This window comes from Lontra canadensis, unplaced genomic scaffold (assembly GCF_010015895.1).
Source record: "Lontra canadensis isolate GAN:19392208 unplaced genomic scaffold, GSC_riverotter_1.0 scaffold92, whole genome shotgun sequence".
In the NCBI taxonomy this organism is placed as follows: Eukaryota; Metazoa; Chordata; class Mammalia; order Carnivora; family Mustelidae; genus Lontra; species Lontra canadensis.
The window spans coordinates 1,731,775-2,289,415 of record NW_022631086.1 but is presented as its reverse complement, the minus strand read 5'-3'; the positions used below and the strand labels follow the sequence as shown (position 1 = coordinate 2,289,415).

General features: G+C 38.9%; 4 protein-coding genes, 1 non-coding gene and 1 pseudogene across 13 annotated transcripts in view; 3 read left to right on the top strand and 3 right to left on the bottom strand.

The window, feature by feature from the left end:
- MYCT1 (MYC target 1) overlaps window positions 1-14,434 on the bottom strand; it is a 25,487-nt gene extending 11,053 nt beyond the window's left edge. The window contains 2 exon segments of the mRNA XM_032836349.1: window positions 14,235-14,334; window positions 14,336-14,434. Of these exon segments, the coding sequence (XP_032692240.1) occupies window positions 14,235-14,334; window positions 14,336-14,434 (199 nt within the window).
- Window positions 14,435-70,270: 55,836 nt separating this feature from the next.
- On the top strand, window positions 70,271-79,654 carry LOC116854489 (translation initiation factor IF-2-like). The gene is made up of 3 exons (XM_032836390.1): window positions 70,271-70,300; window positions 70,705-71,292; window positions 79,609-79,654. The coding sequence occupies exons 1-3, from the start codon at window positions 70,271-70,273 to the stop codon at window positions 79,624-79,626; spliced, it is 636 nt and encodes a 211-aa protein (XP_032692281.1). The 3' UTR covers window positions 79,627-79,654.
- Window positions 79,655-79,776: 122 nt separating this feature from the next.
- Window positions 79,777-530,822, top strand: SYNE1 (spectrin repeat containing nuclear envelope protein 1). 3 transcript variants are annotated; one of them, XM_032836376.1, is made up of 146 exons: window positions 79,777-79,892; window positions 158,119-158,180; window positions 175,734-175,829; window positions 179,516-179,599; window positions 187,282-187,302; window positions 187,775-187,867; window positions 194,371-194,549; window positions 198,652-198,848; window positions 202,355-202,464; window positions 205,645-205,695; window positions 208,238-208,345; window positions 211,464-211,601; window positions 212,762-212,926; window positions 222,198-222,310; window positions 222,864-223,032; window positions 228,644-228,740; window positions 229,502-229,704; window positions 231,388-231,552; window positions 232,017-232,169; window positions 233,193-233,336; window positions 235,304-235,477; window positions 237,731-237,889; window positions 238,190-238,354; window positions 239,990-240,124; window positions 242,798-242,956; window positions 243,160-243,368; window positions 243,987-244,095; window positions 245,671-245,835; window positions 248,903-249,070; window positions 250,861-251,031; window positions 252,008-252,148; window positions 256,153-256,313; window positions 258,289-258,439; window positions 261,522-261,749; window positions 262,134-262,232; window positions 264,089-264,276; window positions 264,668-264,791; window positions 266,231-266,397; window positions 268,573-268,726; window positions 271,046-271,674; window positions 274,075-274,254; window positions 275,934-276,084; window positions 276,339-276,497; window positions 278,123-278,305; window positions 281,032-281,133; window positions 283,459-283,662; window positions 284,679-284,886; window positions 285,699-285,811; window positions 287,411-287,616; window positions 289,169-289,324; window positions 292,470-292,761; window positions 293,793-293,965; window positions 296,446-296,755; window positions 297,491-297,655; window positions 301,774-302,130; window positions 306,051-306,187; window positions 306,396-306,573; window positions 307,027-307,209; window positions 311,147-311,290; window positions 311,621-311,776; window positions 313,288-313,452; window positions 314,926-315,098; window positions 316,483-316,636; window positions 319,303-319,446; window positions 320,241-320,405; window positions 323,627-323,944; window positions 325,352-325,507; window positions 325,647-325,817; window positions 326,428-326,754; window positions 328,393-328,545; window positions 328,848-329,015; window positions 330,949-331,125; window positions 333,295-333,441; window positions 335,476-335,601; window positions 336,976-337,152; window positions 338,125-338,390; window positions 339,956-342,116; window positions 346,900-347,237; window positions 347,433-347,577; window positions 348,563-348,781; window positions 350,221-350,480; window positions 351,806-351,971; window positions 352,720-352,875; window positions 354,963-355,115; window positions 355,721-355,903; window positions 356,840-356,977; window positions 361,264-361,449; window positions 361,663-361,785; window positions 362,026-362,208; window positions 363,349-363,492; window positions 367,776-367,970; window positions 369,071-369,211; window positions 375,883-376,050; window positions 376,263-376,424; window positions 384,154-384,348; window positions 386,449-386,622; window positions 389,372-389,563; window positions 398,398-398,532; window positions 399,505-399,614; window positions 405,921-406,077; window positions 408,935-409,066; window positions 409,264-409,419; window positions 409,988-410,197; window positions 415,949-416,050; window positions 420,825-420,944; window positions 423,950-424,150; window positions 426,566-426,739; window positions 427,650-427,781; window positions 428,455-428,651; window positions 429,394-429,526; window positions 429,857-430,039; window positions 431,239-431,388; window positions 432,180-432,356; window positions 432,780-432,935; window positions 436,800-436,955; window positions 438,164-438,334; window positions 440,027-440,160; window positions 440,549-440,753; window positions 442,655-442,837; window positions 443,397-443,543; window positions 445,442-445,596; window positions 446,081-446,228; window positions 447,949-448,043; window positions 451,232-451,466; window positions 453,210-453,404; window positions 456,932-457,057; window positions 461,057-461,212; window positions 469,240-469,398; window positions 472,475-472,641; window positions 483,770-483,932; window positions 494,832-495,019; window positions 496,694-496,844; window positions 499,692-499,874; window positions 500,126-500,263; window positions 503,110-503,301; window positions 504,209-504,542; window positions 506,715-506,783; window positions 508,328-508,470; window positions 511,287-511,413; window positions 513,313-513,524; window positions 515,904-516,104; window positions 517,587-517,715; window positions 519,303-519,515; window positions 520,586-520,678; window positions 522,046-522,104; window positions 529,862-530,822. In XM_032836376.1, exons 1-146 carry the CDS (start codon window positions 79,826-79,828, stop codon window positions 530,100-530,102), a joined length of 26,490 nt encoding a protein of 8,829 aa, XP_032692267.1. In that variant the 5' UTR covers window positions 79,777-79,825; the 3' UTR covers window positions 530,103-530,822. The 3 variants fall into 3 exon arrangements, with proteins under 3 accessions (XP_032692267.1, XP_032692266.1, XP_032692268.1); XM_032836375.1 differs by having other exon boundaries at window positions 384,142-384,348; XM_032836377.1 differs by lacking the exons at window positions 79,777-79,892; window positions 158,119-158,180; window positions 175,734-175,829; ... (124 more) ...; window positions 469,240-469,398; window positions 472,475-472,641 and adding an exon at window positions 479,476-479,665.
- LOC116854532 lies at window positions 126,608-126,705 on the top strand (annotated as a pseudogene).
- On the bottom strand, window positions 250,387-250,493 carry LOC116854535. The gene has a single exon (XR_004380183.1). It is a non-coding gene; the product is annotated as a U6 spliceosomal RNA (small nuclear RNA).
- Window positions 530,823-546,383: 15,561 nt separating the features above from the next.
- ESR1 (estrogen receptor 1) overlaps window positions 546,384-557,641 on the bottom strand; it is a 395,092-nt gene continuing 383,834 nt past the window's right edge. For 6 of the 7 annotated variants that reach the window (XM_032836367.1, XM_032836368.1, XM_032836369.1 and 3 more), the window contains 2 exons: window positions 551,493-551,676; window positions 547,034-547,274 (listed from right to left, as the gene is read on the bottom strand). In XM_032836367.1, coding sequence (XP_032692258.1) covers window positions 547,034-547,274; window positions 551,493-551,676 — 425 coding nt within the window. Of the gene's footprint in view, window positions 547,275-551,492; window positions 551,677-557,641 lie in introns of all 7 variants that reach the window. The other variant, XM_032836373.1, reaches the window with a different exon arrangement.

Here is a 557,641-nt window from a genome sequence, read left to right as displayed (position 1 = left end):
CTGAGCAGAGAGCCCGATGCGGGACTCGATCCCAGGACCCTGAGATCATCACCCCAGCCGAAGGCAGCGGCTTAACCCACTGAGCCACCCAGGCGCCCCTCTGAATCCCAATTTTAATGATATTGAAATAGTGTCTAAGGTTCATGTGGTAGAACTAAGTTAGTTTATTTTAATAACTGAATACTGACAACTAGCACTGATCAGGGGACTACTGCTTTTACTTATGTATGACGTAAAATGAGAAGACTCGTTTGCAAAGTATATGCCCTGCTTTTATGTATAAAGTAATGTAAACATAGAGTCTGATTGAGACTTCTAAATATCTCAGGATATAAGCAGACATAATATATGATATTAAAGAGATACATTCACTTTATTTCAACTAAATGGAGATAAAACTAGAATCTTGAAAGAGAAAATAGATTCAGTTATCCAGTAAAGAAGCATTTAAGGGTTCCAGGAGTTTCTATGCAAGGTCTCAGTGTTTGTACCCTTTGAGATTCTCTCTGTCTCTCCTAACAAATAAAATGTTCCTAACGGTTTCTCTTTACTGAAAAATAGCATAAGGTTCTGTTTCAAGAAAAAAAAAATTAGAAACTTTTAAAAGGTAGATTCAAAGTAAAATAATGTCTTCTCTATTAAATTGAGAAAATTAGCAAAGACAACCAAAAAACATGGAGTAAGAAATAGATTTATGTGCCAGGTGACTGTTTGATTTCCAAAATACATTATTCTGACATAAGAAAATAAGAGTAACATTTAAACTCCAGTATACCAGCGGTTAAAGAATATGTTCAACTATCAAAACGTTCTTAAGTGAAAAATTTCAGTTTTGTGAGTAAAAGGCTTATTTTGGTGACACACTAGAACTAGAACAGTATTTCTAAGAGAGCAGTTTGACAAGAAATCTATTTTAAATGATGATTCTTTATGGCTTCATAATATTTATATATAGTATTATAATATTTATGATATTATAATACTAAATATAATATTTAACATGCTAGAGCTATCATCTGTGCCATCATATAGAGTATCACTAAATATATTTAATAAAATATTAAATATAGTATTTGACATGGTAGAGCTATATTATCTATAACATTCAAGATACTATAGTATTAAATATAAGAAAGCAATCTAAATTTGGGGAAATGGTAGGCAGGATATGTAATAATGACTCAAAATACCATATTACTATTTTAAGTAGACTATCTAGAGTTATATAGATATCTGAAAAAGATTAAATAATAAATTTTAAATATACATGACAATCATGAGAACACTACATATACATTAATAATAAATGAGTTACATTTTCAATGAATATAAAATAAGATAAGATGGAGCTTACAGAACTTATAAAAATAACATTAAAAAAAACATACTCCTTTTGATATGGATACTCCTTTTGCTTAATTTTCATTGTTCAGTTGAGTGCATGTACTTCCTAAACCATAAAGTCAGTCAGATCTCTGTTTAGAAATTATCGTACTAATTCTCATGCCATTGTTCTATGTGCAGAATTTTTTAATAGTTACAAATGTTCATAATGACGTGAGTCTCTAAGACTTGCTGAACTACTGGTAAAAAGCTTATCTTGTTAAGCTCCTTTAAATATCAGAACTGCAAAAACAAGTGTAGAAATACAGAAAAGCAATCAGAAAGAAATGCCAAGTCATGTGTTTTTTAAATTTTTTATTAACTTTAATTAACATACAGTGTTATATTAGTTTCAGGTGTACAGTGTAATGATTGAACAATTCTATACATTTCTCGGTCCTCATCAAGGTAAGTGTCTTCTTAATACCCTTTATCTATTCGAACCATAATTTTAGTATAGCCTGTTTCAGAACGGTCTTTCATAGGGATTTTTTTAAATTTAACTGGAGTTAATAATTTTTCTGAATCGAATTAGAATCCAGAAAATATATAATGAAAACAGAATCTATTGGCCCTACAGCTTTAACTTTTCATATATATAATTCCATTCTGGCAGATTTTGGTAATAAATTTTGGAAGCCTTTTTTTCTTTTTTTTTTTTTTAAGATTTTATTTATTTATCTGACAGAGATCACAAGTAGGCAGAAAGGCAGGCAGAGAGAGAGAAAGGGAAGCAGGCTCCCTGCTGAGCAGAGAGCCCAATGTGGGGCTTGATCCCAGGACCCTGAGATCATTATCTGAGCCCCAGGACCCTGAGATCATTATCTGAGCCGAAGGCAGAAGCTTTAACCCACTGAGCCACCCAGGCGCCCCTGGAAGCCCTTTTTTCTAAAGGTACTATTAAAAAAATGTACCTGAAAAATACAATGGCTCAGATATTTTTCTTAAAGCACATTTTGCCTTCTTATTTATCAATAATCTTAGGGGAGAAAAAGTGAGCCATAATTTTACTTCATATAACTACAATATAATGCAATTTATGAGACCAAAACAATTATGCTTAAAAATTCAGGTCTAAAAATTCAGGTCTTCCTTTGAAGGCAAAAGGAACAAATTTTAACATCAGTAAGGTAAGTCATATAAATTAGGTATCCTTATCCTGATTTGTAACGTGTGTCTATACAAATAACAAAGGGCTGGTACCTAAATCCTCAATGAATAATAACTCTTTCTACTAATAGTTGTATAATGTACTCAAGTCATTTGACACTTCCTGACCTAATAATAATGGCCACTATAGCATCTTTCAATTCCAAGATTCTAATATTGAATCTGGCTTTCAGGACGTCAAATCAATGCTTCAGAGGCTGTTCATAGTATTAAAATTTAGTAGAGGTCACCATCTAGTGGTCTTTTATTGAACTGTTCCAGTATCTGAAAAGTGATTTTATCAGTGTCAAGAGAATGGAACACTGATCAATTCATAAAACCTTTTGCAATTGTAAGAATTAGAAGCTCTGTTAATACTAAAGCAAGCTCTCCTGTTCTTGATACTGTAGAGTAATAGGAGGATGGTTCATGCAATAATAAGAATTTTACAAAAATATTTTTAAAGAGAATAACAATTTGACAATAATATTTTAGAGAATAACATAATAGAAAACTCAATTAATTATAATAAAGTAAACAAAGACTAAGTATTTTCTATGTGTAGCTTATCTGCCAGTAAATCCCATTTGGTTTTTTCCTACAATATATGCAATATTCAACTCCTCTTATCTACTCTGTTATCTCCCTAGTTCAAGTGACCACCACCTCTGAACTGAAATATTCAGACCGTCTATCTGGTCTTCCTGCTTTTATCATCGCCTTCAGCCCCCAGCAACACTCTATTCTTAATACAGTAGCCAGACTGAACCTTTGAAAATTTAAGTCAAATCACATCAGTTTTTTCTCCACTTCTCCCAGGGCAAAAGCAAACTTCTAAAAATGTTCTTTAAGTTCGATTTGGACCTTTTCTCAATTATCTGTGCTCATTTTTTACTCTTCCTCTGTCTTCGCCCCATCTACACCATTCCTTAAATACACTGGATGTGTTCCTGACCTAAGGCTTTGACCAGTAGTAATCTATTCCTGAAATTCCCTGGCTATCTCCATGGCTAACTTCAAGTTTTCATTCAGAAGTTGCTTTCTTATTTAGGCCTACCCTGCTCCCCCTATTTAAAATTTCATCTTGTCCTGCCTCTGATGCCTAATGTGCACTCTTGGTTTTCCTTTTCCTTCAAGATTAATAGAAACTAGACTCATATACTCTTTTTTAGAAGTAAATAAGATAGGTAAGTGTCATGGGCTATAAAAGGGTCATTACAAATGAAAGATAACATAACTTACATCGAGAATGGTTAGAAAAAGCTTGATGAAAGAAATGAGATTTGAGTTGTTTTTTTGTGCATGACTGTGGGTCAAATAAACAAAAGAAGATTTGTAAGTGGTTTGACTAAGGGCATAGAGTATAATAAGCCATATTCGGAATATAATTAGTCAACACTGTTATTAGAGTAAAAAGTAAATTCAAAAGGAAGACTGTAGCATACCTTTTTTTTACTTATGATTAATCTATAGGAAAACACTGAGAATAGTTCAAAGATAAATATTAAAAATATATATTTTTTAAATCTGTTTGAAGCCCTCAAAGACCTGCCAAAACTGCTAACTCAAAAGAACAAATTCCAGGAGGAAAAAAAAACTCATGTGACAATAATCTATAAAGAGAGGCGAAAAAATCTGAGTAGAATTCTATGCAATTTAAGTAGATTTGGAAAACAAAAATTGGAGTTAAGAACTGCCAAGGAAGATGGACTCTGGGAACATTCCAGACACTGAAGGGCCCCTGCAAAGCTACTCCCTAAGAGTGATAGCAAATAGGAGAAAGAGCAGACCTCACCAAGGTAGAAATGCAAGTACATATCAGATCAGATTAGAATAAAATGAAATGACCCCAACTAACTCCAGAAGAAAAATTAATTCCTTCTAGAAAAAGATAGTCTTATTCAGGGCCTTAAGTTGTTTCTACAATGCCCAAAATAATACTGAGCATAAATAACAAATTATAAGCATTCCAAGAGACCAGATCAAATAAGCAAAAACTAAGAGAACAAGTATACTATAGAAAAATAACTATAAATTATCAAGATATTACAGTTATCAGACACAAATATTAAGATAACTATGAGTTAATATGTTAAAGAAAATATATAACAAGTTGAAAATTTTCAACAAATAATGGGAACCTATAAAAATAACCAAATAAAAATATCTGATGAAAGTCAGAAGATATTTTAACTGAATTATATTAAAAATATGAAATATCAAAACATGTGAAATACACCAAAAGCTGTGTGTAGAGGAAAATGTGTAGCTTTAGAGGCATACACTTAAAAAGAAGAAAGGCTGAAAAATCAATGATATAAGCTTCTATACCAAGAAGCTAACAAAAACAGCTAAATCAAACACAAGTAAAATGGAATACAGTAAATAATTAAAATAAAGCAGAATGTAATGACATAGAACAAAGAAAAAAAGAAAGAGACAAAGAGGCAGAATTATCAAAACCAAATGTGGTTTCCATGAAAAAGAAAATCTAATAAAAAATTGATTAACTACTGGTAGGAATGATCAAGATAGGAAGCAGGGAGAAGGAGGGAGGGAGAGTGAATTACCAATATCAGAAATTAAGAAGATGGTATTAGAACAGATTATGTAGACAGTGAAAACACATGAAGAGAGGATTCCAAGTTGGCTTTTATGGACTGATTTTCCAGGTACAAGGACTAAGCACTGGAAACAACAATGCTTTCCTCCCCCTCAAAAAAATCCTACCTAAAGGCAATGAATAAATGACCAAATGTAAGTAGCTTATAGAGAGAAGTTGACGCTTGGAAGACAAGAATACCAAGCAGTAGGCGAATTTCCCAGTTTTCAAAACTTCTAACTAAGGACAGTTTCCAATCTTAATTATGTCAGCAGGTAAAATACCAATTGAAAACCTCCAGTATTTCCAGTTTGGAGAAACAGAAGACAGAGATTGTGGCGACCAGAGCTGCTTAAATATGAGAGAGAAAAATCTTAGAAAAGAGAATGCCAAGAAGAGGATCTCAAAAGTTTATTGATAAACGTTTCCCATATTTACAGCTGACTCCAGAACCACATCACATGTTTCAAATAGCACAGCTAGAGAACATAAAAAAAATTAACTGTCTTAAACTGATACCTGAGTGGCCCACTAAGAGACAGGCTTTATAAGTTTTTGTAGTTTGAGTTCTCAACAAAGTTATTTGCCTGTGAGAACAAACTGGGGGGACAAAAAATCTCTTCAAGGTAATACAGCAGAATCCAAAGGCCCATTCAAAATGTCCATGATACAGTATAAAAGTACTTAACATATGGGGAAACAAGGAAATGTGACTGATTCTTGGGAGAGAAAGTAGTCAACAAAGACATAGCCTAAAATGACCAGATATTGGAGTTAACAGATAAAAATTTTAAACTTGTATATTTAGGATCAATGATATGAAGGAAAGCATTCATAATGAATGAAAAGTGGGAAATATTAGCAGAAAATACAAACTCTATAAAAGAACCAATTGGAGATATTTGGGTGGCTCGGTTCGTTAGGTATCTGCCTTTGGCTTGGGTCATGATCCCAGGGTTCTGGTATGGAGCTCCACATCAGGCTCCCTCTTCAATGGGGAGCCTATTTTTTCCTATCTGCCTGCTGCTCTCCCTGCTTGCACTCTCTCTCTCTCTCCCTCTTTCTCTGAAACAAATAATACAATCTTAAAAAAAGACAAGAACCAAATGGAACTAAGAATATCAAAACTAAAAAAATTCACTCAATGAATCTAACATTGAATTTAAGATGACAGTGAGAAGAGGATCACCTGGATGGCTCAGTCAATCAAACGTCCAACTCTTGATTTCAGTTTGGGTCATGTTCTCGGGGTCATGATATAGAGCCCCAAGTTGGGCTCTGTGCTCAGCAGGGAATCTGCTTGAGATTCTCTCTGTCCCTCTCCTTCTGCCCCTCCCTCAATCATGTGTGCATGTGTGAGTATGCCCACTCTTTCTCTCTCTCAAAATAAAGAAATAAAATCTTTTTAAAAAGATAACAGTGAAATGAGTCAGTAAACTTAAAGATAAAATAATAGAAATTATACAATTTGAAAAATAGAGAAAAAATAATTGGTGGGGGGAACAGAGTCTCAAAGAATTATGAAATAATATAAAAATATTTAATATATGTGTAATTATAGTACCAAAAGCAAAGAGAGAATGAAGATAAAAACTATTCAAAGAAATAAGGCTGAATTTTTTCAAAATTAGTGAAAGAAACTAATTTATAGATTCAAGAGTCTTAGAAATACCAAGCAAGAAAAAAATATATATATATTTATATATAGAACCATACATAGTCACGTCATAATCAAATAGCTGAAGATCAAAGATAAACTGAAAGCACCCAAATTAAAAACAACAATGTAATAATGAAATATTACATTCATAAAAACTAATTATTGGACTAACTACTAATCTCTAGTAAGATACAATCATAATTCAAAAGAATTAAAAACTAATCAACCCAGAATTGTATATTATGGAAATTATCCTTTAAGAATACTGGTGAAATAAAGAATCTTTCAGGTGTAGGAGAAAAATTCATCCTTAGCAGCTCTACATTAAAAGCTTTGTTCAAGGAAATCTTTAGCTTGAAGGGAAATAATACTAATAAAATAGTATCAGTGTAAATAGAAAAGACTATTTTATTTTCTTTAAAATACACACACACACACACACACACACACACACACACAGTAGATAAGTGATATCTAGGTAGATAGATTGGACTTGAAAAATTTTAAATCTGCTCAGCAAAAGACATGTAAACAAATAAATAAGCAAGCCACAGACAGGTAGAAAACATTTATAAATATATATCTGACAATTGACTCGTAACCAGAATATGTGAAGGACTTTCACAGTCAGTAATAAAAAGACAAAAAAAACAAAACAAAACAAAACAAAACAACAAAGAAAAGGTAAAGAAAGTAAAAATGGGTCAAAGAAATGAACAGACACTTCTTCAAAATAGATATTCAAAGATGAATAAGCACAAGAGAAGATGTTAAATGTCAAGAATCAACATTTTTTTTTTTTCTGTGAAGACCCACATAGCAAATATTTTAGGCTTTTCAGGTCATACATTATTGAAATCACTCAACTCTGTTGTAGCACAAAACAGCATAAACACATAAACAGATGTCCCAATAAAACTTTATTTATAAAATCAGACAATACATCATATTTGCCTGTAAGTCATACCTTGCCACCCCCTGCTCATCATCATTAGCCATCAGGGAAATGCAAACTGAAACCACAGTAAGGTAAACCACAGTAAGGTAAAACTGACCAGAAAAGCTATAACCTAAAGGGTAAAGAATAAAGAAGAGCTATTGGAAAAGATATGAAAAACTGGAGTCTTCATTCATTGTTGTAAAAAGTAAATTGCATAACCACTTTAGAAAAAAGGCTTGACAATTTCTTGTAAAATCAAACATACAGCAATGCAATGACCAGCATTTGCACTTCTAGGAAGTTATCAAGAATAATGAAAACATATATCAACAAGCAACTTTTACAGGAATATCTCTGTTACACCTTTATTCTTAGTAGCCAAAAGGGTAAATACTGTCTGATTTCATTTATATGAAGTTCTAGAAGAACACACAAAACTAATCTGTTGTAAAAAAAAAATCAAAATAATGGTTTCCTCTGGGGATGGTGTAGACAGGACTTGACCAGGATGTGAAATTAGGGAATTTTGGGGGTTGGTGATAATATTTATTATGATTGGGGTTTGAGTTACTCAGGTGTGTACATGTTTGTCAAAATTCAGCAAATGTTCATTTATGATCTGTGCACTTCATTATTATTTATTTTACACATTTCATTGTAGGTAAATTTGACCTTAAAGAGAAAAAAAAATAAAAGTATTGAATTCTGATTAATGATATACATGCTTATGTAATTAAGAGGAAATATATGGACATCTCCAATCTGCTTTGAAATATAAACTAATAGATTGGTGAATTAAAAAAGCATTGTAAAAATGCCAGTGATGGAACCTAAGTGGTAGACTTATGGGTATTCTCTGCAAAAATCCCTTATGTGTTTCTATATATTTTAACATTTTCATAAGGAAATATTGGAAAAACATATGAGAGAATATCCTAAACAACTTTAAGGCAATATATTTGGAAATGTAAGTGGGAAAATTTTTAGAAAATACAAATTCCATACCAAATAGAAGAATCAATAGAAAATCTGAGTAATCCACTATTGTTAAAGACAGTGGCTCCATCATTTAAAATTTTCCTATTAAAAATGCTATGGATAATTACAATGGTGACTTTTCTAAAGCATTTAAACAAAAAACAATGCCAATCTTGCACAACCTATTCCAGATAATAGAAATATAGGAAACACTTCTAACTTGTCTTTTGAGACCTGCATAGCATTAATACCAAAATGTAACAAAGCTACCAAAAGAAAAGACTATTACAGACAAATTTCTCTTATGAATGTAGATGCAGGAACTCCAAAGTCAGTGTCCTGTTACAGGTTTCTAGGCTCATCCTTACTGAATCATTAGCTCTGAGCATGAAGCTCAGTGAGAGATGCATTTTCAATTTTTTCTATATAACTCAGATGCACCAGTTTTATAGAGAAGCATTTATAAACACTTGTTTTTCAAGCTTTCTAGGTAACTGAGTTAAGGGAAATAATTGGTAGGCTGTTAATATGCAATGATGCATACATGTCCAAGAGTTTTAAAAACACAAATTAAAGGTATACATATGAAATATAATAGTATAGTAATATGCAATGATGCATACACGTCCAAGAGTTTTAAAAACACAAATTAAAGGCATGCCTTTGAAATATAATAGTAAATAATAGTATTTAGGAGGAGGGAATATAGAGGACACCATTGGGGTGTGTATGTCCAGTTCGTAAGCTCACTCTGTCCCCAGTTTCTCTGGAAACATCCTGCTCCCATCTGCTGGGGGTAGACTTTTAAAAGCCAGATTTTTATAGGCTAAGGAATAGAATTTTCAGCTACTAACCAAGGTTTTCTCCCCTTGACACTTGATTCCCCAAGAAATCAATTCACAACCTTTCATCTCTTTGATTACCTTGGAGAGGATCAGTACTGTTAGCAAGCATACATAGAAAAAGAGAAAAACTAATGCTTAGAATTTCTAACTGGAATATTAAATATATAGAATAGAGGAATGTTGTTTTCCTGTAATTCACTAGATATTTTGAGAGAGATTAAGAGTGTTTTGTTTGTTGGTTGGAGTTTGAAAATGTTGAGTCTAAAGGACTCAAAAATATATCTTTTTACCACAAAGTACAGTATTGGGAAAAATGAACCACAGTGTATGAGTCATGTCCTTGTCAGTACAGGCTGCCATACAAAATACCATAGTCTACATAGCTCAAGCAATAGACACTTGTTTCTCATTGTCCTGGGGACTTGAAAGTCCAAGATCAAGGTGCCAGCATGGTCTGGGGGCTGGTGAGAGCTTCCTAGCTTGCAGGTGACCCTCTTCTCACTGTGTCCTCACTTACCTTTTCCTCAGTGCACACTCGCAGAGACTGAGAGAGAGAACAATCTCTCTTCCTTTTTTTCCTCAGGCCACTAAACATATCAGGCAGCCCCCATGCTCATGACCTAATTTAAATCTAATTACCTCCCCATCTCCAAATACCATCTGTTGCACTGTCAAGGCTTCAACGTATGGATTTGAAGGGGAATGACACAAACATTCAGTGCATAACAAGTCAATTATCAGAAGCAGTGCAAAAAACTTCTGGAGAGACAAGGAGAAGGGCTTTAAAGTATGTGACTAGTAAGGGTTTTGGAGAAGCCATCATCACTCTGTCTCTGCCCGTGATGGGTTATAGATTGATTTAGAGAATCCCAGAGAAGCTGGTATCCATTCTTAGCTTTCTGGGGTCCAGATGGGGAAGGTGACAGGCTCCTCTGAGAAACCCTGGGTATCTGATGTGCAAAGTAGAAGTGGGGATGGTAGACATTGGTACATATGAGTCTAGGGCACCTGATAAACAGCCCAACCTCAAGAGGCTTTTACAACTTGAGGATTATGGGAGAGCATCCAATATTGTTCTGAACCATTGAGACAGATGGACAATTACCTGAATGAAAGGCAGTAGACCAGAGGGGACATAAAGAAAGGAAAAACCATTCCATTAACAAATGTTGCATGGACCTCATGAGCCAGATTTTTATGGTAAGAGCCCTCAGCAGTGGAGACAAGGAGGGGAAGGGGGATGTCCTAAAAACAGATGAGAAGTATGCATCAGCAGATGTCAGCAAAGACCAGAACTTGATCAAGAATCAGAGGCCCTCTTCTTCCAATTCCCTCCTTAGTATATAACCCCCATCCCCACCCTATGCCCTTTCCAACCTTAGAGAAAAGTCCTAAGGAAAAGGAAAACAGGGAGATCTGAAGTCACAAAATTTAAAATTATTTTGTTAAATCAGGTTAAACTTTTACACTGACATTCAAAACTTTACACAAATCTGCCTCAAGTCATCACCACCAGGAAGATGGTGTGTTTTTGCTTCTGCATATTGGCTGATAATATTTCTTCTGAAATCCCTGAAATTGTCCAACTATGCCTTACTTGTATCACTAACACCTAACCCACTGACTAATATATAGTGGGGGGTCAGTCAGTGCTTCTGAGTAAACTGATGAGCTGGATCCATAGATAAGTGAATGAGTTAGTAAGTTAATGTAGGGAACATGAATGACTAAAATGCCCTTCTAAGGATTCTCTCTCTCTTTCAACCTTATCTGACTTATAGGAACAGGTAAAGCCTCATTTTTTCTTCTAAGAAAGATTTTCGGACCATCTCAGCCATTTTTTTAAAACACTCATAACAATTGTTGCCATTTTTGCATATATTGTCTTGTGTTACTCCATAATAAAGTAGGCATATATTTGTATACCTATGGAGATAGAATCTCTAGGAGTGTGATATTCTTGAAGACAGACATAGTTTTGGTAAGAATTAAGTGAGGTGAATGAAGGCAAGCCCTGAACCAATAATTCCCCCAATTTTTCACAGTGCAAGCCAAGAGAAAAAAAAAAAAAAAGCATGGTGAGGCAGGAAATTCAACCAAAACTATGTTTTCTTTAGGACTCTAAGTATCAAAAAGATAACCAAGGTTAAGGCTACATGTGTATCCTTATTATCTTGTTTCATGAAGGCGAGATGCAGCAAACTTTTATAGGTTTTGGTTCCTGCTGCTTCGGTGGCGAATGTTTATAGAGAAGGGAAATGCATTACAGAAAGCAAAAGTGGGAAACACGGTGGTCTTCAGCTGGGTTATCAGTCTCAAACCAATTTTTTTGCGCCCTCTTGCACTGATTACTCTAATGCTTGCACACCATTAAGTAAGTTTTAGTGGGTGATTACCATGAAAATGCAAGCTATTATTATTGGTAATAACCTGGTATCATTATCTTATTTTTCAGCATTTATTAAAGTAAACCAAAAAAATAATCTTATCTGGAAAACTTTTTATACATCTTAAGTGTGTTAAGTTTGAGAAATTTATATGATTCAATGTACAAGTCTTACTTTTCTCAACTATTCTATCTTTTTTCTCTAAATTTGAAATGTCAGTCAGACAATTGACTTGGGGTACAATAGATAGCACATTGTACTCTATAAGGTTTTCAAAATAATGTATTTGTGGAGTCAGTGATCACAACAGATATCCATTTAGATACAAAAAATAAAAATATAAAAAGCATTTATAGCTTAGGAAATTTTTACATGTGGTATATTTACATTCAGATTTTTACATTTTACGCTTAATATTTTTTACCCCAGAAGAAATAATTAAATCTTTCATATTTTTCCCTAAATCATCCCCAATATATCTGCTCAACATATTTGTATTGGTTTTGTTAATGCTTATCAATGTAACACTCCCCTTCCTGGTTTTCAGTATTTCCATTTTCCATTGTATTCACATACTAAGACAAAGAAACAGTAGCAACTGTCTTTGGAACAATGAGTTTTAATTCCTTCTCCAGCACAAATTTTTATATTTAAAAAGAATCCGTTTTCTAGGATTGGCAAATAGACTTCAATTAAGCATTCTCTTATTAATTCAGGTTCATTTTGTAATTATTACCCGTGTTTCAGTCAGTGGCTAATAATTCCTTTTACTCAAGTAAACTTGAAATTTAACTTCAAATGGTCTGGAAAAAAAACATATCTGGCTTTAACAGGTTAATTTCTACAGTAAGAACTACTTTACTTCTGACTAATTTATACAGTAAAATTTGTAATGATGAATATAGTGTAAACAGACTCTAGCTATGTTCAGTGTGTGTCTGATACATTCACTTTCTCTATAAATGAAGATGTATATGTATATCATATATATAAGGAAGATATACATACATATATATATATATGTATGTATATATATAAAACAAATATATAAGGAAGACTTCCATAATTCTAAGGCATATTGTGTGTTGGTGTCTCCCTGGAATTATTTATCACCAAAGCTATTCTTTACAATATGCAAACATAACTTACTTTCTTCCTATTTTTTTTTAATAATTAGATTAGGATATTCACTAATATCCCTCCTTTCCAGGCCTGAAGCAAACACAAAGGGTTGATGGTTTAAAAAAAAAAAAATGAATTCATTCCCTTCATGCACATTTGTATGATGGCGGACAACTAGGTGGGGTTGTTAGGGACAGTCAACACTGCTGTTCACTTTCACTGATAGTTTCCAAAGCATCCTCACAAATCACAAAAGAAAGTATGAAATAGTTCCTTGAGGGAACTAAAAACTTGTTCTGGACTAATAACTAGGACTATCGATCTCTTCAGAGACTCCATTGTCTCCTTTAAAAAAAATTTTTTCCTAATTTAACTGAAACTTCTCCCTTTATTTTTAAAATTTCCCTGAATCCAAGAATAGCTACCAATTTTACATCTTAGCCCTTCTTCCCTAGCCCTTCCCTTCTTTAGCCTTGAAAAACTAGTTATTTCAACCTCAGCTTTACCTTGCTGTTGTTGCTTAACTAACTAGTAGCTGTGTCTGAACTCAGCCAAAAAAATACTTTTATATTGCTTCTTTTCCCCCGTGATAGTTTTCCTTTTAATATTAAATGTGGGATGTTGTTTCCAGTGAACTTTTTGGACTAAACTTTTTTCTTCGTCTAATTTTATAAGATTCCTTATTTTATCTGTGTCATCACACTCCTAAAGTATAGATTTTGCTATTTTGATTCACTTTGGAAATTAAAAAGTATAACATTGACAGTGTAAGTAAAGTAACCTCTATTCTTGATTTCATTAATATAATACATATAATTTATAACCTTAAGACAAATAAAACTTAATTTTCCAACAAAACCCACATTATCATATTCTAAACAATTACTTCCATCTTTTATTTTTCTCATTTTTATTCTCAGTATTTCCTAATTATATTTTTAACACCAGCCAAAATCTGTACTTGTTGCCCAGATTCTTCTTGAGTGTCTTCATAACCCACTTTAAAGATATTTTACATGAATATACTTATTATAATAAACCTATGAAAACTTAAATAATCAGTTTATGGTAAACAAAATGTCTCAGATTTTCAATGTTTTAATAAATTATGCAGTATATTTTCTGCATCCTAATTTTAAATTAAAAACAGTTAAAGAAAATATCTTACCCCAAAAGTTTTCTGGCCATGGACTCCCTAAACTTGTTGTGTTATTAGCCATAATATCCACAAGAAATAGAAGAGACAGAAGAAAAAAAGAAAGAAAGAAAAGCCAGTATGTCCAAAAGAAGCACTTTGATTCTATGTCTTTGTGGTTCAGCAAGAGAAAAATAATTTTCACACAACCCCTCATATACTTGTGTTTGCATGAAAGGAAACAAGTGTATCATGTTTCCTGCTTTTATACTCAAATTAGCAACTGTTTTTCTTATCTTGGAATTCCACATGGTTCCTGAGACACTAAACAATTTCCTTCTCGTCATTTCCTCAGCTAAATTGCTAAGTTTCTTCCTCTGGGCCACCTCCAAACTGCTTTTGGGGTAAGAGGCTCCTTTTCTTGTTCCTTTTCTAACTCCTACTGACATACATAGGAAGATTCCAAACTCTTAGCTGCAGCACTCTGGGCTAAATTTATGTAGGATAGAGAAAGAGACCACTTCCAACACTTGACAAGTAGATTTGTACAGTAAGTTGAGAAGGGTGGGGTGGGATGTTCTGGAAATCCATATTCTATTCAAGTACAATTAATTAATTTTACCTAATACCCATTTTTATAAAACTCGATTATTTATTAAAATTCTTAACATGCCTCTTTTTTTCCATTTGGCATGTTAATTTTGAAAAGTTATTCATGTCGTTTCTTAAATATCTATCTAAAATGCAATTTATGTTTAATTTTTTTATGTTCAATTTTTAATAAAAATTAAATATGACAAAATACTCTTTCGTTGGTATGTAAGTGTAAAAAGGGTGATTTCCACACTGAAAGAGCCTGTTTAAAACCAAGCAAAGGAAACATGAATACCAACATTGATTGCAACAGAATGTTCAGTGCTGTAGGGAGAAGTACAAAGATCACAGTAATGGTTTTCATGGAGGTGTCTGAGAAAAGTGATGACTTTTGTCCTCCATGGAAAATTACGAAAATAATTTTACCAAGGGGAGAGAAAAAAAGGTAGGACAGTCAATACGAATGAACATTGAATCAGTAAGTCAATATGAATGAATCATTGAAATTCACACAGGGAATATTGTGGGCGTGACTGTAGGAAAGAATGACATGAGACTTTTCAGAAGACGCAGATAAGTTAAAATTTCATGAGTCTTTCTTAGTTTTAGCTTTCTTAGTTTACACCAGATCCTCTGAGCACTGGGAATCCTTTGGAAGTACACGTAGCAATGGCAGGCTGTGCTTAACTGCGCTAACCTACGTTCAGATCTGATTGACTTTTCAACATTTGTTGAAAAATTTATAAAAATAGAAAATTAAAAGACCATCTTATTTCAAAAAATATGATCTCATGAAATTATATTGAAATACTTCTAAAATCTTACAAAAACAGAGCGGGATCCTTCAATTATTAGTTCTATTTTTCAGGACACATTTTATGTTAATATAGGCTGTCAGACTCAATAAATTCTAATTTTAAAAAGGCATGCACTTTTACAAAGAGTCCTATAGAGCACATTTGTCCTAAAACAACAAGCCCTGTGAGTGGAACAGAGGAGTCTGGGTTTGTCGAAACTGCCTTGTGTGCAAGAAGCAGAGCTCACTCCATTTCAGGGCCAGGAGACAGGCTGAGACTTCCTTTCATTGTTTTGTGCTTAATCACCTAGATTTTCTTCTAGAAGTTTTCACTTTTGCAGATGGTCAGAAGCCGGTCAAAACCCTGAAGAAAATTTGATCTCTAGCAATTTAAGACCTAGGCATATTTTTCTTCTCTGTTAACAGCTTGTTGGGAGCATGAGTTTTTATCTGTGTGTCTAACATGCTTGGTAAGGACTTGTACCTTGGCAGAGGTCCATATAAATGAGTGTTTACGTCTACAGGATTTTGGAGTCCCATGACTTGTAATGCCAAAACAGGAAGTTGATTTTTATCTCTACAAAAATGTTAGGTCTGCTTTTCTACTGTTCATTATTTAACAAGTTGAGTCTTTAGTTCTGGATTCTCCAGTAGTCATAAAATACATTGGAGGTTTGCTCCTGGGCCAGATAATCACAGGACTTCTATCCCCCATTCAGGTGTCTGTTCAGGTCACCTCTTCATAGGCTTTCATTAGTCACCTTGCTTTAAACGTCCCTATTCCAATGACTGTCCCCTGAGCCTGCATTATCATTTCCTTCAGAACACTTATCTCTCCCTGATATTATACTATACCTTCTTTAGCTTTTCTTTTCTTTTTGTCACCAGAAGTTGAATCCCATAGGATATTGATTTGCTCCTATCTGTTTCTCCTGTGGCTAATAGAGTGTTCTTAATAACATTTATGAACATTATTAATAAATGATAAAATAACAACAGGCTCTTAATAACAGGCTCTTAATAAATATTTATTAAATAAAGCAAAGAAATAATTCCAAGGGATCTGGAGATGAAAGTATTCTGGACATTCCAAGTCTGGTTAATAAAAAATGTCACCTACACTTAAAAGCAAAAGTTTAAAAACCTCTATTAATAGGCATTTCAATAGTTTAAAAACTCGATAGATAACTTGAGACAGTCAAATGACACAAAAGAACATTGTCACACTTAAGGGAAGATGCATATTTGACTATTAACCTCCTTTTTTAGCTTGCTCTTTTAAAATTGTCATGGGTTTTGTCTTCCCCATGTGAAATTAATCAAACAATTTAGTTAAACTGAGAGGATTCTCAGACCAGGTAAGAACTACCCACAAAAAAAAAAAAAAAAAAAAAAAAATTAAATCTATTTTTTTAAAAAATCAAGTTTTTAAAAAGTCACATGGAGGATAACTTTAAGTGTAAACATACTATCTTAACATATTTATGCCCCTTTTTTTCTTCTTGTTTACATGGCACGAAAGTTGGTCTTCTTTTTCCTTTCTCCTTAAACGCATTCTTGGGGCGCCTGGGTGGCTCAGTGGGTTAAGCCTCTGCCTTTGGCTCAGGTCATGATCTCAGGGTCCTGGGATTGAGCCCCGCATCAGGCTCTCTGCTCACCAGGGAGCCTGCTTCCTCCTTTCTCTCTGCCTGCCTCTCTGCCTACTTGTGATCTCTGTCAAATAAATAAATAAAATCTTAAAAAAAAACCACAGCGCATTCCCTTTGGGAGAGGGATGACAATACAGCAAAAGACAAAAGTAGAGGTCAGGTTATGTGTCTGAAAATCTCACTGCTGGTGTTAGGGTTTTACAAATTACAGTGTAAATAAAGATAATTTTCTGGGACTGGGATAGGTGGGTATTTTTTCCTACATAAATATGTCTTCCTGAATGTCTGAGTGAAGTTACAGTAAGTGATGGTTGGAGAGAGGGAGGAGCTGATCCAGATGAACAGTGAAAAGCGTAGCTGGAGCCACAGGGTGGGACCCAGAGTTGATGTCCAGCCTGAGGAAGCTGTCAGCCCCTGCTGGTCAATGTAATGCAAATCAGAGAAGAAAAAAGAATTGTCCTGTAAAAAGATGCCCTTACCTTGCCTTGACTCAGGGAAATGGGAGGAGAAAATAAGGCTCCTCTGAAAATTCCTAATGAAAATCCTGTGCTTACAGGTGTTAAGGCCTGAATTCATAGTATGCTAAGACATCACATTGGAAATTTAAGTTGTTTAGCTGTATTAGCAGTAACCTGCATGCCTTGAGAAGCACATTTTCTAAAGAAACACAGTTTAAACCAAAGTCTCAAAGGATGACCAGAGATAAAGTTGTAAGAAGCAAGGCTTATCATTTTAAAAAATATACATCAGTAAGTCCATCTGGAAGACAGAACCCCGTTTCCTCCAAGATATCCATACCCCAATCTCTGGTATGTCATATCACATGGCAAAAGGACTTTGCCCATGTAAGTAAGGGAGATTATCTTGGATCAATTTAGTGGGCCCAGTGTAATCACATAAGATCTTAAAAAAAGAACTTTCTCTGCTTGGAGTCAGAGAGATGTAGTAGAAGAGACACAAGAAGGACACAGCTAAGAAGTCAGAGAGACCCCAGCTGAAGCAGAATTAACATGCTTTTGCTGGCTCTGAGATATGGGGTCCATGTTCAAGGAGCAGTGGGAAGCTTCCAGGAGCCAAGGACAGCCCTCAGCTGGTTAATAGCCAGCAATGAAATGGGGATTCAGTCCTACAATTGCAAAGAACTGAATTTAGTCAAAACTTGAACAAACTTGAAGCAGATTCTCCCTTACAGCCTCAAGCATTAAGGGATCCAGTTCTGCTAATGTCTTGATTCCAGTTTTAGGAGACCTGGAACAGAGAAATCAGCTAAACTGCACTGTGGCCAGACGGCTGGCCCACAGAAATAGATTATTTCCAAAGGAACTGAATTCCTCTAAGCGATGACTTGTAATGGTAACAATGGGAACCAGGAGAAAATGGAATAGTATCTTCAAAGTGCTGAGAAAAAAAAAAATCGCCTAGGTAACTGAGTATTCAGTGAATTCTACTTTTTAAAGATAAAAGTGAAATACACTTTTGGGAAAACAAAAATTGAATGAGTTTGTTATGCTAAGTTAATTACTAAAGAATTTCGTTAAGAAAGAAGGAAAATTATTCTAGAGAGAAAATGCAGTGTAAAAGAAACCCCAATAAAGCCCTGATAAATATGCAAATAAATCCAAATGTTTATATTATGAAAATGGTAACAATAAATTCTAAGTTGTTAGAATAAAAAAAAAATCAAAACACAGCCAAAAGCCTATAGGAGAATATGGATTATAAGTGAAAGGCACAAAAGACCTAAGGCATTCAGGGGTCTTCATTCTTTGGTGAGACAATAAAGATGCTGATGATTAATTACAATCTGAAGAAAAGAATGGAACTTGCTTAACCTGAAATATATTATGCATTAAAAACACTCAACAAGGGGCACCTGGGTGGCTCAGTGGGTTAAAGTCTCTGCCTTCAGCTCAGATCATATCCCAGGGTCCTGGGATTGAGCCCCATATCGGGCTCTCTGCTTGGCAGGGAGCCTGCTTCCTCCTCTCTCTCTCTGCCTGCCTCTCTGCCTACTTGTGATTTCTGTCTGTCAAATAAATAAATAAAATCTTTAAAAAAAAATACTCAACAAATGTCATAATCACCAAAGAAATACTAAAATATTCCCTTGAAAGTTATTTTCAAATATTTCCTTTAGAAACAAGACAAATATGACCACTATCACTATTTCTATTCAACATCAGAACAAACTATCTTGCTAGTACAATAAGAAAAATAAATAAATATATAATATAAAAGGATAGGAAAGATAGAAATAAAATGATAATTTGTTGTGTATTACATGATTATCTCCATTACCACAAAACCAAAAGTATAAAAGAAAGAAATCATTAATAGTAACAAATAAACAAACAAGAAAAATACAATAAAAATTTGTAAGATTTATATGGAAAATGATTATATGTTATTGAAGGACATGAAAGGAAACTTTTATTTTTTTTAAAGATTTTATTTATTTATTTAACACAAAGAGAGAGAGAAAGAGATCACAAGTAGGCACAGAGGCAGGCAGAGAGAAAGGGGAAAGCAGGTTCCCTGCTGAGCAGGGAGCCCGATGCGGGGCTCTACCACAGGACCCTGAGACCATGACCTGAGCCAAAGGCAGAGGCTTGACCCACTGAGCCACCCAGGCACCCTGAAAGGAAACTTTTAAAATGTAATGGAGTAATATGTTCACAGATGGGAACACTTGGTACAAAAAAGATATCAATACTCAACATACAAATTTCCTTTAATTCCAAAAAAAAAAAAAAAAATTCCTACAAACTTTCTTCAAGAAATTTGGCAAGCTGATTCTAAAATATATATGGAGGATTAAAGGGCCAAAAATAGCTAAGACACTTAAGAAAGAAAACTATAGGGACTTAAAATATCATGACTTATTATACTGCTATAGTATTCAGTACAGTGTAGTTTTAATTCAGGGGTAGATAAGCAGATCAGTGATGCAGAACAAAGAATCCAGAAATGGATCCAGAATAAACGGAACCTTGATATACAACAGAGTAACAGGCTAATCTACGTAGAAAGATGATCTTTTCAGAAAACCATGCTGTTGTACAGCTGATTATCCAAATGGGACAAAAATGGGTCCCTAATTTGTACCATACAAAAATAAGAGTTCCAGATAGATACTTTTAGAAAGCAAAGTAGGGAAGGACCTGATAAACAAACACACCAAAAACATAGACCTAAAAGAAAAGATTGATTAAGGTAAATATATATAAAGAACTGATATCTCTCAAGAAACTTCAGGAAGAAAGTTAAAATACAAGCTGCAAACTGGTATAGAAATTTAACTGGCTTGGGGCACCTGGGTGGCTCAGTGGGTTAAAGCCTCTGCCTTCAGCTCAGGTCATGATCTCAGAGTCCTGAGATTGAGCTCCGCATCGGGCTCTCTGCTCAGCGGAGAGCCTGCTTCCCTCTCTCTCTCTCTCTGCCTGCCTCTCTGCCTACTTGTGATCTCTGTCAAATAAATAAATAAAATCTTAAAAAAAAAAAAAAAAGAAATTTAATTGGTTTTGTATATTTATTTTACCTGCAGCAAACTTTTGTAAGGCCCTTCTTATTTTTAATAATTAGCCAATAGATTCTTTGGAATTTGCATGTAGACAATTATTCCATCTGCAAATAACTATAGGTTATTTTTAGATTTCCAAAGACATTGTAGTATACGATGAAATGTCATAGGTCAGGCACAAAATGCAGTAACTCTTCCTTTACCTTGGAAGTCATAGGTCACTATGTGCGAAAATTAGTGAAATTCCTGCTATGTACAGCTACTACGGAATTACACATTAAAATCCTCAAGGGGACCTGGACTCTGCTTTATTTGATAGACTCTGGGACTAAGACTAGGTCAAGTGTGGAAACCAGAGGAGGGATAATAATTTTTCAGTGGTAGATATCATCCAAGAGGTTTTAATGTTAAACCCTAGAAACAATAAGAGTGTTTGGTAATTTTACAAATAAAACACCAAAATCCTAAAAATCAGCAGTTTTCTTATAGATCATAAATAACAAATAAAAAATGTAATAGAACATAGTCATCTTAATGAAAAAACAATATAAAAGAACACACTAGGATATACTAACAAGAATTCTACAATATCTTATGGAACTGCTAAAATTGAAGTTATTGATTAAAGAAAGAACAAATATTAGAAAGAAACATCACACTCCTAGAATAGGAAGACTATATGATATTAAAGATATCAGTTTCTCTTGATATATTCTATGCAATGTCAAAGATCAATGTATAATATCTATTTTAAAAGATCTTTAACAAGATTTATTTTATTGGAGTTGATCAGCTGGTTGTAAAATTTTCAAGGAAGAACAAGTGTGCAAAAATGTATAAAGGAGTATATATTTAGACACATAAGCTTCTCCCTGAGGATTCATTTCATAGAAATATATCCATATTTCACTGCAGCATAGGTCATGATCACAAAATACAGTATTTTCGTGGAAAAACTGTTTGAATTAGCATAAAAGTTGGGAACAGCCTAAATATCTTTAATAAGATCAATTAAAAATGTTCATGCATTGACTTATTAGATTTGGATAAATGTATGTGAAATGAAATAAAACAATGTCTAAGAGAGATAGCTGGATGAAAAAAATCAAATTACAAAAAAGGGTGGTAATATTTCAGTTTGGTTAACAAAAGAGGGCTAGATATAAATATGTGTAGTATATATTTAATTTACCTGATAACGCATAGGAGAAAGAATCAAATGTTGGCAGTGATTAAGTTTATGGAGGGAAAGGGATATAGAGAAGAATGTTGAAGGACTTTTACTTTGCTCTATACCTAAGATTTTTATAAATAGATTTTAATGTGTGGGTTTTATAATTATCTTCAAAGGGAAAATGTAATGCACTAGTTAGAATTGCTTGCTGTCTCTCTAGTAAATATTCTCTATTTCCTCAGAAAATGAATTTTTAACTCTCACATAGTGACCTAGCTAAATCCTAAAAGCCCCAGTATCCTACTAACTGTTGTCCACAGGCAATCAAGTCCTGACCAATTAGATGTGAACAGAAGCAGAAGTGCCACTTCCTGACCCTGCCTTAGACTTAGGTCGAAGTGTTCTCTCTCCCCATTTCCCTTTCTTCTCAATGGCAAGCTGACAATGTGGAAGTTGCTAGAGCAGCCACCTAGGATCAGGAAATAAAGGCTACAGTCAAGAGTGGTAGAACCTAAAAAGAATGAAATCTCGCCATTTGCAACATGCATGCACCTTGAGGGCATTATGCTAAGTGAGTAAGTCAGACAGAGGAAGACATGATCTCACTTATATGTGGAAATAAATAAATGAAACCAAGATTATAAGTACAAAGAACAGATTGGTCATTGAACGGGGAGTAGGTGAAATGAGTGGAGGTTAAAATGTATAAACTTCCAGTTCTAAAATAAGTCATGAGGATGTAATTGTTGAGTATAGTTAGTAATACTGTATTGCTTATTTGAAGGTTGCTAAGAGAGAAGATTTTAAAAGTTATTATCATACACACAAAATTTTGTTACTATATATGGTGATGGATGTTAGCTAGACTTATTGTGGTGATCATCTTGAAATGCGTACAAATATTGAATCATTATGTTGTATACTTGATACTTGAAGTTATGTGTCAGGTATATCTCAATTTAAAAGAAAAAAGGAAGAATGGTAGGACCCCAAAAAAGGGCTTGAGTCCCTGATGATTGTAGCTACCATAAAGCTTGGATTGCCTACCAGCATTTTCACATAAGCAACACATTAATTCTATTTATGCCTTCACATTCAGAACCAACCCAAAGGGGCCTGAATGATTCAGTCAGTACTCCTGAGAACTTGGTGAAGTTTCACTGATTTTATGTCACCCATGAGAATAATTCACTGAGGTTGATCTAACTTTTGTTTATAGTAAATGTCCTAAGGCCTCAGCATTTTAATAAGAAAATTAATTTAGCATGGCATGACTGTTATTGTTGCAATAATCCAGGATCCTAACATGATCACTGTTCAGCATGTGTCCCCCAGCCCCCAACCCCCACGCATCAAGTCATTCATTCAAAAGCTCATTCTAAAATCTTTTAGGGTTTTTTTGCAAATATTTATAGTACATTTTAGGAACCAGTTTTGTTCCTTTTAAATATAAAAACCTTTCCAATTCTCTATGGTTCTCTAAACTTACATTTGATAAATTGATACTCAAACTCCCACTACACCAGAATCCAAATTGCCCAGACCAGGAGATTTATTCTTTTAGAACTACATATTAATATATTAATATACAGTCTCTTTCATGACCCGTCCCTTCAGCTCTTTCTTTTCTTTTTTAAATTTTTTAAATTTTTAAAAAAGATTTTATTTATTTATTTGACAGAAAGGGAGAGACAGTGAGAAAGGGAACACAAGCAGGGGGAGTAGGAGAAGGAGAAGCAGTCTTCCTGCGGAGCAGGGAGCCCCATGTGGGGCTGGATCCCAGGACCCTGGGATCATGACCTGAGCTGAAGGCAGACGCTTAATGACTGAGGCCCCCAGGCGTCCCAGCTCTTTCTTTTCAATCTTTGGTTCCTCCGTTCAGCCTAAAGATCTTTATCCCTGACCAGAAAGAAAGAATTGGAAGAAAAGTCAAGAGTTCTATTTCTTCACCATGTCATTGACCATTATTTCATTTTGATCGTCTGGTTCTAATCATAATTTAAAAGCCCTTCTATGTCGTTAATGGTAATAAATTTGCAAATTTCATTTTGTGTTTTTTATATTACTACAAATGTATATTCTATTCCCATATATTCTTTTTGTTTTGCACATTTCCCTTAAAATATACATCTCTGATCCACCTATAATACAAATGATTTTTCCTACCACTTTTCCACATATTTCCTTTTTCATGACTTTGCTTTAGTTCCATAAACCCATTTCTCATCTATTTCTGAGTTCTACTGCAATTTTTGTCAAGTGTTAAATTCTGTAATTGATTATTCCCTAAATGCCTCCTGATAGGGAGGTTTTTTTCCTATCACGATGCATGGTGTTTACCTCCTTCATTTTTTAAAATCTTATACTATCTCTTTGGGTGTATTATAGTTACTTAATAACTGTTATATTTTCACAGAGTATTCAATGATCAATATAATGTATGACTTATTAACTATTTTAATATTAGATATTAGTTAACCTAATAAAATCCAGTTTCTATTTTAAAATAACACTCGTATTTTGCTATTATGAATTATCATAAATGTAACAAAATATTTCATGCATATTTAATAATGCACGATATATGATGATTCTTAGGTATATTAATTTTATCCTTATTGATCATTTGAAGGCTTTTGAGTGAGATATTAGGACAAACTTTGAAAATGTCTTGAACTTATAAACAAAAAATTTGTTAAAAATCATTTTATTTCACAATTTACTATATATATACTCCATACTTCCATAAATGGAATCCATCAGCTATGAATTGTTTCTCTAGGTAATCACACACCTTCAGGGAGTGAGAACTAATAAAATAGTGGGTTGGTCTGATCATTCTAGGGATGTTGTATTTTATTGCTTGGTGGGAAGGGTAAGGCTTAGGGGCAAAGGACTGTGTTGGCCATAGTCATCCATTCATGATACTCTTTCACCATTGGTCTATGCTTCCTAACTTCATGTTGTGTTGCCCAGCCAATGTTTATTTGGATGGATCACAGTAAAACATATATTGTTTAAATATAAACATTTTTAATAAGAAGCATTGCGGTCTAGACCTCATTCTGTTTCTTATATTTTCATATGTAACACTTTTTTTTAAGTCCTATCCATCTTGCTGTGTGGACATCTGGTCTGTTGTAAGTAGTCTGCATTTTCATCCTCTGTGGGGAGCACCGTTTTATACTCATTCATAAGAAACACATTTTAAAAATCTCCATAGACACCGACTAGGTCATGTTTACAGTCATTTGTTCTTTCATTACTTAATATTTTGAATTGAATTGTATTAAGTCCAAGTTCTTAGGATGCAAATGTGTTTTTTTTTTCTTGTCTTAACTGGGGAGCAGTCATAGCTGTTTGTTTGCTCACATATTTGTTCATTTTTTTAATTGTGAGTTTAAATTTGTCAGAAGATAATATATGGGAATTTTAAGAGGTGAGATTAAGCCTGGTTTCTTCTAGAATGTATTTGGGATTTTTGTTTTTGGGGGTGTTTTGTTTGTTTGTTGCTGGTCACTGGAGATACGTCTAACATAGGACTACATAAATTATCGCTGTATGCGTTTCCCTTCAGGTACTGTAAATTTCAAACCCATACATACAGGAAGGTAGTCAGTGATTACAAATTCTCAGAAGAAACAATTCTCTCTCTTGAAATGTGGGAGCTTTGGTAAGGCAGACATTTTTCCTTCTTAATTCTCTTTGCCCATAGGCAGATTTCTTTTTTAACTAATGCTTTCATTAAAATGCAATCCTTTTTTAGAGTGGCAGTTTTATGCAAAGGTTTCAAGCTTATCTCCTCCTGTTTAATGGGCCCTAGGCTTAGTTTTCTTTTCTCTCCGTAGATCCTAAATTGGGAATTCCTGTTCAACCCTAACTTTATAGTTTTGTCCTCCTTTCCCACTCACAATTCCATGGCGTTTATTATGTTTGTGATTGCTACTTGTTTTTGTTTTTGCCTCTAGACATGTCTCTTACTTTCCAGTGAGCTCAGAAATTCATTTAAAAGTATTGATCTTTTTTTATCTGAAGAGAAATGTCTATTGATTTGGAGAAGTAAGGGAGTGAAAACAGTATGTGTGAGGAGAGAGGAAATAATTTCAGAAGAAAGAAAACCAGAAGGATATACTGTTCTAAAAGCTAAGGAGAAAGTGTGTTTTCAAAAGAAACGGAAACTCAATATAGTAAGAATGTCATTTCTCTCTAAAGTGAGCTATTAAGTTTCATAAAATTCTTATCAAAATCCCACAAGGTTTTTGATAAACATAGACAAGCTTATTTTACAAATTTAGAAAGTCAGACTATAGAAGAGCTCAAACAATCTTGGAAAAGAATAGAGTGGAAGGAAAGACTCTACTCATTTTTAAGGTTTACTGTATAGCTATAGGAATCAAGCTAATGTGGTATCAGTGAGGGACAGACGCATAGATCAATAGAACAGAAGTGAAAACCCAGAAATAGAAGCACAGAAAGAAGCCCAACTAATTTTTCACAAAGATGCAAAAGCAATTCAGTAGAGGAAATACAGCTTTTTGAACAAAAGATACAGGAGCAATTCAAGACTACAAACAAAATGAAACAAAAGAAGAAAGGAACTCAAATGAAATCCACACTTTATATGAAAGGAAACTGAAACTTAATTACAGACTTTAATGTAAAATTATAAAAATGTAAACTTGATTGCTATAAAATGTAAAATTTTTGAAAAAAAAATAGGAATAAACCTTGGGAATCTAGATGAGATGAGGAATTCTTAGATTAGACAACAAAAGCACAATACATAAAAGGAAAAGTTTGGAGGTGCTTTGGTGGCTCAGTCAGTTAAATGTCTTCCTTTGGCTCAGGTCATGATCTCAGGGTCCTGGGATCGAGTCCCTGACAATCAGGAAGCCTGCTTCTCCCTCTGCCACTGCCCCTTCTCACACACTGTCTCTCTTTCTCTCTCTCTCAAATAAATAAATGGGTGAGCCTAGTGGTGAGTATTAAGGAGGGCATGTATTGCATGGAGCACTGGGTGTGGTGTATAAACGGTGAATCTGGGAACACTGAAAAAAAAATAACATATTAAAAAAATGAAAAATAGCGACAGCACCAAGTGAATGTGAAAAAAAAAACTGGATTGCTGATATATGGCTTGAAGAGATGTTTAATGGTACAGCTCTCTGGAACACAATTTGGCAATTTCTTACAAACTAAACACGTACTACTATATAACCCCACACTTGTGTTTATTTATAATCCCAGGTTATAAAAACATATGTCCACACAAAAAAACCTATATTAGAGTGTTTATAGCAGCTTTATCTATAATAGCCCCAAATGGAAACAACTCAAATGTTCTTCAACAGATAAATGATCAAACTGCGGTATCTCTATACTGTGGAATAGTATCCAGGAAAAAAAAAAGAAGAAGAAGAAGAAGAACAAATCATTGTTATATGCAACAACTTAGATGAATCTCAACGGAATTATAGTGAGTGAAAAAGCCAATCCTAAAAGGTTGCATATGGTATGATTCCATTTGTAAAACCATTTTGAGATGACAAAATTCTAAATAGAACAGATTAGTGGTTGTCATGGGGTTAGGGATCGGGTTGGGAGTGGGTGGAAGTAGGTGTGTCTCTCTAAGTATGATAGGAGGTCTTTTTGTGGTGATGAAATTGTTCTATTTCTTGACTGGTAGTAGATGAATGAATCTACATTTGTGATAAAATTGCAAAGAAATGGGGCGCCTGGGTGGCTCAGTGGGTTGAGCCTCTGCCTTCAGCTCGGGTCGTGGTTCCGGGGTCCTGGGATCGAGCCCCACATCGGTCTCTCTGCTCATCAGGGAGCCTGCTTCCTCCTCATTCTCTGCCTGCTCTCTGCCTACGTGTGATCTCTGTCTGTCAAATAAATAAATAAAGATCTTTAAAAAAAAAATTGCAAAGAAATAAGCACACATACACACACACCCAAATTCATTAAAAGTGGAGCAATCAAAATAAAACTAATAGGTATACCAGTGTCATTATCCTGGGTGTAATGTTGTGCTATACTTTGGCAAGATGTTATAAAGGGAGATACCGGATAAAGCATACAAGAGATTCCTCTAATGGAATGAGTAGGAAAAAAAGACATAGGAGATGGTCTCTAGGAACAGAGTCTCTCTGCCTTGACAAACTTCAGAGAATGTCTAGTTTGAGTGAAAGCCTAGTTTGAACATGAAAATGCCTAGTTTGAGTGAAAGCACAAGAGATGTGGGAATGAAAATACGGAAATTAATGGTAAATGTGTACATCATGCTGTTCACTGCCCATTTCCCCCACAAGTCCCCAACCCAAGAATATCTGACAACTAGATAACCAGGCATTCACCACACTACCTCCCACTCCCCATCTTCCATCACCACTCCTCACTCCTCCCTCCTGCAAATGGTGGTTTCTTTTTTGCAGAGGTGCATGAACTTTCTGGGGAAATGTAGGGCACTCTCGGGTCCTCGTTCCAAAACAAAGCTCCTGGACTCCTGCCTTTACAGGATTTCACAGAGCAAGATCCATCACCTCAACTACTTCTAGTCAAGCAAAAGCCTTATCTGAAAACTGGGAGCTCTAATATCTGGCATGTAGGGGTGTAAACATAACTTTACAATATGTGATAGGACATGCAAGGTTTGGTTAATAAATATCCAACAATAGTAATAGTGAGAAATCTGTTGAATTAATTAAACAAAGAGGCCTTTGGACTGCAGTGACTTTAATGTCATGGTAATTCAAGCAAGCATACCAAAGTCTAAGCTCGAAATCGTAAGGTTAAGAAATTGAAACCCAAGGACAACCAGTCACAGAAAGGTAGCAAACCTTTTCCAAACAAGGCAAATACTTAAAATATTTGGTATAACCCATCGAATAATTTCTTTGCTTTGCTTCCAACCTTTTCCATAGAAAGAAGCTTTCCCTAGCTCCTGTAGGTGGGGCAGAGCTCTCTAACCATTTCCTGTTTGGTGCTGCCCCCATTGAAATTGGTTTTTGCTCAAATAAACTCCTAAGGTTTTCAATAGGAATGTGTGTGTGTTGGGTGGGGGCGAGTTTGCTTTTGCAAATCTAAGGAGAAAAGAACAAAGGGGGTTTAGGGTTAAGGGTTGTGGGTGGGCAGGGCAGTGTCATGGCATAGTGATGAAGGCACTGCATACTGGACACTTCTCTTCTCAGCAAAGCACCCTGTGCTCTGCCTGCCCCTCTGCCTCGGTGCAGGTTTTCACTTGGCCTCATGGCACACCATAGTCTCACTTTCAGTGGGACTCACAGTCAGAACATCACTTGCTCAAGTTCTTTTGGTTCTCTCCCAAGACAGCAAGGCAATTGTTAAAATTTGAACCAGGAAGCTCATTCCTGCTCTCAAATAATTGGGGCATTGAAAATGACTCTAGGAGAGTCAGGAGGAAAGCATTCTCTTTGCTTTTCCCCTTCCAAAATCTCCTCCTTTCAGACTTTTCTTGTCAACATTCAGGCACTAAAAATGTTTCTTTGTGACCTTGGGCAAGTCATCTAGCCACAATGATTATTTTTCCTCACCTGTATCATGAAGTTCAACAACTTAACCTAGAGCCAGTATACCCAAACTCTGTTTGCCTTCAAAACTTATTTTACATGATGATCAGGTGACCAATGCCAAAAAGGTCCTACACAATGACATGCCTCTGGGAAACACGAGAGCTTCATTTTTATCTTTCAAATCATTTCTAATTTGATAGATTAGAAACTGTATTTCCTCTTAAATATCACAATTTGGTTATTAACTACAAGTTTGCGTTCTTTGTTTAATATGTTTTCCAGTAACCTGTTAACTGTTTATTAATTTCCTGTTTGTATTCCTATCCCACTCACTGAGTGAGTTCCTTCCTGTGTTAGGACCTGGCATGTGCCTTGCTCATCATTTCTTGTAGGTATTTACCTTGTTGGCTGTTTGCCAATTGGTTTCCTTCTTCCATTCCTTCTACTCTGTCCTGTCTTTCTCTCTCTGAACTTAAACTTCTTCATGTGCTGGGGTGATAATAATATTCATCCCACCTCACTGAGAAGTGATTTAATGGAAGGACTCCCATAAAGCATTTAGACCCTGAGGTCAATATATAGTAACCATAATTACTCCCCACCTCTAGAAAGCCCTCTTACTAATGTCTTATGAAATGACTTGGATTAGGAAATCTCTAAGAGCTGTTCTACCTATTGTTTTAATCTAATTTTATGGTGATTATTTCCTAATTATAATGAGTTCTTACATTATAATGAGTTCTTATTTTTTTTAATGTCAGGTTATTAATCTGAGGCAATAATGAAATCAACTTAAAATGAAACAGTGGTAGTGGGCTTCAAAAAGGATGCAAGTAGTTTTATTAAGGACCCAAACACAAATTTTAGTAGAAATTATATTTATATAAAATAACTTCAAAATTAAATGACTAATAGAAACAGAAAAGAGAAACAGCAAAACAAAGGTAGAAAATATTATTCAGTGAATATTAAATCTTGAACATAATGCTATTTCTTACACTGTGACAGTGGCATGCTTTTATAATTTTAAATAATTTAAAATAAATTTTACCTTGAAGAAATGTACTTAAACAATAAAAGGAGAAAGATAGTTTGTATTTTTCTATAGGTGGAAAAAAAATCTCTATCACATCTATCTGTGTCGAGGACATTCATGACTCATGGAAGCTTATGGCTAAGCAGCTCAAATAAACTGTCCAGAGAGAAAAAATGCTTAGTTTTCTACCAAATGTACTTGTTGGTCACAAATAAAATGCCGTCTAAGATTTTAAATGCTGTTATTATACTAGGGGAAATAATAATACTCTAAGTAATTTTTTTGTCCAACTTTTTCTTCCATTAACCTCTTACCCTGTCTCTTAAAGGTCGTTAGAATTTTGAAAACAAAAAGCAAGCTAATGCTGGAGTGGTTGTTTTTAAGTATTATTAAAGACTCATTTCCTCTTACTTGGTTCACACCCTAAGAGAAGAATTCCATGGGAGGAGACAGTAGAGAAATGTCCTTGAAAATCTACGTATAATCAGTAGAATTGTAGTCCCTTGGGAGTGATTTTTTTTTTTTAATCATCACAGTTTACTTTAGTGAATAACAAAAGTCCATACACCCAAAACTCAATGTCCAAATGTTTCATCTTGTAACTAAGATTGTGTTATAAACTCTAAAGTACAAACTTTTGCTTGAAACAATTCTTTTGTTATTACTGTAACCTGAATTTGCTCTTATCAAAATAATTTTATATTTATCATCATTAGTCAATAGATGTATTTCTCAAAATATAATTATAATATCTTTTTAATAAAACATTTGTGTTCATTATTTAAAGGAACCTTTAAGGGGTGCCTTGGTGGCTCAGTGGGTTAAGCCTTTGCCTTTGGCTCAAGTCATGATCCCAGGGTCCTGGGATTGAGCCCTGCACTGGGCTTTCTGCTCAGCGGGGAGCCTGCTTCCCCACCCGCCCCCCTCTCTCTGCCTACTTGTGATCTCTGTCTGTCAAATAAATTTAAAAATATTTTAAAAATAAAAAAAATAAAGGAACCTCTAAGGTACTATTTTTGGTAAAGTAGTGATTCACTTTCTACTATAAAAAATCAAGTAAGCCATATTTTAAAAACAAGATAGACATTATTATATGGGTTCATATTATATCTTTACAAAATTTTAAGACTTTAGTTACTTTAAACAGATTTTATTATATGTTTTAGCTTGTTAAACATACTTTATGAAGAACATCTTTTTATCATTATTTTTTAAAGATTTTATTTATTTATTTGAAAGAGAGAGTGAGAGAGCACAAGAGCAAGGTGAAGGGCAGGGGGAGAAGCAGTCTTCCCGCGGAGCAGGGAGCCTGATGTGGGACTTGATCCCAGGACCCTAAGATCACAACTTGAGCCAAAGGCAGACGCCCAACTGACTGAGCCACCCAGGTGTCCCGAGAACATATTTTTATTATTTTTTAATTTGTTTTATTTTTTAAAATTTTTACATTTATGTTTTTTTTACTTTAGTTTTTTACTGTAATTCCAGTATAACTAACATACAGTGAATGATATACTATTTTCAGGGATACAATATAACGATTCATCACTTGCCTACATCACCTAGTCCTCATCACCACAAGTGCAGTCCCTAATCTCCATCACCTATTTCACCCATTCCCTCACCCTCCTCTCTTCTGGTAACCACCAGTTTGTTCTCTACAGTTAGAGTCTGGTTTTTGGTGAGTTTCTCTCTTTTTTTTCCTTTGCTTGTTTGTTGTTTCTTAAACTCCACATATGAGTGAAATCATATGGTATTTGTCTTTCTCTGACATTTTGCTTAGGATAATACTCCCTAGCTCCACCCACAACATCTTTGCAAATGGTTTGGCTATTGTTGATAATGCTGCTATAAACACTGAGATGCATGGACCCCTTCCAAACTATATTTCTGTATCCTTTGGGTAAATACCTAGTAGTACATATGCTGGGTCATAGGGTAGTTGCATTTTTAAATTTTTGAGGAACATCCATAGTCTTTTCCAGAATGGTTGCCCCACTCTGCATTCTTACCAATAGTGCATCATGGTTCCCCTTTCTCTATCCTCCCCAACATCTGTTGTTTGCCGTGTTGTTAATTTTAGCCATTCTGACTGGTGTGAGGTGTATACATTGTGGTTTTAATTTGTATCTCCCTAAGTGAAGTCGAGCATCTTTTCATGTGTCTGGTAGCCATCTGTATGTAGTCTTTGAAAAAATGTCTATTCATATCCTTTGCCCATTTCTTAACTGGATTATTTGTTTTTGGGGCATTGAGTTTGACAAGTTCTTTATAGATTTTGGATACTAACCATTTATCAGACACATCAGTTGCAAATATCTTCTCCCATTCTGTAGGCTGCCCTTCATTTTTGTTGATTGTTTCCTTCACTGTGCAGAAGCTTTTATCTTGATGAAGTCCCAATAGCTCATTTTTTATTTTGTTTCTCTTGCCTCTCATGATGTCTATTGTGAGAAGTTGCTACAGCCAAGGTCATGGAGGTTATTGCCTGTTTTCTCTTCTAGGATTTTGATTGTTTCCCATCTCACATTTAAGTCTTTCATCCATTTTGAACTTATTTTTGTGTATGGTGTAAGAAAGTGGGCCAGTTCCACTCCTTTGCATGTCACTGTCCAGTTTTCCCAACACCATTTGTTGGAGAAACTGTCTTTTTTCCACTGGATGTTCTTTCCTGCTTTGTTGCAGATTAGTTGACCACAGAGTTGAGGGGCCATTTCTGGGTTCTCTTGAAGAACACCTCTTTAAAAATGTATATGAATAACAGCTTATCCTGAATTCATTTTGAGAGGTTATTTTTTATGTTTTGGTACATAAATTGTATATGACATAGAGATGATACCCCATAGTGTAGAAGATATAACCTCAGCCTTTTTGCACCATGAACACTAAATGCATGAGTACAAAGTATGAGGACAAAGTGCAAGAAATGAAGCCATGCAGCACAGAAAAGAAGCTGTGAATTAGCAGTGTTAAGGGAAAACATTTACATTACACATTAAAGATAATTAAGTCCTAATTAAGGACAAAACTGTTAAGTTTTTAACATTCATTGAAAAGAAGCTAAGCAAGAGTGAAGATATAATGAGATGCCATAATTATTTTCTTAGAATGCAATATTTAAGAGTAATTTTCATGAATACCCATTACCAAAATTATAGTCAAGGACTCAAATTATTTCTTTTGCCCTTCTCACAGTGATTTCCAAGGGGCCAAATAATACAGAGAATTTAAAAGTGGGGGAAGGGGTGCTGTAGTGCTGGTACAATAGTGAACAATTGCAAGAAAGCTTGTATATTCTATAGCTTCTCTATCCAATATTGTAGCCTGCTTGGGCTACTTAAAATTAAATTTAAATTAATTAAGATTAAATTAAATTAGAAGTTCGTTTTATCAGTCACACCAGACACATTTTATGTGCTCAGTAGCTACTTGTGACTAGTGGCTACCATATTGGGGCCATAGATACAATTTCCATCACCATAGAAAGCTTTATTAGACAGTACTGTCCTATAATTGCCAGATTTGGAAAAGCATCCATGAAAATATGGGTTATTTTCACATGCCTTTGGAGTTATTCAAATTTTATAGATTAGTGATGAGATAGTAGAGACCTGCTTCTACAGTATTAAAAGGCTGTATAGTCTTAAGAGAAGACACAAAATTTGGCCTCAGATAATTCTGGATTCAAATCTTACCTCTGTTAAGTGACGTTGGACCTAGTACTTTTAGTTTCTGAGTAGTTCTCCCTTTATTTGCAAAATAGGGTAACATGATGCTTGCCTTGTAAGTTTATAAGTATTAGAAATTATGTGAGGAAGTGCTTCTTATAGCGGAAGACACATAGTTATGGTAGTTATTGTTTTTATTAACAAATGGAAAATGAGCAATGTTATTGATCATACACAAAAATCATACTTTAGAACAAAGAGAGTCTATTTGCTAGGAAAAATATCTTATAAGGCCTCAGTTTCTTTCAGAAGATTTACACCAAAAATGTTTGTGACTGTGGTAATCACAGGAGAGGGAGGAACTAGCCAAGCCAGGACAAGACAATATACAACCTCAAAAACAAACAAATAAACAAACAAAAAACAGTGAATAAACTGGTATGAAAAGGTGAAGTGGGAGATGATTAAAAAAAAAAAAAAAAGTAGGTATAATCCAAGGGTAGAAAGGGGACAAGCTAATCTCAAATGAAGTTTCTCCTAGAAACATACCAGAAAAAAAGTATGACGCATAATCACATAATCAAAGAGGGAAGGAAAAATCATTTCTCACTACAAGACTATTCGGATCCAGTTTTCTTTTTTTTCCTATTATTTATTTATTTTTTTCTCAGCATACCACATACCCTCCCCAATGTCCATGACCCAGCTACTCATGCCTCTTACCCTCCTCCCCTCCAGCAACCCTCAGTTTGTTTCCTGAGCTTAAGAATCTCTTATGGGGGCACCTGGGTGGCTCAGTCATTAAGTGTCTGCCTTCGGCTCAGGTCATGATCCTGGGGTCATGGGACCAAGCCCCACATCGGGCTCCCTGCTCAGTGAGAAGTCTGCTTCTGCCTCTCCACAACCCCCCCCCCCTGCCCCCGATTGTGTTGCCTGTCTCCCTGTCTTTCTCTTTCTGTCAAATAAATAAATAAAATCTTAAAAAAAAAAAAAGAGCCTCTTGTAGTTTGTCTTCCTTTCTGGTTTCATCTTGCTTCATTTTTCTCTCCCTTCCCCTATGATCCTCTGTCTTATTTCCCAAATTCCTCATATCAGTGAGATCATAGGATAATTATCTTTCTCTGATCGACTTATTTCACTCAGCATAATGCCCTCTAATTCTATCCACATCGTTGTAAATGGCAAGATTTCATTTCTTTTGATGGCTGCATATTATTCCATTGTATATATATACCACATCTTCTTTATCCATTCATCTGTTGATGGACATCTAGTTTCTTTCCATAGTTTGGCTATTGTAGACATTGCTGCTATAAATATTCGGGTGCACGTGCCCCTTGAGATCACTACATTTGTATCTTTAGGATAAATATCCAGTAGTGCAATTGCTGGGTCATACGGCAGCTCTATTTTCAACTTTTTGAGGAACCTCCACGCTGTTTTCCAGAGTGGCTGCACCAGCTTGCATTCCCACCAACAGGTAGGAGGAAGAGCAAGTTTTCTCTAAAACTATTTTTCCGGTGCTATAGAAGCAAATATATCTAAAAGATCCAAGAGAAAAAAGATGGCAAGACTGTTAAAGACATCTACCCGTGGCGTGCATTATAACTTTAAGCAAGTCACTCTAAATTGATGTGCCACTGTTTGTGATACACAAAATGCATGGGTTGAACCAGATGATGTTTAATCCCTCCAGATTCAGAAGTAAAACTTACAATAAGTCATTTGTATCTGAAATTAAAATTTGCATTTTCTGAGATCATTCATCAGAAAGAGGCATCCCAGGAAAGGCATTTGGCCCAGTTTCTAGGGGAACATACATAAAAGATAACACAAGACACATGTCACTATGGCCAAATCTTCCATAATTGAGAATAAAAGAGTCAAAGAGATAAAATTTCAGAGCTAGGGAGGGATCTCAGGTGTTGTCTGTATATTCCATGAAGAAAGCATCAGATGCCTGAAATTAACCTGGACACTGGAAAAGACAGGATGTTTGGAAGAAGAAGAAACTTACTCCTTTAGCAGGAGACTGGGGCTCTTTAACACCCAAAAGTAGCAGAAATGTGTGGGATGAAATAAGAAACAAGGTGAAGAACTTAGAAAACTGCTGGGAGAGCCCAAAGACCTCAGACTCAGGAATCAATTTCCATTTAATTCTGAAAAATAAAGTCATGACTATATAAAGACAGTAATAAAACCTATTATTTCTCTCTCCCTCTCTGTCTCTCTCTGTCTCTCTCTGTCTCTCTCTCTCTCTCTATATATATATATATACATTCAATATCTATATACTTATGTGCCATAAATAGTGCTAGGTACTAGGGAGGAAGGGATGAAAAACAATCACAATCCCAGCCCTTTGAAACTTAAAAACCATCCATGTCTGAAATCAAGTCACAATTTATATTGTTAGTTTCATAAACACAGACATTTGTACTGATAAAAACATTAGTTTGGAAAACTTGGCCGTGTTAAGGGTCTGTTATTAAACCTCATCCCCCTTCCCCACCCCATGAGGCACTGAGGGGACACTGATGAAACTGACCAGAAGATGGCAATATGCAACTCCTTACTTCCTGCTGTCCAGGTTGCTGCAGCCAAAAAGTGACACTGTATGTAGCCTGCAGCACAATACCTCCATTAATTGCTCATATTTAAATGTCAATAAATACCATCTAAATATATATATGCTTTCCATTGTTGTCCTTTGCAATAGGCATGCTGTGTATATTTTGATCACCGGGCAGTATAGGAATTGCCAGATTTATAGGTTTTATTGATGATCACGTAGTTTAAAAGTGCAATGTTATAAAAATCTCAGATCTCCAGACCCATAGGAAGACATCCTTGGAATCTACTTAATTCTTCATCCTTTTCCTATTTTCAACAATGTGCATAGCAAATTTTAGGAACATGAAGTAGAATTCTCCTAAATCAGTTGCTTTTATTAATTAGAATTGTTAGCCTTAAAATAGATGTGTTTATTTATTGTATTATAAAAATTCTCAATTATATTTTATTTTTCCTGGAAAAAAAATTCAGGTTTTAACCATTATTAGTTATGCGAACTATTTCTCTAGTTGAAATTCAAGATAAAAATATTTCAAAATTGTTTGCTCTACTTTATTTTTTTTAATAGATACAGCTAAACATTCAACTGCTCACTTTCAAATCAGCTGGGTTTACTTGACATAGATTTAACAGCAGTAATTTAAAATTATGAGTTGGTCAGTCACCTTCATAAAAATGTGGGAGAAACTTGTTATCTATTTAAGCAGAATAAGTACTACTTACTACTCGAATATTCTAAAAGCAATTGAAAAATAAAGATTTATGGGTTTTTTAAAAGATTTTTTAAAAGATTTTATTTTTTTATTTGAGAGAGAGCACAGGAGCAGGGGAAATGGGCAGAGGGAGAGAGAGAAACGGGTTCCCCACTGATCAGGGAGCCTGATGTGGGACTCAATCCCAGGATTCTGGGATCATGACCTGAGCCAAAGGCAGTGCTTAACTGATTGAGCCACCCAGGCACCCCATGATTTATGTTTAATTCCAGTTGGTGCTGTGGTTGCTTAGAGTTAAAACTCCAGTAAAAAGAAAGACATAATAAAAAACTGTGGATGTTTGCTCTTTGTAGAAGTGAAAAACACATTATAGCTCCCAGGAGTAATAGGTCAAAAACCGTGTTTGTCAAAGATCAATGCGTTAATAATGTTCAGGTTTAAGAACTGAGAAAGGACCAGATAGTTAAGCAGAGCCTGTTGTATTTTTTCTAAACTTATCACTAAAAAACATCAAAAGATGAAAAAAAGATAAAATTGTGGGACTGAAATTTAAGCAATTTCCAAAATCTAGGAGGAATTTCACTAACTGTAAAGGTGATGGAACTGGATAAGAAACAGAATCAGTGGTAAGCCTTGTTCTGCCACACTAAGTAAGAATAGAAAAAAACTTGTTCTCCCTCCTCTGCTAGCTCTCTCTCTCCCTTTGTGGAGAATCCAGAAATCCAGCCATGCATTGATAATGGGAGTAGTAATAATAATGGAAAGAGAATTTTACAGGTTTGAAAAAAAACTGGTAGATCTAAAGTGTATATTTTTAGAATTGTAGCCCAGATGTCCTGATTTTTAATAATGCTGTATATATCGTTGATTCCTTAAGACTAGTATTCCATATCTTGAAGGTCTGCCAACACCACTTCTAATCAGCAAAAATCCCTAACTTCCTTTTTTTTTAAGATTTATTTATTTGCAGGGGGAGAGGCAGAGGGAGAAAAGAGGCAGACTTTCTGCTAAGCAAGGAGCCAGTGGCAGGGCTCAGTCTCAGGACCCTGAGATCACGACCTGAGCCATCCTGAGATCATAACCTGAGCAGAAGGCAGATGCTTAACCAAATGAGCCACCCAGGTCCCCCTCCCTGACTCTTCCATGGTTTTCCCCACCACAAATATTTCTAGGAATTCTTTAAAACATTTTCAGTTATAATCTGAATTCATAAATCTTGGTGACTTTGATAAGCAGTCTCTATCAGCCTTTAAATAAGAGCTAATAATTCAAGAAATATAAATAAATTAAATACATAAATATAAGCACTAAGAAAAAAATACAGTTAAATAATGTTGATTTTAGTAGGAAAAGTAGGGCAAGGAAGAAAGAGGAAGTATAGGATATATTAATTGCTCATATTTAAATGTCAATAAATACCATCTAAATATATAGGAGATGTGGAGACACTGAATTGAGTTAGAAATAGATATTGGTATGAAGGCAACCACTAAAATAAAAATACAAACTGTCAAATTAGCAATTAATCACACATACATAAAAAAATAAAAGAAAACCAAGCTGTATAATGACATGTATTAAAACACACACACACACACACACACACACACACAGAAAACAAGGAGCATAAGAAACTATGATGACAGAACTAACACTAAACATATCTATCATACTGAGAAACACAAATGAGCTAAACTCACCCATTAAGAAAAAAACACTTTCTGATTGTACCTCAAAGCTAACTGAAATCTCTGCTATGTATAAGAAATACATCTACAGTACCGATGGCTCTGAACGTTTGAAATATTTTTTAAAATAGGATCTAAAAGTACCAAGCAAATAGCAAAAACCACAAAAGTAATAGGTCTCAGTCTCAATATCAGATAAAAGCAAAAGAAGTCTAAAGCAAAAAAAGAGAAAGGATTTGAAAAGCATTAAACCATTTAAAAATTATAGAGAATAAAATGCACAATGACACTTCAAGAACTTGATACTTATCAACTCTTGTAACATAAAAATTCATTTACCAAAATGTAAATGAAAGGACATCCACTCTAATTTGCTTCAAATGTCAAGGCTAATGATACTCCCCACATACCAAAAAGGTATGAAAGCTTTATTACTTAAATAATGAGGTTTTCTAGATAGAGCAAAGATTCCAGGCATGTCTTTAAAAGGCTGTAGAGAACAGACAAGAGACAGGCTTGGGGGTTTCATTGTGGCTAGAGGATGGAGTGGAACCAAGCTGTGGGTTCCCTGTAGGTGGGAGCTTGTGTGGTTTAAACTTCCCGCCAGAACCAAAGGAGGGAGCACTGACTTTCTTATCCACTTGTCCAGATTCAAGCAGAAGGAGGAGAAATGACAAATATCAAAATGTACAGAGTCAAGCTCTTTATTGCAGTATTAAAGAACTGAACAGCCAAATGGAGCATCAGGGAATTATAAAAACAGTGATTTCAGGAAGCAGCTACCACCTCTACAGCTGGACACTGGAAAGGAAGAGGTTGTAATTATTAAATTTAGATGCTTCCAAGAAGAGCTCCAAGGAGCTGAAACTCAGACTCTGAGTTGGGGCCTCTGCTTGACTGGCGCTGGTATTTCTCGGCTTGGAGATGCATCATGGGGATAAGACCAAGACCTCTAAAAAAGTAAAGAGGAATTTCTAGCTTTCAGCACCCTTGAATTTCTCTATTCTGATGGCATAATCCAAAGACGTATGGGGCTTTCTATTGGAACAGCAAAAGGAAGTTGCAGTGGTTTCCACTTGAGTCCTTCTTCCATTTATCATCTGACCATGGCCCTCATGCTGAAAGGTGAAGGAAAGTATTATTTTGAATTCTTAGATATTAACAATTTAGAGTTAGTGTCTGATAATCCTTGACAGGCCAGAATATTTCCTTCTTCCCCAATACACAGTCACTCTAGCAAATGACTTGGGAAGAATCTACACTATAATCTTCTGTCACTTGTTCAGAATCCTTCCTTAGAAGGGTCCGATTTTCCCTTCTCAAAGGACTCTGAGTATGGTCATGGGCTAAGAACCAGATTTGAAAATATTTTTCTGTTATTCAGATCCAAAACATTTAAGTAGACTGTCAGTCAATGTCAATCTCAAGGACACTATGATCAATAATCTACACCAAAGATCCCTTCAGGACAAAATACGATGGAACTTTGAACCGGTTATCTATTAAGGTAAATGTGTCCATCCTATCTTTGGTGACTAGGAGCTGCCACAGCCTCTGCTACTCCATTGCCCACAGTGAAATGGATGAGCCAGCCTCTTGCCATCATATTCAGGTGGCAGAGAAGAGCTATCAGGCTTCTCAAGGCTGCTCCTGCTCCCCTCACCAATGTATTTCTCAATGCCTTAGTGAAGGTCCTCTTATATTATATCAGCGGCATTCGAGCAGCTCAACCTTCCTAATGTAAGCCACCATTGAATCTAAATTTTAGTCAACCAACCAACTAAATCATTAGAGAAAAGTGGGTTACAGAGTTCATATATTGAGCACTTCAAGGAACGTTTAAGAACTTTCCAAATGCCTTCTTTAAAACACCACTAGGAGTTCAACTAGATCATTACCTGCCACAAAATATTTTGAAGATCTTATTTTTCCCCTTGTTCTGGTAATATGTTGAAGTCAAAGAGGAAATACTACACTTTGCTCACACATGATTACCTTCTTAACAATGAGTAACAACAACAAAACGTAGGCACTATCAGAGAAACAATGTTCCTATGTTGCCTAAGATGTCCTAGATCACAAATCTGAGAAGGGAATGGTATATGTGAAACTCAAATAGCTTATTAACTGGCAAGCCTATTGCAGTCCATGATAGATTATGTGGAAAAAACATCGTAAAGTATATTAGTTTCTCGGGGCTACTGTAACAAATTACCATGAACTGGGTGGCTTAAAACATGAAGAATTCCTTCATTTTCTCAAAGTTTTGGGGTCCAAAAGACCAAAATCAAGGTATCAGCAGTGTTACTTTCTTTCTTTTTTTAAATTTAAATTCAATTAGTCAACACACAGTACATCATTATGAGAGAAACCATATGACATTTTTGACATTGTCTTTCTCTGATTGACTTATTTCACTTAGTGTAATACCCTTCAGTTACAACCATGTCAATGTAAATGGTAGGTATTCATACTTTCTGATGGCTGAGTAATATTCCATTGTTTTTATGAATCACATCTTTATCCATTTATCTGTTGAAGGACAGTTTGGCTATTGTGGACATTGTTGCTATGAACACTGGGGTGCATGTGCACCTTCTTTTCACTATGTCTGTATCTTTGGGGTAAACACCCAGTAGTGCAATTGCTAGGTCATAGGATAGCTCTATTTTTAAGTTCTTGAGGAACGTCCATACTGTTCAGAGTGTCTGCACTAGCTTTTATTCCCACCAATAGTGTAAGAGGGTTCCCCTTTCTCCATATCCTCGCCAACATTTGTTGTTCTCTGTCTTGTTAATTTTAGCCATTCTAAGCAGTGTTAGTTTCTTCTGAGATCTCTGAGGAAGAATCCATTCCATGTTTTTCTCTCAGTTTCTTATAGCTGCCAGCAATCTGGCATTTTTGGCCTGCAGACAAATTCCTCCAATCTCTGCCTCCATCTTCAATTACCTTCTTTTCAGTGTCTCTGTGTGTCTTTTCCTCTTCTTTTTTTTTTTTTTTAAGATATTATTTATTTATTTGAGAGGGAGAGGGAGAGATGGAGATAGCAACAGAGATAGTGAGAGATGAGCAGGGAGGAGAGCAAGAAGCAGGCTCCCTGCTGAACTGGGAGCCAGACACAGGACTCAATCCCAGGCAAGGTTCGATCCCAGGACCCTGAGATCATGACCTGAGATGAAGGCAGACATTTAACTGAGCCACCCAATCACCCCTTTTTTCCCCTTCTTATAAGAATTCTTGTCATTGGATTTAGGGCCCACATGGATCCAGGATGATCTCATCTCCAGATCCTGATCTGTTATATCTGCAAAAACCTTTTTTTTTTTTCTCCAAATAAGGTCACATTCATAGGTGGAAGTAACATATTTTGGAGGAGGTTGAGGGTCACCATTCAACCATTACATAAGGAAAGCAGAGTTCTGTATTAGGTCAAGTAAGTAACTCAGTAAGTTAAAATAAGCAGAAGTAGAACTAGTAATAGCCTCTTCTTAAATGAAATCATGCTAGTGTCACTACTGTTATGGAGATGTAGACTCTGCAGCCCATGCCTTCTGCTAATTACAATGAAAACTTTGGGTAAAACGCCTGTGCACCGCCCCCAAGCCAAAGCAACCTTCTAAGGACCATGAAAAATACTGAACAGAGAAATAAGAAACAGAGAGGAACAAGTAGAAAACAACAAAATAGCAGACTTAAATCCACCCATATAATTACATTAATTTAATCAATGTAAAAATTATAAATGAAATATATCACATTCTGTTTTGGGACTATCTTTGAAATCCAGTATGTATTTTACACTGAAAGCTCCTGTCAATTCAGACAAGGCTCAGGAACTCCAGTGCTACAGGTAGCTAGCAGCTACTGTATGGGACAGCAAAGCTCTGAACCTATACACCAGTTAAAACTGAGATCTACAAAGTGGATTAAAAAAAGACCTCATTGGTCTTTCAAAAGCTAAAAATATACCTACAATATGACCAAAAAAATCCCACTCCTAGGTGTTTACCAAGAGAAAAGGAAACATAAATCCACCCAGACTCACACAAGAATAATCATAGCAGCTTTATTTGTAATTGCTCACACTGGAAGCAACCCAAATGTCTATCAACTGGCGAAAGGATAAACAAGTTTTGATGTATTCATATAATAACATGCTGCTCAGCAATAAAGAAGAACAAACTATTGGTATGAACAATGTGAATGAATCTCGAAATTTCTGCTCTGTGAGAAAGAAGCCAGGCAATAAAGGGTATGTATCATATGATTAAAATCCTATCAAATTCTAGAAAATGCAAACGAACTCTTAATGACTAAAAGTAGAGCAGTGATAGCTTGGGGAGGGAAGAGTGGATTACAAAGGTGCACTCAAAGAATCTTTTGGAAGTAATGGAGATATTTTTTATTGTGACTGTTGTGAAGGTTTTACATATGAATTAGGCAAAAATGATCAAAGGAACCCTATGATTATGTGACATTTATCACATTTCAATTATACCCCAATGAAAGTTATAAAAAATTAATCAATAGGAAATAAAACTGGAAATAAACAACACACCAGATAACGAAATACCCTACCATCTGACAATTTTATTACACTTTCAAACAATGATTGTGGGGCACCTGGGTGGCCTGGTTGGTTAAGTTTAAGCCTCTGCCTTCAGCTCAGGTCATGATTTCAGGGTCCTGGGATCAAGCCTGTTGCTTCCTGCTCAGCGAGGAGTCTGCTTCTTCTTCTCTTCCTCCCCCTTTCTCATGCTTTCTCTCTCCCTCTCAAATAAATAAATAACTTTAAAAACAAAACAAAACAAACAAAAACAATGATTGTATCAGAGAAAAAAATCTGCATGGCAAATGAAGAAAGCTAAAGAATAATAATTGTTACAGAAACAATGACTACCACTGGATACTTCTTACTCAGAACATTGGAAACTAAGAGGAAAGAAAAGTATTTATTTGGTTTTTCCTAAACAAACTATTTCTGGGTAAGTCTAGCTGAGGAAGCAAAGGTATTTTTTACAGAATATTCCCACCTACTAAATGAAAAAGAAATGATAAAGTTTTTTTTTTTTTAATCACCATTTCACAAAACCCAAAGAAATAATTAAGCAAAGGTCATCACAGAGTAGAACCATCCAAACATAGGTTAAAAGGGAACATTACAATAGAGTTATTGAGCTGTTATCACCCCAACCCACCAAGCAATTTTAGCATCACAGAAAGAACTACCAAACATGTGCCTCCTGATATGTGGTTAATGTCAATCTCCCTACAGCACTAAGAATTCTTTTTTTTTCTTTATTTTTTTTTTAATTTTTTAAATTTATTTTCAGAGTAACAGTATTCATTGTTTTTGCACCACACCCAGTGCTCCATGCAATCTGTGCCCTCTCCAATACCCACCACCTGGTTCCCCCAACCTCCCACTCCCCCGCCCCTTCAAAACCCTCAGATTGTTTTTTCAGAGTCCATAGTCTCTCATGGTTCACCTCCCCTTCCAATTTCCCTCAACTCCCTTCTCCTCTCATTCTCCCCTTGTCCTCCATGCTATTTGTTATGCTCCACAAATAAGTGAAACCATATGATAATTGACTCTCTCTACTTGACTTATTTCACTCAGCATAATCTCTTCCAGTCCCATCCATGTTGCTAGAAAAGTCGGGTATTCATCCTTTCTGATGGAGGCACAATACTCCGTAGTGTATATGGACCACATCTTCCTTATCCATTCGTCCGTTGAAGGGCATCTTGGTTCTTTCCACAGTTTGGCGACCGTGGCCATTGCTGCTATAAACATTGGGGTAGAGATGGCCCTTCTTTTCACTACATCTGTATCTTTGGGGTAAATACCCAGTAGTGCAATTGCAGGATCATAGGCAAGCTTTATTTTTAATTTCTTTAATTTCTATTTTAATCTTCACACTGTTCTTCAAAGTGGCTGCACTAACTTGCATTCCCACCAACAGTGTAAAAGGGTTCCCCTTTCTCCACATCCCCTCCAACACATGTTGTTTCCTGTCTTGCTAATTTTGGTCATTCTAAGTGGTGTAAGGTGGTATCTCAATGTGGTTTTAATTTGAATCTCCCTGATGGCTAGTGATGATGAACATTTTTTCATGTGTCTGATAGCCATTTGTATGTCTTCATTGGAGAAGTGTTTGTTATATCTTCTGCCCATTTTTTGATATGATTATCTGTTTTGTGTGTGTTGAGTTTGAGGAGTTCTTTATAGATCCTGTATATCAACCTTTTGTCTGTACTGTCATTTGCAAATATCTTCTCCCATTCCATGGGTTGCCTCTTTGTTTTATTGACTGTTTCCTTTGCTGTGCAGAAGCTTTTGATTTTGAAGAAGTCCCAAAAGTTCATTTTCACTTTTGTTTCCTTTGCCTTTGGAGACATATCTTGAAAGAAGTTGCTGTGGCTGATATCGAAGAGGTTACTGCCTATGTTCTCCTCTAGGATTCTGATGGATTCCTGTCTCACGTTGAAGTCTTTTATCCATTTTGAGTTTATTTTTGTGTACGGTGTAAGAGAATGGTCCAGCTTCATTCTTCCACATATAGCTGTCCAGTTTTCCCAGCACCATTTATTGAAGAGACTGTCTTTTTTCCACTGTATATTTTTTCCTGTTTTGTCGAAGATTATTCGACCATAGAGTTGAGGGCCCATATCTGGGCTCTCTACTCTGTTCCACTGGTCTGTGTGCCTGTTTTTATGCCAGTAACATGCTGTCTTGGTGATCACAGCTTTGTAGTAAAGCTTGAAATCAGGTAATGCGATGCTGCCAGTTTTATTTTTGTTTTTCAATATTTCCTTAGCTATTCGGGGTCTCTTCTGATTCCATACAAATTTTAGGATTATTTCCTCCAGCTCTTTGAAAAATACTGGTGGAATTTTGATCGGAATGGCATTAAAAGTATAGATTGCTCTAGGCAGTATAGACATCTTAACAATGTTTATTCTTCTGATCCAAGAGCATGGAATGGTCTTCCATCTTTTTGTGTCTTCTTCAATTTCTTTCATGAGTGTTCTGTAGTTCCTCGAGTACAGATCCTTTACCTCTTTGTTTAGGTTTATTCCCAGGTATCTTATGGTTCTTGGTGCTATAGTATATGGAATCGATTCTCTAATTTCCCTTTCTGTATTTTCATTGTTAGTGTATAAGAAAGCCACTGATTTCTGTACATTGACTTTGTATCCTGCCACGTTGCTGAATTGTTGTATGAGTTCTAGTAGTTTGGAGGTGGAGTCTTTTGGGTTTTCCATGTAAAGAATCATGTCATCTGTGAAGAGAGAGAGTTTGACTTCTTCATTGCCAATCTGGATACCTTTTATTTCTCTTTATTGTCTGACTGCTGTTGCTAGGACTTCTAATACTATGTTGAACAAGAGTGGTGGGACTGGGCATCCTTGTTGTGTTCCTGATCTCAACAGGAAGGCTGCAAGCTTTTTCCCATTGAGGATGATATTTGCTGTGGGTTTTTTATAGATAGATTTGATGAAGTTCAGGAATGTTCCCTCTATCCCTATACTTAGAAGCGTTTTAATCAGGAATGGATGCTGTATCTTGTCAAATGCTTTTTCTGCATCGATTGAGAGGACCATGTGGTTCTTCTCTCTTTTCTTATTAATTTGTTCTATCACATTGATTGATTTGCAAATGTTGAACCATCCTTGTAGCCCAGGAATGAATCCCACCTGGTCATGGTGGATAATCTTTTTAATGTGCTGTTGGATCCTGTTTGCTAGGATCTTGTTGAGAATCTTAGCATCCATATTCATCAGTGATATTGGTCTGAAATTCTCCTTTTTGGTAGGGTCTTTGCCTGGTTCAGGGATCAGGGTAATGCTGGCTTCATAGAAAGAGTCTGGAAATTATCCTTCTGCTTCAATTTTTTGAAACAGCTTCAGGAGAATAGGTGTTATTTCTTCTTTGAAAGTTTGGTAGAATTCCCCAGGGAATCCATCAGGTCCTGGGCTCTTGTTTTTTTGGGAGGTTTTTGATCACTGCTTCAATGTTGTTACTAGATATCGGTCTATTCAGGTTGTCAACTTCTTCCTGGTTCAATTTTGGGAGTTTATAGTTTTCCAGGAATGCATCTATTTCATCTAAGTTGCTTAGTTTATTGGCATATAACTGTTGATAATAACTTCTGATGATTGTTTCTACTTCCTTGGTGTTACTTGTGATCTCTCCCTTTTCATTCATAATTTTATTAATTTGGGCTTTCTCTCTTTTCTTTTGGATTAGTGTGGCCAATGGTTTATTGATCTTATTGATTCTTTCAAAAAACCAGCTTCTAGTTTCATTGATACGTTCTACTGTATCTCTGGTTTCTACCTCATTGATCTCAGCTCTAATCTTGATTATTTCCCTTCTTATGTGTGGAGTTGGTTTGATTTGTTGTTGATTCTCCTGTTCTTTAAGGTGTAGAGACAGCTGGTGTGTTCTGGATTTTTCAATATTTTTGAGGGAGGCTTGGATAGCTATGTATTTCCCCCTTAGGACTGCCTTTGGCGTATCACATAGGTTTTGGACTGAAGTGTCTTCATTCTCATTGGTTTCCATGAATTGTTTCAGTTCTTCTTTGAACTCCTGGTTGATCCAAGCATTCTTAAGCAAGGTGGTCTTTAGCTTCCAGATGTTTGAGTTCCTTCCGAACTTTTCCTTGTGATTGAGCTCGTTTCAAAGCATTGTGATCTGAGAATGTGCAGGGAATAATCTCAGTCTTTTGGTATTGGTTGAGTCCTGATTTGTGACCCAGTATGTGGTCTATTCTTGAGAAGGTTCCATGTGCACTTGAGAAGAATGAGTATTCTGTTGTTTTAGGGTGGAATGTTCTGTATATATCTATGAGGTCCATCTGGTCCAATGTGTCATTCAATGCTCTTGTTTCTTTATTGATTTTCTGCGTTGATGATCTGTCTATTTCTGAGAGAGGCATGTTAAGATCTCCTACTATTAATGTATTCATATCAATATGACTCTTTATCTTGATTAACAGTTTTCTTATGTAATTGGCTGCTTCCCATATTGGGGGCATAGATATTTACAATTGTTAGATCATCTTGGTGGATAGTCCCTTTAAGAATGATGTAGTGTCCTTCTGTATCTCTGACTACAGTCTTTAGTTTAAAATCTAATTTGTCTGATGTGAGGATCACTACCCTAGCCTTCTTTTGAGGCCCATTGGCATGAAAGATGCTTCTCCATCCCTTCACTTTCAGTCTGGGTGTATCTTTAGGTTCAAAATGGGTCTCTTGTAGACAACATATGGATGGGTCCTGTCATTTTATCCAATCTGCAACCCTGTGCCATTTTATGGGCGCATTTAGGCCATTCACATTGAGAGTGATTATTGATAGATACGTTTTTATTGACATCGTGTTATATTTGAAGTCTTTCTTTCTGTAGATTGTCTCTATATTTCTGTTCAATGTTATTCTTGGGATTTTTCCTCTTTTATAGAACCCCCCTTAATATTTCCTGCAGTGTCAGCTTGGTGGTTGCATAGTCTTTTAAGCCTTGCCGGTCTTGGAAACTCTTTATCTCCCATCCATTTTGAATGTCAGTCTTGCTGGATAAAGTATTCTTGGCTGCATGTTATTCTCATTTAGTGCCCTGAATATATCTTGCCAGCCCTTTCTGGCTTGCCAGGTTTCTGTGGACAGGTCTGACGTTATTCTGATGGGCTTTCCTCTGTAAGTAAGGAGCCTCTTTGTCCTAGCAGCTTTCAAGAGATTATATCTACAATTATGATTCCTCAATTTGACTATCAGGTGCCTTGATGTTTTTCTGGAATCTATAATCTTGGGTGGAGACCGTTCAACCTCTAGTACATGAACGCTGGTTCCATTCGCGAGATTGGGAAAATTTTCATGAAGAACTTGTTCCACTATATCTTCTAGACTTCTTTCTTTCTCCTCCCCTTCAGAGATTCCAATAATTCTGACATTGGAACGTTTCATGGCATCATTTATTTCCCTGACTCTGTTTTCGTGGCTTCTAAGCTGTTTGTTCCAGGCTTCCTCCTGATCCTTTCTCTCTATCTGTTTGTCCTCCAGATCACTAATTCTATCTTCTGTCTCAGTTACCCTCGCTTTGAGAGAATAAAGAGCATTGAGAGCATTGTGAACCTCATCCCTGGTAGCTTTCAGCTCTGCCCTAACATTGTGAACATCAACTCTGGTCGCTTTCAGTTTCCTGCTACAGGAAAGACTCCAACAGATTTCTGGAAGACTGAAGGATATGTGTTGATGGATGAAACCAGCAAGGAAAACCACACCAAGAACACCCCATGTAGTTTCTGTAGAGCAAACGAGGTACTCCATGGGAATTCCTGACTCCCAGTCAGAAAGGGAAGCAGAGTAGGAAAGAGGAGTAGTGCTGACAAGAAGAGATTAATTAAGGATCTATATGAAAATGAAGGCTTCAGGTGACACTCCTTTGCCTTCTTCTCACCCCACTGAGCTCACATAGGTAGACTAACAAGCGCGACTCTCTGTCCCAGTTTGCCTAGGACTGAAGGGAGGTGAGGAGGGAAGAGAAGAAAAACAAATTTTATGACTCTTCCTAAAGAATTTTAATTAAACTTCTGGAGGAAGCTATGGTTTCTGGTGTAAATGTTAGTGCCCAAGAGCAAAATTCTCCTCGATCTGGTGATTGAGGAACCTGCCACTGGACAATCACTCAAAACAATGTGTGTTGAGTGACACACAGCCCACCCTTCTTTGCACACAGCTCTCAGTAAAAATTACTATTCAGGAAAAAATATGTGTTGAGTGACACACAGCCCACCCTTCTTTGCACACAGCTCTCAGTAAAAATTACTATTCAGGAAAAAGAGTAGCAAGAATAAAGGAGATTTATAACCAAAACCCACAGCAGCTCTCCAGTCCTTTTTCTTCAATGTAAAGAGATACTTGAGAATTTCCAGCTGTAAGAATTGGCAGCATAAAGTAGAAATCCATCATAAGGACATAAACAAGCAAAAACTGGGCTCAGAGGTAACCAAGGTAATTCAGAAGGCCAGGTCAATATTCTGAGAGGGATTTAAGAAGTTACTAGAATATTACAAAAAGCGTACTATAAGAAAGAAAACTTAAAACTTAAAATTATGATTGCTGAAATGAAAATTAAAGACCAAAAATAGTGTCAGGTAGTCTTGTAGAATGTCTATTAAAGATATTAAAAAGAGAGAGAGAGAGAGAGAGAGAGAGAGAAAGGTAAGAGACACAGAGAACCAAGCAGAGGGTCCAACATTCAATAAATATTCTCCCAGAAAAGGAATAGAGATAAGGTAGATATGAGAGTTTTAAGTAAAAGGTAGATAAGAATGTCTCAGTAATAAGAAAGACACAGTTAATTTAAAAAAAAAACAAACCTAACCATAACTAGATATGTCATCTTTTTGAACTTTCAAAAGTTTGAAGAAAAATAAAAAGATTTTAAATGTTATTTGAAAGAGGAAATAACTCCCACAAAGAAAAGAGGCTCAAACTAAGACTGGAGCCTTATCAGATTTTTCTTTTATGATACCAAAAATTTTAAAACAAGTGATTTCAAAATTTCATGGAAAAATTACACACAGAAGGAAAATTTTAGGTGTATTTGGCAGAAGCATAATGCAGTTGCCAAAGCGGGGATTCAGAGCTACTTAACTAATTCTCAAGTCTAAACCATTTTGTGAACTCCAAGTTTTTAAACTGAGAGAAAAAGTGGGTTTCTTTGAATAAGGGCCTTATAAGTGAAAACTAGAATCTGAGGCTATTTACCCAGATTACTAGAGAAAGAGGACGAGCCAGTCCTTCTAAAAGAGATTTGATTCTGTCCTGAGTCTGGGGACCCTAAGACACCTGTCCATTATCACAGCAGGGACTTATGGAGTCAGTGACAGTCTTGTCCATGTCTGTCTTCTGGGGCATGATGGATATACGGCAATTTGCTCTATTTCTGTATATGTTCAAAAGTTGTCCTAATAACATATTTAAATATTATCCCAGTTCCAAAATGTCCATTCTGGGCAAAAAGGCAGATTGGAAACCCCTGGAGTTGAATTGCTCCCCCTACCCCCCATCCTCCTCCAAGATTGTGAACAATAAGCAATGCCACATACCTGGAGAACTATCGAGGTCAGCGCCACAATCAAAGACTTAAGGGGAGCAAAGCTAGAGATCCTACCATAACCTCTTCTAACAAATCTGATTTTGCTGAGCAAAAGCAAAATGGGTTACGCAGAGTATCAGTAGGTTATGGCTACTTTAACTGAGTAGCAAAACCAATCACTGCTGCATTTCCAGATGTGGTATCTGCTAGAGCAAATAAAAACAACCCTTGGTATGAAGCTACTGGCTTGGCAATTCTTCTCGTTCTCAACAGTAAAGATAATTAGAAGCAATTTGTATTTATACAGCAAAGGTCAAGTATACCTCAAATGAGTTTTATCTGTTATTCTGCTATCACAATATATAGCTCAGGGGAAACTTGATTGTTTAGATATATAGAATACCACACTGATCCATTACATTGATGATGTTATTCTAATTGGACCTGGTGAATGGGAAGTAGCAAGCACCTTAAATTCCTTAGTAATACCTTTTTATTACCCTGAGATGGGAGATGAATGTTACTATAAGGTCCAGAGCCTCTCTTACTGGTTAAGATTCTGTGGGTCCAGTGATATGAGGCATATCTTCCAGGGTGAGACAAGTCATTCCTTGGTAAGAAGGCTGTACATTACACAGCCCACCATGAAGCAAGGAGTATAATATGGGTTAAGCCTTGGATTTTGGAGGTAGTATACATCACATTTGGTCAAGCCACTCCAGCCCATTTACTGTAAACTATAAAGTTGCTTGTTTGAGTAGGACTCAGAGGAAAAGAGAGTCTGCAGAAAGTCCAGGCCATGACAGATGCCCTGACCTGTGGGCTTCATGATAATAGAAGTATCCAGGGTTGACAGAGATGCTATATAGAGCCTCTGAAAAGTCCCAGTGAGGGACAGTGCAGACCCTTAGGATTTGGGAGTAAGATCATGCCTTCTTCTACCAACCACATTTCTTTTTTTTTTTTTTTTTTAAGATTTTATGTATTTATTTGACAGAAAGAGATCACAAGTAGGCAAAGAGGCAGGTAGAGAGGAAGGGAAGCATGCTCTCTGCTAAGCAGAGAGCCCAATGCGGGGCTCGATCCCAGGACCCTGGGATCATGACCTGAGCCGAAGGCAGAGGCTTAACCCACTGAGCCCCCTAACCACCATTCTTGATGGGAAAAGAGGGGTTTTATTGTTGTTGTTGTTGTTCTTGTTCTTGTTTTAGCTCTGATAGAAACTGAACATCATTCCATAGGGCCAGATATATACAGGATTGAATAGTGTCCCCCCAAATCTATGTCCATCCTGAAACCTCAGAATATAACTTTATTTGGAAATAGAGTCATTGCTGATGTAATGTGTTAAGATGAGGTTATACCGGAGCATGGTGGACCCTTAACCCAATATGACTGGTGTCCTTGTAAAAGGAAAAGAGACACAAGGACTGATGGATGGGGAGAATGTGACAACAGAGATAGAAATTAGATCATGCGTTTACAAGCCAAGGATTGTCGGCAACACCAGACGCTAAGAAAAAGGCATAGAATACACTCTTCTTTAGAGTTTTCAGAGAGAGCATGGTCCTACCAGCACCTCGATTTAGAACTGCTAACCTCCGGGCTCTGAGACAATAAATATCTGTTGTAACTAGGCCACCTAGTGTGTGGTGGTTTTTTTGTTTTGTTTTGTTTTGTTTTTACCACAGCTCTAAAAAACCAATACTACAGGCAACCGCACAATCTGTTACATACCTTGAACTGGGTATTATACGATCACCAAACCATAAACCTGAGTGTGAACAGCAACACGTCAATGGAACTGTTACCCGTAAGACACATCTGGCTCCAGCAGGTCTGGAGGACACCATAGAATGCGTGTGTCTCAGACTCTCATTCTATCGGCTCTCTGCGGTCCTTTCCTCGTCCCATACCTGCGACTTCATGGGAAATTTTCTAACTCATTAGAGGAAAAACGTGGGCCTGGTGCAAAGATCAATTCCTGCTATGCCCGCACACTTGGAAGGAACAGCTACTGTACTAAAGCCCACTCAGCAGTGAAGGAAAACCTTCCACTCTGCAGACTTTGGAGTGGTATATATGATTATTTGCTTCGTGTCAAAGGTCTGGGCTGCCGATCTAAGGTGATTTATGGACAAATAAACAGGTGGGTCAGCGGGAGCGAGACTGGCACAGAACAAAATTGGAAAATTGATTACAAGAAAATCTGGAGGAGCGCGACATAGATGGATTCTTTGAAAAGCAAGAGAGTGCAAATGTATTTGTTTTCCACCAAATGCCTACCAGAGGTCATAGCTGGTAGAGAAGGTTCTCAGTAGCCAAGTAGATAGGATTAGTTTTCCTGTGGAGCTAGTGAACCTCTTTCCCTTGCCATATGTTTGCTTAGTGATCTCTGTACAAAGTGATCAGGTGGCAGGAACAGAGGCTATGCAGGAATGTAACAGTGTGGGCTCCCCCCACTGAGGCTGGCCTTGTTGACCACAGCGCTGAGTACCCAAACTGGAAACAGCAGCAGCCATCTCTGAGGTCTCTGATAGTTCTGCCGTAGCATCTCTGATTAGGGGACACAATTTTTAGCAAAGGAAATTGATAATCACTTCATACCCATGAAATCTGTTAGTCTTAAATGTGCTTCATAGCTGTCCCGACCAAACAGTGAGATGTAATGCTGAAGTCCCAGTACCCCATGAACTGGGAGACAACATCCTGAGATTGAAGGGTTGTCCTACAGAATGCGGTCTAAGCCTTAAGCCAGACAGAGACCAACAGATACTACTTTGTCCCCCAAGCACAACCATGATGCACAGGTCTGGGAATCAGGGTTCATGATAGCAGCAGTTCTCCTTACTATCACGTCTAATTGCCACTGAATGAATTTCTGCTGAAAGTCCTTACAGCCTTGGTCTCTGCAGGTTCAAAGGTCCATAGAAGAGGAATGTGTCTACCATGTTGTGATACAATGAACTGGAAACTGATACTGGCCATTGTGGGCTCCTCGTGCTTCTGTAAAAAAGGGGCAAAAAAGACGGTTTCTCTAACTGAGTGTTGTGACTGTCCCAATTCCAGAGGGCATCTGCATTGTTATTATTCAATGGGATGTGAAGAGTTATAATTGGAACCTAGGAGAGGATATACTGGAATTCTTTAATATGTCCCCATTCAGTAGTCCTAAATTGAGTACTACAGCAGGACAAGACAAGACCAAGTCCTCAGGTTCTTCAGGAATGAGGGTTTGGGTCACCTACCGAGAAAAATCCACTCAGCTGAGATGCTAGCAGAGGGAAAGAACTTAGGGCTTATGGCTATAGCAGATGTGCATCCTAAGATTTCTTCCCCCACTTGTGTCCTCCAGGTACTTTTTATGAAGAACACAAGCCTAGCTAACATTTTAGGTCTCAGAAGAGTCTTACTGAATGGACATCACCCCACATGCTCACAGTAGCTTGTGGGATACCTGATTCATTTGTCCATATTGAAAGGAGATTTAGACTACTGGGCAGGGAAATCTGCACGTTGAGGTTGTAAAATTCTCATTAAAAAACAAGCTAACATAATAACAAGGAAACTGCTAATTTCTGAGAAACCAAGGAATTGTATGGGGAATGATGGGCAATCACAGCGTAATCTATGTATGTTCCATTCACCTGGTCACAATAATGTAAATACTGGGTATTGTCCAAACTAGAATTGGGATTATACTCCATTAGGAACATGGAGGACAGGAGGTATATGTGAGTGTAAGAGAGGTGGAGAGAAGAACGAGAATAGAATTCAATGCTCATCGTCCATGGTGCCAAGTCTATAGACAATGCCCAAGATGCTGAAATCAGGAAACGTACTATTTAAAGATACGAAGGTAAATGCAAATTAAACATAGCTATATGTATTCCAGCTTGATACCTTTGGGGAGGAAGAATAACAAGAAATAATATTTCTGGAGATTTGAGTTTTCATTTTGCTTTAAAAAAACAAAGGACATCAAGAAGGAAATAAAGGTATCTTCAGATTGCAAGGTGATTTGGGTGGTTACCTGCATGTTCGATGAATTGGACATCCTGGATAAATCACACACAGTTGGAGCAACAGAGTGCATTTCATAGTAATCCTTTGGCTTACTCTTTACCGATTCCTGACACTTGCAAATTTTCAAGTTAGCTTAACAGTATTCATTTCCAAGATAACATTTTTAATTTGCTAAGTGTTAGTAGGTTGGCTTATATTTTGGTATAATAATATAAGAGAAGTTAAAATTAATGGTAAGATTTATTATCAATATTAATTTCTAACTGTAAATCCTTTTCAAATAAAGATCCAAGTGGTTAGATTATCTCAGACTTGAAGTTAAGACTTACTTATTAATTTTTATCTTTAGTTTCTGACAAACAGTAGGTAAGCAAATAAGTATTTTTGTATGTCTAGGGGGATCAGGATTTTCAGAATATAATGAGTAAGTATTTTTACTGATGTCCAGCAGTTTTAAATTTTTTGTTGTTTTATTTCTTTGGGGATCTGGATCTTATCTTTAACTATTAGCATGACTTTTTTTCCCCTAAAACTACCTATAGATTGTCCCATTTCATCAACTTTGAGTAGCAAAATCAATAGAACATGTCATCTGCACTTTTTAAAAAAAGATCTTTATTTATTTACTTGAGAGAGAGAGAGAGAGAGCCCGTGACTTGGGGGAAGGACAAAGGGAGAAGGAGAGAGAGAGAGAATCTCTAGCAGACTCTGTGCTGAGCACTGAGCCCTATGTGGGGCTCAATCTCATGACCTTGAGATCATGACCTGAGCTGAAATTAAGAGTCAGACACTTAATTGACTGAGCCATCCAAGTGCCCCAATCTATTTATATTTTAGCATCATTTTAGGAAACTGTGTTCCAAAAGCTGCAGTTTTTAAAGTAGAATTTTTTTATTTCTGTTTCCCTCCTTCAAAATAAATGGTCTTTACAATAATTTCTTTACATGCAAGCTGTGATCAAGTAGTAACTCGGACACAATGATTCTCAAGGGCAATAATTGAGACCCTATGTGAAAAGACACCAAAAATGAGAGAGGAGCAAGCTAACCAAGGAAAACAGACAAACAAACAGGTAAAAGCAATCAAAGCAAACCATTGCAATGCCTGAAAATACAGGAAGAGGGACAGAAAAGGGCACAGTGGGAGTGACATGAGAGATTTGTTTCCTGGAATTGTCTTACAGAAGATTAACTTAGTGAAGAATGTCAGACTTTCTGCTGCAGTGGCAAATTGGAGGAGACGGGAAACAGAGAAAGAAATAGGAGTGGAGCCGGTGTCTGGACAAAATGAATGAAGGACAAAGTGAAAGAAATAAATACACATAGAAAAAGGTCCTATTTTTGTTTAAAGACAATATTGTTCTCCTTGTCACTGGGGCTGGATGCTTGTGATTTATTGATTCCTCTCTCTCAGCCTCTGCATTCAATCAATTGCTTCGTCATTGTGGCTTTTACTTATAAAATGTCTTTCTTAATCCACTTCTTTTCCTTGCCCCTAAGATCATCTTAATGCAGATCTCAATTTCTTCGTACCTAGACCCTTACAATGATATTCTTGCTTTTGATTTCATACCCCTCTGCTATGGACAGACTCGTGTTTCCTCAAAATTCCTATGACGAAGCCCTGTGACCATATTTTGGAAATAAGACGTTTGAAGAGCAAATGAAGGTTAAATGAGATCATAAGGGGGGGTGGGTCCCTAATCCAATAGGATTGGTGTCCTTATAAGAAGAGGAGGAGGAGCACCTGGGAGGACCTCTGTCTCCGTTCGTTCGGTTGAAGGTCTGCCTTTGGCTCAGGTCATGATCTCAAGGTCTGGGAATGGAGTCCTGCATGCAGGACCCCTTGCTCAGCGGGGTGTCTGCTTCTCCTCCTCTCTCTGCCCCTCCTTCCCCATTCATGCGCTCTCTCTCCAAATAATAAAATCTTAAAAAAAAAAAAAAAGAAGAGGGGGAGGAGATGCCCAGCAGAGATGAGCATGCATGTGAGGGTGCCCTGAGAAAGTAGCAGTTTGCGGGGTGAGGAAAGAGGTGTCGGTAGAAATCAATCTTGATCTTAGACTCCCAGACTCTAGAATTATGAGAAAATACATGTCTGTCATGTAAGGCACCCAGTCTGTGTTGTTTTGTTATGGCAGTTTTAGCAGACTAATATGTCCTCACAGTGAAGGTGGAAAAAAACTTTTTAAAATGCTACACTTACTGTTACTCTCCTCCTTGCAAATTGTTAATGACTCCCCATAGGGATGTCTCACCCTGGTCTTTAAGGGTATCCTTTTCGGATTTGTCTTTATACATTCCCATGTATCCAAAAAAAAAAAAAAAAAAAAAAAAGGACTCTTCATCATTTCTACACATCCCAAATAATGTCCTGTTTCCGTGACTTTCCTACTCTGTGCTTCTCTCTAGGAATGCACACCCTTTCTCTGACCTCAGTAACCATCAGGAGTAGCAGGAGCCTCATCTGAAGAAGTCCCAGGGAGCCACCTCCAATATATTGACCCGAATGAATACATCATCAGAATGTCACTGGGAGAGCCACATAAGCTACAGAGGCTGTGGAAGACCCAGAAAGAAAAAAATACTCTCTAATCTCTATTATTGACCTTCAGGTCCTGTTAGCATTTGAGTCTGTGAGAGAGATAAGCCTCTATGTGCATTGTTTCAGGGTCTTAGCTGGATTCCAGCCATGTAAACAGCTCTACCCATCACTTGGGTTTCATGCAGCTTCCATCTTTGAGATCAGCTCTAACTTAAGAGAGGTTTTCTGTCTCCCCAGCTTCAGTTTGGATATTTTAGTGATGTGTCAGTGCCTTGATTCTCTGTAACTAGATCCCTCTCTGAACCAGTAAGTTGCTGCCTTCTTCCACAATTATCAAATTACTGCCCCATGCCAAACCCCACCAGAGTCCATATTGTCGTGATACATGCTTCTAGGTATCCCTGATGCCACTCTGCCTAGATCCGTGCTGATCATCTATTAGAGATCTGCCAGTCTTTCTCTGTCTTCTTGCATCACCTTGGTTGACTCTGGATCTTATCCTGAGTTTAGGAACATTATTCTATCCAACTGGATTGGTCCATAATTTCACTTGTTATTTGTCCTGTGAGAATGACCCAGTTCCACTTTTAGACCTTTTGGAACTCGAATGCTGTTTTCATGGAATCCTTGAGAAACACTCAGCCAATCTTCATGTCCTAATGATTTTTCTCTCTCGTATGTGTCCTATTCAGTCTGTCAATAAATCCTATAATCTTTCACTTCCAAATATATTCAGAATCTAATTACTCACTTCCAATTATATTCAGAATCCAAACCACTCACAGTCATTTCCCACTGGTGTTATTGCAATGACCTCCTGCTTTTCTTATTTCTGTCTTTGATAATCAAGGCTACTATCAACGTATTATTTAGAGTTTTCTTAAAATTCAAGTTATGTTGTATCATTCTTGTGCTCAGGACTCTCCAGTGGATTCCCATATCACCCAGATTAAGAGCAAAGTCGCTGCAGTGACCTGCTAAGACTAAAGGATCTGTCTTCCCCTACTAACTGCTGTTTTTCTGACCTCATCTCTTATGGTTATCCCCATCACTCACTGAGCTCTTGCTGCTCTAGCTTCCAGCTTCCTTCCTAGTTCTCAGATGAAACAGGAAGTTTTCAACCTCAGGGCCTTTGCATTTGCTCTTTGCTTTCCCCACAATACTTTCTCCAGATATGCTTACTGCTTCCTTATTTACTTCCTTCAGTACTTTTTGCAAAAGTACGGTCTCAGTGCTATCTTCTCTGGCCACAGGATCTAATATTTCAGCCATTTACTGCACATATCTTTTGTCTTTTCTCCATTTTATTTTTTTTCTCCTTAGCAGCTCTCACTATCCACTGTAGTATATATTTGTAGGTGTATTATTTATTGTCTGCTTTCCTTTCTAGAAGATAAACTTCATGAATGCAAGAATGTTTTCTCTTTTGCTCATTGTTCTAATCAACACAAAGAATATTGTGTGGAGTAGGTATGCAGTAAACACCATTCGGTGAATAAATGAATGAATGTCTGCCTGGATCTTGAGTCCTGCTTTTTCTGATTTAGCCTGTCATTCCATGCTTGTGTCCTTGTCCTGATGTATGAAGGCTGGAGAAGACTCTGAGGACCTGGATGTTCAGTACAAGGTCTTGGTGATCTGAACTACTCTAAGCTCGCTCTAGATGAAATGGAAACAGAGTTCACTGGCTCTATAACCACAACAGCAGTCACACTGCTAGTCATTCTAGGACACATTGCAGCTCTGTGGTTGAAGAGGCAAAATCCATTTTTTATATCCACTTCAGGATCTGTTGGCTTCCATATTTATCTTAGAACATAGAGAAATCCCAAATCTGTGCTCAAAAACATTCAGCAGGGAAAATACTTGGGAGTTTAACATATCCTACTATCAAAAAATTCTTCTAGGGGCACTTGGGTGGCTCAGTCTGTTAAGCATCTGCCTTCCGCTCAGGTCATGATCCCAGGCTCCTGGGATAAGGCTCTGAGTCAGGCTCCCTGCTCGTTGGGGAGCCTGCTTCTCCCTCTCCTCCCTAATGGTTCTCTTTCTCACTATCTCTCTCAAATAAGTAAATAAGTAAATAAATAAAACCTTTAAAAAAAGAAATTCTTCTAGTTAATCTAAATATCTTGTGCTAATAGTAAATTTATTTTCTCTTATTCTATGCTCAGGAAAATAGGAATAGGGAATAAGAGGTCTCTGTTGTCCACATGACAATTTCTTATGTGAAAAATATTTTTGTCTAGGAAGCATTCCTAGAAGTCAAGCAATTTGTCCCACCAATTAGCTAATACCCTGCCTGTAGCTGTTAATATAGGTGATGACAACAAAGATAGTTAATTAAAATAAAGAGTTGGTTCTTGCTTCTAGTCTTGGGGTAAGAAAATACTCATATATATATAATGTGATATTGTAAGTATTTTTAAGAAGTTTTGTCTGCTTTTTGAAATACAAGGGGCTGCCCTAAGTATCTTAAGGATCCTTAGTAAGATTCATGAGTAAAATAATTCTGGTCTGTAGGAAACGTTGACTGACTGTCTTCTCAGCATTTATTAGCCCTCTCCCATCTTCCTCACAGCACCCAAATTTTGATTCTGATACTGCGTCATTTGTACATGCCATTTGTCTTCACAGTTCTCTTCTCCGCCCTCTGCCCTGGAATGCTGAACAGTATGGACCGTATCAACAGAGCTCTGGCATCTTCAGGTTTCTGGTTTGGTTTGAACAATGAGGAGCCACAATAAAAACAGGAAAAAAACAAGAACATATGATTATTGCCTCCACTAGCTCCCTCCCAACCTCCTCTGAAATTACTTGTGTTCCTAATGGGTCACTGCTCCTTTTAACATGCTATCCCCCACAGGAACTCCTCTTCCAGGTTTTAGTAATCTCTTCCTCCCCTTTCCCTTTGGGTCTGGGATTAGAATGCAGGTTGGTGCAGCCACTTTGGAAAACAGTGTGGAGATTCCTTAAGAAATTAAATATATGACCCTGCAGTTGACCTACTATGACCCTGCAATTGCACTACTGAATATTTACCCCCAAAATACAGATGTAGTGAAAAGAAGGGCCATCTGTACCCCAATGTTCATAGCAGCAATGGCCACAGTCGCCAAACTGTGGAAAGAACCAAGATGCCTTCAAGGGACGAATGGATAAGGAAGATGTGGTCCATATACACTATGGAGTATTATGCCTCCATTGGAAAGGATGAATACCCAACTTTTGTATCAACATGGACGGGACTGGAAGAGATTATGCTGAGTGAAATAAGTCAAGCAGAAAGAGTCAGTTATCATATGGTTTCACTTATTTGTGGAGCATAAGGAATAACATTGGGAGATGGAGAGGAGAAGTGAGTTGGGGGAAATTGGAGGGGGAGATGAACAATGAGAGACTGTGGACTCTGAGAAACAAACTGAGGGTTTTGGAGGGGAGGAGGGTGGGAGCTTTGGTGAGCCTGGTGGTGAGTATTAAGGAGGGCATGTATTGCATGGAGCACTTGGTGTGGTGCATAAACAATGAATTCTGGAACACTGAAAAGAAATTTTAAAAAATAAAAATTTTTAAAAAATTAAGAATATGACCTCACCAAAAAAAAAAAAAGAAAGAAAGAAAGAAAGAAAAAAGAAAGAAATGGCTCTGCTATTGCTTTCTCCAAGTTCCCATGCTATGCCTTATAATCCTACTATACCCCATTCACAACTTTGCAATTTGGCCCTTTAAATAAAACAAAAACAAAGGTAAATACATCTCACCTCAAAATATCTTAATTTAGTGTGTATGATTTCTGATTCTTTTGGGACTCTGACAAATACAGACATCTATAACTTGTTCATGTAGACTTATTTGCTTTGGGAAAATATTGTGTCAAATGTAATGCCAAGGATGGGTCCTGATTAGCTAAGGTCAATGAGAACATTTTATTGCACTTGGCATGGTTGGAAGAAGGGTATTAGGCACATAACCTAAGCTGATTCAATTGGAATAAATATTATAAATTTTGCCTGGAACTTTTAGACACAAGTACTTTCTTTCCCAATGGATAAACCAAGAAGTATGTATCTGCTAGCTATCCTACAACCATAGGACAATCAACCTTAGAATAAAGCCAACATGTGGACTGCATAACGGTGAGTAGAAGATGAGAACCTTAACTGAAGGTTAAAGTTAACCTTAACTGAAGGTTAATGAAGATCCTTAACTGAAACTTTCGATACATCCTGAAACCTGTCCTTTCATACTTTCATTTGCTAATAAATCTTCTGTATTATTTTTGCCAATTTCAGCTGGCTTTTCTGCAGCTTGCATAATAATGAGTCTGAACAAACGCATGTTCACACAGAAACTTGATTCTGATGATTTACCACAAATTTTCCAGCTGGAAATAGGTACAGGTAGCAAAATAAACCAGCAGGAAGTAAGGATCTCTTTTCCTTTCTCAAGGGCTCCTTGAAATATTTCCAAGTGTCTAATAAAACTCTGTGCACCAGTGAGCTCATCTAGCTGCTCTGGAACACTCTTTGTAGGAATCCAATTAAGACATTCTTCAATCCACATGATCTTTTCCCATTGCAAACTCATCCACAACCTGATGTCATTACTGGCACAGTTATCTTGTCAACAAAAGCTCAGTTCGAAACAGTATTTAGCAAAATCGTTATATACAAGTAAGGTGGAATGGTAGTGGCCAATGAAATTAATTTTTAAAGTAACCAGAAAATGTTAATGTCCTTTGAAAAAGAGAAATAAGGACAAAGAAAGTGTAGATGATATTAATATATGATGAAGAACAAAGAAAAGTCTCCAATATGCCTAGACTGTGACACAAACCCAAGGGAACTATGAAAAGAGCACAAAATCTCAGAAGTGAATTTATTAGGAGATTTCAGAGATCAGAAACTATTTCAGGCCAAAAAAAAAAAAAAATTGTTTTCTACCACTTTACATCATGAAATGTGGGATTATCCTGTGCTGGTGACCCACTGAGAATCCAGATATCCGGGACACTTGGGTAACCAATTTCCACTGGCTTTGATTACAACGTAACGGGTGTCATTGATGGTATGTAGCAATCCACAAGGTATAGTAAGACTGGTATATTATTCATTTATCTATTCAACAAATATTTATTTTGTACCTTTATGTGTCTGTTTTTATTTATTTTTTAAATATTTTAAAAATTTATTTATTATCTTAGAGGGAAAAAGAGAGAGAGCAGGGGGAGGCGCAGAGGAAGAGGGAGAAGCTGACTCTCTACTGAGTAGGGAACCCAATGCAGGGCTTGATCCCAGGACCCTGAGATCATGACCTGAGCCGAGGGAAGATGCTTACCGCTGGGCCACCTAATCACTCCCGTGTGTTTGTTTTAAATGTTGAGAATATAAGAGTTAAGAAACACAAAACTATCTGCCCTCATGGAGCCTTACATTCTGAGAGTAGACAGACAATAAACTAGAGAAGTAAGGAAAATATATACAATGTTGGTGCCAAATGCTCAAGAGAAAAAAATGGAGAAGGATAGAAAGTTTAAGGTAGAGTGGAGGTTATTTTAAAATTTTACATAGGGCATCCAAGAAAGATTTGGAAGAAGGTGACATTTAATAAAAGACCTGAAAGTGTTTAGGGAATAAACCCTCTGAATAATTTTCTGAGTTGTATTTCTTGGCAGAAGGGGTATTGCATGGCGAGGCCCTGCGGCAGGTGCTTGCGTGCTAGGTAACCTTCAGGAACAGCAAGAAGTAAATGTGGCCGACAGTACAGTGACTGAGGAAAGAGCTGTAGTTGAGACTAGGCATCCAATGGGGAGGTAGGGGCAAATCATGTAGGCCCCTGAAGATCATAAAAGGACTGGAGTCTTCATGCTAAATAAGATGGCATACTTTTGAAAGATTTTGAGCAAAGGGGGACAGCTGATTTGTGCTGTTGTAAAATTTATCAGGTCATTATGTTAAGAATAGCGTGAAGTCAAGAGATGATGATCCACGGTGACTGTGGTAGAGCTAATGAGTAATGGATTTTAGATATGTTTTTAGTAATCAAGAGGAAAGTTTTAAGACTATTACATAGAACGCCCATATAACTTTGAGCCAGATACATCAATTGTTTGCCCCATTTACTTCCTCTAAATCTCCTCTTTCACCACACTTTATTCTGCATCACTTGAGAATATGTTGGGTATACCATGTATTACTACTAGTAAGTATTTCAGAGTTTGTTTCCTAAGAACATGTATGTTCTATAGATTTTAAATTTTAATATTTTTAAAGATGGAATCGACATGATTTGCTGATTGACCAAAGGTGAGAAACGAAAAAAAGAACTGTTAAGTGTGACACTAAAGCTTTAGCTTTAGAGAAGGATGGCATTATCACTGACTGCTGTGAGGAAGGAAAAAACAGGAGCAGGTCTGGAAGAGAAGGTTACAAATTTAGTTTTGGACATATTTCACTTGGGATACTTTTTAAACTTCCCAGTGGAAATCCCAAGTAGAGGATTGGATATTCAAGTCTGGAATTCAGGACTGAGATCTGGGCTAGTGACTTACATTTAGGAATTCATAGCATATGCATGATATTTAAAAAATATAAGAAATATGAGTTTCTTATGAAATTGCATAAACACCTTTAGGATTTAGTGTATCTGGAAGACAGAAAAGATCCAAAGATGGAGCTCTTGATCCTTGAGAGTCTAGACATGGGGGAGATGAGAAGGAAGTAGCAAAGGAGACCAAGAAGAAGTAGCCAGAAGAAGCAATACAATGAGGACGGTGTGTGGTAGGTTCAGAAGGCAAGTGAGGAAAAACATTTTAAGGAGGAGAGAGGAAATAAGTCAAATGGTTCTGAAAGGTGAAGATAGGGACAGAGACAAGAGCATTTAATTTAGCAAATGAGTCAGTGGTAATAGAAAAGTGGGTGCTGTGAGTTCAAGAGCAAGGGGCATGAGAGAAATGCCAACAGTGATTATAGACAACTCTGTCAGAGCTGGCTTAAAAAATAAGGGGTGATATTTGGAATTCAGGTCAAGATCAAGGTTTGTTTTCTTTTTAATATGAGATGAATAACAGCATGTTTACATGCTTGTGAGAATAAGCTAATAAGAGAGAAAAAATTAAAGGTTCTGAGAAGAAAGACAGTATCATTGGCAGGAAGGATGGATTGAATATATAAGGGAGGAGTTTGCCTTAGCTGGGAGCTTGAGGAGTTCATTAGCGGCAATAAAAGACAAGTTTGCATATTATATATAGCACTGATGCAGATAGTGCAGATGGTGGTGGGAGATTCTCAAAACCCTCTTTTGATTACTTAAAATGTTCAAGGAAAATAGGAAGAAAAATTAGCAGTTGAAAATTTAGAGGCAGGAAAGATGTTAGAAATTTGAAGAAAAAAGAAAAAGTATGAAATTTGCTTAGGGAAGTGAAAGGGTGTATTAAAGTATTCCAGGGCATTGGATGGAGGGATTGTGAATGGGAAGCACAGTTAGGGTGATGGGGTTTTTCTCCAGTCATGTTCAGCAGCGTGAGCACAGGCACAACGTAGGTAGAGTTGAATTTAACAAGGTATGCGGTTTACCCAAGTGAGTAGGACAAAGTGAGAGGAAAAGTAGTTGAAGATAAATGCAAGGATATGAAGATAATGATTAAACATGGACTTTAAACCAGTTTAAGGGGGATAAACATAAAAGGGATGAGGGGAATGAAAAACAATGGTAGGACCAATAGTCCCCGAGCTGCCATAGATGGTTAATGTAGGTTATGCACTATTTTCACCATAGATACCCCTTTCAAGTGGACTCCATTCATACCTGAAATTTCTGATTTGTATATTTATCATAATAATTTTCTGGAAGATGACACTCAAATGTCTTGTTTTATCCAAACGTGGTATTATATCAGTTTCCAAAAGATTGAAGTGAAGATTGAAGACGAATTCTAAGGCATCATAGGGGCTAGCAGTGGCCCTAACAACGGATACGAGGTCCTGCTCAGTTGAAGGATTATTGGAATTGGAGCACTAGACGGCGTGGGCTGGAACCAAAAACGGAAGTGGTCAGAGAGTGGGGTGTTAATAGCTGAGATTATCATTATGGAATAGTTGTCAATATTGGTAATGACAAGGTCAAGACTATAATCATGGGAGTGGATGGCTAAAGGAGGGAGCGACAACAGCAATCTAAGAAGAACAGCTTCTGAAGGAACCATGGGGAGAAGGTGACAGTATCACACTGGAGAGTTAATGACTTATCTTAAAATGTACCAACATATTAAATGTTTTTTATTTAATAGTCTTAAAATCCTAACTTTTAGAATTCCTGAAAATATTAAATATGAGTTGAAATAGATGTAAAAATTCAATGTCTTAAGCTGCAATTTCTCTGAGTTTGATTTAAGTAAATATCTGCAAGATCCTGTTCACCCTAATTCTGTGCTCGTATTGAATCCTGTTTTGTTGGCAAATAACTTTCGTTCACAATCCATTCTATGTTCAGGGACTGGAAGTTTGGGAATTATATTTCTCAGGCTCTCTTTCCTCGGGGTTTTGGGTTAAATTTGCATTGGGCCAATGCTCTCACAAGAGATCTAAAAGCAAAGGGACACAGAACAATTCTCCCTCAGACCTCAACCGCATTATTTCTACAGTGGCAGATGGAATGCCAAGCTCCACCACCAGGGGAAGCCTCTGAACAGGGGCACTGTGGTACTGCTGACCATTTGTTGCAGCATCTTGACCTCTAGGTGTCAGCAGTTAGTCACTGAGTTCTGAAATCAGCCCTCCAATGGGGTTACCTGAAAGTTAAAGGCAGCCACACTAATGGTCACTTCCCTAGCTTTACCAACAACTTTTAAGCCCCTAAATCCCTGTATCAAATCTTGATATTGTTTTGATTTTTCATTAATGAATTCTGATTGGCACAATATTTCATGCTAAGACTATTCCAGAAAGATGGGAATTTCGTATTGGTTGGTTGATCTGATCGAGTTTGTATACAGGGATGATCTCATTCCAATGTAAAATAGAATTCTAAGGAGACAGGGCATGCAGTGGCTAGCATTTGCTTAAAGTAATACCTATGGATGCCTAAAATTAAGGGACTACTGAAGTCAAGAATTCAGGAACCCACATTGTGTATTGCTGTGGAATAGGAAAGAGAACTAGACAACTAAGTGGCATGTCAGCTCCTTCAGACTATAATAGAGACCATACGAAAGAACATGATAAGCCCAAGAACTTTACAATCTTGGATCAAGACATGGCCAAAGACCCAGAAATCTTCTAAGACCCTTATGCTTGCTGTATTGTTGATATATTGTTGATATAACCAAAAATCAGACCCAAGGTCTGTTGCTACAGCCTACAACTTTATAATGCAAGATGAATTCAAAGCCTTGCTAGGTATCTTATGTGAAAGTGAGGCTTGTTACAGTAAAAAGTGGGCCCTGTGAATTGGGAAAAAGGACTTTTGGAGGATTTGGGTGAGCTTAGTACTTTGAACCCCAAATCTTTCTGAGGCTTCCTTGCTGGCAGAAGTGAGCCTTTCCTCCCTGGTTTGTCCTTTATCTCTTGTTAGCAGACTCCACCAGCAGAAATTACCTAGTAAGGGGCTGCCAATCTCCTAAAATACAACCAGAAAGAACTGACTACATCAAGACCTTGATTTGTTAAAAGTCTCTTGAACTTTAAGAAATAAGAGAGGGTTTTTTTGTTGTTTTGTTTTGGTTTTGTATAGAATTTCCCTGCTCTGTGAATAGAAGCGTGTTTTGAAGAAGCTTAAGACTAAAGGAGGGAGGTGGAAATGAAAATCCAGTTTTGAGTTGCACATGTGCTCTAACCATAAGGATACACCTCTAGTAAGACCCTAAGGCTGATGCTTTTGATAAAGAACATATTTTAATTATGGCAAGTTTTTTCTTAGTATTAATACGATTACATAAAAGAGAAAAGATAGAAAAAAATGATTATTTGCTGATTTTGAATGGGCACTAGAACTCTAAATTTACAAATCCTTAAGAGTACAGTGACGCAGGCATTGGGGTAAAGCTAAACTGAAACGAGTGTGGGAGTTTTTGCTGTTTGTTAGCTCTCCTGTTAATGGAGAAAGCTGCCATGCTGGATGAGAATGGGTCTCTATGTAAACTGAAAGAGTACGAAGAAAGGACAGATGAGAAGGACTGACCTTCGGCTTGGTGGAGGAGGAAAGTGGAAATTGCTACCCCAACAGTCTCTCAGCCCGTGATGGTCCTGTGGATATATTTTTCTGCTCTTAGGAACTGGTATCCTAACCCAATCAGCCTGTTGCAAAGTGGAGAGACTGTTTTCCCTTTATTTGCCAACTTCAGGATAGTTACTGTAACTATAATAGTGATGCATTATAATTACATTGCATTTCGTGGCCACATGCCAGGCACTGAAGTATGAAGTGTTTTCCAGGTGTCAGCCCATTTAGTCCTCACAATGGCCCTGTGAATGAGATATACGGTTATAACCCCCATTATAGGTTTATAAAATCTGAACTTGTGAGAGGTTAACTTTCTAGCTAAAAATCACATGAGTAGCTAATGATGGAGATTGATCCAGGCCCAGGGCCTTCTTGTACCAAATCCGAGACTGACCATTATACTATTCTGACTTCCTTCGGCCACACATGGCCTTATGTCCCATAGATGTTATCCATTGACCTCCCCTCAAATCCATCCACCATTTCCACGACCATCTCTCTAGTTATGAACACTATAATCCTCCTAAAGGATTACTGTAGTCGCTTCCTAAATGATCCACCTGTATCCATTTTGGTCCCATCTCGGATCTGTTTTCATATTATAGCCAAAGGGAACATTTCAAAACATGAATCTGATCATGTTGCACCACCTACTAAAAATGCTTTCATGGCTTCATGTGAAGACTTATCGATTCAGGCTGGTCTTTCAGGCCTGCCTAGTCTGTCCCTCATCCCTCTTGAGCCTCACGGGGCCCAATGTCCCCGAAGCTGCCTCCCTTCCCTTGCTGTCTCTTCTGCAGACGGACCTCCTTCCTTCCTCCAAAGCACCATGTACTTTTCTTCCGCAGAGCCTTTGCTTATGTCCTTCCCTCTGTCTCGAGTGCTCGTCCACACTGCACCTTACATCTCCTGCCCTTCCTAGCAGTCTTTCTGGTCATTAAACTAGATTAATTTTATTAATTAATTCACCAAAGGCCCTCATAACATGTGTCTCTTCTTGGAGGTTGGGGTTTTATAATATTGGTGTGGTTCTCTGAGGAATGGCTATTCCCAATCATACGGTAAGCTCTGTGAAGGCAGGAACTGGGGCAGGTTTTGCCTGCCCCTGTAGACACAGTACGTCTGGCATAGGGTGGGTGTTCAAACAACAGTTGTTGAATAATAGAGGCTACAACAAACCTCCCCTGAGATGGGAGATATGAGAAAGACAAGCCTTTTCCCAAAGTCTGTAACATGCTTAGGCCTTGTGCAGGGGATGGAGACGAGCTGAGAGTGGACGGTCAGCTCTTCAGACAACCAGGACTAGCCTGACAGCCCAGCCTCCAGGCTCCTCCTGAGCCTAGGAGGACTGTGGCTAGGTCTCATAAGGGAGTTTCACTTGGTGGGAACAATGTTTCAGTCCTAGAATGTATAAGTATGGCCACTAAGAAAGCAACTGCTTGACACACAGAGCATTGAGTTTGTAAAATACCTTATTCTGTCTTCAAAAGCCTTCGGGGTGAATTGGCTTTATAAAGATGGAGACTGAGAGGGGGAATGGAGTCTGATCCTTTCCTCTTGAGTGGCAGGCCTGGAAGTCTGGAACCTAGTCTCCTGACCACACAGGAAGAGGGTGCTATCTGGAATGACTGGGATCTTCTCAGTTTTCTCCACAAGAAGCTCTGGGTATCCATTAAGTGTCACCCTGAGGCAGATGGAGGGTATACATGGAGAGTGAGTCCCCCAAACAGTGCCCTCTCCAGGCTCAACTTCCTGGTGTAACAAATTCAGCCATTAGAGATTCATTCTTTGGTCTACAAAGAATGAAAATACAAGGAAAAAGAGCACATCAGATTGGTTTACCAGATTCCTTTCAGATATTGTTGTTTTGATGAGATCTGGAAGAAAAAGGAGTTTGAAGAAAATGCACAGCTAAATCATGGAGTGTTGGCAGCAAGTGAGGGAAAGGCAGGAAGCAAAGACGGCCCCTCCATTTAGCAAATTTAGAGAATAGAAAACTGTTTCATCAGATTAAAAATTTGATTCTTGCATCACAGCTTTCATTATTTTGGTTGCCATAATCCTGTTCGACTTGCGCTGCTTTGTTGGGGAAGGGAGACTGTGTTTGACTTTGCTTGGAGACCATAAAACCACAACAAAATAGATTCTGCTGAACGCTACTAGGCAACACCAGGATCTCCTCTCCACAAGGCGAAGGACTTGTGATAAAAGACAAACGGCTCCCAATGTGTTGCATGCGTACAGGGCGTCTTAAGAAACCGAAGGTGGTTCTGAAGCATCATCTTCATGAATAACCACGAATAAATAGAACTAAGATGTCAAGTGACTTCTCAGGAAATCTGAGCTTTATAAACAACAACAAAGCCTATAGTCTGACCACTTTCCCCAAAATTGTTTGCAACTGATCTGACAGCCAAAAGGTCAGCTGTTAGGATCTTTTTGGAAGTTGATTTGAAAGGAGTGTGCTCAATGTCCTCGCTGAACTGCATCACTTCCTTCCTGGGACCATCAGGGAACCTCCCCAGCCTTTCAAGATAGGTTCTGCTTAGAAAGGTCAACCGGGCAGTGGGAACCCCGGGCAAAAGTTGGCGGCTAGTGCAGCGCATCTCTTCCCCGGCGTTCTCGGCCGTTCCTTCTCCTCCTCTCCCCACGGAGGTGGACCCCGTAGAAAGGTTCCGCCAGAGGGTGGGTCAGGGCTCAGGTTTGCAGCTGTGGAGAAGCGCCGGAGGCCGTGCATCTCCAGGAGGTAGGGAAAGCCTCCGAGAGAGCCTCCAGGCCCCCGCCCCCGGCTCTTCTAGGGACCCGCTCATCCTGGAACCCGGCGCGGGGCTCCCGGCGCGGGGCCGGGGAGGGGTGTGGCGGCGCAGGGGGTAGGACCCGCAGGCTGCCGGTGGGGGGGGCGGGGGGGCTGAACCCGCCTGGCCGACCTCCGCAAGGAGCTTCAGTGCAGGGGGCGGGGGAGAGTGGAGGGAGGAGGCCTAAAACCTCAGGGTGCATACGAGGGGAGGACTCGATTGCAGAGGGAGGGCAGAGCCGCCGAGCAGCTGGGCGCAGGAGTGAGCGAGCGTGCGAGCGGCCCGGGGGAGCGCGGCTGCGGCTCTGCCGCGGGCAGGGAGCCGGCCGGCGCGTCGTACTCCGTAACCAGGGCGGCCCGGCTCCCCGCAGCCCTGCAAGCCGAGCCAGAGCTCCCGGAGCCCGCCGCCGGCCGTGCGCTCGCTTCGCTGCCGGGAACCTGGACGAGCCCGGGAGAGTGAAGGTAAAAGGAAAGAAGGAAGAGAGAGAGAGAGAGAGAGAGAGAGAGATGGAAGGAAGGAAGGAGGGAGAGAGCGAGAGCGAGAATATGAGAGTGGGTGCAAGCCGAACAAATTGCAAATTGTAAGCAAGTTTGTACTTGCATGTTGGGGTTGTGCGTGCTTAATGGGAGGGAGAGGGCGGTGATGGTGGTGGTGGTGGTGTGTGTACGTGTCTGATACTCAGGGATGAGGAGATAAGGAGGTGGAGAGCGTCCTCCCCGCATCTCGTACGTAGATATCCCTATTAATATCCCCCTCTCGGATTGTCATTTCCGCTTGTGGCACTTCTTTTGGGCTCCCGTGATGCAGAAGCAAAAGGCAGCCACCCTCTTGTGATGGTCGGTACTGTTGCTACTATCAGATGGGAGATGCACGGCGTTGGACAAATTCTAGGAGCCTCCCTTCCTCCACTCTCGACTATTTTAGGAAGGGCTGGGGGGAGGGGAAGCGGGTACCAAGGCCCAGGGCTTGACGACGGTGCGGAGGCCGGGGCTTCAGACTGCTGGGGTGTCGCCGTGCAATTGCTTCCAGGCGCAGCCTTCGCTAGAGGGCAAGATAACTTTGATCTCCTCTCTGGAAAGACAGGTTTCAGACGGAGATTTTGCAGGGCTGCCTGAGGAGTTCTGTGAAATGGTGGTTCACAGGGCGGCAGGTGCATGGCAAAGGGCAGAAAAACAGTGAGAAATAAAGCAGTTCTCAGCCGCTAAGCAAAGAAAGCCCTTCTGGAAACCGGGTTGGGTGTGCTGCCCCGGGGTGACAGACCTTGGAGGCTGCAAGTTCAGGCCCAGCCTGCGGAGAAACATCAGCCTGAAACCAGGATTAGCATCCTGGAATGTTCATCTCTGAGCTTTTCAGTTTGGGGTGGAAAACCTGTATGTATCCGACAGTCTTCCGTGAACGTTCCAAGAAAGTTCTAAGCGAATTATTTCTCTCTTCTTGAGTGTCTATATTTTTGTCTCCATCTGAGCAAGCTTTTACTGAAGGAAGCACTTGTTTACAAAAGCCAGACTTGTGCAAGAGACAGTGTAGTAATTTTCACTTAAACAACAATTATTAATATGACCCACATCTGTACAAAATGCTGATCTAATTCTTAGTCATGAAGATTGTTCTTTCAGATGCTTGATGAAAAAGAAATAGTATGGGTAAAAAGTTCCTGATATTGCCTGAACAGGGTGATAAATACACATAGCTATTTCTGTTTCTTGTGTATTTGAGCCTGTTCCTTACTTTGTGGCAAATTTAGAACAAAATGTACCAGATCAATGCTAAGTTAATATGTTTCAGTTGAAGATAAAGGCTCGGCTTCAGACTGACTCAGATAGTCACATTGTTAGCTTTTGAGAATATTCGTTCTTATCATTAGAGACTCATTTTTATCTCTCTTAACTAATGATTTTTTCAGAAACTGGCTTGTTCCTGTTCTCACTGTCCCCATATAAAAATTCTTGTCACTTGATTCCTTCCTCTTGCAGGGGAGCAAGGGGTGAGAAAAGGCAGTTTATCGTTCAGACTCTTTCAAGAATGGCTTGTAGTTCAATGTGCAGGACAGGCTCTCTGAGAAGTCTGCAGCACACACAGCTTCTTGGAAATGAAGGGAGGTGTAACTGAACAGGATGTAGGAAGCCCTCGGCTAGGCAAGGTTGGTAACGTTTTCTCAGTTCTAGATGCTGCAGCCACACCCGTGACCTGACTGTGACTGTCACGTGGGGCCCGAGGGTCCCCTGGGAGGGAATCTGCATTTCTCCTCCTCTTAGATGTGTTGTAGGTGCCCTTCCTTGTGATCTAATCCAGCCAGAGCTAGTGTTTGGCAGGCGGATATATATACTCTAGCGAAGTAGGGGAGGAAGGTAGCTGATACCTTGGGGTCTGATTTATCCTCCAAGCTTACCAAAAAGTGTTCAACCATGACACATCGTATCCATCACATTGATCAGCTCTGTACTTTGTCTTTTGCTTACTTGTTTACATTTTTGTTCTCCCAGAAAAAGGGCTGATTCTTACTTGTTACCCTGTACAGCTCATAATAATGAATAATTCACAGTACTGCTCACTGATAACCCGTACACATACGTTAGTTGTGTATTTATATAACTCCAGATGTCCATCTCCTTCCCTACTGCTTAGCCATCTTAGTGTTTATTAATTAGTACCATTGCTAAAGGATGAATGCAGGAAAACAATAATTAAATTTAAAATTAGACACTTCATGTGACTCACTCCAGCAAAGAACTTAGATGTAAGGGGGTGGAGGTGTATTTGTTGGCTTTTTAATTTTTGTTTAATAACGATTTTTAATAGGTTCTTATCCTTATACATATTTAGACATCTCTTTTAGTAATATTTATATTTTGTGCTGCTCTGAATCGGTTTGTGTTTTCAGGTAGAAATGAACCACATCATCTCTGGTGGTCACAGGATTCGCAATTTTCTTCTCTAGTTTCCCAATACCTAAAATTGTAGTTGCATTACTTTACCATGTGTTCTTGGGGCCTCACAGTGTTCTTCCCAGTGTTTTCTTCACGCATTTCTTTTTAGGAGCACAAACAAGAAACTGTTTTGCAGCCTGTTGTCCATTTTGCTTAGAGACTGGAGACTGGAGTTGAGTTTTGATGATTTGCTGATTTGAGATCAGCAAATTTGATGATTTGAGATTTGATGATTTGCTCCTGTGCTTTCCACAGGTGCTGCTAGAAGAGTGTATGGTTCAGATAGGAGAACCCACCCAGAGCAGACAGCATCCATTCCCCCCTGCTTTCTGCATGATCAGTGCAGCAGCAGTGGTCATCAATCGGGCATTCAGTTTGCTCACACAGTTCCATGGACAGAACTCACCCTACTTTGTTGTAGTATTATTGATAACATCTCCCCCTCTGATAGGTAAGCTGGAAGAAGGGCTTATCTGTCTTGTTCATTGCTATTTCCTCAGTACCATTGTCCTTTATGAATAGTTTCTCCATACATTTTTGATGTTTGAAATAAGCATTGGGCTCTTAATTCTCTGCTAGCTGTGGTGGATGTACTTAGCTGCAGTGGGATCCTAGTTCCTTCTCCTAGAAGGATTTGGAGATCGTGCTGGGGACTGTTCATTGGTCACAATCTATCAATGTCTATCTGATCTTCCCTTTATGTCCCAGTAGAGGAACCGTCCCCACCTCACCACTACCCACAATCTCCTGCACCTATGAAACACCTTTTAAATTTCCCTGAGAACAGTGAGCTTGTTGGTGGTGCTGGGCCTTCCTCTGATGTTCTGGCTCTGTAGGTCCTGCCCACAACCAGAACACTCTAGGTAATCTGTCACTTCCAGGAGTGAATTTCAAGCTCTTGTGACCTTGTACCAGTCATTATTTCAGCTGTCACCTATGCTGCCATTGGCTTTGCAACTGACAAGCACACTGGAGAGCGCCTCTCCATCTTGGACCCACTTCACATATTGCATATTGGAGAAACTAAGGCCAGGAGAAGGAAAATGGAAACCATATATTTGCTGGAACTCTGTTACATGCCGAGTGATCTGCTAAGAATATTACATACTGATTTTTTTAAATCTAACTATACAGGGTGCCTGGGTGGCTCGGTTGGTTAAGCAGCTGCCTTTGGCTCAGGTCACGATCCCAGCATCTTGGGATCGAGTCCTATATCAATGAGCTCCCTGCTTAGCAGGGAGTCTGCTTCTCCCTCTGCCCCTCTCCACCCCCCTCACCCCACTTGTTCTGGAGTATGTACACTCTCTCTCTCATTCTTAAAAATAAATAAATAAAATCTTTAAAAAATTAAAAAATATATAACTTATGCAGGATAAAATCAAACTGAATTGGCAATAAAATAGCTCCACTTTACAGATTAAGAAACAAGTGTTCAGGAAAGTTAACTTTTCTTAAGGTCATATGGACAAAATTTAGACTCTGTTCCAGATCTTTCTTAGTCCATAGTATGTGCATGTCCCATAGGTACCACACCACCTGTGATAGGCCATTGTTGAGGACCTCCACACACAGAACCAGCTCAAACTCACCCAGCCGATTGGAACAAAGCTAAACCCAGAACTCATATCTTCTAATCCCCAGTCTCCTTTTATATTTGTTTTATTAATTTGAAATTTCTTATATCATATGTCCCTGTAAGTGAAAGTATCAGTAAAAAACAAGATATCGTAATTTCACAACGGAGGAAATGTGTGTATACATGAATGATGAAAGCAAAATATTTTATCTATGTCTGAAGAAGGAAGGATATTGCATTAACTTCTTTTGCAGTGAGGAGGAAGAAGTTTTCTGAGGGTTCTCTCATCGAGGGAAAGTATTATGAAGTTGACTCTAAGACAAACGTATAGATCGAGGGCCTAGCACATTCTCAGGGATGTACTTGATATCGACGGGTGGGATGTTAAAACAAAGTGAGTTATAGACTCTATGCCTGCAGAATGCTCACTGTCTACTTAGAGTTGAGGCTAACCACAGTGATGAGTAAAAGACAAATCATATTTATAATTGTATAGATTGTTAGTGCTGAGTCTATACTGGAGTATTTAGGGACAGCTTCAAGCTGAGTGTGGGTCCTGGGTCAGGTGTTTAGGGATCCTTTGGGTCTGCTCAGCTGACAGTACCCCACACAGGGGTGGGGGAAAGTTGTTTAGCAAGGATAGGAATGTATAAGGTGAAGAGTGTTGGAAGTAAAACCCGCATAACCCTCCAGGCTGCTAAGCTCAGTTGATGGCACCATGGCCCACAGACCCTCAAGTCAGAATCCCAAGAGTCATCTAAGACACTTGGAGAACCCTACCAACTGCTTCCTAGCTGCCTTCCCTGATCAGTCACCAAGTCCTGCACATTTTGCCTCCTAAAGATTTTTAAGATTTTATCTTCTACTCACTCACTGTCTTGTTTCAGTCTGTCATCATCTCCTATCTTAACTCCTCAGATACTTTCCTAACTGAACTTTCTGAATCTTTCAGTCTTGTCTTCTTCAAACACACCTTTAAAAACTGTATCTAGAATAATCTAAATTATACTTGGGTACTTTCAGCTTAAAATCCCTCAGTGGTTTGCTGTTGCCTTCCAGAGAATCAGGACCAAGCTTCTGAGCATAGCACACAGGGCCCTCAACCATCGGTGCTACCTTCTTCTCCAGCCTCAGCTCCAGAATGTCACCTGGTAGAGTCCTTCATGATCTCACTATTGGTACTCCTACATAGAATCATGCCGTTCCTTGTGTCCATGACTTGGCTTGAGCTCTTCACTCTGACTGGCCTGTGCTTTCATATTTTTCTCCTGACTAGCTCCAACTTGTTTACCAGGACCCTCCCAAGACATTTTCCAGAATCTTCTTATTGGTTTAATGTCCATCCTTTGCATTTTTCACCTCTATATTTGCACTTGCTCATGACATTGTTCTATTGTTTTGTTCTATGTTGTATCTTCCACTATGTTCGAAGCTCCTCAAAAAATAGAATCCATGTCATATTCATCTTGGGACCACCAGCATTGAGCTCTGACATTCAGAATACATTTGTTATACTGTAGAAGTAAGACTGGATACGTAACCGGCACTTGGACATAAGCAAAGAAATTCTGAGTTCAAAAGATAGGTATATATATGATATATATATATATATATATATCATATATATATATATATATAATATGTTTCAAATACTTGATATATGTATCTCATATATATGTACGAAAGAGGGGGAGAAAGAGAGTTAAAAATTAATCTATTGTGTAGTATGATTGTGAACTAGAAGAAGGAAGAAACATGGTGATCTGTAATGCAGTGACTTAGAGAAATCCTTTTTAATTCCATAATTCTTGGTTGGTGGTAGGAGCCACATCTTTCATGAACTCCAGTGCTGGGCAGGGGCTGGCTTGGGATAGCTGAGTTAAAATGAATTTCTTCCCTCATCACTACTTAGTATATATATGTAGTTAGCTAGCTAGCTAGAGTTCAGAAAGTTATATTCTTGCATTTGGAGAACTTAACTTTCTATTAGTTTAAAGGAGCCGTTTGTAAGATTTTAGGCACTTCCCACTATTTACTAGTCTCCAAATTATGGTGGATTTTGCATGTGGGCAAGTGGAATATTTTCCTCCAGGAGATGAAGGCTGCTAATGGGCACATAATTCCAGTAGGGCTAAAGGCCTTGATACATGATAGGCTATCCATAAGTAATTATTTATCCTCTGAGAATCCCTTAGAAAGCTACCCCCTGTGAGGCACCTCTCTAGCCCAGAAGCTCACAGGTCCTGGGTCCTCCTTCTACCAAATATCTTTTCAAGGAACCTAGAGAAGTCGGTCTGGGTCTTCTCGCCCATTAGGGCTGTTCACTACACCACTTCACCCTAACTTGCTCCGAGACCAGTACATCCTTTCTTGCTCCACTATACCTCTCTGATGGTTTTGAACACAAGGAAGCCGCCATATGCAATGTTTTGCATCCTTTTGGATATAGTATTCTAAAACAGGTAGTATCAGCTTTGCCTTCATGCATTCGAACCAGATGCCAATGTATACCAGTTTTAATCGTGCCATTTTAAAATCAATTATAGTTCGTAATTACATTTTGTTACGTAACCAATCTCTCATAAATAATATTGCTTGTATGACCATATGGTCAGGTTACAATATCGTTTTTGATAACACTCCTAGACTCCTTTTGGTCTCTTTTTTTCCTTCTGGCAGGTGGACCATCCCACGTGTATGTGTTTTCTTTACAGATCTGCCTTTACTATCCTCCCCTGCCTCTGCCCCATCTTTTTTCTTTACCTTCATCCTCATAAGGCAGAGATGCAGTGTGAGTTGTAATAAAGTGTCATCTCACATGGGCCACCTTAGTGTGGCCTCTTGGTTAAGCTTCTTTACCTGGTCCCTATTCACCCTCCTCTCCTTTCTTCATTATTTATCCTCTCCATAGCAAAACCTTCTCTTCAACTAACACTAGGGTTAGGAAATCCTTATTAAGAGTAAATGTCTCTTAAACCATAAGAGACTCTTAATCTCACAAAACAAACTGAGGGTTGCCAGGGGGAGGGGAGGTATGGAGAGGGTGGTTGGATTATGGACATTGGGGAGGGTATGTGCTATGGTGAGTGCTGTGTAAGCCTGATGATTCACAGACCTGTACCCCTGGAGCAAATAATACATTATATATATATGTTAATTTAAAAAAAATTAAAAAAGAAAAAAAGTAAATGTCTCTCAGTATGAAGTTTTCATCAACTACTCTCCTGTTTCTATTTCTCCTTGCTCAATCCAGAATGATGACTTAAACTTGACCAAAATAGGAAATTCAGGAAGTGGGTAGAAGGGATATGGCTTCTCTGTCCAGGCCACCCCCACCCCCCAAAACCTTAGCCTTCAACCTACTTTAGAGTCTTTCTGTATAGGAAGAAAAGTAGCTAAATCAAATCCATTTTGACTACTAAAAACAGAATATTTGAAACTGATGTTGTTAGAATGATATACTTTTACATTTTTACTGTTTTAATTCATCAAATTGTTATTAGAAGTTAAGATTTTCTTGTTATTTTTATTTTTATTTTTAAATTTTAATTCTAGGGTAGTTAACATACAGTGTTACATTGGTTTCAGGAGTGCAATATAATGATTCAGCAATTCTGTGCCTTACTCCGTACTCATCTAGAAGCTAAGATTTAATCTCATTCCTGGAAAGTATACAAATGAAACAGCAAAATAAATGTACAAAGCAGGCTGAAATACCATCGATGAGAGAACTTGGGAATATTGAGAAATAGGACTCCCTGTTTTGACTTCATAATACATTCACTTTCATAGATCGATGGAGAAATTATAGTTTAAAAAGAAAACATGGAAGGGGCGCCTGTGTGGCTCAGTCAGTTAAGCATCTGCCTTTGGCTCAGGTCAGGTCAGGTCATGATCTGAGAGTCCTGGGATCCAGCCCAAGGTCATGCTCCCAGCTCAGCAGAGAGTCTGCTTCTCCCTCTTCCTCTGCCATTCCCCCCACTCCTGCCCTCTGTCTCTCCTCAAATACATAAATAAATAAAATCTTAAAAAAAAAAAAAAAAAAGAAAACATGTAATAAGGGAACATTTCTTTCTCAGCAACCATCTTTTTATATATGTCTCGTGTATTTTGTCAGATCTAAAGACTCCTAGCATTTGCCAAGTACTTTATACATGTTTCACTTGGTAATGAATCATCTATTAAAACTGAAGAGAAATAGTTTTCTTTTTAACATTAGGGGGATCTATGTAGATTTTAAATAAAATATCGTACCTTTTCTGTTTGTTTTCCAGGTACCTGAGTTCACTTAACAGAACAGTCTTAAAAGAAGGAAAAGAAAAAGGGGTCCAGTCTTTGGAATCGCTGACCCCTCACTCGCTGCTAAGTGCGTGGGATTCCCGTGCGACCCTATAGATCCAGGGAGGCCCGGCATGTTTCCCTGAGTGGTGTACTGCGCCTGCGCCCTGGGGGAAGAGTCTCTGGTCAGGGTTTTATGCTGCAGGAAGCACCATGGCGGCTTCTAGGACGGCCTCACGGTCTCCTCGGGACATTGCCAACGTGATGCAAAGACTGCAAGGTAAGGGGCAGAGCTGTCGAGACTGGTTTTGTATTTTTAAGTACACCTTAAAGTTCAAATACCAGCTTCACTCAGGGTCTTTTCAATTTGCTTGCACTTTATTTCCATTTTAGGAGACTGCAAGGAATCACAAGGTGATGTCTCTTTTCCTAGTGTTTTCAGACTAGTCCCTGCTCTTTTCAGGTGCTGTCTTTTTCATGTTGCAAAAAGACAAAAATCGAGCTCTCTGTTTAGCTTGGTGTCTGCATTAGTGTGACCTTGACGGTTAGTCAGTGCCCTGTTGGGAATTCAGTGATGGTCAAACTGCCCTTCAGTCACCAAGGACGATTCCACACTGTGACCATGCACAAGGTTATGATGATGGTGACAAAGATTGTACACTCTGGTCAAATAAGTCAACCAGTAGTTTACTTATCCCAGCTAGAAAGCCCTACGAGATCTAGAAAGTCTTTAAGGAAAATCAGGCAATGAGGCCCAAAGGGTTTATGACATGACAAGACTAACAGTGAGGGGCAGCGTGTGGATGGGAACCACATTCCCCACCACTGTTTTTTCTCTAACAGCAAATGATGTTCTAGAAGAGAATTAGCCCTGAAATGTTCTGGCAGCTTATGGATTAATTCTGTAATGAATAAATTATGCAATTAATAACATCATTATGAATTAAACACACATTTAAACATGTATATTCCTTAAACCATGGAAATAATCATCTGTCAGATTATGAAAATATCGCTTCCTTGTCACCACCCTAATGCTGTCTCTCCCCAGCTTCAGAAGTATATTTTTAGAGACAAAAATAGCCAGATTTAACAGAGTTCTTTTCTAGTCTTTGTTAAGAGAGCTTAAAAGTAATGCTACACTTGGCTTGTTGTTTTTCTAGTCTTTCCAGCAAGTGATCATTGTGGTTTGGCACCACAGCCATCATATTAATCTCTAACAGTCCCACTTTCTCGGCTTTACAATGTATTTGATGTGCATAGCGGTCATTTCCAGTGAAGAGCTCTTGACTTTCAAATACAGATGAGACTGTGGATAGTCACAGCTCAGGGCATGCTCTCAGCTATAGAAAGCCAGGGAGTTTCTTCATGATTGACCAGGGACCACTTATTTCACTGAAACTTCTGTAATCACAAGGATCCTGCTCATTTTGGTTGATTGTCTTGGGCTGATTTTTGATGCTTTAGTTCCAGTGGTGCTTGTTCCACATTTATTGTTGGAAGACCTCATTGTCATGCCAGAAAGAGCCTGGTGGTACGAAAGATCAGATCCTTGCTGAATATGTGGGCACAGACCTCCTCAGTAAGCTAAAAAAAAAAAAAAAAAAACCCTCTGATTGGGACTACACAATGCCAAGGGTCTCCACCTGAAGTTGTACATCTTTATTTGGGGAGATCGAGTGAATTCAGAACGTAGAGTTCCATTTTTCTGTCGGTGTCTGTCTTTGCTGCTTCCTGGGCACAAACTCCTGAACCATTTTGTGCCTCAGTGACCTCATTTATGAAATGATAAGAAGGAGCCTAGCAAGTCCCTTACAAAACTGTGGGGGAGATAATTAGGTAATAAAGCAGATTTTCCTTTGAGTCTATTAAATGTGAAAATTCTCTGGGTGACATATATATATAACACACACATACACACACAATTAAACAAAATTGTAGAGACTAAATTTGAAAAAAATTCAGAATCAGATTACGATTCTATGAATAGCTTACTCTTTATTCTTATTTTGATTTGAATGAAATTTTTTTTACTAAGGTAGTGGTTGGCATAAGAGGAGCGGGAAGAGGACTGATGCCTTAGTGTTTTATTATTTTCTGTAATGTATAGATAAGTGGTTTTTCTTGAAAGGTATGTGGAGTGGGGGAAAACACTGGAGCCCCACTCCCCTCCCAAATCTGGACTGTGACAGTGGATGTCCTATGTAACATCTGGGCATTTTGGGACCCCATTTTTAAAATGTGCTCTGTTCTCACTCTGGATTGTTTCAATATCAGTGAGATGATGATAAAAGGTCCTTTAAAAATCATAAATAGTGTCATCTGGTGAGGTGTTCAAATGGTCATGGAAGAAAAGCGGATTAGGAGGCATAAGCTTGATAATTTGTTGCAATTTTTTCTAGCCATGCAGACTTGAGAACAAATGTTAATGGTTTTATATATTACATTCCAACTAAAACTAGTAATTTTATTATATAATAAAGTGACTATACTCACTGTATTACTTTCCCCTTTCTAGTAAAAGAAAGAATTATAACATGTCAAAGGCTATCTGACTAACTAGAACAATAAACTTTAATCATTCAATAGAAGACAAAATTAATGAGCACTAGATATTTATCATTAGTTTTTAGCATCAGTTATTTTATATGTATACATATATGTTACATATATGTTTTATATATATATATATATATATATATAATTATTATTATTATTAATGGCAACAGAGTATAAGGTCTGCAGTGCCCTAAGATGCAATGGGTCTAGGCTACAGCGGTGGAAACACATCGTAGAAGTGAAAGAGATCTGGTGGCTCTATCTGTCGGCATATAGATCTGCTGGGTTGCTTGTGCTGATTCAACTGGCTAGGTCTGTGTCTCCCATGCATCTCACTCCTCATTGTGTATCCTACTGATGCTTGGGAGTCCAAACAAGAATCAACCTCCCTGGACAGAAGAGACCTGTTTTCTGTCGAAAGTATTTAGTGATTCTTCTTGCCTGCTAGAACCTCCAAACCAGTGACCGTGGTGCTAATAAATGGAGGGCTGGCATTATCGCCCAGATAATTGTGACAAATGAGGGAATATGTTTGAGGAAAAATCTGTTACCTTAAATAGAATCAGAGTTGCTGTTTGCAAAGTTCAAATCCATAAGAACATTCTTCTAGAATCCCCTTTTCTTTGCTTAGAGTGATAATCCAAGCAACTAATGTCCCCCCCTGCCTTGGGTTTTCTTGTCATATCAGATCTGTGTATAATTAATAAAAATCATGTAGCTTTGAATAGCGGCAACTTGGATTTGCTCTCTTGCTTATTTGGTTCACAACCATAATTGTTGACTGTTTTTCTGCTTTTAATTTTTATTTCTACTGCTAGGGAATTGAAGCACACACAGATTGCTCCGTGATTTAGCTGCTACTGTAGCAGTTCAATATTTCACCTTTGCCAATATTTGTGCTTGTTTGAGCATAATGTTTTAGGCTGGGATTCTGAATTATGGATGAGCAGGCCTACTGCAATGCAGAGTTTCATTTGCTAAGAATAATGAATGTTTCTGTAACTTTCATCAATTTAAATATAACCTTAAAAGCAAATACAAGGCAATAAAATAATAGAGGAGTATTACAATTTTAAATGCTCTTTAAAGGCTACGGGGACCCATTTCATGGTGGCTTATGGAGTGCCTTTAGTTTTTAGTCATATCAGAAAAAAAATGAATGTCTGAACTCCTAAAATTATAAATCTCTTTAGGATACTGACAATAACTTTGTAAATTTCATCATGTTGCTGCATAACATCTGCTTATAAAAGATTTGTTGAGTAGCTTTTGTCAAATAAATACATTTTCTTCATTTGAAGATAATCTGTCAAAGTTTAAGGATTTTTAAATTAACATATTTAAATGTTTATAAGATAGAGCAGTATCCATGCAGTCTTATAGAGTGAAAAGATTCAAAATGGGCATACAACTGTGTCATATAGAGATTACTTGGATAAAAAAGGAGGATTATTGACTATAAGTCGAGTTTTTATTTTTAAATCTGTGAATCAATTCAAAGAAAAAGAAATGAGAAAAGGGATGAATATGTACTATTGGAGATATATCCAAGAAGTTTGCTAACTGCTCAGTAAAAGATAATCATGGCCTCCCTCTAAAATTGCTTTTGTGACCAACTTTAAATTCTTTTGGTTAAATATAATATTTCCTATAAATCCATTATACTGTAAAAGAAAACCTCAGACTAACAGAAAGATTAACTGAAAAGTAGAATCAGTAATAATAAATAGTGATATTTTTTGGTATTTTAAATTTTTTAAATTTTAATTCAGTTTAGTTAACATATAGTGTAGTATTGGTTTTAGGAGTAGAATTTAATGACTCATCTAAAGCGCATCTCCCATTTAGTGTATCCCCCACCTGCCTCCCCTCTAGCAATCCTCAGTTTGTTCTTAATATTTAGGATCTTTTATGGTTTGCCTCCTTCTCTGTTTTTATCTGATTTTAATATTTTTCCTTCCCTTCCACTATGTTCCTCTGTTTTGTTTCTTAACTTCCACATATGAGTGAAATCATATGGTATTTGTCTTTCTCTGGCTGACTTAATTCACTTAGCATAATGCTCTCTGTTCCATCCAAATTGTCGCAAATGGAAAGATCTCATTCTTTTTTTGATGGCTGAGTAATATTCCACTATAGCTGTCTGTCTATCTGTCTATACTACATTTTCTTTACACATTCATCAGTCAATGGACATTTGATCTCTTTCCATAATTTGGCTGTGTTTGATAGTGCTGCTGTAAACACTGGGATGCATATGTCCCTTTGAATCAGCATTTTTGTATGCTTTGGGTAATTATCTAGTAATGAATTTGCTGGGTCATAGGGTAGTTCAATTTTTAACTTTTTGAGGAAACTGTATACTGTTTTCCAGAGTGGTTGCACCAGTTTATGTTCCCAACAACAGAGCGTGATGGTTTCCTTACCCCTGCATCCTTGCCAACATCTGTTGTTTCCTGAGTTGTTAATTTTTGCCATTTTGATAGGTGTGAGGTGGTATCTCATTGTGGTTTTGATTTGTATTTCCTGAATGCTGAGCGATGCTGAGCATATTTTCATATGTCTGTTGGCCATTTTTATGTCTTCTTTGGAGAAATACCTGTTCACGTCTTCTGCCCATTTCTTAATTGGATTGTTTATTTTCAGGGTGTTGATTTTGACTAGTTCTTTATAGATTCTGAATATTAGCCCTTATTCAATATGTCATTTGCAAATATCTTCTTCCATTCCATAGGTTCCCTTTTAGTTCTGTTGATTGTTTCCTTCACTGTGCAGAAGCTTTTTATCTTGATGATAAAATAGTTCATTTTGCTTTTATTTCCCCTGCCTCTAGAGACATGTCTGGTAATCAGTCCCTGTGGCCGAGGTCAAAGAGGTTGCTCCCTGTGTTCTGCTGTAGTATTTTAATGGTTTCCTGTCTTACATTTAGGTCTTTCATCCATTTTGAATTTATTTTTGTGTATGATGTAATACAGTGAGCCAGTTTTATTCTTCTGCATGTCACTGTCCAGTTTTTCTAACACCATTTGTTGGAGAAACTGTCTTTTTTCCACTGGATGTTCTTTCCTGCTTTGTTGCAAATTAGTTGGTAATACAGTTGAGAGTCCATTTCTGAGTTCTCTATTCTGTTCCATTGACCAATGTGTCTGTTTTTGTGCCAGTACCATACTATCTTGATGATTACAGCTTTGTAATACAGCTTGAAGTCTGGGACTGTGATGCCTCCCAGTTTGATTTTCTTTTTCAACATTACCTTGGCTATTCAAGGTCTTTTCTGGCTCCATACAAATTTTATGATTGTTCCAGTTCTGTGAAAAATGCTGGTGTTATTTTGACCAAGATTGCATTGATTGTGCAGATTGCTTTGGCCAGTTAGACATTTTAATAATATTTGCTCTTCAAATCTATGAGCATGGAATATTTTTCCATTTCCTTGTATCTTCTTCAGTTTCTTTCATAAGTGTTCTATTGTTTTCAGCATACAGAACTTTTACCTCTTTGTTAGGTTTATTCCTAGGTATCTTATGGTTTTTGGTGCAATTATAAATGAGATTGATTCCTTGATATCTCTTTCTGCTGCTTCATGATTAATGTATAGAAATGCAAAAAATTTATTTATATTTATTTTGTATCTTGCAACTTTTTTGAATTCATGTATGAGTTCTAGCAACTTTCTGGTGGAGTCTTTGGGTTTTCTACATAGAGTGTCATTAATCTTCAAATAATGAAAGTTTGATTTCTTCCTTGCTGATTTGCATGCCTTTATTTCTTTTCATTGTCTGATTTCTGAGGCTAGGACTTCCAGTACTATATTGAACAACAGTGGTGAGAGTGGACATCCCTGATATGTTCCCGACCTTAGGAGAAAACTGTGTTTTTCCCCTGTTAAGAATGATATTTACTATCATTTTAGGGATTTTCATATATAGTTTTTATGATATTGAGATATGTTTCCTCTATCCCTGATTTCTTTAGGGTGTTTACCAAGAGTGGATGCTGTATTTTTTCAAATGCTTTTTCTGCATCTACTGAGAGGATCATGTGGTTCTTTTCCTTTCTTTTATTAATGTGTTGTATCATGTTGATTTTCAGATAGTGAAACACCCCCTGCAGCCCAGAAATGAATCCCACTTGATCGCCGTGAATAATCCTTTTAATGCACTGTTGATTTGATTAACTAGTTAGTATCTTGTTGAGAATTTTTGCCTCCATGTTCATCAGGGATTTTAGCCCATAATTCTCCTTTTTAGTGGGGTCTTTGTCTGGTTTTGTAATCAAGGTAATGATGTGCACATAGAATAAGTTTAGAAGTGTTCTTTCCACTTCTATTTTTTTTTGGAAGAGCTTCAGAAGAATACTTATTAATTCTTCTTTATATGTTTGGTAGAATTCCTCTGGGAAACCATCCAGTGCTGGACTCTTGTTTGTTGGGAGACCTTGATTACTGATTCAGTTTCTTTACTGGTTATGGGTCTAATCAAATTTTCTATTTCTTTGTGTTTCAGTTTTGGTGGTTTATATGCTCCTATATATGCATTTCTTCCAGATTACCCAATTTGTTGGCATGTAATTGCTCATAAAATTCTAATTGTTTGTATTTCTGCTGTGTTGATTACAATCTCTCCTCTTTCATTTGTGGTTTTATCTACTTGGGTCCTTTCTTTTTGATAAGTCAGCTAGGAGTATATCAGTTTTTTTAATTCTTTCAAAGAACCAACTTTTAGTTTTGTTGATTTGTTCTACTGGGTTTTTTAAATCTCTGTCATTTATTTCTGCTCTAATCTTAATTATTTCTCTTCTTCTGATAGCTTTAGGCTTATTTGTTGTTCTTTTTCTAGTTTCTTTAGGTGTAACGTTAAGTCATGTATTTGAGACTTCTTCTTGAGGAAGGCCTGTATTGTTATATACTTCTCTTAGGACCACCTTTACTGTGTCCCAAAGGTTTTGGACTATGGTGTGTTCATTTTCATTTGCTTTCATGTATTTTTTAAATTTTATCTTTAATTTTCTAGTTAACCCATTCATTTTTTATTGAATGTTCCTTTTTTTAAAAAGATTTTATGTATTTATTTTACAGAGAGAGAGTGAGAGAGCACAAGCAGGGAGAGCATCAGAGGAAGAAGGAGAAGCAGACTCCCCACTGAGTAGGGACCCCAATGTGGGGATCGATCCCAGAACTCTGGGATCATGACCCGAGCTGAAGGCAGATACATAACTGGCTGAGCCACCCAGGTGCTCCTTTAGTAGGATATTCTTAAATCTCCATGTATTTGTGGTCTTTCCAAATTTTTTCTTGTGATTGACTTCACGTTTCATAGTGCTGTGGTCTGAAAATATGCATGATACAGACTCAGTCTTTTTGTATTTGTTGTTCTGGTTTGTGACCCAGTGTGTGATGTATTCTGGACAGTGTTCCATGTGCACTTAAAAATAATGTATATTCTGCTGTTTTAGGATGTCCATCTGGTCCAGTGTGCCATTCAAAGCCATTATTTCTTTGTCAATCTTCTGCTTAGATGATCTGTACATTGCTGTGAGCGGGGTTGTTAATGTCCCCCCTCCATTATCATAATATTATCGAGTTTCTTTATGTTTGTTTTAATTGATTTATATATTTGGCTGCTCCAAGTTGGAGACATAAAAACTTACAATTGTTAAGATCTATTGGATAGACTCCTTTATTATCATATAGTGCTTATCTTCATCTCTTATTACAGTCTTTGGTTTAAAATCTAGTTTGTCTGATATAAGTATTGCTGCTCTAGCTTTCTTTTGGTGTCCATTAGCATGATAGATAGTTCTCCACTCACTGAATTTCAATAAGGAGTTGTCTTTGGGTCTAAAATGAGTCTTTAATAAGCAACATAGTGATGGGTCTTTTTTTTTTTTTAACCCATTCTGATAACCCTATGTCTTTTGATTGGAGTATTTAATCCATTTACATTCAGAGTAATAGTTGACAGATAGGAATTTAGTGCCATTATATTACCTGTAAAGTTGCTGTTCCTATAGGTTGTCTTTGTTCCCTTCTAGTCTTTGTTGCTTTTGGTCTCTCCTACTCAAAAGGTATCTTTTAATAAATCTTGCAGATCTGGTTTAGTGTTCATGAACTCCTTTAGTTTTTGCTTGTCTTGGAACCTCTATCTCTCTCCTTCTATTCTGAATGACATCTTTGTTGAATATAGTATTTTTGGCTGCATATTTTTCCAATTCAACAAGCTGAATATATCATGCCACTCTCTTCTGGCCTGCCAAGTTTCTGTGGATGGTCTTCTGTCAACCTATGTGTCTAGCCTTGTAGTTAAGGACTCTGTGTCCCTAGGTGTTTTGAGAATTTTCTCTTTATCTTTGTATTTTGTGAATTTTACTATGCTGTGTCTTGGTGTTGATCTGTTTTTGGTGATTTGGAGGGGAATTCTCTGTGTCTTTTGGACTCGAATGACTGTTTCTTTCCCCATATTAGGGAAGTTTTCAGCTATAATTTGTTCAAATAAACTTTCTGACTTTTTTTCCTGCTCTTCTTCTTCTGGGACTCCTATGATACAGATATTATTGTGTTTTGTGGAATCACTGAGTCCCCTCAGTCTATATTTGTGATCTGAGTTTTCTTTCCCTCTTCTTTTCAGCTTTATTATTTTCGATAATTTTATCTTCTGTTTTACCTGTTTGTTCCTCTGCTTCTTCCATCCTTGTTGTGATTACATCCAGTCAGTTTTGCATCTCAGTCATAGCATTTTTAAATTTTGGCCTGACTAGTTTTTAGGTCTTTTATCTCTATAGCTAGGGTTTCTCTGGTGTCTTCTATTCTTCTTTCAAGCCTAGCTAGTATTCTTATGAATGTTGTTCTAAATTCCTGTTCATATATATTGCTTATATCTGTTTTATGCAAATCCCTAGCTGTGATTTCTTCTAGATCTTTCTTTTGTGGAGAATTCCTCCACCTTGTCATTATGTCTAGGTTTCTGTCTTTTGTGTGTTATGGAAGCTTGTTATGTTTCCTGCTCCTGAGAATAATGCTATATTAAGGAGTCATACACTATCTAGGGCCTGGTGCTTCAGAAAGTGTTTCTGGTGGGTGCTGTGTGCTCACTGTTAATGTATTTTCACTGCTCTTTCCCAGAGGCAGTCCTCTGCAGAGTTCCTCCTTACCTACAATGGGGAATGTTTGGGACCTTTAACTAGGTGTGCTTTGATTTGTTTGTTAAGGTAAGCCTGGAGGGAGAAAAACCCAATCCAATAGAGAAAAGGAAAAGGAACAGAAAAGCAAACAAACAGATAGACAAAACAGATAAACAAAAAACTATAAGCCTGATTCCAAAGAAAAAAGAAATAAAATTAAATTTAAAAAATAATTACAAAACAACAACAACAAAAAGTCTGGTCCTATTTCCACCAGAACCAAAGCTACTGGTTTGGAATACTCTGTGATCAGTAGACTTGGTACCTGTGGTGGGGCCTGTGATGGTCTTCTGAGGGAGAGGCCTGATGTGCTGGCTCCCAGTCAGACCTGCCCTAGTAAAGATTCCCCTGCAGTGTGGAAGGAGGTGGAGTTTGGTGTAAAGGACCCCAGCCTCCACTGGAGGCACTGTGTTTCTCTCCGAAGTCTGACTATGCTGGTGGGCTTGGTGGGGAAGGGGTGGAAGATGGTGTCACCCGGCATTCTCTTCCCAGTGGAGGGAAACTCACAGCCCCTGATGTTCAGGAGGCCCTCACAGAAAACAAAACATTCTCCCCTGCTGTGTCTCAGGCTTTCATTAGATCCATGCCCTCAACCTGTCTGTGCCCAGGCCATCTGGGGCCCAACTGGGGCCTGGTGTTACAGTTCTCCTGTGTTTTATCTCTGGCCAACTGATGGGTTCAAAACTCCGAATCTTAAATAACCCAGGAAGGCATGGACTTTATTCCTTCCTTGAGAGAAGAGCCTCACAGCACTGCGCCTGGCACCATTCTATCTCAGAAAAACAGCTGCATGACTGCGCAGGTACCTGCGGTCTACAGTGAAACATAGCAAAAAACTGTAACCACGTTATCTGCCCTGTGCATGCACCTCTGTCCCCTTCTATTCTAGGGCTACACACTGGTGCCCAGTGGGCCTCTTGTCCTTAGGCAATATACACTCTTCCAAGTGTGCTCCAGGATGGGGAGCATTCTCTCTCAGTACAACCCAGGGTAGCCCACACTGTGGCATCTTGCTTGAATCCTACATGCTGATCTCTCTCCTGCTCCCTTTCTCTCTCCCTGACTTCTTTCCGTGAAAAGGGCTCCCTCTCCTCTGTGGCACCACAGCTTTTCTTGCCCCCAGTTTACATTTCTGAACCTCACATCTGTTATGTTCTTTTCCTCCAATTGTGCAGATTGCTTCCTTAATCCTCAGATCGATTTCTTCATTGTTCAGAATGATCTGATGTTGATCTAGTTGTGTTTGAAGGGTGAGGCAATGTCAGGGCCCCCAGCTACTCTGGCATCTTAACTCCTCCCCTTTAATTTAACATGAAATAAGCATCGGGAAAGGAAAGGCTCACCCTTTATGATGATTCTGGGATTTTTTTTAGAGTGCTTTGAGAGATTAAGTTCTAAATTTTATTGCTCTGACTTAATGACTCTCCTTATTAAACCTCAAAATATTGTCAAAAATCCATCTATTGTATTTAGATTGAAATTCTCTTTTTGCTTTAATCTTTCTTCCTGTAATGAATGTTGTATGCTAGTCCCTCAGGTTTAAATATTAAGCAAAACTCAGCACAAGACAATGATCATTTACTTATATTTTGGAATATCATGGTTAAATAAATATTTAATGAATAAATGGATAATTCACAATCCCTAAATTAATGAGTTGAAAATGAAATTAGTCAGGACACATGTAAAAGCAAAGGGGAAAAAAAAAACCAAACTGAGTCCTACTTTACTTGCCCTCTTTAAAAGAAATTTTTTATCTGAGTTTTATTTTTAATTAAACTTGATTTCTGACCATAAAATCAGTGTAAGGACACATATAAAACCTGAACAGTTTCCCATGTTGACCTCTCAGATGTATGTGTTTTTTTGCTTTGCTTTTTTCCTCATTTAATTTTATTAACATTTAAAAAACATTTTTACCTTGTGGCTCCTCGTAGCTCATCAGTTAAGTATCTGACTCGATTTTGGCTCAAGTCATGATCTCAGGATCATGAGATCAAGCTCGGTGTTGAGCTCCGTGCTCAGTGGGGAGTCTACTTCAGATTGTATGTTTCCATCTTCTTCTGCCCCTCCCCCTGCTCACACACACTCTCTCTCTAAAAGATAAATAAAATAAGTCTTAAAAAAAACAAAAAAACTTTTTTTATCTTATGTCTTCCATTTTTCGCTTATGTCAGTTCTAGGTTCCCATACCCTCTACTCATTTATCTGTTGTATTCCCTTTTTTCCCCTAGTTTTTGTTTAAATTCTAGTTAGTTGACGTTTATGGTAAAATTGGTTTCAGGTATAGAATTTAGTGATTCATCGCTTACATATAACAACCAGCTCTTATGGGGTGCCTGAGTGGCTCAATCAGTTAAGTGTCTGACTCTTGATTTTGGCTTAGGTCATGATCTCAGGGTTCTGGGATTGAGCCCTGCCTGGGGCTCCATGCCAAGCGGGGAGTTGGCTTGAGGATTTTCTCTCTCCCTCTCTCTTTGCCCTTCCCTTGGCTGAAATGTTCTCTCTCTCGCTAATAAATTAATTAATTAAAAGCAAAACAACCAGTGCTTATTATGTGTTGCTTTTTAATTTGAATGCTTTAAAAATATTTTTTCCTTCCTAATGGTATAGTACATGTTCATATTACTTTTAAATGCATTGAAGTATTCACATTTGAATAATACCCTGTCCTTCAAGCCTTTCTATTTGTAGAGCCATTTTATCTATCGCACATCATGGAGAAAGTGCCGGAGGCTTTCGGGATTTTCAAAGGCCTGCACAAGTATTAGCTCTCAGATAGAAAAAGAAAACTGCTAAATCAAAATTAACAGAGGCTTACAAATTCTAAATTTATGTCAACTAGTCAAATATAAATCAAGTTAATTCAAAAATTATGTATTATATGTGTAAATATATTTAAATATGCGGTTTGGGTGTACTTCATTGCTCTTGATATAGTGTGTGGCAGACGCCTAAATATGAGTATCTGAGGCCTACAGGTAGAACATAAAGCATTCCTACACATTGCTTTCAAATTAATTCTTCTTAAAATACCACTTAATTTTATTACTTCTGTGATGAAAATCTTCCTTCACTTCTTGACCTCCCTATTAATGTCCCAATTTCTTGACTTGGCTTCCTTATTCAAACTTCATCTTAACTGCCCAACATTTGTCTCCTCTAGCTCCCCTACTTATCCCTAGATTGATGCCAAATTCCGTGACGTGAAATGCTCTCAAGATGTCCTGACTCTTCTCTGTCCTTCTGGGGCACTTCCAGAAATGAGCTCTGTTGATTGCTCCTAAAACTTGACTTACCTGCAAGGGTTGACTTAAATTCGGCCTCCTCCAGGAAGGCTCTATTGCTGATATAATCAGAATTTCTGTCTAAATCCCTTTTGCACTTTGTAGCACTATTACTGAAATTATCTAGTATTGCTTCGCATTATGTTACATGTATGTGGCTAACCCACCCACTCAGAATATAATCACCTTGAAGGCAGAAATTGGGTCAAATTCAGATCAGTGCCCTACACATTGACTATGCAGTGCATTTCAATGTGGATACTCCATAAGTACTTGTTGAGTGAATACAGTATAAATACATAATATCATATTGTTTTTCCGTGGTGGAAGCAGGGCGACCAGGAGGGGGATAATTTGGGTAAGTCACAAGAGAGATTAGAGTGGCGTGGACTAGATGTTAAACAGTGGATGGGGAGAGAAGCAGGAAAAATCTAGATATATTTTGAAAGTAAATCTGAAATAATGTGCTCCTGGATTGGAGGTGGTGTATGAGAGAGAGGAAAAAATTTGGCCCCCTCATTTTTCATTTTGAAATGAGATGACAAATGACTGTTGGGAATAGGGTTGAGGAAAACTGAAAGCTTTTTTGGGGTGTGTTACATTTTAGAAGACTGTCAGATAGCCCAGAAAGTAGCTGGGTATATATGACTGTAGAGATCAAGGGAGAGGACACAGCTGGAGAAAACATTTGGAGATCCTAAGCACACAGGCAGAATTTAAAGCTGTGCACTTGATTGACACCACCCAGAGAACAAGGATGTAGGAAAAAAAGGTTTGGAACACAAAGCATCAACCATTAGTGGTAAGGGAAGGAGGAGAGTTCCACATAAGAGACCAAGAAGCTGCAGCCTATGTGGTAAGAAAAAGAGGAGAGAAGGAAGATCTGGAAGCCAAGAGAAGAGTTCAAGGAGGGAGTGATCAAGTGTGTGTTAATGCTGTTAACATTCTTGATATGTTCCTGCTTCCAAATGTTTATGGTCTAAAAAAAGATTATGTGCTTATATATATAAATATCAGGGCTGAGTGAGCCAAGTACATATGCATATAGTTTCAAATTCATTTCTGAAGGAGTAAAATAATAGTCCTGTGCATTTCCCAGAAAGACTTGCAAAATTCTTAGAAGCTAATTGGGTAGGAGCAATTCCTTAAGAATTTATTAAATATAAGTCTGTACTTCATGTAGAGCCCAATCAGAAATGCATCCTAAGAATAAAATGTCTCTCCCTATGACCCTAATAAGTCCTCCATTCGTATGGAGCAGGGGCCCTGCTGTGAACTGACAGATGGTCCTCATGAGAACAGTGCTTCCACTGATGCCATTTTATGTGTGACTGTTGCATCCCAACGCCTTCTTTCCTTGTGTACTTCCTCCCCTCACAAATTTCCACTTGCACCCCGTGACATATTTTTCTAGGTTCTTTCCACATAATAAAATTAATAACATTCTTCTCGTGTTTTGGAGAAAATCTCTTGGAGTCAGTGTCATGTATTTTCATTGTTTTTGTCATTGTTTAATTAGTTTCTCCAGGGCATACTTTCTTGAAAAGAAACGAGAAAGCATGGCATTATAAGTGTTTGGATTTTCTGAAACATACTGAGGACTCAGATTTTCTCTCCATCAAGAGTAGAATGCTACCCTTCCCCAAAGTACTGTACCTGAATTTGGGAAAATTGCATTTGTATTGAGGGAAACTTGCAGTACTGGTAGTTCTTTAACCCCACTTTTGTTGGATCCCACTGGGGCCTTGGGGTAACCTCTGGCAAGGATGAAGACCACACCGGTGCCCATGAACTTTAGTTCCATTAGTGTATATTTAGGGCGATAGTTACCCATAAAGGGAGAAAAATACTAGACTCTAAATTTCATGTGATGGGGCACCTGGGTGCCTCAGTTGGTTAAGCAGCTCCTCTAGCTCAGGTCCTGATCGAGCCTAGGATCGAGCCCCATATCGGGCTCCCTGCTCAACGGGGAGTCTGCTTCTCCCTCTTCCTCTGCCCCTTCCCATGCTCACTCTCACCATCTCAACTAACTAAATAAAATCTTAAAAAAATTTTTCATGTGATAAATCCCTCCTGTATCTTAAGAGCCTTACAAAAAAACAGTTCATGTTCTGAGTAATTATTTTTTCTTTTATTTTCTTTCTAATTGAGGCTGATGAGACTATTGATGCATTCTTTACATGGTATTCACCCTAAATACAGAGTTCCTGTTCAATGCATGACACTCTCTCATTTAATTAAGCAATTATTATTCACAGGTAGTCAGGAAACATGCACTTATTTGAACAAGTAAGAAGACACCATATAAGAATAGATGCAACTTTGTCATAATGCTGAGAATAAGCAGATCATAACTTTTTGTTTGTTTCTATTTAAATAAATGAATGGAAATATCTGGGAGAAGGAAAATTTGGTGACTGCCTCAAATAGGGTCTAGTCCAAATGATTTATGTAAGATTTTGAATTCCTTAGATATAGTGAAGTTTGCTTCAGTATTTTTAAAATGGTTTCTATGGTAACTTATGTCCTTTTTTTTTTTTTTCATTGTTCAGAATGACCTTTTGCATCAAACACAAACAATTCCTTCCTTTACTGATATTAATCTTTCATGTTTAGTAAACACTGGTCTCCACCCATGTTTAAAAAAATTATTTACCTTGAATTTCACAATTGTTCTCCGTTCTTTTGCTTACTTTCTCCTCATGTGTCACCAACATTATTCACATGGCACTTTGAATCCCTTTTATCTGTTTATTCTTTATTGTACTACTGAGTTATTTACTAATTTGGGAAGACGCTTCAGATTTCCAGGACCGATCTTGTGTCTTTGTTTTTGTTACTGTTATTATTATTTTATGAGCCACAGTGTTCATTTTGCCAAGAATTAAAATAGTTACGTACTCACGGCCATTGTTTTCAGCTCCTTCACTTTTCTCAGAGCTCTCATAGGTTATCTCATTTTACCCCGCCGAGGTTGATAGGAGCATTCATTGCCTCAATAGTAAACAGCAAATGTAGACTTCTTACCCAGAAACTGTGTATTAAATTAGACTGTACCCTTGATATTGTAACAAGAGAGATCTTTCAAAATGTAACTCCGATTGTGTTCTTTTCCCTGTTTTTTTTTTTTTTTTTAAGATTTTATTTATTTGACAGAGGGAGATCACAAGTAGGCAGAGAGGCAGGCAGAGAGAGAGGGAAGCAGGCTCCCCAGGGAGCAGAGAGCCCAATGCGGGGCTTGATCCCAGGACCCCGGGATCATGATCTGAGCTGAAGGCAGAGGATTAACCCACTGAGCCACCCAGGCGGCCCCTTTTCCCTGTTTAAAAGCCTACAGTGATTCATCAAAACTTTCAAGATAAATTCATCACTCAAAAAGGATCTCTATCATCTGGCTCCTTTTAGTCTTCTGTCTTCGGGATCATCCTCCACTGATTAAATCGTGGTCTCAGACACTCTGAACACTTCTAGTTCTGCTCAAGCTGACTCTGATTTCACTTCCATGTCTTTTCATGTCCTCCACGACAGCCCCTCTTTTCCTTTTTTACTTACATGGGCTTTTACTCGGGCTTAAGACCCAGCTCAAACATTGCCTCCACTGTGAAGCCTACCCCAGCACCACCAGTCAAATTAAAAGGATTTCTTCTTTGTGCTCTGAACATGCTTTTATAAAAGTATTGATTACATCAGCTGATGGTTTTGTTTTTTTTTTCTTTCTGTGTCCCATTTGATTATTAGAATCTTGAGGTAGAGGCTCTTGTCTTACTCGACTTTGGATACCCAGTACTGAACATGAAACCTTAACATTTAGTAGGTACTCCGTTCATTCAAGTGTACATTCGTGCATTTAACAAATGTGTTTTGGGTGTCTACTGTGTCCAAGTCCTCTGCCTACTGATGTGAGCATGTACAAAGTTCTTATCCTCATGGAGCTGTAGTCTTACTGGAGTGATGTGATAGTTAATGAAAAATGTATACACTGGGTGATAGATATGATGATAGTAAGTACATGTTTGATGAATAAATTAAATTTCCCCAAAAACATGGAGTTGGAATTAATTGACCAGGGTGGCAGACTGTCGTGTGGCCCAAATTATTTTCTTTTTTTCTTAAAGATTTTATTTATTTATTTGACAGACAGAGATCACAAGTAGGCAGAGAGGCAGGTGGCGGTGGGGGGGGGGCGGGGAGCGGATCCCTGCTGAGCAGAGAGCCTGATGTGGGGCTCCATCCCAGGACCCTGAGATCATGACCTGAGCTGAAGGCAGAGGCTTTAACCCACTGAGCCACCCAGATGCCCCATATTTTCATGTAATCTTTGACTCTGCCTTTGCTGAAAACACTTAGTTGCTTTTTTGTTTTGTTTTGTTTTATATAGGGGAGTGTGGTTTAGATTGGAAAGGGACTTAGAGTGCATCATTTGATGTTCTTTATTTTGTAGATGAAGTAACAGAGTTCTAGAGCAGTAAAGTGACAAGCAAAAGTTATAAGTAGGTTTTTGAGGAATTCCAGTCTCTAACAGAATTGAGGGCTGACTCGATATTCATACATTACTGCATATTCCTTCAAGGTTATTCTTTTGCACAGTTGCTGGTGGTCACTGGATCATTGTGGGTAGGAGGCAAAAATGGCTACGTGATTTTTTAAATTTTGGCCCAGCTTAAAATCTTAACATAAAACTGTGTGGCCCCTTGTTCAACAGTTGTTAAGAATAATTAATAAGCAGCAGATCATTAAGCCATGTGTAGGGCCCATCTTAGTGCAGAGCCCTGTGCGATAGTCAAGTCACACACCAGTGAGGCTGGCATGAATAGATGAGACTTCGGAAACCTTGAGGCCCTAAGGATTTTAGAGCCATCATGAAAGGGAAATTGAGGTGGAAAAGGATGCAGAGAGGACGCAAATATCAGACAGCCCTCAGCTATCTCGAATTTGTATCAGGGATCAGTCATGTGTAAAAGGCAGGAGAAAAGAAGAGGACTGTCTCTCATCCTCAACTCAACACAAAGCTAGTCCTCAGGCACTACTGCTACTACTAGTCAGCTGCTCCCTGGGTTAACACATTGGGGGCCAGGGAACCTTTCTATCACTTACAACCTTACCTTTCTGGGTTCAAAATAACTTCTCACAAAAACAAATCCATGGCCTCTTAGTGAATTGAATTTGCTCATACATTGCACCAAAGAAAAGACCACTTTGAATATTAATTATTTTCATAGCCAGTTTTCTACCAAAAACACTTAGGTCATACTAAATAATCATCATGAGAAACTAGCAGTTATTTTTCTTATTTCTAGAAATATTCAAGCTAATTATATCCCTTTAATTTCTCTATCCTTATAATTAATAACACTATAGTCAAATTCATGAGAAATGTGATATATGGTATACAAAAAGATTTGGGGGAAATTTTTTGTCTTGACTTCGTCTTATTCAGTGAAGTTGTGGAAAATCCTTAAAGAGGGCATTACTGTTGTGTTTACAAGTCAAAAGGTGTTAAAACACTTGGCCGTGAAAGCATTGCCAAGTTCCTGGGTGTCCTACAGGAAGAGTCAGATATTTTGAGGTCATTTTGCATTCTAGTGTTACAATACTTCTTTATGTAATTTTGGTACCTACACCAATGCATAATTAATGACTTAAGTAAATTAATACAAGGCATCTTTAAATTTGACTAGAAACGTGTATACAGCTAGCACCCTTTAACAGTTTCTGTTTGGTTTTATACTTGTTTTCTGTGAAATATATGTGTCTCACCTTTGAGATAAAATGGCTCCTTTTCAAAATAATAACTCTCACAAGCACAACATTAATCAGATAAACAAAAAAAGAAAGCTATTTCCGACGTATTTTTTTTTTAAGATTTTATTTATTTACTTGACAGAAAGAGAGATCACGAGTGGGCAGAGAGGCAGAGAGAAAGGGGGAAGCAGGCTCCCTGCTGAGCAGACAGGCCGATGGAGGGGTTGGTCCCAGGACCCTGAGACCATGACCCGAGCTGAAGACAGAGGCTTAACCCACTGAGCCACCCAGGCACCCCCCACCGCCCCCGCAGATGTATTTTAAAGCTCTGCATAGTCTCTCCTTTTGATACTTTGTACTTTCAAAAAGAATAGTTTTATAACAATATTGAGTCTTAAAGATACTTGTATGGGGATGCCTGGGTGGTTCAGTTGGTTAAGCATCTGCTTTTGGCTCAGTCATGATCCCGGGGTCCAGGAATGGAGCCCTGCCTCAGCTCCCCACTAAGTGGAGAGTCTGCTTCTCCCTCTCCTCCCTGCTCATGCTCTTTCTCACTGTCTCTGTCACTCTCTCTCTCAAATAAATAAAATCTTTAAAAAAATATATACTTGTATGAGTTCAATATAATGATAGCAATGGTTGCATAAAACTTTATTAAATACCTATAAATATTTGGAAGATGGCAGTTATAGTAAAAATCCAACTTTGGCTATTTAACTATTGCCCATAAAAATATCTGCATTTTTTTAGATTTCCTAATTGATAATTAATGGTCAAAATCTAAGTGTTCCAGAAGACTTACAGAATTTCATAATTTTTGAGGAAAAAATCCCAGATGATCAACTTGTTTAATTCTAATTTTAAGGATAAATAATTGAGATTCCTAAAAATTAAATGACCTATGCAAAGCTGTGCATTTAGTTGAGGCAAAATAGGACCAGAATCTAGACTCTCTCCAGAGTTATGAAATTTTATGGAATTTTTCCCCTTGTGATAAAATTATATGGGTTTATTATTAAATATTGCCTTTTTGGCTCTGTTTTAAGTTGAAAAGCAAGATTTGTACTTAGTGTGTGCTTAGTTTATATAAAGTTATGTACTTTGTGTTTACCTCTAATTAGAGCACTTATTTCAAAGAGTTGGAGCTGTTGAGGGCATCGCCAATATCTTTTCAACTGCAAAATATGGTGAATGTTCACTAAATATTTGTTGAATGGTGTTAGTCAATTCAGAGAGAAGGAGATTTGTGGGGAGGAAAAGAGGGATCTTTAGTTCATCACTTTGTTTTTCAACTGCTTCAATGGGCTGTTGCAAAGATTTCTCTCTAGGTACAACTTACTTGCTGTGGTCACTTCAACTAATCAATATCAACTGTTAGGCTGTAGATTAAAATACAATGCTGTTCTCAAGGATACTTTTTCTTCTAAAAAGCTGTTATGTGATTGATTCCTTTATTTGCATTTATGTCATCTTTTGTTGTGAAATGTGTTAATGGGTGACAATCTGGCAGATATTCCATTCCTACAGCAAATATAAATTGAACGCCTCCTGTGTTCTAGATACTGAGCTAAACATAAGGGATCTAACTCTGACAATGGTATTCTTGTCCTTCGGGACCTCCAACACGAGTGATTAAGTTGTAGCCATGATTGAATTTTGCAGTGAGTCACCCTGGACAGGGCCAGAGGACCCGATGGAGGTTGGTTGAGGTGCCTCCCGCGCTAGTTCCAGACAGTCCCAGGAGCCTCCCTGGCTACCGCTGTGCTTGGGCTCCAGCTTGGGCACCGGCCCTTCCTCATGTTAATTCTCATGCCAGGTTTTCAGAACTAGGCCACATTCTGACAGAACTGCCAATGAGCTCCCCTTCTTGTCACACTCCAGATGGGCCATTAGGTCTTAGACAACAAACTGTGGCTCCTTCTCTCCAAGCACTGCCAAGCCACAGACTGTGAAGATGGAGGGTTAAGGATGTTCACTTTCTTCCCCACAGTGCATCCGTAATCTTAACCTAATCTTCATTATACCAAGGCAAGTGGGCTTTTGTTCCATGTCCAAGACACTTAGTAATAATAATTGTCATTATTACTTTCCTGAACTTCATATTTTAACTGGTTTGGGGAAGGTACGGACTGGTTGAATAGCACATGCTACCCATGGCTTTATTTACAACAGGGCACTACTGTGTGAACACACATAGCTCCAACAATAATTTAAAAAAAAAAACAAAACACCTTTTTGAATTAGTAAAAGCCCTAAGCCTTAATCCCAACCATAAAAATATCTTCAAACATCTGCTTTTAGAAAAGTAAAATTGTTCCTGTGTTCAAACTATTTGGAGAGCCTTTCTTCCCAGAAAGCTCTGTGCAGTGTCAACCTAGAGCTGGTTTTAATTCGCTCAGTTACTGATGCCTCAAAAAGTGGGGTTTTAAAAGAGAAAAGTTGAATCAGACTTAAGTGTAGACCACTGAAATGAAGTGCTGTAATGCATTTGTTCTTGGCAAACTTGCTTTATATGTTTGATAAAGAAAACTATTTCCTGTTGTCCAAAATAGCTTCTAATGTGGGTCAGATTATTGATGCAGAACATTAGACACTCCCTTTACATTTCAAGGACAATCAGTGCTTTGAAGTGCCAAGTGGCCTTTGTTTCTGCTTTAAGGAAGGAAACATGAGTCCAGTTCTTCATTGCTAGTAAGCTATTTAATAATTTAACATAGAAAATGTGATGCCTAGGAAATAGATTTTATCATTACTTTTTAGCCACATAGGCTAAAAGAAATGAATCCAAATGGAAAACTAGTAAGATGTCTGTATTTAAGCGAAAATATTCTTCATGAACTGTAGTGATTATTTTTCAGCATTCCGTGACATTAACCAAAGAATGTATTAGATAGGTTTCTGAATTTTTTTCCAAAGTTTAAATAGCTTCATTGTCCCAAATTATACAAATATATGTTTATTCAAATTCAACCAACATAGAAAAGTATAAAGAATAAAGTGGTAGTCTTTCCAATACCACTACATAGATGGAGAGACAGAGAGAGAAGAGATAATACATAGACAGATAGATGATAGGAAGGAAGGAAGGAAGGGAGGGAGGGAAGGAGGGAGGGAGGAAAGAATAAACATTTTGGTGGACATCCCCCCAAGTGTTTTTCAGTGTACACACATACAAATGGAAGAAAGTGTTTTCACTATGAATGCTGTTCTATTCTGCTTTTTTTTTAATGGAGTGATATAAATGTGCACATCTTCACACATTAATAAATACAAATCTACATTGACATCAAATGGTTAAATACCATTCTATTTTAGGTAAGCCTGCTGTTGGTTTAACTAATCTACTGTATCTAGTTTTTCACTATTTTAGATAAGATTGAAAACCCCTTAAAACAGGATACTTTCTGCATTGAATTTTACTTTAAGAAACATTGACTGAATATGAGATAGTTTATGACCTTTAAGAATCAGGTTTATAATAATTTTCAATGAACAAGTTTCCCCAAAAAATGAGATTGTGAGAGTCTAATAATCATTATCAGGGACTTAAAAGTTTGAACATAAGCTAGGATAAATTTCCCATTACTTATGGAGTATTTTTTTTAAGATTTTATTTATTTATTTGATAGAGGTCACAAGTAGGCAGAGAGGCAGGCGGGGCGGCGGGGGTGCGAGCAGACTTCCTGCTGAGCAGAGAGCCTGATGCGGGGGGCTAGATCCCAGGACCCTGAGATCATGACCTGAGCCGAAGGCAGAAGCTTTAACCCACTGAGCCACCCAAGTGCCCCCCTTTTTTAACCTAGGTGCCCCCCCTTTTTTTAACTTATGGAGTATTTTTTCAATGAAGTCCCCAAACATTTTCTTCAGGTATAGTCAAACTACCTAACCCAGACCAAGTAGTGCTGCCATCTGCATCCCCTTTAAATAGGAACTTCTGAGAGGACATTTCTGTCAGGAGCTGATGCTTCCTTTCCTTCTATCAGACTGATTCACACGTAGCTAAGGGCAGAGCCTTCAGCAGTGTGTCATTTAAAAGGGCACAAACGCTTTTGCAAAAGAACACGACCTGTGTTGTGATAAAACTGCAGTTCGTCCTCATATGCCGAATGGCACGTTGAAATCAAGGATGTTGGCCAAAAAAGTCTCCAACTCCAATGCAATCCATAGGCCATTGAGGTATTGGAGTTTTATTTTCTGTTTCCCTGAATCACCCAGACAACTGTCTGAGCTCTCCGTTTTAGGCTGTGAGTGGGAGTGAGAAGTTGGGAGAAGTCATGAAAATAGGCGCCGAGATGCTAACGTCTCGCCTCATCTTCCTGGCAATGATTGCTTCACCTGCAGGGTAGTTGCTCTGGTCTGAAACCCACGGCTCGTCTTCCCTGCGGGCCCTGCTGCAGCACCACTGCATTCAGACCTGTGTCATATTTACTTGGATTTTGTTCCTGGGCTGCTGGTTAATAGCTGCAAAGGAGCGCCCCTCTCTCCAAGTGAGCTCCTACAGTAAGACTCTGTCCTCCCTCCCTCCCTCCCTTCCAAATATTACCTACTTCACACAGGACAGGTATTCACAAAAGAATAAAACAGCTCTAGGTCTACTTTCAGATCACGAGGGATCTTTATTTATATCCTACTTGTTCCAGAAAGGATGGAAAAGAACAAACATGCATATGACCAGATGTGATTTGTTTTTAAATGAGAAAGTGAACAACTTGGGCCCATGGAAAGTACTAATTAACAGTGCCTCCATTCTTCGCTTAGTGCAGATATGTCCACATTTTTTCTCAAGCTGAGGGTTGAGGGAGTTGGGCTGGTGGAGGAATGGAAAGTGGAGGCGAACCACTGAGTATCTTATTTCAAGCTGCTGGCTGCCAACTTTGGCGTTGACTAAAATGAGTAGGAGTCAAAGGATAAGACAATCCGGGACAAACGAAAAGTGGCCACTGAGCCCTGGAGATGAATTTCCAAGGTATGAGTAGCTTGTTGCACACAGCTGGTGACTGATTATAAAGGGGCCAGTATGGAATCAGTAACAACACACGCACACTCCGTTTTGAGATGTCCTCGCATTGCTTACTGCTTAGATCTCACTATATAGAACCATTTCTCTTAGCACTGTTTAAATTCCATTCCTACTGGAACTACTGCTAAGTTTAGTGACCCTCAGGTTAGTGTCCAAGGTGCCCCTCTGCGCACTGTAATTCATCTTCACTCTGGAGCTATTCAGCCGGACTGTATCTCTGGGTTCTTTGTGCTTTGGTAAAGGAAAGCATTTGCATCCTTACCCTGCTGTGGTTTTCCTACCTAGCTTAGACTGCTGTCTTTCATTTCCTTTGGTTGCCCCTTCCAGAGATCTCAATGGCATTGGTTATGGAAATTCCATCTCAACCTATTCTCTTTTCTTTGGCTTGTCTAACCTGTGTTGACTAGCTCGTGGTTAAGGATGAATACCCAGTTTGGTGAACCTCCGTTTCTTCAGTTAAGTTAAGCCTGTGCCTGGCTAGGTCTGCTGCTGTTCATGGTCTTGAACGGGCACCATTATCCATAAATCCTGTCTTGCCATAATCAGCAAAGGCTTGTCTTCTTTCTATTTTTAGGCATTTAACTCTCTGTTGAACTTCTACCAACGTTCCTGTTTTTGGTATAAGTGAGAGCCCCCTCGCTTGGTATAAATTATTAGAATATACCCTATATATTAAATGAACAGTCAGGTGAACAAAGCTTCCTCACCTTGGACAATCTCATACCAACAATATCATTCTAATTCACAAGTTCTCTTTGGTGTTTTAGATTTGGTAGGTGATCTTACCTTCCCAAATTATTTGGGTTTATGCTTGCAACTGTAAGACAACATAACTACATGGGAAGATTCATAGTAAGGTTTCTATTAGGAGGGAAGCTGTTCATACTCTCCCTGGGCATTGCGTTCCTTACTGAATTATCATTTTTGCTTTACCATGGCTATATTTAAGTAAGAGCTTTTAGTTCATGGTGCATAAATTCCTACTCAGAATTTCTGAGAACTCTACAGATTACATTTTTTTTTCTTATGAAATAAAGAGCCATTTAGAGGAAAACATTCCTCCAGTGATTCCAACCCCTTCCCCTCTCAATTTCTCAAAACATCAAGGAAAATTTAGACTGCCAGAGGGCAAAGCCAAGAAGAAAGAGGAATAGAGCTAAAAGATTGTCATTAGTTGAAAGAAAAATACAGTGGCAAACTTTCAGTAGACTCATTTGCTTCCTTTTTTTTTTGAATCATTTGCCAGCCAGCAAACACATCTCCTACAGGGGAGAAAGGTTACTATAGCTTCTACTTGGTCATGTCTGATCCTAAAATTCTGCATTCAATTTTCCATGTAAGATAAAGGAGACACTAAAAAAAGATTTTTAGTTGTTTTTATTTTTGTTTTTTTTTAATTAGGAAACTTTTTTTTTTTTTTAACACAATGATCCCCACTTACTAGCCATTGAAATAAAAGTTACTGCTTAGATGGTACGTTTTGTACTCTTGAGTCTTAAAGCTCTGCAAAGGTGAGGTTTGTTTGGACTCTCCGTTCCTCCTCACATAGGTGGTAGCAGCTCTTCCTTGTTGCCTCTCGCCATCTGTTGTCTTGTTTTGTCACCTCTTCTAAGGTTTTTGCCACAACACATCTCTCCTGTTACTGTTGAACGGTTCGTCTTTGTTACTATATGTGACATTTTGGGGCTTATCAACTGCTACTACATTTAATATCTTGGTCAGTGCTGTCTAATACTACTGGCCTTTGCTGCTACTCAAGGAGAGACATTTCAAATCAATTACTGCATCTTCTCAAGCCCGCAGTATTTTGGGATTCAACCCAACTAATACTTCCCATTATCCTATTGGTTCTTATGTCTGTACTTACTTTATCTTCTGCTTTTTACCTACCAGTTATCATTCCCTGTGTTTAATGCTGATCTGTTGACCTGTAGTAGCTTATCAGAGTGCAAAATACACACTTGAATGCTTGCCATTGCTGTTTTGGGATAAGCAGACAATGGAAGACAGGGTAGTGTAAATAAAATAATAACCCTAAACACACTTGACTCAAATGAATCTGACCCATGGATTTTAATTCTTGTCAGAGACAGGCAGTAGCAATTTAGTTATGTAAATTATCAGTATTGTGTTAAAGAATTTGGAGATTTTTACCAAAGCAAGTGACCAAGTCTTATGAAACATTTGCAGTTTATTCATCCTATCTGCAATTTGAAAGAAAAACACTGATCTATCTGGTTGTGGTACATAATGTCCAAAGCACTAATTCCAAGATGCATGTCTATGTGATGTTTAAAAATAAACTTGCCTCCAGGTGCTTAAAGGGAAAACATCACATTGTTTCCAAACTTAAATGTCTGTTGGTTTATTAAAACATCTAGAATCCCCAAGCATCCATTTCACATTCAATTTCATAAAAATCCTCCACATCTTATTCCTTTAGGAACCAAAGGTATTTTTAGTTCTTTGATCTGAAAGTGTCACCTGTGCAGAACTGCTCTAGAGAGGGAAGTGAGGGGAGTTCTGGAAAGCATGTGGGTGTGTGATAACCTAATGCCATCAGATAAGTAGATCCAAATAAGACTGCGAAAACAAAACAAAACAAAAAACACCATCACTACTACCAAACCCCACCCACCGCAAAATCCATTCTTCTTCTGTATTCCAAGCACTTACTAGAGTAAACCACAGTGATGTTTTCCTTGGCAGGCTTATAGAGCATTTATTAGCCCATGGGTTCTCCAGCCTAAAATTTATGGCAATTTGAGAGACTCACAAGGGTGTGGACTTAGTGCTTTAAATAAATTCAGAGTGATAATTTTTGTCTCCTATGAATTTTCATTATTGAAATTATTAAACAAACAGTAAGCTTTCCTAGACTGCTTTGCTTATATATCTTATGTGAAGCTTGCAAATCAAATCCCTATGTTTGCTCTTTTTATTTTTTGAATGTTGTGGAAGACTTGGAACACTCAGAAGAGACCTCTGATCTCTTACAAAAGAGTATGACATCACTTGAAATTACTAATTATTCTGCTTCTCTCTGTGACACAGATGAAACAGTAAAACATCTGGCTTAGTAGAGAACAGCTACATGAACAAAAACACTATTAATAATGTTGTAAAAGCTCTTGTTGGTCAGTGTATTATTTGTCAGATATAGACCAGTTATTAAATATATATGTACCTATTACTGATGCTAGGTCTACCTGATTCTCTTATGCATGAAACAGCAGATTTACCCAGACTCTTACAAGCTGTTATTAGCTATCAACAGTGATGAGTAATTTACCACTTTGTCCCTTCCTCTTTTGTTCTATGAAGGATGAGCTTTCTTTTACCCTTATAAATTAAGAGTATACCATGTCCACATGATGCTATTTTGAAAATCTTCAATCTGAAACCATGTTTATTTTGGGAGATATTGCTAAGACACCATTGAGCTTGTGGAAAATTAATCAAAGTGATTAAATTATTTAAAGAAGAATAATCTTAATATTTTGATTCAGTTCCTGAATCTGAGCTCCCAACCTGAGCTTTTTCCTCCTCTCAGCCCCAGGAGATATCTTCTCTTTCTTACTTTGCTATATACTTTGTATAATAAAAGGACAGTGCATTTGTTACTACTTCATCAACTCAGTGATTCTACTGAGTTAGAGGGAGCTCATGGATCAAGTCTTAAGTCTCAGAAAAAAGAGAAGAAGAAATATGCACATAAAAGAATCATCTCCATATAAAGAGTAAATGATACCCAATACCATAGTTGCCATAGGAACTATGAAAGAAAAGGAAGGTTTTCTAATGGAGAAAACCTTTCCATTTAACTGTAAAGTATATTATGTATTCAAGCATGTATTTTACTTTTTTCCCTTTGAGTATATTCATAATAATTACAACAAAAGAAAGAATTCCTCACATGTGGCTACTTTCTCATTAGACATGTCCTGTACAATAGGATAATAGTGGACATTGTGCCTGGAGCTTATATGCACTCATTCCGAGCAGAACAGCTATCTGAGCTACTGAGTTTAATGCAACTGAGGTATTTATCTTGTGCTCATTAAACCATATAAATTTCATAAGGGAGAAAATTTGAGGCAAAGAGGAAGATACTTCAGTGTGCTTGAGTTAGTGTAAGATGAGTGTCTGTTTGATGTTTAAAGATAAATTTGCCTACATATGCTTAATGGAAAAACATCATGTTGCTCAAAACTCTAATGTCTGTTCTTTATTAAAATATCTGAAGCTCTCCAGAGCAGTGAATGAAAATAAAATCCACCATTTCATATTTAATTTAAGAAAAAAATCATCATGTTGCTAAGATTTAATGAAAATGCTAAGAGTGGTTTTATTGAACTTTATCTACCAATATGATATCTACATTTTCCGTAGACATATGGAAGCCCTCATGTTCCTGGCACAGAGGTCAGGCAGTTTTTGCCTGCGCCTTTGTCTGCACTTCTATAGAGAACTAGTTCTTTGTGCAATAAATCAGTGCTGCATTGAGTTAGAAAGCATATAATGCCAGATTTACTTAAGGCTGTCAAAATCAACAGGAAGGAAAAATAATAGGAAGGGAGATCTCTTTTCAGTTAATTTTTAAAAGCTTTGTCTTATGAGTTCCATAGTTAAGAAGATCTAAGTGAAACAGTCCTATAAAAATCATGCTTCTGTACCCTTTCCTTTCCCTCTTCTTGTATCTGACACTTACCATAAGCATAACCTAACTGTTAACATTTCAGGCACCATATGTAGTGAAGGCTTAAATTAATAAGAATAATAAGGGAGAATCAAGTTAAAAGTATAAATCATAACATTTTTAAATAAGAAAATAATCAAAAAATATCTCTGCACAAAGTTGGCCTTTAGGTATATATCGACAATTCTTTGTTTTTATTTTTTATTGAGATATAATTGACATACATTATATCAGTTTCAGGTAACAATATAAAATCTGGTGTTTGTATATATTATGAAATGATCACCATGATAACCTTAGTTAATATCTGTTGTCATACAGAATTACAGAACTTTTTTCTTGTGATGAGAACTTTTAAGATATATATGCAAGTTTCATGTACACAATACAGTGTTATTAACTGTAGTCACCGTGCTGTATATTATATTCCCTGGACTTATTTATTTTATAACTGGCAGTGTACCTTTTGACTCCCTTTATCTATTTTGCTCACATCCCAACCCCTGCCTCTGTTCACTGCAACTATCAGTGTGTTTTTTTTTGGGGGGGGGGGTATTTTTTAGATTTAACATGTAAGTGAAATCCTGTGGTATTTGTCTTTCTTTGTCTGACTTATTTCATTTAGCACAATATCCTTAAGTTCCATCTATGCTGTTGCAAAGGGCAAGATTTCTTTCTTTTTTATGGCTGAATAATATTCCATGATACATATACCACATTTTCATTATCCATTTATCCATTGATGGATACTTAGGTTATTCTTTTTTTTTTTTTAAGATTTTATTTATTTATTTGACAGAGATCACAAGTAGGCAGAGAGGCAAGCAGAGAGAGAGGGGGAAGCAGGCTCCCTGCTGAGCAGAGAGCCCGATGCAGGGGCTTGATCCCAGGACTCTGGGATCATGACCTGAGCCGAAGGCAGAGGCCTTAACCCACTGAGCCACCCAGGTGCCCCTACTTAGGTTATTCTTACCCGTTATTCTTACCTTGTCCTGGCTATTGCAAATAATCGATAATTACTTCTTCTCTATGGAAGGTCCAGCCAAGGCACACAGATCAGAGGGGCTTTTTAAATTTTTTCTTAAAGCTCTCCTTTTGCTCCATGTATACTTGGAAGAGAAGCACAAGAAATACTGAAGGAGCCTGTTGAATCAACCTCAGCTCTTTACTTCTTTTGGCCATGATTAGACCAGCCAGCTCTGCCCTTCATCTCATACATATGGCAAAGTCCCCAGTTAATTACTTGGTATATAAAATATTTGAAACATAAAAGCATAGAGTTTCAGAACTAGATGGGACTGTAGAGATCATCGCCCCAACAGTGGCATCTTACAGGTGAGGCAGTTAGAGCCTTGAAGTTTCATGAGTTGTCAAAGCCTGAACTTTGGGTTAGCTGCTGATACCACATCCCCTTTATAAAGTTTCCAAAGTTCCCACTAGGGGCAGACGCAGAGCCAAGTACATTTTTCTGTAACAGCTCTGTTAACAGATTTCTGTTCTAGTGATTCCAAATTCAGGAAAGAATATATAGTTTCTGGCAAGGCAGTTTGGAATAGCTCATAGCAGCATTTTTAAGTATTATGATAAAAAGAGACCCATGATTGCTCATTTATTCATTCACTAACCATTTAATAAACTTCTGCAGTACTACTTGAGTTAAGGTTGTCGACAAAGGCTTGTGTCGGAGTTTGCATTTAATCAGAGAGCTGAACAAGAAGGATGGTCCTTGAAATGCTGTAGGACATTCCAACCTGTGTGAAAAACAAACATAAAGCTTTGTGGAACAAATTTTGCCAATATATCTGGGGGATGAGGCATGGGATTAACTGTTGTGCTTTAGAAATGTTCATGTTGAGATGTTAAGTATCCAGTGGCGATGTTGAAAAGCTGTTTCATCAAACAGGCTGAAGTTCAGGGAAGAATTCAACACTGGGGATAGATGTTCGTGGTTCAGGAGCCTAAAGATGACATTTCTCGGGATGAGATCTCCTGAAGAAAAACGGTCAGCAGAGAAAGAAGTGATCCTTGCTTACTTGGTCCTCACCAGTATTTGCAGTTTAGCAGAAGGACAAGAGGCAACAATGGAAACCAGAAAGGAGGATAAGGAAAACAAAACAAAACAAAACAAAACAGGAGGAGAGATGGCTTGGATTCCATGTCAGTAGAGTTTCAAGAATGAGGGCATAACTAGCAACATTAGTGTGCTGAGAGGTCCTGTGATACGATACCTGTGAATTAAGTTTGAGATTTGGTAAGGTGTAGGTGTGGCCCTGACAAGAATGTTTCATGGCTCCTAGTGGGGATGAAAGTCTGACTGCTGTAGGGCTTAAGAGAGACTGGGAAGTAAGGAAATGTGAGTTGGTGTATTAGAAATTCCTTGGGATGTTTTTTATTACAAGAGAGTAGGGAAATTGATGGTAGCTGGAAGGAGACATGGGATCATGTCATGGGAGATATTTACTTAATGAACTAATTTTTGTTATTTTTAGAATATATTTAATGCACAATTCAATAATTTAAAATAATTACTCTGTTTGCTATAACTGAGTCCCATGTATCCCGAAACACACACACACACAAAAAGTTTCGTGAAGATTGCATAGATTATATCAAGTTCAGAATAAATCCTAAAGGCAAGACAGTCTGACCTCTTCTTAGACCAACACGTCTGTCAGTGAGGCAGTGCTTCTATCTTTGGAGAGACTAAACAGTCAAAACCAAGTTCTTCATGTCTACCCAACAGAAATATCTTCTTGCAACTGCATTTAGGTGTCCTCATTTTATCTCATTAGGCCGCACAGACATTGTTGGGCTCCTACTGCTCATGAGGTGACCCTGGTCTCCTTGGTATTTCTTTTTTCCAGGCTGATGCTTCCATTCTCCCATCCGCTCCTTGTATGATATGGTTTCACATCCCTTTACCAGCAATTCCTTTCTAGTGGCCCATGTCCCACATAAGACAGTATCTCCTTTGTGACTTCAGCTCCTAAAAATGACTCCCTTATTTAGCCGCTTATGCCTCTCCAGCATTCAAGTGAATAGGAATTGAGCAGAATGGGGAAAAAATGAGTATTTCCCTGATCTAAAATGTTCATAAAAAGAAGTTAATGAGAAGGTGGGTGGGTGCTTGTCAGTGATGAGTTTGGTACAAAAGAGCAGTCATTGTCTTCCCCTGACGCAACGGATTAAAGGACACCTTCATGAAATCCCACTTTACGTATATGCTGAGAGTACATTTAGATGCTCTGCTAAGTGATCTTATATAACTTTCACATCATTTTAAGCAGATGTGTCTATCCTTATTTAGTAAATGAGAAAATATAGGTCCCCAGAACTCTAAATAAATAGTCCAAAGTCACATTGTTCGCAAATGGCCCCTTTGACATTAAACCCAAAACCTGTCTGACCTCAGAGGGTTTTTTTAGGCATGACCTGGGTACTTGTCAGTGTACTCAGATCACAGGCTGGGAGCACCTTGGGTGTTTTCCTTGCTTTGTGGTTCTTTAAGATGTGTCATTTCTTAACACATTGCATTATATTATACTTTTCATTGTAGCATGATTTTTATTGTACTATACTCTTCAGATGTTTTATTTTGTAAAATATTTCGTTATATTATATTCTTCTATTGAGTATCTTCTCTGGTCTGGTACTATTCAAAGCTCTTTAGGAGAAACTAAGAGGGAAAAACTCAATCCCCACCCCTAAGAACTTGATATTTCTGTAGAAAAGATAAACACAAAAATAATTACCAAAAGTGAAATATGATGGGTGATCTTGGAGAGAGGCACTAATAAATTCTCTGACCTCTAGATCCACCATATGATGACTGGGAGGACATGATCAAGTGGACAATCTTGATATTCTCCACAAAAAAGTTAAATGTCAGATGAATTTTAAAGGATCAGTGACTAAGGCTGTCCACAGGCGGGTATATTATACATGTAGGAAACAGCATAAACAGTGGGTTGAGGTAGGAAACCCTAAGATACATCAGAGGAAAGCTTGTTATTTAATTCAGCTGGAGGAAAGGATGCATATGGGACAGATCAATGGGAGAAAAGTGAGGAAAGTCAGGAGCATATTGACAGAAGTATGACTATTATTTTGTAGCTGGCAACAGAGAGACATACTTTTTTTTTTAAAGAAAAGTAATAATTTTGCTATATATAGGAGGCTCATTTTTTGGTGTGAGGGTGGTTTTATTTTGGTAGTTAAGAGAAATTACATTTGTAATTTTTTTAAAAAGATCTATTTATTTAAGGAAGAGAGAGAGCATGAGCGGGGGTGGGGGAAGGGGGAGGAGGGGCAGAGGGAGAGGGAGAGAGAATCCCAAGCAAACTCCGTGCAGAGCATGGAGCCTGACTAGGGCTTGATCTCACCAACCTGAGATCATGACCTTAGCTGAAACCAAGAGTTGGTGGCTTAACCAAGTGTGTCACCCAGGCATCCCTTGTAATTATTTTAAGAATAATTGTTTTTGCCTTTTCGACACTATGTAACATATAACAACCTATTTGGAATATGACCTATTTGTATTTGATGGATTTGCCCCATCACTTACTTTTAACAGTTTTTTTGTAAGTTGAGACATTGTTATATCTTCAGGGGATTATTCCATAAGGTGAACACAATTTAAAAAATTCTTGGTAATAACAAATAAGTGAGATTTTAGAGGAAGTTAGTTCTAATTCCCCTATTGAGTGACGTATGTTTTTATATATTGAGACTATAGAATGAAACCAACAAATAAATGAATTGGTGAAATATGAAAGACTGTATATAAGAAAAAATAATTGATTTAACAAAGATTTGCTAAATCCTTTATTTCATTTTGAGTGAATATTCCAAGTGAATAATTATAATTCATATTTAGTTTAAAAAGCTCACAGTAGGTTGTCATACTGGTCCTTTGCTCTCCCCCCCCTCCGATGTCCCTCATGATTCTTGCTTGACTCAAAGCTGTCAAATAGTAATATTGATATAAATTGATGGATAAAATGCTGACTATAGACTTAGATAAAAAGCCCCCATTCGGTTCTATTTCTGTACCTTTCATATTATAATTTATGCCATGTACCTCTATCTGTTTAGATCCATTTATTACCCAGACTCATTTTTGTGATTGATTTTCTGGTAAGAGGATGAAATTTTTTTCAAGTTAATGGGTTTTTTATTTAAAGCCCATAAAAAATAAAAAATTAAAGTAAAACTAGATTTATGTTAAATTTCCTAGTAGGAAATGGCTTTATGAGATTACTAGTAGCCTTTACTATGTAACCAAAACTATTAAAAGAATATTTCTTCATTACATATTTCAATAAGCCCATGCTTACAAATGTCTAATAAATGCTCATGATTTTTTTTTAAAAGGAAAAATTGAAATATAAGCATTTAAAACTACTCTGGGCGTTTCGGGCACCTGGATGATTTGGTTAAGCAACTGACTTTTGGTTCCTGCTCAGGTCATGATTTCAGGGTCTGGGATTGAGCCCCGCCTGGAGCCCTGTGCTGAGCTCTCCGCTTGGCTCAGAGTCTGCTCCTACATTTCCCTGTGCTCCTCCCTACTCTTTCTCTCTCTCTCTCTCTCTCTCTCTCTCTCTCTCTCGGGTAGATAAATGAATAAAACCTAAAAAAAAAAAAGGAAACTCTGGGCTTTTCCCAGTTTTGCTTTCACAATCTACTAGCTGAGCGTCTCTCTTCCTCTGTAGCTGTAGAGGGGTAAGCTGGCTGTCTCAGGCAAGTGCTGTTAGCTATAGGTGCCCTTCCAAGGACCAGGCTGCGTGAGTCCTTCCAGGACAGTTGTTCGCCCAGACCTATGTGGATGCAGAATAGCGGCGGGGGGGCGGGGGGAGTTACCTAGGAAGCTTTTATAAAATGTGTGTGCACATCTCCTCTTGTCCTCCCTTGAACTGCAAGGAAGACAAGGCATGTGTGTTTCAAAAGAGCTTCTTCCTTTTTTTTTTTTTTAAGATTTTATTTATTTATTTGACAGACAGAGATCACAAGTAGGCAGAGAGACGGGAAACAGGCTCCCTGCTGAGCAGAGAGCCCAATGCGGGGCTGGATCCCAGGATGCTGGGATCATGACCTGAGCAGAAAGCAGAGGCTTTAACCCACTGAGCCACCCGTACCCCCAAAAGAGCTTCTTTGATAGGTCTGATATAACTCATTTCTCCCTCCTCCCCAGTCACTAGTATCCATAATGCAGGGGCAGCTTAGCCTTCCGAGAGGATTGTTTTTTCTTCTCCCAGTTCAACCTTGACCTTGTTTGTCTTAGAACCAAGTCAAAAACTGGTCAGAGCTCTCCAATTTGTATCTATTCAGGGAATGAAACCATAAAACAAATGCAGCAAAAGAACATGAATAGTTCTTGCCTTTCTATATGATACTATAATCACTGATCATTTCAATCTTAGGATATTTTATACACTGAATGGTGAACTGTACGTAAATGACCTATTTAATATAGGACAGTGTGGGACTCTCCTAGGCATAGATTATATAATAAACTTATTTGTCCTTACTGCCTAGCACAAAGCCTCAAATTGGAATTTTTTAAAAAAGTTTCTGTGGTTCTTTTGTTGGCATTGATCTTATTTTAGTCCCTACTGTCTGCCTTTGTGCTCAGTCTAATTTGGGGAATCTATATCTGATGAGGTAGATGGGTGGTCTGTGTTGAAAAGTCTTGAGAGCCAACTGCACTGTTGAAGTCTATAGGTTCTTTCAGAAAAGGATAAATATGAAGACTTTTAAAAATATTGTGGCATCTATGTCTAAGACAGGTGGCCAATAAAATTCTGGTATCATTATTCTTAAACAAAACAACGTATACAAGCCTAAGATAGGAGCTTACCTCTTTTATTCAGAGTGTCTGTCCACCTGATCGTATGTTGATGTACTATCTTCATAATCATAATTTATGCTAGCTGAATTCCATGTCATAAAATGAATTCCCTCCAGACAAGTCTGACCTAAAACACATGACTAATGACAGCCTTACTATCTTAGCATCTTACATGTTGAGTGACAGAGGTGTTCTAATTTCCCACAATGGTATTGCCACAAGAGATTCTGTATGAGAGAGGATGTGGGAAAGAAAAAGAGAAGAAGGTACAAAAGAAGAGGAACTTGCTAAACAGATTAAGTTCCCGTTATACTCCTTTCTGCCTGAGCAACTCACCCCATCAAAGTAGCACACCTTTTTCATTATTCTGCTACTTATTATTTTGTGCAATTGAACTGGATTTTCTCCAGTCCTGGTCTTTTTAAAAGTTTATTCTTTTCAGTGATATTTATCACAGTGAAAATTTAGGGCAACCTAAGTATCTACAAGTAAGGAGATTGGTTAGGCAACCGACCACAGCCATACAGTGGGACAATAGACACAGCCGTTAGAGTGATGGTGTAGGAGTTATGGTAAAAGATTGGGAGAAAGGTTATTTTTATTTCATATGTCTCCCTGAGATTTATCAAAAACAACAACAACAACAACAAAACCCACAGGAAAAATGGTGAGAAAAAAAATAGACTCTAGTAAACATGAAAACAGTCATAGTCTAACTTCGCTCAACATCTCTGACAAATAATACCGACATTTGGATCAGCTCAAGTGGAGGGCATTGAGAATGGGTGCACACTTCTCCAAAGCTCAGGCAGAGCTGGGGACCCTCTGTTTTCACTTCCCTTGGGTGCCCCCAGGGTGCGGGGGTGGGGTCCGTGGCCTGTGCCGGTGCAGGGCATCCTGGGAGCTTCCCGTGGCCACCGTAGGCTGCTGGTGCTGCAGGCTCCTCTGTGGCCTCGGTGGCTCGTCCAAGTCCTACACAGGCCCTGGTGTTGCTTGGGAGCTCGTGTTTCCCATAAAAACATGCGAGGGAACCAAAGCTCATGCGTTTGTGTAAAACGGTGCCCCCTTGGAAACCGCCAGGGTCCCCCTGGCTGGCTGGACGGCCACTGTGCTCCCATGCCCGCGTGCAAGCCGCCACACTGACACCGCGCCCTGCCGTGTTGGGACCACGAGGCACCGGCTCTGAAAGGGGGAGGGGTGTGCCTCCCTTATCGACGGCACCCCGCTGCTTGGACAGCCACTGGAAGCGGTGACCCGAGGGGCGGCTGGGAATTGGAAAGGATGCCACTGGTCGGCCTCGGGCGCCTGAGGGACAACCTGGAGGCTCCAGAGTCACCACGGATGGCGGGCCAAGGCGCTGGCGCCAAAGCAGAGAAAGCTCAGCACCATGGTCCACCCCAGCGTTGGGAGGGCCCCTCCCGGACACAGCCGACAGCTCAGGGACAGCGCGGCCTCAGAGGACCCCCAGTGGCCCACCCAGGAGGCCACGACCCTTGGGGCAAGTGGGGCCAGTCTGCAGCCGCACCTTCCATACACCGCCAGCTGGCGTGGACGAGGGACAGGCCGAGAGGAGCAGTCCCCTTGGTATGAATGTCCATCCCTGGTCTGTTTTAGCTTAGATCCCCCTGGAGAGACTGAGGTCACCACATTAAGGGCACAGGTCTCTCTAAAAGTAAGCATCACGGTCCGAAACTGCCCTTTTCAAAGATTCCATGACTGAGGCTGTAACGAGTCATTGCAAACAGGTTTATACAGATGTGGTTTCCTCACTGAAGCACATTAGATCATCAGGACTGAAGAAAGAAACAGAGAGGTGTGTTTAGTCTCTCTGATCTTGAATGGATAGAATGTAGCATTTATTATAATAATAATACACCACCAAATGGGGTTTCTTTCATTAATGTGGGAATGATTCAATGTCATGAATATTCTTAATATAGTAACTCAATGGAGAAAAACCATATAGTCACCCAAATGCAAATTAAGTTCTATGAACTTTACATTTAATTCTATTAAAATATCTTCTTAGCCAACATCAGGCTTAAGAAGTTTTAGAAACATCTCTACTAAAGTTAATAGTTACACACCAGCCAATGTAATCAGACAAGGATAAAAAAATATAAAGATTTGAAGTGGTATGACAAAGATTATTAGTTACATTAATATGAATGCATGACTGGAAAACACAAAAGAATCACTTGAAAAATTGTTAAAAACAGTAAGAGAATTTAGGAAAGTGGCAGATTTCAAACGTGGAAGAATTATATAAAGAAAAATTTGAACACCCTTTTGAGGAATATACAAGAGGATTTGATTAAGTTGGAAGATATATGCTTTCTTAGGAAAATTCACTGTAAAGATGTCCTATCTCCTTAAACTAATATTGCACTCTCGATCAAGATATTAGCAAGATTTTTTAAAATTTGGATTAACCAAAATGATTATGTTGATTTAGAAAAATATGCATCATGTAATACACAGAAAAAGAAATCTGCAGAAGAATTATGAGAGAACATTGATTCCAGCAGACACTGGAATATATTTAACAACCACAGTGATTTAGACAGATCCATCCTTACAGTAGAATATGCAGTCCAAAATAGGCCCATAGATGTGGGAGAGAGATATTCACTAAATCATTTGGAGACAATTGGATGACCATGGGAACCCGGAGGGAACCCACGGACTTATTGCTGCATGTCCTTACATCTCACACATGCATAATTACACATTCTCTCTCTCTCTTTTACCCTTCTTCCTCTCTGTCCCTCTCCCTCCTCCCCCCTCCTCTCTCTCACCTAAGTTCAGCTGGACCAAGAATTAAGTGTTTGTTTGAAGTTGACTTTTTGTAGGCTAATACCACTTGATTATTAGTGATTTTACATAGCTTAATGCAAATTTTAAAACACAAAACCACAGAATTAAAAGAAATTACAGAGATTATTTTTTCTCTTTTATAATCTGGTAGTGGAGAAATCCTTTCTTAGCATGTCAAAAACCCAGAATTAAAAAGGAATTGATTTATACATTTCAGTATGTAAAAATATCTGATTTATACATTTCAGTATGTAAAAATATCTGCACAACAAAATGTATAACTAAACAAAAAGCAAATGAAAAATTAGAGAAAAATATCTGTCACACATGTTACATTACATATGTAATGGACAAAGATCTTCGTAAATCAGTAAGAAAAAGAAAATCGAACAGTAGAAAATGGGCAAAGGACATAAGAAAACATCTGCAGTTAGGCCACATTCCTCCAAGTGAAGATACATATAAATGTTCAGTCAACTATTTTGTTTGTAGATTTTATCCTATGATCTATTTGTACTTGTATGCAAAACTAGATTACAAAGTTATTGATTGCAGCATTTTGGTAAAAAAAAATATATATATATATATACACACACATACACACATGCACATATATATATACACATATATATTTATATTTTAAACCTAGAAACATCCTAAGTTTCACAAATAGTAAAATGCATCCATATAGTGAAATATTATGGATCTATTTTAAAAAGTGAAGATTTATATACAGTGTAATGTGAAGATGTGGAAGGATATGTAAATACTTCACCCTAAGAAGCAGTGTCTGTATATGTAAGAGTATGTGATCATATGTAATATTAACTCATTATATTAAACACTATATAGTAAAAATGTAAGGATAACCAAGAAGCTATTAAAATTTATTGACATCAAGAAAAATTAAGTAGAAAAAGTTAGATATAATATGACCTTGTCTGTGGTTTCATTTTTCTTCTTTCTCGCTTGCTTGCTTGCTATATTTATTAAAACTGTGTCAGGCACTATTGAAAGTGGTTTACATGGATCATCTAATTTATACTTCACAATAACCTTATAACTTCTATTATTATGCCCCCAGTTTAGCCAATGAGTATACTGACATGTAGAGTTTCATATTTTGCCAAAGATCACAGAGCTAGTGAATGCAAGAGCCAGGATTAGAAGCCAGGCAGTCTGTCCTCGGAGCTTATGTTCATAATCTTTAGGCAATAATGCTTTCCTGTACATAAATGCATAAATATCCATCACAGAGTAACATAGAAAAAGAGTCTGGAAGATATAGCTCTATAGTCACTGGGTAGGATAGTGTAAGCAATTGTTTTTCCTTATGATTTTTCTCTATATATTGTTCTATAACACAGGTGCATTTTTTATGTGACATTTTTAATAGGGTGTTTTTATTTAAATCATACTTCTGTATATAAATTATATATTCTGTGGCCAGGGTACAGTTTTACTGTGCTACTACAGTTTTGTTTTGTAAATCAGGCAGGATATTCTAATATGTCCTGTAAAAAAAGCTCTAACACACCCAGGCCTGCCTTGTCCTCTAGTGGTGAAATCTAGCATGTTACCCAGCAGCTAGTTGTGGTATTTTAAATTTATACTTTCCACTGAGAAAGCAATCAGATCAGCGCTTCCTTATGTTGGCATTCCCACGTACCTTTTATCAATTTCTGCTTTGGAGAAAAGTTGCACAAAAGGCAACTATCTCTCTATTAAGAGTGTCTGGGAACGTTTTTGTTGTTTCAGGCTGATTTTTATCCTTACTGAGTGTTTAAACAGTCTATGCTAGGGCGCCTGGGTGGCTCAGTTGTTAAGCGTCTGCCTTTGGCTCAGGTCATGATCCCAGAGTCCTGGGATCGAGCCCCACATTGGGCTCCCTGCTCTGCGAGAAGCCTGCTTCTCCCTCTCCCACTCCTCCTGCTTATGTGCTCTCTCAGCTGTCTCTCTCTCTCTCTCTCTGTCAAATAAATAAAATCTTAAAAAAAAAAAAAAAAAGAAAGACTTTATAAACAGTCTATGCTAAGTGCAGTTTTCTCAATCTAGGTTTCTGCCTATAATCCATTTTTTTCTTTGCGTACTATTCCTGATTTGTCTAAAAATACTGCTTTTAATTTTGAGACTCAGTGGAATAGTAGCATCTTGTCTTTGTTTCGTGTTCATACTGCGCTTTTCAAGGCTTGACGGCTGACCTATCTTGGTTCATCATTGTCAAAAATACGTTTATTGTGATTTGCTGTGATGATGTGTAGAATGTTATCTGAGGAAGCTGTATTTCGTCATTTTGAAGTTACATTTCCATGTTTCTGGACTGTTTTACAGATGAACCCCTGACTGTTTCTTGGGTACTGCTTACAGCCAAGCTGCTCCTTGGTTTTGCTCACACAGATCCTATGCAGAAGTCTTTCAAAATTTCTAAGCTTACAGGAAGTATTGTAGGAATTCTTTGGCACGTAAAGTTCTTTTTTTGTTCCAATGTGACTATTATGTAGTTATTTTTAAATGAATTTTTGACCTTTAAGTTGGTACAGAGAGAGATGCTGAGTTTTTGCTTGTCATGGAATAAGTAAAGCTACTTTTTATCTACCTCAAGTAACTTTCTTTTTCAAAATCTTATGCTTATGCCATAAAAGTTACTTGAAGGTGTGAGTACATGGTTACAGTCTAAAAGTCTTGTCCTGGCTACATACACATCGATAATGCTAACTCAGTGTTTGAGACAAAATCATTTTGCAACATAGGGCTAAAACAAAGTGTTTATTTACTTGGTTGACTGATTGTGGGAATGGTCTAGTTAGCCAGAGCCGTATATCCATACTAACATAATGTGTTTAATGTGTTTACTTTTTAAAAGCTTTCATGAATTCTTATATAGTTCTATTACATTTTTGTTTATACCCCAGGAGGAACGAGAGGGAATCATAAATAGTATGCCACTGGTTGACAAAAATACACAAATACAGTAGTCTCCTCTTTTCCATAATTTTGCTTTTTCCAGTTACCCATAGTCAGCCACAGTCTAGAGCAGATGACCTACCTCCTGACATGGTCAGAGGCTCAATAACAGCCTACAGCTTGATAACAGTGTTTCTGTTGTTCACTTCATTTCATCCCATCATGAAGGCCATTTTATCATCTCACACCATCAGATGAGTGACTATAGCACAACAAGGTATTTTGAGTGAGAGATAGAGACCACAATTACATAATTTTTATTACAGTATATTGTTATAATTCTTCTATTTTGTTATTAATTATTAATCCCTTACTGAGCCTAATTTATAAATTAAACTTTATTGTACATATGTGTGTATAAGAAAAAACACAAGGTTTGGTTATATGTAGTTTCGGTCATCCACTAGAGGTCTTGGAACATATCTCCCTTGGATAAGGAGGGGAACTACTATGGGTATTCTACTCCAGTCCCAAGAAAGGTTTTATTTTTTTTAAATTAATTTTTTAAAATATTTTATTTATTTATTTGACAGAGAGAGCAAGAGAGTACAAGCAGGGAAAGGGAGAAGCAGGCTCCCCGCTGAGCAGTGAATTCAGTGTGAGACTCAATCCCAGGCCCCTGGGATCATGACCTGAGCAGAAGGCAGTCGCTTAACCCACTGAGCTACCCAGGTGCCCCCAAGGAAAATAAGTTTTAGATACAAAGTAACTAAATAGAGAAAAATAGGCAGCATACTTAGAGGGACACTTTATATCAATTTTAGTGAGTGAGAGAAGCTTAATAGGAAAATAAAATAAGTAACATGGATCAAATATACTAATATATCATTACTGTTTTGTTTTGGAATTTCCGTATTTCCTCAGAATTTGCAAGCCATGCTTCCATACTTTTCCTCCTGCCTTCTCTGTCTCCTCAGTATTATGGGGGTGGGATTAAGAATATATAGGCTCTGTGGCCATCCTGCTGGATTATGACTCTCTCCTTTGCTACTTAGTTGCACAACTTTGGAGGAGTTGCTTATCCTCTCTCTACCTTTGTTTGGACATACATAACACGGGGGCTATGAAAAAGATAGACTTCCTGATTTGTTGTGAGGATTAAATGTTTATTCACGTCCAGTGCCCAGAACCCGTAAGCAGTGTGTTCAGTAACTGATGCCAGTTTCATTATATTGATGTGAGTAAATTCAGCTGTATCCATTGAACAGGCAGTGATTGGAAGAAAGAGAAAAGACATTTATCCAGATGGTACAGTGTTCTGCATCTTCCTCTGATCCTGGAGCAAATTAGACAAGAATTGAGGTGGGAGTCTAGAGCCTGTTCTTCTCTCAGTTGGTCTTAACACCTACCTGTCTCTCAGCGCATGCGCCTCCCCTGCCTAAGTATGATTCTAGGCTTAAAGTTAAAATTTTCGGGGTGGGGGGTTGGGTGAGCCTGGTGGCTGGTATTAAGGAGGTCACCGACTGCATGGAGCACTGGGTGTGGTGCATACACAATGAATCTTAGAACACCGAAAAAACAAAATTAAATTAAAAAAAAAGAAAAAAAAAAAGGTTTTCCTATGACGTGGCTAACACAAGCTAAGTATGTCATTCTATGAGATTGCCTTCATGTGACGGCTTTTGACCTATAAATTTCATGTGGTTCAACCTATTATGTTATCGAGTGCTCAGGTGGTAAATTCTTGGGGTTCATTTGCCTTGTTTCAGAATTTAATTACTGAAAAAGATAAGATAGTATGTGTATTTTTTCCTCACTCCCATCCCGCCCCCAACCAGGGAGTATGTTTTCTGTTTTTCTCCTTCATTGTTTGGAATGTCTGTTTTTGAGGCAATTTTGAGTAGTAGAAATGTGTTTTTGACAACTCACTACCTCCAATCCATACCTGTTTCTTTCTGCTCTGCCTCAGGGCTCATGCATCACCCCCATCTGCTCTCTCAGGAAAACACCTAATAAATTCAGTCATGCAGAGGAACAAATGGCAAATAAGGCAAAGTGTTCTCCAAGAGGCGTGCAGATTTCTGTAACCATCATTCTCTTTAAGGAGGGCATGAACCACAAATTATGGACCGAAAGGCTTTACTTAGTCATTGGGAATTTTCATGGGGCTGGAGGCAGGCAGCAGGGGTTTGATGTAGGAGAGTTCCTGAAACCTGTAAAAACACATACAGCCCATTTCCCAGCTTTTGGAGGTACGAGCTTCCTTGTTTCTCCTTTTTTTTTTTTTTTTTTTTTTTTGATAAAGACTTTAAGACCACACATTGAGATTGTGTAATAGATAACATTTATAGATTTCTTATTATCTTCTGTAAACCTCACAATATCCTTTGGTAAATGGTAGACATTATCATGATCCCCATTTTAGAAATGAGGACATGGAGACTTATAGCAGTGAGGTAACCCGCTCAAGGCCAGTAAGCTAGTGACAGAGATGTCACGCAAAGTGTAAAACTATGGGCTGGAGGTGTGAGAAAGAGAATGTTGATGGTGTTAGCACTGTAAGCCCCTTCCTTCTGAGATTCCTTGATTTGAGGATGGGACCTTTGAGGCCAGTGTGTTCCAGAAGGCCCAGCTTGTAGCTGTCTTTAATGGCGGTCATTATTTAGAATCTGAATAAAGATAATTAATAACATATTTTCATATTATTTCATATTATTCATATATTTATATATCATATTATTCATATATTATTCATATATTACTATTCCCTTTAGTAAAAAATAACTTTTAGTTTGGCTAATACATTACCAGAGAGTAGCTCTGATAAGCTTTTTCTGACCTGTAATATTTGTAGTAATTCAGAAGCTCTCTAATAAAAGCATTTATTTAGTTATAAGAGCACTCCACGATTTTATCCATATTTATAAACAAACAAATGCTTCATAAAATAATTTGATAAAAAACAATTTAAAGTACTGACTGAGTGCAAGAAACTCGTGTAACACAATTGTGCTTAAAGGAAAGTATACACTCTGTGTGTGAGGCTATAAATAAATACTGATCCATTTATTTTGCCAAAAATAGAAGTATATTTTCTAGAAATTAATAAATAAAACCCGGTTTCTTATTAGAGTGAGTGCAACCCTAAATTATATTTTGTGTTATATCATTTGTGAATTGAGATAGCCATTTACATTTCAAAAGTCCTTTGAAACTAGACATTAGTAGAATAAATTATCACAAGGTGATACAACATGATTTGTTTCTGAATTTCCTGCTGAGATTACTTCATGTTTGTAGCTGTCCAGGACTGCCACCATAAATTATACATTTGCTCTTTCTTTTTAAAGTTAACTCTGTGTGTATATGTGTCTCACACACACACACACATCCTTAAGCACTTTTAGGGCATGAAAGGGGAATAGAATTGACATTATTACTACAAGGAAGGATGTACTACTTGGTGCTGCTCTACATAGTAGGAGAACTACTTCAGAAGTGTTTAAAACAAGGTGCTACTAATTTTGAGAGGAGGAAAGGAGAACTTCCAGGTATGATGGTATCTTGGGAGAACTTGCTTTTGTACTTGGTGCTAAGGAGGAGGAGGATTTTTACCAGAAGCAATAGGAAAGCTGGAGGTGTCCAAGGTGGCAGGGCCAGCCTGCATAAAGATGGGGCAGAGGCAGCTGGAGAGAGGAGCCCAGGCTGAGTTTATGAAGTGTGCAGAGGCTGCCGTTTGGTAGAAGCAAGCTGCAGTGCAATAGAACTCTCTATGTGGGTTATTGGTGACAGGACTAGAAAGTAGGTTGAGGCCAGGCTGGAAAAAGTTTTGAGTCCTGGGATCTGGAAAAAGAACCCTGCTAGGCAGTGGTAACCCATTTTAAGGTGGCAAGGGAATGATGTTATCAGAGTTATGCTCTGAAAAATTAATCTAGTGTTTGTGAGTCGTATGAACCAGGTGGCAGAGACTGGAGTCAGGGGAGGCTAGACAGATGCAGAACAATCAGCCGGAGCATTTATAAAAATACCAAGCCCAGGGCCTACCAGTAGTGATTCTGCAGTCAAATGCTCTACCACTGAGCTATACCCCCCATGCCCCAGGAGTGATTCTGATTCAGTGAGTCTGGAGCGGCCCAGAGGTCTGCAGTATCAACAAGGACCCCAGTGATTCTCTGGCTGGTGGAGTGCTGTATAGTCTTTAAGGACCACCGAGGAAGAGTTAAGAGTATTTAAATCGAAACTGGAGTGGGAGAGGCCTGGGGGTGACAGGCCTGACAACAATCAGTGGTGACTTGACGTTGAGACTTGATGCAGGAGAGAGGCCCACCTGTGCTGAAGGGAACTGTTTACATGGATGGCCATTTCCCTACCCAGAAGTCCCTGCTCAACAAGGACACAGTGGGCGCTTGGTGAATATTTGTGGAATGACACCACACTTTGCAGGCTCAGAAGCACCTGTACAAGATCGGGGCTCTTTCTCAGGAAACAGGTTGGTTGCTCAGTTTCAGGTTCTGGTTGCCTTTGTGGCTGAGAGAGCAGTCTGGAGCTCTCCCCTGTCCCTGTCCCTGCAGGCGTCACCTCACACCTAAGCGCAGGAAAATACTAGCCCACATCAGCCGTACATGGTTGAGCGTACTCTGGTTGGCCCAGAATTCAATTAGTTGCCGGTGCCATGTGGAGAGCAATTCTTTGCACACATCAGTTTATCCATCAGCGGTTCCTGAGGCCTCCTAGGAAAACTCTTGAAAAACTTTCATTGGCCATGGCCAGCTCTGCAAGGGTAGACTTTAGTAGAGTTTACCAAGTGGAGAAAAAACTGGTCAGTGGAGAAAGTAAGAAATTGTTTAAAAAGCCAGGAGAAAAGCAGTGCTGTAAGATGTTGGTGAATGTTCCCCGTAAGTGTCAAATAGGCCTTGTGTGTGTCCTCAAGTCTAAGTGCACATGTGTTCTGGTTAGCCACGTCTCTGTAACAAACTTGGTAGCCAAAAGCAATCTCTTAGATTATGCTCACACATTTAATGGATCAGGAATTTGGACCGGTGACAGGAGAGACTGCTTATCTCTGCTCCGTCATGTGTGGGTCCTCAGCTCAAAGACTGGCTTGCTGGGGGCAGGAATCATCTCCAAGCTCTCTTACCACATGTGGCAGTGGATGCAGGCTCCTGGCTGAGGCTTTTAGCTGGAGAACCTACATGTGGCTTCTGTGCGGCCTGGTTGTCCTCCAGACATAGTGGCTGGGTTCCCAGGGCAAGTGACCCGAGAAAGCAAGGCAGAAGTCTTTTTGCCTGTAAGACCTAGCCTCAGAAGTCACCTAGCATCACTCTGATATGTTCTGCTTATCACAGCAGTGCGCAAAGCCCACCAAGTTTCAAGAGGACAGAAAACAGTCTCCCCTCATGGAAAAGGTAGCAAGGTTCTAAAAGAGCATGTAGGACCAGAAATGGTGTGACTGTCTTTTTCAGAAAATGCAATCCTCCACAATATTATTTTAAAAAGTAAACCTCTCAATGTTACAAAATTTAAACCAGTGGAGTCTATTTAGTGAAATGCAGCTGGTAAAGTATTATTATAATTATAAATTTACTTTGCTTGGTTATAGGCATTTGAAGTCAAATCTCTTCTGAAACAAATTAGAATATTAAATTAGTATCTGTTACCAAAGACTTAATAGATTTTTAGGTGGATAACCTGGAAATAAAATGTGACTCTTATTGCTAAAAAATGTTAATGAAATAAACAGAGAAGTGACAGTGATGTAAAAAATTATTTAGAGGAATTCATGGAAGAGATATATGCATAGTACTTAGAGGTCAAAATTCTTAATTACCAAAGTTAACAGGAAAGCAAGGCTATCACTGTCACTGGGTTAACTAGCCTGAGAGCCTCCAAAGTTGGGAAACTTAGAATCAAAGAATATTAGAATTAAAGAATATGAAATTTTAAGACTATACTTTCAGGATCATTTCTATAGTTTGTTACTAGAGAAGTTTCTCTGAATGTGTAGAGTACCTAAAGAATATGAAATTTTGTATCTCGTGAGTTTAACTCAAGAAAAATAGTTTGCTATTGTTTTGGGGCTGATAATAGAAAAAAAAAACATTTCTTCTATCTAGATTTTAATGATTTAATAGAATCAATAAAAAAATTTAATGTTTTAATAGAAAAAATAGAAAAATAATAATACAGACATACACGCACACACCTATACACCCACACCCATGCAAATACTGTGTCACATTATAATATATGTAGGGCAGGGAAATGCAGGAAGTAAAGAAGATGTGGGGCTTGTTCCAAGAACCGTGTGTTTCTGATGTTTAGTTTCTGGGTGAGGCATATTAGATGCAGTAAGTCTTCTCATAAGTAGGTACGTTACAGTGTAATAAATAAGTAAATTATTTTATTGCCATATTGCTTGAAAAGCTAAAACAAAACAAAACAAAACCCAGTCAAGGCTACAATAATGAGATGTGAGACCAGTAACTGTAGCTCTTTACCCCAAATCTGATATGAAAAATTATCGTAATGATTAGAAACATGTCAAAGATTTTATTTATTTGACAGACAGAGATCATAAGTAGGTGGAAAAGCAGACAGAGAGAGAGGAGGAAGCAGGCTCTCCGCTGAGCAGAGAGCCCAGTGTGGGGCTCCATCCCAGGACCCTGGGATCATGACCTGAGCCGAAGGCAGAGGCTTTAACCCACTGAGCCACCCAGGCACCCCTAGAAACATTTCAGTGCTAGAAAATGTTTTTGATTTAAAATACCACAAATAGGTCAGTTTTAGATTCAGTTTTTTTCTAGGCTCTTAGTGAATTTTCTTTACCAGCTGCAGGATACACAGCCTCTTGCAAAGTATGTCCGTATTTCTGTCTATTAATATGGGCTTTGGCTTAGCTGGGTAACTTCTAAAGACCCTACATTAATTGTAGCTCCTAATAAAATTGTTTCTATTACTGAACCATTTATAACAGGTTTTATTCTTGCTAAAGAAAAAAAAAAAACACACTTCATTAGCCCCAGTGATTGTAAGTAGCTTGATTTAATTTAAAGAAAAGACAAGAAGAATATCCCTTTTTAATGTAAGAACAATTATTATTGTCTAACATTTGAAAGCTGGCATGTTATGTATTCCTCCATTTCTTTTTTAAAAGCCCTTCTTGCATAAAATGATCAGTGTATTAACACATTTTTTCTTTGGCTCCCAATCTGTTTTCCACAGATCTTTTGTTAATGTTCAATCACTAAGTTAAATTGTATCTCCATTTCCTCTGCTTGCTTTGAGGGTTGTTTACTCTTCTTTAATCTAATAGGATTAGATTTGGGAAACACAGAGAAAAAGCTGGATTTTTCCACTGATTTTTGATAGCCAGATTTGGAATAATGTAAAATGGTTTCTGTACTTCCTCTAGCGAATTTTAATAGGAAGGTCAAGAATCTGGCTATTTATTCTTATACCTGCTGTGACCCAAAGTCTCCTGCCAAGGTTTTGAAATCCTTTTGGTCTATGTGTCATTGTCTCACCTGGAAATAACTGTGTCTTTTGGGGTGAGTCACCATTTCGTAGTAATGCTTCTTTAGCTACCTCTGACAAATTTAAAATAATAATACTTAATATCTAGTATTGTGTACTTTAGAAGTTTCTTTGATGGAAAAAGGACTAGGTTTAGAGAAGTGAACACACCAAGTTGCAAATGATTAGTCATTCATCAAGAACCTGGAGTATAATGTACTCTCAAACACTTATGTATTGAAACAAAAATAACACTGTATAGGAGAGTGTTGTGAAGTTGGCATAGCAGGACTCAAAAATGAAGACTAGGGGGCACCTGGGTGGCTCAGTGGGTTAAGCCTCTGCCTTCAGCTCAGGTCGTGATCTCAGGGTCCTGGGATCCAGTCCCACATCGGGCTCTCTGCTCCGCAGGGAGTGTGTTTCCTCCTCTCTCTCTCTCTCTGCTTGCCTCTCTGTCCACTTGTGATCTCTCTCTGTCAAATAAATAAAATCTTAAAAAAAAAAAAAATCAAGACGAAACATGGGCTAGTATTTCTTCCCTATTTGCCTCCTAATCAGTTATCCCCAGTCTGTGCTGGTGAGCTGTGGCACAGTAATATTTTGCTTGCTCTGGACCACTTGAGAATCTGCTTATGCAGAACACCCTTTATTTTCGATATATCCTATAGCTACCGAATGTGAATAATACATCCCAGTAACTGCCCGGGGCACACAGCTAATGCAGATTAGATTTAACATTAGTAAGCAAAGATGGCTTGCACATGTGAAAAAGGAAAAGAAAAGAAACCTCAGCAGGAACAATGTAATAGCTGGCTGCATGGCTACAAGAAAGGCATGCACAGGCACGTCTGCAGATTAGTCAAGCTCCACTTTGTTTCAGTGGGCAGATTATGCAACAGTTGTTTCCCAGAACACTGCTGATAATGCTGAGGAATTACAAGAGAAACTTTGTTTAAACTGAGCATTGTTAAAGAGATTATATGCACATCAGGTTGCTAGAATGGAAGATAAGAAAGTTTACCATAGGTTAAGTGCCTGTCATGTTCCGGGCATGTGCTCTGGGTTTTATACATACATTGCCCATTTAGCTTCCCAGCAGACCTGTGAGATAGTTGTTAGTTTCTCCACTTTAGATTAGAGGAAATTGATGCTCAGATAGGTTAAGGCACTCGCTCAGTTTGGGAACTAGCTAGTAAGTGGTGGCGAACTTAGGTTATTCTGACTCCAAAGATCACGTTTATTCTCATGATACCACGCTCTAAAAACAGAAAGACATCTTAGATGATTACCGAATTATATATTGAAGTGTGGTATCACTGCTCCCTTGAATGTTACGGTAATTAACATAACTACATTATCATGCAGCTATTTCAAGGATCTGGAGCACTGGTTTTTAAGCCTTAGTTTGGACAAGAAGTATATGAGGAGTGTGTCCAAAGAAGACCTCTAAGACTTGTCTGAGATCCTCATTCAGAAGATCTGGTGCAAAACCCAGGGATCTCTAGCAAGCCCCACATTCTGATGCCAGTGTCCATGAACAGCATTTGACAATAAAAATCTAAGGAGATGTAATTCAGCCCAAAGCATCAAGAAAAGCTTCTTTTAAAATTGTTCTGCTCAAAATAGTATTTCATTAGGAAAAACTTTAGCAAGTGGGTCTTCTTGAAATAGTGCTTCAGGAAGTTTATTATATTCCCAAATTGAAGACTGCAATCTCGTACCATGGGGCCAGAAATAACCTCATCATCTGGATATACTACCAGGTGTTTTTCAGAGATATAATTTATGCCTCAAATATAGGAACTCTTACATTTAAGGTTTTGTATGTTCACTTACATTTATTTTTCTTAGAAGGGCATGATTCCAAGGGTTATTCTCTTGAAGCACTTACATGGTGGCTTAAAAGAACCTAAAACCATAGAGAAACAAAACAAAACAAAACAGAATGAACAGAAACCAGCTCAAAGCGAACTGAACTTCAACACCCTCCCCTCTAAGGACTTGAACAGGTGGAACCCAGAGTAATGCCTGGAATGCTGTCTTCTCAAGGAAACTGAAAGCATGTGTATTCCTGACAAAACCAGCAGTTGGGGGGGCGCCTGGGTGGCTCAGTGGGTCAAAACCTCTGCCTTAGGCTCAGGTCATGATCTCGGGGTCCTGGGATGGAACTCCGCATTGGGCTCTCTGCTCAGCAGGAAGCCTGCTTCCTCCCCCATCTCTCTCTGCCTACTTGTGATCTGTCAAAAAACAAAAACAAAAACAAAAACAAAAACAACAGCAGTTGGCTTACACACTGGGGCAAGTCACTTTGATTGCCTCAAATATCGTGAATAATTGTTTAGGAACACAGTTAGACATCATACCTTCAGGTGATGTCCCGCTTGTACCACCTAAGAAACAACTTTGTGGCTGTTAAACAGCTTAAATGTGGACTCCTCACCTTTCAAATTCATCCCCTTCTCTGCCCTCAAAGCTTCATTTAGTGCAGTTAATGAGAGGAGATTGGGACCAATGACCAGACCGTTCAAGCTAAATCAACTAACCAAGACGGGAAGAGAGCCCGGACAGCAGTGAGCATGAGGGGAGGTAAAGGGCATCTGACTCTTTTGTCCAATTCAAGCAATTAGCAGTCAGAAGAGGAAGGACAGTTATAAAAACAAAGAGGAGATACCCATGCAGTATTGAGTGTGGGGGGGGGGGGGCTTTGCTAATACAAAGGTGTAGCGCATATGGTAGACAGCTCCCCAAGAGTCCTCTGCAAGTATACACGTATATATATCTCCACACAGTAGGTTTTGTCTCTCTTCGTTCTTACCCCTGTTCTGAGGTTCAAGTTGTCATTACAGAACATTATCAGTGCCCATTTTCACAGGTTGGAATGAGGAGATTCTTGCTTGCCCAGGTCCTGTCATTTGTTTTCGAGAAGCTGTCCCTAGTGTAGAGATGACTCAGAACTTGGATGAATGTCACTAATTTTTTTTTTGTTTTCCTTTTTGGTGAAGTTAAAATATATTCTACGGTTCCAGCAGGTGATACAGAGCTTGGGTGATAGTCTGCCCTGTTTGAAAATGAACCCATTCTGTTTCTTTGTCATGGAAGTTTGCCTTCTCAGATAAATGTTATTCTAGGACAGGTTGATGCTCTTATCACAATTACGTTGATAATCAGTTTTTTTAAAAAAAATGATTGACCTGATTTTTGAACATATATATGAGAGTACCCAAGTAGTGGACTTTTATATGGGAAATCTTGAGCAAATTCATAAGGAAGGTATAATTTGTGAGAGTCCTAAGGTTATGTGCTTAGCATTTCCTGAGGATGAGTTTTCTAAAAGTTTCTTGAACATTTGTTCCTATATTCAGAATTGGAGAATAACAATTTGGGGCCATTGAAGGGAGGGGACAGTCGTGAGAAACGGAATTCAATCTACTTTTTCAGCCTTTCTCTCCAGCTCTTCTCTATGGAGACCTAAACCACCTCTCAGTGCCTCACCTTTAGGAAACTATTCCTTTCTCTTTCTTCACGTCTTAAAATTTTCATTGCCCGAGGCTATGAAGTCCTTTAATTAGAGCAGTTGACAGTGAGGTGTGAATGAGGAAAAGACCTGCACTTCCCAGCAGGTGTTGACATTCCTGAAATGTTTATGGGACCAAAAGCAACTCCCTGCTTCAGAATTCACTCCTGGCTGAGATATTTTTTTTTATTCTGGGGTACTTTCCCCGCCTACCCTAGTAAGCCAAATGGCCAGGAAAACACATCAACACACATGAAAACACCAATGAACAAAATTCATGGGATCCATTTTATATTAGAGTTTTTTGGCATTACATGACTTAATTTTCTTTACTTCTGTTCCCTCCCCTTCGAGGTGACTCCTTATCCCCCAGCAGCAAGTGAGTCACCCTTAGAGAAAGACTTTTTCTGTAGCTAATCTTTCCAATTACAGAAAAAAGAGCTTTTGGGTGTCTGACAGCAATAAGCATTGTTTCTGGCTTTCTGTGGCTAACTGATTTTATGACACTGGGCACATCACAGATTTGAACTACAGGTTTTTCTAACCTGTACAAAGTACTCTAATTCTAGAGTTCTGCTATCCTGCGAGTTCCCTTATTCTGTTTGTTTTGAAGCCCTTCCAATCTGAATAATTTCTCCATAAGGCATGTGAAATGTGCAGTTTTACAAAAGCAAGACATCTACAGCTCAAGTGAATTGTTCTAACAGCTAACTTGATTTTGTGTATTTTGAATGTGTGTAATTCATGGACACCACCTTTAACAGGGAGTCGAGAAGAACTGAACATTAACAGAATTGGCAAAATATGAAAATACTTTGTAGAAACCTCAGTTTACGCAGATTGTAGTAAAAATTACCTTGCTTTGACTATAAAGTGCTAAGTATTATGTAATGACAAAAGAAATATCACCCGGACATTAAAGAATGTCATTAAAGATGTAGACATTTTATTTTTAAAAATATCGATTTCTGCTCACTTTCTAAAATGCTTAAGGCAAAAGGCCAGTCCAAGATTGTGGCTTTGAAGCTGCCAACCCCATCCCTGCCTTATTAAGGAAGTGACAGGAAAGAAAATTGCCATTGCACCTAGAAACACGATAATCTCTTCTCAAGGGCATCGTGAAAATTTGTGATGATGCACAAACTAGCATTACATTTTTTAAAAACCCATTAAAAATAACAATTTAGTTGCTCATAACAAGTGAGCAAGAAGCAATTTAAAAGTTGAGCCCCATGTTACTCTAAATATTTGAGAAAATAAAATTGTTTCTGATATTCTGATATAGAAACTGATATTGTTTCTACCAAAGAAAATGCCCCTTCTGTCATAGTAATTGGTCCAATAAAAATATATCTATAATTAGACAGTTTTGTTTCCATGACCAGTTTCTCTTCTTCCTTTCTTGTGGGCACTTTACAGTCACAGATTTGCAAACAAGTTAAATTGCACCATTTTTCATAAAAAGGTAGCATGCGTGCTCCCACCCCCACTCCCCGTTTTGGTTAGGGTAAAAAAGTGTGTGTGTGTGTGTGTATACATATATATTTTTAATTTTTATATATATATATTTATATGTATGTTAAATATATATTCTCCCCTTCATCCTGCAGCTGTTACGAAATGCGTCCAAAGGACGGTACTTATGTAGTTCTAACTTCAGTGTGTACACACACACATATATGCTCCATTTTTAAAGGAATCTTTTGGATCTTTTTTGTTTCTAAACATTGTTTTTCTTTCTTCTCTTGATTTTCTTTTTTCTGAATACTCAGATTCAACAGAAGTGCCAGTTCTCACTTAGAACTCATTGCCAAGGCTGTTGTTTAAAAGAGCAAGTCTAGTCATGGGTACTTTTGTTTCCTATTCTTAAGCATTCTCAAGACAAAAACAAAAACAAAACAAACCTCAAAACAGCATTGCCATTACATTGGGTTAAGAGGAATTTCAGAAGTTAACACATTGTAAGATAAAGTTTACTGGTTAAATTTATTGAAACTAGGTCGCTGAGATAAATTGTTGTTTGAAAAATATCTGTGTATTCTTCCCTCTGTCAAAAAGACCAGATTAACAATCAGATTGAAGAGGCAGTTTCATTTCTGACTCCAGTCCCTTCCCTTCTAGTTTTTTAACCAAAGGGATGAATCACCCCATGTCTATCCCTTCTTGAGACTGGGCAGAGGGGTGTCACTCAAATCCCTCCAGGCCGGGGAGTGTCTTGGCAGATGCTCACCTACTGACAGTCTCCATACTGCTGTGGATAGGAGTTTGGTTTTTCCCTTGTTGGTGATGTAGGCAACAAAGAAAAGATTTCTTGCCATGGTCCTAGGGTGTGAACCTTCCTAGATAGCACTTTATGAATTTGTAGGAGGAAAGGAATCCAATCATGTCAATTACCTCTACTCGTGGGAGGTGGGAACAGATGGAGGACCACCCATCCTGTATTTGTTAAGGGTAAAGGATAGGAGGAACCCTGCATCATTCCTTGTACTGTGAAGAGACTAAAGATTCAAGATAGTCTCAGTGAGTCATGTCCCTAATGATGACAAGGCTGGGACTCACCAAATGGTTAAAGCTGACTGCTTTGTTCTTCAATAACCTCTGTTCTTCGTGAGCCTCAGTGAATTCCCCATCTACCTGACCCCAAAGGCACAGGGAGCTCCCTCGTTACTCTGTTCACATGAGAGAAGCTGAAAATTATACAGAGATGGAAGGGCACATATTTGGAATGTGATAGAGCAAATGTTTTATGGGCAGATATTCAAAAGATTTTAGAAAACATGACAAAAGATACTGTAATGTTTTAGATGATCAAATATCTACATGATATAGGATAAGTGTTAGTACTTTTTAAGTTTTGTATTATCTTAATCTTGAGCAAGAATGTTGATTGTGTTTTTCATTTATTTTGCTGTGACTTCATGATGATTTAGTTATTATTAACAGCTAAATAATTGAAGAATTCAGTGGAGTTGTCAGACAGGATCTAGACAACACTGAAATAATTACTAGACTTGTACTTTTTGTTTTGAAATTATGTCAGTATTAAACTGTAAATCAGAGAAGTAACTATTAATAGACTGGAACCACTGAGATCACATCTCCTTGACAGGCTAAGATCATACTTGGATCACTTATGAATTAATAAAGGGTCATTTATTATATCAAAATATGGGCTCAAGCCATGTTTCTACAGCCACTTTATTAGCATAGAAAATCAATCAAACACATTTTTACCATCAAAGAGAGAAGTTTTAAATTCCCAAATTGTTTGAGACAACGTAAGAATTCACACTTCAGGGTTATCTCTCTGAATTACTTTTATGTGACTCTTGTTAGAGTACTTGGAATTATTTCGGATGCAACCTATATATATTCCTTTGTCTTTCTCTCTCCTGTTCATCTCATCATTCATGAGCTGTTTACTTATCTAGGATCCTATTTCAGATATGCAACTTGATTTATCATTTTAATAGTGTAATTATTGACTACTTAAAAACAACTTTTAATGTAGTCTTTTCCCTTTTTAAATAGAAAATTATTTGTTTTTTTATTTGTATTTAACAACAGGACTAAACTATATACTATGTACTATTTTGTATGCTTTCCAGATATTAGCTCAAGCTGTCTTCCTAACACCCTTGTGCGGGGTATGTGATTATTATCACCATTTTACAGATGAGGCAACTGAAAGACAGAGTCTGAATAATTTGCCCAAGAATTGAAGCTGGAACTTAAACCAGGCATTTTGGACGCATGCTGTTTTACCACTGTGCTACAGCGTTTTATACAGTTTATGATCCGCACAGTGATCCCCATACTTGATTGTGCCTGAGAATCACCTGTCTTGTTAAAACAGATTACTGATCTGATTCTGTAGGTGTGGGTTAGGCCTGGGGAATTGACATTTCTGGTACGTTCCTGGTGATGCTGATCCAGACGTTCTGAGAACCATTGGTCTCCCATAATATTGAGGTTATGGGAAATACATAGCTAACCTACCCATGTTGTTTAATCTTCATTATAATAATTGAAAATAAGAGCTTTTTGTGGCTCAGAATTTTTTTTTTTTTTAATAAACATATAATGTATTTTTATCCCCAGGGGTACAGGTCTGTGAATCGCCAGGTTTACACATTTCACAGCACTCACCATAGCACATACCCTCCCCAATGTCCATATGTCCACCACCCTCTCCCGTCTCCCCTCCCAACAGCAACCCTCAGTCTGTTTTCTGAGATTGAGTCTTTTATGGTTTGTCTCCCTCCTGATCCCATCTTCTTTCATTTTTTCTTTTCCTACTCCCCAATCTCTCTTTTTTTTTTTTTTTTTAATTACCCCTGGATTGGGGCCCCTGGATAGCTCAGCTCTGGTCATGATCTCAGGAGACTGAGTCCTATGCCAGGTTCTATGCTAGACATGGGGCCTGCTTAAGATTCTCTCTTTCCCTTTCTGCCTTTTCCCACCCTCTCTCTTTCAAAAGAAAAAAACAATACCCCTAGATCTTATTGCTTTAATATCCATTTTTATTGAAATAATTTCAAAACTTATCTCACATATTTTAAAAGCCCATTTTGTGAGTTGTTTGTTCATACCTTTGTTTAACAATGCAATATATCTTGAAGTTTTTATCATTGATTTTATTTAAAATTTTAACTCTATTATATTTTTGGCAAATATTTTACGCATATACTCTTTGTCTTTATGTTTAAAATTTGCTGGGTGTGCACTTTTTATTATTTATTTATTTATTTATTTAAATTTTTAAAAATTTTTTATTTTTTCAGCGTACTAGTATTCATTATTTTTGCACCACACCCAGTGCTCCATGCAATCCGTGCCCTCTATAATACCCACCACCTTTTTATTTTTATGCAATGAAATCTATGTATCTTCTGTTACTTTTAGGCCATGATTGTGCTTCTTCATTCAGTAAACATAGGTATTTACCTCATTTTCAAGTACTTGTTACAGTTACTTTAATTCCTTAAACTGTTTGGAATTTATTTCTGTGTGAAGTGAGTCTCTAAACTGATTTTTCTATCGTAATTTGCCTTCTAGTTTTGCCTAAGCCATTCACTAGATAATCTTTTTCATAAAAAAAATTATTTATTTGAGAGAGAGAGAGAGAGAGCGTGTGATCCCAACTGAGCATAAGTAGGGGACTGGGCAGTGGGAGAGGGAGAGAGGGGCAAAGAAGCAGACTCCCTGCTGAACATGGAGCCCCACACGGGTCTCAGTCCCGGGACCCTGACATCATGATCTGAGTCCAGACCAAGAGTCAGAGGTTTAAACTACTGAGCCACCCAGGTGCCCTTCTTTCTCATTTTTATTTTCATAGACTGGGGTCTCTTTCTGAACTATGTTTTCCATTCCATTCTTGGCTTGTTCCTTACCTGTTATCACACTGCTCAACTCACTTAGCCTTTCCTTGTATTTGAATGTTTGGTAGAGTAGGGTACAAATATTTGCTGTATTTGAATATTTTGTTATCTTTGAATCTGCTCCACTCATTGTTATGTTTCTTTTATAGAACTAAGATTATCTTCATAAAGAATCAGACCTCTCTCATTTTTTTTTAAAGAAAACATTTAAGAAACTTTTTTGGACAACTTAACAAAGGTCACTATTTTCTTGGATTTTTCAGAAAAATCTATAAATTCAAAGTTACTCTTAACAATAATTCTTTGGCACTGGGACAGCTGGAGAATTTCAGACTAAAGGCATCATGATAAAAGAAAAGTTTCCGAGAATGGTATAAGGACTCATTGTCTCCAAAAAATGGAGACAAATAATTTAATAGAGGCATCAGAATAATTATATATATATATTAGATTATATAAATATACATAAATATATATATGTATATTTCAATATAATCTTGCAGTACCATCCACTGATAAAGACTTTCTAAAGAAAATTTAAAGAAATTAAAAATTAAAGAAAAATATGAGTTAAGGAGCTTAGGAAAACAAAAGAATATACAATTTTATATTATTGTGAGAAAGGAAAATGTTTCATTGTTGAGTGTTACCATGATTTGGTTTATGTTTAAAATAATATGTCAGCAACCAAAGGCTACTTTACAGGCCACAAGAAAACTGAGTTTGTGGGTTGTTTCTCCAGCCTTGAAATGACACCCTGAAATGGTGAGAGTCCCTCTTATCACTGCACTTGTTTGTGAAATTAATATTGGAGTCAGGCCAAGCTCTCCATGGAGTGATCCTGTAAGGACACCTTGCTGAAAGTGAACCTGCGGTTTCTCTTCCTGCCTGGTGTCCATCTGGCAGCCACACTCTCGATAATTCCACTGAGCCTTGTCCTAGAGTCCCATGAACTTGAGATGTACTGACAAAGTGCTATTTTAACCGTGCTTTTAGTATAACTTGAACAGTGGTGGATTGGACTAAAATTGTCTCTAATGAGACATTTTACTGCTTTTGCTTCTTCCTGCGCTTCTTTTGCACATCCTTCCTATCACACTTCTTTGTTGTCGCTATTTTTTAAGCCAGATTTTTTTTTCTTTATGTTGGTATTATTGTCTCTTCCTGAAAAGAAACAAGATTGCCCTGGACAAAACTGCAAAGGGAAGGTCATGCTGTCTCCATGCTCTAGCTTGAGAAGAGAGAACATAGTATTGGTAAACCAGCCAACATCTTCTTGCCCAAGTCAGTGCTTCCTTGTTGGCCTTTCTCTCTGATCTGAACACGATGAGGTGCTTCACTCTGGGCTTCCCCATGCACCACGGGCTCAAATTTTGGGAGCAATAAAATAAAAATGAGGCTATTATATTTGCCTTTTCGCCTGACACACACATAGTGCTGTGTTCTTGTAGGGAGAAAAAAAAATACAGAGATATGAAGGTACTAAGTTCACAAAGAGGCTAGGTTTAGGATCTGTATCTTCTTTTTTTTTTAACCCTTGTCCACTTTCTCCTCCCCCCAAATCATCAGTATACCCATTTTGTATCTTGCACATAATTTGTGTGCAGTAAATCTTGCTTAAAGCCAGTTAAGAAATTTGGTCTTCCTGGAGGACTACAAACCCTCTTTAACTTGTCATCTCCACATTTCCTTGCCCTTAGTGATTAATAGCTGCTTAGCAAGTAGAAATAAGACTGAAATGAGAAATTTGAGAAAATAAGACATCCTGTTTGTAAATCCATGGTAAATCATTTCTGTCTTCTTTTCCTCTGTGTTTCTTAAAAATAATGCCCTTTTTTAGAGGAGCCTTTTAAATTTTCCCTTTTTTCAGCAATAGAATTATCTGAATAAGTGGAAAATTTGAAGTGGTAAGTTTAGCAAACTTTGATTCTTTTGGTCTTGAGTGAATACGAGTGAAAATTTCAAGAATAATAAGGGTGAAAATTCAGTGTTGAATATATTGGGATTGGGTGAGAAGGGATAGCCTCCCCACCCAGTAAATGATAAAACAAAAGTGCCAGTAAACACAAAGAATACTGTTAAGTCCACACTTTCCGTTGACTTTTCATTATAGCACTTGCCATACTGGAGGACAAACCCTTATAGGAGGAGTGGTAAGCCCTGATCTCAAGGCTGGAGGATTACTTTATTCCTAGTAGTTAAATAACTTACTCACTAGCCCTAAACATATCAAGATAAATCAGACTTCATGGCTCAGATTTGTTCAGTAAACCTATGTTGGAATGTCTTGCCCTTCACACGAAGCTCTGATTCTTAGTATTTGGAAGCAAGTAAAGATAAAAGACATAAAAAAAAAATCAAGTTTTTCCTGTCTTATAGAAATTTCTTAATTTTCCTGCTTGTGTTAAATATATTCTAGTAATAAAATCAAAGCAAGCAATGGTCAGTTCTTTTTGCTTAACACAAACTTTTATTATCATATTTAAATTAATGAACGAAAACAAATGTAACAAAAACCAACCTTTATTGATGATAAATACTATGTGGAAAGCTTTGGACCAAACATTTATGTAAGTTACCAAATTTAACCTTTACAGCAATTTTGTGGGGATTGTGTTATTTGCATCTGCCTTGTGTAAATGAGTCAACTGAGGCATAAAATGGCTGAGTCACCCCTTTAAGGTCTCACAGTAAATGCTAACGCTGGGGATCCCAAATTAGGTCTGTTGCCTTCCCAGAGCTAAACATTTACTTCTGAGGAAATTAATCATTCCATTTCTGCCTCTACTAAGTGGTAGTTTTGTGGTTGTTTTCTGTAAGTCATGGTAATAGCTAACATTTTTCATAAACATACTTTATAATCAAATTTGGTATCACAGTAAACATCCCTTACTCTAAATGGGACAGAAAAATGAAAACAGTTCCATTACTAATTTCATTATAGTGTCATTTTAACAGGCATGAATATGGCTAAAACTGATTTCTATTTTACCCTGAAATCCCAGGTCAAGAAATTATTGTATTCTAGCCTGGAGAGACACACAAATCTCAACCCACAAAAAAAGTAAGCATTTCTACTTGGGGATCTAGTCTTAAGTTGTTTCAGGAAGCGGTAACAGGGAGCTTTTAAAATAGTCTTTGTGGATTCTTGTGCCTATTTTTTTTCTTTTGTATAGCTTTTTCTTTAATATTTTATGTATTTAAATAATGTAAAAACTCTTTAATATTGTTTATATACACATACAAACTATGTGTGTGTGTCAGTGCGATTCCCTTGGTAACTTGCTATAATTATAATGTATATCTCTAGTGTAGTAATTATAATTTTTAACTTGATGTGTCACAATATTAGATATTTGGATAGAATTCCAGCAAGTTCAAAGAACAAACTAGAAATAAGTAAGATTAAGAGAATAAGTAAGAAAATAAGAAAATTAAGAAATAAGATGATCTTTTATATAAAAATAAACAATGAGAAATTAAATGTTAATGTAATATTTCCCATAAAGGATTCATTTCATTCTTTCTCCAGAATTCTAAAAACTTTACATATACATCTAAGGTTATAATTTGGGACTTTTAATAATTTGAGTGATTTCTTTTCAAGCAAAAAAAAAAAACCTTATAAACTTTTAAGACTTTGACATAATAAGCCTGAATTCCTAAGTATAGGCAGAAAAAGGTGTTATTTTTTTCCCCTGAAATGCATCTGAAGCACTTTTTATAAATCGATAGAAAACCCGTCTTTGTAGAAATGCTGGCATTGGAGAGTGGTGCATTTGGTCAGTAAGCAGGGGGTAAGGCTAAAGAATGAGAGAATAATATGCTATTATAGAGGCGTTGCTATAGGGATACTTTAGGGAGAACGCTGCTAGCTGAGTTGGAAGTTCCCTTGGTGAAAGCTGTGTTTGATGTTGATACTGATTGAATTAGGACAAGTTCCAAAAGTAACTATAATAGGTGGGATATGATAAAAACAAACTTCAAGACTCCTGGTGCGATAAAAGGTACTTTTGTTATTGTTGTCTGTGTGTGTGTGTATCTGTGTGCATGTGTATGTGTGCATTTTTTCTTTTAATATAATTGTGTGTGTTACTTTTTCTTTTAATATAATTCCAGTCTGAATCCCTGGCACAGAAACATTAAGAGTGTATAAAACAGATTTTAAAGCAGCTCTAAGTTGAAAATTTTATCTTCTTATTTTATCTGAGTTGAACACTAATAGGAGTGAAATGAATAGTTCTGGTCTATGTTTGTGATTCTGGAAAACCTAAAACCAGTATTTACAGTATAAGCCTGAACAGTAAAAGTTTACCAGGAGTGCTAAGATAAGAGCCAACTTTCAGTGTAAGAATTTACATGATTGATACTTATATGTTCTAAAGAAGAGGTCTCTGAAATCTAAGACTTATCAATGCATCAGTGTCTACCATTTATAACAGAACTTAGTATCTCCTCAAGCTCATAAACAAAAATACTCTTGAAACCCAAATCTCCAGTCAAGAATTTGTCACAGTCTGTTAACGGCTTAATTTTCTTTTTATTTCCAGTACTATTGTTTTAAAATTCTAATTTTTAAAGTACATTTACTTATTTCATATCTTCATCTTGTAATGAAATTATTTCATCTTATTTTCAGACCTTTATAAAATGTAAGGATGAAAAGAAAAATAAAATAAAATAGAATAAAATTAAATAAAATGTGAGGATGACTTACCTCTATGCTTACATAGAAGATGGTACCCAAATACATTCCAGTTTGCCTGTGGGGTCATGACAATTTTTTTTTAGTGATGAGATCTCCAAACATAATTGGCTGAGAAATTTTTCTTACTAAGAAGCAATCATAGATACAATAGCAAGTCTTATGCTAATGTTTGGCTGCATGGAATATCCTGATGACAAGAAGTTTGTTCTTAACCTAGACTCCGGTGATTCCCAAAGTTTTATATAAAGGGTACCATGTATTCTTATAGCTCATTGGTATTTGGAATCTGGTGTTTGGTTATATATGAAAACACCAAAATCTTACGTTTATTCATATACATTTATCAAACTGTGTTTCCTTGATTTAAATCTTTACATAATTACAGGTAATGTTTAAGTAATTCTGATTTTTCTGAGTTTCCATGAAATATTTTAGTTGAAATAATGTACTTACCTACATTTACACCAATTTAAAATACTGGGAGGTGGGGGTAGAGAAAGGAAACAAAAATCCTCTTCTACTCTTCTCAAGGATATAACAGAAAAACCATATAACAACCATATAATATAATATTTTGTAATTAATATAATTATAACATATATTAATGTAACATATTACATATTATATTATACATTATTATATATGATATAACCTATATAGTTTATGTATTATATATTCTTTCTCTAAGGATATGATTAAAATAGTTATATTAATATTTAGAATAGCTTCTTTTTAAATTGGGAGAGTCTTTATTCTGCTTATTACCACTTCCTAAGATTTCTCATCATATTGTCCCCTTACCTGCTTCCAACCTGGGTGTATATGGAAGTCAAGTCTTCCTTTTTTCTCGATGTCTTAAAGTCAGTTACCTTCAGGTAATCCGAGAAGTAACTGGTCTAAGAAAATTGAGTAAAACTGAGAAATGTTAAGTTTCACTCCAAAACATGCTAGTTAAAACATTTTCTTAGAACATTGGTTAAAGAGAACACATTTTGGGCCCAGGTCCTGCCTACAGGTCAGTGTTGGACACTCCATTGCTTATTTGCATAGGCTCCTGGCTGAGCTGGGAGGAGCTAGAAGAGCAGCATCACCTACAGGGGAAAGAATCTGAGAGGATGGATGGTAATATGGAGGCCAGACAGAGGGCAGGACTAGCCAGTGGTTGCTGGAGATGTCTGGTTGGAGAAGTAGAAGGGTACCTCAGATAGGAAGGCCCAGAAGGCCAAAAGGCAGGACCAAGCTTGGTTGGCTAGATTGAGAAAGTATATGAATTAGTGAGAAAGCATTCAAACTGGTAGGACTAAATCATCTGGATGATTTGGAGAACCTGTCTAATGAGTTTCTCATCAGAGGTGTGACCCTGCCCCTTTCTTTGCAATATCCTCTTTGTGGTGGATGTAGCTCAAGCTGTGGGGTGCAGTGCAAGTCCCGTCCTTCAGTCCTGGGGCTTTCATTCCCCCAGCCACCCAGATTGTTGCCTGCTGGAGGCTCACCACTAAACATTCCCAGGATATGTCCTCAGCTCAAGGGATCTGCCTCATCCTAGTTATACCCCTCCCCAGATCAGCCCATATCCAGTGAGGGGTCCGTGCCTAGGTATAAAGCCCTGGCTCCTTGCCTCAATTTAGGACATCTCTGAAGAGATCCCAGCTTCAGAGACATAACTGCATCTCAGTTCAACATCTCTGTCTGCCCAATGCTGCTTCCCTCACACCCTTAAAAATATTGTTTCTGAGAGCACATGCCCGAACAGCCTCCTGCTAACAAAATTTCTTCACTTGATCTTAGCCAAAAGGCTGAGAAATAATGTTAACAAAATTTCCTCTAGAGTTGGTTTCCCTGTTGGCCTGACCTGTGACACCTGATAATACCAAGGCAGATACAAATATAAAGATGAAGAATAAAGAGCTGGGAAAGGTTGGAGAACTGAAGATAACAGGTCATGGTATCACTGGGGAGAAGCAGCCCTTATAGCTTGTAGCTCAGGAAGATGGTACATGACCTAGCTTGGAGGCGCTCTGTTGTCTAGATTCTACTGAATTAGTTGCTAATATGGTGCAGGGGGACAAGGATTCAGACTAAATTGTTTGGCTTAGACACTCATTTGCTGAGACAATTTATTTATGAAACTTGGTTGTTTTATCTTGAGTTGGGTAGAGTATCACTGTTGAGTATCTCTAGGGTTTGGTAACAATCAGGTGGTATAAATAAAACTATTCTAGAAACCCCAATGGGCAATTGGAGGTGCAAGTAGAGAGAAGTGATTGAAGCCACAGGCTTTGGAAAGACATAGAGCCGTGCTATGCCACTGAGTATCTTTGTCACTGGAAGCAAGTTGATGAACCTTGTTAGCCCATTTTTTGCAGGTAAAATCCAGGGGAGGGGATATTTTCTCTCAGGGTTGTTGCCAAGTTTAAATTAGATAATATATATAATAAACATACATACCATTATGCCTACCACGTGATACTTTCTAAATAGATGATAGCTGTTGTTACTATTATTTTAAAAGCTTAAGATACTATATTACTCATAAGTGCATGCACATACATTACACATAAGCTTGGCCACGTGAGAAAGTTCCTTTGTGACACTCACCAGCTGTTTTCTCATGTGGCAGCTTCTGCAGTTGGCACAGTGGTCAGAGCTTCTATGACCCAGCAGATTGTCGTTTATGACCAAGGTCACTGCTGTCACTCCACTCCTGAAGCAACCAAAAACTGAATACCGTCTGGGGCTCTGTTTGTGACTGCACACGGAATGCAGGTTTTCCAAGTGGCTAACTGAACATTATGAGCCAGGGTTGACTATGTTTGAGACTGGAATTTCTGGCATCTCCTCCCCAAACTTTGTGATCTGATTTTTTTTTCACTTTTACTGTTTTCAGCTTTTATTATTTTTTTTAAGTTTTTATTTATTTATTTGACAGAGAGAGGGATCACAAGTAGGCAGAGAGGCAGGGAAAGGTGGGGGAAGCAGGCCCCCACTGAACAGAAAGCCCAATGCGGGGCTCGATCTCGGGACCCTGAGATCATGACCTGAGCCAAAGGCAGAGGCTTAACCCACTGAGCAACCCAGGCACCCCTCAGCTTTTATTATTTTGCCTTCTTTTCAAATTCAGGAATTTCACTGTTAGAACTGTAGCTATCTTTCCTTCTGAAGAAGACATACAGTATAAAACAGAAGTGAAATTGTGTCAAATTATTGTATTTTGTATTCAGATATTGATAAAAGTAATGAAGAGGGAGAAAAAGAAATTTAGATCACAGCTCGAGACTAAGAAATAATATTAGCAGTAATTTAAAATACAAAATCTCCAAAGGTGGGATTGTAATTCTAAACCTGCTTAAGACAAAGGGTAGTAATTTGGTGAGAAAAACAAAACACCACAACTGAACTCTGAAGGTCATAGCTAGAAAAAGTCATATTTATTTGAAAGAACTATATGTTTGTTGGGTTTTTTTGTTTTTGTTTTTATTTATTTGTCAGAGAGAAAGAGAGAATAGGCAAGAGGAGCAGCAGGCAAAGGGAGAAGCAGGCTTCCTGTTCATAGACAGGAGCCCTATGCAGACTGTGATCCCAGGACCGGGACTCAGTTCCAGGACCATGGGATCATGACCTGAGCCAAAGACAGATGGTTAGCCGACTGAGCCACCCAGGCACCCCTGAAAGAGCTATTTTTTTTTAATTGCATCTAAATATCAAACATAAAATATGTGAACACTGTGATCAACTACTCTCTGCTCTCCCTCCCTACCCAAAATAAAACACTGTATTTTGATTGATTGAAATTCTAGTGTTGAAGTACAATTTAATGTTTAAATAAAATGGTTGTATGAAGATGGTATTTTACGACATTTTCTAATACTTACTTTCCTTCTGGTGCACTCATATTGCTAAGCACTCAGAACAGGAAAAGATTTCCACATTGTGGTCCTTTTCTTGCAAAATCGGGAGATGTGCCACTTTTTACAATTACGGAGCTATGTGTGGCTAAGTTCATCCAGCACCAGCTTGAAACTTTTCTAAAGGTTTCTGTGCTAATTTGAAGTAATCCTTTGAGGAGATCAGCTCTTCTCACTTTTTTATATATCAAGTGACTTTATTAAAAAAAAAATTAGTTGCAAAAGCAGCATTTTCCACATAGCTCCTATGCAAGCAAACAGTAGGGGTTCGCTTTCACTTTTTCTACTGTTCAAGTTGCTTTTAATTTCATAGCTGTGGTCTCTTTTTCTTTATTCCACTCACATATTCCAAGTTATTGTCCTTTGTGCTGCATGCACAGAACCTGGGCTGTGGTGCTTCTTAATGAGTCCTGTTCTCCCTTCTGGTGTGTAAGAAACCACACCAGCCTCTCAGAGTGCGTCCACAGCCAGCCACAGTAGGGTGTCCTCTCACAGTAGGGACACAATGGTATTCATTAAATAAGTGATTCAAATAGCAAGTGAATTTGGTGGTAATTAGGTTAGACTAAGACTCAGATTCTTAGTGAGATGTTACTAAATTTTGCAAGAGTAACTTTAATGAAACAGGGCTTTTTAAATCTGGTCATTGGTTTCACTTAAAGAAATGCAATTCCAGTTCTAAAAATCTTAAAAGCAATATGTCTTTACTGACATATGCTTACAAAAAATTGAAGCAATGATCAGAGCACTCAACAGAGGCAAAACTCCCTAAAAATTCTCTTTACTCCATCTTTTTCCTCAAGCCAACTCCTCTGATAGCTGTTGATCTTCTCCTCTCCTCTTCCCCTCTGTCCTCCCCAGTTAATCTATGCTTAAACATATGGAGAATAACTTTGGGTGTCCTTGTTCCTTAACACACTTTTCTCCTTGACTCATCTGATCAGAACATCAAAGGTCCAGGAAATGGACCCAACCAAGCAAGCCAAGAAACCTATTGCAGAAGACAGGGTAATGGGGAAGGAAAAGAAGGATTACTTGTGCATCTATCATAAAAGTAAATGCATTTGTTGTAGTTAGCTATTGCTGTGTAACAAACCACTCCAAACTTAAAATAATCATAATTCATCATTTTTCATAATCTGTGGGTTAGTTCACTAGTTCACAGTTAAATATGGATGGTTTCCTAAGGACATATATATAAGACAATGTGCCAGGCAGTGACTTAGTCTCTAGGGATAGAATGATGGAGAAAGTGCTTTCTTGCCATGAGGCATTTGTGATTATGTATGTATGGGGGTGTGGGAGAGAAGAGGTAAGAGATGCGTCAACCCTGAATCCTTAGGTCTCAGTTTTCAGGCTTCATCTGGGATGAGTTTATTTGCAGGCTTGGCTGAACTAGGTCCTAAATAACCTCACCCATGTATCTGGCAGTTGGCTCTGGCTATATGATAAAGCATCTCAGCTCTTCTCCACATGGACTCTTGTCCTCCCATATAGACTGCTTTCCTTACGTGATAGTTTTAAGACAGAAATCCAAAACAGCCAAAATAGAAAGTACAAAACTTCTTAAGGCCTAGAATCAGATGCCATAAAGTCATTTCTGCTGTGTTGTTGATCAAAGCAAGGATAATACAAGATCAGATTCAAGGAGGGGGGAATCAGTTCTACCCTTTGATGAGAGAAAGAACAAAGTCACATTGCAAAAGAGGATGGGACCAGAGAATTTTGTGGCCATAATTTAAAATCTGTCCTCTGGTCACTATTATTTCTATTCTTTCTACATCCAAATACATTTACCTCCTCTCAAGACATTGGAAATCTTATCCAATGATGTCAACAAGCTCCAAATCCAGTGTCATGTGATCTGCATTTGGTCCACATACAAATGACCCTCCTCAGGTATAATTCTTCCCAATATGCAGGCCTATAAACTAAAAAGAGAAGTGGGTGCATCCTCTTCATCCAATATGCAATGATGAGATGGGCCAGCACCATTGCACTAGATGCCTCTGTTCAAAAGATGGAAAAGAGATAATAGACACGGTCTGAAATAGTTCTGAAATCCAGCTAGGCACATGTGGCTAGTCCCTTTAATCTGGGGGCCAGAGGTATTCCTGTCTTTTTGATAAGAAGAAGCTTGTGTTATGGCTGATAGTTTTCTCAGCCATCTTCCTAATCATATAAAGTTGTGGTTCCAAAGTCTTGTCTTCATTTTGAACTGTCCTCTCCCCTTAGTGCAAAGTGGTAGTGTTTTACTTAAAAGATTTGTTGATGTGGGGTGCCTGGGTCACTCAGTTGGTTGAACATTTGACTCTTTATTTCGGTTCACGTCATGATCTCAGCGTTGTGAGATGGAGCCTGCATTGTGCCCTGTGCTTAGCATGGAGCCTGCGTGTCCCTCCCCCTCCCTCCTCTTACACTTGCTTTCTCTCTGTCTCTCAAATATGTGAAGTCTAACAGATTTGTTGACTTTCTAAAAACTTGCTTGAAGCTCATTCCATGCCACTCAAATCCAAAATTCATTTTTTTTAAAAAAAAGATTTGTTTATGTATTTATTTGAGAGAGGGCGTGTGTGTGCAATCAGGAGAGGGCTAGGCAGAGGAGAGGGGGAGAATGTCCAGCAGACTCCCCACTGAGTGCAGAGCCCAACACTGGGCTCAGTCTCATGACCCTGATATCATGACCTGAGCTGAAATCAAGAGTCTAGCGCTTAACTGACCGAGCCACCCAAGAGCCCCTCAAATCCAAAATTTAAAAAAATTTTTGGATCACAGGTGAGGGTGCTGTGGGCAGTGCCCTGTGATTCTTGGAAGCTGGCTTATCTAGTTGAGAAGGTCAAGTCCATGCTACCTTTAATCTTTCTGAGTTCTTAAAAATGGGTCTCACATTAAAACCTGATTGATAAGAATGTGAATTGATTTAACCTCTGAGAAAGGTAATTTAGTAAAGTTGGTCAAAATTTAAAATGTACATATTTTTTAACTCAACAATTAATGTTCTAGTGATTTATCCTGAAAAAAAAAAAATGGGTCTTAACAGTCGCACTCTTGATTTATTGTTACGCTGAAGCTACTTTTTACTTTGCATATATTTTTCCAGGAAAGACTGGGGATGGCAATTTTGTAATCCAACACAAATGAGAAAATGCCTTCTCTGGTTCATCTTTCTGTCTTCGAGTACCTCATAAGAAGGCAGTTGATGCTTTCAGCCTTCTGCAGGAAAGGCAGTTGGTGCTCTCAGCCTCCTCTCTAGCCAAATGCACAAGGTCAAGTTACTGCAGATGACAGGATATATAATACATAAAATATTTGTGGCTCTCCTGATCTCCCAGAGCAGTGTGCCACCATCCTTTCGGTCTCTACCAACAGTCTGTGTCCTTCCAGCCTCCTTCCTACCTCTTTCCAAAGCAATACCACATGTTGTAGATTTTTGCTAAAGCACCACTATATTCCCAATAGCAGTTTCTGTTTCCCTTAGTTTTTGCTAAACCACCACTAAAACTTAGTGGCTTAAAGCAGTAACACATTATGATTTCTCATGTTCTGTGGGTGGGCTGGGTGTTTCCTCTGTTGGCTGTGCCTGAGCTCATTTACAGGATCAGCAGGACTATTAGGTCCACTGACTTGGAGGTCTGACAGTTGGTGCTGGCTGTCACCTGCCTCAGTTCTCTTCAATGTGTCTTTTTCCCTCTAGGATGCTGGCTCAGCTTCCTTGTGTGAGGTCTCAGGGAAGAGTTCTGAGAGAGCAAAAATGGAGCCTCAAGGCTTTTCAAGGACCAGCCTCAGAAGTCATATAAAATCATGTCAGCCACATTATTGGTCAAAGCAAGTCTTAAGGCCAATGTAGATTCAAGGGGTGGGGAAATCCATTCTAGGTGTTGATAGGAGGCTTAACAAAATCAGATTGCAAAGGGTGTCATGACCAGGATAAGAGGAATTTCTGTACATTATTTCAAAACCAGCCACAGCCAGGTTTTGAAAATTTTTTTTATTTACATTTTTAACTTACAGATTTAAACATTGGATAATTATAAACTCTGTTTCATTATGTTGAAATAGTCAATATACCATAGACCCTACTTATGTATGACAAAGTTAGTGATGATTTTAGTAACCATAGATCTACAATTGGAACCATATAATTCTGAACCCAAAACCAATAATTTGATGGAGGCCATCTCATTGTGGCTGTTATTCAGTTAATAATGATTACATTGTCACCCTATGTTTTTGTTGTTTTTTCCTTCGTAGCCATGTTATTTGGTTGTGTCAAAAAGTTCAATTTATGTTGTACATTAAAATTTCTTTCCAACTTTTTACTGAGGTGAATTCATCTGCTTTGGAAATAATGAGGAAAGTTTATTAAATATAACTAGGAAATTATGATTTTAAACCTTTGTTTTAAATTAGCATTTATATTTCAGGTAACTAAAATCTGTAAGACTTTTATTTAAACCATCATTGTCATTAAAGCACCTAAAGAATAAAATGATAATCTGCACACACAAAACATGTTAATCATAACCTATTGCAAGCTACCAATGTATCAATATATGATACACAAATATTTTTATAAAAGAGAGCAATTTCAGACTTAACAATTATATTTACTTATTTAAACAATCTTTCTTGTTAGTATTTTTATATTAATGTGACATTGATTAAGGATGGGTATACCCAGGAATTCAGTATTTTGATCTTTATGATTGTTCATGACTCTGACAAAAACATACAACTTTATGTGCATACCCATTTGTGAAGTGCTCTAGCTCTCAGAAATAAGTTCTTATAGAAGATTTGTTAAATATATTGAAATATGTCAACTTCAATTATTGTTAATATTTTTAAAAACACCATCTTTTATGGGGCACCTGGGTGACTCCATTTGTTAAGCTTCTGCCTTCAGCTCAGGTCATGATCCTGGGGCTGGGGCCCTACATTGGCCTCCTTGCTCTCCTTCTGCCCCTCCCCTTCTGCCTCTCCTTGTCCTTCTGCCCCTCCCCCAACACTTGTGCTCAAGCTCTCTCTCTCTCTCTCTCTCTCTCTCAAATAAATAAATGAAATCTTTGAAACAAACAAACAAAAAACCCACCATCTGTGAGAAGGGCATTGGCATGTATTTTAACTTTTTAAAATTTAGTAATGCTATTTAAAAGCTAATGAACATAGGGCTCACTTTCACAGTTTTATGTATTACATATGGTCAAATGAAAATACAGTTAACATGTTTGTAGGCAGCAAAATTTTCATGATTGATTGCAAAGGCTCAAAATAATCTGGGCTGCTTTTTACTGGTCTCTTTGCTTGCAGGTATATATGTAAGTCACTTGGGCAAAATCAGCAAGTCACGGTTACTATGACTCATCAGGAGGAAAACTGTTGACTCTAGTCAGGTGTGACAGCTTGTTAATGGTCAAATTTAATCACTGTTGCTAAACTGGGCTTCATTTTTGCATGTGTCATGATCTTATCCTGAAATAGCAAAATACTTTAAAAATATATACCAGGACAAAGAAATAGACAAATTGAATGTCAGAGCCAGCTCCCTTCATCTTTCACTCATTTCTAGAGAGGGATAGTGCCTAGGAATTTGGGGGTTATTTCTTAAGACAGCATTACCCAGGGCCGTGCTTGTACAATAGCCTTCCTATATAGACCTCTCTTAAGATTTAATGACTTCCAGCTCCTGAGGTCTGTTGGACCAACTGTCTTTGAGATGGAACCAGATGGAGACAAGGGTGAAGGACTTAATTTCCATGACTAGTTTTGTTGTTTCTTGTTGTTTTTGTTATTGTTGTTGTTTGCTTTCTTGTTTCTTGTTTTTTACTCACACAGTCTGGCCTTTAGAAAGAAATCAAGATCCACGTTTAGAGGGGAGGAGAGTTTGAGCTGCTTAGGCCTGGTAATAACTGGATCAAAACCTGGCCTTAAGTTGGAGTCTGTTACAGGTTCTTACCTGTGGAGCACCCTCCTCCTAATCCAGCTTCTGAATTCTCAGCTCTCCTCTGTGCTGATGCTACCGTCTTACCCAGAAGTTTCATGATGCATCTGCAATGCATCTGGAGCCTGCTGCTTTTCTTTCCTTCTTTGATGAGTGACATAATTATGCAGTTACCTGTGATAAAAATCTAGAAGGCACGCTTAGCTCCTGTCTGTCTACTTCTAATAGTTACTGTGCAGCCATCTCATGCACCTCGTCCCTCTTGGCACATTTCGAGAACGGAATACATCACCTTTAACATGTGTTCTGCTAGTGAATTCCCAAATATCCTACCTGCTCGCAGCTTCCTCTCCCTTCAGTTAAGCCTCTACACTGCCACTGTAGTATGTATTTCTGTGTCTCAGGTGTCATATGATCATTTTCAAAACTGTTGATGGCTTCCCATTGTCCATAGATAAAGACCAAACTCTGGCATGCTATTCAAAGACTTTAATAACCCGATTGTTACCAGTTTTCCAAGCTTACTTACTTGTTTACTCTTCTTAAACCCACTCCACTTTATAATCCAGCTGTAATAGATTTTTACTGTCACTTAATGTATAATGCCATGCTTTTAAAAGACTGCCTCTTTCTCCTAAAAGTTTCTCTACCTGAAAATTTCCACTTATCTGCTGATGTTTGATGTAATGGCATCTCTTTTTTTAGCTTCTCTGAATCTTCCAGCCTGTTCCATCGTCCTATAAAAATTACTTGCTTGTGTATTTATATTCCCTCAATATTTTATATGTTCCTCTGTTACAGTAGCTGACACATTGCTTTGAGACATTGTTTACATACTTGTCCCTTCCGTGTAGTACCAGTTCCTTAGAACAGCACTTGGTTTTCTAGTCTTTAGCACTTCCTTAGCAAATGCATCCATTCATTTCTTCATTAAGCATCTCCTAAGCAATAATGACTAAGGCGGTGATGGTAAGTCAGACGCTGTCCATGCCGTCTCATCTAAAACTTAGATTCTAGTGGGGGAAATGAACAGGCATCCAAAAGATGATGGTTTCTTCACTAGATATGATCTTGATTGAGATGAGATATTTGGGAAATAAAACCAACAACAATTCCCTATGAATTTGTTGTGCAGGATGAGGATAAGTAAAGATCCAAGAACGACTTCCAACTGACTGGCTTAAGAAGTAGGTAGATTTTAGTTTGCATTAATAAAAATTACAGATTAAAATTTATAAACAGGATTAACTTCTTATTCTCTGTGATTCCTAGAACTGGGGATCTAAATTTACGTGTATGATGTAGACAGACCTCTGTGTTTAAAACTAACATATATGTTCGTCTTAATGAATTATTCTTCTTATAATTTTAGTGGAACTATTTAGCATGCATACATATGAACACTTGATAAGAGCATATCATGTTGTTCTGAAAAGTGGAAGATAGAAAAATCACCATAAGATTAACAGTTAGATACACTTACTAATGCTTCGTCAAATATAACTCTGTATTCACAAGAACTGTAAACCTATATTATGGAGGTTAGGTTAGTTCTTCATCAACAGCTTTATAAGGCAGTGCTATTTATTGTTCATAATGTTTTAATGCAATGTGGTAGACATTCATTTCATGTTTTATATTACTTCCATGACTTAAACATTTTATGCCATTGAAATCAGATTTAATTATCAAATTCCTGGCTAAATTATTTAGACTTTTGTATCAAAAAATAAATATTTGCTGACACGATGTTTTAGGAATTTTTCTTTATTGGGAGAATATAGTAAGTAAAATAAGAAAGTATTTACTTAAAATTCCGTTGGCTGTGTCTAATTATATAAAAAGTAGATTGCTAGGATTTATAAACTCTGCTTTTGTAGAGTGAAAGGAAACATGTAGAAAATTTGACACTTAGATATATACAACGAACACTACAAAAAAAAAATCCATAATTTGAACTTTCTAAAAAAAATGCCTTTAACAAAGTTTAAATATAAACTCAAAGATTTGCCATCAGATAAAACTTTTATAATAGCAGTATTGTTTCTTTAAAGGTGGGAGTAGTAAAAATATCACAACCTGATATCAGGAAGTAATATCAATATAGATTATTACCTAAATTTATGACTTCTACACTAGTGTAGTACACTAGTATTAGTGTAGAAGTCATAATTTTAATTTTAATAATTTTTATAATTTTATAAAAATTTTATATAATTTTTATTTTAATTTATATAATAATTATATATATTATATAATAATTATATAATAATTTTAATTTATATAATAAAAATTTATAAAAATTTTATATAAAATTTTATAAATTTATAAAAATTTTTAATATTTAACATTAATATAATAATATTAATATTAATATTAAAATAAATTTTAATAATAATTTTAAAACATAATTTTAAAACATTGATATCTTATAACATTAATAAAATTGTGCATGATCTCAAATTGAGTTTAAGATTTTATATATATTCTAGCTGTACCTATAGTCTATTTTAAGCTTAAAATTGGACTTTATATTTTATAGAAGTTCCAAATTCTCTCAAATCTAGCTTGACTAGCGAAGATTATTCTGCTGCTAAATGACTTTATTTATAGAACCTAAGGATTTTAAGGTCAAACTCCAATTGATTTAACTATGAGTTTATCAATTTAACATGATTAATATTTGATATGACTAATATGGTAATTTCTGTGCATCCTTGGGCAGTAGTATAATGGTGTAAGAACCTGACTTGTGGAGGTAAACCCTTGGCTCTGCCACTAGGTGGCTTTGGTAAAAATGCTTAACTTATATGTACGTGACTTGGTTTTCTTATTTGTAAAATGGCATAATAGTTTGGGGCACCTGGGTGGCTCAGTGGGTTAAAGCCTCTGCCTTCGGCTCAGGTCATGATCCCAGGGTCCTGGAATCGAGCCCCACATCGGGCTCTCTGCTCAGCAGGGAGCCTGCTTCCCTGCCTCTCTGCCTACTTGTGATCTGTCTGTCAAATAAATAAATAAAATCTTTAAAAAAAATGGCATAATAATTCTTGCTTGAAGATTTGTTACAAGAATTATATGAGTTTATAAGTATATATTACATATGATAGGTAATAATTGGTTTAATTAAAATATAATAGGATCTATATGGAGACATAGAGATAGACATATCCATGCCTGGGTATACCTGAAACTAATATAACACTGTATGTTAATTATACTAGAACTAGAATTAAATAAATAAATAAATAAATAAATAAATAAATAAAATAAGATAAAGAATGGTTCAGAAGAACAAACAGAACCCTGAATGCGCTTGTGCCTTAGGCAGGTAAGTGTCTGCCTTCTGCTCAGGTCATGATCCCAGGATCCTGGGATTGAGTCCCACACTGGGCTCCCTGCTCAGTGGGGGGTCTGCTTCTCCCTCTACCCCTCCCTCCTGCCTGTGATCTCTCCCTCTCTCCAATAAGTAAATAAATCTTAAAAAAAAAGGAAAGAATAAAGAGTACATTGACTTTGCCAGGAATATTTCTGTAGGGAAGGAAGACATTAATAATTTTGATGAGGGATGATTGCATACACATAGATTCATCCAGAGTATTTGCTTGCTGAGTCATTTCAAACTGACCAGTCAATAATTACTTTGATTTGCTGGGGAAATAACACTACTAGAAATAATTAAATGCATTTGGAACCAGAAATTAAATGTGCATTATCACTTCCCCATACTGCAATACTGCAAATAAAAAGACTTGAAAACATTATGAGTCATATTATGTGAGACCACAGAATTTCTATATTATAGGTGACGGTAAGCTGCTTTGTGCTTAATTGTTTCACTTAGCATTTGCCAAAATGATCACATTTTTTTAAAAAGATTTTATTTATTTACTTGACAGAGAGAGATCACAAGTAGACAGAGAGGCAGGCAGAGAGAGAGAGAGAGAGAAGCAGGCTCCCTGCTGAGCAGAGAGCCCGATGCGGGACTCTATCCCAGGACCCTGAGATCATGACCTGAGCCGAAGGCAGCGGCTTAACCCACTGAGCCACCCAGGCGCCCGATCACATTTTTGATATAATAAATTTTTTCTTCATTTTTCTCCTTTATATCCTTCCTTGGTCATAAAAACATACAAAATGGAGTGATATTTTTAAAATTTGTAACCAAAGCATATCATTTTAGTATTTTAAAACTTACTGTCCGTAATTTCTAATAAACTACATATTTTCCTCTATATTTAGTTGTCATCTAATCCTCAATGTAACAGGGCATTCATATCATGAAAGGTCTAAAAATAAATATTCTTGTTACCGTCAGTCATATCAGATAACTCAAAGGAAGATATGTAATCCAAAAAAAATTAATAGAGCAAATTAAATTATTAGAATTTAGCTTTCAACAAAGTTTGACACAACATTGTCAGGCGTCTATCCCATTCCATTACCTATTTTCTTTTTCTGAGAACACAGGGTATATTTCCAGCTTCTTTTGTAGTTCAATTTGGTATTTTATCTGGGTTTTCCAAAAAGATATACATAGTAATCTATCTGCTTTCAAACTCAGCCCTTCACACATCCCATATAATTCTTAAATTCTTTGAAATAAAAAGAAAAAGAACAAAAATAAATATCTGTGCCTAGTACATTGCCTTTTAGTATACTGGTTTGTTTTTGTATGTACTTGAAAGTTTAAAAGCATATGCTTAAAGTACATTAGAAGTAATGGCATTCTGTAAATTCTATGGGTATATCCAAAATTTCTCTAAGTTAAAATGTTTTGTTATTAAGTTTCCTAATTCCTTCATTGAACAGTATTTTTTTGGTCATATTTGTAGGCGTTGGGAAAAAGGTACTGTCCTCATAGGGCTCATATTGTCACAGGCAGTCAGATGTTCTCTGCTGAAGCCCAGGAGAGGTCAGCTCTGGGGATGTAGATCTGAGCACCATCCCTGAAAGGGTGAGGAATTGAAATGATGTCTTCGTTCAGCTGTGGTCCTCACAGCATCTGGTCTTGTGTTTTACAGACAGTTGATACTTGGTATATGCTGGTAGAATTAACAGAACTCATCCTTTCTTCAAAGATGTTAAACTGGCCCCTTGCTCTCTGGACTTCCTTTCTTTAATGCCTCTGATTAAAGCCTTTCTGGACCCTATCTCCTCCCTCCCCCCATATTAGTTTTCTTTTGTTTCATAAGAAATTACAACAAACTTAACAAGTTAAAATAATTTTCAGGGGTGCCTGGGTGGCTCAGTTGGTTAAGCAGCAAACTCTTGCTTTCAGCTCAGCTCATGATCTCAGGGTTGTAAGATTGAGCCCTGAGTTGGGCACCACATTGGGTGTGGAGCCTGCTTAAAGATTCTCTCTCCCTATCTGCACCACCCTACCACGTTATCTCCCCATCTCTAAAAAAAAAAAAAGAAACCAACCAAAACACAAAACAAAATAAAAAATAAACCCAAACCCCCAAAAAACAAAAAAACAGTTTTCATTTGTTATCCTCACACTTTTGTGGGTCAGGAGACAATGCTTAACTTAGATGGATTCTCTGCTCAGGGTCACACAAGTCTGCAATTAAGTAGACAAGCCCATAATATCAGCTGCATTACATTTTTATCCAGAAGCTGAAACAGGGAAGAATGCACTTTCGAACTTTGGGTTGTTCACAGATTTCGTTTCCTTGTGGTTGTATGACTAAGGGCCCCAGCTTCTTTCTGGCTTTTGGCTGGAGACCACCCTTCTCTTAAAAGCATCTCCTCTTCCTTGCCATGTGACCCACTCCATGGGTAGTTTACAACATGGCTATTTGTTTCTTCAAAGCCAGAAGGAGAATCTCTCACTCCGGTCAGCTAAGATGGAATCTAACGTAAAGTTAACACCGTTATAGGTAGGACATCCCATCCTCTTTGCCAGTCTGTTGATCAGAAACAAGTCACAGGTACTACCGGTAGTCTGCTTATACCAAGGTGTGGACTTCAAGACGTGGTGGCATCTTTAGAGGTCTTGTAATCTGGGTGAAGTCCCTGTAATGCCTCACATACAAAGCTCTATCTTATTACATTACTGTATAATCCTCTACTATACATATGCCCTTGCTTGTCTGTCTCTACTTCTAGATTTTTTCATGGCAAAGACATAGCCCTATTGTTTTCTATCTATCTCTGCACCTAATGTAAAACTTGGCACTTAGTTGGTCTCCGTGAACTTTTTCCAAACAGCTTTATTGAGGTATAATTGTATATGCGCTTTTAATAAGTGAGTGAAGGTTAACATACGGCTAATATATTGAAAATTTTGAAACATTTTCTGATAATGTTTGAAGTAGTCGTCAAATTGGAGTTTGTATTGGCACTTCCTTTAAGACAACAATTGGCAAAATGGTTTCAAAGATAAAATAATATGATTACTTCTAGACTGTGTAACCCAATGTTTTTTAGGATACAACTTTATGATATACTGTGTCATCTAACTACATTCTTTTTTTTTTTCCTTCTAGATGAGCAAGAGATAGTACAAAAACGTACTTTCACAAAATGGATCAATTCTCATCTGGCCAAGGTAAAGGAAACTACCTAGACTTCTATATTTTCTTCTTTGGAGCCAATAAATCATTAAATGCCAAGTGTAATAAAGGAACACTGTTGGCACTCTTGTCACTAATACTAATCAATGATATTGGAAGTTCTATCAGTTTAACCGTTGCCTGTCTGTGACATTTGCTAACACTGTCTCTGAGAGGAAATGAATGGGTAGCTAGAGTCAAGAGCAGTGACTTCATGTCAATTCTGTGAATTCTGATCAAAATAGTTTGTTCAGTCATTTCTTCTGTACTAATGTGTATGTCAAGTGGAAAGGAGAAATCGTGGTCAATTTTTTTTTTTTTTAATGCACTTGTTTCTATTTGGGACAGAAAGAAGCAAGGAGTGATCTGTCTTGAGCAAAGAATTCAGTCTGAGTAGATCATGACAGCATCTGGGCTCCCCTCTTACATGCTTTGATAGCAAAGTGACCATGGTGGCAGGACACTAAAGAGATTAATCATTCCAAGATTATCCACACTGACATTAGGTTGTATCAGGTGACTGTGTATTTGTACATTGTAATGACTTTGAATATAAATGCTTCAATAAAACAAATCCCAGTATGGCAATATTACAATCAAATTAGTCTCATAAATATGCAGATGAAAAAATATGTGAACCCAAAACCATTGCACTTGTAAAAATAAACATAGACAACAGGACAGTTGTCTGAATTCAGTTAACGGATCCTTTTGCTGGGAGTGGTGCCTACAGTGTGCCAGACATAACCCTATGAGCAGTTTCTCATCAGGGACTTCCCCAAAGCCTCTTTTATAGTTCAGAAGCAAACAAAGCATGGCGATTTATTACAGTCCCATTGTACGAATTAACTGCTCACTGTGTGTCTAAGCTAGGCTTTGGAGACGGGAAAATGTTGGTAAGACACTTTCCCAGGCTTGAGAAGCTCACAGTCCAGTAAAGACAGCAGACTAAAAGATGCGTCTAGATACAGGATAAACTGGGATTATCTCCTCTATAATCTCTTTCCAAAAGCCCCTTGATGAGAAGAGAATTCTCTCATACAGTAGTTGTCCCCAGAATCTGCCTTGTGACAAGGCAGTAAATGCCCCTAGGGGCTCATTTTCTCTGGTCTTGGCTGGTGCCAGCCGGTCATTACTTGACTACAGATTTGTCATTAATTGGGAAAGATTTTTTTTTTCCAAAATGAAAATAGAGTTACTGTTTTTTCATATTGTTAAAAAGATTACATGTTAATTATAAGTAATATTAATGACAAGCCTCTTACACAGTGTAAAGAAAGTAGAAATCACCTTTAAATCTCATGATACTGATACAACCATCACTAACATATTGATCACCATTTTTCTACACACAGACACACGCAATTTCACAAAAACGGTTTTGTAGGATATTGTTGTATATGCCTCTGTTTTACTTACTATATATTTCCATGTTAATTCAGAGGTATGTAATAATTTTATTGGCTGAATTGTATTTTATTATAGATATAATTACTTATAAATTATGAATCATAAATTAGCCAGTTTCCTCTTGATGGTCATTTATGGGTTTCCAATTAGTTAATATTATATAAAATACTACTTTGAAAATCCTTAGGCATATTTCTACTTAGGATAAATTTCCAGAAGTAGGTCAATAGTCAACAGATTTGCACGTTTATAATTTTAATATATACCAAAAGTTTCTGTGAATGCCCATTTCCTTACACTATTAACACTCTGAGGTTAACTATACTTTCTAATCTGATTGGAAAAAATAACTTATAATTAATTTTTTCAGGTTTTTAAAATCAGGAGTTGAATATCTTTGTGAAGTCTTTAAAGTAGAATTATTGGGATATGCTCATCTGTGTACTGAATACTTAAAAAGATGGGAAAATTTGACTGTAAGCCATGGCAGACAGTATATGAAAGGCCTTTGTGAAGGGATTATATGACAAGAACTTACTTTCAAAAATATTTTTGTCATCATTTTAGCTTTGCTCCAAGTTACTTTACATACTTATGTAATAACTGATTATTAGACTAGACTTTACAAGTGTGAATCCTTTCCTGTTCTCTTTTCTGGGCCTGCTTTGTAAACTCACCCTGTGATTTCCCATCTAAAATCTAAGTCCTACCATTAATGTGTGGTGCTAGGCCCTCCCACTCAAGAAGTCTTTTCTGACGACCTGGAAAGCAGTGAGCCTGCCCCCTAGCGGATGCTCTCAGGATGGTAGTGGTTGCCCCTGCACCCCTTCTCCAGTGCCATCCCTCTGTCTGCTCTGGTTTTCCTGGTCGTGAAGGAGAATCCAAAATGTAGCACTTCTCCAGAACCTGTAGCATAGGTGGAGAAGTTTAGCATCACTTAAATTGTTTTGCACTGTGTATCTCTGCTTCCCAACAACCATGTAAAGTCTTCAAGGCCCATGCTGATTCTTAGAATTTCTTCATAGATCTTAGAGCTCTAAGCACAGTGCTAAGTACCACGGGGAGGTGCATTTTAATACAACAAGAGCAGCAAAGAGTCTTTATCTTTTCTTACTTTGTTAGAATAGTAAAGATATCACATGGGGAAAAATGATTAGTTTCTGGTACTGTGCCGAGTGTTTTATACAGGTTATTCTGGCATTTTTATTTTTTAAAGTATTTTATTTTACTTTTTTGACAGACAGAGATTGCAAGTAGGCAGAGAGCCAGACAGAGAGAGGGGGAAGCAGGCTTCCCACCAAGCAGGGAGCCCAATGCAGGCCTTGATCCCAGGACTCTGGGATCATGACCTGAGCCAAAGACAGAGGCTTTAACCCACTGAGCCACCCAGGTGCCCCTATTTTGGCATTTTTAAAAAAGATTCTATTTATCTGAGAGAGAGAGAAGAGAGAGCGCAGGAGCAGGGGGAGGGGCAGAGGGAGAAGCAGGCTCCCCGCTAAGCAAGGAGACCTGTATTGGACTCGATCCCAGGACCCTGGGATCACGACCCTAGCCAAAGGCAGTCGCACAACCAACTGTGCCACCCAGGTGCCCTACACAGGCTATTCTGTAGCACACATCTTCATATATCTGGTAAGGGGCACTGCTGAGATTTTAATCCAGAAATGAATCTGAAGTCCATCTGTTTTCCCTAGTGTCAAGGGTACTATTTTGAAAAAACCCAGAAACTTATTACCTCCATAGCCACTCCATCATAACCTTAATGTCATAGAGATTTGTTTTGTTTTGTTTTGTTTTGTTTTCCTCCTCCGTATTTTGATTTCTTTCTTTCTTGGGTCATCTTAAAACCTAAAAACTGAAGCAGAACAAGGATACCTATAGTTGTTCTCCTGAACTTACTTACACGGACGTTGTAGTATCTTGGAAACATAGCTAAAACCCTCAAATTTCTTTGAGAATACGTTCCTTTTCTGACTCACTTATATCTGGAAAACATTTTAAAAATCCAATCTGACCTCATGGCCCACCTTGGCAGAGTTTTAGGATAGCTGTGGAGTCAGTGTTTGTCTGCATTTCTCTCAGCAGCTAATCACAATTCCCCTCTTCCTCTCTCTTTCCCATCCTTTGCCCACCTTCACCCCTACCTGAGTTTTCATTTCTAGCCCTCTCTCTCTCATTGTTCCTCCCATCTCTTTCCTATCCCTGTGCCATCTCTATTTCTCCCCGCCTGTCTCCTATCCATTATTACTACATGCCGTCTGTCTCTATCTTAATTTCCCCATCCCCGTCCTTATCTACCTCTTTCTGTCTGTATGCCACCCCTACAAAAACACATGCAACCTGCACATCCTGGGCTTCACAGTCTCACTGAGCTCACATTTACAGGCACACCCAAACTGAAATGGAAACATACACTTCCTGCACCATGGCAAAGTGCACCCTTACTTCTGAGATAAGAATGATAATATTTCACTTGCAATAGAAAAAAAAGGCCAACCTCATATTTTTTATCTGGCCTCTGGATCGGGACACTGTGTCACTTTTCCAGCTCTCTCCATTGGAAGGCCTGTTTCCAAAGCCATTCTGTGTTGCTTGAGTGTGCTTGGTCCCATCACTCTAGCACCTTATGGACATGGACAGTAGGCATGCATGTGCACAGACGTGCACGCAGGTGTGCGCATTATACATCCGTAGTCAGCTAAGCTTCACAGAAGTTTATTTTATCCCAGGGTTTTACTAAGTCCCTTATGAAAGGAGCTTCTATAGTTTTTGGTCTTCAGGTCCCAATTACTTATCAGCAACATCCAGGCTTTCAGTGACAGAGAAGTCCTAAGTACTCAGGATGAAAACATTTCTCACTAGAAGAAGTAACCCACGAATAAGCAATTTGACCTGTCTCAACATTTTCTCTTTATCCCCCAAGGCTTTTGAAACCAACTTTCCCTCTTTCTTCTTGCTGATTAAATAACCAAAGCAATGGTTTATCTTGTAACTAAGAGATAGTCTTCCCCCAGGAAGGAGACATAATTGCTGTCAGCTTTGAAAGGATGAAGTACCCTATAATTTGTTGGATCAGACTGAATCTGGTTTGATGGGTTGTTTGTATGTTAGGTTGTTTACTTTGTCCAACAAATACTCAACAAATTTGGACCCTGTGTTAGTCAACTTAGGCTGTTTTAACACAATACTGTTGATTAGGGACTTAGAGAATAAACATTTATTCCTCATAGTTGTGAAAGCCCAAGAAGTCCTAAAATCAAGGTGATCAAGGTGCTGACAGATTCGATTCCTGGCGAGAACCCTCTTCCTGGCTGGGTCCTCCCATGGCAGAAAGGGAGAGAGAGAGAACTCTGTCTCTCTTCCTCTTCTCCAAGGACACTAGTCCCATCATGGGGCATCACCTCTTGACCTCATATACATCTAATTACTTTCCAAAGTCCCCACTTCAAAATACTATCACAATGGTCAGTTAAGGCTGCAACATGGATTTGGGGGACATATAAACATTCAGTCTGTAACTGGCCCCAAGTTCATTCTGAGGTCTGGCTTGAAGAACATGAGAATTTCTTCCAAACTTATAATATAAGGATGAAAACTCAATCCTGACCTGAGGATTTCATTTTATTGTTGGTAATCCCTGTAGTACATAGCTCTGTGCTCTGGAATCGTTCAGATAATCTCAGAACTAAACCATTTAAGGAGTTAAAATGCATTTTATTCCTTGGTTGTCTTCTTTTTCCCCTATAATTTTCTGTTGACATCTACCAATAAAGGTAAGGGAATGACCCATGTCAAAAATATTTTTATGCTAGTAGCCAAGGTATTAGTCTTAATTCACTTATTTCTTATGCTATACAATGTGTCAAGTTATTTTATCTCTAAGAACAAGAAAAGAGAAAAGTGCTGATAAGTTGGCAGAGAAAAAAAAAAGAGTTTCAACTTTTTTCTAGAATGTAAGTTGTAAATATTTGACAGGATCTCAGTTGTCTGAGAGCTTTTGCAGAGTAGTCATGGGAATGTTTGGGATTTAAACTGGAAGGGTAAACCATTTCACCCTAAGTTCCATGATAATATCTTGCTACTACAATGTTGTCTTTAAAATTTTTAAGAAAATTTAAAGAATAAAACTTTTATTTTAAAGGACAATTTAAAAGACTCATTATTTAGATAGAAAATATGTATCTATTTTCTACAAATTTTCTTTGGAAATTGAGTATATCTAGAAATAGCTTTAATGCTAGGTTGTATCAGGTTTTAAGAGTGAATTGAGAAGTAAAGAAATCGATTGTTCTCTCCTAAGATCATTTAATCTTGGCTGCATTAGGAGATGTTTAAAAGATATTTAACGGAGATGGATTTAGGGGAGTGTTTTTAATGGGAAAATTTTAATTTTGTTCTTGGCTGCTCTGCTCAGTTGCAAATTAACAAACTATTTACTTCTAATTAAATAAAATAACAAGCTCTTTTACTGATGGCGTTCCATTCTATTATAATAATTCTTTATAAATATTATGACAGCTGTGTGAAGAGATTGGGTGCAAATAAGAGAGCAATCTGTTTAAAAAAAAAAACACTTTCTTTAAAACAAAAATGTTACTGAAGCAGGGAAAAAAACCAAGAATCTTCTGTGTGTATGTGTTTTATGCCATTTTTAGTACACAGATGTAGATTTTCTGAACTTGTGGATGTAATTAGCCGTTCATTTGTTAAAAATGTTTGCTTTGTTTCAAATTGAAGCCTTTATGGTTCTGCAATTATGTAAAACATTACACATCACAAATTGTCAATGTAATGGAAAGTAAGTAACAAAAATTAATGAGTTACATTTATTTTATACACCTGATAATTCCTTTCGGGGATGGGGTTTCTTCAGACACGGACTCTATCATTTTCTTTTCAGGAAGATACCTGAATCTTTCTTTTCTGTTTGCCCTATTAGTGAAAGAAGGTATTTGTTTTTTTTTAATTAGCCTGATGTTGATTTCAAGTAATGTTTTTTCAAAGTTAGATCCTGATTCAGTTCTAGCTTCTCATCACTCATTGCTAAAAATATTTTTAAAATTGCATTCATCTTTTACCATGTGACAGTTACTCTGCCTTCTCAACTCTTTTATTTAATTTAATCTTTACTACAAGAATCAAATAAAAGTATTATTTTCACCATTTCACAGATGATGACCCTGAAGCTTAGTGTTAATTAATAAATTCGACATCACATAACAAGTAGATGAAAAACCAGATTTCAACCCCAAGCCTCTTAAGTTTGGGCATTAACCCTTGTGTTGCATACTTTCATGCTGCATTTGTTTCTTTAGCTATTTAGGCAGCAAATACCTTTTAAGGATCTAGTATGCGTTAGAGGTTGTGGACACAGTGGTGAACAGACCCGTTGTCCATGCCATCCTGGAACTGATATCTCACAGGAGAAACAAACAATTACAACAAGGTGTGTGGTAGATGCCGTGAGAGGGAAGTACAGGGTGTCAGGAAGCCCAGGGAGAGCACAGCCCACCACGGGGAAATCCGAAGGAAAGCATCAGAATAGGCTTTCAGAGAAGAAACATTTTAGCTAAGGCTTGAGCAATGCCTGCCTGTGGGATTTGATACCTGAAGGAACCAATGTTTTTACAGGTTGAGAGATGAGAAAAAACATGGTGCATTAAAGGAAATGGGGGAAGTTCAGAATACCTGACTATATGATTCCAGGAGTGGGTTGACAACATTGGTCAAGGTCCCGTCATTAGGAGGATTTCGACTGTGTTATGGGCAGTGGGAGACATTAAAGAATCTTAGGCAAGAGAATTAAAATTATCACCCTGGCCCTAAACATCTCTGTCTTTCTCTGTCATAAATTAGAATAGGAACAAGTAACATTAATGGTAAAGTAGGAGAGAAGTAGACACACTGAAAGATACATAGGAGTGGACTCAGTCATTAACCAGAATCTTGGAGAAGAGCCAAGGATGGTATCTAGATTTCTGACATAAGCAAATGATTGAGATCATTCGTAGACATGGAGAATACAGCAGGCTTGGGGAAACCTCGTAGTTCAGTTTTAGACAGAAATTACTCAGAGATAAACCCATTTAATCTGGCAGTGAGAAAATCATTGACCACCGCAAGGAGTAGCCACATTGTAACAGAAATCAGAATCTAGAAAACTGATGAGTAGATGAGAGGTAAGGATGTTAGGGCATTGAATGTACCTCACATGTTCGTGAGATAGAGTATTAGCTAAAACATAACGCAGGATGTGGTATGAGCTGTTTTAAAAAAGGGCAATTTTAAGTGTGTGTCTACTGAAAGGAATGATCCAGTACTAGTAGAGGGGAAGAGATTTCAAAAGAAGGGGAGAAAAGTTGTTTCATGAACACAGGCTCTTAAGGAGGCAAGGTGGGAGAGAAAATCAAGAGCATGGGTGGAACATGTAGATTTGTACCAAAGGAGAGACGTCCCCTTCTAGAGACCAAAGGAAATAAGAAGGATGAGTGTGGATGTGCCTGAATTTGGGATGCAGTGAGAGAAGGCGAGATGAAATGGACTTGAATGTGAGGGAATTCCTACCTAATGGCTGTTATTTTTTAGATCTGACAGAATAGCCTTCATTTCTGAGTAAATTTAGGTTGGGGGCGCCTGGGTGGCTCAGTGGGTTAAGCCTCTGCCTTTGGCTCAGGTCGTGATCTCAGGGTCCTGGGATCGAGCCCCGCATCGGGCTCTCTGCTCAGCGGGGAGCCTGCTTCCCCCCCCCACCCCCGCCTCTCTGCCTGCGTCTCTGCCTACTTGTGATCTCTGTCTGTCAAATAAATAAATAAAATCTTTAAAATAAAAGAATTTAGGTTGGGATAGATATTTTAAACATTGAGAGTTATAAAGATGTTAGTTCTTTCACATTTTAAAATTTATCTATCTTAGCAAATTCCTGAATTTCATGCATTCGTAAGCAATGGTAATTGCCACTGTGGTCCCCAAAGGAAACAACTTCAAGATGTGTTTTTCAAAAAACTTTCACAAGAAGTTAGATTTTTTTTTAAAGATTTTATTTATTTATTTGAGAGAGAGAGCGCCCATGTGAGCACACCAGTAGGGGGAGGAGCAGAGGGAGAGGAAAAAGCAGACTCCCCACCAGACCTAGACTTCCTAGGACCCTGGGATCAGGACCTGAAACAAAGGCAGCTGCTTAACGGACTGAAACACCCAGGTGTCCCAGAAGTTAGATTTTTATTAGAAAAAGATGATGTAAGTATTCTTGACATTACCATTGGCTTCAAAATTTTGTAATTTCACATTTTCTCTCATTTCATCAAATGAGATAGAGTGTTATATTCGTATGTAAATCCCCTGATTCAATCTTTATGTTATTTACTGTGAAATAAATCTGTGGTTTGACATTAGGTCCTTAGGGAAAAACAAATAGGTCTCAAATAGTCATTGTTTAGTGTTTCTATAAATGGAGCTGCTTTTTAATAAGAAAAAAACAGTTCTTTCTCCATCTGCCAAACTTAGATCTATGGGGCTATTAAGGATTGGCACTAAATATACTAAATACGGTCTTTTGGATGACCCCAGGCATGATATGAACATCTCCTCACTTTTTAGAAGAATTTTTGAAAAGCATTATAAAATGTTATTTAGATTCTGTTCATTTGCCAAAGCTACCATAACAATGTACACATATTGGGCAGCTTAACATGGGAAATTTATTATCTCAGTGTTCTCAAGTCTAGACAGCCATGCTCCCTCTGTTACCCTGGGTAGAATCCATCCTTGCCTCTTTCTAGATTCTGCTGGTGGCCTGACATACCTTCTTGGAAAACACTGCTCTTAGCAATTTTCATGCATCATAAAATTATTTTCAGTACATAGCATAAAAGAATCACTCTCCCCAAGTTATTTTATCCCATACAAAGTTGGGGTTATCCATTCCTCTTTTCCTTTGCTCATACACCATATCTTCCCCATCAACAAACATCAGTGACTTTATCCTTCAGAATTCATTGAGAATCCAACCACTGCTTACCACCTCCGCTGCTTACTACCTTGGTTTAAGCCACTGAGTCTGTTGCTTGGATGACTCAAACAGCCTTCCAACTTAAATCGCTCCTTGTGGCCTAGCCCCTCGTCAGTCTGTTCTCAACGAAACAGCTTATTTGCCCCCTTTACTCTCCATGTCCCTCATTAGGATATAAGCATCATAATGCAGGGATTATTTCATCTGGTTTGTTCACTGCTACATTCTTAGTACCTAGATAAACAAGTAGATTCTTTTATGCTATGTACTGAAAATAATCTTATTACTCCTGAAAATTGTTAAGAGCAGAGTTTTCCAAGCAGATTTAAAGTTGGGCTGAAACAGTAGTCATTGCTTTTGGTATTTGGAATTAGATGTATTTGGAATTAAACTAAGTAATTAAGGAAGTGGAAATGATTATGCTGTCATAGGAAATAAAAAAGAATGGGAACTGTCTTCTCACCTTTGACAAGTAGAGATGGAAAATAATCATAGTAGTGTTTTTATGAAGGCAGTGAAAGAGAAACAGATTACACATAAAATTGTAATTACTTTACCTTGTTTCTGGAGATATTGTAACATCTAATTAGATTTTCTGAATATGATGGCAAAAGTTTAAGATATTGAGTTAATTTTATGTGGCTACCACCAGTGGTTATAATCATGATTTTACTGCTCTGGTCGAGGGTACATTGGCGTTTTTGAACAATTTAGTGTGGTGGGCTCTCAGCCAGTCTTTAGGGAGGTAACTCACTCCACATCTGCTGGTCAACCCCTCTTCCCTTCCCACTCTCCTCTCTGTTCCTGTTGTTCAGCTTGTTGCTCCCACCCAGCAGATAACCATCAGGGAATGAGCACACTATAGACTGGTCCTGCGGTGGGATTTTTCTCTGTACACTTGCTGTCCTTCAGCCTGCGAAATAGTTCCTACCTGAAACTTAGGGAAACCAGAGGTAGTTTGTCTGGCTCTAGAAGTAATGGCTCATTGTGTATACAAAGGTTTCTAGAGTGCATGGAGCATACTGTAAGAACCTGCCTTTGCCTTGGGTCCCCTCTACAGCCTGTGCAGAAGGCCATTTTGAGAACATTTTAGGCTGTGATTATGTGTAATTTTCAGCAACCCTGACGGTGCTCAACAGTGTATGTGTGTGTGTGTGTGTGTGTGTGTGTTTGTGTGTGTCTCAGTTGGAGTAAAGAGTCATCTGTGCCCTGTGCTTTTACTTTAGGCCTTTTCTAGTTCATTTTTATTGGTATCAATAGGTATCCAGCAATCACAAATTTTAAACACTAGGGTATTTAAAGTAAAATGCCATAGATTTTTTGTGTGTCATAAAATGTTTTGAGAGCTCTTTCCCCACGTGGGAAAGCATTCAGTAAAAGACTGTCCCAACGTTTCTGAGATTCAAAGTCATGATCATAAATGAAGACCTGGGTTGGTCCTGGCATGAAACAGGAGATTTTACCCTTTTATTTGCTCAAGACCAAATTCTTCACACTGTAAATCTCTTCGATAGCTGTGTGATACTTGAGGCTAAGGGACTCTAAGATTCTAGCAGATGTGTAGGTATATCTGTTGATAAAGTAATAATATGCTAGTAATGTTTTGAGGTAGATTTGTATCCTTCTACATTTCTGAATGCAGTCTCATACCCAGTGCTTCTTTCACCTTAACTGATGTGCATTAGATTGTCCTCTTACTGCAAAGTTAAAAATGGTAAAAATATTTTTAGTCTATTGGCATAAAAATGTGTTATTTTTGGATATAGGCATATAGTGGCCCATGTGAAATGGCTCTATTTATTTATGCATGAATGTATGCATGTAGGTATGTTTAATTGTTTATCAGCAACATTCAGCTGTGTCTACCTTTGTCGTTTACCAGTGTCAGTTGGTCAAAAGGTTATAAAACATCTTTTTGCATCAAATACAATTAGGTCCCCTGAAAAGGCACACTTTCATCAATAAAGTATGAATTTATTTTTGGTCACTCATGTGGGTCTTATCAAGGGGTAACAGTGGAAGGGCACTGAACTGTAAACTGTTACCCTCAAGGCGGTGTTTACAAAGTAATAATAAAATGGACCCACATGTCCGTTGTGCTTTATTTTGTTGCAAGTAAATAAAATGATCTTAAATTATTTAACTAAGAAGTGAAATCTATTGAAAAGATACACTCTGACTGGGCAGGAAAAGGTTAGCTCAGCAGGCTTGGGTTGCTCAAACTCTGTACATTGCAAACAAAGACCTATCTTTATGAACTATCCTTAACTGGCTCCTGGGAGATCACCTCTGAGCCCTTGGGAAATTCTGCCTGACAGGAGTGTTTTGTATGCCTGGACCTTGGGCCATGCTGTTCTACTTTGATGAGATCAGTTTAATAATGTGTTTCATGGTGAAAACCTACCTGTTGGGAAGTGCGGGAGTTTGAGTAGCTGAGGCCAGTTATATAAGTAAGCACTGTATGCCTAAGTGACAGAGTCCAAATAAAAACCCAGGCAATGGGGCTAGAGCGTGCTTTTCTGGTCTGTGACACTTCACATATCATCGCACACCATTCTGGGAAAAATTAGGCATGCCCTATGTACTTTCCTGGAAGGTCATTCATCCGTGGAAACTCATACATGATTTCTCTGGGACCCTACTTTATGAGCTTTGTCCCTTTGTTGATTGTAACGTGTCCATTCACGGTAATTAATTGTAATCATAAGTATATTAGCTTTTCCGAGTCCTGTGGGTCCTTCTAGTAGAGTCATTGAGCTTAAGATGGTCCCGAGGAGCCTTGATGTACTGAGTGACCCAATCTTGAGAAAGACTGAGGCAAGTGGTTCTTGGGGCCTCAACAGCAGGACCTGGTGATAATCGTATTTAGGTCATTGCCATGTGACAGCTTGCTTCCAGCCAACTTCTGGATCCAAGCAGAGAATGTGGTGGTGCAGCTCAAGTCACTCATGTAACAAAAGATGGGGCTTTAGCACAAACGTGACCACGAGGGGACACGGTGTGAATTAGGCCAACTATTTTCTATGCCAGTATGTATTTATATACATAATACTTCCATTATTACTATTTAGTCTTTTTTTATATCCATTCACATTTGAAAGTGGCCTTTTGTTAATAAATTTTTTTTCTAGTAGAATGACAGGCACTTCAGCTGATTAGGTATTAATTTTCATATTAGTATTAGACAAAAATCACATTTACAGGTTTACGTATTATTCTGGAAACATTATGTTAATACCTGTATATTTTATACTAAGCTTCCTGTCTAACAGGTGGCGCAAAGTGTAATAAACCTGGACTCAAATGTAATCACTTACGAGGAGTGTGATCTAAGCCAAAATTTTTTATTTCATGCCAAATAGTTATGTCCGATATATTTTTTTGGTCAAAATTAGTCTCTTATTCCTTTTCCTCTAAGTAACATCATTGTTTCTAGGGGCATAAAATCAACATGTGGCAGAGCAAACATGGCCATCCTTTCATGAACAAAAGTATGAAAATAGATGGTAGATATGGCTTAAATATGTGCTGATGCTAGTAGACTAGTAAAATGACTCAAGATATTCACACGCGCACACACACACACACACACAATGTGAGAGAGTGGGTTGTCTTCCCCAAATAGAGGAAATGGATGGTCAGGAGAAATTATGTCAAAGATACCTGTACTTTTATATTCCATAAAGATCAGGGATGGCTTTGAATCTCATCATGTGTCATTAAAGGAGCTGTATTGCAGAAATAAAGGAGGTGGAGAAGAAATAGAGAAAAAAGCTCCATGATGTCTGTTTCAGTCATGAGTTAGCTCCCAAGGGTATAGCCAGGCACAGAGCCTTGCTCAACTTCCCTGTGTTTCCAGGGACTTTTAGACCCAGGCAGTCCTCTTAGAGCCAGAATTTTAGGTTTAAACCTAGTTTTAGGAGAGCTGAGAGAAGGGAGTAGCTGCAGAAGTGATGTGCCTCTTTCTCCATTCTCTTTCCCATCTCTGTCTGCCTCTCCTGACCCAATTGGCAATTCTGTTCTTTGAATAGCCTCAGATTCAGCATGAATATATTTTGGTTCCACTACAGAACATCCAAGTGTGACTGTCAAGTCTGAGGAGAATATAATTTTTAAAAATATTGCACCAAAGAAAGATAAATGATAAAAAAGATAAATGATTAAAGATAAATGATAAAAAATGATCATTGTAGTTTTGAAACGTGCCTGATAAGATTTCTGCCTAGTGCTTAAAACTGAAAATTGGTAGACAATAGGAGCAAAAAGCACATTATTTTTGTTACTCCATTAAGTCAGGCTCCAATTAGTTACTTTCATTCCAACCCTTTCTTTTGGCTGCCAGTACCATGACCTGAACCCTGCCAAAGTATTCAGATTGGTGCTGTAAATATTTATATATGTGACAAGAAAGACTTTTTACCTAAAGGTTCCTTATTAAAACATTGTTCCAAAAATAACTGTGATATAGTCAAAATAGTAAAGGTCTCCTCTATTTGATCATTTGCTGTATGTAAACAATTCTTTATGCAAAATGGAACACCAAAACTTGTCCAATAATCCCTAGAATGTTTTTATTCTGATGTAATTTTTGATAAGTGTTTTGTTAATTTTGCACAATATTTACATTATATGCAATTGGATAGAGCTTATAAAAATATGAAGATCATTCTCTATTGTTCATTTTTGCCCGCTCTTTACAGTAAGCCTGGCCAGAAGTTTATTATTCCCCCTCTTTTACTAATTAAGTAAAAAATCGATTACATCAAGCTTGGTCCTATAATTTGGTGTGTTGAAAATATGTTACCTGTGCATTACAAATTAAATTGATACAAACATTTTTATTTTAAGGAGAAATATTTTCTCCCAATTTCTATTTAGACTGGTAATAGCCATCAGTCTACATGTCTTTACTTTGTGCAGGAAGACACTGGTGGAAAAATTTCCAGAAGCAACTCATATTTCCTATAAAAAGAGAAATTCTGCATCATGATCTTATTTCTGTGTATCTCTAAGATTCCCAAAGATATTTGCAAATAAGCATCACATATCTCTGTTGAGTGTGATTCACTCACCATTTACATGATTATCGCCAACTAGTGCCAAGCACTGTGCCTGGTATTAGGTATATAATGATATATCTAGCTTCTTTATCTTCCAGAAGCTGCCCCATGATCTGAATTCCTGGAGACACAGATTTGTAAATAACCAATTGTAATGCAACATGATCATTCTACTCTGAACAATATATTTAGGGCAAAAGAGGTGATTTAATTCTAGTTGGAAAACTGAAAAAGATTACCTATGATGAGCTGAGTCATGAAAATTGAGCAGGAATTTACGAAGCAGAGAAAGAGGGAAGTGAGGGGATTTTAGGTATCTGTTCTTGAAATAAAAACCATCTTCCCTTCTTTATCATGCAGACTGGAAACTTTGGTCATTCCTTCAGCAAATACTTGATGAGTTCTTACTGAGAATAAGATACTCAAAAACAAGATATTCTGTGTTGAGTTGCAGTCTGATTGCCTGGAAACGAGAGCTTTTTCTTTACGCATTATATATGTACCACATTTTAAGAGCCATTAATATGCACATAGGGGCTACAAAGATATTTTTTTTAAATTGCATTTATTAATTTATTCCGTGAGTCATTCCACCAACATTATATATTGAGTGCCTGTCATTTACCTGGACAGAAGGATTCAAGAGTTATGTGTATCCAGATAACATTCTGTGGAGCACAGAGGACTCAGGATTGATCTTGGTGATGGCCACAGTCAGAAAGAAAGGAGAGGGAAAAGGAAAAGAGGCCGGTGAACAAGGCAGACTCATCAAAGAGGTTTGGGGAAGAATAGATAAAGGAGAGGTTGGTCCCAGCAGTCAACACAGAGAGGCTGATGAGCTGAGTTGCTCAGTGGTCACTACTGACCCGTTGGTTGTGTCCATAAGCCTGTGCAGAAGCAACTGGTGGCGGGGGAAGGAAGACTGTGGGACAGCCGTCAATTTGACAGGAGAAACGTGAGTGGCAGAAGGGGTTCACAAGAAAATGGTCTTCAAAGTGGCAGAGACGAGTTTGTGTTTAAAGGCAGAATGGGAGCTGCCTGGGGGTGGCTCAGTCCATTGAGCATCCAACTCTTGGTTTTGGTTCAGGTCATGATCTCAGGGTTGTGAGAGCAAGTCCCAGGCTCAGTGTGGAGTCAGCTTGGGACTCTCTCTCTCCTTCTGCCCCTCTCCGTACTCCCTACTCTCTGTCTCTCTCTCTCATGCACAATCTCAAATAAATAAGTAAATCTTAAAAACAAAAGTAAACAAAGGCAGAATGAATGAATGGATGTGACTTGTTTTTTTGTTTCAAATTTCTTGGAATTTTTATCATTTCAAGAAAATTCCCTGCTCTGTTTCATTTTCTTTATATATTTTCAGGTTAACACAGTATAAGAAAAACTTCATTTGCATTTGTTCACTGAATATATCACATATTTATTAACTTTTCTCTCATTGTTATGCTGCATTTATGTTACTAGGATACAAATGGACATTTTGCACGATAAACAGGCCACATTTTTAATGATTACATATAACCAATACAATAATTTTGATTCTTATCGCACTGAATAGTTTTCATTGTAGCTCAGTAATAATTTTATTTACATGCTTAGAATATAAAATCATTATTACATTTTTGCTATATTAATAATAAGCAGTGTGAATAGTGGAATATAAAAGAGAATGCCTAAAAAATGAAAACTCTGTTATTTTTGAACATGTATTTCACAGCATGAGAACAAAATGTATTCAGCTGTTCATTTTATAAAGAGAGAAAATGCATTTAAAATTAGAATCATGCCATTCAGAGACCATAATTCATGTGGTTATAGGAGAAGTATAAATCCTCCCTATCAGTGGGTGGAGAAAAAAAGTCTCATTTCAATAAAACATTTGGTGATTAAATATCTCTACATAGAACTTTTCCTGTCTTTTTTCTTTTTTAGAAAGAAAGACAATTGGATAAAGTCAGAAATATAGCATTAGGCTTTTAACATGATTCAGTGAGAACCAGAAAACTGTAGAGCCTGAGCCCAGGTAATGAATGGAAAAACTCTCATTCTGTGAGAAATCTGGAGACATCAGTCCTCCACTGACCATGAACAATAGCATTGTTACTTCTTTCCTTCCTCCCTCCCTCCCTCTCTCTTTCTTTCTTTCTTTTAAGAGAAAGCGAGCACAAGCAGGGAGAGCAGCCAGCAGAGGGAGAAGTAGAACCCATGTGGGACTCAATCCCAGAACCCTGGGATCATGACCTGAGCCAAAGGCAGACACTTAACCCTCTGAGCCACCCAGGTGCCCCTCTTCCCTTTCTTCTGAGCCAAGAGAGACCTTAATTCAAGGTTTGACAAAGCCTAGTACATAGGTATTTTAGTGATCTCTATTAAAAAAAAAAAAAAATACCCTCCCTGAATGGAGAATGGGCTTTGACTTATTTTTCCTGTAGTGGTGATGGATTTGTACTGATCAGTCTGTAATCTTGCACTTGTGATCCTCTGGGTTCAATTCACATTCTGAGAGCAGCTGAGCTGGATTGTCAGGCTGTGAAACAGGACATGGCCAGCTAACACACAGGAGATTCAAACTGCAGCCCTAGTTGTGCTAGCAATGCTTCCACAGCTGGCCACTGAGCTAAGGAGGTTGCTGTGGTGAGAACCGGCTCCGGTAAGCCGTGGTAACGTACTTGCCCACAGCGAGGTTGGGAGGTTGATAGTTTATCTGGGGTACCTCCTCTTCTGTGTTTAGGCCCTGCATTAGTGTCTCTCTCATCTTTTATGTTGATAGTGACTTCTTTTCCTTCTCTTACCCCATGACATCTCTTTGACCCTTGCAAAAATTCCTTTATAGAGAGAAGTTGGTATGTATACGAAAGCCCAAGCATTAAGTATCCTGAGGTTTTTGAGTAAGTTTCTCTCCAAAGGATTGTTTTTCTGCTATAATTGGTAATTGCCAATCATATCCAAAATAATTTATGTATTTAGAAATTGTTCCTACAGATTTCACAAAAATGAGTGGCAAAAGTATGACAGAGAGAGAGAAGCATTGTTTGCATTTATTCTTTTTTTTGTTTGTTTTTTTAATCTTACAGCGGAAACCCCCACTGGCGGTAGATGATCTTTTTGAAGACATGAAAGATGGTGTTAAGCTGCTTGCTCTTCTGGAGGTTCTCTCTGGGCAGAAACTGGTAAGGACTTTTCCTGTGACCATACTTGTCAAATTGTTGCCCTTTGGAATTTGGGGGTGTGGAGTTGGGAGTGGAAAGGGTGCTGTCCCTGTAAGACAAAGTTCTCTTCTTGTAGTTGGTAATACCCTGGAAACACTAGCCTATCAGCCACTTCTGGGAGCCGAGAATACATTCCCTTTCGCATTCCGACACACCTTTAGTGGATCTGAAATGTTCTATATCATAGTGGCTACCTGAGAATGCAGAGTAAAAGAATTTTATCACTAATCTGTCATGTTCGTCTTTTGTCTCTGTGTGGCATCCAGGACGATGATTTGCAGATTAACACTACCTCAGCTCATAGTGTTTGCTTTCCATTTGGGAAGGATTGTTGGTGCATAATTGTGCAGTATTTATGTAGCTGTTTGTTGAAAATTAAGTTGGAAATCAGCATAACATTCTCCGTACACTTGTGGACATCCTCCATCATCAATCATGTGTCACAGGAACAGCTTGTTTTTAGGTGTGGTGGAACCAGCAGAGTGAAAAAAGCACATTGACAGTGAACTACAGAATGTCTTTTTCTACATTACTTAATAATAAAGTACAGACAGCCCCCAACTTACAGTGGTTCAATGTCATGACTTTTTGACTTCATGGCGGTGCGAAAGCAGGACACATTCAGTAAAAATCATACTTGTAATTTTGAATTTGGATCTTTTCTTGGGCTAGTGACAAACAGGATGGTCCTCTCTTGGGATGCTGAGCAGTGGTGGGGGCCACAGCTCCCAGTGAACCATGTGATCATGAGGATAAAGAGCTAATACACTTGCAACCGTTCTGTACCCACACAGACATTCCTGTTTTTCACTTTCAGTACAGTATTGGATAAATTACATGAAATATTGAACACTCTATTATAAGGTATGTTATATGAGATGATTTTGCCAAAATGCAGGTGAATGTAAGTGGTCTGAGCATGTTTCAGGTGAGCTAGGTGAAGCTGTGATGTCCGGTAGGTTAGAGGTACTAAATGCATTTTTGGTTTGCAGTATGTCCAACGTAAAATAAGCTTATTGGGATATAACCCCGATGTAAGTAGAGGAAGATCTGTATTTCATTTTTCTGGCTTATCTTTTATTATTTCAGAGTAGTAGAGAGGTAAGTAGTTTGCAAAGATGAACTACTTATAAATGCTGTCTGTCATAATTACAAAAAGGTACCTAGGAAATAATCTTCAAAATATTGTCTAACATGTTAGACACAGAGTCCAAAATTGGGAGTACTCATCTTTTCTTTATCTACTGCTTCTTGGCAACAGCTACACCATCATTATTACTTGGGTAATTGAGTTTTTTAAGTGTTTTTGCCTAAACATCAATTTCCAGTTAATTTTGTGCAGAGTCCTCAGAATAGCTTTTGTAAAAGAGTTTGTTGGAAAATTACAAACTGATGATAACTTTGTGTAAATCATTTATCTAATAGGATGCATATTGTGGTGGATGCTTTGAGCTCCCTTTGTGACATCTCAGCTTGCCTCCCTCTTCAGTGAGTGAGATTTCAGATGGTGGAGGACATTGCCCACACACTGTAGCAGCACCTTGCCTCAGGTCCTGTTAACAGGTCTCCAGGATTCCATTCTCTTGGCTTTTATCAAAGGCACAAGTTGCTTAAGGCAGCCCTGAACTATGGAAGGGTTAGTGATCCCTAAGGACCCTCAACCAATGGAGATGGGAGTCCATGAATAAATGCTCAGCCTGCAATTTGTAGGAGGGACAATTCTGTGACACATTTTACACATATTTTATAGAGTGCTTGGATCCCCAGCAGGACTGAGGCCCAGTTGCTCGCAGTGGGAACCCTCAAAAGCACTTTCCTTCTTCCCTGTCTCACTCTCCATACATCTCCTCACTCTCACTACCTAGAGTCACCTCCCCAACAAACTACATGCACCCAAGACCTTGTCTCAGACTCTGCTTTGGGGGAATCAAACCAAACCCATATGAAAAGCTAATTTGCAATATACAAGTATATGCATGAGCTAAATAAACTGGATTAGCATCCAGATGTGGGAGTCATTGAACTGAAATATGTACAGCCTTGGTTTCCAGATATAATTGGTCATCTTTATATATCTTCCTGAATTAAGCTATTTACTAGAAGGTTAAAGGAACCTTTGTTATAATTCAGTTGGGTATTAAAGAGGTATAACCTTCCGTATCAGTATAATTTTGCCAGTGTACTTGACCAACAAAGTACAGAAATCTTGATGGGCATTTAATTGCCAATCTAGATGATTCTAGAAAAAGTAAATATTTTTACATAAGAGTCTTACTTCTGTTTAAGTGCCATATGCATTCAGACATAGAATTATAAGACCTTGAAGCTAGAAGAAATTTCAGAAAGAATCTCAGCATTCTTACTTAGTGGATAAGAAAACTGAGACATGCAATGGCAATTTCCAATTTAACCTTTCTTATTTATTTATGGGAGCCCTTCAAGATTCTGAATTATATGAAATGAGATTACTCTGAAATTATAAATAAACCTTGGAAATGTTTTTTTAAATTTTGTGCATGTCATTATGGTCCAGGACCACATTAACATGAGAAGTATCATTTGAAGGAATGAGTATCCTAGACATCTTTTTAGAGCTTTCAAAGGGAGAATGTGAAAAAAAAAAAAAAAGAAAGAAAAAAAAAAGGGAAAACGTGGGTAAGACCATTTCTCTCAGGAGCGTTAATACTATTCAGGAATTCTATAATATCTCATAAATAGAACTCTATTAAGAACACTATGCTTAACATCAGGGTTCACGTAGCCTGGGACTCTGACTCTGACCGCTATCATCTGGGAAATGTAGCCAAATGTGTTAGTGTCCTTGAACTGTCAGCATCTCTTGAGATAAATAAAATATATAAAATCTCTATGATTTTATTTAAAGCCATAGGGTATTTTTAATTTTTTAATTACTGTTCTTAGATTTCTCTACATTCTTTGATTATTATTTGTGGAACATTTACTCTTTAAATGAATCAGGGATTATATATCTTTAAATGCCCATAAATATAGGAACACTAAATTTAATTTGCACTTAGAATTTTTTTTAAAGAATGTGATGAATTGTCATTGAAAAATTAGAATAAGAGTAGCAATATGAAATATGAAAGAGTTAAGGACTTCAGAGAAACTTACTTCTTACCCATTTGGTTAACCCTCTCCTTAAAAAACTCCTTAACACTTTGCATTCAGCAGAAGCCTAACAATCCACTTGAGAGTACACAATAAAAGAAACAAAACTCCAGTTCAAAAAGATATATGCAACCCCATGCTCATTGCAGCTTGATTTACAATAACCACATGCACACATGCACCAAGAGCACTTTTCATATAAGTGTTTACTCACATATAGGAGGGACAGTCTCAGTTGGCAACATGGGAATTTTGCAAATTTCTGCTCTTGGCATACAGAAACCTGACGGGCAGGTAGATCAACAGATGAGCTGGGAATGAGTCTTTGTTGAGTAAATTAGTGTACCTTCCAGCTGCTGTGGCGATAATGCTCCTTTGTGTTTCTACTAAACTTTATAGAAATTGATGTTGTTCTTGAATATTCTTCAAGTCTATTTTTAATCCATTTAAATTCATCTTATAATATATTTTTAGTGTGTGCATTTTTTTAAATTCCTATTCCTTCCGGTTTATAGCCTTGTGAACAAGGACGCCGTATGAAGCGAATCCATGCTGTGGCCAATATTGGCACGGCACTCAAGTTCCTTGAAGGAAGGAAGGTAAGAGACAAAACAAAACACCTTTTTAAACAAGAAGGTATGGGCATACTGATGTTTTTCAAGTTCGCTGTGCAGTAAAAACACTGCATGTAAATTATACAGTGGGACATTCCATATTATTGTAAAATAATTCTAGATTTACAGAAAAGTGGCAAAAAGTGGCAGAGATTTCCTGTCTATACTTTGGGCAGCTTCCTGTAATGTGAGGAACTTACATACCTAGTACGTGTTTGTGTGTGTGTGTGTGTGTACACACACATATATACATATATATAATTGTGCTATACACGTAGCACAATTATTAAAGAAGGAATTTAAAATTGGTGTGATACCATTCATTAAAGCATAGACATTAGTCTAATTTCATCCGTTTTTCCACTGTCTTACTTCTCTCCAGGATCCAATCCAGTAACACACCTTGCATTTAATTGTTGTGGCTCCTTGGTCTCTTCCACTCTATGACTTTGTCTTTCCTTGTCCTCCATGACCTTGATAAAAGCTGATGGTCAGTTGTTTTTGCAGAATGTCTCTCAATTTGGTTTTGTTTGATGTTTCCTCAAGATGAGATTGAGATTATTTATACATTTGTGGCAAGAATTCCAAGGAAGTGATATTGTATTCTTCTCAGTGCATCATGTTAGCAGATCTAAGATTGCTAAGTCTTGTTGCTGGTGATGTTAACCTCAATCACTTGGCAAGGTTTTCTGCTGTGTTTTTTTTATGATAAAGTTACTATTTTTTCCTCTATAGTTGAGAACTAACTTAGGGGAGATAACTGATATTAAGTTGATATTCTGCTTCTCGGCAAACTTTGCTTACCGATTTTAGCATTGATTGCCTTCAGTGTTTATTTCTGTGGTGTTTGCCTAATGGTGATTTTGTGTTTCCCTCAGTCCTTTCATATGTATTAATTGAAATTGTTCTGTGAGTAAAGGTTGTCCTTCCCCCCCACCGCCATTTGTTTATTTATTCAGCTATTTATTTTGGCATGGACTTATTCTATAATTATAATCCAATTATTATTATTATCCATTAATAATAATAATACTCAAATTGTTCTAGCTTTGGCCATTGAGAGTTCTTTCAAGCTGGCTCCTATACTCTTTTAATATGGCCCCATTCTTTTTTTTTTTTTTAAGATTTTTTTTTTTTTTTTTTTAAAAAGACACATTTATTCAGCGTCATGATCAGACTATTACATTTAGCAATCAACAGCATGGGTGCAAAAAAAAATCTACATTAAAACCCTTTGTTGGAATGCTTTACACTTTCCACAGAACAGAAACTAAAATAACCTGTTATACAATTAGTCACAAATACAGTCCTCGAGGTTTTTTTGCCCATACACATGAGTATTGTCTAAAACATGTCTTCTTTGTAGCAGCTAGGCCCTGCCACCACTGTGCTTGGCTGAGTTCACAAATCTGTTGTAACCTGTAGCTTCCCTGTCACTTCTCTGGCTCTCCTCTCCTGCTAAGCTTTGTTTCTTGGCAGTAATTAAAACCTTCTGCCACTGCCGTAGCTGCTGCTGCTGCTGGAACCACCATAGCCACCTTGGTTTCGTGGTTTGGCGAAGTACTGGCCTCCACCACCATAAGGGCCAGAGCTTCTGCCTCCAAAATTGCCTCCTTTCATGGGTCCAAAATTTGAGGATTGATTGTTGTAATTGCCAAAATCATTATAGCTTCCGCCACCTCCAAAGTTGCTTCCATCATTACCAAATCCGTTATAGCCATCCCCACTGCCACCATATCCACCACCACCTCGACTGCCACCAAAGCCACCTCGACCACTGAAGTTTCCTCCGCGACCAAAGTTGTCATTCCCACCAAAACCACCTCCACGACCACCACCAAAGTTTCCAGAACCACTTCGACCTCTTTGGCTGGATGAAGCACTAGCCATCTCTTGCTTAGAGAGCGCTTTCCTTACTTCACAGTTGTGGCCATTCACAGTATGGTATTTTTGAATGACAATCTTGTCTACAGAATCATGGTCATCAAATGTTACAAAAGCAAAACCCCTCTTTTTGCCACTGCCTCGGTCAGTCATGATCTCAATCACTTCGATTTTCCCATACTGTTCGAAATAATCTCTTAGATGATGTTCTTCAGTGTCTTCTTTAATGCCACCAACAAAAATCTTTTTCACAGTTAAGTGGGCACCAGGTCTTTGAGAATCTTCTCTTGAGACAGCCCTCTTTGGTTCCACAACTCTTCCATCCACCTTGTGTGGCCTTGCATTCATGGCTGCATCCACCTCCTCCACAGTGGCATATGTGACAAACCCAAAGCCTCTGGAGCGCTTGGTGTTTGGGTCTCTCATTACCACACAGTCCGTAAGTGTTCCCCATTGCTCAAAATGGCTCCTCAGACTCTCATCGGTTGTTTCAAAGCTCAGACCTCCGATGAAGAGCTTCCGCAGCTGTTCAGGCTCTTTAGGAGACTCTGACTTAGACATGACGGCGGTGGGAGGGGAGACTTTAACGATGCTTACTCGGCGGCGTCCACGGGCAGAAAGCTTTTTTTAAGATTTTATTTATTTATTTGACAGACAGAGATCACAAGTAGGCAGAGAGGCAGGCATAGAGAGAGGAGGAAGCAGGCTCCCTGCTGAGCAGAGAGCCCCATGCAGGGCTCAATCCCAGGACTCTGGGATCACGACCCGAGCTGAAGACAGAGGCCTTAACCCACTGAGCCACCCAGGTGCCCTGGCCCCATCCTTTTTCAGGCATTTCCTCATTTTCTGGAACTACAGCTTTTCCACATTTAGATTTTCCCTACTCCAGTTCTGGAATCAACCACTTCCCTAAGCAAGCTTTGTTCTTTTTATTAGTGAGCGACATTTGGGTGCTAGGTGTGCTCATTGCTACTGAAGTTTCATTGCTTCCAGGTCCTCTCAACAGACAGATCTAGAAAATATGAATGTTTATTAATCCAGGTATATGCATATATGTTTTCTCTGTCTCCCCCTGCCTCCCTTCTGTGTGTGTGTGTGTGTGTGTGTGTGTCTAAACCATGAGTTTAAATTGATGCTTCTGATTACAGTCCAATACCGCAAGGTTTGTTAATGGTCTTCCATGCTTATTTGTTTCGGTTTTCTCTGACAATGAGAACCTGGGTCTCATCTCTAATGCATTCACCCATTTTTTAATCTGAGTATAGACATAAAATTATTTAAGATTTGCTCGCCACACCCCTGTGAGAAACAGATTTACTCACGGGAGAATAGTGTGTATGTGTAGGTCTTTTGGTCTTAAGTATTACAGCATTCAGTCAAAAAGACTATTCCTAATTTACTTGTTACTTTTGTTCTTTTTCACTCCTTTCAGTGTGATTATGTTAGTCTTTTGTAATAGAGTTAGGTAACCAAGGTATATTCAGTTTTGAGTAATGCCTTCCCTCACACACACACATTCTAGTTGGTATTGATTATTATTCTTATTTTTATTTTGGGGAGACATTATTATGATTCCAAGAGTAAATGTTATGCTTAGAGAAGGCACCCCCTCGTTATCCTTACTATTCCATCCTCATCTTTCTTCCTTCCATTCCCTATCTCATCTTAGGGAACCAATCTCTAGCTTCTAATTTATTCTGCCAACATTTTTTTTGCATAAATTAGCAGATGTATTTCCATACACCCTCCTTTTTTTTTTTTTTTTTTACATGAAGGATAACATCCTATAATATATTCCTGCACTTTGCTTTTCTCATTTAATAGTACATCCTGGAAATCTTTCAGATCGGTTCATGGAGATCCTCCTCATTCATTTTCACAGCTGCATTCATTATCTGGATGTGCCAGAGTTCATTCAACCACTCTCTTATGAGTGGGCATTTAGGTTGTTTCTAGTATTTTTCAAACACAATGATGCAATTAATGGCTGTCCAACCATACTTTCACACTATTAGAAGGGTATTTTCTGGGTGAATTCCTAAAAGTGTGATTGCAGGGTCAAAAGTATATATGTGATTTGTTAGGTGTTGCCATGTTTCCTTGCAAACCAGTTACACCAATTCACTTATATTTAGCCTTTGCCCAACTTGTGGGAATTCAGGTGTCTGTGGCTGTACCAAAATCACCTTTACAAATGGATCTCTAGATACCCCTAGGAAGTAGAATGATTCAACTATTTCCTTCAAAATCTATATATACTAAATTCATTTATTTACTACCCAAATGGTTATGTGAATACTTTCCATACAACAGGAACTCTAGAAAATACAAAAATACTTGATTCTGTTCATTAAATAATTTATATGTCGATCAGTTGGTAGTACAATGAAACTATGTAAAGTCCAGTCAGTTGTGCAGAATCTGTGCCAAAGGGAGATTCTGAACATTATGATGGTGTAGAAGAATGATATTAGCTTCTTATAGAATATTGGACATTGTTTCCAGATCACTAATATCATTATTAAGGGAGTGTTCCTCTTCTTCCAGATTCCTCTGTGAGTTTTTCATAGAAGCTGAAAAAGCCATGTCGAACAAGATATTTATAGTCTTCCAAGTCACTGGGTCTCCAATTTTTACCTATATAACTATAGTGTCCTACTTTGTTCTGAGCTACCCTTCATTGGCTAGAATATAAAAATAAAATTCCTCTTGCTAATGTCTTGGGGAAAATTTAAGGACTTAACCTATAAAGGCATTGTTTGCAAAAAAGACCAAAGAATCTTCTTTTCACAGAGGACTTGTTTTACACAAGATCATTTTCACAGAACAGCCCTAAGTAATAAAATTTGACTGTGGGGGAATGAGTTTTTTTAAGGCTCTTTAGTGCCCACCTTACCATTTATTTTATTTTATTTTTATCAACTAAGAACTTTTATCTCCAACAAATTTTTGGGAATTTATTTTTGACCTTTGGACTTAATTTGCCCTCATTTGGATTTTTTTCCTTTAGGTAATAGAAAATCAATTTAGTCCTTGAATTCTGGCTTGATTTAAGGAATAATGAGGGCACTTTTTAAATTTTACCAGAGAAAACCCTACCATTGTGTTTGTTTTCCACTTGTTTACAGGCAACTGAAAAAAGCATACATTAGTACCTGGTAGGAACCATGTAAATGTGAATCTAATGAGTAGATCCATACCATTTCTACCAGTTCCTTTCCCCAGGGAGTTATCACGTGGGTCATTCCAAACAGTAACACAATGAGCCAACCACTGACCACCTTTCCTAAAACTTCACTTAGTCTAGACAAGCAACATAAATTCAGGTTCCTGTAAAGTCAGATAGGTAATCTTAAAGATGAAGTGAGTTAGAGGCTAATTATGGAAACAGGAGAATTGAGCAAGTTTTGTGCCCTGTCTGGAATGGAAGCGAACATTGAGTTCCAGCTATAGTTACCTCAGTGAAATGCAAGCACAGGGATCCCAGATTTTCCAATTAAACAAGAGAAGTCAGCAATCTGGATTTTTATTAAAATCTAATTATTTATTTAAGTAATTTATTAAATAATGCAGGTAGTTAGCTGCCTGTATCACTGGCTAGAATGACTTACTCTACACTTCATTGTAGAAAGTAACTAGTATAAAGTGGCAATGCATCCATTCGTTAAGCTTTCCAATTTCTAATTTCCAGCTAGGAATCTGAAGTTTTAATTTAAAAATTTTTTTAAATTTATTCCCAAATAATTGGAATATTTTTTGGAAGTATCTGTGGGCCTAGTATTAGTCTGTTATGGCTACCATAGCATTACCACAGACTGGACGGCTTCAATAACAGACATTTATTTTTTCACAGTTCTGGAGGCTGGAGGTTTAAGATCAAGGTACCAGCAGAGTTGGTTTCTTTGTCTCTTCCTGCTTGTAGATAGGCACTTACTCACTGTGTCCTCTTACAGCCTTTCCTCCGTGTGGGTGTGGAGAGAGAGAGAAAGAGCTCTGGTATCTCTTCTTCTCATAAGGACACAGTTCTATTGGATTAGGGCCCACTCTTAGTACCTCATTTGACTTTAATTACCTCCTTAAAGGTCCTGTCTCTAAATATGGTCACACTAGGGGTTAGGGCCTCAACATGTGAATTTGGGGGAAATACACATCTGTCCATATGGGCCTCTAGCTTGCAAAATCAAATTTCCCCAGATTCCCTGGGCCATACACAGTTGTCTGGTACAGGATTCTCGAATATTGACATGCATCAGAATCAACAAAACCTGGAGCTTTTGTTAAAGCAGATTCTTGAGCTGTACCCCCAAGGTCAGCCGGTCAAAGGTGAGGTTGATCAATGTGATCCCATTCTCTTTCTGGTTCCTGGGAATTCTTCATTCTCTTTGAATGTCTCTATTGCCCATCACACACTCCTAAGCTATTAAGAATTTAATAGAATAAGTTCCATAAGCCCAATAAGAATAAATTCCATAATCCCATTATGGAACACAGAGTTTTTAAGAGAAAAAATAATTATGAAAAGCATTTTTTCTTCAGAAGTTGAGCAAAATAGCTTCAGGTTTTAGCAAAAGTTCAATATGTTAACTTCATAGTGCATTTGGAGCTGGATTGAGGTAGAAAATTCAACTTATCATTTTTAAAAAGAAAGATGTATAAGGAAAGATAAATAATCTGCCATTTATGAAATGCATTAATCTTCTGGTTATTAGCATGTATTATATATCTGTGCCCTGTGGATACTAAAATGGATGTGGAGAAAATTCTGGAGAAGCTGCAAACCAGAGTAATCAAAATGATTTTGGACATTGCAATAGGTTCTGTCATAAAAGGTTAAAAAAAATGTGATGTTCTTTGTTTTCCACAAACATGCATTATTTGTCTCATGTTGTGCTAGGTTTTTTTTTTAAGATTTTATTTATTTATTTGACAGAGAGAGAGATCACAAGCAGGCAGAGAGGCAGGCAGAGAGAGAGGGAGAAGCAGGCCCCCCGCCGAGCAGAGAGCCCGATGCGGGGCTTGATCCCAGGACCCTGAGATCATGACCTGAACCGAAGGCAGAGGCTTTAACCCACTGAGCCACCCAGGCACCCCAAGTTGTGCTAGGTTTAAAAGAAATAGGCACATAAGCTTGTAATCTATGAATTTCTCAATTTTTTTCCCTGTCTCTAAACCTGATGAATGAATTTCATTCATAAGTATATTTCAAATTATTTACAGTGATTTTTGTGCTAATTTTTAATCTACTCATAAATTTAAACTAATTATTCCAGAGTAAAGTATTTGTGGGATGATTTTGCACCTGATTTAACCATTTACAAACTTCTGAACTTTATTATTAATAACACAAGGTATTAAATCTTGTCTGAGAACTATTGAGCTAGAAATCTAAGGAGTACTTTTTTTTTTTCTAATTTGTTTAGGGATTATTGAAAGGATGATGAGTAGTTGTTAATCATATTCTTTTGAGAATGGCTAAGATAGACGTCCATTTTGCTGTAACTTAGGAAATAACAGTTTTAATAGTTAGGAAGGCATTAAAATAAATAATTAGAGACAACTGTAGACAGGTTAACATCTATCCTGAATGCTCAAAAGTCAGAAACTAAACCCTAATGGTCTCTTCTACTTTATTATTTCTTGCTTTCTTTTGTCTTTACAAGGTATTCCCCAAATCTTGTTCTAAATTTACTACCTACATTTTTATTCCCTTTGAACAAATAACTCTGATTTTGAAAAAATATTTATGTATGTATATCATCTTCTCCCTTTGTTTTTCATGTCAGTCCATGTACAGAGGATCACCGGTTAGTACAAATTTTAGAATTTTTAACTCCTGACTTTTATAGGTAAAAGAGAACATAAGTTTCATGCTATTTGGTAACAAACTTCAAAGTAAGTGCATTTTCTTAAACTACTCATCACAGTTTCTTTTAAGTTCCAGTCAACTTCTAAGTGTAAAAAAATAACCTTTTTTTTCCCTGTGTGGTGTTTTGTTGGTAATTCCCTGCATGATGTCATATTTTTTCAACTTTAAACATTTTTTTGAAATTCATTGTATGGATGTTTTTATTGTGTGCACCTAATGAATGCTCCTGAAATTTCCACTGAAACCATGTACTTGTTTGTTTTGATGGCTCATCCAACTTACTCTTGTGTATCACTATAGAGGCATGACCAAATTGTCCAACTGATGTCTAATAAAGTGCTAATAATTGCATAATTAGGTGGTCTATAATCTTCTAGTACATTACTAGTACAGTTTTTCTTTTTAAACAGATTAAATTAGTCAACATTAACTCCACTGATATAGCTGACGGCCGACCATCAATAGTTCTCGGATTGATGTGGACCATTATTCTATATTTCCAGGTATTGTACTATATAGCTCCCTTTTCAGTTGATATAATGTCATGGATTTAGGTAGTGGAAATTTTAGTAGTACTCTCATTTGCCCTACCTTTAGGGTTGATTCTCAAGTGAGCAGAAACTTGACTTTCCCATGTACATTGTTTTTTGTTAGCAGAAAAATTTCCTCTTCTTCCCTGCAAAGATGTTATATCGGGAACTCTGACAGAGAATTGTGACATCGATACTCAATCTGAAAGTGAGCAGGGCACAATGGAGATGAAATATTGGTGTAGACAGCGTTGAGGAAATTTTTGTTGTTGTTGTCTAGAAGGGACTAGTTTTATGTTCCTATTAGAATTAAGGGGAGCCTGAGAAAATTCTCTCCACTTTCTTTTCCTTGCTTTTCCCAACCAACTTATCTTATCAACTCCTTTTTTAGAATTTTTAAAAAATTTTCATCTTTACAGTCATATCCAACCCTTCATCGTGTTTACCCTTATTTTAGTGTGTGTATATATATATAAGTTTTTCTTTCTTTAAAATTTTGGGAAGTAGTTTCTTCTAAGAGACCAAAATACACCCAGAATCAAGTGGGTGGATCTGTGCTATTCACCAGTCTAATATACTTTTTTTATTTTTTTTGAACTTCTTTTTACCCCCTTTCTTCTCCCCACAATTTGGGGTCTCTTCTGATTTGGTTAATGAACATTTTCTGGGGTCTTTGCCATCCTTTCAGTATTTTATTCTCTTGTTCATATATTCTTATTTGGATAAAATGACAAGGGGGAAAAACTCACCACAAAAAAGAGAACAAGAGGCAGTACCAAAGGCTAGGGACCTAATCAATATGGATATTGGTAACATATCAGATCTAGAGTTCAGAATGATGATTCTCAAGGTGCTAGCTGGGCTCAAGAAAGGCATGGAAGATATTAGAGAAACACTGGAGAAATAAAAGCCCCTTCTGGAGGAATAAAAGAACTAAAATCTAACTAAGCTGAAATCAAAAAAGCTATTAATGAGGTGTAATAAATAATGGGGGCTCTTACTGCTAGGATAAATGTGACAGAAGAGAGAATTAGTGATATAGAAGACCAAATGACAGAGAATAAAGAAACTGAGCAAAAGAGAGACAAACAACTACTGGGCAACAAGGGGAGAATTCGAGAGATAAGTGATACCATAAAATGAAACAATATTAGAATAATTGGGATTCTAGAAGAAGAAGAAAGAGGGGAGTGGAAGGTATATTGGAGCAAATTACTGTAGAGAATTTCCCTAGTATGGGAAAGGGAACAAATATCAAAATCAAGGAGGTGCAGAGAATCCCCCTCAAAATCAATAAGAATAGGTTCACACCCCATCATCTAGTAGTAAAACTTACAAGTCTTAGGGACAAAGAGAAAATCCTGAGAGCAGCCCAGGAAAAGAAGTCTGTAACATACAGTGGTAAAAATATTAGACTGACGGCAGATTTATCCACAGAGACCTGGCTGGCCAGAAAGAACTGGCATGATATATTCAGAGCACTAAACGAGAAAAACATGCAGCCAAGAATACTATATCCAGCTAGGCTATCATTGAAAATAGAAGGTGAGATATAAAGCTTCCAGGACAAACAGAAACAAAAAAAAATTTAAAAACACCAAACCAACCCTACAGAAAATACTGAAAGACCGAAAGGAACAGAGACAATATACAGTAACAGTCACCTTACAGGCAATACAATGGCACTAAATTCATATCTCTCAATAGTTACCCTGAATGTAAATGAGCTAAATGCCACAATCAAAAGACATAGGGTATCAGAATGGATAAAAAACAAAACCCATCAATATGCTGTCTACAAGAAACTCATTTTAGACCCAAAGCCACCTCCGGATTTAAAGTGAGGGGGTGGAAAACAATTTACCATGTTAATGGACATCAAAAGAAAGCTGGGGTGGCAATCCTTATATCAGATCAATTAGATTTTAAGCCAAAGACTATAATAAGAGATGAGGAAGGACACTATATCATACTCAAAGTGTCGGTCCAACAAGAAGATCGTACAATTTTAAATATCTATGTCCCTAACATGGGAGAAGCAAACTATAAACCAATTAATAACAAAATCAAATAAACACATCGACCATATACAATAATAGTAGGGGACTTTAACACTCCTTCACTGAAATGGACAGATCATCCAATAAAAGATCAACAAGGAAATCAAGGCCTTAAATGACACACTGGACCAGATGGGCATCACAGATATTCAGAACATTCCACCCAAAGCAACAGAATACACATTCTTCTTTAGTGCACATGGAACATTCTCCAGAATAGATCACATCCTGGGTCACAAATCAGGTCTCAACCTGTACCAAAATATTGGGATCGTCCCCTGCATATTTTCAGACCACAATGCTTGGAAGCTAGAACTCACTCACAAGAGGAAAGTTGGAAAGAACCCAAATACCTGGAGGCCAAAGAGCATCCTATGAAAGAATGAATGGGTCAACCTGGAAATTAAAGAAAAATTGAAAAAATTCATGGAAACAAACGATAATGGGAACACAATGGTTCAAAATCTGTGGGACACAGCAAAGGCAGTCCTGAGAGGAAAATATATAGTGATACAAGCCTTTCTCAAGAAACAAGAAATGTCTCAAAATACAACCTAACCCTACACCTAAACAAGCTGGAGAAAGAACAGCATAAAGAGCCTAAGTCCAGCAGGAGAAGAGAAATAATAAAGATGAGAGCAGAAATCAATGAAGTTGAAACAAAAAAACAGTAGAACAGATCAACGAAACTAGGAGCTGGTTCTTTGAAAGAATTAATAAGATCGATAAACCCCTGGCCAGACTTATCAAAAAGAAAAGAGAAAGGACCCAAATAAATAAAATCATGAATGAAAGAGGAGAGATCACAACCAACACCAAAGAAATACAAACAATTATAAGAACATATTATAAGTAACTATACGCCAGCAAATTTGACAATCTGAAAGAAATGGATGCATTCCTAGAGCTGTATAAACAACCAAAACTGAACCAGGAAAAAATAGAAAACCTGAACAGACCCATAACCAGTAAGGAGATTGAAGCAGTCATCAAAAATCTCCCAACAAACAAGAGCCCAGGGCCAGACGGCTTCCCAGGGGCATTCTACCAAACATTTAAAGAAGAATCAATACCTATTCTCCTGAAACTGTTTCAAAAAATAGAAATGGAAGGAAAACTTCCAAACTCATTTTATGAGGCCAGCTTTACCTTCATCCCCAAACCAGACAAAGACCCCATCAATAAAGAGAATTATAGACCAATATCCTTGATGAACAGAGATGTGAAAATTCTCACCAAAATATGAGCCAATAGGACCCAACAGTACATTAAAAAGATTATTCACCACAACCAAGTGGGATTTATTCCTGGGCTGCAAGCTTGGCTTAACGTCCACAAATCAATCAATGTGATACAATACATTAATAAAAGAAAGAACAAGAACCATATGATACTCTCAACAGTTGCTGAAAAAGCATTTGACAACATACAGCATCCTTTCTTGATCAAAACTCTTCAAAGTGTAGGGATGGAGGGTACATACCTCAATATCATCAAAACCATCTATGAAAAACCCACAGAGAATATAATTCTCAATGGAGAAAAACTGAGACCTTTTCCACTAAGGTCAGGAGCACGGCAGGGATGTCCATTATCACCACTGCTATTCAACACATTACTATAAGTCCTAGCCTCAGCAATCAGACAGCAAAAAGAAATTAAAGGCATCCAAATTGGTAAAGAAAAAGTCAAACTATCACTCTTCACAGATGATATGATGCTATATGTGGAAAACCCAAAAGACTCCACTCCAAATCTGCTAGAACTTGTACCAGAATTCAGTAAGGTATCAGGATATAAAATCAATGCACAGAAATCAGTTGCATTTCTGTACACCAACAGCAAGACATAAGACAGAGAAATTAAGGAGTCAGTCCCATTTACAATTGTACCCAAAGCCATAAGATACCTAGGAATAAACCTAACCAAAGAGGTAAAGAATCTGTACTCAGAAAATTATAAAGTACTCATGAAAGAAATTGAGGAAGACACAAAGAAATGGAAAAATGTTTCATGCTCATGGATTGGAAGAACAAATATTGTGAAAATATCTATGCTCCTAAAGTAATCTACACATTTAATGCAATCCCTATCAAAATACCATCAATTTTTTTCAAAGAAATGGAACAAATAATCCTAAAATTTATATGGAACCAGAAAAGACCTTGAATAGCCAGAGGAATGTTGAAAAAGAAAGCCAAAGTTGGTGGCATCACAATTCCGGACTTCAAGCTGTATTACAAAGCTGTCATCATCAAGACAGCATGGTACTGGCACAAAAACAGACATATAGATCAATGGAACAGAACAGAGAGCCCAGAAATAGACCCTCAACTCTACAGTCAACTAATCTTCCACAAAGCAGGAAAAAATGTCCGAAGGAAAAAAAGACAGTCTCTTCAACAAATGATGTTGGGAAAATTGGACAGCCACATGCAGAAAAATGAAACTGGACCATTTCCATATACCACACATGAAAATAGACTCAAAATGGATGAAGGACCTCAATGTGAGATAGGAATCCATCAAAATCCTTGAGGAGAACACAGGCAGCAACCTCTTCAACCTCAGCCGCAGCAACTTCTTCCTAGAAACATCACCAAAGGCAAGGGAAGCAAGGGCAAAAATGAACTATTGGGACTTCATCAAGATCAAAAGCTTTTGCATAGCAAAGGAAGCAGTCAACAAAACCAAAAGACAACTGACTGAATGGGAGTAGATATTTGCAAACAACCTATCAGATAAAGGGCTAGTATCCAAAATCTATAACGAGTTTAGCAAACTCAACACCCAAGGAACAAATAATCCAATTAAGAAATGGGCAGAGGACATGAACAGACATTTCTGCAAAGAAGACATCCAGATGGCCAACAGACACATGAAGAAGTGCTCCACATCACTCGGCATCAGGGAAATACAAATCAAAACCACAATGAGATACCACCACACACCAGTCAGAATGGCTAAAATTAACAAGTCAGGAAAGGACAGATGCTGGCGAGGATGCGGAGAAAGGGGAACCCTCCTACACTGTTGGTGGGAATGCAAGCTGGTGCAGCCACTCTGGAAAACAACATGGAGGTTTCTCAAAAAGTTGAAAATAGAGCTACCCTATGACCCAGCAATTGCACTACTGGGTATTTACCCTAAAGATATAAATGTAGTGATCTGAAGAGGTACGTGCACCTGAGTGTTTATAGCAGCAATGTCCACAATAGCCAAACTATGGAAAGAACCTAGATGTCCATCAACAGATGAATGGATAAAGAAGAGGTGGGATGGATATACAATGGAATACTATGCAGCCGTCAAAAGAAATGAAATCTTGCCATTTGCAACAGTGTGCATGGAACTAGAGGGTATTATGCTGAGTGAAATAAGTCAGCTAGAGAAAGGTAATTATCATATGATTTCCCAGATATGAAGAATTTTAGAGGCAACGTGGGGCATTTTGGGGGTAGGTTAGGAAAAAATGAGACAAGATGGGATTGGGAGGGAGACAAACCATAAGAGACTCTTAATCTCACAAAATAAACTGAGGGTTGCTGGGGGAGGGCGATAGGGAGAGGGTGGTTGGTTTTTGGACATTGTGGAGGGTTTGTGCTATGGTGAGTGCTGTGAAGTGTGTAAACCTGGTGATTCACAGACCTGTACCCCTGGGGCTAATAATACATTATATGTTTATAAAAAATAAAAAATTTTAAAAAAAGAATTAAGGGGAGAAATGAACTTGCCATTCTGTCAAGAATAATTATTCTAGCCATTCAGTTGTTTATTTATTTATTTTTTTGAGATTTTACATATTTATTTGAGAGAGAAGAGAAATAGGAGTAAAGGGCAGAGAGAGAGGGAGAAGCAGACTCCCCACTGTGCAGGAAGCCTGACACCTGGTTTGATCCTAGGACCCCAAGGCAGACGGTTAGGTTTTTGTTGTTGTTGTTGTTTTTAAGACTTTATTTTTTAGAGCAGTTTAGTTCACAGCAAAACTAAACAAAAAGTCCAAAGATTTCCCATATACCCTACGTCAGCTCCTCCCATGCCCCACTCCTCCACTGGAGTGATACATTTGTTACAATTACTGAACCTCTATTGAGACATCATTATCATTCAGAGTCAGTAGTTTACAATAATGTTCCCTTTTAGTGTTGTATGCTCTGTGAGTTTGGATAACCATTAGGTTTTACTTTATTCATTCATTCATGTGTTTAACAAGTGTTTATTGCTGTGTACAAGGTAGTTTTAGATGCAGTGGGAAGTTGGAAGAAAGAGTACAATGTCAATCACGTCCTTAAGAACTTACCTTGTCAATGGTGTTAAGGGTGTGAATCTAAATTACTTTTAGTTGGAACAGTAACATCCAAGGAAAGAAGAATAAGATAATTCTTATGTTTTTGCCACATGTTAACTCATGAACAGATTGAGGAGTTGACCAGCAACCTGCCGCAGCTGCAGTCTTTGTCAGGAAGCACATCCTCTGTGGACAGCATGGTTAGTGCTGAGACCGCCAGCCCCCCAAGTAAACGGAAAGTGGCCACCAAGATCCAAGGAAATGCCAAGAAGGCTCTCTTAAAGTGGGTTCAGTACACAGTAGCCAAGTAAGTACCAAGAATTTGTTTAAATTTGAAACCCTTGAATAATTTGAGTTACCAATTTATTACTGAGTGCACCTGCCAATGTTGCAAAATTTGAACAGACATTTGAATGAATGGTGTTGCTTTGGGCTGTTCTGTTCTTTCCTTGAATTAAAATATAAACAGAGATCATCACTAATACTCTTAGAAAATGCTGTAATCGACCTACTTCCTTCATTATTCATTGATTGGGCCCAATTAAGTTTTTTTAAACACACACTTGGATTGGTAATCTGTGGAGTAATTCTGTTTAGGTCATTGTTTGGACTTCCTGCTTTTATTAAATAATCTTTACACAAAAAATTAGAGGTTTAAATGTGATTATCTCTTCATAATACTATTGAGTTCTATTTAATAATAATGTGAACTAAGGTGCACATTTTGAAGTAATTCTATTTGCTTTTGTTTCCCAAAACGTTCTAGGAATTTTATTTTAAAATTCTTTTTCCTTGGGTCTCCTCTTTTATTGGGAATATAGATTCCTTTGTCAACTTCAGTTTTACATACTGTGGATTTGATTTTGGGCATATTAAATTTATGTGTGTGTACATTCATGTGACAATCTAGATAGAAAATTACTACTCTCAGTGAATATATTTTCATAGCAATTTCAAAGCATTTTCAGTTGAGCATACCATCGTTTTGTGGTTAGATGTGGTCAGTGATAAGATCTCTTCACAAAGAAGTTGTGCTTTTGTGTGACTTCCGGGATGACATGTCAAGTTAACTTACTTTCTGTTTTGTTTTTGCATGCCTAAATCTAATCTGAATCTTATTCCCTACTTCTGGAAAATAGTTTTAAACACGTACTTATCATTATAAAATATTGAAGTACTAAATGTAGGGAGTTCTATTTTTAAAGTGTTTGAAGAGCAAAAATAAAGAGAGAAAAACTAAACATAGAGAAGTTGTAATTAGTGTTACTATTTTACATCATTTTGTTTAACTTTTAAAGTGTGTTGGTGGTTTTCTAATTTGGATATATTTTTATGATTCAACTTGTATTCAGAAATATTCCTGAAAGCAAAGCTTTGTGGCTTTTTAGAATCTGTAGTAGAAATGAAATGTTAAAAGCCTGACCACACTGCTGGTACACTGTTTGCATTCCATCCACAGTGGCAATTACTAATCTCTTCTGCAGCTTAATTGGGCGAAATGTGCTAGGTAGGAAGAGACAGGTGACCACATGCTGCAACATTTGTCATGATGTTATTCAATACAATTTTGTAATAATATCAATGAATACTCTCTTTCCCATTGTGCCACAAAGCATTAAATTAACCAAAAATAAATTGGTTTCCACTTAATATAATAGTAGCTTAAAGTAAACTCAAATTTAATGCTGTTGGAGTTTTTTGCATTGGTTTTGTTTTACATATGGTGTGTTAGCTTTCAAAGATATGCAGGGCTCTAACGGTACTTAAAAGTCATTCCTGCAACTTGTATATTTGTAACCTCAGTGGAAGTTGTATTTTGCTTATCTGTATAAATGTCCAGATTTATGGATCTAGAGCTTTTCCATCATCAGCTTATGAGTGAGCTCCATTTATTTTATAGCTGCATCAAGTGAGGAGATTTGGGGAGGTGACTCTCTAAAATAAAAATTCTGTGACGAGCACGTGATTCCATTATACCTGCCAAATTGTTGATAATTTTTCTAAAACCCGTTTTTTTAAAAAAATACTATCCCACTGTGTATTCTTCAAGCAACTTTTTACCTGATATGGATAATAGTCTTCAGAATCTGTACTCATTTCAGTTTATGACATGTTTTTTAAATTATAATCTGTGAGAATCTGTGGTCTGAATATTCATCAGCCTCACAATCCTGACCATGACAAGAAAGGACAAAAACATCCAGTAAACACCAAACATATTGTCAGAATGTATTCACTGTTTTCATGTAAAATTTCAGATTTCATGAGAAATAAATAAGACCTGTCTCAGTAATGCGACATAATAAAGGCTTCTCTGTTTTTTTAACCAATTTTCTGTCCTATCACTATTACTCTCAGACATGAAAGCAGTAAATTGTAGCATATCTTATATTTGCATATTTTATTTTGAGATGTCTAGGAAGAACAACTGTATTTTAAGACAAAAATTAATAAGATAACAAGACAAATGAAAACATGTATATCCAGGTCCGTTCAAAATAACTTGAAGTAAATACGTATTAGAGATCACATCTGCCTGTAAACTGGGTATACTTCATCACTTCTTTAAGTGATGTGTCCAAGTTTCTTTAAGTTAATGTATTGTTTTTTTAAGTGACATATCCAAGTTTTCCTAGATTTTGTATCTCAGATTCTCAAATGAGGGGTTTGGACTAAAACTAAAACTTTTAAGGAATATCACCTATTGCTTTGATATAATATGAAAGATAATAGGTGTGTATGTGTGTGTCTGTGTATGTTCAACAAATATAGAAAAAGATGTAATGAAACTTGAAAAATTATTCCAACATAGTAATATTTTGGGAAATATTTTAGATATTTATTGTTGAAATTATCTGAAACAATAAACAAGTTGGGGGAAATCAGAAAAATATCTAATACGTGATGAATATTTGCTAGCTAATTGTTTAGCTATTTTCACCCGCCTTATTGCATTAAAAGATAATTTGAGGTATCTGTGAATATGAAAACATTTTCAAATGAGGAAATGTGAGCAAAAGGAAAATGTAAGTGGAAAAATAAGATGAAGCCGGGGTAAATGTACAAAGCGAAGAGTTGACAGGAGCACACTGAACTCTCTCATCCGTGTGGGTTTTGCCTGTGTGTCAGACACGGGCTGAAAATTTTACATGCATACTACCAGAGACAGAAACTCGCGAAGAACTAAGAGCAGATACAGGATTACTTTGTAATTACTGGCATTTTACAAAATTGTTTTGAAAATATGTATTTATGAAGGCAGTGATGAGATCCAGTGATGCTATTTTCAGCACAAGCTGTTTAATCCAAGCTGAATGTATGTTGTTAGAAGAGGATTTAAATTGACTCTTAAGTTTGCAGAGATAAAATTTAAGGGCACTTACCAATTTTGTATATTAGTCAATGTATCAGTCAAATATACCTTACAGTCCCTGGGAATCTTGAGAATATAGTAAAAAAGAGAGTTTGGTGATATTAAGTCTGCTTCATTTACAAAGAATGATAATGGGACTCTTTATTTTAAGGGAACTACCAAGATATTCATCCATTGAATGTCACCTAATTCATCACCGTCAAAGGCTCTATACTTAACCAAGGGATGCTGTTCAAAGACATTTTTGCAATCTCCTTTTTGGAGCTGCCTTTATATATAGTTGATAAGTTACATGGAAAAAAATAATTGTGAGCTTGTAACACTTTTATTTTCAACAACAAAGTATTACTACCAATTTGAATGAATTCTTAATTATCATAACTGGCTTTGAATTAATCACATCCACCACAAAAGAGCAGAGATTTGCCACCAAGGCATTGCTCTCAAGGCAATTCCAAAAACAGAGTTTAAAAAGCAATTTGATCAGTGGGGTAAATGGAAACCTGTCTGAACTTATGTGACGTGTGGGTTCCTGTGTGACTGGTTTAGAGATATGATCACATGCATTTGCATTTGTTCATTCTAAAGCATTTGATAAAATTCATCCATATAATCTTAGTAGTTAATACCTGTGCGCGTAGAACACATTTTTTATCATTGTCATTAGAAATGTGCTAGACACTTATTCAGAAATATACAGCGATGAATTACCATCAGTTTTGATGTTTTTAGAATTTCCTTTTTTATTTTTCCAGATATGTTTTCTCTATATTAGTTTCCTTTAAAAATGTGCTTTACATTGAATATCTCAATGACTGAAAAGTCTGATATAGAAAACTCAAGTATGGAACCAAAACTTCTCCCGCTTGTCTTGTTACCCTCCAAAACTTTTGTTTTGCCTCATTTTTTTTCAAGCAGCTACCTACTCTGACTAACTTCGGTCATTCCTGAGGATTAGATTTTGCATTAGTCCTTGGGGACAGTACATATGATCTCTTCAGAATGTGACATTATTGTAATTTTTTATCACACTAAGGCAGACGGGAATCGAAGTAAAAGACTTTGGGCGCAGCTGGAGGAGTGGGGTTGCCTTTCATTCCATCATCCACGCCATTCGACCGGAATTAGTGGACTTGGAGAGAGTGAAAGGGAGACCTAACCGGGAAAACCTGGCAGAGGCTTTCACTATTGCTGAAACGGAGCTAGGAATCCCGAGACTGCTGGATCCTGAAGGTAAGAAGAGTCATTGCGGTTCTTGCACACACACTTCAAATCAGTAATTTTCTATGTCTTAAAGTCAGAAATCACAGATGATTTCCAAGACCTTATCAGACCTTATCCAGAAAACTGTAGGAAAGCAGGAAGAAATAGTACCTTCCTGCACTGATTTTCTTTTGGGAAAAATATTTACTACTGGATATGGGAGCAAAATATAGTTCTGTTGCCCCAAACAGCATTTTGACATTGGTTGGTGTCAGCCAGGTCAATTGTAGTAACTCCATAGAGTAAGGGCAGAACGAAAGCTTTAGAAGTGTGCATGTTAGCGCGAGGAGGGCTGTTCAGGATGACAGAATCACTCTGCTTACATAACAAAGAATCTGGAAGAAGCAAGAGGTTATTAATAATCTAAGATCATATCTTTAAAATGTCAGTCGTTAGGAACTTAGAAATGTTGATCACCATCCAGTGTTCCCGTGTCAGTTGGGAAAACCATACAAATGGTCAACTTCTCTTTTTCATTAGAATTGTCTGGCACCTTTTTGGTAAGATTGTGAATTTTAAGACGGGTGCCTGGGTGGCTCAGTGGGTTAAAGCCTCTGCCTTCGGCTCAGGTCATGATCCCAGGGTCCTGGGATCGAGCCCCGCATCGGGCTCTCTGCTCAGCGGAGAGCCTGCTTCCTCCTCTCTCTGCCTGCTTCTTTGCCTACTTGTGATCTCTGTCTGTCAAATAAATAAAATCTTAAAAAAAAAATCTTTAAGATGTTATGGAAATAGATTAAGCTTTTCTAAGCCTACAAAAGACAATTTTGATGCCTTTAATAAACTTTAGTAAGCGGAATAAATTGTTTATTATATTGAAATAAAAGGATTAAAAGTGAATTTTCCAGAGGCATCTGGGTGGCTCAGTTAGTTAAACATCCAACACTTGATTTTCGCTGAGATCTGATCTCGGTCCTGGGATTGAACCCTGCTTCTCACTCTGCTCTCAGCAAGGAGTCTGCTTCATTCCCTCTCCCTCTCTGTCCCTCTACCCCTTCACTGCCTGCTCTCGATCTCTCTATCTCTCTCAAATAAATAAATCATTTTTAAAAAGTGACTTATCCAAATGTCACAAACCACTTCTTATTTGGGTTGACGGTTATGGATATTTCTGTTAATGGATGTGCAGGAGTAAATACAGAGGTGCCTGGGTGGCTCAGTTAGTTAAGCGTCTAACTCTTGATTTCAGCTTAGGTCATGATCTCAGGGCCATGAGATCAAGCCCCAGATCAGGCTCCATGCTGTGTGTGGAACCTGGTTAAGATTTTCTCTCTCTCTCTCTTTCCCTCTACCCCTCCCCTCCAATTAAAAAAAAAAAAAGCAAAGTAAATACAATGAAAGCAAGTTCTTTTCAAAGATGAGATTTCACAATGAGTATGTCTGACTCTAAAAGAGCATCTAAGTGGAGACAGTTATACCTCCAGGAGTAGGTTATAAATACCTACAAACCCCTGGTTGACTTCCCCTGAGATGAGAGCAGCACCGAGATCCCTTGCCACTTCAGGATCCTGCTGGGGACTCCTCAGATTCACTAGGATAGCCAGGGTCTTTCCAGCTTATTTCTGTGGACACACACAGACACATACACACATCAATAGTGTTTAGCTCAAGGAGAAAGCCATGTGCACAACCCAGCCCTCAGTTTTTTTGAGTAGGATGACAGGAGGGTATAAATGATTCTTTCATATCCACTAGACTAATGAAGCTTAATGTTCCCTTTGATGATAGAACTGAGGTTGCCCAGATACAAGGCTAGCCCAGATATAAGGTGATCTTTTGTTTTCCTCATACGAAGTCCCCCCTCAAAAAGTTATTGATCTTAAACTTTTTTAATTTAAAAAATTAAACATAAAAAATTAATTGATTTTATTTTTTTTAATTTTTAAAGATTTTTATTTATTTATTTGTCAGAGAGAGAGAGAGCGAGTGAGCACAAGCACACAAGCAGGCAGAGGCAGAGAAACAGGCTTCCGCTGAGCAGAGGGCCTGACGTGGGACTCGATCCCAGGACCCTGAGATCATGACCTGAGCTGAAGGCAGTGGCTTAACCAACTGAGCCACCCAGGCAGGCATCCCAAATTAATTAATTTTAAAAAAAGAAATTTTAAAAAGGTTATTTAGCTAACCAGGATGTATAAACTTTGAGGAATACAGATTAAATAGATCAATATCTATTACAACAATTAGTTTATGATTTAGTGACACATATGTTTAAATGCTGAATGACTGTATTAAATCATGTGTTAAGTGTTTTTTTCCACATTCATATCTCACGAAAGTTTTACTTGTTCTTCACATGCGTCTTCCACATCGTGATCTTGTCATTTCTACAACCTCCTCTGAGACATCCACTGCTTTCAGAATGCATGACCACGATTTCCTTTGAAGTCTTTTGAGCTGTAGCACTTTTTCAATCCTGCCTTGATAGTCCATAGAAATGATGTCTCAAATCAGAAGGCACGTTTCAAAATATTAGAGTAGTTTATATTTTGGTTTCCATGGCTTTTGTTTGTTTTGTTAGATATTTGTAAACTCCAAATGTAGTCACCTTTTCATTGACGTTAAAAGGGATAATTAAAAGGTGATTTAAAACATTCAGCATGTTGAATCATGTTGCAGTCTTAGCCCCTCTCATTCTATAATGATGAGTAAACATCTAATTAAAAATATCTTTTCAGGCTCTGTGTTTTCCCTCAGAGTACTTCACTGTTCAAACTGTAGTAATTTAGAGAATCATGCACAAGAGAGAGGTTATCCAAAGAACTGAGCATAAGGCATCTCCCTCTTTTCTAAAATAAAACTTGTGGAGGCAAGAGGGAGCTTATCTATATTTGTCCAGATACAGTATACAGGCTTTATGGGCATGGCATTTGGTGCCACACCTATAACATTCTTTTTACTACCTGCTCACCCCAGTTCTGAAATTTACATAGTATTTGTATTTTATTAATGACACAGAATATCTGAATTACCATATCGTGTCTCAGATTTCTGGTGAATTATCATTGAAATTATTTATTTATTTATTTATTAAAGATTTTATTTATTTATTTGACAGACAGAGATCACAAGTAGGCAGAGAGGTAGGCAGAGAGGCAGGCAGAGGGAGGGGAGGAAGCAGGTTTCCCGCTGAGCAGAGAGCCAGATGTGGGGTTCGATCCCAGGACTCTGACATCATGATCTGAGCCGAAGGCAGAGGCTTTAACCCACGGAGCCACCCAGGCACCCCCATTGAAATTATTTAAATGAAACATGTATTACTTTCCCAAAGGCTAGTAATTAAAATGTGTCATCTTTCTGCATCATAACATTCCTATCATGTATCATCCAAACTAAATTGGTTTGCCCTCCCTTACCATCTCAAAATATTAATTTTATTTTTCTTTTGCATTGGTATACTAGCTTGATTCCAAAGTGTGTGTTATTAAAATGTAAAGAAGGCTAATTAACCTATTCATATTTGGTTTTGGTTGTTCCAGATGTTGATGTGGATAAACCAGATGAGAAGTCTATTATGACATATGTAGCCCAGTTTCTGAAACATTACCCTGACATCCACAATACTGGCACTGATGGGCAAGAGAATGATGTAAGTATTTTTTTCTTCAAGCGCTGATAGCACACTCAGTGATAGTGACATAGATGTTTAAGCATGGTGCTTTCTAAAAATTAAATTTGAATGCATTAATTAATTAACTTATTTATTTAATTTTATTTTATTTTGGAATGTATTTCAAAAAGTAAGGATGAGGTATCACCAACTGGGGAGGAATTATAGGGGAATATTTTTCTGATGTATATGTTGGATATGTGAGAGAAAGCATTATTAATGGTAAATGCTGGACATATAACACTGATGAATTAAAAGTGAGAAAGGTAGACATGTTGGGAGATTCATTTAGTAATCTGAGGATTAAAGTAATTTTATATTCATCATGTCATTTGTGCCCGTGGAACTTGAGACCCCATATCCTGTTCAATCTGAGAAAATCTGATTTTGACTTTCAGATTTATTATATAAGTCACTACTCAAAACAGACATACAGAAGTAAGGCAGACGTGTAAAAATCCTAATTATCCACTGTGATTAGATTTTTTTCAACCTCTCAATATTTTAAATAACATATTTTTATACTAATCCAATGACTTATGTTCATTGTCATAAAAAAGAAAAAGTGAAAAAAAGGAAAAAGAAAATGATCTTACTTAGATTTCTTCTAGAGAGACCCTATCCTAGAAAAAAATTAATATGTTGGTGTAAGTTTCCAACATTTTTCTCTATGTATATAGAGATGTATAATATTTTAACAGAAATGGAATTATAGTACACATACAATTTCATCATTTTTTCTGTTAACATAAAAAACTCTTCCTATGCCATTCTCTCCAGGACATCGTATAGTATACAATAATTTATTCAGTCTTACTTGTTGAAAATTTCTGAATTTTTGCCTTTATAAAAAATGCTTCTATGAACAATTTTATAATAAAACATTGTTTTACTATTCTGTCTTAAAAGTGGAATCTCTAGGCTAAAGTGCATATAGATTTTTAATGCTTTTTGAATTTTTTTTCAAATTTTCCTGTAGAAAGTTTGTCCCATTTTACAGTCCAGCCAGCACATCAGAATGCCTATTTTCACAGATTTTAATAATGGATATTACCATTCTTCTACTTTTTAAGTATTATTATTATTTTTTCATTATAAGGAGGTGGATTTACTACTGAATTTAAAATTAATTACAAGACAAAATGACATCAGGGAAAGAAAGAAATGGAATTTTCAAGCTATGTTAAAAAAAATATCTGTCTGACTTCACTGCTCAGGTCTCTAACTAGAGTTTTTAAAGCAGTTTGAGATTATAATGAAGAGAAACACACCCACCCACACACACACAAAACCCTGAAAAACTTAACTTGGCTTCCAAACAAGACTTAGAAACAGGTCTACAAAAGGAAAAAGCCAAGGGTTCATAACCCCAGATTTTCAAATAGGCAAAGGTTTTGCAGTAATAGAAATCTGTGACTTCATAGAAATTAAGCAAAACTGGTGTTTCCTAGTTTGCTTGGATGATGTTAATTTGGCATTTGATAGAACCATGTTTATTTTTTTTTTAAACTATCATTCAGGAAACCTGTTTTGTTCCTTGACAAGAATCAGGTGCAAACGTTGACCACCCAAGTAACTTCTCCGTAGTTAGCAAAGCAAATGTTTCTGAGAAGCATCACAGGAGGCAAAAGCAGACTTTCTATACAAATCCTAGCATAGATTGATGCAGGTGCTTTGGTGTCATTCGGGGCTTTCTGGGTTTTGAGAATATAATCCAGTGTGGGTACTGCTGTGTGAATAAGAAACTCTATTAGAAAGCATATTAGACTTACTCCACACAGCCTAGACAAAGTCAGCTTTCCATGTGATTTTCATATCTAAGTCCTTTTGTTTCCCAGTTGGGTTTATTTCTGATCAAGCTTCTGCGTTTGTACTCTTTTAATTTCTCTGACATTAATCGTCTCCTCAGATGAGTAAACTCTGTGACTAGCAGTGTCTGAGAAACAAAAGGAGGTGCTTTTGTTAATGTTCATGAGCAAGAATCAAATGCCAAAACTCCTCAGGATTTGAAAGACACACATTCCTGGCATAAGCTTGTTAATATGCTTTACTAAAGAGGCTTTATTATGAAGAGATTAATTTCGATTATCTAGAAAATAAATTCTGATTATTCCTTTAAAACGTTCCCTCTATCCCTTCCTGAAAAAAGAGTACATATAATTTCTTCAGGGTTATTTCAAAAATTAATTTTAAGAAAACATAAGCTTTGCCCCTTTTTGTGTGGCATTTATAACATAGGGCATATGCATCTAAAAATGAATATTTTCAATAAGAAAAAAGGAATTTTATGTATTTTATATACTTTTCATTTGCTTAATGCAGCTAAATGGCCATCTAATTTTATCTAGTGAAACTTTTTAAGATTTTATAGACTACACCCCTTAGGGCTATTGATGCCATCATTTCAAAATACTTAATATTTGTCTAATCAAGTCTCAGGGAATAGTTCTTTTAATTCACTTTTAAAAAAGCTAGGCAACAACGTGTCTCCTAGGCTTCCATTTTTGGTGAGTTTGATTGCTGTGTCCTCATTATGAGTATTTAAATTAGATATTTTATAGATAAATTTTTTAAATCTGATTTTCCTATTGGAAATAGACATTGCTATGCCTTTCTTACTCCAACTGATAAAACTGATCAACTTTTTCCCTAAAGGTGTTCTAGCACTCAATCATAAATAAATAAAATATGCACATTAGTTCATCTCTCTGAGCTATTCAACTTTAAGTTATTTATTCACTCATTCCTTCTCCTGCAACAAATACTGCTGACTGCTCTCAGCACTGCACCATCTTGATTGGTATAGGGGTAAGAGATGCATATTAGGAGTATATTTAAGAGAAAAGAACCTCCCTCTACATAGTTCACCATTTAAAATGGTTACTATTTCAATCTATAAGTATTTGTGAAATGTAAATATTGCCAAAAATTAAAACAAAACACCAAATGCTAGAGTATTACATTGCCTTATTGGATTTGCACATTTTGATGCTTTGAAAAGTTCCAAAAAGCTCTTAAAGTTACCATACCCGTAAAATTACCATCTATTTAGTTATGGACAGTTGTCTCTCCATTGTTTTTTTTTTTTTCTTGTTTCCTGTATAACTTTTGTCCCTGATTTATATTATTTTTCTATATATTATCTTTTCATATTGTTAGGAAATACTTCCAGGTTTTCCATCTTTTGCAAATTCTATCCAAATTTTTAAGGTAAGATTTAAATAATCTTGAATCAGTGACCTCTTTCAAGCATCCTATGTTCCATAGCTTATTTGCCATTCCTTTGCATGTATTTTTCTTTATCTACACATTTCTTTTAATGTATTAATTCTGTCATTTCCTTTTCCTTTCTAATGGAATAAATAACATACGTGTTATTGAATGTTAGTTATAGTCTCAGTCACTCCCGTGGGCTAACCTTTAATTATAAGATAGCATCAATTAATTTCTTTTTAATAACACAATAGCATGAATAAAAGGAAAAATTTATAATAACTATGGTTTCTTTGTATGTGACAGTAGAAATAAAAAATAAAGCTAAAGATTTATTTTTATATATTAAAATATTAAGCAGGAAATAGTTATTTGGAAAAAGGTAAGTATTCATCTAGCTTGTATTCTGAGTTGTATCACGTCTCCTGCTCAATATTTGGTAATATAGTTTATTTAGCAAAGTTCATGACGTGTGGTAAGTGCTCAATATACTTGTGAAATTAATGATATCTTTCCCAATTCCATGTTATCCTGTACTTTTTCCATCTTTCTTTATGTTCCATCTAGGCCTGAGGTTAATGATCTCTCAACAGAGTAGGCTTTATGCCAACATTGGAATAACAGTTAAAAGTAATTTTATATCAAATATTAAATTAATTTTTATTTCATGCTCCGTGAATCATGAGTTGATGTACATATAAACCTACTACAGAACATGTAAAGATGCCTGTGTGTATGTTTGCATGAAAAAGAGAGAAAGAGAAAAAAGTCATGAGAATATTGGCCATTTAGCTGCCTGGAGTTTAGGTGGTCTTCTGTAGCAAATAGACCCCCAGGTCTTTGAATGCATATGAAAGTTAACAGTTGAAGAAAAACCACAGACTAAATGCTCTCTGGGTATCTAAATATTGTTTGTACAGTATCTCCTCTTAAAAGGAGAATGTTGAGTGTATAAATAGCTATATGCTTCTTACCTTATTGCAATTTGCCTGACACTGCCCCACCAGTGGAAAAGTCATTTACTAGATGAACTCTATTGAAGTTATTTTAAGAACATAATTCTTTCTCTCAGATGACTTTTGTGAAATAATTTCACTTGGTGAGAAACAGGTCCCTGGAGGCTCATAGTGAGGTCCCATGCTCACGCTGATGGTGTTCCCCCCACTTAGTGGTCACATTAGCTTCCGATACCTTGGAGGTAAACCAAGAGCATTTAGTTCCTCTGAGCGCCTAAGAATGTGTCATTTGTGCTTTTATGGGCATGATGGTCAACCAGTGAACCTTTATCACATTTATCTGCTCATGAAGAGGAGCCATCTTAGAAAAAGCTAAAGCTTTGGAGTTTTGGGTTCCTGTTCCATTTCTTTCTCTACTTATCTATATTACCAATCATTTATTCTACCATTGTATATTGAGTGAGACTGGGCAGACAAAACTGAGAGAAGGCGTGCATCATGACCGCCCTGTGGGCGAGTCTCTGTGCTTGGTGTGCTGCCCAGGTTATCATGAATTTTCTCCCAAACTGGGGAAGCAGTGTGTGATGTCTACTCAGATGACAGCACAACAGTAGAGAGGATTTAAAAAAAAAAAAAAAAAAAGATGTGTCCAAAGTCAGAGTTGATATTTGTCAGAACCAGAATTTGGACCAGCTTTGCCCACCTCCATGGCCAGCACTCTATCTCCTCTGCCACTTAACCTGTCATCAGTCACCTCGTCTGTGTCACAGGGCTGTGATTGAGTGAGATGCTGTAGTTGGAAGCTATTTGTAAGTGCCAAGAACCATGTTAAATGTGTTTTTGATTACTTTGACATTCTTACCAGATAAGAAACCTTGTGAAAAATTAAGGTATTTTCGCTAAATCAGTGCTAGAATGGCTTGTTATTATTTGTGGAAATAATGATATAAATCTCTGAGGAGGTTTTTTTTTTTTTTTTCATGTTTGAGATGTGTGTGGTAGCCTGGATGCATTCATTCAGGAAATATTTTGGCAGATATTCTTTAGGTGCTGTGTTACCAGGGTCTAGTAGTACCATATTGAACAAAATAAATATTTTCTGTCATCGTAGAGCTTAAAATACTGAATAGTATTTTAAAATAATACTAGTCCACAGTGTTACTCTGACTTTAATTCCTTGGGTTCAGTCAAAATTTTTCTCATCTGGAATAGTCCTCTGGGGTACAAATGACCTTGGGTTGAGAAGCACCCCTTGGCCTATGTTTTCATAGGCCATTGCTCTTTCTGAGTATTTTTGTATTTAGGACATTTCCTCTTGAGCACATTTTCTTAATTGGATACTGTTTCTTGAAAAAAAATATGGAGGTAGATCATTTCAGTATTTAGCAAGATAATTAAGCTATTTTTCTAGAATTAACTTTTGCCTCTTACTCTCCAAAAGAGGTGAGGGAGAGGAGAGAGAATATTTTTCAGAGACAGTTGGAAGTTATTAAATACTCAGTGCATTCTACAGTCAGCCAGGTATTAAGTAATTAAATCAGTACATGGTTACTAATGAAATTGTGATGTCTGCTGGTTTCTAGAGAGAAGACAGGCTAATTTTGAAGGAAACAAAAGTTTGGATAGAACAGTTTGAAAGAGATTTGACAAGGGCACAGATGACGGAATCAAATTTGCAAGATAAATATCAGGTAATGTATGAAAAAGATTTCAATTTCTTAAATTCCTTTTTATGAGTAATATTAATATATGTCATTTAATCCATGTCCAATCTTTTAAATGATATTAATGAGAAAAACCTTTAAAGAAATATTATGTGTTATCTTAAGTTTGCATGTAATTTAATAATTGTGTTTCTGTGTAAATAGGTAGTTTTAAAAAAGTTTAAGACATTCTATTATAATATGATTGCCATCGTAGAGATAATTAGCACCTCTGTCACACCGCTTAAGTATTTCTTTTTTGTGGTTGGGATAATTAAATTCTAGTCTTTTATCAAGTTTGATGAATATAATACAATATTGTTATCTACATTCACTCTAGGACTTACTTACTACTCGTTGCAAGTTTGAACACTTAAATAACTTCTTTCCTATCTCCCCACCACCCTTGGTAATCACCATTTTCTTTGTTTTTATGAGTTTGGTTTTTTTCACATGTAAATGATACCACAAATTATTGTCTTTCTTTGTCTGCTTTATCTCACTTAGCATAATGTCCTCAAGGTCCACCTGTGTTGTTACAAATAGCAGGATGTCCTTCTTTCTCATGACATTTATAGATGGATCGATTGGTCTATAACATCCCCTATCATTCATCCATTAAAGGGCACTCAGGTTCCTTCCATGGCTTGGCTATTGTGATTAATGCTGCAGTAAGCAAGGGAGTGCAGGTGTCTCTTCAGTATCTTCTTTTCATTTCCTCTGGGTATATCCCGAGAGGTAGAATTCGTAGTTTGTTTTTTTTTTAAAAGATTTTATTTATTTATTTGTCAGAGACAGAGGGAGAGAGAGTGAGCAAGCACAGGCAGACAGAGAGGCAGGCAGAGGCAGAGGGAGAAGCAGGCTCCCCGCCGAGCAAGGAGCCCGATGTGGGACTGGATCCCAGGACGCTGGGATCATGACCCGAGCCGAAGGCAGCCGCTTAACCAACTGAGCCACCCAGGCGTCCCAGAATTCGTAGTTTTAAATTGTGTGTGTCCATCCTGTACTTAGAGCTCTGAGGGTTCATGACTTTTCTGGAACTCGGAGTCTTATAGATGACCCCAAACGTAAACGTCTAGTCATTGCTTTTCTACAGCTCATGATCTTGTAGATGTCATATAACAAAAAATTCCACCAAAAAATGACTTAAGTGCAAACAGAAAACTACTATAGAATAAGCCATGTTTAATAAGGTCTCGCAACATGACTGTTTGGGCTGGGCCTATCATGGGATCCGTTTCTGTTGCCACCTGCCTGGTTCAACACTGTTGCTCTCAAATTGAGGCCAGGGTTGTTGCTGCTGTAGTTCCCCCAGTTTCCTTACACCGCCATTACTTGGATTTTGGCTTTCAATTTTCACTTCTCAGACACAAAATCTTAGGTTTTCCCATGAAATTGTGATTTATTGCATGCAGCATTGGCGTTTTCCTTCTAGTTACAATAGCATTGCATTTCAGCGGCCAAACTGTAATATATTCTAGTCTACATTATATTTTAATCGGTCTTGCTACATAAAAGCGGGTGGTGATATGAGACTCAGCATGGCAGATGAGAAAGGATTTAGCTGTTGGCATTAATGTGTGGATTTTATGTAATAATATCTATAAAGTGGCCCGAATTTAGATGGATGATGCCACCAATATTATATTTGTTGAACACGACAAAGCAATGTGTACGTGCGTACATAATTGCTTTGACACTCAGTGTAATCTTTTTTTCTCAAATATAATATTTTCTGGATGAACTTCATGAAAAAATGATTAAACCAGTAAATGGAGAATAGAAATACAAGAACAAATGTGACTATATTTATTAGACCTTTGGTGAGTTTTAGTTTGGGCATAAATTATAAAAAAAAATCAAGTCCAAATTATGAAGTTACCTGTTATACAGATGTTTGTATAAAGGGAAAACAGAGGATTAGAAAAGTATGAAAGAGAAACACTCCTTTCAGGCCAAAGATGATCAGCTGTCTTTTAAAAAAGATTTCGGGACCATCTGAAATCTGAACACAGGAAACATTTTCGTCATTGGTGCGTTTCTTACATAATCAGCATTTTCTGTTCTCACTTATCAGTCAATAGTTCATTATCCTGTTTTTTCATGCATAGAATTCTGTGGAACAAAACTGAAGATCGATTTTATGTTTTTGGTATTTTTAAATTATATTAAGTTAGAGGCAGTGGAAGAAAAGTTGTGGTAAAATATTTACTCACCGTCTCCCCCCAGTGTTCTTCTTGTGAACTTACATGTTTGTTTATTCAGAAATTCTTTCAAATGTGTTACCGGCTAGATTCTGTAGGGACATTCTCATGTTCTTTAACATAATTGCATGTTTTAGTGACATTTTCAATTCATATTTGGACTTGGAGATTTGTTTTAGGATGTGTTAATTTAATAGGAAATGTAGAACTTTAAAGTCAGTAGTTGTTAAGGTTAGTATCAGACATATGGTTAAGTCTACATATTACAGATTTATGTTTAACATGATGATAAAGGGAATGATACAATAATTAATTAATGCCATAAAGTTAAATCAAAATATTATTCTATAATTGAGGTCCCTTAAGTAAACCTCTTTACCCCGGCTTACTTAAATACAAATTTAGTTATCTTTAAACCAGCATAATTTGGATATATATAATTTCTAACCTAAATTATTTGGTACTTAGAAGTAAAGCAACTATTTTGATTCTTATCATAGGTTTATATTCCTATTTACTATTATTTCTTGATGTGCATGGACTGGCACATAGATCATTTACCTAGAAATGAGAAATCTTACATTTTAGTCCTGTCTCTGCCACTCGTTCTTCCCAAGTTACCTCTGGGCTTCCTGTGGTAATAAAAATAGAGTACGTCAGTGTTGTAGGGTTATGGAGAGAGCCCGAGGAATGATGTGTAGAGAGGAATTAGCATGGGACCAAGCTCATCATTGGGCTTAGGGAACAGTAACTGCTATCAGTATCATGACTGTCATCATTATGTCAACATCATATATTGAGTGTTTTCCCACTATAAAGGACTGTTATTTAGGAAATGTGGTTTCCTTTGCATTTGCTGTTTTTGACTCATTTCCATGTTGTTGCTCTTTTTCCTCTTTTAGTCATTTAAGCACTTCAGAGTTCAATATGAATTAAAAAGGAAACAGATTGAACATTTAATACAACCTGTACATAGAGACGGTAAACTGTCACTTGACCAAGCGTTGGTAAAACAATCCTGGGACAGAGTGTCCTCCAGGGTAAGTTCTCTTGAGATTAATTTCATGAAGGCTGACGTAACAGTCAAGTACATTTTCCATCATGTTTTTCTACAGAGCAATATTTCATCTGGTCCTACAGCCTCTATCCAAGACAGGAAAGGCTTACCTATGGGAGTTTTCCTCTAAGTTAGTAGAAGTACTCGGCTTAACAACTCTTCTGCTTTGCCTGCCTTGTACATAGTTTCCCCGTTGAGTAGATGATGGATGGAAATCCTGAAAGACTCAATTCTGGGACATTTAGAAGAGATGAGTCTCCCGAGAATGGAGCCTCGACAATTTCTCTAAAGTCTATAACCAGGTTTCACCAACAGTCGGTCATCCGCCTATATGCACAGTCATTTTTACAGCCTTTAATTTAAGCAAATCTTCTTATCCAGTCCTTCATGAACCTGAAGAAGAACTGCTCAATAACGTTCATGTTAATATTCTGCAAACTTAAAGGCCAAGATTTCAAAACCTCTGAAACTCCTATCACTAATCAGAATATTTGCCTTGGACTTCCCTGTTATCTTTTTATTTTATAATCTAATCCTTTTCCCACAAACTCTACCAGAGACTAGGTTAGTTCGAACTAAGCACCTCAACCTCTCCCACCTGACATTCCAATAAGTCAGAAAACACTGCTTGAGAATTGTATAAAGTGGTAGAAATTAAGAAATAGTTAGAAATTATACTATCATAGAAGCAATCCTGAATATTCTACTTCCTCCAGAGATGACTTTCTGGACCTGTCCTCATGTGGCAGATTTTAAAGGACACACATCAGCTAGCATATAATAGCTATATCCTTGAGCATTTCAGCAAACCCAGTCCCTTCCCTTTCAGTGAAAACCAAATTGAAACTCAGCAAGGGTTTCATGCTCTTCCTCTAAGAAGAAAATTGTTTAAGCTCTCAATAATGTCCTTCCATGTCTCAGATGTATTTTAAGTTTCCTCAAAACTTTCTCGTAACTATAATTTTCTCCTCATTCTCAAAGTATCAAATTCAGAACACAGATATCGTCTTCCTTGATTTTTATGAAGTTAACCTGAAATTATTAACTCAAACCGTTATGTGGGCCTTGGGAATTATTTGGGCGAGTTTTAGGAATTGTCTTCTGTATTAAAGGTAATTATGTGTTTCTCCTTTTGTATTTCAGCTCTTTGATTGGCATATACAGCTTGATAAATCTCTCCCTGCACCTCTGGGCACCATAGGTGCTTGGTTATACAGAGCAGAGGTGGCCTTGAGAGAGGAAATTACCATTCAGCAGGTCCATGAGGAAACGGCCAACACAATACAACGGAAACGTGAGCAACACAAGGTAAAAATTCTGGTGGGGAAATCTTCTGGCACAGCAGTCCTAGTGTGATCTGGGGATGTGGCTCTTTAGACCTTCCATGGACACGGGCCTCTCAAGCATCGCTCATACTGCTTCAGAGATGCGGAACTTGCCTCACCCATGCTTGTGGCTGACAGTCCCCGTACATTCATTTTCTGAGGTATTTTCCAGTAGCTCCGTGGTATTTTTTCAACTGTGGTTATCTTTGTTATTGCTATTGCTGTATGTTATTTTTCAAAAGATAAGCCCACAGGCCATACACATTTATAACATAATGTGGTTGGCCTTCGGCTGAAAACCTCATGCCTGTCTCCATTCTCAAAGAAAGGCAAACCAAGTTGACAAGTTCTTAAGTCCTGTGCTGTAGTGGGGCAGGGGGTTGAAGGACAGTGGTGATTTAAGGAAGTGGTGGGATGAGGCCTTGATGACTTTTTAGTTATTTATAAATGTTTCAGCTTACTGCCAAGTCAGTTGTGCTTAGTGTAAATTCTAGCATCCTTCCTCTTTGTGTTCTGTCATAGTACAGACCTAACTTAAAAATGCTATTTTTCATCAACATCAAATTAAACTCAATCCTGCATTTTGTGCAATTGAATTTGTGAACCACATTTACTGTGTCATGGTGGGAATTACTATATATGTGGAAAACAGCCAAGCAGAGATGACCACACAGGGGCAATTTATAGCTCGTTTATATTTTCTGCCAAAATATTAACATTTTTAACACTGCTTCAAGGGAATAGACTGTTATATATTCTAGACCAAACTATAAAGCAAATTCATGACAGGTTTTGTCCCATGCCCCTCTCGGACCTTATTTTTGGAACCAGAAATGTAGAGATACATTGGTGTCCTGCAGTTTCAACTCCTGGCCCTCTCAACTCGGTTCACTCAATCCGGACTCAGCCACCAAACAAGAGGGACACAGGAAGATTTTGTTCCTGCACAACTGGGGCCCTTCCTGTGTGGATTCTTGGCCTCTCTTCAGTTATAATCAGTACCTCCAGACACTTTAAGTTTTGCTGATTATCTCTTAGCCTTTCCCTTTCCTGCCACCATCAACACGCACAAAACACACAGAAAACTCCTTAGAATCGGGTAAGAACACCATTTGGGATCTGTTCCATGGGTAGAGATACACACACGTAAAATCCAGGCCTGCTAGTCTGTACTGTCTATGGAGAAGGAAGATAAGAGATCAAGTCCCAAGAGTTTTTCTGGGACTGAACCAGGATTGAGGCTTCTTAGAATCAGAAAAGCCTAGGCTGTGTCCATATTGAGGTTCCCAGGATATTAAAAATAGAGGGAAATTCTGAAACAGTGTTACACAAATGATACCACTTTAACAAATTACAATTCATCCTAAATACCATGTAATGCATCATGTATCAACTGAAATGATGTTTAACCAATATGAATATTTCACACAAAAGAAGTCACCTTAGGATTTAAAATCAAATGTAGAGTATGCTTTGATTATGGGTTAAATGTGTTAATTTAGGAAATACACACCAAGGGTCTACTGTGTGCTGGTTTTATGCTCCAGAGGAACTGCAGGGGGTGTGGGGGGGTGCCTCCAATCTAGAAGTTTGAGACACAGCATGTATTTGTTGTTTGCATAACATACGTAAGTCTGACTTGAATGCTCCACCTTCGAGAAAATGCCCAACGATATTAGCTGTGCTATTTACTAGGTGATAAGAGTCAGCAGAAATGTTAATTCGCCACGCACTCTGGGCTGCACAATCCCTGCTCAGGAGTGAGTTTTAAGTTGGATGCATACATGATGCCAGTGTATCTCTCAGTGATTCTATGACTCCAGGCTCCTCACGACCCTTCTGGCTCCCTTGAGAGAGAAACCCTGTGCCAACCACCAAGTGTGCAGCGAGAACCATCCTTTTGCCAAAGTGCAGTAAACAGCCATAAAAACAAGAAAAGAAATGGAGTAGAGAAAAGGGGAGTGGGAGGAATTTGAGGAGATGCTTATCTGAGAATAAAAATCAGAGCTGGGGAATGCAGCAAAGAGACAACAGGAAGCAAGCAGAGGCAGGTAAGGACGAAGACTAGGTACCAGGCAGAACTCCAGAATGATCTTCTTACTGAGGGAGGGACTTGTACTAGGTCTGAACACAGGTCCTTAAAGTCGTAGAGTCATAAAACAATGTCATTGTCAGTTAGAACATCAATTCTCTCTTTCTTAAAATATATTTATTAGGTGGCTAGAGTAAGATCAGCTTTGTTGATGTGGGAAATTTGAATCATTGTTGAAATAACTAAAATTCTAGGCCCCTTCAATAGTAGAAAAATCAGCCCATCAATTTGGTATTACTACTTTTTGCTGGTATATTGAGCTCATTTGTAAATGCAATATATATATCAAAAAGCACAATATAGGACGCATCAATACATAAGCAAGAAGGTTTTAGAATATTATCTTCCTATCGCAGTCTATAAGCAATAACAGCTTTGCCATGAAAACTTAGATATGCTATCAGGATCTAGAATTTTTGTTTTTCTGCATTACTAACATCTTTTAAATATATATATATTTATATCACATATATATATATGTATATATATATATATATATCACAGGACAGTTGTTCATTGCTGAATACATAATAACTGTTGGAAAACTGGATTCAGATAATTTTTTAAATGTTTTTTTGCAAAGAGGTCATTTTATAAATGGTTTTACCAAAGTTATTTTTTTAATAACTTGCATGTATATAGAGTCATATTATTCTGAAAAGCAAGATACACCTTTGCTAGCTTTTCTGTTTTCCAGATGCCCTTAGGCTTAGTTATCTAGGAAGGTAAGAAATAGAGTTATAGCTAACTGTGATTGAGCATTTAGCCACATTTCTGTCTTAAGTACTTAATTTTGCTAAGCACTTGACATGTAAGATATGAGACAGGTAGTATTATCCTTATTTTGCAAATGATTAATTGTTAGGCTAAGGGAGGTTAAGTGCCTTACCCAAAGCCACATAGCTGATAATCGAGATTGTTTTATTTATTTATTTTAAAGCTTTTGTTAATTTGTTTATTTGTCAGAGAGAGAGAGAGGGAGCAAAAGCAGAGGGAATGGCAGGCAGAAGAGAAGTAGGCTCCCTGCTGAGCAGGGAAGCTGGTGTGTGACTTGGTTCCTGTACCTGGACAGGACTCTGGGATCATGACCTGAGCCAAAGGCAGATACTTAACCGACTGAGCCACCTCGACATCCCTAATCCAGATTCTTTTAAACACTAAACTTAAACCGTGTCCACAAAGCTATCGCATAATACATGTAGAGCAATTAAAATTCCTAATTTTTAGTAATAATATTGCTTTGGACAAGGCTTTCAGTCATAAGGAATCATAAAAATAGCCATCAAACTCTACCACCTACTACCCATCCCTACTGTAGTCATCAGCCCTACCTAGATCACTTCTCCTCCTGTTTTGAAGATTTTATTTCTTGCATGACGATGCATGCCATAATTCTTAATAACTTCAGTAACCCACAGATGATCCTACCAATAACCCGGCCTTTTAGTTTCTTGGTCTCTTGTCTTCCAGGGATCCCATCCTACACCCTATTCTAGCCCTTCAAGATATAGGCATAGTCCGTAGCTTGTCATCACCAGTAACTGAAACCACTCTCCCGACACACAAGCTCATTTTCAAGCACCTATCTCCCTGTCTAACCAACTTTGCCCCAACTCTAAATTGCATGGACTCTATGCCCTATAATCCATGATTTTTACTGCCTCTCCCCCTCTTCCTGTCATCCTTTCCCTTGGTCTTCTACTTAAATTCAGTGCTGAATCAGTAAAGGTCATCACTTATACACACACTAGTTGTCTTGGCCAAGTTTCCTTTGTCCTGTGGGCCTGGTTAAAAAACAACCCTGGTTATAGCCCACTCACTGCCTAGTGCCCCCCCACACCATATGTAGCTGCGTGTGGCTGCAGAGAAACACACCCCCAGGCACGATGACTAACCCAGCTGGGTCCCTAATGCTGCCTGGCACTCCAGAGGCATTTCCCGACTCCATCGCCTCTTTATTTTGGGGACAACTGTTCCATCTTTCCTCTTCAAATCTCCCACACCTCCTCCCATATCCTTACTCTCCGCTGGTGACACTGCTTCCTATTTCTCTGAGAAAATAGAAGCAATCAAAAAAGAATTTCCGCAGGCTCCCACGACCACATCAACCCACCTACGTGCATCTGTGCCCAAATACTCAGTCTTCACTTCTGTTACTAGGGATGAACCATCTGGGCTCCAAACTGAGACCAGCCCCTCCACATGTGTATGAGCTCCCATCCTCCCTGCTTTCCTCCAGTAAACAATTCCTCCAGTTCTTGCCTTTTTTAAAATTTTTTCCCTCTCTCTGATGGATTTTTTTTCCCCACCCACGTAAAGTATATGCTGTTAATCCTCTTATCTTAAAGACTCCTTTAAAAAGAATCAACAAAATTTAAAAAATAGAACCTGTCTTTTTTAACCCTCCCTTCCCCTCTGGTTACTGTACATTCTCCCTCCTCCTTTTTCAATGAGGCTCTTTGAAAGAATTCCCTGTGCTCATTTAGGTTTCAGAATTCTCTTCTCCAGTTCTTTGGAGAACCCATTCCAGTCGAGCTTTCTCTTGCCATGCTGTTCAGGCCAGGTTCATGAAAGTCATCCTTCTTCCTCACTCAGTGCTCAATTCTCAGTTCTCATCCTACCTCGCCTATCAAAAGCATTTCACATAGTTATTTCCTTATCCTTGAACCACTTTCTTTTTATTTTCCCAGATTTTATTTATTTATTTGACAGATCAGAAGCAGGCAGAGAGGCAGACAGAGAGGGAGGGGGAAGCAGGCTCCCTGCTGAGCAGAGAGCTCCTTGTGGGACTCGATCCCAGGACCCTGGGATCAATACCTGAGCTGAAGGCAGAGGCTTAACCCACTGAGCCACCCAGGCGCCCCAACTTGAACCACTTTCTTCATTTGGTTTCCTCATTTTCTTTCTACACTTCTGGCTATGCTTCTAATGTTTCGTGGTCTTTCCACAATATTTACTGCATATTCTCTATCTGCACAGTTATGTTCTCGGCATTTGTGATGCACCCGAAGAAAAACAGAAAAATTCCTACACTCATGTAATTTCCCTTCTAATGGGAGGAGGTGGATAAGAAATACTAAATGTAACTAAGTAATAAATAAATCATGTATTAGGTTAGAAAGTCAAAGGACAAAGAGTATTAAGGGTATTGTAGTTTTAACTAAGGTTGTCCCTGAAACCTTGCTGAAAAGATGTTATCAAACAGACAAGCACATTCCCATCTGAACCCCTTTGCCCTTGCCATTTTTCTGGAATGTTCTCTGTCCTCAGCCTGAAACATTCTCTCATTGATTAATCTCAGTACATTCTTCCTCATTTCCTTTGGGCCTTTACTGAAAAGTCAACTCTTAGCATTTTTTCATCCACCCCTTTGAAACTACCACTCCTTTTCCCTCTTCCCTGCTTGATTATTCTCTTTGGCATTTATCTGCATTCTCAACCACTATTTTAATTATGTATCTCATTTACTGCTTGATTTCCTATACTCTAGTATCAACTCCATAAGGGCAAGAATTATTGTTTGTTTCTTTTCCTGTTGTATTCTCAGCCCCTAAAAATGATGAGAAATATTCAGAATTTTAAGTGGGTCAGTAATACATATTCATACTTACTGGGAAATTGATGAGAAATATTCAGAATTTTAAGTGGGTCAGTAATACAGATTCATACTTACTGGGAAATTGTCCATTTGACTAAGTTTTCAAAATCATTGGCATAAAATTGTTCAAAATATTCTTTGGTAATCTTTTCCATGTAGTTAAGCCCCTATTTTCTCCTCAATATTGTTTCTTTGCACTTCCTTACTTTCCTTAATTGTGCTTTTGGCACTGTTGATTTTCCCTGTCATAACTGTCTTTTCCCATCTACTTTCTTACAGAAGAATGATGGTATCACTCTGTCTGTTATGTGAGAATAGAGACTGGGTTAGTAATAGAGGGTAGAAGCCAGGGAGCCAGTCTCAATAATCCATGTAGGGTGGCTTGAGCCAGATTGTAGTTGTAGAGATGGTGAGAAATGGTCAGATTCTGAATATTGTTAAGGCAGAGCAATTTTTGGCATTAGATACTGATTATGAAAAAAAGGAGAGTCATATGAGACACTATTTTTTTCAACTGAGCATTTGGAAGAATGGGGTCTCCATCAGTTGAGATGGAGAGACAGTAAAGCAGGTTTGGGGAAGATCAGGAGTTCAGCCTGGGGCATAATATATATGTGGCATATATGTATATTATATTATATTATATTATATTATAATTAATATATAAACAGGATGTGTGGCATAGATAAGAGATAAGAGACAGGAGCTCAGGACACAGATGTAGGATGGAGATAAATATTCAGACTCATTGGTGTATAGAAGGATGTCAGAAGCTCTGAGACTAAAGAAATTAAGGCAGTATACACAAGAGAAAAAAACCTGTCAAGAACTGAGCCCTGAAGGGAATCTAAAATCAAGAGATCAAAGAGTAGAAGATGAACCAGCAGAAGAGTATGAGAAAGAGTGCTCAATGAGGTGGGAGGGAATCCAGCTCCTGTGCCCTTTTAGAAGCTATGGGAAGCGGTGCTTCATGGGTGGGGCATTACCCTCATGGGTAACATGGCCACAGCAGTGCTTTTAAAATACAAGTCGGTTCATTTCAGCCCTCTCAAAACTTCCCACTGGCTCCCACCTGTTCAAAATAAGCATTCCCAAAGTCTTACAAAAGCCCACGAGGCCCACAGATCTGCAACCATCTCCCCTTGCTTTCCCTCCTCTCTCCACCATCTGCTACCGCAATTGTTCCTTTGCTTCATCTCAGTCGCTGAGAGAGGGGCTTTGGTAGCTCCCACAGCCACGTGGTGTTGTCAGTCTCCCTATAGTTCTATCAGTTTTTACTCTATGTATTTTGAGGCTTGCTAGACATGTTCAAGTTCAGAATTAAGATAGGCACTAGTAAATTAAAAGGCTCCTCCTTAAATGATTAATTACATATAATGATTTTATTCTCAAATCTATTTTGCCCGATATTGTTACACTCCTACCAGTTACCTTTTGTTAGTATTTAAGGGTTCTGGCTCATTAGAACTCTGAGTTTCATTGTTTTCGCCTTCTCCAAGTTCCAAGACTCAAACTCCTACAGCAGTGGGTATAGATATTTGCCACAAACAGTCAGCTTTTTCCATTTATTTTTGCTCACAGGTCTATGATCCAGTTTTGGGGTCATATTTTAATGGGAGTTGGAGACCTAAAAGATTTTCCTTACTTCCTGTGAGCCCACCAATGAGTGAAAGTCACATGCTGTGCTCAGCAACTAGCTGGTTTTTAGTGCGATGGCCAGTGGCATCACACCAGCTATAGTTCCTTTATCATATTTTTGAAAACATTTTTGTTTGTTCTGATATCTTGTCAAGATTCTTTTTTTTTTTTAAGATTTTATTTATTTATTTGACAGGCAGAGATCACAAGTAGGTAGAGAGGCAGGAAGCAGGCTCCCTGCCAAGCAGAGAGCCCGATGCGGGGCTCGATCCCAGGACCCCAGGATCATGACCTGAGCCGAAGGCAGAGGCTTTAACCCACTGAACCACGCAGGCACCCCTCTTGTCAAGATTCTTTCCATTAGCTAGATACTGACTATAGTAAGGAAAGCTGTTTAGAAAACAACTGGGCATAGGAGTGTTCCAATAGAGTCCCAGAACCCTGCTCATATATTAACATGTAGTCATATATAATACATCAGAGCTATGTGGGGGTAATGGTTCTAAATTTGCTCTGCACTCACTTGTAGGAGTCTCAGCCAAGATCATAAGCCACAGAAGTGTGTCTAGATGTTATAAAGGAGGCAAGGAGTGACTAAAATACTCCCAGTCATTAGCTGTTTTAGGTTGGTCTTCTGTCCCCTGTGATCAGCTCCTGCACACAGTGGTCTCCCTCTGGGCATGAGTGAATATCTGTACAGTTACCCATGCAGATCAATAGGTGATCATAGCAAATATACCAGGATAGAAATACCATGGCCCTAGATTTTTCTACAGTGTAAAAAGCAATGCCCTCAAGTTAAAAGGCGCAAACACATATGTCTTTACTTGAGCAAGCACATATAACCTTAACATTTTTAAATTATTATTTTCAGTTAGTCAACCTATAGTATAACCTTAACATTTTAATTTATATATGGGAGCCTTCATTTTTTCCCCCTTCCATCAGTGTTTCTCTTAAGGCTTCAGGATGTTTTTTTGCTTCTCTTTTCTCCAATTAATGCACTAAATCTCATTGTGAGCTAAACACTGTTAATCTTAATGGATCATTCCGGTGGTCTAATGCATCTTACTTTTCAGTGAGTGACAAGCTATTGGGTATTTATTCTCATATTGAGAAACAAACTAAACTGTAGAGAATATGGCATGAACCACGTTTCATCTTTGCTTCTGGGTGAGAAGTTGGCTAGGAACGTGACATACCTGTAAGTCTTTATACAACTAAGTCTACCGACAGTGAAAAACTCAGAAAACAAATCTAGATAAGTTATTAAAATTTGTGTGGTTCTATATAGCATACAAAAAATATTTGAAAGATCACATTTGATCTTTCCACTCTGATATCTATGGGACATTCCCTGTGCTTGTTTGAAATCTTCTAAACCATAAGAGTATTTGCATAATATTGTGATATTATTGACTTAAATGGTGAACAAGTAGCACTGTATAGTAGTCCACATGCATTCAAAATAAAATAACAGGAGAGTAATATATACATGTGTGAATGTATGTGTATTACCATTAAAGGGTTAAGCCAGTTGCCTTTAGTTTACAGCTTCTAAAAACCAGTATATTCAAAATCAAGGAAGGAGGAAAATCCTGACAAATCTTTGTTTATAGCAGTAACTACATTTTCCTTTGGACCATGTGCCTTTAAAATGTCTGAATGCATTGCCGTGCAAGTGTCATGTGTGTTTAAAAGATGCCATAATTATTAGATACAGCTCTAGCACAGGCCTTCTAGACCAGCACCAGGGCTCCTGGACCAGGTAAAAACCTACAAGGGGCACCAAGCCGCATATGGATGTAGCTGCACGATCGGATTGTTGAGTACATTCACTCATCGGCACAGGCTGAAAATTATGCTTCTTAGCCTCCTGTGAACATGTTTTCTCATTTTTTTTTATTTTTTTAAATTGTATCTTAGGATCTGCTTCAAAACACAGATGCTCACAAAAGAGCATTCCATGATATCTACAGGACCAGGTCTGTTAACGGGATCCCAGTGCCACCTGATCAGTTAGAGGACATGGCCGAGAGGTAAGAGGACAGCCGATTATAAATGAAGTGTCTTTTTTTAAATGCTTGGTGGGTATTTTTTCCATTTCTTTTCTTTTCAATGAATTGATTTTTTTCTTTACAGAGATGCTTTCATTCGGTACATAAAAATCGAGTGCCCATAACATATGCTAAGAATGCCAATGTTCTAATGTATTATTGTTTGAAAAGAGTAGACCTGAATATGCCCACAGCCTGGAAATCACAGAAATGGTTTCTTCAGAGACTGTATTTTTATTCAGTACTGTGAGGAACATTATGTAATATTACAAAAACAGCTTATAAAAGAAACAGATGAGAGTTGCCTTGGCAGGGGAAAGAACTAAATTAAATACTTCACTCGATCATGATTTGCCTTTAAATCCAGAGCTAGAAAAGGAGTCAGATCTCCTGATACTGATTGATCAGCCAGAGTTTAGAAGACCTTGTACCTGCTATTATATTTAGCTCTGACGTGTAACGTGTAACAGGTTAAGTAAGCACCGTTCTGTTACTATTAGTTACATTCTGTAAATTCTCGGTGTTTTATTTCTAGGTTTCATTTTGTTTCCTCCACATCAGAGCTGCACTTAATGAAAATGGAATTTCTAGAATTAAAGTACCGTCTGCTTTCACTGCTGGTTCTTGCAGAGTCAAAGCTGAAATCTTGGATCATCAAGTATGGGAGGAGAGAGTCAGTGGAGCTGCTTCTGCAAAACTACATTGTAAGTCTCCCCGGTGCTTTGAAAAAGAAATCAGAGGATACATGGGTTTAGCATTTCGTACCTACCAGTTTATTTGACACTATTATTTTTATCTTGAGTTTAAAGGTACAAGGGTGTTAAATGGGCTTGATATAAGTTAGCTCTTTGCAATAATCTGAAATATTCACCTATGTCCTTTGGAAAAATAGAAAGATTTTGCTGTATTAACCATACTAAACCCTTGTAACTGGCTTTATTGCTTAAAAAAAAAGAAAAAGTTTTTACATTGCATACCCATGACTTTGATAGTGAGCTCACCATTGAAACTGAGTTAAAAATATTTATGTCATGTCTCTAAAAAACAATCATCCTCTGTTATTCATATGGGAACTATAATATGTATGTCTCCGAGTTTCATTGCTTCTCGTGTGCATGCAGGAAAAGTAAAATTCTTGTCTCTGAGTCTCTGTACCAATTTAATTTTTATGGATCATCATATATTTTGGGTTATCAGTATGAATAATTCCATATCTACATAGAATAGTAGCCCTCCGTTAATGAAGATATTAGGTTGTTCTCTAACTAGCAGTTTCTATTTACATGTAATTAGAGAATTATTTATTAAAGGTAGTTTATTTCTGTTAAACAACCCTCCCACAAATTTATTAGCAATACAAACTTGCTTTCAAAGTTATTGTGTGTAAGTCATCTCAGTCCTGTACTACTCCATTTGTGTTTAATCACATATTCTAAATGAGAAATTAGTAAATTTAAAATCTAAGCCCATTTCTAATATGACTAGTCAGAGCAGCTCTGTAACTGGTATGACTGAATGTTTGTTGAAACCATATCACTATTGAAGCATTCTAGAATCAGAATATATTTTGTTACATTTTAATTAGATTTTTAAAGTGAAGAATGAACAAGATGCATTTGGGAAAAGATACATTTACAGTAGAATCTTTCTTTAGGGTTACTACAATTGTCTTGGAAATATGTGTCAAAAAATGTGAAATCTGTTTTGATGTGTTCCCTTATTCTGAATTATTTTGGAAAATAATGAAAAATCTTATTTTTTAAGTTTGAGCAATTACTTTAGTCTTTTAAGCATTAACACAGATAAGCATTTGTATTTTGGGGGTTAGTCTTGTCAATGGTACACAATGAGCTCAGCAGGTAATTATGCAGGATCCATCTTTGTTCTCCCTATTTAAGGACAATCAGATTGAATGCCTGATGGGAGTGTTCCACCAGGTTAATGTTCTAATAAAAGGTTGTTAGTAATTCTCTTTGAACTTCTCAAATAAAAGATATGTAAGTAGAGTTATATATTAATGATTAAAAGAAATAATGTTAATTAAAAAAAAAACCTAGTTCTGCTTTCTTCATAAATTAAAGAGAAGTTCACTAAGCTGCTGGTTTTAAATGGCTTCATAACTTTTAACTACTGGTAAACTTGCCAATTTCACAACAAAGGTAGCACATTTGAATGAACATTTCTTGATATTTTTATTCCATGGTGAAAAACACCTATTTATTGCTAACCCTTCTTTTCTATGAAGGGCCTTACAGTATTTTTTGCTTAATAGTTTTAGTAAATGTGAGATATTGAGTGACCCCCCCATGAACTCATTGTTTTCCATGTGTCATCTTGTATCCTAGTGACAACCCTAGGGGATGGGCATTTCCATGTAGTTTCACTGAGAAAAATAGAGCCTTTCAGTGCTCAACCCACATGTTCCAGGTGGCACAGTTGATAAGAAGTAGACTCTTGGTAAGAAGTTGGTTAAGAAGAAGACTCAAATCCTGACTCTTCAGGATTTGAAGTCACATCATTCCAAACCAAAAGTTTTGGCACTGAACCTGACTAACAAAATGGGCTGGGAAAGTTTTGTTGTTGTTGTTGTTGTTGTTTAACTTAAAAGACCAAATAATTAAAACGATCTCCTGTAGCTTGGTGAATTAAGGAATGCAGCTCACATAAATATTAGCTACATTTAATGTTAGTTCATATTTAACAATATTTTACACTTACATACTATAGTCTGATAGTGACAGTGACAGAAATAATAATTTCTTTTTTTAAGTTTTATTTATTTATTTATTTGACAGAGAGAAAGATCACAAGTAGGCAGAGAGGCAGGCAGGGGTGGGGTGAAGCAGGCTCCCCGCTGAGCAGAGAACCAAATGCGAGGCTCGATCCCAGGACCCTGGGATCATGACCTGAGCCGAAGGCAGAGGCTTAACCCACTGAGCCACCCAGGCTCCCCAGAAATAATAATTTCTGTTTAGGCATGATATTGGGGCAGAGTGGGGTGAAGTAGGGGAGATATTACAGTCTGGCCACTAGTCACATGGAAATGTGTTGAATGAATCAACTACTTACAACCCATGTGACTTCATAAATAACTTAATTTCTAGGAGACTTAGTCTTTCCCAAATTTTTAGTAATAATGGTGATGATGATGACGATGATGATGATGATAGACTTATAGGGACTTTTGTAGGGAAGAAAGATGGACACATGTTACTTTCCTTTTATCTCACACCCCCTATAGCTTCTCTCATCCCTTTGGAATTGGTGAGAAAATAATTTTCTTTAGGATGGACTATTTCAAAAGTGAAGACTTCCAAATAAAATAATAAAGTCAGGTTCTTAAATCTAATCCTTTCCTTAGTTTCTAAAAAAATTTATTGTAATGAGCCATATGCTGTTCTATATCATCTATTAACCAAAGTAATATGCAGGATGTAAAAGTTCCATAATTATCTTTTCCTTAGTTTGAATTCTCAATTCAATCTTATTCATATGCAAAAAACCCACCATGTTTTAAAGGGTTAGAGAATCAGAAAATGTGCTTCCTACTTACCTCTGTACTAGGTGCTCAAGTGTGCAGCTGCCGTGTGCTTAAGAAACTCTTGGAAAATACTCCACAAATGCTTGCTAATTAAACCTGGACCACATGCTATTCATAAGAGATTACAAACTGTAATATAAATCGGAGATCATAGGTTTGGTTTTTGCTGTCATACTTGTTCTTGACATGACCATGCTTGTTAACACATGCTCCAGTTTTACTATGGAAGAAATAGGATAATTCATTCTTTTCCATAGAAGGAGAGCTCTTGGAATTGTGGCCTGTGTGAATGCAACATAAGTAATGTGAACTCTTATTTTATTATTTGTGATTATTTTATTAATGTTAAGTAGGCAAGTCTGATAAAACCTCTTCTCAAAGATGATCTTTTAAATCTTAAATTACCTGGCTTAGCTCTGTTCAAGTGAAATCAATGAATGAAATTTATGTATCTCTATATTTATCTTGTGAGAGAAGTTTGGTTATCTTCCACTAATACTTTGGATTTAGCGGGATAAAGAGATATCTTCTTTTTCTTGAAGTACCATCAGCTTTAACGTGGCTTATTTGTTGAACTGGATAGCCAAATGTAAGCCTATTTTTATTTTATTTTTTTAATAATTATATAGTTCTTTGTTTTTAAGATTTTATTTATTTGAGAAAGAGAGAGAGAAATGGCAGGAGCAGGGGGGAGGGGCAAAAGGAGAGGGAGAAGCAGACTCCCTGCTGAGCAGGGAGCCCTAAGCAGGCTCTGTCCCAGGACTCTGTGATCATGATCTGAGCTGAAGGCAGACACTCAACCGACTGAGCCACCCAAGTGCCCTGTAAGCCTTATTTTTAAAGGAATAAATTAATCCTATCATTATTTTAAATAGACACTTGCATTTTCTTTTGCACCCTTCTGAGAGACTGTCTAGTTAGCTCATGGTAAAAAGGAGATTTACCAGTCCTCCTGCTAAAATGATATTAATATGCAAAATAATTCATGCTATGAAATGGGTTTACTCTGTGTTCAGAAAGAAAAAAGTGTCAAAATAAATGAAACAGTTAAAAGGTAAAATAACAAATAAGGTATATTCCTTCAAAAATTAATTGCCTTGTCTTTCTAATAGAAAGGCTCGAAGACACTTTAATGAGTCCCTACAACATTTATAATATTCTTTAAAAATATCCTGTTTTTCCCATTGGAAATGAAACTGGAAATCAACTTTTCTCTTATTCATTTGTAATTAATTTGTAAACAATTCAAGCAAAAGCATATTTAGTGAAGTTTTTCTGTCCAATACAGCCACTATTTCCCATTCCTCGCACACTTAGAACAATTGTTTTCTCATTAGCTTCTTGAAATTTCTTCCAAAAATAAACAGAGAATATTTTTTAAACATTGCCAAATATATTTATCTCTTCAATTGTCTGCAATGTCTTGTACATTAGGTGTAACTTTCCTTTTTTGATCAAATTATGATATGTTCATTTGTTTTAGTTATTCCAAAATTAAATTGCCGTAAATTACTCTTTCCCTAGTTGGGGAACAGGAAGGTTAAGGGAGTTGAACATGAGGCTGAATAATCACTTAACCAATTAATTGCTTTACTTACCAAAGTAATACAGCCTGTATTAAATATTAATAATTAATATTAATAATTAAATAAAATATTGCAATAAGTGTTCCTCACGGAACCCTTCATTCCAGGTAACTCGCAGCTTTTCCTGGTCACTATATTCCTGAAAAGTAACTTATATATAGGTAAAGTGCTGTATAAACATAAGATGCTATGAAATATATTATGCATGGAATGTTTTTAAGTGTTATCTTGAAATATAAAAATTTATCAGTAAAATTGAGGGAAGTCTATGACATTATGAAGTTTTATATCTGCACTCAAATATTTTACATCTCCGTATTAAAAGTATTCATGAACATATCACACTGGACTTCAGCTGGTTTTTAAAAGCAAATTAGCTTTTTATAATGGAGCATTTTATAATAGAGACACTTATCAAGTATTTTACTGGGTTCAAATCATAGGAACTAGTTGTACTATTAAAATGTTGATAACTATATTTGCATTTATTTTTTTTTTACTACAACAGGACTAATCTTCGAAACAGGGGTTATTTCATATTTCCTAGAGTTAACAATAAAATTTACCTAAGGATTTCTTGTGTGTTCTAAATTGTATAGTGCCCATTTGCTGATGGTGGCTCTGTCACATATGTAAATTATATACAGCTATAGACATGGCTTATCTGTAATTTTTACACTTGTGGATGGGCTATGTGATTATTTAAAATTTTTCGGCTTGTAAACATTTTTTGTACTTTTTATTTTAAAGGAAGTGTGCACTGTGCCATTTATTTATAATCAAAGTTCCTCAGAGCCATCATTCACCAGAATCAATGTTCAAGGAGCAACAAAATCCCACAGCTCAAACACAGTTGGACAAGAAAATGTTCTTCCAAATTTAGTGCTTTCTAAATGTGAGCCCCAGGTTGTCTGAGAGCGTCAGTCTTCTCTAAAAACAAACCCTTGTGTGGAGAAATAGAATACTTTCTCAATAGTGCTGAGTTAGAATTAAAAGTGTGGAATCAATTTATAGTCTCAGAATAACCAGGTTATTTTATAGCAGTTGAATTCATTTGCTGGTTTTTTTTACAAGCGTGAGGTTGGCAAATTTGGGCAAAATACCCTTATTCCTCTCTTGAAGAAATGGACTTTGGTATTTCTTCTGGTGCCTAGGGTTTGCCATCTTCTAACCACTCCCCCTTTCTAGTCTTTTATAGAAAATACCCAGTTCTTTGAACAGTATCAAGTGACATACCAGATCTTGAAAGAGACAGCAGAGATGTACATCCAAGCTGATGGGTCAGGTAAGACACATGATAGAACTGTCTGTATTGTTGACTGCAGTGTAATTGAGAACCTACAGGATTCTGTGATCAGATCTTTTTTTTTGTTCCCTGCTGAATCTTTCTGTGACCGTGCCGTGGGCCCGGAGAGCGCATGTTGGCTTCAGTCCCCTTGACTTTGTGCAACGCCTGCTGACCCATGTGATCGTACCGTGTGTGTGCGCGCATTTCTCTGTGTGTAATCTTCTGAGAAGAGGCAGAAAAAAAAAAAAAGAAAGAAAAAACAAAGCATTCATTTTCTAAATTGCTATTTTCTAAACTATTTTCAAGTCTGAGGATTAGATAAAAAAGAGGTAACTTGAATATTATCAAGGGAATGAAAAGTTAGTGTGAAGACACACGTTGTAAAATATGTTCGCTTCGTTTTGTAAATATGTCTGTCATGTTTGTCAAAAATGAATGACCGCTTTTGTGACCAATACTATATATGTGACCATGTATTTGAGTGCATATAAAATGTGAAAAAATACATGTCGTTCATTGCATTCCCATTTATCACAAATTTTAAATGTATTATCACTTTTAACCTTTATAAATGCCTGTGAGTATGGTATAACATATTCCCAGCATTAGCTGAAAGAAATTGTAACATTTCATCTTTTAACTTTATAATCTAAAGAAGAGTTATAATTGCACACTAGTGTATAGCCCATAGGGGAAAAAAAAAACTTGGTGGATTTGAAATATAAAGTAAGGGTTATAATTTGTTGTATCTGTCTTAGTGGAAGAAGCCGAGAATGTGATGAAATTCATGAACGAAACCACGGCCCAGTGGCGGAACCTTTCAGTAGAAGTCAGGAGCGTGCGGAGCATGCTGGAGGAAGTAATTGCTAACTGGGATCGATATGGCAACACGGTGGCCAGTCTTCAGGCCTGGCTAGAGGATGCAGAGAAAATGCTAAATCAGTCAGAGCATGCCAAAAAGGTAAGATTGCTTCTTACCAAAGGAAAGGAATACACCCAAACTTAACAATGAGACAGCAGAGTTCTCTAGGGAGTGTTACATATTCGCAAATGTGACTCAAGATTCTTGACTTTGCCTGCTCTCAGGTTGATAAATTATTTTAGGCCAAGAAATACTCTGCTTTATAGAAGTTACGTTAAAACAGTTCCCTCTCTGATCAGTTCGGTGTTTTGCTTTTGCATTCAGAAAAGCGGGAACCTATGGAGGGACAGCCAAACCCCCAGGAAGCCCAGGGGGCAACAGAGGTCGATATACTTACCATTAGGTCTGTACGTGAAGGGCACTGACCTCTGTGGATTTCCTCATTTTAGAGAGGACAACATAATATTGATTCTGTGTAATGACACACACCAGCTGGACGTCTGGGTCATCAGATTTTTTTTTTCCTCTTTGGATATTCTTTTTTTGGATTTTATCAGCCCTCAGACAAGGGTTCAGAGTGGCCAGAGTGGGCAGGAGTGATATTTTTTGTTCCATTACAGGTGTATGTGTGGGTTTCAGAGGTACCGTTTTACTTTAATGTCACTTACATTAAAATCTTGTATAAAATGGATTGATTTCTGTATATGTACTTCTTAATGGGAACTGATATTTTCTCATGAAAAATTAATTTTTATGTGAAAGATATTAAAATACCAGGCTTCCATTAAAAAGTATAGTAAATACATTAGAATTAGTGCTTGCTATCCAAGATTGGTTCTTCTATTATTGTGTTATGCAAGTAGATGCATAGTTTTTAAATGTTTAGCACTCTTTATTTCACATAGATTAAATATTCTTGTGTAGTTGAGGTTGATAAGAACTGTATGCCCATACAGATTTTGGCTTTTCTGATTAGACTGGCAGTGCCCTAGTAGATGTCATATGTGTTAATTTCATCCAAGGGACTATAACCACCAGAAACAGAAGTGTTCTATTTATGTGGGAAGTCCTCCCACATATGGCTTATAAAATAGATTTTGAATTATCTTTGGTATCCTTGGTTTTTACTGTGGTGTGTGTGTATATGTATGCACAAGCACATATATATTAACTTGAAATCAGCAGACAACTACTTCATTGCCAAGTGAGTAACCTTAAACAAATAAGAAACGATATTACTGTATTAAGTCTTCTTTGGCCCAGATTTTTAATTTTTAAAAAATTTCCTTCAATGATTTATATCCATGATTGTTAATTATCTTCATGTACTATATTCAGATTTTAAAACCAAAAATAATAGGTCAAAGTTTGTTTTTAAATTTTAAACAAAACTATACATTACTGTAAAATACCATACCTTTTATATGACCCTGGCTCTGGTATTTACCAGCCCGAAGACTATGTACAAGTCCTTTACACTTACAGAAATTCAGTTTTTTCATCTGTAAAATAGGAACAACAGAAAATGTCTATCATGTTTTGTTTTGTCTTCAGCAAAAGTTATGGCAAAAAATAAAATTTTTTCTTGTAATAAGACACAGCATTTTTAGTTCCTGTTTTTGAACCTCTTTATTGAAAATTGCATTTGGAAAAAGAGCTAACATTTACCTTAAAATTTGTGCAAATTTAGAACAAAGATACCTCTCATAGTTTGGTTACTTCCATATCCTTTATTAACTTTTGGTCTGTGGTTTACAATAGTGCGCATTGTTTATTTTATAGGATTTTTTCCGAAATTTGCCTCACTGGATACAGCAGCATGCTGCCATGAATGATGCGGGCAATTTCCTAATTGAAACATGCGATGAGATGGTTTCCCGTGATCTTAAACAGCAGTTACTATTGCTGAATGGGAGATGGAGGGAGTTGTTCATGGAAGTCAAGCAAGTACGTCTTTCAGTCTCTATATGCTCAGAACATGCACGTGTTATAAATGTGGAGGTGAACAATCTGTTTAGAGACTGTTTTATTGTTGTAGCATGGGCTTATTTAGCCAGATTATGGATGTGTTTAGAGCATTTATGTTTATTTTGGGCCCTTTATTCTTTCCCATTTATAATAGAGGAACATTACAGAAATGTATGGTTTATTGAAGGATTCTCTTGACAATATGGAGCCTACAGATATGGAACGACTCATGTTTGAAATCATAATTCTTTGCTTCTATGCTAGTTCCTTTTTTCTTTTCACAGCAATTGGACTTACTTCAAGTGTATCTAAAATAAGAGTCAGAAATTAGCATCTTTCTTAACGTATAACAATTCCAGAGAGTATGTGGCTGTGAAGGTTACAGGCTCCCAGAGGTTTGACTTAATGATTTTTCATGTTGTGCTCCTCCCTTTTCTTAACAGTATGCTCGGGCTGATGAAATGGACAGAATGAAGAAGGAGTACACAGACTGTGTGACCGCCCTGTCCGATTTTGCAACTGAAGCCCTTAAGAAAATGTCTGAACCCTTAGAAGTCTCTTTTCTTAATGTCAAGTTATTAATTCAAGACTTGGAGGTGAGGGGGGTGGTTTCTGGACAACAAAGTGAAAACCTGTTCTGTTGTGAGAAGGAAGATCACCGAAGTTAACCCAGACCATTGCCACGTTGTCCTATGTCTCTTGGGCACCATTTTGACATGTGTGCATAACCTGATTGGCACTTCGAAATTGAAAAAAGTGCACTTAAATAAAATCTATTTGGATTTTTTTTAAGGGTATGTTTTGACATAGATTAACTTCAAAATAGTTTTTTAATTCAGAGATTTTTTTTTCTACAACTGAATTACAAAGGACTAGGTGAAAACAGGAAACATCTACAAATTATACCTCCACATAAATGCCTCTTCTACAAAGTATCACCTAAATGAATTGTGCTCTTTACATATTTTGAATACCTTGCTGCTCTCAAAAATGAAGTAGTAAAAGAATATTTAATGACATGGAAAGCTTTTCTAATACACTATTAAGTGAGAAAAGCAAAAAATAGTATGTTTTTTTTGTAAACATAAAAAAATGGGTATAAGAATGCACAGGGGAAAACATTAATGATGTGTAGTGATGGGGTGTTGGGCCTGGTTATGACTGTGTGAGAAGACTACGTAATTAACATTTTTTAATTATATCTGATTTATAAATTTTCTTTGATGACAATGTGTTACTTTTTTTTAAGAAAAAGTAAGTTGTATAATTGTTAAGGTCAGAGGAGTTGTCCCAAATTAACATGCATTTAGTTGACATAATGTTTATATACTACATTAGCACACATATTTTGAAAGTGTACAGATTACTTCAGCTTGTCCGTATGTTAATTTAAGGATTTACAGTGACTTCTGAAGGAAAGGTTTTATCTATTCATGTGATATTACCGATATATCATAAATTAGCAGTAAAGGAAAGCAATAAGTGGAATCTCCAAAAATTTATTAGAAGTATAGGATTTTATACAGTACATATTGATTTTTGTCCAACCTTCTGTGGAATCCCGAAATGAAAAGGAAATGTACCATGTATTACTCTCACTGTTTCAATGATTCATGCAGGACATTGAGCAGAGGGTACCTGTAATGGAGGCTCAGTACAAGATGATCACCAAGACTGCACACCTCATTACCAAAGAGAGCTCCCAAGAAGAAGCTAATGAAATGTTTGCAACCATGTCTAGGCTCAAGGAACAGCTAACCAAGGTGGGAACATACTTAAACGCATGACACACCGTGCGGGACCAACGCTGCCTTCAGTGTGTTTTACGCCTCCTCAGTCACACCCATGGGCAAATCCTTTACCTGTTAAGAGATCATGCTTCTGTTTTTTCCTGGGATTCTTGATTTAGTAACTCTGTCATTTAGTAACTTTGTCAGGAGTTTTAAAACTGAAACTATGGAGCTGATGTCATGTATTACCGCTGTTAATTTAGAAATACTAGGAGCTCCATTTAGAAAGATAGGTCTGTTCTGAAGGAATAAGGGGCCCAGTTAAATGTGATAAAACAAAGGCGGGGGGGGGAGAAAAAGAAGGGGAAGGAGGAGGAAGAAATCAGATATTTAAATAAGAAAGAATTTCCAAATGCCCTTTTATTGAGTTTTATCTGATATCCCCTGGCTCTAAGACTATTTATGCTATTTTCTGCTGGCATGGCCATGAAGCAGTGAAAAATTCTGCCCTTTTCAGCTCATGGAGCTAACTTGAAACTTAAGATCTATACATTTGTACCACTTGTGTACAGGGAACCCCGTGGATACCAAGCACTAGCCATAAGACTTTTCTCTTCTGTCGAGGGTCTTTCATTAAGAACTTTGGAAGTTCCATTGGGATTTTTTAATCTATCTGAAGTTGAAGATTTTATGAGGATGGTGTTGTTTGTGATGGGGCAATTAATTTCTGACAGAAGAAAGGAGTGACTATATAAATGAAGAGGAAAATCTTGTAATGAAGAATTGAGAAACCGAGAAAAAGAAAGCAGAGAAACCTGTTATTTAGGAGGGAGAAAAAGCAGAAAGAGAATAACCTACATGAAGTCAGTAGTGAAAAATTAATGAGGAATAAATGAGACGGGTGAAAATACGAAGAATATGGTCTTGAAAAAATGAGAAGACTTCATTTGCCAAACTGGTATTAATTAGAATGTTAATTTCTCATTCTTTTTATTTTAACATTCAAGTTAAGATTATTTATAGAGATTGGGTACAATTCAAGGTCAATATTATTGATTCGATCACCTTCAAGCTTTTAGAGCCATATCTTAGGCGTGTACATCTTAGCCTAGGCCACGTTAATGATTTAGAGCAACCTCAGAGAAAGAAAATTCCACCTGTAAACCATCTAAGTTGTTCAGCTCAGGGTCCTGGGATCGAGCCCCGCATGGGGCTCTCTGCTCGGCGGGGAGCCTGCTTCCTCCTCTCTCTCTGCCTGCCTCTCTGCCTGCTTGTGATCTCTCTCTGTCAAATAAATAAATCAAATCTTAAAAAAAAAAAAAAAAGAATGCAAGTGCACGAAGCAATAAGAATTTTTTCAAAGACAAATAACAAGAGGGCTGAGTCAGTTCAGACCAGAGAGATATCCCCTGGCATGTGGACCTCGTAAATAAGTTGGTACACGACTTGTTCACTTGCGATGAGTTAGATGATGGGCAGAGAGTAGGGAAGCACGGAGCTGGGGGAGGTGGAAAAGCAGAAGGTCTGCCTGGGAAGAATGAGTCAGCAAAGTTACAGGTTTGTCTAGAGTTAAGGATTCAAGTAGTAGAGCCCCGGAAAATGAAGTTGGAAGGTCAGTCTAGGGAATGTAATTCACGGTCTCCTGTCAAATTCTGAGGCCAAAGTGAAGAGGAGCTGCAGAGTTTAAGAGATGGAATTCGATGCCATCTGCCTCACCAACAGCGTCGTTTAGATGGGAAAATGCCATCCAGATGGACCGTTTAGAGGAATCTTCATAGGGAAACTCTAGCATTTATTTGTCTTAGTGATACAGTGGTATTGTTTTTTATATGAAAATGTAACAATACATAGGAAATATCATTCAATAAGTGTCTTTGGAGATCTGTAAGCACCAGATGACAATGTCACTGAAGACAATGTTCCTCAGAACTGGGAACAGTGCCCTGAGTTTGTGGTCATTAGTGGCCTTTAATAGAATTTTTGTCTTTGTATTTTTAAAGGTCAAAGAAAGTCACTCTCCACTCCTTTATGAGTCTCGACAGCTGTCGATCCCATTGGAAGAATTAGAAAAGCAGATGACATTCTTTTATGACTCACTTGGGAAAATCAATGAAATCTTAACAGTTCTTGAGCATGAGGCACAATCCAGTGCTCTTTTTAAACAGAAACAACAGGTAAGGAGAAATCCCCTTGAGGAGGCAAAGTTATTTTACAGCGTGTGTAGCAAGACTGAGATGGTGCTTATAGTGGTAGAAATTCAGTCAGGACAGGAAACATTTTTCTAGAATAGCATCCCTGAGTGGCTGATGGCTCAGTCAGTTAAGTTAATCATGCCTTTGGCTCAGGTCATGATTCCAAGGTCCTATGACTGAGTCCCGCATCACTGGGCTCCCTGCTCAGCGGGAAGTCTGCTTCTCACTCTCCCTCTGCCCCCCCTACCCCTGCTTATGTACTCTCTCTCTCTCTCTCAAATAAATAAATAAAATCTTTTTAAAAAAATAGAATAGCACTGGCATCTCAAAACAAAAATATACATCTGTCCAAAGATGAAACCCCTTTCCACTAACAATAGAACAGAAGTTTTATCTATTAAATTTATATAGAGTTCACTTTTTATAAGTAAATTTTAATTTAGATATTTAGATATATGTAAAAGCAAATAGTTGCATTCCATTTCTATCCAGTGTCTGTAATCTGTGTCTTATGAGATCTTTTCTTTGCATCTAAGATTAAGTCTGATTATACAGCCACAAAATTCTGGAAATGTGTGTCGAGTGATAATCCTTTTTCTTTATGTCTCATTTTTAGTAAGCAGATCTCTATGCAGAACAGCTTTGCACTCTTGCAGTTAATTGACTTATTTGGTTGGCTTATTATAAATGACCCTACCCATCAGAGGAGTGTGAAATTTAATGGGCAAACGGTCTACCACGCGTTCACTGAAACAGATTCCTGGAGGAAGGGCAGCATCACTTAGCAGAAAGGGAAGAGAGTATCTGAAATGAGTCAGACAAGTATTCAGATCTTAGATCTGACACAACAAATTACAAAGCCTTGATTAGCTTTTATTTCCTCTCCTTAGTGGAGAGCTTACTATGGAGATTACATTATATATTCCACAATGTAACTGACACATAGTGGCACGTAGTATGCACTCTATAACTGGTAACAATTATTATTATTTTTTTTATTATTACCTTATTATTGTTCATAGTAAAGCCATAATGCTTATACCACCAAACCCTACTCTACTGGGTTCTCGTCATATTAAATAAAGATTGTCTTTCACTCTGAGTCACAGTGCCATTTCTTGTGTTCTCAAATTGCTGTCAATTGCCATCAAAGAGGTAAGTGCAGTGAATTGGATAAGACTGAGGAATCACAAACCTATCTACCCCTGAAACAAATAATACATTATATGTTAATAAAAAAATTGCCATCAATGAATCCTTCCACAATTAAAATAACATTTGATATTTTAGTAATGATAGTACTGATAATATTTAATAATATCATTCTAACATATATTACTCTTTTGTGTCCTAAATCTTCAAAAGGAAAAATATTTCCTGACTTCCTTTTGCCAAAACAAATAAAACCTTGGTCTTAGTACTTGCCTCTGGTTACCAAAACTGGTATCCAAATGAGCAGTTTGAAATACTTTTCCAAAGCTGTTGAGGATGTCGAAATGCAGATAGTGTGGCTTCAAGTTAGAAAATGACTATTGGCCTTGGGTTAGGCTGGATGATCTCCATGCTGCCAGTTGCAGAAATCACTATGTTGCCAGGTTACTAAGCGGAGGTGGAAGGGCATGGGTCACCATGGTTTCTCATCCTGTGAACATAGGACAACTGCCCGTCCTCCCACACCCACCTGCCTTTTGTGGTTAGGATATGAGGTCCACCGTTTTGTTAATGAGGTTGACAACTGATGAACCTTAGGAATTCAAATGTTGTACATTTGGGGATACACAAATAATACATAATTTGCGGCAGCTCTGTCAGTGAAGTATGTGCACTGGCATTAAATTTATTTAGATTAAAACCTAATACGTTGATTGATTTTGTGATTGTTCTCTCATTAAATCTTAGGCCTGTGAGTTGGACACATTGCATGCAAATAACAATTTTGATGGCCTTCTGGTTTCTTAATGTTAGTAAAACAGGCATGAAATTAAAAAAAAAAACTCAAAAAAACTCAATGTGACATTTAAATGCCTTATATAAAAAGCACTGACTTTAGTGATTGCTTAAAATTCAGCTCTTCTCAATGAAATGAAACCCTTCCCTGTACTTTTGGTTTTACTTACAGCTGACTAAAAGCCTAAAAGCTATATAATGTTGTTCTTATTGTGTTGTAATGGTTATTCTCTTTCCTCCTCTTCCTCACCCTTTTGTACTGTTGTTGTGGGCTTCGTTTCCATGTAGGAGCTGTCAGCTTGTCAAGAAAGCTGTAAGAAAACCATGACACACATTGAGAAAGGCAGTCAAAATGTTCAAAAATTCGTGACCTTGAGCAATGTGCTAAAGCAGTTTGATCAGACAAAGCTGCACAGACAGATCGCAGATGCCCATGGTGCTTTCCAGGTAAGATTGCCCCCTGCTACGGAGACCTGAGCCAGGGAAAATACAAAGAGGATATGTCGTCCTCATGTTTCATGCTTTCCCTCTTGCTAAATGCCTCTCCTCCTGAAGTTTGGAAGCAATCATTTACTTCTTCTTTTGCTAATACTCATTAATGTCAAAAGAAGTTCATTACTCTCGTAATAATGAAATGTATTCCTTCCAAGTGTTGTTTTTTTTTTTAAAGAAACAGTACTCTTTAACAAAATGATGCTTTCAGTAATGAGAAAGCAGCATCACATTGGCATTATTTTTTAAATCAAGAATATGGTGAAGAAAATTGGAGACTGGAAGAAACATGTGGAAACCAATAGTCGCTTGATGAAGAAATTTGAGGAGTCTCGAGCAGAGCTGGAGAAGGTGCTACGGATGGCACAGGAGGGTCTGGAGGAAAAGGGAAACCCGGAGGACCTCCTGAAGAGACATACCGTGAGTTTGTCCCTCATGGGGCACTTGACCTGAAGACACGGACAAGTGGTCTTGAGTGAGAAATAAAAAAAAAAACAAAAAACAAAAAAAAAACCCACTCTGTTCTAGTATTAAGTTTTTGAGGCAAGGGTAAAGAAGAGTTGAGTTAGGAAGACAGAGACATTTTAGGTTATTAGACCCAAAAACATGGCCGCAGCAAAAAACAAGGCAAAACAAAACAAAAACAAACAAACCAACAAAAACCTTAGGAGCAATTGATGAGCCACATTATAATTGGCCATTCCAAAGCCCCTGAAGTGGTAGAGAGTTACTGGATGTATAATGAGGCTCTCCTGAATTATTTAGCTGAGAAATTCTGAGAAATAACCAACATATTCTTTTTAAGAGATCATTTTAGATGGATGGCTAAGTCTTTGTGCTCATTTCATGAATCCGCCGTATCAAAGTGTGAGTACCACGTCCCTTGAAGCTTGGTAGCTGATCCACAACTTGTCCTGTTGTGAAGTCATCTTCCTGTTAATCATGCTCGTTTCAAACATATATGGGTTTTGAAAATGTTAGCAATCTCTTAAATGCTCTGTAGAGATTAGGGGCCCTCTGAGAACATGTATTTTGAGCTACGTTTCCTGAAATTCCAGTGGGTACTGGTATAAACCACGCTGTCATATGATGACCACAATATATTTGTGCCATAGCTGACTGAAGTTCGGGTTGATGTCTCTGGCCACTCAGCATCTCCTTCAGTTGATACCTGGTCATGCACATAGGTACACATGTGCTGTATGGGTCTGTTTGATCTGCCATTAAAATATACACAGATTAGGTGGCTTAAGCAACAGGCATTTATTTTCTCATAGTTCTGGAGATTGTAGATCTGAGATCAGAGTACTCGCATGGTTGGGTTTGGCGAGGACTCTCTTCCTGGCTTGTGGTTGGTCACCTTCTTACTGTGCTCTCATGAGGCAGAGATACATAGGGAACAAGACCTTTGATGTCTCTTGTTATAAGGGCACTGATTCCATCATAAGGGTCCCACCCTCATGACCTCCTCTAACCTAATTACCCCAATGGTTTCATCTCCAAATATCATCACATTGGGGGGTTATGGCTTCAATATATAAATTTGGGCAGATAGTTGGGGGGCACAGTTCTGTCCATAGCATGTGGGGTCATGTTGTACTTGTCTGAATGTAGAAATGGCTCATAATGAATCAGAAGGGCCTGAAACACATTAAATTAGGGTATGAGGAATGGTGAGGCTAAACGCTGGCTTCTATTCTGCTCTTCTGACTTTACCAAAGAGGAAATGAAAACTCTAGTCCTATGGAATCAAGGTTTTAGACCCCTTAGCCTTCCAGAATAGTCTACCAAATTTGAAAACTGCAAAGATTTTTTTTTTCTAAAAAAATGAAAAGCACTAGTTGAATTTCTGATGTGGTGGCTTCTGACTCATAACTATAGATAATTATAGTTCATTCCTGAAAAAAAAAAAAAGAGTAGTTGCCAGGAAGGTTTGAAGAGGGCAGCAGCTGGCTGAGGGGCTTGCGTAGAGGCACGACTGCTTAACTGTGTGGTGTCTGATGCTGCCTTTTATTCTGCCCAACACTCTTACCCACTTCCTCCTCTCCATGCCAGGAGTTTTTCAGTCAGCTGGATCAGAGAGTGCTCAATGCTTTCCTGAAAGCTTGCGACGAGCTCACCGACATTCTCCCTGAGCAGGAGCAGCAGGGTCTGCAGGAAGCCGTTAGAAAGCTCCATAAACAGTGGAAGGTGAGTCAGGACATAATGGGACACACGCATAAGTAGGTTTCATGTGTGATGGGAGAGAGCCTGAGAGTGTTAAGTTTCAATTGTAAGAGAAATGTGGAAATTCATGGAAAACCACCACAGCTACTTCTCCCATTTAAAAAAAACTGAACTTGAATAAAACAATGAAAAAATGTGATAGGATTTTGTTTTTCTTATTTGTTAATAGTATTGATTTTCTGATATTACTCAGTAGTGCTCTCTTTTCCTGAGTATTTTTGGGGACAAGAATGGCAAGGGCATTTTACTTACTCGGTAACATTTGGTAAACTCTTATCATCTAAGTAACTAAGGTATACTAACATTTTATATACTAAGTATATACTATACTAAGGTATACTAATATTTTGTTGTTTTTAAGGATTTTACCATCTGGTTTAGATTATTATGATCTAAAAAATATAAATGTGAACATTTATTGTTTAAGGGCTCAGTGACAAACACAAAAGCACAATCAATTTCTCCAAAGAGCTTAGAGTTAATTATCTCCAGTAGGAGTTAATTATCTCCAGTAGGAGATAATTAGTTGCAGATAATGAAAGTATAATATATAATAAGTCCCCCAAAATATAGGTAATACTTATGAAAGCTTTGGAAGAGAGAAGTGGCCCCACTTGGAGAGTAGAAAGGAATGAATCACGTAACTAGTTGTGAGCTAGGATTTTATTTATTTTTTTTTTTTTTATTATGGCCAGTTAGCCATAATAAGTATAGTATAGTACATAATTAGTCCTTGTTGCAGTGTTCAGTGATTCATTAGTTAAGTATAACACCCAGTGCTCATCATAGCACGTGCCCTCCTCAGTACCCATCACCCTGTTACCCCCTCCCCCACCCTCCTTCCCTTTGAAACCCCCAGATTGTTTCTTGGGTTCTATAGTTTCTCATGGTTCATCTCCCTCTCTGATTTCTCCCCCCTTTGGATTTCCCTCCCTTCCTCTGTGGTCCTCTGTGCTATTGCTTATGTTCCATATATGAGTAAAACCATATGTTAATTGTCTTTCTCTGTTTAACTTACTTCACTTAACATAATCCCCTCCAGTTCCATCCATGTTGATGCGAACAATGGGTATTCATTGTTTCTGATGGCTGAATAATATTCTCTTGTGTATATGGACCATATCTTCTTTATCCATTCATCCGTTGAAGGGCATCTCAGTTCCTTCCACACTTTGGCTATTGTGGACATTGCTGCTGTAAACATTGGGGTGCATGTGCTCCTTCTTTTCATTATATCTCTGTATCTTTGGGGGTAAATACAGACATAGTGAGCTAGGATTTTAAAAGAAGCAGCAGAGATCTGGGGATGGGTGGGAGGAGGAAATAACCAGCCCCTGGAAGAGAGACAGCAGGAGAGCACGTGAGTGGAGGATGTAGGGATTCACTTGACTTGTCTAACTTGAGAGCCCCACATTGGATTTGTCACAAGGAAGCCGACTCTAGAAGCTGCATGCCAGAGGAGAGCTGCAGTGTAATGGAGACCCACCCAAGGCTGTCTTCTTCTAGCTAGGCTGGAAGAAGCCTACCCTAGCAGCAGATTAATGAGTGCTATCATAAGGGAATAGCAAGTGACGAACTTCATGTGCATTACGTGAAGTGCTCACAGGGTCTGGAAGATAGGCAGCTAAAATATTCTCCATCAGTTCTTGATTTTTTTTTTTTCATCTCAGTAACATAGGCTAAAAAATCAACTCCAAGCACAGAAAAAACACAGTTAAGGACATATTTTGTTTACTTGTTAAATTTGAAAATTAAAAAAAAGATTCTTAAAGAAACCCAAGGTTTTTGAGATGTCTTTAAAGCCTAACATATCATAAATGTATTATGGAATGGAGATTCTAATGGAAAGCTGTATTTATTTAACATATACATGTTACATTACATATACACACTAACATTAAGCTCTCTAGGACATAATCTGTTCTACTCTTTCCAGAGCCCCCAATCATTTTCTCATCAGTTATCTTAGTATTTTATAAAAGTAACCTTTTAAATGCCATAGGATACAAGCTGGATAAAATTAATTAATTGTAGGACTGAAGATAATGATGTAGTTTATGCTTATATCAAAAAAGAACATAAAACATTTCATGTTTGATGAGGCTGGCTTGTTTTGTCAAGGAATGCTCTAAGGAAGAAGGATAAGGCAGGTGGTCAAAAGTGCGGCCTGTTGATCCTGGCTTCTTTACTAGTAAAGTTTTCTCTTTGCCCTTTGTGTAGTGAGTATACATATGTTCTTCCTAACTCACAAGGTTGTTGACAAAATTAAAAAGGACATATGCCAGGGAGAGGGTATGTGGAATCAGTGCATGGTTTACATTTAGATTCAAATCTAGCTTTTCCACTTACCCCTGAGCCTCAATGGTCTAACGTGTAAAATAGAAATAGTAATACTGTGTGGGGCTATAGTAAAAATTAAATAGAATAATTACTGTGAAAAATCCGACTGTGCAGGTTAAAAGAATTCATTGCGGTCCCAGTCTTTGGAAAAGTACAAATCACAGCAGCCAGGTGCAGTCGATAGTGATTAAATCACATTGGCCCCAAAGGGAATATTTTTGGATTTATGTCACTCCAATTGAAAATGTGTATGATTGGAATGGCATCATATTTTTTTAATCTTCCTATGGAATGTAGGATCTTCAAGGAGAAGCCCCATATCATTTGCTACATCTGAAGATTGGTGTGGAGAAGAATAGGTTCTTAGCTTCTGTAGAAGAATGCAGAACTGAGCTGGATCGGGAGACCAAGCTGGTACCCCAGGAAGGCAGTGAAAAGATCATTAAAGAACACAGGGTACGTCCGACACACCCCAAGTGCAGGCATGCGAAGTCACATTGTTACTTAAAAGATTTATACCTGATACTTTGGTTTGGGTCTGAAAACACTAAATAGCTTAATTACTGTATACTAGTAGACTAAAGGGGAATCATTTATGAAAATATGGAAGTATTTTATGGATTCTCACCGGCAGTATATCAACGGTTTTTGCTCATTAGATTTTCTTCAGTGACAAAGGTCCTCATCATCTTTGTGAGAAAAGGCTACAGCTTATTGAAGAACTGTGTCTGAAACTCCCAGTCCGAGACCCGGTAAGGAACACACCTGAAACCTGTCATGCCACTCTCAGAGAGCTCAGAGCTGCCATCGATGCCACCTACATGAAGCTCGTGGAAGACCTAGACAAGTGGAAGGACTACACTAGCAGGTAGTTGGGGAACCGAGATGGACATGGTCTGTCCTAATACTTGTGAATTCAGAGATCATCGCACAACAAGAAGTGACATGTGTTTCCTCCAAAGCAATAAAGAAAATCAGATTGTGTGACCTTGCCCGCGCTCTTATATAAAAATGCTTCATTTAATAAAAAAAGAATGGGTTTCAGTCAGAAACAGGGTCAAACCCTTTATTTCTAAGGGACCCAGATGTTATCCCTCTGAAGCACATTAGGCAGTTCCTTTCTCCCTGATATCCTCATATCCCCAGAGGGCGACTCTGCCTCTGGGTTCTCTCGGTCTGGAGGACATAGATGAGGCCAGACCCCAGGTGGTGCCTTCCAAACTCCCAGGTGCTCAGGCCCCGGGAACACACCTTTTTCCTTAGCTGAACTCCATCTGCTTTGCTTTCTCTTTCCTCCAAGTAACAGCTCAGGGGAGCCACTCCTGCCCTGAGCTTCATGCTAAAGGGGCAGTTTCCAGAAAATGTGTTCATTGACTTTCTAATCAGTTGATTGTTAAATTTCCATGAATAAATTCCAAATAGAAAATGTATTTTATCCACTGAGATATTGTCTCCCTTTAATAAGAGAATATTTTTGATGTTTCAGAATTTCTGAGTTCTCATCTTGGATATCTGCAAAGGAGACACAGTTGAAAGCGTTTAAGAGTAAACCCTTAGATACTGCCAACCACGGAGAGGTTAAACGTGCTGTAGAGGTTAGTTCTGGACCATATTTTTCATAATAAAAAAATGAATGGTAGACAGTCTGACTAACTGATGTATTCTTTTCTATCTGTAAAAAAATTAAATTGCTGAAAAAACAATCCTAAGAATAAGTCTCCTCATGTTACTGTGGAGAAGAATAGGGGACTTCCCCAATGAATCATTGTTAGCTTTGAGATTTAGTCCTGCTTAGTCGTACCTCTCATACGTCTTTAGCTAATGGAAAATCCCGAGAAGAAAATTGCATGCATGGGCGTATAACACAGCAGAGATTTAAGAATTGTTATGGAAAACAAGAACACTGGAGGTTTTTATACATTTTCAGCCACAGATCACAGAATTGGGCAAAATTTCTAAGTTTCATTTCTATGTCACAGTCAGTCTGGATTGATCAGCTCTTTGAGCCTGGGCACAGCCTCATAAACCGAGCCAGGTGACAGAACCCCAAGCCTGAACCCAGTTCACGTTCTGTGAATGACGTACAGCAACCTTCTCATTTTTAGCGTGGCTCTGCTCTGTTTTGTAGGCACATGCCATTGTGAAAATCCTTATCTTTCAGCATTTTGAACTCTTGTAAGTCACATAGCTGCTGTTAATGAGGATATATTACCTTTCTATTCCTATCCTCTGAGTTTCATGTTTTTCTCTTAAATTTATAATACCATTAAATACTAGAGATGCTCAATAATATCATGTTATACCTATAGAAGGATACTATTATTGGCTGTTGGTTGCTGTTATATTAAAAAAAAAAATGCACAGCTTCAAATGAAGAGACCACTTGGTTCTGGAAGCGGTCATTTTCTGTGGGTGTGAATTTACCCTGTGTGGTCCTCTGTAGCAACTTGCATGGTTTCCTCATGCTTCCCAGAGCTGTGTAGGAGGAAGAGGTTGTCCCAGTCAGCATTCCCATGGTTCCCAGACCTCACAAGGGCTGAGGCCCCAGAATCTCTCCAGCATTGTCCTGGTCAGTATGCCCTCCTTTCCCAGATCAGAGTTGTGCTCCTTTTTGCACATCTTACTAAGTGGGTTATTGACTTCCAAGCTAACAAAAGCGAGGCATAAAATACAAGTTCATAAAGTTAAGATCAATTTTTAGGGCATCCATAATAGTATTCAACAACTAAACTCTTCGAATAAAAAGAAATCTGCTCACTAAAAAAGGGATTATTTCAACCTTTTTTTTTTTTCTAAAAATACAATGTTCCTCCCAACTAACAGAAAATAATATGTGTTATAGTTCCCAATTTTGGTATCTCATTTTCTTCTACAGTACTTTTAGAGGCATCCTTATTTGTACTCAGGGGAATATCTGTAAATATCTAACCATCTAATTATGAACTAACCATCTAGTTAACTTTTTGATACAGAGTACTGATTTTACATATTAGGTATTGGCATCGGGTAAATATTTTTTTTCTAGCACTTGTGAACTTTTGTTAAAGATGTGAACAAAAAGCAAAATAAGCAGGCATTACTGGTGAGTGATGGGCTCTCCTGCCTCCACTGTATCAACTTTCTCAGTCTGAGTCCATTCTGGATTCACAATGTATTTCTCTTCATTCCAGGAGATCAGGAATGGTGTTACCACAAAGGGCGAGACTCTCAACTGGCTGAAATCCAGGCTTAAAATTTTAATTGAAGTTTCTTCTGAGAATGAAGCCCAAAAGCAAGGAGACGAGCTGGCAAAATTATCTGGTTCTTTCAAGGCTCTCACAGCTTTGTTGTCAGAGGTAGATCATTTGCTCACACTTTAACTGGATAGTTTTGGGTGAGGAATCTGGAGGGTTCTTTGCTTTGGGTTGGGATTACACTGTAATTATATGAAGGAAGTATAGTTCAAACACAATAGTTAAAATACTTATTCATATGAAGATTGGTGGGGAAGATATTTGAACTATGGTGTGTGCCATTATCGGATATGTTAGTTCAGAGTAACAACCTGTATTTAAAGTATGAAGCTTACCAGATCTACACTTTTTACTCTTACTAAAAGCATTGTTTCATGGTCAGTTGAAGGTATATTATGGAGGTTGAGAACCTAGGCTTGGGAGTCAAATGAACCCAGAGTTACAGTTTAACTCTGATAATAATAAAGTAAATAACTCTGATATAAAAATAAAATACAGTTTAACTCTGGTAATAATAAAATATTCAACGTTCACAGACCAGTAAAATCTATTTTATGCAAGACTTACCCATTTTAAACTTCTTGATATATATTTCAGTGTTTATATTCCTTTATGAATTAAAATAGACAAACCTATTTACTTCATTTCTAGTAGGCCCCTTCTACCCTTGGAGAGAAAATTTTTACCAGCCAGGTTGTCATGCATGTCTAATGAGTCTGTGCATGGGAAGATAACTAAGAATGGAAAGTTGAAGAGATAGCTACCATTATTTCTTGAAGTCATTTATGAACTTGCATGGAAAAATGGTCATCTAGGTGACTTAAAGTTCCCTGATTCTGAAGATTTGGAATTCTCTGGAGAATTCCCTAATCTAACAATTTGGTCAATTAACCTTTTATATTTTGAATGCATGTAGATCTGCTTACGACCCTAGCAGTGAATTTACATAAGCCAAAAATACTCTAAACTGCATGTGATTTTAGTTTTATTTGTGAATTTTGATATTATATATCATTTTTTCTTACTAGTTCTTGACAAAATGAAAATAGTGATAGGATCAATCAAATTTTGGGATGTGAGTTATCTCAGTCCTTCCATATCCATCTTTCACAGCACTAGTCCAGGAAGCATAGCCACTACCATACTTTAAGTAAAATTCTGACATTATTCTTCTCTACTCTTTCTTTGATCAAGAGGGTAAGGAGAAAAGTAAGGATTGCAGCTTTAAAAAGTAAATATGCGGGGCATCTGGGTGGCTCAGTGGGTTAAAGCTGCCTTTGGCTCAGGTCATGATCCCAGGATCGAGCCCCGCATGAGGCTCTCTGCTCAGTGGGGAGCCTGCTTCCTCCTCTCTCTGCCTGCCTCTCTGCCTATTTGTGATCTCTCTCTCTCTCTGTCAAATAAATAAATAAAATCTTAAAAAAAAAAAAAAGTAAATATGCATGCAGGTAAGCTTTGATCCAAGACTTAACAAATAGTTTTAGTCACACTGATAGATGAGTTTATATTTTGTTCCACCCCCCACACATAAAACACTTTGTCAGCCTTTAAAATTAGAAATTACTAGTCTCCCTAACACTTTACCAAGGCTCTTCATTTGCTGTATCTTCCAAGTACTCTCATGACACTGCCCATGGGACTTGTAGCAATAATCTGCCCCTAACAAATACAGAAATTAATTCTTAGCATACCTATCTACCTTTTTTTTTTGTTTTATAGTTTTTTAAGTTTTTATTTGAATTTGAGTTAGTCAACATACAATGTAATGTGAGTTTCAGGAGTACAATATAGTGACTCAGTAACATCGCAGGATACAAAATCGAGGTAGAGAAATCTGTTACATTTATATACAACAATAAGGAAGCAACAGAAAGAAAAATCAAGGAATCTATACATTTACAGTTGCACCAGTAACATAAGATATCCAAGAATATTATTTGTGTATATCTCTTTATAAGGAACATAAGATTTTTGTTCTCAATAAATCTACTCTATTCTTTTTCTTTTTTCTTTTTTAGAGAGAGAGCGCACAATCACAGGGGAGAGGCAGAGGGAGAGGGAGGGTCTCAAGCAGACTTAACGCTGAGCTTAGAACCTCACCACTGTGAGCTCAGAACCTGAGCCCTAGCTACCTTAAAGGTCAAAGTTTATATTCATACCCTTGTATGCTACTCAATCATTAGTAAAACCAAAGAAAGAGGAAAGGAAACATTCATTTTGTTCATGTAGGGAATTTATATTAAAGGATGAATTTGACATCTTCATTCCATACTTTGATTATAATCCATTTAATATTTAAATTAGTGTTGAACACAAAGTGTTTGCCGTTGTCCATTCTAAGAAAAGGCCATGGTTAGACGGGCAGTATGTAAGGAGGAGTCGCTTCTTTCAACGAAAGCTGTGATTTACTGAGATGTGGAGTCTGTGGTTTTCATCGTGTCTTCTTGCTGTTAGTTTGGAGCATAGCACGCTCACGTCACCAGGGACAAACTCAGAGGAGAAGAGGATCAAAGAAAAAGATGGGATAAGAGTAGGAGAAATGAAAAGGCTTCCGTGGAAGGCAAACGACAAGCAGTGTGAAAATGACAATCTTAATGAAAAGGGAGAGCGATAGACTTTGAATACAAAAGAGGCTAGTGACCCTGAAATAGTGGAAGCAGAAATGAGACAGAAAATTCAGGGAAAAAAATGTACTAAAGAACCACAGAATTAGTCATTGTATTGTGTTTTATGCCAAAATATTGGAAGTGCATTTTCAACAAATACTCCTCATTCTTTTCATATTTTTCCCCTCCACAGTTTTTCTCCTTACTTAAACAGAAGGGACTCAGCTTTATTATACTTTATTTTTTAAATTTATGATGAGATTTTAGTTGTGGGACTGTCATTAAAGGGATCCAGGAAATAAGGTGTACAGCATACCCACTTCCATCACCCTGCTTTGACTGTCAGGTTGACTGGGCACAGAGCGCTGTATCCCTTGAGGCTTGCAATCCCCATAAATGGCTATGCAGTTAATAATAACTAAATAAACCTCAAAAATATAAAAAAATAAGAGAGATCCGTGTATATATTTCAGAGTTACTGAGATGGACTTTACACATATTCTTTAGAATATTTAAGATTCCAAGAGCATCATATGAGTTGTAATTTTTTCATGAAAATCCAGGTTGAAAAGATGTTAAACAACTTTGGGGACTGTGTCCAGTACAAAGAAATAGTGCAAAGTTCCCTTGAAGACTTAATTTCTGGCTCTAAAGAAGTCCAGGAGCAGGCAGAGAAGATCCTGGACACGGAAAACCTGTTTGAAGCACAGCAGTTACTTCTCCATCACCAGGTAGGAGGCCCGTTCCCCGGGGCACTCGTGCAAAGCTCGTTAGCCACTGGCAAAGCCAGAGTGGTGACGAGAACTGTATGTCCAAGAGTAAGGACAAAGGGAAAGGGGGTGCAGGGTGGAGTCCATGCGAATGGTTAAAAAAAATCTTGGCACCTCTGTTCTCTGTTAAATATTAGGTATTTCAGAAGAGCCTGCAAGGTAAATTCTCAGCCTGAGTGATTTGAGGACATCAGAAAGTTCAAGGAATAATTTAGCTATGAAAACCTTCATAAAACTTGCTCAGTTGTCCTTTTCATAACAGAGAAGGAAAGCGTAGAGATAAAATGACCCATATTTGAGATCACTCTTCTTTGCCATTATGTTAACAGCCTGCCCTTCAGTTTACAACTTTGAATACGTCTCATTTGGGAGAAGGATAACTTATATGAAGTACGAGACCTTTCAGGATAATACGCTTTTATAAAGGATTAGAACTGAGAGTAAAGAAATTCTGGTACATGTATTGATAATAAACAATTTTAACAAACTTACTTGCCAAACTCAATGTAAGTAGAAGTATGACTCAAGTATTTTCATGGCAAAACCCTAGCTAACGTAATGTATAGCAAAATGCTAGATAATTTTATATATAATAATATATTAAATGGAAGTGGCATTAAAAGTGTGTATAAAACAGCAACCTCTAGGCATTACAGATTTATTTAATAATTATAAAAAGACTGAGTACAAAAAAATAATGCTTGGCATTACATTGTTCTCAGTCATTTTAAAAGTTGTGTTAGGGTTCAGTTTAAGTCAGAGAAATATGTAATTATAGATATTTACATTAATGTTTTAAAACTCTTACATTTCTTGGAACAGTGCTTGGTTTTATGTGTGCTTACTTCATGTAAATTCGTTATGTATACACCTGAGATCTGTCTACCATTGTTTGTACATTATACCTCAATAAAAAGTTTATTTTAAAAGATAACTTTCCCCATGTGTCTCAGCAGGTTTATCAGTCTGACTATACCCAGGAATTAAATTCTCTTAGTATCAGCATTTTTACAGCATAAACTATTTAAAAAAAAATTAGAGTTAGGAATTCATGTTTTTAGGCAGAAATAGTTCTTTAAGGAGAATCATGTCAAATGAACGCTTTTGTTGGATTCCTTCTGGAATATTCCATAAAATGCCAAGTGCCTAAATTTGCACACAGTTAAAACACCAATATCAAATTATGTTGTTTACTGTTAAAAACATAAAATATTCTTAAATAATGCCCATTTTGACTAACATAGAGTCCCCATTGCCATTTTTTTTTTTTTTTTTTTTTAAATATGGAACGCTTCACGAATTTGCGTGTCATCCTTGCGCAGGGGCCATGCTAATCTTCTCTGTATCGTTCCAATTTTAGTATATGTGCTGCCGAAGCGAGCACCCCCATTGCCATTTTAACTGTTCACATTTAACTTCTTTTTAAAAGATTTTATTTATATATTTATTTATTTATTTGAGAGAGAGAGAGGGAGCATAAGCAGAGGTGGGGGGAAAGGGAGAGTGAGAGGGACAAGCAGACTCCACTCAGCCCGGAGCCTGAAGGGTGGCTTGATCCCAAGACCCTGAGATCATGACCTGAGCTGAAGGTGGACATTTAACCGACTGAGCCACCCAGGCGCCCCTGTTCACAGGAGCTGTTAAAAGACAGTTGGGGCCCACGCTGCAGCGAGGTTGTACCTCTATTAGACTGTAGGTGTTTCTATCCTGCTTAGTCGCTCACAGAGTAACTTTATCCACCTGCTCTCCAGCAAAAGACAAAGAGGATTTCTGCAAAGAAGAGAGACGTGCAGCAGCAGATAGCGCAGGCTCCGCAGGGAGAAGGCGGGCTGCCCGGCCAGGCCCGGGAGGAGCTGCGGAGGCTGGAGAGCACCCTGGACAACATGGAGCACAGCAGGGAGAAGCAGGAGCGCCGCATCCAGGTGGGAGACCGGACGTTAGGGCCCTGTTAGCCTCCAGGTCACGGCTGGCGTCTCCTCATGGGAGCGAGCGTTGGTTCCCGCCTCTGATGCTCCAGCACTGTGCTAAGTATTGACACGAGTTATCTCTTTTAATCATCTCGTCAAGCTTAGCAGATAGGCACTATAATTAGCACATTTTGCCAGAGTGGAAGCTTAAACAGAAACAGTTTGAGGACTTTACCCAAAGTCGCAGAGCAGTGATCAGTAATAAAGCCAGAATATTAATGCACACTTGTCTGAGTCCGGGAATTAACACTGGACCGTTTCACTCTTCTGGGTGGTCCAAACAGTCACATGTTCATTTATTTTTTTTAAAGATTTTATTTATTTATTTGACAGACAGAGATCACAAGTAGGCAGAGATGCAGGCAGAGAGAGAGGGGGAAGCAGGCTCCCTGCTGAGCAGAGAACCCGATATGGGGCTCCATCCCAGGACGCTGGGATCATGACCTGAGCTGAAGGCAGAGGCTTTAACCCACTGAGCCACCCAGGAGCCCCCACATGTTTATGTTTTATTGTGATCTTGACAGTCTTAAAAAGTTTTCAGTTCTTGCCACCTATCCTATCACTCCCCACTCTCCTCCTTTCTCTTTCTCCCTTTTATTTTTTCTTTTTTTGAAAGAGACTGGGAGGCTCTTTTTTCCTTTATCCCTTATCCACATTTTAAGTAATATCCTTAGACTCATAGGACTTTGTAGTGGATTGAAAACGCTGAGAATGCTAGTCTACACATCCTCTTTTTTGTAGGTGAATTGAAACATAGAGTGAAATTCTTACAGGAGACATTAGCACCATCTTTGTTCAGCATAACATGTGAAATTGGGACAGAGTTAACTGGAGGTTGACAGCCCAACAAATGAATGGAAATGTGAACAATATTTTGTGATACATGTTGATAATTCATAACATGATATGTTCATTTTTTTTTCAAATTTAGGTCACATTAAGAAAATGGGAGCGATTTGAAACAAACAAAGAGACAGTGGTCAGATACCTTTTTCAAACAGGTTCCAGCCATGAACGCTTTTTGAGTTTTAGCAGTTTGGAAAGTTTATCTTCAGAACTGGAACAGACAAAGGTATATCAGTCTGACCGTACAATCCCTTGGTGCTCATTACTCAGAAGCAAAACTGTTTTCTTTTTTTCTTCTTCTTTTTTTTTTTTTTGGTTTTGAACCTGTTTTCATCCCTTATTACAATCAATTATTATAATTATTTATGTAATCAGTACTTCTTGTTTATTGATCATCCACTCTTCAACACGCTGGTGAATGAAATAAATAAGGAATTAAATAAAAAAGATTTAAATATCAAGAACTAAGAAAATTTTTTATTAAAGTGGGAAATGGTTAGTTCGCTCATAGATGAATACTTTAAAAAAAATCTTTCTGAAGGCAGTAATATTTTTAACTGAACCTTGAAGGGCAGGTAAGACATAGAAAAGCAGAATGTGGGACAAAACATGAGCATTTCTATAATGGGAAATGGCATGAAGTATGAGACTGTATGGAGATTCTGTTTTAAAGCAGAAAAATGGAAGTACAGCTGTAAAGGAAAGTTGGGCCATATTACAAAGATACTTAAGGTCTAGGCCACATGGAACCCTTAAAGGTTTTTAAGAAAAAGAGTCACATGATCAGAGCTATACTTTACAGAGAAGCATTTTTTTTTAAAACATTGATTGATTTAAGAGAGATAGCACGCGTGCAGGTATGTGCAAGAGTGGGGAGGGGCAGAGGAAGAGAGAGAATCCTCTAGTTGACTCAGCCCTGAGCATAGAGCCTGATGCAGGGCTTCATTCCAGGACCCTGAGTTCATGACCTGAGTCAAAATCAAGAAACACCACTCAACCGACAGACCCACCCATGTGCTCCTAGGGAGAGAGATTTTTAAGCAGTGTAGAAAATTGAAAGGATGAAGGGCTTGCGTCACGGGATCCAATTAGAAATTTATTGCATGTCGGTATTAATATGGACATGAATTAGGGCAATAGGGATGTCAGTGGGAACAGACGCAAGAGATAGAGAGTAAAAGAAAGGAAGATATCCCAGGTTCTGAGTCCAACAGACACCCTGGGAGTGAGACAGGAACTTGAAGGAATGGCTGTTAGTTGAGGAAGATGACAGACTCAGTTTGGGACTAATTGAGGTTGAGGCTCCGGTGGGACATCCAACAGATAGTACTTAGTAGGCGTGTTTCACGAGCCCAACCCTATGAGCCCAAACAGCTTAGAGAGTCAGAGCAGACCAATGCATTGTCTGAAGCATTTAGAGAGTTGTACAGGTTCTTCTGGTTCCCTTTGTACATATTTTGGGTTTATCGAATGACTGAGTTAATATAGAAATGTGTTAGCCAATGAATAAGAAAGAAGACTCCTATCCATGAGGTAGGAACCTTCAGCAAGTATACCCCGTGCTGCTCTTTTCTTACCAGTAAAAGGCTTAAAAGGTTTCCGTCTCTCATACTGCCAATTTCGTATTCTCTCTCCTATTATTAACTCACTGGGGAGTTTGAAGTCTTATAAAGCCATAGAATTTTTCAATTCTGTATGATTTTCATCAGCCATTTAAATAAACATCATTTTAATTTTAATTTTAATTACTTTATGTATAAAACTATATCAGATGTCTTTTATAAATACAAACAAATCTATTGAGTTAATTACTATGTGGGTGTTCCCCCAGGTTACATCCAGAGTTTTTGATACCTTGTGGTTCTGATCCCTTTGAATAGGTTTATCAGCTGTAGATGAAGCAAATGTAATGTTTTTAGTCTTACTATGAAAATTTTCTTTAGCTAATTATCTTGCATACTTTGCGATTGGTTTAATAATGAGAGCTAACATTTACTGAACATATATACCTATATATATAGATACATATATAGGTATAGACATATGCTGGTCTATTCATATGATATTTATCATCTTTAATCTCTAAAACAATCCTAAGAAATAGGTGTCACGATGAATCCTATTGTGTAAGAAGGAAATATAAGGTACAAAGGTTTTTTTAATGATTTTATCCGAGATCTCAGGATGACTCACTGGTGAGGTTGGGATTCAAACCTACGAGAGCTGAGCCCAGAGCGCACACATTCAGCCATTAGGTTTTTCATTGAAAAACTGAGCTACTTTACTGTTTCTGTATACTGTCGCACAAGCACATGCCATCTAGAATAATTGTTCTCTACTTTTTTGCTCCCTCCACATTGTTAATACAGCCTTCATTCCATTTGTAGCCCTCGTGCGGTTGTGCTCAAGAACTTGAGTGCATTCTGTCACTGTGGGGTAAGACGTCCATAGCAATATCATGTTTATTCTTTACAGCAAGCCTTGACTGATGAGGAAATGAAAATTCAGAGGTCACACTCAAGGTCACACAGCTAGTGCAGGACAGCACCTCGTTCAACTCTAGACCTACCTGATGCCAGAGTCCGTCCTTTCCTGCCGCATTCTACTGCCACTCATGGGTCTTCTTATTGGGACTTAGAGATAAAGCCTTATAATGTTATTCTGTTTGGTTCAATTTCGTTTTTATCAATATCACTCTGTCCTTTGAATTCCTCTGCTTTGTGCTTTCCCCATACCTAGCTCTGACAGAAAGCTCTTAGAGTGAAGGTATATAAGCGTTTTCAGATTTAACACCACTTTCTCCATGATTTTCTTGGGCTCTGGGAAACAGTAGTGGGGGGGAAATACTATTTTATGCTTCTGATTCTGTTCATAGGGTCTGGAGAGATTATGCTGTGAATCAGGCTTCACAAATGAGTCCACCATGACTCTAAGCCCATCACACCAGCAGAGGACATTTATAACCACAGAATTTAATGTGACATTGGCAAATACCGATTCTTGGGATATTATAAATCTATCATGAAAAGGAAGCTGTACTTACCCATTTTTATTCTATCAAATTGTTGGGTCCTTTTCTGAAGTAATGTTGATATTTCTATGTGGACTTTAAGCCTTTCAAACATGAAGATACAATAGTATTATGTAGTAACTATCTTACATGGAATTATGTAATAATTCTGGGAGATACTCTGTGGGAAGAGGTGGCTGTCAGAAGTCTCACCTTTGAAAATACTTACTTTGGATTTCTTCATTACCTATTTTGGAAAGAGGAGTTTCTGATCAAAATTTAAACCTCCCATGAATGTCTCTTACGTGAGAAGAAATGAGACACTAAGGTACTTTTTTTCACAAAAGATTATCTCTGCAATTAGCTTTTTTAATTCAGTTTTCAATACATTTACCTGACAAAATTCAGGTAACAGCTAAAATTTACCAGTGCCTCACCCATATTAAATTCATTTTTGAATTGAAGTAGTTCACTATTAATGAAAATCAATGTGTAAATTTTATAAACCCTTTTGTCCTCAATTTTATGAGAGACATAAAAAAAAAGCGATAATAGGCACCTGCTAGAGTGCCAGGCACTTAAAAATGAAATTGCTGATGAGCTGCTAATAGCAACCTTATAAGAAACCATTACTACCTGCATTTTATATGAAAGTCTAAAAAATAATTCACCAAAGTCAAAGAACTAGTAATTAGCAAATCTAGGGCTCCGGTCCAGGTTCAACTGGTTAAGAACTTACCTTCTTTTCATCATATAGTATAGGTATACAGTGAATAAGATTTAACAGCATTAAGATCAGATGATCTCTCTTTTCAGGGAACTAGTTAACTATGTTTATTTATAGGTAAATATCAGTGATACACTGTATTGACTAAAATATCCTTCAATTAAATAAAAAATGTTTATATAATTGGCCTAGAAATCTCTTATCTATGTGACTGAAAAAAAAATCAATCACCATTAATCATTGCCTGAATGGGGCCTGTAATAAACTAACATATTTGTAGAGAAGTTAGTTAGTTATAATGCCTCTGAGAATTCAAAGCAGTAAACCCAAACTAGGGAACCATGGGAAAAGATTTTTGTGAGAATTGTTGGATAACTATGAAGGTAGATAGGATAGAAGATAGAATAGGTAGATAGGATAGAAGGTTGATAGGATAGAAGATAAGATAGAAGGATAACTATGTCTTCCTAACAATGATAATCTCTTTTTCTAGGAGTTTTCTAAACGAACAGAAGGTATTGCAGTCCAGGCTGAAAATCTTGTGAAGGAAGCTTCTGAGATACCCCTTGGGCCCAAGAATAAGCAGCTGCTTCAGCAGCAGGCTAAGTCAATCAAAGAGCAAGTCAAAAAATTAGAAGACACACTTGAAGAAGAGTATGTGCTTGACAAGTCCTAAACTTTCTTCTCTGAGATAAAGTTTCATACAGTCTTTCCTGTATATTGTATTCAAAGCATTCCTTTAAAATCTCAAAGTGTCTGTGTATTTCAGCATGTTTTGAGGAAGCACTCACAGTTCAAAAGAAAGTATCACCAAGACAGAAACCATCGTCTATATAACAGAGCAGAAAAATAGAAAAGATGTGGTTTTTGCATTGTAAACTGACTTTGTTCATGAGAAAGCCATATCGGTTAAATTCTGTGGCCTTCATACAATCTGAGAAAGAATCAATATTTAAAATATTTTTTTTTACTGTACTGTTCTGCTGTCACCAGTTAGAGGGAAGAAGAGATATTTTGGTTGTATAGATGCTGGGCCTAAATATGTGTGACATAGACCAAGTGTCTCCATCTCCAAGAAGCTCACAGAGCTTGTTTATAGTGCCTCCATATTTGAATTGTCACTGATTGATATACTGTTTCCAAAAATTAACTTCAAAAATTTATTTTACTCTTTAACATCTAATATTTGTTTATTGAAAATGAAAGAAAAAATAGTTTAGCCTGTGGTATACTATTATGTGCAAAATGAACACACAAAAGAATTGTAGGGGATAAATATATGAAGATATGGCCAGTGTTCCTCAACATAATATGGCCACACATTTTTATTAAAGTAGATTTACTGGCAAATCACCAATACCTATTATTATTAAGATACAGAACGTGATTTCTAAGGTGGATTTTTTAAACTGTAAAATTTGTTTTTAATACTAGTAACACTTTAAAATTAACATTGTACCTTTGCCTAAACCTTAAAATTTGTTAAATAATTTAAAGGAAATTATGACTCAAAACTTTGTGAACTTTATATTAAATATTATCCATAAGTTCTGGAAATAATGAAACTCAGAGTTTATTAGAAAAGAAGCTGCTTTTATTAGAAATATCCATTTGAATCCATTTCATTTGAAAACTTGCAATATAATTTAGCTTGTATTACCTGTACCGATAGGAGCATTAGGCACATCCAGGGTATACAATTGAGACTGCAATATTATTTAATTTAATATTCAGTGATGCCATTGCATTCTTCTTGATGTCTTCAAGTGCCTTTTGGTAAACAGGGAAATTGTTTCATTTTTTTTTTTAACCCAAGGATGTATCAGTTCAATGATATACTATTAGTTTCTTAGTCTTTTTCTAACTGAAAGCCATAATCACCTGGTTATATACACATAGCTAAAACAAACTGGACATCTATAGCTGATATTTTGTTCACTAGATTTGTAACAAATAAAGCCCAGGTTTTCTAAAAGCAGTTAGGGTGCTCATGTACAAGACTGTATATCGAGTCTTTTGGAATCAAGACTGGACCACCATGGGAGAACAGCTGAAATTGTTACAGATCGTAAGTTGCAGGCTTAGCTCTAATGATAGAAAGAGTTCCTATAAGGCAGCGTGGGATTCAGAGTATAAGCTCTGTCTTGACTCATAAAGGTACATTCTATAAAGATCTTTGAGTCCAGAGCATCCCTGCAGTATCTCTGCTCTGAGAGCAAAAGGACCTTGTCCATGAAAGCCGGACTGCTAAAAGTCTCCGTGCGCTGGAATCTGTGTAGGCAGCCTTATTCAAAGTCCTGCGACTACTGGCCACAAGCAGAGTTTACCTAGATTATACCTGGATTCAAAGCCCTTTGGACCCAGCTATATTTTTTTCAAAGCACAGTTCCATTCATAACATAGTGTAGATACTACCTCGTTAAATGCTCATTCTCAGAGGAGATAGAGAGGAAGACTTGAGGACTCAATACTCAGATCGAATGTGCATTTTTTTCCTGCTCCAGTAGTTTCAACTTTGACATCGTCACAAATGCCTTTGCTCTCTTTTCATCTGGTGATTTAAAGGAAAATGTGTTGTTGTTTTCTATTAAAGTGCTGCATTTTATTTACTTAATTTGGTTAATTTTAGTATTAAAACCATGGAAATGGTGAAAAACAAGTGGGATCATTTTGGCAATAATTTTGAGACCCTGTCCGTCTGGATAACTGAGAAAGAAAAAGAACTCAATGCCTTGGAAACTTCGTCTTCTGCCATGGACATGCAAATCCACCAGATCAAGGTGACCGGCTCACACGTTACATTTTTAATCCATGTCTAGCTTTTAAGAACTCCTTTCTTACATTTCATCCAGTGCTAGTTGGCCCCACGGTAAATCTTTCACTGCTATGTGACTCTATTAAAATTCAATTCACACAAAATGTTGAGCTGAGAGGTCTTGATTGATACTGGGCAACACTTTATAGCTGGAATTATGTATTAATATTTTCTGACTTATGCATTCAAAGTCAGTATTGTGTGCAATATCATTAAAATGTTTTTATGGTTACATTATTCTTTTCCTTGATTCTGAATTAACCCCATTGGAGTGTTCTGTTGATTCATCTATACCACCCGAAATGGATTCATCACCTACAGCTTTACTTTGTAAGTGTCATGCAAATGTCTGGTTCCAGTATTAGTGGCATTTACCCTCACAAACCACAGGGGGGAGCAATTCCTTTCTTTAGGGGAAGACCTCAGACTCCACTGCTCAAACGCACAGACTGCATTTGGGCACAGACTGAGATGCTCTGATACTTACTGCTATCCCAGCTCCAACATGACCACATGCGTAGACTGTCATTGTTCATTTCATTCAAATAGTTTAAGAAAAAATGGACTGAAAGAAATGAATTCTTTCTTTTATAGTTTTTATGCAACACACTTTAAAAATGCAGCCACTTTACTATCTAATCTTTTTTTTTTTTTTTTTTTTGAATGGGAAAACCCTCTTCCATTTCATGCAGTTAAAAACAGTAAAATAAATACCAGGTAGTTCACATTATTGCTCAGAACAAGTCATTACCATATTCACAGTGGAAGGGTGCTATGTCACTTAGCTACGATTACATTGCTGGGCAGATTATCCTGGTTTATCGTGCATCTTTTGCAATCAAGGTTACATGGAATCTGGTATATATGGAGTCTGCTTATGTCTTGTGTGGTGTACTAGGGAAAATAGATGTCAACCCACTAAGGAATATTCATGAAGTATGTTTAATCTCCAAAACTGTTTTTAAAAGTTGTCATTTGATCATTTCACTACATCCTAAGTAAACAAAGAATAGCACCTTTAAATGACTTTATCAAAAATTTTCTTCCAAAAAATTTTGGCATACACTTTTTAATGTGTTTATTCTTGCTACAATTCATCTTATTAAACCTTAATTCAATTCCAGGACTTCTGAAATATATCAGTGATTAACTGTCATCGCCTCTTTACTCTTTAGGAAACAAAATGATTACACATTTTATTTTTAAATATATAAACATTCAGTTATAGATTTCCATGCCAGTAGACTAGAAAGACATTTTAATATTCCAACATACTATTTTGAAAACATCTAAAATGTATTAAATGAATATGAGTAGTAGGAAAAAAGTATTTGCTAGAAATAAGCAAAGATGGTGTGGAATACACTGGTGCTGTGAAATTTAGGCAAATAATTCATATTCCGTTTCCACTCAGAAGACCACACTATAGGAAACATTAAGAAATAAGGTAACAATTGTCATGGTGTTTCACTTTAAAACAACCTTTGGATTAAAATGAATGAAGCATTTGCCTTGTCATGAAGACATTTTTCTATAAGCCCACTTTTAATTCTTCATTGCATGCTATTCCAAATTGACCAGTTTTCTTATTCTTAATTGATAATTTACAAATGATAAGAACATACACTGAGTACCTCTTCCATCTTCCCATTTTGGATTAGAATCCAACAATATGATTACATAGTTTACATCTATGAATTTGTTGGTAACATGTATTAATTACTCTAAAAACTAAGAAATTTTGTCTTATTTTAGATTGCTTCACTGAGCTAGTGCAAACACCTAGAACAATTGTGGCACACAGGAGACACCAAATATATATTTGTTGAATTGATGAGTAGTTTTTCTAAAAAAAAAAAAAAAATCTTGAAAAAAAAGAAAGGTTGTATTCATGTTCAAATAACAAATATCTATTAGCTATACCACTGTAGTCCTGCCTATGAAAAATAAAAATAAAGTAACGAGCACCTGGCACTAATCTAAATTATTCCTGATCGTCTCATCTAGACAGAATTTATTTTTGACTATGTTGTCTCATGTAGACATAAGTCACATTTTTTTTTTTTTCTGTAGGGTAACTGAGACTTGTCTGAATTTTTGGCTTTATTGGATTGGAAGATTTGGCTCTTTTTCTCAGAGAAATCATTTTCATTCTCTTATGCATAAATAAGCCTCTGTGTTTATGACAGACATGCCTCCTTGCGCCCACACACATCCTTGGTGTCTTTCAGTACTTCTCGTGTGTTGGCTGATACATACAGTGTCCTCCTGCTCCAAACGGAAACGATACTATGTAGCTTTTTCACTGTGCACCCACAGCTAATGAGGAAGCAGTGGTTCAGAGCAGCTTCCGCAGGATTAGCATCGCCTGGATTTTTTCTAGAAATGCAAAATCCTGGCCTCACCTTAGACCTGCTGAGCCTGACTCCCTGAGGATGGGGGCCAGGTGATCCTAACGTATTCCAAATTTGGAAACGACTGGCATAAAGACAATACATTTGAAAAGACTGGTTTTGCAAGAGTGGAATCAGACAAGCTTTTAGTTTGGTAAAGATGAGATACTCAGCTACATTTGAGGAAAATTAAACGAATGTCAACATTAGCATTTCTATGAGTTACTGGAACACACTGCTTCCCAGATCAGCTGGTACAAGGCATGACTCGGAGGATAAGCACGGCATTCTCTTTACCTTTAGAGCTACTTCTTGTTTGATAAAACATGAAATACAAAAATGAAAAATATGAAACACAGGGACATCTCCCTGTTTACTTCTCTGCGACAGGGGTAGGACTTTCTCTGATTCTTTATGCACAGAACACGACCACCATCACCTCATATTTTCCGACGTTGTCTGCCTATCTCTCCTCCCCAAATGAGGTCAGGAAACTTACTGTGTTTGTTCCTAGCTGGTCTCTAATGGTCCAAATGTGTTGAAATGTCCGCTAAGAAGCCCTCTCCTGATCTTCTCTCTGTGTAGAGAATCTATTATTTCAGAAAGACAAGCTTACTCAGCCTATATTGTCATTTTTCTTGTTTTGACTATTAGGTCACAATTCAGGAAATAGAAAGCAAGATCAGCAGCATTACAGAGCTAGAAGAAGCAGCTCAGTCTTTTGCTCAGTTTGTCACCACTGGAGAGTCTGCTCGAATCAAAGCGAAGCTGACACAAATAAGAAGGTACTGGGAGGAGCTCCGGGAGCGTGCACAGTGTTTGGAAGGAGCAATCCTGGGACTTTTATCTCAGCAGCAAAAGTTTGAAGAGAATCTTAGAAAGGTAAGAATGGGTCCGTGAGTGTGAAAGATATTATTTCCTATTGCATTTATAATGAAATGCAGAAATAGTGAACTAAGGGAAGACACAATTTGCTAATCATTTACCCAGTTGTCAATGATGACTAAGCTTTTAATTATTCATGTGATACCTTTTTTGAGGGAATATAAAAATGTCATTATCCATTGTGTTCGGATAGGCATTAAGGCTTATCGATTCCTTTCAAATAATAGGACACATTGATTTTAGATTTTTAAAAAATATGTGTATTTTAATAATTTTATTGAAAGTTATCAAAAGAGAGAAGCATGCTGCTTCCTTGGTAACTTTTTCTGCCTCGATGTACATTTTCCCCACCATTATCTTTATATTTTGCTGATGTTTTAGATCCAGAAGTCTGTGTCTGAATTTGCAGATAAACTTGCTGATCCACTAAAAATATGTTCTTCAGCCACAGAAACATACAAAGTCCTCCAAGAACATATGGTAAGAGCAATTTGATAATTCCTGCTTGAAAACATAGTAAATGTTTTTATGATGGTTAAAATTGAAAGGATTTTTATGTTACTTGAGGAATGACATATATCAAACATGTTCGCCTAACACAAGAAGTGTAAGTTTACAAATAAGTTTTTATTAAAAATGCATATTAAAGGAATATTCGTTTACAGCATTTCTTTCTCATACTTAAGATATGATTTTTTTCTGATTTTAGCTGTAGTAAATTCTGTTACTTGTTGCGAGCATTATAAAAAATTAAATGTGCATAAAAACATACATGCGCAATGACGGATTTTAGATTTTTAACCCACAATAGTCAGATGTGCAAAGAATATGTCCTCACTAGCCTTTTACCAATGGCTACCTTCTTTGGTCTGCTGCCTGAACTAGTGACTATTGATGGGTGTTCACAGAGCAACAGATGCCTTTGGTGTAATTTAGGGAAAGAAGCAAAGAGGGAGAATCAGGAGCCGAGAAAAACCCACAAGAAATGTGTTAATGTAAAAAAACATATCTGTTACCCCTATCTATGTGTATGTATGCCAAGGGAAGGGGCTGCAGTGATAGAAAGCAAAGGGTTGACAAAAGCACATCTAGAAAGGGGAGTGGAATTTATAGGTTTGAATACTTACAACAAGAATGGGGGGGTGCTGGGTGGCTTAGTCGGTTAAGCTTCTGCCTTTGACTCAGGTCGTGATCTCAGGGTCCTGGGATAGAGCCCTGCATTGGGCTCCCTGGTCAGTGGGCAGTAGGGAGTCTACTTCTCCCTCTCCATCTGCTCCCCCGGCTTGTGCTCTTTCTCTTCCTCTCTCTCCCTCTGTCTTAAATAAATAAATAAAATCTTCTAAAAAACTGTGTTTTTGTGCTACTTAGGTAATTTTTTTTTAATACCCAAAACATGAGGAAAGGTGGGAAAACTGAATTTCATGGAATTATTTTAATAGTTTACGAAGTTAATAATTGAGTACCAGAGAGGATACTATTCTATTTTTTCTAGGGTTTAGATTTTGTAAAGCAAGTTATTTTTCTCTGCCTTGATTGTCTGATCTCTAAAATGAGAATAATGAAAGAACATAACTGTTAAGATTCTTATGAAGATTAAATGAGTTACTATATGAAATGGACGTAACATAGAACCTGCCACCTCCTGAGACAGGATGATAGGATTATCACTGATTCCTGATAGCAGCTATGCCAGCCATAACTGGTATATATATGTGTGTGTGTGTATATATATATATATATATATGTGTGTGTGTGTGTGTGTGTGTGTATGAGATATATATTTATTTATTTATTTATTTGTAAGATTTTATTTATTTATTCAACAGAGAGAGATCACAAGTAGGAAGAGAGGCAGGCAGAGAGAGAGAAAGAGGAGAAAGCAGGCTCCCTGCCGAGCAGAGAGCCCGATGCAGGACTCGATCTCAGGACCCTGAGATTACAACCTGAGCCAAAGGCAGAGGCTTTAACCCACTGAGCCTCCCAGGCACCCCCCATATATTTCTTATAGAGGTTATGGCATGTTACATATAGCTCTTGTAAATTAAACAGAGGTTTTTTAAAAAGTCATATTTGGCATAGAAAGAATAATAATTTTCACAAATTATCTGAATCATGAAGGGGAAGTTGAAATTATTCAGATATACAGCAACAAATTCTTATTTGGGGAAGATCCTTTCCAATTCGTTTTTGATTTTTGCATTCATGAAGTAACTCTCCTCACTTTGACTATGTCTTGCAGAAGATCATGGACTGAGGGAAAATTTTGAGTGATGATGGGTCTCAAAAAAACCGTCGGCCTTGTTTCTTGATGTTGTGCTTTCTTGGCCTCCTGTTAGGATCTCTGCCAAGCCCTGGAGGCACTGAGTAGTGTGGTGGCCACTACCTCAGCCAGCGCCCAGAAGGTGGCTAACAGAGGTTCCTCCGTCCAGGAGGCAGCGGTCCTTCAGCAGAGGTATGAGGAGACGCAGACTCGGGCCAAGGAGAGGCAGACAGCGCTGGAGACCCTGCTGGCCCACTGGCAGAGGTGAGCAGCCTTCCTTCCCGAGTTGGCAGTATGGATTTCAACTGGCACTCTTAAGTAGGAAATTCTGGACCAGCTTTTGGGAAATAATCATCCCAGATGTAAAACACATCAACGTGCGTGTCTAATAGGAGAAGATCTTGGTCTGTGTCAGAAGGTGACGATCCCTAAAATGGAGAGGATATATGCATACCTTTCCTATGACATAGATATAAACACCGGTAACAAATACATATGAATGTGAAGGGAATGTTCTTTTTACCTTCATATCTAGGAATAAGAACCAACACTGTATTATTTGCAATGGTTAGTGTTGGACCTTCAAATCTGGAAAGGTTTCATTTTCTGGCATAATAATTTTGATAAATTTGTCTCTCATCTCTGCTTTCTTTAGGCTGGAAAAAGAATTATCAACCTTTTTAACCTGGTTAGAGCGGTGTGAAGAAATAGCCAGTTCCCCAGAAATGGACATTTCTGCAGACAGAGTCAAGGTGGAGAGTGAACTTCAGTCAATACAGGCAAGTTCAAGTTCAAATTTCTTCCTTCTTTGACTTTGAGGGTTTCCCACATTCTTGCTTCTCAACGACTTTCTAGTTCATTGCACACTGACGTTCTGCAGTATTCTCCCCAAAAGTTGCTCCTCAGAAACCCCCAGTGACTGTTTCCTGCCCTGAGGATAAAAAGCCATCCTTAGTCCACACTGAGGAAAAAAAGTTCTTATCTTTTTTTTTAATATTATTTATTTATTTGACAGAAAGAGGAGACACAGCCAGAGAGGGAACACAAGCAGGGGGAGTGGGAGAGGGAGAAGCAGGCTCCCCACAGACCAGGGAGCCCAATGTGGGACTCGATCCCAGGACCTCGGATCATGACCCGAGCCAAAGGCAGATGCTTAACAACTGAGCCACCAGCCACTTTCCAAAAAAAGTTCTTACCTTTTTATAAATACACTGTGAAGTGTTCTAAGAGGGGAAGTCACAGCTCCTTTTCTGAAAAATGGCACAAAGCTATCTGGCCATGTAAAACTAGTCCTACACATCTCTACACAGAGAGTAGTTGCTCTACAGGTTAGGGGACCTGGAGGAGGCTGAAGCCTCTGCGACATCTACATCTGGGCCCAGTGTCTACCAAGCTGCCTCCCACTGTGTTCTGAACCTTCCTTGTCCATCCCCATATTCTGGCTTTGTGTGTTTTGTCCTGCTTGGCTTAAGTCCCTGTCTTGGAGCTCTTCCTGCCATCCATAGGCTGTGTGACCCTTCTTCAGAAACCTTCAGCAGCTTTGCTTGTATCACCCATGGGGCCTCTTTAAGAAGGGGGAGAAAGCACCCCGACAAGCATCTACTGTGCGCCATGCTACACTATCATCCCATTTGATACCATGTTATGCTGTTAGCTCTCTATATGTGTTTATCTTTTATATCTTATTAGATAGGGACTGAAAATTTTATGTAGCACTCACAGCACCTTACAGTTCGTTGCCTGATTAAAAATAAGTCATTCTGTTGCCCTAAAGCAAAATGAAGAGCCCTTAAGTTCTCCAGTTTGGCCTAATATAGTCTCTAAATAAAGAAGGAGACCACATTTCTGGTACCCAGGATTGCATCTCTATTATTGCTAGATATGCACTGTTTCTCTTTAGCAATAGCTTTTCTTTGATTCTCTTTACCTACACAGTTTGTTCATCTTGAAAGAAATTCTACAGCTTCTAAAGTTGTGTACCTTAATAGAACTCAGATTCTGGAACACTAATTCAGGTTTCAGTAGTATTTTAAATGTTTCATTAGAGGTTAAGCAGATCCATTCTAAATCAAGTAATAAAAACTCTCTTTAAGCCTGGTCCCAATGACCTCTGTGTTGCAAGAATGGAAAGTCTTTGGAGAGCAACCACCTGTGTCACATGGTTCTTCCTAGTCAGTCATGCTGGGATGAGATCTAGAATGTATTCTGTTTTTCTTAGGCACTGCAAAATGAAGTTGTATCCCGGGCCTCGATCTATAGCAGCATTTTGCAACTGAAGGAATCACTATTCTCAGTGGCCTCCAAAGATGATGTGAAAACAATGAAAGTACATTTGGAAGAGTTGGATGAGAGATGGAGAGATTTGCCACAGATAATTAACAAAAGGTTGGGATTTTTAAAAAGAATGTTTTTATATCATTCATTTTTAAAATGATAAGCATATAAATTAAGAAAGCAGGGATTTTTTTGCTTTTACTTAATTGAGCTATTCAAAAAGTATGGAAGGGAAAGAAATTACTTTGTTATTTGTGGTGGGTATCAAGGAGGACATGTATTGCATGGAGCCACTCGGTGTTGTGTATAAACAATGAATCTTGGAACACTGCATCAAACACTAATGATGTATTTTATGGTGACTAACATAACACAATATAAATAAATAAATAAATAAATAAGCTCCAGCAAAGGAAACAAGCAGCAGAACTAAAAGACAACCTACTGAATGGCAGAAAATATTTGCAAATGACACATCCAATGAAGGGTCAGTATTCAATTTAAAAAAGGTGTTAGTATTCAAAATATATAAAGAACTTCTACAAACCCATCATCCAAAAAACAAATAATCCAATTTAAAAATGGGCAGATGACATGAATAGACATTTCTCCAAAGAACATGGCTAACAGACACTTGAAAAGATGCTCAACCTCACTCATCATCAGGGAAATGCAAATCAAAACCACAATGAGATGTTGTCTCACACCTGTCAGAACAGCTAAAACAACACGGGGGAAAAAAACAGGTGTTGGCGAGGATGCAGAGAAAGGGGAAACCTCTTACACTGTTGGTGGGAATGCAAACTGGTACAGCCCATGTGGATAACAGTATGCAGGTTACTCAAGAAATTAAGAATAGAATTATCATATGATCTAATAATTCCACTACTGGGTATTTACCCAAAGAATGAGAAAGCATTAATTTGAAAAGATATATTGCCCCTATGTTCATTGCAGCATTATTTACAATAGCCAAGCTATGAGAGCAGCCCAAATGTCCATCAACACATGAACGGATAAAGAAGAGGTGGGGTGTACACACACACACACACACACACACACACACACACCGTGGAATATTACTCAGCCATAAAAAAAGAATGAACTCTTGCCATTGGGAGCAACACGATTGAATCTAGAGGGTATCATGCTTAGCAAAATAAGTCAGAGAAAGACAAATACCATATGATTTCACTCATATGTGGAATTTAAGAAGAGAAACAAACAAGCAAAGAAAAAAGAGACAAACTAAAAAACAGACTCTTAACCAAAGAGGGGTGAGTAGGGGGAGGGGTGGAATAGATGAAAAGGATTAAGATGTGCTTACTGTGCTGAGCGTTGGATAAGGTACGGAGTTGTTGAATTGCTGTATTGTACACCTGAAACTAACATAACACTGTATGTTAACCATACTGGAATTAAATTTTTTTAAAAACCCTTAAGTGCTCAAAATCAGCATTTCTGATGAACCTCAGTCCCAAATTTTTGTCTCACAATTAGGGAAAATGATCAAACTAATTGAAAAATATTGAAGAGGGTAGGGTTGCTCATGTTTGTATTATTTTTGCCCAAGCTGTTTGTATACTGGAGAAAAATGGTAATTAAAATTTTGCCTTCCATGGTATTCTCCACTGAGGCAGCGGCGGTATGGAACAGGGCTATGTCAGATGAGGTTAGAGGAGTGGATTATGTGGGGTCCCTCACCGGCCACAATAAGAACTTTTGGACTTTGCCTTCCTATGTGCAACAAGTTGCCTCTGTGTTAAGCTTGGCAGACAATGTTCTGATTACATTAAAGCCATTCCTAGCTGTTACCTAGAGAGTGAACTGTGGAGACACAATGGTTTCCACTAGTCTATCTAGTGGTCTTTCGTAGTCCACTAGAGAGTGGACTGTGGAGACAATGGCAGGAAGGAGGCCACTGAGGAGGCCAGGAAGAGATAAGCGATTTAGACCCAGGTAGGCTTGTGGAAATGGGGAGGAGAGCACAGACTCTACTGTGTATGTGTTACAGGGGTGGTATATACAGATTAGATGTGATGGTAAAGAACCAGGGGCATGAAAGATGGCTCAGAGGACCACCTTGGGGACAGTGGTAATGCTAAGTGAGATGCGGGAAATTGAGAATAAAGGGTTTGAGAAGTCGAAGACATCAAAAATTTCGGTGTGCCCACGTATGACAACATCTTTTTGCCTTCAGTTAAGGTTATTCCAACAACGAACACATCATGAACTTTTTCTGTTAACTTGTGGGACATTTTCACTTTAACAACTTTCTCTCCATAGGATTACTTTTCTTCAGTCCGTGGTTGCTGAGCACCAGCAATTTGATGAACTGCTGCTTTCCTTTTCTGTCTGGATTAAGCTGTTTCTCAGTGAATTACAAAGTACTTCAGAGATAAGCATAACGGACCATCAAGCAGCATTTACTCGGCACAAGGTAAAGGGCATACTTTAAGATCAAAAGAAGAATTTATTCATAAAACAGCTCTGGAATTATAAAGAAAAGCATTTTTTTTTTAAATCCAGCCATTCTGCACTAGTTTTACCTTGCATTCGTATGCAGATGTTTTAATAATGGGACATATGGGTCCTAGCAGTGTGTTACAGAGATAAATTAAGCCGATAAAACCATTTCACATGAACTAGACAACCACGTTAAGACACTATTTTTTCAAAATGGAGTAAGTGATTTCTAGGATAAAGTGAAGAGACTGTTTGTTTTTAAGCTTCTTGGTTTGTTTTGTTCCAATGCTGAAAACTATCAGGGAATTCCAACGCTTTAATGATGCAATTTTACTAAATTACTGTTTAGCTCAGAAGTTATTTAAAATTCATGATTTATTTTCCTTGTTTGTAGATCATGCATAATATCTATCCTGGCATTAAAAAATAACATTTAAATCAAGTGTTGGGATAGTTGGAGATAAGCTACATAATAAACTTAAGACAATATTTAATGATAAAACATTTAATATTTATAGAGTGCTCACTCTGCCCTGGGCTTGCTGATTGGTTTTACCAAAAGGAATAGTACTTTCTTGTATCTTTATGATCTCAAGTAGTTTGTGTCTTGTCATGAGACACACTTTCATTAAATGGCAGTGTAAGCATGATGAGCTGGGGGGGGGCTATGGGGGTGTCATCACAGTGTCAGTCTCGTTCACTTTGGGTCCTTTCTGTACGACTGAAAGGTTCTTCCCGGCTTGCTTTCCTCTTAGCTTATTAGTACTCGCTGAATGTCTATAAAACAAGCTCATAAATCAGGTCAACCAGAGTTTTCTTAGGGTAAATCGGTCAAGCATTTGTTAACTCAGTGTGTTGGTTTCAAAAGGATGACCCCCCTGCCCTTTACAAACTTATTCTTGGGTTGTAACTGTACAGAAGCTTTTAAAAAGATTTGTGTCTCAAAAGGGAAGAGAATGAATTATAAATTTTCTGAAGTAAATGCTCAAAGCTGCTTTCTAAAGTTTAATGGTCAAACTAAGGGGCATTTAAGGCCCTTGTGTTCAAGATTAAGTGGGGTGATAATTTCTCTTTAATGGGAAGCATGCTGAGATTGTTAGCAATGCTCTAAGAGATTTCGAACATGATTTATTGTGAGCAAGTCAAATTGCCCACACAACAGTCTCGATGAGTTCATTTTTGTTTCTTTACAGGAGGCAGCTAAAACCTGTTTTCATCTGCCTCACCCACTGCCTCTGAAGAGAGGCTGATGCCCATCTATTCCTAGGCTCCTTCCCTACAAGCTGTTAAAATTAACATTATTGCATATATATTTAAAATTTCCAAACTTCAGTATCTTTTATATAGATAGATAGTAATATAATATATAGTATTGTTATAATATAGGTATATATATTTGTAGATATACAGTATCGTTAAAAAACAAAAATTTACTGAGTAAATTTGAAGATTTAATTGGCTTTATGAAGTGATTTGTGAATCAGGCAGTATCTTATCTAGCAAATAGAAAGGAGCTCAGGGGGGTGTAAAAAATGGAAAGTTTTCATTAAAGGAGAGTGGGGCACGGAGTTATTAGTAAAAGAAAAGAAAGGATCATTTTAGGCAAGACCACTTTCCCTTGGGGGTAAGAACAGGGGTCTTATCTTGGGTGGTGTGGGGGAGGAGAGGGCCTCTGTGACAGATTACCTTATCAATACTGACCAGAAAATTCCTGACTGACAAGCTAACGCTGTATTTCTGGAGGATTCTGAAACTGCAATTAGGTTAGGTATGAAGGACCAGTTTGGTGACATGACCTACCATAAGTGACTCCATTTGGGGCCTGTGATTGGCCTTTTGATGAGATATATAGATAGATGGATAGAGATAGAGATAATATTTTGTTGATATATATATAATATTGTTATATATAATATAGTATTTAGGTATGACATATTATTTATACTAGAATAACAAACTTGAACTATGTATACATATGTATTTTAAATCTTCCAAATTATACATATATATGTATGTATGTATATAAGATTTCCTTCTACAATTTCTATTCATGAAGACATTCTCTTCCATGCAATGAATTAGTTCCAAATCATAGTTGTGTTTTATGTGAAATATATAGACGAGAAAACAGGAAACTCTAAGACCGTTTCTTAAAAAAGATTCACCACCGATGACCTTTAAAGCCTACAGCATCCATTGCACTGAAAATGGATCTCGACATGACAGATTGTGAATGTGTGTGTCCTTAGCCACGGTGTATCCGAGGACTCAGGGACCCGCTCTTCCCTTCCAGGACCACACGGCAGAAGTGGAGAGCAAGAAGGGAGAACTGCACAGTCTACGGGATCGCCTAGTCAAGCTGGGTGCCCTGGGTCGGGCCGAGAACCTCCCCCTCCTCCGGGGCAAGGCAGAGGACTGCTTCCAGCTGTTCGAGGAGGCCAGCCAGGTCGTAGAAAGGCGACAGCTTGCCCTGTCCCAGCTGGCAGAATTCCTGCAGAGCCACGCCTCGCTGTCGGGGGTTCTCCACCGGCTGAGACACACGGTGGAAGCAACCGACAGTATGAATAGGAAGCAGACTGATTTATTAGAAAAGGACTTAAATCATGCGATTCAAGACGCTAAAGCGCTGGAATCCGCGGCCATCAGCCTTGACAGCGTTCTGGCCAAAGCTCAGTACCATCTTAAAAGCGGAAATGCTGAGCAAAGGACTTCCTGCCGGACGACAGCTGATCACCTCTGTTCTGAATTAGAGCGAATCCAGAACCTTCTGGGAATGAAGCAGAGCGAGGCAGATGCCCTGGCAGTACTGAAGAAAGCATTCCAAGACCAGAAAGAGGAGTTGCTGAGAAGCATTGAGGACATTGAAGAAAGGACAGACAAAGAGAGACTGAAGGAGCTTACCCGCCAGGCTCTTCAGCAGAGGTAAAAAGAAATGACTGGAACCCACTGTTCCGTCGACTTTTTATTTGTTCTAGAGTTACCAGCAATGCTTTGATGGTGTCATATTTAGCAACTTCTTCTAATATTTTGAGGATAAAATTAATGACTAACTGGACACTTAAGAAGTACGAATATGGGGCGCCTGGGTGGCTCCGTGGGTTAAAGCCTCTGACTTCAGCTCAGGTCATGATCCCAGGGTCCTGGGATCGAGCCCCACATCGGGCTCTCTGCTCAGCAGGGAGCCTGCTTCCCCGCCCTCTCTCTCTGCCTGCCTCTCTGCCTACTTGCGATCTCTGTCTGTCAAATAAATAAATAAAATCTTAAAAAAAAAAAAAAGAAGTACTCATATTTTTTTGGTTTCCTGAAGGATTTTCCCAAGGGCTTTATCTATATAAGCCATGCTAAGATCTTATCTATAACAGACAATAGAGATCATATTATCTATGTTTAAGCAGTATTTCGCTGTTAGGAGAAGGGCCTCATCGTCTGTAGTACGAATGAAGGCAGAGGCGAGAGGGGGTGATCCGAGCAGCTTTGTAGTCCTGGTGGTGAAAATAGGAGGGAATTCCTTCCTGGTGGCTGCCAGACCCTCAGAAAGACGGAGCAGGCTCCTCAGATGAGAGTGAATGATAGGATATTGGCAGAAAGAAAATGGCAGAAAATGGTTCTTTTGCAGACAGGAAATGGAAATGGTATCCCTGGAGCTTGATAAGGTGATAAAGCTGCGATTTGAGATTCCCATTCCTTCACTTGAAGTGAAATCAGTCAGCTGGCCGGAGTCGTTTCCAGCAGCTGCCTTCAGCTGTTTGCTCAGAGGTGTGGAAAAGGCAGACGAGTGGGTTTCAGCAAAGTTGGGGTTTTGTCAGTGCGTTTTATAGAGAAGCTAAGAGGTGAGGGGTATTTTCCTGCAGTACATTTGGAAGTGATTTTTTTTCCTCTAATACTATAGCCTTCTTCCCAATCTTGTTTTTCCTCCTTAATAGAACTTTCTCCCCATTTGTGTTCTCAGGGATGTTTGTCTTCCATTTTTTCAGGCGGCAAAGAAGCAGCTGAAATGCTGTCATACCAAAGTGTCCACAATTGAGAAGGATTTTATTGACATGCAAGACCATTGCCATTTGCCTCCTTTTAATTGGAATTAAGCACTTAGCAAAGGCTTACAGTCAGATCATAATGGCTCTTGAGGTTTTGTGCCGTGTGAGCACTAGGCCAACCAGCTTAACAGTAAACTACCAAAAAGGAGTAAGATTTGAGGAGGGAAAGTAGCCTCCAGAGTAAAGACAAAAGGAGGAGCCAAACATGGCAAAGGAGCAAACAGCTTTGCTGGCCCGCATCAACCAAGCAGGCAGGAGATCCTGAAATTGCTGGAGAAGAAGGTCCAGGTTGGGCTCAAGAGCCACATCTACACACCTAACACTGAACTCACCAAAGCCACACAGAGGTGATGGAAAATGTTGCATTCAGTTGATGGATTTATTAAAGCGCCCCATACGTATGCATCACTGTGTGCCTTTGGGCAAATCACTTGTTTTCTTATAAGGTGCAGATCATGCTAATGTATGCTCCTAACCACTTTGTTTTGGAATTCAATGGAATTATGCATGGATATTCACTTTATAAACTCTACACCACTATATACCCAAAAGCAAGAATGCATGAGTCCACAGCCACCTCTATGGGACCACTTTTTATGAGTACTCAAATATTAGTATATTAGGGACAAAAAAAATAGTTATTTTTATTTTATTTTAATTTTAAAGATTTTATTTATTTATTTATTTATTTATTTATTTATCAAAGAGAGAAAGAGCGAGAGAGTGCACAAGCAGGCAGAGTGGCAGGCAGAGGCAGAAAGAGAAACAGGCTCCCTTCGGAGGAAGGAGCCCAGTGCAGGACTTGATCCCAGGACCCTGGGATAATGACCTGAGTTGAAGGCAGCTGCTTAACCGACTGAGCCACCCAGTCATCCCAATTATTTTTATTTTAAATGAAACAGCGGTACCCTTAAATATTATTATTTTACATGAATTGGACTTTGGGACACAGAAGGACTTTTTACTAAAGATCTTTTAATAAATACTCACCTGCTTTGCCTACAAGCTCAGCCCTAGTCTTAAAAGTCTTATAACCTGAAATTAAAATAGAAAAAGAGTACAAACTTAATGGAAAGTTGAAGATGAATGGTTAGAATGACTTTAAATTTTCCCAAGGTATAGTCTGTAGTTCTGAAAAGTTAATTTTTAAAGTGTCTTTCACAGTTGCTATACATTAATTCAATTGTTGTGTTGAAAGTTTTTCTAGGTACCTATAAGCATGCTTTATGGAGAAGAAATATTAGTCCTTACTTTTGGTAAATTAATAATAAAATGTTTTAATTTACAGATTGAGAGTCTTTAATCAGTTAGAAGATGAATTGAATTCTCATGAGCATGAACTATGTTGGCTGAAAGACAAAGCTAAACAAATTGCCCAGAAAGATGTAGCCTTTGCATCTGAAGTCGATAGGGAGGTAAACCGCTTAGAGGTTACCTGGGATGATACCAAAAAACTAATTCATGAAAAGTAAGTAAAAAAAAAAAAAGTCTTTTTTTTTTTTTTTTAACTTTCTATCTTGTGGCACTGGGCTGTTATCTGTTGATTTGCTTTGGTGTGATCAAGATTTGAAAACCTTTTGCCACTTCTGTATTCTGTGTCTCTTTAGTACCATTAGTTAGTCATGCAGAATTTTGTTGTGGAAGTTGTTGAGATGGCAGTGACAGGAGAAATTCACCGGGTGAAAGCAGAAGCTGTCAACAGTTATAAGGTGCTACCAATGAGGCTTAAAACTTTTGAGTTTCTTTTTTTTTGTTTTGTTGTACTTATTTGTAATTAAGGTATGATTTGCATATAGTAAAATTCATCCTGTTTAGTGTATGCCCTTAAACTGTATGAGTTTAATGCACATCTAGTTAATGAGTACACACACATAGTTAATGAGTAACTATTACAACTATCAAATCTCATATAGTCATTTCACCTCCTGAAAAAAATCATCTCATTGTAGTCAGCCCCTCCCCCGCTCCTAGCCCCTGGCAACCTTTGATCAGTTTTCTGTCTCTGTAGTATTGTCTTTCCAGAATCACATATAAATGGATTTTTTCCAGTTTGGATATTATAAATAAAGCATCAATAAATGTTCAGTTTTTTGTGTATACATAAGTTTTTACTGCATTTGGGTAAACAACTTCTTTTAGTCAACACACTAGACATTGTTATGAGTGTTAATAAAGCCCATTTTTTATAGTCAAATTGTATTCCAATTAATAGGCATACCGCAGTTTATTCATTCACCGGTTGATAGATATTCGAGTTCTTTCCAGTTTGGATGACTATAAAAAGAAGCACCTATAAACATTCATGTTCCATTTTTCATGTGTACATAGTTTTTATGACACACTGTAGATTATTAATGTAAGCTTCTAAAAATTTAACCATGTTGTAAAATTTTACCCCATGTTATTGAACATTCTCCTAAATTGTGATTTGTTAGAGATTGTACAGTATTCAGTTATAAGAAGGTATTAGAGTTTATTCAATTATTAGCCTATTTTTTTAACATTTAGGCTATTTCTATTTTTTTCCTCCTATTATAAATATTGGTGTAAAGAGTATAACTTTACATAAATCTTGTGCACATCTTTTTCTTTGGAAAAATTCTTATGCGTGGAATTGTTTGTGCCCACGGGCATTTTATGCTTATAAACAGAAACCATCTTCTTTGACAGTTTTCAGGGGATTCATATTCAATGAAAATTTGTGTTGTTGAAATGGGAAAAAAAATCCTCGTATGTATTTTACTTATTGAGCAGTGGTTTTTTGTTTGTTGGTTTGGTTTGTTTGTTTGTTTTGCTTCCCCTTAATATACACCATTATGATGTAGTTAAATAGTGAAAAAATTGAAAAGCAAAAATTTGTTGGCATCTACATAAGTTTTAGTTGTGAAGAACATATATTTTTTCTTGTCACTGAGGTCACAGATTTTGTTTTAATGGCTGTGTGCATTCTTTTCTCTTGGAGAGCAATTTGGACGTTAGAGTTGACTTGACTGTACTCTTCATCTCAGTAGGTAGAAATATGGCTTCCTCTTGATTCCAGCATCCATCTAAGAATAAATTTACGTAGTTACATATCAGGTCCAGTCATAGGGAACACTTACCTTTCATACATGATAATAAATGATACCTTTTCTTTAATTGCTATAGCCAGGGTCAGTGCTGTGGACTTATTGACTTAATGAGGGAATATCAGAACTTGAAGTCGGCTGTATCTAAAGTCCTAGAAAATGCCAGCAATGTGATTGCAACCAGAAATACTATAAAAGATCAGGAGGATCTTAGATGGGCTTTATCCAAGGTAATAATTCAAAATGTATTTATTTTAGTAGACTACTTAGTAGATCTGATTTTCACATATAATGTTTTTTGTTTTTTTTTTTAGGAATACTGATATCCTAGGATTCTAGCAATCCAAAAAAATGTATAGTTCATTAATATCACTGGTTTCTGCATAAGGTCAACCATGAATTAAATTTCTTAGAGGCAAATGGTTTTGAATGACTGACTTATCACTGATTATTTTATTAATTAAGGAAACATTTATGTCCACAGCATGAAACCGTCAAGAATGAAATGTGTAATAAACAGAAAGAATTGGATAATTTTACCAGTAAAGGAAAACAATTGTTATCCGAGCTGAAAAAAATTCACAGTAGTGATTTCATCTTGGTGAAAACAGACATGGAGAGCACTGTGGACAGATGGCTGGATGTAAGATAATCCACCTGAATTGTATGAACAGTTTAAATATTCACATTTGTCAGTCACTATTTTTGGGTAAAGGATTATTTAAGGATGTGAATTCCATTTTTAGCTTTTTGAAATGTTTTTTTTTTTTAAGGATTTTATTTATTTGAGAGAGAGAACCAGCACAAGCAGGGGGAGAGTGAGTGGGGAGCCTGACTGCAGGGGCTTGATCCCAGGACTCTGGGATCATGACCTGAGCCGAAGGCAGACGCTTAACTGAAGGCAGACGCTTAACCGACTGAGCCACCAAGGTGCCCCTCATTTTTAACTTTTAATGCTAATGTGCAAAATTATATTTTGAAGAAAAAATATATTCACATAAAGTTTAGCATTAATAAAAAAAAAAGTTGTTTGCTTTATTTTCTTAAAATTTTGTGGCAGATTTTCACGGGCACCTGGATGGCTCAGTCAGTTAAGCATCAGACTCTTGATTTCTGCTCAGGTCATGATCTCAGGGTCCTGTGATCAACGCTGGGTTGGGCTCTGTGCTAGGCATGGTAGAGCCTGGTTAAGACTCTCTCTTTCCCACGCCTTCATCCCCCACCTCTTAAAACAAAACAAAGCAAAACAAAACAAAAACTTAGTGACAGATTTTCTAGAATTTCACTTGGTAGCTTCAATTACAACAAATTTATAACTCTAAATATTTTTTCCCAAAACTCTAGAATTATGGATAAAAATTAAAGAATAACTTATAAGTATCCTACAGAATATGAAACTATAATGTGTAATAATTTGGGGCTATAAGACTATAATTTTGCATTGAAAAACATGAGACTTGTAGTTTACATCCTTGGGATTTAGTTCTTGCTCTGTCATTTTCTAGCTATGGGATAGAAGAACAAGTCACTCGATCTCTCTGGAGCTCCACGTCTCAAGCCATACATATTTTATGTAGTACCCAGCTCAAAAATCCAGTGATTCTGTTGCCCTCCTGTTAACCTGCGCTGTATTACTGGAGGTTAAGTTACATAAGCTGAATTACTAAAGTTAGACATTGATAATTATGTACTGTAATCAAATAATTTGGGGACTGCAGAAAACCTTACCTGCTTCCACTTTTAAAAGAACATTCTTATTACAGGAAGACTATTAAATACTAATGCTTTACTTTAAACCTACAAAGTTGGTTGTTATCCTATGTATTTATTTATTCTATAAATATAGTCAGGTCTAATTAATGTCCATTTTTATGTTTCAGTCTTACAAATAAAAGTGCTTACCGTGTTACTTTTAAAAATAAACCCAACACTCCCCTTGGTGGGTGCCTATCCTATTCAACTCAACCTAAGAGTATGTTATAATTGACTCCAATAGACCTGCTCTTAATTTCCCAATTTACAAATGAAAATCAAATGTCTCAGAAATTTGGTCAATTCTCCCAAGGACAGAAACAATTTAGTAACGGTTAGCATTTGCTTGAGTCAAATGCACTAATTCCCTTACAATCATTTTTGTAAAACTTTGTTTTTCAGTGAGAATATAGTTTTTTGATTAAGGCAGCATCAACATTGTTAGTACTTTGGTGGGGAAAGAAGCACCTTAAAGCCTCAGATGAATAATGGTGTGGCTTCTGTTTTCCATCCCAGATGTCCGAGAAAATTGAGGAGAACATGGATAGGCTGAGGGTAAGCCTGACCATTTGGGCTGACGTACTTTCAAGTAAAGAGGAAATCGATGGATGGTCCAATAGTTCCATTCCACAGTTGGCCGAAAGCATCAGCCACCTGAATAACAGCGTCAGAGCAGAAGAAGTCCTTAAGGAATTTGAGGTAAACTGACTCTGTACTTAAAATATTAGTAGAAAAGTGAAAGCCCATAAAATCTCTATTCTTCCCACTTTCCATTCAGCTAAGACTATTACGCCTTCCTACTGTAAAACCAAGTTGAAGGTGTTTGTCATTTAGTAATATTTAGAGGAGTTTGGGTTTTGTTTTTCATTCAAACAAGAAGTTTACTGAGTACTTACCATGTGCCGAACACTTAACCCTAGGTGCTAGGTTCTTCCACTTCCTCTTCGGAAATGGGAGAAAACTGGAGACCAGAGTGTGACAGGTTTCCCCAGAAACTGGCCTTTTAAAGCTCTAGTCATCAGTTTATTTTAAACTTTTTATTTCCATTTCTTGCATTCATTTATTTATTCACTCATCAGATTCTTAATAAGCACCTAAAGTATGTCAGGCACTGTGGTAGACCCGGAGAATAAACGGTAAAACAGATAAAGTCCCTGTACTTGTGGCATTTACTTTATTTAGATTTACACTATGCATGCAAAATGTGCAGTTGTAGTTAGGCTGGGATGAAAAATGAAGTGGATAAGAGGAAACGGTAACAAGAGATAACTTTTTTCATAAAGCATATAATCGCTACTCTCCACGAGGGCACAGATTAGTCACCATTGCATGCCTGGGTGTTCAGGACTGTGCCCAGCACTCAAATGGAACAAGACAGATACGTGACTGCAAGACACGTATCAGGACAGTCTGAAAAAATGTAGGGGAATCAACTCTATGCCTACATTATCTACCTTTGATCCAAAAAACTTTCTAGAGATTTTTAAATCAAACGCCTATTTCTAAGGGCAAACAGAAGTCGAGGAAATTAGCCAGACTGAAAACGCAATCAGGAGAGGATACTGCGGTCTCTTAAGTTCTCTTTGATGTTAAATTAACATTACAGCTCAAAACAGCGGTACCTGCCAGAATAGGGCTCCTACCCGCTCTCAAAAATCAATTATTCAATTTTAAAGACATCTGCAAGCCAGTGTTAAACACAGCCATTATTGAAAATTAACTTACAATTAAATGATATTAAAAATCAAGCTAATGTGGTCCATATACACTATGGAGTATTATGCCTCCATCAGAAAGGATGAATACCCAACTTTTGTAGCAACATGGACGGGACTGGAAAAGATTATGCTGAGTGAAATAAGTCAAGCAGAGAGAGTCAATTATCATATGGTTTCACTTATTTGTGGAGCATAACAAATAGCATGGAGGACAAGGGGAGTTAGAGAGGAGAAGGGAGTTGGGGGAAATTGGAAGGGGAGGTGAACCATGAGAGACTATGGACTCTGAAAAACGATCTGAGGGGTTTGAAGCGGCAGGGGGTGGGAGGTTGGGGGAACCAGGTGGTGGGTATTAGAGAGGGCATGGATTGCATGGAGCACTGGGTATGGTGCAAAAACAAGGAATACTATTATGCTGAAAATAAAAATAAATAAATAAATTTTAAAAAATCAAGCTAATAGATACTTAAAACTTACCACTTTCAATTTCTACTCTACATACAGCTATTATCTAGGCTCTTGAGTTGTAGGTATCCACTTGATCTGCATGGTGGGAATGCAAAGGCCCTGGGGCACAGCAGTGCTTCCCACCCTGTGGGCGGTGACATCATGTGTAGCTCAGAATGCTGGTCAAAGCTGCAAGGCAGGGTCTTTGTTTTTTTTTTTTTTTTTTTGGTGAGCTGATTGTTTAATCGGCACACAATATCCACCTACTGCTGATCTTTGGGATCCAGAAAGCCAGTGGGCATCAACCCCACATTCACGTCCAGGTTTAGTCACTCACAGAGGTGGGTTTCTTTATGGTACCGACCACCTATGTGGTGCAGCAACCAATAACATGAGCAGACCGGATTCGGCTCAGGGCCTGACGGTGCATTGCTGCTGCAACTCAAAAATAAAGCGTGTACATGTGCAGGTGTAAACCTTCAGTTGTTCAGCCCACTCCTGGGGGAAGCCAGGGGCCCCAGCAGTTAGTTCATCACGTCTCACCGGGTAAGTAAATCACTTTCTGAAATGAGGCTCAGGACGTTTGTTAGTGTCCACCAAGAACCAAAATGCTGTATTTAAGTTGAAAGGGATACTTTAGCAAGTGGTGCTTTGTGGCCGAAATAAATAAATAATGAAGTTTACAAGCATCTAATTTGTTCAGTAATGATTCTTTGTTCTACTTTTGTTTTGTGTTAGTGTTGGTGAAATCAATCAATAGCCAAAAAAAAAAAAATTAAAAAAGGTTTTTATTTACAGTAAAAATATTTTAAATTTTTATTTGAAACATTTTTGACGTATTACGTATAGTCTACAGTAATGAGGCATTCCTAATGTGTATTTGCTTTGAAATGCTTCCTCATAAGTGTAATGCTGCCATGGTAGCCAGTGATATTAATGCTAATGTATAAATGACGATTACTGAAAATCCCCACTGACTCAAGACTTTTTTAGTTAGTGTTTAATTTTTTCCAGGAGCTTCCCCCCTCCAACAAAGGAGGGTGGGAAGAAAGTTCCACACACTCCCTCATGTTCGAAGTGAAAGTTAATGATGACATTTTTCCACATGCATAAATAATGAGTCCTCAGAAAATCAGAGATTTTTTTTTTTTAAAGCTCTGGCTTGAAGTTGGGTTAACTCTTGGAATTATTAAGTGCCAAATGTAATATGTCAGTGTTTGCACAAGTTGTGCTTTTTCTCTTTGTCTTTTATTTTGGCAGTCTGAAGTTAAAAACAAAGCCTTGAGACTGGAAGAACTTCACTGCAAAGTTAATGATCTTAAAGAATTAACTAAAAATCCAGAAACTCCACCAGATCTTCAGGTAAGTACTCAGTCAGGTTTGTAATAAGTACTGTATACTAGACTCTATCTCAAATATAATCTCTAATATAATTGATACATAATAACAATAAATAAATGTTATATATTATATATAATACCTATGCATATATTCTCATTATTATTATCATCATAATTTTAAGCAAACATGTGGATCTTACCATATAGGGGGTTAAAACATTAACATCTTTAGAACTCCTTGTGCTAGTATTAATAGCATATTTCTAAGACAAGTATAATAAGATTAGTTCCCGTTTTCCTTAATAAATTTTGGAAGTAGTATCATCCAGCTTGCCTCACGGACCGTTTTCTGTCTGTACCAGAACAGAAACCACACTTATGAATACTGATATTTTTCTAATTCATTTAGTCGGTGATTGGGTTTGGCAAGATCACTATTGCAAACCTCATTCGAGGACTCGCGGATGGCACAGACCCACGGGGGGCCTGGGGCAGGCAGGCTGGACCCACTCTGACCAGCAAGCCTGGACTACGGTGGGGGAGCTCTGGGAGTGGCCAGTGTGGGGGGGCTCTTTGGGCAGCCAGCACCTCAAGCTCCAGGCTAAGTGTCCGCTGCCTTACTTTAACCCATGCATTTCTTGCTGCCCTCATGGATTTTCTCTACCTTTTCCTTCTTCCTGTTGGGCCTTTGTCCTTTACTCACTATTTCTTGCTAACCCCTGTATCTTGCATGTTTATACATTCTCTCTGACCTGAGACTGTGCATCTGTCACTTAGTATCGTCGGTGGACGATACACACATACCAGAATGTTAGAATTTCACCTGAAGCAAGAAGAAGCAAAGGGTGCTAATCATACAGGAAACGAAAAAGGAGTGCTTGTGCCTGCCGCCAGTGTCATGGATATAAATGCGCAACGGCGGCCTCTCGCAGAGTAAAGATGGCGGCAGGGTTTGGGGAGAGAGCTACTGTTGTACTGTGCTCTCTCACAACCCCCTGCCCCCCACACGTACTCAATGAAGAGGTGTTGGGGCACCTGTTCCTTACCTCAAAATCAGGAGAAGAGTTTCAGTGGTACCATCTAGAGAGAATGATGTGCCCCTGCAGCTGGTTGACCCCAGAGTCTCCTCTCTGACTCCCCTGAGAGACTTTATGGGTGAAAGATAGGCTGACTCACTGTTGTTGCTTTTGCCAAAAGAATTGATTGTTTTGGGTGGCGTGCATCTTAGAATCATCTGATGTGAATGCCAGAGTGAGCCTGTGGCCCAGAAGGGAATTATCAGAGGAAAGACAAGGAGAAGGCTTTGGTGTGTGGGTACCTCAGGTCCTCTAGGAAAGCTTTCTGGGGGGGAACAGGCCTCAGCAGCGAGAAGCAGAGCTGCCTACAGGCTGTGGAAGGAGAAACAGGAGAGCACTGCTCGCATGCTGGCAATGCCAGTGGGAGATCCCCCGCGGTGAGGGGAGTCTCAGAAAACCCTGCAGTCTAAGGCCTGTGACAGGAGAGAATGCGAAATGTCACCCGGCCTAGGAGCACAGATGCCAGCTCATAATAGTCATCACAAATTTCAGAGCCCCTCACCCACCTCCTACTGGTCCAGGCCTTTACGGGTCAGAAGCTATAGGACGTGTGGGAATAGAAATAAAGAAAGACAAAGAGGCACTTGTCTCTTTTCTTCATACGGGCTTCCTTTTTGTAGCAGATCTGAGCTGGGGATAAGAAAAAAGCCTTAATTTTAAGTTCAGAGTTTTGATTATTAAATGGGCCTAGATGTTTTAATTGTGGAATTGAAACCATTTTGCAATTTATCATGATTTTATAAGTCCTTTTGTTATCTGCAGGGCCAGAGAAGTCAGGAGCCTGCCCAAAACAAATCATGTGGGAGGAGAGAAGCAGCCTCACTAAACACACTAAAGTGGGAGGCAGAAATAAAATTGCTTTAGGATAAAATCCTGCGGTGGTGTTTGTTCAAAGTAGTGGTTACATCAGGGGATAAAATGTGTGCGTGTTTCCCAGGAAGAAGTAAGAGCAGGGTTTTGGTAACCACCGTGGTAACTGTGGAGGTTGAACTCTGCTTTTGAGAAAACTGATCTTACGTATTCCTTGGCTCCCCAGTCCGAGCTGCTGCTCTAGCATCCAGTGTCAACTGTCATCCTTACTGTTTCCATGTTCCCATCACTTACAATGTTTGGCCACTTGTACCCACTGATTTCCTTTCTTAGAAGAGTTGAATTAGCATCCCAGGTTAGGCTTATGTGCTTTTTACTATTAAACTGCACACGAACAGAGTTCCCATAGAATGAGTGTTCTGGTCTTCACAGATTTTAATGAAATCTTGCTTTATGTTTAGTTTATAGAAGCAGACCTAAGGCAGAAACTGGAGCATGCCAAAGAAATCACTGAAGAAGCCAAAGGAACCTTGAAAGATTTCACTGCTCAGAGTACCCAGGTGGAGAAATTTATTAATGACATGACGAGCTGGCTAGCAAAAGTAGAGGAGTCACTGATGAACTGTGCCCAGACTAAGACATGGGAAGGGCTAAGAAAAGTAAAGGTGGGTAATCACCTATCATTAAGCCTGCACACTTCCAATGGTAATATTATTTTTCCTGTTTTGTGGTGACTGGAATAAAAATAAAACCTTTGCTCTCAGTTATGCCTATATTAGCACCAGGCCAACTAATTCACTATGTTGGACACAGCAAGTAAGTTGTGGTTGGAGAAATGAATGCAGGTAGTAGGAAGTTGAAGATGAATAATCTAAAAATAGAAAGCACGCATTACTGTGGGACCTGCTCATAAGCTGCGTTGTTAATATCTTTTTCAGTAAATGGGTAAAGCCTATAGAAGACCTGTTTGAATTTCCATGACTTTTCAAACTTGAATACCAAATAGTTTTTCATTTCTTAATTTTTATTGGTTGGTATGACTGCTTTTATCTAGGGAAGAATATAAAAAAAAAAAAAGAGAGAGAGAGAGATAGCATTCAACTTCCATGTCATCTGTCCATAGAGATAATGTTCCTGACCAACTGTCTGTCAAGCTTGTGAATTGAGTGTTCAGCATGTGTGATCTGTTCTCTTTAGCATTTTTTCTTACTGTACTTAAGAATAAGGACATATATTTTAGAAGTACTGGTACTTTTGGTGTGGCCTGTGACCCTGAAACAAAGCCCTACTGGCCTATCAAAAAATGTGAACTTGGGTTGTGACTCCGCTGATAGTTTCTAGTCAACTGACTAAATCCAAAGTCATGGGTTGGCATCTCTGAGAACCTCTTCCATTTGCTCGGACTCCTAGACTGTAACCCACAATCTAGTACCTTTCAACAGCCATTTGCAGTTGGTCCCAAGGAGAGCTGGGCAAAATTTTGCAAGTCAACAGATCTATCATGAACACTTTAAAAAAAAGAAAGAAAGAAAAAAAAGAAAAGAAAAGAAAAAAGAAAATCCCACAACAATGTGTACATTACTAAGTAGATTTCAAGAGCATCAGTTTCGAAAAAGTGCCATAGTGGAGTAGAGGGGATATTTCCCTTGAATATCCTTCATGGCATTCTTTCATTGTGTAGGAGATACAAAAGGAACTTCAAAGTCAGCAAAGCAACATCAGCTCTACCCAAGAAAATCTCAACAGTTTGTGCCGCAAATACCATTCTGTTGAGTTGGAGAGCCTGGGCAGTGCTCTGACGGGACTCATAAAGAACCACGAAGCTGTGAGCCAGTTGTGCTCTAAGACACAGGCCAGCCTGCAGGATTCTCTGGAGAAGCACTTCAGTGGTGAGCTCTGACGGGGCTTAGCATGAATCGTTTGTTTAATAGAAAGAATCCAAACCAAATGCTGCTTAGAAACTGCCAGCACTAGTTGGAGAAAACTTTCCAGAAGAAGATCCTTTAAATTCATTTGTGTGTCGAGATTTGAGCAGTGTAAGTGTTGTGCTCAGGCTCTCACCATAAGCTGAGTTCTTCCTCTTTCTCTCCAAGAAAGTAGGAATCCACCATTTTGAGGATTCCAAATTTCATCTGGATTTTCTACATGTAGCTCAGTTGTGTGGAAAATTACTTCCACTGCTGTGATGAAGTAACACAGTGAACTTGGAAATTAGGAGAGGCCATGAAACAGCAGTAGCCGTATAGTTTAGGAAATTGCCAGTCATATGTCCCCGACTGGGCTCTGTGCCTCTGCCATAATGACAAGTTGAATGATGCTCTAAGTCTGCGTGGCCGGAAGAGGAGATGGCTCCTTCCTTTGCCATAAAAAATGGCCAGAGCCTTTCTCCCTTCACTGTCTTCCATATTCATTCAATTATCTTTCTTTACCAAGAGGAAGACAGTGGGAAATCTGGTATTTCAGGAATACAAATTTCTTTTCAGTCTTTCCCCTGAGGTAATTTCTCAGTCCTGCCATGAACAGTCATGTTGTAGTCTATTCTATATTATTATTATTTTATTTTTGAAATATTTTGTATGGCAAGATGCAGTGAGCTGAAGGGCAGAATTAATTCATTGAGCCTAGAGGCTCATTCAATGTTTTGGATGTATTTCTCATTTTTGTTACCTTTTTTTTTTTTCATGTTTGTTACTTTCGAAAGAGTCTATGCAGGAATTCCAAGAGTGGTTTTCTGGAATAAAGGTAGCAGCAAAGGAATCATCTGATCGAACTGGTGATAGCAAAGTTCTAGAGGCAAAGCTCCATGATCTTCAGGTACGAAAGCTGGCAGTGCGCCGTCGTCTTCTCTGAGCTGCACTCCCAGGCCTTGCGGTCAGACCTAAATCATCTCTTTCCACAGATCTTATTTTATTCGAACTTTTCTTCTTCCCTAACAGAACGAGATTTCTTGAGTCAATAGGAGTTTAGCAATATGAAAAGTAAGTTAAGAGAGTAAGTCAGAGCTACAGAATTTCTAGATTCTGTTCTTTTCTTATTTAATGAATTGAACATGTTTTGGAATTCATTCAAAACTAAACCTAGTTTTAATTTTTCTGGCAGTAAAAACATAAATAATTCCATCTATTTCATATCACTGTTGTGGAGGAGGGTTGTTTTGTTTTTAAGACTTTATTTATTTGAGAGAGTGAGAGAGAATGAGAGAGAGCATGAGCAGTGGAAAAAGCAGGCTTTCCCTTGAGCAGAGAGAGTCAGATGCAGGGTCAGTCCCAGGGCCCTGGGGTCATGACCTGAGCCCAAGTCAGACGGTGAACAGACTTAGTCACCTGGTGCCTCATATTGTGGAAGAGTTTTAAAAAGAAGACGTGACTTGTGCTTTTTAATAACCTATAATCCAAATCTGGAGCTAGGGCACACTGAAAGCTATAGATAATACAGGTTTTACAGACTATGAAAAATATATGAATTCAGGAAGGAAAAAGCCATTGCGAAGTAGAGTTCAGAAGTGATGGACTCAACTTGAGTTTGGGACAACTTTTCTAAGTAGCTCATCTGAACAAAACACTGAGTTAAGTATTATTTAAAAACATTTTTTAGGGGCACCTGGGTGGCTCAGTTGGTTAAGCATCTGCCTTTGGCTCAGGTTATGATCCCGGGGTCCTGGGATCGAGCCCTGCATCAGGCTCCTGGCTCAGCAGGAAGTCTGCTTCTCCCTCTGCCTGACAAATACATAAATAAAATATTTTAAAATAAAATAAAATAAAATAAAATAAATATATTTTTTTAATGAATGAGGAATATGAGGATCTTTGCAGCCTAATCAGTGAGGACAGTTATGTAGGTAACTCATGAAAAGCCAGAGTAGCAAGATCATTATAATAAAGGAAGTTGGTTTTCCAGGAGGCATGGTGAATGGAAATGTGCAGTTGTCCCCTTTAAGCTTGTGTCCACGCATGTGATCTTTCAAGGAAGAGGTGCACACCAAGAAAAGAAGGGACCTGAGGGGAGGACTTTGTGTGCAAGGTGGACCAGAAGTGGGGGAGGGGTGCAGGCAGCTCTGCAGTGAGAGGGCATCACGTGAACCTGTGAAGAAGTAGAACCAGGGCTGGGCTGGGTCAGTGAGAGTGGGGAGAGGCTGAGAGCAAGGCCTGGATGAGGACAACCTCCTTTGCAGGCTGGCCTTGTCACAGCTTATTCTTCAGTGGTTCCAGTCCTGGCTGGCACCGTCCTCGGTCATGAGCCTTGAGTCTACCTAGTTGTACGTTCTCACTCTGACCTAAAGACTTTCTGTCTTCAGGCTCTGAGCTGTCTTCTCTTGCTTTTCTATCTCAACTCAGAATTGTAGTCAGTGCTCACACGCCCCAGGGTCCTTGAATAACAGCAAATATTTTCTATTACCTTTATTTCTTGAAACAGAACATTCTGGACTCGATCAGTGATGGACAGAGCAAGCTTGATGCTGTGACTCAAGAAGGACAAACTTTGTACGCACATGTGTCTAAACAAATTGTCAGCAGCATTCAGGAGCAAATTACAAAGGCTAATGAGGAATTTCAGGCATTTCTGAAGCAATGTCTGAGGGACAAGCAGGCTCTTCAAGACTGTGCTTTAGAACTTGGGAGGTAGGTTGTTTTGATAACGTCATCACACAGGGAATGTTTTCAAAGACTGAGAAAAGAGCCACTGTAAATAAACAAATAATATTTGAAAGTACAGGTTCATACTAGGATAATAATTAATTGCTTGAACTTTGATGGGACTGTGGCTTTATTTTCTATATAGAAAAAGTAAGGAATTATATTCACTAGTTATTATAAATGGCCTACATGCATGTGTTTTTGTCCATTTGATTAACTCAAAGTCTGAGAGGTTTGACACACAGGTTTTAGATTATCCAAGTCCTTTCTTTGCTTCCACTTTTTTTTTTTTGAAGATTTTATTTATTAGAGAGAGACTGCGAGAGAGGGAACACCAGCAAGAGGACTGAGAAAGGGAGAAGCAGGCTCCCTGCTGAGCAAGGAGCCTGATTCAGAGTTTGATCCCAGGACCCTGGGACCATGACCTAAGCCGAAGGCAGACGCTTAACAACCGAGCCACCCAGGCACCCCTTTGCTTCCACTTCTGTTGGATTTGAGTAATGACAGAAAACACTGGCCTAATTTCTATGAATGAAGATTCCAATCAGGAAGCTATGTCAACAGGGATGAATATAAAATTAGAAGGAAAAAAAAAGTAGGGGGGATAAAGATGTCAGTATAATCAAAATACCTTTCTGGTCACAGAGTAATTTATTCCTGTCCAGGTTTCTTAGAAAACTTATGTTGTTTTCAAAACTTCTAGTCCCTGTGCTCTTATGCCTATTCAAATCTCCATAAGATACAAAGACATAGAGATGACTTTCCCTTCCTTTCCTATGCTTTCACTGCTGTCCTTAACCCATTGGTCCCAATTCAGAGTCCCTGTTGTAAGACACAAAGTCAAGTGCACATTGACATGGGAATCCAGTCTTGCTGATAACTACCAGCTGATTACCAGGAAATCAATTCAGGATAGGATCTCAAGAGAAAGAGTGAAATAAGCCAAGCAGAGAGATTCAGTTATCATATGGTTTCGCTTATTTGTGGAGCATAAGGAATAACACAGAGGACATGGGGGGATGGAGAGGAGAAGGGAGTTGGGGGGAAATTGGAGGAGGAGATGAACCATGAGAGACTGTGGACTCTGAGAAACAAACTGAGGATTTTGGAGGGGTAGGAGGTGAGAGGTTGGGTGAGCCTGGTGGTGGGTATTATGGAGGGCACGTATTGCATGGAGCGCTGGGTATAGACAATGAATTCTGGAACACTGATAAGAAATTTAAAAAATAAATAAAAATAAAAATACATACATACATACATACATACCCACCCAGGTGGGAATCAATAAAGTTTTTGTTTGTGTTAAAAAAAAAAAAGTGTACACAGCTTAAAAAATAAAAAGGAGAGAAAGTTCCATGATTTTTCATTTTGTTACTGAAATAAGTGGTAATATGGATGGGCTTATTGTTGAGTTTTCTTCCATACTTGGGAAATTCATGAGATTTTAATGGCCATAGACACCGTGACCTCAGATACTAGATGTTACTTATCATAATGAGTGCAGAAGAATTTCTACAAAGTATTTTCTTTTCTGTAGCTTTGAGGATCAGCATAGAAAACTGAACTTATGGATCCATGAGATGGATGAAAGGCTAAGTACAGAAAACTTAGGAGAGAGTAAACAGCACATTCCTGAGAAGAAGAATGAAGTCCATAAAGTTGAAATGTTTCTAGGAGAGCTACTGGCTGCAAGGTATGGTGCTGAAATGGAGCAGGTTCTTTCCCTACTAACAAGTGTTTTTTGTCTGGTTGGTTGGTTATTGGGTTTGGTTGTTAATTGGTTGGTTGGTTGGTTAATTAGTGGTGGTTGTATATGTTTCTGTCCCTAAATGTCTAGAATACAGATGATTGTGCAGTGTTCTCTACAGCAGAGTAGTATTCTAGAGAGAACATAGGGATGGCAGTGTGGATCTATCTGCATCCGCCTCCCTTTGCTCAACAAATTGGACAGGCCACCCATTTCCTGAACTTCTTGATATTAGCCTGTAAGCATTATGCTGCTAAGGAATGCCATACTTTTTTCTCTGAGGTTGTTAGGATGGAAGGTCCTTATAAAGACACTCTACACTTACAGAAATAAGGCTGTGGAACCCATTTCCATATATATTCTTCACACACTTCAACATCTACTTCCATTTTTTTCTTAAATGTATTTGTCAGAGTGAGAGATAACGAGAGAGGAAAGCAGTGGGAATGGCAGGCAGAAGGAGAAGCAGGCTCCCTGCATGTCCAGCCTGGTGCTGGACTCGATCCCAGGATCCCAGGATCATGACCTGAGCTGAAGGCAGGCACTTAACTGACAGAGCCACCCAGGTGCCCCTCTAGTTCCATTTTCTTTCTTTTTTTTTTTTTTTAAAGATTTTTTATTTATTTATTTGACAGACAGTGATCACAAGTAGGTAGAGAGAGAGGAAGGGAAGCAGGCTCCCCGCTGAGTGGAGAGCCCGACGTGGGGCTCGATCCCAGGACCCTGAGATCATGACCTGAGCCGAAGGCAGAGGCTTTAACCCACTGAGCCACCCAGGTGCCCCTCTAGTTCCATTTTCAATGCCCACCCTCATCCTCACAGTGTCCTTAGTAAAGCAAAAAGTATGGTCCTTATTAAGTCTGACTGTCCTGGAGGTTCCTCTTCTCCTCCGCAGTATTTGTCTCTTCATTGTTTCCCGACTAAGCCAACATTTGTGGCTCCTGGCCCACTCGGGGTCATCTGGACTGTGCTTTTGACTCCACTAGCTTCAGGAACTTGATCCCTAAATTCATAATCCGACTGGCATTATCAGTTGCTTTGTTGGTACCCAGGGTACAGCTAGACCCAAAACTTCTGATCTGTCCTCTTCAAGAGCAGATTCACTTGTCTGTGAAGCAGCAGAGGCCAGCACCCAGCCTTGACCAGACACATCAGGAGCACCGATCAGTTCCAGTCTAATTCTGATCATATTCATTCCTTGTTTCTGCTGAATCACCTTCTGGGACAAACATGCCTAGTATGCCTTACCTTAAAAAACAGACATTCAAACAAATACACAAACATGACCCGTAATGACAGCTCTTATTGGTGTTTGAGTTTAATGAGTGTTACAAAATTTTGCTGGAATGCTCTGGTCCCATCTCTGTGAGCCCTTCCCATGGGGTAAACTCTTTGTTGACTCTATACATGCCAGCCCCGGACAGTGAGTTCCTCAAGGCCAGAGACCTTTAGGTCTTCATCACTGTTATAGTTGCAATGTCTGATATCGTGCCAGTAAAAGAATATATTTGCTGAATTAATAGCATGGCAGTATAATTTTAATGATATAGCTTTATGAAAATTACACTGCATTTTATTGCTTTTTAAATCTTAACTCAGGTCTGGATACAATGTAGCATGACCAGACTGCTTCTCTCTTCCAAACTTCTAAAATGACTTTACATAGTCTTCTGGAATATTCTTCTGTGATATTCCAGGATCGAAGGGTAAGAGTCCTTCAGTGTGCTTGCTGCCAGGCTCTTTGTAACTGGTTACTTCTCCAGAGAATCTTAACGTACTCTGATGCTTCCCAGCTTCTCCAGCTGAGTTACCTCTCACTTGCTGGCTGCTTAATCCTACCAGCCCTCTGGACTTTCCATCATAATATTTCAAGTACTCAACTATCTTGGAGGATACCTTTTTTTTTAAAGTACCCCAGATTTGAGAATTATTGAACTTTTATCATCCATTAAGCAGTCCTTCTTGTAATAACAAGTGATACACATTGTCCTGAATTATTTAACTGACATCATTGCTTAAGCCAAGTTTTTGTCTTACCAGATTATAAGAAATGCAATTTAGAGTGGGTGCAATATTATATGAACAATATACCTCCCAGAGGGCCACAGGATGCTATATCATTGGTAGCTGATCCAAAAAAAGAAGAAGAAGAAGAAGACAGACCTTGCAGGAGATAAAGTTTGTGTTCTTTTTCTCCTACTCACAAGAGTTCATGTTCACACATCTGTACTCTTTCTTCTGGTATCCTGGGAAGTTCCGACACACAAGCTGAACTCTGTCAAACAAGATGAAGCCAGTCCAGCCACCTAGGACTGCACTTTCCCTGCAGCTAATTAACATAACTCCAAACTGAGATGAGCCAAGTATGCAAGAGGCAACAAGGAAACCCATCAGCAGTCATATAATAGCCTTTTGATACGAACTGGTTTTTTGCATTTTATCTTCCTGTGTTGGGTCCTGGGGATACGAGATGAATGTGATAACCCTGGTTTCTAGAAGTTGAAAGCCTGTGGATTGAGACAGACAGGGTATTTGAGGAGATAGAACAAGACAGGGGCAGAGGGCACACAGGGGAGGAACCCTATACTCTCCTTCTCTTGGGGTATCGGGGAGGTAATGCCTGCCTAGACTTTGAAGGGCCAACTGGGAAGGCAGCAGGGGAGAATCATTGGGTTTTCCCAAAGGAGGAATCCCCACATAGACCCCAAAAAGCAGAGGGTTTGGGGACATTTCAGGATTAGAGCATTCAGCCGGAACAGAGATGTTAGAGATGAGGCTGGAGAAACAGTCTTGGGCCATTTTCTGCAGTGAATTCCTCATAACACAGGGGCCAGGATCTAAGCACAGCATAGATGGAGTAAAATTCCCTGATGTATACGGACTACATTCACAGACCTATAGAGAAGGCAGAGCCAGCCCTGTGAGAGTCCCCGGCATCTTCATTTCAAAGGCATGTCAGCTATGAGCTCTTGTCTGGCGACTTCTCCAGGATCAACAATCACTCCTCACTCTGCTGCGTTCTAGAATGTCAGAATTCAATTTCTTTCTTTCCTTCTTTCTTTTTTTTTTTTTTTTTAACTCCTTTCTTTAGAGAATCTCTGGATAAGCTTTCCCAGAGAGGGCAGCTTCTCAGTGAAGAAGGCCACGGCGCTGGGAAGGAAGGACGCCTCTGCTCCCAGCTCCTCACAAACTACCAAAACTTACTCAGAATGACCAAGGAGAGACTGCGGAGCTGCCAGATGGCCCTGCAGGAGCACGAGGCGTTGGAGGAAGCCCTACAGAGCATGTGGTCCTGGGTGAAGGGCATTCAGGACAGACTGGCCGCGGCAGAGAGCACCGTTGGGAGCAAAGACACCCTGGAAAAGCGGCTGCTACAGATACAGGTAAGCTGGACCCTGGCCACATGCTGACAACTTGTGAAGATCTGTTTGCTGAATTCACATATGTTCAAGTTGGGTCCCCGTTGCCCTGTGAGCCTCTAAGTGAAGATTTGAGGTATGAAGTGAAAAGATGATGTTGGCAAAAGGGATAATGGAGGGAGCCTGTTTCCCTTTGTAAAGGAACATTTTTGTTTCAATAGCTTTAAGATAATTTTTAATGTCACTTAGTAAGTATTCAGCAAACGTGGAACCAAGCACTGTGCAAGTTGTTGGAAACATCAAGGTGAAAATTACTGCTGGCTTTCTAGGTGTTCCCAGTCCAGAGGGAGAGGCTAACCTGTAAACTGGAACTTGCAGTACCCCATGTAGTCAGGGGTCGTGACTGAAGCAGACAAGGGTATCCTCCGAACATAGGGAGGCCACCAGCCCAGACTGCAGTCAGTGAAGGCAACCTTGGAAGACAGAAATTAGCCAGACAGTGATGGTAAAGCTTTAGACAAGTGTGTCTTCATTTTCAAAACAATTTATTTTTACTTTGAATCCAACATTCAGTAAGTGTACAGTTTCAAGGTTAGTGGCCCCAAGTTTCCCAAGAATTTAAATGGGAGTTAATCCTCGACTCCCAGACTCTTGATATCTAATATTTAAATAAAGTATCATATTGCAGTAGGGTGCAGAATTTGTTGTTGTATTTTCATTTTGTTGTTGTTGCTGAGTTTCCATTTTAAAGGTAGGGGCACCTGGCTGACTCAGTGGGTTAAAGCACCTGCCATCGGTTCAGGTCACGACCTCAGGGTCCTGGGATCAAACCCCATGCGGGGTTCCCTGCTCAGCAGGGAGTCTGCTTCTTTCTCTCCCTTGCTCACCTTTTCTCTAAAATAAATAAATAAAATCTTTATAAATAAATACATAAATAAATAAAAATAAAATGAGTACGGTATTCCCTACCTTGATTCTCATGGGAAACAACAGTTCCTAAAAACACGAGAAGGTTCTAGTGTTCCTACTGACCTGTAGTCACTGTTCCTTCATAGGATATTCTCCTGATGAAAGGTGAAGGAGAAGTGAAGTTGAATATGGCCATTGGCAAAGGGGAACAGGCCTTGAGAAGTAGCAACAAACAAGGTCAGAAGGTGATTCAGACCCAGCTACAGACTCTGAAAGATGTGTGGGCTGATATCATGAGCTCCTCCGTCCACGCTCAGAGGTAACAGAGCCTATTTTCAGTGTTTATTCACCTAAATAAAACCCAGTGGCTTAGTAAAATGATGAAGCAGTGCAATATCCTGCGTAGAGTTACCAAGCATCTTATTTTAGCCATCTGTATGCCCGCTTGTCTTTGCCTAGATTGTGTTTTCCGTGATGGCAAAGACAGTTTTGTTTGCTTGCTTGTTGTGTGCCTGTGTGTGGGTGGGTGTGTAATATTTTCATCTCCCATAAATTTCTCATGGCATCTTGTACACAACATGGGTTCAATAAGATACCTCCTTTCAGTTCATCAAAGCAAGTGTTTAAGAACTTTTCCCTTTTTAGGGGAACATGCAAGAAATTAATTTGTTAGCCACTATTGAGCTCAAGTATGAATCTTTTTCTCAGCTAGAAGTCATGTCACCCACAATGGGGCTGTGGAAATGTGCACAGGGTCTTTGATTGTCGTAGTGATGGGTGCATCCCTGCCATTTTGAGACGGCGGCCAGGAGAGCTTATGTCTCACAGTGCACGGGGGCGTTCTCACACAGCCAGCAATCAGCCCGCCCAGGGTTCCCTAGTGCCCCTGTGGAGAAGCCCTGCACCAGCTGCTCCTGAGCAGTCAGAGAAGAGACTGAGTGTTACACCAGGTGGTGTTGTTGCTGTTACATTTATGAGTGGGAGACTCCTACCTTCCTCTCTTTTCCAAGTATCCACAAATAATCTGGCCGGCTGGTTGGACAAATGACCTGCAGTCAGAATTATACCAAAGTACCTTCCAGAAGCCATATCCTGAAAGTTATATATTAGGTTACTGAAGAAGTGTGTGCTTAATTAAAATAAAGAAACAGCATAATAAAGAAGTGGAGAAAAGATGAAAGTTCATCACAAAACTAAACAAAGCAACACTGCAATTACCCATTCCGAAGGAAGCAGTGAAATGTAACTAAAATTTCAGAAGCTTTGTTTTGTTTTGTTTCCTTTAAATATGGAACATAACTGGTGACTCCCAATGCCAGCAGGACTTTTAATCTCAGTAATAACTCATGGTGGTCTGCAAAGAAAGAAAACTCCGATGCAGTGGTTCTAGTGGCGTGGACCACTGGAGCACAAACGAACTCTCCCAGTGCTTGGCAATGGGCCAGCTCCAGAAAAGTGAGTAACAGTGTAGGTGAATGGTTTTCAGATGTTGGAATAAAAGAAGCAGATTCAAATCCTTGATTCTTCCTCTTCAGCAAGAAATTAAATTTGACAACCACATATTGAGCAATAGCAGTGCTGCAATTAATTGAGCTAAAATGACGAATCAAAACAAAGTAGTGTTTGCTCCCTAAGCGCTCCGAGGCTAGGGTAGCGTGCATCCGAAAACACTGACTCAGACTGCTAGTTACTAAGATACCCAGCACTGTGGGGTGGTGCAGGGCCTGGGGTTGCTTCTGGAGAGGTGAGATTGATTTGTACCTTCTGGAAAATTCTTTGAGGAAAGAATAGCACTTTAAAGCACTTATGTTGAGGTTCCTATTGATGCAAAAGGAACAGTTTGAGAAGATGCTGGAGGTGTATTTATCACAGATTTAACTCCTAGATCATAGGATTCTATGCAGGGGATGCTCGGAATGGTCACGGAGTATGAGTTTAGAATAGTTTGTAAAGATAAATAATGGAAGTTTTTTTAAAAATGCCAGTCTGAAGAGCCTTTTACTTGACAATCTAGAGAGCTGTTTACTTGACTATTACTTATATGATTATGTTCCTTATATTATAAATAAATGAAGCCTTTGTTCCTTCACATGTTCAACTCCAAAGCACTAAACATTGTGATATCCTTAACTGAAAATCAATCTAAGTATTATTTATTTAGAACGATACCTTAGGGGCACCTGGGTGGCTCGGTCATTAAGCAGCTGCCTTCAGCTCAGATCATGATCCTAGGGTCCTGGGATCGAGCCCTGTGTTGGGCTCCCTGCTCATTGGGGAGCCTGCTTCTCCCTCTCCCACCCCCCACCCCAGCCGCTTGTGTTCCCTCTCTCGCTGTCTCTGTTTGTCATAAATAAAATCTTAAAAAAAAAAAAAAAAGAATACCTTAAATGCTGAATTCTAGTTAATAGTTATCAACTGATTTGAATAAGGTAAACTGGGTCCAAGAAAATTAAGAATTGATAGATATTAAATAAAATTTAATCGGTGCCCCAGGGCTGATATTTTTAACAACAAAACACATAACTCTGTTTATTTAAATCAATTGGCGTTTGAAAGACAAACCTCTAGAAGCCTATATGACCACAACATCTTACTTCAAATTCAACATAGATTTGTTTTCATTGAAAAAACTGTTTTCATGGGCTGGAGAAGTAGTGTTTCTCCCTGCACTTAAAAGCAGTGTTTTCATCACAGAAGAGCATTCAGTCAGACAGCTGACGTGGATGCAGTGCCCTCCTCCTTGGTTTCAGTCGAGATGTCAAGATAACTTGTTTTTGTGACGTGTGACGTTAATTCTAGCACTTTGGAGGCTGTGATTGGCAAGTGGAATGACTACCTAGAGTGGAAACACCAGCTGGAGCAGTGGCTGGAATCGGTGGATCAGAAAGTAGAGCAGCCCTTGCAGCTGCAGCCCGGCCTGAAGGAGAAGTTTTCCCTCCTGGACCACTTCCAGTCCGTCGTGTCTGAGGCGGAGGAGCACACTGGAGCCCTGCAGAGTCTCGCCTCGAAATCCAGGGAGCTCTACCAGAAGACAGAGGATGAGTCTTTCAAGGAAGCGGCTCAAGAGGAGCTGAAAACACAGTTTAATGATATAATCACTGTTTCCAAGGTTAGTGTTGTATATGGAAGAAAAATCTTCAAGGTTCAGGTAAGGAATATACAAAAGCTTCAGGGCGTCCGGGTGGCTCACGACGTAAGCGTCTGACTCTTGATTTTGGGCTCAGGTCATGATCTCAGGATTGTGAGATGGAGCCCCATGTTGGGTTCTGCACTGGGCATGGAGACTACTTAAGATTCTCTCTCTCCCTCTGCCCTTCCTCTCTGTGTCTAATTAAAAAAAAAAAAATATACACACACACACACACACACACACACACACACACAAACACATACATACACATACACACATACATACACTACGGGTTAAATTATAGGGGACCCGGCTGCTCTTGAATAAATAAATAAATAAATAAATAAATAAATAAATAAAATGCCGAGCAGACTACTGTACATAGTAATTACATTATACTAAATAGTAATAACATGCTGTATTATTGCCTGAATAATAAAAATAGTTATTACAATAATTTTTATTAAGTCAGTTATCCATGAGGGATGTTAGTAAACATTCATTCAGCATAAATTTTTGTTCTAACCCAGACTAAAGTAAATTTAAAGGAAAATGGTTGCTTCCTCAAAGCCTTTTAGTCTAAGCTTTTCATGTTAAGAATGCAAACGGTTCAATAATAGGAATGACATCTTCTGAAATCATTAATAGAGGCTGTTTGTCTGATTTCATATTCTCACTAATGCCTGCTAAAATAGCCTTTTCTGTGTCTACTAGGAGAAGATGAGGAAAGTGGAGGAGATTGTGAAAGATCACCTCATGTATTTAGATGCGGTCCAGGAATTCACGGATTGGCTCCACTCGGCAAAGGAAGAACTTCACCGGTGGTCGGATATGTCTGGAGACTCATCAGCCATCCAGAAGAAATTATCTAAAATCAAGGTCAGAAGATGCACAGATATTATAACTTCGTTGTTTCATTGGTTCTTAAGTATGACATACCTGTGGTGAAGATTCTGTAGAGAGGATTGTTATTTAAAATGTTTCCCATTTTCTATTTATTAATCTTTGTTACCTTGTATCTCACAAATCATAAACATAAGCAAGGGGAAAAAAAGGAATTCAAACACTTTACACTTGTGAGCAAAATGGAACATCATCTGTGTATACTTCAACATGCAAATGTGCTTATGACCATAGTCGGGGAGACTGAAATATATGCCAGCTTGGTGGGCTGATGGAGCCAGACACTGTTTCCCAGCACCGTGATATAAAAGTTTATAACATAACTTTGAGCAGTAACTTGGAAATGTTACTGTTTCCTAGCCAACAGTACAAGAACCTAAGGGAAGGCAGTGCTTTAAAAGACATTTAAAAAGGGGTGCCTGGGTGGCTCAGTGGGTTAAAGCCTCTGCCTTCGGCACAGGTCATGATCCCAGGGTCCTGGGATCAAGCCCTACATCAGGCTCTCTGCTCAGCGAGGAGCCTGCTTCCTCCTCCCTCTCTCTCTCTCTCTCTCTCTGCCTCTCTGCCTACTTGTGATCTCTGTCTGTCAAATAAATAAATAAAATCTTTAAAAAAAAAGACATTAAAATTATCACTTAGTTTAGTCCTCACAAGGACATCTTAGAAAATAGAAATTCACATATCTGAGGGAGCTGCAACAAGTATATTTCTAGTTATTTGAATAATAAATTGCAATAATCCCCCCATGAAAATAATAGGCTTTAATTTAAAAAGTAAGCAATAATGAAATCATAAACGATTTAGTAGTAGATGAAGAAATGTTGGGAATAAATAGTGTAATTATGGTCAGGACTTTAACATTCACACTGTGTGTTCTGATCCCTGGATATCAGAATATAAAAGTCTTAAAAATACTAATTGATGATAATAGTAATAACTACGTTTTGAGAATTTATTTAATTATTATTATTACTACATTATTCTAAGTGCTTATTATTATTACATTATTCTAAGTGCTTAGAAATCTTATAGTGACCATGTAGGTTTTAAAGGAGGTAATCACATAAACCACCCTTTGAAATTCTTATTTTCTGTGTGATTCTTTAAAATATTTTTTTGGTACATTTTTCTCTCACTAATATTTTATTCATCCATCCATCTATCAATTTATTCAGCCAACGTTGTGCATTCCCTCAAGGAACCTGCAGTAGAGTTGAGAACAATGATGTAAAAACTGATGTTTATAAAATAATACATTACATGTAATGACAGCCCACTATACTTTTAGAGCTTAGGATCTGGAATCAGACCCTGATTGCTGTATTCTCCCTCTACTGCTTTTCTTTTTCTTTTTATTATTCTTACTCTTTATTATGTTATGTTAGTCACATACAGTATTTCATCAGTTTTTGATGTCGTGTTCGAAGATTCATTATTTATGTATAACACCGAGTGCTCCATGCAATCCGTGCCCTCCTTAATACCCATCACTGGGCCAACCCAGCCCTCCACCACCCTCCTTTCTAAAAGCCTCAGTTTGTTTCTTGTTTCCACAGCCTCTACAGCTTTTCTAGCTGTGTTGGGTAAGTCACTTGAGGTTCTGAAGCTTTAGCCTCTTAATTGGTAAATTAATAGTCCCTGCCTCACTGAGAGGTTTCGAGAACTAAATTAGATCATACACATAAAACTTTTAGCATTATGCTTGACCCATGGGACACACTCAATAAGAAAATTCAGTAGATTTGGTAAATGAGTGATTTTAATTGGCTATGGAATTACAGTGTGGGAAAAGTCCAGAGTGATTGTCTGTCTAGCCTTTATACTCTTTTTCTTGAAATACTTTATAAAATACTTCCACAAATATGGGAAGCATAGGAGAAGGAGCTGGCAGGAAGAAATTGGAATTAGAGAAGGAAAACATGAAGTCCGCGTCAGGCTCTACTGGAGGCTGGTACATGGGTGAGGAGGAACCTTGGAGGAAGTAAACAAGCACCTCCTCTGTCTTTCAGAATCGTCCCTCCTCACCCCCAAGAGTAAACACCAAGGGCAGGCAACTTTGAAGCCAAATATATGTGTGTATAAGGGTGTGTATGTGCATATGATATTTTTAAATATTTAAGTCCAAAACAAGGAAATACGTATACAAATCATTTCAAAACACTTTAAAGTGATGACATTCTTGGAGTGTGTGGCTGGCTCAGTCAGTTAAGTGACTGACTCTTGGTTTCAGCTCAATTCATGATCTCATGGGTCATGAGATTGAGCCCCATATCGGGCTCTGTGCTCAGTGTGGATTCTGCTGGAGACGCTCTCTCTCTTTCTCCCTTTACCCCTCTAGCCCCCACCCTGTGTGCATGCACATGCTCTCTCTCTCAAATAAATAAATAAATTCTTTTAAAAAAAAAAAAGATGGCATTTTTTACAGGTTTTATTTATTTGACACAGAGACACAGAGTACAAGTAGGCAGAGTAGCAGGCAGAAGGAGAGGGAGAAGCAGGCTCCCCACAGAGCAGGAAGCCCCACGTGGGGCTCGATCCCAGGACTCTGACATCATGACCTGAGCCGAAAGCAGCTGCTTAACCCACTGAGCCACCCAGGTGCCCCATGATGGCATTCTTATTCAAAATCTGGATGACTGGAATTAGTGGTTGCAAATATTGTAACGTCCCATTTTCATGTGAACGAAAACCGAGATAATGCATTAGAAGGTATTTTGGGAAACTGTTTTTTCACTATTGATACCCTCTTAACTCCAAATTTGAAATCAGTCATAAAGGCAAATTATAAGTATTTAAATCCAATAATTAGACATAGCTCTTTTTAAAAATCTATCTGTATATTTTTTCCACCAAATAACTACTTACTATATACACTGATAAACAAGGCAGGTTTTTAGAATCCTGCTGCTGAGGAAACGATGGGTGTGTGTATATTAAATGCTAATTGTATGTAAGATTCATGTGATTGCCTCTTGGACTACAATATAACAATACTTTTAAATGATCTTTACTAAAATGGGGCTCTTACATATAATTATAAGAAGGTATATTTATTTCAAGCAAATCTAATGAAATATGAACAGTATTTGTAGATTAGTTAAAACATTATGTTTGATATAATATGCTTCATACTTAATATTATTTTTTGTACACTCGTTAATTTGTAATTTTCATCTTGAAATTTTTTTCCCTAATAACCATCTTTTCCTTCTATGTAATTGAGGACAGAAGTCGTAATTTTGTATTAATACTAACAAAACCCTAACTTGAGTGATAGATATGTAAATGTGTAAACACCAGTGAGAGAAATTTCAGTGGAAGAGTCTGTTCTCAGAAAGAAATGCCACTATTTTACCTAATTTGTAATGCATATTTGAATTTTATCTTGTCCTTTAGAGCATTGGTGTGCTTTGAGCCCAAAAGCTATATCTAAATTGTTAAATTTCTGGCACGTTTCTTAAAAGTAAAAATAATAGCAATAAATAAACGTAGTCTGAAAGTTACTTGGAACTTTCCACTAAGGAGGTCTGTGATTTATTCATTTTGATTCCTATAAAAATGTTTATTTAAGGTTCTGAAGTGTTTGTAGTTGAGGAGGGCTCATTCTTCGGTGGCGGTGGCTCGGCCTGATTCCTCAGAGCATGGAATCGACTTAGGCCACCATCTTCTGGAAGAAAATGAAATGGAGCACAGACCCAGAGCACAATTCTGCAGCAGTCCTTGGTCACTGTCTGTCAACTTAGGGAGAAACATGGATTTGCATAATTGTAGGAGAAACACACCACAGGCGGATGCTTCTATCACTATCCAAACAATTCCACATATTCAAACCATGCCCGACTCCAGGGTCCCCGTCTAGTCTGTTCCAGGACGTTGTGGGACTCCGCAGCTCATTTTGCCACAAACCTCAGCGCCGAGGAGGATCACGCTCTGCCCCTCCAACTCAGGGCTGGGCGGATGAGTTGATTCCGGTCCTTGGAGCACACTCGTCAAAACTTCCTCGCAGGACAGGGTCCCCCTCTGCACACATTTGTAAACTCGCCGCCCCCGTGACTCACAGCCTCCTTGGTTGTCATGACGATATTCCATTACAGGAGCTGATGGATTCCAGAGAGATCGGTGCAGGCCGCCTAAGCAGAGTGGAGTCACTGGCTCCGGCAGTGAAACAGAACACAAGTGCCAGTGGGTGTGAGCTCGTGGACACGGAGATGCAGGCCCTGCGCGCCGAGTGGAAGCAGTGGGAAGACAGCGTGCTCCGGACGCAGACCAGCCTGGAGAACCTGGTGAGCCAGATGGCCCTTTCGGAGCAGGAGTTCTCGGGCCAGGTGGCTCACCTGGAGCAGGCGCTGGGGCAGTTCAGTGCCCTTCTGACAACTTGGGCCCAGCAGTTAACCCTCCTGGAAGGCAAGAACACGGATCAGGAGATAGTGGAATGCTGGCAGAAAGGACAAGTAAGTTGGCTCCCTGTTGTCTGTTGGTGGCTGTGCGAGCAATTTTGTTTGGTTCTTGCTGTTGCTAAAAAATAAATGAAGACACAAAATCCTTGCTAACTAAAACCATGCACCACTCAGATCTAAAAAGAAATAAGTATGTACCTACCTAAATTTTTGAATCGGATTTGCTTCCTTTTCTCCTAAGTCAAACTACTGTAAAACAAGCTGTGGGGTGAAGGAGTTTTGATTTACTGTAGGAGACACGGAGTGTTTGTGCAGACATTTTACTTTCATTCTTATGGTGTGAGAGTCTGTAAAACTGTGTTCAGCCATTCTGCCCAATTGCTCGCCTGTGGGCAGAGGCATAAGTAGACGGAGAGTCATAGCTGGTTTTCTGCCAGTGAATTATTTCCAACAATTAAGTGCTTGAAGTTATAGCTTAAAAGTAGCATTTGGTAATCTCCTAAAGCACAACCATTAGTTTTCACCCTGATTAGCTCTCCTAGGGCTGGTTTTGACAGCCGTGCTCGAATTAACCCGTCAACAGAACTCCTGTGTCATGCTCACGGGTTTTCTTCCAGACTTTTTTTTTTTTTTAAACTAATGGCAGCTCTTTCAGAATATGACTGTAACAAAGCATAGAGGGGATCGTGAAGAAAGAGCAGAAGCTTGAAATCCTTCCTCTTGCTGTTAAATGGTATCTTCAGAACACTGTTATTTGCAGCTTTATAACAGTTGGAACCGTGGATGTCCTTAAAAGGAAGTTTCAGTGAAGTAAACTTCTCTGTTTCTATTTATGTTATAATCATTTCAAAATCGTTTCAGCCAGTGAGAAACTCATGGAGTATTTCCAGCATTGTCTTGTTCTAAATCAAGGATTTCAAACAAATACGGCACACCATGAAATGAAACTTTATTATTATCTCTTTGAGCTACCTTATTTATAATGCTTCTAGCTTATTTTTTTTTTTCCTGGTGCCTGTCCCATCTTATAGATTTAAGCACCAGAATAAAGTGTAGAAAGCAATTCTGTAAAAGGGAGACAAGGAAGTTGGTCATTGTTCCATGCGGTCAGTATTATTCACTCTGATAGAAAAAAAGAAATCAGTTATAATTTTTAAATTCTATTTTGTTTCTCTTCCTTTCCCTACCATTAATGTGAGGGACAGTTTTAAAAAGAAAGATTTGGTGGTATTTAAGTTACATTACTATTTTGTGCTATCATTGTTTTTTGGATAGATACTATTAGTAAAAATGGTTAGTGAGACCTATAAAACATGCACATGATAATGCAAAAGTCAATGTGGGTTTTTAGTTTTACTGACAGTTCAAAGACGATAGCGCTCTGCTCAGATCTACTTCCAGGTCTGGCTCCAGAGCTCATTCTTTTGATGACAGTAGTGCATTACCTCTCAATGCTCAGCTTTTCTCTTATTTTTGTTAATACTATAAGAAAGAAATGATAATTATGTGATGGGGTTGAGGTGTTGGCTAATGCTGGGGGGAGGTAATCATCTTGGAATATATAAATGTATCAAATTAGCACACTGTATACCTTAAACTTATTACAATGTTATATGTCAATTATATGTCAATCAAAGCTGGTAAAAAAAATTAATGTTTAAATAGAGATAACTTCCAATGGAAGTTCCGCTGTAACTTCCATTACAGTGAACACATAGGGAAAGTTTTACAAAAGAATGAATTTGTTAGGATCCTTATAGCATCATTTTGCTGTTGGGGAGGGCTTGACATTGTTGACAATCATAGTAATAGTCACAAACCTTCACGAGTGTTTACTTTCTCTTTTGCAATTAAGTGATGATACCCAAGAAATATTTCAAAATGTTAAAATGGATCATCTATAAACTATATAAAGTCATGATGCAAAAAATCATGTTTGCGGTGTTTGCAAAAGTCCTCTCTTAATATCTATTGGGTTATTAGTGTTTGAAATTTAGCCAGTTTCTTAACCTTTATAACCTCTAAGGGGAAAAATGAGTTCTAGGACTTAACTGAAACAGAAATATATAACCTGATGTTTATATAATGAGACTACTAAAATGCTTTAATTTGTGATAAAGTTATGGAAGTTTATTTAGTGTAAAATTTTGGTCCAAAGCTTTTTTCTTTTGGTATCATCTACCTTATAAATGACTACCTTGACTCTGATTTTTTTATTAGTTCGCTTGCTTGCTTTTTTACTTTTTTGGTATGTGGTTAAGTTTCTACAGTTCTAAGTTCTTTCTTAAATAAAAGATACAATGTAGTATAAAATAATAGCTAGAAAGAAATTTTATAGTTATTATGAATTTTGTGAATAAAAATATCTTAGATTCCCCTAGCCCTGACACTAGGATAAATAATTTTAAAACCAAGAGAGCACCACCCCTCTCTCAGAATCTCAGTCTCGATGGAAAGGCACAGTGAGTTCACAGCCCATGGGGATGCTCGATTGTGATGAGCTGACGAGGTGTGTGTGTCCTCAAGCAAGGAGCCCTCATGAAGAAGTGGGAAAGAAGGCAGAGTCCTTAGAGAAGTTGCTAGTTGAGCTGAGTCTCGAAGTCTGTTACAAACTGACCAGGCGGGTGAGGTGGAGGGACAGTCCCAGGATCCAAAATTAGCAAGGAACAAGAAAACACAGAAGAGAAAACTGGAGAATAGGTTTCAAATTGAGAGGACATCGTGCCATTCCAGAAAGAAATGACAGATGTCCAAATGGGAGACTGAGGCGAGTGCAGAGGGAAAGTCGCTGAAAGAGAGCTAACACAGAACAGACTGAACCTTGTTGTCTCTTGTTTCTTGGCAAGGCCAACGTGGAGCTTGGTTTTCTGATGTAGATCAGTGGGAGGACGGTGGAGCCATTTACTGGGATGAGGAATGCAACACAGACCTGGCTTGTTGAGAGGTGTGGTTTTCCTACAAATCTAGGCCATGTCTAGATAAAAATCTGAGAACATGAATAGTAACATCAACACCCATCTGAGTAGTCACTCATCTTCTTGGCTCACCTCAATTAATTTTTTTTCCCCTGTGGCGATACCATTATTTATACAGTTCCACTTAAACATTTGGGTGCTGTTGACCTGCTGTTTTCACTAGGCAGGCATTTATCTGTGTGCCGGGAATTGTGCGAGCACTTGACATTTGTGATCTCATTTTCTCCTTGTGTCAGTCCCGTAAGAGCACCGCGTCCAACTCAGGGGATCACGGCCTTGGTTTTAGAGATGTACTTGTCAAGTCTCAAGACTTTATGTTGGGTTAGATAGTCTCGGTATTGTGATTATTCATGTGTCTCTCTTATCTATTAAACTGTGAGCTCTTCTAGTTCAGCGTTCTTATCTTCATTCATGTTGGGGAGTCCTGAAATTCAGAAAAATGCTTGGCTCATGGCAGACATTTAGCAAATATTTGATGCCTGTGTGAATAAAACTATGAAATGGATGGATTACTAGTTAAATCTGACCTGTGAGCTAGAAGCCATTTTTAGTGTGTAATACTGTAATATAATGTAATACTATATAATAATCAATGGCTATATATATTTTTTTTAATCCAAAATGAGTATCGCTTTGCTTGGAAATGATTTCTCTCTGCCTTTAAACAATATCCCTATCTTCAAATGGCCTAGTCAAACTGGTATTAAGCAATTTAAGTTATTTTCTCTCTCCTTTTTCTTGTCCCACTTTGACTTATTTGACCACATGAGCATTTGATTACTTGGTGACATTTGATGCCAGAGTACCTGTCCGTGCCTAGAAAAAGATACAAATAAGCCAGGAGGTCCCCTGAAAATGGGATGCATTTATTTACTGAATCTATTATGTTGGTTCTTCCCTCACTAATAATTTATAATATGATTTAGGCACGTGTACTGTGAGGCTATGGGAACTACCCAATTTAGGTGTTTATTCCTCTGTCTTGTTATTTCCTAATAGGAGATACTGGATGCCCTACAAAAGTCAGAGCCTAAAACAGAAGATCTTAAATCTCAGCTGAATGAACTTTGTCGATTTTCCAGAGATCTGAGTACATACAGTGGAAGAGTTTCTGGCTTGATTAAAGAATATAACTGGTGAGCATGAACCTTATTGATCTGCAAAAGATTTTTATATAAATAAGCAGCCAGAAGTGTGTTTATTTTAAGGCAAGATAAATTAATCATTAACTACGTTGCTAAATATGACTGTATACTCTAAGAACTGTTGATTCTATCAAACTTTATTTTAATATATTTTATCATTTTTTTCCCGTCCCTTAAACATTTCAAATCCTGGTGTTAGTCTTTGTTTGCAAGCATCCAAGGGCTGTCAGAATAGAGAACAGATTTTACAGCAGCGATTTCGAAGAGCCTTCAAGGATTTCCAGCAGTGGTTGGTGAATGCAAAAATCACTACCGCCAAATGTTTTGATATACCTCAAAGTATTAGGGAAGTGTCAGCAAGTCTTCAGAAAATACAGGTGAGAGTACCAACAATTAATTCTAATAACAGAGCTTAGGTGCATTAAAAAGGTTCCTCTAGATCTTTCTATAAGCATATTAAATTCGTGCTTAAGAAACTCAAATTTCAAATAAATCCCTGCTTGAAACAATTAATTTTGCATGTGAAGAAAAAGTAGTCCATTTGCCCCAAAGCATGCTATTTTTATATATTAATAGGGATGTAGGAACTAATAAAAGTCCTTATATATGACAAGCACTGTTCCCGAGCACCCTAAGCAGATTTTCTCATTTAATTTTCACAATAACCATATCAGGTCCATAAGATTATTATCCCCAATATCTTAGTCATTTAATATATGTAATAACAATGGCTTCTTTCTTCTCTTTGTATCAAGAAATAAGTAGACAATCAATGTATTTGAAAGCATAGAACATTTTATTATGTCTAATCTTAACCTTTTTCTTTGTAGGAATTTTTGTCAGAAAGTGAAAACGGACAGCACAAGCTAAACACGATGCTGTCGAAAGGAGAACTTTTGAGCACTGTGTTGCCCAAAGAGAAAGCTGAGGGCATCCAGTCCAAAATTGCAACTGCAAAAGAAGATTGGAAAAATTTTCATTCAAATCTCCACCAGAAGGAATCTGCCTTAGAGGTATAATATAGCCAGGCACCTGGATAAGTTCTCTGTGGTTTGTTGTTGTAGTCATTGTTGTCAGTTAAAACCACACTTCATGTCCAAATATGGTTGCCAATGATTTTGGTCATTCCTCTATGAATATTAGTGGATAACCGGACAACTGTAAGAACCAGCTCGATTTTTGAAGTAGGAACCTCACTGAGGAATTTGAGAGCCTCTTGCCTGGTAGGGGCTGTCATCCTAGGCTTACAGTATCCCACCAGAAATAATTGGTTTTTGCTCTTAAACAATATCACTTAGTCATTCATTTGAAATCCCTCAAGTCTGGAAGTCATTCTAGGAGAATGAACAGAAATATCCATGTAAGACTACAAAATGCTATGGATGATAAAATATATGGCACCTAATGATATCAAACAGTAGGCTCTTAGAAGTGAAGTATGCAAAGAGCCAATGATTATGCAAATTTCTTTTATCCGGAGACAACATAAGTTAAATTTATTATAATCATAATTACCGCCACGATGGAACTGTTTATTTTTTCTTGTGAGATCACCTGTTTTGTGTATCAGCTCTTCTCTTAGAGGAAAATTTAGAGGCATGGAGAGTAATTGTTTCCCTTTCACCCAACACTTTCTGGCAGAATAGATCCTTTATTTGATAATGATCATAATTAATCCAGAATGGGAAAGAATAATAATAGAGAATTAAAATCTGGAGAGAGAAAATGTATGTTCCCTCAATTCTTCCCTAGCCCAAGACTGTTGTAATTCTTGTCTGTCATGGCCACTGTTCTCTCATGGCGGGCATCATCCATTTACTAGAGAGTGATATTGTGCATTGCCTAGAAATTTACTCATAATCTTAAAGAAATCTAAGTTACTATAATGTGGCCTGAGCGCTGAAGCATTTATTGTTGAAGGTAGTACATCTAGCATCGATTGCATGATTACCTGGTCCAAGAGAAGTCCAGGAGTAAACTGCCTCCCTTCCCTTCCTTCCCTTTTTTCTCTCTCCTTCCTTCCCTCCCCCTTTCCCTCCCTCCCTTCCTTCCTTCCTTCATTTCTATTAGGAATAAAGTAGAAAACAATACGTGCCAGCCACTATGTTAGGAATACAAAAGGGTTAGTCTCTTCCCTTTCCTCAGGGAGTTTACTTTCTAGAGAGTATAGTATATAAAGAGATGATTGCAATGTAATATAGATACATTCAGGTTATGGGAGTCATTCAGAGAACGATGCAAGTAACTCCACTTAGAGGAATTGAGGGATGGTATAAGAAAGATGTCATTTTAATTAATCCTTGAAGGCTAAACATTCTTTGAATTTGCCAGGGCTGACCTGTGTTTCAGGCAGAAGGATCTGGATGTACAAGGCCAGGTATTGTGAGTGTCAACAATGGAGGACTTTGAGAGATTTGACATCCATGTGGAGTTTTGTGGGAGGAATAAAAAAAATAAGATTGGAAATGAGGATTAGGGAAAAATAGGAAATGTCTTGTGTACTAAGCAATTTGATCTTGACTTTTATCAGGGTTTTTTATCTGAACCCCTGAACAACGTTTATGTTCTCAATTTCCCCAAGGATGTAACATAACCCATACTGTTATACATGCATAGGAATGAGGTTAATTCATTACATAGAATGGATGCTTTAGAACACTAGGGCTTACTTCTCTCTCAAAATCCTACTTGAAAAAGGCTGAGTGAGGAACCTGCTGGTCTTCAAGCTGGAGATAAATTTGCTGGAGTGTCAACTGTGAACATAGTGTAGATGAGAATGGGGAAGCTGTGAGACTAGAGAAAGCTTCTCATGATGGTTGAGATGAGAGAGTTGAGGGCCTGAATTAAGGAAATGATAATGGATAGAGAATTTATCCCTAAGGTAAGACACAACAGGATTTGGTAGTTAATTCATTGAGGGGCATGGGGAAGAAGGAAAAGCTAAGTTTGAATCTAGTTTGTAGTTTGGAAGATGGCATGAATGGTGATGCTGTTATCCGAGACGTGAATATGGTAGAAAAGGTAGTTTTGGAGGGGATAGCAAAAATTAATTCCATGTAATAGATGTGCAGTTAAATGGGCCTGAAAGACATTCAGTAGGTAATGCCAGGAAAGTAGCAGCGACCATGAGTACCGGTCCAACAGAGAGGGTAACCATGCAGCAGCAGGGCCAGTGAACATCAAGCAGAGGAGCACCAGCGTAAGCACTGAACATGCATCAGTGCCTGTAACCCTCATAACCATTCTCAGAGGGACGAACTCCCTTATTTCTGTGTCGAGGATGAGGAAACTAAGGCAAAAGGTGATTACATAATCTGTCAAGTTCTCAGTGCTAGTAAGTGATGGAGACAGGTTCAAACCCAGGCTCTCTGGCTTAAAGTGCTGCATAAATACAGTTCTGTAAATGTGGGATTTTAAGAGTTAGAGGTGGTCATTGAAACCTTGGGAGAAATAACTGGAAACAAATGCAGAATGAACATTTAATAGGAAGTCTCTACAGCCCTATAGACGGGAAGCGCAGGAGAAGTGTTAGGCGTCGTTTGACTTAGTGTTAGGCTCTTCTTCCTGCTCCCAGGGCCCCCTGCTCACACCCTTTGACTTCAGTCCTTACCTAAGGAAGCCAACTATCTAACTATCCAACTATCTTGGATCTCTAATGCTCTGCTCCTTACTCTATTTCTTTGTAGAACTGAATTCCTTAAAATGGTCTCCAGTGTGTCCTTGGGGGCCCCATGAGAATCCACTCGCAGAATGATGGAAACACCTTGAATTTATGAATTTATTTGATTATTCAACAAATATTTATTAAGCATCTTCCATCTGCCAAGGACTAATCTAAGGTCTGGAGATAATAGCAGATAATACCACAGAAGAGAATCCCAGCCCTCATGAAGCTTAAATTTTAGTAGAATGCTCTAGGAATTATCCTGTCTTATATTTGTGAAGCACTCTAAGTTTTCCAAAGCATTCCTACAGCTACCCATGTCCCTAAGAGGGGACCATGGCAGGTGTGACTCTCCCACATTGTAGATAGTCTGGATCAGATACCGACAGAACCATGAGCCATTCTCCCACAGGCTCCTGTAGCCCTTGTTACTTAGCTTTTCAGCTAACCTTTGTGGATTATTTCTTTGAAAATCCATAAAGCTCTGATTTAAATTTAAGTTTAAATTTAAGTTTAAAAGCCTTTAGTCTGTTCACATGGTAAAATAGATTTCAAATTCGCTTCAGTTTAGCATTTTTATAAGTAATAGTGGATATGGACACCTTTGCCAAAGTTAAATGGCTCTGTATAAAACCTTATCAAATACATTTTACAGCTATTAATGTCTACAAAGTATCTGTGAAAGTAATCACAGCTTCTTATGTAACAAACAGAGAATACTATTTGGGTTTTTTGGGTGGGTATCATATAAATTAAAATAAAGAAATTAATGATTAAATCCTAATAAGCATATAAAAACCATATGCTAGTTCTTGTCCCATAAATTAATCAAAATTGACAAGATGTTAATATTTATTTACATTTCTACAAGGTGCCAGTGGTGTACCATGGGCCCTCCCCTCATGGAGCTTGGAAGCCAGTGTGGAGACAGGGCATGCCTGCATGAGACGAAAACGCACAAGCCTGCCCCCTCTGTGAAAAAGCACATACTGACTGATATAAACCACAAATGTGACAGAAGTTGAGGAGTGGGTGTGAACTCTGGTGTGGGCTGGGTAATGAGGCCAAAACTCCTTGTTGGTAAAGTTGTGCCTAAAAGGATGTTCAAAAATTACACAGGTGCTAGGGTGAAAGTTAGAACGTCCTACACATCGGGAGCAAGGAAAGAGGGGAAAAGGGCAAAATGGCCGGACTGTGTGTGCTGGGCTTTCGTTGCCAAGTGAAGGTCTTTGCACTTGCTATTAAAAAATTTTTTAAAATCCCTAACGTAATCTAAAACCTCGTAGAATCTAAAGATCCAAATGAAGGACTTCGAAGTAAGTGCTGAGCCTGTGCAGGACTGGCTGAGCAAAACTGAGAAGCTGGTGCAGGAAAGCAGCAATCGCCTGTATGATCTTCCGGCAAAGAGGAGGGAACAGCAAAAGCTCCAGGTAATGACACCCTCCGCCTTCTGGCCACGTCTTCACCCCCATCCTCTGTTCCCCTTGCATTCAGGAGGGTCCCTGGAGTCACGTTCTGCTGTCTGGAGACGGAGTGTACCCCTTCCCGATTTCTGAACAGATTTTAATGTTTTCTGGCTTTCCTTTGAGGTTTGATCTGTTTCCATCCTGTAGTCTAAACCGCGTGTAGCCTGGAAATAACAAAGCCTTCGGGGCACACCCGTCGCTCGCCGTGTTTATTTCCGTGTTGTTTGGACCAAAGCTTCGTCCGCGATGTGCTTTTCCCCAGCCTCTTAATAGTAACTTGCTTGTGCTTTTCAGTCTGTCCTTGAGGAAATAAACTGCTACGAGCCTCAGCTCAACAGGCTAAGAGAGAAGGCTCAGCAGCTGTGGGAAGGACAAGCTGCCAGCAAGAGCTTTATGCACAGAGTGTCGCAGCTGTCTGCTCAGTATCTAGCTCTAAGCAATTTAACAAAGGTAACGCCCGCCATGTGCTGCATGTGTGTGTGTGTGCGTGTGTGTGTGCGTGCGTGTGTGCATGTGTGGGTGTGTGCGTGTGCATGTGCGTGTGTGTGTGTGTAGCAACGAGGCCACAGATCTGGAGTCTTGGTAGGGTTGTGCAAAGGTGTGCGCAGGGTCAGGAATAAGGCGTATTAAGCATCCTTCCCAACCTTCCAGTCTGAGTCGTGCCTTTGTGCTGCATCACCGTAGTGTGGTTGTCTGAAAAGTAGCAGGGGTGGTTTCAAAGACTGAAGAGACTTCCAATCTCTATTATTGGAAATATCTTCTTCAATTCTGAGATGGGGTGTTCCCCAAGGCTTTTAGCTTGAAGACTCAGAGTGCAAACATAAGGCAAAATTCAGAGTTTGGGATCTAAACAATCTCAGATTAAATGATTTTAGAAAAACGTGAATTCAAAGCAGTTTAAATTTATTGGATTGAATATAATGAATTTGGGATCATTTTTTAAATCATGTTGATTGAGAGTTTCATTTTGGATTCCAGAGTAGAGCTCAAAATCACCAATGATTCATATCACTGATGAGGTATCTTTTCTAGCAGCTTAGGAAAAAGTAAATGGGCACCCTGGTGAGCTAACTTAGCACATTCAGCAGGCAGAAGGCAGGCTCATCTCGAACTTCTTGGGGCAGGTCTACCTTGAGCTTTATGTGGCTTCTAACATTTGTTCCCTAGATTTCTCTTCAGCATTTCAGATCATAGAAAGTAGGGAACCTGCCGTAACACAGCTTCACCTGTTTTGCTGTGGACTTGCTTCTTGTCTGCTGATTTGGGTCCTCAAATAGTCTATGTTTATAAATAGTCTATGGTCACACCCATTTTTTTCCTGTGAATAAATTACTTGTCTTCAGAAAAAATGGCATATATCTGAAATTAGAAATAATTAAGGACATCTTCCTATTCCTTTCTATTTATCTAGATGTCAAAATCAGTAGATATATGAATACTTTAAGAGCTGGAAACATAGTCATAAAATCCTCACTAGAGTCAGATATAACCTTTAACTAATACGTAAAATCCTATCTATGGTCCCAATTTTTAAAATTTAGAGCTATTAAGAAATCTCTGATAGTTTTAGAACTGGCTACAAGGTAGGTCATACGGATACAGGGTATCAGTTGAGCCAAATGTGGTATGGGAAAGGTAGAAACTACTCTGATTCTCTTCCAAATGAGGCATTAGGAAGAAATTTTGCGGATTCCAAAAAAATATCACAGTTGCCATAAAAAAGAGCAGTGGTTAAAGTGGGGGGCAGGGAATTATCGTTGTAATTGTTCTGCTTTTGACACAGTTATTCCAAAGATACTCTCCACGTCTCCGATCAATGCAGACGTGCATCGTATTTGTGCAGTTCAGGAACCTACGCCTGATGGCTATTATTTGAAACCGGTGGTTAGCTTTGCGACTGGAGCATCTGTATGCAGTAGAGTGGTCATGCACAGCTGGAAAACGATTTCTGTCTTTTCCAGGAGAAAGTATCAAGATTGGATAGAATTGTTGCAGAACACAGTCAGTTCTCCCTTGGGATTAAAGAGCTACAAGACTGGCTGACGGATGCCGTTCACATGCTGGACTCCTACTGTCACCCGACATCCGACAAGAGTGTGCTGGACAGCAGGATGCTCAAGCTGGAGGTGTGCATTTTACAGAAATATGTCTCTAATTTCCAGTTGTTTTTCTCACAATGTCTCAAAGCTCTGTCTCGTGTGATTAAGTCACACACTCTTTCCGCAACAACTCTGAGATGGCTCTGGGGGTGCGACCCTGTTTGCAGAGCATCCCTGAGTCATCTGACCCCAGACATGTCCACTCATAAATGCTTTACAGAAATTAAACTCAAATTGCAACCCAGGGTCGTTACTTATTTGATATAGTTAAGAGGTGAGTTTCAAATTATATCATAGATAACATTTATTCTTGGAAAATATTTTGATGAAATATTTTTAGAGCAAGATATGTCCCATCTTGGTCAAACTCACTCGTCTGTCTGTATCCTTTGGTCAGTTCTTCTCTTATCCCAGCATATTAGTTCTCTTTCACATTTGTGATAAAATTCTGCAGTCATTCGCCTGACAGTCGTATGCTGGGCGTCTTGTAGGAGATTAGCCCTCTGTCTTGATTTCAAGGATTCAAAAATGAGTGAAATGTGGTTGTTGTGCTCGAGGATTCCATGGTCTGGGGCTGGAGGCTGACCCGGAGAAGACAGTAATAGCAGAGAGGGGAGTGCTCACGGTGCTGCAGATAAACGGGAGGAAGAGTGGGATGTGTGGGAGGGACTTGGTCGGGATTCCGCAGAGCTTTCTCAGAAAGCCTCATACCCAAACTGAGATTTGAGAATGGACCAGCAGAAGCAAAAGCCAAAGAAAACAAGACAGCATGGCGTGGGAGCAACTGCTAGCAGTTCCTTCTTGCCGCAGCACAAAGTGATGGTAGTGCGGGGCTGACAGTGACTCTAGATGCTGGCAGCATCCGGATTAGGGACGGGGATGAACTTTGCTTTTTAAGCGGTAATACCAGCTTTATAACTTTGAATTCAAACTTCTTCTGTAGAAAAACAAGAGTGCCTGGGAAGACCTTGAAATGTCTAGATTAATTTACAATATCAGTTGACCTATTTCTTTAGGCTTATTGTGCTAGAGACCTTAATATAAAGCTCTTCATCCTGTGACCTTTGAAAATCCGTGAATTCTGTTGTAGTCGATTTTTCTCTTACCAAAAAGCAGTAGCTATGGTGAGCACTGGGTGTTGTATGCAACCGACGAACCACTAAACTCTACCCCCGAAACTAAAAAAAAAAAAAAAAAAAAAGATTTTTGATCAGACAAAAAAAGAAAACTCGTGGATTAAAATTTCAGTGGAAAGAAGGGATTATACAGAGAAAAATTGAGATCTGAAAAGCCAAGTCCACTCTGAGACCGGCAGGTGACTGGGGATTGGTTACTGACACTCACCAGCAAATGACTCTCCCAGCTGCCACCCAGGCAGCCCGAGAGATTCATGGCTCAATGCAATCGTATGTCATTCTACTATCTTCAGGAGCTGGGAAAGTTAAAACCAGATACACTAAACATGCAAATGACAAAGGACTTCTATATTGGCTCTTATAGGCTCTGTTATCAGTGAAACAGGAAAAAGAGATCCAGATGAAAATGATAGTGACCAGAGGGGAGTCTGTCCTGCAGAATACCTCTCCAGAAGGCATTCCCGCCCTCCAGCAGCAGCTGCAGAGTGTGAAGGATATGTGGGCTTCCCTGTCGTCCGCAGCAATTCGCTGTAAGAGGTAAGTGAAAATAAAGCCTGCTCCTGCCAAGCCATTACCAAAAGATCAATATGATAGCATGGTAGAAGACTGCTCCTGGAGTTTTCTTCCCTTCTTTCTTTTCCTTCCTTCTCTTTCTCCCCTCCTTCCTTTCTCTCTCTCTCTCTCTTTTTATTAGAACAAAAGAAACTTACAGGTATAATCTTACATTCAGGTTGGCCTGCCATACCATGCCTATGTTTTAATAGAACTCCATGTTTCTTTTTGTTAGTGTTCATTGCTTTAAAAGTCACAAGATAAAGGTTTCATCACTTAAAGATACATTATTTAAACCAAGTAGTTTACTTGGGAGGTAACCCCAGGAAAATACCAGTAGGGGCTGGGGGAGAGAGACGAAGAAGGAAGGGCTGCTGATCAAGGGAATGTTCTCTACCGGTTAGCCAGCGGACAGCTGGAACTGAATCCGGCCCGGGCCGTGCTGGGATCCCGTGAAGAACAGGGTCTCAGAGTTCCCCAGCGAGGACTGGGGAACTAGAATGTTTGTAAACAAGTTCCCCTGAGTGTCTGGAGGGCGGTGGAGAGCTGCTCCCAGGGAGGGCCGCCATCCCTGGCACTTCTCACCTATGTTGCCCTCAAGCTGGGCAGGCACCAGGGAGCAGAGAATGCCCTCGGGCCAGGAGGGCACGGGGCTGGCAGTGGGCAGTGTGCTGCGGGGCTGTGCTTGGAGTGGGAATGTGGGTGGAGCGTCTGCCACCAAACAGCCCAAAGTCTGGGAGTGAAATTAGGCACATGTGATTAATGGGGTCGGAAACCTAACGTCCATGTTGAGAGAAGGAGTGTGTGATTTATCTGGAAGAGAAGTAATCAGGTTAGACCAGTTCTGAAAACGTTATTCTATTTTTCCATTGTGATTTTCTGATTTTTAAATCTCATGCGAGGTAGTTATGTACTTGTTCTTGATTGGTTCTTCCGTCTTTTATTTATTCCTTTTTGCTCTCCTCTGGATGTCTGGCTCAACGTGATGGAGTCAAGTGTTGATTCGTTTCCTCTGTAGGGTCTTGGCTCCAGAAAAGCCTCAGACAGTGGGTCTCTCGCAGTTTTGCCCTCACGCCTCTTCCAGCGTCTCGGGTGACCTGCTTATGGCTTCTGAGTTTTATGTCCAGTCCCACTATTCCCCCTGCCAGTCTCGGTTTCACTGTCCTTTGCTTCTGGGGGTCATGCTTGCCCGGGACCCAGACTCAGATTCGATAAGCCCTGGCCATTGCGCCCCTCCCAGCCGGCCTCCGTCCTCATCTGCGGGCTCACTGCTGGCGCCGTGGACAGAGCAGGTGCATGGTAGAGATTAGACAGACTGGACTTTTATGGCTTCTCAATGTAGATTATTGCCCTTTTGCATGCCTTTCAGTCAACTCGAAGGAGCTCTTTCTAAGTGGACAAGTTATCAGGATGACGTTCGGCAGTTTTCCAGCTGGATGGACAGTGTGGAAGCCGGCCTCAATGAATCCGAAAGGCAGTACGCGGAGCTGCGCGAGAAAACCACCACTCTGGGGAAAGCCAAGGTGGGAGCTGGGTTTCAGATGCCCTTTGTCCTCTGGCAGGCTTCTTCAGAATGCCCGGGTTACGTAAAAGTGGGACTGCCTGGATGCTAGGGCTGTACACGTCGGTAAACTGTATTTGGGGCTTTTACTGTAATTTCTAATGGCTTCTTAAACCTGACTTTTATTTGTGACTATTTTATTAGTGAGCAAAAATCTTCTCTTCCAGGAAAACTGCATAGATGTTCTGTGATATATTTAAAATTAGTCAACTTGTATTATCTTTCAATATCTTTATGCTGATCATCATCAGGAAGTAAAAATGCTTTGTTTTTATGACATCTTTTGTACTTTTGTACATTTTCTTAATGCTTATGTTAGTATAGTGCTACGTATATTTTTTAAATAGATGGTAGGTAGGTAGATAGAAAGAAAGATGATAGGTAGATAGATATTGGGGATATGTTACTGAGTTCTTTTGTTCATAGTGGTGATCAAACAAAAAATTCTGGAGACCTTTGATTTATGTCCTTACTCCTGTGCATATTTTTTGGAGGACCTGTACTACCTCCGCCTCATCACACGCTAAGCAGTGCGTACTACTTCTACCCCCAATTCCTTCAAATTCTGATATTCTCATTCTGAGTTCATCTGTGTCATCCCCTGCTGAATATCCTAAATTAGAAACTTCATTTTCTGCAGCTCCTTCTCTCTCTTCCCCCCTTCGAATGAGGGATTAGGTCCTGCTGATTTCATCTCAGAAATGTCTCCTGACGATAATCCATCCTTCTTTTCCTGATTTGCAGCAGACTCCGAACTGCTCGTTTGTCTCTTGTCTCCATCTACTGTTATCTTCATATAAAGGTGAATGCCTCACTCTCCTGCCTCAGGGATGGTCTGTGGTATCCAACCAGTCTTCCCCATCTAGTTTGTAAGAATTTTAACCATCTCCTTTGTCACCCACATTTCCTTCACTCTCCTGCCCTCCTTCCACCATGGCTTCAGCCTTACTGTGTTTCCTGAAAATGCCGCTTGTGATGGAACAAAGAGTCCATGCCTCTGCGCTAATGATCTAGCTCTGCTTCTGCAGCCGGCAACCTTGCATTCACCTTTCTGAATGGACAAACGTGTTTGCTACGATACCACCACCCTAAGCTCACTTAGTTCTTCTGTTCTCTGTTCTCCATATCTCTCTATCCATTATATGGAATATATGCTTACATCTCTCTCTCCCCTAGCAGATAAAGGTGCTTAATTTTTTTTTTTTTTTTTGGACCTTACCATTCGGCTCTCTGACACAGAGAAAATGCTGAATAAAAGTTACTTGAATGACTAAATTGCCGTATGGGACCTATGCCAAGTCTCTTAACGTTTTAGGGTTTCATTTATGCATCTGAAAGTTAATTTAATCATAGTTATCTACCTTGTAATTGTATTGTGGTAATGATTTATTGCCTAATTAATTAAATTATTCATCTATTCAATAAATACTGATTGAGGGCTTGCTACATGCAGGCGTCATGCTCAACTCTAGGTAAATAAAACAGAGGACTGTGTTCTGGTGGGGAATTAAACATTCTTCCGAGTGCATGAACAGATCAATAATTATAACTGGGGATAGGTGCTCTGAAGAAAGAAAGCTGTGAAAGGGGAATGTGCACAGAGCTAATGCAGAGCTATGCAGAGCTAATGCAGATTGCTTGGGGTCGAGGGAGGGACAGAAAAATCTCTCTGAAACAGCAGAGTTTAGACCATGCCCAAAGGAATGTCACGCAGAGAAATTAGTCTGGGGAGGTGGTGGGAAGAGAGCAGTCCAGATGCAGTAATCAGCGTGTCCTCAGGCCCTGAGGAGGGAGAGAGTCTGGCTCAAGAAGGGAACTAAAAGAAGGGCCACATGTTGCTGGAACAGAGAATAAAGAGGTGCGTTGGCTGAGCGGCAGGACCCTGGCCACGCGTCGCCACGTGGGCTAGCCGGAGGAGCTCCCCTCGGTCCTGACAGCACTGGGAAGACAGTTGGTGCTTTGAGCTGAGGAGTGACAGGATTCTGTTAACATTTTTAAAATGTTTTATCACTCAGGCTGCTGTGTGCAGTAGGGAAAAGGAACAGAGTAAGAATGGGTAGCAGGGAATCTGCCCAGCAGGATATTGCAGAAGTCCAGTAAGAGACAGCAGCAGCGTGGGCTAGAGAGTGTACAGGACGCATGAGGACAAGTGTCAGGACACAGTGAAGAGGTAGAACTAACACGGTTTTATTGTGGCTGGAATGACAGAGAACAGGGAGTAAGGGCGACTTCCAGTGTTCCAAGATGGCCATCGGGGTGGCATGTGGTGGCATTTACTGCTTGATAAAAAAGACTGGAGGAGAAGGGGGTTTGGGGTTTGGTGGGCCTGGGGAGGTATGGGAGTGGAAAGGAGCCCATTTGGGGACCAATTAAGTCTCCAAACTTTGATTCTGAACTTATTTGGAATCAGTATCTCAGACAAAGTTCTGAGCCAGATACCAAATACACGTGCGTGCGCGCGCACACACACTCTCTCTCACACTTTCTATATATGTATAGACGGATGGGTCTGTTGATCTGCTTGTCTATAGGTAGATAATCTAAGATCACTTGTCAACTAAACAGCTAAAATCTCTTCATTTTAGCAGTATTACTGATACGATGGTGTTTCTTTTAAATGTTCTCTAGTTACTAAGTGAAGAAGTGCTGAGTTACAGCAGCTTGCTGGAGACCATTGAACTCAAAGGGGCTGGCATGACCGAACACTATGTCACCCAGTTAGAATTCCAGGACCTTCAGGAGCGATACAGAGCAATCAAAGAGAGAGCCAAGGTATGGCTGAACGTGTTCGCCGCAGACTCACTGAAATAGGAGGGGTTAGACCCATGCTTATTTAAAGACTAATTTATTTTCAGGAATGATGATTCGTGAAAGCACAGAAGAACAGATGAATCTTAATACTTTGAACGGCGGCAAACCCAAACAAAAACCTTCAAATACTGTTATAAAGTACATGAGAGTTACTAAAGGAAAATAATTCTCAATAAAAATTCCCAGAAATTACCCAATTTAAGAAAAAAAAATCGGACAGCTTCATAATGAAGACTCATAAATGTTTTTAAATGTCTGTCGATGAGAGTTTTATAAAGCAATAAATAATCACAGATAACATTTATAATTCTTATTTAGGCCTCACAAAGAAACTGAAAATAACTTTCAAGCACATCCCATTTTATTAGACAAGTACATGGAAGATTAAATCCACAGAGAGTCCCAATTCTCACTTACAGCACATTATGAGAATTTCAGTTTCCTTCATTAGTAAAACTGTGTTATTATAACACATAAAGTTAATTCATTTTTTGGCATATCCAGGTTACAGTTCATAAGGAATTCCAAGATCAGGTAATTATCTTGAAAAAATAATCTTCAAGGCCCCTTTTCATCTTGCTAATATGTTTTTATATTTTTTATGTAAGCCTTGACACTTTATTCTTCTAGGAAATCATACTTCAGTGATTTGATAATCATGTTTTCTTAAAATCCCAACATTACATTCTTATAGTACATCACCACTGCATGTAGTAATGTTTTCCTATCTTAATCATCTTAAATGCTGATAATAGGAAGCAGTAACCAGGTCTGAAAAGCTAGTTCGCCTGCACCAAGAGTACCAGAGAGACCTAAAAGCATTTGAAGTTTGGCTGGGGCAAGAACAAGACAAGCTTGACCGACATTCCATCCTTGAGGGTGACGCTGACAGTCACGAGACAACACTGCGGGATCTTCAGGTAAAGTCTACTTCATCTTAAAGAAATTTTCATTCTGAACATGCAGTTATTATTTTAATCAGTGGGAAGTTAATATAACCTTGAATTGTATAGAGAGCTGAGAGTTATCAAGGGAGATCCTGATTCACAGCATTCTGGGATCTCTGTAGTATACTCGTGGAGATCTTTGGTGGGCAATTTAGACAGAGCAGGACTGGGACTAGAGGAATTTGTTCAGCTGTGAAGGCAGCCTCTGACAGCAATGGCTAATGGTCTAATTTTTGGTCTTGACTGGCCCGCCTGCCTATGACTCCCTAAAGGATGAATTGGCAGTGGAATTTAGCAGCAGGAGTCAACGGAACACGACATTCCTGAAAGTGAAACTGATGACACCATCTAGTTTCAACCAAAAGCTCCCACACTGATGAAGAAGGAATTAGAAGAGCTAAAAAAAGTGCTGGCATGTGGGGCAAGATAGCAAACCTAGTGGGTAAAGTGGTCCTAACCCTTTCACGTATTTACCCATTCTGCATTTCTTGAAGACCTAATGTTGTGCGGAGACTGCACATAAAGATGATTAAAATATATACCTGCCTTCAAGGAATTTACCATTTAGTGAGAAATGCAGACCTGGAGGCAGATCATTATGTATAATGTGATAAGGAATAGACTGGTTCAAGGGATCCTATGGGAACATTCGAGAGAGCCCCCCCATCTTACCTAGAGAGATAGGGATGGGTTAGGAGGTGTCCTTAGAAGACACTACCAGGCACACACAGTAGAGAACAGAGAAAGGCCAATGAGACAACTGTGGCACCAGCTGTGCATTGGAATTTACTGACAAGAGTATCAGCCCTGATGAGAATTGGTTCAGGATTGAGCAGGATGTACCTATAGCTTGCACAAAGCAGAAACAAGGACTGGGATGGTTACAACCAGCATATAGAATTTCTGGCTATTTCAGAAATGTGGTTTTTGGGGAATGTATAATGGCAGGAGCACAAGTTTGGGATTAGGAAGTTTGGACTCGATTCCTTGGTGGGAGCGGACACTGGATGACTTTGGGCAAGAGAGAACCTCTCTCACACAATGTCCTCCACAGAGTTGTCATGAGGAAGGATTAAATGAGATGGGAGAAAGATGCTCCATTCATGAAATATATATGAAGTGGAAGTTAAAAGGGTCCTAATTTCATTAGCTTATGTAAGGATCTAACCCATCCTGTTTCAAAATAATAGGTACCCCCGTCGGCCACGTGTGGTTGTTGTAATTTATTTTACTAGATTTGGCTTTGTTTTTGCTAAATAACCCCTCTCAGCACTTCACTTCAAAATCTTGGCAAGCAGATACCAAGCTCTCTCGCCTTCTGGGTGGGAGCCGAGCCAATAAGTTACTCGTCACCAGGAGATGTTTCTCTTGTTCTGCTCAAAGAAAGTATTTCCCTTCAGTCAGTAGTAGTGTGGCCCAAACTGATACCCACCTCTCATTTCGCCATGCATTAGTTCTTACATTGTCTCATTTTGAGACACCACAGATCTTAAAAAGGAGGGAAGATGCTAGTGGTGGGAAAAGGTGGTGGGGAATCGTGATGTTCTACCCGCCCAGCAGAACTTCTTCAGCCTCCTGAGGTCCTACAGCTCGCCTCGTGGGGATTGGCCAGCTCTGTGGAGCACATTCCCAAGTTATTTTGTGTAAACTGAAGGCCTAATCTGGCTCATAGAACATATACATTAGAAAAATATTGAGCCATATTTTTCCTTCAGACTAAATACTTTAAGCATGGGATATATAAGAATTTACCTAATACAGTGATGATTTGTGTAATAGAGAAAACTTATAAAATAGAGAAAGAATGATATATCGGGAAGATTAGTAAATTAGGGTGAGGGCCAGTAAGCCACAGCCAATGGCCCCATGCTTACATTTTCAATAAAGTTTTATTGAGTCACAGCCATACCCATTCACTTATATATCATCTCTGGGTACTTTTGTGCTGAAACGGCAGAGTTTTAAATAGTTGCAGCAGAGAGTGTGTGGCCTTCAACGCCTAAAAAGTTTCCTATTATGTTTTGTATTACAAAAAAGTTTGCCAATCCTGAATTAAGAGAAAATACTGTGTAAACTTAACTTTAAAATAACTAAGAATATTGGAACAAAATTTCTGTTTGTGGACATTTTGGTTCATATTTTACCCCATATCTTGTTCTTTTCCATTTTATAAAACATTCACACTATAACATTCTAGGAGTGGTTTCAGAGCTAAGGAAAAACATATCCATTAGTTTGAACCATAAGAGATTGCTATTTTTGTAGATTAAAGAAATTGTCAGATATCAGCAATTTCAAATGGCATGAACTGATATTGAAGATTTTTAAAACGATACCATATGCTAATACTTTTAACATTTTTGGTGAGACTTGACTTGGTTCCTTTCAACTTCAGATGATCAGATGGAGTAACACTATGGATTCTTTAAATAGTAGAAAAACAAGTATATACCATAGTTTTGCCAACATCCTTGAGGATGTAACAGTTTTCCTTTCTATAAAAACTAGTTTATGTTCTTCAAGACTTGATTCATACCACATCAGCAGGGTAAATCTTTGGGGCTTATGCGTTGATGGAAGAAAAGGTACTTGTACCTGGAAGCCCCTCGTGGGCAGGTGTGATGATCAGCCTCCCAGGTCTGTATGCCATGCACTCTCCAGGACCAACTTTTCTTGACCATCACATTCACTAGAACAGCTTTGACAAAGGATCCCTCTTAGCAAAAACAAGGGCCCATGGTTCCTTTTTCAGGCACAAGCACAGCACTGATGCCATTCAGTGTCAAAACAAGAAGCCTGGGACTGAGTAGTTTGTGAGCCATAACAAGCCTAGATTATTCTTTTAAATAAAACCCCTTTAATCCCAGGTGTTTTTGTCTGTAAGCTGAAAAGTCAGATTTCAGAAACTGTTTCTAATACGGGGTGTGTGTGTGTGTGTGTGTGTACCTTTGTGTATGTGTGCATTTTGATTATTTTACTGGAAATATTTCTGAGTCTTTCCTCTTACTTGGGAAATGATGTTCAGTGTTTGATACCTGTTTGTTTGTTTTTTTTTTTATAAGACAGAATAAAATAATTCTTGTCTAAGGTGGAACTCAGGCTGGCACAGGTGACTTGGGTGAGACATGATAACTCATGCAGGTGTGAACTACGAATGAGGTATGACAGCCGTACCTTTCCCCTTTCCCCTACAGGAGCTGCAGGTGCGTTGTGCAGAGGGGCAGGCCCTGTTGAATTCGGTGCTGCACGCCAGAGAGGAGGTGATACCGTCGGGCATCCCCCAGACCGAGGACCGGGCTTTAGAGTCTCTCCGGCAGGACTGGCAGGCCTACCAGCAGAGACTGTCTGAGACCCGGACTCAGTTCAATAATGTAGTCAACAAATTGAGGCTCATGGAACAAAAGTATCAGCAAGTAGATGAGTGGCTCAAAACGCTGGAGAGCAAAGTGAGCGTCAGGACAGGACGTCAGTCCAGCCGGGCGGCCAAGGAGATGCAGTTACATCAGATGAAGGTACAACTCCTGCAAATTCTCCATCTTTGTTAAAGCAACAGTGACCTTGCAGTTTGTTTCACTGAAATATTTAGTAACTTTTTGTCTAAGATTTACATTTTGCAAAATCTCTTTCTGCTTCTAACAAAGAATTACTGTATAGAACGTTCTTTGACAGCAATTACTAAATAGAATCTTAAATTAGTCTTTAATAAGATGTAATTTAGTGAAGTATTTTGTATTTTTTGTATTTTGCATTTCCCATACCCTATTACCTTGTTTTGTAAAGATGCATGAATGCTAGTATTGAAATCATTTAAGTTTATTGTTCTGATATGAAATGGCTCTAATGTAGTACATTGAAATAATACTTGATAATTAGTTTTTTACTAACTTTTATGCAAATTCAGTAGGCATGATAAAAATAATGCTTAGGCCTTTGGAATTTTTTTTAAAGATTTTATTTATTTGAGAGAGAAAGTATATACATGAGGGGCAGAGGGAGAGGGAAAAGGAGACTCCGCACTACGGCGCAGGGAGCCTGATGCAGGGCTCAGTCCCAGAACTCTGGGATCATGACCTGAGGTGAAGGAAGACACTTAACGAACTGAGCCACCCAGGTGCCCCAGGCTTTTGGAATTTCTTATCCATATTCATCTACTTTAAGATTTATCTAACAGAAGATACAACAATGTATGCCACTCTTTTTTTTTAATCATTTTTTTAATTTATTTTCAGCATAACAGTATTCATTGTTTTTGTACCACACCCAGTGCTCCTATGCCACTCCTTTTTTTTTCAAGTTTTAAACCAGTGTAATATATATAGAAAAATATTCAAACTCATAAAGAATACTTTTTATCATGTTATTATAATACAATTTTTCATAAAGGTTATACAGGACACATTTTCAAAATTATATCTCAAATATATTCTGAACATACACTGACATCATTTCCTATTAGGGTGATTTTATATATTTTTATTTTTTTAAAAGATTTTATTTATTTATTTGACAAAGATCACAAGTAGGCAGAGAGGCAGGCAGAGAGAGAGCGGGAAGCAGACTCCCCGCTGAGCAGAGATCTGGGATCATGACCTGAGCTGAAGGCAGAGGCTTAACCCACTGAGCCACCCAGGAGCCACTGATTTTATATATTTTTATACTTTTTTCTTGTAATAAGTTCAGTATATACAGAATAGTGCCCAAATAAGAAGTGTACAGTTTTTATCATAGTGCTATAATTTTTCATGAAGGTTATATATGGTATGTTTTCCAGAATTATATCTCAGAATAAATAAATTCTGAACCTACAGTAAAATCATTTCCTATTAAGAAGATATATATATATATACACACATACATCTTTGCCCAACACAGTTAGGCCTAAGATTGATCCTGTTCCTGTCACGTTTCTGTCATTTCAGAAGTGGCATGAAGAAGTCACCGCATACAAAGACGAAGTTGAGGAAGTGGGAGCCAGAGCTCAGGAGATGCTGGATGAGAGCCATGGGAGCAGCCGAGTGGGCTGCCAGGCCACCCAGCTGACTTCCAGATACCAGGCCCTTCTTCTCCAAGTGCTGGTGAGTGGGCTACAGTCCAGCAAATTTCACCAGCGAATGTTCTCCCTCGCATTAACTTCTGGTGAAGACACACATTTATCAAGAAACGCACTGCTATAGGTCTGTAATTTACTGTCCGATTCTCTTTTTCCTTTTAAAGGAACAAATAAAACTCTTAGAGGAAGAGATTCAGAGTTTGGAGGAATCAGAATTATCCCTTAGTTCCTATTCTGACTGGTACAGCTCTACGCATAAAAACTTCAAGAATGTAGCCACCAAAATTGACAGGGTAGATAAAGCGATGATGGGGAAAAAAATGAAGATGTTGGAGGTAGGTGTGCAAACATGGGACTTGTCTCTCAGCCTTTTTTCCACACTGCTGTTCCATTCCTTCATGCAGGCATTGTGGGCATGAATGTTTATCCCTGCCCCCGGATGAGTGATGGTCGGTGGTTCATGCTTCACTCCAAATATTAAGTTATAATCTCTGTAAGGCTAAAAGCTGGCTTTCAGTTCCTTATGATGTGATGTCATCTGAATGACTTAGACTTGGTTGCTTATGTCCGAATTCCAGTCTGACTCTTAAATATTAGGAGAAAAAAAATTATCTCTGATTCCTGGCACCACGTATTAACAAAAGAGTTTTTACTCAGATCTTTAGGAATACGAAATGAGAATTTAGTCATGAGATGAGATGAGAATGAGTATGAGATGAAAAGAACATCATGTTCTCGGATTTGGAAATGACATATTGATGAAGACTTGTTCAAACCTATCTTAAATAAAGAAAAGAAGATTCTGCTTCCTGGCAGATCACCTCTTCATAAGACTCCAAGAACATGTCTTAAGGGGAAACTCGAGAATGGGGACTTGAAAGCCTTTTCTTTAAAAGGAGAGAAATACTAACTCCCTATTTGCTTCCTGCTCACTCTCTTCCTCAGGGTTTGCTAAAAGACATGGAGAAAGGCCATGGTTTGCTGAAGTCAGCCCGAGAGAAAGGAGAGAGGGCTCTCAAATACTTGGAGGACGGCGAGGCAGAGACATTAAGGAAAGAGATCCAGGAGCACATGGAGCAGTTGAAGGAACTGACCAGTGCTGTCCGGAAAGAGCACCTGACTCTGGAAAAAGGCCTTCTCTTGGCGAAGGAGTTCTCAGATAAATACAAAGCACTAACTCAGTGGATATCAGAATATCAAGAAATCCTACACACTCCCAAAGAACCCAAAATGGAATTATATGAGAAAAAAGCTCAGTTATCGAAATATAAGGTAATGTGCTATTACTCGCTGACGCATGGGTGGGAAGGTCCCGTACGCAGGCTGCACACGGGAGGAACGTGACTCCTGGTGGGTGTCTACCCGGAGTGGGTGTTAGAAAATATCCTTAACTTGTCCATCCTACTGGTGTGTGTGATGTAGATTTATTTGTCTAGGTGTGCTACGTCAGACTTAGTTTTCCATTCGGGAATCATATTTGCCTGATATTCAAAGATTGTATCAGTAAATGGAGATCTGTTCTCCACTCTGACTCAGGCACAGGGCTGCTGCAGATACGTCTTCCCGGCATCAGGATCTCACACCTGTCCATTCTCTGCCTTTCATGTAGAGTCTTTCCTTCATCTTTTGGTACCAATGCCTATAAGCTAACCTATGGTGAATTGAAAATGAGATACTATATTTTTAAGAAAAGAAACTCTAACTAACCAGCTGTAGCTAAACATCTTAGAAATTAATTTTGGGGGCGCCTGGGTGGCTCAGTGGGTTACGGCCTCTGCCTTCGGCTCAGGTCATGATCTCAGGGTCCTGGGATCGAGTCCCGCATTGGGCTCTCTGCTCAGCAGGGAGCCTGCTTCCCCCTCTCTCTCTGCCTGCCTCTTTGCCTCCTTGTGATCTCTGTCAAATAGATAACAAAATCTTTAAAAAAATTAATTTTTGAAAGAATAAATGGTGACATGGTTGTAGCTATATATATGTGTAGAGAGAGAGATTTTACCTGCTCAAATCTTTGAAAGAATTTGTGGAATTATTAGCAATATTTTTTTTAAGACTTTATTTATTTATTTGACAGAGAGAGAGAGAGGGATCACAAGTAGGCAGAGAGGCAGGCAGAGAGAGGTGGGGAAGCAGGCTCCCTGCTAAGCAGGGAGCCTGATGCGGGTCTCGATCCCAGGACCCTGAGATCATGACCTGAGCCGAAGGCAGAGCCTTAACCCACTGAGCCATCCAGGTGCCCCTAGCAATATTTTTTAAGAATTAAAGTGTGATGGTTTACCTTGGAGCTTTTCATGTTGGAAGCTTTTCCCTCCTCTAGCCAATATGTCTATTCCTATCCCTCATTGTTTTGGGGTTTTTTGTTTTTGTTTTTGTTTTTGTTTTTCACCAAGGGTAGCAGTATGTCTTTGAAGGTGCCACATAAGATCACAACTACTTTGCCCTCTTTCCCCCCGACTGAGTTTTTGTTATATTTAAATAGCACTTTTAACCTATCACAGCGATGTTGCAGCTGGAACCTGTCTAACTTCACATCCCTTTCAAGCTGCTATTAACTTCATGAACTCGGCATCAAACGACATCACCTCACTCCCTTTTGTGTTGAGTTTTCTTTCCCAGGTGGAAGAAATGAGGTGGAAGCCAGAAACATGAACTAGGTTAAATTTAGCCAAAGGTAATTCTTTCCCATGCATCCCTCTCCACATGAGAAGGGGGATGTTCGATGCGTTGCTCTTACTCTGTATTTTAAAACTTTAGTAGCCATAAAAATTTGTCTCTAATACCTATTTATAAAATATACATCAGAGCTTTATTTGAGGTAGGTCGTCTCGCACGTGGCACGGACATAGGCATATATTCACCTTGATCGCGTAGATGAATGAACTGGCTCTTTTTTTTTCCTCTTCGTACTTCAAGTCACTTCAGCAAGTGGTGCTGTCCCATGAGCCCTCCGTCAGATCAGTGAGAGAGAAGGGGGAGGCTCTCCTGGAGCTCGTGCAGGACGTCACTTTAAAGGATGAAATAGATAAGCTTCAAGGTGATTACAAGGACCTCTGTGGTGCAGGGAAGGTAAGGAGAGAACAGATATTCAGTAAAAATGTGCTTTTTTTTTTTTTTTTGGAAAGGGGTCTTGCCTTTTTTTTTTTTTAATCAGAAAATTAAGGGCTGGTATGAGTCAGTCTTTTTCCTTTTATTCAGATTGTCATTTTAAATGGCATGATGATTCCTTATGTTTTTCCTGTTCCTAGTAATTTTTTGAAATACATGGCTGTACCTACCCTATGAGTTGCATGGGGTTTTTAAAAATATAAAACAGTTCTGAGTAGATTTTTGGCTTGAAATTCATCTCTAATGGGCACCTGGCTTCACAGGAGCACGTCTGCAGCCTCGAGGCGAAAGTCAGAGACCACGAAGATTATAACAGTGAGCTCCAAGAAGTAGAGAAGTGGCTGCTGCAGATGTCGGGCAGACTGGTGGCGCCTGACCTCATGGAGACGAGCAGTCTCGAGACAATTACCCAGCAACTGGCCCACCACAAGGTACGCCTCCTCTCTAAAGAGCTGAAGAATGCAGTGTGGTTTTAGCAGCTATGCCCGTGTGTGTGTGTGTGTGTGTGTGTGTGTGTGTGTGTGTGTGTGTGTCTGTGAAAGAGAGAGAGGGGGGAGCCCATCTCTCAATCACAATGACTGTACTTAAAGAATCAGGTCATAGTCTCAAGAACATCTGATAACTGAGAATTGCTGAATTCCACATTTCAGTGAAGGAACAACAGTTAAATCCTGGCTTTCAACTTCTGAACACATTGTGGCATTTTTCCCAGCTAACAGTTTTTTCTTTTCCCCCACAGAATTTAATCTCTATAAAGTAATTTATCAGAGGAAGAGATTATCTGTATTTTAGAAAAGTGTAGCCAAAGATAAGATACAGGGAGAGTAATCGGAAAGACGGATTCTAGACAGACTCTGTGGTTCCCAGCTAAGGGAACATCACCTCTCTGAGTCTCCTCCTTTTTCTGTTCTATAAAGAGCAATGATGAGAGCAGCCCTGTCACACAGCTGTTGTGGTCATCACAGGTGATGATGTGCATGAAAGCATTTTGTAAGCCACGAAGTATGATGCTGATATGCAGAGTTCTTTGCTTTATTAACATATATTTGTAGTAATTATATGTGCCAGATGACAGAGGTCATATGGTGACAATTTTTTGGAGTAGTTTTGGTTACCTTAATGGGAAACTGACTTGTAGTCCTGATGTGGTGACACTCTAGTGTTTCTTAGGAAAGCCAGGCTTTCTAAGCTTTCTCTAGGCTTCAGGAATCCTTACATGTAGGAGGAAATTTTATTTAGCAAATACGAATAGAAAAGTTAACTATACAGTGTATTCTATTAGGCATTGAGGAAATGCCCTCAGTCCCCTCATGATGTGGTAGTTCTGTAACAGCTCAAAGACAAATGGTTCTTTTCCATTGGTGGATATATGATAACTGTTATCCCAGCACCATCGCAAAAAGTGACAGACCGTGAGCTGCTAGGGACCACTAGAGTTTCTCTTAAATGTACTGATCTATCAACTCAAGAAATCTTATGTTGGAATGTGCCACTTATATTAGTATTGTATAGCATTAAGAAATTAAAGCTTGATTTAAAAAGTTGATTCCCCACTCTAAGGGGTCTGTGAGAGTGCTCACTAGAGATCATGTGAGGAGTTAGTGGTGTGTACGAGCTGGAGTCAGACAGCCCCGCGTCCAGAGGCTGGGGCTCTGACATTTTCTAGTTGTATGACTTTGAGCATGTTTTATAACCTCTCTCTGCTTCAGTTTCCTTATCTGTAAAATGAGGATAATAATATACATTTATCAGGGATGTATATAGTTCCTGGACTATACCAGGTGCTTAAAAAATGTTGCATGGTAAATATTATTTTTATTAGTATAAATACTATTCAATGTAAGTTAGGTATGATTTAAATTACTAATTGGATATTAGATTAATATATCAGTGAGATATTATATTATTAGATAAATTAAATATTATTAAATTAGGTTAAATAGTAATTAGATTATTTTAGGTATAAATTATACCAGAATTATAATTTATAGAGCTAAAAAATATATGAACATCCTTTTTGCTGTTAATAATACCATGGAACAGATAGCTCTGTAAATATATCTGAGATCAGTCATGAATTCACTCTGGTCTTAATGGTAACTACATCACCCCTATATAAGCTAATCCATTAAACTCAATAATTCTTCCCATTAGAGTATCCTTGAATACATACATTTTTTTGTTTGTTAATATGGTAATCAAGACAAATTACAAAATTCTTTAAACACATCATTAAACAGTGAAAGTACTGATTTTAAACTTTGATAAATTTGTTACTTAAAAAAACTTTGATAAATTTGTTACTTAAAAATTTGTTACTGAAAATGGAATTATGAAAACTATGTATTTCTTTCATTTCTGCAGGCAATGATGGAAGACATTGCTGGCTTTGAAGACCGTTTGAACAACCTTAAAATTAAAGGTGACAATTTGATCAGCCAGTGTGCAGACCACCTTCAAGCAAAACTAAAACAAAATGTGCATGGTCATCTGCAGGGCACAAGGGACAGTTACTCAGCTATCTGCAGTACAGCTCAGAGGGTGAGCACCCCTGGAACATTCTACAACAATGATGAATTAAGGAGGAATGCTGTACAATGAGGAGGTTTTTAAAAATACCTTTGATTTTCAGTTTTTCGGTTAGTTTTGTTTGTCCAGACAGGAAATAAGAGGATAGGGTTCATAGTTTCCCTGTGGACATGAGAACTATCATACATTTGGTGGATATGATGAAGTGTTGAGTTTCAGATACTCAGTTTTACCTAATCCCTTTATTTCATAGATTGGGTATGAAAATTTTTTAAAATTTTGTTTTGTTTTTATTCGCACACTATTAGTATTTCTAATTTGCCATTTATTCTCCAACACCCAAGTAAGTTTATTCTGTAGTGTTTTTTACAATAAGTAGTTTCTGTTTAACTCTGTGCTGCCTAAGTGCTACTCAAATTTAGTATTTTTATGAATTCATATAGCAACTGGATGGAATTAGTACCAAATTTGAGTTATAATGTAATGGGTGTACTTCCACAAAAATGGAATTCCTAATGTTACAGAAATAAGTCTAAGATAGATAAGAATTACACTTCTAACAAAAATTGGGTAAAATATATGAATCGTTTTTTATTATTTTAGAATTTTTAAGTGGCTCCGTAAAAAGTCCCTGTATTTTTATTGTTGGGCTAACCAGTAAGAAGTAGAGATGTACATGTGACATGGGAAAAATTCTCTGTTCTTCATCATGATTTGAAAAAAAAAAAAAAATGCTGGGTGACGCTAGTTGACTTCCCAGACTTGAAAAATTCACTTTTGAAAAGTTAAGAAAAAAGAGCAGTGGAGAGGGGTGGGGAATGGGGTAACTGGGTGATGGGCATTAAGGAGGGCACATGACGTAATGAGCACCGGGTGTTACGTGAGACGGATGGGTCACTGACCGCTACCTCTGAAGCCAATAATATACTGTATGTTAATTAATTGAATTTGAATTTTTAAAAAAGGAGAAAGAAGGAGGGACAAAGTAAATCTAACAGATAATTGAAAATGATGACACAGAGGCGAAGAGCTACTTAGTGCTGTCGTCCAGCAGAGACGATTTTGAACACTTTGTAGTAAGCATTTTCTGCATATTAAGGATTTTGTAAATTTTTTAAAAAATGAGTCAATGTTCAAAAGACAAACACGTAGCTTAAAAATAAATTTTAAAAAACAGATGAAATTCTAAGAACATAATCAGAACCTCATAATTAAAGTGAGTAAAAATGATGAAGAGAACAAAACACCTTACTTTATTTTTATTTCTGCTAGAATAAGAATAAATAAGAGACAGTACCAATTATCAGATGAAGATGATGAGTTTAATAGAAGACAGAGGCAGAATCGATTACTGTTTCACTTGTCTTAATAAAAAGCCAGGCTAACTTAATTTCCTTCTTTTTTCTTTCTTTCTTCCTCTTTTATAAAATAAAATAGTTTGCTCAGAAAAACATTATAGGTAAATTTCACATTGATTTCAAGGAGACACAAAAGAGTTTCACATATGTCTATGGATAAAATGGAAATTGATTGGCTGATTGAGGATTAATTAATTGAATAGACATACTAGAAAATATTTTGATTATTCTGGATCATTGTTATTCTGGAACACAGCTTTAAAATGAAACGAGGGCATTCAACTATCCCTTTCCCTGTGGGATAGTTTAATTCCAATTTGACCATATTCTTAAAGCAGAAGCATTTCAGTTAGGGAAGTATCAGTTACCTTTTCAGGATATGGTATTTTATCTTTATGTTTAGTTTCTAGGTTCGATAAAAAGTGCAATAGTTATACCATGGGGGTTGGGGACTGAAAAACCTCTGATTTATGTCTGATGATTTACTTCAAAGATGTCATTATTCTAACACATTTCTACAGTAACATTAACCCTGCCCATATTCTCTTCCCCTAATCAGGCTATTACATTATAACATGTGGGTTGAGAAATTATACATTGTAGATGGTCACTGAGCTTCGCAACATTTTGGAATTTATGCAAACTCCTTAGATAGGTATATGGTACTGGGGAGTCCTGCGGGGGAAATTCATGTACACGTCCGCGTGTTTCACTGGCTGTACTCGTCCGCGTGTTTCACTGGCATCTGGAGATCTTTATAGAAATCAGCAGAGATTTTTTTTTTTAACACTCTCATAACGATAGCATGATTGTTTTGTCTCAGGTGTACCAGAGTTTGGAACATGAACTTCAGAAGCACGTTAGCCGACAGGACACGGTGCAGCAGTGCCAGGCCTGGCTGTCTGCCATCCAGCCAGATCTACAGCCAAGCCAGCATCCACCTCTTAGCAGGGCAGAAGCCGTGAAGCAGGTAGTAGACTCCTGAAATTTATATTATACTGTAATTCATTCATTCAGTGAAATTGTTTTGAGTACTTATTAGTGCCACATGTGTGCTGGCTCCTGAGGGCATAAAAGTATACATAAGGTTCTTCCTAGCTAGAACATGCACTTGACTAGAGCCAAGCTCCTGAGGGCATAAAAGTATACAAAAGTATACATATATATACATATACATATACATATACATATACATACATGTGAGGATGGAAAAGCTGCTTTAATGTCTTTTCGGGAAACAGGCAGTGCTTGTCCTGGGAGCCCGGTCTGCATCTGAGCTGTGGAATGTTGGTTCCCAGAGAAGAGAACCCTCTGTTTCAAGTACAGCACATTTACTTTTTTTTTTTTTTTAAAGGAGCCAGATAGTAAATAATTTGAGGCTTTATGGGCCTTGGAGTCTCTGCTTTAGATAATACAGAAACAGATGAGCATGGCTATGTTCCAGTAAGACATCTTATGGACACTGAAATTCGACAATCTTCACCTGTTAGGGAATTTGTTTTTTTTCTCTATTTAAAAATGTGCAAACTATGCTGAGCTGGTAGGCCATGCAGAAACAGTGCATGTTCTGAGCTTGACTCTAGTCAAGTGCATGTTCTAGCTCGGAAGATGGACCCAATGCCGATGGTCAGCCCATAGAAAGAGCATGGGCTCTATGACCGAGACTTCAACTCTAATAAGTACTCAGCGGGTGACCATGGGTACATCACTTAATTTCTCTGAGACTCAGTGGTTTCATGTATAAAGTAATGATTCCAAGTATACTTATTTCTGAAAGTTATGAAGAAATTCAAATGTCATATCGCAAGGTGCATGATTTGTAAACAGAAAGGAAGGGTGGTCAATGTCGGAAAACAGTTTTGTTTGTCACCCCTGGGAGGGGTGGGCATGCTATTAGTATCAGCCAGGGAAACGGCTGAGCACCCTGCAGTGATCGGGACAGCCCCCCAGCAAAGATTTACTTGGCTTCAAATGTCAGGAGTTCTGAGGTCAAAAAGGCGTAGATGCATGAACCCAACAAACTCAGATGTACGGTCAACTCCCCTGTAAGGTCGTCCATGGGTTCCCCGCCCCCACTTCTTTGACCTTTGCTCTTACTGGGTCGCTCTGCCCCAGCCTCAGTCTTTGCACTGGCTGTCCCCTTCTCACCCCATGGTATGATTTGCTCCCTCCCTAGATTCAGTCCTGTACCTCAGAGAGGTCTTGGAGGCACATTCTTTCCAAAGTAACACTGCCTTTTCATCATAGTTACTTCCCTTTATTCTGCTACATGGTATTTCTCACTGCCAAACATTGCACTGCATGTTTATGTGTTTGCATATTCTCTGTCTCTCTCATAAGAATCCAAGCTCCATGGAAACAAGGGTTTCGTTTGGGGTACTCCTTTGTACCAGTGTCTACCAAAGAGTTTGCATACACCGAGAGCGTCTTCACAGAAACACACCTCTCTGTGTTTCTGTGTGTGAAGATCCACCTGTACCAGCTTTTCTTGGGGTTATGGAAAGGGAAGAGCACTACGCGAACTTTCTGCAGAGAAAAAGAGCCCAGCCATCTACGTTTTTCCCAAACTCCAGTGAAGTCTACAAATGCACAATGACCTTTTCCCTTCTGTCTCCAGAATGTGCAAAACCATGTGAAGAAGCAGGCCAGGGCGGGCTACTGAGCCTTTCTCTGAAATGGAAAAATACGCTAGAATGGGAGCAGAGAATCTGGAAAGGTTATAGAAGTTCCTTGGGTGTTCCCCTTCCTGGACCCCACAGACTAATTACACTGAGAAGCAGCTGCGGGACAAATGGGTCCCTGCCTGTGTGTTTCTAATGCCTTCCTGCAAGTCACTAATGTGTGTCATTTATAACAAGGGCGAAAATAGGAAGCATGGCAAGGTTATCTTTGAAATGTCAACTGAATACTACAAATGGTGCAAATATTTGCTATCTAAAAATAGCATGTTACTCTTTCACGCTGACAAGTTTGTTTGGTTTTGGTTTTTTTTTTTTTTCTCCAGGTCAAACACTTCAGAGCTTTGCAGGAACAGGCAAGGACTTACTTGGATCTCCTTTGCTCCATGTGTGACTTGTCAAACTCTTCAGTGAAAGCCACAGCAAAAGACATTCAACAAACAGAGCAAATGGTAAAAAGTTTAAAACATCACATTGGATTTGTCTGTATTATTATGTCCTCTTGCTTGATGCTAGATGGGACAGAAAATATCTCCTTGGATTATTCTTTCCATGCTGCTCCTACAGCCATTATAGTAAATAGATATTTGAGTTTCAAGTAAGTCACAGAAAGTAAGCACACTGATGGTACTGATGCCAGGGAACTGGTACTTTGAGTTCCACGGAGCTGCCAATCATCACCTGCTGTTTTCTCCTTAATTACCATTCGCTCTTCCTCTTTTCTGATTTTTCCACTCATGTTTTAATTCTTTTTTGTTCCAACTTTTTCTTTAGGTAATACTTTATATAAATATGGTTCCTAATTCTTGCTTTATATTAGGGATGGCAGAGAGCATGCCATCCGTCAGGACCTTCCTAATCCACGGGCAGTGCCTGAGGGTGGTGTTGAGAAAGATCCTGAAGCTGTATCTGGGCTCAGTGGAAAACGGTTGTGAGGAGTTCATAGCACTTACCCACAGCAGATGGCAGCATCCTGCTCAAGTGTTGGCCCGTGCTGCCTTCAGCTTGTCAAGGCAACACATTCAGGTTTAGAAAAAAAACAAACAAAAAAACTTGGTTTTGATATTTAATTGAGTATTCACCAAATAGTAAAAGAACATAAAGGAAAAAAGTATTGAAGAAATTAAATAATTCAATAATGTAAATATTAAAATAATATAGGGTTTTTTTTTCTACTTTTATATTACCAAAGCAAATCTCTCTTTAAATCCTTATGAAAGATGATATAATTCATTTATTTTTTTAGAGAAATTATTTATTGAAATAAATTATATGGTTTTGAAAACCAATGAAGCTGATCTAAAAATATACCCAGAGTATTCATTATTCGGTGTTTTGTAAGTATTGACAAATGCACACTAGAGAACAATATTAGTCTTTTCTAATTAAGCCCAAAACCAGATTCTTGAGTCAGCCAAGCAGATGTGTCTCCTAAAATGCCCAATATAAAAAACCACTAAGGCAGCTCTGACTTAATAAATTGTTAAAACTTCTAGAGCTTCCCAACTAATTCAAATCACATGGCCTAAGTCTTCGACATTTAAAGTCTTCAGAAAATATAATACTGAAAAAAATAAAATAAAATGCAAAAAAATAAAGTCTTTAGAAAATATAAATAGAAAAAGAAAATCTGCTTTTCTTCAAGCAAACAAAGAACTCATTTTGGATTATTACAGAGTATGTGTGTGTGTGATGTGTGCATATACGTCACACGTGCACAGGTATGTTGGCCTGTGTGCATGGACGGCCCGAAGGATGACACGCATGATTCACTAAACCTAATGTTGCTGTCTATTGCTGCTAAGTCTTGCCTCTGTTCTCTTAAGATTGATCAAAGACTCGCCCAGGCACAGAACTTGACTCAGGGCTGGGGAGAGATCAAGCACATGAAGGCTGAGCTTTGGATTTACCTCCAGGATGCGGATCAGCAACTACAGAATATGAAGAGGAGACACTCAGAACTGGAGCTCAACATTGCACAGAACATGGTTTCCCAAGTGAAGGTAGGAATTAAGGGGTCTCCAGGGGACATGAAGGAGACTATGACTGGTATGTGACCGCCGATCCTTCCACATCAGTATAGCTATTTAAGGAATGAGATAGAATCAGAGCAACCTTCACTGGGTGCCAGGAAAGGACAGATGAGAAAGTAAACATTCAAGTATTTTCTTGGAGCTCCAAGTAGCTGCTTTGATCGAAGGACATTCACTCTGTAGTTTGTTTCTGAACAAAGGGATTGTGGTTTAGCCTACAGAGCAAGAAGATGTTTCCATTAAACAAACACGAAGCCTTATGATTTACTAAGTTTTCATTACAATATTGCTAAAGCTGTAGAACTATAAATATCAATTAATTAAATCTACCTAAGCTGTCAAATTGTATTAATATATCATTTTAAATGTAATAAAAATAGAATTTATATTATATATTTACACACAGCTTAAATGTAATAGAAAATTATTTAAATTATATTAACTTGATTGGAAGTTGTACCAGATATTTAACAAACTTCGAGATTTGTTTTTGCCGTGATAGTGAGCCAGTATATTTTCTACTGGAAGATAGTTTACATATCCAGAAAAAAAGAATAGAGATAAATTAGATTTTTTTTCTCAAAAGAGAAATAAACTTTAAACATTTTTAGAAAACTAGGGCGATATTTTAAGATACTACCTTTTTTTTTCTTAATGACTATAGTATTGTTTCACATTTATCAGTTTTCTTTATACTTTTCAAAGTATAGGAAGTAAAGGAAAATATCATAGTTACCCTTTGATTCTTAGATGCCTGAAAATATGTATTCATAAAGAGGTATGATTTTTAGACTTTCTCTTTGTCCCTCATGACCCATTCATTATACAGTCTTCAGATACTTGAAGTGTTTGGAAGTATTATGTCTATGTCTCTGTATTTATTGGATGGAGGGGTGGTTATTACACATCGTTTATGTTGTTGTTGTTGTTGTTTTCCTTCAGGATTTTGTTAAGAAGCTACAGTGCAAACAGGCATCCGTGACCGCTATTACAGAAAGGGTGAATAAGTTAACCAAGAATCAGGAGTCTCCTGAACACAAGGAAATAAGTCACTTAAATGACCAGTGGTTAGATCTGTGTCATCAGTCGAACAATCTGTGCTTGCAAAGGGAAGAGGATCTTCAGAGAACGAGAGATTACCATGACTGTATGAATGTTGTCGAAGTGTTCTTAGAAAAATTTACTACAGAATGGGATAACTTAGCCAGGTAACAGCAATTCTCCAGTGGCTCACCAAAATGCTAAGCCAGAAATTTCCTCATTTTTGTAAAAACCAAAAATGTCGTACATTTTAAACATTTTATTGTCTATCATGACAAATACGGATAAAACATTATTAAGAATCTAATGTCATACAGATACAGAGTCATGGGTTCTTTTGCTCACTATTAACTTAACCAGCGAGTAGAAGGAAAATGTTTGAAAACAGCACCGTTTTCCCCTATGACCTTAAGGGATATTCCAAAGACTGTTACACTGTAACCTCAAAAAATATCCCAACAGTATTTCTAGTTTTGTTTAATTATCAGTTATAAGACTATCATCTAATCAACTCATGAAATGAATCCTTCTCGAGTCTGTGTATACTATAGGTTTCTTGGCAATTCTGTAATGTAGTATATTCTATATAATTCAGTCAAATTGTCTTGTACTTGTGGAATTCTAGAAATTAGTGAACAATCCAAATTCAATTAATGTGCGTCATTTGTGATTTTGTGGTAATTGAACCCCTCAGCTTGTTGTTTGGAAAGGATTTCTTCTCCACCACATATACTGGGTCATTATATGGAAATCTTTTCTATATCTCTGGTCACTATAATTGTTAAAATCTATACTTCTTCTGCCTAGATTTACCAATTTATAAAAATTAAAACTGAAAATACTATTCTAGATGTAATTAAACAATAGTGGTGTTTTTGAAATGAGGTGCTCTAGTTTCTGATTTGTTTCCTTTTCTTTGTTGTTCAGCATTCTACTGGTCTTTGGAATAAATCCAGTCAATACCAGCAAAAACCTGTATTTTGGGTTTACAGGAGGGACCTCCATCCGGTTGGTCCACAGATACCCGAGAATAAGGCTTAAACAGATCTCATCACACTACCTCCCAAGCCTGTTCCTCATATTTCAGAACTGATCATTTTGTAATTGAAAGAGACTTATAGGATTCCTTTTTCTCATGTGTGTTTTGTAGTCAAAGGGTTGAGAATTCTTTGCGTTTTACACTTACTTTTAAAGATTTCTGATGATACGCAAAAAAATATCTTGGTATACAGATGAGTGGCTGTTAAAGTCATCGGCTATATCTCACAGATAAACTAGTGCTGTATTGTTTATTGGAACTTCCTCTCATAGGAGAGCGCATAGCTCACAAATAACTTAAGAATTTCTTTAAGAATGCAGTAGATCAGTGCTTGTCAAAATTTAGTGTTTATACGAATCAGCCGAGGATGTTGTTAATACACAGGTTGTGCTCAGTTGATAAGAGCCAGAGGAGGAGGCTAGACGTTCATGTCAGATCTGACGAGAGGGCAGCATTAGCCAGGAGAAAAAGCACAGAGAAGTATCAAGGCATCTTATTTTGGTTCAGCTTCGATACAGAAATATATGGGTCCATAATGATCACAGAACCTCTTCAGTAAACCATGAATCAAGCTACCGAAAGCTGAGAGCATCCACTTTAAGAAAATGTGGAAGTGTAATTTTAACATGGCATGAACAGACATAGATATTAACTAAAGCTAATTTATTTTTATATCTTTCGATATATTTATAGATCCGATGCAGAGAGTACAGCTGTCCATCTAGAAGCTTTGAAAAAGTTAGCCCTAGCACTGCAGGAGAGAAAGCAGGCTATCGAGGATCTGAAAGATCGAAAGCAAAAAATGATAGAACACCTGAACTTAGATGACAAAGAATTAGTCAAAGAGCAGACCAGTCACCTTGAACAACGTTGGTTTCAGCTCGAGGACCTTGTGAAAAGGAAAATCCACGTGTCAGTCACCAACCTGGAGGAGTTAAATGTGGTGCGGTCCAGGTTTCAGGAGCTGATGGAGTGGGCAGAAGAACAACAGCCCCACATTGCGGAGGCCCTGAAGCAGAGCCCCCCGCCGGATACGGCTCAGCACCTCCTCATGGATCACCTCAGCATTTGCAGTGAACTTGAGGCCAAACAGATGCTCCTGAAATCGCTCATAAAGGACGCTGACAGGGTGATGGCCGATCTTGGCCTAAATGAGCGGCAGATAATCCAGAAGGCACTCTCTGAGGCACAGAGACACGTGAATTGTCTCAGCGACTTAGTGGGCCAGCGACGAAAGTACTTAAACAAGGCCTTGTCCGAAAAAACCCAGTTCCTCATGGCGGTGTTCCAGGCGACCAGCCAAATTCAGCAACATGAGCGAAAGATAATGTTCCGTGAGCACATCTGCTTGTTACCCGACGATGTGAGCAAACAAGTTAAGACCTGTAAGAGCGCGCAAGCCAGCCTCAAGACTTACCAGAACGAAGTCACCGGACTTTGGGCTCAGGGTCGTGAATTAATGAAAGGAGCCCCAGAGCAGGAAAAGAGTGAAGTACTCGTTAAGCTTCAGGAGTTGCAGAGCGTCTACGACACCGTTTTACAGAAGTGTAGCCATCGGCTACAAGAATTAGAGAAAAATTTAGTTTCTAGGAAGCATTTTAAGGAAGATTTTGATAAGGCTTGTCACTGGCTAAAACAAGCAGATATTGTCACGTTTCCTGAAATCAACCTAATGAATGAGAGTCCTGAGCTTCATACACAGCTGGCCAAATACCAACACATTCTTGAACAGTCTCCAGAGTATGAGACTCTCCTACTTACCCTACAGAGAACTGGGCAGGCCATGTTGCCATCGCTGAATGAAGTCGATCATTCCTACCTCAATGAAAAGCTAAATGCTCTGCCCCTGCAATTTAATGTAGTTGTCGCCTTGGCTAAAGACAAATTCTATAAAGTCCAAGAAGCAATTCTTGCTCGGAAAGAGTACGGCTCCTTGATCGAGTTGACGACCCAGTCTCTGAGCGAACTTGAAGACCAGTTCTTAAAGATGAGCAAAGTCCCCACGGACCTGAGGGCCAAAGAGGCTCTGTCTCTTCAGGACGGTTACAGAGCCCTTCTGGGAGAGGTGGCAGGCCTCGGGGAAGCCGTGGATGAACTGAACCAGAAGAAAGAAAGTTTTAGAAGCACAGGTCAGCCTTGGCAGCCAGACAAGACGCTGCATCTTGTCACTTTGTACCACAGGCTGAAGCGACAAGCAGAGCAAAGGGTCAGCTTCCTGGAAGATACCACCAGTGCTTACCAAGAGCATGAAAAGATGTGCCACCAGCTAGAAAAACAACTAGAGGCTGTGAAAACGGAGCAGTCAAGAGTGAACGAGGAGACCCTTCCCGCAGAGGAGAAGCTCAAAAAGTACCACTCCCTGGCAGGAAATCTTCAGGATCTGGGAATTGTCCTAAAACGAGTGACCGTGCATCTTGAAGATCTGGTCCCACACCTTGATCCCTTGGCTCATGAGAAAGCCAAGCAGCAGATCCAGTCCTGGCAAGAGGAGTTGAAACGGTTGACTTCTGCCATCGGTGCAACGGTGACAGAGTGTGAGAGCCGCATGGTGCAGAGCATAGACTTCCAGACGGAGCTGAGCCGCTCCCTGGACTGGCTGAGGAGCGTGAAGGCAGAGCTACGTGGGCCGGTGTGCCTGGACCTGCGCCTGCAGGACATCCAAGAGGAGATCAGAAAGATCCAGATTCATCAGGAGGAGGTACAGTCCAGCCTGAGAATACTGAATGCCCTAAGTGACAAGGAGAAGGAGAAATTCACGAAAGCCAAAGAGCTGATTTCTGCCGATTTACAGCACACCCTTGCTGAGCTCTCAGAGCTAGATGGAGACGTTCAGGAAGCTTTACGCACCAGACAGGTCGGTACGCTAGAGCTTCTCTTTTCTTTTTTCCACTCTGCATATTTGTAAACAGTTGTGAGGAATTCCTTAGGTTTCCTTTTTGGTTACAGTTGCTTCATTCACTATTTTTTTTTCCTTTTCTTTTACTTTTTCTTTCTTTCTTTCTTTTTTCTTTTCTTTTTTTTTTTAGAAAGAGAGAAAGGAGAGAGGGAGGGAGGAGCTGCAGCAGGGGAGAGAGGGAGAGAATCTCAAGCAGATTCCACGCCCAGTGCAGAGCCTGATGCAGGGCTCAATCTCACAACTCTGGGATCATGACCTGAGTGGAAAGCAAAAATTGAACCTTGAACCACCCAGGTGCCCCTATATTTCTTTTTTATTTTTTTTTAAGATTTTATTTATTTATTTGACAGACAGAGATCCCAAGTAGGCAGAGAGGCAGGCAGAGAGAGAGGAGGGAGCAGGCCCCCTGATGAGCAGAGAGCCCGATGTGGCTCTCCATCCCAGGACCCTGGGATCATGACCTGAGCTGAAGGCAGAGGCTTTAACCCACTGAGCCACCCAGGTGCCCCCCTATGTTTCTTTTTTGATGCTACATGGAATCATCTTTAGTATCTTTATTGCATGATGCATGGCATTAATCTCATACAGTCCACATTTTGATTTTTCCTTAGTTGGAACACAGTAATACCTCAGTTCTCTCCCACCTTCAGGAGAGATAATACATGATAGCATTAATATAGTCAATACCCCACATGAATACATTAATACTAAAATTGATTAATTAGTGATGTATAATTAGTGGTACCCTTTTTAAACCAAGTGAAGCCTGGCATTTCTTAGATTAGCGCTGGAGGAAGAGCCTGTAAAGGAGGCCTTGTGGACAGGATGCTGTCCTGACCCGATGCTGAGCCACATTTCCCGTGGGAACTCTCATCAGTTGCCCCTCCTCTTTGTCCTTTCCTCCTCTTCTCTTGCTCCCCCGCAGCATGGCAGAAGCAAGACTGTAAGATTCGTTCATGCCTTGACCTGGGGAGAACTTCCCAGTTTGACGACCTAATCGCACCCTGTTCTGAGGCTTGCGAGTTCTGCGTGTTCAAAAATAAGAGATATAATAGTGCCCAGGGGTTCACTTACTTATCCTTTGGGCTCTTTTTTTCCACATCTCTCCTCCGTCCCCGGTTCTATGGGATTTCAACCATCCATTTAAGTGAGAGTTATCCTAAGGATAACATCACAGCTAAAGCTTTGGAGTAAGGCACACAGGGGTTTTAATCTCAGTTATTTGATCTGGGGCAAATGACTTTCCTCCTTTACATCTCCGCTTCTGCTCTATGGAAGAAAGATAGTAATATTTCCTCCTCAGATTTGTGTTCTCAGTGTAGGGCCTGATGGAGATAGAAGTAGCGCCTGATGTATCCTAGCTATCATTTAATCTTATTTTCCACAGAGATTAAGGTTAACACCAAATAATAAATCTTTTTTTCATCTTAACATTTGGGAAAAATCTTGGGCAACTTCATAGCTAAAGTTCTGACTTCTCAGACTATAGTCTAGTTAGTATACTTTTACATTTGTTGGTTGATTCAAGGTCCCTGTTAAAAGTTTTTTTTTTTGTTGTTTTTGTTTTTTGTTTTTTTTTTTTAATTTCCCTGTAACCATCAAGTATTTACCCTAGAGTGAAGAATCCGGACAGAAGTTACCTGGAACTGTCATTCTGGAGAGACATCTGTCCTGTTAGCTTGTTTCTTTTGATTTTTTTTATTTTGGAACCAAAATCTTGCCCCTGTTAAGGTGTCCCTACTTCTGGCATCTTGTGATTGATGGTCTTATTGATTGTCTTGGCCCCAGTGACTGAAGGTTGTGGTTCCCGGGGCGTCATTCATCTCCACCGCTGATTCTGCACCTGGCCACCCATATTCTTTCCTTATTAAGTGCCAGTCTTGCCTGTACTTTCTACATGTGCTCGCACAGTGATGGCTTGTCTTGTCCAGTCCCTGCTGCCCAGATACACTCTTCCCTTTCCTTCTGGATTTGAATGGATTTTACTTTATGGGGTCATCTTTCCATTCTTAAACTTTTCTGTTTTAGTCTCTGTTCAAGACTTAGGGACTACTAGTTCACTTCCAGAAATTGCTATTTACTCTGGCGAATGCCAGTTCAGAAGTTTGGGGTTGTTGTACTTCCTACCTCCCACCCCCATCTTTATTGAGGGTTAACTGACAAACAAAATTCTAAGATATTTAAAGCGTACAATGTAATGGTTTGATATATGTAAACACTGTGAAAGGATTTCTCCGATTGAGTGAATTAATACACCCATCACTTCACATTTTTTGTTTTGGTGAGAACATTTAATTTCTCATGTCTTAGCAAATTTCAATTATACAATACAGTGTTATTAACAATAGTCATCATGTTGCACATTAGATCCTCAGACTTTATTCAACTTAAAACTAAAAATTTGTACCATTTTACCAACCTCCCCTATCCCCCCAGCAACCACTAGTCTGCTTAGTTTCTGTGATTTCACTTTTTTTTTTTTCTTTAGATTCCATATGTAAGTGAGACCATGTGGTATTTGTCTCTCTCTGGCTTATTTTACTTAGTATCATATCCTCCAGGTTTGGGGCACCTGGGTGGCTTAGTGGGTTAAGGCTCTGCCTTCGGCTCAGGTCATGATTCAGGGTCCTGGGATTGAGTCCTGCATTGGGCTCTCTGCTCAGCAAGGAGCCTGCTTCCCCCACCCTCTCTGCCTGCCTCTCTGCCTACTTGTGATCTCTCTGTCATATCCTCCAGGTTCATTCACGTTTTCTCAAATGACAGGACTTACTTCTTTATTAAGGCTGAACAGTATTCATATTTACAATAGTTTCTTTTATTTTTTTTTAATTGAAGTATTGCTGATACACATCACATTAGTTTCAGGTGTGTGACATAGTGATTTGACCACACTCTACGTCACGTCTACACTTATGCTCACCATAAGTGTAGCTACCATCTGTCAACATACAACACTATTACAGTACCACCAACTGTATTCCCCAAGCTGTACCTTTCATCCCCCTGACTTACTCATTCCATGACTCAAAGTTTGGACCTCCCACTCCCTTTCATTCATTTACCCATCCCGCCATCCACCTTGCCTCTGACAACCATCAATTTTTCTCTGTGTTCTGGGGTTTGTTTCTGCTTTTTGTTTGCTCATCTGTTTTGTTTTTATATCCCACATGTAAGTGAAATCATATGGTATTTGCCTTTGTCGGACTGATGTCACCCAGCATAATAACCTCTCGGTCCATCCCGCTTGTCACAAATGGCAAGATCTCCTTCGTTTTTATGGCTGAGTAGTATTCCATTGTGTATATATACCACAGCTTCCTTATCCATTCATCTTTCGATGGACACTTGGGTTACTTCCGTATCTTGGCTATTGTAAATAATGCTGCTAGAAACATAAGAGTGCATATATCTTTTGAATTAGCGTTTTCATTTTCTCTGGGTAAATATCCAGTAGTAGAGATACTGGATCATTTGGTATTTCTATTTTTAAACTTTTTGAGGAACCTCCATACCATTTTCCACAGTGGCACCAGTTTACATTCTCATCAACAGGTATGAGGGTTCCTTTTTCTCTGCATCCTCACCAACACTTGTCTTATTTCTTGTCTTTTTGATGCTCTCCATTCTGACAGGTGTAAGGTGATGGCTCCTTGTGGTTTTGATTTCTGTTGCCCTGGTGATGAGTGATGTTGAGCATCCTTTCATGTGTCTTTTTGCCATCTCTATGTGTTTTTTGGGGAAAGTGTCTATTCAGGTCCTCTGCCCATTTTAATTGGATTGTTTGTGGGGTTTCTGGTATTGCATTATATAAGTTTTTTTATGTATTTTGGATATTAATCCCTAATTGGATATATCATTTGTGAATATCTTCCATTCAGTAGGTTACCTTTTCGTTGATGGTTTCCTTTGTTCTGCAAAAGATTTTCATGCTCTTGCTGTTCCAATAGTTCATTTTTGTTTTTGTGTCCTTTGCCTGAGGAGACATATCTAGAAAAATGTTGCTAAGGCCAATGTCAAAGAAATTACTGCCTATGTTTTTTTCTAGGACTTAATGGTTTTAGGTCTCACATTTAGGTCTCTAATCCATTCTGAGTTTATTTTTGTAGACTGTATTTTCTTTAACCATTCAACTGTGGATAAATGCTTAGGTTGTTTTCATACATTGGCTAGTGAAAAATGCTGCTATAACCATGGGAGTACAGATATCTTTTCAAAATAATGATTTCATTTATCCTTTGGACTAATACCCAGAAGTGGGATTGCTATATTCTATGGTGGTTCTATTTTTAATTTCTTTAGGAACTTCCATCCTGCTTTCCATAGCAGCTATGCCAGTTTGCATTCCCACTGGTGTTATACTCTAGCCTACTGAGACATTATTTCACGTTGGTAAATATTCAGCCTCTCCTATTTGCAAAGCATTATATATTTATTTTTAAAAGGGAGAGAGCAAAGCTTCAGAAATAGTGAAGATCCCACCAAAAGATTTCTATTCTATTTCTATTTCTGTATAGGTTTATTTATTTTAACGCCATAGTAAAATCATAACAAGAATAGCAGAAGGAAAAATAAAAGATAATGGTGAATTATGCCTCAAAAAATTCCACCAACTTATCAGTTCCCTTATACACATATATCCACATGACTGAGGACTGGAAAAGAAGTAGAAAAAAAATTATACGATTTCTAGTAAATACATTGCAATTGAGAGTTGATTTTGCTTGCAATTACTGTTTTTCAGGCTGTCTTAACTCAAATATATAGTCAATGTCAAAGGTATTATCAGGTATCTCAAGCAGCTAATGACTGGCTTGAGGACGCTCACGAAATGCTACAACTAGCAGGCAATGGCCTAGATGTGGAGAGTGCAGAGGAGAATCTCAAAAGCCACATGGAATTTTTTAGCACAGAAGATCAGTTCCACAGCCATCTGGAGGAGCTCCAAGGCCTGGTAGCCAGCTTGGACCCACTCATCAAGCCGACTGGAAAGGAGGACCTAGCACAGAAAATGGCTTCCCTGGAAGAGAAGAGCCAGAGGATAATACGGGACTCGCATGCCCAGTTAGATCTCTTGCAGAGGTATTAAAGTTGTTTTAGTTTTTCTATTTCAGGGAAATGAATTTTCACATGGAAAAGAGGAATATGCCAATGATGTACATTAGCACGTAAATTCATTCTTCTCTCTTAAGTATCGTTAGTCATATTGACATCAGAGCTCTGCTCAGAAATGTGTGATTTTGTGTTGCTTACTGGATTTTATTTGACTTTTTCAAGATGTTCAGCCCAGTGGCAGGATTATCAAAAAGCAAGGGAAGAGGTTATCGAACTGATGAATGATGCAGAAAAGAAATTGTCTGAGTTTTCTTTATCGAAGACTTCTTCCAGTCATGAAGCAGAAGGAAAATTGTCAGAACACAAGGTTGGTTTTTGGTTGTTGTCTTAAATATACTTTCATTGTAATTGTAATGGGTCTTTGTCATCTGAGAGTTCCAGACAGGTTAGTAAGTCTTCATTTCCACCTGGATGCGTTTATTTCTTATTTTTTTATTTTTTAAGATTTTATTTATTTATTTGTCAGAGAGAGAGAGCACGCACAAGTAGGCAGAGAGGCAGGCAGATACAGAAAGAGAAGCAGGCTCTCTGCTGAGCAAGGCGCCCGATACGGGACTCGATCCCAGGACCCTAAGATCATGAGCTGAGCTGAAGGCAGATACTTAACCAACTGAGCCAACCAGGCATCCCACACCTGATACTTAACCAACTGAGCCAACCAGGCATCCCACACCTGGATGCATTTAAATACAAAAAGGATATTAAATGTGAAACGGATACATTTAGTCACATTTTGCAGTAGTGTGAACTTAATTAAATACTATCACCTTTTTAGGATTCCTGTTGAAATGCACAGCTAGTTTCACAAAAAGACCAGAGAAATTTGCTTCTGATAAGATATGACACTTAATAAATTTCAGTAAAAGTGTTCTGGTAATAACTTTAATAAATTCAAATAATATTCAGATACTAATAACTGAGTCTCACTCATACATCACAGCAATATATGGTAGAATGTAACATATTTAAATATCAAATTCAGTGCACTTATATTTTCTGCCCTTTGAAATTGGGAAAACGTTATCTCAAGTCACAAATAAACATTTATTTTTAATAAATAAAATATTTTAATAAATAAATTTTCAGTAAAGACATAAATTTACCTTATCTCCTTTAAAGACTCAAGCCCAAGTCAATTAAAAATTAAGTGTAAAAGTAAGAGTTACCAGAGGAAAATAAAAATATGTAGGAACATTTCTTTTTGCAGGTTACTTTGGGCTTTATTGAAATCCATAGTACTTTTGAAAAATCAGTCTCTCCTCATAACCTTTTTTGCCCTCTTTCTATCTCAGTCTTTAGTGTCACTAGTTAACTCTTTCCACGAGAAAGTTGTGGCCCTTGAGGATAAAACTTCACAACTGGAAAAAACTGGAAACGATGCAAGCAAAGCAGCCATAAGCAGGTCGATGACTACCGTCTGGCAGCGCTGGACACGTCTCCGTGCGGTGGCTCAGGACCAGGAGAAGATACTGGAAGATGCTGTAGAGGAATGGAAGAGCTTTAACACTAAGGTAATTTCCACTAGTGATGGGCTCAAAGAACTGTTTCCTTGCTGAAAACAATGTATTTTGAAAAGCACTTTTTGTTCCCTTTTAGAAATTGGCTTCCTGTAAAGCAACAAGCCTTTCTTTTTTTAAGTCTCTATTTCAGTGACATGAAAGCCAAATTATGAAATGCAATGTGCAATTTAATCCCAAATCAGGGTCTGACTATTTTGTTAAGATTCATTTTTTTAAGATTTATTTATTTTTAGAGAGAGAGAGAAAGAGAGAGAATGAGAACAGAGGGAAGGACAGAGGGAAAAGGAGAGACTCCCCACTGAGCACAGAGCCTGGCTCAGGGGCTCAATCCCACAACACTGAGATCATGACCTGAGCCAAAATCAAGAGTCAGACGCTCAATGGACTGAGCCACCAAGTCTCCCCAGGGTCTGATTATTTTAATGAGAAAACCAAGCAATTAAATTTTGAAAGGAATCCAAGCCCACTTTGCCCCATTTGCTACGCTCTTCATGAAATCATCTTATACCCCTCCCCAAATAAATAAATAAGTCTTAAAGAAAAATAGGGCTGCTGGGTGGCTTAGTCAGTTAAGCACCTGACTCTTGGTTTTGGCTGAGGTCATGATCTCATGGGTCCTGAGACTGAGCTCCCAGTGGGGCTCCCCCACTCAGTCGGAGTCTGTTTGAGATTCTCTCCCTCTGCTCCTTCCTCCACTCTCACACACTCTTTCTCCAATAAATGAATAAATCTTTTTTTTTTTTTTAAATTTCTTACCTGGCCTTGAAAAAGTATAAAATACTTTCTTTTAAAATTTTTTTTAATACTTTGTTTGCCATGAAAATGAGTGGGAATTTAACTCATTTCCAAAATCCTATTTGTTTTAAATATTATTTATTTATTTGACAGAGAGAGAAATCACAAGTAGGCAGAAGTAGGCAGATAGAAAGGGAGAAGCAGGCTCCCTGCTAAGCAGAGAGCCTGATGTAGGGCTCAATCCCAGGACCCTGGGATCATGACCTGAGCTGAAGGCAGAGGCTTAACCCACTGAGCCACCCAGGCACCCCCAAAATCCCATATTTAATTCCTTTTATCTTTTAAGTAGGCTTCAGTGTTTTAAACCATAACTTCCTTAATGACTCAAAGGCACACATTCATGTTAACATAAATTTTGGAAAGAGTTTTTCTTTTATCTTTTTAGTTAAAAAAAAAAGCAACCTTTTCTATGCTATGCCATCTGCAATTGCCCCATTATTTTGAGATTAAGTCTTAAAACGCAAAGATCTCTCCTTTCATGTTAAGGAGATAGTTCATGTCTAGTCCCTGAAATTTAGAGTCCATGCCATCAACTTTAACATGCTTCAATGCCTTAATGTCAAATATGGCAATTATTGGGATTGCTCTCTTTTCAGTTTATTTTTGAGCTTCATAGTATATACATTTGTCATCAGGTTACAAAAGCCAGTGAAATGATTGATCAGCTGCAAGGTAAATTACCGGACAGTTCAGCAGAGAAAGCCTCCAAGGCAGAGCTCTTCACTCTTCTTGACCATCATGACACGCTCCTTCTGGAGCTGGAACAGCAGCACTTGGCCTTGGGCCTCCTGCAGCAGCAAGCACTGAGCATGCTCCAGGACGGAGCCACGCCATCCCCCGGAGGAGAGCCATCCATCGTCCAGGAAATCACGGCCATGCAAGATCGGTGCCTGAAGTAAGCATACACTTGCTTTCATTCTCTGTTACTAACCTTGGCCATGGCCCAAAGGGATAAGCATTGTAGTAGAGTCTGGGGAGGCTCCCATCGTGCCGTCTTAAAAACGTGGGGAACTGTTCCCTTCATCCCTACTTTTCATTTTTCTTAACTCTTCAAGTATTGATCTGGCAAATATATACTGGTAGTATTTAGGAATACAGTAACGAGCCACACAGATTCAATCTCTACCTTCATGAGGTTTACAGTCAAGCAGCAGAGACCGACAGCTACGGAAGCATTTTGGCAGAGCATGGCGGTAAGGGCATAGGCAGCAGAGGCAGCTACACTGAGAGGAATCAAGGAAGGCTTCCCTTCAGGACGGGTGCTTATGCTGAAGACTAGGCAGGACTGAGCTAGGCTGTGAAGAGGGAGGAGAGGTTAGCCAAGAGGGGAGTAGAGTGTAAGAGAGCTTGGATGTGATCCTGTCACTTTCAAGGAGCTGTTGGGTGACAGGGCGATTCCTGAGAAATGAAGCTTGAAAGGTAAACATGTGAGAGCTATTGAGAACTTCATTTTGATGAAGTTTGTGAACTCATTGGTGAAACTGGAGGATGGGGAGATCAGAGCAAGGGTAATATCAAAGTCCAGATAAATAATAGCTAATTCCTGATAGTGAACTTAGGAAAGAGAATGGTAATCTTAACGATGTATAACCAGCCCGGTTCACTTACTGAGCCAGAGGGGAAAATGTCGGTAGATAATTTTATCCTGTATTAACTAATAGTGCTCATCCATAGCCTGTACTTACTTCTTGTACCTATAAACAAATTCAGGATAATCTGACTTCACTTACTTACACTCTTTTACCAAGCCTTTGCCAATTCCAATAAAAACTTACAATCTGGATGTTGAACATTATTAATTGCCAGATTTCCAAAACTTTATACTCTGTTTAGAGACTGACCTCTAATAGCCACAAATATTCCAATTACACATTACCTTTAAATGCTCAGGATTCTGCGCCATTTGAGTCAATTTCCAAAGAAGAAGTGAATAAGCAAATGATCTCCAGCTACTTAAGAGAGGAGAATTCATTGTAATTTACGGCTTCAGAGTGTGTGAACTCTCAGTTTTCTGGGGATCAGCCATTAACTTCATATTCTTCTGCTGTGCTTGGCCTAAGTGGTACTGAACATTTTCTCACTGGGAAGCATCTTTACTTCCAGAAAAAAGACAGGAGGCTTTACTCTCCTCATGTCTGTTTTTGATAAGAGGATGTCATGGGTAGGGACTTCCTTTCATTTCAAATCCTCTTCTGGTTTCTCCCGTTGCTGCTTCTGAAGCATACAGGACAAGGTGAAGCGTCAAGGGAAGGCGGTAAAGCAGGAGCTCGAGGAGCGAGATGTTGTGGAGACTCAGATCAACGCGGTGAAATCCTGGATTCAGGAAACAAAGGAATATTTGGGGAACCCAACCATAGAAATAGAGGCTCAGCTTGAAGAACTTCAGGTACCACGCTCTCTTAATTCCCTATACCCATCATTTAAAAATGTCATCTTGATTTTAATGAGATATATTTGTTTGTTTTCAGTGAGTATTGAATGAAAATTTTTCAGAAATGCAATATATAAAAGGATTTTATTATTTTATATTATATTATATATAAATATATTTTTTAATTTTATATTTATTTTATATTTACTATATATTTTTATATTATATTATGTTATTATTTTATTATATATTTATATTATATTATATTATTACTCATTTATATTAATATTTTATATTATTGTTATTAAATATATTTTATTTTATTATTATAGTATATATTTTATTGATATTAAAATATTTTATATTTTATATATTATTTTATTTTTATTATATATTTTTATATTATTATATTTATATTTAAATATATTTTATATTATTTTTTATTGTTATTTTATATATTTTTATATTATTATTTTATATTTTTATATATTATATATTATATTATTATTTATGTATTATCATTTTATTATACAAAACAACTTTATTATTATTTCAAGGTACTTTCTTTTGTCCTGTATAAAGGGACCTGCTTCTCCCCAGAGACTAAAGAAAGGCTTGAGTTTGTTTTTTTTAAAGATATTTCTCTAAATCCAAACTTCATATATTGATGAACGATACATAGTCTTGTCTCTGCACCCATAAAAATGAATTTCCTTATCAGGTTCCCGGAAGTTTCTAATTTTTTATCTTTTTTTTTTTTTAGATTCTCCTAACAGAAGCCACAAATCACCGACAGAACATTGAGAAAATGACTGAAGAGCAGAAGAATAAGTACCTAGGTCTCTACTCCATCTTGCCTTCTGAACTGTCCCTCCAGTTAGCCGAGGTGGCCCTGGAATTGGGAACTATTTATGATCAGGTAAACCGAGGGGCACAAAGTATGCCTTTCCATTCTTTCAGAGGCTCAGAGCTCTTGTATGAGGGTTCTTGATTTTCACAGTCATGTCTTCATGAAAACAGTTAAAAACACATCAGTATAAAACAATAATATTATATTAGAGGTCTTATTTGTTGGCAAAAAATATATCAGATGATCGCAGATATGAACAGTAATGTCATACAATTAAAAAGTAACTTTTCTACTTAGACTTTCTCTAAAATAAATGACTTAAAAAATTTTTATAGCTATATTTCATGTATTCAACAAAAATGATTTGAGTCTCAGGACCTGCCAGTTACTCTTCTAGCTCTTATTTCAGTTCAGCAAAATATGAGTTAAGTAGGTGAAGATATTTGAAAAAAGAAGGAAAATCAAAGTAAAAAAAAAAAAAAAAGGAGGTAAAGCCAGGGAAGAAGTTATTATCCAAAATACACATTGGTGGGTCCTATAATATTTCTAGAGGAAGGCCCTTCAAATAAACCCTAGCTTTCAAATGACCAAAGAAGGAAGTGACATATGAGCCAATTCATGTCTATAAATTTAAAATCTTTTTTTTTAAACAAAGTGTTGCATAATCAGTATTAGCACTGAGATCAGAGGGAGAGTTCTATCTTAGGTCCCAAAAAGAGAACATGCTTTCATATAGTGAAAATAGCTTTAGTAGCATCTGTAAGGAATCATAATAGCTTTTTAAGACCTCCCCGGTGACATAATGCTAAAGTACAGTTAAGTTGAAAACAGTCCATAGGGGACAAAGACAATATATACCACTAATTCCAAAGTGCTACATGAAACGGAAAATAGTGTCACATTGTAGCAATTATAAAATTCACACAAGTGCACTGCATTTTTTGGACCCTCCAATGTATAGTGCAAAGTGTTTTAAAAACTTCTTCAAAATCCAATGCTACTACATCATGACATTGACCTAAACTAAAATGTTATTTTCTATTTTAAATATTTAATTGGCCTCTTTGGTTTTTCTTCTTAGACATTGGAAGGTCTACTGGGAAGGATGACTTGGCAAGTTCAGATCTTAAAAAATTTTTCTTTTTCTCTGGATAAATTTCTCTGTTAGAGTTACTCTCATGCATCCCACTTATGTTGGCACTCAACTCAAAATAATGAAGGTCAAAGAAGTATTCTTTTTTTTTTAAGTTTATTTATTTATGTGTGAGAGAGAGAGCAAGTGTGAGCAGGGGGAGGGGAGGAGGAAAACGGGGAGAGAGAGAGAGAGAGAATCCCAAGCAGACTCCCCACTGAACAAGTGAGGGCCCCATCTCACAACTCTGAGATCATGACCTGAGCTGAAACCAAGAGTTGGACACTCGACCAAGCCCCCCAGGCTCCCCTGAAAAGTATTCTTAAGGCATGTTTCCTCTATACTAAAGTACTTCTCACTTATGTAAAGACAATATTTCTTTATTGTTTTCTCTTAAGCATTTTATTATAAGCAAAAATATCACTGTTATCAAATCAAACCAAAGCTATTTGAAACTTATAATTGTTAACTGTACTTTTTAAACTTTTCTTTTTATTGGCTCTGCTTAACACTTTTTTGATATAGGGATGTACTTGGGAAGTTGGCAAAAGGGTTAAGAGATCACCAACAGCTAGCTTATAAAAAGATGCTTGGGAACAAATCCAGATGCTTCCAGTGATCTAGCAGTGTTTTTCATATTGTGGAGAAAAAGGGTTAAAGGAATTTGTATTCCAAAGTTGGTGAGTGGAGAAGCTAGGATTCAAACTCAGCTGTATACATACTGCGATTTATGAGTAGTTTATAAATATTTGGTGCATAGATCACTGTACACGCATTGCTTGTTCCTTTGCTGAAACAGCAGCACAAAGAAAGAGTGGAGGCATAAAGGTCAGGGGAGGCAAAGCTGCGTGGAAAGCCATGAGAGCTAGCAACGACACGGGGTGGTCTGACAAGGAGCATCAACGCCAAAGTAGTGTTAACCACGTAGAGTGTCTCTTGTCAAGATCTGAAGATTGAGGTTTTTAGCGGCAATTACGCAATTTATAAATCATGGTTGATTTTGCTATTCTCATTGATTATTTAGATCCAGGACAAAGTAAGAGAAGTTGAACAGAGCAAAGCCATGAGCCAGGAATTCAGCCGGCAAATTCAGAACATAGCCAAAGATCTCACAACTATTCTAAGTAAGCTGAGAACGAAGACAGATAATTTAGCACAAGCTAAAACTGACCAAAAGGTAAGGAAAAAGTGGAAACATAAGAGGTGTTATTGAATGAATTTACTGTTTTTTGGAGTTAGTTTATCTTAGGGATATAGAGGAGAAAAAAAAAAGTTTTCTTGATTAGCAAGCTTCCTTAAAACCAAATAGTAAATGCAGGCAGTAAGACATTTTAGAAACATAACATAGATTACTTACAGCATTACTTTGGAAGTGTATTAATATAACTACTTATTCATGTGTGTAAGAGGGAAGAGTGTCAAAGGAACAAATAATGATTTGGGAATATAAGTATAAAAATTCCAAAATGAATGGTCTTGGTGGTTAAATCTGTGTTCTCGCTCTGCTGATGAGGTAAGTGACGAATCCTTTTTGGGTGGGGCAGAAGGAAAACATTAACCTTCTCCCTCAGCCTCATAGGAGACAAACACCAGGATTACAAAACATCCTGCCTACTCTGCCTTTCTAACTGAAGAAAGAGAAATGACCTGATCGGAGTCGAAGTATTCTTTATAATAGTTGGCATTTACAAAAATCATTTAAAATATCACCCTTGATCTTGGAAAATCTGGAGAAATTTACTTTCTGTAGTCTGATGTCCTTTTGTGTTGATTTCCATTTAGGTGCTAGGAGAAGAATTGGATGGCTGTAATTTAAAATTAGTGGAACTAGATGCAGCAATACAGAAATTCTCAGAACAGAATGGCCAACTGGGTAAACCGCTGGCTAAGAAGATAGGAAAGCTGATTGAACTTCATCAGCAGACCCTTAGGCAGGCTGAGAACCGGCTCTCCACGCTCGGTCAGGTATGTCTTCCGGGCCAGGAGTCAAACTCTTCTAAGGCAGAAATTCAGTGGTCGCTTTTTCTTTTGAAAATTAATCAAAAGGTAATATGGACAATGATGAGGGTAGTTAAGGGTAGCTCATTTCATACCACACCTGTGTTCCTAAAATTTACATGTAAGCTTGCCTTTATTTTATATCAAACCGTATTGTCAATACATTGACAAACGTGGTCATATAATGGACTTTCGGAATGAATATTTTGTCAACTGGAGAAGTAGTTTGTGAAATGAATACTCATCCAGTAACATGTTTTACAAAATCAGTATGGGGTGAATTCAAGTATCTTAAAATAATATATATATGTATGTATACATATATATATAAAGTATATCTATATATAAAAATATATTTAAAGGCATAAGACATAAGATATATATATATAATATATGTAAGACATAAGATATATATGTAAAAATGCACATATATATACTCTTGGCATTTACTGTTGAATAGGTTCAGGTCACACATCCATCATAATGGTTGACTGTAAATTCACCTTCATAAATTGATTATGTGTTTTTTTCTATAATCAGGGACAAACTAAATCACAATTTGGCAATTAATGAATTACAGTACCAAGCCTCCTTACTCAGTGAGGGTGGAGTATGGGAGAAGGGATAGAGAGGTCCTAGACAGATGACTAAGAGATGAGAATAGGGAATAATTTTAGAAGACAGTTATTCAAGCGTATTAAGTACTTGGACTTGATCCTAAAGTCGCTGGAAAGTCCTTGACAGGTTTTCAACAAGGAAATGATTATTCATGTTACCTTTAGATATTACGGATATTATAACAATCATCCCCTAGGATTACTGTATCTAAAGAGAAGTAGAAGACTGATTTCTAGCTCATGAAGCAGAGTTGACATTGCTATGTGAATGGTAATGATTTTTCAGGCGGCATCCCATTTAGAAGAATACAGTGAAATGCTTGATTTCATTCTGAAGTGGATTGAAAAGGCAAAAGTGTTGCTACATGGAAAGATTACATGGAATTCAGCACATCAGCTTCGAGAACAATACATTTTACATCAGGTAACTTTGGGAAAAAAATCATTTTCAAAGAGTAACTAAGAGAGAAATTTGATATAACTGGCTAGACTGATAGAAAATTTAAAGGACCATGATGTAGAGTTAATGCAGGTGCCAGAGAAAAAGAAAAGTAAGGTAGCCTTAATGACTCATCCATGGAAGAAAGTGGTTACCCATAAGATTTCATTAGACTGTATAAATAATAGTATCCTCTATCTCCCCTAGACTTTTCTTTCTCTGAGACCCCAAATAATCAGCTCTATGTAGGTCTTTTTTTGCGGCTTCTTTGAAAAAATCACATGTTGGGGGATATGGTGGAAAATTCTTCCCCAGGAAGAGATGTGGTATGTGGAAAGATGATAAGCTCTAGTCCCAGACAGATGGGAAAACCAAACTCTGCTCTTTAGGGCTGTGTGATTTGGAGCAAACTGCTTTGCCTCTCTGAATTCAGTTTTCTCATCAATCAGGTAGAGCTGTAAATGATATTTATATTGCAGAATTATTAGGAGAATCAAATGGTTTAACATATGTGCAGATATCAGGCTCAGTGGGCGTCACGTGGGTGCCTCCTCTCAGCATTCAGCCTGGTCTCAGTTGTCCGGCTTTCCAGAGGAAGCAGGGTCAGCTGGAAAGGAGCAAAGAGTCCATATCACGTGGTGGCTGCATTACTTCATTTCCGGAAGTTTTCTTCTGGTCATATCATCCAGGAAATTATTTCATCCTTTTATTATCTTTAGCTTGAATTAGATACAAGTATCTAATAGCCCAGTTAGCTTACAATACAATACATAATGGTTTTTACTTAGTTATATGGATATCCTGAGGTATTTGAGATTCTCTTTTATTCTGATTCATATATACTCATATCTTTTAAATCATTCACTTTTCCATTCCTGTGGACAGGTTTCTAGATCAAACCCCCATTTTCTCCTTGGAATGCTTTTACAGATGCTAACCAATTTCCCTATGTACGTGATTGTTCTTCTCTAATTAATCTTGTATACTCTTCTGGAATCTTTCTTACACTACGCAAGACAAGACTTAAGTTACAGTTGGTTGTAAACAATGAAAAAATATTCAACCTCATTAGAAATCTAGAAATGAAAAATTTAGAAGAGAGAGAGAGCACTCTATCAAATTAACAGCGTTTAAAAGTTATTTGAGGTTCATATTTAAAGAAGTGAGAGCTCTCAACTCTGAAGATTACTTGTTAAAATCTTTTTGAAAAACAATTGGCAAAATGTATCATGATCATCAAAATGTTACTACTTCATAATCCAAAATGTATAAGATATGTGGTTTAATAACTATACTGGAATCTTATTTTTTTAAGATTTTGAGAGAGAGTAAGAGAATGTGAGCTGGGGTGGGGGAGTGGTGGATGGGTTGGGGGGGATGGGCAGGGAGGAGGAAAGAAGAAGGGGGAAAAGTATCTCAAGGGGACTCCACGGTGAGTGTGGAGCCTGACACAGGGCTTGATCTCATGACCCTGAGGTTTTGAATTGAGCTGAAACTAGGAGTCAGATGCTTAAGCCACCCAGGCACCTCACTAGAGTAAAATTTCTTTTTTAAGATTTTATTTATTTATTTATTAGAGAGAGAGAGAGTGAGCAGAAACAGAGGGGAGAGGCAGAGGGAGACAGAGAAGCAGGCTCCCCCCTGAGCAGGGAGTCCAACATGGCGCTCGTTCCTAGAACCTGAGATCATGATCTGAGCCAAAGTCAGATGCTTCACTGACTGAGTCACCCAGGCGCCCCTATAGTGGAATTTTAAAGAAAAATGTCAAGTCATTTTTCCGAATGACATTTTGGACATATAATAGAGTATAAATGTAGTCTTTAAAACAACCATCAGGGGTTTTTGTTTTGTCTTGTTTTATTTTAAGTAGGTACTGTACTCATTTATTTATTCAACAAACATTTATAGAATAATTCCTTTCCAAAGCTAGAAACTTATTTATTTTTTAAAGATTTTATTTATTAATTTTGACAAAGATCACAAGTAGGCAGAGAGACAGGCAGAGGAAGAAGCAGGCTCCCCGCTGAGCAGGGAGCCCGATGCTGGGCTCAATCCCAGAACCCTGAAATCATGACCTGAGCCAAAGGCAAAGGCTTAACCCTCTGAGCCACCTAGGCACCTCCAAAGCTGGGAATTTAAAATACAAAAGAATATTCCTTGTTCTTGCCCCAGGGAGTTGATAAAGGGAGGTAGACCATTACAGAGTGTGGTAAGTATAGGAGATGAGGGATCAAGGTGCTGAGGGAGCCCACAGGAGTGTGCTCTACCCACACTGCCCGGGGTCTCGGGGAAGCTGAAGGAGGCAGTCTTAGGAAAAGGTGATTCTGGGCTGAGGCCTGAATGACAGGCTGCCTACTCGTGTGAAATGCATTGTAGACAAAAATGCATGTTGAAATCCCAGTAGTAAGAGTGAGGGGTGCTTTGGTGCAGTGGCGGGGGCGCTCCAGGGAGGAGGTGTGGAGGAGAGCTGGTAGAGAGAGGCATAAGAGGTAAAATTAGAGAAGAAAAAAGATCCAAAGTCCTGTAAGAAGAACTTGGGCTTTAACCTACAATCACTCTGAAGTCTTTGACAGATCGTCTTGAGGCAAACGGCAAATTCAGGCTTGTATTTTAAGAAAGATGATTTAGCAGACTGTGGAAAACAGACCGATGAAGGTAAGAGAGCAAGGAAGGTGGCTTCAGTCGTAGCCTGAGAGTGACAGGGTCCCTCTTTGGAGACTGAGAGAAGACAGAATCCAGGGCTATTATGAGCTAGAGTTCTGGACTCTAGAGACTCTTGGATGTGGATGAAAGAGAGGGGGGAGCCCTGGACAGTTCCCAGGTGTTTTGACTGGGGCAGGCGGTGGGTTGAGTGCCTCCGAGACATGGGACACCGCCTGTCCGTGGTTCTGTCAGATGCTCAGGAGAGAACTCAGCCTGTAGACACTCTCGAGGAGCTCTCGCTTACCTGCCCTAGGTCAGGCTGCCCAAGTTTAGCCAAAAATAGTACACCGGGAGAATGCACATGTTCTGATGCTAGGTGGAAAAGAAAGATGGAAAATTATACTTATATTATGATCTCAGTTACCTAAAAATATGCCCACATGTAACAGCAGTTATCCCTATTTAACATTATCTCTGATGTATTACGGAATATTTTATCTTCTTTTTTGTATTTTCAATATTTTCTAAGCTTTAATATATATATATATAGAGAGAGCATTCCTCATGAGGAAAAAAATGCTGTACTTTATTATTTAAAATTATTATTATTATTATAATTATACATAATATGTAATTGTACATATTATATATAATTACATAGTTTAAAATTATATAATTATTAAAATTATTATTTTATTAATATTATTTATTTTTTCCTCATGAGGAGAAAAATACTATACTTTATTATTAAAAAATAAAGATTTATTGCTAAGAATAACGTCCCAGCTCCCGTTTCTCTTCACACATCCCATATCCCAGTCACTGCGCATTTTGCGCTCACTCATCTCTGTTCCCTTGCTGGTGCTCTCCCTTCTCCCAGTCTTCCTGCAAGCAGAAGCACATCTCATTTCTGTCATCTTTAACCTTTTCTCTCTTTCACTGTCCTCATAGAATGTGTATTATGTGGTTAACAATCCATTTGTATCATCAGTCCCACTCCCACTAGGTGATACGGTCCTGATGACGAGCGCTGTGTTTTATTCCTCCTGGTATCTCAAGTTGCTTCGACCCCCTTTGTCTCACTAAAGCAAGTGTTGAAAGGTTTTTGTTTGTAACGCTCTTGTGTTATTTTCGTTTCTTAGACTAATAAGCATCTCAGATCTTAGACTTAGAATGGGAGAGCTGAAAGGCATCTCTCGAGTTTAAATATGAGTAAAAAGTAGTCTCAGCAACCTGACAAGATGTTGGGCTCGATCCCAGGACCCTGAAAGAGCATTGGCTTTCCTGGGATACTCATGTCCTGACCCTCACTAGGGAGCAGCTTGGGGCGGTAGATAGAGTATGAGCCTTAGTCTCCAACACTTAATAACATGTGGCCTCAGCTAATGGTTGACATTTCCTAAACTTTGATTTCTTTTCCTGTGAAATGGGGAGAAGAGTAGGTGGGGAGTTGGCACAGGGGTATGAAGGTTAAACACAGTAAGACACACACTCCGCAGTACGCATGAGAACTCTGCAAACGTCTCACTCCCTTCTGGGCTGACGGTCTTACACCACACCAGACTGATTACCTACGTGTCTATCTCTGCCTACCTGTCACTGTCATGATTATTGATAACTCACTCTAGAGCATGCTAGAAGAATCTGAAGAAATCCACAGCAATCTGGAAGCAATGATTGAGAAATTACAGTACCTCGCTAGCGTGTACTCCACAGAGAAAATGTCTCAGCAAGTGGCAGAACTGGGACGGGAGTCTGAGGAGCTGCGACAGATGATCCAAATTCGTATGCAGAATCTCCATGATGCTGCCAAGGTAAATAAATAATAATAATAATAATAACAATAACAGTAATAATAATGTTAGTGATTCTAATTGGAAAGTCTATCATTTTAAAAAAATGACGGTTTTATAGTGAGGATATTGTACTCACCTCTGATAATACCATCTTGACTGCGATGTTACTCTTCTATGACTTTGAACTTCAGGTGCGTATATACTGACAATTATATTGCTTATACTCTGTAGGATATGAAAAAATTTGAAACCGAGCTTAAAAACTTACAAGTTGCTTTGGAGCAAGCCCAGACAACCTTGACTTCTCCAGAAGTCGGACGTCTTAGTCTCAAGGAGCAACTTTCTCATCGACAGGTAAGCAAGATAATTCAGAGGAAATGAGTTTTTTTTTTTAAAGGAAAATAATGAGGAAAAATGATTTTTGAAATCAGTTATAGTCTTAGTACTCTATACATTAAAGAAAAATTCCTTGGAAAATATTTATGACATGTGACAGACCTGTTATTCAGTAAACGGCTCTTATGAAATAAGCTATTAAAATACACATTTTTGTCCATGCTTTCCATGATGTAAAATGTGAACTCGCACTTTCAGCATTTGTTATCTGAGATGGAGTCACTCAAGCCAAAGGTCCACGCGGTGCAGATCTGCCAGAGCGCCCTCCGGATCCCCGAGGATGTGGTCACCAGCTTGCCGCTCTGCCACGCAGCCCTGCACCTGCAGGAGGAGGCCAGCCGGCTGCAGCACACGGCCATCCAGCAGTGCAACATCATGCAGGCATGTGCTGCCGTCCCAGGTCCCAGCTGGGGACTCTTGCTGTCCCCGCGCCAGCAGAGCAACAGCAAATGAGTCATGGGCTTCTTTTCTTAGCGTTGTGTGGGCTCAGCCATCAAAACACATCCAGAGTGTTAAATCTGACAGATTGTTGTGGTTACATAAAATAAGGAGATGAAATGCTATCGTTTGGATCACCCACAAAAGCCTGGGGAAAGCTCTATAAAAAATATCCTTTGGTGAAAACTATCTTTGAGCAATATATTTTAGTAAAGAACAACTTATAAAGGTTAATTTTATCTTCAGTCATACATTTTTACCTCTTATTATTCATCTGAGAATCCTCTAAAGCCTTGTAAAATGCCTTTACTGCTAGTATATGTTACAGAATTTTTTTTTCATATTTCAGCTTACTGATGCACCAGATGCATTTTCTTGCCTGAAAAGTACACCCAAGTGTAACTCTTAATCTCTTTAGCTAATAAGAGAAAAATCATTTACTAGAAAGGAATGACATTCTCCACGTCTTCTCTCCTTTCAACTAATACCTTACCTGCTTTACCCAAAAACTGCACACATATGTGCTCATTAAGTAGCCAATGGTCACCTTGGTCCACTCTCCTTGCTCCTTGGATGATCTCTTAATTTGTTGCATAGTAAATTCCTGAGGATAGAAGTCATGGTTACTTCATTTTTTTGTCTTCCACCCAGCATTTTGACAAGTGCCTTACATATATATATGTGTAATATAAATACTAAATATATATATATATATTTAGTATTTCTTAGACAAAAAAAAACGAAGCAATCATGTTTTTCATACTGCTTCCCACCATGCCATTGTTCTGACCAAGACACGGCCATTTTCAGGACAACATGAATGGGGAGAACAGAGAGGATCTAGCCACTTAGCCATTCTGATTGGGTCAGTAATCTTAGCAAACTCTTTTAGAGAGAAATCTTTGAACTATCTGCATAAACTTGAGGACTTGAATCACCCAGGGATTTTCCCCATCATTTCTTTGCTCCCTAGACACACAGGAAAATACCAGTTAACACTATAGATGGCCGCACAGAATGATCCCATAGTTATTGATACCGAAAGATAATCATGCAGGTGTTTTTTTTTTTTCTCTTTCAAAGGAGGCTGTGGTACAATATGAACAGTATGAGCAAGAAATGCAGCACCTCCAGGAGCTCATAGAAGGAGCCCACAGAGAAATTGAGGACAAACCTGTGGCCACCAGTAACATCCAGGAGCTGCAGGCCCAGATTTCTCGACACGAGGTAAGACGGGAATGCAGGCACTTGCTGAGAACATGTACTCGGTTTTTAGTGAATCACAGAGGAGAGTTTGCCCTGTCCCACACACAGTGTGTTCAGTCCTTGAGGAGCATCTCTGACTGTCTTTGCACTTTCAGCCCTGTTTTTGCTGATCCTCTCCAAGACCCAAGAGCCTGAGTCTTCCCCTTTGAGGCCAAAACCTCTTTCTATGTTGCTGATGACATATCTCAACGGGGACCCACCAATTGTCTCCTGCACCCAAATTCTTACAGTCAGTTACACCAAAACATAGTCCACTCTGTACTCAGAGCCTGCTAGAAACAGCAGGGCTCAAAGCTTTGCTGCTTTGATCACCCTCTTTAAAAAGAAGAGACACTTCATATCAAAAAATCATTTGCTCTTTCAAATGTAGATTATTTCAGTTCCTTCTACCAAAATCAGGGTATGGTCCATGTTGTTTTGCTGATTTCCAGATTGTGTCTATCAGCATCTTCCCCATTTTCAAATATGCCTTCTTTTTTGTATTTATAACTTCATTATAAACTCAGGACTTGAATACTACTTATGCAGACTTGGTCTCAGGGATCATAGACCTTGAGTGTCTTAGCCCATTGATACCTGCCAGTGAATTTCTTCTGACCTATTAATTCCTGTATGGCTCACATTTACTCTTTCCCTTGGGGACTGGCTCACAGCATCATGAACTGGGGTAAGCAACAGGGCGGAAGAGTGTGTCTTATCTGCCAAGGGTAGATACTTAGTTTATTCTTCATCTGCTCTATTTTAACTTTGTTGTCATAAGAGCAACAAACCATTTTTCCAAACCAAGTAATCATATGAGTTTCTCAGAAGATTCAGTTGTTGCCTTTGAAGGATTCAGTTTCTCACTACCTACTCTTCAAATGCAATTCTTTAATATCTTGACATGGCCAATGCATCAGTAACTTACATTTATATATGATTTACAAAATAACATTGATAAACCTCTCACCTACATTTACTTCTACACTGTACATGTCATCTATGTTAACTATTGATTTCTCTTATGCCATTGGTTAAGAGATAATAACATAACAAAATATGTTGTGAAAATATTTGAAACCACGGTTTATACAATTCATACATTAGGCTATATATTAAATTAATTTATTATTGAATGATTTTTTAGTGTCATTTTATAAGATCCAGAATTTTGTTCTAACAACTTTCGTATCATAGTACAGAAAGTATATATTTTTAAAATCTTGTCTGAAATAACAATAATTATCATTACTACAGTTTTTTGAGTTTTTTAAATAGTTTACAAGGTTGTTACATTATCTCTTATAACATCACTGTGAGGTAAGGATTTTTTTTTAAATCATCTCCATTATACTGATAAGAAAACAGAAACTAATTTTTGTATGTGTGTTAGTGACTTCCCAAGCTCCCAAATCTAGTAACTGGCAGAAACCAGATTCTAAGCCAGTATCTGTGGCTCCAAATTCCATGATTTTTCCCCTACAGCAGAAACTATCTGGGCTACCTTATTGCACAGAAGAGAAGAATGATGGTCCAGGAAAATAAATGACTTGTCCAGCATCCCAGAGATGGTGCTGAGCACAGTCAACTGTAGACTGTCCTCCAGGGTCCTGTTCAGTGAACCACTCATTCTGTCCCACTTTCTCTTTCCAGTTCTAAACATGAGTGTAGATATTTATAAGTTTTGTCATGTGATTTAGAATGCATTTTCATAATAATAATGGCATTGTCCTGTGTGAGACTCGTGGTATGTATAAAACAAACACAGGAAGGAAAGTGCTGAATGGGGAAAGCCTGATTTATGATAACACAAGAATGGGGAAGGCTGCTTTTTCCTGTATTTTCAGTCTGCTTTTAATGAAATTTCAATTTTGAGGTGGATCTATTGTATAGAAGGATAACTTTCACTCCTAAAAATAATTGATAATTTATTCATTTCTAAGAAATTCACATTTTTTCTGTAATTTTTTAAGTGTTGCCTTTAAGTTGAAAAAAAAAATTATCCTGCCCCTTTTCGATCATAGGAGAGAAAACTCAGGCTCTTTGCTTCTTACCTTACATACAAGGTCTTCTGAGTGCAGGAAATTATCCAGGAGAGGGGCAGCCACCGAACTTAGAACAGCCACAGTGTCTGCAATTCCTGCCTCTTTATGCTCATCCTTTGTAGTCATTTTCAGAAATATCCAGTAAAAATTAAAAATACATATGCTCCCTGAGAACAGAGAATACTTTAAGCCAGAGGGGCTCCATTTTAATTGGGTAGATTTAATCACCAGCCCTCCAAGTTATTATTATGATATAGACAGGTTTTATTCTTACAGAAGAAAGTTCTAAAGAGCTATTTCTCCAAGGGAGTGATATGGGATAAGCATAAAATGCTTGGTAAATCAAAATCCTTTGTGGAGACCAGAATTTCATTGTTAACGAACAGCCCAAATGAGTTTTATACACAAGAAAATTGAGAATTCTAGGTTAGGAGGTGGGTGTCTGTTGTCAGTGTGGGCACACAGCTTTGCGGGATACAGCAGTAGGGGGCACAGCCATCCACATAGGCAGAAAAGGGGAGGGACTAAAACTAATGCTGCTTCACAAAGATTCTTCAAATCTACCCCTGTGGGGCAAGCCTTAGTGATTTGTCCTATGAAAACGGAATTCAAGGAGTCCACTGAATTGGTAGATGTTTTCCATATGTGCATGCTAATTATAATAGAGTAACCATGTAGTAGGCACTAGGCCAGATGTAGTAAAGAGCTGTTTAATCACTATTTTAAGAAAAACAAAACGCTATTAGGTTTAATTAAGTACCTGCAGCTCTAAAAGAAGTGATGATTTCTACTTTTTAAAATTTTTGCTTTAAAAATTATTGTGCTATAGAAGAAGTCAGGAAGACAGGCTACTGGCTGAGTTTTGCTGGGTTGTTTTTCCTTCCATTTAGTCTGTTTTGGCTGGCAAGGGTGTATGTGTGTGTGTGTGTATGTGTGTGTACCTATATATACAGACACACACGTATATACACATATATACATACACACACACATACACACATATGTACACGTATATACATAAACACACATTATATATAAACCTGTTTGTTATTTCATTTGTGAACTTCTGAGTTGAAAGCTGTGGTTTGAATGGCAACATGTTTAAAATGATAGGATGTGCATACAGATATACATACAGGTGTAGTGCGTATATATGCCTTGTGATTTATGTGTATACATACTATTGTTTTAAAGGCATTTAATGTTTTTGTCACAAAATGTGGTACATGCAAGCACTAAATGACAGCTTTTCAGGAAACACATATAAAAGGAACAGAAAAAAGTGATGGTTTGGTACTTTTAGGATTCATGTTTTGAATACACATCTTCATTTTTGTTAAACACGTATACATCTTTTAAGTAAAATATAAATTTAATATTTTAAAATTACCATTTTAGATAATTTTTACTTAATATTTTGGATTTCAGAGAGCTACGTACTGTCCAGAATCTATTTTCAGTAAGCTCTTGGTAAAAGCTTTAACACCTCTATCTCTTAAACAATTTTTCAACAATCAATGAATTTAAAAGCCATGGAATTTGAAGTGAACTTCAAGTTCACAGCTCTGGTTTGAACATGTGAGGCATGGTGGAGCCCATGAGGGAGAATTTGGTGAATGTACAAAACTTTATTGCGGGAACGATCTGCACAAAAAATTAGCATTTCATATGTAATACTTAGCTTATCTACAAAAAAACAACTCGGTGGGTCACAGGAATTGACACGCAGGTTACTTTTGTGACGGGGTCCGTAACAGATGACTGCTCAGTTTGCTGCATTAAGTATGGTGAGAGCTGAGCATTGCATTTTTTGTAGTTTCAGTCATCACATGACCTAATTTCCATGGCATGAACCATCTGGCCGTTTCAGATTCTTCAGGCATTTTAAAGAAAGTTGTGAGTGCTTCACGTTACATAAGTCCCCGATTGCACACGGACTTCTCCCGGGCGTGGACTCTCCCACCGCGGGGCGCTGAGTGTCCGGCGCATGCCGTGCAGCGCTCTTCCAGGCCCGCGGCGCGGCGGTCGGGCTGCGGGCGCGCTGCAAGCAGGCTCCTCGCTCTCGCACGTCCACATCCTGCCTCTCGGCCGCCGCCGCTGCTGTCGGCCGGCGCAGCTCTGCGATTTCATTGGCCCGCGCTGGAGGAAGATGAACGCGACTAGTTGTGTTTCCTTTTGATGCTGCTCCGACACACGGGGTGGGGGGGGATGTTTCCCCAGGAGCTGGCTCAGAAAATCAAGGGCTACCAGGAGCAGATCGCCTCTTTGAACTCCAAGTGCAAGATGCTGACGATGAAAGCCAAGCACGCCACCATGCTGCTGACGGTGACGGAGGTGGAGGGGCTGGCGGAGGGGACGGAGGACCTGGACGGGGAGCTCCTCCCCGCGACCTCGGCCCACCCCTCGGTGGTCATGGTAAGTCAGGGCGAAGGCCGGGCGCGCTGGGACTCCCTTCTGACTGCACCCTGGCCAGGGGCTCCAGTTTCCCTCTTCGGGGCTTGTTTTAGGGATCAGTGCTAGCTCTTGCAGACTCGGACTGAGGAACAGTCTCCTTAACTCTCTGACTACATTTGGGCCAAGGCCAGTTTTTGGTACTGTAAACAGTGACAGTTAAAATGATGGGGTTTGCTTGAGGCGGCTGAATTATTTAAGGTGCCGAAGGTTGGCCCTTCATTTGTTTATAATTTAGCAATAATACTGAGAGGCTCTGTGCGTTAAAAAATAAATTAATAAATAAAATAACATTCCTTTGCACGGTTGTCTACTGTTCTGGGGGATAGGAGAATCATGCTACACATATTTTTTTGTGTATGTTTTCCAAACTGAAACTCTGGCCGACTACATATGCTTGTTTATTCTGTTATGCAGACGTTTAATAAAATATAGAAGAAAAGGTACTATCAGGAAAATAAGAAAACTGAAAATCCAAAGTTTAGCTTTGAATTAAAATAAAATAGTTTCCATTAATTTCTGTTCTGCAACATCTCTTACCTATCACTTTGTATCTAAAATGCATTACTTATTTTGGTAACTATAACATTTTCCAGTGCTGTATATTTTTTCCACACATATGTGCTGTGCCTCAGGTGGTGTGTAACCGTACCTGGACTCATTTGGCAAAATATTACCTCGAGTGCATTTATTTCCCTAGAATATTTAGAATTTGAGATGGCCACAAAAGACACAAGGTTTATTTTGTAGACTGTTCCCTCATTTGGATGATTCATGATTTTTCTACTTGTTTATAGAGACACAGACATCAAAGAAAGGAAAATAATAATCAACACCACGAGTCTTTATTGTGATATGCACTCTCTTTTACAAATGGGCCCTAGGGTCACAGTCACTTGGGGACAGAACTCTTAAATATTAACACAATTTGTATGTAGATTTGGGTCTTGGGGTCTCTAACCTTTGTTATATTATTATTTTTGTTTTGACCAGTGCCTGACCAGGTCTTTTGTTAACATAGCTAACCGATGTTCATGTCCTTTGGGCTACATTTTATGTGATAGATGACTGCAGGTCGCTGTCACACTCTGCTGTCACCTGTCACTGAGGAGTCTGGGGAGGAGGGAACCAGCAGTGAAATTTCCTCTCCACCTGCCTGTCGCTCCCCTTCACCTGTGGCTAATACAGATGCTTCTGTTAACCAGGTACCACCCATTTGGAATTCCTCCATCTCTGATCTCTGGATGGTTGCAGGACTCCATTCTCTGTTCTTAATAGACTGTGGGCATGAATCTTGGACTTTGAGGGACACACCATTAGGTGTGAAATTGCACAATCAGTGATTGTCGTGTGACACCACTACTGGCTCAGCATATCGGCTCCTTTTCTGGGCTGCTAGCAGTGAGATGAGCAAAAATTAGGTCACAGAAATTATAGATGGAGAAAGCCCTGTTTTAAGGTATTACAGCGTTCGTTTCTAACAGCTGTCTGTCATGGAGTACTGCATCCTAACAGAAAATGAAGTGTTTGTGTCACCATTGTAAAATAATATGATCTCTTTTTATTTTAACATTCATTAAACATGGTTTTGCCGGTTACCAGCTCAGATTTTGAAGTTGAAAAGCTTCTGCTCACCATATTATACTTTTTTTTTTATTTGCTGTTGACCAATTTATGGGGTGTCTGCCAGTGTATATATTGGAATGCCTCAGTAGACGTGTGCTTTTTGCTTATCTTAATAATCTTAGTAATTAATAATCTTAAATTTGATTTCCTATAAAGTAGAGGTAATACCTTGCAGTTATGTGGTGCACTTCACATGTATTGTATTAAATTTAGCTTGTACTAAATTAAATATGTCAAAGAGTTTTCATGAAAACTATTGGATAGAAACAAAAAAATATGCTTTTACAATAGCCAAAATTTTTTAATGCACATTAAGTAATACCTTTTCTTCCTTAGGGCAGAATAACTTTTAAAAAGTTTAATTACATTACTATGAAATTATTTAAGTGTTCAAAAGAGTTGAGATTTATTATTAGGAAAGAAGCATTACACAGAGCAAATGTTCTATAAGCTATATTACAAATCAATTACAATTATTTTTATTTTAAAGCAGAAGCATTTGAAATAGTATTTATGTGATTTAAAAAAACAAACAAACAAACAAAAAAACCCTCCTCCCCCAAAGGAGGAAAGTAGAATTGATGAAAATTTTAGATAAAACAATCCTCTTGGTAAAAATGTATATAGCTCTAGGACATTACCAATTTATTTATTCAGCAGACATATTCTGAGCACCTGCTTCGCATGAAGTCTTGTGCTGGGTCCCAGGTAGGTAATAAAGGAGAAGACAACAGTCCCTCTGCCCTCAAAGACCTTATAATCTAGAAAGAAAGATGGTTGTGGGATGAATAATAACAGAAGTGTTGAGAGGAAATTAAAAACAAAAAAAAAGGAGAAGTTCAGGGCACTCTGGGGGAAACTGTTCTTCAAATTCTGATTTTAAAATACATATTACTCATTCTTTGATGTTGTGTTCTTCTCTGTGGTCACAGATGTTATTAGAATCAGAGAAATGTGGCTATAGTCAGCTGTTTATTGTATAGGAAAAAAATTACCCTATATAATATACTTAATGTCCTTAAATTTTTCAAATTGAGCAGTAAACATTGACCTTGAGATTAGCACTGTGGGAAGAATAGCCCTTTTCTAAGATTGTCAGTCTCAGTGATACTTCTTGTAAAGTGTCTTTCAATGTACATGTAAAAAGGCCTTATGAATGATAAAATATGCAAATGTTTTATTATGGTTACTTTAACTGTCAAACTCAATCAGATCCTAAAACTATGAGATTTTTGCTTTAAATCCATTTTGACACCCCCTTCATCAAAGAAAAACATCAGTTAAATCACATTGTTAACGTACTTTTATGTGATCCTGTAGACGAGCAAAAACTGACCTTATGTCACAGGCGGCTTAACTCAGAGGGGGCTGTGAAAAAGCAAATATGTTCTGCTTGGTGTTGTTCAAACACATCAACCCTATCATACGGCCACATGTTATTCTTCTCGTACAGTCATAGAAGTCAGAGGAAAATGAGCAGATACCCCAACATGGCCAACAAGCTTTCTCTGGAAGCCGAGGAGGACATTTAGAATCCCCCTAAGTTCTACTTTTCAGACTCAAAATACTGTACAGAATGTGCACAACTGTTTCGAAGGCAGCCAAATATAACTGCTTTATAAAATTGCAGCTGTTAAGAAAAGGTTTGGGGCTTGCTGCTTCTGCAAGTAGATCTTCATTATATAACTGATTCCTTCCCACCCCACCCCACAGGCAGTGTGTTCTGCCTCTGACAGTAGCTATTAGCTGAAATGTGGTAATGGTGTAGCTTCCCGGAGAGTGGAAATAACCAGGCAACCCCCAGGTCCCCCTGCCCCCATCCCACTGGCTGCAGAAGGAAAGCAGGAGTCGGGCTCCTCAGTAGGATCAACGGAAGTCAAAGTTTGAAAAGCGCCATCTTGTACCAGGTAGAGTGCCAGACCCCCGGATAAAGGCTTAGGACGGGGGCCAGGTCTCCTGCCTGTTAGCTGAAAGGGCCCAAAAAGCCCCTTGGCGGCCTCCTCTGTGATGGGAAGCAGTGCTTCTCAGTTCACAAAACTGTGGAAATTCAGTGTGACGTGAAGCCTAAAAGTACTCTTCAACCCGGACCATGTTAATGAAATAGTAGCTATAGCTTTCCAGATGTAGGCCCCCAGGAATCTGCGGGATAATGACTCTCCTAACGTAGGCACAAAGCGACAAGAGACATGTGTCTTAAGGATGATTCCTCCCTGCCAGCTGTATGGGACTGATTCTATTTATTGAATCTATGTAGCCCTCAAATAGATACAAATTATTCATCTATAAAAGGTGATAGATATTTTAAAATGCTTTAAGAAACCAGGAATTGTCAGTCCTGTTAAATCCGCCTGAGTGATACACATACACACCCACAATCTCTCTCTCTCTCTCTCTCTCTCTCACACACACACACACACACAACAAAGAACCAGGAAAAAAAAAAAAAGAATTTTTTAAAATAACATATTTGTTTTATTCTGGCTCTTTTGAGGGGCTTCTTTTTTTATAATAGAGTATTTCAAATTTTTACATTTAAAGCAACTTCTTTTCTTTGTGGGCAGTAGTAGTATTACCTTCTGTGTATGTAAGATGATAAATTTTATAAAAGCTATTTTATAGGTATGATTCATTAGGGATGCATATGCCTGCCTGTTATTTGCCAGACTCCCTACGACATGCTCAGAGTCAAGATTAGAGTCAAAGACAACAAGCTCACTCCGGTCTTAAGAGAGCTCATAGTCTGTGTGGGAGCAGGCGAGTTATCACAGTAGCAGGGGACAAGAGCCATGACAGTGGGAAAACTGCATGGTGAGGGTGTTCTTGGAGCAAGTGCCTGACTTGGAAGTTCAGGGGGGGTCAAAGAAGGCACCCAGAACTTTCGGAAAAGAGTGCAAGTTAGGCAGCTGGTGTGCACTAGAGTGACGTGAAGTTTTTCAGACAGAGGGAAGGACCTATAGAAGGAGTGCTGATTGGACGGAGGATAGCCCATCAAGACAACTGCAAATAGTATCAGTATAATTAGAGAACAAGATTTGGAGGAGGAGGGAGAGGGGAAAAAAGAGACTGGGGGGACTGAAGGAAACACATCATGAAGGACAGGACCGTGAAGGCTGCACACCAAAAATTGAACTTTATCCAGAAGCTCATAGTTAACCACAGAGGGAATTTAACTAGGAGCTATGTGCAGAAGTCGGTTTTAGAACAGATCATCCTGGATCAGTGTAGACAATAGAATAGAGCCAGAGAAGCTGGTGAGGGACAGGAGTTGCACACTCTGATGCCTGCCCAGGAATGGTGATGTTCATAAGAGAAACAGGTAGGGGGGTGGGGTCAAGGGGACCTGAACAGCATCTCTGTTCATGCACCAAGCAGCCTCTCCTCTGTTAGAACTGCTGTAACCACGTGGAAAGAGCTGTGAATCTTGATTCTTATAAAGTCTCCCTAATTTGATGACATTTTCAACAATTTAATACACTGCATAAGCCAAGCTAAATGTATATAAGCCAAAGGTAGCCTGCGGGCTGCCAGTTTGTGCCTGAGAATTAGGAAGTTGTTGCTCTAATGAGAACTTAAACCAGTGCCGTGGCAAGGGTATGTGTCAACAGAGTTCATCCTAAATAAGCAGTGGATGGAAAAGGAAAGAAGAAATAGAGAATCCCAAGTTCAGAGCTTTGGTGAGTAGAAGTTCCATTTATTGAAAGGTGGATAAAATGTTATTTTTTTCCCCTAAATTCAGTTCTCATCCTGGATTTTTTTTTTTTTTTGGAAATGTCTAGTTTGAAGAGCATGTGGGATGTAAATGTACAAATGAATTTGTGAGTATGGAGCTTATAAATAGCCAATATTTCAGAGTGAGGCAAAGGGACAAACTACACGAGAGAAAGCCTGAGTGACCAGAGCTAGAAGGAGGACAGATTCAAGGGAAAGTGTTTCCAGAAGGGTACGGGCAGAAGTGTTGAATGCTTCTGAAAGGTCAGGCAGAAGAAGGGCTGAAAATAATCAGTTGGTTTCATAGTAAAAGAGTCAGTAGGATCGAAGCTCAACTGGGTTTTTGGAAGTGGATTGAGGGTGAGAAAGTGAACATTATCAAATGTAAACTGCTATTCTACTACCACTAGAAGCTGAATTGTCAAGCGAAAGGGAGGAAAGGAAGAAATGGTATCGTGACTGTGTGTTCACGTGTGATGACCCATAATGTTACGATTTATGGACTTTTCTATTATGTGGTATCCTGTAAGAAAAATACCCCCCAAAAGATGTTTTTAGACTGAAAATATTGACTCTATTTATATACTGGAGAAAAAGTCAACAGAGAGAGAGAAGAGGAAGGTATTAATGGACGAAAGTCCTTGAAAAAGCGAAGGTGGCTGGGATTCTGGAAGTAGGTGGGAAGATTATCCTTAAGCAAGGAAACTGGCAAGTGTAAGATAATGGTGAGTCTGAAAATAGACAGGTTTTTGGAAATTTGAGAAGTTTCGGGATGATCTCAGTGGTTTCAGCTATGTGTCTGTGCTTGTGTGCGGAGTGTGTGTGTGTATGGGTGTGAGCATGCACACACATGCACTGTGGAAAGTAAAATTGGATCGAGTCCTGCTTGGGATTTTCCAGGTGGGTAAAGCAGAGTTTAAGAGGAAAAGGAAGCAAAGGTGTTGGTGAGAGAAGAGCTTAAGTAACTTTAGACGTAGCTGTAAGTGCACATGGGGTGAACCAATTCAGTGATGACAGGCTATCATGTTCAAGAGTGCGGAGGGCGGAAGTTGGGTGAGAGTAGGGGAGCATGAACGGGGATGAGCCGAGCAAAGACTTGAGAATAGCAAGGTAGTCTGCTCAGGATGGTGACCGGATGACAAATGAAGAGGAACCAGTCTCCACATTCCAATGTCATCAGTTAAGGTTGGGGACTTACCCAGAAGTCTCAACAACACCACCAACAAAATAGATAGAAGATCTCATGGCCTCTCTAATATGGCTTCATTTAATCCTCTGAACTCCCCAGTGCTATGCAGATGAGGGAACCAATTCATGAAATGTGAATTTCTCCAATTACAGAGCCGCTTAGGAGGAGAATTTCCACTGGAATCTTGGTTGTGCTGATTCCTTGGGTGTCAGACTCCTGTCAGAACTCCTCCTACTACACAATCCTGCTTTTGTCCTTGTACAGAATACCAAGCGCCAGGCCCCTTCCTGCTATTACTTTGGTTTTTCTAGTGGCTGGGACCTTCTTAAGACATTATTATCCATAAGGCTCAGGTATTTTAAGTTCATATGCATAGTTTTCTTCAGTATAATTGTAAAAGTAGTGAACTTTATAATACAAATTCCCAGAATATAAACATTACTCCCCAATTCAATTTCTATTAATACGCAAGCATAAAAACAATTGAGAACAAATGAATTTACATGCCTTGATAGAGTAGATTCCATTATGAGTACTATAAAATATGTAATGTTATTTATATCCCAAGAAACTAATAAAAAATGCAGAAGTTTGTTTATCATCATTTAAGTTGATTATTTCTAGTGTATTTCCAGGAATTGCTTAGAAGGAATCCCTTACGTTATTTGTTTCTTAGAGTAGTTTTAACTTCTAAGCCATTACATTTTCCTTTATTTAATATTAAAATATTTTAATTAATTTCTGTGACTAATGGATTCACAAATACTGAAGGTCTGGCTATATCTTAAAAATGACGTACAGATTTATTTAAATCAAGTGCTTCTTAAATTCAATTAACATATAATGTATTATTGGTTTCACAGGTGGAAGTCAGTGATTCATCAGTGTTCTATATTGAATTTAAATAAAAATTAATTTTAAAAAATAAATAAATCAAGTACTTTTTAAAATTAGGTAGAACTTTCATCAATACATGAAACAACATTTTGGGAAATAAGATAATTTACATTCTCTTTTTTTGCCCTACTAGTTAATCAAGCTTTAAACATGTGTCCCACTCAAATCGTTTGTATCTTCATTTTACCAAATAAAAACAAAGAATGAGTTTTGCCAACTTGAAATGCTGGCAAATGTGTTCATTTTTTAATAGAAGCCAAAATTCAAAAGAAACTGTAATGTGCTTGGATATGATCTTTAAATTTTTCTTGTCACAAGAATTCTACTAGCTTCTATAGTTTATAGCCCCCTGGGACAGAGGGGGGTCCTGAACCTTTCTTCCACGTGACAGAGAGTGTCCAGAGCATGTGAACTCTGTCTTTCTCTGGAGTCCGACCCTGGGCTTTGTCCCCACAGGACATTGCTTATTACCAAGCGCTGTCCCCGGAGAGGTTGCAGACCGACGCCGCGAGGATCCACCCCAGCTCACTGCCCCCTCAGGAGTTCTACGAACCAGGGCTGGAGCCCTCTGCTACTGCTAAACTAGATGATTTGCAGCGTTCTTGGGAAACCTTAAAAAATGTGGTAAGTCTCTGAAACGTGGCATTAAGTCGGCCAGACACGGATTACCTTAGCGACTGTCTTACGCAACACGTGCAGCGAGTTTACACACTGGGTACACCGTTGAATACCCTCTGTTGGGCCACAGAGGTAAGAAAGTCATATAAGGAAAGAAATGTCATAATCACGGAGATAAGGGGCTAGGAAACATTTGGTAACATCCTGTTCTTCTCCAGATCAGTGAAAAGCAGCGCAGTCTCTATGAGGCCTTGGAACGTCAGCAGAAGTACCAGGACTCCCTCCAGTCCATCTCCACAAAGATGGAGGCCATCGAGATGAAACTCAGTGAGAGTCTGGAGCCCGGCAGGAGCCCGGAGAGCCAGATGGCTGAACATCAGGTAATAATAGCAATGACTTCAGCTTCCTGCATGATTAAGGAGGTGCACTCTTGTGACTGACTGATCAGCCGGCCGAGCGGCCAAGCATGTGTTTGGGAGAGCAGACTGACTTATTTATTTATTTATTTTTTAAATATCAGTTCTTACAGAGTAAGCAAGATTCCAAGTGGTGGTTGTTTCCACCACTGCTTCAGGGAGGGATCTAAGAGGGGAAGATAGAAATTCAGACCTCGAACTTAATTAAAGAAAGCTGCCTGCATTAGTATTGCTTCTTTACTTCCATCACACAGAGCGCCTTTCCTACTAGGTGCCAAATTATTTTATTGTTGTTGTGAGCTGTTGTTGGAGGAATAGAATGTACCCCAGGTCCCCCTTCTCTGGTTATTGTTGTTTTTAAGAAATTTAGCCGGTGCATGCCTAGCCGCTTCCCAGTATCACCAGAGAATAATTCTCAGGCTTAAGTGAACAAAGAAGCAGTTGAAGAATAGGGTTATACCTATATTCAAAGTTATACCCTTAGGGTTGTCCCTGACTTGAATCATTATTTAAAAGTTATATAAACTAGGCAAAACTTCGGCTTTACAGGAGAAACCGAGATGAATACATTAACCTAACTCCGAAAGATGTTAAAAATGCGTCAGTTTAAAATGCATGCGAAGAAAGTGCATATATTAAAATCTAGTTAATGCTTCAGCAACATGATCGAGTGTGCTGTTAATGCACAATCAGGTGTGATGGGAGCCGAGGGTGCTGAGGTGGTCACCTAAATATGCAGTCACCCTGATAGGGGGAAACACTACCGACCTCAAGCACAAAGAAGGAGCATGTGATGATCCTATAAAAGGCAGAGGAAAAGAAAGGTATTTTTAGATGCGAATGAAGTGTTGTAAAAGCATGGCATGATACGTGTATCTGTCAAGTATAGGGACATTTATGAGCTTTAAGAGTGAAACTCTCTACTTTGTTTTTGGAATCCAGGATATCCTTGTAATATACTAGTTGTTCATATATATAATCTACAACAAGATTTCATTCTTTTACAGTATAGGACCTTACAGTAGAACACAAAAATGAGAACATTTCATCTAGAGACAACCTATAGAGAAATAGTAATTTCAGGTTTTTGACCCTCTGATAACTTCTTATGATAGAGACCAAAGTGTATACCACCCAATTTTAAGCCTTATTTTGATAAAACTGCCTTCTTTGGTGCTTTCTGCTGTCCCAAGGTCATCCATAGTTGGTCTGGTTCGGGGAGGGTGTTATAAAAATAGAAAATTAAAGGCCATCTTTGTTTACCTGGATAAACCAAACATGAGGATAACCAGGGACTTAGGTGACAATTACAGTGAAATTAGGTGACGATTACAGTGAAATTTTCTCCCAAGTGCCACTGTCCTCTTTGATACGGTGGCTGCCACCACCTCACTGTTATCTGAGGTGTTGTTTGTGTCACACCAGGGTGGTCACTAGGATTCTGTCTGCTCCCCTGCCCCCCCCCCATGCCTGGAGGTGGAAAACAAACCACCTCCATTTGGTTACAGTTTTCTCTAAGCATTCAAAAGGAATTTGGCATAAATTATCCCAAGGGTGCATTGGAGTGAATTTAAGCATTGCCGCTCAGATTATCAGGACCAGGGGTTCCAGGGAGGGTTGACATGGTTGACTCTCTTAACGCTCAGGGTCATCTCTGCCTTTGTTCAAAACCCATCATGCTCGTGTCCCAGGTGACTGACCACAGCTCGCCAAGACCCTTCACTAGATCCTCCCAGGATTTAGGAACTGCGTGAGAACAGGATCCTGCTAGTCTGCCCTGACATTTCAGAGTTCCTAATGGGAAATGCACATTAGCTCCCAATCAGGGCTACCGCCCCCTGCGTGGCTGGCATTGGTGTGAAAACATGCATGAGCAGTGTAGAACACAATTATTATTTTGTTCAAGGGATTTAATGGAGAAAACTCAAAATTGCATGTTAATGCTAAGTATTAAATATTAGAAATGAATCTGAGTTTTCTTGTAATTAATGCCAACCACTTGACTTTCTGTATCTTTCTAAATTGGGAATGGTAATGTGAACAATGTTAACAGTGAGGAGATGTAGCTAGTTTCATGATGATTACACACCATTTGAACTTAATAACTATATTAATGCTCTAATGAGAGACAAAGAAAATATAAATAATGTAATGTTTTTCATATGATCACAAATCTAAAATTTTCCATCTGACCTACTTTTGCCATCTGTACCTGTGTTCTACAAATTCTGGGACAGAGCTGCCCACGTGAAAAGCTAATGGTATCACAAAGTCTAAATTGGTTCTTAGCTTCTGGAAGGCATTTTAAAAATTTCAAGAACTGTTGTAGAATTACTATTTCTAAGTTCCAGCTGAATGTGGATGAGGAAGTCAGGTATGCTTTTTATATTTTCTAAAAATTAATAGAAACACTTAACTTGTTATTTCTTTCCCAACTCTCTCTTGGAAGTATTGATGTTTCTTTAAAGAATTCCTATGTTTTTCCTCTAAACATTTGTCTAAATCTGCTGAATTTGGGTGGAGTGCTGTGTCTTTCCTGTTATCTTCTCTAAATTGTATGGTAGATCTAATTTTAAGACATCCCTACAGTTCATAAGCTGACTTGTGGCTGTTCTAAGTGATAAGGCTTTCTTTGATAGGGATCTTCATGGTCATGGACAGTTCATGCTTTGTGGGTGTGTGTTGTCTTTGCCACATTAAGCTCTGAGATGGGTAGTAAGCAGAGCTCTGAAGTCATTTTCTTTTTGTATTTGCTTTTTCAGTATACATGACAACTCAAAGTTTGAAATGAGCTGTGCATAGTTCTGAAAGTCATAATAAAATGCCTGTTTACCTTTGGTGTTAAACCAAACATGAACTTCATGTTCTCCCCAAAGTGAGTCATTTTAGAGAAGCCCAAGGTACTTATCTAAAGCACAGAAGTGTCATGCACATATCCTCCTCGTAAAAACAAGTCCGAAACCCAAAGATGTGCATTTCTTCTCCTTCTCTTAGTCTTAAGTCAGATGTTGTAAGGGAACAGCTGGCCACCAGCTGAGACAGAGTTATGGGGTGAAGACATATTTGACTGCTGGATCTTTTTGTTGAAATTCTCAAATCACATAAAATTAACCACTTTTTAGTGTGCAGTCAGTGGCATTTAATCATTTCACAATGTCATTCAACCACCCCCTCTATGTGATTTCAAGACATTTTACCTCCGAAGAAAACCCCATCTCCAATAAGCTTGGCTGCTGGACCTCAAAGTTTAAAACGATAGCTACCTTCTAAAAAACATTCACTCCCCCTTGAGAGTAAACTGAAACATTAATGGGGAGGCTTGACCCTAACAGAATGAAAACCAGCCATTCCAGGATTCCTAAATCACTTATTCCTTACTACAGACCATCCAGAGAGCTGTTTTAGAACATTGTGAGCCTGAAACAGAAGCTGGTGACCTCACTGCACACTGGCTGTTCAACTCCGCTGAGATTCAAGGAGGTGGCTCTTTTTCTTTCTGGTTGCTTCATGATTCAGATACCTCTTTTACCTGTTGTGAGTTAGAATTAAGTCAGCTAGATGTGTGGAGCACCTACTATGTGCACAGCTGAAAAAAACACACTTCCTCATGAATATATGATTTAAAAATATGTTTTTGGGGTGGATCACCAACACATTGTACAAAAAAAGAAAAAAGCAGTGAGATTGTGGGTTACAGCGATGGGAAGTAGATCAAAGGAAATTCGGGTCTTTTGGGAAAGACAGATCTTAAAAATTTATAGTGGCAACAGGAGTGGGTAGGAGGCACTATAAATGTAAACACATGTGAAGAAAGGCACAGAGTAGAGAATGGGAATGAACACAGTAATAAGATAGTGAGGGGCTCTCCTTGCTCGTACAGAGGTTCAGTGCAAAAAGAAAAAAAAGACATAATGGGGTCAGTCTAGTTATGGAGAAGCCTTTGAAAGAGACCAAATAATATGAATTTTATGTATTTGACAATAACCAAAAATGGTTATGAATTAGTGGAAAATAATTTACTGAAGAAAAGGCATTTCAAAGTATAATAAACAAGGTCAGTCTTTAAATTCATTACAATCTCATTAAAACATTTCAGCAAGTTCGTTGGTGGAGATTGTCAAGCTAATTCTAAAATATTTTGCAAGGGGCATCTGGGTGGCTCAGTTGGTTAAGTGTCCGCCTTTGGCTCAGGTCATGCACCGGGGCTCTGGGATCAGCCCTGTGTTGGATTCCCCACTGAACAATTCAGTCTGCTTCTCCTTCTGGCTCTCCTGCTCACTCTCGCTTGCTCTCTCTGTCTCTCAAATAAATCAATAAATAAAATCTTTTTAAATTTTTTAAAATAAAATCTTTTGCACATGTATAAAAATACATATTGCAAATGAAAAGGGCCAAAAATAGCCAAGACAACCAAAAAGAAAATGAATAAGGTTGATGGATGGATCCTACCAGAGAGCGGGACTTACAAAGCAATAATAGTTACAATAGTGTGGCATTGGCACAAAAACCCCAACTGAGTCAATGGAACAGAATTAGAAGCCATAAGTGCACAGACACCTACAGAAACACTTGGTTTATGTCAAATATTACACTGAAAAACAGTGGGTGAAAAAAATATTTTCTTTTTTTTTTTAAGATTTTATTTATTTATTTGACACAGAGAGAGAGAGATCACAAGTAGGAAGGGAGGCAGGCAGAGAGAGACGGGAGAAGCAGGCTCCCCGCTGAGCAGAGAGCCCGACGTGGGGCTCGATCCCAGGACCCTGAGATCATGACCTGAGCTGAAGGCAGAGGCTTAACCCACAGAGCCACCCAGGCGCCCGAAAAACATATTTTCAATAAGTCATCCAGGGTCAGTTGGATATCTGTATAAAAAAAAAAAAAATTTGACCCTTGCCTACCCTGGACACAAAAATTAAGTTTGGGTATATTGTAGATCTGAATATGAAGGTTAAAAAAAAAGTTTTGAAACAAAACTTCTCAAACTATCTGTAATACTTAATTTTTGAAATTTCTGACCCATCAGACCAGTATTTTAGCAAAATAAAGTAAGATACTGCTTGAGCATGTCAATGTCAAGTTGCTTTAAAAATTTCTTGACACCTACATTCTCTCAATCTTGTCATGAACTGGTAACAAGCATTTTGCGAACTGATATATTTCATGGGCGGTATTTTATTTAAAGTATCTTCTTCTAGAGCAGGACATGGAGAAATAATTCATGAGCTTGGGTAGGCAAAGATCTCTTAAGTAGGACACCAAGTCTAACCCTAACTTTTCTGGTGAAGGAAAATGCTGATATATTAGACTATGATAAAATTAAGAACTTTATTTTATTGAAAGGCGGCAGGAGCGACGTCATTCCCATTAAGGGACAACTATGTCACAAAGTGGGAGCAGATATTTGAAATACACAGAACCGAAAGGGACATTCCTAGGACTCCACAAGCCCTTTTGACCTCCTCTCTGTTACAACCTACCTCCTCCCCAAAGATCACCATCGTGTGACCTGTAAACATCACAGACTACTTTTGCCTGTTTTTGAGCTTTATAAAAATGGAATCATGCCTGAGGTACTGTTCTGTGTCTGGCTTCTTTCCCTCCCTGTCACGATGATGGAAGTTGCTTATGCTGCATGTGCAAAGGGCTGGTTACTGTCACCTCTGTATGGTACGCCACTGTTACCTGCTTTGCGGATCTTCTTCACCTAAGCCTTTCAGAGGGTTCAGAGCAGTATCTCACTGTAGTTGTAATTTGCATTTCCCTGATGACTAACAAGACTGAGAGCACTCTTCCCTATGCATCTTGGCCATCTGGATATCCTCTTTTGGGACTGCCTGCTAAAAATCTTTGGTCTGCTGGAGTCCTTCCTTTTCTTTTTTTACTGATGTGTAAAGTGGTTTCTATATTTTGGATAGGAGTGCCTGTGTTCCTTTTGGTTTCTTGATCTGAGTGGCGGGACATGGGTTGTGAAAATGTACAGACCGATACTTAGGAGTCTGTGCACTTCTCTAGATGTATAGAATAACTTCAGTGTAAATATTTAAAAATCAATTGAGTGTGATGACACTTGATAGTAGGAGAAGAGAAGGTTTTTTCGTTGTTTGGCTTTTTAGTATTTGTTGAGAGCCCACTCTGAGGAGGCACTGGGCTCACCCTGAAGCCTGCTGTCGGTGGCAGAGCTGTGAACCACCCAAGTATGGGGACGTTAGCAACTAAGAAATCTTAGTAAATAGGAAGGCTGGAGTAGCACCTGTTTTTCTTTGTTTGTTTGTTTGTTTTTAAGATTGTATTTATTTATTTGACAGAGAGAGAGAGATCACAAGTAGGCAGAGAGACAGGCAGAGAGAGGGGGAAGCAGGCTCACTGCTGAGCAGAGAGCCCGATGCGGGGCTCGAACCCAGGACCCTGAGATCATGATCTGAGCCAAAGGCAGAGGCTTAACCCACTGAGCCACCCAGGTGCCCCAGCATCTGTTTTTTTCTAACACACCATTCAAGTCCTAAATAAGAATTTCTCCTGTCAAGATCCCAGTCAAAGAGCAAGTCATAACATACCAAAAGCCGAGAAATAAAAACCGTGTATAGAATCGTGATGGATGTGAATAAAGAAATCAGCGTGCTATTTCCCCCAAAAAGCTGGAAGTCCTAGAGTGAGTACAGGAGGCAGGAACGTCATGAGCAGGTACCTGGATGGTACTGGGACGGGCGTGGCAAGATGTACAAGTAGGGCAAGGAGTCTGGCTCTTCCTTTACAGGCAAGAAGCCACTAAGTATTCTAAAGCAGGGGAGTGAGAGGCTCTGATTACCTTTTTAAAAGCTCACTCCGACTGCTCTGTGCAGAGTCGACGGGAGAGGCCAGGTAAGCCCGTAAGCAGGAAAGCCAACCCGTAGAGCATTAGAGCAATTCAGTAAGGGAGCTGGCTCTGACTTGGGGTGGGGCAGAGGCGACCTGCAGGATACATCCGGGAGGAACTGGTGTCGCACTGCATGTGGCGAGTGAAGGAGGAGGGCTGTGAAGAGAGACTCCTAGGTCCTGAGCTTGAACAATGACAGAATGTTACCTTCCACCGAGATGAGGAAGACCGAGGAGGAAGCAGGCTTTGTATGGTTCACACTGGAGATACCAGGAAACGTGTACATTGAGTCTAAAGCCTAAAATTTAGGAGAGATGTCTGGGTAAGGGATACACCCGTGTGAGCATTCAGTGTTAGAAAGCATCTGAAGCCTCAGGAATGGACAGGAGACAACCAGGAAAGGGTGAGGACATAGAAACAGGGGTAGATCTCCCTGGTCTAGTGTCATGTGAGCTTTGGGTTAAACCACGGTGTTGTGTCAGACTTGGGGAAAACTGGAGTGGGTGAAAAATCACGTAGAGGAAGAAAATAGTGAATCCTGTTTTCAACACGGAATCGTAGACAGACTGAGCATGACCCCTCTCCTTGGACTGCAGCTGAGCCTAACCAAACGTCAGGAGGACTAACTGGTTCAGATCGGTTTTGAAGTCAGAAACATCCTGGCATTCATTCTGGTACTTTCATTTCAGAGCTTTAGTTAGTGGGACCCGCTCGCTGGTTAAACGACTTGCCCGTGAACTACCTTCGCTCATCTCAGGGTGAGATTCCGCTAGGGATGTGATTCCTCAAACCCCAAAAAATACATACAGCCATGTGATTGCACAGTCTTCTCCACAGGCCTTGATGGATGAGATCCTCATGCTTCAAGATGAGATCAGCGCGCTCCAGTCATCGCTCGCGGAGGAGCTGGTGTCCGAGTCCCCGGAGTCCGACCCCGCAGAACAGCTGGCCCTGCAGTCCACGCTCACCGTCCTGGCCGAGCGCATGTCCACCATCAAGATGAAGGCCTCAGGGAAGCGACAGCTTCTGGAGGTAACGAGTGACTCGGAAGGTGCCGCTCACGTCCACGTTCTCTCCCCAACTTGTGTTGACAAGCGTGCGGGTTGTTTACGTGATCTACATTTTTATGGTTTCCCACTCAGAAGAAGCTGGTATTGTGTGTGTCTCAAGGAGGGTCCCGTGAATAGAGCACTGAGTCAGTGTGGAGCCATGAATGTGTCTTTTCACCACTTTCTGACTCATTTCAGCATGAAAAATTGAGAATGTGGAAAAGCAAAACTTGGTAGACGTGAGCCTTGGGAAAGGATAATTGTGAAAGGTTTGCATAATGGGTTGTTCTGTTTAAATAAGGGCATTTTATGACTAGTATTACTAATACTCTGAAGAGTAAATCTTTAGTCATCCTTAACCAATTTGAGCACATTAGTTCGTGAAAATAGTTTTGCAATTCTGGTTCTCATGTTCCTTAACGTTAACATTATTTAATAGATAAATTTTGGTGACAGTAACATAGGTTACGAAATAAGTTATTTTGCTTTTTCTTTGTTTTCTTATAATTCCTGGCCCTAAACATAAATGATGTTCATATTGTTGCTTCTATAAATTTGACTAGACTGGAGACCTCTTTTTTTTTTTTTTTTGAAGATTTTATTTATTTGACAGAGAGTGACACAGCAAGAGAGGGAACACAAGCAAGGGGAAAGGGAAAGGGAGAAGCAGGCTTCCTGCTGAGAAGAGAGCCCGACACAGGGCTCCATCCCAGGACCCTGGGATGATGACCTGAGCCAAAGGCAGAGGCTTAACCCACTGAGCCACCCAGGCGCCCGTAGACTGGGGACCTCTTAAGGATCTTTCGATTGTCTCTCTCCTGGTGTCTCTAGGGTGAAACACCTTCTCTGGCACAGAATCAGTTTTCAATACATTTCTTATTATATGAACTTAAGAGTATTTATTTAGCTTCTGGTAATGCTGTAATTCAGTTGAACATAGACCTGTTGTGTGTAGGCTCTTTCCAGTTTTACCTATTGTAAGATTAGTCAAATCATATATTCATGTATTTTTTGTTTGAGAGAAATTTTAAAGTAATGTGTCCACTCTATTTAATCTCTATTTTCAACAAGCTTCTTTGATGATTCTAAGGTGACCCCAGAAATTTTTAAAATAATGACAATAATAAGTTATTAATGAAATAATTTTTAAAATAAGGTATTTACAGTCCTTGTCTTAAGAATTAATTTTTGAATTCACTAATACTGTTCCTAATCACACTATGAAATTCTTACGGAGTTTTAAAATGACATGATTAGCTTGGATTTTTTTTAATATGAATTATTTGCCATCATTGAGAAAATCCAAAGATATAACCAAAAAATTTGAATTTCTGCTTTCACTCAAGAAACTCGTACCACTGAGCCCATGCTTCCTGTGGGGAATCACGTGCCTGAAACCTTATGGTGGCGCTCTGTCCCCACCACTCCTTACACTTTCCCAGACATTGAGGTAAAGTATCTATTGCCGTTTACCATCTTCTGCCATTGTTTTGTTCTAATCCTTGGTCAATTTCTGTATTTACATTATCTGCCTAGCCCCATAGGCATATTATGTAAGAAGCTTAAACTCTGGGTTCACATTAGAATCATCAGAGAAACATTTAAAAAATACTGATTTTTTTTTTTAAGGTGAACTGCAAAGTTAAGGCAGGGATTTTCTTTCTTTCTTTTTTTGTTTTTTTTTTTTTTTTTTTTTTTTTTTTTTTTTTTTTTTTTTTTTGACAGAGAGAGAGCACAAGCAGGCAGAGTAGCAGGCAGAGGGAGAGGGAGAAGCAGGCTCCCTGGGAGCCTGACGTGGGGCTCAATCCCAGGACCCTGGGATCATGACCTGAGCTGAAGGCAGTTGCTTAGCCAACTGAGCCACCCAGGCGCCCCTAAAAAATACTGATCTTGAGACTCATTTCCAGAAACTCTCATTTATTGCTCTGGGATGTGGCTAAAGTATGGGTATTTTTTTTTTTTCTTTATAAGTCGCAGTGATTCTGATGCACAACCAGGACCAAGAAGAACCTGGTTCTTTTGTGTTGAATCCTCATGACTTTACCTGGTGGTGATCTATGTTACATTTTACTTAATTCATTAGGAGAAGTTAAGTGAGCAGCTTGAGGAACAGAGACAGGAACAGGCTCTGCAGAGGTACCGCTGTGAGGCCGATGAGCTGGACCACTGGCTCTTGAGCACGAAGGCTACTCTGGACACGGCACTGGGCACAGCCACGGAGCCTATGGACATGGAGACCCAGCTGGTGGACTGCCAGGTACAAAAATGGTCTTGAAGGAAAATGCCAACATCAGAAAGTATATTGTTCAACTACAGAAAACAAAATAGTAAAAAGACTTGGTATGGATATATGATTTTTCACAATCCATATGTTTTAAATAGAAAGTAGAAAAGCAACACCTTATGAAAGCCTAAATGATATCCAAAATTGGATTTAGTCTTTTGAAAAATTTTACTGGTGGTATCTACTCTTTAGAAAATCTTCAGCTTCCTAAAAAGGACATTTTTTGAAGACCATAAATAACAAAAAAAACTTATGGTATCTATATTTAGTGGCTAGTAAGGACTACAAATCCAATGAACAGAATTACTGTCAATGAATCAGACTGTGGATAAACACAACAGGAGGTGTCTCTAGGTGCTCTGTTGTAATTTTGGTTCTAACTCTGATACATTGTTTGGACAACTTGGAAAAACTGTCAGTTACAAAAAGATAGACTAAACATAGGAAGGTTGTCTTTTGGAGCAGAAAATTACCTTCCTCTGATGTGAAGCCTCTCGGAATTAATGTAAGGACTAATGATATTAAGGTTTTATTGTAATATTTTTTTTTAATTTTTAAAATTTATTTATTTATTTATTTTTTATTTATTTATTTATTTTAATTTTATTTTTTATAAACATATATTTTTTTTTCCCCCAGGGGTACAGGTCTGTGAATCTCCAGGTTTACACTATTGTAATATTTTTTATCTCTTCATTATGGAAACTTTAAGACACATGTATTAGTATAGAGAATAGATAATGAACTCCCAGGTACCAGTCACCGAATTTCAGTGATTAGCAACATAATAGACTTCACATGTGGGTGAAGTATATCTAGAAGCTCTTTCATTTAACAAACTAACACATATCTAGAAAGATTTACCTAATCCGCAGCAGTAAGTATCAGTATGCATGACTTCATATGGCTCCTATTTAGAATCAGGAAATGTGCAAAAACCATTAATGAAGGAACACTGTCTTTTTTCTTAATATGTAGTATGCTATTTTGATCGTTCTTTTTATGATTTGGAATTTATTGTAATAGTGATCATTGTAACTTAGGTTTTTAATCTCTCTAGCCAACTTATCTATGTGTACTCAAAGCTTTGTTATTCTCTGCCTTGATGGTAGAGAGTAGAGAGCCATGTGTGAATGTTTTCTGTTCTTTATATCATCCTTTCTTGCTGGAAAGAAGTGTCTATTTTTTGTGTTGCCTGCTAGTGCTTAAAATTAGCACATGTACTAACTAACGTTCCCAAATTATGTTTTACCATTACTCCCACCTCTCCCTTTTGGATGTCTCTATTTTTATAGCTATACATAAATTCCACAATTCAGATAATACATTTCAGGGTTTTTATGAAGTATTGAAATGGTATTTTGACAACATTTTTAGAAACTCGAAGCATATGGAATCACACAAATGTACAGCAATTCCTCAGTCCATTCAAATGTAGTATTTAAGCCAGTCGTGTAATTAGAACTGTGGCTATTACTAGGGTCTCGTTGTAACTTTTGGGGCCCTGGACACTTGGCCTCTATGGGTGTCTTCCTCTATAAAACAACAAAAATTATATTTTTATTTTATAACTGCTTTGGTACAAGAGTAATATGATCCAGGGTGGATTTATTAATACATTTTCATTATTATATTCATTTTTTCTTCTGATTTTAGAAGAAATGAAAATTAAGATTTTTATTGGCCCTCTGAAAGTATTATGAGCTCTCAGCACTGTGCCAGCTGTGCCTAATGGAAAAGTCTGTTTGGCACAGAATTATATTAGTTTCTCAAAAATAATCTTCAGAAAATCATCCATTAAGCCCCATTTCGCTAAACATTTCACACTTCCATTTAGTTCAAGTTTTTTGGTTCCAACATATATTCTTACAAGTTGATGGTAGTTTTTCTGATTTAAAATATCTTTTCTCATTAATAAATTACTTTGACTGAATATAAATTAGAGAGCACATTTTAAAAAGTTCAGAGTTAAGGAATATAAGAACAGAGTGATTTCTGCAGAAAATAAAATGGTTATTATTTGTTTAGCTGTGATGTTTTTATTTTGTAATTTTTTAGTTTTTGTTTTAAATCTTACCTTGGAAGAAGGAAGACTAATTTGCTCCTTCTCTAAATTTAGCCTCTATTTCAGAAGAAAAGTCACCCCTAAAGTGTTGTCACAGAAAGTGAGAGTAAAATTCTTAGGAAAACTTTTGGAAATGCAAGGTTAAAAATGTATTATATAAAAAAAAAAAAATTAAAATCAAGAAATGAGAGCAGCAATCTGGAAAAAAAAAAAAGCAGTGTCTTGAAAGAGAGAATCAGCTTTAAGTTGACACTTAAGGGTTGATCTTATGATGTCTTTACTCTTACCAGTCATAAGCATTACAATCTAACACTAAAATGATAAAACAATCATAATAATGGGATACCACAAAGGCATGGTCTTTTCCCCTTATCCGTTGACTAGAAAAAATGTGCTTTCCATGTGCTTTTCCCATATGTTTTCCATTATATAATATTATATAATATCTAATCTTAAAGAAGAGAAAAAAATTAGGAAGCTCAAGGAATTTTTAAAAATGTATAACCTCTCTTCAGGTCTGTCAGAGAAGTAGGAAAAAACCCCAAAGGCATACTCTTCCAGTGAAAGACTAAGGAAGTGTTGTGTTTCTATGTGAGAAAAGATCTTTGCGGAGACCTGCAGGGCATGTGAATGTCATCCTCATTTCTGTTGCTCCAGAACATGCTGGTGGAAATCGAGCAGAAGGTGGTGGCCTTATCGGAACTCTCAGTCCACAATGAGAACCTGCTCCTGGAGGGCAAGGCTCATACGAAGGAGGAGGCTGAGCAACTGGCTGTAAAGCTGAGAACCCTCAAGGGGAGCCTCCTGGAGCTGCAGAGAGCGCTGCACGACAAACAGCTCAACATCCAGGTGAGGGCTCCAGCCACCGCAGCAGGCCAGCCCCGCAACGCTGCTCAATCCTAGGGCATTACTGCCAGGCCTTTTCTGTGCCTGGTGTCCCTAAAGGAAGATTTGGGGAAGGATACATACTTCCGCTTGGATCTGCTTTACACACACGTTGGCACTGATTTTCAGATAGGTTTTGTAAGGACTGTGTGAATCCATAGACCTGAAGACTGCGATATAGGAAAAGGAAAGAAAATGAAAATAAATACCCACATTTAGCAAATATACTATTTTAAGGTATTTAAACATAGGTCATAGGTTAAGATATTCTATAACATTTTAATATTTTTCTTGTATTCTCCTATATTCTGTTTTTCAGATATACTCGGGCTTTTTAATTTAGGGCTCATACTATACATTGTCATATATTCTAGGTGAATTGAACCTTTTTACTCTCACGTGATGACCTTACAGTTCCCAAATAGTGATTTTCTGTTTTATGTTTTTGGAGCTTTTGATTTCAAGAGCTTTTGGGGGGTAATATTTGCTTGATGGATCCTTTAACTTTCCTTGGTTTTACCCTTTCTGTGTCCTTCTGTTTTAGATTTGCTTCTTTAAAAAAATTAGCTGTACTTTGTTGGTTTTAAACATTTATCTAATCAGAAAATCTCTGACTTTGAAAGGACGGGGTTAGTCCATTTAAGTTTACTGGGGATTACTGATCTGTGTAGACTTCTGTTATCTCACTTTTTTTTTTTTATTTTTTTGTTCTCCTTCAATTCCTTTTTCTCCTTTTTAACCTTTATTTTTAAGTGGTTGAACGCTTTTTCCCCCAATATCTATTCTTTACCACTCATACCTAACAAATTCTAAGTTTATTTCTTAATCTTCTTCTAGGTCAGTATAAGAACCTCAGAAAACGTTCACCCAGACTTCTCCTCATGTAACTTTCATTCTGATACTGTCCAGTATTTTAATTTTGTTCTTTTTTAATCTATAAAAATTAGAAATTACTATTATTATCCTATACAAAAATTAAGGGGACATTTATTGAGATGCAACTAAGTGTCAGCTGCTCTTTTATATAACAGAGTGAAGAAGAGTGGAAAATAACTATATTTGTATCTGTATGCCTGTGTTTATGTCTATACATCCCTAACCTCAGAGGATTATGGTTGGGGGAAACAGACAATGAATAAAATTAAAACCCATTATTATATATTAAGTTAGGAGATGATAAGACCTATAGGTGAGATACCATAAGGTGAGTAGATGGAGAAAGGCCATCTGGGTAGATTGGCGGTTCTAAACAGGGTGTCCAGGGAAGCCTCCCTAAGATCACATTTGAAGGAGAAAACTTTGCTGATATGAAGGAGAGAGTTCTACACAAAGGGGAAAGCAAGTGCAAAGGCCCCCAGCTGGGATCATCCCCAGTCTCTTCAAGAAGGCCACTGTGGCTAGATTGGAGTGAGCAAGGAGAGAGTAGTGTCCGTTAAAGCCCGACACAGGTAACAGGACATGGTGCAAAGGACTTACAGGCATTGTAGGTACTTTGGTTTTTACCCTGAGGGAAATAAGAAACCACTGGACTATCTGGGAATGACAAGATCAAAAGGAGTGACAAGATCAGCCTTTATCCACTATAGGGAACCAGGGTGGAAGCTCAGACACCAGTTAGAGGGCAGAGTGTAGAGGTTGAGGTGATGAGAACTTCCTAGATTCTGTAAAGGTGAAAACTATCTGAGGAACAGATATCAGAGGAACAGAAAGAGTAGTTAAGTCAATAGTCTAATTTTGTAAAGGTGAAGTCTGAGATGCCTATTCAGTGTCACTTCATGGCTGGAATTCAGGGGCGAGACCTAGACTGGAGTCCTCATCCTCTAGATGGTGCTTGAGGCGTGAGGTTTGATAAGATCCCAAAGGGATTGAGGAGGGATGAAGACCCAGGTCCCAGAATCAAGTGCTGGAACACTCCAGTGTTAAGGATTTGGAAGATGTGGAGGATCCCTCAAAATAGAATGAAAAGGAGAAACCAGGGAGATGGGAGAAGGATGAAGAGTTTGTTTCCTGGAAGCTACTTGCAGGTCAGTGGGGCAAGAAAAGGACTGGGAGCTGACCACTAGATCTCACGACATGAAGGTCTTTGGTGACGTCAGCAGCAGCTGTTCCAGCTGAGTAGGGAAGGCTGAGGTACTCGGAATGAAAAGTGAGGACGAGGGGAGACAGGTTGGAGAGGAGAGTATGAGTGACTCAGGAATTTCCCCATGAAGAGTGGCAGAAAAATGATGAGCTTAAGAAACATTTTAAGATCAGAAGAGTAATGGCATGCCTACATGGGGATGAAAGTATGTAGTAGAAAGTAGAAGAAAGAATGATGATAAAGAAGCTGATGAAAAATGTTTAGGAAGGAGAAGAGAGGGCCAAAGGGCAGGTGTGGTCTTCGAACTCCAATACCGGGGAAACCACTTATCTGAGTCAGATGCTGGCGGGGCATAGGACACCAATATTGTGGTGGAAACTTGACGGACATACACTCTGACTGCTTCTGTGTTCTCAGTGTAATGACGATTCTTTTCAGACTAAACTATGTATTTTCAGTTCTTTTTGCTAATCATGTAATTATGTGGTCTGGAACATCAAACCTGATCAACAGAAAACTGTTAGAAGAAATGGAAGAATTTAGTAAGATGACTGGCTTATTAAAAATAAATAAAGTGGAGAATCCAGGGGCACCTGGGTGGGCTCAGTTGGCTAAGCATCGAACTCTTGATTTCAGCTCAGGTCATAATCTCAGGGTGCTGGAATCCAGCTCCATGTTAGGCTCTGTGCTCAGTGGGGAGTCCATTTGGGGATTCTTTCTCTCCTCCCTCCCTCTGCTCGCTCTTTGTCTCTCTCTCAAATAAATAAATGAATCTTTTTTTAAAAAATGGAGAATCCATAACTTTGCCATGTACAAACAAAAAACAACTTAGAGAAATAAGAATTTTCCATCCGTAATACCAACAAAATATGAAATATTTGGATTCTCAACAAATAACACTTTAAAACCTGGGTAGAAAAAAAATGTGAAATGGACAGATAAACTTTATTCTTAGGGAGAAATACAACATTTTAAATAAAAGATGATTCCAAATTTAAGTTATTTGGAATGTAACACAATAATGTAAAATGTGACAAAATTATTCCAGGTTTATCTGGAACAAAATAAATGTGAAAAAACCATAATATTCTGAAAGTGAAGAGTTATGAGGGGCTAATTTAATTTTACCATATATTAAAATACAATATTACAATAATTAGAATAGTTTGGCATTGGCACAATAAATGAATGAACAAAAAAATTTACAGAATAAATATTCCAGAAAAAGACTCCAATATTTAAGGGAAATTGATTAATGGTTAAGGTAGTATTTCAAATCAGTGGATAAAACAATAATAAAGCATTAGGCAAACCATTTGAAATATGATAAGCTAGATTTCCTGTTCCATTCTTTATAGTAAAAAAAGCATCACAGATGAACCAAATATTTAAATATAAAAACTTAAACCTGAAAAGTTCTGGATATATGAGTATTTAAAAAAAAAAAAATCTTAAGATGGGAAGGATCTTTGTCAGTAAGCTCCACACCCAGAATTTTAGCTTCTTTAAAACTACTACACAAAAATGAAAAAGTTCTATATGACCAAAAAACAACTACACAAAAATGAAAAAGTTCGTTTTTAAACATTTAAAAAAAATTTTTAATTAACATATAATGTATTATTAGCCCCAGGGATACAGGTCTGTGAATCACCAGGTTTACACACTTCACGGCACTCACCGTAGCACATACCCTCCCCAATGTCCATAACCCCACCAACCCCCCTTTTTTTTTTTTTTAAAGATTTTATTTATTTATTTGACAGAGAGAGATCACAAGTAGGCAGAGAGGCAGGCAGAGTAGCAGAGGGGAGGGGAGTAGCAGAGTAGCAGGGGGAGGTAGCAGACTCCCCGCTGAACAGAGAACCCGATGCGGGGCTTGATCCCAGGACCCTGAGATCATGACCTGAGCCAAAGGCAGAGCTTAACCCACTGAGCCACCCAGGCGCCCCCAAAATGAAAAAGTTCTATATGACCAAAAACATAGTAACCAAATGAAAAGACAGAGAAATAGGGAAGAAACTGTATAATTCACATAACAAGGAATTAATTCCCGTAATTTCCACACATCTTTTATAAATCAATATGAAAAGGTCACCTAATAGAGGTATAGACAAAAGATGAAGAGATGATTCAAATGAAGAGACATACAAATGGCCAATGAACAATGAACGTATGAAAAGATATTTTAACTCACTATTGGTTAAGTCAATGCAAACAAAGGCAAAATACTGCTTTTTAAATTTAAATTTACATACTTTAAAACGTACATGCAATCTGACTTTACGAATTAAAGCAAAAAGGAAAATGTTAAAAATATTAAAATTAGGGAGCAGGGAATATAATTGGACAAATGAAGATGATTTTCTGAGATGAAAAGTTGATAGTAATTTACTTGGTTTTTCAAAAAAAAGTATTATCAATCTAATATAGAATGCTTTTTTTTTTTTTTCCTAATGATGATATGTGAATGAACCTTATTTCTAAAACCAGATCAAAGGGAAAGACTTCAAGGTTCCACATCTGGAATACTTATTGAGAGAGCTGCAGTTGTTGAAAATTACATCAAAAACGGATGATGTACTATATATTGGCTAATTGAACATCATCATCATCATCATCATCATAAAAAGGAAAGCTGCACTTGTGCCCTACCTCTTAGAGCAGATAGGAAGCAAGGGGAAGCCTGATACATTCTCAGGTGGCACATGTCAGGATTAAAAGGAGGTTTGAAGGGTGGGGGTGAAGGGGTGAGGGCACAAATTCCAGGGCTTCAGGCCTATTATAGGCATATAAATGAACGAAGCAGGCCCAGTCAGGACCTTGGAGGACTGGTCTCATGTCAAGCAGCTGTTCCTCAGCTTGAGCTAATGTCATACGAAAACTTAGAGACAGCATTGCTAGATCTTCCAGAGAAGGGACATTCAGATTTATATCTAAAAATCTCCCAGTTTTAAAACACTGCCATTTGATTCTAGAACTTTAAAATAATCTGTGTGCCAAACAGAAGTCAGACTAGGTTCTTGGACTGTCACTTTGCAACTGCTGTCCTAAAGTGTCCCCATCCTGGTGTACCTCGAGTTGTTCACTAGGTGACCTGGGGCAAGATCCTGGAACTTGAGGCCAAATAACCCATTTTCTCATCTGTAAAATAAGGATATTAGTAGTATTCGACTTTCAAAAATTCTGAGGATTTTAATGCAAGTAATGATCACAGGAAGTGCTCAAATAGCAATGACTCTAATAACAACACCACCAGGTGTTTGCAAACCACATTCTCTGGGGGGAAAGGAACTCCTGACATGTTGGAAGGTTTGGTCTGAGATGGGTCAGGGCTGGCTGGGCTGAGCTCTGCAGCCGCTTGCGGAGCTCACACCCGGTCTACTGCCCATGGCCACAGAAATTCTTCAGATAGAGTAAAATCCTGACCCTGCCCACAAATGGAAGGACTTCCTGAGCATACTGTTGTAAAAAGTGTAAATACTGGAAAATATAGTGTTTCACTGAATCGAAATTGAACCTTGTTTATTTTTAAAGTACCTATAAATTTCATCATCTTTTGTCTAATGAGTTTCCAACATATAAACTATTGATTTTCTTTTTTTATAATTCGAGTTATTTGAAGAGATTGTTTTTCCAACTGTAGGAATGAAAGAGCCCTGTTTCCATTATTGTTACCATAAAAAGGGTCATTTGCCTTCATGTAAAAAAATTCATAGTTGATCTGAAATTAACTAATATTGATTGGGGAAAAAACTGAATGTAGATGACAGTGAGGTTGTACCTTTCGTTTGGGGTTTGTGTGATTCAAGAGATCTGAAGCCCTTTCTTCAGTCTTGTATGGCCATAAGCACACCATTTCTCAGTGCTGCGTGGTCTTATCTATCATGGCCATCTTTTTTTAACTAATTGGGCTTCTGTATGTATCAAAGAATAACCAGTCCCTTTAGCCCACCCCCCCAAGAGATTTCTTCTCCTTGTGAAGGGACACAGACATATGGGCATGTAATATTATCTCTTGAATTACATGGGATCTTTCCTCATAAAAAGTTTAGGTCATTTTCACACATTATCATCCTTTGAAGGAGCAGAGTTTGCTCTATATAAACAATGAAATGCTTTATAAAGTAATGTTTTATTTAATGTTTAGCATTTCCAATCCTCACTAATCTTCCAAAGAATGTTCCTGGCAAAAGTGGTTACTATTCTATTATTTCCAAAATAAACAGCTTATGTAGCCCCACCCTTGGGGAACTCGGGACCAAAACTGCCTTACTTCCTGTTTCCTAGGTAGGAGAGAAAACAGTAACCAGACCTACAAGAAGAGAATGTAATTATCATTATTCTATTCCTTCAATCAGTGCCTTCTCATCCCCTGAGGAAAGGGAAAGAAATTTGAACTGGGTTCTTAATCATTTTTTGTTTCCTGTGGTCCAAGTCTTATGTTTCGAAATGACTAAATCAGTCAAAGAAAATTTACTAGCTGAAAAATGGAACCTAACCACATAGAAAATACATACTAAACATCTGCTTTTGATGCTACTTAATTTTTGTTTCTCTAAAGCTGTGGATTCAATTAGTGAAATATGACTCCCCTCAGATTTTAGGTCTTAGATTCTGAATAAGTGTCTGGCGTGTAAAAGTAGTTAGCTGTTCTTAAGATCTAACATTTCCATCGTTATTTTTCTAAGCACAAATTCAGTGTGAGGAATTTGGGGTGGGGGAAGCTCTCAATTGAACAGTAGTAACCTGTGTAGAAGGGTGAGGTGCTGTCTCTGAGTAGTCACCACGTGAGTCTCTAGGCTGGGCTCTGAAGACAAACCCTTACTGAAGAACAAAGCAGAGGGGAAGTGACCTGATCCCACATGAAGTGGCAGGTCATGGCCATGGCCACTGTTTTGTCAGCGGGGCAGCTCTCACTGGGAACAACTTTCAGCCTTGTATGCTGACTTCCTTGGTGTCATTCTCTGTAGGTCCCTTTTGACCTGCTGTCTCATCCTTACCAGAAAAGCCAGGATCTTTCAGAGTTTATGTTGAGTAGATGGTGCATTCTCAGATGGGAGAGAATCTGTTTCATGCAGAAATGTGTGGGCTTCGTGCTGAAGAGTGCCCACTCACCCCATACCTCCTACCCTCAGGAGAATCACGGCTTATCTGTAAGCAGCATTCCTGGAGGAATGGGGAGTATACTGAACTGGTGTCACTGGTCCCCCATTGGGAAGGTCCTGTGAAATGCAAATGGCGCACTTTAAACCAATGGCATCCCCATTGTCCTCTATAAGCCATATTCTCTTGCTGGGAAGCTGGATCATCTTAAAGGAAGGGAAGTCACCTGTGAGCTAAGGTGGCTCTGAACCTGGGAGAGGATTACATACATATAATATTACCTCTGGGTTTCACAGTTTCCTTCAGTTCACTATACTTCAAGCATTGATACCAACACGGCAAAGTCCACGATCTCTACGTTATCTCAGACATTTTGCAACTTAATCATGAGACTCTAATGAGTGAGACAGAAGGGTCAATAGACCCCATTTATCTCCCAGAATAGTTAGGGTAAAAATCTGAAAATGAGAGGAAGAGAAAGGTCTTTGTGGGCGATCAGGCTGGATGACCAGCAGTGGCGGGCTCTCATTCCATCGTCAGATTTAGCGATGCCAAAGGACTGGAGAGGAGCAGCCTTGGGGCTCGGGAGCAGGACCCCTCCTCCATGAAAGCTACCTGTAAACTGTCCCTCTCCTCTGCCCCGGGGCACAGCCACACTGGTCCCATCACTGCTGCTGCTCTCTCTGAGATGCCCGATTTCTCTCCCTTCACGGTCTTTTGTCCTGCTCTTCCCTCTGCCTGGGTGGGGGAGCCCTACACCTACAGCTGTGCCAGGCAGGTGGTTTCTCATCACCCGGTGCTCAGTGCACTTGTCTGCTCTCAAGAGACTTTCTCTGACCACCCTGGGAAAACTTTCCATCCCATTATCTAGTTTACAGTCTTTGTAGCTCTTAGCTCATCTTCTTGGTTTACGGTCTGCCTCCCCAGCAGGCCCCCTGTCTGGCTTCTTGGCCAAATATGCCTAGAACAGTGGCTGACACACAATGCATGCTTATTTAATAAGTGTTTAGTGAATTAGTCGTCTTAAGATTGTAGAATTTATCTTTTTGACATATATATACACACATGTGAGTAGAAGGGCTCTCATTCTGAGTTAATTGCATTCCGATATGCAGTATCAAATTCCATCAGAATAATCGAATTCCATCAGAATAATCATGCAGGATGGATAAACTCCTGCTGGGTAATAAGTAATTTCTCTTTTCTTTCTCCTTTACCCAAACAGCATCCACTCCAGCAGTGGCAAGAGATGACAGTGGGGTCTGATCTGGGTGGCAATGGTATGGGAAGTGAGATCTAGAGTTATGTTCCCATGGAAAAAGTTCTGGAATATCTGGTGACCACATCAGTTAGCTAAAAAAGCCCAACCTCTGAGTAGACAATTTCCCCCTCAAATATTTGAGTATAATCATCTATTTATTGTTCTCATTTCTGCAAATACCATAAATTCGATGGGTTTTGTGTTACCTTTTTTTTTTTTTTAAGTCTAGTTTCATGTCCAAATGGATCTACTTTGGTATCATTCTACAGAGCACACCAAAGTCGCCTTCACTCCATTTGGTTAAGGTTTCTCTGTGGATAGTATGACTCTTGATTTCTGCCTCATTAAAAGCAGGGCACAGCGCAAGAGAAGGAGGAGAGCCATGCCGACCTAACTGCCAGCCAGAGCCCTGGGGTCCAGGACTGGCTGGCCCAAGCCCGGACCACGTGGGCCCACCAGCGACAGAGCAGCCTCCAGCAACAAAAGGTAAACCACTTCTGACCTCTCCGTCGCCTGCAGACCTGCCGCACAAACACCTTAAGAGACGTGTTTTAGGTGGACAAGTGACTTCTGTACTAAATACAGAGCGCCCCTTTATCTTCCCTTTGGACAGACACAAGGCCTGGCTAACTGCTTTGGTGTACTTTCTTCTGACCCCTGGAATGACTGGTCATTTTAAAGCCCGATCTTTAAGAAAAGGTGGTGTTCAGGTTTACAAATAGCATCACTCAATTATAATCTGCCTGATGAAGGTTACCGACTCTGTTCCCAGATTTACCCCAGTTTGAGCCTATTTTAGAGAATGAGTAATCTCAGAAAGGCCTTTGAGAATTGGTAAAAATAAATAAATGAATACAATAAAATAAACCTGAGTTACATGTTTTAAAAAAAAAACTTATTAAAAGTGCAATTCATTTCTCACTTTTTAGTAGGTACCATCATAAGATAGGATTAAAAATTATTGCCTAGTGAAACAAATGAGCTTTGAGGAGTAAGAATGATTTCTCATTGACACTGTAGCATTATGTATGGGGCATTTTTCACAAGTAGTGACGAAGTAAAATCAAATCTGTTGATTGTCCAATTTACAAAGCAAGTGGGAGATTCAAGGGAGCTGTTGCCCTCAAGGATTTCTCTCAGCGGCAAGAGGCAGTATTGATTTTGAAAAGTGAAAGTGAGTTGTGTACCACTTGAGGGCACCATTGCCCAGCAGAATTCTTTCCTTTTTCCATTAATTTTTTCCAAGATTTTTCAGAGATACCTTTTATAAAAGCCAAAGAAAGGTATAGAGTACTTTGGAGACATGATTGTGCATTTACCTAAATCACACCTGATATGCAAAATCTGAATTTAGGAACTTACTACAGGCGTTCTCTGAGAATTTTCTAGACATAAAACCATGATTGTAGGTAATAAGCAAAGTAACACATGTTTTCATTTCTTCTTTTCCTTGAGCAGGAGTTGGAACAGGAATTAGCCGAGCAGAAGAGCCTCCTGCGGTCAGTAGCCAGTCGGGGGGAGGAAATCCTCACCCAACACTCAGCTGCAGAGACCTCTGGCGGTGCTGGGTATGTTTCAAAAACACTTTCTCCCAGCTTGCCCAGATTTGAAGAAATGTAAACATCTCACTTGAAATTTTATTTTAAACATCTGCAAGAACTTAATCATTTTGTTTTCACTTTGTGATATTAAATTTACTTGCACTTTGAACATTTGTTGTGCAACATGAGTATAGCTAGTAATTATGAAGGCTGGTGGCAGACTTGTTTGCCCTCTTTCCAGTATGCTGAGCATATCTGTCCAAAGAAGATGCTTCTGAGTTCATTTTTTAGAATCAAATAAGAAATGCATTCTAAACACATTCCTGTATGTTTCTGAGTGATTATATCTAACTGCAAAGTATTTTCCCTGCAAAATGAGCTTATCTATCTCTAACATCACTTGGAAAAATAAATGTGTGTGCCCCCTAAACATCTTCGTTTGTCTTGATGATGTCTGTCTATAATTTCTACATGTAAAATCATTGAGTTTCAAGAGCTGGTTTGGAATGGAAATGGAAAGCCTTGTATACAGCTGAGCACAAGTGTTAAAAATGAAGGAAGTTGGAGAATTTTTAGGCTGGACAGAAGAGAAACCACAGCAGGGTTGCAGTATCCCTGTATTTTGAGTCAGGTCTGGATATTATTCCATTTCTCCAGCAGTCGTCGTGGGAAAGGAACTCAGCCCTGAGCCTCCATGTGCTCACCTCTAGGATGACAGAGATAATCAACCACCTCCATCTCAGAAGGGTTTGAAAGCAAAGGATGCAGCTGAGAGGCTATGGAGGAAAACCTTAAACTCCAAAATATTTTGTTAAAAAAAGTTTCAGTGAAACCGCTTGTGCCTTGTAAAGATTTTGATTTCGTGGTATCCTTCGGCAACCGGGATTCGGCAAGTAGCTCGAATGCCGCTGACTCCAGCGTTGTCCATGCTGAACATTTACTGGAGGAAATAACCAAAGGAGGAAATAGATGCTATGGAGATGACTTTTGAAATATTATTTATAATACCAAGTAATAGAAAAGGAGGCAATGCCTGCTAGTATAAAAAAGCCTAAGGAAAATTTTGTGCATATATAATCTTAACAAAAAATTATGTAACAATATCAGAAAATGTGTACGTGGTACTAAGTAAAAGTGTGATATAAAATTGTAGGTATAGTATATGCGTGGATAAGAACCATTTTCACTATTAGATTATATATCAAAGCTAACTTTTGGGGCATCTGGGTGGCTCAGTCAATTAAGTGTCTTGTCCTCAGCTCAGGTCATGATCTCAGGGTCCTGGGATCGAACCCCTCATCAGGCTCCCGCTCAGCCAGGCAGGCTGCTTCTCCTTCTCCCTGCTAGTGCTCTTTCTCGCTCACTCTCTCTCAAATAAATAAACAAAATCTTTAAAAAGAAAAAAAAGCTGACGTTGGAGAGGATAGCTTTGGAGACTTTTATTTTTTGCACTTTAATCAAAGCTCCTGAAATGCTGCTGACATATAACGTCAGTGTTGACTATATGTATATATGTCTACATTTAAGAATTGCAAGTGCAAAATGATAGAAACCAAACCATGACATAATTGAAATAGACATATTATGACAAAATATATAGGAATTAGGATGTCATTCAAGAAAAGAAAAATGAAATAAAAAGACAGTAGAAATATTGATAAGATTAAATAACTATCAATTTAAAAGGATACAAATGAAAACTATTGTGACATGGGTAGTCAGGAATTCCATTAAAATAATCTTGAAACTGTAAAAATTGTGTTAAAATGTAAAAGAGTTTTCAAAATCCTGATGGTCCATCATGCTTACAAATACAGATAAGGCCATAAATACGTGTTTCTGTATAAAGGCAACATGAGAAACACTGTTCCTTCCACGCTGACTCTGAATCAAGACCTGCCTTCACTTTTCATTTTCTATTCTGTCTCTAATTCTTCTAGAACATTTATTCATCCTTCACAATTTTCTGAATATTTTTGCCAAACTCTATTTTTACAAAGAACCCATTCACACATTGCCTTCTCATCAGATGAATAGTTACAAAAATCAACAGTAGGAATCTTCTGCAACTTTCTTGCCATGATATTTTTCTTTCCTTGGCCTTTAGCTTTGGAAAGGACCCAAATGAAAGACAAACAACTATAAATTGCTGTTTCAAATACAAAAATATTTTAAAGAGAAATTCGCAGCGCGTTGCTGCCTTTCTACACAGGATTCACTTTAAAGACTACTTGATAAATTTCACAAATTTTTAAATTTTTATACAAAATCTTCAGAAAAGTCACCTGTAAATCAGTTTGATTATGGTTCAGTCATTTCTTTCAAGCATTTGCATAAATAAGCCAAACAAAAAAACATAAAATAAGCAATATCTAGAAACCAAATGAATATCATATTATTTTAAAAGAACAGAATAACATTGCTAGGAGAAAGAAGTCCTTGTATTCATATTTTAACTTATTAGCTGATTTCTAAAATCAAATATATGAAGTAGTTTGTGTAAGAAAACCTCTGTGGAAGGAGCGTGATTTGTTTCCAGCGTACAAATTTAAAAAGAATAAGTACTATGTGATGTATAGAACTGTTGAAGGATAGATAAGGAAACTCAGCTGGACATTAATTGATATAAACATCAAAGGGAAAGAATATTTTTCATGGGATATAAAGGTTTTGTTCTCATTTAAGACCGATTTGCTGCTGGCATTTTACATGTGTCAGTGATTAAGTTTATCCCCTGGTTATATACTAGATTGTTATACAAACATAAATGAATTAAAAATGATGTGCTGCCATCCACCATTACAAAGGACATCACAATAAAGAAATTTAATTTCATTAAGACTTTAAAATTTTTATTTAAAACTATTTTTTAAAAACACACAGAAAACGCCAGAGACTACCATGACAAATGAAATTAGAAGTCCCAACATGATTTTAGCACTCTTTCACCCAATATTAGTTTTTTTTTTATTTAATTTTATTTTATTTTCAGTGATCCAAAATTCATTGTTTGTGCACCATACCCAGGGCTCCATGCAATACATGCCCTCCTTAATACCCACTACCAGGGTCACCTAACCCCCCACCCTCTCCCCTCCAAAACCTTCAGTTTGTTTCTCAGAGTCCACAGTCTCTCATGGTTTTTCTCACCCTCCGATTTCCCTCAACTCACTTCTCCTCTCCATCTCCCAATGTCCTCTGTGTTATTCCTTATGCTCCACAAATAAGCGAAACCATATGATACTTGACTCTCTATCCTTAACTTATTTCACTCAGCATAATCTCTTCTAGTCCCGTCCATGTCGATACAAAAGTTGGGTATTCATCCTTTCTGATGGAGGCATAACATTCCCATTGTATATATGGACCATATCTTCTTTATCCATTCGTCTGTTGAAGGGCATCTTGATTCTTTCCACAGTTGGATGACTGTGGCCATTGCTGCTATGAACATTGGGGTACAGATGGCCCTTCTTTTCACTACATCTGTATCTTTGGGGTAAATACCCAGTAGAGCAATCACAGGCTCATAGGGTAGCTCTATTTTTAATTTCTTAAGGAATCTCCACACTGTTTTCCAAAGTGGCTACACCAACTTGCATTCCCACCAACAGTGTAAGAGGTTCCCCTTTCTCCACATCCTCTCCAACACTTGTTTGCTGTCTTATTGATTTTGGCCATTCTAACTGGTGTAAGGTGGTATCTCAGTGTGGTTTTGATTTGAATCTCCCTGATAGCTAATGATGATGAACATTTTTTTCATGTGCCTGTTACCCATTTTCATGTCTTCTTTGGAGAAGTGTCTGTTCATGTCTTCTGCCCATTTTTTGGTGTAATTATCTGTTTTGTGTGTGTTGAGTTTGAGGAGTTTTTATAGATCTTGGGTATTAGCCCTTTGTCTCGAGTGTCACTTGCGAATATCTTCTTCCATTCCATAGGTTGCCTCTTTGTTTTGTTGACTGTTTCCTTTGCTGTGCAGAAGCTTTTGATCTTGATGAAGCCCCAAAAGCCCATTTTCACTTTTGTTTCCTTTGCCTTTGGAGACATGTCTTGAAAGAAGTTGCTGTGGCCAATGTCGAAGAGGTTACTGCCTATGTTCTCCTCTAGGATTTTGATAGATTCCTTCCCCACTTTAAGGTCTTTTATCCATTTCGAGTTTATCTTTGTGTATGGTGTAAGAGAATGGTCGAGTTTCATTCTTCTACATACAGCTGTCCAATTTTCCCAGCACCATTTATTGAAGAGATTGTCTTTTTTCCACTGGATATATTTTCCTGTTGTCAAAGATTATTTGACCATAGAGTTGAGGGTCCATATCTGGGCTCTCTACTCTGTTCCACTGGTCTATGTGTCTGTTTTTGTGCCAGTACCATGCTGTCTTGGTGATCACGGCTTTTAAGTAAAGCTTGAAATCAGGCAACGTGATGCCCCCAGTTTTGTTTTTCTTTTTCAACATTTCCTTAGCAATTCGGGGTCTTTTCTGGTTCCATACAAATTTTAGGATTGTTTGTTCCAGCTCTTTGAAATATGCCAATAGAATTTTAATCAGGATGACATTGAAAGTATATTGCTCTAGGCAGTATAGACATTTTAACAATGTTTATTCTTCCTATCCGTGAGCGTGGAATGCTCTTTCATCCTTTTGTGTCTTTTTCAGTTTCTTTCATGAGCGTTCTGTAGTTCCTTGAGTACAGGTCCTTTACCTCTTTGGTTAGGTTTATTCCAAGGTATTTTATGGTTCTTGGTGCTATAGTAAGTAGAACTGATTCTCTAATTTCCCTCTCTATATTTGCATTGTTGGTGTATAAGAAAGCAACTGATTTCTGTACATTGACCGCTATTACTTTTTAAAACCAATCCATGTTAATACATATAGATCGAGTTCTTTCATTTTAACTGCTTAATTGTATTTTATCTTGTGACAATAACTTGTTCGCCCATTTTTTTTTAATTGATGGGCATTTACCTTGCTCCACTTTTTCTCTTTTTTTGCTATTACCAGTGTTGCTGACATTAACCTTCCTGCATCTCTCTAACTGAGCAGGTTGGGTTCTCTAAGTTGTTTCCTAGAAGTAGCATATCCTGCATTATAGCCTTATAGATAATTTTTAAAGACTTACTTCAGCAGGCTTACCTGAAGAAACTATTGTACTCAATACTTCTGAGATGAGTAGACTTCAGGGTAGTGTATAGTATTATTCTGCTAATGAACTTTTTTTTTTTTTCACTTAAGCAAAAGTTCTGTCGAAATATTAATTACAAAGTGGTATGTCTTTCAGATGGCATAGTTCTAGTTAGGTCTTTTTTTAAAGATTTTTTTTGAAGATTTTGTTTAAATCTTTAAATTTTATTATTACTTTTTAAGATTTTATTTATTTATTTATATGAGAGAGAGAACAGGCTGGGGCAGGAAGGTGGTAGAGGGAGAGAGGCAGACTCCCCCTGAGCAGGGAGTCCTATATGCCAGTGCTCTATCCCAGGACCCATGAGATCGTGACCTGAGCTGAAGGAAGATGCTTAACTGACCGAGCCTCCCAGGCATCCCTCCAGTTAGCCCTTTAAAAGTCTTTACAAACCAGGATCTATTTGGAACTTGGGTGCCCCAGACTCTTACCATTAGACCCCATTTATCAATTGGCTATTATGTTCCTGGTAGGGTTCTAGGCATTGTGCATATCTTCTCTAAATTCTTATACTTCTGCAAGATAGGTACTATCTTTATCGTGAAGATGAGATAATTGAGGGTCAGAGAATTGAAGCAAATTACTCAAAGTCATAGATCTAATATGCTGGGGCAGAGATTCCAACCCAGATCTGTCTCACCCACAAAGCCATAATCTTTGATGCCACCCTGCTGCCTTAATAAGGATGATACTCAGTGCCTTCCTTTCTCCCTCTGTACTTCTGTTCCACGTCCTGACCTTGTCTGTAGCATTTTCTCTGGACTCAGGATAAAAGCTCTTAGTAGACTAAGTGGAATTTTTAGGGTTTTTTAATTATTCTGTGGGCTGTTTGTTGAAGGACTCTAGTCTAATTATACATTTTCTGATTGTAAATGTTAAAATTACCTTATATCTTTAATACTGAGCTATTTTCAATGAATTGTTAAATCATTATTGTCCTCATAGTTCAGTTACAGTATAAGTTAAGAATATATTTGTTTATGGTTGGTCTCAAATTTTCTATTTAATTGATAGTTTGAAAGTGTGAGCTAATGACTAAAATAATCTAGTTCCAATCTTAGAGGTCAGATCTAGTACATACAGTAAGTTACCTAGAACTTAATGCCTTTTTGCACACATTGTAAACTTAGATTATTTATTCTTCTAATAGCGAAAAACCTGATGTGTTATCCCAGGAGTTGGGGATGGAAGGGGAGAAATCAGCTGCTGAAGACCAGATGAGAATGAAATGGGAAAGCCTACATCAAGAATTTAGTACCAAGCAGAAGCTACTACAGAATGTTCTGGAACAGGAACAGGAGCAAGTGGTATCCAAACATTTTGATTTTATATATTAACTAATATAAAAGGTGTATAGCTTATGCTAATGGAATATATCTGTGCAGTAATCTATAATTTCACTATCAAGTATAAGACATTAAAGAAATCATCTTATATTTTTCTTAGCAAGCATGTTTCGTGTTTCCCTTAATAATTATATATTTACATGTGTAAATTCATTTGATTTCTAGATACTCTTTTCCTCAGAGATGATTACTATCTGATGACTCATTAGCATAAATCATTAATGGCTCCCCTTTTTTTTTCACAATCTTGAAAATAAAGGTTAGAAGTCAAGAATATACGCATCTAGGACAAGAGAAATGCAACAGATTTGATTACTTTACTAGAAGTAAATTGTCAAGTTATCTTATTTTCCATTGCTATTTCCAGTACTTAATAGCTTCAGAAGATCTTAATGAGAAACATGTTGGGACATCAGTGGATCTAAAAGGAAGGGGAAGTCAGTGGCCAGCTAGAATAGTTACTGGCCCATCTGTAAGCTTGTTCCTGAGATGGTCAAGTACTGTGTGATGTTGGACTTGTTTCCACAAAGCAAACCAAATCCAGTGGAAATGAATATAGCAACAGAAGGTTCTAGGTAGATAATAACTATTAGCTCACTATAAGCAGAAGCTAGAGAATATTTGAGGGTCGGAGGAATCAACCCCATAGAGAGCTACTGCATGAGGTGAGAACCCAGCTGGCCTGCGATGTTTACCACAGTTGTGGCCCAGCAGGATTTTGAAGATAGAAGTCTAGTCCTGGGTCGTGGCTCCAAAGTGCTCATCTCAGTGATTCTGTGACAGTAGTGTTATCAGAGTAAAGTTGAGGTCCTTTACTGTGGATCTGAGGCAGCTGCTGTTCTCTCACTGATCTGACTAGGGCTAGCTTTGGTGCTGAGAGAGGCTGAACCCAGGAGTGGAAGGATGTCAGTAACTGGAGTGCATCTGAGCCGTGAAAGGCAGGAACTGGCAAAGCAGGCTCTATAAAGAAAGCAGATACAGCTTGCCAGGACTACCTGAAAAGGAGATAGTCCTAAGGTCACAATGTGTCCCCTTATCTGTGGCGAACCATGCATCAGTGCCAGAGCCATGCGTGTCTGTCTCATTTTACAGAATCTTGTGCATGCCACCCTTTCTCACTCCTCTCCTGCTCTGACCAGGATCCTTCTTTTGTCACTGTCCACATGCATAGCCATCAGCAGTGGCCCTGGGCAGCATAGAGCACTCCATTCTTGGAGGTAGTTATTCCAGAATCCTCTACCACCATGGCACGTGGTGCCTTGTAGCTTCCGCATGGACTTCCTACCTGTTTGAATTAATCTTTCTCCACATTCCGAGCAAACATTTAGCCTCATAGTCTGAATTCTTGATTTCCGAGGTGGGTCTCCCAGACTTGGCCACTAGCTCACCTTCATGTTCTAGTATTCCCCATTCCTTTGACTATAAGGGATATTTACCGTCCTACATCAGGAACTGCGGTCTTCTCTGACTATCCTAGGTCAGATAAATCCAAGGCATTTCTAGTAATAATCAGCAAATATTCTCTATCAGCTAAATGCTCATCCCCTGCAGTCCACCTGTTGTCCTCCGGCCTAGAGCATCTGAGTGGTTCATGCAGCACTGCAGACTTCCTGGGTGTCTCATCCATGATCACCCTCATCTCAGGGAGCTATGTCTTCTGTCAATGCTGTGCTGTAACCCTGGCATCCTCCATGGGAGCCTACCACAAGAGCCCTGCCTGCTGCCACTGACAAGCTTCTGTGAACCCCGGACTGTTAAAATTTAGGTTCAGGTCCATAGCTCATTGCCCTTTGGAATTGGAAATGGAAAACATCAAATGTTCTTTATTTTATGGCCTTTTTTTGCATTTGAGTGCTTTCTTTCCATAATCACTAGTCATTTGTACAAAGTGCCTCTGAGGTGGTTTTCTTCTCTTTGGCGTGATGAGGTGAGACAAAAGGTGAGGAAGAAGCAATTTGGCTGTGAGAGTTTCCAGGAAGTAAGGGTGATGATCATTTAGTGAACATATTTTGTGTTCTAGGTATTATTTCTAACAACACTGTGGCGAGGGTGACATTACCTCTGCTTTGTAGATCTGTAAACTAAGGCTTGGAGAAATTAGATGATTTCTCAGGGTCTTGTGTCTAAGAAGAGGCAAAACTGGGATTTGGACGCGGGTCTGTCCAACTCCACAGCCCCTCCTTTTTCATACTACTTTCCTGACAGTTTTGTTTACTGGTAGTAGGTGTGGAATTTAAGGAAGTGGATTTTAAAGAGGTGTTATGTTGTGGGTGTTCTAGTTACAGTGGGAAATGAGTTGGGCATGTTTAGAGGATAATGAGTAATCAGCCTGAAAGGCAAAGTGAGAATGAGACATTTTATAAATTATAGGAACTGAGTTTGATGGGAAACATCTTTCAAAAGTCAGAGGGCTAAGCAACACCATGGTCTTTATCAGGCATTGTGTGTGCCTACAAGAGTGTAGGGGAGGTTGAGTGAATGAAGAAAGCATAGGGATCAGTCTACATCTGGTATCTAGGATGGATGATTTCATCATGGATAGTCTAAAACCAAGAAAATAAGTTGAGAGGAAGACCATGATAGAGTTCAAGCATTTTCCCCACCACTTTGTTTTTTTAAGTCCATCTGTGGAAACATTACCATCGCTGAATTTGGTCACCATGTTTAGTGGACATGGTATATCAAAGAGGTCATATTTCTCTAGAAGAGCTTTTTATAAGGACACTTTCTCCAGCATGTGCTTCAATATGTAATTCTAGATGATGAAACTTAAACAGAGTACATATGCTGTTAAATAAGTGTGCCTGTTTGCCTACAGCTCTACAGCAGGCCAAATCGACTCCTGTCTGGTGTGCCACTATACAAAGGAGATGGACAGACCCAAGACAGATCTGCAGTGACATCTTTGCTGGATGGATTGAACCAGGCCTTTGAGGAGGTTTCATCTCAGGTAGGGCTGCACTCTTGGCTTGCTTATGGATCTTGGTCTCCATGAAGCTGTTCCACGTCTGGGCATGACTGGTCGAGACCCAGCACTCGTGATTAGCCCTGAAGAGCAGAGCCACTGGACCCTCGCATCTCATCCTGGTATTTTTCTTTGAGTCCTCAAAACACTATAATTAATTCTATGCTCTCCCTTTTTCTCAGGGTGGGGGGACGAAAAGGCAGAACATTCACTTGGAACAGAAGTTGTATGATGGGGTCTCAGCTACCTCTACATGGTTGGATGATGTTGAGGAACGTTTATTTGTTGCCACAGCACTTTTACCAGAAGAAACGGAAGCTTGCCTCTCCAACCAAGAGGTAAGATTGGCAGCTGGTGTCTGTGAGTATGTGATATACAAAGCACTTGAAATTTTGGTGTTGGATAATTAATGTATAAGGAAGGTCAACATAAAACAGTTCTAATAAAGTACAAATTAGGTATATTTCTAAGCTGCATAATACAAAAGTGAATTGCCTGATATAAAAAGCTCCCAGAGATAATCATGTTTTGCATTTTTATCCTCTATCTTGTGTATGTAGGAGGAAGAAAAAAATGGAGGATTCTTTGTAGAAAGAATTGTTGTGTATTGCAAATTTTCTTCACATGAAACACAGGCTAAAAATTAGAGTTTCTAAATAGCCCTTTACAAATCTTACCTTTCACCAAATACATATCATTATTAGCTAATGATGTAAAATTTCTGAGAAAAATCTCTCCAGCAGCAACTTGCCTAATATTTGTGGAAGTGGGTCAACTTACCTTAGATATAGTTACCACTGAGTAGTAAGAGAGATATGGTGGGCTTTCTCTGAGGAAATGACTTGATGTGTATATAGATTCATAGATCCAAGCACTGAAATGTGCTTTCTCTTTTATCAACCCTAGACTCTTGCCAAAGATATTAAAGAAATGTCTGAAGAAATGGATAAGAATAGGAACTTGTTTTCTCAAGCATTTCCAGAGAATGGTGATAACCGGGATGTCATTGAAGACACTTTGGGTTGTCTTTTGGGCAGGTTGTCCTTGCTAGACTCAGTAGTAAATCAGCGCTGTCATCAGATGAAGGAAAGACTTCAGCAAATACTGAATTTCCAGGTAAGACATCATCAAGAGATGGTTGATAATCCTCTAGCTATATTCAGTAACAAGCAGGATGTCTTACTGAGGTATGACAGACCTATTTTTTTTTTTTCGAAAGTACAATGAAGAGCAAGAACATTATAGAAAAAGAAGGGACTAGAATCCTAGGATGAGGAAACTAAGAGGCTTATGTTCCTAGAAATGAAGGGTTGAGAAAACCAACCAAGTAAACTAAGGGCTGAATACAAATTTAAATTCAACCAGTAAGTTATATGACTATAATTATAATTTTCAATTGATAATTGGAATTTAAAACATATGACCAAAATTTATTAAAAACATATGACCAAAGAAATATGTGGGAAGTACCACAATACAGGACCCTAGACTCTAGTGCCCATGGGCCACTGAGAGTGACTATGGCCTACTTCTGCCTACATTAGAAACATACACAATTGGGACACCTGGGTGGCTCAGTCAGTTAACCATCCAGCTCTTGATTTCAGCTTGGGTCATGATCTCAGGGTCATGAGATGGAGCCCCACTTCAGGCTCTGTACTCTCAGCAGAGTCTACTTGGAATTCTTTCTCTCCCTCTGCCTCCCGCCATATTTTCTCTCTCTCTCTCTCTCTCTCTATATATATATATATGTATATATAATAAATCTTTAAAAAAATATTTACAGTGCTACTTCCTAATCCTAACTCCTCAGATTTGCCTGTAAACCCTAGACTTGTTTTCCATTGCCAGCTGACTAATTGTCTGCTTCTGAAACTTTTCCTCTGACTATAAACTTCAGCAAATGCCAAAGCCACTGATAAACTTTTTTTTAAAGAATTATTTATTTATTTGACAGAGAGAGCACAAGTAGAGAGGCAGGCAGAGAGAGGGGGAGAAGCAGGCTCCCCGCTGAGCAGGGAGGGAGCCCAATGTGGGGCTCGATCCCAGGACCTTGAGATCATGACGTGAACTAAAGGCAGAGGCTTAACCCACTGAGCCACCCAGGTACCTGCTACTGATAAACTTTGAGTTGATTTACATTCTTAATAAAAGTCATCTTTTGGGAATACTTAAGTTTTAATTGAGATTTATTTATTTATTTATTTGTTTACTTATAGAGAGAGGGAAGAGAGAGAGATGAGGGGAGGGGCCGAAGAAGAGGGAGAATCCCAAGCAGGCTCCACACCCAGCACAGAGCCTGATGCAGGGCTCAATTTCACAACCCTGAGATCATGACCTGAGCCGAAATCAAGAGTCAGACGCTTAAGCAACTAAGCCACCCAGGAGCTCCTAATTGAGTTTTATTTTTAACAAATGTATAAGATTTATAAAATAGATAATTATAAATAGATAATGTAATTTGGACCAAGAGTTTGATATAAATTTTTGATTTGTAAAAAATACTGTTAAAGTGTCAGATGTAGCATCAGCCAAGAAATGTGGAATTCCCTAGATATTCGTCTAAAGGGACAAATCATCACTGCCATTCAGTAATTTGTGTTCTTAAAACTACAAAGTAAAATTAGAGTAATTTGTGTAGCATTTTTTTATTCACAAAGAATTTTCACCTGTATTATTGTCTTTAATCTTCATGACATACCTCTTAGCTAAGCATTGTTCTGATATTCATTTTGCAAAAATTAAGAGCAGACTCCAAAACCATCCTTCCTGGGTTCAAATTCTGGCTTTGTCCCCTGCTACCTTATACCCTTAGCTGTGTCTCTAAGGCTTATTAGAGTAACACTCATGCTGTGGTCTCCAGGGGTTCTGTGAGGATAAAATTAGTTAAAATGTGTAAAATAGTTCGAACGATGTCTGAAACATAGTAAGTACTCAGTCAGTTTTGTTATCGTTGTCACTATTAATAGGAGTATTCATTATAACATACAGAATCTGAAACCAATATAAAAGTTAAATTAATTCTAAGATTATTTAGCCATCAAGAACTAGGGCCGGGATTTGACTCAAAGAATATTTTTATATTTTATATCATTAGGGTGCTACTAGGGGTGATGAAGAATATTAGACCTCTTCACGATGTATTTTGAAAGTAAAATCAACAAGAGCAGATTTGTGTGGGGGTTGGTTATGGGGAATGAGAGAAAAGGACACTGCTGAGGAAGTCCAGAGACCCCAACTGACAGGCCTGGTGCAGAGCAGTGCCATTGACCCATGGGCTAGGCTGGATGGACAAAGATATGCTGTAGAGTTAAGATACTCAGCTGACTACTCAGAGTAGACATTTGGATATGCATGACTATGGCTTCAGGGAATGACCTAGACCAGGTATTTGCATTTGTAGAGGTTAGGTTGTAGAGCTCATAGAGAGGAAAGCACATTTCACTTGGAATCAGAGAAGCTGGGGTTCTTATTTGGGTATTTTGTTTTGGATGCAAGATCTGATCGCATGACCACATATATACCATCTGTCTAAAATCAGCAACACTTGTACAATTGATGGAAATGTGTGTCATTACTCTAAAATCCACCTTTCATAAAATAATGTGCTTTAACAACATTAAATAAATGCTTTAACAGCATTCTAGTTGGTCTATCAGCCGTGAATGGGGCGGGGGGGTTAAAGGTACAAATGTTTGTATCACTTAGAAGCGTATTTCCCTTTACAAATTGCATTTACTATGCTAGTGTCTTCAGCCCTTTTAAGTTTTTATTAGTAATTATAACCAGTCAGAGTAAAATATGAACAGAGCATGAATACTCTGGAACTGATTTTCTGTAGAGGACCAAGAGAAGAACATACAATCATGAAATTGTCTTTAAATCACGTTCTTTATTTTTCTTCTGCCAACAAGTTTCTACTTGTTGGTGGCCAGCTCACGGACAGCAACTGACATTTCAAAATGTTTGTGTTCCAATTTAGTTGAAAGAAATAGTTCCAACGTTAATATAATTAAAGGTCAAGTCGTAAACCATTTTATTTTACTTTGCACCAAGCACCTGGTATGCCGTCCATGCTCAGTAGTTAATGGAATGGTATGCCTTTGTCTTCCACTTAACTTTTGAGTATTAGCTTTTCCCAGACTGTTAACATTATCCTCTACCCAGCAGAGAATCTTGAAGAACATGTTGATGTTATGTAAATGTATATTATCTCCATGGAATCAAAAGAAGTTAATCATCAGTTATTCTATTAAAAAAAGTTTTTACCTAGAGACTTAATCCCAAATAAATTTACTGGACATTTTTATGATTGGGCATTTTAAGTAATTTAAAACTGAAAAATAAAAGAAAGAATTCTTTTTAAATGAGTGAGACAGCACAGATGATTCAAAAACTTGAAACCTTTGATGTACCTGTTTCTCAAAAAGCAAGAATCCTGCCTCTTTATGCCCTACAAGCAGTGCCAGTGACCATATGATAAAATTTGTGATTTCTGATATTTGTGTAATATGGAGACACCTTAATTATCCTGCTGTGTCATATGCATAGTAACAAAAAACAGTTAAAGCCTTTGGATTTTCATTTTTAAGAAAATACCAACATCCATGGGGTGCCTTGGTGGCTCAGTTCATTAAGCATCTGACTTAAGTTCAGGTCATGATCTCAGGGTCCTGGGATGAGGCCTCACCTCAGGCTCCCCACACAGTGGGCAGTCTGCTTGTGCCTCTCCCTCTCCTTCTGCCCCTCCCCCCATTTGTGCTTGTACACATGCACGTCCTCTCTCTCTCTATAAAATCTTTTTTAAAAAAGTACTAACATTGGGGTGCCTGGGTGGCTCAGTTGTTAAGCATCTGCCTTCGGCTCAGATCATCATCCCAGGGTCCTGGAATGGAGTCCCACATCGGGCTTCCTTCTCAGCAGAACGCCTGCTTCTCCCTCTCCCACTCCCTCTTCTTGTGTTCCCTCTCTTGCTGTCTCTCTCTGCCAAATAAATAAATAAAATCTTTAAAAAAAATAAAGTACCAACATCCATGTGGTTATTAACACCTCTCAAATCTCTTGTTTAGTAATTTTTAAATTAGTTGTATTCTTGGCTTTAGTGTCTTCTTGACTGGTCCTTTCCAATAATTAGTGAGACCTCCAGAAATGTGAACTCTGTTTTCTATTACCTTGAGTAGAATATAATTAAGACAGAAAATATGTTTTTAAAAAAATAAAGATGATGTACAGGAAATATATCTATAATCTTTCTTCTCTATTTCTTTTTTAATTTATTTATTTGTATATATAATTTCTATACCCATCATCGGGCTTGAACTCATGACCGCAATATTAGGAGTCACATGCTCTTCCAACCGAGTGAGCCAGGCGCCCCCACGGTCTTCATTTCTAACCCATGATATATTATTAGAATTATCTACTCATTTAGATGAACTGAATTAATGTTCTAAATATATGTCCCTAGTAGAGACTTTTTCTTTTGAATGTGTTCAAATGAATGGAAACATCTTTTCCTAGGCATACAAACAGATAAATATGTCATCGTTCTAATGGCCCACATGGCCTCACCGTGAGCACAGTTGAATAATACAAACATTGCTATAATTCATAAGCAAAAACCTTGCTTCTGGCAGCATTTTTCCAGGAATGTTACAACAGTTTCCTGGTGAATCTGTAGCAAGGCTTACAGACTGGTTTGCATTTTGGTTAATGACAGTTATTACCCCGTTGGATCATGTGCTTTTCTCTAATGTTCATGTGCAATTTTTTTCTTTTCCTTTTTTCTTATTTTCCTGCATAATTCACCCAGTGTTTTGTTTTCTAGACTTGCATTTTGTGTTAAAAGGCTGGCATACATCCTTAAAGATGCTTTCTTCTTCTTGGGTGTGATTATCCTTCTCCTTGTAGGTAGACAGATTTTTTGCATCTTGATGTGTCCTTGTGTATATATCAGCAGCCCCCAGCGAAAAGGATGTGATGAGTCAAATTTCAGCTTCCACTGAACAGCCAGCCTGTTATATATGTTTACTGACATTTCAGGGGGAAAAACTGGGAATTATATCATTCAAATTTTGCTCTAGTTCATTATTTCCTGTAGAACTGAGGACCAAAATTCCGATAGTTAACTTTTTTTTTGTATAGACATAACTCAATATAAATATATTTGGACTTTTAAGTGAGAGATCTTTACAAACAAAAGGCTTTGCTAGGTCTTTTTGCATTGTCTCTTCATATGTCTTTGGTCATCATGGATAAAATTTATTTTCTGCACTTCTGGGTGGCTTTTTATAAGCTTGGGCAAAGTCTCTGAAAATAGAGAAAAGGAAGTATGGGAGAGAGGGAATGAGGGGAGAGGAAAAAAGGAATTATATTCTTCTTAAGAATCACATTTTTTGTTAAATTTAAGATAGTTTTAAATAATATTCAGACTTACATGCAAAGTAAAAAATACAAAATAACTTGAAATGAAATAAAAGAATCCTATTTTTTCCTAAGTAAGGGTAGCAGCTGTAGGTTGTTTCATTAAATAGAAGTCATTAGTGTAGTATTTTCAGTGCAGTGTTTAAATGTGTGCATTGATTTCAAACATATCAACAAGATTAGGGTGACTGGCATTGCTTTCTATTTGTATACTTTGTCACCATTTGTATTGTGTTAAAAAACGCTTTCTGTAACAAATTCTTCAAAAGTCAGTTTTAACACTTAAATTGTCACCACTTCCTTTCTCCTTTTCCCAGGACAGTATTGTTTCTTCTGGACATTAAATTCCTACAACAATATGTTATTTCTCAGGATGTGTGTTACACTTACAACCATTCTGAATTCCCGGTTACTCATATTAAGTCTTCTTTTTTTCCTCTTTAGAATGACCTGAAGGTGCTGTGCACATCGCTGGCTGACAACAAGTTCATCATTCTGCAGAAACTGGCAAATGTGTTTGAACAGCCTGTGGCAGAGCAAATAGAGGTATTTACAGCCACCATTTTCCTAGAAGAGCAAATGCACAGAGTTGTTCTGATTTGGTAGGAGATTTCAGATAGTCTATAAAAGATTAGTGGCTTGCTCTAACATTGTTCTTAAAGAATGTATTTTTTTTTTGACAGACAGAGAGTGAGGAAAGGAGAAAGAGCATGAGCAGGGCGAGCAGCAGAGGGAGAGGGGGAAGCAGGCTCCCCGCTGAGCAGAGAGCCCGATGCGGGGCTCGATCCCAGAACCCCGAGATCATGACCTGAGCCAAAGGCAGAGGCTTAACCCACTGAGCCACCCAGGCGCCCCTTGCTAGAACATTTTTGTTTGTCATACATTTTGTCTCTAAGTGTCATGTTTGAGTGACGGGCCAGGCGACATGCAATCTGTCACTTCTCTCTGTACAGAACTAGGAGATAGGTAAAGGTGTCAGTGGCAGATGATGACATGAAGAAGTTTGCCACCTAACACTGAGATTAGACAGGAGCCTCAGGGACGCAGGGCAGACAGTCAGACTGTCCTGGGGTGATACAGATAAAGCCCTATGGACATTCAGAAGAAGGGCCAACTGCCCCCAGCAGAGGTAGGATCCGGGGAAATTTTGTAAAAGAAAATTGGAACCAGACTGAGAAGTTTGGACACACAGAGACTGGGAAGAAAGATATCCAAGTCAAGAGGACAACATGAACAAAGGCTTAAGTGGTAGGCAATTCAGAGCACTTCCAGAGAAAAGCAAGGTATCCTTAGATAATACAGGAGCTATATCTACAAATATATCTTAGAAAAGCAAGTTATCCTTATTCAGCTAAATGCTGAATTTATGATGAATGAAAACAATTGAGGGGAAGTAAGTTTGGATGAGTACATTTGAGTCAACTTGTGGGGCCTTTTGAATGTCAGAGAAATTTAGACTTTATTCCACAAACCAGTGGTTTCTAAACTTTATTGATGGCATATCTCATTAGTTTAAAAGAATAAGCACACCCCACAAGTATATGTATATTTGCTTATTTATGAATTATAAGCAGGTACTTTGTTATAAAGCATATACACAAATGAAAATTCAGAAGAATGTGGTTGAATATAAAGGAAAAATGTAGTGTTTCATCCTCACCAGTCATCTCATACACGCGGGTCCTTGCACTCACCTTGGAGACCACTGGCAGTGCAGAGTCCCCGGGGTTTGAAGGTGAGAATGAGTGTCAGTGCCCGGCCCTGCTTCCCGGACAAGACCGTGCCAGGTCAGGAAGCAGGATATGCCTCTAGAGGCTTCATGTAGCTGCACTGAGGAGAAGGAAAAAGAATTCTAACTCCAGTGATGTCATTGAAAATAGGGGGGAGAGATGAAATTGGAAAGATGTTACACATAATATCTCCTGTTTCCCAAGCTAAGTAATTATGTGTTTTAATAGAATTTCCTAATTTCAGTAGACCTCTAAGCGTTCTTTGAGTAGGCTATAGAGAATCATCTGTGATAGAAATCCCCTGATACATTCCTCTAGATAGAAATAGAGATCATTCTGTCTATCCATCCATCTGTAAAATTACCTAAAATAATTTGCGTAATTATGTGAATATTTATTTTTCTTGACCATAATTTCATCTGCTTTTTAAAACAAATCTCTCATTTTCCCCAAATTAAAAAAAAAATTCTTCTATGTTGAAAATTAAACTTGAAAGGAATTTTTAAAAAAATTTTACTTTTTTATTCTTGGATTTTTTTATTCTTGGATTTTAATATCCAAGATTTTAACATGCCTGATTCCAAAAAGACTTCAGCAGCTGTAGCGATGATTTGTCTTGAATTTCTGAGGTGAAATGTAGAATATGTATGTATGATCACAAGTAACATTTTTACTAATTATTGACCAGGATCACTAAAATGATTCCCACAGATAAAAATAAATAGCTAGACTGTTTCTCTGAATAAATAGAAGGCACCAAAAAAAATTGCTAATTTCACCCCTACCCTTATTGGGTTAAAAAGGTAATAATAGCAGGAGACACAAGGATGATACTTCTCAATATATTTGTCTTTTGAGCGATGTCATTCTGATCTAGAACAGACTTGTCCCCACGAGCCTGGTGCTGAGCTGACTTCCAGGGATCTCTCCCTTTTCCACTGTTCTGAGAATTTCCATCACTTCTCTCTCTGTTGGATCTTCTCTTTTCTGAGTCTCAAGTCCATCTTTATTATATTGCCTCCTTGTTTTGTTACATATCCTTACTAAGAAAGGATGCATGCTAGATGTATTTTTTAGTATTTTGCTATCTGAAAACGATCTTATACTGTGTTCGCTCTTTCTTGGTAACTTGGCTCACTCTAAAATTCCTGCCTGGAAATCAGTTTTCTATGGAGGGTTGAGGCACCTCATTGTTTTCTAGCTTCTGGTGTTGGCTTGAGGAATCTAAAATCATTCTAATTCCCACAGTGGTATGAAATGTCACAGTGATATACCTTGGGAAGGGTCAGTTGTATCCACTGGGCTGGAGGTTCGATAAGCTGTTTTTTTGATTTGGTAGCACTCCTCTTTCCATTTCGGAAAATTGTCTAATGATTTAATATTTTTCAGTCCTCCATTTTATCTGTCTCTCTTTCTGGAACTCTTTTTAGGCAGATGTTGGATATTCTGGTCCAGTCTTCTAATTCTTTTATCAAGAGACAGTCTGCTCTATTTTTTGGAAGACTTCCTTGATTTCAACTCTCAACTTTCCTACCGAGTTTTATATTTCTGCTGTCATGAGTTTCATTTTCCCTGAGCTCATTCTGGTTCTCTGATCCTTTTTTTGTAGCTTTCTGTTCTTTTTCGAATAGATGCATTATCTTTTGTAATCTATCTGCATATGTTAATGATTTTTTTGGCCAAAGTTTTATTTTTCCCATATAGTCTGTTTCCCTTCAGCCTGCTTTTAGTTGTTTGTTTCCGTCTCCATCTTTTCATGTTAGTGGCTTTTCTGAGATTATGAAAATTCTTTGGCTGTCTGTTCACGTTTAGGATCGAGAACTAAACAGCTAAATGGGAACTTTCTGTATGGATGTGGCTTGATGGTTTTGAGATTTACTGAATGTTGGGCTCTGTGGGCTATTTGTTGGAGAATCTTTGTGTCCAGCTTTTAGATTTTTCTATTGGTCTTTCTACATTTTCTTTCCTCTCCTGTCTGGAGACCGGAGGTCACGCTCCAATACCTTAGAATATGTGAGGGCTCCTCATTTAGCATTCTGTGGGCATTCAGTCACATACCCTCTGTTTTCAGTCAAGTACTCAACCCTGCAATTCTGTCTGGTGCCCCTCAGTCCAGAGTCTGCTTTACCTTCTCTAGAAAATAAACTCCCCATCTTTCCCAGAGAAGGAAAAGGGTAACGTGGAGTGAGAAAGAGGCTCTGGAAATTTCGCTGCTCTTTAAGAAGCTTTTTGCCAACTGTCCTTACTTGGCACCCACCCTACCCACCCAGAGCGCCAGACTCCTGTTCCTGTAAGTCTGGTGATGGAGATCTCCCGTGAGCTTAGGATTCAGCTTTCTCAGATTTCTTAAGTCAGTTATCCCATATCCTTCTGAATTCCAACTTTCAAAATGTTGTTGGTATTGCTTTCTTTCCTGTTTCTTTGTCCTTGTAGATTTATGGGTGGGAGGGGCACCAAAAAGCAAGCAAACAGAATTTTTGCTGTGGTGTAGAGGTGATTCGGGAAGGAGAAAATAAGACACATGTGTTTCATCTGCCATCTGGAGTCCATGTTCTTTTCCTCCTTCAGGGCAGCTGAGATTGTGTTTCTTCCAAAAATCTACTTGGACGACCCCAGAATCCACTCCTGTATTTCTTGTCCAGGCTCCTCTAACAGAGATAAATTGCATCGAGCTGAATACCTGATTGGTATTCCTGATTGGATTCACCCCTGTTTTGTTTTGCTGTGTTTACTCGGGCTTCCTAACCAGACTTTAGGCTCCTTGAAAGCCGGGAGAAGACCTTGTTCTCCTACGGAACTCACACTGGGAAGACGAGGCCTAGTGCCAGCAGCCACTTCAATAATTGTTGATCACTGCTTTTTCTTTTTTTTTTCCCTTGAAGATTTTGTTAATTTATTTGACAGACAAATCACAAGTAGGCAGAGAGGCAGGCAGAGAGAGAGAGAGAGGAGGAAGCAGGCTTCCTGCTGAGCAGAGAGCCCAATGCGGGGCTCGATCCCAGGACCCTGAGATCATGACCTGAGCCGAAGGCAGAGGCTTAACCCACTGAGCCACCCAGGCACCCTGATCTCTTGCTTTTCTACTAAAGGAAGAGTGAGATTTAGGGAAAGGACCATGCTGTCACATATTTTCCTCTTGCCTCACTGAATCTCTCTCCCAGGATGCTCAAAATGCATCTCAGGAAACCAGAACATGTTCCCCTAGAAAAATCCTAAGCCAGTGCCTTTTCTAACCATGTCCTAAGTCACACTTCTTTTTCAGGTGTTTCTATTTACTAATTCCCATATTTGGTTAAGGAAGCCATTGTTCTCCCAGCCCTGCATGTGAAGTCCTTCCTACTGCCTTACCCGTGAGGTAGCTGACTGCAGTATAATAAAAGGCCTCCTTCTCTTTCCTGTATACTAGATGGCCATGGTTTTTATGCTGTATTAAAATGACTCCTTTTGCAGACATTGAAAATGTTTAATGTGGAGAGAAGAACAAACAGTATAGAAGTATAATAATAGAAGTAATAGAACAAACAGTAATCACATTTCGTGAGGGAAATTGCTTATGGAAGTTCTAATAAAGTATCATAAATCTTACATAGGCGATACAAGAGGCTGAAGATGGGCTAAAGGAATTGGATGCAGGAATCATTGAATTAAAAAAGCGTGGGGACAAGTTGCAGATTGAGCAGCCGTCCATGCAGGAACTATCCAAACTTCAGGTATGGTTTTCTACCAGCAACATTTTAGCTTCAATGATGCATCCTAACTGGGAGTCAAGACAAAATTATTTTCTGTATTTCCTTGGTTGTTCTCTATATAATTCATGTCTCTTAGGTCCTAATCTTTATTTTAAGCAACACTTAGAAAATTTTCTGAAACTTTTACCAGGTTTAATGTGATAAAATAAATTGTGTTCTCAAACTTCTAAGATTTTTTTTCCTGACATTTACTTAATTATTATTCCAATGGTTAAGCATTGTGGTTTATATACTTTAGTTGTGGCATATTATTTTCTACTCTAGAAAATATAATAATTATCACTCTTACCTGGAAAAGTTAAAAAAAAAAAAAACAACAGATAGCTACCCTGCATTGTAGTATACCTCAAAAAACTATTTGTTTATTTGTTTGTTTGTTTATTTGATAGAGAGATAGAGAGCACAAGTAGGCAGCGGGGCAGGCAGAGGGAAAGGGAGAAGCAGGCTCCCTGCTGAGCAGAGAGCCCCATGCGGGGCTCGATCCCAGGACCCTGGGATCATGATCTGAATCGGAGGCAGCTGCTTAACTGACTGAGCCACCCAAGTGCCCCATCAAAAATCTATTTTAAAGAAAAAATGCTCAAGCTAATACTTTTTAGAAAGTAGTTTTTCTCTGGTGTTCAAAACTATGGTTAATCTTTCATACATGTCTGAATGGAAGAGAGACACGGTTTCAAAACCAGACGAACAGAAAAAAATAAACTAGAAGGTAGGTGAAATCTAAACTGATTTCCCAACATCCTCCAGGAGTAGGAAATAATTGGGGGTTAATTTGCTCTCTTAGATTAGGCTGCAAGGCAAAAATCCAACTTGGGTTACTAGAACTGGGATATTAGACCAGCAAAATTTAGCAGTTGATAAGCAACATAGTTAAATTACATTAAGAGAGAATGGTGTACAGTGACACACACGTGTTAAGGTTTCTCTGCATTACTGAGAACCGTTGAGGGATTAATAGCATAAGTCCAGCGCAGGGTCACAAGTTCTTCCTTTTGAGAAAATAAAATAGCTCTTATTTTAAAAAGAACATTTTTATGTTAACTGTCTCATTCCATTATCTAACATTTCACAATGTCATAAGCCCAGTGCCCCCACTTTGCACTTAGACAGTTTTCCAACAGTGCTTAAATGTCAGGTGGAAGAGTCAAACATCATAGTTGTAAATGGGCATTAAAGTTGAACTTTTCCAGATTGAGCCATTTTGGCCTGCTAAACCTTAATATGATACATTAATCAGGTCCATATGGTTCAAATAAATTTTGTGTTTGGTGGATCATCATCTCCTAAAATGTCTTTCCAGTTTAAATAGTTATTTATTTACTCCACCACATTTGGCAAAAACATTGCCTTTTTAAGTCTTAAAGCATTTCACTCACTTTAAACTCCTCTGTTTCTCTAGCTCTTTATTTAGTCCAAAATCTGATCATTATTTAGCAGATAAAATGTGGAAGATACTTTATTCAATTACTCTAAAATTATGTAAATGTTAAGAACACTATAAAAATTAGAATTACATTAGAAAATTAGAATTTACACTTAACATTTCCCTCAGCCACATGAATAACTTTTCAACATTTTAACCCCACATCCTACCATAAACTTTTGATACCCTGAGAAGAGAGCTGTCAAATCGACCTCACGTCATCCATAGCCAATATTTTTGCATATTCTTTGAAATTTGTAAATATTCAGCTTATCTTTTCTGAAGGAAGTTTCAAAGAGAATCGTGAGAAAGATAGGCAGTGCTCTGCATAGAGAGTATCACCACTGGTCAGATACCTGAGGGACTGTTCTTGGCTGGGTTGTGGACTTTGTAGGTAGCGTGCCTTTCAGCAAAGAGTCAACACATGAGATTATGCTGAATGAAATAAGTCAAGCAGAGAGAGTCAATTATCATATGGTTTCACTTATTTGTGGAGCATAAGGAATAACATGGAGGACATGGGGAGATGGAGAGGAGAGGGGAGTTGAGGGAAATTGGAAGGGGAGATGAACCATGAGAGACTGTGGACTCTGAAAAACAATCTGAGGGTTTTTGCTGGCAAGGATGCGGAGAAAGGGGAACCCTCCTACACTGTGGGTGGGAATGCAAGCTGGTGCAGCCACTCTGGAAAACAGCAAGGAGGTTCCTTGAAAATAGAGCTACCGTATGACCCAGAAATTGCACTACTGGGTATTTACCCTAAAGATACACACGTAGTCATCTGAAGGGGCACGTGCACCTGAATGTTTATAGCAGCAATGTCTGCAATAGCCAAACTATGGAAAGAACCTAGATGTCCATCAACAGATGAGTGGATAAAGAAGATGTGGTATATATACACAATGGAATACTATGCAGCCATCAAAAGAAATGAAATCTTGCCATTTGCGATGACATGGATGGAACTAGAGGGTATCATGCTTAGCAAAATAAGTCAATCGGAGAAAGACAACTATCATATAATCTCCCTGATATGAGGAAGTGGAGATGCAACATGGGGGGCTTGGGGGGAGGAAAAGAATAAATGAGACAAGATGGAATCGGGAGGCAAACAGACCATAAGAGACTCTTAATGTCACAAAACAAACTGAGGGTTGCCAGGGGGAGGGGGATAGGGAGACGGTGGTGGGGTTATAGACATTGGGGAGGGTATGTGTTAGGGTGAGTGCTGTGAAGGGTGTAAACCTGGCGATTCACAGACCTGTACCCTGGGGCTAATAATACATTTTATGTTTATAAAAAAAATTTAAAAATTATTAAAAAAAGAAAAGAAAAACAATTTGAGGGTTTTGAAGAGGCACGGGGTGGGAGGTTGGGCCAGCCTGGTGGTGGGTGTTGTGGAGGGCACGTATTGCTTGGAACGCTGGGTGTGGTGCATAAACAATAAATTCTAGTACACTGAAAAGTAATTAAAAAAATAAAAAAATTTAAAAAAAAGTCAATACATGAATTGAGAGTGAGTATCACTGTTTCTATTTTGTAGGACATGTATGATGAACTGATGATGACCATTGGCTCCCGGCGGAGTGGGCTGAACCAGAATCTCGCACTTAAGAGTCAGTATGAAAGGGCCCTACAAGATCTGGCTGATCTGCTGGAGACTGGACAGGAGAAGATGGCAGGTGACCAGAAAATCATCGTGTCCTCCAAAGAGGAAGTTCAACAACTACTTGATAAACATAAGGTAAAGAGAATGAGAGAGAGAGAGAGAGAATGTAATTGTGAAAGCATATTCTCGCTCACTGATATGTATCTCCTAGTAAAACCTATTATTAATCTTTTATAAGTTCCTCCTTGAATAAAACACTCTTTAAAATAGTCAACAAATGTATATTCAAACCTGTGGGCACTAAATAGCACATAAAAATTATGGAGGATACGGTCCTATAACTCTGCGAGTTAAAAAAGAATGCAGAGGCACTTGGGTGACTCAGTTGGTTAAGCGTCTGACTCTTGATCTTGGCTCTGTTCTTGATCTCAGGGTCATGAGTTCAAGCCCTGTGTTGGATTCAATGCTGGGTGCGGAGCTTAAACTTAATTAACAACAACAACAACAAAATACCAGCATTCCTAGTAATTTTAATTATCACTTCCTCATTAGTATAAACCAGGCTTTTCCCCTTCATTTACTGCAACCAGTGGGAAACTTGACTTTCTTCAAAGTGCGTAGCTTCCTTCTTAACTCTTTTGATTTGTCCTTGTGTCTTTTATGCTCATTTATTCATCTAGCCCTAAGTATTCTGGAGAGAATGCTTCTCTTGTCCTGGCCAAAGGCTCCTCGTCGTGCCCTGGGATAGCAGAGCTACCTACCCAGCTGTGGGACTGGGTATCTGTATCTTTGCATCACTCGGCAATTCTGGCCAATAAGCACATGTTCCTCTGGTTGCTGTGGACCTCAAAGAGTTTATTCCTGGGGACAACGAGTCCTTTTACTATGTGATCAAACGTGGTATGCCTGAGGCTGCCCTATCAGTATGTCCCATTGCCAAGCTCAAGTTAGACACTGCTCCTTAGGAAAGGAATGCCTGTTTAATGTGCACACAAATAACTCTTGCATTTTTGGAATGACTACAGAAGGAGTAGTTTTACCAGTGCAGAAACCCAAATTCTCAGACTGTAGGAATGTCATACATGGAAATTTTGAAAAGCCCACTGGGATATAGATAGTTAACATTCTACCATTATGTAGCTCTGGTGGCTCATAAAGGTGAATTTTGGCGGGGAGGGGGATGGGGTGTACTTCTTGCTATTTTTCCCAGAGATTTTTGTCCAAAACTTTGTGATTTATTAAAGCCTTATCATTTGGCTTTGAAAACATTGCTTTAAAGTTCACAGCTGGTTTTCTTCAAATCTCTGACAACAGTAATAAAATATCATCCTGAGTTATTCCAGAGAGGAAGCTAAGATCAATGAGTATAAATAACAGAGACGTAGGCCCAATAGGTAAAGAACTCTAAAAGGAACACTGCCATTGAGCAGACAACCCTTCTGGCCATGGGAAGACCATCCAAGGTCATTAGGGGGAGATCGGGTTGTAAAAGGAATATCAGTTTTTGGTGAATGTTGGGCTGAATGACCTCCAAGTTCTTGTCCAGCTTTAAGATTCTCTGATATAATAATTGTGAGTTAAAAAATGAAGATTCTGGCTTCTTTTGACCAGACTATTTCTGACAGAGAGCTCTGCAGTGTCCTTGAACATAGCATGTTCTATAGCCTGGGTGGTTCAGGGTCCTCACCCACCAAATGGGAAATCGAATTCCATACCTCGAAGAGGTGTTATAAGGGTTAACCGAGTTGGTCAGTAAAGCATTGGTGGAGTTTCAGCATAGAGTAAGCACTAAACACTGTTATCAGTTTGCAGGTCTTCAACCTCACCCACAGTGGAGGGAACAGAAAATGGGATAAGCCCTGTTTACCTCCTCTAGGGCCTTTTACACGTAAAAAGTAACAGTTCGAAACCCGTTTGTAGGACTGCCCAAGGCCTATCATTCTGTTGTGTGTGGGTATAATATAAGGGAAATTTAAAACTGTATAATACCAATAGGTACTTGTCGAGCTGTGCTTGGCAGTGAGTATCAGAGCACAACGAATGCTCTGGGAATTTGGAAAGTAGAGCTCCAGCCTAGACACAGAGGAAGGAAAGTCATGAATGTGTAGAGTGAGGACATCTTGGAAGTACAGAGTAAAGACAGAGACCGAAGACAGGGGCCTGTGAGCTCATGTGTTCCGGGATAAGGAAGGCCAGTGTGTGTGGTGGGGGTAGTGAGAGTCTCCCAGATTGTACAGGGATGAGGCTTTGAGAGGGCAGAGGAACTGTGTTAGCAGCCGGTCACGCCTGAAGAGCTCTGTCCAGGGGGGGCAGAGTGTCTGCAGCCTGGTGTGTATAGGTGTCCTTGAGTGAAGGGACGGGAGGCCGGTGAGGGGACTGAAGCCCCCTTCTCTGCTGGAAGCTGTGAGTGCCTGCATGAAGTGGGGGGCAGCGGGCTGGAGAGACACTGCTCGGATGCTGAGTTCCGCCAGCTTTCACGTCTAAAGCAGCTTTTGTTGTCGGGTGGGATACGTATGAGTCGCTGACCTCTCTGTCCCCGAAAACTTGCAGGAATACTTTCAGGGCCTGGAATCTCATATGATCTTGACTGAAACGCTCTTCAGAAAGATCATCAGCTTTGCAGTCCCACAGGAAACACGGTTCCACACGGAACTGATGGCACAGGCTTCCGCTGTACTGAAGCAGGCTCACAAGAGGGGCGTGGAGTTGGAGTACATTCTGGAGGTGAGATTGTCCACGGACTCCCTTCCCCACAGCAGACTCAACTGCACAACGTGCCATTAAGGCAAGACCTGTTTACCCACACCATGCACCTCATAGAACTTTGGAACTCCCTCCGACTCAGCATCGCGTTCTGCCCTGTCCCTCTTGTCCTTCTGTTTCTATTTGGATAAAGTCTCTGCTGCACCTTGAGTCGGCTAGCTTCCCTCCGTACTGACGGTAGTTAGGGCACGAAGACACCTGGGGTTTCGACAGTCAGATTAAAAAACCTCCGACCTTGCTGTACATGATTGAAAAAGCCTGCAAATGATTTTTAAAAATATTTTCCAGTTTCGGCTAAAGCATAAATCAGAATTTAGGAGTGGTGTGGGATTTCTCCTTAGTAGAATGTCTACACTGTGTATTTCTGTTTCTCAAATGTCTGTGGTGGCCTTTTCTATTTGTGAATGTCATGTATTCACTTTACTATATGAAGTAAGCAACCTCTTCCCTTTTGCTTAAATCATATGCGCATCGTCACTATGATAAAGAATGAATCCAAGCATATCAGAGGCCTGCTGTGTTCCAGGTGCCCTGGGTACAGTCATTCCATTTAATCCTCATGATGGACAAAAGAGTTATATTAGCCCCATTTTTTTAACGTTATAAATGAGGGTCAGAGAGGTTTAGTAACTTGCCCGTGTTCACACAGCGGATTAGTTGCAGATCGAAATCCCGTTCACAGTCTTTTTGGGGGTTGCCATCTGATTCACGTGCTTCAGAGCCGTTGTTTGCTTCTCAGAGCAAACCTCCAATATAAACATCTCCCACATAACTTTAAAGAGAATCTGTTGAAAGCCTATTTTGCACACAAAAGAGGATCCTGTTCCTGAACTGCGATTCTTTAGCTCACAGACCAATACTATATTTCTAGACGTGGTCTCGTTTGGATGAAGACCACCAGGAGCTCAGCAGACAGCTGGAGGCTGTGGAAAGCAGCATCCCGAGTGTGGGGCTGGTGGAAGAGAGCGAGGACAGGCTCATCGACCGGATAACACTCTACCAGGTCAGCGTCTGATGGCATCTTAGTGTGCGAAAAGTGGCCACGTCTTCTTTTGAAACTTTCCCATGGTTTTAATGGAATCTAAGCAAACTTGAAATCAAATATTTCATTAAGTATTTTTACTTTTATTTCAAGCTGTTGACATTGTTGAAAGCAGATGGATTTTAAGTGTTTGCTTTATAATAGAACATAAGAAAGAGCTTTCTTCTTCTTCTTTTTTTTTTTTTTTAAACGAGAGCTCTTTGAAAATTCAGCCGCCACCAAGCATTTTCTGCGGTGTTATGCTGGTGTCATGGTATTCTTACAGCTTTATAGTTTTAAATGCACCTGTAGTTACTACAAAAAGAAGAAAGGAAAGGAGGGGAGGGGAGGGGAGGGGAGGGGAGGGGATGGGGATAGGAAAGGAGTGGGGAGGGGAGGAGAAGAGAGGAGAGAAAGAAAAGAAAGAAAAGAAAAAAAAAGAAAGGAAAGGAAAAAAGAAAAGAAAGAAGAAAGAGTAACATCTACTTAGATATGGATGAGCCATTTCAAAGTTTCTAATCGTACTTGGGGGCAAATAGTTGAAGTCTGACTAACAGGGCATGGGAACATTATGGGGCACCGGAGATACTGTAATTCTTAAAGAGAAAAATTGCATCATCCAAACTTTTAACCCAGTATTTTCAATCAATTTTAGCATTTGAAATCCAGCCTTAATGAATACCAGCCCAAATTATATCAGGTATTAGACGACGGGAAACGACTGCTCATATCCATTAGCTGCTCAGATCTAGAAAGCCAGCTAAACCAACTTGGAGAACACTGGTTAAATAATACCAACAAAGTGTCTAAGGAGCTTCACAGATTGGAAACAGTGTTGAAACACTGGACCAGGTAACACGGTGACTATTCTATATCACTGTAGATTAGTGCTGAAGAGTCTTTATAGGGCATTTAATATTTAATATAGGCATTTAAGATCAGTGGGCGTGAGACTTGAAAAAGATGATCTCTTATCTGGGCACTTATTTTGTATTTTGGAAAATAAAGGCAAAAACAAAACCCCTACTTGGATTCTTATGTAATTTTATAAACAAGGAATTAGAAGTGGGCAGGGAAGCAAGTGCCTAATGCACTTTCACTTGGACATTTGCCTATGGGCTATACATGGTGGTCAAAGTAAAACCTTAGAAGGAGAGGTAGACGGAAAGTGTTGTTTGAGAAAGTAAAGTTTCTCAAGGGCAGACTGATTTTACATAGTGAAACACTCTATTTCTATACCACCTTTATTTTTAAGAACTTTAATATTTTCTAAATAGCCTCAATGTGAGGAGTATGTATGTGTATATAGTAGGTATATAAAGGTGTGTGTGTATGTATATACATATATATATGCGTGTGTGTGTTTATATATATATATATATATAATATATATATTTACATTCGGCTTAGAAATGGGAAAACTGAAACTTGCTTACAGTATAAATTTGAAGGGAAGTTGAGAGTGTGAATGCAAGACATTATTCTCCCAAACCTGCCATGTCTCTTGTTTTAAAATTGACATTGCTGTATAAGATGGGTTAGCAGAAGAGATATATTGGATGTTTACTTAGTAGGCTCATTAATATAATTACAGATATCAAAGTGAATCTTCAGAACTTACTCACTGGTTACAATCTGCAAAAGACAGGCTAGAATTTTGGACTCAACAATCTGTGACAGTCCCACAAGAACTGGAAATGGTCCGTGATCATCTCAATGCTTTCCTGGTAAGCCTAAGGTTCTAAATCATTTGATTAAGTTTTCTATACTTAGGAAGCCAACCTGGAGAGAATTTGTCAATGTTAACTATGTGTGGTCAATCCTTGTGCAAAATAATAGGCTTCAGCATTGCCTCATGAGAGCAGTTTTCAAGGAATGGCTATGTTGTTGGCTTTCGTTCAAGGCAATGGTGTGCTTTTTTTGTTTTTCTCTGGAGTGCTTATTGTAACTCCCCTTCAAGATGTAAAGAAAAATTGTTTACATGGTAAGTGGTTCTCCTTCCTTAAATTAAAGGTCAGACTATTTACTCCCAGTGTGAACATTGCTACTTCTTTTAGGAGTTTTCCAAAGAAGTGGATGCCAAATCTTCGCTGAAATCATCTGTTCTGAGCACTGGAAATCAGCTTCTTCGATTGAAGAAAGTGGACACAGCTGCCCTACGTTCAGAGCTGTCACACGTTGATAGCCAGTGGACCGACCTGCTGACAAATATTCCCGCTGTACAGGAGAAGCTCCACCAGGTATAGAAACGATCAGAAGTTTAAATCATAATAGTTGATTTAAGCAGCATTAAATGGGAAGAGAGCTAACGCTCTTATACTTAGAAATTTAAATCAGCTTTGTCACGGACATCTTGCCTTTTCTTTCTTTCATTGTTCTGCATACTAAAAGTGAACTGTTCTGTAAACCATATGTACAAATGTTGTATCTTCCAAGGACTTCTTTATTGTCTGTGTGTGTGGGATGTAGAACAGAACCTTCATCTGGCCTTGTTTAAACTCTCTGTTTTCTCATGAGTAAAATGTGGGAGATTACACTTCCCTCATAAAGTGAGTAGTTCTGAGGATTCAATCACAACATGCATAAAAGACCTATAATCTCACCTACAATAGAACAATTGACATTCAATAAGTATGCACTTTCCTTATCTGGAAATACACCTCCCTTCCCTGGATCCCAGACAATGTATGTTTCTCTCTCTTTGATATTCATCCCTCTACCAGGTATGATAGCTGTGTTTGATGTCTGTCTTACCCTCCTAAGCAGGAGCTACGCATTTCTAGGGGCAGGAAACATCTCACATTCATCCCTGTATCTTCCCACACCACATAGAAGTCCATAAATATTTTAAATGATGGCTTTTGTTTCTCCAAATCATTATAATAAGTATCTATAAAAATGTATGATAGATCAAGTAAGAGTCAGAATTCTAAGTATATTTTAGTTAAAGAGTAAAGAAATTGGCCATGCTCTTAGGAATAAATATTAGAGTGCCAAAAAATCTAGAAAATGATACTTTGTAGTGTGGTATTTTTCTCTCTTCCTTTAACATTCCTGAGTCATAATACACAGAAATTTTTACAAGATAATTAATAAAATACATCTGTTGAATGTTTTGTAGTTAAGTTTTTTTCTTAACTCATAAAACTAGCTATAAAATAAGAATAATATTTTCTTCTCACTGGTATTTTGGTTAATTAGTTAATGTTTATACAATGTTTATAGTATTGGATGTCAAGTGAACATAAGAGGACTAGTATTTCTCCGTGTTTGCCTGATGTTTAATTTGAGGCTTCTAATGAGGTTAAGATCCAAAGATGTCATTAAGAATGGTTATCTCTGTTGGTACACTGGCAAGTACTAATGTGCGGTTTTTAGGTTGGCAGGGTTCTGGTTTGAATTTTAACACTTGTGTCTTGTTTTGTCTCTTATTGGGCAGCTCCAAATGGATAAGCTGCCTTCCCGCCATGCCATTTCTGAAGTTATGACTTGGATTTCTCTCATGGAAAATGTTATCCAAAAGGATGAAGAGAATATAAAAAATTCAATAGGTTACAAGGCAATTCATGAATACCTTCAGAAATATAAGGTAATGGGACATTTTTTTTCTTTTAATTTTTTATATTTTAGGACTATTTTATTAAAAGAATTCAAAAGCTCAAATTATAGACATCAGATTTTGGAGTGTATGTTTCATATATAGTGACCAGATAGGGGAACAAGGGTAAGAAAACTGCCTCCCTAGTTGTAGACATGGAAAAGTTGTCCGGTATTAGAAATAGTTTTGAATATGATTTTGTGTCATTTAAAAAATGATAAAACAAACCATAAGAGACTCTTAACTCTGGGAAACAAACTGAGGGTTGCTGACGGGGAGGAGGGTGAGAGCGTGGGGTAACTGGGCGATGGGCGTTAAGGACAACCTATGATGTGATAAGCACTCAGTGTTATTAGCAAATGCTGAATAACTAAATTCTACATCTGAAACAAAAAAGATAATTCTAAAGAAGAAAATGGTATAATTTATAAATATGTTATAGTGAGATTATACAATTTATCCAATTCTATATCCCCTACCTAAAATATATCCATGTATTCATATTCAGCATATTAATAAATTCAAAATTTCACAAATTCTTATAAGTTCAAATTCAGTGTAATTATAAATTCAAAATTTATAAATTCAGGATGGTTATATGTGATATATAATGAACTTCCGATAATAATGCATTATGTAAATATATACCGATTTTGCCATTTGGACTTAATCATGGAAATGATATTAATCTTAATGTTACTTGAGGCATCCCAATTCCTGATGAAATATAAGATATTTATATGCATAACCTTGTTTTCTTATTTTCTCCCTTCCCTTTTCAGGGTTTTAAGATAGATATTAACTGTAAACAGTTGACAGTTGATTTTGTGAATCAGTCCGTGCTACAAATCAGTAGTCAGGATGTGGAAAGTAAACGCAGTGATAAGACAGATTTTGCTGAGCAACTGGGAGCCATGAACAAAAGTTGGCAAATCCTGCAGGGTCTCGTAACTGAGAAGGTAAGCCTCTCCTGTCCATAATTACCTGAAAATGCCAAGAACAGGCACACTGTGTAAAGAAAATTCATTTCACAAGTAGCTTAGCTACACATAGCATGCAAACATTACTGCAGGGGACACCACTGAATCCCATTGCTCTAAACACACTTTACTCTTGTTAATTATTTTCTCTTATACATCCCCTATTCTTCACCTACTACATGTTGTTTTACTTTTTCTAAAGATGCCTCTTAACTTTGCCTTCCCTTTAAGTTGACTTCTTTACTTTCTTACTAACACTAGCCACTGATTCACACTTGGTAAGATTTATTTCTTAATCATATATACAATAAACTGTATTTGAAGAATTCTTAATTTAAAGCTAATAGTGCCTTGAGTTTAAAATGAACTTGCACATTTCATTTTGTTATGTTTTTTTTTCAGATCCAGATGTTGGAAGGCTTATTGGAATCTTGGTCAGAATATGAAAATGATGTACAAAGTCTGAAAACTTGGTATGAAACCCAGGAAAACAGACTAAAGCAACAGCATCGCATTGGAGATCAGGCTTCAGTTCAGAACGCAATGAAAGACTGTCAGGTAACTTGTCCAGGTGGCTGACAGGCGTATGTCACAGTTTCATGGCATAGGTCAAAGGAAGACTCAGGCCCTGGCAGTTGAGATTAAATACTGAAAAAAGTTTTGCTCAGTAATGAATTTCTTGGATTATGTGAGTTTATAGGGTTGTTGTTTTTTTTTAACCATTATGTACTTTCACCTATTTAAAATAATTTGAAATTATGAGAATTTCGAGACATACTCCTAAGTAGAGCGGATGCTTCTAACCCTTCTATACTGATCATCAGATTTAATAGTTAAGATTTTGATGTCTTTGCCTGAATTATTTCTTTTCTTAAATATTTTCCAGTGAACCCCAGATGTCATGTTATTTTCTTCCTGCCTACCACAATACACATCTCTAAGAAACTGATGTTTTCTTATATATCCATAACATCATTATCACCGCAAAAACTTTAACAATAATCCTTTAATATCATTCAATGCTCAATTCATAATATTGTTTTTACAGTTTTCTTTAAAATGTCTTTTTTTTTCCAGTTAATCTATCACATAAGGGTACAAAAATGTCCACATGCCACATTTGTTATCAGATCTCTAAAGCCTCTTTAGTATTTTTTTTAAATACAATTAACTTGTTGCAGGACCTGTAGACTGGCCCCGGTTTGGGATTAGCCTGTGGACTTCCTTTAAGATGTCATTGACATTGGTTTTCTCTCGTCTGTATCTCCTGTAAAGGGAAGTTAACACTAGAGACTTGAAGGAATTCGGTTATCAGCTCTAAGGAGCCGAGTGCTTCACAGGTGACCGTGGTGCCTTCTCCCATGTCCCACGGGAAGCTTTCCACAGCTTCTGCTAGTTCTGTTGTTAGTGATAAGAATCTCCAGTTCACATGGAGTGAGCGTATTCTAAATGTCTTCCAGTGACTTTGGAACACTTAACATTTGCCCAGGTGTTCTTGTTTATACAAAAGAAATGTGAGTTATTACAGGTAGTGCTATAGTAAAATTTTAAAATAATACAATAATTTTTAATGTACAGATTAGCTGTGATGGTTCCCTGTAGTGTTTCCAAAGACCAGTTGAAGACTCAACTGTGAAGCAGTTTTACAGAAACACTCCTTTCCCCAAATCTTGAAAGACCTTTCATAATGATCTTCCTTCCAACTAGCATTTTTTTCTGAGGACACATGTAAAGAGAGATATATTTAAGCTCTCGGTGAAAGCTTTTCCATTCAGAAAAGGAAAAGCAGATGCCCTTGTGCTGGGCTGACAGTCTAATAGATTGTCATTTCCAGAGTGTATAAAAATGACAAAGAAAACCATCACATAGAGAAATACCTAGAAATTTTTAAAAAATGCTTCACATCAGAAGATGGGTGTGTAGAACACTGAAGACTGAAACTATGTATCAACGATTCTCACTGCATTTCCTGTTTTCCAGGGACCAGTAGTGTTTCTAATTTTGGCCACCAATTTTATATATCAAAATGTACCAAAAAATCCAGAATGTCATAATTTTATTTTGAGGGAGAAGTCAGACCTCTTAAGTTCCTAAATTAAAATGTTTCCATTCAAGTTAAAAGATCATTTAAGTGTGAAGATCAGTAAGATTAGTGCTTCTTTGTTATGTCCTTGTGATAAAACTTTACTGTTAAAACTGAAATAATACTTTGACTTTTCCTTTTTTTCTTCTTTCTCTCCTACTTTTTCTCACTATTTTTCTCTTCTCTTTCATATACTTTTTTCCTGCCATTTTTCCATTTTGTTTCTTTTCATGGCCGTGTCTTCTATTTAACAGAGACGTTACTATCAGAAAATGTCGTGCAAGCTTGGCCAAGTTGTACTCTTTTCCAGACCCAAATTTTAGTCTCATAGAAGGTCACACCAGGCAGTGTCAGGAGGAAAAGCTTAAAATGTGGTTTAAAGACCTTCACACACAATGCCAATTAATGATTTCAAATGTAGCCTTTTTTTTTTTTTTTTTAATGAAGAACGGAATGAAAGTAACCCACACAGTTATTTTGGGCATCACATAAAAATCACAACAGCTTAATGGCAGGTTCTATTTGGCAGTACCACAAACCTTGATAAAAATTTATTGTCATTTTTGAGAAATTGTTCCTCTGGACCGAAGTGTGAAATTCAAGCCAGCAGACTTAAATCGGTGACTGGATTTAAGCTTTATTTTGTTTAAAACATCTTGAATATTTTCCCACTCCTTCAGAGGTGATTTATTAATTTAAACCAACATAAAAAATAATATTTATGAATTAACTTAGGGTAAGAATGATTTATTGTAGCAAAAAATGTTAGGTTTGGCTTTTTTCTTCATTGATCAGAAACAAAATCATCTTTTAATTATTATTGAAAGGAAAGGAAAACACATTTTCATTTTGTACAAAATATATATTTCAGTCTTGTTTCCTTCCTGGGATTTGCTTTGATGCCAACATAAGCAGGCAGGCCATTTTAGAGCTGTGTTTTTAAGCAACGGATCATTCGTTTAATATTATTCCTTAAAAAAGTTAACATCTATGGATAAATAAGATAAATTTAATTCCAGTGGCTGGATTTTAGAATCATATTAAAGACATGTCGGAAGGATTGTTTATGGTTACCCTTTCAAAGAAGTAGAGAGAGAAATCCTTAAATAGTAAAATTAATGTTGTTTTCCACTGTATAAAGGACCCATAACTCTAGTAATCACTATATTCCATTCTCTGGTTAATTATCAAAGCTGTCAAAATATTTACAGAATTATGAAGTGGAAGTGAAAGCACAATATTAAAAACAAAAATGATTTCCTCAGGCTGCTAATTGCATGAATTTCTAATTAATACATCAAGAAAAAAATAGCCTCATGATAATTAAAGAAAGAAAAATAAGTAAATCAGTACTGACTCACAGCTGATTACCAAATAACTGAATAGACAAATACTATCCTACATTAGCCAAGTTTTTAACAGCTTAAAGATGTTTTTCATGTGTACTATTTTGGGATTTTCTTCACTTTACCCTCCAAGGCCTACATATCTACATCTCGAGTTCCGGAGATACACTTCTGAATATAAGAATGCTCCCATGCTTTAATATATGGCCTCTCACATCGCCCAGACTTGGGATTTACATCCTTTCCACAAGTCCCATCCGGGAACTCGCCTGGGAGTCAGTAGGCTCAGGAGGCTTGAGGTCTGATCCCATCTCCTGGCCTCCCCAGCTCTGTAACCCAAGACAGGTTGTGTGACTTGATCTCCCATTTATTCATCCATAAAACGTTAATAGCAGACTCAGCCTGCTATACTGAGCTTTCCAAAGTTTCCAATGGCATTAAAATATAAGTGGGATTATAATGTATGATTAAGGATGATCTCTAGAACGTTGCCTCGTTGTATTTTCTTTCTCGAAGATTTTATACTGTTATAAATGCACATCCCAAAGAAAGTAAGAGTTTGACTCTTAAAAAAAAAACAAAACCCCATAATCTTTCAGAATCACATAGAATCAGGGAGAAAGAAAGGCTAAAAGAGATTCTGATTTTCTCTCTGAAGAAACAGACCCCGTGGCAGTTTCTAACTTAAAAGTAGCACAGCTCAATCGTAGCAGAAATGTAACTAAACTCAGATACCAAGAATATCATCCTATTGCATTTTATCCTTTGGCCTAGGACTATGTAACTTCTCCAACATGAAGTTAAGAATATAAATCATATTACCATTTCCCACATATATTTCTTTTCTTCTAACTTTTTGGAAAAAATTACATGTTATCATGTCTCTATCTATTAAGTAATCAAATTTTACTTAAACTTGGGGGGATATCAGGCTGTAGTGCACCACAGAGTTCCATAATAGAACAATTTAAAATGACTATTTTAATCTTTCAGGATCTAGAAGATTTGATTAAAGCAAAAGAAAAAGAGGTGGAGAAAATTGAGCAGAATGGACTTGCTTTGATTCAGAACAAGAAAGAAGAAGTCTCTGGTGTTGTCAGGAGCACGCTGCGGGAGCTCAGCCAAACATGGGCAAATTTAGACCACATGGTAATATTGCTTGTGGAGACCTGACTCCAAACATGTCATGGCATTTTAGTTTTCCTAAAATAACCGAGTAAATAGTTAGGGAACCTCTACATTATCTTTTTGTATTAAGTCTACTTCATTAACTAAGATTTTTATTTCTGTGTGTGAGAGAAAGGGAGAGTATGCATGCATGTACAGGGGGAGAAGCAGAGGGGAAGCAGACTCCGCACTGAGTGTGAAACCCAACATGGGTTTCATCCCATCTCCCAACCTGGAAGATCTGACCGGAGCCAAAACCAAGTCAGATGCTTACCGACTGAGCCACCCAGGCACGCCTATTAACCTCTTTTTTAAAATAAAATCTAGCTTTGGATATTTCCTATAATAAATCATTATTATGATGTACATTATTATGAATTATTATGAACATTACTCTTTTAATAACCCCAGGATTACATTTAGAAGATTAAGGGTGACATTTGGGAAATCCAAAGTAGATGTCTTTCCAAATGACACAGACCAAACGAAGAGCCTGATTTTCTGTTGCAGATAAGTCTCAGGAAAGAATGTTCTTAGATGTTTTGTCTTAAGATATAAATTTGAGTGTGTGTGTGTGTGTGTGTGTGTGTGTGAACATGCATATGTGAGATAAAAAGAGATAGAGGAGAATGAGGGAGGAGATAGCTAGCTAGCTAGCTAGCTAGGCAGATTTTTATTTCATTTCCTGGGACCAGACTGCCTAGATCTCTCTTAGTCCAAAAGTATGATCTTAGGTAATTTTCATAACCTCATTGTGCCTCTGGTTTTTTATCTATAGGATGGGAATTATAATTACACCCATCTCATAAGGTTGTTACAAGGATTAATGAGTTAATACATTTAAAATAATAATATATTTTCAAATTAAATATATTGATCTTTTATCATTTTTATATTTCATAGATATATAGCATATATATTACATATATTTACATAAAAAGGATGTAAGTTACCTTTTAAAGCGTTTTAATTTAGACCGAGTGGTCAAAATTCACAAAAAGACATACATTTCATTGTGGCCATCTCTCTTTTCAAGTCTTTTTTTTTTTTTCTCATTTCTTTATAATGCCTGAAACCCTGATGAAGTTCTTAAATATTAATGTTTCCATCAGTTAAATATGTATTCTATCATTTTAAATATTTAAAATTTTAAATATGCAATTCTAAGAAACACCTATCTCTTTCAAAAGGTTGGACAATTAAAGATACTGCTGAAGTCTGTGTTTCACCAATGGAATAATCACAAGGTGGCCTTTGACGAGATCAACAGCTACCTCATGGAGGCTAGATACTCTCTGTCCCGTTTCCGTCTGCTGACTGGTTCTTTAGAAGCTGTACAAGTTCAGGTAGACAATCTTCAGGTAAGGAATGAATGTAACCCATCTTGATACTCTTGAATTTGAGAAAATAAAAAAAAAGCAAACTTGAACAGCACGCTGGAATGTTGCTGTATATTGTTGGCATTTAATTATTTTTAAATATTTAAAATTAATCCTACCTGCTTTGTTTGTAACTTTTCCTGTGGGCACCAAATTTCTGGATTGCTGTATAACTAAATGGTTTTTAGTTGCTATATAACTAAATGATTTTTAAAATTCTGTGATATGAATATCCCCATGAATACATTTTATAAAATGATTTTACATCCAGCCAACCTCCTTGATCTATTGCCGCTGCCTTTATGTCTTCCCTTTCTCTCTTTATCCTGCTTTTCCAAACATATTCTAAGGGAATAAAAAGAAAGCGAAGAGAAAGATAGCCAAAATGGTAAACGTGTAAACTATTAACTTGTTTTCTTTTCATTCGGTATAGTATCAGTAGTCTGTCCGATGCGTGCACATATGCCTCTTTTGCTAGCACTTCCTGCTTAGTTTCCTGGGTGCCCGTCATCACTGAACTCATACAGGATTGAGGCTGCTGTTGGACTGTGCAGACCACTCACTGATGGGGCACTCTCTCTCACCTGTGGCCGCTCTTTCTCCCTGGCTAACTCATGCAGACTGGGATACGAGATGGGCAGGATAGGCCCTCAAGGGATGGGACGCCAGCAAGAGCTCAGCATGTACCCTCCTGACGTCTGTCCACTTCCCTGGCTTGGCTATGAAAGTTTCCATGTTGCTGACCTCATACACACATGCTCTGATCAGGGAATGCCTTTTCTTGAGGGTGGGGTAGGAGAGAGGAGAGATAAAATGTGTATATCCACAATTTCTTTAAACCTTAAATAGTTGTTGTAGATACTGAGAATCATTAAAACTTGCTTTGGGAATAGTAAGTCTGAAAACAGATTTTATGATTTTGAGGCAATTAGAAGTACTTTTTAATTTAGCCTGTTCCGTATTTAACACCAGCACAGGCTGTTCTTAAGATATGAAAGGGTTTTGATTTGATGGCAATCAGATACTGGTCTTAAATAGAACTGGTTTTTGTAGCCTCCGTCACCTATGGGGTTTTATTAAGAACTGAGTCCAGTCCTCCAGCAGTATTTGCAAGGAAGTGCTTTTCTTCAAGATCCTTTGTTAGTCCTTGGTAGAAGACTGTGCCAAGTCTGTAGCCTAATAAATATTCTTTGCAAGGAAGAACACCCAGAGATAGAACTTAAAAGTGGTACTCAGAAAAGTCAGGATTTCTTAAGGTCTGATTATCTGGAGTTTCCTGTAGAAGAACTCTAGATATGTAATAAAATGGGGACCAGGGTTTTGACTTTGAATAGCAAAGAGAATCAGTGTGATAGACTGCGTCCATATCATGGCCCTAGCTTCCTACTAGGAGACGGACAAGGGCACTCATGTGAGCTTTCCCGGCAGAATTCCAGATGCCACTGTAAGAACGTTTAGCTATTAGGAATCCCTTTTCACACCTATAAGAACCAAATTATAAAAGAAGAAATGATGATCAAAAGAAAATTTACAAAGCAATGGAACAAAATCATGGTTTATGTATTTATATGTACATATTTATAGAAACAGCTATAAATTACTTTTAAATGATTATTAGAATTTACATCCTGTCATGTCATCTGTGGCACTTTTTTTTTTTTAATTTTGGGGCAGAATCTTCAAGATGATCTGGAAAAACAGGAAAAGAACTTACAGAGGTTTGGCTCTGTCACCAACCAACTGTTAAAAGAGTGTCACCCACCTGTGACAGAAACTCTTACCAATACATTAAAAGATGTCAATATGAGGTATGGAAAATGCTAATTTTGCACTGTTATGCATTATTTATATCACAGCCTTATGACAAATAACTATAGAATTAAAACTTGCCGGCATTTTGAATTTGAGCTTTAGACATTCTATTCTGCTCATGTTTCAATTTTCACAAATGAATTGAAGGTAACTAAATGTAGTGAAGAGACTTAGAAATAGATGAAAACTGCTGTATACCCAAAGATTACCTCATTTCTATTATCTGCCCTTGAACTGTGAGTGGGCATTGTGTCAAATAGAAATAAGACATCTCTGAATTATTCCCATATTCACATGAAGCAGGATCGTGAAAAATAAAAGAGCAAATAACAGCATTTGGTAAGAGGTGCTAATCTGCCCGTGAGTGTTGGCTATTGTTTCCAGATGGAATAACTTGCTGGAAGAGATCGCTGAGCAGCTGCACGCCAGCAAAGCCCTACTTCAGCTTTGGCAGAGGTACAAGGACTACTCCAAGCAGTGTGCCTCTGCGGTGCAGCAGCAGGACGACCGAACCAATGAGCTCCTGAAGGCGGCCACCAACAAGGACATTGCTGATGACGAGGTTGCGACGTGGATTGAAGATTGCAATGTATGTTTGACAACACTGGTGTTTTCCCCCCATGCCATGCTCAGCCATCTCAAGTTTAGCAAGGCCGGGGCTGGTGTGTGCAAGCTTCTGGTATGCCTCAGTATGTGGGACAGCTATCCAAAAATGGCTTTAAGTACCAAAGAGCCTGCTGGGGCTTTAGAACATGTATGTGATTTAAGAGGTCCCTCCCCCTGTTTCATTTCACAGATGAGCTGTTTTCCCATCTTTCCTAATGGCATGCCATCCTTGTGAAGATTTAGGTTGGTTGTTTTTACACATTTGCCAGTTAAGAAATAAGAGAGTATGGAGAGTAATGTTTTATCTTTTAAAAATCCACTGTGAAAGGTATTACCTAGTTAGGTCCATTATTTCTTATGTAAGCATCGACATAATTATTTCTTCTAAGAATTTAATGGTGGAAAGAAGTCTTTCTCTCCTGATTTACTGGTATGCCTCTTTTTAATAGCTTTTTAATATTTCTTTTTTTTCACTGAAGTTGCCAATAACCTACTTTAGGTTTTCAGAAACAGTCTCTTGTTTCACCCATTACATGGTTCTTCTGCTTGTCCTTATTTGTCTTTATTTTAATGAACTCGTTCCAAAGATCTTCTTGTAAACTTTCCCAAATCAGTTTATTAGAATTAAGCAAGTTATAAAAAGCACATAAATTTCAAGCTATTTGGGGCACCTGGGTGGCTCAGTGGGTTAAGCCTCTGCCTTCGGCTCAGGTCATGATCTCAGGGTCCTGGGATCCAGCCCCGTATCAGGCTCTCTGCTCAGCAGGGAACCTGCTTCCCCTTCTCTCTCTGCCTGCCTCTCTGCCTACTTGCGATCTCTCTCACTCTGTCAAATAAATAAATAAAATCTTTAAAAAAAATTTCGACCTATTCTAATACCTTCACACAAGTCCTAAATAATCACTTTAAAGCTAACGTTTAATACTAAAGATAACATAAGGCTTTTTTCTCCTCCTTCCACATAGTTTATCCTTACAGGGTTTGTCATTTTTAATTTTCACTCCTCCTGAGTTGATACATCACACCTATTTTAGGGGGTAGTACTCCAAATTATTTCTCTGAATTGTTCTAAGATCTGTGTCAAGGTCAAAGCTTCCTTCTGTTTGTTTTCCTCCCTGTCATAGGCTGTCTAGCTAGAGCAGGCTCTACTCTTTCCACCATGTCTGGTGGAGCACCAGCAACAGGTAGAAGAACCAGTCATTTGTCATCTCTTAGTGGTAGATGGAAACCAGAAGCAGAATTTCCACTGGCTTAAATTTTGAGCATTTAAGAGTGTCCCAGCAAAAGTGGAGGCAAGAGAAGCCAGGGAAAAGGGTGGAGATGCCGTCTGCTTCTGTCCCTGCCCACCAGGGCCATCGCTGGGGTTCCAGGATCCCCTGAGACAAGAGGGTCTGTTGTAACCATTATAATGCAACCATGCATGTGAAAGATGCTGTTGGCAAACTCAGCCACTGTGTGTGCAGAATCCGACAGGGGAAGGCAAAATGTAGCGCTGTGTTTTTGATTTTGATTTGATATCAACTACATGAAAAGAGAGGAAAAACATGCCCAAATGCTTCCGGTTATTGGCTCTTCTTATGTATGTGTCTTCTTATGTATGTTTCCCTGCGCTTCCCCCAAACCCCGTGTCCTAGTGTCCTACAATGAACCTATGTGGCTTTTATTATAGAATAGTCCGTGTATGTCTAAAAATGTTAACACACATCCATTTTGAAAAATCAGATTTAATCCCTCATTATTTTTCCGCAGGTGAAGTGTATTTAGTGTAATAATTTGACAAGTAAGAATTGAGTGTTTCCAGATGCGTGGCCCTTTGCCGATTATCAGCTTAAGGAGTGCCCTTACCACGTTGTTTCATAATGGGCCTATTTTCATCATCTGTAGGATCTCCTCAAAGAACTGGGGGTAGTGAAGGATTCCCTATATGTTCTGCATGAACTGGGAGAGCAGCTCAAGCAGCAAGTGGATGCTTCAGCGGCACCAGCCATTCAATCCGATCAGCTGTCTTTGAGTCAACATCTGTGTGCCCTAGAGCAGGCTCTTTGCAAGCAGCAGACTATGTTACAGGTATGTTACCGACCTCATATTCCACATGTGGTGTCAATTGGCTTTCTATAACATCTGAGCCTAACCACAGGAAAAGAAAGTTTTCTCATCATTGAGACAATGCCTTATTCAAGACCAAAGAATTAAAAAGCAAATGAACTTGGAAGTTCCAGGGGGGACAAGGGAAGGTGGGAGTCTTGCACTGTTCTTGACAATGTAATTTTGCCCCTAAAAGCAATGCTTCTTTCTATGGTACTGGGTAATACATCCAACTAATAAATACCAAGTGGCTTTAGTGTTGACATTCATATTTATATAACAAGTTTTTGCCAAGAATAAGAGTATTTTTCTGTTTGGTAGTATATTTTTAAAATAATTGATCAATTCATAAACAGTATGTAGGAGTAGTTCTAAGTTTTCAAAAAATTACATGAATGAAGAGAAGAAAAGTTAAATCATGTAGCCTTATGGCATCTTGAGGATGGAAACGTGACACAAAAATATGAAAAATAATTTCAATATCCAATTGCCCTTTCATTAGATATCTAAATACCAATTTTCTTTTGTGAAAAAAATAAAGACTGGAGTTCTTGACTATGAAACCTTTACCAAGAGCTTAGAAGTGTTGGAGGCCTGGATAGTAGAAGCTGAAGAAATATTACAAGGGCAGGACCCTAGCCACTCATCTGATCTCTCAACCATCCAGGAAAGGATGGAAGAACTTAAGGTAAGTACCTTCAAATCCTAGGCCTCGATCTTCTATCTCTTGTCCTCAAAGTCTAAGGAATACTCACAACTCCTAACATTAGACCTACTTTTTATTTTGAGCTCACAAAGAAACCCTTGCCAGCTCTGTTTTCCTGCAGTGTGCACACACTGATTTCATGCTCTGCGATGAGAGCCAGCCAGGGGCAATCCTAGCTCACTCCTCCCTCCCACCTCTCGTCCCTTCCCCGGCCCAGTGGATCCCCTCGAACTTCCCATTTCCATCTCTACCCTCATCCACTCCTAGACAAGCCCCCAATGTCTCGGACCCTGGCAACAGCCTCCAGGATCCTCTCTGTGGCGACCCCAACCCCTCCAACCCACAGCTGCCAGAATGATCTTTTTCTTTTAAAGGGTTTTACTTAATTATGAACTGTTTTAAACATTCAGTAAGTAAAATGATAACAATAGACACACCAGTTTTATCGTATCATTCCTCTGCTTCAGACCCTCCACAGGTTTCCACTGCTCTCAGGGTAGAGACCAGTGTGGATCCTCACCCCCCAGTAGACCTGGCTTCCATCTTCCAAAGGGTCTCGTCTTCCCCACTGGTCATCTCAGTGTCCGCCACCGCGCTTCCTAGCCTTTGCGCGCATAACGTCACCTCTTTCTGGAATTTGTCAGCTCCCTTCCCACCAAAAGCAATGAATTTTTGGTCATTTTGTTCAATGTCATTCTCTGAAGAAAGCTTCCTCTTTTCTTGAAGCTCCCCCATGTAACACTTTGATAGCACACTATTTTTTTTCTTCAAAATTTTTTACATACCATTTTAATGACATTCATGTGATTAGGAGATGACTCTCGTGGATTAGTATTAGCGGCATAGTATCTTCTGTCTGTAAGCCCCATGAGAAGGACCACTGCCTGTCAGTTTCATTCACTGCTGATATCTACCCATGACAATTCTGCCATCTAATTGTTACGCTTTTGACTTCAACAGTTGGAAAGATTTATTCTGTCTTTAGGGGAATGAGCCTGTTTCAGAGCATGTGAAGAGAAAATGCACACAGCCAAGGATGTCCTCCCATTTACCTCTTCCTGTATTCCTAGATGGAGTTACAGGTGCCCACACATAAACCAGAAAAGACCATTTTGTCCTGTGTTTGAGGAGAGGGAGGAGCCCTGAGAGCACAGAATGCTTTGTTAGTTGCGTCTCACCAACTTCAGGTTTGGGGCCAACGACCTAAAACTGAAGCTGTTAGGATATTGGGTGTTGCCTTCAAAGCTCAAAGGGGATCTCAGTCCATCTAGCAAGTGCTCGGTGGCTCTCACTTCCCCAGCTCTACCATGTACTGGCTGGGTGGCCGTGAGCAATTTACGAACCATTTCTGAGCCTCATCATTAAGTCAGAATAAGTCAGAATACTCATGGTACTTACCTTAGGGGATTATTTTGCAAATAAAATGAGTTATTACCTGTAAAGCTCTCAAGCTATTATTTGATTCATGGTAAGTGCTCAAGAAATGTTAGCTGTTACTCTCATAATGGTTACCATTATAAATATTCTTATTGGTAATAGATAATAAAGGAGCAGAATAGCCTAGACAGATGGAATATAAAGGGTCAGAAATATGCCTTTTCAGTCATCAGCATAATTTTCATCCATCAGCAAGTAAGTGATTCATGGGAACTACTAAACGTTCAGTGGGAGGGCGTGAGGAGCTGTAGCAGCAGGGGAAATGGGTCAGGAGACACCACTCTTCTCTACTGGCAGTTCTGGAGATGACAAGTCAATGGCCCAGAAATGCAGGGAGACCAAAGACCTGCTTCTTCCTGAAATCAGTAGGTCACTGTGAAGTTTGAAAGAACTCTGCCTTTTCTGACCATAGTGCTAAACTGGCTTTTAAATCTTGTTTCCAGGGACAGATGCTAAAATTCAGCAGCCTGGCCCCTGACCTAGACCGTCTGAATGAGCTTGGGTACAGGCTACCGCTGAATGATAAAGAAATCAAAAGGATTCAGAGTCTGAACCGACACTGGTCTCTGATCTCCTCTCAGACCACGGAACGATTCAGGTGGAGTAACCAAGAGATGTTTGGGCCACTCTGATATACCAGTAGATAGGAGTACGTGGCTTGTACGTACTGATAAATTCCAGGTCTTTCCAATGACACTCACAAAATTTGAACTAGAAATGGTGAACTCAGATTGTGAAGTGGTTTCCCATGCTTGACGCATGAAATATTGTTTTAGCAAAAAAGAAGTAACTCTTTTACACAAGACTATATTAAAGGTACATACATAATTTTATCAAAGTGAAAACCTACCATTTTATTTTTGTTGGGGGGGGTGTTGTTTTTTGTGCCAAAACTCAGGAGAAAACCTATCATTTTAAACTTTTATTCTTTTTTAAAAATTTGCTACCTGACATTGAAATCTTTGTGGTGGTCCAGTTAGAATTGGAGACAGAGGATATTTTCTAATCTAATTTTATATATTGACAGGGTAAGAATGAACAAATAACACCGTAATCGTGTTCTTTTTCCTTCATTATATCAGTAAGTTGCAGTCATTTTTGCTGCAACACCAGACTTTCTTGGAAAAATGTGAAACATGGATGGAATTCCTGGTTCAAACGGAACAAAAGTTAGCAGTGGAGATTTCAGGCAACTATCAGCATCTTTTGGAGCAGCAGAGAGCGCATGAGGTAAGGTAGGCCGGTAGGGTTTTGGGTGATGAAATAGTCTTAGGGAAAGTCCGGCACTGCCACGTGGAGAAGTTCAGGCACTGTTTCTTGTGCTGAGTCTCCTCTGGTGTAGGCACTGTTTTGCCTCCTTTCTTAAGTTTGAGGTTTCCATATCTTAACTATAAAAATGTGGTGCAGTTCTTTGCTTCCATAGTTGGTTTTCCAAATGTGTTAGGCTTCAATATCCTGCAATGTGTACTACTAGAATTGTGGTAAAAGTCTACTTATGGGTGTGTCGGGGGGAATCAGGGGCATGTGCAGAAGGAATACAGAATGTTAGACAATTTTCAAATTAAGTTACATACTACGTTAATATTGCCAAAGCTAGTTGCTTAAGAGATTTTGCTTTGATCATAAGTCTTTGATAAATGAAAATTGAGTGTTCTGTTAAAAAAAAATCCATATTTTATACTTGGAAATCAAGTTATCAAATGTATCTGAGAGTACCTCTTGATCAATGGCATTATAATTATTTCTTAAGAAACACCAGCGAGAGAACTAGATACAAAAAGCAAATTAATTAATTTGCTGTTTGTCTCAATTTTGTTGTTCACTGGTGTAAGCACATCGGCCCATGTGTTTCTGAAATACACAGAAATGGAGAAATAGGATTTACCTAAAAGCAGAGAAAAGCTTAAACGAACTTAAAAAAGAATGATACTAAAAGCATTTTGCTTAAATTTTAACAATAAAGACTTTAAATATGTATAAGGTATTTTAAAATCCAGTGTTATCAGTTTGACTAAAGATGGAATAAAAGAAAATGAATTAAAACTACAATGAGTGCAGAGGAAGGGAAATCTTCTTACACTGTTGGTGGGAATGCAAGCCGGTGCAGCCGCTCTGGAGAACATTATGGAAGCTCCTTAAAAAGTTGAAAATAGAACTACCCTATGACCCAGGAATTGCACTACTGGGGATTTACCCCAAAGATACAAATGTAGTGATCTGAAGGGTCATCGCACCCCAGTATCTATGGCAGCAGTGTCCACAATAGGCAAACTATGGAAAGAGCCCCGATGTCCATCAACAGATGAATGGATAAAGAAGATGTGGAGTCTGTTATATACAATGGAATACTACCCAGCCATCAAAAAAATGAAATCTTGCCATTGCAACAAGGATGGAACTAGAGGGTATTATGCTAAGCAAATAAGTCAATCAGAGAAAGACAATTATCATACGATCTCACTGATATGTGGAATTTGAGAAACAAGGCAGAGGGTCATAGGGGAAGAGAGGAAAAAAATGAAACAAGACAAAACCAGAGAGGGAGACAAACTATAAGAGAATCTTAATCTCAGGAAACAAATTGAGGATTGTTGGAGGGGAGGAGGGGGGCGAGAGGGAAGGGGTGGCTGGGTGATGGACACTGGGGAGGGTATGTGCTATGGTGAGCGCTATGAATTGTGTAAGACTGATGAATCACTGACCTGTACAGCTGAAACAAATAATATATTATATGTTAATTTTAAAAACTTAAAAGACAAAAAATTAAAAATAGACAAGGGTAAAAAAAAATGCACTTTCCTATACTGCAGGATTTCTCATGTATCCAGATACAACTGGAAATATCTTTCAAAGCCTTGCTAAAGCCAGAATTTTTGTGGAAGTTACTAGGAAACTGGTCCCTAAAATTGGAAACTCTAAAAACATGTTTTTCTGTTTTTTCAAATAATAGTTGTTTCAAGCAGAGATGTTCAGTCGCCAGCAGATTTTACACTCGATCATTATTGACGGGCAGCATCTTCTAGAACAAGGTCAAGTTGATGACAGGTAGGATCTTTGATATTATGAAGAAAGGTTTCAGTGAATTAGTCATTTTCTTTTTAATGAGCAAATTAGAAGGCATATGTCTAATCTTCCTAAGGCAATTGTACTGCAATGGAGCCTCAGTAATTGGAGAAAAGGCTCGTTGAAACGACTGAGTATTGAATCTTTTTAAAGAACTGCTATTATATTACATGAAGGACATAAAGTAATTGGAAATCTCCTAGTCAGCCTTCTCCAGACCTCTGCAGGAGACTGGAATTAATGAGTAGATCAGAACAAATTGTATCAATGATGTATCAATGGTTTGTAAACAGATGCTTCTAATCCTCTCATACAGTTACAGAAATTATATTCCTCAAAGGAGCATAGAGATCACTAGATCATCGTTATCACTTATAGATGAAAACTTGAGGCCCGGAAATGCAAACGGATGGGACCAAGGTCACTTGGGGTTTTAGTCAGGATCAGCCAGCTGGGTTTCCACACCAGGGTAATTCCAGTTTGGAAATGGTTGCTACCTTAAGTCAGCTGACACTCTGACACACTGAAATCCTGCTTCCTCTTCATTTACTTAGAAGATGTCCTCTTTATTTAAAAATGAAGAGGTAATCTAGCTCCTCTTTTGACTTCCAGTATGTGAATTACTGATCTTGTACTATATTTACATTTCCTAGGAACAAAATCTAGTCTATCCCATCTACTTTATGTAGTGATATTTGGGGTATAAACCTCATTGATACTTATATATTTACATAAGGACATCTTTCCCATATTAAAGACCAGTAACTGTGATTATAATTAACTTACTATTTTTTCAAAAAAAAAAAAAAAAGAAAGAAAAAAGAACATAAATCACTGTTTTCACTAAGAGGGTTTTTTAAATTTTTTGAAGCAATTTCAGTTTTAAGTGATATTTCTTTGGAGGTAACATGAAAGATTTTCACGGTTAAGCTTGGAACAACAAAATGCGGTACCATATTTATTCTATTCAAAGTAAGCCAAACTTAAATGTGAGCTTTACTAAGAATTTAAGGCCTTCAAAATAAAACAAATTCAAATGCAATTAATGTATTCTTTGCTTTATCCTCCTTTGGTCAACTCTGTAACAGTATTATAAAAGCCAGTAGGCAAAACAAAATTAAAAATTCATGCACAAGCCAACATCTATTAAATTGTAAATGTTAACAGTTAAGGAGAAACTCCAAAGAGGGGAAAATGGGAGGTTTGGACCGAGGATAATTCTGAAAGTTGCAGAAGAAAAAAAAAATTCAGATTAGAGCATGAAGGCCCCAGATTACAAATGTATTGTGTCTTAAAAGTTTTATAAGTTTTGTGTTTTAGAGTTCAAGTTCAGCCATGAGAACAGTGTCATGTGTTGAGTACTTCCTCACCTGAGCTGGCAGGTGGCTCAGGACAGTTGGACTCTCCAGAAAGTGAGGACAAGAGCTCCTAAGAGATCTTGGATAGTGGCCTGATGGGAAAAGCAGTGTGTGGGGCACTTTTCCTGTTGTCAGACAGTCTCAAGTCCTGGAGTGAAAGGTCTTCAGAGACAACAGATGCTTGAAACTTCTAGGGGAATTTCATGAACCTAATTCATCACTTTAATTCTACTGCAATTAGATGATTAACATCAGAATTTCCTTTCAAAAACGGAAGCACCAATAACACATTTAGTTACAAAAACCAAGGATTTAGAGTGGGCCTAGGTGATAGGAAGTGTCTGCAGTATAGCTGTCCAGAAGAGTAATTTCAGCTCAGATTTGAAGCCACCCTTAAGAGGAGAGAATAGTGTATCTAGGGAAGAAAAGCAAAACTCACACAATAGAGAAAAAACAAGTAATGTTACACTTTAATATTAAAATGTGAATAACATCGTAATTTACAAAGAAACTCATTCTATTTGATACTGGACAAATCAGTTCTAGATCTACAAACTACACATTAGTTCTAGAGCTACAAACTATGCATCAGTTCTAGAGCTACAAAACTTCCTAAAGAACTACTGACATTTTTTACAAGTAGGAAACACAGAGGTAGAAAGGACAAACTAAAAGACCTGAAGTTATTTAGCCTGAAATTGAGAACACTTAAGTACAATTTCCTATCTCTAAGTATGCAGACAACCTTCATACAGACAGTGATGACTAAGTAGTTTTCATTTTTCTAAGAACAAAATGAAGTGGGTTTAAAATGTAAACGGGATGATTTAGATTAACATGTGGAGTAATTTGCTAAAGATTAGGGCCGTTTATTGTGAGGGAATATGGAGCTTATGAATATAGTTTTAAAAAACATTTTTAGGGATACCTGGGTGGCTCAGTTGATGAAGTGTCCGCCTTCCACTCAGGTCATGATCCTAGGGTCCTAGAATTGAGTCCTTTGTCTGGCTCCCTGCTCAGTGGGTGGTCTGCTTCTCCCTAGCCCTCTGCTCCTCTGCCTTCCCTCCCCCACCCCTCCGCTTGTGATCACTCTCTCAAATAAGTAAATAAAAATCTAAAAAAAAAAATTTTTTTTTAAATAACAGGATTTTATTTGAGTGGCTTATGATTCCAGCTGAAAAAATCCACTGTTGTTCATCCAAACTGGTTTATAATTGTGGTTGAAGAAAGAGGTTTATAAATAAGTTTGGTCCTCGTTTTATTTACTTATTTGACCGAGAGTGAGAGCACAAGAAGGGGGAGAGAGCAGGTGGAAAAGCAGACTCCACACTGAGCAGGGAGCCCAACGCAGGGCTCTGGGATCATGATCTGAGCCAAAGGCACATGCTTAACTGCCCGAGCCACCCAGGGCCATGGTCCTCATTTTCTCCCTCCCCCTGTAGCACTCGCAAGATGCTGTCACCTGCTGCATACACTACTTAGGGTTTGGACCCATTCCCACAGCATCTGTTCCCCTATGCTCCCTCCCCTCTCGCATTCAGGGAGGTTATAATTAGTGAGCTTACAGATACGCCTTTAACCTGTGCTGAGACATGAAACTGTTTGCAAAAACCGATAGTTATTAATTTAAAAAATTACTGGAAATAGACCTGGTAAAAGGTCATGGCGTGACATTTGAAAGCCTCTGCCTTAAGTCACGTCTCAGGGCTTATTAGCATCATCAAGTGTATGTACACTGGACGCATCCATGGCTGATATGTAAATGCATCCAGGGTAAAGCGTTTCCTCCCTGTGTCATTATTTCTGCACCAGGGATGAATTCAACCTGAAATTGACACTTCTCAGCAGTCAGTGGCAGGGAGTGATTCGCAGGGCCCAGCAGAGGAGGGGTATCATCGACAGCCAGATTCGCCAGTGGCAGCGCTACAGGGAGATGGCCGAGAAGCTGCGTAAATGGTTGGTTGAAGTGTCCTATCTTCCCGTGAGTGCTCTCGGAAGCATCCCAATACCACTGCAACAGGCAAGGACCCTCTTTGATGAAGTGCAGGTAAGGTGCGAAACACACGCTTCTGAAACCTCTTGTCCGTTTCCACTGTACACCTTACTCTCGCTTCAGTTCTTCACAAGGATCCTGGAGTGACACTGGAATGAGGACGATCACTGTTCCAAAGTATCCGCAGGAACATACAATCTGATTGCATTACAGAGGCCTTATTTAATGATGATAGTCTGGTGGGCCCAGCCTCTCACAGACCCCGTCCATGGTCCACACCAGTGACTCTCAGCAGTTCACTAACCAGCATGGAGGGAAGGGCAATGGCTTCCCAATGGCTTTCCAAAAAGCCAGGAAGGGAGCACTTTGTATTGATTATAACCAGCAGCAATTTAATTGTGTAACTTCGGTATTTCAGAAACGATAAAAGTCTCAGTCCTGTCTGAGCTCTTGGTCCCTTCCTGGTTTGGCCCCTTCCTTCCATCTGCCTAAGAACCAGGGCCTCTAGTCCCGTAGATAGCTCCCTCCCAGCACTCCGATCAGTCATCCCCGATGTATTTCACGTCGCCTCTTGCTTTTGAGGTCATTGTTTGCTGCTTCTTTCTCCTGGAAGACCTCATTCACTCCGTCTGCCTCCTACCAGCACAGAAGGGCCAAAGTGCTATCTTCCAGTCACCTCTACCTCCCGAGCTTTTAACTTACTATATTCAGCTGCGTTTTAGACTTATAAATATATAGGTGCAGCACAGGCATAATATACTCCATGAGTTCCCACGGAGCCCGTGATGTCTAGAGGAGCCATCTGGCAGTCCCATGTCCCATGTCCCCGATTTGAGGAAATGTCATTACCAGATGTCTGGTCTATCAGTTAGGAACCTCAGAGTTGCTCTAGAGCTTTATTCTTGTTCTCTCCCTCCCCATTTCTAATAACTCCCAGTTTCCATCCCCACTGCCACTATGTTAGATGAGGGGCTCTTGGTTTCTTACCTGCAGAGACAACAGCTCTCTAACCTATTTCAGTATATCCAATATATGCCCTTTTCCATTCCATTTTCTACCCTACTGCAAAGGGTTTTAATCCAAACACATCGCTTCTCTGCTTAATATTCTCTGTGAATCTCAGTCACTTTCACTATTAAAAAAAAATCCTGTGCAAGGTGTGATCTTGTATCATTCTCTGCTACTCTTTCGCATGCCCAGCCCCTGAAAACTACACCAGGGTCCTGAAATCATCCTAATGCTCTCATATAGTAACTTTGCCCGTCTTCATTTCTCTGCATGGAAGGACTCTTCTCTGACTCTTGGTCTTCGTCATACCAGGTCCTTCTTAGTCTTGCTGTATTCATAGGTCCTCCAAGACTCATGAAGCCTTTTCCCTTTGAGGAAACCTGTCTTACATCCATGTGGGTTAGCTATTTGGGCACTGGTCTTTCCTGGAAGAGGTTTGTTTATATGAAATGAACATCACAAACTTTTTTTGCAGAAGAAATGAAAGATCCTAATACAACTTAAAACAAGTGAAACATGGGGCAGTGTGTTCCCTAGGCATCCGTCTCCTCGAGCGGTTCCCATATTGCGCTGTGATTGTATTTAACTTGGGGTCAGAAATTAAGCCTCTCCCTGTTGAATTCTCATTCGTTCATACAGTGCTGCACTCACGCCCCAAGTGCTAGCTCCATGAATGTTGGATAAAGAGGGTATGCAATGTATGGAAAACTGTACGGTCACTTAAAAACATCGTAATGGGGACCTGGCAAAGAAAAGAATGAGAAAGTAAAAAGCTGTGGCTCTTTTCAGTTCAAAGAAAAAGTATTCCTGCGGCAGCAAGGCAGCTACATCCTTACAGTGGAGGCGGGCAAGCAGCTCCTGCTCTCGGCCGACAGTGGGGCTGAGGCCGCCTTGCAGGCAGAGCTCACTGAGATCCAGGAGAAGTGGAGATCAGCCAGCGCGCATCTGGAGGAACAGAAGAAAAAACTGGCCTTCTTGCTGAAAGTAAGTTCTGCTCTTTCCTCCTATAGACGTGATGCAATTTCAAAAGCTGCGTAAGTAGTGTGCTGCTCCCTCCTGTTAGCTTTCCAGACAAGGCGAAGATCGTTAAGTCCTACCCTGAAGTGTTTTGATCCCCTGCCCTGTGTCTTATTTAAGACTTTGTCCTGTCTTGCACTAACTGGAGAATTTTCCCAATTTTCAGCAATTTGTCTTTCAGAAAAATCCCCCGACGAAGTAGTTTTAAGTCTAATAAGCCTGTCCAAGTGATGGATTCTGATTAATGGTCGGTCGGTGCCAAGCCAAGAGCCATGTGATGATTTTATAAATCCAAACAGGAATGCAAAGAGTAGATTCCACTCCCTGATCTAAGACTCTAAAGTGGTTTTTAAGATTGGTATCTCTTATTTTATAGCAGGGAAAAACCTAATCAAGAGGACACTCTTGATTTCATCCTAGTTTCTCCAAGCACATCGCTATGAGATAAAATTCAGGAGGTATATTAAGCCTTTAGTTGGAAACAGAGAGCATACGGAATCATACCACAAGTCTAGAGAGATGTAACTTTATCCAAACACCCCCAACAGGATGCTTTCTCCCTCACTTTCCGTAACCATACTCAATACATAATCAGAAGGCATTGGAAAAAGGGCATGGTTTCTGAAGTCAGATCTATCCAAGTTAAAATCATAATAAACCAAATAACCTGGTTAACTCAACCTATCTGAGCCTCAGTTTCTGCCCCTCTAGAGTGGGCACGATTACCCCTCCTTTAGCCAGCATCGTGAGGATTTAATGAAATCATGAAAGCAAACAGATGGCACAGGACCTACACAGATTGAGCATGCAATAAATGATGGTCATTTTCACTGTTGATATTATTATCAGATTAAAGAGTGAACAGAGCTAAATGGTGAAGTTTTATATACATTGGTAGTCTCTAACTCTTCAACAGAATTATCTATTAAATTTGACCTGCCATGTTTTTGGATCACAGGTACTAACTAAAGGTAATGGAATACATTTTGCTTTTATAATGCTTCAAGTACACACCCGTTGGGTTTATTCTGCTGAATTTTATTTAATAACATATTACCTTCTGTGTAGGAAATAATCAGTCAAAAATGCCACTGAATATTTGTTAAAGAACTGTTATTTGCATGCAGCACAATTCATCAGTAATACAATATGTCTGATTCTTTTTTTCTTCTTTTTATGCTTTCAGGAAAGGATTAAAAATGCTGTAACTCATTCTGTAGAGATCATTTTAATCATATATTTTTCTTTACTTGTGATGTGACTTTTGGACACATTCCCAAAACTTTAATTAGGTGAAATGGCTGAGTCACTGCATTTGCTTTTCTTGCCAGTCTGTTCATTGGTGTGTAAAACATACACGTTGATAGATGTTTGCAGACCATGACATTTTGTTATTTCCTTGTAACTCATGTAATAAAAAGACTGGGTTATAGCTTTGGAATCTAAGCCATCCTTGGAAAGGGGAATCCTTCTTCTCTTGTTAAAGTTTGTTATATTTTAAATCATACACTAGAACTCATTTGCCTAAGAAGGAATTTCTGAAGCTAAATTCTAATGTTAATGTCATTTCTCTTTATTTTAGTGTATCTTTACGTCATAGCTATAATGCTTATCTAATTTTACCCCTGATTTACTGCTCTAAATCCATGTGCCAAAATACAGTGATTCTCATTCTGTGACTTTCATGTTCACCTGCTTCACTATGGCCTCTTAATTTTGTTGTGGAAAATAAGAAACTGACCTTTTCTCTTTTAGATCAATGAACATTCACTGATGACATGTTGATACGTTTCAGAACGTGTGATGATTTCATTGAGAATGCTGTTTTGTTTAGTAAGAGGACCTCACTGTGCTTAGCATTGATGAATTACTTGTAGCCTGGGAGCACAGAGATACTTTAACAAAGGGGAATGGGAGCACATCTGACCAAGACAGACAGTTTGTGTTTTTTCTGGTACACAGAAACAGGGAATGTGGTTATGCACTCTAGGAAGTTCCCTGAAGGAATTTAAAGAGAAATGAGACTCTTGGGCCAAAGGCTCAGTTCCATTAGAAACCAGAAGACCTTTTGAGTAAGGAGGCACTTCAGTCAGCACTTCTGACAGAAGAAAGTTTTGGTCATAGCACCTATGGGTGGCTTGTGCTAAAAATAAAACATCAGGAAAGAAGACAGAAAGAGCCCAGACAAGAAAGGACTGGTGACAACGGAAGAGATAATGTGAAGGAAAAGGAGGAATGATTTAGCACCAGGCTCACTACTAAAAGCAGTTCTAGTTGTCTGCCTTTGGAGCTCAGTCATTTTTAAGTGCTGGGGAGCAGCCACTGCGAAGGGTTACTGGGAAGGTGGGGGGAGAGGAATGGGAGGTCATAGGCAAAATTAAGGAGATTTGTTGAGATGAATTTGATTTGATTGTCACTGAGACACTAGATAAGAGTTAATTTGTAGAACTAATGCTAAGAAGAAGCAGGTCTCCATTATGGTTCCTATCATTTTTTTCTTTTACCTAAAAAAGAAATACATGTATCTGATTAAAAAAAAAATCAGGTAGTAATTAAAGTATGAAGAGTGAAAAACAAAATTTCCCCTATACCACCACCAAATCCTCTAATTTTCCACAGGGGTAAACACGGTTACGAGTTTGGTGCGTCATCGTCCAAAACACAACCACATGATGTATGTGTTCTCTGTCACTCTGTGGAGATCTACCAGTCCACACCGCCACGCTCTCCACGATTAACCTGCTGTAGCCTTCCTCAGAGCTCTCATTACTATTTGACACACTTGATGTCTGTTTTTAAAATTTTGCCTTATCTCTCTGCTTCCATTTATTGATTGTTTTGGGTTTTGTGTGCTGTATACTCAACGCTCTGTGATGCACGTGTCCATGCTTTCAAGATGAGACCCACCTGGTACCAGCCTTTGGTACTTGGGATTCTGCTTCGGTAACAAATCAAATGTATGTGACGCATACTGTTCGTATAATGAATTGAATCGGAGTCAGGGTTGTATTATTTCTACTCTTCATCCTGAAAGAGATTCCGATTCCTCTTTTTTTTTAAATCTCTTACAGAGCATTTGAGGTTGGGTAGACACCTTATGGATGGGGTTAGGAAAGAGGCAAAACATTGTGATTACCTCTTACCTCTGCAGATTGATCCAAATGCAGATAACATTTTTGAGTACCCATGATATTCTAGGCCTTGTGTTTGAGTGTTCACACCCATTGCTTCCTCCAGCCCTCCAGCCTTTATAGAGTTTGTGGTATGCCCATTTTCGCAGGGAAAACTGAGGCGTAGCATATTACCTGCTAAAAGTCACATAGAGGGAGCAGCGAACTCAGCTCTCCTGTTGCTGCCTACATGACGATGGATGTGGACTCCCCAGTGAATCTTAACTGTTTCTCATGGATTAAAGAGAGGGTTTTTCTTTTGTTCCAGTTTCCTACCAAAGTTAAAAAAAAAAAAAAGTGAATTTCTTTCTTCTCCCATTGCAGGACTGGGAAAGATGTGAGAACGGAATAGCTAATTCTCTGGAGAAGCTACGAACATTCAAAAAGAAGCTTTCTCAGCCTCTGCCGGATCACCATGAAGAGCTGCACGCAGAGCAAATGCGCTGCAAGGTAAACTACGCCTGCGCTGAGCCTTTAGCCGTCACTTGCCTGTGAACTTTGTTGTCATGTTGCCTTTGAAAGCATAGCGCAGTCAGACCGCTCCAGCTGCAAACATGAGGGTGCAGGTTCCCAGCTGTCGCGTTCGGGCAGACAACGCTGGTGAGACCCGGTTGTTGCAGTTGATGAAATTGTAGACCAGTTTATGGATTATCTTGAGAAATATAAACACAGCATTAAGAGATATTTAAAAGCTGGGTCCAAAGCAATAAACACTATCTCTTTAAAGCATCTACGCTGGAGAGTTGTTCTAGCGGACTAGTCCAGTTCACAGAGAGAAGAGGCGAGGCTGGGCAGCCTGGAAATCCCAGGCCCCTTTGGGGAACGCCCTGTCCTCCGCACTCTTCAGTAAGGAAATGGGGAACTGCAAAGAGCCAGTCTCAGGTACGGCACGGAGACACCTAGTCCTTCAGGGACTCAGGGCCCTGACTGCTTGAAAGTCAGGATCCACACCTCAAGTCACCGCTGGAAGCCGATCAGGGGCGAATACAGACCGCTCCCTGCATCGTGAGCTTGCTGAGACCCACGTGATGTGGGGGCTGTAGGATTTGTTCCATTCATTCCTATATTGTCAAGTGGAGTATCCCTTAGCCATTCCCTGCTGAGCGATAGGCAGATCTTGGCAAAATGACCTTAGTGAGTGCTTTTTTCCTCCCCCAAATAACACATGTCCTTGTGTTTCCCAGTTGTTTGCAAATTATTGCTGTGGAGTAATGCTGTGAAAACTTCACAGATACTGGGGTGCCTGGGTGGCTCTGTCGGTTAAGCCTCTGACTCTTGGTTTCTGTCTGCTCAGGTCATGATCTTGTAAGTTGTGAGGTCAGGGTCCATGTTAAGTGCTCAGCAGAGTCTGCCTGAAGATTTTCTCCCTCTGCCCCTCCCCCAACTCTCTCTAAAATAAATAAATACATCTTTTAAAGAGAAACTTCAAATACTTAAATGATTTGGATTTTAATCAGAAGGTCTCTGCTAGGGGCACCTGGGTGGCTCAGTGGGTTAAGCCTCTGCCTTCAGCTCAGGTCATGATCTCAGGGTCCTGGGATTGAGCCCCATATCGGACTCTCTGCTCAGCAGGGAACCTTCTTCTCTCTCTCTCTCTGCCTACTTGTGATCTCTCTCTCTCTGTCAAAAAAAAAAAAAAAAAGGTCTCTGCCTCATGCTGGCTATGAAGTCATAAACATTAAAGAAAAACTAATTTTTTAAGGAAGTCTTGAAATCACAAAAAACATGGATGTAAGAATTTTTCTTCAGTATCAGAATTTAAGGATATCCTTTGAAACTCAAATGAGGCAGATTTATGGGGCACCTGGGTGGCTCAGTCAGTTAGGCGTCTGCCTTTGGCGCAGGTCATGATGCCAGAGTCCTGGGATCGAGTTCCCGCCTCGGGTGTCTGCTTCTCCCCCTCCCACTCCCACTGCTTGTGCTCACTCTCTTTCTCTCTTTCTCTCTCTCTCTGTGTCAAATAAATAAATAAAATCCTTTTTTAATCACATTTTTTAAAAGATTTTATTCATTTATTCGACAGAGAGAGAGAGATCTCAAGTAGGCAGAGAGGCAGGCAGAGAGAGGGGGAAGCAGGCTCGCCACTGAGCAGACAGCCCGATGTGGGGCTCGATCCCAGGACCCCGAGATCATGACCTAAGCTGAAGGCAGAGGCTCAACCCACTAAGCCACTCAGGTACCCCAATAAATAAAATCTTTAAAAAGAAGAGGCAGATTTGGGAAAAATAAATCTTAGATGGCATCACGGATGATGGCAAGTGAGGAATATATTATCTTGAGATGTAAATTCAGAAGTATGCAAAGATTAAAAAGTTTGTTTTAAGTCTGTGATAGTAAATTTCTAACAAATGGTTAAAGAAAACCGTGACAAACAGAAATAGGCATTTATTAGTCTCCTCTTATGTGGCAGTGACTATACGAGCATTATCTCAGTGGACATAAACACAAGCTCATGCGGACAGTCTGTTATTTCCCTTTTACAGATATGAAAACTGAGGCTTCCGGAAGTTTAATAACATTTCCAAGTTAGTAAATATCAAGGCTCCCTGAGTCCAGAGGCTGTATTTTTAAACATGGACTTTTCTAATGGAGTCTGTGAGTCTGAAACAGTTCTTGTGGTGGTATTGTTTCTTTTATAATCCTTATACCATGGACTATGTCTGATACTTGAGTTAGGGGCTAGAAATTGGCATAAACAGTGAGAAATCTTTACACTGGTATGACAGCTTGATATGTGTACAAATATAAGCAGAAATTCTGCGTATTTACTCCACCTGGACGGTTCTTTTTTCAGCCAAATGCTGTTACCATGGGACCTCATCTCCCAAAATATAACAGTTACAATCATACCCGGCTATTAAATTTGGAGATTAAAAGGATGCATTTTGGTCCAGCTCTCTGCTACTCTTCCCCAAACCACCCTTAGCAGCAAAACAAAGCAATTACCTAGAAAATTCAGACTAAAACCTTGTTTGCCTAAATTGCCTGAGAAGTTAGCCTAAAACAGTACCGTTAATTGCCTTTGCCTTTGGAAACTTGTCTCCTGTGTGAAGAGACAAAAAGAGAGGGGAAAAAGCCATGTGAAATACTCTATTTATACACAAAATTAGCTGGAATTTAAATGCATCAACAGCTGGCAAAAAGCAAGAGTTGTACAAATTGCAAAATTGGTCAGCAGTTCGAAGCGTTGCAGAAACCAATGTCAACTCGTTCAAATGTTGTCGTGTGGATTTTTTCTTAAATTATTTCCCAAAAGGACAGAGTACGCAATACTTTTCTTCAGTAACCTGAAGAGATCTGTGTTCCTGCTGGAAATGAAGTTTTTCAATTATTTTCAATTGAGTAATAACAGCAACACATCTTTTCAGCGATGACATTATTAAGTTTATATCACCGAATGTAAACTTATAGCGTTTGAGGATGAAAGTTAACCTAGGAGTTTGGTTTTTTTAAAATATTTTATTAACATGATCACTTAATTTGGGACAAAAATCAAGGCTGGATTAGCAGTTTATGAAATGAGTTTAAAAGTAAAGAAGATCATGCAGTGATGAAACTTCAGTTTAGAAAAGATGAGCCAGGAGGTGCTTGGGTGGCTGTCAGTTAAGCGCCTGCCTTCAGCTCAGGTCATGATCCCGGAGTCCTGGGATCCCCTGGCATCTAGCTTCCTGCTCAGTGGGGATCTTGCTTCTCCCTCTGCCCCTCTCCCCACTATGCTCTCGCTCTCTCTCTATCTCGAACAAATAAATAAAATTTTAAAAGAGAGAGAGAGAGAGAAAAGGTGAGCCAAAATGATCTGTTAAATGGTAAATAGATCATAGGAAGATTCTTCAAGCAGCCTGGGTTGTTTTACTTTTTAAGATTTTTTTTTTTTAAGTTATTTGAGAGAGAGCACATATACAAGAGAGAGAGCATGATGGTTGGAGGTGAGGAACAGAGGGAGAGAGAGAAGTGGATTCCCTGCCAAGCAGGGACCTAGGCTAGGCTCAGTTCCAGGACCCTGAGATCATGACCTGAGCCGAAGGCAGAGGCTTAACCCACTGAGCCACCCAGGCGCCCTGCAATCTGAGGTTTTACCACAAGAATTTGGTGAGGTATCAGACAACAGCAGAGCAAAAAAGCAGACCAAGTGAGATGCTGAAATAGGATGGTGTAGAAAGATAATTGTATCAAGAGGGGATTCTTTTAAGCCTCTGCCTTTGGCCCAGGTCATGATCCCAGGGCCCTGGGATTGAGCCCCACAACAGGCTCCCTGCTCAGTGGGGAACCTGCTTCTCCCTCTCCCTCTGCCTGCTGCTCCCCCTGCTTGTGCTCTCTCTCTCTCTCAAATGAATAAATAAAATCTTTAAAAAATTTTTTAAAAATTTTAAAAAGAGGATTCCTAGAACACTTCAGGATTATTGATGATAGATATCAATGGGCATTCACATTTTTGTTTTTTTAATCTAGGAGTTGGAAAATGCAGCTGGGAGCTGGACAGATGACTTGGCTCAGCTGACCCTCTTGAAGGACACCCTCTGTGCCTACATTAGTGCTGATGACATCTCCATCCTGAACGAGCGCATGGAGCTTCTGCAAAGGCAGTGGGAAGAACTCTGCCACCAGGTAAGACAAACTCTGCGTGGAGCATTAGCTCAGAAAGGTGGAAAACTGGAAGACGACTCGGAATGTCAAATGGCTTGATCCATGCTTGGACCTGTCCTATAATTCAGAGTATACATGGAGGAAGAACTCTGGTTTTTGTGGAAAATATTTCAGATTAAGACAATTATATCTTAACATTATATTTGAGATGCATCTAAGCTGGATTCTCTTGCTGTCCCTTTCACTGGCTGGCATAATATTGTAAAAGGAAAACTTTTTTTTTTTTTTTTTTGGTTCATGAATGTGGTCTTGCTAGGGACTGGTGCTCTTTTTCTTACTTTAAACATGTGAAAAACCTTTGTTTTATTTGCGGTTTTTGCTAAATACTGTGGAAATGGTTTTGTATTTGGAAATATTGTGTCTGTTGATTTACCATCATTGTTTCCTAGTAATTCATGTGTTTGGCCTTTTTAGTCATATGTGATTCATTTATTAAGTATTTTCCTTGTACGTAATACTATAAAATTGAGATCCCAGATTGGATTTTGATTTTGGAATGAAAGGCAGAGATCGGTGGAAAGGCGATGAGAAGGCATCAGAGGCAAAGAAGAACCTAGATTAAAGGCCCACAAGTGAAGAACAGGTTCTCACTGATGGCCTGGAGACCATCGCCTCCAGGAAGCTGGGAGTGTGTCAGTAGTGTCCCTTGCTGTACCTGATTGCTCTGCTTGGCCCTTAATAGCCTGTGGTCTGTATTTGTTCAGCAAATCAGTCACATTAATTGTAGACTTCACAAGTTATAGTGGATGTTCCTACATTGAGTTCACAACAGAGCTGAAACGAAAATCAGTCCAGAGGAACCTGTGCAGTGAAGAAGGAGATTGGTATAAACAAGTTAAAACAGTGTCTAGTGATATAAGCAAACTAATGACGGTATGCTTTGCAGGGAATAAAGGAAATGCTTGTTGCAGTGGATAAATCTTGAGCTGACCATTGAGAAGGGGAGCAGAAGAGACAGGTGTGGAGGGAGTAAGTGGATGGGTTGGACGAGGTTGCAGCTTGGGTAAAGGCACAGGAGTGGATTAGACAGAGACCTGGCTGGGGAGAAGCAAGTGCTACAAGGTTGAGGAATGGGCTTTTGAGAAGGAGTCTCTTCCTACCTCCCCAGTTTCAGGCCAACTCTGCCATCCTAGAGATCTCTTCTCCATCCTCCTCACTTTCTCTGACTTTAGAGGTGCTTCCCTTCATGCTTCAGAAAACATTAAACAGAGTTTAAGAGGCTCACAGCCTCCTGATTCATTTGACATCAACAAGAAATTTGTTATTAGGTAAATTTCTCTTAATGTTTAGATGAAAAGCAAGTATTTCTCAGACCGTTAGCCAAAGGGAAACTTCCTAAATGGGTGAACAGTATTCTATGAATCTATATTTTTAAAAGGAAAGAGTGTAAGAGGTGATTTTTATAAACAAGCCAGTGACTTGAGCTCAAAACTAATTTAGCCATTTTTCACTGAGCTTCATATTCTTAGTGAACACAATGAGAAGCTCACGTTGAACGTGCTAGTGCTAATCAGAGTACGTTATTCTTCTCTGAATTATTCAACCCAAAATCAATACGTAACCATCCAGTAAATTATCATATGATTTTCTCATCCAAGGACTTCGTCATGACATAGCGTATAAGTGCAAGAAAACTTGATGTGCACAAGTTATGGAAAATGATCACAGCCGTGTTCAGTTACTTTTATGAGCCTTATTCATTTGTCTTTCTTCAAACTAAGAAAAATCTAGCATTACTTGCTGACTCAATACTTTTCAGCATATTCTGTGAAATTAATTATACTATATCCATTTCTCTGGCTAATTGACGTCTTAAAAGCTGTCAGGGTGGGGCACCTGGGTAGCTCAGTGGGTTAAGGCCTCTGCCTTCGGCTCAGGTCATGGTCTCAGGGTCCTGGGATCGAGCCCCACATCGGGCTCTCTGCTCAGTGGGGAGCCTACTTCTCCCTCTCTCTGCCTGCCTCTCTGCCTACTTGAGATCTCTGTCTGTCAAATAAATAAATAAATAATCTTAAAAAAAAAAAAAAAGCTGTCAGGGAGATAACAACTTAGATAATGGCTTCCACTCCCTTTCCAAACCTGGCAGGAATTACCCTACCCCAAGACCTTGTCAGACCACTCTTCCTGCCTACACTGACTATTCCTTCCCTTATGATTTTAACCCATCTTTTTTCAAATACCACGACCCCTATGATGCCATTGTTTGAGATGCTCAAACCTCAATATTTTCCTGTTCCTCTGAATGCCCATTTCCCTTTTGGCCTGTGCCATCATTTGACAATACATTGTTCCTGTTGTCATCGTTGTCGTCTTCTTCTTCTTTTAATGGTTTTGACTTTATTTCAAGACTACGAGGCCCTTGAGAATGAAGACCATTTCTTTTTATCTCCAGTGCCTCGAACAACTAACTGTTCATATATACCGTTAATAATTTAAAGAAGACTTTAGGGCATTTGTTTTATGTCATGGTACTTATGTTCCTTTAAATGTAAAATAATGATAGGGTCTTTGAATATTTTGAAAGTTAAGAAGATTATGATTATGCAGTATTTTTTGATTTAGGAAAACACGCACTGTATAAAAATGCCATGACGTAGAAAGGACACAAATTTCCAGTTATAAAATGAATTAGTTCTGGGGATCTAATGTATAGCATGGTGACTATAGTTAAGAAGACTTATTAGATTTTTGAAAGTCACTAAGAGAGTAGATACTTGATTTTTTTAATTAATTTATTTGAAGTTTTATTTGTTTTTAAAATTTCAAAATCATGAACACACAGTGTTATATTAGTTTCAGGTATACAACAGAGTGATTGAATATATCACTCACTGCTTGTCAGTATAAGTGTACCCTTAATCCCTTTTACCTAGTCACCCTTCCCCCCACCTTCCTCCCCTCTGTCAACCACCAGTTTGTCCTCTATAGTTAAGAGCCTTTTTTTTTTGCTTGTCTCTTTTTCTTTGCTCATTTGTTTTGTTTCTTAAGTTCTACATATGAGTGAAATCATATGATATTTATCTTTCTCTGACTGACTTATTTCACTTAACATTGTACCCTTTAGCTCCATCCATGTTGTTTCAAATGGCAAGATTTCATTCTTTTTTTATGACTAATATCTTAAATGCTCTCACAGTACACACAGAAATTGTAATTGTGTGACATGATGGATGTGTTACCTAATCTTGTGGTAATCATTTCACAGTATAAATGTGTATCAGATCACCACATTGCACACCTTAAACTTACACCATGTTATACATCAATTATATCTCAAAAAGCTGGAAAAAGAAAAAAGGGGGAAAAAAAGTGTCTATGTTTAAAGTTGCTCCCCAGACTTAGATATATCTAGGCAACAGTCTGTTTGGAAATACATTGTGAAGGCTGCTGTTGATCACGTGATATGCTGTAACAAGTCTAATACCTTGCACCTGTGAGTGGACTAAGACTCAAGTAAAGAAAGAGGAAATACATTGAATACAGAGTGTTTCTAGAAACTTTCTAAATTGAATGTCTTAGGCATGAAGCTAAAGCATGCTGATCTCCCATTACTTCAGTCTAAAAAAATTATTGACTCCGGTGAGATTTTAGTCATGGGTAGGCCTACCAAAGGTGCCAGGACATAGCTGCAAGTAAGAATATAAATTAGTTACTAGTCCTTGAGCTAGTGTTTCCGGAGTACCTCCGTCGAGTCTGAAACCACAAAAGGAAATGAGCTTGAGCCTATGGTCTCATTCTAAAAGCTGAAAACTATAGTTAAACCTGGCGTTATACCACGGTTAAAGAGCAAGTAGCCTGTTCACAGTCCGATCGAAGCAGTGGGTGAGAAGGCAGGAGTTGTCGGGACTGCGGAGAAGGAGGAAAACCTGCTGTAAGTAAGTGTTTCAGAGGAGAGTTAATGTAGGAAAGTACACCGCTCACAGATAGACTCCCCAAATGGTTTGTTGTGTCTGCCTACAGCCAGAGCTTCTCTCCGTTTTTATTCCCATTTGGGTTTGTAGATCTGTGTGTAATTCTAGTTGAGATATAAATATATCATCATTGTAATTGCTTGGTGTTTTTCAAATTGTCATGGTAAAAATATGTGAAGTCGAAAGGATGTATTTCCTGTTCAGCTGCCTCACGCTCTGGAGGTTTGAGCCGGTACTTGCCAGCTTTTGGCAATGCAGAGTGCTTGTAACCTTGAGAAAAAAACAAATATACGCTAAGCTAATAAATAATTCGAGGGTTTCAGCTGACCCCAAAGAAAGAGAGAGTAATGTTCACTTACCATATGGCCTCAATGTCAGTTTTACAAACCCAAAGGAAAATGCCGCCTCCATTATGAACTGACATCTCTTGAGAAGCTCTTGGTGCTGTTTTGCATCCAGCGCTTGTGGTCTCCCTGTGTCTTCTTTTCAGCGGTTGCTTTACAGTGAGCAGATGATGGCAACACTTCCGTGCCTCATGGTAAGCACCAGAAACACATAGTCAAGCTGCTCAGTGGAGGTATTGAATACCTGAGTGTCAAGGGGGAAAATATTAAAAACTCAAATGAACCCCTGTACTACTACTGGTAATAGTCGTAGTAGTAGTACTCATAGTAGTCATCGCCGTCCATTAATGGCCAGCTTCCTTTACAACTGTAGTATGTACTGGCTACTTTCTTATTTTGTTGTTTGTATTCTACTACGAGCCTATTATTCCTAGACATACATCAGTGCTTGGCACAGAGCAGACACCTGTTTACTGCAAACAGTAAACATTTGTTTAATAAAATTTGGAACAGATGAAAAATTCATTCACAAATGAGGTAAGGTGTAGAGAAGATGAGTGTCCCTGCCCTGGTCATATCGTTAGCAAGTGATAGAGACTGTTTTTGAATCTCGGCTGTCTCTGGGTATTTGGTCATAATATTACACTGCAGCCTGTGTCAAAGACTCAAGCTTTGCTGGTTCTGTCTCATACTGACTACAGACAAATGCCTCAAATTTATCTAACCTTCTTTCTTCTTCACTCTGGAATGGGGATAATAAAACCTACCTCTCAAGGAAATAGGTAGTATTTTTCTATTATGTGCTCCTCTTCCCTGCGGATGTTGTGGGGGAAAGCCTTAGAATTCGTCCTTGCTCACGGCCAAGATTTGGGGGAAGAGGGAAAGAGGAACCACACATAGCAAGACCTAGTTAATCTTAATTCAATCTGAAGGGCGAGGGCTTTTACTCTAGTCTTAAAAAGCAGTTGCTTTTGGATCATGAAAAAGAAAGATACAAGCGTGTGTGTGACTCTAGCTGTGTAAAATGAAATGTTTACAGAATAAAATCTGAAAAGACACATACTAAAAAACAAAAAGAAAAACAAACAAACAAACAAACAAAAAAACCAGTTGTTTTGGGAGGTCCTAATTATGAAAACATAGTTTCAGTTTGGACATCAGTTGAACCAGAATTTTAATGACCAACCACACTTTTGATTCTGATGCTGTGTGAATGAAAGGGAAAAAATCATATCCATCAAAAAATTCCACATTTTAACATTCCTGCCAAAGAATCAGAATCCACTCTTCTATCACAGTTCGAGAAGAAAGGGGGTGCTGGAAGAATCATGCTCTTAGCTGCATCTCTGTCTTGGTAGAGCTTATTGTAAGTGAACTTTGTCTCCAAAACTCTTTAACCTGTGTTTTCTTAGCCTTTTCCATTCCTACCAGTATCCACCCTGAGTAAGTTCACTGCTTTTGGGCTATTCTGTATTTTTCTGCCTCAATGAAAACTTAATGATAAGCTGACTTGTACTAATGCAGAAATATTTAATGGATTCATCAGTGTCACCCTACCCAGAGAAATTTTTATTTTAAAAGATTGTAATTAATTCAAGAGAATGCATTTGTACTGTTGACATTCAGAAACTGTTAGGTTATGGGGCCCACTATCTAAGTGACCCATATGACTAGGGCTAGCCCCAGCATAGGGAACCTGGTCTCAAAGCCAATTACCAGGTGTTTTCTTAGGCATAGAATCATAGACATTTTGGGAAGTGTGGGACCTTGACTATTAATTACCCAGTCATTAACAGAGCCAACCCCTAGCCAGAACTGCTAACTAGGAAGCATATAGTACCTTAGAAATATTTTCATTTTGACTTTTAAAAGGAAATTGGTTTGAAGTGCATCACAAAGTAAAATGGATAAATGGATTGATGGATAAAGGAATACATGTATTAAAGCAAAATGAGGCAAAATGTTCACAATTTTAGAGTCTAGTAAGTGTTTTATGGGTGCTTACCCTTATAGTTCTTTCAACTTTTCTGTATGTCCAGTGTTTTTCATGATAAAATGTTAGTGGGGGGAAATTAAAATTAAAAGATAGGTGTTTAATGCGATGGGATGACTGGTGGAATGTCTAGCATTATCAACATGAGTGTGTAGAACATCTATAAAAAAGGTCATCGGGGCACCTGGGTGGCTCAGTGGGTTAAAAGCCTCTGCCTTCAGCTCAGGTCATGATCCCAGGGTCCTGGGATCGAGCCCCGCATCAGGCTCTCTGCTCAGCAGGGAGCCTGCTTCACTTCCTCTCTCTGCCTGCCTCTCTGCCTACCTGTGATCTCTGTCTGTCAAATGAATAAATGAAATATTGAAAAAAAAAAAGTCATCTTCATGCCACTCAAATCCCATTATATTTTGCTAACATGTAGCTTAACTCAACTAAAAATATTCCTTAGGATCTATACCAGCACTGCAAAAACAAGAGTACTTTGAAGTCATACAATTTTAAAATACCGGAAGGGATCACTCTAGACTTAGAGATAAGAAACAGGCCCCTTATGTCTCTAATGCATAAAGAACTATTACAACTCAGTGCTAAAACAAACAAACAAAAAACCCAATTCAAAAATGGGCAAAGGATTTGACCAGATAGTTGTCCAAAAAATATATACAGGTGGCCAAGAAACATGAGAAGATTTTCAGCATCATTAGCCATCAGAGAAACGTGAATCAAAACCATGGTGAGATACCACTTCGTGTCACTAGGATAACTAAAATCGAAAAGACAGATAATAGCAAATGTTGGTGAGGAAGTGGAGAAATGAGAACCCTACTGCTGGTGGGAATGTGACTGGTGCAGCCACTTTGGCAGACACTCTGTAGTGTCACCAGGTAACCCAGCAATTCTGTTTGTGGGTATGTACCCAAAGGCAACTAAACGTGTGTCTCCCTGCACAACAGCAGCATTATTCATAACATACGGAAACAACCAAAACACCCACCCACAGATGAACTTTTAACTTTTTAACTTTCCTTTTAACTGCTGAATATAGTCTATCAGATGTCTATCCGTATGATAGACTATATTCAGCAGTTAAAAGGAATGAAGTAGAGACACATGGGACAACATAAATAACTTTGAAAACTTTAATCAGAGCGAAATTATATGGTATGTGAATTATGTCTCAGGAAACCCTTATGCACAAGGACGAAGGAAAGGAAAAAGACACAAAGGGAAATAAATTTAAAAAGAAAGCGGGCAGGCAAGTGAGAGGACTTGCGTAAAGTAAAAGGGTCGGTACAGAGCTGAGCCACAGGGACCCGTCTTCATTCTTCCTTATTTTTCTTTCTTTCCTTTTCCCCCTTTTCCTCCTTTCCTTCCTTCTTTTTCTATCCCTTCCTCTTTCCTATTTCTCCCTTCTCTTTTAGTACACGTGCATTCAGCGATGCTGTAGAAGTCTCCACAGAACCTATTGCCGTGTGAGGCTGGGTTGTTCAGAACCTTGATTGAGTGAAGGTGCACGCGGCCCTTCAAGAGGGAAGCAGAGGGCTGGCTGCCTCCCACTGGCATTTCATAGCTGGTCCTTGTGCAACTTCCTAGATCCCTCCTGGGGCCATACAGTGACCTAAAGAGATGCACAACTATTGCTTATTCCAGTCCACCCAACGCCGTTTATTGGCTTTTTTCCTCAGGTTACATGTTCTGCTCTGATGATCCTTTTATGTGTTCTCCCGTTTAAACATCCAGCTCTCCCTGAGGCGGCAGCAAGTAAGTGAGAGATTGAATGAATGGGCGGTCTTCAGTGAAAAGAACAAGGAGCTTTGTGAATGGTTGACCCAGATGGAAAGTAAAGTTTCTCAAAATGGAGACATCCTCATTGAAGAAATGATAGAGAAGCTCAAGAAGGTACAGAATGCGAGGCTATGTATGTTTTCCCTGTTCGTAACACATAGGCATACTTTTAACAGGTATAAAAGATGGCTTTACTTATTATTAAACTATTAAATTCCTGTCCTGTAAAAGCACTATATTTTAAATGTTTTCTCTTTTTAATATGAAATAAACTTGCATGCAAAGGCCTCCTTTGCACGCAATATATATGGATATGCTGAAGTAAATTATCCGCTGATAGAGAAATGTTCGGTGTGTACTGGTTTTAGCTACCTGTCCAGAAGGAATTGTTTATGTGTATTAGTTTTCTTTTGGGTCTTTTGTTTTCAGTTTTAGAGAAGTAAAATTGCTAAAGTGGGACTAAAAGAAAGAATTTTTAGGATTAATTAAGCGGGCATTTTCTCTGTAAAACAGAACGCATGGACAGTTGCAAGAATGAATACTTTTCTGAGGCTCCCGGATAGCTCAGTCGGTGGAGTGGTTCAATGTCAGACTCTAGATTTCAGCTTAGGTTGGGATCCCAGGGTCATGGGATGAGCCCTGCATTGGGCTTTTTCTCGGGGTGGAGTCTGCTTGTCCCTCTCCCTCCCACTCTTTCCCTCTGCCCATCTACCCACTCATGCTCTCTCTCTCTAATAAATCTTTGGAAAAAAAAGGAAAATTTCCTGAGACTTTTGCTTCATATTTTTTTCAAGTTATGCATGACTATTAAATTACTTCATATATTCATATGGTTACAGAACATTTTTCATGTTTGTGTAGGGCTGACCAAATTTATTAGCATTTAAAAATATTTTTGATGGGGCACCTGGGTGGCTCAGTTGGTAAGCTTCTGCCTTTGGCTCAGGTCATGATCCCAGCGTTCTGGAATCAAGCCCTGTGTGGCATCAGGTTTCTTGCTCGGCGGGAAACCTGCTTCTCCCTCTGCCGGCCGTTCCTCTTGCTTGTGCTCTCTCTCTCTTTCTCTGACAAATAAGTAAAATCTTTTTAAAAATGAAATAAAAATAAATTTAAATGTTTTGAAAAAAAAGGAAAAATGTTTTGGATAGTATCAGTGATGCTTCCACATTATTTTTGAATAATTATTGACCATATTGATTTATTTCAGTTTGTGTTCCTTGTTAGCACACATCACTATCTGGTTCACAATGTACTTTCCCTATTTACTTGTTGGTTCTTTGTCTACAGTGGAAGCCCCACTGGATTGTCAGCTTTTCTAGAAATGTCTTTGTCTGTTTTATTCATTCTTGTGTCTCCTGTGCCCAGAGCAATGCCTGTCTTCTCATAAGTACTAAGTCATTCCTGAATACTGAATAAACAAATTATAGCCTCATTCACTCTAAAATAAATGCAAATAATTATTAGGAAGAATCGCCCATGCATATACATAAAGGAAAAAAACTCCAGTGTAAACATGCAATATTAATAGCTTTAAGGCTTTCTACTTAAAATGTCAAATTCTAGCAATGAGCATTTTTATATTTGATATTGTAAACCTTTGAAATGCGAACTAAGAGAAAACATTTCATTTTAATATCTGCCAATAGCTTTGCACTTTGATAGTTTCTGGATATCAGAGAATGCTCCACTGGACGTGATTAATGGACTGTAGGTATTATAGTGAAGCTTGCTATAGAATCAGTCTTTCTTAAGTGCATCTATATTCTCATTTATTTTCTTCATGAAATTTAGGATGCACATTTTGGGGTGTGGAAAAAACTGTCTCTTGGACAAAATACAATCACAACTGAAAATTTAGAAAAATTTTAGTTTTTCACATAATTTTGTTATATGATTTGGCACAATGTCAGAAATAATCTTTAAAGTATTAGCTATGCTATTTTGTATATAAAATGAGTTATGAGATTTCAGAAGAAGTGTTTATGAGCTTGACTCTGTGGGGTCAGGACATCTAGTGTATCGGTCATGCATCCCTTCTGTGTTGAAATAACATAAAATGAGAGTAGATGGGGTGGGCTTGCTTGGGCTGAAAGAGAGCACTCGGCACTGAGATAGGATAGAACTGCACTGGCTTCTCCCATTTCGGGGGCAGGAGTGGGGGGGGGGGGTCCTTCTTGCTTTGATAACTGACTTGAGAGGATATCCCTGTTGCCACACTAACTTTAGAGCAGGGGAGGGTTAAAATATCCATGACCCTGTAACCTGTCTTTGTATTATTTTGTTGAGATAATATTGACTGCACGACAGGAGTTAAGCCCAAAAAATGAAGGAAAGGCAGTTCTAAAGATTGGCTTCTGTCACTGTGGTGGGAGTGAGAGGATCATTGGTCAGGCGGTGAGGGTTGGGGAAGATAGATGTCCATTCATCATCACTTAAACCATGCCGTTCAGTGGCATTTCTCTTGCATATGGAGCCAGTGTTTCCTTGTCCAAAACAATCTTTGAGAGAAGTGAGTACAGCAACTGGGTAAATGAAAAAGGTTGAGACCTGTTAATCCCCAAGACTAATGGTTATTATTCTTGCAAGCTAGTTCGCCATTAATCTGTTATAAAATATTGACACTGCATAGAGGATAGCTCATTAAAATGAAGGTATTCGTTTCTAAAGCATTCTGCACAAGTGATTGACAGAAGCACATCTATACATTTACATATAAATACACATATATGTCAGTTGCACATACGTAATTGTGCACACACACGCACACACATACACACAACTTCTAAGCCTCTTAGCAACTATTTGTATGAGGATTGATTCTAAATATAACACCCAGGTTGGTGATTATAACAATAAGGTGTAATTTCTCAGTATTAAACCCCTTCAAGTTTCGTCTTTCTATCTGTGTATACACTGTTATTGATTTCTTAATGCCCATTTTAAGTAAATAAAAATATTTCCATTCTCTTTAAGAAAAGTTCTATGAAAATTCAATCTAGAGTCTGTGCACATCCCGAAAATAATAGGTACCCCTAATTCTTGTGTACATGGACTGATATTCACATAGCATTCCTCATGCCCAAACTATTCCAAGCAATACAAAATGGTAATAATCATGTTTCTAGTGGAGTCGGGCTGAATGCATTAAAAATATGATTTCTGATCTCTGTGATTGCTATTTATTATGCAGGATTATCAAGAGGAAATTGCTGTTGCCCAAGAGAACAAAATACAGCTCCAGCAAATGGGAGAACGACTTGCTCGAGCCAGCCATGAAAGCAAAGCCTCTGAGATTGAATACAAGCTTGGAAAGGTCAATGACCGGTGGCAGCATCTCTTGGATCTCATGGCAGCCAGGTAAAAAGGATCCTGTTCAACAGGACATGTGTGTGCATAATTTTAAAGCATTCAGTCCACCTTTCATTGCAGCTGAAGATAATCCAATGAATCTCTGTCTGTGCTCGTCATCCCACCATTTTAGTTTATGCTTTTCTCGTAAATGTCACCTTCATTAACTTTGAAATTCTCCTTCTTGATTAATAAACTCAGTGGTGTTTGCATTTAGCTGAAAGAGAGAAAGTCATATCCAAACAAAACCCATTCCCAAAAGAGAATTCTTGATTTCAGGGCTGCATGGGTATTCAGGGTTCTATGAGGAAGGAGGTAAAACTGCTGACTAGTATCCAGGGAGGGCATTTTTATCCACGGTAGGGAAAAAAAAAAAAAGTATATATAGAAAATCACATTCCTACTGTATTTCTGGCTAGCCGAGTGTGGGAATAAAGCTAATTATTGCCACTCGGCATAGTTGTAGAAATAATCTGTATTACTGCAATTTTGTCTTTAGCTTTAATAACTAAGTGTCTGCCTTGTATTTGAGAGGAATATTATATTCGGTTTCTGTTGCAGAAGGTCAGGTTGAGGAAAAGAGGTAAAAGTAAAGAAAGAAAAAATATATAAGGGTCTTTATGAGCATTACACAAGTCTGATAGAGCGAATGAAACACTATGTTATTTGATATAAAGGGAATGCCGACGTAAATGCTTTATTTTAGGTGAACTTGGTTTCACATAATAATGTAGTCTCCACAAGGGCAATGGACATCCTTGTGCATTCTAGTCACCATATATCATGAGCACCAAGAGCGGTGCCTGAATGCAGTTTGGGCTCAAAAAATATTTGAATGAATGAATGAATACTTGAATATCTGAACACACATTCTTTTGTATGGCAGTTAGAACAGTTCAAATGTTATGAATGCTTCTGATTCATAGCTGTTTGGAGCTAACTGACAATACACTTTTAAAGTCTGGGTTCTTTTCCTTAGCACAAATGAAATAGTGCCCTTTGAATACCGTGTGCCCACAATAATTGCATATGGGCATGGCAATTGCATGTGTTGATGTTGAAAATACCTAGCATATTTTTTGTTCTCTAAGGGAGTTTCAGAGAAGAGCTGATTTAGGAAGAAGATGAGATTATTTTTTTTTTATTTTAAAAATAATGAAATATTTTAAAAATAATGAAACAAAAATGGAGTAAATGTTTACCAATTTTTAAAATGTTTATCAAACAGCACTGTGTTAGCTGACGCTTATTGAACCCTTGGTTTGTGCCACTGACCATGCCACAAGCTTCATATGCATCTTCTCCTATGTTGTTCATAACACCATTTTAGGTGGGCATTATTATTATATCCATTTTCCAGATGCAGAGGCTGAGGCTCAGGTTTGCCCATGGTTACACACGTGCTGAGTGGCAGAGCCTGCACTCTGTGATTCTAGAAGCCATGCTTGGGAGCACTACATTCTCCTGTCTGCCAAGTTTATGAATTCCTTGTCCCTGATCTAAAGGAAACTAGGTTCTGTAATTATTTCAACAATCTAATTTCCCCATCCTTTGTAAAGGGCTCATAGCAGTTCTGAGATATTTTGAGGTTACAAAGACAGAAGCCCCTTTCCTTGAGGAGTTCATGGTGGATATCTAGACATGCAAAGACATCAAGTAAAGTGACAAGCTAAATGCCATGGTAAAGGTACTACAAAGCGATGGTAACATACGGTTGAGCTCAACTACTCCAAGGCTTCCAGCATACGTAGGTTTTAGAACCCCATTTGCTACGTATAGTCTCACTTCTCCATCTGTGATAACCAAATCTTATTTCAGAAAGACAAATCGAAGCTCTTTGTGCTATAAATACCCTTCTTAGGGAAGTCGCCCAGTTGGTAAACATCCTTGGATTTTTTTGGTTAGATTATGACTCACGGGTTGGCTTGCATTGGCATGTACAATCCAGCTAAACTAGTTAGTGTTCTTTTCTAATCTTTAGTGGCTCAGGGGTATGGAATATGGGGGATACACTGTATCAAAGATGTTTTTAATTTAAGAGAGTTTATTCGTAAAATGCTAGCTTAAGTGTCATGTCCAGTCATTAGCCAACTTCACATCAAATGAGTTAGGTGCTTTCTCCTCGAAGTCATGTTTATTTATAACTTTTCTGCTGTCCAAGTGAGGATTTTCTAGTTGTTATTTATCTTTCCAAAGACACGTTAGTAAAGTTTGAATCAATTAAATGTTTTTGGATATGCCTACTTTGCACTATAGTCACTAAAATGCTCATATGTTTCTACTCTAGTGGAGTCTCATCATACACAGATGTAGATTTTTATAGATGTGCTGTCCATTTTTGATTGCCTCATTCCAAAGTAAACCAGATGGCTGGTTCTAGAGCTTAATCTGGCTGGTGCCAGATTAATAAATTCATAGTCTCTCTGAGGCCTCTCCTAAATGACACTCAACCATCACATTTATCTTCCATTTCCTTGTTTATCAGCTCTTCAAGAATACACACACCAGGTGACTGTCCCCCACACCCATCTTCAACTATGAGCTGCCTGCTCAAGCATCAGATTTCTGTGGATCAGTCCCATTCACCCCTCTTCCCTCTTCCTACATTTTCTCACACTGATATACTAAAGCAGAACACAACTTAGTTGTGCCTTTCGATATTTCTAAATGTTATTTTGGTGCTCTTGTGGGAAGAGAAAGGTTATTTTTCAAGATCGTATTTTCAGGTGAACAGTTTCCCAGCTAACAGAAACAGGAGAAAGAAAAGAAAGATTTACTGATAATAAACCTATTGCATACAAATAGAATGCATAACTTTGAGCCACCTTCCTGTCACTAGTGAATTAGCTTGGACCATTCTGAATACAAAATAAATGTGTTTTGTGTTGAATTTTTAAACTGACTGTTACTAGGAATTGTCAGCTTTTTAGAGCAACAAGATCTGTTTAGTTTTTCTCAGGTCTCCACAGTGGATAATGCTCTAGTACCCTGCCCCTGCTTTCTACACCTTCTTAGTTTAATATAGCAATCATTAGCTACCCGTGGCTATTTAAATTAACTGAAATAGGATGCAATTAAATTACAGTTGAATTTTGATTACAGTCAGTTGTGCTAGTCCCATTTCTAGGGCTTAATAACCATATGAGGATAATAGCTACTTTATTGGGCACTGTGGATACAGAACATTTTCTTTGTCCCTGAAGATCCTTTCGGTCGATAATGGCCAAGACAATTGGCCAAGGCATTTCTCACCTGTTGGCTTTTCCTTAAGAGTAAATATAAGAAACAGTAATTGCTGTACTTATAGTTTCTATAAAACTGTCTGCTAGGATTCTGGCTCTCATTTTGTCTCTGAACCCTATGAAAAAACCCACATAGTAGTTTTTTTAGCTCAGGATAACAGGAGCTCTGTCATTTAGCATTAGTTGTTTGGTGCCTTTTTTTTTTTTTTTTTAATAATTCACATACCATGCAACTCATCTATCACAAGTATAAATCATTTAGTGATTTTTAGCATATTTACAGATCTGTGTCTCCATCACCACAATCAATTTTAAAACATTGTCATCACCCCCAAATAAAAGCCTTAGTCATCTTTTTCCCCTCCACCCTCTCTCCTTCCACTGGCCCCAGGCCAGCACAGATCTGAATGTACATGGAATCATACAATATGTGGTCCTTTGTGGCTGTTTTTCAACCACCTGTTTACTATAATTCCCTTAAACACTTCATAGAAGTAGAGTAAAAACAAATATAATTTTAAAAAATGCCTGAATGTCTCCTGTGTATGAAGTACTGTGGATGTTGCTACAGGGCTGGGATTGGCAAACCCTTTGCACAATACTATCTAGTTAATATTTTCGGCTTTATGGGCCAATGGTCCCTGCCGAAACGCCTCCGCCATATTCCAAAAGCAGCCTTAGACAGTATGGAAACAGAAAAATGCAGCTGAGTTGCAGTAACATTTTATTATCAAAACAGGTGGCCAACCATAGATTGCTGACCCCAGATCTAGTGAATGTAGAAGACGAAAGAGAAAATGGTGCCTAACCAAGTAAGGGTACGGAGCAAGTGTATACATGACTCAGCTCCGGCCTTCCTCCTTCCGTCACATCTGCCTGCTCATATCCTGCCCCCATCCGGCCTGGCCCTCTCATAATTGTTCTTCGTGTGCTTCCTATTCTTTGGATTAAGTGAGATTCTTCTTACCTTCTCAGCAAGCTTTCCGACCTCTCCTTCATAGAATTTTCCTCTGCTGTAATAAGCATCTTGTGTGATCGGTTGTTTACAGTTTTATCTCTCAGCTACACTGTAAGCATGACCATAGCATGACCATAGTGAAGCCAGAACCCAATGTGTAGCTCTTCGCACATAATGGTGACTCCAGTATTCATTGCATTTCTCCAATCTAAGACATAGGATGCAAAGTGCTACCCCTACAGATAAGAATAAAGCAGGGGCACCTGGGTGGCTCCGTGGGTTAAAGCCTCTGACTTCGGCTCAGGTCATGATCTCAGGGTCCTGGGATCGAGCCCCGGATCAAGCTCTCTGCTCAGTGGGGAGCCTGCTTCCTCCTCTCTCTGCCTGCCTCTCTGCCTGCTTGTGGTCATTCTCTCTGCGCCAGATGAATAAAATCTTAAAAAAAAAAAAAAAAAAAAAAAAAAGAATAAAGCAGAGTGCAGGCTTCAGGCCTCACCTGCCTGAGTCACCACGTTGTTCTGCTTCACCGGCCCTGTGATGTTAGACAAGTTCCTTCCCCTCTCAGTGCCTCAGCTACCACCAGTGTAAAAGGTTTTAGGTGGCCTAAATGAGATAGTACCAGTAAACCAGCTCGCAGAGCCCTCAGCAAGCGGCAGTTCTCCACCCAGAGGGAGCTTCGAGGCTGTGTAGGTAAACTGTGTGTGCAGTGCAAGGAAGGCGTTGTGAAGTTGGAGCAGCTGCCCTTAGAAGGGGTTTCAGTCTAACAGCAGTTCCACTAGAGGAGGAAGAAAACTTGACTCTTGGAGTGGTCAATTCGGAGGTCTCTGGCCAGGATCAGGAATGCAGTGATGCAGCACACATGGAAACAACACAGAACCAATCAGGAGCCCTGAGTTTAGTCCACCATGTTCGTGCTGTGTGACCTAGGGCTCACTGCATCACTTCTCTGAGCCCTAGCTTCCTCATTTTCAAAGTATTCATTAAAATAACTGCTGTAGCTCCAAAGAGACAATGCAGGGGGAAGGACCATGTATACCACAGAATGCCACATGTGGCCATCTTGTTCTTTTAGAGAGCTAGAGTATTCCATAGTTTTAATACACCATGAGGTATTCAATATTTTCCCCAGTGATGGACATTGATATTGTTACCGTATTTTGCTATTACAGTAACTGTGAGTTTAGAACTTTGCTTTATTTTTAATTTGTTGCAATAAATATATTGTCCTCATGATAATGAGCATGGGAAAAAAATTTGAACCCATGAGAAAAATTTAAAAAAAAAAATTAAACTAGGAAAATAATGGCAGTACAAGGTTTTAAAGATCTCAAGTTTCTGGAAGTGTTAGTCATAATCAAGAAAAAGTAAATTTGCCTGCTGTTATGGAATCATGACTAATATATTCCTTTAACCAAAGCTTATATATTTTTCTTCCTGATTGCTAAAAATACTATGTTAGGGGACTGATTGTTTTATAAAGAATTCACAATAGGATAGCTTTAAGTAGCACGATTTGAAAAATACTTTTATTTATAAGTTTTCCAGAGTGTATTTCTTATGTAAAAAGTAGATTTGTTGCTTTTAAAAAGGAAATATGTTTCTGTTTTAAAAGCCATTACCTCACACGATCAGACCCAAATGCTTTGTTTTATTTTGCAGCTCATCATATAGGGCTTTTAAAAAGAACTTAGCAAATGTTCATCATTTATTATTTTTTTTTGTAATCTATTTGTGCATTGTATCTATACCTTCATCCAAAAAGGACTTAAAGCAGCTAGCATTCACCACATTTTATTAAATTACCAGTAATTAATAATTTGAGAGCTTACTTTTTTAGAGCCTAGATTGTGAAATTCATATAGATTCAGGACAGAAAATTTGAAACTCTTGAAATCCACAAAAGAAAGTTACCTGAATCCCACCAAGCAAATGAACAGATAACCTTATTTTTTAACCTTTATTTATATTATGTATAATATAATATATATAATATTATAATATAACATATATTATAATATAATAACTTTTATTATTATCTTAAAATGAACATGTTACTTTCGTCACTTTATATTGTTATTTTCAAAAGGACAAAGGTTTTGAGTATGTAAGAGAAGAATAATATTTCCTTAATTACTTTTATTTTGTAAATAATCCTTTCAAAAGTGAAAACCAACCACTGTTGTACAGAATATTTTTTCCATCCCACCTTCCCAAAGAACCTCTAAAACTCCTACTTACACCATTTAGCTGGCATTTCAAACAGAAGGAAAAAAAAAGTTGCTTTTTTTGCTACACAACTTGCTCTATTTGTGGGGGTTTTGTTTGTTTGCATTTGGTTGATTTATCTTTATCAAAAATCCTTTCCAACTTAACAAACAGCCCACGAGAAGAGTTGCCCGTCCTTCCAGAATGGCAGAGTGTCTGCAGCCAGCCTTATTTTTGATATCCTCCTTTCTTTAGAAAGCCTCCCCCTCCTTGCAGATTACACTGAGCCTTTCCCCTTCTTACACTCGTGGCCTACATTCCAGGAGATCAAGCTTGGCACATGTTAATGAATGTAGGTTTTATTTAGAAACATGACCACTTGTCACTGCGCAGTGTCATATTATCAGGCAGAGACCTCGCAACATTTGTTTAGAGTGAACATTTTCATACTTCCATACGCAGACAAGGGGAAACTTTCATCCCCACGCAGGATTTAGCTTTTTGCTCTGCAGACCTAACTTTTGCAAGTTGGAAGCTTCATGGTGGTGGCAGATCTGTGTGCCCTGAGGATGGCAGAGGACGGCTGTGTGGACGCAGATCTTCCGGAATGTAACTGCGATGTCACAAGGCAGGCATCTCCTTGAGGTTCTTCCATTGTGCATAGCTGTCATGTTACGTGGGCTTCGTGGGATAGATGCTGGATCTTTAATCCGTGATAGCTTTGGCCAGCGTGAAGTGGAGATGGTTTGGTGCTGGGAGCTCGTTGGCCATGGACTCCCAAGAGTTCTTTGTTGGTTTGTTTTCTTGTCCCCCCTACTGGGCATGCGGAGCTGGAGGGGAAGGTTAATGGACTTGGTTATGGCTTGGTATTCCAGTTGTCTCTGGACTGTATGCGTCATGCCCGGGGAATGCTACCTTAGCCTGAGACACAGGAAAGAGACCCAGTGAGAAGACCCAGTTGGTCCATCATCTGCTATTTAAAGGATGGGGCTCCTGATGAAACTGGAATTCAGCCTTAGCCAGTTTTCAGCTTTGTAACGGGAAGCTCTCCCTTTATTAAATAAAAATCTGCTCGTAGTGCGGAGGCCTGGAGGGTTTTGTGTATGAGAAAAAGTTGTTTCTGTTTAGGTTTGTCAGGAAGTCACATGACTAGCATAAAGGTTTTAAAACATGTACAGAATGTAAAAATTTATGTCTAAAGTAGTAATTTTGTGCATTATACAAATGTTTACTTCATGATTTTTTTTCAGTTATAACAACATTAGATTAGGAATTTTAACTTCATTTTTAAGAATATTATTCTTATACCATAACATTCCCCCCAGATAAACTCCTGCTGATAAATAGGATTTCCTGATGGTACTTTTAGTCCTATTACATTTAGAATGTGACCTTTTTTTTTTTTTTTGGTTTATAGATTTACTAAATTAGTTTGAAGGAAAGTAATGATAAATATATACATGTAGTGTATATGTGTGTATATAAAGCTGTTCGTGCAACTGGATTTAGTAGCGATTCCTTCTCAGGAAGGTGAAGTCCCAGGAGGCACCCTGGACGGTGAGAAGACCAATCGGCTCCAGGAACTTTCAGATGCACAAGATTTGCTAAACTTACCCAGACTTGTGACATCTGCAAACATCCATTTTGAATTACAATCCTGGATGCTACCAAAAAGAATGTTGCTCAAACTTCTTACAATGATAGATAAATGAAAATATTGTGACACTTCACACAAAGATTTCCTTTAAAGAAATAATGGGAAAAATATGGGACATTGTTCTTAAAAAAAAAAAAAAGGATGATCTATGTCCTGCAATATCAAGTTTCATAAGTTCAAGGAAGCTGTTTGGGGCTTTTCTACCCATTTCCCTCAGCTCACATCTGCTCCCCCCAATACACACACATAATGCATTTTGCTATTTGTACTCAAATACATGTTTAAAAAAATGAGAAAGGAAAACCACTTAAATGTTCACCCCCATTGACTTTACAAAGATTTACTCACTCATTTGAAAGAGGAACTTGTCCCTAATGGACTATATGAACAAGCATTTCCATGTCACGATGCCCTTGACATATTACCCACTAACTGCTCTGACTATTGGAACCCATTCAATATCATACAAGATTACTAATCTTGTAAATTACTTGACTAGTGTAGACAATATTCAGTGGAGGAGTGTTCACACACATTCTTTTGTGCCTTAGCTCTTTTGGTCATTTTTGTACGTGAAATCTGAACCAAGAACATGAATAAATTTTAGTACTTCACAGACCATTTGCAAATGTTGGTGTAAGGGAATATCAACTAAATTAAGAATAAAATATGCTAGCTAAATAAAGGTATTTTATTTAGAATACTAATTATTTGTGTTTATCTGGCATTTAAGTAGTGCCGAACTTTGTGCCAAGCGCTGAGGGTAGCATTGCGGGGGAAGGTGAAAACCAAAAGCAGAAATTCACAGTTCTAGTTTCCCAAGGAATTTAACATGGGAAGAGGAACTTGTGCATAAATAATACCAGGGAGTTAAAATAAGGGAAAGCAGGAAGCAAGCTGAATGAAGTGTTCTTCCAACCTCTAGCTCCGCACCAAACCCTGATGATATTATGAGCTTGCTATAAAACCCCATCCCAGAGCACTGTCAGCATCCAGATTCTACCAGATCCGAAGACAGGAAGCTGGTCAAGTGGGAGAGGTTCCCAAAAGGACTTTCTTACAGAGGTAAAACCAGGACAGACGTCTCAGTGCAATGAGCCACTCTGTAGTCCTATTTCCATGTGTTTATTGTCTGGGGACTGTCCTTTCAGCCTGGGCCACTAAAGCAGGATGGCCAGGGCCACATCAAATTCCAGGCCATGGCGTGGTCATTGATAAAATGTGCACCCAGGGCTTTGCACCCAGTAGCTGTTCTTAAAACTGCTATTCACAGTGAATTTTGTTTTATTTATGAGAAAAATGTGAGTAGGTTGTATTTAAGTGTTCTTGGAATTACTGTTCAAGGCCAGTGCCTTGAACTGCCCTGGGGGCAGGGTACAACTTGTACTTACAAAGCTAATTAGAGAAGTCTCACCTTGAATGGAATTATGAGTCATGATAAAGAGCGACACGTTTTCAGTTTCCTATTAATAGAATATGTTGTGGAGTATGAACATAATTTTTTTAAACACACATTTTTTTTTCTTTGTCAAAACAACGTAAGTTAGTGCATCTAAGAGTGTCTTTAATGTTATTCAAACGTCGGTATTCTTATACCCGAATGGACTTCCACATGAGCCTCCCTTCAAACTTACTCACTCAGAATCAGACCTGATCTTATCATTCCGTGGCGGACACGTCTCGGCAGAGTTCCTACTGATCTTTAAACTGCACACAACGCCATTGTCATGTCACTGCAGGACCTGTGTAATCCCACTCCAGTTTGTCCATCCAGCTTGCCTCAGCACAACCGCAGCCCTCCTCTGCTTCCCTTCCCCACCCTCCGCACCCCCATCCCCCCTGATATTACCACGTGATGCCTTCAAATCTGCTTCTCTTCCCTACGTTTCCTAGGCTAGAAATATTCAGCTTGGCTTGTATCTACCTTTCAAGATGCGGCTCTAATGTTACTTCTTCATTTCCCATCTTTCAGCAGAGCCAAAGCTGCTCAGTGACAGGGTCAGTCATCGCTGTATTTCTGTTTCGTAGCACCATGCCTACTTAGGATCACAGAAGTTTGTAGAAGGAATACAGACATGAGCAAATGGGGAACGAATGAGTGACTGATTACTGAAGTGGCCAGACAGAATTGATCACTCCTTATTTACTAGCCAGGGACTTGGTCCATTTCTTTAGTTTAGTTCTTACCACCCTGTGTTACATTTCATTGTGTACATGTCCAGAGTTCCAGTCTGATTGTACGTTTCATCAGGAAAATAATCAAGTTTTATTTATTTTTTCTTCTCAGCATCTGACATATAGGATGTCCACACATGATTGTTAGACGAGTGGCAATTTAAACAATTTGGTTTTTACTCCTTCCTGGAAAGAATGGGAAAACATTTTTTTAAAAACGTGCTGTGTAACAAATACGGCACCAAACTAGGTCTTGCAGCTGATGACTGGCTGGAGGCCGGCCTTGCATCTGCCCTCTGCCACTGGCGGCCCAGCGGACCTTCAGTCACCTTTAACGTGATCTGGCATGAAAGCGCAAATCATCACTCACTGATAGTTCATCTCAAGTGTGCTTTCTTCTATTAACTGTGTTTCTGCCACAAGGGTGCTCAAATTGACTCCGTCCGGGCTGGAGTAATCAGAACTACAAATTCATAATCTGGTGACAATCCATTAGAAATATTCCTTTTTTCCTCTTAGGTATTCTTCATATGAGTATAAATTACATAATGGGTGGAAATTACAATCTTTATGACGTCATGAGGCTTCTGTCACTGTTACGTAATTGTCGCCATGTTGAACATCATCTCAGCTGACACTTACTGAATGTGTTCCGTGAACCCTGCATTATTCAACCCATTCAAATCTCACAGATACTTCTCCTCTACTTTTATAGAGGAGAAGTATCTGGCCTTATAGATGAGGCAACAGAGACACAGGAAGGGCGTACAGTTTCCCAAAATCACCCAGCCACTAAGGGACTGAGCTAGGCTGGACTTCGGCTCTAGGCAACTTGGCTTTAAACCCAGTGTTCACTTCGCCCACAAGGGAAACTCGAGTAAGTCTCTCCTCTGCCCACAGGGTGAAGAAGCTGAAGGAGACCCTGGTGGCCGTGCAGCAACTAGACAAGAACATGAGCAGCCTGAGGACATGGTTGGCTCACATCGAGTCAGAGCTGGCCAAGCCCATAGTCTACGATTCCTGTGACTCGGATGAAATACAGAAGAAGCTCACTGAGCAGCAGGTAAAACTCAGAACGACGAGAGGATCCAAGTAGGCTCTTGAACCTCTGTGCTCCTGGCCAGGATACAGAGGCAGATGTGAGATGGTGAATCGAAATGGAAAATTAGGAGGAAGCTAGACAGGATTGCTGAGAAAGGGGAGGCTTGGGCAGGGCTGGTGTTTGGGGCAAACAGGTCCCATGTCACCAAGGAGTTGAGGCTAGAAGATAGATACGCTCTCATAGGTTTAATGCCGTTGGTCCACCAAGAAGATCCTAAGCTCCCTGAGCCTCAGTGATGGGCCCAGAAGAGAGCTGGTGTTTTGTTGATTTCTTTGTGGGTCATGAGCCCACTACTACCTACACGGAGTAGAGCCTTTGTTTCCCTGCATATAGTGTTTGAAGAAAGATTACAGTATATTCTTAGAGTTTTTGCAGTCCAAAACAGTTTTGTTTTATAAGAAGTGTTACGTGATCTGCAGAGCACACACTGCAATTCTACCTTCGTTTCTGTAGCAAAGACAGCACCTACAGTGGCATACAAAAAAAAAAGCAAAAAAGAGTGACCATGAAAAATGCATACAGAAAGGATTTTTTTTATCTCCTATTCCCCTTCCTTATTTTTATTAAGCATATCAGACTCCAGTACTTAGTGGTAAATACTGCAAATGTCCCATAAGAAGTATTGCTATTCCATGCCCTTAGATTGTCCTTGAAAATTCTGCCCATACTCCAGTTACTTCCATTGCATTTAGGCCATGATAGCCAAGTTACTTAACTTAAAAATACTATAAAATATAAACAGACCTGTTTTATGAACTCTTAGGAAATAGTTTATGTACTTACTTTATTTTACAAACTACTTAAACCAATGCAAATAGATATTAAAATACAGTTATTAGATATTGGGATTATTTTAAGAGCATTTCTTCTTTAAAAAATTGTTAGCAGGACATTTTTCTGTTTTTGTAAGATTAAAGCACTGTAATGGATTCTCTCACGTTTGAAATTCTGATAATTGAGCTGTTGGGGTTATGGTTGGCCCCCAGCTCCCTGAATCCTCCTGGAGAACATGGTAATGATGTCTACCAGTGACAAATGTTAAAAACAGTTAAAATCCTAATAGCCAGTATTGTAATTTAGCAAATGTAAGAGAATCAAAATAGTACCTAATTCAATAGGGTAAATTGATCCATGCATCTATAGCCTAACTTACTTCTAAACCCCAGTAAAATGATAGGAAAGGGGGAAAGGTCAAAATTCACAGAGACCTGGCAGAGACCAGGAAAGAAAACGTTAGAGAGGACAGACATCCTTCACAAATTTGGAAGGCTGAAGTAGATAAATGAATAGTTACTTGTGTTTGCAGAATGGAGGATAGAAAGCTGACTCATGCCACAGAATTCCAAGGCGGCTCAGGGAGAAGAGAGCAAGTTGTTAGGGCCTCACAATGGAAGACTGCTTAAAAGTCTAAAGAAGTGGTTGGACTGGCAGATTCTCCCTAATCCCAGCTAGCCAGACTACTCTGCCTCATGCATTCCAGCAGAAGACCCAGGGTTTACACTCTGGAGGAAGCAAACCCAGAGGGACTTTGGTTGGGGGGCTATAGGGCGCCATTGAGGCTGGAGCCACTATCTTAAAAATAGAGAGATTAAATGAAATGCTCTGTACCAGATAGTATGAATTCCACCCCACCACCCCAGCTCCTACCATGTCACTAGCCAGCATTATATCTCACCCAGGATTCGTGCAAGAGTTTTAAAATCCAGTTCAGTTATTCCACAAAAGTCCCCCACAAAAAAATAAAGAAAATAGGAAGGAATTATCAACGTAGTAATGTTAAAAAAAAAAAAATCCCCAAACTTAAAGATATGTAGAGTTGACCCTTGAACCATACGGGTTTGAACTGTGTGGGTCCATTTATTTGTGGATTTTTTATGCAAGAAAATATGAGTACTATAGATTATTTTCCCTTATGATTTTCTTTTCTCTAGCTTGCTTTATTTTAAGAACACAGTATATAATACATATAACCTACAAAATATTTGTTATTGGATTATGTATGTTTTTGGTAAGGCTTCTTCAGGTCAGCAGTTGGCTGTTAGTCATTTGGGGGGAGTCAGATGTTACATGCCGATATTCAACCGTGTGTTCATGGGTCAGTTGTACTTCCAGAGCACAAGTCCTACAAAGGCCCACGAAAATTAAAAACAAAACAAATCACTATAAAGTTTCAGAACATGGGAGACAAAAAGAAGATCTTGAAGGTTTCCAAGATGAAAAAGTCTGATTTTTCCAAAATAATGGTTGAAGCTAAAAGATAATGAGACAGTGCTTTTAAAAAGCTGAGAAGATTATTTAATTTAGGATATTATACCTGCCATTTACTATATAAAATACTTACCTTCTATGTATACATGCTAATCAAAGGTAGATTGCATATACTAAAATGAGAAGAAAAATAATACTCAACATGAGAGAGAGAAGAAAATTCCCAGGGTAGATGGTAAGGGAACGTCCCAGATGCCAGCCGCCCTACAGCCTAGAGCATCCCTCTTCAGACTGGAGTAGGGAACGGGGTGCTGTGGGAGGGATGTCTCCAAGGAATAAGACACCCAAACTTGATTACCTGATGGGCTTAACCATACTGGAAGGAGCTTTATTAGCTCCATAAAGAGAGGATAGAAGTTAGGGATATTCATGGTTTAAAGAGAGGGAGAAAGCTACTGATTCCATATAACACAGAAAGTTATATAAGAAGAGAAATAAAACCGTAGCATAGTTTGCTGCTCAGATGTGAAAAATATTAAGGAACCATATTAAATGACCAAAATCATCCAAACAATCATTATTGCTCCAGCTGTAAGATGTGCTGAAACGGCAGCTGGAACCACTTAAGTCAGGAAAAAGTTCATTCTGTCTCTACTAGAGAAACATACATAACGTCTAAGATTTAAAAATCAAGAACCAGCAACATAAACGTGCCACTTAGAAATACAGAAGTTAAAACCAGAAGACAGAACAACAAGAGATGAAAATGAGAATCAGGAGGGAAAAGGGAATTACTTCACTGGAAGCTTAGCAATAATTTTTGACCTGTTAATATATTAATATATGTTCATACTGCCTTTTAATTCAATTTTAAGTTAAGGTTGAAAACAAAACAAAACAAAAAAACCCATCAACAAACCAAAAATAAGGACTCCCGGGATAAATTTGCAATTCACCACTTTTCTGCATGACCTGAATAACAAACTGTTTTAACCCTCACATAGGATGCCTGGGTGGCTCAGTCAGTTAAGTGTCTGCCTTTGGCTCAGGTCATGATCCCAGGTCCTGGGATCGAGTGCCGCATCAGGCTCCCTGCTCCACAGGGAGTCTGCTTCTCCCTCTGCCTCATCCCCCAGTCATGCTCTTAGTCTCTCTCCCTCTTGTGCTCACTCTCAAATAAATAAAATCTTTAAAAAAAAAAAGAACTTTAAAAGAAACTTAAAAAAATTTTAAAAATCCTTCATGTATATAGAATGCTGATGCTCACAGTGTTATAAAAATTAATGTGAAAAACACTTAGCACAGCACCCAGCACAAAGTGGGTGCTTAGTAAATTTTATTTCAATCCTATCATATTCACAACAGCTTCCTTTGTGACAAATGTTTAGCCATGATTCTGTAAAAATTATAGCATTTAGAATCCATGTTGTAAAAGACAGATAAATATTAATCTGTCTCCAAAGGGGAAAATTCTCTTAAATATTTAAAAAGAGATTAAACTCATAAGAAATACATTTTCCTCTATTCCTCTCTGTGGAGTTTCTATATGTTTCTCTTGCCAATGTACTTAAACTTCACATACTTCATTGAGCAGAAATATATGTAGACTTGAGATGTCTTCAGAGGACATCTTGTCAAATTTCTCTGTGTTACGGATGAAGAAGTATAAATTCAGAGACACTATGTGTCAATTCAGGACCCTTACTGATGGAGGTTAAAGCTGAGACTAAAATCTTTATCTGTAATAGAGCACTTACCCATAATTATAACCCCCCTCAAGCTTATTTCATACAGTTGATTTTAACAAAAACTTTTGAGCAGATGTACAAGGGGTCTTTTCTTTGATATTTACTGTGGGAACCTGGTTGAGCTCCTGGAGGTAAATTTCACAAAATTGTGCAGCCCCCTCCAATGACTGGAACCTCTGGAATTTTTAACTCAGTTGTCTACACTGAGCCTCCAGCAATCCATCAGTTACAGTTCTGGTTTTCATACCCTGGCCCCAAATCTCCTCACTGGGGTAAATCCAAAAGTATGTGGAAGAAAGAATCACATCATCCAGATGGCCACATAGGTTATTTCTGACTTAAGTCCCCCTCCAAAAAAGACCAATGAGCAACTCTCTATAGGCAAAGCACCATTGTAAAACTCCCCCAACCCAAGGATAAGCATGAAGCACCAGTCTGGACCCCAGAGACCAGGAAGGACCACATTAAAAGGGTAAGAGGTATGGTCACACTGTGACCACATCATCCTTCCTGGCTGGCATGGAGCTGCACCAAGAGGGCACCACTTGGCCAAGATAGGTATCTAGCTCCCCCCAGCTTCCCCATACTTCCCAGGAGGCCCACTTGGCTCTCAACTCATGGGAACCACTAAGGGAACATCTGTAGCTTGATTACTGGGGATCAAGTAGTGAGGGAGAAGGGGGCTGAGGCTCACTGCCACCAGGACTCACACCTTAGCAAATTGCATTCCCATTTGCAGCTGGATCCAAGCAGAGATCCCAGCCTGCATCTGTGCCCATCAGCAGAGCCCAGCCAGTGGCCCTATCTGACCTGGGAGTTCACTTGGCAGTTCTGCTTGATTTTGGTCTCCAGACAATGGACCAAACTGACCTTGGAGCCCTTTCTACCATCTGACCTGGGCAGGGAAGCCAATTCCCAGCCCCGCCCAACAGCTGAGCATAGCCTTCATCCTTCCCCACCAGAAGTCTTGGCTAGAGAACCCAGGCAACCACGGAACCCATCCAACAGCCCTGCTTGACCAAGGAGCCAAGCCAGCAGCCCTCCCAACTGCTGAGCGTAGCCTCTGGCACTGCATAATCAGGGAGTCTGGACAGTGACTCTGGGCAACCTCAGAGCTCAACCTACAGCCTAGGCCAGCCTCAGAACACAGCCTACGACCCTAGCTAACCATGGAGCCCAGATGACAAACCTACTCAGCAATGGAATCCAGCCTATGGTCTTGTCCATTTGCTGAACACAGCCTGCAACCTTATTCAGACAATGACCCCCACCAATCACCAAGCATATCCTGTGACTCCACATGACAAGAAAGCTTGGATGGGGACCCAGCTTGACCATGGAGCATAGTCTCTAGCTCCACACCCTTTAGGATACAGCTGGAGGCACCTCCCTATCCGAGAACCCAACCAGTGACCTTCTCCAATAGGGTAGCACAGTCCGTGGCCCACCTGATGGCAAAACCCAGACAATCACCTCACCCAATTGCAGGGCACAGCTGGCAGCCCTGCATAATCAAAGAGCCAGCCTGAGATCCGGTCCAGCTGCAAAGCCCTGCCTATGGCTCTATGAACAAAAAGTCCAGCCAGTAGCACTGTCTGGTCTAAGATCACAGCCTGCTATCCCACCCAACCAGAAGTGGTTGCAGAGCTCAGCCTGTAGCCCTACCCAATCAGAGTCCAGCCAGTAACCCTACCCTGATAGGGAGCATAGCCTGTGACCTCATCCAGCCAGAGCAGAGCCCAGTCAGTGGCACCCCAACCCCTACCTCAGAGCATGGAGCATTTTCCAGGATAGATTATATGTTAGGCCACAAATCAAGTCTCAACAAATTCAAGAATATGTAAATTATATCAAGGATCTCTTCTTATTACAGTGAGGTGAAACTAGAAATCAATAACAGGAAGAAAGCTAGAAAATTCACAAACACATGAAAATTAAATTTAACAACACGCTTCTGATCAAAGAAGAAAACAAAAGGAAAATAAAAAATATCTTGAGACAAACAAAAAAAGAAACACAACATACCAAAACTTAAGGGGCATAGCAAAAGCAGTGCTAAGAGGGGAACTTACAGTGATAAATGCATACATGAAGAAAAAGAATCTCAAATAAACAAAAAAGCTTTCCACCTCAAGGAACTAGAAAAGAAGAACAAACTAAACCCAAAATTGACAGAAGGAAATAAAAAAGATTAGAGCAAAAATAAATGAAATAGAGTATAGGAAAACAATATAAAAGATTAGCAACACTGAGCTGGTTCTATGAAATGATAAACAAAATTGACAAACCTTTAGCTAGACTAACCAAGAAAAACAAAAAAGGGTGTCTGGATGGCTCTGTCAGTTAAACGTCTGACTCTTGATTTTGGCCCAGGTCCTGATCTTAGGTTTATGAGATCAAGGCCTGTGTCAGGCTCTGTGCTCAGCATGGAGTTTGCTTGAAATTTTCTCTCCTTCTCCCTCTGTCTCTCCCACTTGTGCATGCACTCCCGTGCTCTCGCTCTCAAATAAATGAATCTTTAAAAAAAAAAAAAAAGGTGAGCCCAAATTAATAAAAATTATAAATGAAAGTGGAGATATTACAAGAAATACAAAGGATCATAATAGCATACTATAAAGAAATGGATAAATGTCTAGAAACATGAAACCTATGAAGACTGAATTATGAAGAAATAGAAAATATGAACAGACCAGTAATGAGTAAGGAGGCAGAATCAGTTATCAAAACCTTCCCAACAAAGAAAAGTCTAGGACCAGATGGTTTCACAGGTGAAATGTACCAAACATTTGAAGCCAATTCTTTTCTCACTCTCCCAAAAATATGAGGAGAAGGAAGTACTCTCAAACTCATAAGGCAAGAAATACCAAAGCTAGGTAAGGACACCACTAGAGGAGAAAACTATAGGCCAACGCTCATGATCAATAGAGATGCAAAAATTCTCAATAGAGTACTAGCAAACCAAATTCAACAGCACATTAAAGGGATCATACACCATGATTTAGTTTGATTCGTCCCTGGCATGCAAGAGTGATTAAACATATGCATATAAAAATAAATATGATACATTACTAGAATGAAATATAAAATAATATCATCTCAATAGATATAGAAAAAAACATTTCACAAAATTCAAAGGAGAAAAACTCTCAACCAAGGGTGTGTATAAAAGAAATGTACTTCAACATAATAAAGACTATATGATATCATACCCAATGGTGAAAGGCTGAAAGCTTCTCCTCTAAGATTTAAAACAAGACAGGGATGCCCATTCTCACCAGCCCTATTGAGCATAATACAGAAAATCCTAGAGAGACTAATCAGGCAAGAAAAAAATAGAAGGCTATATATATATATATATATGTGTACATATATATATTTATATCATCATTTCTGATGACATATATATATGTATGTATACATGTATACATACATATATATATGTCATCAGAAATGATGATATAAAGTTCTTTGTTTGAGGATGACATAATCTTACATATAGAAAATCCTAAAAATCCCACCAAAAAACTGTTTGAAATAATAAATTCAGTAAAGTTGTAGAAAAACAATTTAACATGCAAAAACCAGTTGCATTTCTATACACTAACCATGAATTTTCTGGAAAAAAAAAGAAAACATTTCCTTTAGAATAACATCAAAAACAACAAAATACTTAGGAATAAGCTTAACCAAGGAGCTGAAAGATCTCTACATTGAAAACTGTAAGACTCAGGTGAAAGACATTGAAGAAGACACAAATAAATGGAATGCCATCCCACTGTGATATATTGGAAGAATGAATATTGTTAAAATGAGCATACAACCAAAGCTATCCATAGATTCAGTACAATCCCTATCAAGAGCCAATGGCACTTTCTATAGATAAAGAAAAAACAATTCTAAAATTTGTAAGGAACCACAAAAGACCCCAAATAGCTGAAACAATCCTGAGAGAGAACAAAGCTGAGGGTATCACACTTCTTGATTTCAGACAATGACACAAATCTTTAGTGATCAAAACCGTATGATGCTGGCATAAAAACAGACACATAGAGTAATGGGACAGAGTGAGAGCCCAGAAATACACCCATACTTATGTGGCTAACTAGTGTTTGACAGGGGAGCCAAGAATACCCACTGGGGAGAGGATAGTCTCTTCAAAAAGCAATGTTGGGAAAACTGGATATTCATTCACATGCAAAAGAGTGAAACTAGTCCCCTATTTTACACCACTTACACAAAATTAACTCAAAATAATGTATTAAAGACTTAAATGTAAGACCTGAAACCATAAAGCTCCTAGAAGAAAGTGTAGGGAAAATCTTTTTGACATTGATCTTGGCGATGACTTTTTAGATATAACACCAAAAGTACAACCACCAAAACCAAAAATAAACAAGTTGGAACAAATAAAACTAAAAAGTTTCTGCAAAGCAAAAGTAATGATCAACCAAATGAAAAGGCAGCCTCTGTAATGGGAGGAAATATTTGCAAACCACGTATCTGATAGGGTTAATAACCAAAATATATAGGTAATATGTAGGTAACTCCTACAACTCAACAGCAAAAAAAACCACAAAGAAACAAAAAACCCAAATAATCCAACTTTAAAAATGGGCAAGAGACCTGAATAGACATTTTTCCAGAGGAGATATTAAAGTTGCCAAGAAGTACATGAAAAGATGTTCGATATTACCAGTCATTATGGAAATGCAAATCAAAACCATGATGAGATATGTCCTCACACCTGTTAGAATGGCTATTATCAAAAAAGACAAAAGTTAACAAGTACTGGCAAGGATGTAGAGAAAGCAGAACCCTCATGAACTACTGGTGAGAATATAAATTGGTATCATCGCTATGGAAAATATTATGGATGTTTCTCAAAAAATTAAAAATAGAACTACCATGTGATCCAGGAATTCCACTTCTGGGTAGGTTTCAGAAAGAAATGAAATCACTATCTTGAAGAGAAATCTCCACTCCCCACGTTCACTGAAATGTTATTCACAACAGTGAATGCATGGAAGCAACCGTAATACCCATCAGTAGATAAATGGATAAAGAAAATGGGGTATATATACACAATGGAATATTATTCAGCCATAAGAAAGTAAATACTGTCATTTCCAACAACACGGTTGAACCTTAAAGTCATTATGCGAAGTAAAGTAAGTCAATCAGACAAAAACAAATGTTGTATGACCGCACTTATATGTGGACTCTAAAAAAACTGAACTCACAGAAACAGAGTAGATGAGTGGTTGCCAGAGGTGGGATGATGGTGAGGGAAATGGATGAAGGTGGTCAAAGGGTACAAACTTCTGGTTATAGGTGAACATGTCCTAGAAATGTGACGTTCGGCATAGTGACTGTAGTTAACAATACTTTGTTGCATATTTGAAAATTGCTAAGAGAGTAGATGTTAAAAGTTCTCAACACATGCACACACACACATATTGTCACCATGTGAGGTGATTGATGTTAGTTAAACTTCCTGTGGTAATCATTTCACAATATATACATATATCAAATCATCACATGTGCATCTTAAACTTACCCACTGTTGTTCTAAGTCAATTATATCTCAATAAAGCTAGAAAAAACAGTTTTGAGTACTTGGGGAAAAGTACATCAAAATGCTATAACTTTTTAGAATGCATTGATTATGTTCCTACACCTAACACTACTTCCAAATGTATATCCTTGTACGTAAGGCACTTTAAGACCTAGAATTTACTTAGTGTCTCATTCACAGATGTGTCTGTCTTTATCTTTGAGCAAATACTGAGTTCAGTTTTATATTTTTTAGACCAGCAGTTCTTGTGATAACTCCCACATAGCTGAAAGAGGTTACACGAGAGATCTGAAAAAGACTGTTTAGTGAAATAGAGATATTTTTTATAGAATCTATCTTCTGTCTAGGCCATAAAGTCTCCAAATATTAATCAAAGGCACCATTACTCCATTTGACAATAAGCTAATGTTTGCACGGAAGACATTGAAACGTGGTGTTGAAGAGAAGTACAAGAAGAAGAGTACACACACACAAACATAAATTTCAGCTATTTGGATAACTTGAGGATTTATCTTTAGAACAAGCGAAAAGCTAGGCACATCCAGGAATTGTTTTAAAGACAAGGAGAATACATTAAGAACCTTGATGAATATGGCAAGAAAAATACCAGTAGCCTCACTTTTAATAATGAAATTCCTTGAACTAATTGAGTTAAAAGCTCAATGAAAAAAATAATGTACATTTTGCATTTACATTTACATGCAGTTAATGACATGCGGTTAATGTGAAGACTGTACATGGTGGGATACTGGGGAAATTCAGTGCCTCAGTTATCATCATCTTCTCTCTATTTCTGTCCTACCTTTAAAATGGCTCACTGGGGAAGCTGTTGATGTTACGACGTCCTATAGGATAGAGAACTTCAGTCTTTTAAACCCTGGTACTTTTTAATGATGGTGGAATTAACTGTTTAAAGAGTTTGCAGAACTTTGGAGATGAAATCCCAGTTCTTAAGTGCCAGCTCCTAACAAGAACACATATTCCTTTGACTGACTGATCAATGCATTGAAATGGAAGTGATATATCTGTAGAGTCTGGGGCAAGATTTCTTGCTCAACCACTACAAAAGCCAATATTATCCTTCATGTAGTCTATTTCATTTGTTCTGTTTATATCTTGGCATTGCTCACATGGCCAATATATCTCTAGCCTCATTTTCTCCCATCTTTGAGCTCGCCATTTTTCATAAACCATGTTGGAGAAACCTCGTGCATCCAAGGAAAGGAGATACTTGTCAAGGGTTGGCCTCACCACGTTTTAGTGAATCCAATTGCAGTTTCTCTCATCCGCATCCAAGTATTTGAATAAAGCATGTCTCATTCCCCACAGGAGCTTCAGAGAGACATCGAGAAACACAGCACGGGCGTGGCCTCCGTGCTCAACCTGTGTGAGGTCCTGCTGCATGACTGTGACGCCTGTGCCACAGACGCAGAGTGTGACTCCATCCAGCAGGCGACGCGAAACCTGGACCGGCGGTGGAGGAACATCTGTGCCATGTCCATGGAAAGAAGGCTCAAGTGAGGGGCACAGCTCAAAGAGCTGGGAAAGAGGAAGGACCCAAAAGAGGGGCAAAAAAAAAAAAAAAAAAAAAAAATCCCAGACTATCCCATTTACCATTTCCTTTTAGTTGCAGCGTCTAAGAGGAGCACTGGTGTCCCAAACTTGCCATCACCTACATTTAGTTGGGAAAATAAGTAGGCATAAAGGTCCTACAGCAGTCCCCCCACCCCCACCCCACCAACCTTATCCATGGTTTCTCTTCCCATGGCGTCAGTTATGCAGGGTCAAGCAGGATCCAGAAGCAGAGGATCCTCCTGATTACGGTCAGAAGGTCCACAGTAGCCCAACACTAGCCACAATGCCTACATCATTTGCATAACTTCATCTATCACATAGGCATTTTATCATCTCTCATCATCACAAGGGAGGTGAATACAGGGGTGCCTGGGTGGCTTAGTCAGTTAAGTGTCTGCCTTGGGCTCAGGTCATGATCACAGGGTTCTGGGATGGAGCTCTGTGCCCTGCCTTCAAGCTCCCTGCTCAGTGGGGAGTCTGCTTCTCCCTCTCCCTCTGCCCCTCACCCCTACTTATGCCTTATCTCGCGTGCTTTCTCTCTCAAATAACTAAAATCTTAAAAAAAAAAAGGATGAATGCAGTACAGTAAGATACAAGAGACTACATTCACATGAGTTTTATTACAGTATAATTGTTCTATTTTATTATTGGTTATTGTTGCTAATCTCTTACTGTACCTAATCTATAAATTAAACTTTAAGTTTGTCTAGGATGAAACATAGTATATATAGGGGTTCAGTACCACCCACAGCTTCGCGCATCAACCGGGAGTCTTGGAACAGATCTCTCACAGGTGGGGGGAGGGCACTACTATATATAAATATACTGTATACAAATACAATATACTATAATGTCTAAAACAGTTATGCCTGACCTAACAGTTTAAATATAATTCCGGAAAGTAAAACTACAACCTTGCTGGATAAGTCTATTGTTCTAGAACTGGTGGAGTGAAAAGTAATATTCTTTTATTAAAAATGAAATAAGAACACAAAGGACTTATCCTTGTTTAGAAAAACCCTTTGAAATTCAAGGCATAAGCAATAGTGATGGGTTAGAAAATAATCATAATGATGGACAACATATAATCTTTTTTGATTAGATGTTTGGAGAACTCTGGAAAGATTAATATTTGTCTTGCTATGATAGGTTAACTTTGAGGAGGGTGAATTTGATGTCAGAACTTACATGCATTTTGAGACCTTTGTTTTATTTCAGTGGAGCCATGACACGAGTATGCCCTGCACACCCGGCCTTACCCTTCTGAGCTGCCCTGCACGTAGACAGAACAGTTCACATTACGTGCTTGTAAAGCACAATTTGACTAATTACAAATCCAGAACTCCAGGATGTGTATTTAAAAAAAACAAAAAACCAAAAGCAAACAAACAAAAAAAGTCCCAAACTCACAGCTGTTCCATTTTCGCTCAGACAGTTGTCTCTTTCTCAGTGTGCTCGCATTTGGCTGACGGCACAATGATTGCTTGGCACAACCCTTGCTCGTTTGGGCACTCTTAATCCCACGGCAGGCATCAGGGTTCTGGAGCAGTAACAGCCCCAAACAATCAGAGCCTGTTTTTTGTTTTGTTTTGTTTTGTTTTCATTTTCTGTCTCAGAATCGAAGAGACGTGGCGATTGTGGCAGAAGTTTCTGGATGATTATTCTCGTTTTGAAGATTGGCTCAAGATTTCAGAAAGGACAGCTGCCTTCCCCAGCTCTTCCGGGGTCCTCTATACAGTTGCCAAGGAGGAACTAAAGAAATTTGAGGTGACTTATCATTCCAAATATTTGATCCTTATTTTGCTATGAGCATATCCAGTTAGTGGCTCGTGTCTCAAGACACAAACTGACTGTTCACCTGCACGGTATCTGTTCAAACGGTTGGGTGGTGACTTTGCGGTGATCTTTATTAACGCCTGACAGGTAGACAAAGAAAGGGGAAAAAGAGGTTTTTCTGTTAGGAGTCTCAAGAATTACAAACAAAGTCATACTGGCAAGAAATTCTACTACAAAGCACAAATCATGATTCCCAAAAGAAGATCTTCACATTTTTTTTCATTTCATAGTCCTTTACTATCAGATATCTGAGATGAAAATAAGTGGTTTCATACTATGAAAATCTCTCTTCCAAATTTATTTTCTTGATTTTCATTTTATCTAATTAGAGAACAGGTATATATAGATATATATTTTTTTAAATCATTGATACAGTAGAGTTGGCTCCAAAATTAAATAAAACACTTTAATTATGAGCCACTTCTAATTAATAATGAAAAGCAGTGCCATTCTTGAGTCTGCAGGACTTTTCCATTACAGAGACAAAAATAGCAGCAGTATAATCATACTCGTATAGGATCTGCCCAGCAACTGCCTCTTGCCTGCCTGTGCGATCTTGCGTCCGCTCTTCCAGTGAGATGATACAGCCCAAGCAGCTGCCCCCACCCCCCCCCCGTTTTCACGGAGGACCGGACATCGCCTAAAGATCAGCATGTTTTAATTTGAAGTTTGTTTTCCATCAGTTCCCACTGACAGGCAGATATGTACCCATAGATTCCGACCTCAAAGTCCTGATGCACATATCTTACCAAAAGCATTCTTGGTTGCTAATTCTGCCACAAGCTCCCTGAGATGCTTAAAAGTAAGACTAAAAATCCAGCCAAATCCAGCCGAATTTATTTTTACCTTGTAATGTCAGTTTACCTGGCATTTCCTGAGGCCTATTAAATATGAAGTTTGGTTTCTGTGCTTGTGGGATTTAAAATCAAAGAGTCTTAGATGAGCAGCTATAGGAATCTATTAAAAAAAAAAAAGCCCCAATACTATGTAAAGTAAATAAGAGTTAGTCTGATGTAAGAATATGGGCTTATGCATAACTATAACACCAAATTCCAGGAAAGTAATTTCGTATCTAAAATGTTTTCCCATAGAAAATTTCTCGTGAAAAGCCACAGTGGTCATACAGTCAAGTTCAAGTCGTCCTGGTGTGAGCCAGAGCCAGGGAGGCATTCATGTACTCTGTCTCGCCACACTCTGCTTCGTAAAGGTTAAACCTTCTATAATTGGCTTATACTACAAAGCAGATTATGCTTGGTTGTTTTTGATGCTATTTTAGACTCTCAGATTTTATGGCAAAAGTTAGCCATATGGTTAGCTTCTATAATAAATGATTTTATCATTTATCTTTTAATGTTCTTTCTTAAGAGAAAAATAAATTTAATAATTTTAAAAAAATGTTGTTTGAGGACAGTCTTTTCCTGTTCAAATGCGTAAAATTTGGGATGAATCTGTACCCCTGTGTGGCGCCGACCATCACTCCAGTGGGAAAACATATTCTATGACTCCCGGTAATGGCAAAAGCTGAATTTTTCTTATTGCTTCCTTTTCTGGGGAAGTAATTTAAATTGTTTTATAGAATAGGGGGTTAGACTTACTAAGACAAAGTCTCTTAAAGCAGCTCTCAGAAGGAAAGCCATATCAGAGGCACAGATGTGGTAGCAAGTAAACAGTGTATGAATGAAAAGAAGCGGAATTTTGTGATTTAGATGAGTACAGATCACTTGATTGTCCAGTTTTCTGCCCAATGTCAAGATCAATGTCAGTCATAAATCATACACATGAATTTGGAAAAAAAAAACATTTTATTTTGGTCAAATGATTCTTACGGTAGGACTGTGTTACACTGCAGAGAGAAAGAAGAAAGTATTTTACTTCAAAAATTCCAAAATGTACATAGGGTAACCATAAAAATAAATAGACACAAGTGGATTGGACTGTGTTTTAATCATTTAAAAACTAACTTTTCATCATTAAAAGTGATGGTGTAGTTATGAAATTTGCCCAAGATATGCGAACTGGGCCAGGAATAGAGTACAATTGCTAGAACATGGTAGAAATAAGTGATTGTAAAAGAAAATTAAATAAATAAATAAATAAGTAGACACTGCCATGTAAGCTGGTACATATCAGCTCTAAAATGTTTTATTAAAACTGAGTAATTCATGGGAATGATAAAAAAGAAACAGAGCATGTTCCAAATTTTCCTCTATTTAAGGTTACTTGTGTTTTACTAAATTGCTTTTCTTAAAAGTTAATAAAAGCTTGCCTTTAGACATCTTCTTCAAAAAGTGGGTTTAATTATTTTAATGGACATCAGAATTAAAGATCTTTCTGGATTTTTAGGAGGTTACATCTTTCACAGATAGAGCATTCTTTTGCGGATATCTTTTCTCTGTGTTGACATCAGAGATTTCTGAACCTTTCATACGCACATTTCAGTGCACATAGATATCTGGGTAATCAGTTTTTTTCACGTGAGAATTTTTTCTGGAATGTTCAGTATTTTAAAAGCTGTAACATAGGAACATGTATACATCATACATACATGTATTTGTATATATACGTATATAGTTATTCCTATTTACCAATTTCTTTCATATTTTTGTTCACTCTACACCCTGTCCTTAAGCCACACTGATCCCGTTACTCTGCTTTAATAAGGGGAAATAAACTCTCCTTAGAAATTGTCCTTTCCCTCTCACTGCAGGATAAGGCCCGGTGCCCTTGCTGAGAGCCCTTCACTGACCCCCTCACTGACATGCTTCTCTGCGGTCCTAGGCTTTCCAGCGACAGGTGCACGAGAGCCTGACCCAGCTGGAGCTGATCAACAAGCAGTACCGTCGCCTGGCCAGAGAGAATCGCACCGATTCCTCCTGTAGCCTAAAGCAGATGGTTCACGAAGGCAACCAGCGATGGGACAACCTGCAAAAACGTGTCACCTCCATCTTGCGCAGACTCAAGGTCTTTATCATGCCTCCCCTGTCGCTTAGAGACCCAGAGGTCCCTTCGAACATATTAAGACATAATCTCAGTGATTTTGCAAGATTGGGATGGCGAGAGTGGTTTGTATGGTAGTTTGTATGGTGAAGGATTACAGGGGTCTCATTGCTCATTGAGAAGTTGACTTTCCAGAAGAACATCGCAGTTGGCAGTGTCCTCTCCATATGCTCAACGTGGACTTCAGTTTTTTATCATTTTCTTTTCACGTCCAGCATTTCATTGGCCAGCGTGAAGAGTTTGAGACTGCGCGGGACAGCATTCTGGTGTGGCTGACGGAGATGGATCTACAGCTCACGAATATCGAGCATTTTTCTGAGTGTGATGTTCAAGCTAAAATAAAGCAACTCAAGGTAAGATAGTAGAGATTTTTCAAATTGGGAAGAAGATGCGAAGAGGAAGGGATTTATAGATCCTTTTGTAAAGAACATAGTAAAGAACTTTTTTTTTTTTTACTTTTTAAAAAATTTTTATTTTTTGCAATAGTTTTATTCATATAAACTATTTTTGTTTTAATATTTCAACTGGATATATTTAATGTGAAGTGCTGTACAAGATATAATACAAATATTCTAAATTACAATGTATTAATACACTAATACATTAATTTTGAGTTTTATAAGCAATTGTTTGTTGCCTGATAGAGAACACTTTTATCCTTGCTTTCACTAAGTATCCAATAGGTTTCTGAATTTTTAAAAGTTTATAATAATGTTATGTGATCGGAAATATTTCTGTTATTAATTTGTTATACGATAAAAGCCACAGAGAGGTTAATTTGTTTGATCAAAGTCACAGAGCTAAAAACTTCTTCAGTAACTGTATGGGTGCATTTCCAAGTTCAATTATTCCATTATTCCACTCTTCATTTATTTCAATAAGTTTTACTTTGCAAAAATACAGTATGCTGATGGAATCATATCAAATCCATGGATTTGTAATTTTAAATTATTACAAGCTTGTGCATGACTGCAGGGAATTCATTTGATGAATGTTAAGAAACTATTTATGTACTGGACACTTTTATACTTTGGAAGTTTGAAAAATAAAATATAAGACTACCTGGCTATTACTTTTTCCAGGAAAAAATCTCATCTAAATCATTTGTTCAATAGAATCTGCACATACAGGGGCGCCTGGGTGGCTCAGTGGGTTAAGCCTATGCCTTCAGCTCAGGTCATGGTCTCAGGGTCCTGGGATCGAGCCCCACATCGGGCTCTCTGCTCAGCAGGGTGCCTGCTTCCCTTCCTCTCTCTCTCTGCCTGCCTCTCTGCCTACTTGTGATCTCTGTCTGTCAAATAACTAAATAAAATCTTTAAAAAAAAAAAAGAATCTGCACATACAATTTCCCAATTTTCTGTATTTTATTAAATTGAACTAGTTGGAAATTAAAATTTCAAATTATTACAAAAAAACCTAGGATTTTCCATTACAAAAAAACCCCAGTCATTTAAAGTAATAAATAATCAAGTAATTTAATGGAAAGGGCCATTTTGAAAAATAATTTTTTTTTCATTTTAACAGTCTAGCTGCAACTCAAATTATTAAGCTAAAATAGTTGAGTTTTATTTTAATTAGGTTAAGCATTTGTTTATAATTATGTTTGATTATAATGTAAATATTCTTAGTGGGCCTATTTCATATGAATTAAACTCTAATTGGCTTCAGATCAAATTTTCAAAAGAATCTGAATTAGTTGATGCTAATCTATGTGTATATATTCTTTTTTTATATTCTTTTTAAAAATTAATTTAATTTAATTTTATTTTTGTGTATGTGTTACAAAATTCACCGTCTATGCCCCACACCCAGTGCTCCATGCAATACATGCCCTCCTTAATACCCACCACCAGGCTCACCCAACTCTTGAAAAAAATTAGTTCTCGATTGAAAAAAAAATCAGAAAATACAAACTATATTAAAAATGAAATAAAGAACATTACCCAGTAATAACTACCATTAGTCTATATATTTTTAGTTATTAACTTCATTGCGAGGGTATTAGGAATCTTTTTTTTGGGGGGGGTTGTTTTTGTTTTCATTTTCCTGCTTTGTTTCTAACACCTTCAAATAGTTTGACCTCCACGTTCCAACTTGTTCATGTTAGGGTTTCATTGCACATATTCTCCATCCTTAGATGCCAAGTTAATTTTTAAACTTATTTGATATGTTTCACCCACAGTTCAAACACAGTGGCTAATTAAAAATTTAAATAGGAGTGATACGCATTAGATATGAGGAGTCCCTGGAAAGGAGAGTGTTTTAACAACTTGAGTATCGTGCAAGGATAAATACTCAGGATGAAAAAATCATAGATTCTGATAGATTTTCAGGATGAAAAACAAAATGGTAAAATAAAAAACCCTGAGAGTGTACCCGACCCCTCCCCCACTGACTCTTGGGAGTCCCATTCGTTTCGCAGACAAATGGGAAACAAACAGGAGATTTCTACCAAGTGGTAGCTGAATCTTTTCTTTTTAGACTCTGGCGAGGTCGCAGAACTCCCTACCGTGCTCCCTTCCCCCCAGCAGCCTTTTCATTCGGGAATAATTGCAGCTGTCCCAGAGTTTATTCTTGTATTGAATTAAAATTTATCCCTGAAATCTGACGCCACCAGCTTACTTCTTTTCAACTTTATAGAATGAGTCTAAATAATCCCCCAGAATTCGTTGTTTTTCACATCTTCATAATCTTTCCTGATTATGTCCTGAACCAATAAAAGAATCATCTGAGAAGAATTTGTGACACTATCGTTTGAATGGTTTCTCTTAGTCATGTTTGACATATGATCAGAAAATCTAAAATTAAAGTATTTAATTAAGTCTCTAAAATGAATTTATTTCGGTGGCGCTCTATTGCTTGCCATGGCTTTTCATTAGGGATAACCAGTGCTATCAACTTTATGATGGGTTTAAATGTTTTTTCCTGTGATTCTTTACCCACACTGTCTGTGGCAGTAAATTTCATTAGCCAAAGGCGCCTTTCTGGTCATGGAATTCTGACGATTCTATTTCTGAGTCCTGTTCTGATTTAAAATTTTTGTGTTTGACTTCAGAAAGTAATAGCTTCTTGGCTTGTCACTGTATATGGTAAATTCAATATCCCCTACATGGTTTTTCTAAATATATATCTTATAATTATTTATGTCACTGTGAACAATAAAAAAAAAAAAAAATTACACGAGATTTGTGTTCCCTAGGCCTTTCAGCAGGAAATTTCACTGAACCACAATAAGATCGAGCAGATAATTGCCCAAGGAGAGCAGCTCATAGAGAAGAGCGAGCCGTTGGATGCCGCAGTCATCGAGGAGGAGCTGGACGAACTCCGGCGTTACTGTCAGGAGGTCTTTGGGCGCGTGGAGAGATACCATAAGAAACTGATTCGCCTGCCTGTATGTGATCTGTTTTTTGTTGGTTTTTTTTTTTTCATTTTCACTAAGTCTAAAGAGAAGTAGTTTCATGGGGTTAGTTAGCACTGGACAGTGGCCAAAATCCCAGACTCAGGAGCTAGAATACCGCGGTTCCAGTCTGAGCTCTGACGCATGTTGGCTACATAACCTTGGGCAAGTTACTCCCCATCTCTTGCCTTGGTGTCCTCAAATGTGACAGTGGTTTAATACTTCCTTGTAGACAGGATTGCTTCGGGTATGAAACAAGTTAATACATATGTAAAACCTTAAGGAGTACTCGGCACACATCTTCTGTGGAAGATAAAGACGCTTCTAGAAGAAATAGGGAGACGAAAGTGAGAAATGGAAACAGTTGCTCAGTTGATGAAGTTGTTTAGTTGAATTTTTTTTTCTATTCCCCTTTCCTAACTGCTACCATAACCACACCACAAAATGTTATTAGAATATTTGGAATATTCTGTGATTAAAAAAAAAATATTTTGCATCTGGGCTATAAGGTAAAAAAGGACCAGGTAAAGTTTTATTAGTAATTTCCTTTTGTTCATGAAATGTGCCATTGTGTTACTGTTGTGTTGCAGGCATGCTACTAGGCTGCCTTTATTTACATTATCTTATTTAATCTTAATTATTTGAAGTATGTTTTAATATTATTTCCATTTCAACAGGGATAAAAACTGGAGCTTTGGTAGGTTAATTTATAAGACATTTTTAAAAGTGATTGGAGGATTCTTACTTATTTGCTGATAGAAAGTTATAAATTATCCCCACTGAGGTAAGAATTTAGCCCAGATAAGCTCGAACACTGAGATTGGGTGAAAGGCAGAACAGGAAGTGGTGAGGGCATCACCTGACCGCTGCGGTAATGGAGTTGGCTTGACTACATTTCTAGCTCCCAGATGATGAGCATGACCTCTCTGACCGGGAGCTGGAGCTGGATGACTCCGCAGCTCTCTCCGACCTCCACTGGCGTGACACCTCTGTGGACGGCGTGCTTTCCCCCCAGCCTTCCTCCAACCCCTCCCTCTCACTCGCCCAGCCCCTGCGGAGCGAGCGGTCAGGACGAGACACCCCTGCCAGTGTGGACTCCATCCCCCTGGAGTGGGACCATGACTATGACCTCAGTCGTGACCTGGAGTCTGCTGTGTCCAGAACGCTGCCCTCTGAGGACGAAGAGGGTCAGGATGATAAGGATTTCTACCTCAGGGGAGCTGTTGGCTTATCAGGTAAGACAGAGCTCTTCCGATAGGCCAGCTCGAAAGAAAATAAAAGGGACTGCGTATCGTATTTGAAATGTGTAAACGAAGCACAATCCTCTTCTTCCTTTCTCCATGAGAGTAAATTGCACATCATAGAATAATCAGGTATTAATGTGATTACCAGAGACAAAAATTGGCATGGCCATTGGTTTATCCCAAATACACTTATGTTCTTACTGTGTGACAAGCACTGTGTACATATTAAGGATACATGGTTCCTTTTGTTCTCAAAGAGCTTACACTCTAGTGTGAAACACAGACAGGTAAGCAACACCTCTGTGAAGTGTTGGTGCTCAGACAGTAACGGACACAGACAGGGTGGTACAGAGACACTGCCAAGCAGTGACCAACCAGAGCTTTGAGGAAAGGCTTTAGGGAAAAGACTCTTGAGCTGAGACTCAGAGCTCACGACAGTTGGTCAGATAGACACAGCGAAGTTCAGAGGTAGAGAGGAGAGGTTGCCCACCTAGCTTTATGATCAGAGCTTTGGTCACCCAAAATTTGTCTGGAATGACAAGGCTGTAGCCTGCGAGTCACAGAGCAAACAAAGAGGAGGTGGAAAGGCAAACAAAGACCTGGTCGGACAGCAGCCTACTTGCCGTGGAAAGGAATTCTCTCCCGAAGGCGCTGGAGCACCATCACAGATCTCTAAGGAGGAGGTGACATGACCAGATACGTACTTCCACCTAACCTGTCTCAGGACGGTAGGGAAGGGATCGCATGGGAGAAGGGCTCAGGTGGAAACATTTTATGATCAAGGACAGAGAGACCACGGTGGCCTGAACTAAGGAACAACACTGGGGATGGAGAGAATAGAAGAGAAGTGACAAATCCTGACAAGTCTCTTCCTTACGTCATGGTTGATTGAACTGGGATTGAGGCAACTTCTGGACTTGGGTATCTTGGGGAAAGGTGCAGGTCGCTCGGGGCCCTGAGGACCTCAAGAGGGGGAGAAGGTTGTGGGCGCCTGTGGGCTGTGGGCAGGGCAGCGAGAAAAGGGTGCTGATTCGGTTGTGCACACCCTGAATTTGAGATACAGTAGAATAGACCAAAGGAATACCCAGCAATAGATGCATGGTCTGAAATTCCAGAACCGGAAGTACAGATTAGGTGACAGTCCATGTACACATGGTAATGGTTCTCGAGGGAAGGGAGAAAATCACCCAGGAAAAATGTATAAAGCAAAACAAGAAAGACAAAACCCCAGGAAGCACATATAGTGAAGGGGTGGCCAGAGAAAGAGGAACCTTATAAGGAAAATGAGTAAAAACAGAACAATCAGAGGCAAATCCACGGCACTTACAGATGTGTCTCACATGTTCTCCAAAAGGCTGTATCTGCTTGTCTCTGGTGGTTCACAGTTGGATTCCCCAGGGTATATCACTGTCTAAAAAGAAAATGATTTCCCTCATTTCTGCTTAGTTTTTACGGTAGCGCCTAATAAGCATTTCTTGTTGATAGCAGAGCTCTCCAGTGTACAGCCATCAGCCACATGTGACTGAACATACTGAGGCCTGAAATGTGACTACACAAAATGGGGATTTGCCACGTCAAATGTACTTAGGTTTTACAAGTTTCAAAGGCTCAGCACAAAGAAAGAATGTAAAATAATAACAATATTTATGGTAGTTACACATCATAATTCGGATATATTGGTTTAGCAAAGTAAAGCACCGAAATTATTTTCATCTGTTTCTTGTTAACTTTTTTAAATGTGGCTCTGAGAACCTTTAAAATGACATGTGGCTCACCTTATTTCTACGAGACAGCGCTGCTCTAGAATCCGTCTGGATTGAAATCCCAGTTCCGCCAGTTACTACCTGTTGATACTGGGATAGGTCTTTGAATTCCTCTGGATCTCAGCTTTCTCGGCAACAAAATGGGAATAAGACTTCCCTGAACCCTATAGGGTTTCTTCAAAGATAAACGCGTGCTTAAAACAGTGCTTGGCTCCAGAAAGCACCCTCAGTGGGAGCTCTGACGATTTTATTTTAGGAAACCTTTGGTGCCTGTGTTCACACTCCTCTGCATATTCAAGAGCTGTCTGTCTAGAGTGACTAACTTCCTTTTTTTCCCTAGGAAGGTTATTTCCCACCACAAGGAATCTAGCTGTCAACTTAGACTGTGCTCTTTTTGCAGATGTAATGATCCCCGAAAGTCCTGAGGCCTATGTAAAACTCACAGAAAGTGCAATCAGAAATACCTCTGGTAGGCACCAAAAGCCAAAGCGAGCCCCCCTCCCTCACCCGTAACAAGCCTCCTCTCCGAGCACATCTGCTGTCCCTCTCGCAGCTCTGTGGCACCGGCATGTTAAGGAACCACCTTCTCCTCTCACTGCTGCAGTAGAAACAAACAAACAAAACCTAAAACTATTCTGTTGATCAACACCAAGAATAAGATTTTAGTAATCAAGTTGCAGTGAAATAACTTCTCAACTTGTTAAATGGGAATGAGTCCCATTAGGTACAGACCTCTGCTGCCCACGCACGGCAGAAAGTACTTGATGGAAGCACTAGTGTTCGGCATCTGTGCCCCGGCGCCCTACTTCGGGTCGCCACACTGACTTTATGACTTCCGGGGCTCAGGGCTCCCATCCCACACCCACCCAACCTGCACATGTGACCTCAGGCCCCCCATTCATTCTCCTCATCTCAAGGGCCGCATACAAAACGAGGGGTGAGACCAGATGTCTGGCTCTAAAAAAAAAATTCTAATCGACCTTAATAAGTCATACTGCATAAAATAAAGAAAGGAGAATTGAACCAATTTTGTCTCATGTTACACTAGATTAACTACAGTTCAGGATAGTTGAACAGTTTGCGGGCAGGTGGAGAGAATAGGGTTCAACCACAACGATGAATACTGAATTGCAAAGGTGTTAGTTTACACTTAGTCTTTGAAGCAAAGTCGTGTTAGCCAAACAGTGACTTTCTGAGTGACCCCAGTGAGAGACCTCATCCAGGTGTATTTGGAAGCCTTTAAAAAAATAATTCATAAAGCTTACTAATACATGTTCTGCTCTCACCCTGTGTCAGCTTCACTCTGACCACCAACGTTCTTGTTCAGTTCATTTAGAAATCCTAGCACACGCCCATTTTGCATACACACACCTCACACTTGGAAAGGCCATGAGCCGAGAGTCCCGGGCTCTGACTAAAAGCATGCTTCGAGGCGAACGCTGAAATCTTGGCTTTCTCCCGGTTTGGGTTTGGGTTTTAAACAAAAGCCAGCCCTTGGTTGTTTGGCATCTCCACCCATACGTAACCCAAGCCAGTCTTAAGTGAATGAGGCAGCCACGGGTGACTGTCTTCCACTGAGCACATGGTCTTCTGTTGAGATGCAGAAAGACAACAGAGGATTGTGCCTTTTTCTGCTTGATAAGTGCCTGCAGAGGGAATATGAGACATAACTGCCTCTTGGTTTGGGGGAGCAGAAGGCACCCTGTTAGGCTTCTGGAGAGGCCTTCCACAGCCTAGAGCATGTAGATTCTCAGGGAATCTGCTGGAAGCAGACAGGACACCCAGGCTGGTAGAGCCCGCTGCAGAACCTCTTTGCCCTACCGGGCCTGGTAGCCAACCACATTCATTGATCGGTCTGGTCTTTGAACGTCTAACTCACCAGCACATTAGTACTAAATTTGCTTTGTAATGACGCACACATATGCCATTCCTGTACCGCCTTAGCCGAAGTAATTTCTCCAACTGCTCCTTGACTGTCAAGCATGTTAAAGGTTCTTGTGGTTAACACCGCAGGAGCTCCCAGTGCCTTAGAGTCACAGATCCGACAACTGGACAGAGCCTTGGATGAGAGCCGTTTTCAGATGCAGCAAACTGAAAATATTATCCGCAGCAAAACTCCCACAGGACCAGAGCTAGACTCCACCTACAGGGGCTATGTGAGTATCCTGACCCTTGTCATCCCCGCATGTACATGGGAATCATAGCTGTGTGACAGAGAACGGTCTGTCTGCGGCACACGGCTTTCTGGGCTATCGAAGCACCACGCCGCCCTTGAACTCACGCGGTAGGGTGTAGAAAACAAAGCCACGCTAGCAGGTTACCTTTTGAGTAAAACTGGCCCGTGCTCAGATGCACTGACCTACTACAGTGACCAGCCTGTTCCTTTACATGGAGAACTGCGTGAGCTCCATTTAACTGAAAGCAACAAAATGCTTTGGCTCCCAAAAGTGATTAGGCTTTTTTCCAAACTCAGCTAATAATTTTGGGGCCAAGGTTATCCTTGGAACAACAGATTTATCTAATAGATTACTAACATGAAATATACATACACACACACACACACACACACACACATATGTATGTATACACACACATTTTTTTCTGGGGTTTATTGGTTCACTTACTGGCTTTAGGAATATTTTTATCCTCTATTGTATGGGCTTATTCTGGAGAAAATAAATCGGACTAACAAGAAGGATTTGGGGGAAAGATGGCAAAAGATTGTACATATTACTAACTTCTGTTTTCGAAGTTCCTACCTAGTAAAGTATATACTAAGTTTATTTGCTCTGCTCAAGTTACTGATCAAATAATTTTTCCTGGAGAACAACCCATTTTCCTACACATGCTTAAGCAAGAGAATGGACATTGGGGAGGGTATGTACTATGGTGAGTGCTATGAAATGTGTAAGACTGATGATTCACAGACCTGTACCCCTGGGGCAAATAACTCATTATATGTCAATAAAAATAAATAAATAAATAAATCTCTTCCATGGCTCATACTTTCTTTTCACACCCTAAAGACTGCCTAGTAAAAGGAAAGAAAAATTAATTTCCCTAAATCTAGTGATAACTCCAATGTACTGCTTTTTGAAACCAGGGAAGGTTTAATTGTGAGGAATTAATGCTGACATTAATATCCTCACAATTACAGAAGAGTAATCAATCATCAGTTTATTTCCTGTCCAGTTGGGCCAACTTCTATTATAGTGAAACTTCTTTTTTTAAAAAATATGATAAGGTTCCCAGCACTGTTTATTGAAGAGACTGTCTTTTTTCCACTGGATATTTTTCCCTGCTTTGTTGAAGATTATTTGACCATAGACTTGAGGGTCCATATCTGGGCTTTCTACTCTGTTCCACTGGTCTGTGTGTCTGTTTTTGTGCCGGTACCATGCTGTCTTGGTGATCAGAGCTTTGTAGTAAAGCTTGAAATCAGGCAACGTGATGCCGCCAGCTTTGTTTTTCTTTTTCAACATTTCCGTAGCAATTCAGGGTCTCTTCTGGTTCCATACAAATTTTAGGATTGCTTGTTTCAACACTTTGAAAAATGCCAGTGGAATTTTGATCGGGATGGCATTGAAAGTATAGATGGCTCTAGGCAGTATAGACATTTTAACAATGTTTATTCTTCCGATCCAAGAGCATGAAATGTTTTTCCATCTTTTTGTGTCTTCTTCAATTTCTGTCATGAGTGTTCTGTAGTTCCTTGAGCACAGATCCTTTACCTCTTTGGTTAGGTTTATTCCCAGGTATCTATGGTTCTTGGTGCTATAGTAAATGGTATCAATCCTCTAATTTCCCTTTCTATAGTTTTATTGGTAGTATATAAGAAAGCAACTGATGTCTATGCACTGATTTTGTACTCTGCCACATTACTGAATTGCTGTATGAGTTCTAGTAATTTGGTGGTACATAAACAATGAATCTTGGAACACTGAAAAATAAAATTAAATTTAAAATAAATAAATACATACGTATATACATACATACAAATATTTGAACCATTGAAAAAATATATGGTAAGGGTTCATGGTGACCATGCTGACATCACTGAGATTGTACTCAGTCTCAGTCAAATATAGTCAAATTTCATAGCAGTGTGATTTGTTAAAGGCTTTGACACAGAACTTTATGGTTAGAGCAGGAGTTCTTTGAATGCTCTACATGATACTAAACTTGGAAAGTTTTCCTTTGATGTTAGAATTTATTCCCTTAACACCTATTAAACTTCTCTTAAATTTTCTTGTGAAATAGTTGGCTTTAATAGTACTTTCTGCTTCTAAGTATTTTAATTATCTAATGCAAAAAAAAAGTTCCTTTGGGATTTGTGGTGATATTATTGTTCCCACATTTCAATTTAGGAAAGAAGAAGCAACTTGCCAAGAATTATATATTGTATTGCCAGCTGAAGGCTCTGAGTTTTAAATCCCAGATTGCTTTTTTAGTCTGTTTTGTCTCAGAGATGTAAAAGAAATTTTGAGGGATTCTCATGCAAAACCTACTATGTGATGTGTATCTTCAAGGCACGACCCTGCGTGTGTATGAATGTGACCTATGTTGCAGAAACATTTTTTTTAATTAACATGTAATGTATTATTTGCCCCAGGGGTACAGGTCTGTGAATCATCAGGCTTACACATTACACAGCACTCACCACAGCACATACCCTCCCCAATGTCCATAACCCAACCACCCTCTTCCTAACCCCCCACCCCCACCGGCAACCCTCAGTTTGTTTCCTGAGATTGAGTCTCTTACAGTTTGTCTCCCTCCCAATCCCATCTTATTTCATTTTGAACTTGATTTTTTTTTGTTTTGTTTTTAGAAGATATTTTTCCCCACAGAGCAGTAGAACACAGCCACTGTCCTTTTTAAGGAACTAGAAAGATATTTCCCCCCAGAAGCTCTTGCCCTTGTGAAAATCTGAGAATTCTGTGATGGGGGCCCGTTTTCTGTATCTCGACAGATGAAACTGCTGAGTGAATGCAGCGGCAGTATCGACTCTGTGAAGAGACTAGAACACAAACTGAAGGAGGAAGAAGAGAATTTCCCCGGCTTCGTTAACCTGAATACTACGGAAACCCAAACGGCTGGTGCGTGAGTGGTGCTCAGTCCAGAAAAGAGGGAAATAGAAGATCCTGAAATACCTTGCTGCCCCTGTGTGACCCTGTCTGCCTCATCTCACTTTACACGATTCTCCCCTGAGAGCTTTCTCCATGTTACAATGGTCTCCTGGCAGAAGGGGTGGGGAACAGCACCACCATGTTCTCTTCCACATCCCATTTTTTTTAATGCATTCTCTGATACATCTCTTGTCTGGCGTTTTATTTTATTTTATTTTTAAAGCTTTAATTATTTATTTGAGGAAGAGAGAGAGTGTGACTGGGGGAAGGGGGAGAGGAAGAGGAAGAGAGAATCCCAAGCAGACTCCACACTGAGTGCAGAGCCCGACACGGGTCTCGATCTCAGAACCCTGAGATCGTGACCTGAGCTGAAATCAAGAGTCAGCGTTTAACTGACTGAACCACCCAGACTCCCCTCATCTGGCATTTTATTTGTGTGCTTTCTGAGTTCTGTTAACCAACTGAATATTATCTTCAGGCACATAACTGCTTATTACTTCATACAGGTCTTTATGGGATTAAATCCTATGTAGTTGTTTTTTTACCCCATTATCATTAAAAGTGCAGGTAGGATAAACACAGCCATTATGCTGTTTTGTTTTGTTTTGTTCTTACAGCTGACAATAACAGACGTGCCTGTTAGAATTACTTTTCCTCACATCTTCTCCAACATTTGTTATTTCTTGCCTTGTCAATTTTTGCCATCCTAACTAGGGTAAGGTGTTGGTGGGAAGGCAAGCTGAGGCAGCCACTTTGGGAAACAGTGTGGAGGTTCCTCAAAAAGTTAAAAATAGAGATACTCTGTGACCCAGCAATTGCACTACTGGGTATTTACCCCAAGGATACAGATGCCAGGAAAAGAAGGGCCATCTGTACCCCAGTGTTCATAGCAGCAATAGCCAAACTGTGGAAGAGCTGAGGTGCCCTTCAACAGATGAATGGATGAAGAAGATGTGGTCCATATACACAGTGGAATATTACTCAGCCCTCAGAAAGGATGAATGTCCACCATTTGGATGGACATAGGTGGAACTGGAGGGGCTTATGCTAGATGAAATAAGTTAAGCAGAGGGGCGCTTAGGTGGCTCAGTGGGTTATGCCTCTGCCTTCGGCTCAGGTCATGATCTCAGGGTCGTGGGATCAAGCCCCGCATTGGGCTCTCTGCTCAGCAGGGAACCTGCTTGCCCCCCACCCCCGCTCTCTGCCTGCCTCTCTGCCTACTTGTGATCTCTGTCTGTCAAATAAATAAATAAAATCTTAAAAAAAAGAAGTCAAACAGAGAAAGACAGTTATCATGTGGTTTCACTTATATGTGGAACGTAAGGAATGGCATGGAGGACATTAGGAGAAGGAAAGGAAAAATGAAGGGGGATATCAGAGGGGGAGATGAACCATGAGAGACTGTGGGCTCCAGGAAGCAAACTGAGGGTTTCAGAGGGGAGGGGAGTTCGTGGATGGGGGGCTCAGTGATGGGTATTAACGAGGTGCGTATTGCATGGAGAACTGGGTGTTATACACAATGAATCATGGAACACTATAAAAAAAGAAAAAGAATTAGCTTTTTTTAAGATTTTTAAAATTTATTTGACAGAGACACAGCAAGAGAGGGAACACGAGCTAGGTGAGTGGGAGCAAGAGAAGCAGGCTCCCTGCTGAACAGAGAGCCCGACGCAAGGCTGGGTCCCAGGACCCTCAGATCATGAGCTGAGCAGAACACAGACGCTTAACAACTGAGCCTCCCAGGCGCTCAGATTACTTTTCTTTTTGCTGTTACTTATCAGTAGCTACCGATGTGTATTTAAGGCATTTCCCAGACATCCTGTGCAGAGAAATGCAGCTCACTAACCTGTGTGTGTCGGGTCCCGCCAGGTGTGATCGACCGGTGGGAACTCATCCAGGCCCAGGCCCTGAGCAAGGAGCTGAGAATGAAACAGAGCCTCCAGAAGTGGCAGCAGTTCCAGGCGGACCTGCACAGCATCTGGACGTGGCTGGGGGAGGCGGAGCAGGAGCTGGAGCAGCTGCGGCGCCTGGAGCTCAGCACCGACATCCAGGCTATCGAGCTCCAAATCAAAAAGCTCAAGGTAGCTGCCCTCACTGCCACGTGCACTGCCTGCTCCCACGAAACCACTAGCTCTAGCTGATCTGTTGTCACCCAGCCACAGGGAAGCTGTGGACAGAGACAGACACGAGTGCCCTCCTCTCCCGCAACCGTCGCAAACCAGTACTTACAGAGCAGGCTGGAAAGGGAGAAAGATGGACCATGTCGTAGAACCAGCCCCCACGTAAATAAACAATCACGTATGATTTCATGACTTGGTTCTTTAGGAATGACTAATCGTAAAAGTTCATGAAACACCCAGGAACTTCTGGGACCTGATTAGCCTCTTTTAAAGGAAATGCAGAAACGACCTGGTTCCTGCAAGTCTGTATCTAGAGCTAGAGAGGTTTTCTCTCCAAGACTGCATCTCTGTGACTTTGCGGAGACGTAGTAAAATTGTGGGACACTCTGGAGGCAGCAGAACGTCCAAAATCGATTATAATAGTCACGGAAGCAATGTGCAGTGTAACAAATACAGCAAAACAAAACTGTGGAGTAATTAGGGCTGGAGCACCTGGTATGTGCACTGGAGTTTGACCTGGATGGCTGTCCGTGCACACAGGATCATCTCGGGGTCTTAACTCTCCTCCTTAGCACAGTTCTTGAAGTGCATTACTCTGCAGAGACTTTTGGAAGCATACTCTGGACTGAGAGCCCAGTTTGTTTTTAGTGGCTCCTTCGGTCTTTTCGTTTGGAGAACATCGAGATACTCTTCCTCAGAATGGAACTCCCTAGGCTCTCCAGGCTCAAGGGTCAAGTGTGCTGCTTTTGTGTCTCTCGGGTTTCATGTGTGTCATTTATTTTGGAGTGATGTTTTGGTGGCTAGTTTTGGTTGTTGCATGTTTTACATTTCCAGAGAAATGAGTCTTCCCCACTGTGGCTTTGATCTCTTCTTATAGAACTAGCCTCTGCACCAGCCCCATCGATTTTTGAATGAAGCATCAGATGGGAGGGGTGACTTATATTATCCAGATTATAAAATACGGTTTTCTCTAGAATACTTAAGTTATTTTAGTTCCTCTCTGGGAAAATGTAAGGCAGTGTGTATGATGACAGACTGCTTAAAAAGCTGATGAAACGAATGTTGGCCAGAGTCTGAGACCCAAGTGAGATTAGGGTGGGAAAATGAGACCTTGAACGTCAGCCTGTGTGATCAGAAGCAGCCACCCTCCACGTGCCCTCCCAGTCCTTCCTGTCTGTTTCCTGAGGATAAGTCTGTGGAATAACCAAGTATCTTTCCACAGTATACCTTGATCTTACAATATCTCTGTGGTCAAATCTATATTACAGCATTTTAAGAATCCTTTGGAAAGTGAAAAATTAAGACAAGCTGGCAACATAACAGAAGTGTTGAGAACTTAGAAGAAAATGTAACATGGGCAGATGTGGTCTGCAGGATCACCGACCTGAAACTAATCTAGGGATGTTTCAACAATACCCTGATACTGAATCATTAATGTGTAATCATGTGCTACACAAGTTCTTGAGATAGTTCTAGATTTCTGGGAAAGGCATCGAGAAAAATCAGTTGCCTAGTTTCTTGTGAAACCAAACTGAATTGGTGAGCTGTTGACATACCCATCCATTCTCTCAGCCATCACAGGAATGTGTTCTGTGACACCAGCAGGGCTCTCCCCTTCTGGGCCACTAACTCTCTGTGCCTGTCGAGTCCAAACAGCTGGAGGCTGAGGCCTGGGAACCTGCCTACTTTCAAGTTTCCCATTTCATTCTTCTGCACACAACTTGGAGTCCCACTGGTCTAGTGATGAGATTCTTAGGCCAGAACATTTCCTCTTGCCCAGAACTCTTCGAGCCAGGTCTGGGTGTGTGTGGTTTTATCCCTGTTGGACTCCCACACTGTGAGCTGAGTTCATCAACTCCTTAGTTCATTGCACGGGGTCATCAGCGTTTCCTGCAAAGTTCCTCTTAATTTTATTTATTTATCCTTTTCCCCCACTTTTTAAATTTCCATTCCTGAAGCCCATGGCAAGCCTTCTTAAATACTGAATGAGTATTCATTCATATATGCATGAAAAATGTGGGATTTGTGTGTGTGCGTGTGCCTTTTAAATCACATAAATACTGTTATATTGCATATACTGTTCTGTTTCTGACTCTTTCACTCTACACTATATTTTAAAACCCACTCAAGTTGTCCAGTGTACGTCTAACCCATTTCCTTTACCTATAGTGTGGCCCTCGGTGGTGTGCACCACTGTCTCTTATCTAGCCGTTCAGTTAAGGCCAGTTTTAATGAATGGATCTTTTAATTTGGGGGAAGCATTCCCTAAGGTCTTAAACCGTGCTCTAAATGTTTTTATTGTTATTTTCTTTCTTTCGTGGTTCTCCTTTCTCTTTGTAGGAGCTCCAGAAAGCCGTGGACCACCGCAAAGCCATCATCCTCTCCATCAACCTGTGCAGCTCCGAGTTCACCCAGACTGGCAGTGAGAAGAGCCAGGATCTGCAAGACCGCTTGTGCCAGATGAACGGGCGCTGGGACCGGGTGTGCTCGCTGCTGGAAGAGTGGCGGGGCCTGCTCCAGGACGCGCTGATGCAGTGTCAGGTTCGTGGGAGTCACACATTTCCAGGGTAGCTGAGTCTGGGACTTGATTTATCAAGGTCACTTTAAGAGATGTCATCATTCCCCAGTGCCAGGATTTGAACGAGATAACTTCGTGCCCAAACTACTCATTATACTGGAGAATCTGTACATCTGAACAGGAGTTCAAGCAGCTGGGCCCTGTCTTGTATCCAGCTATCTGAACTAGTCCCACAAGTTTATCTCAGCCCCGACTCATTCATTCATTCATTCATTCATTCATTTATTCAACTGATACTTACTGAGCATGTTGGCAGACATCTCCTGAACATGAAAGTGAGCATTACAAATATTGGCTCATCCATTTTACCATAATTATTTGATGAGTACCTACTCTCTGGCAGAGCAGTCAGGATACAACACAGCCTCTACTTCTGTTGGGGAAGACAAACAGTAAAATGCAAGTATTGCTGGGACGCCTGGGTGGCTCAGTTGGTTGGGTGTCTGTCTTCAGCTCAGGCTATGATCCCAGGGTTCTGGGATCAAGTCAGGCTCCTTCCTCAGGGGGGAGCCTGCTTCTCCCTCTTCCTGCTGCTCCCTCTGCTTATGCTCTCTCTCTCTCTTTCACACACACACACACACACACACACACACACACACAAATAAATACATTTTTTAAAAATACAAGTAATTGCTTAACCAAAATGCTTGCAAGTGTCGATGATAAGATGAGAAAAGCCATTTTGGGATAGAGGTGAGGGAACTTCTAGGAATCTTGGAGCCGACACTGGAGAGATTTTGCCAGACAGAGCCAATGGGATGTCCCATAAACAGGAAAGGGCTTAGTGTCTTTAAGGTCAGAGAAGAGGCCAGTGGGATCAGAATGTCGTCAGAGAGGCAGGGAGTGATCAGGAAGATCACTTTTGCGACCGATCATGCAGGGCCCTGTAGGTCCGAAGCCGGAGTGGAGGGCATCTGAGCACAGTGCAGACCTGCTTCCCGGGTCCGCATGTGCCCCAGGAATACCCTGAAAACAGGCACACAGGCTGTTGTTTCACCCGTGGGCCCCCTCCCTATCCTGTGCTTAAGAGATTTTCAGTGACTACGTGTTGAATAAATGAATGAACAAATGAATGAATGAAGGACATGGGGACCAGATTAAGGCCTTACAACATGGGAAGGTTTGAATAGAGGGGAAGAGCCGGGAGCAGAGTTGTTTCCTTCCAAACTGTATAGTAACCCTAGAAATTAAGTACCCGATGCCAGTGTTTCCTTATGTCCAAATTCCCCCCTCAAATAGCGAACTAGACGCTCTTGGTGAGAATGTGAACTCAGATCATTGCCACAGCACCGGTGCCTTTCTCAGAAAGGAGTTGTGCCTCAGACCTTAAATGCAACGTATCTTTGCCAGGGGTACCAACTGTAAAGACGGGAAATTGAAGCTGTGAGGGAAAGAAAAATATATTATTCAAGATGATTTTATACTCCATTTTTTTTTCTCCATAGGATTTCCATGAAATGAGTCATGGTTTGCTTCTTATGCTGGAGAACATCGACAGAAGGAAAAATGAAATTGTCCCTATTGATTCTAACCTGGATGCAGAGACACTTCAAGACCATCACAGGCAGCTCATGGTAAGACATGTGAGCTCTGGCAGCCTGGCTTGTCACAGCAGTCATCCATTTCATGTACAGAAAAAGAATGTGGGTGACAATATATATATATATATATATATTTTTTTTTTACATTTTGCATACTGGTCTCTAACTTTCTCTTTTTTATTAGTTATAGTTTCTGATCTGGGGAAGGCAAACATGCTTATAGGAGACGATGTCTACCAGCTTTAGAATCTGGTTCTTTAGTCATTGCTCAGCTGTAGAAATCTCAGATGTTCTTCTTCTTAATGAGGTTGTTTTTACTAAAACAGATCTTTGGCAATTATACTTATTTTTAATTTAAACTGTATTTGTTACACCTATGCATAAAATAAGAGTATATTGGGTGGCTTAAATTTTATTTTTATGGACATTGAAACTATTATTTAGAAAGAGACCATTAAGACTTCTAAGAAGAAATTAAGTGTGGTTACCTGGGTGGCTCAGTCAGTTAAGTGTCTGCCTTCGGCTCAGGTCATGATCCCAGGGTCCTTGGATCGATTCCCGCTTTGGGCTCCTTCTCAGTGAGGAGTCTGCGTCTCCCTCTACCCCTGCTCATGCTCCTTCTCTCACTCACTCTCCCTCTTTCAAATAAATAAATAGAATCTTAAAAAAAAAGAAAAAGAAGAAGAAGAAATTTAGATTTAACAGTAACCTTGTCACCATGTTTTGTGAAAATGAAGACAAAAAGGAAAATGTGAAAAGTTATTTTCATTATCTGAGACGAAGAAAACATGCCAGTTCTCAAGGAGAAAGAAACTTTTTCTAGCACTGAATTCAAAAGGAAATTTGCAGAATCTTGGCATAGATTCTTATACAAAGAACTTTAGACAATATAATGTACAGTGTACTTAGGAGATTTTATAGAAGATAAAGCAGTATATTTGAGTTCCATTAGGAGAAAATGATTTGCATTTTGTAGCTTTCTGTGTTTTCAAAATGTCATTTCTCAACATTTAATGCTTACTAACCTAACCAACAGAATTGATAGCTTTTGATTCAGTACCATAAAGGTCTTAGAAACCATGAGGGAATTGTTATGCAATGACATTTTTACTGACTTTTGACCTCAGATATTAGTTGTAAATAATGAATCACTACCATAGCTTTCAAAAAATGTTGAACAAAGTTCAGCGTATACTTAGACATACCTGAGTTTTGCTATATTTATATGTTAATGTTTCTCTTTCTGTATAAAAGAATATCTTATGTCTCTTTGCTAAGTACTTGATATTTTAAGCACTTTCATGTATAATCACCAATTTGAACCTTTTAATATACTTACTGTGAACCAGGCAGGAAAGAGTATTATCATTTTCCGAAATGAGAAAACTTGAGATCAGGAAGGTTCAGGGGACTTACAGACTATTTCTGGCAGAGGCAGGGTTAGAACCCAGACTCCGATTCCCAACTGCCACAGGCTGCTTCATTCTTCCCTATGTGAGCACAGCATTCAGATATTCGGGTTTAATTGCCGGCTAAGTTAAACTGATGTCATTCTGCCTTTTTGGAATTTTCCCCAAATATCAAAAGTTGTTAGTAAAGCATTTCTTATCATGCACGTAGCAAATAAGGCATGAGCTCTTGGAATCCCAGCTCAGAGTGGCCTCACTGCAAGACATGTCTTGCCAACTCCTGGTGAACGCTGAAGGCACAGACTGTTTGGAAGCCAAAGAAAAAGTCCACGTAATTGGAAATCGGCTCAAACTTCTCTTGAAGGAGGTCAGTCGTCACATCAAGGAGCTGGAGAAGCTATTAGACATGTCAAGCAGTCAGCAGGTAAGCTCTAAGCAGACATCACTGTGTGGCATCTCTTAGAGGAAACCAAAGAAGCATCATCTTTATCCATTTTTAGGACTTTGAATATAGTACTTGTCAGAATAAAGCGCCCGCTCTCAATCACTGCTCTCACAAGCCCTGTCTGAAAATTCAAAAAAGGGACTCATAAACTTTTATACTAGGACACTGCTTTTGATTCTATTACATCAAAAAAAAAAAAAAAAAAACCTCTTGCAATCGTTACCGCTAACCCTTTACAGTCTCTACTGTGGTATTGTATTTTACCCTGTTTATTTACAAATTCACAAGTTTTCACGTTTTCATTCACATGGCTGTGGTAGATTATAACCAGTCGTGGCATCTGAGTTTTGTATTCAAACACCAGGAAGCACGAGATCTCCTGACACAGATGGCAATTCATTCATAGAGAATGTCTTCTGCTCATTTACTTTTTAGATTTTTTTTTAAATCTAGATTTTTAGATTTTTTTCTTAAATCTACTGCATTGTGGCCGTATTATTGGTTTTGAGAAATGCATCTGTAGAGACAGAGGGGCTTGGTAAGACTTCAAACAATCAGTTGTGAAATCTTGTTTTTAGCACACAACACCCGCCCCATCGTAAGCCTGCAAAGGACCAGTCTCCTCTGAAAATGAGTAGCGCCAGACATACTACAAAAGCAGGCTCCTGGATGACTATATTTTGTTTCTAACTCAAATGAATTGGTCTCTCCCTGGCCCGAGAGACCTGGAGTGTAAGATGAGTTCCTTCCCCTCCTCCTCTTCCATTCATCCCCATCTGTGTCATCAAGAAATGAGAAAGCTGTAAGTGACATAGGAGCAGCAAAAGTGTGCCTGTATTTTCTAGCAGGACCAAATTTACAGCCAGAAAAGTCCTGATACATTAGAAGAATTAGGTTCTGTTCCTACAGTTGTCTGATTCTATTTTGCCCAAGGAATGGTTTGATTTTACAGAGGATGGTTGGGGATGGGCTGGTAAATGCATTGGGGATGACCAAGCCATCGTGGCCTTGGGACACGGAATCATTGAAGGAATCTGTTTCCTACATAGGATTTGTCTTCCTGGTCTTCGGCTGATGAACTGGACACTTCGGGATCTGTGAGTCCTACTTCTGGAAGGAGCACCCCAAACAGACAAAGAACGGTAACTTTCCACTGGTCCTTCTCAGTTGGCCCATGGGAGGGAACACAGGGACGCGACACAATCTATACCTACCTCAGGGTCCATAGGCTCCCCCTGGGGAGTGCTGGAGTCCCCCTACAGAAAAGGGTTGTCACACAGTAACCCAGCCAAGTGGTGTTTCCTCAGCCCTGCGGCATGCCCTCCCCACGTGCACTCAGGAATGGAAAAGAACACTCTGTTTTTCCAAAGAAGGAGGGCTCAAGGTGTGGTTGGTACAGGGAGACAAATTATTTCTCTCGCTCCAAGGGCCATCGGTAGCATGGTGTTTCCTTATTTCTTTGGTGGCTCCTCCCTTCAAACCACTACCACCAGAGTCCACCTAAAAACGTAGGTTCCAGGTAAAGGGGCGTCTCAGCCAGAAGCAGACAAAACTCAGAGCGTCTCATGAGACCCGTGTATGTATGAGACAAGTGGAGGTTCTTTTGAACTCTCAAGCGAAGAAGCTCCTGAAGGTGGTTCTGACGGTTTTGGGCGACTGTGCTGCCCACACAGAGGCAACAGCTCAAGAGGCCTCAGCCACAGAGCCTTCGGGAGGCTGCCTCACTGGCATTCTGTGAGGACGGAAAGACGAACCTGGCCCCTGCTACCCTCTATACTTTGATTTCTCTGTGTAATTAGAAGCTTGTTTTTGTTTTGTTATTTTTTTTGTCCGGCTTTATGATTATATTCATTTTTATTACATCCCATTTTCCTTAGTTTTTAGAAGTATTGATTTTGTTTGTACTATTTTTGTTATAAACACTTAAGTTCTATGCTGATAAATGTTATTATCTTATTTAGGATTGTTTTTTACTACATTCACTAGTTTCCTATAGATCCTAGTTTAAGAATGTGAAGGAATACTGGCTTTTCTAGTCAAATTCTAGCCCTGATTTAACTTGTCGGGTCCTCAACATTCTACAAAGAAAATTCTCATATTGCCGTTGTTATTTTTTATCTGCCAAGAATTTCAATACTGTTTCAGTGTTCTAGAAGACTAAGAAATAATGGTGTGCCAAGCCATATTGACCTTCATAGTTATTGTAAGTGAATCCTTGGCTGGTGTAGTCACCTGTGTTTAGACCATGAAAAATGGGGGAAAATAGACCCACTATAGTGGGGACTCCAAACCCCCACTGTTTGTTTCCTCAGTGACGAATGCTAGAGATTTGAATTTGTTTTGTTTCTTCCACAAAAGAAAAGCCAGTTTCCTGAATTCATGGGTACTGATCATTTCATTTGATTTATTTTTCCTTTGCCGCACTTTTAGTTTATTTTGTTTCAGTAGCTTGTCTTTATTTGCCTGGACTGAACATTCTTCTTTCTTTACCCCTGTTCATTGCAAACAGCCACGAGGCAAATGTAGTCTCTCACAGCCTGGACCCTCTGTCAGCAGTCCACATAGCAGGTACCTTATTCTCCTGGTTTCCACACTGTTCTAGAACTCCAAGAGGATGATGAAAATGGTCCATGATTTAGGTAGGCCTCTATCTGGTCTGCCTCAGGGTAGTTGAGAAATTGCTTGTTTCATCCGCACACCCTTTTTCTAGTAAATTGGAAGAGACTTTTCTAAGTGCAAAGTGTAAGTAAAGCCCGGAGCACAAAATATTTGGATCCCACCAGAATTTCATCTAACTATACATAGGCCATCTGGTACTTTTTGTCCCATTGTATTCTGTGTGTGTGGAAGGATTCGGTGCAGTGGATGGCACATTTGATTCATGGCAGACTTTCATCATCCTCTTTATTTCTAGATTTTACAATAAGACAGGTAATAGATCAATGAATTATTTTACCACTCACAGAACCCACAAATCTGAATAAAATATACTAACATCCCCAGCTTTTTATTTTATTTTCATGTTTTATCCAGATTGTGGGTTTTGAATTCTCAAAACGGCAAGTCCTAATTTGGTATTATTTAAAATTTATAAGCACCTTCTCTCTTTTGCTTATCCCAAAACTTCTCTTCTGCCAGCACACTCAGTCACTCACCTTCCTGACATTTGGCAAGCTCTTTCACGCTAGAGACGAGGGAAGTCAGTGCCCCTGCCAGGGGGTGCCCAGAGAGCCCACGCACAGCTGCCACTCCGTGCTTCACGCCTGGCTTCCAACAGCCCCTTGTTCCTGCCCTTACTGGTGCTTTGCCTTCTTCGTTGTTGGTGTGATGTCTGTGCTGCTCTGCCCTTTCACTGATCAGTTCGTGTTTCCCTGGTTGACTTTTTAGACATGAAAATACTGTCCCTGGAGCTAATTTTTCGTTCCAAGCCCAAGCAGACTGTTCAAGTAGTTTGCCCCTCTGGAAACGTACCATTCCTGAGCTGGAATCTCAAGAGGGACCAGGAAGTGTAGAGCTGAAAGCGATCCCTGAGTAATAGTTTTCGTTTTCCAGCTGCGTGCTGAAGGTGATTTGGTGATTCCTACTCAGCTGAAGCAATACAGAACGTACTTTGATGTGCTTTTTGGTTTTAAGCCTTTACTTGCACCTTTTTTTTTTCTTTCCCTTTGGTTTGGTTTGATGACAATTTTGTGGGGTTGTTTTGTTTTGTTTTGTTTTTTTGTCTATAATAAATCAATAATGAAATATGAATGGAGAAAAACTCACAAGGATTTTTAAAGATAATGGTGGAGATCTACAGCTGCTCTGATGTTCTCTTAGTCCTCTATAAGAAAAGCCAATCACGTACTAAAGACAGATTATTGTTTTGTCCATCTTGTCCACTACAAATTACTGATGGGCCATGAACAGAGATGGGCAATGTCCCCATAGCAGTCCTTTTAGGATACTAGAGATCAGTTCTTTGGTTGACATCAATGATGGTCTTTTACGTTACCATGCAACACCAAGAGCAACCACCTTTTGATTCCTAAATATCACATCAGTCTGTAGCCCCAATTCTTTCAGTCGCATGGGTCTTCTGCAAATGTCCAAGGCAGCATCTTCTAGGGCAGCAAGTGCTTCAGTGTGTCTCCTAATGGGGCTTTGCGGCTGGGACAGCCACCCTCTTACTGTGACATCCACAGGTGCCTTTCAACTCTGCTCTGCCCAGCGCTATTTATTAACATCTTTCTGAGCACACAGCACAGTATTTACTTCGCTCTGTAGAGGGTCTGGAATACAAATGATCTACACCAAAGGGCAGATGTCATCAAACACCTTGGCAGCCAGGTTGTGGTCGAACATTCTTGGACTTCTTAATTTCTTGGCACCTCTGTTTGGGGTGCACCCAACCCCGACAATGGAATGCGGAGTCCGCTGGGAAAGAATTAACTTCACTCATTATCCAAGCTGTCATGGTGTTCCTTTGTGTTGAGACTTGAGAGTACCTTGTGTTTGATCTTGCACTGGTCCAGCAAATTTGAAAGCACAAACAGTTTAGAATATTGACCCCAGCGATCTGCAGTGGAAAATGGTAGACACATATTCTTTCTAAGGGAGGAATGAGACTGAGCTGGAAGAAACCGTTTGAAGGAAGGGGGTTCTTACATTGTTTTTGTTGTTTAAGGTCTGGTGTTCATAATACAGTTGCTTACCTGCTGTATATGATTTCAGGTTGATCTTGTAGCCACAGTTCTATGTCCTCGTATCTAATATTCTAAGCCTACATGTAACTTGATGTCAGTATTTACTGTATTCATACTACGTTTACGTCCTGGGCTTACAAAATTACTACCACATGGTCCTTGCCATGTGTCAGAATCTGCAGACTCCCAAATCCATTACAAGGAGCTCCTCAAGACTCTCTGAAAATTATGAACATTTGAAAGACATTCATAGTAATCATTTGTCATTTTTAGATTAAATAGATTTAAGAAGGAATGTTTATGGTGGTCCAGCTGCATTTTATTTTTCTGCTTTTGACTTAAAATCATCTAACTCAATCACCAGTAGGTCTTCCCAACTCTACTGTCAATTATTTAAAGATGACACGTGGGAAGATTTTACTCCAGCTTCCAGCAAGGCAAAGGAGAAATTGCTCTATAGTGTGGATACAGTGAAGTGATGACTTCATTCCAAAAGTTAACCACAAATTCTAAAACATATTCTAAATATTCAAACATGCAAAGCTTCCTCAGACACCTTTGGTCTCTGGCACCTTCTACACAGAGAACTAAGGTGGAAAGAGAAGCAGCAGATAAGAGGAAGGGGGGGGGGAAACTGTGAGCACTTTACTATAAACACTGTCCAGTTTCTTTTTTTTTAAATAAGCATTTTTTTAAAGATTTTATTTATTTATTTGACAGAGATTATAAGTAGGCAGAGAGGCAGGCAAAGAGAGGAGGAAGCAGGCTTCCCGCAGAGCAGAGAGCCCGATGTGGGGCTCAATCCCAGGACTCTGGGATCATGACCTGAGCTGAAGGCAGTGGCTTTAACCCACTGAGCTACCCAGGTGCCCCCACTGTCCAGTTTCTTATGGAATTTTTTTTCAAGTCTTTTGTCAGGCTCTGATGGGATCTACTTATCCGTAGGCATTCAGAAAGCCTCAGTCTATACCGGTGTACTACTAGGACAGGCTGGCCACCAAGGCTGAGAACAGTTATAGGGTAAGGCGCCAATGTTTCTTTTCTGATATTTTGAGGTATGCATTCCCAGTGTTTCCCAGGAAAAGGTCAACCACTTTGGCAAATGTATCACGTCTTTGAAAGAACAACTAAGAAATCAGGACCATTCTCCTGGGAGACAAGGCTACATACAACCAGTCTCTCATGGTATGAGTTAGCACACCTTTGCTTTAGCAATGATGATAAGATAGTGATAAATTGTGACATTTATTTAGCACTTAATGTATCCTAAGCACTATGCTAAGCATTGTTTATCTGTTATCTTATTTAACTCTTACCACATCCCCGTGGCATCTCTGTATTTCCAAATTCACAGACAGGGACGCCGAGGATTAGAGGGATGAAGATTATAGATTTGAATCAGGCCAACCTGACTCTGGATCCTAGCTGGTAAATCACTTCCCTCTGCCAGAGAAGGGGAGGGCTCCTGCCGCAGGCTGCCTGACACTGCTTAGGACCAGCCAGGTCATTTTTTTAAAAAAAGAAGACTGAAATCCTAAATTGATTCTGGAAATTTGTCTTCTGAACCACAATCCAAGGAACAAAGGCCATCCACACTAGAGCAGACAGCAAGATCATATACAACCTAGCTACTTTCTCACAATAAATTCCTGTTAGGACACTGCCACTGTTAGCAAACAAGGAACAAAATGCATTGAAAGTTTCTCTTCACTTGCCTTTAAATAACTGATGCCCAGAAGTAATTCATTTTATTCTCCTTGATTATATAAAATTTTTGAGATGAGTCATACTTTGTGCAAAGTCTTCAGGCTTTTGACATCCCTGGATCATCCTTTCTTGTGTGTAGTGTGTTATTTTGTCCTGGTTCTTCCCCTACCATCTTCCTTCTCCCACAACTGTATGTATTTAGGGAAAGAGATGAAACAACTCCTGGGCAGCTACTTACCCAGAAATTCGAGTGAGGGGAGAGAGAAAAACGATAAACTAAATATTTACTTGGAGAGAATAAGCACATTTTTGCTGGGCAGAATTGTCTGGAATAGCTCCATGGACTGAGTTTCTTGGATAAGTTCACACATTTCATTTTTCCTCTATAAACACAATCTCAACTCGCATCTCTTTATGTAATAAGGCCATTGGAGAGTGATGAGTGACTAGTTAATGAGTAGTCTTTGTTCTTTCCCTCGTCAGATTTCCCAAGACTCTTGAAACAGGTGCCCTTAGGTCAATAGATAAATATTAAAAGTACCCTTTTCCCTGGGCACCATTATCCTGCTGGTACTAAGAGCTCTAGTATAGGTCCGTCCTAGGAGAGGCAATTTTGGGCATGTTGAAACCCTGATAATTGTCCCCAAGGGGGTGGCATTTATCTCAGTAGATAAAGTAGACATTTCCAAGAGCAGTCAACTGCACAGAAGCCCGCTCAGCACTGCGTGTTCTCTCTGTCCCTACCTCAGCCCATTACTTCTCCCTAGGTTAGCATTCTTCAACGTTAGAAGGCACATGGTAATTAAATTTTAATAAGAAATGCTCTGATGCTGTTAAATGTGCCATGTCTTTCAACAGACTCCGTAACACATGAGCCCATATTCCAAAGATGGTGACCTTTCTAGTGTTTCTCAGGAGCGGACTTGTCAAAGTGCAGCCCCTGTTTTCATCTTGATCTCTGGCTTCCTTGCTCAGAGAAGCTAATAATTAACAAATGGGCTATTCACCTCTGTCAGTCAAATTGTACTGTTAAGTATATGCACAGACTTGACCGTAACTAGCGTCCTTAAATGTCTGTCTTCGAAAGAAAGAGACTGTTAGAAATCAACTTCATTTTATTTAAATATTGAATAAGGAGGAAATGTAAGAGTTGGCTTTGGTGCTCCTGTTATAACTCACCCAGGGACAGGTGATGAGTGGTGTTTGCCAGGGCATGTTTTCAGCTCAGAGGAAAAATACAGTGAAGGAAAATTCAATCCAGATTTCATAGGTGACTGTCCCATTCTTCTTGACACACTTTAAGGCAAACCATTGAATTCATACACCGTCAGACCCAAAATGATTTGAGAAAATTAATGCACCCCTTGCCTTTGCAAATGAGAAAACTGAAGACAAGATAGACTAAGTTACTTGCCCAAGATTGTACAATAGCCTCAAAGCAAAATGCTCTTATGTCCATAATACTGAGTTGATCTGTGTGATACTCTGAGGCTTTACAATTAGAAGCATTTATTTCAGACCCAAGGAAACCACTCACCTCCAAATATTTTAGGATATAAGCATTGTCTTCTTTGCTTCTACATGTACGATACGTAAGTGTGGCCTGGAAGACCTTCATTCGTGTCATCAAACAACAAAATGTTTCAGAGAGGGTGGTAGGGCGACTTGGGAACCCTGCTTCCTGCTAGAGCTCTTCATTTCATTGTGTGACTTGGGGCAAGTGATTAGCCCTAACCAGAGAGTCCAAGTTCTGGGACTTAAAGATCTCAGGGTTGAAATCTTAATTCCGCCACTTGCTAACTGTATAACCTTGAGCCGGCTACTCTATCTGAGTGTCCTTTTCGTCATCTGTAAGGTGAAGGTAATGATAATGAGCACATGGGGACTATCAAAGGGATTAAGTGAGAGAATAAGATAAATGCCTTAGTGTGTTGCCCAGTGATTAGAAGAGTAAATGTTAACCCTCCTTAGCCACTTACTATGGAGTTAGAAGATGGACTAGATATTCCCTAAGGTTTTATTTCAACATAAATGTTTTATAATCTGGAAGCTTGAGAAGTTTGTTTTCTCCTTCCACTAATAGATATGTTGACATACTTCGTGTATGCTCTACTATATTTTCACAAAAATTACAACCTTTCCTACTCAGTTTATGAGGAGTAGCTCAGTGGCCTGAGCATAAGGGCAGTTAATCAGTTTGACCACTAGATGGTGATTAAACTCTTATGGCCTCCCAGTTGGTAGCCTATACTGACCAACTTGTAGAAGACATAAAATGTATAAAATATGGAACTTTCGAGTTGGAAGACCATCTAATCTAATTTGGAAGGTTTGAAGCTGTTGACACTCAGAAGTGAAGTGAGTTGTTCAAGGTTACACAGATGTTAGTCATATACCTCGGACAAGAATAAGACAATTTGGGCCAACAATTTGTTTTGGGGTTGTTTGGGTTTTTTGTTTGTTTGTTTGTTTCATGAAACTGCAAGAACCATTCTAGAAACACAGTGTGGTACGTGGCTGTTTGGAGCTCCTGCCGGAGGAGTCTGCTTGTCTCGTGACCGTGTAATAAAGCTTTGAGTACTCCCTCTGTTCTGTTTTAAGGGATTTGTGTCTGGTTTTTTGTCTTAACATTTATTTTCTTTGGTGCCACCCCTTATGATATGAATGATATGAATGTAGTCTGTTTTCAGAAATTAATGGCTTATAGGATACCTGGAAACATAATGTTTTCTTATGAGAAAAATGTAGAGTAACCAATATAGCTTTTAAACCTTCTTATTTCCCCAGTGGCCTCATATTCAGTGTCTTTACCTTAAGTGATATGATAACACTTAGTGATATTATCCCCATTGGGAAATTCATAGTAGGTATGGGGGAATGTGTCTCATTGGTACATATATTCTTTTTGTTCGTGGAGTGTTTTGTGTGCATGTGTATGTGTGTACAAAATGCCTCTTGTAAATACCATTTCCTTCTACGGCTTTTCTACTCGTAACCAAATAAGACATTAGTGGATACTCACAAAGAGAAAATTGTGTACCTCACCCAGGACTTCACTTCCATATTCAGAATTTTGCAGTCTTTCTTATGAATGCTGAAATTCATACTTAATCTCTAATGTACTATTTAAAATTAGATGGGAAAATGGAAGTAGATAGGAAAACTTGGAACTGTGAGTCTAGAAGGAGCCTTCAAGAAGATCATCTATTCTCAGAAAATGGTGTCTGTTTCCCAAAGTCACAGAGCTAGCAATAGATAGGATTGGCCTAGAATCTACGCCATTCCACACAAGTGTTCTGTAGGCTAACTCTGCTGCCACCCTTTCACATACAGCTTTGGGACCCACGTGGCTCAGGGTTAGATGCTGATTCAGTGCAAGATGAAACCAGGGTCTACTCTAAGACTCTTTGAACCTTGACTCTCTTCAAGATGGCTGCCACCGTTCTTAACCTTGCTGCATAGGTTTCGGCCCATCCCAGATGGCACGATGGGATACTTTGCATAATTCTTACAGCAACTAATTTTGCCTAATGGTGCTACTGATACCCTTAAACCAAAATGTCCTGCATCAAACATCCACATTTTAATTATCCTGGATCTGCTTGATCTATGCTGGTCAGATGTGTGTAGAGCCATCCATCTTTGTGGATGGAAAGTGTTTTACCACATTAAGGGATGGGATTTGAAACCAATTAGTTGCCTTTCATTGACTGACTAAATGTTTATTTTTTTCATCAGTGATGTGTCCAAAAAAAAACTCTTCATGTGGTGGTAGGGAGATCACCCGGGCATACTGCAGAAGGCTGCCCGCTCATTGCCAGGACGGGTTGGGTTTGGCATGGTCCTTTAGCTTTCAGGAAGGTGAGGAAGCAAAAAGCAGCATCCATCCAACACTGGAGATATTTGAGTTATTTATGTTGATTCTCCTCTCAGGTCCATAAAAGGTGGCTCCGATTCCTCCCTTTCTGAGCCTTGGCCAGCTCGGTCCAGCCGAGCCTTCTGGTTCAGAGTCCTCCGAACGGCTCTTCCGCTTCAGCTTCTCCTGCTGCTCCTCATCGGGCTCGCCTGCCTTGTGCCGATGTCAGAGGAGGACTACAGCTGTGCCCTCTCCAACAACTTTGCCCGATCATTCCATCCCATGCTCAGATACACAAACGGCCCTCCTCCGCTCTGAACCAAGCAGACGTCATCTGCAGCGGTGCTGGTAGCATAAGGAGGGTTTGGCCAAAAGCGATCCCAAGCTAGCAAAAACAGGACCCCGAATCTTGGCGAATGCCCTCGGTGCGGCAGCTTTAGCCCTCCTCTGTGTCCCATGGGTGAAAATCATGGCTCCAAAGGTGGATGGTAAACAAGGACAGGAGGAGAGCAGACAAACTCTGAGCCTCAGCGCTAAAGAGGTTGAGGACCTCCAACGTTCTCTGGACGCATGAATTCTGGGCCATTGGCTCATCCTAGGCACACCCAAGACATCACTAGACTGAGCAGCTTTCCCACGGTGCTGCTCCATCCATTCAATAAAGGACTCTCCTGGGAGCCATGTTGGCATCGAGCAACCTACCAACCAACCAACCTACCAACCAGTGCTGACGAGATTTTAGAACCTTGTAACATACAGTTTTTAAGAGCTTATATGGCACCTTTCTTTTTACCTTGTTTCCTTTGGGGCATGATATTCTAAACTTTGCTTTAGAAGCACAAGCTGTAAATCTAAAGGCACTTTTTTTTAAAGGTATAAAGAAAAACTGGATGTAATAAATAAGATCATGAAAGGCTTTATGTGAAAAAAAAGTTGAATGTTACAGTCAAAGAAAAGTTATTTATGTATGTACAGTTTGCTAAAGCCAAGTTTTGTTTGTATTGATTTCTTTGCATTTATTATAGATACTATAAAATATTTTGTCTGTGCTTTTTTTTCTCCCCCCTGGAGAAATGACTCTAAATTTACATACTAAGCAGGCACTTACCATAGCACAACCTAAATGATCCTTTGTGGAGAATAAGAGAAGCTGAAACATAAGTATATATGAAAGAAAAAAAGATGGTTACAGGTAGCGCACATTTAGACATAAAGGACTCTGGATGATTTCTTTCCCCTTCCCTTCCCACAGCTAATCAAATCTCCTGATCTTTTACTCCCCAGCGTTTTTCACAGCCCCATTTCTTCTCTATTCCCTTTGCCCAGTTGGAAGAAACCCCACATTAATCTTCTCACGGAGACCACATCTCCTCTCCATCCCAAGGATACGCAATAGCTATGTGGATTTTCTTAAAGCTCTCTTGTTCACATCCCTACTCTACTCCAAAACTTTGTTGCTTTTCATTATCTGCTAGAAGAAATAGAGTTTTCATCCACCATTCAAGTCCAAATATAATAAGATTTTATTCTGCCCCTCCGATCTTGCCAGCCAGCAGCCATCGTGGAATTGCTTGGTGCATGGAGTTTTAATCCATCCTTTAATAACTGGAAGAGGAGGATTTATATAAAGCCCAGGTTTCAGCCTTCCCTTGAACATGAAAAGCTCTGGTGCCTTGGGTGCATACTCTTGCATGCCAGTCATGGCAGGGGTGACGTGGTTGCTGTCACTTGAAGAGCACAAAGAGACAGTTTTTACAGTTTTTACATTTGCCTTTATATCCTATTAACTCCGCCCACTACCTGTCCCAGTCTAACTCCTGTGGGCATTTAGGGCACAAATCCTGCTCTACTTGGAGAATCTAAATCAAACTGAGGTACTCAACCTGAAGCTGCCTGCTGTGGTTTCCATGATGATGTAGCCTGAGTGACATCTCAACTACGGTTCCTGAGGATTATTAGGTCTCCCTGTTCCTGGGGTCACTTCAGACCTCCTCATCCCATCTCTGGGGGGTCCGACCTGGGAGCTTGCATTAGAAACAGACACCTGACGTGATTTTAGCCTGACCGTTGAAAAGAACTTCCCCATCCCCTCCTACCTTCACAGTTCTGTTCTTACCATTCTTTCTGTCCTCTCCGATAAGACTCAACTCACAAAGCCACCGACTCCCTGAAGACTTCGCTGACCACTGTTAGACTACATTCAAGACTTCCCACTACTGAATTTTCCTCACATGAGCGTTCTGTTTCCTTTTTTCTTTTTTTTTTTTAAGATTTTATTTATTTGACAGAGATCACAAGTAGGCAGAGAGGCAGGCAGAGAGAGAGAGAGGGAAGCAGGCTCCCCGCTGAGTAGAAAGCCCGACACGGGGCTCGATCCCAGGACCCCGAGACCATGACCTGAGCTGAAGGCAGAGGCTTTAACCCACTGAGGCATTAACCCATTGAGGCTTTAACCCACTGAGCCACCCAGGTGCCTCGAGCATTCTGTTTTCTACTGTCAGATTATTCCTATCTCATTTCCCCAGAACCTCGCTCAGGGAACAGATCAGAGTTGAGTTGTTCTTATTTTAAAGAAGAGAAACCTGTTTAAGTTAAAGTTTCCCATCTTCCTGCTTCTGGAAAGGCTGTGAGCTGTGGCAGTGAATGGAGCTGCAGGCGCCCTCCCCTGAGTTGGGGCCATGCTCTTACCTCACTTCCCTGCTACTCCTGCTCCCAAGTAGTGGGGTCGGGGCAGTCCAGCCCTACAACAGACAAATGTTGCCGCTCTCAGGAAAATCACCACACAGTGAGACATTACTCCTGGAGACCAGCACCAAGAGACGGCAGGGCCCTTGCTTCTCCACATTACGATTACGTGACTGACTAGGATCTCCCATCACCGAAGAATCAAGTGTTAAACGTGGCTGAGAAAAAAGTTCGGTTTTGACTAAGAAAAATCTTCTAATCTTTTTGTGCCTTTCTAAATAACCCTGTGAAGCACCCAGAGGGATGGGTGAGGTGCATTTCTATTTAATTTGTGAAGGCTTCCTCCAACGTTGGGACAGAACAGAAGTGGAAAGTCCTGGCGTGTGGAAACATGGAAGCCGTGAGGTCCTGGCTTTCCCCAGGGGGTGATACGACCAGTCTCTTGAGGACCAAGCCAGCCACCAATGGGTCTGGTACATCTGCCTGGAGCCCTCACACTCTTACTTGCCTCTTGAGAAAGGGGACACAGGACAGCATCAGGAGAACCCGTACCTGCACCCCAGCCAACCCTGGTAAGAAAGAAAGGATGTTTGGGGACAAGATGAGGGGGTTTAGAAGAATATTGAGGGGGCGAAAGAGCCCTCATTTCTGGAGTAAAGACTGCCACGGGCCCTGCTGTGGCCTGGAGGTAGCCGGTGATCCCGAGAGTAGGGGATGAGGAGGGGCAAGGCACAGAGGCCACTGGCTGACCGTGAACGTGGTGAGATTGGCACAGGCAACCAGGAATTGTTAGAAGTGGTGAGGAAGGAGAAAATCCGTAGAGCTAACATGGAGAAATAAAGGCTTGGAGACCTAAAAGTAGTGACTTCACAAGAATTCCAAGGAAGAGTGAAAGACTTTTGGGAAAACCGCCCCTGGGGAGCAGGAGTGTTGCCTCCTGGAAAATGGGGTGGCAGCAGCTTCCCTTGTTTTTGTACGAAGAGAGGAGAGACACCTTCAAAAGGCTTGGATGAGAAATTCAGCAAGCTGAGGTCTGGGATTTCCTGTTCAAAAAGGCAGGTTGTGGTCGACTGACTTACAGCCCATGCTCTGGGGCCAATTATTAAGAAACTAAAGCTAAAGAACTTTACTGACAAGCCACAGAAGATATCGTAAAGCAAAGAGAGGTGGAGCAGGTTGTTTTATGAAAGCTGATCATGGCCAAAAACACAGGGTCTCCAGACGCTGGTGTGGGTGGGCCTGCGACCAGCCATTCCTTCCCCGCTGCCCACCGGTCTGGCATTACCAAATGTATCCTCGGGGAACTGTGAGGAAGGAAGAGGCCCGGAGGGCGCCCTGAATAGGTCCAGACACACCAGGCAGAGCACATTCCCTTCCTGTCACGGTGTTTATCAAATGCCCACTGTGGTGCGTGACCTGCGCCAGAGCTCAGGAGGCCGGTCTCAGCCAGGAGGTGTCCAGAAGGACACCATCACTTCTTGTGCAACCCTCACAGGTCCTTTGAATATGGAAGAATGTGTACTTGGCTCCACCAGTGATGTCCTGAAACCGGGGTTCAAGGTCAATGAGACTAGAAGGGAACCAAACAGAAACAGTGTTTGATTTAGGGGAGAAAAGGGAGATTAAATGTATTGCATCTGTCTTTGTCATTTCTTAGCAGCAAATTTCTTTTCGCGTCTTCGTCACCTGATCTATGTGACGGTGGCATGTGTTTCTGAAGAGCGTGAGTGTTCGTCTGTGGACACAGGGACAGGTGAGGCAATGGACGGGCATGGAAGCCGTTTGTCGTGAGCAGCACTAAGTTCAAGTGACGCGAAGGGACATTTTACCAAGAGTGGTCATTTCTATTTTAGATTTAATAATACACTGTGATAAGAGGCTGATTGTCAGAACTCCATTAATCCAGAGACAATGAAACTGAAAAGGAATAGTTTTTATTTTTCAGCTCCTGGCTTCTCACTGACGTCTCCCTCAGAGTTTAAAATCTCTTCCAGGAATCCATTTGGGAATGCCACAGAGGAGCCTGAATTTGGGGAAGAATCCTCATTCATATGATTCAGTGAAAGAGCGGGTGAATGGGGGGCATTTCCTGCCACTGGGCAGGACATTGGTCAAGGGCAGGCTCTGGAGGAATTCACTGGAACTGCTGAGGAAGGAGAATCTTGGAAGGCTCGAGAAGTCAGACAGTTGAGAATTGCTAATAAAAAACACAGCGACATGCTGTAACCCCATACCATTTGCTCAACAACGAGGAACATTTAATCTGAGGAGCCGAGGAAGCCAGTTGGGACGGGGGTATAATCTTTCTAAAATATAAAGGTCACAGGAAAATAAATCAACCTTGCCATTTTTTTTTTTAAACCTGTCACCTAATACAGGAGCAGGAACATAACCGAATTTGAAAACTCCCATTTATCAGAAGACAGTCCTTGGTAGGCTGTGGTACCCATGACGGACTGCATCAGTGCCACAGGCGGTGGAGAAGAAATCTGGGTCCTCCTGCCCCACAGTAGGGTCAGCGCCTCACAGATGTGCTTTCCAAGCCCAGGCCCGAATCCTGCTGGACACATTCTTGAGGCAGTTGCTGAGCTCGGAAAGTGAGGCTACCAAGCAGCTGTCAACACTGCCGAGCGTCCACAGTGGTCCCCCCAATCCCAACCCGCCCAGCACAGCTCACCTCCCTCCCCTTCCCCACCTCCGTGGGATTCGCAGGTTGACCTGAAACTGCAGGGGTGCGGTCTGTCCTGGCCAGGACCCTCCAGGTGCGGTTTGGGTCCAGGACGTCTGTGCTACCTGAAAACTCATTAGCGAAGTACCACTCTGGGCTTTAGGCCACCACCTGCCCCAGATTTCTCATCTTGGGACTGGTTCACTCTCCCTCGCTGGCCACAGAGCCCATGTTCGTTATAAGCTATTTTCCCATCTTCCCCCACAGACTTATCCATTCCATCAAATAAGTATCCGCATAAATCTGGATTTTTGTTCTGGACTCTGGTGTGCTGTTGATCTGTCTTTCCATTGCTGTCTTAATTGTAGCAGTATATGGAATTATATGGAATAACTGATTACAAACATAATGTGTATATCTATATTATATCCGACTACAAAGTTATAATGTATATATCTATATTATATCTAACTACATATTGATATAACATAGATATATAGTAAATAGTATAAATATGACCACTAATATACTGACTGGCACGGTATATCAGTTACTTTATTATAGATTTTATTTATTTATTTGACAGAGCGATTTAGAGAGAGCACAAGCGGGCAAAGTGGCAGCAGAGGAGGCAGAGAGAGAAGCAGGCTCCCCGCTGAGAGAGGAGCCCAATGCGGGACTCCATCCCAGGACTCTGGGATCATGACCTGAGCTGAAAGCAGCCGCTTAACTGACTGAGCCACCCAGGCACCCCTATTACAAGTTTTAATACATCTACGGACAAACCCCATTTCTTTCTCTTTTTTATAAGTGTCTACTTTAAAGGCTAATTGTTAAAGTCAACCATTTGAACTACAAAAGATTTTCCTGTTTCCTAAAGAAAAATGAACAGTTCTGACCTCCTTCTCATTCCTTTCTCTATTTGGTGTTACCTTTCTATGCTTTTTGATTTTGTTATTCAAACAGTACACACATACTGCTTTTAAAGATGAACTCTATTTTTATTTTTCTGTGACTTGCATTTTTAACTTAACAGTGTTCCACAGACCTCAGTACATACGTGTTCATTCCACTGGATTCCTCAGGATCTTCCTTCAACGGTGGGTTCCTTCCAGATTTTTCCTGTCAAACAATGCTACTGTTGACTCACATGTATTTGCATGCATATCTTTGGGTATTGCTGCCTTTAATTCCGTAAGAGCATTGTTCTAGGTGGAATTTCTGAATCAGAAAGGTATGGACATTATAAATTTCAATAAATTTGCCAGGTTATTTTCTGAAAAGTTGTAGTGATTTACAATCCCCACCCCCCACAGTGGGGAAGAGAACCGTTTCCTCACTTCCCACTCCCCCTAATCTAAAGCAGTGATTTCTAAGTTATGGGAATCATTCCTAAGTTATCAGTGTCTAAATTCTGCACATTAGAATCTCTCAGGGAATTGACAAAAATGTAGAATCCCATGCCTCACCTTAAGCCAATTAAATCATGAGCCCTGAGGATCAGTATTTGTCGGTAGCTCTCTGGTGATTGCCGCACCCAAGACAATTTGGAAGAGATGGACCAAATGTTACCACTTTTCTAAAATATTGCCCAACGGAGGGCAACAGTAGCGCATTGTTTTTAAAATTTGCATTTCTGTGACCCGTTTATATGATGATTCCATTTTTGTTACCTCTGTGTTTTATTCATATGTCTTCCATAGCCTCTACTTTTCTCTTGTTTTTCTTTCACTTTTTTATAATTTCCGAGGAATGCTTTGTATATTAGAGAAATAAATAACCCTGTATATCATTTGTCTTGACTTTATACAGTTCCTTTAGTTACACAGAAAGTTTTAATTTTTATGTCCTCATATCTGACAGGTTCTTTCTCCTTTATAGATTCCAGATAGTCTATAGTAAGAAGGTCTTTTCCTCTCCGAAATCATGAAAATGGTGCTTGCATTTTCTTCCAGTAGGTTTCTAATCTACCTGGAGTCATTTTTGTAGTTTTAACGTGAAGTAAGAAGCTACTTGTTAACTTCCAGACAATTGCCCCAATGTCAGTAGGGAACAAGACAATGATACTTCCTTTTATCACTAGCTTTAGCAGCCAAAAGCCAGCATGGGGCTTGTTGAATAAATTTGACTGCATACCTAATATTTACTATAATGCAACTATTTTTTCAAATGAGATTAATCTATATTTATTTATTGAGGAAGGTGTTAAATTTTTTTAAAAAAATCTATGGAATAGTGTCTAAATATGTTCCCATTTTTGTAGGAAGAAAACCCATGTTAATTGCCTAAGGCAAGGAAAATTTTAGAAAGATATATATGAAATTCAAGGCTTCACATTGTGAACAGAATCATCGGGGGGGAAACTATTTGAAATATATTATTTAAATTGTGACAAGGAGCATGATTTGTTTTTGAGATCCTAATTGCTGTAATACCGATAATTTTAGAATCAGCCAAAAGGGTACTTCTGTTGTTGCATGAGAGACATTTGATTTGCTTTTTAATTAAAAAAACAATTTGGATATGCTCAGCATAAATGTTTGGGGATCATTTATTAAAAGTACCATCTTCATGGCTGACTTCGCTCTGGATGGTCATTCTGAACTTAGTGTTGGTTCCAGTTCCAGGGTGGAAGGGCCACGGTGGGCGAGCCCCCAATTTCAGACGAGGAGACTCCCTGATGAGGGTATCCAGTGAATCCCAGAGAAGAGCCTTCCTGGGAGAGATGTCCTCCCAGTGAGATTCATTTGTTCAAGTAACACCTCGGCTTTCAACACCTCGGCTTTCTAAACTACTCTCTGCTCCAGAAGTTCCCACTGCAGGTGAGATCAGTTCATCAGGGACAGCATGGCCACCGGAAGTGGTGGGGGCGGGGACACCAGCAGCCCCTTGGAAAGCCGGGGGGGCTTCTAATATGCCTTTCCTCCCCGAGACAGGCTTCGAAGATTCACTTGCTTGACTTTTTCCTTAAAATCTTCTCCTAATCAACAACCTGCCTTAACCATTCTGCCTCCTTAAGCCGGGCTTGTCGTGGGGCTCAGCACCTCCTGTCCTCCACCACCCTCACGGATTCTGCTGATCAGAATGGAAACCTGATAGAGGAACAAAGGTCCTGGACATTTATAAAGTCCTCTGTGTCCAAGTCTTATGAAGGAGGCTCCCCTGCAGCAGAGACTCAAGGGCCACAGGCCCCGCCAGCTCAACCCCGTAGCTGGACCACCTCCTAGCTGTGTAGTCTGGGCAAGTTACCTCACCTCTCTGGTCCTCATTAGCCTCCTGAGGAACAACACTTGTACCCACTGGAGGAGGTTCTGTTAAGGACTGAAGACATCAGTGTTTGTCCTGTGTGGTGCGTGACAAGAAGGGACAGATATGCTGGCCATTTGATGATTGTTTCCTCTAATATCAAACTGATTTCAGAAATAGCTATGGGAAGAGTTTCTAGAGCGCACATTAATTTTCAGACTTTTCTGGGAGGAGAAAAGCTTGCCCACCCAGGAGACAGAGTTGCCCAAGAGTAATAACACTGGCTGCAGGGCTATTCTCAGCGTGACCCTGGGGCCAGTCAGACTCCCTCGTCCTGATAGGATTGCTCAGCATGGCATCCCTGCTGGGGTAGCTCAACACTTGATCAGCCCTCCTGTACCTCAATCTGGCTGCCTTTTGCGGTTCCTCCTTCTATGGCTTCCATGGAACATTCTTTTTTTCCCCAGTTTTTGTTGGGTTTTGTTTGGGGGATAGGGAGGGGGTAGGGCGAGGGCTGCAATGTTCTTGCTTGGAATGGAAATAACATCTTCGCTCCTGGGTAGTAGGCACAGAAAGTTCTGCAAATCCTTTGGCCGGTCAGCGATCACGTTGTTTGTGTCCTAGCTGGAGCATCTGCCAGGTTCCAGGGTCTTGGTGTTCCCTCCACTGTGAGTGCTGGCATCAGGAGGGCAAGGGTTCTGGCCCCTGTGCAGAGCTCCTTTCTCAGAGCTGGGAACTTCTCACTGGTAAAGACAGGGCACCCCGGCTTCCCAGAGCTCAGCAGGAGTGGGAAGTCGGGGACCTAGATGGTGACCCAGATGGTTGTCAGGCAGGTGATAAACCTTGTTTGTTCAGGGTTTTGGATTCTTTTGATTCTGTGAGATCCTGGCACCCCTTCCCTGGGGTTTCATCGAGCAGTTTCTTCTACCCCCAAGGGTGAGCTGCCCTGCCAGCATCAGAGAGCGCAAGTCTCCAGTATCATAGAGGGGTAGGGGGCTGGAGAACAGGAGGACCCACTTGTCAGGATATTTTACTGGAAATGGAACACAGGAAATTTGAGAGGGAACCCATTTTATCTTTCTGCCTCTCTGCAGTCGTGGAGAATAATGAACAATCTCTGTATTGCTTTAAGTTCTCTGATGTTGACTTCCCATTATTATTATTATTTTTTAAACATGGTCCAAAGCTTAGCAGTTTTTTCCATAGTGTGAAGCCTGGAGCTGCCTTGGGTTCTGTTCTCTTGGGATACAGGTTTTTCTTCTTCCTGGACCCAGGGTCTCGTGATCCTAGGCTAGAAGGGCTTGGTACCAACCTTGCCAAGTAATGAAAACAAGATTATCCAAACCTCCCAGCTTGTTTTTTTCCCCTATAAAGCCACTAATGCTTTTCTTTTTACACATTTTATTTTTTTGCATTCAAGAACGGATTCTATTATAAGGATTGTTTTGTGTGTTTGTTTTGTTTAAGTAGGCTCCATGCCTAGCGCGGAGCCCAGCGTGGGGCTTTGAACTCATGACCCTGAGATCAACACCTGAGCTGAGATCAGTAGTTGGACACTGAACTGACTGAGCCACCCAGGTGCCCCGATGGTAAGGACTGTTGAGACGTTTTTCAGCATTTAATAATACATTCAAAAATAAGTGAATGGGTGATTTGCTTTGGTTTATAATCCGTCTCCCATGAAGCAGGGGACAGTTCCGGCTTCACACATTCAGCGCTGCCCTTCATGTTGAAGGACATGCTTCCCTGGTATGGTTGAACCCCAGAAAGCCAGCTGCACCTGGTGTCCTTGAGGCACTAGGATGGCACACAAGGCAGCTGCCACTGGCAGTGACAGGATTCCCTCCTGTGACCGCACCCTCTTGGTGTTTCCGCCCCATCCCCAACTTGGGTTTGGGCATCCTCAGGATTCCCACGTGTTCTTTCTGGTTGTAAATGTGGAAATACTCAAGAACCTTCATGGCTGAAACTCTGTTGAGCCTGGAATGAACTCAAGAATTCAGTCATCCCATAAAAAATATTTATCAGCTCACAAACCTTTCATTGGCTTTTCTCACAGTTTTTGATGTCTTGATAAAAAGGCATCTGATGACAGGTCGAGTGCTGCGGAAAGGCCTAGCAGGGCACTGTGTCCGGAAAGTCATGCAGAGTGCTATCTCGTGGCTTTCTGAGTGAGTGGCTCACGGCAAAGAGTCCAGAACTGGCCACTTTGGACTCTTTTCCTCTGCTCCTCAGTTGTCTGGCCACTGAATCTTTCCCACCCAGTTTCAAAATCATTTTAGAAAATGTTTGCCCAAATGCTTCCTTCTTCAGTTTTTTTTTTTTCTTTGACTTTCATCTAATTGGGATGAGAGCCACTGTTTTGTCCCTTCTACCCAGACACTAGGTGCCTTGGCTCAAGGCCATGGTCTTATTCCTGGGCCATGAGATAGGTGCTGGTCTTGTGACAAAGAAAGGGAGTGAGCCTCACCTAGGTACGGTCCCCTTTAAAGGCCCCACTTCTGGTGGGGTGCCGCTGCCTCAGACCTCAAGGTCTCGGGTCATCAGCTAGAAATAGTTCTCCCCCTGGTGCTAGGGTACAGAGGAAAATCACCCCCCCACCAACCATTCCTGGCAGAAACCAGGGGCAACTGGTACAACCTCAGAAAACAAAAAGCTCTGGCACTAAGTGTCAGGGACAGTAGCAAAAGAAGTGCTTCACAAGCTCTGCTGTCCAAGGGCCACCCATCAGAAAGGGAGGGGGACACATTTTTTTCAGAACTTGAGGGACATAGCATTAAGCTTCCTGTCCAAAATGCCATAAGAGTCATGTTTTGCCTTAAAAGTTCATGTGAATTTTTCTACTCATAAAATGTCAACTTGGTTAAATAAAAATTAGCACATTCTCTGATCTTGATTAAAATTTCACACGTATTGGGTCACTTGGGTGGCTCAGTGGGTTAAGGCTTTGTCTCTTGGTTTTGGTTCAGGTCACGATCTCAGGGTCATGAGATGGAGTGTTGGGCTCCGTGCTCAGTGGTGAGAGTGTTTGAGACCCTCTCCCCATCTCCCTCTGCCCCTCCCCCTGCCACATGCGTACCTGTGCATGCTCTCTCTCTTTCTAATAAATCTTTAAAATTTTTTTCACAGGTGCTATATGGCTTTAACTTCCAAGAACCTCAAACCCAGTTTCTGAAGTGGGAGTCATGTTTACAGTCCAGAGAAGTGATCAGATGTCTGCCATTCCTGAGATTTCTGATACTGGGAACCTTACTTAACTGTGTTCTCAGTTTCCTCCCTGGTAAGTAAGGACAGTAACATATCTACCCTCATATCATAACTAGATAAAGATTACCTAGAAAATTTGTATAGAGCTAGTACGTGGCATCATGAAGCACGCAGTAAATGGGACTTTTCTGTGTGAGAATGTGCATGTGTTGCAATGCCGGTGGAAAGGAAAATCAAAGATCATTCCTTATGCGGAGAGAACCTCAACATTTTGGCTTAGAGGTTATCTCATCCACACAGAGGAAACTCCTGCTAAAGGGAAGTCACCTCACCTGTACTTTCAACCAGGTGTCCCAGATCGTCAGCAGGCAGTTCCGGTAGAAAGCTCTCTCTGTCTTGAGTGACCATCGCTCGCCTGGACTTAGCACTACTTTTTTGGTGGTAACTCTAAATCTTGCAATTTTAAGCAACCATGAATGTGAACATAAAACGAGCTTTTTAATGCACATAGCCCGTGGTGTAAATAATACAAGTTGTGAACATTTGCTCCCGTGAGGCATATATTCTGTATTTTGGCAGAAACAAATATAAATATGGCAATTCTTAATTTAAAGGTCCGTAAAGGCTTAAGAATGTGTCATGTTGGAGACTGTGATCTGAAGCCAGTTCATGCGTAGAATCTATCTTTAGTCCCCATTCCAGCCTTGACACACAGATTGTGAACCATTCTCCCCAAAGCTGGAGAGCCCTGGAAATAACACACGGTGCATGAAGACAACTGCATTCCTTGGTATTCAGAGAAGGATAGTAAGGGACAAAGAGACTGTGGAGACACATACAGAATGAAAGCACCTCATGTAATCCTCAAAACCACCCTGTGAATTAGGTGTTACTGTCACCATTTTGTTGACAAGGAAGGGGAGGCTCTGAAAAATTCATTGCCAGTGATCATAAGCCTTGTATGTGGTGGAACCAGGAAGCGAGGCCAGGTCTGCCGGCCTCCAATGTCCACACACTTCCTCCTGTCCCCAGTGGCCAGGGGGCAGGGTTGGGGGGAGGAGCCTGGCATCAGAATGATCTTCAGGATTCCATGCATTCCATCACCTTGGTTTGAGGCAATCAGTGGTAAACCATTAGCATGAAGGGAGTTTACGGAAACCGAGCCGGTTGACATTTGTTTAATTTTTTATTTGAACATCAAATAGATTGAGAAAATTGTTTACAAGTGCTTGAGCATCCCGCTGGACTCCTTACTTTTTTAAAGGTGCAAAAGAGGTTTACAAGTGTGTTTCATTAAACAAAGCAAAGCTGCAACAAAACAGAATCACATCAGTAATAGTATGCATCAGCGAAAAGGCATATTAAACCATCAGACACAATTTGGCATATAAGCCTCTTCCCATAAAACAAGAGCTCTACATTGAAGAGTATGTTGTGCACAAAAAGCATCGTTTATAAGCTGTGAGAGAACATAAACTGGCATAATTTCACTTATTAATTCAAGTCTCTATGACCAATGACCTCTCTGTGAATGCAAAGGGGTCCACATCTCAGGCACCTGCTCATGGGGCTGTATGTTGTTTCCAGGGTACACAGCTCTATACAAACACACTAAAGATGGGTTTGGAATACGGCAGCATTTACATATTTTAAAAGTTCAGGCACATTTGGATGCAAAAAAAAAAAAAAAGAAGAAGAAGAGAAATTTTCCTTGAACCTCTGAAAGACAGTGCAAAATTGAAGTGCCATAGTAGAGCCAGCGGTTACTTAGAAAACAATGACAAACGACATAGAAAGAGGCCACACTCACTTTAACCCAAAGGAGAAGGAGATGCGGCCAGAAACAGAGGAATCACACTAGTGAAAAGATGAATATTTGGGACCACAGTTGAATTCCTTTGCTCCAGCTGCGAGTAAGTTTTCAGGGAGTTCACCTAGGAAGTGTGTAGTGTAATCTGGATTGTCCTCCCAAGCCTTGCACCAAAGGGAAGCGGGATTGCCTCACAAACTACTCTACGATTCTAACTGCCTTCCGAGTAACTCGTTTCCCAAAGCGGATTTGCTTGTGAACATTAGCTACTACTACGGTCCTAGTGATCATTCCCAGCATCCACAGTCCATCTCAGAGTGGGAAAGTATGAATAGGAAGGGATATGCATTGGTTTCATGTAGGGGTACTCTAAACCAACAGCCTAAATCAGTGGCCATTTCAGTGTATAAGATTTTAATGCAAGAACACCTTCATGTGATCGAGAGTAAATGATCAGGAAGTCTGTTATTTGATCAGACCCTAAAAGGCATGGGATACGGCATGGTTAGACAGCCTTGCAAGGTTCAGAGGAAACTCTAACCAATGACTCTACTTCCTTTGGGGCTGGATTTTGCAACCTCTGTAGAGTCTTCTTTTTGGATGAACTAGCTTCTCTGATGGTTGCACATCAGCCTTCCAGAATCATCACGGCAAGCCCGGAGCTAAGCAAAGGCCAAAAGAAACTCAGATCACTAGCTATTCCTTAGACTGTACAGTGGACGATACCTGCTCTTCCATAGAACTCCAGCTGCCATTTTAGAAATGGCTGCCATCCGTAGTTCACAGGGCACGAGAGGAGTACAGAAGCCTGGTGCGTACCCCAAGTACCAGTATCCATGTACCTCAGAGTACTTGCAAGGCTCTTATTACTGTATTTCCCACTCTCGAAATTCCTGAACCTACTTCCCCACCCTACCCTAACCCCCAGGTTGATTATAGCTTTCAAAACTTAAATTGCCTCAGCATGGGGGGTGGGGGGAGGAGAGAAGCATGTTCCCTACCCCCAACAGCGGTATCAGCCGCAAAGTGTCAGCTGTCCAATAGTGGCACTTCAAAGAAGAATGAAAAGAGATTTCTAAAATTATTTGAATTTTCCTGGGCTAACATTCCAACCATCGGGTGTTCTCTGCCCATTTCAAAGGTAGTAGTATCTTTAACATGAATACAAACACATTAGATGAATAATGTAAAACCCTCCACTTTATTATTGTTTGGATTTAGCTGGTATTACATCATCTATAGTACTAGAATTTTTTTGTCTGTTTTTATTTTTTTAAAAGAAAATCTAAGTATAAACATTAAAAAGAACCCACTGACCCATTAGGTACTGTCCAAAAATATTACTACTGATATTTTGGTAAATCAAAATTAGCTGCCCTGAATAATTTTCCTTTGCAGGCATAATCTCTGCTACATAAGATTGTCTATCATTCAATATCCAACAATAGGCATCTGGATTAGTGCTATTTTGTCTACTGTGGATATAAAAGTTGATATGAAATGTGATCTTCATTTAAATGAATAATCACCAGGCCCTAGGTATCAATGACTCCATACATGACAAGGTAGCTATACAAAAAAACTAAATGTTTTTCGTTGGTTTTGGATGTTTAACCCAGTCAAATTAAATCCAGAACAGAATTACTACATTCAATTGTCTGATAAACAAGCATTGCAATTTCAAAAAAAATATATATTATACTATATAAGGTGCTTCTTAAACAAAACAACAACATAAGAATTATGTTCTAAACACGTTCTTAACTGCAGATACACAAAATTGCTCCTAAATTCAGATGCACATATATGAAAAAAACTTTTTTTTTATTTTTTGGCCCTCCCAGGTTCCCAGTCCTTTGGTGCTCACTTACTAAGTAATCAAAAATGAATGAAATCTACTTTTTGAAATAGGCATCCCAAGAGAAGTCCTAGAAGCTTGACTGGGTTGTTGGCTAACACATCACTTCTCAGTGGGGTTTGAATTATAGACAATGAGGTCACTGGAGGAAACCAAACTTACTTTTTGGCTAAGAAGAAGAGATAAACCCTAGTTGCTCTGGAGAAGCAAAGGCCTAGGGTAGGCTGCCCTGTGGCTGGACTGAGCCTTTCTCGTTTAGCCTGCACATCAAAGGATTCCTACAGCCCCCCATTCTAGTCTCGCTTTCTTGGCTTATAAAGTTTTATGAAATGAGCTTCAGGGGAGTTTTTTCCCCCAAGGCCAAACCCTGGTTTTTGGACGAGCTCTAAACGACCAAGAAGGGGTAGAGTCTGACGAGGTCCCAGGCAGCCTGAGTAGTGAGCCTCCAATCCATGCATTCTAGCCCCAGTCAGCAGTGTGCTGGGCCAACAGGAAGAACACAGCTGTGTTCCTCTGTTCCTTCCAGTCAGGGTGGTGAGAAGAGAAGGGCAGCCCCACTGTGCACACAGGGCCTGCCAGAGGCGCTCCTGGGTAGAGCTACAGCCCGAGGCAGGGTCACAGTGAGCCTTCAGTTTTCTCCGGTTGCTGCCCTACTCTCCTCACGTTCTCTAATAATTACAATAATCATGCACATTCACTGTTGATCTAAGTGCCCCAGAGCTAAGAGTGTCACCAGGGCGCCCACTGATTTAAACTGCCCTTGGTCATACGCTGGGCACTACGACCTGTGATGAATTTACTCTCTGTGTTAAGTTACACACCAGGAAGAGCTGGGCAGAGCGCCCTCTGCTGGTGAGTGTGAGACCACAGGAGAACAGGTCCTGAAGCTGATGGATGGCAAGTCCTGGCGGAAGAAGGCTTTCTTTCATAAATTGAAAGCAAAAAACAAACCCCAATCATTTATCCCTTAGAAGGAAACTGGTCTTTGTGGAGGTGAATTAACTGCGATCAACTTGGTGTTTTCCATAGGTCCATGGGAAGCAAGAATTAACTGGAACCCATGCCCCGCACGTAGTGTTCTCAAAAAACCAGTGGAAGAACATGCAGCAACTCAAGGTGCAGTGTATCAAACCGACAGTTTTGACAATCAGGGGGCCTTCCTCCTCTGTGGGCATCTTGTATTCCTATAGGGCAAATGAGCAGACAATCACTGAATATTCAGCTCCAGCCATGCAACGGAGCAAAAGCTTTAAGGTATTCCTTTAATAAAATGATATGTTGCTATAGGAATACAAGACAATGCCATAAGGAACCCTTGACCTCGCTCTCTCCAAGTCAGCAATGAAAGGAGCCACTTTCAAGTCTCTCCTGTGGCTATTTCTTAGATTCACTAAAAAGCACTTCACAGAGATGAAACGTCCACTCTCCAGGTCTGGGTCGCAACACGTAGCTTAAATGCACAGTCACCCGGTCCCAGCGCACAGACTGAGTTCGGTCATGAAAAGCTACAGAATCCTCATGCTTAGTAATGTAGCAAAGGGAGGGAGAGAGAGAGAGAGAGTCAAAGAATTTAGCCCTGGAATCCCTTTGGCTGTCCCCCAAAGAAGGCGTGCCACTAAGCACTGAGCAAGCAAACAAATGGCCACTCATATCAGAAAGCCACGGTGGCGCGTGCGAGCTGGAGTGAGCGCGGGCGCGGGACTCTGCGATCGCGATGTACGACGTGGGTAAAAGGCCGCGGGGATTCTCAGGACCTCAGGGTGGCCCCGGAGCTCTCAGACCGTGGAGGGGAAGCTCCCCGCCTCCTCGGTGATGTAATAGGCTTGCAGGGAATGTGTCGAAGTCGCGCCCGTGGTGGCCAGCTGGCTCTCGCTCATCTCCTCCATGGGCGCGCTCCCGCCCCCACGGCCGGCGGGGGCGTGCAGGCGGTGCGCGTCCAGCATCTCCAGCAGCAGGTCGTAGAGAGGCACCACGTTCTTGCACTTCATGCTGTAGAGGTGCTCCATGCCTTTGTTGCTGCGGGGGCGGGAGACACGGGGAGGACCACGTTAGTGCCACCCGGGCTCTAGGCCCTGCTGCGACGCCCACGACGGGCGAGGGGGGCAAACTCCAAAGACACCTGCCAACTTTCTCCCCCTTTAAAGAGCCGTTTCAGGATATGCTGTGCAGGTGATTTCCTTCCCCTGACTCAATTGAGGTTCTCTTCCCCTCTATTAGCATCGCATCTAAAAAGAGAAGAGAGACCAGACAGCCATGGAGGCGGAAATTTTTTAAAATGCAAAAAATCGCAGCCTGGGTGGCTCAGTCGGTTTAGCGGCTGCCTTCGGCTCAGGTCTTGGCCCCAGGGTCCTGGGATCGAGCCCCGCATCGGGCTCCCTGCTCAGCGGGAAGCCTGCTTCTCCTTCTCCCTCTGCCTGCTGCTCTCACTATTTGTACAATCTCTGTGTCAAATAAATAAAACCTTAAAAATAAAAAAATAAAATGCAGAAAACAGTTCAAGAACTTCCCCGTTTCAGACTTTCTAGGTGTTTGCTCATTAATCAGAATAAAATCTAAATTTCTTTCACGCTCCGCAAGGTCTAACTGATGGAGCTTCTGCCAACCTCTCAGAGCTCCCCCTGCCCTTCTCCCCTGGCTTACGCTCTTTAGCCGAGCCCACTTTTGTGCTAGAAAGAAAAACGTAATTGAGCTTTTTAAGAAGGAGCTGGAAGAAACTGAGTTCTTCAGTTCCAGACACGGGTGTCTGCCCTCGCTGCCCCCTCTGCCTGGGGGCTCTTTCCCCAAACCTTCAAATGCCACCTCCTCTGAAAGGTCTTTTGCTGCCACAATTGCAGTGACTTCAAGGCCCTATGGCTTTAGCTGTCCTCTTGCATTTACTTTGTTTTCCTCCCAGTGCCAGGACAACCTGAAATTCCTCTCCGGACACACGCAGGCTTATTCCTGCCACACTCACATATACCAGCACAGTCAGGGCAAGCTCCCTGCGGGGCAGTGATGTGCCTATCCTGTGGACCTACAGCAGTGCCAAGAATGTGCTAGATACACAGACAACAGGGACATATGGACACAAGGAAATGTGGGTAAATGGCATTTCTTCTTTTAACCTCTGTCCTCCCCTGTCTTCCCCCAGCCATAACTCTGCTCTTTCCCCACCCCACCACCCATGGAAAAGACACAGAGCAGCTCTTATCAATCCTGAGATTTTTTAGAATTATGTATCATGAAGAGATGGGACCAGGAGAGGGCCCTAGAAAATAGTTGCCATTTTTGGTAGGGGAAGAGTCAGCACAAGCTGGAAACAGGCCATGAAAACCCAATATCAGACTGTTCAGGTCTTACAACACTACATCCTAATTACATATCTAAGTGGAGTTTGTTTGTTTGTTTTTCACTTAAAATGCTGTTAAGCGCCCGCTAGATCTCACACTGTCTTGCTTGTGCAACCTAATGAATACCATTCGTAGTCACAAGAAATCTGGTGTTAAGTGTTCTGAGTAACAACATATGGCTGGGGCCAAACTTAATAAAACAGAGTCCTGTGATTTAGGCTGGATGTAACAAGGCACCAAAACATTATCGTGTGTGTGTGTGTGTGTGTGTGTGTGTGTACACGCACGCACCCCAGTGAGAGAGAGAGAAAATGCTCACAGCTTTCACTAGAATAGCAGCTTCTCTCCAGCTTTTCACACAATTCAAGCAAACTCTAGAGAGTTCTCGCACTGCTGCCGCCCTCTGCCATATGTTACCAATAAAACGACCAGAGCCCTATAAATTTAGTGCAGATATATTGGGGTTTTAACTAATTAGGCTTGCTACTGCTGAAAAGCAGTGGACAGATTTGAAAATTCAGCAATTCCTATGAGCAAATAAAAATCTTCATCTGCAATATGGTTTCTACGATGTCTTTGACCTTCCTAGCCCCGAGTAAAAGCGAATACATTTCTTCAAGGGGAAATCTGGGAGAGGACTGTTATTCTGACATACCCCCTGCTTCCCTCTTTGTAATATTCATAAAAACAACAGATGGGAAAGGACTGGAAATGTGTACTCTAAACGCAGTCCCCCGCTCTACCTGGCCAAGGTGAGTCCTCTGTTTATGACACCAGATACGCAGGAAATCCCCGAGAAACAGAGACTTCAATCACTCTCTCTCGAACTTTGGCAAGTGGAAGTCATCAAACGGGAATTTTGAATTCATGGGGTAGGGAAAATAATCGAGTAATTCTCATTCATCCATTTACTCACATATCCATGTACTCAGCAATAATGTTGAGCCTACATGATACGTAAGATGCCATATATGGGACTGTGGGGGATACAAAGAAAAATAGCTACATTTATTATTTTTTTTTCCAGAAGCTGCCAGTTTTCAGGGTTCTCTCCAGAGAGGGGGAATCTTGGGACTTTGATAGGACAAGCTTCTTGCCACGTGATGCATCATCTCAAGATTTGAAAGCCCCTTAAAATGTGAGCCAACCCTCCAGACACCTTGGCTCTTCCCTCACAGCCACTAAGAAAAGAAATTTCATTTTTGTTTCTAGGGTCTGGGTGTAAGTCACACAGACTTCATCCCATGTGGGTACCTGATTCCTAGTGTCATCACGTCACCTCATTTTTATGGCCTTTCTGGAGTAAAGAATTTTTTCTTTTTTTTTTTTCTTTCTTTTTTTTTTTTTTTTTTCCTCTACTTTCTTTACCTCTGCCCCACAGGCTGAGTTCTGTTCCTGGGAATAGTATCCACTAAGCTCCTGGCCAGCCACTCTACATGACTATTTGAAATGGAAATGAGACCGCTTCCTCCTTTTGGCCCAGAAAGGCTCCATTTCCTTTGCTAATATTCTTCCTTAACTCCTATGCAAAATATCTATGGAGTGGTTCCTATGTGCCAAGCACCAAGCTAGGTGGTATTGGGTGCACAGATGATCCAAGATGGGTTGCGGTAACTGCCTTACAGATTTTCTAGTCTAACTGGGGCGGAGAGCAAAATAAAACTGGGGCAGCAGCAATCAGGAAGAAGAGGGTGCAAATCCCAGCTGGGTGAGGGGTCAGGAGACCCTCCCTGGAAAGAGCACCCAAGCCATGATGGATTAGCTTACGTTTACGAAAACCCATTCCCCGTGCCACATGCCCATGATCTTGACTTTAAGCGTCATTGTGTGACTTGCTGGCCATGGAACATTAGTCGATGTGACTCAACTAAAAGACGATGAACTTGCCCTTACAGGCTTGCTCTCTTGGACCTCTGCCATCACTATGAGAAGAGTATGTCCCAGCTAACCCGCAGGTGCAAGGAGGCTAAAAGACACCCGGAAGCAGAGTCGCCTTCCCAACCTGGAGTCTCCCAGCTGTGCCCCAGCCTCCATCAGCTGCCCCACAGATGTGGGAGTGGACCCAGCAGGGATGGACAGAGCTGCCAGCCAACCTGCAGCCCACCCATGAGTCAGAGAACAGTCATTTACAGCCAGGGCTCAGACTCTCAGGAAGCCCTCGGAAGTTAAGTAGGGTTAGAGCACAAGTTATATGAGCAAAATAAAGGAACTAATGCAATGGGAAGCTACTTCGGGGTTTTAAATAAAGGAATGACGTGAGTCGATGTGGTATTAGATGGCCACTCTGGCTCTGGTGTGGAGAATGTGTTGGGGGGGGTCAAGACGGAAGGCAGGGAGGTGCATCGGGTGGCCACTGTAGAAATCCAGAAGGAACGCTGGCGGGGATGTGGGCAGCAGCAGTGAGGGGTGGCGAGAAGGGGTCTGAGAGGAATGGAGGAATCAGTGTTGACTCTCTGTGAGGCACGAGGCTTAGGGACTGAGAGTCTCTCAGAATTTCTAAGTGTACGTCGGGGGAATACGATGCAGGAACCATAAGGGAGGCGCCCAGGACCTCCGGAGGACAGGTGTGCTCACAGGCTGGCCTTGACTGGTGGGACAAAGTGAATGACCAAACACTGCCGTCCTCCCGCAACCCACATATTGCCCACCCCTCCCCTGACGGGGCTTTGTGCGGGCTTCCAACTGAGCACAAATGTCACTTCCATCTGCCCCATGCCCTAGCTCTCCATCTGCCCCATGCCCTAGCCAGACTGCCTCCTCTGCCCTCAGCTTTATGCCCCTCACATGCCAGGAACTGTGCCAAGAGGGCTCTCTGCCTTCAGGCACCGGCACTCTCCAGCCCAGCGGTAACATGTTTGAGGGCTCCTGTTCTGATCCTCCTGTGGGGAACCCAAGGATGCCTCACCTCATGTGCCTGATGTGGGAGAGGATGAGGAGGAGCTGGGCCAGACGCCGGTGCTGCTGCTGCAGAGTGAGGCCTGCTTTGGCCATCAGATGGATCAAGGTGTCTGTGATCTTGTCCAAGACACGGTGGATATGGTCCTTCTCCTCCAGAGACTTCAGGGTGCTGGACAGAAATGTGTACACTCCTGCATGTGCAGAGAGAGAGAGAGACAGAGAAAGAGGATGAGGTCTAGGAGACTGGCGGTGTGCGTGGGACTGACACCCAGCCAGCACCTTCCCCTTCCCCTGCCCCACGACCCTGCACAGCAGTGGGGAAGTGTGCGACCCATTTGATCTAAGCAACCCTACAAAATTCCTAATCAATATACATGTCTGAGAGGACCAAGAAACCCATCCGGCCTCCTGTATGGAGCCGTCTTCCAGGATTTATCATCAAGATACCCGGGAAAGTCACTGTTTGCCTTGGGGCCATAATGGTGTCACCAGCCACCCCCTCTCTGTCGGTCTGACACCCACACAAACTATCCCATTAACACTGACCACAGCCTGAGAGAGGCATTATTAGTCCTTTTCTCAGGAAGAAACCAAAGGGCAGAGAGGTCCTCAGGACAAAGCTGAGCTGGGAATGAAGCCCCACACGCTGACTCCACGCCTGGTCATTATCAGGGAGACTCCCAGGAGACCCGTGTCACTCTGGTAAGATGCACGGAGAGCGACAAATGATCTGTTCAGTGATTCAGGTCATTTTTTTCCAGGTAGGATCTAATTTGCTGTTATGTTTCAGGTCAGGCTTAGGGCCTTTTCATCCTCAGTGAAAGGTTTATGATGGGGGGCGGCGGTTGTAGAGGACCCTGGGAACTGCTGTTTTCCACTGCCAGGCATGTTTGGATTTTGTTTGCCCCCCCCCCCCCCCAGCTCTTGCCTTTCTCCTGGTGATGGACCCGACTTCTTGGGCCACAGGTAGACTCAGGACCAAAATTAGACAATCAGGTCACTCTGTTCTTTGGGACAGTATTAGCCCTGAGCTAGACAATCAGAGCTTTTTCTGCGATTGTATATGGAAGTCCTGAGATGGAAATTCTTCCCTCTAGGTTGTGAGCTTGGAGGGAGAGAATATTCAGCTTTCCTATAGTGCCCCCCTCCCTGCCCTTGGGGATCGCCCATCTGCCCAACTGAGCGGAGCCACAGTCAGCAGGGGTGACAGTTACATGGCAGTGGGGAGGGGCCGGGGGGAATCCTGGCTCCAGTCACGAGGTCCCACTCTTACATTGTTTTCCTTTGACTTTGGAACTTCCATAGTGTCCTTTCTAACATTCCAAAATTCCCTTTTTACTTAAGATAGTGGGAGTGGGGTGTCCGTCCCTTGCGACTGAAAGAGTCTATTAGAGTTGTGAACTCAGCGCAAGGATCTGAGGAAGGTGAATGCGAAAGAGATGGGAACAATTCAGAGCAAGAGGAGGACAGGATGGATCAGTCTTGTCTTGGGACCACAAGGATGGATTTCCCATCAGGAAAACACTCCAGAAATAAGGTCCATCTGAATGTACCATTTTATAAGGGGCAGATGATGCTATATTTTTCTCCAGATGATGCATTATGTATTTATGTATATAAACACTTTTTTTGGTCTTTATGTATATAAACTGTATGTTTATAACACTTTATGTATATAAACACTTTTTTGGGTCTTAACCTCTGTTGGTTAATATTAACCTCTATTAATCTCTATTGGTTAATTGCGCCCATCGGCCCTCTCCTAAAACGATTTCTTCTCGTCCTCCTCCTTCCCGTTCCTCAATGGTACCCTCAAGTGAAGACCCCAAATCTATGAATCCCTGACCCTATACTGGTAATATGGTGGTGGTGACAAGTTACTGCTCACAGCGTGTCCCGTATTGGATCCTGGTGGAAATACCTCCACCATGGAATCTAAAGTAAACAGAGTTGTAATTGCCCAGAATGGAAAATGGCTGAACTTTAAAACAAATAAAACAGCAACAATAAAACCTGGATGGTTAAGATCTTGGCTTACATGCAGTTGAATAGAATAGTGTAGCTTTTGGTACCCTGAGGCAATTTGAGCCAAAGCAAATAGACCACAGAACGAGTAAGCAACAGACAGGCAGTGAAATAAGAAAGAAATTGCTGGATTCCTTTACCTATGTTCCCTGTGAACCGTTGACAGAGAAAGAATGTGTCCATTAGGAAAAATGCGCAACTATCCAGGGGTCCTGGAGTCAGCCTGGAGGTGAGGGAGAGCAGGAAAGGAGTGCACCAGCGGGTTGGAGGTCGGAGGCACCTCGAAGCTCCTCCAGCCCCACCTCCCACTTCCCTCTCTGTCACCACACACATCCGAGTGTCATGTCTCCCCGCGGCCCTGCATCGGGCTGGGTGTCCTGGGAACCTGCTCAGGCCACACTGCTGAGTTAAACCAACTCTGATGATGCATTTTCTACCAGTTTCCTCTTTTGTCACCACTGGGGATGCTGGCCTCATTCACCGAAAATCCCATTCGGGTTCAAGGGAACCAAAGACACCGGGAACAAGCAGGGTCAAGGTGATGCGCAGCCGCACCTGCTCGTCTTCCATGTGCGCATGCCTAGAGGCTTTCTCTAAGGACCTCCTGTAAGCACACACTACGATACTTAACAGGGATTCCAAGCCTTATTTTAAGTGTTAATGTTTTAAGTGAGGATATTGCCTGTGGAGAAAGAGTTTTCTTAACACTGACTCTTGGGCTGCAGGCCATTCTCAGAATAAGCCTGTTTTTCTACTCTTGTTTTGGCACCAATACAGCTTATCATTCTTCATTGTCAACAGTTGCTTCCTTGCTGTGAAAATATACTCTGGAATAAAAATACAGTCCGTTGAAATGCCAGTAATGGACAACAGCAGCCACCATCCATTTGGGCTTTTCTGGCAAAATGTGGCCCATGTTTGCTACCTGTTGCCCCTAAGGAAGACTTTTGTGAAAAACAATAGAAATCCAAAGTCCCAGAATACTTCAGGAGCTCCGGCAAATGAAAAACTGGGCTGCTGGTAATTTCCATATCCCAGGTCGTCTCTGCCACCCTGGACGGCTGCACCACGGTGCCCAGCAGCCCAGCGCCAGTGATCAGACAGTGAGGGCCTTCAGAAATATTCTTGCAACAAGACTGGCTTTGCAACTCCCAGAGCTGCTCCAAATCCCCAAGATGGAAAAAACCAATCTGGATGTCATTATCCGGTCTTAAAATGTTATTAGCAAATCTGAGCTTCTACATACTCTGAATCTTGGCCAACACTAGGAGATGCAGGAAGAGTCTGTGGAGAAATCTGGTGGTAGAAAAGAAGGGGGAGTGAAGCCACAAGGACCCCCTCCCCCATACAGAAGAGACCGCAGCCCAATATCTCTCGCTCTCTTGCTCTCACTGACTCTTGATTCCACTCTCTTCCTCCTCTCATTCTGCTTGGATCCCCTTGTTCTTCCTTCTTCCTTCTTTTCTCCCCCTCTACCTCTTTTACTTGTCCAGATGATGGAGTCTTCTGGAAGCTGGAGGAATGCAGGCATGGGCACGGAGGGCGTGTATGCATGTGGTCATGCCCAGAAGGAAGACCTAGCACAACCAACTATGGACCTGCACTGGTGGTCACATCTGACTGTTCCAAACGGAATGACAAGTTCCAAGGCCCATGGCTCAGCAGTTGTTTCAGGACCAATTCTTCAAAGAAGGACACGTGTTTTCTCTTCCAAAAGGAAGAAAGTGACAGTAGACCCTTGGAGAATCCTTCACTCTACGGCAGTTTAATCAAATTCAAAAAAGAGTGAGAGAGACTCAACGGGTAAAGGTAGCAAAGAAAACTCCTCAAGTCCACAGAGGTAAGTAGTCTGGGCCTGCAAGCTGCCACTGCACTTGCATCAAAAGGGAGTTCTCTTTCTATCCTGTTCATCCAGGGATTAGTCCTTAGGTCAGCCTTTAGGCCTTTAACCCTAAAGTAAGCCAAGAGCACGATGGCTCAGAAGTGCCTTCGAGACTGGCAGTTGGATGAGTGCTCCATTGGCTTTGTGCTTTACCTATGACTGCGGTTTAGATTGTGCCCTGTGGGGCGTTGGGACAGTTCATGGTGGCTACAGCTATTTAGTGGGAGAGACCTGTTGGATGACCTACAAGGTGTGGGACAGTCCCAAAAGATGGATATTTTCTTGAATGTACTAATGAATTAATCCTATTATAAATAAAAATTCTGTAGCGAAAAGTTTTTGCAAGACTGTACACAAGAAGTCCAGTATGTAGGTGTCTGTATAGAAGGGGAAACTTAAATGGAATACTTTTTCTCAAAATTATTAAAAAATTTATTCACTTGATGTAGCCAATTGAATGTATTACATAAGCTTTCCAACTATATGGTTAGTTGAAATGATTTCAGTGCAGGTGTACAAGTACTACATAAGAAACATACCTGGTTGCAATTTATAGAACAGATTTCTTCTAAACAAAATCAGAATCAACTATTATAAAACAGTGGACATTAATGAAATATTGTGGTTTTGCCCCTATGTGTTTTTAAATAATTTTGTGGCACAGTAGGAAATCCATTTTATGAAAAGTACATGTTAAAATTATTTTGGGGTTCTTGTCTTCTGTCTTGGACAGACATTGTCTCCAGGGATTTCCCACAGATTTCTTGGTCACCACTTATATATATTGTTGTTTCTTTTTCCAATTCATCACTTCTCCATTGCTTATCCAAAGGAAATTGTCTCTAAGGCCTTTTTAAGTTCTTAAAAGTTATGAGCGTTTAAGATCAGATGTGTTTTTGTATAAGAGTGTATTTCAGATATAAGAACATACAGAGACTGAAAGAGAAAGGATGAAATAAGATATTCCATGCAACTAGCAATGAAAAGTAGGCATAGCCATAGGACATATGACGTAGTACTTATGTCAGAAAATATAGACTTTAAAATAAAAACTTTAACCAAAGACAAAGAAGGGTATTACATAACAATAAAAGGGTTAATCCAACAAGAGAATATAACATTTGTAAATATTTATGCACCCAAAATAGGAGGGCCAGAATATAGAAAGCAGACGTTAACAGACCTAAGGGAGCAATACAGTAATAGTAGCAGACTTTAACAACCCACTTACCTCAACAGATATAGCATCCAGACAGAAAATCAGTAAGGAAAGACCAGCCTTAAGCGACATGTTAGAACGAATGGATGTAATGGATATATACAGAGCGTTCCATCCAAGAGCAGCAGAATACACATTCTTCTCAAGTGCACACGGGACATTCTCCAAAACGGATCACTTTTTAGGCCACAGAAAAAGTCTTGGTAAACTTAAGAAGACCGAAATCATACCAAGTGTCTTTTCTGACCACAGTGGTACAAAACTAGAGATGAGTAGAATAAGAAAACTGGAAAAATCACAAATACAGAGAGATTACACAACATGCTACTAAAGAACCAATGGGTCAATGAAGAAAAAAAATACCTTATGAGAAATGAAAATGAAATACAACAGTTTAAAATCTCTGGGATGGAGCAAAAGCAGTTCTAAAAAGGAAGTTCATAGCTATACCAGCCTACCTCAAGAAATAAGAAAAATCTCAGATAAGCAATCTAACTTCACACCAAAGGATACTAGAAAAAAGACCAAATGAAGCCCAAAATTAGTAAGAGGAAAGAAATAATTAAGATGAGAGCAGATATAAATGAAATAAAAACTGAAACACATAATAAAAAAAGACTAATGTAACTAAGAGCTGCTTCTTTCAAAAGATAAACAAAATTGACAAACCTCTAGCTAAATTCACCAAAAAAAAGAAAGAAAAAAGGGAGAGGGTGCAAATAAATACAATAAAAAATCAAAGACAAGTTAAAACTGATACCACAGAAATACAAAGGATCATAAGAGACTAGTACAAATAATTATGTGCCAAAAAACTGGACAATCTAGAAAAAAATAGATAAATTCCTAGAAACGCACAGTCTTCCAAGATCAAATCATGAACAAATAGAAAATCTGAATAGACCGATTACTAGTAAGGAGATTCAATTGGTAATCAAAAAACTCCCAACAAACAAAAGCCCAGGACGAGATGGTTTCACTGATGAATTCTACCAAACATCCAAAGATTTAAGACATATCGTTCTCAAAA

What these genes read in the sequence shown, in the direction of transcription:
- LOC116854489 (XM_032836390.1), top strand. Translation starts at nt 70,271, where the DNA reads ATGCGTACAGGGCGTCTTAAGAAACCGAAG. An exon ending in GGCGTCTTAAGAAACCGAAG is followed by an intron (nt 70,301 to 70,704) that starts GTGGTTCTGAAG and finishes TGGACCCCGTAG; the next exon opens with AAAGGTTCCGCCAGAGGGTG.
- SYNE1 (XM_032836375.1), top strand. Translation starts at nt 79,826, where the DNA reads ATGGCGGCTTCTAGGACGGCCTCACGGTCTCCTCGGGACATTGCCAAC. An exon ending in GGGACAGAGTGTCCTCCAGG is followed by an intron (nt 211,602 to 212,761) that starts GTAAGTTCTCTT and finishes TTTGTATTTCAG; the next exon opens with CTCTTTGATTGGCATATACA. An exon ending in AGCAAATACTGAATTTCCAG is followed by an intron (nt 410,198 to 415,948) that starts GTAAGACATCAT and finishes TTTCCTCTTTAG; the next exon opens with AATGACCTGAAGGTGCTGTG.